This window comes from Microcaecilia unicolor, chromosome 6, assembly GCF_901765095.1.
Source record: "Microcaecilia unicolor chromosome 6, aMicUni1.1, whole genome shotgun sequence".
In the NCBI taxonomy this organism is placed as follows: Eukaryota; Metazoa; Chordata; class Amphibia; order Gymnophiona; family Siphonopidae; genus Microcaecilia; species Microcaecilia unicolor.
In genome coordinates this window covers 235,046,882-235,528,547 of record NC_044036.1, presented here as the reverse complement: position 1 = coordinate 235,528,547, position 481,666 = coordinate 235,046,882, and the positions used below count along the sequence as shown (strand labels likewise).

The 481,666-nt window shown below is 45.3% G+C and overlaps 1 protein-coding gene across 3 annotated transcripts; it reads right to left on the bottom strand.

Moving 5' to 3' along the window:
* Positions 1–3,834: 3,834 nt before the first annotated feature.
* LOC115472398 (ectonucleoside triphosphate diphosphohydrolase 8-like) lies at positions 3,835–458,147 on the bottom strand. 3 transcript variants are annotated; one of them, XM_030206671.1, is made up of 10 exons: positions 458,011–458,147; positions 446,769–446,906; positions 344,744–344,861; positions 285,342–285,492; positions 196,055–196,214; positions 163,362–163,592; positions 95,659–95,925; positions 42,618–42,728; positions 38,488–38,625; positions 3,835–4,602 (listed from the first exon to the last, which is right to left on the bottom strand). In XM_030206671.1, exons 2-10 carry the CDS (start codon positions 446,892–446,894, stop codon positions 4,399–4,401), a joined length of 1,506 nt encoding a protein of 501 aa, XP_030062531.1. In that variant the 5' UTR covers positions 446,895–446,906; positions 458,011–458,147; the 3' UTR covers positions 3,835–4,398. The 3 variants fall into 3 exon arrangements, with proteins under 3 accessions (XP_030062531.1, XP_030062533.1, XP_030062532.1); XM_030206673.1 differs by lacking the exon at positions 95,659–95,925; XM_030206672.1 differs by lacking the exon at positions 163,362–163,592.
* Positions 458,148–481,666: the final 23,519 nt, after the last annotated feature.

Sequence of the window (481,666 nt, the reverse complement as noted above, 5' to 3'; positions counted from 1 at the left end):
CCCTCCCGATCCAGTCCCTCACCGCCCGCTTGTTTTTTTAATTCTTCGGGGCAGGCAGTCTTGCCTGCCCGCTTCCAGCACTGATTGTTCTCCCTTGCCGATTCGTGCTTCAAAACGGCCGCCGAGACTTCAGCCGAAGTCTCGTGAGGCTGCCTCTGGAAGTCTCGCGGCCATTTTTAAAGCGCGAATCGGCAAGGGAGGACAGTCAGCGCTGGAAGCGGGCAGGCAAGACTGCCTGCCCCGAAGAATTCAAAAAACAAGTGGGCGGTGAGGCAGATCCGGAGGGAGGGAGGAGGGAGGGAGGAGAGCCAGAGCCGGCTCGCTATTTTCAACAACCGGCTCGCAAGCCGGAAGAAAATTTAACAACCGGCTCTTGCGAGCTGGTGCGAGCCGGCTCCAGCACACCACTGGACGTAATGGTGCCATTTTAAAAAAGGAGACACCTTTGATACTGGAAGTATGTGAACCAAGAGGTGATTTTTAAGCTGTGTAGATTAATAACTCATGAAAATTCTTTGTCTTTTCAGATTTTTCTGGTGTAATTAAGCAGCATTAGTTCCTGAAGAAGCCACAAGAGGGGTGAAATGGTGGCCCCGATGAACTTGAAATTAAGTGCTGCTTCCATTATTGCACTTTCAATAGAACTTACTTGTGTAACTTTGGTGCTTATATCACCATTAGTAGACTTTTCTAAAAAATTACATAGTTTAAAAAAGTATAGACATAAAATAGTTTTGTGATGCACTACAAAAGAAAGCACCTGAAAGAAGTTTTTTTAGCCCGATGATAGAAACTCAATTCTGGCTGAAAATTGAGCTGCATCCTCTGGCTGAAAATTGAGCTGCATCCAACCAAGGATTGTTATCTGACTGGTTTCTGAAGTCTCTTTCTCCTTCATAATTAACAACAGCTGCATTCAAGTTTTATACACTAGTGTTTTTGTTGTTAATAATGGTAACTCTCATTGATGACTTCTCACCTAAGGGGGATAGTTATCAACATGGACTACTATTAAGATGGATTATTTTATTGCTAAACTGGGTTATTAGTAACTGGGTCTCGTTTCATAAAAAGGTACCCATACTAAAATAGCATGAGTTGTGGTAAAATAACCTTCTTCACAGCAGCCCACTTTGATAACTTCCACTCTAAATGACATAATCAAGGAGTGTTCCCAAGATACTCACTACAACTGATACACATACACAAAGAAAACACAGATGCTCCCCCCCCCCCCCCCCCCCATTCCACACACAAAGGTTTGGAAAGAATTCCATAAGCCACACTCAGCATGCTTTTCCCACTTGTTCTGTGTGTGTTAGCTGTGTCCATATATATGTATGTATATTTTCCTGCATAATTAGAACACTCAGAAGTATTCTTTGTAGACACATTACAATAAATATCAGTTCACATCTCATATTAATTTATATAATGCAATATTTTTTCACATAATGAATATTATTTAAGCTGCTTATGTGCAGTTTAGGTGTAAATGTTGCATACACATCTGAATCCTGATTTTACAAAGCCAAGATATATATGTCTAAAATTCCACAAAACATGCATATGGCAAGGGGGCATGGTCTGGGTGGGCCACAACCCCCCCTCCAAAAAACCCAACAACAACAGAAGTGTATTTCCCATTTCAGAAGAGGGATGCACGGAGTGCTGGAGTAGCCTGGTGGTTAGTATATATCAAGTCCTATTCTCTTTCCCTATGTCAAAAACTTCAGTGTTGGGATTTACACCTGCTCCCTGGAAAATCTAGATTTTTAAAAAATCACCTCCTTAATCCCCATGTTTCTTGCATGCTGTTGAAAATGATATTGGAAAAGGATATCAGGAATTTGCTGAAAAACAGATGCTTTTGCTTATAACCAAGTCATTTTGGTACCACTTGAACTTGCAGAGACAACAGATAGCAAAGAATAGAGATAACTGCTACTTTTTAGCAAATATTGGGATCCAAGAACTAACAGTCTCACAAAGCAAAACTAGCACTTGCATCATCTGTCCCAGCTTCCAGATGCTAATTCTGCCCTTTCCATGTCCTTCCCTAAGTCTCCAGGTTCCACTGGAGCCCCCCCTCCCAAGTGTTTCTTATCAGTCTCCCTCCAGGTAAAGGCCTTTATCCTTCTCATTTCATATCCCTTCCTCTCTCTTTTCCAGTTCCAACCCTACTGCTACCTCCTTGGCCTCAGTTAGGCCCAAAGAACTTCTTCTTCCTGTCAGGCTCCCTGCTACTTTTGTCTCCAAGGCAACATGTGGCATCAAAGATCCCTTTTCCTTCTTTTCAGATGACAGAGCCTTGGGAACCAGCCCTGCTCCTGCAGCCACTGGCACCTGCTGTTCTTTAGCTGATGGCACTTGGGGAACTCTGTTCCTGCCACTAGTTCCTCCTCCTCTTCTCCATATGGTTTCATTTGCCAGAAAAGATACATGCACAAGTTCCAGTGCATACAAAGATGAAAAATAATCACAACAAGACAACTGATTGGGCACATATAAACTAATTCTATAAACTTGCATGCTAAGTTTTATGCTTAGTGTGCAAATTTGTGCACTCAAGTTATAGAATGGGGCAGTTGCACATATAACTTAATAGCTTAATTGGTCTTAACTGGCACTAATTAGCAGATATATGCATAACTGCCCTATCAGTATTCTATAAACTGTGCAAGCAAAATCCAACGTGCACAACTGCACAGAGGGGAGGGGCATGGGTGTGTGAGGGGCATGTCCAGCACTGGCACACATAGCTTATAAAATACTAACATTTATGCGCCTAACTACCTACATTTAGGTGCAAGCACCTACATTAGTCATTGAGCTAGTGTTGTGTTTGCACCTGAAGTTAGGCATGTAAATGTAGACTTATGCTAGTATTCTATAATGGCAATTGCATGTGTAATTGCAGATACAGAAGTCACACTTAGCACATCAACCTGGCACCTAACTTTAGGCGAGCTATAGAGAATTACCCCTTAGGTGTTTCTGCTCGTACTTACTGCAAAAAATACCTGAAAAGCATCTGCTTTGAAAGTTTTCATTTCTCTATGGACCACACAAGCAAAAGCTGCTTTGGTACAAATTGCTAGAATCAAAATATCCAGACAAAAGATGTCCCAAGAGTGCTCAGTGTGACCTGGGCTGCATTTGGGCCTGCAACCCAGATGCAGAAATGCCTTAAGGAATATATGGGCCAACAATCATAACATACTCCCCCCAATATTCAGCCGGCAGCAGTCAATGCAGTGAGCTGCCACCAGTGGCACTGACCCTGGATGTTTAATGCCAGACCATTTCCAGTGACCAGCATTGAAGATGCAGGGTTTTTTTGGCTCTAACTTAACTGGCTATGTGAATATTCAGCGCTGACCAACCAATTAATAGCATGCAAAGATTGGACTGCTATTTATACAGTCCGATTTGCCTGCTAAACTTAGCTGGCCAGCGCTTGAATATTCACGGATAGCCAGCTATATTGGCAACATAGATGGTTAGCCCCTATCCCCCAGATTCTAAATAGTGTGCCTAGAGATCCGTGCCAAAGACGGCAGTAATGAGCACTAAATGGCACTGATTAAAATTTACGTACACAACTTGCTAAGCATATTCTATAACAAAGTGCGCCGAACTTCTAATGTGTGCAGGCAAAAAGGGGTGTGGTTATGGGCAGGGAAATGGACATTTTGTGGGCGTTCCAAAATTTACATGCGTAGTTATAGAATATGGCCCAGTGCGCATAAATCTACATGCCGCGATTTACGCCACATTTTCATTGGTGTAAATGGATGCACGTAGTTTTAGGTGCTGAGATATCAAGTAAACTTATTCTATAATTGGCACCTACATCTAGGCGCCGATTAAAGAATACGCTTAGTCAGCACTGATTTCAATGCTGATTTTTAGGTGCCGTATAAAGAATTTCCCCCTATGCACTAAGTGCTAATATTCAGCAGAGATAACTGACTATCTTGCACTGAATATTAGCCGGCTAAGTGCTATTTAATTGGCCAGGAACCATTCCTGACTAGTTAAATAGCACTGAATATCGGGCCCACTGTGTCTAAAGCCTTCCCTGTGTGGACCAATACTGTTGCAGTGCTTTCATCATAAAAACATTTTCCATATGTTTGCAGGCTTCTGAAAACCAGAATATTGCGCACATTGGAGCACACAGTGTTTTAACCTTCATACAATGGCCCCATTACTGTTAAGAAATATTTCCAAATTATTGTCTTTCTGCCAAATTTAGGATGCCTAAACTGTAGGCAATTTGTTTTTGAATTCCTGTTTGGATTGCATCAAAATTCTGTTTCCTAAAATTGGGTTACTGTCCACGTAGGGATGGTGTACCAGAAGGGTTTTTGTTGGTCCCATTTCAATTCAGCATCAAAATGTTGAAGATTTATTCCATAACCAACAAAAAAGTGGTAGGGCCACCAGCCCCGCAGCAATGCTTAACACAATGAAAAAGAGTGCAGCAGCCCAGATGCTGGAGTTGTGCCCTTTCACAGTCACTGGAGTCTCTGAGGGAATCATGTTGGTCAGGTTCAGCATGTAACCTAATGTCCAGCCAATGTCTGCATTACCAGCCTGAAAAAAAGATGAGGATAGGGCAGCATGTTAGTCAAGATGATTTGATCAGATATCCAAAACAAATAGAGGTTTCATTCTGCAACAACCACCATTGGTCAAAAACCATAAACACCAGCAGCACCAAACTGCCAGTAGTGTCAACTATCTGCCATTGCCATCAGAGGTACCAACATAGGTCATAGCTACTAGCAGGTCCTGTGAGTGCAACTCACAGGAAATAGACTCAGTACTACTGATCACAGTCCACAGCTATCAGCACTTCCAACCACAAGAAGGGCTGGGGTTAGGGAGTGACAAACAAGGCAACTGTCTTGGGCTCCAAGAGGGTATAGCATGCAGGTAGGCTTTGAAGCTCCTTTCCCAGTTTCTGCCTTGGGCCCCTGAATGCCCAAAACGATGACAGATCGGTGCAAAGCAGAAAAGTCTTACTGTTAGGAGACTCCATTATGAGAGGCATTAACTTAGGAACACAGTTCAAAGGACCCAACCTAGTGTGCCTTTCAGGATCCTCAGCTACCAGAAGTACAGACCAAATACTGAATGTGGTACGAGAGGAGAGTAAGGATTCTAATACTGATGTCATAATCCATCTGGGGTCAAATGACCTAGCCAACAATAATAAATTCAGAGCACAGAGAGCATTCCAGAAGCTTAGGAAGGGACGTAAGTCTGGTTTGGACTGCAGCATTTTCTGAAGTTATTCCTACATGTGGGAAGGGAGAAGAGATACTATCCAGCTTATTTTCGAAAGAGAAAGACGCCCATATTTCAACCCAAATCGGGAGATCGGCGTCCGTTTCCCGTTGGCGCACAAATCGGTATAATCGAAACCCGATTTTTGGCGTCCTCAACTGCAGTCCGTCATGGAGATGAACAAAGATCAATGGGGCGTGTCGGAGGCGTGTCGGAGGCGGGACTGGGGCGTGGTTATCGGCCGAGGAGAGATGGGCATCTTTAGCTGATAATCGAAACAAGAAGGGCGTTTTTGACGAGAATTTGGTCCGCTTTATTTGGAACCTTTTTTCAGTTCCAAGTCCCAAAAAAGTGCCTCAACTGACCAGATGACCTCCCCTGACTCCCCCAGTGGTCACTAACCCCCTTCCACCAACAAAAACCCACTTTACAAACTTTTTTTGCCAGCCTGTATGCCAGCCTCAAATGCCGTACCCACCTCCATGACAGCAGAATGTGTTCTATCCTCTGACAGCCTTTCCCTGGTTCTGATGTGGGTCTCGGGTGAGTGCGACACCTTTTCTGTTAAGGGCACTGCAGAGTCACATCAGCAATGCATTGTGGTGGGTGTAGGGTATTGGGCTCCGTGATTCCACTAGCTTATGTTAAATGCTCACGTTGTTGGTAGTTGGTAGGCTCTACTCCCATGGTGCTTTTCCCTCTGCTTACTGGGTCATAGTGTGCCCTGTTTTGTTTCCGGTAGTCCATGAGGTAGTGGCCATTTGTGTAAGACACTTTTAGATCCCTTTCATGTGTTAGCCATGTTACAGCACTTAGTTCTTACCTTGAATGTTGCTGAAAGAGGGCATTGTACACCATTCAGCCAGCTTGGACCTACTGCTAACCTCAGTACCAACGAGACTCGTTGCCAGTGGGGCACAACCTCTGAGCTGCAGTTAACTGTGAGTAAACGTGCTTATTCAAATAAAGGACGTTTTCAGCGAGATTAGTCTTCAGGTGTGAACTGCTGTGCCAAGGTTATACACCAGCAACAAATCCTTTCCCTGGAGTACTCTTAGTGGGTACTGCAGTGCACTTCAGGCAGGCAGACCCAGGCCCATCCCCCCCACCCGTAACACTTGTGGTGGTAAATGGGAAGCCTCTAAAACCCACTGTACCCACATGTAGTTGCCCCCTTCACCCCTAAGAGCTATGGTAGTGTTGTACATTTGTCCCTCCCATGACCAAATGGCTTGGATTGGGACGTTTCTGAGCTGGGCGTTTTTAGTTTCCATTATCACAAAAAAAAAAAAAAAAACGCCTATCTCAGAAGAGACCAAATCCATGGCATTTGGTCCTCCAAACCGTATTTTCGAACCGAAAGATGGACGCCCTTCTTTTTCGATAATATGGTCTGTCCCGCCTCTTTACATACCCGTTTTCGGACATAGACGCCCATGGAGATGGGCGTTCGCGTTCGATTATGCCCCTCCACGTAAACCAGAGAAATTCAATAAGTGGCTCAAACTTTGGTGTAAAGTAGAAGGTTTCAGATACATATGAGGATAGGGCAGTACATGGCAAAATCATAGGCTCTATTGTAATGATGGGCTACATCTTTCTGTGACAGGAAAAAGAATTCCTGGGGAGACATTCAGAAAGTGTGTTTCTAGACATTTAAACTAAAGGGTGGGGGTGACAAAAGGCAACAAGGGAATTCAGAAAGTCACCCCCAGAATAAACATGATGGCAGAGGGAAAAGTCATGTAAATAACAAAAACATCCTAACTCAATTCGAACATGGAAAGCAATGAGCACAAATGCTTGTAGTCTAAGTGGAAAAGTTCAAGATCTTCAAGCCCTGATGTTTGAGGAAAACGTGGATATTGTTGCTATTACAGAGGCATGGTTCAATGATTCCCATAATTGGGATGCGACCATACTAGGCTATAATCTTTTTAGAAAGGATAGGGAGGACCGAAGAAGCAGAGGAGTGGTGTTGTATGTGAAAAACAATATCAGAGTGGCTGAAATGCAGGGTACCTGGGGAAAGGAAGAAGCTATATGGATCATCCTGGAAAGAGAAGATGGAACTTATATCCTCACAGGTGTTAATCTACACGCCTCTGGCACAAATGGAGAAGCTGGACAAGAACTTGATAGAAGATATTCATAAACTTGGTTTGAAAGGGGAAGTGCTATTGTTGGGAGATTTCAGCTTGCCTGGTGTAGATTGGAACGTCCCGTCAGCAGAATCGGAAAGAAGCAGAGAGATCGTGGATGCCTGTCAAAGTGCTTTGTTCAGACAACTGCTGACGGAACCCATGAGGGAAGAATCAACGTTAAATCTAGTGCTCACAATTGGAGGAAGTGTTTCCAATGTCCATGTGGGTGCCCACCTGGGTTATAGTTAACATCACATGATATGGTTTGATGTAAGAGCAAAAGTAGAGTGCGGACGAAGAAAACTCAAAGTACTGGATTTCAAATGTACTGATTTTGGTAAAATGGGGGAATACTTGAAGAAGGAGCTGACGGAAGAGGTATGAATTGGAGAAGTGGAAGCGCAGTTGTCCAAGCTGAAAGCTGCTATATATATATATATATATATATATATATATATATATATATATATATATATATGGCAACAGATCTTTATGCAAGGGAAGTAAACAAAAACAAGAGAAACAGGAATCCTATACGGTTTTCCAAACAAGTGGTTAAAAAAATAAGGGCAAAAGAGGCTTTTCTGAAGAGGGACCACATCCGCTCGTCTCCAATCTCGCAGAATATCCCCCGTCTCTAAAGATCTATTAAATAAATCATTAAGAGGTCCTGCCAGGAGCTATCTGAGCTCCCTCAGTATCCTGGAATGTATCCCATCCGGCTCCATAGCTTTGTCCACCTTCAGATTCTCAAGCTGTTTATAAACTCTTTCTTCCGTAAACGGCGCAGTATCCACTTCATTCCCAGGTGCTCCCTCGGCAGCCGACCGCGGTCCTTCTCCAGGAGTTTCCTCCGTGAACACCGAAGTGAAGTAATTGTTTAGCACATTCGCGTAATCCTCATCACTCTCCACATAGCCATTCTCTTTATCTTTCAGTCTTGCAATTCCATTCCTATCTTCTCCTTTCTCCAATATATCTTAAAAAGGCCTTGTCACCTCTCTTTACATCTTTAGCCATTTTTTCTTCCGCTTGCGCTTTCGTTAGCTGTATTTCCCTCTTTCCCTCTTTGCTTCTTTGAGTTTAATCCAATAATCCTTTCCGTGATCCTCTTGTTGTGTTCTTTTGTATTTCTTAACAAAGGCTATTTTGCCCTCATTTTTTCAGCTACTTGTTTAAAGAAACATATAGGCTTCCTGTTTCTCTTGTTTTTGTTTACTTTCCTCACGTAAAGATCAGTTGCCATATTTAGTGCTGCCTTTAGCTTTGACCACTGATTTTTCACTTCTCTTATGTCTTCCCATGCCAACAGCTCCTTCTTCAGGTATTTTCCCATTTTATCAAAATCAGTATGTCTGAAATCCAGTACTTTGAGCTTCCGTCATATCGTGTGATGATCACTATTACATAGGGGGGCACCCACCCAGATACTGTAAACACTTCCTCCATTTGTGAGAACTAGATCCAGCATCGACCTTTCCCTCATGGGTTCTGTCACTATTTGTCTGAGCAAGGCACATTGACAGGTGTCCACAATCTCTACTTCTTTCTGATTCTGCAGACGGGACATTCCAATTCACATTAGACAAGTTGAAATCTCCCAACAGTAGCACCTCCCCTTTCATACCAATCTTTTGAATATCTTCTATCAGATCCTTGTCTAACTTCTCCGTTTGTGCCGGAGGTCCGTAGATAACCCCCATGTGGATGCAGGTTCCGTCTTCTCTTTCCAGGATGATCCATAAAGTTTCTTCCTTTCCCCAGGTTCCCTGCATTTCAGCCACTCTGATATCGTCTCTCACATACAGCACCACTCCTTCACCTCTTCGGCCCTATCTATCCTTCCTAATAAGATTATAGCCTGGTATGCTCGCATCCCATTCATGGGAATCACTGAACTACGTCTCTGTAATAGCAACAATATCCAAGTTACTACGACTACTACTTAACATTTCTATAGTGTTACTAAGGTTACGCAGCGCTGTACAGATTAATAAAAGGACAGTCCCTGCTCCAAGGAGCTTACAATCTAATGGGAGAAATGTCAAATAGGGGCAGTCTAGATTTCCTGCATAGAGGTATGGTGGTTAGGTGCCAGGGCTTACAAGTCTTGAACCTTTTGACTTAGCCTATGAGCATTTGTGTTCATTGCTTTTCATGTGCTTAGTGAATTTAGGTGGCTTTCTATATTTACATGACCTTTCCCTCTGCCATCATGTTTATTCTGGGGGTGACATTCCCTTGTTTCTTTTTGTTACTCCCACCCTCTAGTTTAAATGTCTAGAAATATACTGTCTGAATTTCTCCCCAAGGATCCTTTTTCCCATCACAGAAAGATATAGCCCATCATTACAGTACAGCCTGTTATTTTTCCACATATTACTCCATGCTCCTATGTATCTAAAACCTTCTTCTTTGCACCAAAACTCAAGCCACTTATTGAATTCCACTGATTTGTGTAGTCTTTCCTCTCCCTTCCCCCATGTAGGAATTACTTTAGAAAAAGCCACAATCCGAACCAAAGATTTCAGTCCCTCTCTGTCACAATGTCAGGAGTATAAGTGAGCCCTTGTGCTGATCCAGGGACCAGCAGTCAGAAACCCAATGCTTCACCTGTGGGGACCACCGTTCCCCACCAGCTGAGTCCCTGGGTTCAGGTGGCCAACAGGAATTAGGAAGTTGGGTGAGGAAGAGGGCTCAGACAGAAGGAGGCGAAGACAGAACAGAGCAGAGCAGAAGTCAGTGCCAGGCAGTGGTCAAGGCAGGTGACGATCCAGCAGTGTCGGTTCCAGGAAGTAGTCAGGTCAGGCAGTGATCCAGCAGAGGTCAGGTCCAGGCAGCAATCAGGTCAGGCAGTGATCCAGCAGTGGTCAGTCCAGGCAGTAGTCAGGTTAGGCAGCGATCCAACAGAGGTCAGGTCCAGGCAATAGTCAGGTCAGGCAGAACGGGAACAAGATAAATGCACCAGACACCAGGAAGGTTGTAGCTGAGGCAAGGAAGTGGTGAGATGTTCCTGGTTATAAAGTGAAAGCGTCTGATGTCAGAATAGGCGTGCCCAGATGTAGGCACCCAAAGTATAGATGCCCAGACGCAGGCACGCACAGAGTGTAGGCACCCAGACATAAGCACGCACAGAGTGTAGGTGCGCTAATGTGGAGATACTCAGAAGAGAGGTATTATTTATTTATTTAGTACATTTATACCCCGCTTTTTGCCACATGAGGCAGCCCCAAAGCAGCTTACAATGAACTAAGAAAATCAATAACAATGACAGTTGAAGGCAGAAGAGAAGGGAAAGGAAGGGATGATTAATACAATATTTAAACGAATAAGCAGCAGGCAGGGAAAAGAAATCAAGAAGAAGGGAAAGAAAGAGAAAAGAATCATGAGTCCAGAATCAGATCCTGACTTGCCGAGACACGTTAAATCAGATCCTGTGACCAGGAGGGAACAGGGCCCCTTCAGCAAGCAGCACTCTCCCGAGATGAAGCAGCCGCAAAAGAGAAGTTCCAGGTCTGATATTACAGGATTGTGACAGTACTTCCCCTTCATGGCCCCCACTCTGGTCCGGACCGGGCTTGGATGGGTAACAGGAATGGAAATCTCTGAGGTCATGAGCATGTACTTTAGTAGCGGGTTCCCAGGAATTATCTTCTGGACCATAATGGTTCCATGATATTAAGTAATACAACTTGCCTGCCCAGCGTCTAGAGTCCAGGATCTCTGCTACCTCGAATTCAGGGTCTGGTGTAGTGTCAAGGAGATTGGGTTGTGTAGGTTCACGATGCCACTTGGAGGGTATGAAGGGCTTCAAGAGTGACACATGGAACGCATTATGTATCCTGGAGTTGGAAGGCAGATGTAGTCGGTACGTAAGGGCTCCAATAAGAGACTGGATAGTAAAAGGTCCAATAAATCTAGGGGCAAATTTATAGGAGGGTAGCCGAAGGCGCAGGTGTTTGGTATTTAACCAGACCTTTTGTCCAGGTTGGAAGACAGGAAGTGGTCTACGTTGTTGATCCGCAAAGAGTTTGTGATGGGCTGCAGCTTGCTGGAGGTGACTCTGAACCTGATTCCAGATGTCCTGGATATGTTGGAGAGTTTGATGAACTACTGGAGGCTCCAAAGTTCCAGGAATGGGCAGAGGTAAATGAGGATGGTGACCACAGACTACATAGAACGGAGACATGCAGGAGGACTCATGCAGGTTATTGTTGTATGCAAATTCAGCCCAGGGAAGAAGGGCAGACAAGTTGTCCTGTTTGCTGTTTACGTGCGTACAAAGGAAGTTTTTGAGGGTTTGATTGGTTCACTCTACCAGTCCGTTCGTCTGGGGATGGTAAGCGGACGAGTAGTTAGTGGTGATTCCCAAGGTAGAGCAAAGAGTTCTCCAGAAGCGGGAAGTAAACTGAGGACCCTGGTCACTCAGTATCCGTTGTTGAAGGCCATGGAGGCAGAATATGTGCTGGATGAAGGCCCGGGCCAAATTTGTCGCAGACGGAAGAAAGGGCATAGGAACGACATGAACCATCTTGGAGAGTCTTGACCTCGTCCTCTCCTCTACCTGCTCACCCTCCAATTTCTGCGCCTCAGCTCTTCCTCCCTCTGACCATCACCTGATCACCTTCACACTTCATCACCCTCCCCCTCAGTCCCGCCCAACACTAACCACTACTTCCAGGAATCTCCAGGCTGTCAACCCTCCCACCTTATCCTCTAGTATCTCTAATCTCCTCCCTTCCATTATGTCCTCTGAGTCTGTCGACAAGGCTGTCTCCACTTACAATGCCACTCTCTCCTCTGCACTGGACACCCTTGCACCATCCATCTCCCGTCCCACAAGGCGTACTAATCCCCAGCCCTGGCTGACCCCTTGCACCCGATACCTTCGCTCCTGCGCCCGATCGGCTGAATGCCTCTGGAGGAAATCTCGCACCCACACTAATTTCATTCATTACAAATTCATGCTATCCTCCTTCCAGTCCTCCCTATTCCTCGCCAAACAGGACTATTACACCCAATTGACTAATTCCCTCAGCTCTAACCCCTCGTCGTCTCTTCGCCACCCTTAACTCCCTCCTCAAAGTGCCCTCCGCTCCCACCCACCCCCCTTCACTCTCTCCTCAATCACTGGCTGATTACTTCCGCGACAAGGTGCAGAAGATCAACCTCAAATTCACCACCAAACCATCTCCTCCTTTTCACCCTTTAACCCACCCCCTCAACCAACCAACCCAGGCCTCCTTCTCCTCTTTTCCTGATATCACTGAAGAGGAAACCACCCATCCTCTCTCCTCCTAGAAATGCACCACCTGTTCCCCACCAACTTACTCAACACCATCTCTCCTACTGTCAGACCCCCCCATCTATCATATCCTCAACCTCTCTCTCTCCACTGCAACTGTCCCTGACACCTTCAATCATGCTGTAGTCACACCACTCCTCAAAAAAACCTTCTCTTGACCCTACCTGTCCCTCCAACTACTGCCCCATTTCCCTCCTACCCTTCCTCTCCAAGATACTTGAACGCGCCGTTCATAGCCGTTGCCTTGATTTTCTCTCCTCTCATGCCATCCTCGATCCGCTTCAATCCGGCTTTCGCCCCTTCACTCGACAGCAACTGCACTATCTAAAGTCTGCAATGACCTGTTCCTTGCCAAATCCAAAGGCCACTATTCCATCCTCATTCTCCTTGACCTATCCGCCGCTTTTGACACTGTCAATCACAATCTACTTCTTGCCACACTATCCTCATTTGGGTTCCAGGGCTCTGTCCTCTCCTGGTTCTCCTCTTATCTCTCCCACCGTACCTTCAGAGTACATTCTCATGGTTCTTCCTCCACCCCCATCCCGCTCTCTGTTGGAGTTCCTCAGGGATCTGTCCTTGGTCCCCTTCTTTTTTCAATCTACACCTCTTCCCTGGGCTCCCTGATCTCATCTCACGGTTTCCAATATCATCTTTATGCCAATGACACCCAGCTTTATCTCTCCACACAAGACATCACTGCGGAAACCCAGGCCAAGGTATCGGCCTGCTTGTCCGAAATTGCCACCTGGATGTCCAACTGCCACCTGAAATTGAACATGGCCAAGACCGAGCTTATTGTCTTCCTACCCAAACCCACTTCTCCTCTCCCTCAACTCTCTATCTCAGTTGATAACACCCTCATCCTCCCCATCTCATCCGCCCGCAACCTCGGAGTCATCTTCGACTCCTCCCTCTCCTTCTCTGCGCATATCCAGCAGATAACCAAGACCTGTCGCTTCTTCCTCTATAACATTAGCAAAATTCGCCCTTTGAGCACACCACCCGAACTCTCATCCACTCTCTCATTACCTCTCGCCTTGACTACTGCAACCTACTCCTCACTGGCCTCCCACTTAGCCATCTATCCCCCCTTCAGTCCATTCAGAACTCTGCTGCACATCTTATCTTCCGCCTGGACCGATATGCTCATATCACCCCTCTCCTCACTTCACTGGCTTCCGATTAGGTACCGCATACAGTTCAAGCTTCTCCTACTAACCTACAAATGCACTCGATCTGCAGCCCCTCCCTACCTCTCTACCCTCATCTCCCCCTACGTTCCTACCCGTAACCTCCGCTCTCAAGACAAATCCCTCCTTTCAGTACCCTTCTTCACCACCGCCAACTCCAGGCTCCACCCTTTCTGCCTCGCCTCACCCCATGCTTGGAATAAACTCCCTGACCCCATTCGCCAGGCCCCCTCCCTGCCCATCTTCAAATCCTTGCTCAAAGCCCACCTCTTCAATGTCACCTTCAGCACCTAACCACCTACCTCTATTCAGGAAATCTAGACTGCCCCAACTTGACATTGCGTCCTTTAGATTGTAAGCTCCTTTGAGCAGGGACTGTCCTTCTTTGCTAAATTGTACAGCGCTGCGTAACCCTAGTAGTGCTCTAGAAATGTTAAGTAATAGTAGTAGTAGTAGAGTCGATCCACCACCACCCAGATCACAGTATTTCCATCAGAGACAGGCAGGTCGGTGATGAAATCCATAGAGAGTTCCTGACAAGGGACCTTAGGAACAGGCAAAGGTTGCAGAAGTCCCCAGGGTTTAGCATAATGTCCTTGTTGCGTGCACAGGTAAGGCAGGTAGTAATGAAGTGCCAGATATCCTGAGTCATCTTAGGCCATCAGTAGAATGAGGTGCAGAGTCTTACAGAAATTAGGATGACCCGCTAGATGTGAAGAGTGTCCCCATCGCATGACGGATCAAAGAAGTCTGGGAGGGGAACTGGAGTAATTCCAGAAAGGTGGGCAGATGCAGCAATGCATGTGGGATTCAACATGGGCCGAGGCTCGTTGGTGTCCTCCTGGGGTTCGAAAACTCTGGATAGGGCATCGGCGCGAGTGTTCTTTTCCGCTGGCCAGAATGTCAGGTGGAGATTAAAACAGGTGAAACACAGGGATCAATGAGCCTGTCTAGGGTTCAGGCGTTTAGCGTCTTGGAGATATAAAAGGTTCTTGTGGTCAGTAATGACTGTGAATGGTTGTTTAGTTCCTTCTAGGAGGTAACGCCACTCTTGAAGGGCAAGTTTCAAGGCTAATAACTCCCGGTCCCCAATGGTGTAGTTGCACTCAGTGGGAGTAAGCTTTTTGGAGAAAAAGAAACACGGATGGAGCTTCCCTGCAGAGGATGCTTGAGATAAAATGGCTCCAGCCTCAAGAGATGAGGCATCCACCTCAACAATGAAGGGTAGATTCACATCCGGACTGCAGAGAACTGGGGCAGAGAGAAAAGCTTTGCCTGTTCCTAAGGTCCCTTGTCAGGAACCCTCCCACCCTGCCCGCCACCGCAATACCCTATTCACCTCCATCCCTCACCTCACCATCCTTCTTGTCCCCCTCCTCCTTCCTGGCTCTCAACCTTCGGCACTTCCTTCCTGCCATTAACCCATCCCCTTTCCTCCTAAGTACACCCCGTCTTCGTCGCCCCGACCTCCCCCACCCTCCTACGCACTGTCTTGCTCCTCCTCCTGCTATCCGCGGGAGACATTAACCCTAATCCAGGTCCCCCTCACCTGTCCTCATCCTATCCTTGCGAACGATCCCGGGATGTCTCCAATTTCGTCTCTATTCCCCTCCTTCCCCCCTCCTCCCTCCCCTTCTCATGCGCCTTGTGGAATGCCCACTCAGTCTGCAACAAACTGTCTCTCACCCACAATCTCTTTATCTCTCGCTCCCTTCAACTGCTCGCCCTAACCGAAGCCTGGATCTCCCCGGAAGACTCTGCCTCAGTTGCAGCCCTCTGCCATGGAGGCTATCTCTTCTCCCACACGCCCCGCCCAGTTGGCCGCGGCGGAGGCGTTGGGCTACTACTCTCACCCTCCTGTAGTTTCCAACCCCTCCACCTACCGCAGTCTCTCTGCTTCTCATCCTTTGAAGCCCATTCCATCTGGCTATTCTACCCGCTACCACTCAGAGTGGCAGTCATTTACCACCCCCCTGATAAATCCTTCCCTTCCTTCCTCACCGACTTTGATGCTTGGCTCTCCGTCTTTCATGACCCTTCATCTCCGTCCCTCATTCTCGGAGACTTTAACATACACGCTGATGACCTATCCATGCTTCTAAGTTCCTCACCCTAACATCCTCCTTCAATCTCCAGCTGTGCTCCACCACCCCTACTCACCGTGACAGCCATTGTCTTGACCTCGTCCTCTCCTCCTCCAGCTCACCCTCCAATTTCCACGTCTCAGCTCTTCCTCTCTCCGATCATCACCTGATCACATTCACACTTCTTCACCCCCCCCCCTCCAACTTTAACCACCACCTCCAGGAACCTCCAGGCTATTGACCCCTCCACCTTATCATCTACTATCTCTAATCTCCTCCCCTCCATCACTTCCTCCGAAACTGTCGACAAAGCGGTCTCCGCTTACAATACCGCTCTCTCCTCTGCTTTGGACACCCTCGCACCATCCATCTCCCGTCCCACAAAGCGCACAAATCCCCAGCCCTGGCTGACTCCTTGCATCCGTTACCTTCGCTTCTGCACCCGATCCGCTGAGCGCCTCTGGAGGAAATCTTGTACCCTTTCAGACTTCCTCCACTACAAATTCATGCTATCCTCCCTCCACTCCTCCCTATTCCGTGCAAAACAGGACTATTACACCCAACTGACCAATTCTCTCAGCTCCAACCCTCATCGTCTCTTCACCACCCTTAACTCCCTCCTAAAAGTGCCCCCCGCTCCTACTCCCCCTTCTCTCTCTCCTCAATCACTGGCCGACTATTTCCACGACAAAGTGCAAAAGATCAACCTTGATTCACGACCAAGCCACCACCTCCTCTTCACCCTTTAACCCTCTCCCTCAACCAACCTACCCAGGCCTCTTTCTCCTCTTTTCCTGAGATCACCGAGGATGAAACTTCCCGCCTTCTTTCCTCCTTGAAATGCACCACCTGTTCCTCTGATCCCATCCCCACCAACCTACTCAACACCATCTCCCATACTGTCACCCCCTCCATCTGTCACATCCTCAACCTCTCTCTCTCCACTGCAACTGTCCCTGACACCTTCAAGCACGCCGTTGTCACACCTCTCCTCAAAAAACCTTCTCTTGACTCTACCTGCCCCTCCAACTACCGCCCCATCTCTCTTTTACCCTTCCTCTCCAAAATACTTGAGCGCGCCATTCACAGCCGCTGCCTTGATTTTCTCTCCTCTCATGCCATCCTCGATCCACTTCAATCCGGTTTTCGCCCTCTGCACTCGACAGAAACGGCACTCTCTAAAGTTTGCAATGACCTGCTCCTGGCCAAATCCAGAGGTCACTACTCCATCCTCATCCTCCTCGATCTTTCCACCGCGTTTGACACTGTCAATCATGATTTACTTCTTGCCACGCTGTCCTCTTTTGGGTTCCAAGGCCCTGTCCTCTCCTGGTTCTCCTCTTATCTCTCCCACCGCACCTTCAGGGTACACTCCCATGGATCTTCCTCCACTCCCATCCCACTATCTGTTGGAGTTCCCCAGGGATCTGTCCTTGGACCCCTTCTCTTCTCAATCTACACCTCTTCCCTGGGCTCGCTGATCTCGTCTCATGGTTTTCAGTATCATCTTTATGCTGATGACACCCAGCTATACCTCTCCACACCTGACATCACCGCGGAGACCCAGGCCAAGGTATCGGCCTGTTTATCCGACATTGCGGCATGGATGTCCAACCGCCACCTGAAGCTGAACATGTCCATGACCGAGCTCCTCGTCTTTCCTCCTCCTCTTCCTCCACTCTCTATCTCAGTTGATAACACCCTCATCCTCCCCGTCCCATCTGCCCGCAACCTCGGAGTCATCTTCGACTCCTCCCTCTCCTTCTCTGCGCATATCCAACAGACTGCCAAGACCTGTCGCTTCTTCCTCTTCAACATCAGCAAAATTCGCCCTTTCCTCTCTGAGCACACCACCAGAACTCTCGTCCATGCTCTCATTACCTCTCGCCTTGATTACTGCAACGGCCTCCCACTCAGCCATCTATCCCCCCTTCAATCCGTTCAGAACGCTGCTGCACGTCTTATATTCCGCCAAAACCGATATACTCATATCACCCCTCTCCTCAAATCACTTCATTGGCTTCCGATCAGATATCGCATACAATTCAAGCTCCTCCTCCTTACCTACAAATGCACTCAGTCTGCGGCTCCTCACTACCTTTCCACCCTCATCTCCCCCTATGTTCCCGCCCGTAACCTCCGCTCACAGGACAAAGCCCTTCTCTCAGTACCCTTCTCCACCACTGCCAACTCCAGGCTCCGCTCATTCTGCCTTGCCTCACCCTATGCCTGGAACAATCTTCCTTTACCCATACGCCATGCCCCCTTCCTACCCATCTTCAAATCTCTGCTTAAAACTCACCTCTTCAATGCTGCCTTCGGCGCCTAACCGCTCGAGAAATATAGAATGCCCCAATCTATCCACCCTATCAGATTAACTGTTCACTCGTCCTCTAGATTGTACACTTGTCTTTAGATTGTTCTCTTGTCTTTTAGATTGTAAGCTCTTTGAGCAGGGACTGTCCTTCTATGTTTAAACTGTACAGTGCTGCGTAACCCTAGTAGCGCTTTAGAAATGTTAGTTAGTAGTAGTAGTTCAGGTGATTGAAGGCTTGGAGGCATTCAGAAGACCAACTTTTAACATCTGCTTCCTTTTTGGTGAGAGCTGTGAGAGGTGCAGTGATAAGAGAATGTTGGTTGATAAACTGCCTGTAGTAACTGGCAAAGTCCAGGAAATGTTGCAAAGCTCGCAAAGTTCGGGGCTGTGACCACTTCTGGATAGCCTGTAGTTTCTCTGGATCCATCTGAAGACCAGTAGTGGAAATAATGTATCCTAAAAAGGGAATGGTGGTCTGATGAAAGGTGCATTTCTCCAATTTGGCATATAATTGATTTTCCCGAAGTTGTTGAAGCACAGTTCGGACATGGCTTGGATGTCCTCGAGGCAATGAGGAAAAAATGAATATATCTTCCAGATAATAATGGAAGAGTACAGGAGATCGTGAAAAATGTGGTTGATAAAATTTTGGAAGACTGCGAGGGCATACACTTCATTGTTGAGATTATATCAAATGGGTAGGGCGGAATCATCAGCTTGTGGTAGGTGCGGAGATCCCAATCATAACTATTATCATGCTATGTGGGCTTGCGCAGCGATATCCGCTTACTGGGAGCAAATAGCGAAGTTCTTAGGCAAAATCCTGGGGCAGAGGGTGACATTGACACCGGAGACGGCCCTTTTGGGGGTCAACTTACTGAAGGGGAAAGGTACCGTTAGTCATAACCTGCTAAATTTTAAAGCGTGTCTCGTGGGAAAAAATGCATTTTAGTTAACTGGATACAATTAGAGGCACCGTCGTTTTGGCAATGGCGCAACAGATGGCATGCATTACTACTAATGGAGCTGCGAGATTCATATTATAAACCCAAAACACAGCGTAAATTCTACTTAATATGGGAATCATATATTAATGCTTTAGCCCTTAGGGCCCGAAGTTACATCCTTAATCGACTGAGCTTGGACCCAGCGAAGTTAGCTAAGGGTTTTGGACAGTGAATAGGTCAATTTCCCAGGGCTATTGGAGATATGTAGCAGCCTGGAAGGGGGTTGGACAAAGGGGGGAGGGAGGTTACAGGGGGGAGGAATATTAGAGGGGTAAGGAAGGGCAGATGGGGGGTTGCGGGGAGAGATATAGAGGTACGGATAAGGGAGGAATAGCTTGGAGTAAGGAGGGAGGAAGCTAAAGAGAAAAGTTATGGCTACCTCCTATGTTATGATTACAAGTTGTTCGTTTGTTTCCTGATGTATCTTGAACATAGCAAATGAATATTGTATTGATTGTGATAGGTCATCAATAAAATTGTTTAAAACTAACATTTTGGAAGATTGCGGATGCATTGCACGGGCATGACCTGATACTCATAGTGCCCATTGTGTGTATTAAAGGCCATCTTCCATTCGTTGCCGCTGTGTATTTGAATTAAATTGTAGGCACCACGAAGATCCAATTTGGTGAAGATGGTGGCACCTTGCAGATGATCAAACAATGAGGGGCATTGGGTAGTGATTTTTTACTGTGATGTCATTCAATCCCTGATAATCTATGCAGGGTCGGAGGGTGCCGTCATTTTTGACAACAAAGAAGAAGCCCGCCCCTACTGGTAAAGAAAATGGTCTGATAAATCCCCTTTTCAGGTTTTCGTGAATATAATCCTTCATAGCCTGGGTCTCATTGCGAGAAAGGGTATAGAGTCATCCACGAGGTGGCATCTTCCCAGGAAGTAAATCAATCGCACAATTGAATTCCCTGTGGGGAGGAAGCTGATCGGCCTCCTTCTTATTGAAGACATCAGAAAAATCAGCATATTCCGGAGGTAACTGAAATCCTTGGGCAGCAAAGGGAAGAGTAATAGGAGTCTTGAGCCTAAGTAAGGGCTGGACAGTGTCCAGGCAAGTAAAGAAGCATTGTGAACCCCATTTAACAATATCACAGGTTTCCCAGTCAAAGCTAGGCAAATGCAGTCGGAGCCAAGGATACCTGTTAGGAAAGTGACCAGCTTGCCTGCAGTACAAACAGAGATTATTAAAATGACGATGGGGCCTTTCCTGCTCCGATAGGTGATAAAGTCCCACCATCATGGGTTCCTCAGTTCTCTCCGATGAGGGAGCCGGATTAGGCGGTGGAAGCAACGGTCGCTGAAAGCAAGGAGCCAGACGAGAAGGTTGTCACTGAGCAGTGCATTCCTGGGTTCTCTCCTGAAACTGAACATCAATTCAGATACAAAGGGCTACTAGCTCATCAACAGTGGTCAGTCTGTCTCATCCCGCTAGTTCATCCTTTATGCGCTCAGCAAGGCCCTGCCAAAAGAAAGCCATCAGAGCTTCTTGGTTCCAGCGCAATTCAGACGCAAGGGTCTGAAAACGAACAGCATAGGCTCCTATGGAAAGATTCCCTTGCTGAAGCCGGAGGAGCTCGCCAGTGGCCAAAGAGGGACACCCAGGTTCATCGAATACCATCCTGAAGTGATGAAGAAAAACCCCGAGAATAGTGAGGATGGGATCCTGCTGTTTCCACAAGGGGGAGGCCTAGGCTAGGGCTTGACCTGAAAGCAGGGATATAATGTAGACAACCTTAATGTGATCCGTGGGGAAAGACGCAGGCTGGAGCTCAAAATGCATGAGGCACTGATTGAGGAATCCCCGACAGGCCATAGGAGATCCATCAAAGCGAGGCAGTTCAGGGATCCGGAGCGGGAGGCCTGCGGGCGTAGGTGCTGAAGCACCTACCTGGGGGAGGGGGGCTGCTGTTCGTTGCTGTGCCCTGATAACGGAAAGCTGGGAACAAACATCTTGGAGAACTTCCAATAACTGATGCAGTTGAGACTGCTGCTGCCGCACCATCTGCTCTAGGTCAGGTAGGTTGGGCTTGTTTGATGAGCTCATGGCCTCAGCTATCTGTCACAATGTCAGGAGTATAATTTATTTATTTGTTATTTGTTACATTTATACCCCACATTTTCCCACCTACTTGCAGGCTCAATGTGGCTTACAAAGTACCGTAAAGGCGTTTGCCATTTCGGTTGATAACAAATACAAGATTGTGCAGTGGTCAAATGAGGTAGAAGTGAATCAGGCATCATGGGGTTAAGGGGAAAGAGGATAGTAAATTGTTCAGTACGATCATTGATTATGTTGTGTTGCTGGGTGTGGGGATTTATGTTGGATCAGTGGGATACACTTTTTTGAAAAGGTGGGTTTTTAATGATTTCCTGACGTTTAGGTGGTCATGTATTGTTTTCGCTGCATACGGGAGTCCATGCCATAGTTGTGCGCTTATGTAGGAGAAGCCAAAAGCATAAGTTGTTTTGTATTTTAGCCCTTTGCAGTTTGGGTAATGTAGGTTTAGGTATGATTGTGCTGATCCGAGTCTGTTTCTAGTTGGAAGATCTATGAGGTCTGTCATGTATCCTGGGACTACGCCGTAGATGATTTTGTGGACCAAAGTGCATATTTTGAAGATGATCCGTTCTTTGATTGGGAGCCAGTGTAGCTTTTCTCAAAGGGGTTTAGCGCTTTCAAATCGTGTTTTACCATATATCAGTCTGGCTGCTGTGTTTTGGGCGGTCTGGAGTTTTTTTGTGAGTTGTTCTTTACATCCTGCATAGATTCCGTTGCAGTAATCTGTATGGCTTAGGACCACTGATTGTATTAGTTTACGAAAGGTATCCCTCGGGAAGAAAGATTTTATTCGTTTGAGTTTCCACACTGAGTAGAACATTTTCTTTATTACGATTTTTACTTGGCTCTCGAGAGTGAGGTTGTGGTCGATTGTAACTCTGAGTATTTTAGGCTGTCTGAAATAGGGAGTGTGTGTCCTGGGGTGTTTATGGTTGCGGGTTTGTAGTTGTTGTGTTGAGATGAGAGGATAAGGCAGTGTGTTTTTTCAGTGTTTAGTTTCAGTTGGAATGAGTTTGCCCAAGAGTCCATGATGTTCAGGCCATCATTGATTTCATTGGTTATTTCAGTCAAGGCATGTCTGAAGGGAATGTAGATTGTGACATCATCTGCATAGATGAATGGGTTAAGGCCTCGATTGGATAAGGACTTTGCCAATGGGATCATCATCATGTTGAAGAGTACTGGTGATACTGAGGTACTCCACAGGTTGCTTTCCACGGTGGTGATACAGTATGTTTGAATTTGATTTTACTTGGTATGTTCTGGTGGTTAGAAAGCCCTTGATCCAATTGAGTACGTTTCCAACAATCCTGAAGTGGTCAAGGAGTCTTAGTAGTATATTATGATTTACCATGTCGAATGCACTCGACATGTCGAATTGAAGGAGAAGTATGCTTTTACCTATGGCTATTTCCTGTTTGAATTTGACCAGGAGAGTGACTAGGACAGTTTCGGTACTATGGTGGGAGCGGAATCCTGATTGTGAGTCATGTAGTATTGAGTGGTTGTCCAGGTATTCCGTAAGCTGTTTGGTCACCAAGCTCTCCATCAATTTTACTACTAGAGGGATGGACGCAACTGGGCAGTAGTTGGTGAGGTCGTTTGTTTTTTTCTTAGTGTCTTTTGGTATTGGGGTAAGTAGGATGTTACCATATTCCTCGAGGAAGAGACCTTGTTGTAGCGTGAAGTTTAGGTGGGATGTGTCTTCTATGAATCGGTTGGGGGCGGATTTAAGTAGATGACTGGGACATGTGTCCAGTTTGCAGTGGGTGTTTGCGAATCTATGAGTCGCTTGTGTAACTGATTCAGTGGTGAGTAGATTGAATGTAGACCAGATACGGTTGGCTGGATATCCACCAGGGATTAGGTCTAGGTGATCGAAGAAGTTTTCAATGTCGGTGTTGTGATGAGGAAGGGTGTTGCATAATTTTGTTATTTTGTCCCTTGAAGTAGGTAGCCAGTTTGTCTGCAGATGGGATGTTGGTGTTGGATGTAGTGACCGGGGTGGTATCTAGTAGCTTATTTCCGAGTTGAAATAGTTTCTTAAGGTCTTTGCTATCCGGTCCGAGTTTTGTCTTGTAGTAGGACCTTTTTGTTTGTCTAATTGCATATTTGTATTTTTCTGTGTATTTGTTTCCATGCGTTGAGTGTATGTTCATTCTTTGTTTTTTCCCATGCTCGTTCAAGTTTTCTGGATTGTGTTTTGAGTTTTTTTACTTCATCATTGAACCATGGTATCGGGTTTTATCTTTTTGATATTCTTGTCTTTAAGGGTGCTATATCGTTTAGTACGCTTCTGCATCTAGCCTCCCAGTGGTTGAGATAGTGTATGGAGTCAGTTCGTATTGTCCATTCGTTGTTATATATCTGTTGTCAGAATGTTTGTGGGTCTATTCGCCCTCTTGTAGTATAAGCTGTTTGTTCTGGTGTATGATTTGAGCCCTTCTTTTGCCAATTTAGGGATAGGTTCAGTTTGTAATGATCGGTCCAAGGTACTTCTAACCATTTGGTATCTGTTATTGATAGGTTAAGATCTGTGGACAGTTTGTGTGATAAGAGGTCCAGTGTGTGTCCCTTGGTGTGTGTAGCTTGCATGTGAGGCCATGTGAGATCCCACGACTGTAGGAAGTCTTTGCATTCGCGAGCATTGGCTGAGTTGGGGTCTTCTAGTTGAAGGTTTATGTCGCCTAGTATTAGTGTATTGGAGTTGTTTACACAAGTGTTTATCCGTGAAGATAGGCTGGCTTTTGTTCCAGTTACCAGGCGGTCTGTAAAACAGGACGCAGGTCAGTTGATCAATCAGGGATTTGTTTTGGATTCTGAATGAAGCAATTTCTAGTTGGGGTGTTATGGACTCGGCGATGGTTTCGATAGTGAATTGTGCTCGGTAGATTAACATGATGCCTCCACCTCTCTTTTCCAATCTGGTCCAATGAGTGATTTTATAACCTGGGGGGCATAGTTTGAGGATTATGGGGTCCTTTTGATTGTGGATCCATGTTTCACTGATGAAAATAAGATCGAGGTTTTCTGAATTAATCCAGTCTGATATTGTTGTTGTTTTGTTAACTACGGACCTAACATTAATGTAACCCACTTGAATATTTTGGTATTGGGCTGCTAGGTTTGATGTTGTGTGGATTCTTGTAAGTTGTCGTTCGTTGGACGGTTTCTGTTTGTTGTGGTATTTCCTTCCATTGCTTTGGTGATACTGTAATTTTCCTTTATTTTGGTGAATATCAGATTGATGGAGTGTGGAGTGTTTGATCAGTCTTTGGTGGTTTTGAAGGATGGGTATGATATTGTATTCTGTAAGTGGGATGGATAATGTTAGGTGGGTCAATGTGAGGGAGTACATTGCTAGGAGTATTTTGATTGTATTCATTTTGGTGGTGATTTGAGATAGTTAGCTTACTCATAGTCAGATACTCGAAAGTGATGACCTGGGCGCAGCGCTCTGTTGCTCTGGACATCTTCTCCTTCCTGTTCCTTTCCTATGGGCAGCTTAGTGCTGCAGCTCTGGGCAGAGGCCGTTTGTCCCTTGCACCGCGCCTCATGGTCATTGTCGGGCTGCGCCTCGTGGTTATTACCTGTCTCTCCGTGCACTGCTTCTTTCCGCACGCTGTTCCTTGCTCTTCTGTTCTCTTGTGAGCGTAACCAGACGGCCTTCCAGGATGTATGGCGCGCTCAAGGGCAATGTCACCAGGTGGGACCATCGGGTGAGGCCGATGCAGCTGCGTCGGATAGTCATCTGCTCAACGTTCCTGCGGCCACGATTCAGCTATGGGGTGCCAGGCTTATCTAGGGACAGCGTCTAGGCCGCCAGGCATCGGGAGATCTCTTGCTCAATCAGGTCTGTCAATCTGGATAATTGGATGTTTGGAGGTGGTGCTTCAGGACCTTGAGTCTCTGTGATTCTGAGAGCTGTGATCATGGGTAGGGTGGGCGTATTCGGAGTTCGGGTTGGTGAGGCTCTGCTGCTCTGGAGCTATTTCTATGTTTGTGTTTCTATTTACCCCGATGCCGCTGCTCTGATTGTTGAGCCACGTGGCACCGTCGGTCGGGCTCTCGGCGTATCATCAGCCTCCCTCGGAGCTTCTGACATCTCCTCGGTTTCTGTCTTCCGGGGTGACCATGCTGGGTCTGATTCCCGTTTTCGCTATTCTACCGCATCGGCCTGGTTCATGACCTGGTTCGTTTGTCCGGGTGGCGCGGTGTGGAGAGGCTCAATCGCTTATCGTTGCGCCTGGTGGTAGGCAGGTGGACGGGAGGCAGGCTGGCCGTGCGAGTAACGTCATGCAGGTATCACGTGGTTCCCGTGGGGGGAGGTATATTTACTACTACTACTACTTATTATTTCTATAGCGCTACTAGATGTACGCAGTGCTGTACACTTGAACACAAAAAGACAGTCCCTGCTCGACAGAGCTTACAATCTAATTAGGACAGACAAACAGGACAAACAAGAGATAAGGGAATATTAAAGTGAGGATGATAAAATAAGGGTTCTAAACAAATGAACAAGGGTTAGGAGTTAAAAGCAGCATCAAAAAGGTGGGCTTTTAGCTTAGATTTGAAGACGGCCAGAGATGGAGCTTGACGTACCAGCTCAGGAAGTCTATTCCAGGCATAAGGTGCAGCAAGATAAAAGGAACGGAGTCTGGAGTTAGCAGTGGAGGAGAAGGGTGCAGATAAGAGAGATTTACCCAGTGAACGGAGTTCTCGGGGAGGAATGTAGGGAGAGATGAGAGTGGAGAGGTACTGAGGAGCTGCAGAGTGAATGTACTTATAGGTCAATAAGAGGCGTTTGAACTGTGTGCGGAAACGGATAGGAAGCCAGTGAAGTGACTTGAGGAGAGGGCTAATATGAGCATAACGACACTGGCGGAATATTAGTCGTGCAGCAGAAGTTTGAACAGATTGAAGAGGAGAGAGATGGCTAAGTGGGAGACCTGTAAGAAGCAAGTTGCAACAGTCTAAGCGAGAGGTGATAAGAGTGTGGATGAGGGTTCTGGTAGTGTGCTCAGAAAGGAAAGGGCGAATTTTGGTGATATTGTAGAGAAAGAAACGACAGGTTTTAGCAGTCTGTTGAATATGTGCAGAGAAGGAGAGGGAGGTGTCTAAGATGACCCCAAGGTTACGTGCTGCTTCGGGGGTCGCAGCGTGCTCGTCTGCCGCCGCCGGTCGGGTGTAGTTGCTGACTTGCTCGGGGCCGGCTACCATCCGCCTCCTCCGCAACCCACTGCCGCTACTGCTCTTCTCCCGGTACTGCTTCCACTGGCGCTCGGCTCTTTACAGCCCGAATCTCGGAGCTCCAAGCCCGGAGCCTACTTGGGAGCGACTTGCTCAGTCGCCATCTTAGACGTACGATAAGTGAGCCCTTGTGCTGATCCACTGACCAGCAGTCAGAAACCCAGCGCTTCACCTGCGGTGACCACCGTTCCCCAGCGGTTGAGCCCCTGGGTTCAGGTGGTCAACAGGACCTAGGAAGTCGGTTGAGGAACAGTACTTGGCTCAGACAGAAGTAGACGAAGACAGAGCAGAGCAGAAGTCAGTACCAGGCAGTGGTCAAGGAAGGTGGCGATTCAGCAGTGTCGGTTCCAGACAGTAGTCAGGCCAGGCAGTGATCCAGCAGAGGTCAGGTCCAGGCAGTAGTCAGGTCAGGCAGAACAGCAACAAGATAAATGCACCAGACACCAGGAAGGTTGTAGCTGAGGCAAGGAAGTGGTTAGAAGTTCCTGGTTATACAGTGAAGGCGTCTGATGTCAGAATAGGCGCACTCAGAGTGTAGACGCCCAGACACAGGCACAAACAGAGTGTAGGTGCCCAGATGTAAGCATGCACAGAGTGTAGGTGCGCTAACGTGGAGACACTCAGAAGAGAGGTATTATATGCGTCGCAAGAATGTACTTCTAGTTCCACGTCTGATATTCCAGGATTGTGAAACTCTCCAAGCTTCTGGAACGCTCTATGTGCTTTAAACTTGCTATTTTTGGCCAGATCATTTGTCCCCAGTTGAATTACGTCGGTGTTTAAAGCCTTGCTCTCTTCTCTGATTACTTTCAGTATTTGGTCAGTACATCTGGTAGCTGAAGATACTGGAAGGCATTTCACTAGGTTGGAACCCTAGAACTGTGTTCCTAAGTTAATGCAATGAGATTGAAGGGGGCAGACTCAAAAAAAATGTCAGGAAGTATTTTTTCACGGAGAGAGTAGTGGATGCTTGGAATGCCCTCCCGCGGGAGGTGGTGGAAATGAAAACGGTAACAGAATTCAAGCACGCGTGGAATAAACATAAAGGAATCCTGTTCAGAAGGAATAGATCCTAAGGAGCTTAGCCGAGATTGGGTGGCACAGCCGGTGGCGGGAGCGGGGATAGTGCTGGGCAGACTTATACTGTCAGTGCCAGAGCCGGTGGTGGGAGGCGGGGCTGGTGGTTGGGAGGCGGGGATAGTGCTGGGCAGACTTACAAGGTCTGTACCCTGAAAAGGACAGGTACAAATCAAGGTAAGGTATACAGAAAAAGTAGCACATATGAGTTTATCTTGTTGGGCAGACTGGATGGACCATGCAGGTCTTTTTCTGCCGTCATCTACTATGTTACTATGTAATGCCTCTGATAATGGAGTCTCTGAGCAGTAAGAATTTTTTTTCTTTTCACCAGTCATTGTTTGGGGGATGTTTCTTGGGTTGTGCTTCTTTCATTGCCTCTAGTTCCATCACAGTACTTATTTTTTCTGCATCATAATGATGAAACGTAGCAAAATAATTTGACAGGGACAAAGTTTGGGAGGGTGAGTGCTTCTGTGTCACAGATCTTAGCCTATCAGAGCCTACTGTGACCCATCTTTTCCTCTGTTATTTCATTCTCTGTGGCAGTGGTGGTGGTAAATTGGCTGGGAATTGAGTAATCCTGGATGCGGACCACGACCTTCCCCCGCACCCCCCTGTGACCCCACAAACTTTTTAAAAAAAATTTCCATGGTGGTCCAGTGGACAGAACCCCTTCCCCTGCACGTGCACCCCCCTCCCGTACCCGATCTCCAACCTGCCCATACCTGTACCTTCACAGCAAGGTGGACGCAGGATAGCAGGAGCAACGGCTCCTCCCTCCTGCCTAGGGCCCGCTCGGAACAAAATAGTGGTCCCTTATATGGTGTTTAGCCCTGCCCAGTGCATCCCAGAATGCACTGGGCAGGGCCTGAGCACCGCCATTTTATTCTGGGCAGGCTCAAGGCAGGAGGGAGAAGCCGTTACTCCTGCCCTCCTGCCTCCACCTTGTTGTAAAGGTACAGGGAGGGGCGGGGGTGTGGTTTGGGTGCGGGAGGGAGGGTTGTGTGCATGCGCAGGGGAAGGGGTTTGGTCCACTGAACCACCAGGGAAATTTTTTTAAAAGGTTCTGGGGTCACCGGGGGGTCATGGTCCTCTGGACCACCAGGGAAAGTTTAAAAAAGATTGGGGGGGGGGGGGGGTCAGGGTCCACTTGGCCACCAGGGAAATACGAGAAGACGATGCAGATGGGTGTTGTGGTCCATTGGACCACCAAGGAAATGTTTTTTTTTAATTTGGGGGGTGGGAGTGCTAGGAGGTGAGATGTAGAAAGCACAAGCAGACAGCCTTTATAGCTTCCTGCTTGTGCTTCTCTCCTCTCCAACAGCTCCAGAAAAGCTGTAAAATTTGCTCATTAAATTAGGGCTACTCTGGAGCTGTGCATCTCCTGGAATACACATTAGACTACAAATGAGCTCATTAGAACACTAAGTTTGTTGTAATACATTTGCATGGGGTTCTTGGTGGCTGCTAACGGCACATGTTAGAGCCACAAAAAAAACCATTTCTGCATTATTAGCTACGTAAACGTTTGCTTTAGACTCTAAAGCAAACGTTAATAGCACAGTAAGCTTTGTACATCTGGCCCAAAGTTATGTTTTTTTCTTTTACCACACAGTTGTATACAATTGCCCCTCCTCCAGAGGGACACAGTCTATGAGTCACCAGATGCTATATAACCAAATAGATTGAATTAAATCTCTGCCACTGAAGATTCAAAACACAATTCTAATGAATGCACCTTTAAGACAGACACCAGATTCACCAGTCACCAGATTCTATGTAACCAAATCGATCAAATTAAGTCACTTGGCACAGGTTCAAAACACAGTTCCAATGAAAGCACCTTTAAGACAATTCCAGCATAAATATATAAAATCACTAGCACAGACATTCAAAACACAGTTCAATAAAAGCACCTTTAAGGCAATACCAGCATAAAAACAAGAAATCACAATGCAAGAACAATTTTAAGTTATAGGCAATAGGATGAAGACAGATTAGAAACTTCTAGAAGCCAGACCCTTTGCAAGTGAAAAGACAGGTTTTATATATATATATATATATATATATATATATATATATATATAAAAGGCAACACCAACGTTCTATGAAGCCTCCAGCCGGAAGTGTGAAGGGGGCGAGATATCCGGTTTCCCTATGAGTGTCTGCCCCGCCCTCTCTGTAACACAAACAGTCAGTGAAGGAAAACAGCAGAGCACGAAATCAAATCGCTGGCTCTGTAACAGTGAAGGACTCAGAGGGGGGAGGGGAGAGAGGCCAGAGAGCAGGGACACACACACTCCCACATGCACACAGAAGAAAACCTTGCTAGCCCCCCCCCCCCCCCCGTTTCATTTGCATCAGAAACAGGGCTTTTTTACTGAAGGACTCAGAGGGGGGAGGGGAGAGAGGGCAGAGGGCAGGGACACACACACTCCCACATGCACACAGAAGAAAACATTGCTAGCCCCCGTTTCATTTGCATCAGAAACGGGGCTTTTTTTACTAGTATATATATACATATATATGATAGAATAGAAGGAGGTAGAGTCTGTTGGAATGTAATTGTATTTTACATGCATTGCCTGTCACCTATTATTTCTCTGTGATTACTCTGTGACCTCTGATGTGAATTACTTAGAGAGGTCACAGTGCTATGCAACTTCCTGTGGGGGTTAGATGCAGCAGATGCAGCACATGGAGCACATGGAGCTCATGATCTCTCCTAACCTGAGAGGATCTATGGTGGTGTGAGCATCCATTACCATCTAAGCACATGGAAGGAGCTGATAATACAAATGTATAGTAATATGTATATATAAGCCTGTCTGATTATAATCTAACTGCAAACTGTGAGTAAACAGATGTTTTGTTACTTCAACTTTAAAGTGACTCAGCAGTGAATTATTCAGGGGTGTATGAGAGAGAGATGAAGAAAGAAATTAACATTTCTAAAGCTGAAGCTGTGTGTACTAAAATCTGCTAATTATTTACTACAAATAATCCAACAAAAGGGTTATGGGCCCAGGGTCCAGGAATTGAAAAAGAAGAGAAATATTACCAGGCAGAAAAAAAGGCCACATTTTTCTCTTAAGTTTTAAAGGAAAGATTCAGTCTGTCTCTCTCTCCCCCCACACAGCAGACAGAAGGCTAAGAAAATGGCTGAGGGAAGAAATTCACCATTGTTCTATTCTCTCAAGGTGCCTAGATTAACTGAGTTTAATTATCAGCAGTGGGAACTAAGATTCATATGTATCCTTCGAGCAAAAAGATTAGATATATGCTTAGACCAAGACAGAACAGCTGAAAATATGGCTGAATGGGACAATGCAAACTATTATGTGAAGTGCATGCTTTTGGAAGCTCTCTCAGAGAAACAAGCCATATTAGTGGAGGGAAAAGATACACCAAAGGACATTTTATATAAACTGAGAACTATGTATGCAACTACATATGCAAAGCAGCAACCAATTTGGTTGGCAGAGTTGAATGAAACCAAATTAAGGGATAAAAGTAAATGTAATGATCACATTATGCATCTTATGTCTTCATTTCAAAAGCTAGAACTTTCTGGAATTCCCATGTGTGATGCATTGAAAAGAGCATTTCTTTTTACCTCACTATCAAAGAAGTTTGATGTTTTAGGTCTGTAAATGAGGCCATTGAAGGGCAATCTTTTGAACAGGCAACATCAAAACTAAGGCAGGAATGCATAATAAATGATTCTGAGGAGATGTGTTCTCAAAGTCAGTCAGAGAGAAATGAAACAAATTTCTTGGCAAAGAACAGAGGAAGGCGGAGCTATGGGAAAACTCCACCCAAGGGCAAGCTGATTTGCTACTCATGTGGAAAGGAGGGACATGTATCTAAATGGTGTAAGGAAACACAAAACACTCCCTCTAGCTCACCTAAGCCAATGGAACTAAAGAATTTTCAAACCAGGAAATGTATGAAGGACAAAGATAAACACAAGGGCTTTCTAATGGCAGAAAAATCTTTGACTATGGTAAATAATAATTCAAATGAAAGTACTTGGATTTTGGATTCGGGGAGCACATGCCATTTAACCAATTGTAAGGATTTCTTTCAGGAAATGTGTCCAGAGGAAGGTATTCTTAAAACTGCAAACGCAGGGACTGCTAAGATCCAAGCAAAAGGTATTGGATTCTTAAAATGCAAAGTGTCTAATGAAGTTAAAGAAATTCCTGTAAGTGATGTCTTGTATATTCCCCAAGCAGTTTGCAATATGCTTAGTGTATCTACATTAGATAAGAAGGGATTTGTGATTCATTTTGAAAATAGTAAGTGCACAATCTCTAAAAATGATGAAGTGTATGCTGAAGCTTTTATGCATAATGATGTTTATAAGCTGAACATTTCAGGTGAAGCCTCACATATGGTGCAAGTAAGGAAGAATGATGGTAAATGTAGTCTGGAAATCTGGCACCGCCGCCTGGGACATCGTGATTCTAAGGTGATCCAGGATCTTTACAGTAAGCAACTAGCCACTGGCATTCAGATAAGTGCAGATGCTGGTAAAATGGAGAAATGCATAGACTGTGTTACTCAAAAAGGTGTGAGACCCTCATTTCCTGCATACACAGGAAATAGGAGTAATAAAGTGCTGGACTTAATACACAGTGACTTATGTGGACCGTTTAATATCCCATCATTGGGAAATAACAGATTTGTGCTAATATTCTTGGATGATTTCTCTAGATATTGTGTGGCCTATTTGCTGAAAGAAAAAAGTCAAGTCACAGACATGCTGAAGAAATACGTAGCCATGGTGAGCAATAAATTTGAAAGAAAACCAAAGGTTCTTCAGACCGACAATGGTGGTGAGTTCACTTCACAGAGCATGCGCACATTTCTAGAACAAGAAGGCATTCAACATATCACAACAGTAGCTTATACACCAGAACAAAATTCTGTTGCAGAGAGAAAATTTAGGTCACTTGTGGAAATGACCAGATGTATGCTGTCAGATAGCAATCTCCCTAAAAGACTATGGGGGGAAGCCATTCTCACAGCAGTGTACCTACAAAACAGAATGCCAACTAAAGGCGCTGAGCGCACACCACATGAGACATGGCATGGTAGGAAGCCAAACCTGTCACACATAAGAACATTTGGAAGTACAGCATATGCTCATGTACCAAAGCAAAGAAGGCATAAGCTGGATTCCACAACAGAAAGGGGCATTTTAGTTGGCTATGCTCCAGGACACAAAGGATATAGAATTTTGAATCTGAAAACTGGCATTGTTGGCATAAGACATGTTACATATTTTGATGAAAACAAAAGGGTTGATAAAGGCTGGATTATCCCAGATGAGCCTTATCATCCAGAATATGAAACTAGAACCATAATAGACATGCCAGTGTATATAAATGCCATACCAAGGCAGATGTCTGAAAGCAACTCACCTGTATCTAACGAGGAACAGGCAGAGGAAACAGACACAGAAAGGATCATTGAAGAAGACAGTACAGTTGGAGAAGGGGAATCAATTGGAGAAGGACTCTCAGATTTAGAGGATGCAGAAAGGTCAGACCAACCTGTTGTCAGACGCTCATCCAGGGAAAACAAAGGTGTTCCACCCCCAAGACTGTCTTACCTAACAAAGTCAGCAGAAGCTCAAGAGCCCTTAACATGGGATGAGATTGAGAAAATGCCAGCAGAAGAAGCTGCTGAATGGCATAAAGCTGCACAAGAAGAAATTGATGCATTGGATAAAAATAATACTTGGATTCTTACAAAATTACCTCCTGGCAAGAAAGCTATAGGATGCAAATGGGTATTCAAGTTAAAAAGGAATGCACAAGGAAAAGTGGAAAGGTATAAAGCCAGATTAGTGGCAAAGGGATATCTTCAAAAATATGGAGAAGATTTTGATGAAGTGTTTGCACCTGTAGTGAAACACACGACAATTAGAACACTTCTGAGCATTGCAGTCTCAAAAGGCATGCAAGTCAACCACATTGATGTGAAAACAGCGTTTCTTCACGGAGATATAACTGAAGACTTGTACATGGAACAACCAACAGGTTTCATAAATACAAAACAAAGACAGCTAGTGTGTAAATTAAACAAAGGTCTTTATGGATTAAAGCAAAGTGAAAAATGTTGGAATGAAAAATTGCATGAAATATTGACAAATTTAGGATTTAAGCAAGGTGAAGCAGATAAATGCTTGTACACTAGGTGCACAAATGGACAATATGCATACATTTTAGCTTTTGTTGATGATCTGCTCATGGCAAGCAAAAGTGAGCAAGAGTACAAGGACATTGTAAAGTGTTTAAACCACAATGTTGAGATAAAAGAACTTGGTAATGTGTCATACTATCTTGGTATAGAAATTGAGAAACAAAATGATGGTTCTTATCTTCTAAGCCAGAAGCAGAAAATAAATGAGCTTATTGAAAGTTTAGGTATGCAAGATGCCCAAGTTGTAAGCACTCCCATGATCACTGATTTTCTGAAGGATGAAACAGTAAGAGAACCTTTACCAGATAACATCCAATATAGATCAGCCATAGGTAAGCTTTTATATCTAGCTACCACATACAGGGCTGATATAGCAAATGCAGTAGGAATTTTGAGCAGAAGGGTCAGCTCACCTACCAAATCAGATTGGACTGCAGTTAAAAGGATGGTAAGGTATTTAAAGGGTACCATTGATTGTAAATTAAAGATTTCAGCCAATAGTAATCCAAAACTAATATGTTACTGTGATTCAGATTGGGCAGGGGATCATTCTGATTATAAATCCACAAGTGGATATGTGTTTATGTATGGAAATGTACACATTTCATGGGCCAGTCATAAACAAAGTATTGTGAGTTTGTCTTCTACAGAAGCTGAATATGTGGCCGTATCGGAAGCGTGCAGAGAACTGATGTGGATTGAAAAACTTATGCTGGATTTCGGAATAGCTGAAAAGAGACCAATCCAGATAATGGAAGATAATCAGAGCTGCATCCGACTGTCACAGAATGACAAGGTTCAGTCACGCACCAAGCACATCGCAACGAAATACCACAACGTGCGAGAGTTGGCGAAAGAAGGGGTCATAAGTCTACACTATTGTCACACCAGTGAGATGACAGCTGACATCATGACCAAACCGTTACCCAGAGAACATTTTGTGAATCTGCGTATAAAGCTTGGACTTTGTATGAATAAATAATTGCATGACAGTTATGCATGAGAAGGGGTTTGTTGGAATGTAATTGTATTTTACATGCATTGCCTGTCACCTATTATTTCTCTGTGATTACTCTGTGACCTCTGATGTGAATTACTTAGAGAGGTCACAGTGCTATGCAACTTCCTGTGGGGGTTAGATGCAGCAGATGCAGCACATGGAGCACATGGAGCTCATGATCTCTCCTAACCTGAGAGGATCTATGGTGGTGTGAGCATCCATTACCATCTAAGCACATGGAAGGAGCTGATAATACAAATGTATAGTAATATGTATATATAAGCCTGTCTGATTATAATCTAACTGCAAACTGTGAGTAAACAGATGTTTTGTTACTTCAACTTTAAAGTGACTCAGCAGTGAATTATTCAGGGGTGTATGAGAGAGAGATGAAGAAAGAAATTAACATTTCTAAAGCTGAAGCTGTGTGTACTAAAATCTGCTAATTATTTACTACAAATAATCCAACAGAGTCAGCAGCTTATCAGGAAGATATTAAGAGCAGGACACAGGTAACGTCAGTTTACAATCAAACCAAGGGCCAGATGCACTAAACTTAACAAGCCATTAATGAGCAAGTAGTAAACTGTGGAATGCACTAAATGCTTCTCCGAGCCATTTTCCGATCACGGTAGCAGCTAACGAAAACGGAATGCAGATAAGCAAATTAGTACCCCAATGTGTATAAATCGTATTGTAATGAGATGCACTACCGTTTTCCGAATGCCTAACCGTGGAAAATCTAACAGGAGGTCTGTACCTCTCGTTGGGGCTGCACAGCCTCTAAAAACTTCTATAAATGTAACAAAAAAAATTGGGAAAAAAAACGTCCAAGTGCTCGTCAGGGACGCCCTTTATGGACGTCCTTCACTGCCTAGCTACGTCCAAGTGCTCGTCAGGGACATCTAACACGAGCTGGACGTCTTCCTGCAGCATATCCAGCAGATAGCCAAGACCTGTCGCTTCTTCCTCTATAACATTAGCAAAATTCGCCCCCTCCTCTCCGAGCACACCACTCGAACTCTCATCCACTCTCTCATTACCTCTCGCCTTGACTACTGCAACCTACTCCTCAACGGTCTCCCACTTAGCCATCTATCCCCCCTTCAGTCCATCCAGAACTCGGCTGCACGTCTTATCTTCCGCCTCAACCGATATACTCATATCACCCCTCTCCTCAAGTCACTTCACTGGCTTCCGATCAGATACCGCATACAGTTCAAGCTTCTCCTACTCACCTACAAATGCACTCGATCTGCAGCCCCTCCTTACCTCTCTACTCTCATCTCCCCTTATGTCCCCACCCGTAACCTCCGCTCTCTAGACAAATCCCTCCTTTCAGTACCCTTCTCCACCACCGCCAACTCTTTTCTGCGTCGCTTCACCCCATGCTTGGAACAAACTCCCTGAGCCCATACGCCGGGCCCCCTCCCTACCCATCTTCAAATCATTGCTCAAAGCCCACCTCTTCAATGTCGCCTTCGGCACCTAATCACTACACCTCTTCTCAGGAAATTTTAACTACCCCAACTTGACATTTTGTCCTTTAGATTGTAAGCTCTTCTGAGCAGGGACTGCCCTTATTTGTTAATTTGTACAGCGCTGCGTAACCCTAGTAGCGCTGTAGAAATGTTAAGTAGTAGTAGTAGTACTTTTGTGATGGGCGTCCTTCTTGGACGTGTTTTTCTTACCTGCAATTAGGAAGGACTTCTCTGAAGAAAAAAAACAAAAGGAAGTCCCTGTTTTTCTTACCTGCCTAAACTGACCACAACCACAGTTCTCTCAACAGTCCCCTCCAAGGTTGTTTTCAGCTTGTGCCCCCCCCCCCTCCACACACACACAAGATCGGGACGTGCGAGGACGTCCAAATCAAAACTTTTTGGATGTCCATCCCTCCAGGTCTCTCTCAGCCAATCACAGCGTGTTTAGCTGTTACCAGTATCAGCTAAACACGCTGAAAATGCCCAGCTTAGCTCAGACAGCTCTCAAGGTAAACTAAGTTCTGTTTTTTCTTTTACCACACAGCTGTATACAATTACCTCTCCTCCAGAGGTACACAGTCTATGAGTCACCAAATTGTAACCAAATTGATTGAATTAAGTCTCTAGCACTGAAGATTCAAAACTCAATTCTAATGAATGCACCTAGGGTTACCATATGGCTCCAGAAAAAGGAGGACGGATTGAGCCAGCCGGGTTTTACTTCCATTGCTTTCCGGGTTTTAATTCCATTGGGGTTTTAATTCCATTGCTTTCAATGGAAAGCAATGGAAGTAAAACCCGGCTGGCTCAATCCGTCCTCCTTTTTCTGGAGCCATATGGTAACCCTAAATGCACCCTTTAAGACAGACACCAGATTCACCAGAGTCACCAGATTCTGTGTAACCAAATTGATTGGATTAAGTAGGAAAGCCAGTGTTGGGCAGACTTCTACGGTCCATGCCCTGATCAAGCTGCACAGATTTGGATGGGCTGGAGTGGAGCTATTCAGGGGCTATGACAACAACTTCATAAATTTTAGAACAAGGCCACTGCCGTCCAGACTTCTATGGTCTATGCCCTAAAAATGGCAGGATAAATCAACATCAGGTATACATATGATGTATCATTTCATACCATATGCAATGAGTTTATGTTATTGGGCAGTCTGGATGGACCGTACAGGTCTTTATCTGCCATCAGCTACTATTTTACTATGTTACTAACACCAGCCCTGACCACAAGCCACATACAACAGCTAACAGCAGCTGAGATAAAAAGTCACATATGTGTGGATGGTATTTCTATAAAGGGGTGCCTATTTTAGGTGCCAAGAATGCACCTATCTGGAGCCTATTTTATAAAAGAAAGTAGAAACCTACTTTCGTTTTTTAGAATACTAGTGTAGCAACACAAATACATGTGTAAAATTTAGGTGCAACCTCTTACACTAGCCATAGAGCTGGTATAAATGCTTATACCTAGATCGCTAACAAATATGCACAAATTATAGTCTTCTATTTATGCATAACTGTATACCCTGCCCATGCCCTACCCACATTCTGCCCACATATATATCCACCTTCAAACTATGGGTTATCGCACAGAATAACACATATCCAGAATACTGGCATTTACATGCATATATGCACACATACTTGCATGCATGCCAGTATTCTGGTTATTTATGCAGATTCTAGATGCCTAAATATTGGTGCCCTCTTTATAGAATTACATCTTATATATAAATCTCATCTGACTAAAGGGTATCTTACACACATACAGTAAGCCCATCCTTTCATGCAATCTATGCCTGGACAGCGCATCAAACGAAAGAGAGATCTGCATAGCTGGTGGGGATTCTCAGAGCCTGCTGGCTGAATTAAGGAAAACCAGTCCTGGCGATGCATGATCAACTATCATTTTATCATGTTTTTGGAGATTTGTGATAGTTTATCCAGCTGTCATATAACAGGGTAGAAACATCAGATGATGAAACCACACAGGATGCACAACACCATATAAGAACATCAGTGGTCACCTTTTTGCGAAAATAGATATTGCCCCAAGTTTGGTCAGTGAATTTGTAGCCATCCAACAGCAACGTGAGAATGTACAAGCCTGACAGGCAGTAGTCTCCCAAACGGATCGTATTTTCCTGAGGGAATTCGACTTGTAGCTAGTGCAGAAGTAGAAAAAGAAAAAGAGACAACAAAAAATAAAAATAGAAATAAAAACTCTCATATTTGATAGCCACTACCATTTCTTAATGCTGTGACGAATCACAGATCTCAAGTGGCGTCATCATCCCCACTCCCATTACAGAATTGGCAACAGATTGTTTTACTTTCCACTAGAAGGAGTTGTTCTTCTTCTTCTTATTATTATTATTAGTTATGCCCTGTCTATAAGCCCAAAAGCTTTGGCAAATGGACCTCTGACCTATTTTAAACTACACAGCTGTGAGAGCAGAACTAGAGGTCATGCACTGACATTATGACTGCGCAATGGAGACTGCATTAGGGAAACATGGAGATATCTTGAATATTTTACTTTGACAGATTTTAAAAGAACATTTTATGTATTATAAAATAAAGCTTGTCTCCGGAAAAAGGAAAGATGGCAGCTTCAGTTCACATGAGAAAGTTCAAATGGAACTTAAACGCCAGTAGAAATCAGACGCTGCTTTGATTTACACTAATGACTTAGCTTTAATCCACATTGATGAATCGAATCTCATCAACATTGATTGGACAGTAGGTTCTTATTCCTAATGATTGACTCTGATTCCACTCTATAATTTAGTTGACTTCCAACACAACTTCCTGGTCCAGCAAACAGGAAGTTGTTTCAGAGGGAAGGCTTGGGCCAGCGCGAGCAGGGGGAATGTGTTGCTGCTTGCTGCCAACGAAGACTTAAAAGATTTAAAGGTACTGGAGGGGGGATGACGTTAAGTGCCCCCCTTCAATCACCTTGGTAAATGACTTGTAAATTACCCTCATTATTTGTATGCATATAATATATAAGCATGATGTCTTAGAGAGGAGGGTGCAGATTAGGGGCCTGAAGGTTAACTAGGGGGGGGGGGGCACAAGACTGAAGGTTTTTTTAAATTTTAATTACAAGAGGAATGTCAGGAAGTATTTTTTCACGGAGAGGGTGGTGGATGCTTGGAATGCCCTTCCGCGGGAGGTGGTGGAGATGAAAACGGTAACGGAATTCAAACATGCGTGGGATAAACATAAAGGAATCCTGTGCAGAAGGAAGAGATCCTCAGGAGCTTAGCCTAGAATGGGTGGCAGGGCTGGTGGTTGGGAGGCGGGGCTAGTGCTGGGCAGACATATACGGTCTGTGCTGGGGCTGGTGGTTGGGAGGCGGGACTAGTGCTGGGCAGACTTATACAGTCTGTGCCGGGGCTGGTGGTTGAGCGGCGGGGATAGTGCTGGGCAGACTTATACAGTCTGTGCCAGAGCCGGTGGTGGGAGGCAGGGATAGTGCTGGGCAGACTTATACGGTCTGTGCCAGAGCTGGTGGTTGGGAGGCGGGGATAGGGCTGGCCAGACTTATACGGTCTGTGCACTGAAGAGGATAGTACAAATAAAAAAGTAGCACATATGAATTTATCTTCTTGGCCAGACTGGATGGACCGTGCAGGTCTTTTTCTGCTGTCATCTACTATGTTACTATGTTATGTTACTATTTGTACCCTGTGCTTTCCCACTCATGGCAGGCTCAATGCAGCTTACATGGGGCAATGGAGGGTTAAGTGACTTGCCCAGAGTCACAAGGAGCTGCCTGTGCTTGAAGTGGGCATTGAACTCAGTTCCTCAGGACCAAAGTCCACTACCCTAACCACTAGGCCACTCCTCCACCTAGGATACCCCCAAAGCCTTGTATAACCAGTTGTAGAAATTGGTTTAATTTGTTTACCTTACTGCTGGGAGAGCAGGGGGGTTGGCTGGAGGTGTCCTGGGTTCTCAGGGAGATATTTAACTAGGATGAATTCCTACACATGAGCAATTCATACCAAGGAGACCTGCACTGACACCTGAAATTTTAAAAGTGCTAAAAATAATTTTTAAAAGTATTTGCATTAAATCTAATTGCAGAATTTAGGTGCTAGGAAATGGGATTGGTATGCTATGTACTCAAATTTGCTCAAGCCATATGCAAATTAGTCCATTTTTGGGAGGTTTCATTTGCATAGTTGTGAGTAAATATTGATAGGAATATTTACAGCCTTAATGTTACGGCATGGTTCTGATCCAAAATGTGAAGTTTGATCCAAAAACGAAGAGTTTATCTAGTGGTTTTGACTAAAAATTCTCATTAGAGTGTCTTTATGTTAATCTGCATTCAAATAGAGCTCTCTGATTGGATGATAATCTCCTGTTAGAAAATCTGCCCAGTGACAGAGCGAGAGAGCAACGGAAGACCTGTCTGAGGCAAGACCTGCATCTGTGAGCTCCGTGTGTAAGAATGGAAAGAAAGAATTGTTGTTTGATCTAAATTGACTGAAATTATAAAAGAGTGCCTGATTATGTGGTAAATGAGAAAATATGAGTGAAAAGAGATTGGTAGAAATTTACAAGTTTGAGGTTTCTCTACTGAGAAAAGGATCTGAATATTTCAGGATTACTTGAAGCTTATGAAGAATAGAAAAGGGAGAATTTCAGTTTAAGAGTGCTTAAATCCTATAAGCTATATAAAGGCTAAGTAGATTTAAGTGCCTGTAAGCAAGGAAACCTTAATATTTGATCTGAAACAAATATTTGATCTGAAATAAATATTTGATCTGAGATAAACAGTTGATCTGAGATAAATGTTTGATCTGAATTAAATTCTTTGGTGAAAAGGAGATAAGTTAGAAAAAGAATCTTTTGAAACTAAGAGGGCTTTGCTCACATTTTGAATTAGCCAGATTAGTAACTGAGTAGAGAGGGGAATGGATCTATGAGTGTGTGAGTGAGAGAGAGAGAGTTTGATTCAGTTGTGAATCCTACATTTTAGGACCTTCAAAAGGGAAGAAGAAGAAGTGCTCTCCATCTACATAGATAGGGCTATAAATTTTCAGTTTAATAATTTGAGTCAGGAAAATTAGAGGGTAGGAAGTTTGGTTAATTTATTTTCTTTAGCTTAGTACTGTCCAGGTTCCTGCTGTAGATAGGCAATCCATAGTTCCACACACTGCAGGGAGGCAGTATTTCTCCTTTTATTTTATGTTAGATTAAGTTTAGAGAGAAGAATCGATGGAAGACAACTTCTAAAGGAGAGATCTCTTGAAGACTGCAACTGGAAGTTTTCCTTCAGCTAAGTACTGTGAAAGAAAAGTAAACCAACTGAATACAGGAAATTGAGGAAGAGAGAGAGATAATTCACACACTTTTTCTGAAACTCCTGTTTATCACACAAGTGAACTGAGATTTAATTTTGAAAATAAAGGAAGAAGGAGAAATCCAATTAGAATAATTATACCACTATAAAACTAAGATTTGAAAGATTTTGGATAGTTACTTACCTTATAAATAAGCCCTGTAGGAAAGAAGTTTATAAAAATGTTTAAATGAGATACACCTAAGAAACATTCCTATTTTGAGTTGGAAATCTTTGAAGTGTTATACTTACTTGTAACTTGGTCAGGAAACTAAATGTTTGGTTAGTAAAGAAATTAGAGTGCATACTGGATCCAGTAGGGAGTCGGCAGTTCTACTGGTCTAATCCTGTACAATCTAACTGAAGAGTATTTCTTTCTGTTTACCAGTACAGTCAAATAATTCCATTCCACTTAAATAAATAATTTATTGTTATATATAAGGGAGTAGTATCTGGATTTATTGTAAATCAAATTGATTCCATTCACAGGAACTCATATTCACCTTTTTGCATTCATCCGGTATTATCTTTTAAGGATGATGCTTTATTTTATGTTCACTCTTTTTATGTTGTGAGCTGAGCACAGTTAGTTTCCTCGGCTGGCACAACTACAATCCAGAGGCATTTTGATACTGTGTGAAGTCTTACAACGGACAGGGTGACACTTGCATCAGCTCTGCTTATCAGACTGGGGCATGAAGAGCCACTCACCTTGACTGTGACCTCAATCAGGCAATTTATGATGAAGATCATTAAAGGATAAAAGTCACCCAAGGCACTTTTAATCTCCCTTCTCACCTTTGTCCATTCTTTAGTGCAGAAGTTCCAGATGGTCTCATTAACAATGCTCAGAGATTGCCCACTGGTCAGGTTAAAAAAACTGAAGGTATAATAAAATGCAGAAAATGCCTAGAAAAAAAAACAGTATCTTGTGTTGTAACAGATCAGAATTTGCAAGCAGGAATGTCTCAGTAACTGTCAACAGGGTGATTATTAGCTGGTTCCAGTCAGAAGTCAGGGTAAACATTTTAGGGGGCAATTCTGTAAATTGGCGCATCCTTTTTGGTACCCTGATACAGCACAGAGAATATCAATTTTATAATGGCATGTATGCCCCCTTTTCAATTGTGCATTACGTCACTTGCTTGCAAGCATACAGAATAGCACTTTGGGAAAGCGCACATGTAAGGGGTGTCTATTCTACATTTATGAGCATCAAGTTCACCTAAATGCAGGTGCGCCTTATATAGAATTACTCTCTTAGCACATAACATCAAATTCTCTTTACAAACAATGCATCAAGTGGTTATAATAAAGTGGAATTTTCCCTTAACATATAGGATAAAAGCAGTGCAAAAAATTTTGTAAGCTTTTAAAAACACGTTTTTTTCTCTAAATATATAATACTGATTGCTGTTATGTTAAAGTCAAACAGGGCCAGAAGAATTCCTGAGCCCTTCAACCACAACAAAATACATAACTGCCTTATTCCTAGAGTTCCTTATACTTAAGAACTTGAAAAGCTAATTAACAGATCTTTACCTGGTCAGAATGTTAATTTTAAATCTTACATTTGCTTTTGATATGTTTGAACCACATTCTGTTGTAGAGATTGCAGGCCTATTGGATGGGGTAGTAGGGAGTGTTTAAAGTTGGGGTTCTACCCTAGTCTCATCCTCACTACACAATTCCGATGGACCAGCCATCTTAGTGGATAGTGGAGGAGATGAAGGCTGTTTCTTACTAAGACCTCTTAGACTCCTTTTCAATCTGTCAGATACGCGCCTATCTTCTGCCAGGCTGGAACTTAGACAGGAGATAATAATTTTCTAGGTATACTGTGTTTCCTACCATCTAATCATATTTCACTATAGAGAGAGTAACTAACTAACAAGTTTCGTGTCTTAGTCTAGTTGTTTAATACTGTATAGAATTTGGGGAAGTTTTTCTGTCATAGACATCTGATCCCATTGTTAAGGTAGTAAAAGGAAGATTAAAAGACAGTTTCTAGTCCTAAAGATATAGTTTATTTTTATACTCACTCAAATAGACAACAAGTATCATCAAAGCATGCATTCTTTGGTGCAGGGAATCGACTAGCGTGACTTCTTGCTTCAAGGTGTCTCTCTTGAATGTTCCTCCTCTCTAGCTAAAGCTGTCAGTTTTTATATCCTCTGGGTCCAATAGATTAACATGGGCTTCCATAGACCTCAATAATAACTTGTTTACAAGAACACAGCTAACCACAAAATGTACTTGAAAGAGTCTTGAGCACAATATCCTAACCTTAGTTTCCTGTTCTCACTCTTGCAGGTGTTACTTCATCCTATTTTGGTCAGTTTCGATTCTTAGCTGCTAACTCTCCTTGTGAGAAATAGAAACTTAATTCTTTTCCTGATAAAAACATATTCTCTGCTCAACAGTACCTAACCTGAATTTCCAACAGGTTCCTAGGCCCCATCCATTAAGCTGGAACCCCTCTGGTTGGATTCAAGTTGTACTATATCTCGAAAATCCCCACTTGCTGGCTCCACAGATTGGAGGCAGCACCAACGGAACGTCTAAATTGCTACCATCTATTCCAGAAGGTGTCAGACTATCATGTGGGGGGGGGGGGGGGGGGGGGGTTGGTCTCAGGAATTGTCAGTAGGTACGGTGTGTTATGAGCTCAACAAACATATGATTAGTACTCTGATTGCTGGCTGTCTTAGGTTGTATGTATCCAGAATCCTTAAGCACGTTGGAATTCTGGGGCCTTACTTTACCCCTCATGGCCATCCAATCATGAGCACTAAGAAGCAGATAGCAGTCATGAGGTTGCATCATACAGCAAAATGGTAGCAGCAATTTCTATGGGTCAATCCCATATATCTTTATAATTATGAAACTTCACAGGAAGAGAATCTAGGAAAATTATACTAAGAAGGGCCATACATAGATCTTGACATATGCATAATGACTGGGGAGCATGGGGTTTCCCTTTATACGAGTCCACCTCAGGGTTTATATATCCCTTACCATTACCCCACTTGGACCTTGGTCAAACCTGCAGAAAGACATGCAACTGAGTAAGCCTATGAAAAATCCACTCGGTTATACCAAAGTCAAATAATGGTATGACTGACTGTTACTTAAACAGGGTTTACACCTACATTGTGATATCTTGGCCAGTATTAGGGTTTGATGTTACCTTTGTATAAGCAGTATCAATTTGAATTACATAAGCAGAAATAACAGAAAACAGTTTTCATGAAATATTCAAAGTCAATGCCAAAAAGAAAATAAAGACAATAAGGGTCCAATTATGAACGTCCATTCATAATAGAAAATGTGTCATTAGCTAAAAAGGGAATAATAAGAAAGTAAAAATAAAACCTTTCCAATATATAGCCAGGATTACTGCTAAACTGAAAATAAAACAAATTTAGCCCACAATGTCAATAAATAGCAACTGTGAATCTCAAATTAATTATCTCTTAATTTTGCTTGACTGTATTTTGCCAGAGGTTCTGGTTCTGAGATGTCTATAGTTGTGATTCTGAGTTCTGGACTTTACAAATGATGATGGAGAATTCATGTACCAGGGAAGTCTCCTACGCAGTAAAACTCTCTGTGTCCTCAGGAGAAGGATCAGCAACCGTTGGTGGGGCAGTACTTTGTTGAGCACATGGCAAGAACTGAATTGCAGCTAAACAAATGTTCTGGGGGTCCCTCATGGATCACTTTTATTACCAATACTCCAACACCTACCTTGCCCTGTTGGTTCAGATTATTGAGGAACTGTGATTCCAATTCCTTTTTTTTTTTTTTTTTGGTTGATGATGCACAGCTTGCGGCAATCGTGGATGAAGATCAGTTTGGGATGACTATTTGGCTAAATTCTTGCCTAGAAAAGGTCTTATCATAGTTTATGCAAAAATAAGATGATGTTAATGCAAGGCACTTTGGTTTTCTGTGCAAGGCCGGTGCCTCCATTAGGAAAATTAGGCAGTAACCTGGAGCAGAGATTTGGGGATGGCATAATAATGGGCAACCTGGGCAAGTATGAAATTTCCCCTGGTAGAATGACAGGAATAAGAAGGCAGGCTGGCATCTAAACAACAAGGAAGCAGGGGGCCTCAGCACATGCACATTCTGAATGAGCCACCATATCCCTCCCCACTTTGATGTATACTTCCTATTATGGAGTGGGTAGAAATGTGGCAGTCTTCAGTATGTGTACATGTTGAGACCACATGCTTCTTTTTTGTTTAGCTGCCAGCTTGCCTACTTGTTCCTGCTGTGGCACTAACATAGCAACAAGGGACAGGTGGGGAGAAAGGGGAGATGTTGGGCAATGGGAGAGATTCTGAACTGCCGGGGGGGGGGGGGGGGGGAGAGAAAGGGAGATTGTGGACTACTGAGGAGAAGAAAGGGAGCAGTGAGATACTAGATGGGGGTGGGGAGGGGAGAGCCACAAGATTAAAGGTTTGCCTAGGGCACTAGCTCTGTTCCTGTGCTAGGAATAAGCTGTCATCCTCTATTTGTATAATGGAGGAAACAATAAGGGTGAAGGAGAAAGTCTGGAACCTGGGTTTTTTGTTAAATGATGATTGTTCACTTGGGTCTGAGGTTTCTAAAGAGGTGTGGTTTGCTTTTTGTAGCCCCAGGCTATTGAGAGTAGCAACTGTACCTGCTTGCCTAGGATTTACATTCACTCTCTTATGTTTTAGGTCTACCTAAATTGGATTACTGTACCCAGGGCTTTTTTTGAGGGGGTACTCGGGGATACTGAGTACCGGCACCTTTTCCAGTGTCTTCTAAAATTGACCCATGGACCTCAAGTTTTAATGAAAGAGCTCAGGATCAAGACACCAATTCTGCCTTGTCATAGATTCTGTGACTGGTTGCAGGGGGCCTGGCTATTGTGGGGTGGGTTCCTCAGTGATCACCCCACCCCTGAAGGGTGGCCTGGCATTTGAGTACCGGCACCTTTTTTGCTTGAAAAATTGCACTGATTGTACCTCACTATTGTGGGCTTTCAAAATAACAGCTGGGCAGATTTTCAGATTGTGTAGAGCACTGTGGCTAGGATACTCACTGGTGCTCGGAATAGAGATCATGGTGGCTTTGCACTGGTTTTCACATGCTAAGTGTATTTGGTTTAAACTGATTTTTAAATCTTTGCACAACATTGGCCTAAAATATCTGCCTGTATACCCCCTCTAGGACTTTGAGATCTTCCCAGATAGGTTATTTGAGCTTACAGCTCATGTCTGCCATGGGCAATTAGGATATTCATATCAGGGGCTCGGTATTTGGAATCTGTTACTGGTGGTTATTGAGCTTTTAGAAAAAACATAAAGACATGGCTTTCTGATGTAGAGGGGCTATACTTCCTGGGATCACTTCTATAGCATGTAACTGCACTGCTACCGTCATTGAAGTTATTGGGAGTGGGTATTGGTGGAGCATGGGGTGGGGGACGGTATGGGTGTATCAGGTGGCGAGTTTTCCACTTTCAAAAACTGGCAACCCTTGTGCCCACACATCCGACCTGTTGGCCCACCCAGTGCCTTTTGGTTATGCCACTGGGTTGCATGGCACTTACACACTAATTCGTTAGCACACGCTAAATCCATTAGCATGCCTTTGTAAAAGGACCCCTTTGTGAAGTTGTGCAGCACTGCTTGAGAATAGAATATAATCCATCCCTTTTCTTTTCATTACACTTAAGTGTTCTGCACAGATATTTTAAACACAACTATTTAGAGAAACAAAAACAGCAGTGATTTTTATAAGCAGGTTTTGTTGTTAAACATGTCTACTTACTTGAACTGATCGACACTAAATGGTACTAATTTAAGTTCACATTCAAGCTTATTTTTGAAAGAGAAGGACGCCCATCTTTCGACACAAATCGGGAGATGGGCGTCGTTCCCGCAAGGTCGTCCAAATCGGCATAATCGAAAGCCGATTTTTTTGACACCCTCGACTGCTTTCCATCGCGGGGACGACCAAATTTCACGGGGGCGTGTCGGCAGGGTAGCAAAGGCGGGACTGGGGCGTGATTAGGAGATGGTCGTCCTCTGCCGATAATAAAAAAAAGAAGGGCATCCCTGACGAGCACTTGGCCGACTTTACTTGGTCCATTTTTTTTACAACCATGCCTCAAATAGGTGCCTCATCTGACCAGATGACCACCGGAGGGAATCGGGAATGACCTCCCCTTACTCCCCCAGTGGTCACTAACCCCCTCCCACCATAAAATACACGTTCAAAAATACTTTTTTGCCAGCCTTTATGCCAGCTTCAAATGCCATACAGGTCCATCGCAGCAGTATACAGGTCCCTGGAGCAGTTGTAGTGGGTGCAGTGTACTTCAGGCAGGCGGATCTGGGGGGGGGGGCGGGGGGGGCGGGGGGGGAGGGGGGTTGTGGGGCTCAGCACCCAAGGTAAGGGAGCTATGTACCTGGGAGCAATTTCTGAAGTCCAATGCAGTGCCCAGTTGGGTGCCCAGTTGGGTGCCCAGTTGGTGTCCTGGCATGTCAGGGGGACCAATGCACTACAAACGCTGGCTCTTCCCATGACCAAAGGGCTTGGATTTGGACGTTTTTGAGATAGACTTCTTTGGTTTTCATTATCGCTGAAAACCGAGGACGACCATCTCTAAGGTCGACCTAAATGGCAAGATTTGGGCGCCCCTGACCGTATTATCGAAACGAAAGATGGACGTCCATCTTGTTTCGATAATATGCGTTGCCCCGCCCTTCCACGGCACCATCCTTAGAGTTGGGCGCCCTTAGAGATGGTCGACCCCGTTTGAAAATGCCCCTAATTGTTTTCTCCTTGTATTTAGTTATATTCTTTAAAAGCTGATGCTTTTTCCAGTAAATTTTAATATAGTTTATTATTTTTCAAGTTTTTATGCTGGATGTTCTGTTCTCAGTTCAAAATAAAGCGACAGTGATTTAAATTTCAAAATGTATTTTTTTGGATTCTCAATCAGTAAGTCCTATGTAATTGACAGTGCACCATGCTCTTGTCCAATAAGGTATTGCATCTATTTGTTTTGGTGTATTTTATGTGCAGCTGTAAATTTGACTTTTTGTCCATCTTATACTTTATAATGGATGTTCAATTTAAAGTTTGAGATGATAGGTTCTGATTGTTATGAGAATATGCAACATTTAAGGATACAGTGTATCAATTATAATCAAGTTTCATTGTATTTTTTGGTACAATTGCTTTCATAATTCAATAATTGTCTATATGGAAAGTTGTTTTCACATTTGCATTGACATTCATGTTATGTTTCAAATGATTTTTATTAAAGATACAACATTAAACTTGGTTTACGCATTGTCAAAGAATTCTCTATACAATGTTTATACAAATTAATTTCTAATATTGATCATCATCATGTTTCTAATTTTCACCCCTTCCCCTTCCCCACCCTCCCCTCTCCACTTCCCCCCCCAAACAAAATCCTATACTTTGCTTTTCAATAACTTTTCTCAGATCCTTACATTTCAAATCAATAAGTCACATGTTTAACAGATGGCTTCGTGCTGCCGGGGTTAAGGTATTCAACAGCAGTGTCCATCTCTGTGCAAATTTCCGTTTTTGTGCTTGAGGCTGACTATTCATCTCTAGACGTTCGTAATGCATTATTTGTAGCATTCCTCCCTGCCAGTGCTGAGTTTTTGGGCCTCTGGAAGATAACCATGCCGATAATATGGTTTTCTTAGCCATTATAATGGTTCTCAATGCAAATGCCCTCATGCCCGGCGGTATTGGAGTTTGTATCTTTAACTGTCCAAATAAGATCTCTGGTTCCAGTTTCCAGCCAGCTCGCCACAGTCTCGATATCCACTTTAGCAAGGTACTCCAGAATTCCTTAGTCTTTGGGCAGCTCCAAAACATATGGCCCAGGGTAGCTCCTTCTGCCCCCACACTTTGGGCAGGCTCCATCCGGTGACAGGCCCATATGGAAGGCTCTTCTTGGTGGCACATATGCTCTAAACACCATTTTATATTGAGTTTCCCAATGACCTGTGAAGGCAGTGTACTTTTTCATGCCCAGAATGTGTTCTCTGACCATCTCTGAAGTTATTTGTACTCCCAGCTCTGAGCTCCAAACCTCCGCCAGATGAACAAAGTCTGGTTCTGGGCATGTGTCTCTGATGTATCTGTGGTGAAATGTTAACGGCACTTTCTGCTGTGCTCGAAAGGAGAGTGCCTCAGCCATCTCCTCCTGTATATCCTCTGTCAAGGAGTCCCAAGGTAAGCTTTGAACATAATGTTGTAGCTGGTAATAGTGAAAGACATATGAGGGTACCAACTTATATTGTTTTTCCAGTTCTGCAAATGGTTTGATCCGCCCTTCCTCAGTGACCACTTGTGTCAAAAATATTAGGCCATTTGCTTCCCATCTACGGAAGGCTTTGTGTAGCAGGCCCGGTTGGAAGTCAGGATTGCCCAGGAGAGGCAAATATGGTGTCACCCTGGGGGTAAATCGATGCTGGCGGCACAGCCATTTCCACACCGCCTGTGCGGAGCTGTAAATCCCCACGTCTTTTAATTCTGTTGCTATCTCAGCTCGCGGCGTGTGTATCACATATCCTGGGTGCATACCACATAACATATGTTTCTCCAGTTCTGTTGCTGTAAAGTCATGTGTGCCTCTATACCAATCATTAATGTGGTGCATGCTACTTGCCACCGTAATGTGTCGCACACTAAGCAGTCCCAGCCCTCCATATTCTGTGGGTTTCTGTATTACTGATAGTGGTATTCTTGCACGTTTCCCATTCCAGAGGAACTTCTGCAGTAGTCTGTTCAATTGTCTTTCATCACTCTCAGAAAGATAAAGAGGTAACACCTGAAACACGTATAACCATCTTGGGATTATCATCATATTAAATACAGCTCTGCGGCCCAGGAGGGAGAGTGGGTAACCCTGCCATATCTGCAATCTCGCTTTAGTATCCTCTATCAGCTTTGAGACATTGCATGTATATAGTTGAGTTAAATTACTTGTGATCGTTACCCCCAAGTATCTAAATCGCTCTGTTTCCCATTTGACTTGCATCTGTCTTTTCCATCGGTCTCTATCTTTGCTCAGGACCGCTAATGCTGTTGACTTTTGCATGTTCAATGTAAATCCCGATTGCAGCCCATATTGGTCTATCTCTCTTAACAGATGAGGTAATGATTTATCTGGGTCCTGTAATACTATCAAGAGATCATCAGCAAATGCTAACGCTTTTACCACAAATTCTCCCATCCTCACCCCCTGTATTTCTTCTCTCAGTTTCAGGGCTCTTAAAAATGGTTCCAGGGATACGATGGACAATAGGGGTGATAAGGGGCATCCCTGATGCTTTCCCCGGTATATTGGAAATTCTACGCTTCGCACCCCGTTTACTATTACTGTTGCTCTCACTCCTTTGTACATAGCTCTTATGGCTTCAATGAACCAACCCTGAATTCCTACATATTCCAGCCCTCCAAACATGAACTCCCAATCTACTTTATCGAATGCTTTTTCAGCATCGAGGCTCAGCATCAGTGCTGATGTATCTGTCATTTTACACTGTACCATTGCTAGAAGCAGTTTTCTTATGTTTCCTCCCGCTTGCCGCTGTCGGACAAACCCTACCTGTTCTTCTCCTATTAGCCTTGGTAAAATTGGAGCTAACCTGTTTGCTAATATTTTCGCTAGGATTTTCATATCTATGGTCAGTAGACAGATTGGCCTATATGAATCTGCTTGGTCGGTGGGTTTCCCTGGCTTTGGGATCAAAGATATTAGGGCCACATTTTCAGCCTGCGGGAATTCCCTGAAGCTTACTACCTGACCGTAGTAGTCCTGCAGTGCACCCATTACTGTCTCCGGTAGTAGCTTATAGAATTCTCCGGAAAACCCATCGGGTCCCGGAGCAGAATGTAATTTTAATCCCTTAACCACTGCTTGTATTTCTTTGCCAGTGATGGGGTTGTTCAGTGCTTCTGATTCCTGTGCTGTCAATTTAGGGATACCTGTTTTGGCTATATATTTGTTCTGCTCTTTATCTCTATGCTCTGATGTTTTCTTATAATGCTCTGAGAAATGTTGAACAAAGATCTGTGTAATTGCCTCACTTCTAGTTGTTACCCCCCCTTTAGCGTCCTTCATAGTTGTGATCACTTTACGTGATCTCCAAGAGCTCATTAGTCGGCCCAATAATGCTCCAGTTTTATTTCCGAATCTATGTAGTTTATATTTCTGATAGAAGTTGGATCTAGTAGCTTTTTCATGCAGGTGGGAGTTTAGTGCTATTTGAATTACTTTCAGATGTTCCCGTGTTGCTGTCGTCGGTTTATTAAGGTGCTCTTTCTTTGCTTTTGCTAACTTAAGCTCTAACTGTAAGATAGCCCTAGCAGCTTTCTTTTTTCTGGTCTGGACAAAGGCTATCACTTCCCCCCTCATTACGGCTTTAGCTGCCATCCAGAACAGGGCTGGGTTATCTGTATGCTCGTTATTAAATTTGCTATATTCCTCCCACTTTTGTCGTAAATATGTCTTAAATTCCAAATTTGTAAACAAGTATCCTGGGAAACGCCATCCTGTCCCATTTTGGTAATAACTTGGGGCTTCTATATCAACCCAAACCATGGCATGGTCAGAGACTTCCTCCGGGCCTATTTTGGACTGTAGCACCCCCGCAAATAATCTATGATCCAGCATTATGTAATCAATTCTCAAGAATGTACCATGTGCCCTAGATAAGTGTGTTTAGTCTTTCTCTTCTGGATGCATTGCTCTCCATACATCTATCAGCCCCAGGGTACGCATGAAAATCTGCAATGCACGCGCTCGCAGCCCCCCCTGATGTGCTCCCCTGGGATGTGAACAATCTTTTTCTAGATCTACCACTAAGTTAAAGTCTCCCAGTAAGATCAGGTGCCTGTTTTGTACTTTAGAGCATAATTTTAATATGTTATGATAAAATTGCGGATCATATTCATTGGGGCTATAAAGGCCTAGCACCAGGTATTCTCTATTGTGTAGCCACAAGTTTATACCCACATATCGCCCCTTGGGGTCTTGCATCACTACTTCCGCTTTTGCTGCTATGCCTTTTCGGATAAGGATGGCCACCCCCCTTTTTCTCCCTTCTGCCGAAGCGGAGTATACTTCTTCCAACCAGGAGCGTCTTAATTTGTTATGTTCGGCCTCCGTCAGCCTAGTCTCCTGCAGGCACGCGATATCTGCTCCATGACGGCCTAGTGCTGAGATAATCTTTGATCTTTTTAACGATGATGTTACCCCTCCTACATTCCATGTGACAAAACGCACTTTTTTTAACCTGTGCCATAATGTCTTCTCCTCTTAATCTGCATTAAATGTTCCTCCAGTTTGGTTAACCCCGAGGGCCCAGCCCCTCCCTGAGGTCCTCCCTCTGTCTCATCCCGGCCTCGTCCTCTGTACCGTTCCTTTTGCTTTAGTTCTTCTTTAAGGATCTGATCGATTTTGTTGTTCTTTGTTCTGACAGTCTTCCCTGATACTCCAATTCCCAACTCTCTTCCCCTGCTCCCTCCCCCCATCTGCCCATCCCCCTCTTTCCCCTCCCTCTACCCCCTGCCAGCGAAGTATTCTTACTTATTGGAGTCATTTCCTATTTTTGTGTCCCCCCTCTATATCTCTCCATTACATCTGGTGAGCCTACACCCCCCAGTCAGGTCTTGTAAATGCTGGGGTCCCCATCCCCTCCACTTCCTAAATCTCATTTGGCCATGGTTCCATTAGCGGCCCTGAGCTTCAGTTCTTTGCCCACCCATCTCAAACAATTTACCTACATTAACAACATTTAACAAAGCCCTCCTGGGCATTAGCTGCAAACCTTGGCTAGCAAGATTAGTTACACTGTTTAACACTTCTTCAGTTATGCCCTCTGGGCAATTACCACCACTTGCCCAGTCCTGGTCTTGGTTAACTTTTACTCTCACCCTGTGCTGGCCTGGAGTTCTGTGTCCATGAACGTCTGCGCTTCAGGCACTGATTCAAAAACGCGCCATTTACCTGTGTGCTGGATCTTTAAAGTTGCCGGGTATAAGAGCATGAAGCGGATTTTCTTCTCCACCATGGCAGAGCATATCAGGTAGAATCATCGCTGCCGTTCCTGTACTCCTGCTGAGTGATCTTGGAAAATCCATATTTGGTGTCCATAGTATGTCAAGGTTTCTCTCTTCGCTCTATACCCTCACAATATTTCTTCTTTATGCAGGTAGTTGTGAATCTTTATGATTACCACTCTGGGCCTCTGTTTGTCAGGCTGCAGTCTCCCTAGTCTGTGAGCACGCTCGATACACAGTGCTCCGTTGCTATCTGAGAGGGCGAACTCCTTGCACATCCACTGTTCCAGCACATGTCCCAGCGATTTATCTGTCAGCTTTTCAGGGAGTCCGACAATTCTTAAATTACACCTGCGTGTTCTATTTTCAATATCTTCCAGTTTCTCTTGTTGGAGCTTTAGTTGGTCTTTTAGGCGTGAGATTTCTGGCGCACACTTGCCCCATGAGTCTTCCAGCTCCGAGACCCGTTGTTCCACTTCACCCGTTCTTTTTATTGTGTCCGTCAGCGTGGCGTCTAATTTGTCTAGCTGGCCAGTTAATGCATCAAATCGCGGGGTCAGTGCCGCTCCCACTGCCGCTGTGATCTGTGCTAATTGTTTTTCGCTGAATTCCCTGCTCTTATCAGCTTTCGCCGGCGCCATCTTGGAAGCAGCGCTAGGCGATGGCGATTTTTCTTTCTCCAGTTTGGATCCTCTGCGGGTCGCTCCGAGCAGCATCGGGCACACAAATTGATCCATACACTGTTCGCCTCGATATTGACGGCGGTTGCGGTTTTTTAGGGCAAGTTAAAGTTACTTTTTTGCTGTGGCGTGGGGGTGAGGACTCCGGAGCAGCGCTGAAACACAGCCACTACCCACAATGCATCCCGTCGACCGCCTGACATTCATGTTAAATATATTGCCATCTAGTGGTCAAAGGAGATTTTCATAAGATTTTTTGAATTATTTATATACGTTAATATTAGGACAGCACATTAATCACGATTAATGCAATATTTTCTAATTAAGATTTTAAAAAATCAATTGTGGTTACTGAAATTAATTTCTATTGTTTTTCCCCTTACCCACGCAGTCACCAATACATTCTCCTTCCCCTCCTCTCCTCAGTGCCCTAGCGTTCTGTGATTGGCTGTTTGCCAGCCAAGCACCTCTGGGATTAGCTGTCTGCCCAGGGAGCCATTGAGGAGTACTGCTATTGGGAAGTGTGCTTCTGCCGACATCACACTGCTTTCCTGTGCAGTTTGCCTGCCCATGCTACTTGCATGCCCACACCACCTGCCAGTCCAGCACTCTCTCTCACCCTCTCCCAAGGTCCACCATCTCTCTTATAGTTTATTAAAATTTGATATACCGCTATTAGCTAACTAGCAGATCAAAGCTGTGAATACTCTAAAAACAAACAAGCAAAAAGAATGAAAAGAAAAGAACTACAATTCTAAACAGTAGTTAAAGCTGATTAGTAAAAGCTAAGCAGTAGGAGTGACTATAGTAAAGACAAAGAGCAACTTTAAGCAGGATCAAAAGCTTGGCAAAACAACTAAGTTTTTATAGCATTTTTACATTTTTTGAAGGAATGTTCAGTCTGAATAGAGAGGGGTAAGGAATTCCAAAGGGAAGGGGTTGCAAAGAAGGTGGCTTGGTGTCTGGTGGGTTCTAATTGGTCTGACTTGGGGCTAGGTAGAGATAAACTGATCATTGATTGGTTGAATGCAACCATCCAGTCTGAGAGTAGGGAATGATAAGATTAGATAAATAGAGAGGGTGGTCAGATCTAAGGGAAATGGGACTTGATATACTGCCTATCTGAGGTTTTTGCAACTACATTCAAAGCGGTTTACATATATTCAGGTACTTATCTTGTACCAGGGGCAATGGAGGGTTAAGTGACTTGCTCAGAGTCACAAGGACCTGCAGTGGGAATTGAACTCAGTTCCCCAGGATCAAAGTCCACTGCACTAACCACTAGGCTACTCCTCCACGAAAGTGAGTGTGAGGGTTTTAAAGACAATTTGTGTTTCAATGGGCAGCCAGTGTAGATTGGCAAATAATGGGGAGACATGATCATATTTCCATGCTTGACATTAGAGGTGTGGTAGCCGTGTTAGTCCACTTTTAAAGGTAATCAATAGAAATAAAACAAAATAAAACATGGAAAAGAAAATAAGATGATACCTTTTTTATTGGACATAACTTAATACATTTCTTGATTAGCTTTCGAAGGTTGCTCTTTTCGAAAGTTGCATGACATAAAAGTTTAATAGCTGTATTCTGTAGTGATTAAGATTAAAGCGGGTACATCCCTGATAGACTATATTACAGTAGTCCAGTCAAGTAATGACAGAATAAGAGAGTAATGATCAAAATATCTTCTGACAGCATGAAGCTGGTGAAGTATGAAGAAACCAGTTTTGCAAAGATTAGACATCTGGGGGGAAAAGGTAAGCTGTGAGCCAAGAGTGATATCTAAATAGTGAAATGAATCGACGGGTGTAACAGTATTACCAAATAGAATGAGGGGAAGGGTGGATGTGAGAAGACCACCAGTGAACCAGCAGGCTACTGCTTTTTTTTTCTTATTGAGAACCAGATTGTGGTCACTGAGCCAGCGTGAAACAAGATCCAAGCAATTTTGAAGGGGAATACGGATTGGTGGCAAAAATGAGGAGGATATCATTTGCATAAAAGTGGAAAGAAATACCTGTGGACTGTATAATTGTGGCCAGTGGGCTAATAACGAGATTGAAGAGAAGAGGGAATAAGATTGAGCCCAGGGGAACCCCGTAGTCAAGAGGATATGAAATGGAAGTAGAGGAGGGAGTGGTGAATTGATATGAACGATTAGAACAAAAAGAAGAAAGCCAAGAAAGAACACATTCTGATAGTCCAAGAGAGGCAAGGTGTGATAAGATAAGAGAAGAGAATGATTAAGTAGATTAAAAGTGGTGGAAAGGTCGAGAGAGATAGCAAGGACAATGTTATGTTTATCGAGGTGAGAGTAAATTTCACTTAGCAAAGCAGAATGGTCTCAGTGCTATGGTGGGCCCTGAAACCGGATTGTCTTGGATGAAACATGAGAGATTTCATGAAACAGGAAGCTTGGATGTAAATGTTCTTTTCTAAGACTTTTGAGAGAAACCAAGATTAGAAACAGGTCGATAATGTGCTGGTACTACAGGATCAAGAAGTTTCTTTAAGATGGGGTGGATGACTGCAGATTTCCAGAGAGTAGGAATCTGGCCCAATGTCAAGCTATTATTGACTAAGGATAGAATCCTGCGTAAAAGTGCTAATTCAGGGATCTTTACCCAATCGGATGGAAAAGGATCAAGAGAACATGAGGTAGTCATTCAGGATAAAATTTTTGATAATGAGAGCAGTGTCTGAGGGTGAAAAGAAGACCAAGATGAGGAACTGGAACTTACTGGGGAATCGTAAAGAGAAAAAGGGGCCAGGTGATGACAGGAGGTAGGAGGGTCCAGGGCAGATACAGTTGAAAGAGTGACAGGAGTGAGACTAGCAGCTGCTGAAAAGGTGCTGAGATCAGTACTTTTGTTAGTAAAGAACTGGGCAAGGGTCTCCTCTGAAGGCATTATATTATCAGGGCAAAGAACAAGGGAGAGATAAGAGAATGAAAAATTGAATGAAGTTCTTTAGTTAGGTTAGGGTCCCTTTTTATTCAATCAGAACAATATTGTCTCTTAGCTTTCCTCAACTGGAAGTTATATTCCCTAAGTATAAGCTTATAGGAAGTTAAGTTGCGCTGTGTTTTTGATTTCCTCCAAATGCGTTCAGAATGGCAAAGCTGTTGTTTTAGTAATTGTAGACTACTATGGTACCAGGGTTTTTGCATCTGAGAAAGAAGACGTTGGATGGGTCTCATGGGGGCAATACACTGAAGGGTGTCAAAGGACAGAATTGAGGCAGTGTGCCTGCTTATTCACTGGTAGGGCTTCATAATCAGAGGTAAAAGAAAAAATAGTTGCGGGAATATTAGAAAGCTGCCTGGAACATTTCTGATTAATAGACATTGTTGGAACTGGGGAATCAAGACACAATGAAAAATGGATAGCTAAGTGATCAGATCACTGGATTGAAGTAGAAAAGAAATGGGATAAAGGAAAAAGAGCCCTTCTCCAACCCCCAAGGTCCAGCATCATCTCTCTCAGGCCCCTCTCCCTCCCCCTCAGGTCCAGCATCATCTCGGTCTGGCATCATCTCTCTCAGGTTCCTGTCTCCTCTCCCCAAAGTCCGACATCATCTCTCTTGAGCCCCTTTCCTCTCCGAGGCCTGGCATCTCTCCTGTGCTAACCTGTGCCTTTATCTCTCTTTCCTCCTGTCCCCCTCCACAGACTGTGTGCTGCCTGCCTGCCCTGTGACTGCTCTCTCTTCCCGCCTCTCCTCAGCCCCCCCCCCCGACCATGTGCTGCCTGCGTGCCCTGTGCCTGCATCTCTTTCTTGTCCCTCCCCCTCCCAAACCAGTCCTCCAAACTTTCTTCCCACAAAGAAAATATCCAGACTGGCTTACAGCAGCAACAATCAAAGCACCAATATGTGCTTGAGAGCCAGCCCTTGAGTTTGCAGCCTGGTAAGGCCCTGCTGGTCCTACCTAGACCTCAGAGAAAGCAGGACCTGCAGCACCTTCATGGGCTGTGAGCACATGGACTGGCTCTCCTGCACATATTGGTGCTTTCATTAGAGGAAAGGAGGTAAGGAGACTTGAGGGAAAATTCAGAATGGGTAAGTCAGAGGGAGGGAAAAGACTAGAGGAAAAATGTTGGACTGGGAGGAGGGGAGAAAGGCTGGGTGGTGTTGGACAGGTTTGTGGAAGGGGCAATTTTGAAAATCTTGTGTGCCTCAGTGGCTGGCTCTAACACTAAGACAATGTATGTTGTTTAATACTTTCCATATGCTGAATAGATTTTAGCTGTTTTATAGTTTAAAAAGCCAATATTGTTAGTTTAAGTTCCCTTGCTCGCTTCCTTTATTTTTAACCACATTATTAAATGTGATTACAATTTTTAATAAAAATGATCCTAGTTAATATCAACATCATTAATATTTTATATATATTCAATGATTCATGTTCTATTTAGTTTTCTCGTACTCTCCATCTGCTTGCCCAAACTGAGACTTGGCTTTGCCTTGAAGACTGTGCTTCAGCTGCGGCCCTGTGTCATGGAGGTTACCTTTTCTCCCATACTCCTCGCCCGGTTGGCTGTGGAGGTGGTATTGGGCTACTACTTTCACCCTCCTGTAGATTTCAACCTCTTCTTCCAGCCAAGAGGGATTACGAAAAAAAGATAGCATTAGAGGCAAAAAAAACATAGCAAAACTTTTTTTTTGGTATATTAAAAGCAGGAAGCCGGCAAAAGAATCAGTTGGGCCGCTGGATGACAGAGGGGTAAAAGGAGCGATCAAGGAAGATAAAGACGTAGTGGAGAGATTGAATGAATTCTTTGCTTCGGACTTCACCGAGGAAGATTTGGGTGGGATACCGGTGTCGGAAATGGTATTTCAAGCGGACGAGTCGGAGAAACTTACTGACTTCACGGTAAACCTGGAGGACGTAATGGGGCAGTTCAGCAAACTGAAGAGTAGCAAATCTCCTGGACCGGATGGTATTCATCCTAGAGTACTGATAGAACTGAAAAATGAGCTTGCGGAGCTACTGTTAGTGATATGCAATTTATCCTTAAAATCGAGCATGGTACCGGAAGATTGGAGGGTAGCCAATGTAATGCTGATTTTTAAAAAGGTTCCAGGGGAGATCTGGGAAATTATAGACCAGTGAGTCTGACGTCGGTGCCAGGGAAAATGGTAGAGGCTATTATTAAAAACAAAATTACAGAGCACATCCAAGGACATGGATTACTGAGACCAAGTCAGCACGGCTTTGTGTGGGGAAATGTTGCCTGACCAATTTACTTCAATTCTTTGAAGGAGTAAACAAACATGTGGACAAAGGGGAGCCGGTTGATATTGTGTATCTGGATTTTCAAAAGGCGTTTGACTAGGTACCTCATGAAAGGCTACAGAGGAAATTGGAGGGTCATTGGATAGGAGAAATGTCCTATTGTGGATTAAAAACTGGTTGAAGGATAGGAAACAGAGAGTGGGGTTAAATGGGCAGTATTCACAATGGAGAAGTAGTTAGTGGGGTTCCTCAGGTGTCTGTGCTATGTAGGTAAATCACAGGTGATACTTATCGGAGAAATCTCCCAACAGTGTCATCTGCATCCAGATTTCCCATACAGAATTATTTGCAAGCAAAATACTCTGATCTGTGTCTAGGGAAGGCGGGAATCTGGATTGGCACCAAGCTAATACTTCCGATATAGAGAAACGAAACTGAGGAAGCAGCTGAAATATATATTAGATTTTATTATAGATAATATAATAGAAGATATACAAAATAGACTCTGTAGCAAAGCTGAGCAATAAAAATATATAGATAACTTGCTGATAAGAATTACAAAAATATATTGTCACTCACTAAACACTCTGATTCTTACTGGTTACTAGGTAAATTACACAACCGGATTTGTAAACTACTGAACTACGTGAGGTAAGTACGGTTATTAGCAGCAATCTCCTGACCACAAGTTTGACGTAACCAGTCTTTGGCTAAGACAACACTAAATGCTACACCCAGACTACTAGGAAATAAATCTCTGTGTCCACCAGGCTGTCTCTCCGGCAGTTAGGATGAGATAAGAGTGGATTCCTTCGCAGACTCAAGCTGTCTCTCACAGCGAGTCTCAGAAATAGGACAAGGTCTCTGCAGCAAGCAGGGGTCACAGTCACTCCATGCGGGTACAGCTGAACCAACCGGTACACTCTCCAGATAGACAGTTCATAAGGTTGTGGACCTTAGCAGGTCTCTACTGTCTTCTTGCCAGCTCCAACTTCTTCCGTGGATTCCGACCAACTAACTATTCCTTGTTCCCACTTTCCTTAGTCCCTTATTCTCAGGTGACTAGACGGGACCAATCATGATCTTGTCCAGCTCATTCCCTTAGCAAGAAAACGGCCGTTGTTCATGACCTTGAAACTTACTTCTTGGTATGCATTTCTGTTTCTCACCCGGCTTGTTGGAGCCATGTCTCACTCCCTATTCAGCTTCTCAGGGAGATAAAGGTGGGGGTGATTGCCCACAGCATGTCCTTGGATATTACATGACTGCCAGTGTTTTTCCACAAGCAGAGAGCTGAATATGCTGGCTCACTGACGTGCAGGTTGTAGACTCCATCTTGATGTATTAGGATTATACAGGCTAAGACCAGCAAGGTGAGACACACAGGGAAATACCCCTACAGCTAGAACCGCTGCTTTTTAATATATTTATAAATGATTTAGAGATGGGAGTAATTAGTGAGGTAATTAAATTTGCTGATGACACAAAGTTATTCAAAGTCGTTAACTCACGACAGGATTGTGAAAAATTACAGAAGGACCTTACAAGACTGGGAGACTGGGCGGCTAAATAGCAGATGACGTTTAATGTGAGCAAGTGCAAGGTGATGCATGTGGGAAAAAGAACCTGAATTAGAGCTACGTCATGCAAGGTTCCACGTTAGGAGTTACGGACCAAGAAAGGGATCTGGGTGTCGTCATTGTCGATAATACACTGAAACCTTCTGCTCAGTGTGCTGCTGCGGCTAGGAAAGCGAATAGAATGTTGGGTATTATTAGGAAAGTTATGGAAAACAGGTGTGAGGATGTTATAATGCCGTTGTATCACTCCATGGTGCGACCACACCTTGAGTATTGTGTTCAATTCTGGTCGCCGCATCTCAAGAAAGATGTAGTAGAATTGGAAAAGGTGCAGCGAAGGGTGACTAAAATGATAGCGGGGATGGGCCGATTTCCCTATGAAGAGAGGCTAGGGCTTTTCAGCTTAGAGAAGAGACGGCTGAGGGGAGACATGATAGAGGTATATAAAATAATGAGTGGAGTGGAACAGGTGGATGTAAAGCGCCTGTTCACGCTTTCCAAAAATACTAGGACTAGGGGGCATGCGATGAAACTACAGTGTAGTAAATTTAAAACAAATCGGAGAAAGGTTTTCTTCACCCAACACATAATTAAACTCTGGAATTCGTTGCCGGAGAACGTGGTGAATGCGGTTAGCTTAGCAGAGTTTAAAAAGTGGTTAGACGGTTTCCTAAAAAACAAGTCCATAAACCACTACTAAATGGACTTGGGAAAAATCCACATTTCCAGGAATAAAATGTATAGAATGTTTGTACGTTTGGGAAGCTTGCCAGGTGCCCTTGGCCTGGATTGGCCGCTGTCGTGGACAGGATGCTGGGCTCGATGGACCCTTGGTCTTTTCCCAGTGTGGCATTACTTATGTACTTAGTCTCACTCCTTTTCTTCCTTCGAAGTCCACTCCATCCATCTATTCACTTCTCTGCCTCTCTGAGTAGCAGTCATTTATCGACCCCCTGATAAGTCCCTTTCTTCCTTTCTCACTGTTTGATGCCTGGCTTTCTTTCCTTCTTGAACCTTCATCTCATTCTTGGGTATTTTAACATTCATACTAATGATCCCTCTGACTTCTCAGTTTCTCCTCTTTCAATCTTCAACTGTGCTCCACTACCCCCACCCACTAGAATGGTCACTGTCTTGATCTTATCTTCTTCTCCAACTGCTCACTCTCCAGTTTCTGTGCCTCAGCTCTTCCCCTTTCTGACCATCATCTGATAACTTTCACACTTAAACACCCTCCCCCCCTAAATAAAATCTCAATCAAAACATTTAGGAATCTTCAGGCTATTGACACTTATACTCTGTCCTCCAGTGTTTCAAATCTCTTCTCAACCACTACGTTATTCAAGTCTGTCAATGAGGCTGTCTTTTCCTAGAATACTAATCTCTGCTCTGGATTCTCTCACTCCTCTCATTCCTGTAAGGTGTACCAAACCCCAGCCTTGACTGACCTCTAGAATCCGCTACCTACATTCCTGTGCCTGCTCTGCCAAATGTCTTTGGCTCAAATTATTATTATTATTTATTGCATTTGTATCCCACATTATCCCACCTCTTTGCAGGCTCAATTTCGCTTACAAGGTGTTATTGTTAGTAGATAGTAAAGTAGGAAATAACTGTTAGTGTTAGTTGGAAAGTAGTATCATCGAAGCTTAAGCAAATGAGAATAAGTAGAAAACATATTGTTAATAGGTCTAGATCGAGATTCAAGTAAGTAAGAATGAGCAGGGGCATTGTTGATGATAGGTAAGGTTGCTTTGTGTTACATTTCCACTTGTTGGTCTTGTTGATATGCCTTGTTAAATAGGTAAGTCTTCAGGGATTTCCGAAAGTTAGCTTGTTCTTAAGTAGCCTTTAAGCTACTTTAAGCTCATGCTGACTTCATACATTTCAAATTTTTGCTGACCTCCTTCCAGTCTGCTCTTTCACTTGCTAAACAGGACTCCTACATCCAGTTGACAAATTCTCTTGGCTCAAACCCTCAACGTCTCTTTGCCACACTGAACTCTTTCCTCAAAGTGCCCTCACCTCCAACTCCCCCTTCACTTTCTCCCCAGACTCTGGCTGAGTACTTCCTCCTCCACTTCTATCCCACTATCAATTGGTGTACCTCAGGGATCTGTCCTGGGGCCTCTTCTTTTCGCCATCTATACTTCTTCCCTTGGTACTCTGATCTCATCCCATGGTTTGCAGTATCACCTTTATGCTGATGACTCCCAGATCTACCTCTCCACACCTGAAATTTCAGCAGGAATCCAGGCCAAAGTATCAGCCTACCTGTCTGACATTGCTGCCTGGATATTTCACTGCCATCTGAAACTAAACATGACCAAGACTTAGCTTCTTATCTTTCCCCGTAAACCAACCTCTCCTCTTCCCCCATTCTCTATCTCAGTGAATAACATTCTCATCCTCGCTGTCTCATCAGCTCATAGCTTTGGGGTAATCTTTGACTCCTCTCTCTCCTTCTCTTCACATATTCAACAGACTGCTAAAACCTGTCATTTCTTTCTTTATAATATCACCAGAATTTGTCCTTTCCTTTCTGAGCACACTACCAGAACCATTATCCACACTCTTATCACCTCTTGCTTAGACTATTGCAACTTGCTTCTCATAGGTCTCCCACTAAGCCATCTTTCTCCCTTTCAATCTGTTCAAAATTCTGCACAACTTATATTCTGCCAGTGTTGCTATGCTCATATTAGCCCTCTCCTCAAGCCACTTCATTGGCTCCCTATCCATTTCCGCATACAGTTCAAACTCCTCTTATTGACTTACAAGTGCATTCACTCTGCAGCTCCTCAGTACCTCTTATCTCTTCCTACTCTCCTCCCTGGGAAATCTAATCTCTTATCTGCACCCTTCTCCTCCCCTGCTAACTCCAGACTCCGCTCCTTTTATCTTGCTGCACCTTATGCCTGGAATAGACTTCCTGAGCCGGTACATCAAGCTCCATCTCTGGCCATCTTCAAATCTAGGCTAAAAGCCCACTTTTTGATGCTGCTTTTAACTCCTAACCCTTACTCACTTGTTCAGTACCCATATTTTATCATTTCCACCTTAGTAATGACCTTATCCCTTATCTGTCCTGTTTGTCTGTCCTAATTAGATTTTAAGCTCTGTCGAGCAGGGACTGTCTCTTCATGTCCAGTGTACGGCACTGTGTACGTCTAGTAGCGCTATAGAAATGATAAGTAGTAGTAGTATGGCTTTATATTCAATTTTATTAATATGTATCATTATTTTGTATTTTGTAGAATTTTAATTATATGTTTTTTTTATTTTATTTTTTCAGTTTAAAAACATACAATCACATTATTACAATGTAACTAAAGAAATCTGAAAAAGAATAAACCATTAATTATAAGAAAAATGATAAATAGATTAGTCCACAATTTTAGGAAATAGAACCAAGATATTAAGAAAATTAGAATCAAGGAAAACAGTAAACAGAATAGGCGCCGGAGATCAGGGACAATCCTCAGCCAGCTATACAATATTCTCATAATCCGGGAAATTATAGACCGGTGAGTCTGACGTCGGTGCCTGGGAAAATGGTAGAGGCTATTATTAAAAACAAAATTACAGAGCACATCCGAGGACATGGATTACTGAGACCAAGTCAGCACGGCTTTTGTGTGGGGAAATCTTGCCTGACCAATTTACTTCAATTCTTTGAAGGAGTGAACAAACATGTGGACAAAGGGGAGTCGGTTGATATTGTGTATCTGGATTTTCAAAAGGCGTTTGACAAGGTACCTCATGAAAGGCTACAGAGGAAATTGGAGGGTCATGGGATAGGAGGAAATGTCCTATTGTGGATTAAAAACTGGTTGAAGGATAGGAAACAGAGAGTGGGGTTAAATGGGCAGTATTCACAATGGAGAAGGGTAGTTAGTGGGGTTCCTCAGGGGTCCGTGCTAGGACCGCTGCTTTTTAATATATTTATAAATGATTTAGAGATGGGAGTAACTAGCGAGGTAATTAAATTTGCTGATGACACAAAGTTATTCAAAGTCGTTAAATCACGGCAGGATTGTGAAAAATTACAAGAGGACCTTACGAGACTGGGAGACTGGTCGGCTAAATGGCAGATGATGTTTAATGTGAGCAAGTGCCAGGTGATGCATGTGGGAAAAAAGAACCCGAATTATAGCTACGTCATGCAAGGTTCCACGTTAGGAGTTACGGACCAAGAAAGGGATCTGGGTGTCGTCGTCGATAACACACTGAAACCTTCTGCTCAGTGTGCTGCTGCGGCTAAGAAAGCGAATAGAATGCTGGGTATTATTAGGAAAGGTATGGAAAACAGGTGTGAGGATGTTATAATGCCGTTGTATCGCTCCATGGTGCGACCGCACCTTGAGTATTGTGTTCAATTCTGGTCGCCGCATCTCAAGAAAGATATAGTAGAATTGGAAAAGGTGCAGCGAAGGGCGACTAAAATGATAGCGGGGATGGGACGACTTCCCTATGAAGAAAGACTAAGGAGGCTAGGGCTATACAGCTTGGAGAAGAGACGGCTGAGGGGAGACATGATAGAGGTATATAAAATAATGAGTGGAGTGGAACAGGTGGATGTGAAGCTTCTGTTCACACTTTCCAAAAATACTAGGACTAGGGGGCATGCGATGAAACTACAGTGTAGTAAATTTAAAAGAAATCGGAGAAAATTTTTCTTCACCCAACGTGTAATTAAACTCTGGAATTCGTTGCCGGAGAAAGTGGTGAAGGCGGTTAGCTTAGCAGAGTTTAAAAAGGGGTTGGACGGTTTCCTAAAGGACAAGTCCATAAACCGCTACTAAACTGACTTGGAAAAATCCAAAATTCCAGGAATAACATGTATAGAATGTTTGTACGTTTGGGAAGCTTGCCAGGTGTCCTTGGCCTGGATTGGCCGCTGTCGTGGACAGGATGCTGGGCTCGATGGACCCTTGGTCTTTTCCCAGTATGGCATTACTTATGTACTTATGTACAGTACTTATGTCTGAACTTTCAATTCCTCTTTAGAAACCACAAACTCCAACAATTGCTTAGGATCAGTTAAGACATAGGAATTATTTTGGAAACTAAGGCAACAGATACAAGGAAACCGAAGCAAAAAGTTCATATCCAGGGCTTATGCACGAAAACGAAGAGCCAGGAATTCCTGGTGTCTCCTCTGAGTATTCCTCGATAAATCAGGAAAAATTCTAATCATAGATCCTAAGAAATCACAGTCCATATAATGAAAATATAATTTTAGAACAGTATCAGTGTCTAGTTCTAAGGTGAAAGTCACTAATAAAGTGGTGAGTTGAGTTATATATAGTCCAAAGATGATGATTCCAAAAGTCTGTTAGATTGGCATCTTGGGTATCGGCTGTTTGCCTAGCGCCTGGTAACACCACATAATTAGTTCTCACTAATGGTGGAAATGTCTCAGACAGAAGCTTAAGAACTTCTGTAAACTATTTTCTGGCCATTTCAACAGGAGCTATCAAAGGAGAGCATGGAAAATTCAAAAACCTTAGGGAATTCCTTCTCAGCTGGTTTTCCATGTATTCCATCTTCCTTCTAGTAAAATTCTTATCCTTAATAAGAGTCCCACAAAGTCCTTGCAGTTCAGATATTTTATTTCTCTACACAACCACTCTATGTGACTGTTGGTTTAAAGCCGAGAGTGGGCAGTTACTGTTCCTGAAATCAATCCGTCAGAGGAAAATTTAGTAACCACTTGCAATAAAGAGTTCCTCCCACAGTGTGTCCAAAGTGACTATGGCTGGTTTAACCAGCATGTCCACCACTAATCCGGAGGTTTCTTCCCCCAAAACAGGTTCTGTAATCACAGCTCGTTGATTCAGACCCTGCTACTGTGGGTCAGGTCCAAGAATCCTCCCAGGGGAGGAAATGAAAGCTGGAAAGTCCTGCAAGTTGATACCAGACAGGGTTATACCTTCCTCTGGGACCACTTTCTGATCAGCAATCTGAAAGCTTCCGGGTTGTGGAGGGGCCGACCTGGGAGCAGGGCTCAAAGAAACCCCACTTACATTGCTGCCGGAATCCACTGGTACAGCTGAAGAGGGTTGTATCCCTGAACAGGCAGGAACACCAAAGGAATCCAATGTTTTCTGTCTCAAAGGCTGGGGTCCACTTGACAGTGGAGGTAACTGCCCTGTCTTCCCTCTGCTTTTCCCCATCGCAGGACAGGTAAGGTGCTTCTTCAGACAGACTAAATGCGGCACTTAGCGGAGCGCCATCTTGGTTCTCTTAGGACTTTTTAAATTATATATTTTTATTCAGTCTGAAGGGCTTCGTCTGCTCCATGTAAAAGGCCAACGCTCTCTTGCAGTGCAAGGTGTGCAAGCTGCTTTTGCCAGAGTGGGCATGGGGTCAGGGAAAAAATGTTGGCAAGACAATCGACTGGTTCAGATGGAACTCCGACACCACCTTCAGCAGGAACTTGGGTGTGTGCGAACTACTACTCTGTTGTGATGAAACTTAGTATAAGGTGCATCCACTACTAAGGCCTGAAGCTCACTGACCCTATGAGCTGAAGTAACAGCCACCAAGAAAATGACCTTCCAGGTCAAGTACTTCAGATGGCAGGAATTCAGTGGCTCAAAAGGAGCTTTCATCAGATGGGTGAGAACAACGTTGAGATCCCATGACACTGGTGGAGGTTTGACCGGGGGCTTTGACAAAAGCAAACCTTTCATGAAGCAAACAACTAAAGGCTGTCTAGAGATAGGCTTACCTTCTACACGCTGGTGATAAGCACTAATTGCACTAAGGTGAACTCTTACGGAGCTGCTCTTAAGACCAGACTCTGATGTGTAGAAGGTATTCAAGCAGGGTCTGTGTAGGACAAGAAAGGGGATGTATGGCCTTGCTGTCACACAAGATGGCAAACCTTCTCCATTTAAAAGAATAACACCTCTTAGTGGAATCTTTCCTGGAAGCCAGCATGACTCCGAAAGACCCAAGGAAGCAAATTCTAGGCTGTCAACATCCAGGCCATGAGAGCCAGAGACTGGAGGTTGGGATGTAGAAGCAACCCCTTGTTCTGAGTGATGAGGGTCGGGAAACACTCCAATCTCCATGGTTCTTCGTAGGACAATTCCAGAAGAAGAGGGAAGCAAATCTGATGTGGCTAGTAGGGCGCAATCAGTATCATGGTTCCGCAGTCTTGCTTGAGTGTCAACAAAGTTTTTCACACTGGAGGTTTGGGAGGATACACATACAGAAGGCCTGTCCCCCAGTGGAGAAGGAAGGCATCTGATACTAGTCTGTCATGGTTCTGAAGCCTGGAACAGAACTGAGGGACCTTGTGATTGAGATGAGTGGCAAAAATATCCACCATGAGGGTGCCCCACGCTCAGAAGATCTTGCAGGCTACGCCCATATTCAGAGACCACTCGTAAGGTTGCATTATCCTGCTCAACCTGTCAACCAGGCTGTTGTTTATGCCTGCCAGATAAGTGGCCTGAAGAAATATGCCGTGATGGCATGCCCAGAGCCACATCTGGACGGCTTCCTGACACAGACGGCGAGATCCATGCTTGTTGGTGTAATACATCGCAACCTGATTGTCTGTTTGAACTAAGATAATTTGGTTGCACAACCAATCTCTGAAAGCCTTTAGAGTGTTACAGATTGCTCGGAGCTCCAGGAGGTTGATCTGAAGACCTGTTTCCAGGGGGGACCAGGCTCCTTGAATGTGAAGCCCATCGACATGAGCCCCCCATCCCAGGAGTGACGCATCCATCGTCAGCACTTTTTGTGGCTGAGGAATTTGAAATGGAAGTCCCAAGGTCAGATTGGACCGAATTGTCCACCACTGAAGAGAGCGTACAATCTTGGGGGACACTCGGATGACATCTTACAGGCTCCCCGTGGCTTGACACCACTGAGAAACCAGGGTCCATTGAGCAGATCTCTTGTGAAGACGTGTCATGAGTGTAACATACACTGTGGAAGCCATGTGGCCCAACAACCTCAATATCTGCCGAGCTGTGACCTGCTGTGATTTCCGAACCTTGGACATGAGGGACAGAAGGTGTCTCCGGAAGAACAGTCCGTGTGTCGAGCAGGGCTCCTATGAATTCCAGTTGTTGAACAGGATGGAGATGGGACTCAGGGTAGTTTATTATGAACCCTAGCAGCTCGAGCACCTGAATAGCCTTCCACATGGACTCTTGAGCACCTTCCTCCAAGGTGCTCTTCACCAGCCAATTGTCGAGATAAGGGAACACATGCACTCCCAGTCTGCGTAGTGATGATGCAACTACCGCTGGACATTTGGTAAATACCCTGGGAGCTGACGCGAGGCCAAAAGGCAGTGTGTGGTACTTAATATGATGTGTTCCCAGCCGAAATCGAAGATACTTCCTGTGAGCTGGAAGTATCAGGATGCATCCTTTAAGTACAGAGAGCATAGTCAATTGTTTTTCTGAATCATGGGAAGAAGGGTGCCCAGGGAAACCATCCTGAACTTTTCTCAGACCAGAAATTTGTTCAGGGCCCATAAGGTCTAGGATGGGATGCATCCCCCCTGTCTTTTTTCTGTACAAGGAAGTACATGGAATATAATCCCTGCCCTTCTTCCCCTGGTGGAATGGGTTCGACCACATGGGCCTTTAGAAGGGCGGAGAGTTCCTCTGCAAGTACCTGCTTGTGCTGAGAGCTTAATGAATGAGCTCTCGGTGGGCAATTTGGAGGCTTGGATATCAAATTGAGAGTGTATTATAACTGGACTATTTGAAGAACACACCAGTCAGAGGTTCTGAGAGACCACCTTTGGTGAAAAAATTTTAACCTTCCCCCAACCGGCAAGTCGCCCAGTACGGACACGTTTATGGCAGTTATACTCTGCTGGAGCCAGTCAAAAGTTCATCCCTTGCTTTTGCTGGGGAGCAGCAGGGGCCTTGGGCGCATGCTGTTGTTGAGAACGAGCATGCTGGGGCTGAGCCTGAGAGCTGCGGAACTGTACCTACGCCTAGAGTAGGAATAGGGAGCACTCCGTGACCCATCAAAATACCTCCTAGATGAGGAGGTGTTTGCAGAAGACGTCCGGCGGGAGAGAGAAGATATAGCATCAGTGTGCTTCTTTGATCTGGTCCACCAGCTCAACCTTCTTTCTGAAAAAATCTTTTCCCCGGCAAGGGGCATCTGCCATTCTCTGCTGGACCGAATGGTCCAGGTTAGAAACACGCAGCCATGAGAGTCTGCGCAGGGATTCTGGATGCCACGTCAAAAGTGTCATAAGTGCCCCTGGCCAAGAACTTGCGACACGCTTATGCTGCTTGACCAGCTGGTGAAAGGCTCGGTCTGCTCCGGAGGGAGTGCATCGACCAAGCTAGACAGCTGCCTCACCGAGTTCCGCAAGTAGATGCTCGTGAAGAGCTGGTAGGATTGAATACGTGCAATTAGCATAGCAGCCTTATATATTTTCCTCCCAAAAGAGTCCAAGATTCTAGCTTCTCTATCCGGGGAAGCTGAGGCACAGTCCCTAGTACTCTTGGCTCATTTGAGTGTGGCATCCACTACCATAGAGTTGTGGGGCAATTGAGACCTCGCTAACCTAGGCGCCCCGTGGATCCAATACTGGTTATCAATTTTGTGGGGGACAACGGGGACCGACAAAGGGGATGTCCAATTTCACACGAGGACTGCCTTGAGTACCTCGTGTAGAGGAGTTGTCATTGCCTCCTTAGGTGGAGAGGTGTAGCCCAGGACCTCGAGCATCGTAGCCCTGGGCTCATCCTAAACTTCTACGGGAAATGGGATGGCCTCAGCCATCTCCCATAGAAAAGAGGTGAATGAGAGGCTCTCAGGTGGAGATAGCCATCTCTCAGGTTGAGGGGAAAGTTCAGAAGGGATTCCATAGGACTCATCAAAGGAAAAGTACCTGGGATCCTCCTCTGACTCCCATGAGCATTCCTCCTTGGTATCAGACAGCACTTCCCTCACCTCCACATCGAGGACCGATGCCCTCGAGAGTGGCATCGAGGAGTCGGCTCCTGCTTTGATGCCGGCGAAGCTTCCTCCACTGATGTTGAAGGAGAACCGACCTGGGTGGCAATCAACATCAGAACCGCAAGTGGCGCCGGTGTTGGAGGCTGCACCATGGGCTGGAGACCAGGCGGGGCCACAGCGGAAGGCATGGTAGGCACAGGCACCCCTGATGCTGATGCACATTGCTGCATCAATCCCTCCGAGAGCTCTGGAAGCAAGGCCCGGAGTGGTTCATTGAGAGCCGCCATCAGTAAAGGTTGAGGGGCCGGTATGGGCTCAGGTTGCCAAACCATCTGCGGTGTGGGAGCAGGATCTTGGCTGCTGGGAGACACACGCATCAGCACCTCTTGAATGGAGGGGGAGCACTCCTCCCGGTGCCGACGCTTCTTGGGTGCCAGATCCCTCAACGTCCCGGAGCTCCCGACACCGTATGTCGAAGGAGATCGGTGTCGGTGCTTCTTGGCATTCGCCCGATGCACCTAACTGAGACTCCTCGGTGCCGATGAGGACGACATTGAATCCTCATGTCACCTCGGGGTCGGGTCCAACGAAGGCTGGTCCAGGGGGGTCACTCGAGGCCTCACTGCTCCAAGTGTCTCTTGGCCTTGCAGCAGCCATCCCAACCTTGACTCCCGATGTCAATGCATCCCTGGATGCTGACCCGCTGACCTTGATGCCGCTGTTGACGTAGAAGGACCGGACCGAACTCCAAAATGTTTCTCTCTCAGGAAATTTGCGTCCTTTTCTTTATACAAAGACAAAGGACACAATTTGGCAGGCTATGGCCGGGCCCAAGGCACTGAACACACCAAGAATGTGTATCAGTACCCGAGATGGTCCGGTTGCACCGAGCACAATGTTCAAAGCCACTGGGAGTCTTCAATGACATGGAACGGAAGACGGCTTCGGCTAATTTAAAAGGCTCAATTATGCCTAAGAAAAAAATAAAGGCAAAAATGGGAAAACCCTGACTGAGCAAGCCTAAATGCAGCCTGTGGCGAAAAATAACGAAAACTTAGACATGGGCAAACAAACTAAAAAGGATAAGGGGTATTTTTTTTTTTTAAGAAATAAAATAATTAAATGAAAAAAGTAGAAAAACAGCCATACAGCACAGAAAAAAGGTTCTTTCCCGGGCGCAAAAAGGAGCTGCTGAATGAACTGTTGCTCCTCACGCAGAGAAAAAGCAACTGAGGAATGCGGACACACGATGGGTGGGAAGGCATTCCGCTCTTGCGCAGTGGGGTGCAGCACATGTGAAAGAAGGCTCTGGCAACTGTTTTGCTATATATCATGCCAGTTCCCGGGCCGACACAGATCGTCAACTCACTTGTGAGAAGACTAAGCCTGCTTGTCCTCGGAGAATGCACACTATTTATCCATAGTTGCGCTATTGAAGAATATGGTGTCTTACTGTTCAGTAGGGTGCCCTGTTGAGCAATAGAGCACACTATTGATGATACTACCAATACATCAAAATTACCATAAACAATATGGGAAATAAACAAAATGAAAAATTTGCCTGCATACCTTTAATTAGTATAGCACATCCCAGGAGTATGTACAGCTATACAGAGACACATAAGACACAGACAGTACAATGGAGCTTACAATCCTGTTCAGATAGACAAGACATACAGAAAAAAAACCCAAGAAAGAGACTTCAAATTGAGGGGGTTGAGGAGTGAGTGGGAAAAATGTAAACTAAGTGGATTATAGGTAAAACTAATTGAGGAAGGGGGCAACTTTGAGTAAAACTGTGAGAAATAAGGCTTTTTAATAGTTTATATAAGAAAAAAAAACTGTGGGGTGGGTGGGTGTGACTGAATATGTAGCTTGAGTAATATAATAGTGTACTCAGAACCTGAATTGAATCCTAGATGGAATTACATTTAAAGCCACCTTACATAAGTACATAAGTAATGCCATACTGGGAAAAGACCAAAGGTCCATCGAGCCCAGCATCCTGTTCCTGACAGCGGCCAATCCAGGTCAAGGGCACCTGGCAAGCTACCCAAATGTACAAACATTTTATACAAGTTATTCCCGAAATTGTGGATTTTTCCCAAGTCCATTTAGTAGCGGTCTATGGACTTGTCCTTTAGGAAACCGTCCAACCCCTTTTTAAACTTTGCCAAGTTAACCGCCTTAATGCAGTTCTCTTCAATAATAAGGAATCTACTAAAAACAATGGACCGGACATTGAAAATGGTTAAAAATCATGCTGACCAGGTGATCCCTGGATTTTCAGTGGCATATAACCTGATAGTGCCACTGCAAATTTGGGAAGATTGCTATGGCGTATCCAGTTAGTGCCGAGTAGTTCAGAGACAGAATCTGGGCAAAGCTAAGATTTACCTGGTTAGTGTGATTTTCAGTCCTGGGATAAAGGGTAGGACAGCAAAAAGGTTTCCTAACTTTATCTGAACAGAGTTATCTGGTGTTGGTGTGAATATCAGCCAGTACTCAAATAAATTCCGGTAGCCATGCATGATCCAGATATTCAATTCTGTTGCCTAGATAGCGAAGATACTTACCTGTAGCAGTTACTCTCCGAGGATAGCAGGATACTTATTCTCACATGTAGGTGTCGTCATAAATGGCACCCACTATGGAAACGCTTCCCAGCATGCTGTATCTTTAAGAACTCGAAGCAGCTCTCTCACTGTGCATGTGTGGGTGCCTTCCCGCCCGACTCATGAACATGGGACCAACCAGTACAATAACATAACTTAATAAGACAATTCCAAGGGGAGGTGGGACGGTATGTGAGAATAAGTGGCCTGCTGTCCTAGAATACCTGTTACAGGTAAGTATTGTCATGGCCACGGCTGTGCCCCAGCCCCATCACTCACCCCAACGCACTTCCAGGGTATCGCAGTGGTGGACTGGTCACGGTATAAGCACTCCATGGCCCTGCACCACCTGCTGCATTGGTGGTGGCATGAGCCAGCTTCCCATGCGTATGTGCTTGCGCCAGAACTGCACCTTTGAGGGTAGCAGATGCTAGCGCTTCCTGAATGATGTCACCCGTTGGAGGCTCTAAAGGCACTGCGACCCCTACCGCTTTGCCTTCACAACAAAGTCGCCTTGACTTTGTTGCCTCATCTGTTCCTAATCTGCCTAGCCTGCTTTGTCTGCCCTGCCTGTCTTAGCTCCAGCCCTGCCTGTCTACAGCTCCAGCCCTACCTGTCCCCAGCCCAGCTTGTCTCCATCTCCAGTCCAATTTGTCTCCAGCTCCAGCCCAACTCGTCTCCAGCTCCAGCCCAACTCGTCTCCAGCTCCAACCCTGCTTGTCTCCAGCTTCAGAGTTCCGATCTTCAGCTTTTGGGCTCATTTTCGAAAGAGAAGGGTGCCCATCGTCCGACACAAATCGGGAGATGAGTATCCTTCTCTCAGGGCCGCCCAAATCGGCATAATCGAAAGCCGATTTTGGGCGAGCCCAACTGCTTTCCGTCGTGGGGACGATCGAAGTTTAAGGGGGCGTGTCGGCAGTGTACCGAAGGCGGGATGGGGGCGTGATTAAGAGATGGCCGTCCTCGGCCAATAATGGAAAAAAGAAGGGCGTCCCTGACGAGCATTTGACCGACTTTACTTGGTCCCTTTGTGTTCATGACCAAGCCTCGAAAAGGTGCCCAAACTGACCAGATGACCACCGGAGGGAATCGGGGATGACCTCCCCTTACTCCCCCAGTGGTCACCAACCCCCTCCCACCATAGGCAGTCGGTGACCCAACTGTTTGGGGAGGCTAAAGGGGGTGGGGTTAGGGGTGGAGCTTACATCCATAATTGTCTAACACGCAGGAAAAAAATAAGTAAAAATAAAATTGTCACAATTAATACCATTTATTAAATTTAGATATTAGATATGTATTATATGACAAAGAATAAAGTGGTTGCTCAAAGCATATACTAACCACAATCGCTCAACTGCAAAACATTATACACAAACTTGTGCAAAAACACACTCATAACCTTATCAAACCATAACAGCACTAATTCCAAGGACAGGATGAGCTACAACCTTATGTGTGGAAAGGCAGCACTGTAATTACACCGGGCTCTAAAACACCAGTACACAACCTAGTAAAAAAACAAAAAAACAAAAAGGGCTGCAAATACTACACGCTAGCAGAATACTGCACCCAGATCACACATGTAAAACACATGACACAATAGATATGAAGGCAAAATACTGAACTGGAAAGTTACCTCAAGAAGTCAGACTCAGCATGCAGCAATACTAGAAAAATTGAAACTTACATGCAAAATATCACAGATGCACATTTCCAAAAGCTGGCATATGCTTGCTTTTGCTTTTTCCCTTCCTTCTCCTACACTCTTTTGTTTGTTTCTTTTGAAGATGTAATCATGCCTTCTTTATCTTTAATTTGTCTATGCAAAATTTTAGAAATTATAACTTTGTTATTTTGTCTCTCATTTATTTGTTTGTATTGTAGACCTCCTTGTGCCACCATGTGCTTGACCTGTATATCAAGTGCTCTAAATAAAATAAATCAGTGCTGCTTGGTTTTGGACTTGAATTCAACTAATGCTAGAATAGTGTTCTATAAGAATGATCACATCAAATTCAATTTTGGTTTAATACAAGAACTATTTGAATAAAATCACAAACATATGCTATCAAAATGTAAAGTCTGGCTGCAACAGGGAAACATCAAGAGATACCGAACAGTGTGCTATTGAGGGCTTTCAAAGAAAAGGAACCCAGCTGCGGAGTGACTACAAAATCCCACTTGGAACCAGGCACCGTCCCCATACTGATGCTTCAAAACTTACCTGAGCCGCAGTTTCTCGTCTCATAAAAGCTTCATCCCGCACCAGCAGGAGAGCGACCGTCAGACAGAACGTGAGGTGCCTTCCCGAGCCCTGAGAGGGACACATCATGCCACCAACAGCACCTATGCACGGGGGCTAGGCCCGCGCGGAAGTCATCCTGGAGTGGACCCGGTCCTCACGCTCCGGGAGAAAAAATCAGAGCAGCGGCAAACGCAGAAGCCCGGGCCTGCGCGTGCTCGCTCTCTCACACTCTATCCAGCGGCGGCTCAACTTCAGCCTTTCCCTTCAATGTCCCGCCCTCGCGGAAACATGAAATACCTCATCAGAGGAAGGCGGGACACTGAAGGGAGAGACTGGACTCGAGCTGCCGCAGCCGCTGCAACTTAAAATAACAGCTGACTGAGCTTTAAATGCAGGGCGGCTGTGTCCGGAACGGAATGGAAGGTATGTCGTGGAGTTGAGGGCGGGCTCAGCCGGAGGCGGGAGGTGGAAGATACAATTAACAATTTGGAGCCGGAGGAGAAAGGCGGGGAAAGTCACAGCTGGGCTGGGGAGGCTAGCTGGGCAAGACCTTCCAACATCCTTGGATGATCCATTTGTGTACCTGTGTGCACATCAGGTTTTGAGAGTGGGCTCAGGAGAGGCAGGCCTTTCTCAAGAGGGCTCTGCACACATACTAAGACTCCCTCGGTGACCAACAGTGGGGAACACATGCAAGTGGACTGATTTACTCTCTTTGACCAGGAGAAACAGCGACGCTGGTCCCAGGGCCTGTGTTTGTATTGCAGAGAGAAGGGTCACTATGCTCTAAGATGTCCCAAGAAGCCAGGAAAATGGGGAAACAGAGTTGGGCTGCCATGTACAGATTCCCTACCCTCAATTCCTTGTTCCCATTTCCTTGGAACTGCACAAGGCCTCACCTACCACCATGGATTTCATCGACTCTGGAGCAGGAAGAAGCTTCATCAATGGGACACTCGTTCAACACCACGATATCTCCACCTGAGAACTCCCCAAGCCTATACCAGTTTCCTCAGTGTATAGTAATATACAGGGGCATAGCAAGGCAAGAACGGTGCCTCTACGTCAGAGAGTGGAGATTCTTCATAGAGAAGCCATTTCCCTATATGTCCTGGAGATGGTGGTTAATCGCATCATTTTTGGGATCCTCTGGATTCAAAATATAATCCAGGGATCAACTGGGACAATGGGCAACTCTTGGCCTGGAGTGTGCCTTGTCAATGTTGTTGCCTTGACACAGTGCTTCGAGTTATGCCTATCGCCACCAGCAGAATTGAGACTCTTGCAGGGTTGACCCAAGCCTATGGAGCCTATGCTGACTCTAGAAGAAACAAGCCGAGACCCTCCCCCCTCATCAGGAATACGCTTGCCCCATCAACCTCCTACCGGTGAAGACATCCTCCCCCCCCCCCCCCCCCAAGGGAAGGGTTTACCCTCTATCCATCCCAGACACTCAGACCATAAGAACATAAGTGTTGCCATACTGGGACAGACCGAAGGTCCATCAAGACCAGCATTCTGTTTCCAATAGTGACCAATCCAGGTTACAAGTACCTGGCAAGATCCCAAAACAGTACAATACATTTTATGCAGATTATCCTAGAAATAAGCAGTGGATTTTCACCAAGTCCATTTTAATAATGGCTTATGGACTTTTCTTTTAGGAAGCTATCCTAAAAAAAAAAAAAAACATGTCAGCCTACATTTATTTATTTATTGCATTTGTATCCCACATTTTCCCACCGTATGGCAGGTTCAATGTGGCTTGCATATTGCTAAAAAGGCGGTTACAAAATTTAGGTTTCTAGAAGTCTAGTGCATAATACAGAAGTACAATAAACGCTTAGGTTGATATATTAGCATATTGTGAGAGAGGTTAATATTATTGTTTTCCATTTCTGAACTTTTCGTGATGTATGGTGGTGTGGGATTAGGCAAATCCAGGGGGGAAAGACTTCTTGAAAAGATGTGTTTTCAAGTTTTTTTCTGAATTGTAGGTAGTTTTCTGTGAGTTTCAGGTCTTTGGGTAGTAAGTTCCAAAGTTGTGTGCCTATAAAGGCTGGTGGCATGTGAAGATTTGCATTTTATACCTTTGCAATTGGGGTAGTGAAGGGTTAGGTAGGTTCTTGCTGTTCTCGTCATGTTTCTTAATGGTAGATCGATAAGTTCCATCATGTAATCTGGTGCGAGTCCGTAAATGATTCTGTGGACTATTGTGCATATTTGTAAAATATTTAATCATGAAGTGGAACCTGTGCAAAGTGCCAGATTCAACTCTGGCCACCTTGTTGGGCAGACTGGATGGACCATGCAGGTCTTTATCTGCTGACATTTACTATGTTACTATGCAAGCTGAGTTAAAAGAAAGGTATTGAAATTAGGCTTAGGCCTCCATCCTGCACTGCAAGTAGCAGCAGCAGAAAAGGTATACAAAAAAGAAGATGCTTATCTCCAAAGCATAACTGGTCAAGGCAGAGAGTAGTAGCATGTATTTTAAATCAGTGCCATCTGAATCAGAGTTCTACACATGCCTATCTCTACCTGACAGCACACGCAAATGATAGATGATAGACATATCTTGATCCATATCTTAGCAGAAATAAAGGCTACAATGGACAATGACTAACCAAAACTGGAACCAAATTAAATGTATTTGTCATAAAACAATGCCTTTAATTTAAACCAAATTAAACAATAATGTTTTCAATTTCTTCCTTAAGGAAGAAAAATACCTCAGTAACCTTGCATTGTATCTACCAGCATCATTATGGTTATACATTTTAACCAAAATATGGTCAACCAACCGATCGCAGAAAGGAAAGGGACATCTATGCCTAAAAAGATGGACATTATTATTCAGATCTGGTACTTGGCACACTCAGGTCACAGAAAGGTGCTCTGATTGAGCAGCTGTCCACAAGAGGGATTAAAACATGACACCTCTTTAATTCTCCATTGGTTGCTACCCCCCTTCCTCTCCCCTGAATGTGAAACCGGCAAGCGATACCAGGCTCTATGACAGCTTCAGGTATTATGAACAATCTTAACAGAGCAGCATATAAATCTGAGGAGTAGCCTAACGGTTAGTGCGGTGGACTGAAAACCCAGGTTAAAATCCCACTTCAGCTCCTTTTTCATTATTTTAATTTTTTTATTATGATCCCTTCAGGGATAGAAAAATACTCACTGTACCTGAATATATGATACCTGCAAGCATGAAGGCTATCATGATGGTGTACAGTCAGATATCCTTCTGTTCCTGGAGGGCTCACAATCAAAAAGAAAAAATCACACAAACAGCAGAAATGGGATTTGAACCTGGGTCCCCTGAATATCAACCCACTGCTCTAACCATTAGGCTCCCCCTCTGTTCTGCATTGACATCTGTGTAGCCATTTTATAAGATGAATGCACCTATGCTGCCACATAGACATCCATGGCCCTTGTTTTCTCACATTTATAATATGAATGTTTTAGTTTGTAAAATGAACGTTTCCAACACATAGACATCCATCTCACGTATATTTTAGAATAGGCTGTATCCTGTTCTAAAATACATGTAAGAAGGATGTCTGTCTGTGACGTCCTGACTTGGATGTCCATATTTTGAGTTAGATGTCCTTTCTAAAATGTCCCTCAGTATATCAAATTTCATAGACAACCGTTAAAAAGAAAGATGAGAAGATAGAGAGCTAGAAGAGCCTTGATCAAAGCAATGATCAAAAGACGAAGGGGAAGGTGAGCTGCAGTCTTCCAAAATCTCTCTCTTGTGCCTCCAGGCACCATGGACTAGAGCACTGCTGAACTAGTTTAGGCCCAGATGGATCCTTAGTAAAGACACAGAGTTCCTCGGAGCATGAAAAGTTTTGTTAAGCTTCTAGCCCATGTGGCACAGTATCAACTAGCAATCTGCCTGGTCTTTGGTCATCCGAGAACTGGAGACCGGAATCATAAACGGGGGAAGATGCAGACAGAACCATTGGTGATCTGTACAGATGGAATGGAGTAGAGGCCCAACCTGAAGGACAGCTTCCACCCGCTGGTCACAGTATGGATGAGTGTAACTCCTGCAAATGCCAAGACCGGAGACCTATAGCAGAAGAATAATCAGGAATGGTTTCAACTGTCAGTGGAGGTGGTCTCCAGTTATGGTGCCTTTCCCAGCTAGTCTGTCCAATAGAAGATGCAAATGGTCTGGAAAAGTCAAAAAGTAAACTTAGGTTCCACTGCATCTGAGATAATGGAAAAGCTTTTCTCAAATGATTTTAGTTCTTGGGTCAATTAAAGAACTTAATTCTAAAGTTTCATCTCATGATGTTTTTGAAAAGGATCATTCTACACACTGGACATCCTTGATATCCGATATCTAAGACTCAAATAGAAAACTGAAATTTTCCAGTACATGAAAAAGAAAAACTTTCAGAATGCAAATAGTTATCTGGACCTACGTTTTCTAAACTTCCTCAAGTTCCCTGTTATTTAACTGTATGAGATGTTAGAAAATATATTGTCAAGGTTTTGAAAAATTCCATTGTTAGATTTTCCTGTTACATATCTCTTCATCATTCTCTTAATCTTGATAGCAGCCTTTATTTAAAACAGTTATGTTGTAAACCCTGTTAAGTCTAATGTATCTACAGCTGTTCTTTTGGTGTCTTTATTTGAACCTGAGCAATGCAAAATAATAAAAATATTTTTTCCAACATTATGAGCAATATTTTCTTGAATATAGCATCTGAATTGTTTTTATAGTTACTCAGCACACACATGCCTAATTCCTGTTGTACTGCCAAAAGGTGAGGCCTGCTGCCACACAATTGCTTCTTCATCATCCTCATAAATGCCTCAAATACCAGAAATCTAAAATCATTTTATGATCCATCATTTATGGTTTTATCTTGCAGACAAAGGGGCCCTTATACTAAGCCATATAAGCCTTATACGTGCCCGTGTGCCAAAATGGAGTTACCACCCAACTACCGCGTGGCTCTTGCGGTAATTTCACTGATAATTTCATTTCATTCATCACAGATAACCTCCAGAGGGGATTCATTTGGCCCTCCACCTCTCCTGCTGGGGCAGGATTCTTCTTCATGGGAAAGAAGGGCAGCTCCCTTCACCGCTGTATTGACTACCATGGCCTGAATGCCAACATGATCAAGAGCAAGTGTCTGCTTCTTCTGATAACTGAACTGTTTGACCATCTGCAGGGGGCACGTATCTTTACCAAGTTGGAACTTTGTGGTACCTACAACTTGATTCGTACCCATGAGAGTGATGAATGGAAGACCACGTTCAACACCAGGGGCGGCCATTATGAATATTTGGTGATGCCCTTTAGTTTCTCAAATGTCCCAGTAGTTTTCCAAAATTTCGTAAATGACATCTTCCATGACCTACTACAAAAGTGCATCCTGGTGTACCTAAATGACATCCTTACATTCTCTAACATGGCTCAGCATCGGGAGCAAGTCAAACAGGTTCTGTACCATCTTTGGGAGAACCAACTTTCTGCCTCTTACTGGTAGGTCGTCCAGTACAGTTATTTCGACTCCGGCTATGCTCTGCTGGAGCCAGTCAGAAATTCGTCTCTTGTTTTGACTGGGGAGTCAGTTGTGCCTTGGGTGCACGTTGTTGATGAGAACAAGCACGCTGGGGATGAACTTTCTGAGTGAGGTGAGGAGTGTACCTACACCTTTGAAAGCAGTAGGGACCTCTCTTCGACTTGCCCAAAAACCTCCTAGAAGAGAAGAGTGTAGAAGGTGCTTGCCGAGAGAGTGTTGATGGTATCAGTATGTTTCTTGATGAGATCTGTGATCTCCTCCACATTCTCTCCAAAAAGGTTATCTCCATGGCAGGTGGCATCCTCCAACCTCTGATAGACTGCCGGGTCCAAGTCAGAGACACGCAGCCATGAGAGTCTGTGCATCGCTATACTTTGAGCAGAGATCCTGGACACTACATAAAAAGTATCATATGCACCCCTAGCCAGGAATTTGTGACAAGCTCCATGGGGGGAGTATCTGCTAAATCAGTTATACTGTGCACTAGGTTCCACAAATAAAGTTTTGTGTAGAGCTGGTATGACTGGATACTGGAAATAAGCATTGAGTCCTGATACATCTTACACCCAAAAGAGTCCAGAGTTCAAGCTTCTCTGCCTGGGGGGTGCCGAAAAGTTTCTCGACCTTCTGGCCCATTTGAGCGTGGATTCCACCACCAGGGAATGGTGAGGCAACTGTGGCTTATCAAATTCAGATGAACTCTGAATCTGATATATGGTGTCAGTCTTTTTGGGGAGGACAGGAAGAGACAGAGGGGACTCCTAATTCTTCACCTGAACATTACGTAAGATCTTGTGAAGTAGGACAGTCACAGCCTCTCTAGGTGGAGAGTAGTAGTCTAGGACCGTGAACATTTCAGCCCTGGGCTCGTCCTCTGTCTCCAACTAAATTGGGATGGCAGCCACCATCTCCTTCACAAAAGCAGGGAAGGAGAGACTCTCTGGTGGAGACTTTCACTTCTCCTTTGGTGAAGAGGGGTCTGATGGAATATCATAGGACTCCTTCAAAGTACCTTGGATCATCACCAAACATCTTTCAGCTGTCCGAATCAGAATCATCAAAAAACTCCTCATGGGAGGGTTAAGACTGCGCCTGCCTTGTGTAGAGAGAATCATGTACCTACCTGCAATGGCATTGAGATACAGGCTCTACCCTTGACTCCTGTGAATCTTCCTCCACCGATGTCGAGGGAGTACCTGCATGGGCAGCTGCCAACGCTGATACCGGTAAAGCATGTGGCACCAGCATTGGTGACCTCACCACAGGCTAAGAGCCCTGCGAGACAGATGGTAGAGGCATGGCTGGTGCAAGCACTCCTGATGCCAATGTACTCTGCTGTAAAAGCTCCTTCAAATGCTCTTTGGGAATGGCCTGGGTCCACTCATCAAGGGTTGACATCGGGAAAGGCTGAGGCATTGGGTTAGAGATATCCTCCTGAACCATTGGTGTCGACGGATACCTGGTTCTGGCTACATGGAGACCTCTGCGCAAGCACCTGTTCAATAGAGGAGGAGTGCTGTTCCCAGTGCTGACGCTTCTCAAGTACTGGATCTCTGGGTGCCCCGATGCTCCCGGCACCATGCGTCAAGGGGATTGATATTTATGCTCCTTGGCCTTCGCCTGATGTCGAGCATCGATACCCCTCAGTGCCAACAAGGATGACATTGAATCCTTCCTTCTTCTCAGCATCGGGTCCGATACTGACCAGTCCCAGGGTCCCTGCATAGAAGTCAGTGTTGAGGCAGGTGGAGACCTACTTGATGCACATCAACCCCCATCAGCATCAATGGCGCTGACAAAGGTCTAGTAGCCATAGAGACTGACCTAAAACCATGCAAGCGCCATTGATGCTGATGCAGACGTCAATGATACATCGATTTCTCTTTTTGAGTCTCTCTGGACTTCTGTGTTCTTTTTTACATACACAAAGAAGACAGCAGAGTTATAGTCTGGCCCCAAATACTAGATACACTAGGAATGGGAGTCAGCCTCAGAGATGGTCCGATTGCACTGAGCACATGTCATGTCTGTGGTCGTGACCCCTCTCAGGCTCACCTTATTTCCAGCAGTCAGCTTCTGAGCTGGCTTCTGTCTGTTCTTCCTGAGTTAGTTCTGTCTCTGTGTGCTGGCTGCTTCCAGCATGGCTCTGATTACTTTACTATTCTGCACCTGTGTATGTTAAGCCTCTCTGTGTTTAAGTATTCTTTCTGCCCAGTGGCGTTCCGTGGTTGCCTGACACCCAGGGCGGATCGCCACTGCTCACCCCCCCTGGGTGCAGGGCAACACGGCACACCCCCCACGATGCAGTTCCCACCTGCCTTCCAAGTTCCAGCTCCGTCCACCCCAGCGTGGCGCCTCGCATCTGCAGCGCTGCTGTAAAAAGAAGAAAATCGCCTCGTCGTCGGCCCTTCCCTCACTGTGTCCCGCCCTCGAGGAAATAGGAAGTTATGTCAGAGGGCGGGACACAGTGAGGGAAGGGCCAACAACGAGGCGATTTTCTTCTTTTTACAGCAGCGCTGCAGATGCAAGGCGCCACGCTGGGGTGGACGGAGCTGGAACCTGGTTGGCAGGTGGGGACTGGGTCGGCAGGGGAGGCGGTTCCATGTCAAGGGGGGTGTGTATGGACGGAACGGGGCACCCCCCCACCCGTTGACACCCGGGGCGGACCGCCCCCACCGCCCCGCCCTTGCTACACCACTGTTTCTGCCTGTGTTTTGGTGGCCAGTCCTTGTGGCTGCATTGGATTGTCTGTGTGCTGTTTCCCGTTCCAGACTTCAGCCCAGTCCAGTCCAGATCTTCCAGCCTGCCAGACTTGCTTGTCTTGTTTGTGCCTGCACTGCACCCGTAGCTGCCTGGTGATTGCTGCCGCTGAATCTCAGCTGCTGCTGGGCTTATTAGCCATTTGGAAACTCTCTGCTTGGCCTTTGCATTGCCTAAGGTCCCTGGTATGCTGGTGTGTTCTGTGCACTTCTGCCTAGCCCAGTTTATTGTCTGAGATTCTTGCCTGATTTTAGTCTAGTCTTTGTGTAGTGTATCTTGTACTGTATTGCTTGTTTCCCAGTCTTGTTTCTTGTTTGTATTTCTCTGTCTATTTCTCTGTCTTGGTTGTCTGTGTTTCTTGATTAGTGGCTGCCTGGCAGCTTTCAGTTCTGTCTCTTACCTGTCTGTGTTTCCTTTCTTAGTGGCTGCTTTGCAGCTTTCAGTCCTGACCCTTAAGCCTGTCCATTTCCTGCCTAGTATAGTATTGTCTGTCTGTGAGTCCTAGCCCAGTTTCCTGCCCTGCTGCCCATGTATATTCCTTTCCCCTCTGACCCTTAGTCCTAACCCTGTTCAGCCTAGTTGGTATCCAGTTCCTGCCCTGTCCGGTAAGTCCTGCTGGCCACCTGCACCCAGGGGCTCAACTCCCGGGGAAGGGTGGTCAAGTGCAGGTGAAGTCTAGCTGTCCCTGCCAGAGTTCTGCCTTGTCTCTGGTGTGGGGTGGTTTTGCCTGCTGCTGCCACTCCTCGGCAGTGGCCCAAGGGCTCACAAACCCAGTTCCTGCCTGGAAAACGTGACAGAATGCAAAGGCCATGAGCTCGGCAAGATCACCCAACTTGCTGGGCCTCCAGCCTAAAACTTCTGCTCCTGTTTCCCTTGTGAAGTTTGGTTCTGGCCTTATGGTTGTTTTTGACCTTTTTTTTTTGTTACATTTGTACGCCGCGCTTTCCCACTCATGGCAGGCTCAATGCGGCTTACATATTGTATACAGGTACTTATTTGTACCTGGGGCAATGGAGGGTTAAGTGACTTGCCCAGAGTCTCAAGGAGATGCCTGTGCCTGAAGTGGGAATCGAACTCAGTTCCTCAGTTCCCCAGGACCAAAGTCCACCACCCTAACCACTAGGCCACTCCTCCACTCCTTTCTTGACCTTTTCATGACACTGGAGAAATATCGTAGAGAACGTTTATCTGATCCACGCGTGAGGAAGCTGCATGAAGCTTCAGCGGAGAGGAAGCGTGTCCGGTGGCTTGGGCACATGGTGAACCCAGTTTCTGCCATTGAGCCTAGGACCTCGCTCTGGGAATACCGTCACCTACTTGTCTCCGACCCAGCCCTGCGGGATACTCTGGAAGCTGCCATTGAGAGAGAGCGTGTTGGGAAGCCCGAAGTCCAGGCATTCCATCAGTCCATACTGAGGGACGCTCTCAGATGAATGGTACCGGAGTCCAAGCCGAGTTCCAGTTCCGGCCAAGCCACTGAGTCCATGCTAAGTTCCAGGTCTAGCCCAGTTCTGAGTCCTGTCCGAGCAACGCTTCTAACCGAGCCTCAATCCCAGTTCAAGTGGCGCTTCCACTCAAGCCTCAGAAGCCAGTTCGAGTGACGCTTCTAACCGAACCTCCGATTCCAGTCCGGGTGGCGCTTCGAACCGAGCCTCCAATCCCAGGTCAAGTGGCACTCCCACTCAAGCCTCAGAGTCCAGGCCAAGCCACATTTGGAACCGAGCCTCCAATTCCAGTCCGAGTGATGCTTCCAGCCAAGCCTCTGAGTCCAGTTCGAGTGGCGCTTCTAACTGAGCCTTCGATTTCTGCTCAAGTGGCACTCCTAGCCGAGCCTTTGCCGAGTTTGAGTTCCAGCCAAGATGATGCTGAGTCCACTCTGAGTTTGAAGTCCAGCCAAGATGATGCTGAGTCCACTCTGAGTTTGAGTTCCAGCCAGGATGATGCCAAGCCAAGTCAAGTTTCAGTTCCAGCCAAGTTGCTCAGTCCCAGCCGAGTTCAAGTTCCAGTCCAGCTAACCATGGTCCAGTTTTGAAGCTCCTCCGTAGGTTTCACCATTGTTACCCATGGAAACCTGAAAGCTCCCGTGGGGACCCGGGAGCCTTGAGGGGGAGGTACTGTCACGTCTGTGGTCGTGACCCCTCTCAGGCTCACCTTATTTCCGGCGGTCAGCTTCTGAGTTGGCTTCTATCTGTTCTTCCTGAGTTAGTTCTGTCTCTGTCTCTTGGCTGCTTCCAGCATGGCTCTGATTACTTTACTATTCTGCACCTGTGTGTGTTAACCCTCTCTGTGTTTCAGTATGCTTTCTGCCTGTGTTTTGGTTTGTGTTCCTCTTGCCCTCTGGTGGCCAGTCCTGGTGGCTGCATTGGATTGTCTGTGTGCTGTTTCCCATTCCAGACTTCAGCCCAGTCCAGTCTGGATCTTCCGGCCTGCCAGACTTGCTTGTCTTGTTTGAGCCTGCACAGCACCTGTAGCTGCCTGGTGATTGCTGCAGTGAATCTCAGCTGCTGCTGGGCTTATTAGCCATTTGTAAACTCTCTGCTTGGCCTTTGCATCGCCTAAGGTCCCTGGTATGCTGGTGTGCTCTGTGCACTTCTGCCTCGCCCAGTTTATTGTCTGAGATTCTTGTCTGATTTTAGTCTAGTCTTTGTGTAGTGTATCTTGTACTGTATTGCTTGTTTCCCAGTCTTGTTTCTTGTTTGTATTTCTCTGTCTAGTTCTTGGTTGTCTGTGTTTCTTGTTTAGTGGCTGCCTGGCAGCTTTCAGTTCTGTCTCTTACCTGTCTGTGATTCCTTTCTTAGTGGCTGCTTTGCAGCTTTCAGTCCTGACCCTTAAGCCTGTCCATTTCAGGGGTGTAGCCACGGGTGGGCCTAGGTCCACCCACTTTGGGCTCGGGCCCACCCAGCAACGGTGCACCTAGATGCCCAAACTGCCGGCGCACCGCAAGTTTTGTTACCTCCCTGCTCCCTCCTTCCTCCCCTGTCATCCCCGTCCGGACTTCAGCAGCGGTGGCGCCATCTGCTATGAGTGCTTCCTCTGCGCTGGCCCCGCCTCTTCAGAAAGAGTATCGGAGGTGAGGCCAGCCGGAAGGAAGCAGTTGTCGTGTAGCAGCGTGCTGCTGACGGATGCGGCGCCGTTGCAGACGTGCAGAAGAGGCTGGCTGGCGAGAGAAGGGGAAAAGGTGCATGCAGCATGGCGGGGGCAGGCAGGGGAAAAAGGTGCAGCATGGCGGGGGCGGCAGGGAGACGGGAAAAAGGTGCAGCATGGCAGGGCCGGGGGGGGGAGGAGGCGAGAGGGGGAAAAGGTGCAGGCTCCTGAGTGGAATTCTTTAAGGGGGCTAATTCAGTCAGACTTTGAAGCGATGTATTCCAGGTGAGAATGAGATCCTGATTGTCTAGCCACACAGTCGTGAAATGGTCATTAGATAAATCAAGGAGTGCACAAAGGCAAGCCCTTCAGTGATAACCAAAAGATTTCTACTCGCTGTACAGCCGGCCTGCTTTTTTTGGACGGGGGTTGTGGGGGCAGTTGATCTCAAACATAATAAGGGAATGGTCCTTGAATGGCAGTGGGTCAATGGCTGTGGGGCAAGAAAGAATAGCAGTGAAAGATGCTAGATGGGGGACAGATGCTTCAGGGGGAGAGGGAAGACAGGGGAAAGATGCTGCATGGGGGGAGGGAAGACGGGAGAAAGATAATGCGCATGGAGAGGGAAGACGGGACAGATGCTGCATGGAGGGAGGAAACATGGGGTAAAGATGCTGCACAGAGGAGGGAAGACAGGGAAAGATGCTGCATGGAGGGAGGGAACATGGGGATAAATGCTGCATGGGGGGGAGGGAGCATGGGGAAAGGATGCTGCACGGGGGAAGAAGGGAGAGATACAGCAAAGGGGTGGAGGGGCGAGAAAGGGAGAAATCTTGCATATGAGGTGAAGGGGAGGGAGATAGGCTGCATAGAGAGCTGTTAGGTGGCAAGAGAGGGAGAAATGTTGGACGTAGGGGTGGAGGGAAGGGAGAAATGTTGGACATGATGGTAGAGGGGAAGAAGTGAGAGGCTGCATAGGAAGGGGAGAGAGATGTTGGAACCAGAACACAAGGGAGAGGGCAAGAGAGATTATGGACAGTGGGAATGAGAGGGGGAGATGGACATGGGGGTGGATGAGAGAGAGGGAGAGATACACAGGAGGTGGTGAGGAGGAAAAGAGGGAAAATGCTGGACCATGGGGGAGAGGGCAGGAGGGAAGAGAAAGAGGACAGGAAAATGTCAGGCTACAAGGGTGGGGGGGGGGGGGAGAAGAGGGATCAGATGCTGGCTAGAAGAGTGGAAGGAGGAAGATGATGGGAATGGTGGAACCCTGTGGGAGAGGCCAGGAGGGGGAGGAGGGAGTGGCAAGGAAATAAATGAGGATAGTGATTACAGAGGGTAGAAATATGGTAATGGGGAGTAGATTAAAGATGAAAGAGAATGTAGGGCTGGGGAAGGAGTGAGATGGGGAATGGGAGATCTAATGGATGAAAGAAGAAGATGGAAATTTGACAGGTAGTTGAAAAGTAAAAAGGAGGAGAAGGGTGTGAGAGAGGCAGAAGAAAGCTAAAAAGGAATGATCAATATGTCAGAGGCAGGAGTAGTGAGGGAACAGACAAGAGAGAGGAGAAAAGACAAATGGGACTGCAGCCGCTTGAAGAAGAATTAGCAGAAAAGAGAAATTGGAACCAGCAAGATGGAAAAATAGGACAACAAAGGTAGAAACAAAGCATTTTGTTTTGAATGTTTTAAATGGAATATGTTAGCTTTTGGAAACGTGCATAGCAAATGTCTTGTATTGTGTTCTTTAGAAAAGGAAATGCATTTCTGTTTTATATCTCTAGTGTTGCAGTAATGCTAAGTTTAACTTCTTGGGGTTCCCATTCATTTTTGACTAAATATTCTTATTTCTAATTTGTGATCCTTTGTTCTGTATTTGGTGAGGGTCTGTTGGTGTGATAGTAATGGCAGGTGAGAAATTGGAGGGGAGATAAAGAGAAGAGGGAATCAGGGAGGAGGGGCCCTCTTTTATTTTCTGACCTGGGCCCAAGCAGGTCTAACACCAGTCCTGACCCTTGCTGTATAACTGGTGAGGATCCCCAAGCATCCAAAGATGGCCAGAACTCCCTTCTACCAAGCTCTGCAGTTGGCAGCAGCATCCTTGAACCATTGACAACTAAGCATGTTTGGGGTGCTGGCATCAGTAAGAACTGCAGCATTCAGTGAATCACAGCATTGGTTATAGTCGGTAGATACCACAGACCCTGAGGCAGTCATCGAAACACGGGCCGAAGTCAGGCCATGGATGGTGTGAGATACAACCACAAAGCTGTTGAGATAAGTGCAACTTAGAACCGTTAAGATTTAAATCATTAGGTTCAAGTGTGAAATTGCAATTCAAGAGGTTTTTAGCCCATGATGAATAAAAGGGAAGTTGGTGTTCCAACAAAGGAGTTCTCCTTGGCATTTGAGGCTTTTTCCTCGTTCAAAACATTGCATCACGCACAATAAATATTTGGATATCTTAGTACATTTTATCAGTGGCATAGGGTGATTGCTGCTGCCTGCCAAGCTTGGTAAAAGAGAGTTCTGGCCATCTTCAGAGAAAGTCTTCAGCTGACATTAGCTAAAGTATTTATATTTTGAGGTGGGGGGTTGGGCGGGGCAGATAAATTTTGTGCCCACCCACTTTGGGCTCAGGCCCACTCAAAATTGACTGTCTGGCTACGCCACTGGTCCATTTCCTGCCTAGTGTAGTATTCTCTGTCTGTGAGTCCTAGCCCAGTTTCCTGCCTTGCTGCCCATGTATATTCATTTCCCCTCTGACCCTTAGTCCTAACCCTGTTCAGCCTAGTTGGTATCCAGTTCCTGCCCTGTCCGGTAAGTCCTGCCGGCTACCTGCACCCAGGGGCTCAACTCCTGGGGAAGGGTGGTCAAGTGCAGGTGAAGTCTAGCTGTCCCTGCCAGAGTTCTGCCTTGTCTCTGGTGTGGGGTGGTTTTGCCTGCTGCTGCCGCTCCTCGGCAGTGGCCCAAGGGCTCACAAATCCAGTTCCTACCTGGAAAACATGACAGCACAGCGCTTGAAGCCACTGGGAACCTGTCGCGTGCTCGAGGAACTTGGCATACTGTCAGGCTTCCTCCCCGGGAGCACTGGGTTTGTGAGTCCGTGGGCCACTACCGTGGAGCGGCAGTGGCAGGCAAGATCACCTCCAAGGTAGAGATAAGACAAAACTGGACCGGAACCCCGGACTGGAGTTCTACACAGGAATACACGGAACTGGAACGCACCGGACGGGTGCGCACTGGAGTGGAGCCCGCTGGACTGGAACACACTGGAGGGCCCCACTGGACTGGAACATACAGGAGTAAAACCCGCTGGACTGGAACACACTGGAGCGGAACCCACGGGACCGGAACCCGCTGGACTGGAACACACTGGACCTAGGCTTCACCTACGCTTGACCACCTTTCCCCGAGGGTTGAGCCCTCAGGTTCGGGTGGCCGGCAGGGCTTACAGGAAAAACCGGAACTGGAACTTGCAAGCAGGAACAGCAGGAATGAGGATCCAGGAGTGCCCCCTGGCACCTCGGCGAAGGCAAGGCAGCCAGGCAGGGAATGTCCGGGTTCTGGCAGTCGGCAGGTTAGACACAAGGACTAGTAGACTGTACCCAAGCTAATAGGAAAGCTATGCCCAGGCAAACCAGTCATACACAAGAAACATACTCAGAGCACCAGCAAAGCTATACACAGGCTCACAAGCCACACGGTGCCTAAGCTGGCTAGTCTAACCCTAGGAACAAACACAGAGAACTAGCAAAGCTATACACAGGCTAACAAGCCACACGGTGCCTAAGCTGGCTAGTCTAACCCTAGGAACAAACACAGAGAACTAGCAAAGCTATACACAGGCTAACAAACCACACGGTGCCTAAGCTGGCTAGTCTAACACTAGGAACAAACACAGAGAACTAGCAAAGCTATACATAGGCTAACAAGCCACACGGTGCCTAAGCTGGCTAGTCTAACACTAGGAACAAACACAGAGAACTAGCAAAGCTATACACAGGCTAACAAGCCACACGGTGCCTAAGCTATCTAGTCAAACATAGAAACTCACACAGAGCAAACACTGAAACAGTGAACAGAGCACTCTATACACCAGGGCCCTTAGATGAAATGCAAAGGCCAGGGCTGTAGTCTCTAAGTGATTAATAAAGCCCTTCCACACCAGAGGCACAGCTGCAGCAATCACCTTGCCTCCAAACAGAGGCTTGACACACAGAGAAGTCAGCCCAGCGGGAGCCATCTTGGATACTGGCATAGAGGAGTCGGCGGCAGCCATCTTGGAAAAGGCATAGCCCACACAGGTGAGGTTCAGTAGGGCAATCAGCACACAGAGCCAGAGAGAAACTAAGACAGAGACAGACACAGAGCCAAGCAGAAGCCAGCACAGCCACTGACTCCCAGAAACAGGGTAAGTCTGAGGGTGGTCACGGCCACAGACGTAACAGAACCTTTGATTATATGGAATGAAAAACCTCCATGGCTAAATCAAACGACTCTATGGTGATGAATAATGGGGGCTGGTCACCAAAAAAGAAAGGGATAGCACCTGGCCAATGCTCAGGCCTAACAGGGCCTTGCGAGTCCCCCCCAAAATAAAGGAAACTTAAAAGAGGGCAAAATAAACTAGGAATATAAGGGATTTTTTTTTGTTTCACACATTTGTTTTAAATAAAAATACACAGTAATTTTAATGCATATTAATCAGACCTGCCAAGTCTCTCGCATTCAGCGGGAGACTCCCGCTTTGGTGGGTCATCTCCCGCACTCCTTCCAAAGTGGGAAAGTCTCCCGCTGAGACACTGTCGGCAGCTCCCCCTTTCACCTGGTGAAATAAATAAAAAAGCAAGTACAGGGCCGCAGCAGCCTTCAGGTATGGGCTGTCAGCTCTGCAGTCGCTCCTCTCTCTGCCCCTGGAGGAACAGGAAGTTGACATCAACTTCCTGCTCTGCTCCAGGAACAGAGAGAGGAGAGAGAAGCAGCTGCAGAGCTGACAGCCCATACCTGAAGGCTGCTGCGGCCCCGTGCTTGCTTTTTTAAATTTTTTTTTTTTGTGGTCGTGGCCACTGCTGCTGAACAGGAGAAGCAGCAGTGGCCAGGAAATGAATACCGGGTGGAAGGGGGAGTGGGAGGCAGGAGGTAGAATGCTATGGAGAGAGTGGGAAGATAGGGAGAGAAGGAGGGGACATGGAGAAGGGCTGGAGAAAGAGAGAAGCTGCTGAAGATGGGGAGAAAGGGGAGGATCCTGGCTGACAGCAGAAAGAGGGAAGACGCTGGAAGGAAGCCTAGGGAGAGAAACAGGAGAGACATTGAAGGATGGGGAGAGAGGGGGCATGATGAATGGAAAAAGGTAGAGAGAGAGAGAGAGAGAGACACTGGATGGAAAGAAGGGGATAGAGAGAGAGAGAGAGAGAGAGAGAGACGTTGAATGGAAGGATCGGGAGAGGGGGGTAGAAGGATGGGGAGAGAAAGATGCTGGATGGAAGGTTAGGGAGAGAAAGAAAGAGGGGAAATGGATGAAAGGATGCAGAGAGAAAGGGGAGAGACTGGAAGAATGTGGAGAGAGAGGGGGACACTGAACAGCAAAAGGTACAGAGATAGAGAGACTGGATAGAAGGAGGGGGAGAGAGAGAGACACTAGATGGAAGGATCAGGAGAGAGGGTAGATGGGTGGAAGGATGGGGAGAGAAAGAGGGAAGACTGGATGGAAGGGTAGGGAGAAAAAGAGAGGAGACGCTGGATGGAAGGATGCAGAAAGAAAGAAGGGAGACACTGGAAGGATGGGGAGAGAAAGAGGGGAGCTGCTGGATGGAAAGAGGGAGAGGACAGAGTAATGAAAGACTGGAGTATAAGAGGAAGGGGCATGGGGAGAACAAGGGTGAGGAAAATATGAAAAGCCATAGGTAGATGAAGTAAAAAGAAGGAAATTAAAGAATGGATAGTAAGAATTAATTAAATCTGGACAGAGAGGCAGAAAAATATTGAACAAAACAAAGAAAAAGGAGAGAAAAATGACAAATGGACAAGAAACCCTGGCAAGAGAGTTAAGAGAAGACAAAGGAAAGCAAAATCAAGAGACTGGGAGCAACACAATTAGAAAAAGTAAATGGCCAGACAACAAAGGTAAAGAAAATAATTTTATTTTTAATTTAGGATAAAGTAATATGGTAGCTGTGTTAATAAAGTTTAATAAAAGGAAATAAAACACTAAATAGAAAATAAGGCGATACCTTCACTGATTTTAAAACATTTTTGATTAGCTTTCAGAAACCAACACTTCCTTCCTCAGGTCAGGAGAGGATACCATAACAGCATTATACTGACCTGAGGCAGGAGGGTTTGTCCTCTGAAAGCTAATTGAAATGGGTATTAGGCTATTAAATAAAATATTTTCTGAAACGGCCGTGGGTTTGAGGTGTGCCAGGGGTGGAGCCATGTAGAGTGGGTGGAGCCAATGCAAAGTGGGACGGGGCTGGGGGCATGTACTAAAATCTCCCTCTCAAAAGTTGGGACCCCTTGGCAGCTCTGGTTAACACGTGTTAAATCGATTTAACATGCACTGCTTTGTAAAAGACACACTAACGAACTGAGGGCCTGATGCTTAAAGCAAACCGAGCATGCAACATTTAATTTAGACTGGTTTTAGCCAGTCTAAATGAAACATTATTGTGTGGGTAATGCACAGAGGCTTTTTGCAACTGCTTTACTATGCACAGACGCAGTGACCTAGCTTGCTTGTACTACAACATGCTCATTAGCAATTCCTTGCTATGCTCTGAACAGCAGCGCACAAAAACTTCCTGCACTAATAACTAAAACCTGCCGACAGCTCCTGAGCTGTCAGTAGGTTTTAGTCGTTAGGGCAGGGTGAATTTTACAGCTGCCCTTGCTTCTCCACAAACCCTCCTGATCTCCCTCCAACCGTTAAAAACTCTCTGGTGGTCCAACAGACCCCTCATGAAACCCCCTCCCGCAACCCCAAAATCCATGGTGTTCCAGTAGACCTCCCCCCGGACCCTACCCCTACATCCAGACAAATCCCATTTGGTCCAGTGGACCCTTTCCTGACCCCCCACAACCAAGGAATCCATGGTGATCTCTGACCCCCTACAACTGAACAAATCCCTGGCTCCTCACGACCCCCTCACAACCAAACATTCCCTGGTGGTCCAGTGGACCCCCTCTCAAGCCCCCCCAACTAAAAAAACTGTGTCCATGGTGGTCTAGTGACACCCCCCCCCCCCCGATCCCTCCACATACGTTTGAGTTGGAGGCAGGAGCAATACCTACTCCCTCCAGCTTTTGGGCCTACCCTTGTCAAAATAGCAGCGCCCAGCCCCTGCCTGATGCATCCTGAGAGGGGTTCCACTGGACCACCAGGGATTTTCTGGTTGCGAGGGGGTTGTGGGAAGGGGGTCAGGAGGGGGGGATTTTTTTCACATGGTGGTGGGCAATGTTTCCTCTAAGGAGTAGCCTGGTGTTGCAAATTTTTTTTCGTGTGAGCAACAAGTTTTAAAAACCAACAATTTGCCAGTATTAGCAATGCATTTCTGTACATAGCACACAAAAAACGTTTTTTGTGAGCAACCATGTAAAATCTGTGAGGACACTCCTAAAATGTATAAGCAATCGCTCATGCGCTCCGCTTAGATGGAACATTTGGTGGTGGAGGGATGGGAGGGGTCCTATCATCCCTGGACATACAAAAAAAAGCTATGCTTACCGCACAGCTCTTATGGGCATGCACCAGAACGTTTGGACCCTTTTACCGACCAACACTCAAAACTAACAGTGTACATATAATTTGAATGCTGTTAGTGTTCAGAATTGGTCAGTAATTCTGTCTCGCTGTTGAGCTGATATTTTTCCGGTGCTGTTCCCTACAGTGCTGGAGGTTTGTGCATTGGGCCTTCAATTCCATAGCGATGAAATACATAGAAAGTGACTCTCTTAGAACCTAGGCCTGTGCCATGACGGGTGAAGGAGGTGAATTGGCATAACAAAGAAAGATCATCTTACATAAAACTGGCCATGCAGAGGAGGTTGGTAAATTCCATTGAATGTACACATTTTTCTTGTGACACATGCTGAGAAATTGAAGAGGTTGTTGATTGCACTCTTGCACTCTGCTGGAGTCCCTGTTCCATTCACTGTAATGTTCTGTGTAGGGATGTATGAGGATGGTATAGAGACACAGGGACTATTGTAAATGTCCTTCAGTGAGATAGTTTGTGAAAATCCTCTGGGATAGCAAGGATGGTTGATGGGGCTGGAAAAGTTATTGTCCTAGAGAAAGCAAATGAAAATATTTGCAAAGACACAGGAAAACCTGCTCACAATGTTTAGAAAAATGACAAACTCTCTATTTAGAATCAATATTCTGGATTTTTTCAGAGTTTTGAATTGTTTTCATTCTGTCTCAATTATCATACCTACTTAGCTTTAGGGAAGAATGGCTAGGAGCTTGATCAAACAAACAACCTCCCCCACACTTAGGGGCCCTTTTACAAAGTGGGTCTGTGCTACTGTCTCCTGCATTACAAAGGCAACTATCTTGGTAAAAATCCCTAATGGGGGAGTGGACAGGATCTGGGCATTCCCTGTGCCTGTGTCATCCAGGGCATGGCTCAGTACCACCCGCTGTCATGACTACTGATAGTGTGCATCACTGGTTGGTGGTGGCATTACTCCAAAAGCCCCTGATCTGACACCAGACCTGACTCCCTGCCCCAAGCCCAACATTAGACACTAGTTGGAAAGGTGAAAGAGGGAGCAATGGCTGGATGGAAGGAGGCAGAGAAAGGGAAAGAGGGGAGGTGCTGAATGGAAGGGAATAAGAGATAAAGAGGGGAGATGCTAGAAAGAAAAGGGGGAGAGAAAGAGGGCAGAAGAGGGAAAGAAAGATAGAATTAGTGAAAGACTGGGGAATAAGAGGAAGGGGAATAGGTGTGCCAGAATCAGGGAAAGAAATGGAAAGCTATAGGTAGACAGTAAAAAGAGGGAAACTGAAAACTGGATAGGGAGGCAGAAAAATAAATTTAAGAAAGCTGATAGGAAAAGGAGGAGGGAGAAGAATGACAAATGAACAAGAAATCTTGGCAAGAAAGTTAAGAGAAGACGGAGGAAAGCAGAAAGGATAATGTAGTAGCTGTTTTTATAAAGTTAATAAGTACAAATAAAAAATGGAAATAAGTTGATAACATTAGTCCAATAAAATGGTAATAGATTTTTGGACAGGATATCATAACAGCAGTATACTGTCCTGACCTGAAGGAGGTTTTGGCTTCTGAAAGCTAGTTGAAAATTGGATTGTTAGTCCAAAAAAAAATGATATCATCTTATTTTCCATGTTTTGTTTTATTTGTATTTGTAAATTTGTACTGTAGTGACTTCAATATATCAGTTTTTGAAATTTGCATCTCTATCTTTAACTTAGAAAACATTTTTATTAAATTTAACCAAATTTACACAACACATGTGAACTATTCAAGATTATAATGATAAGTATTGCAAAACTCTCAAATCAACTTTCCTTCCCTACACTCCTCCTCACCCCCCATGAACGGACAATAAATAAATAAATTAAATTAAAGGACACTGGAGCGGAGGTCTTGTTTCTTATAACCTCCCATCTATTTCTTAGTGCACTTCCCCCACCCCACTCCCCTCTACATCCTCCCCAGTGCAATAAATCCACAAGTGAGCAAGGCTAACAGGCTTCTCTTCCACCTCATTCTACTCAACGTCCTTTCATAGGTTGTTCTATGCCCTCTGAGGAAGGGTCTGAAGGTAAGACTCCCAAATCAGGAATCTCTTTTTCTGCTTATAGGTGAGGCATACCTCTCTAGCTTCCCACTCCACCAGCTGATGGATCTGCATTCTCCACTGCCAAAACAATGGATGGTCAGATGTTCAAACTTGTAAAATACTCTCTTTCCTCAAAAATCCTAATTTCCTTTTCAGAACCTTCAGCCCTTCCCCACTATATTCAGTTTACCAGGGAGGTCGAGGAGTATTGCCTCTGGAGCATGGTTAACTCACTGCCCTATCAGCTGAAGTAAGTAGTCACTCACACCTCTCCAAAAAGACTGAGCCACCAGACGACTCCAGAAAGAGTGACTATAACTGTTTCTATACACATATGCTACTGTGGAAGCATCCTACTTTATGCAATTGCAATTGAGTAAAATAGGCTCTATGAATCATTCAAAAATAACATTGTTGCAAATGTGCGTTATGAGCCACTTGTGGTATGCCCCTGATACTAGCCCCCCACATTTCAAAATTCCAGGGAAGTCCCTAGATCACCTTCCCATTTCTGTGAAGTCCTTACATTTACCTACTAAAAGTAGGGCTTTATGAAGCCCTGAAATAGTCAGTCTGTCAGGCGCGATATTATCAAAAAAGGCCCGTACCTTTTCACCCAAATGAAATTGTAGGTTATCCTGATCTAAAGACAACATATACCCCTGAATTCTATAAAAAGTGCTAAAATTGCGTGTGCAAATTTGAGCATGCACCTAATTTGTGCACACAATTTAATTGAATAACGAGCCAATTAGTGCCAATAATTGAGATCTTAAGCAATTATTGGTGCTGTAGGGGTATTTCCCTGTGATCTTACCTGTGATGGCTTTGGTTCATACAAGCCTAGTACATCCTGTTACAAACAAGATGGATGCTATCACCTCTGACATGAATCCTACTGTGTCAGTGAGATCCAGCTTCAGCTTGAGGAAAAACACTGGCAGATTCACTGAAGCCAAGGACATTCTGTGTTCCAACCCCCTCCCTTTTTTTTATCATCTGGAGAAGCTGAGAAGGGAGTCAATCTTAGCACCAGAAGTTCCAAGGTCACAAAACAAAGAACTCTGCTCGCCCAGGTACTAATTGGACGAGATCATAATTGGGTTCCTGCAGTCACATGACCGAGAGGTACTGGGAAAAGCAGGAACTGAAGAAAGTAGTAAGGCGGAGACCCTCATAAAAGGAGCAACCGGTGAGAGGACCTGAGAAATCCAGCAAGGCTCAGGGTGAGCCAGAGACTGTGTTTGATACCAACTTTGGAGTGTGCATGCAAGGATAATGAGTACTATGGGTACATACACAATTACTAATAAAATGTATGTTCTTGAAAGGACGACCATTCCCACATCCCTACAATAATGTATTTCCTTATTTATTTCTTGCCTGTGAACCCCACATTTTCCCACCCCTCTTTGCAGGCTCTATGTGGCTTACAACACATTGGAATAGTGGAAACATTATACCAATTAAATGTATACTATACTTGATAACAGGGTAATGATAACACATATAGTTTACAAGCATAAATTATAATGCATACAAACGGTACTTTCTGGCCTCATGGCCACCTCTATGGCATCATCTGCATAGGAGCCAACTCGGTGGCTGCTGTGGGTGCTTGAGCACCCCCAATATAGAATGAATGCCTTGTATGGATCCAGGGAGGGGTGATCTCCACTGGGGGTAGCACCCCCCAAAATTGTACAAAGGTGACTTCTATGAATGTGGACCAATGCAGGTGATCCCCCCCCCCCCCCCAACAGTGTTGACCCTCTCTCTGCTATTTGAATAACAAATGAATATGTGTGCAGAGGGCAAGAAGGACCATCCCCTGACTCCTGCTCTACAAACTTATATTTTACAGACGCTTCGGTGTTCACTGGGACCTGGAGTCCCTACGGAGAAGGTTCCGCCGTGTGAGGCGGGAGAGGCCCGAGCTCATCCGGGCAGTGCAACGGCACCTCAGGGCTCGCCGTAAGTATTCAAAAACAGGACACCTGTACTGATTTGTAAATATATTTATTGATTAATGCAAATGTCCTGTACAATATGTGGCTAATAGCCAACTAATAAGTAATAACATATTTATTGGTCCCAGATCAAGGATGCAGGTTGCAGGTGCCTTCCCATGACTGTGGCTGCAACTTCCAACGACCATTCCCCCCCCCCCCCCCCCAGATGAATGAGATGACATGCCTCACTTTACTGTCCCCCTTTCTGGGGTGGGTGGATAGTGTGTCCTGGTAGACCTGACTGAGGCCCTACTTTTACTGGATGTCATGGCCTCCCTCACATAAAAGTAATGTGCTAAACACCCTTCCCACCGCCCCCCCCCCCCCTTAAAAACAACAAAAACAGGTCACCAAACCCTCGTCGCATCTCAGAATGCAAACATGCTGGTCCCCAATGAGTGTGGTCTGCCAACATGTCCTGTGTGTTTTGTGTCAGTGCAGCTTCCAGGCAGTGGTGTGCTGGAGCCGGCTCACACCGGCTCGCAAGAGCCGCTTGTTAAATTTTGACAGCTCTTGCGAGCCGGTTGTTGTAAGGGGCGAGCCGGCTCCATTGCACGAGGTAAGCATGGCAGGAGGGCACCATGCTTACCTCCCCTCCCGCTCCCATCCATTTGTAGCGATGTCCTTCGCCCCCCATCCTCCCCTGCCGCTCCCATCCGTTAGTTTCAAATACCTGCCTCGAAGCGCCGCCTTATTTAAAGCCCTGCTGCCCGTCTCCAGCTGCCTTTCCTGCTTGCTTCTCAGGAGTTCGGTTCTTCGTGCCGTTAGTCCAGCCTTCTGACATCATTCTGACGTCATTTCCTTTTCCGGCGGCAGGACTAACGGTGCGAAGAACCGAACTGGTATTACGAACAGCGCGTGCAGTGCATCTGACGGCATCTTTTTCCCAAACACAGTCTTTCTAAAGACTACAACGTTACGTCTGAAGGATTATCTTCAACGTTATTTTGCCCTAGAGTCAGCTGTAAGATTTTAAAAGGTTTGTCGTCACCATTGCTACGCAGCACTGTGCAAAGCAGACTCCTGATGCAGACCTGACGGCCGAAACACGACGTTGTGTCGAGTCTTCAAATTATTAATAAAATTGTTTATTATCGAACATCCTCCAGTTTCTGGTATCCTTGGTTGCTCTCCCCACTTCTTTTACACTATTGTTAAAAATTTACCAGCACACCACTGCTTCCAGGGATCCCTGTCATGTCATCTGATGCATCTCAGTCCCCCATGGGTATAGGCCACGCCTCCTCACACCTTCCCCCATCCCCTGGCTCAGGTCACCCAGCTACAGCACTATGCAAGCCATGTTGCATGTGCTCATCTCATCCATACTCTGTTTACATACACAGGGCTCCATCACCAGCAGGAGGAGCAGGCTGACGAGGACGGCCACCTGCAGGAGGAGGAGCCAGGCCAGGAGGAGGAGGAGGAGGCAGGCCAGGAGGGGCACCTGGAGGAGGAGGAGGAGGAGCAGCCAGGCCAGGAGGCCCACCAGGAGGAGGAGGAGGGGGTCCTCATCATTGATGAGGACATTCAGGAGGAGCCCTCCCCACCTGCAGCTCTGTCTGAGGCATCTCCTTCCCCTCTGCCATCTCCATCCCCTGAGGCAGCTCCATCACCTGGGCCACCTCCATCCCCTGGGCCATCATCTGGGTCCCCTGGGCCACCTCCAGCCCTTGGCCCTGCGACTGTTGTGCGGCTCCTGCAGCAGCTAGTAGATGGCCAGAACCAGGTGCTGCAGCACCTGCTAGATGGCCAGAATCAGGTGCTGCAGGAGCTACGACTCATACGGCAGGGTAATGAGCAGCTACAGGGCCCACTCAGGGTGGTGCCGCTGCTGCTCATTACCCTGCTACAGAGGGCCTTGAGTAGAGGCCGTGGCCACCCGTCCTAGACGGGGGGGAGGGGGGGAGGGGAGGGGGTGACAGTGTGTATTTTGGGGGAGGGTTGTTGGGTGGGTGGGTGGGGTGTTTGTATGTTGGGGGGAGGAAATGTTGGAGGGGGGGTTGGGAGGGATATGTAGGGGTGTTGGGGAATTTTTGTGCGGGGGGGGGGGGGGGAATTTGTAGGGGTGGGTGTGGGGGAAATATGTTGGGGTCTGTACATAAAGATTATTTTTCACATTTTAACTAACAGTGTGTGCGTTGTGCATTACATATAACCACATGGTGCTGTTGATGTGAGAGGAGGCAGCAATATGCATTGCATGAAATGTGAAGTGTGAATGAGAAAGCTGATGCATGTCTGTGATAATGGTGCCCATACAGAAGCCCACCTGTTCATTCCAACCTCCATGGCCCTATGTGCAGGGGGGTGGGCCGCGGAGGCTGGATGGCTATTTACTTTTGAGGGACACAAATGGCCATCCAGCCTCTCTCCCTCCCCCTTACCATACAGCCCCACAGCACAGAGTGACATTAATAATAGATTTGTTGTCTAGCACTTGTGATCTGCCAACTAAACTCTTGCACATAACCCTAGGTAGCACATACATGATGTGTCCTCAGTGTGATCACCAGGCACCCTTACCCACAAGCATACCAAATTGGTGGTGGGGGGCCCACCAAGGACCTACAAACAGCTGCCTCATCTTTTCACATTCTATGCATCTGCAATGGTATATAGTGCTGAGGAGTGTATAATTATGGTACAGCCAGAGACCCCCCCCCCACTGGAATGGTGGCGGGCCCAGTCATAGAGCTCAGGTTATTACAGACCTTGGCTGAGTCAGAAATCTGATGGCTGACATAACTGGGAGCTTACTGGAAAAGTATGGCCTAGTTTGTAGCCCGGATTGAGGCCTAAATAAGCTAAATTAGGAAAAGTTAGGTCAATAGATATGGAAACAAAATGGAGAATTTCAGCACAAAATGGAAGCCGTATCTGTTGCAAAGTGGAATTTTCTCTAATGTAAGTTAGAAAAACAAGTTGAGAAATGAGACTTTCCTGTGAGCAGGATTGTGGTCAGCCATGGTGTGAGAAAGGAAAGGTGTAGCTGGATGCAGGGTCTTGCTTAAGATTTGTGGTCAAGCGAGCTAAAGACAAAACCATGTTAGCAAGATAGAAGCTACTCATTAGCATGAGCCAATCAGTGACAACCATGACATTAGCACAGATCCAATCAGGTATATCTGCTGTCATATTATCCATATCCTGAGGGCACCTATAAAAATCAGAGTATTTCCTGGTTTAAGTTAGAGAGAGAAGGGTTGCCACTCTCTCTCTCCAAGGGAAACCAATGTGTCCAGCAGAATTGACAAATTACCTAATTGCTTTCCCTTGTAAAACCTTTAATTGGTAAGAGAAATTATAAAAGATTAGGAATTAATTAACACCTGTTTGCAGCTGGATTATTATATTCCTATAATTAATTGATTGTACGTGCCTGTTGTCAATCACTTATTTGACTTGTACCTTGGCAAATAAACTCCTCATTCCAAATGATGATTTGTGGACTTCACTTTATGATCAGAGGCTGTAAGTATAAATGCGTTTGCTGTATCAGGCTGTCTTTCACTGCATTGTATAACCTGTGACATAAATCCAGTTTGTCATAAGGCTGGTATCTTTTCCTTAGACCTAACATCTCTCTTAGTGGCAATTCCTTTTAGAACTTCACAACTCCTTGATTACCCCAGTACTAGTGCTATTTAGAGATGGAGTCAGATTTAAGGTCACTCCAGCCTTCTTGGGGGGCTCGGGACCCCTCAATTCACAACAGGAGAAAAGGGAAAACAATGGCAAAACCATTAGATGGAGACTTACTGCATCACAGTTGCAATATACAAGAGTTACAGAAGGGCACAAATAAATATGATGTTCATTATTTGGTGTTTGCTCACACCTTTTTTAAGTAGGAGGTCAAGGTGACCTACATTCCAGGTCTTTCCCTGTCCCAGGAGGACTGTAAATTTGTACCTGAGCCAATGGAGGGTTAAGTGTTTCACTCTAGATCACGAGCAGGAGTTGAACCGTCAACCTTGTGATTATAAGGCTGGTGATCTAACCACTAGGCCATGGCAGCCATCAGGTTGTAGCTACCTGCAAATAATTTGGGTTTGGACCTGTTACCACAAACTCTCTCTCCCTCACCATGTCTTAAGGGCTCAGTAGGCACTACCTGTGGCCACCTTGAAACTAATTTACAGCCTACATGTTAGAAATGTTGTTGTTCTATGGAGGTTTGTAGGACTGTGTTCAATACTGTGCTAAAAACATGATTAGCCTATATAGTTCCCCCTCCCTCTCCTATCAAAAGTGAGAATGGGTGGCCATTTCATAAATGGGGACTGGGGTTCAGCACACAAAGAAAGGATTGAACCTACTGGGAACCAATATAGCAGCTACAACGGCCCACAGCATTGAGGACCTGGCAGAACCACACAGTACGGGGCTGATGGCCTCCAATCAGTGCACAGGAACCTGCTGAAAAGAAAGCTAAGACATGACTGCAGACTACATACAGTGAATGCACACTCCTTGATAATGAGCAGAAAGAGAAGAGCTGGCAGAGAAATAAGAGCTTACCATGAACGTCTGTTTCTATCTTCTGGAACATTAGCTGGACATCTGCCTCAGTGAAATGACCCTTACCGAGGGAGGGGTGCCTGATTTGGAGTGATTGTAGCAATTTCTTAGCTCCCACAGACTGCCTGCTACAACCAGGCACAGAGAATGGGAGACAGGAAGAGGGCCAAAGGATGGATAGGGAAGCATTGTGGGCTGAGGGCAACCACAAATAACAACCCCCCAAAATACACAGGTGTCCCGAAGCATACCTTGCCAAACACAAAGCTTACTATAAATGTGGGTAACACATGAGAACTCACGTGAATCAGAACTGCCAGCACATAAAATGGCGCTTTAAATGGCAATCAAGAAGAGGAAGGCAGGTGAAAACGCCCATAGTTATCTACCCATAATCGAAATCAGGAGCTCCAAATCGCTATCTCAGATGGGCACGTTTAGGAATTATGTGTATAATCGAAATTATAGCGTCCATATCAGACACGCCTATCCCCCGTCCAAAATGGGTGTTCCTGGCGACGATATAAACGCCCACTCCGTATTTTCGAAACCCCATTGGTACAATGCCGCCACGCCAGCCCCCAACCCGGAAGGGTAATTTCTCAGATGCCGAGGTGGAGCTCCTAGTGCAAGACATACAGCAACGGCACACCAACCTGTTTGCTCCCACAGGGCAGAGACTGGCTGCGACCACCAAGCAGCGGGAATGGGAGGCGGTCCGTGACAGGGTGAATGCGGTGTTCCACTGTGCAAGGGACGTGGAGGACTGTAAGCGCAAGTGGCGCAAGCTGAGGAGGGATGTGAGGAGGAAGGCTGGGGCCAATCCCGCAGCACATGACACAGCCAACCTCACCCCCATGGAGCTGATGGTCCACGCCCTGCTACCCCAGGAGGGCATCCACGGGATCGGGTCCCTTGACACCTTAGCCCAGCCTGAGGCCTCAGGTAGGTTGTCCATTATGATGTTGGGATATCTGTTGTGCTGCACTACACTGTGTTATACAAGTTGGGGCCAGGGGGAGGAGGGAGGTGGGGGAGGAGTATGTGGAATAAACGCCCACCTTTATGATGGTGTCTCACCTCCTACCCCCTACTCCCTTGCTCTGTACCCTTACTCTCTATTCCTACCGTAGTCATTGGCTTCCCTCTTACTTGTCCTGTGTGTGCAGCTTCATTACAGTGTAAGGTGTCTGAGTAGTGGTAGTATTAATGTGTGTCATAAGAGCAGACTCAGTGGGTGTTTGAGCACCCCCAATATTGAGGAAATATCATGTAGGTGTCCAGGGAGGGCTTATTTGCACTGGCCTTAGCGCCCCCAATAATACTTTACACTTGGCTCCTATCCTATGGGTGTGTATAGGTTACTACTCTACTCTGTGGCACAACTTTGGGCCTCTTCCTTCCCTACTCCCTCCTATTTTCCCATCATCACCAAACTGTGCCTATTTCCTTCTGTCACCTTTGTGCTCTAGTTAGTGTGGACCACATGCGTGCAACTTAAGGAGCCTGTAATCGGGGTCATAAAGCAGTTCTAGGCAGTGTACCAAGTCAGTAGTAACACAAGACACGCTCAAATGTCCTTCACTTTAACTAATATACAACAAACAGCTTGTCTGGGTCCACAAAGTTGTGAGCGGTGTCCTTGTCTTGGCTGTCCGTCCACCAGCTGTACCCAGCTGCCTGTGGGGCTGTCGTTCACATGGGTCTCAAACCCAATCCTCCTCACCATCTCTTTGCAGTGTCATCAAGTGTGGGGCTATGTAGATGAATGCTGAAAGACAAAAGTGGGTTATTTTCACGAACACACTTTCTCACCCTTGTGCTATACAGGTAATGACTCTGATGAGGCTGGCCCTAGTGGCCTCCAATCACAACAAAGGCCTACACCAGCAGGACAGCCTCAACCTCCACCGCCTGCAGCAGCAGTCCAGCCTCTACCACCACCACCACCACCTGCACCATTGCAGCCTCTACCTCCACCACCTGCACCAGAGCACCCTCTACCGCCACCACCTGCAGCAGCAGTCCAGCCTCTAACACCACCACCTGCACCAGTGCAGCCTCTACCTCCACCAGCTGCAGCAGCAGAACCAGCAGTAGAGGCCCAACCTCCACCAGCACCACCGGCAGAGGCGGCACCTCCACCACCGGTTGAGTTTTCTGATGCGGAGGATGCATATAGGGGGCCAGCTCCTCGCCACAGGCCCTCCAGCCAAAGGAGGCAACTCCTGCGGCTGGCCACTGATTTGCTGTGGCACAATGTGGGCTTGGAGGAGTACCGGCAACAAAAATTAGAGCTGCAGCGGGAAGCACTGCAGGCGCAGCGCCAAGCCCACCAGGAACTGCTCCAGGCGCAGCGCCAAGCCCACCAGGAACTGCTCCAGGCACAGAGCCAAGCCCACCATGAGGTGCTCCAGCAACTGGAACAGCTGCAGCACAGCATTGAAGGCCTGCGCCCTCAGGTCACAGCACCTACTCCACCGGTGGTGGTGCAGCAAGACCTGCCATCCACTTCCTCCTCGTGGGCAGCAACCACCACCAGCTAAGAGGTGGGCCCTGAGATCGGGCGCCTCCGCAACCACTAGTGCAGCCAGGGCCGGTCTTAGCAAGTGCGGGGCCCTATGCAGACCAATTTGACGGGGCCCCACCCTAGCCCCGCCCACCCTAACTCCACCCACCCTCTCCGCCCACCATAGCTCCGCCCCCACCCTAGCTCCAGAGCCGGCCACCCCTCCCTCCGAGCTCCAAGGCCCCCAGCTCCAGGGCTTGTCGATCCTGCACAGTCAATGCCAACTGAAAACCATGTCTTTTTCACAAACACAGATACACCCTAATCCACTATAGAATAAGTAGTAATATTTAAACTTTCTATTTAGACAAAAATTAAACTGAACCCCCAAGATGCCAGACTCTGCATACAATACAACACCACAGAAACAGAAAATGTCCCCTAGTACTGTGCAAAATATAAAGACAACAGATGTAAATTTGAAAAAAAACTAACAAATACCAATCACCACTTTACAAATTAACAAATAGAAATAAAACAAATATAGAAAATAAAATAATACCATTTTATTGGACTAATACATTTAGCTTTCAGAGGCCAAAACCTCCGTCCTCAGGTCAATACAGTATAGAGCTGTTACAGTATCCTATCCTGACCTGAGGAAGGGGGCTTTGTTCTCCGAAAGTTTGTCAAAATGTATTAAAATTAGTCCAATAAAAAGATTACCTTATTTACATGTTCTATTAGAAACATTAATTAACACAGCTACAATACTATATCCTAAAGCAAAAAAATAAAAATATATATTTTATTTACAGTTTGTCGTCTCTGGTTTCTGCTTTCCTCATCTTCTTTTCACTGTCTTCCTTCCATCCAGCATCTGTCTTCGCTCTCTCTCTGCCATCCAGTGTCTGCCCTCTCTGCTGTCCCCTCCATCCAATGTCTGCCCTCTCTCCCTGCCCATTTCGTGCACATCTGCCCTCTATCTCTGCCCCTTCCATTCACTGTCTGCCCTTTCTATCCCTTCCATTCACTGTCTGCCCTTTCTCTCTGCCCCTTCAATCCACCATTTGCCCTCCCTCTCCCATCCATCCGGGTCTGCCCTCCCTCTCGCTCCCCCTTCTATCCAGGATCTGCCCCTCTCTCTGCCCCTTTTTTTCAGCCCTCAGTTCCAGCCCCACTATCCCACCAGTCCCCCGTTTCAGCCCCAGCCCTTTTCTCCCACCAGTCCCGAGCTTCAGCCCCCAGCCACTCCTCCCTGTCCCCTTTTCAGCCCCCAGTTTCAACCCCAGTCCCCAGCCCTTTTCTCTCACCAGTCCCAAGCTTCAGCCCCAGCCACTTCTCCCTATCTCCTTTTCAGCCCCCAGTACCCACAGTTTCAGCCCCTGCCCCTTTTCAGCCTCCAGTCCCAGTACTAGCCCCCTTATCCCACCTACCCTCCTTTTCAGCCCCCAGTTCCAGCCCCCTTCATCCACATGCCTTGTATTAGAGCCCCCCTTTTCAGCCCCAGAACCATTCTCCCACCTGACCCACGCATGCCCTATTTTCCCACCAGCCCCATGCATGGCCCCCATTTCCCATATGGCCCCTTCTCAAACCCCAGTTCCAGCCCCCTTCTCCCATCTGAGAACCCCTTACCCCTCCCCCCATCTGAGAACCCCCACCCTGCAACCTTCTCCCATCTGAGTCCCCCTTACCACCTGCCCCCAACTGAGAACCCCCATCCCACACCCTTCTCCCATCTGTCCCCCTTACCCCCTCCCCCCAACTGAGAACTCCCATCCCACACCCTTCTCCCATCTGAGTCCCCCTTACCCCCTTCCCCCAACTGAGAACCCCCATCCCACATCCTTCTCCCATCTGAGTCCCCCTTACCCCCTCCCCCCAACTGAGAACCCCCATCCCACACCCTTCTCCCATCTGAGTCCCCCCCCCGACCCGACCCACCTACCAACTCCTGCTGCACCCACTAACTTTTAAAAAAAATTTGAGAAGCGCCGAGTAGCAGGCAGCGCCTTGCGTCTGTCTTGCTAGTAAAAATCTCCTGCACGTCGGGCCGGCCTTCCCGCATTAAGTCCCGCCCTCCTCTGAGGTAATAGGCTATTACCTCAGAGGAGGGTGGGACTTAATGCGGGAAGAGCCTATTACCTCAGAGGAGGGCGGGACTTAATGCGGGAAGGCCAGCCCGACGACGTGCAGGAGATTTTTACTAGCAAGGAAGACGCCAGGCGCTGCCTGCTACTCGGCGCTTCTCAAATTTTTTACGGAACAGCGATCGATCGTCCGGGGGGGGAGCGGCGGGCAGGGCGACCCCCCTTGAGCGCGGGGCCCTATGCGGCCACCTCGGTCGCCTCGCCCTAAGACCGGCCCTGAGTGCAGCACCCACCAAACCAGCTCCCATTCTGGGTCCTGTTGCCAGGCTACAGCCAACAAGGTGGCCGGATTTCCACAGCACAGCCGAAGCCGCAGGCTGCTGTGTGGATACAGAGGAGGACAGTGGGAGTAGCCCATCGGAGGAGTCTGAACAGACTTCCCCTGCAGCACCAGCTGCAAAGGAAGTCCGTGGGAGGGCTAAGAGGGGCCGGGGGAGGGGCCGGGGAAAGTGATGGCACATGCTGGAGGGTGAGGGTTGGCGGGTGGTGGTGGTGGTGGTGGGTGTGATGTGATGGTAACACTTATGTGAGTATTACAAATAAATGTGCACTTACTTTCACACAAAACTTGTTTCAATGAGTCTTTGTCTGGCTCTGACGCCAAGCTGGTAAGCAGTGAGCTCTGCTCTGTGGGCTGGGGGTGGAGGGGGCTCCTCTTCCTGCTCATCTGGGGCCTCCTCTGGTGGCTGTGGCTCCTCTGGGAGGGCCTGTCCTCTGCGCTGGGCCAAATTGTGCAGCATGCAGCACGCCACAAAGATCTTGGCCACTTTTTCTGGACTGTAGAGCAGCTCTCCTCCAGACCGGTCCAGACAGCGGAACCGTTTTTTCAAGAAGCCAAAGGTCCGCTCAATAATCCCCCGGGTGCTGCGATGCCTCCTGTTGTGGGTTTCTTCTGCCCCTGGTTGTGGATGCACCACGGGGGTCATGAGCCATGTCCTCTGCGGGTAGCCTCAGCCACCTTTGGAGAGAAGCAGAATGAAATAGATGAGTGTGTATTGCTTGGAGCAGGTACGGGGGGGGGGGGGGGGGGGGGGGGATGGGGGATTAGGATAGTGGGTTGTGGAGTGAGGTGGAGGAAGGCAGGGCGGAGGGTTGGCCAGTGGAGGAGATATAGTATGGGTACATCCATGTTGCACTTACCTAGTAGCCATCCACCGGTGAACTCCCCTCGCTCAAACCTGCGGAAGATGCCCGAGTGCTGTAGGATGTAGGCATCGTGGGTGGAACCGGGGTACCTGGCACACACGTCTAATATCTCCTTCTGGGCATCACACACAACTTGTATGTTCATCGAATGAAATGCCTTCCTGTTTCTGTAGGTGGCTTCGTGTGGCCGGGGGGGGGCCTGAGTGGGACGTGTGTGCAGTCAATCACACCTATGACCGAGGGGAATCTAGCAACAGCATAGAAGGCGGCCATGTTGTTGTGCAGGGCCTGGGGGGTGGTGGGGAAAGTGATGTAGTGAGAGGTGTGAGTTAGAAAGGCATCCAGGAACTGGGTGAGACAGTGTCAAATAGAAGCCTGGGTGAGCCCTGTGTTAGCAGCTAATACGGATTGGAAACTCCCAGTGGCCAGGACAGAGAGAGAGGCAGTGACTTTGAGGTGGACAGGGATGGGGTTATTCCTATGGGTCTGGGGCTGAAGGAGGGGTTTCAGCTGCTCACAAAGCTGCACAATAGTCGCCTTATCAAACCTGAACCTTGTCAGACACTGCTGGTCAGTGAGTTGTAGGAAGGTGGTGCGGGGCCTGAACACTCGGGGCCGTGAATACCTCCTGCGGTGTGTGGCCTGTTCCTCTAACATGGAAGCCACCAGTGAATTTAGTGCATCCATTTCCCCACCAGTGCAAGTATTAGTAGTAGTACTGAAACAACAGCAGCACACAGAATCTCACTCCAAACACACCCTCTGGCCAGTCACTCCCCAAACAGTACAGGGAACACAGAGACAAAGGGAAGTCAGGCAATACAATATACACGTGGGAACAGTGAAGAGGGGGATAGGGGGAAGGGACCGATAGAGCAAGGAGGAGGAGTAGGGAAAGGTCAAAAGGTAAGACACAAAAGAGGCAGGTGAGGGTGACAACGTTCCGACTAGGGCAGACAGACGAACGTTACAGGTACTCCACACACTCAGCTTTCTCTGCAACCAACAATTCAGCTCTCCCAACACCGATCGCGCCACTCTCCAACTGCACACAATCGCTATTGGGTCTAAAGACGATTTCCCCCTTGCTCTGGTCACTTTTATTTTGGGTCTAAGCAATGACGCCCATGTTCACACCCACTCTAAGTCATTTTGCTATCCGTTATATGTTGTAGACGCCCACCTTGTAACACCGCCCTTAACACGCCCCCGACACGCCCCTTACTTGGGCATTTGTATCTGAGCGTACGAGCGAAACGGACGCACTTAAAGTTTTGTTTCCATTATACTGATTTAATCGTTTTTGTGAGATAAACGTCTATCTCCCGATTTAGGTCGCACTATAGGCGTTTTTCTCTTTCGAAAATAAGCAGGATAATATACTAGTAAAAAAGGCCCGTTTCCGAAACCAATGAAATGGGCGCTAGCATGTGGCTTTTTTGTGTGTGTGTATGTGTCACAGAGTTATTTTGTGTGTGTGAGTGTGAGTGTGTGAGGGTGGGGTGTGTGTGCAGGTTGTTGATGTGTGTCTTTTTTTTTGTTTTGTTTTTTGCTTGGGGGGTTGGGGGATGTGCTGTGCTGTGCTGGCAAAGTGGGATGGATTGGTGTGTGGCTTTGTGGGTGTGTTTCTGTTGTATTGTGTGTGTGTGGTTTTGTCTGTCAAGGAGGTTTGTGGAGGGGGGTCTTTCTGTTGGTGAAATGTAAATGTGGTTGTAGGGGGGTCAGCTTTTGCTGAGTGGTGGATTGTTTTTTCTGGGTTTTTTTTTTTTTTTGTGTTGTGCTGAGGCAGCAGTGTTGTTTTAGATGGGTGGAAGGTAGAGGAGCACATTCTTGGTCTGCCGGTATTTTTTGGCCATTTCAGGGCTGCTGAAGGGGAACGCTGGAAGAGAAATGTGCTGTGGGAAGCAGCATCGTCTTTTTCCATTGGGCTGGGGTTCTGGCCATCCTGGAGGTGGGAGACGGCTTGCCTGAGGACGCGGATGGTTGTTTTAAGTTGGCGGAAGGGAGAGGAGCACGGTCTCGGGCCATCGGGGGGTGATCCGGTATGTTCGGTCCATTTCAGGCCGGCTGCAGGGGAATGCTGGAACATTTATGCGCTGCGGGAAGCAGTGCCGTCTTTTTCCGGGTGCTCGGGGAATCCCCGAGGTGGGAGACGGCTTGCCTGAGGCTGGGGATGGTTGGGCACGTCCTTGGCCGCTTCGGCAAAAGGGGAAGAGGAAGGGGGTGGGGAGTTACCTGCAGCCGCGTGAGAAACCGGGTATTCTTTGTTTGTTTTGTATTATTAGTTTGCATTTCTGTTGAAGAAAAAGTGGATGCCTTTTGAATGATGGAGGTGGTGCGTCGGTATGCGGTTGTTTCATTAGTTTGGCAGCCAGTCTCCAGCGATTCCTAGGCAGGTAAGGAGTAGGGAAACACGCTCCACGTGTTTCCCTACTCCTCCCCCTTCCTTGGTCGCTGTTTGCTGCTGGCTGGGTCGCGGGTAATCCTTCCAGCTAGGCCGCAGCTTGTCCTGTTCGCCCACGTCCCAGATGGTGAGGAGCACGCTGTTCTCCGGCTCCACCGACTCCACGTCAAGCGAACCCAAATACAGTCTGTGCTATAGGCCCTCCGGCACTCTTCAGTACCGGCATTAGGCATTTAAAAATTCCCCCCCCCCCTCCCCTCCGGTCTATTTTTGCACATACCCACAACAGGAATATTCTTCTCTCGTTCACAGATAATGAGCCGTTCTGCTGTTGAATGCTCCTCCCTTATTGCCACATAGTTTCCTCTGATAGGTCTGTCTTACGTCGCCTAGTGTTGCCTGGGAACGGTTTTGTGATGGTCCTTTGTGTTTCAGAACGTTGAGGGTGTTTTTTTCTGATTGGTCCGTCATGCGAGGGTGGGGCAGAGAGACATGGTCAGTGTTGTGGCTTCACCACCATGAACTGACGAACCCTTCAGGGAGTGACTGAGTGACTTCAGAACGTTGTCTTCAGAATGTTGAGGGTGAGTTTTATTATAGTAGATATCACTGTGGCTTGTGTTCGCTTCTCTAACAAAAACATCTGGAGTGGGGTCCAGAAGCAAGATTCCTATATATATATATATATCACCCTAGACAGAGCTAGTGAGTTTGTTAGACATACTTCTGCATTGGGGAATCTTGGTATAAATGATCTGTGGGTAACTGTTATCCTAAGGATTATTTATTTGTTTACATCCCACAGTGCTAACTGGAATTAATTTAGGCATCGGTTTACACACAGGTCTAAAAAGGGGGGCATGACCATAGGCAGCCATTTTTTCCGAGACATTGAAGTGAATACAGATATGCAAGCCTCTTCCCTGACGAAGTTTAACGAAATCTGGCCATGTCGGCAGAGGTTTGAATTGGAAGAAAAATCGCTGCTGCTACCTACTCTAAGTTAAGTCATGTAATATTGTTTGAAAAATCAGTTGATGATGAATGTCTTTTAAGATTTAAACAACAAAAGAAAATCAACAAAAAAAAAAGGAAAAAATTGTGTTTTACGGGTTGATCCATGAGGAAGAAAAGGACACCATTTACAGTTTGGGGCTAAGTCCCGTATGGTGGAAACTTTTGAAATATCTGAAGATCCCCGGATAACAAACTATAATGCTAATTTGTCCATCATTATTAGATATGCTATGATGATAAAGGTTGAGAAAGATATTTGAAAGTTTATGTGTTTTGGAGATTGATTATATGTCATAGGAGGGTCAGGGGCATTCCTACAATTTACACATGCAGTTATAGAATTAGGGGGGGATCTGTGCCTAATTTAGGCATGGGAATTAACACCAAGATTTCATTGGTGTAAATGGCCATGCCTAAATGTAATCACGGTTCCCGATGCTAAGCGCTATTCTATAAATGATGCCTAACTTTAAGTGCAATGCATAGAGTATCGCTTAGTGCTGTTTTTCAGCGCCGATTTATTTAGGCACCATTTATAGAATTCGGTCTATAATGTTTAATCTGGAAAAACGCGAATTGGTGTCCCCACCTAGGAGTAACCTGACCAGAACTGGATTAAGGCATAAACAAACTATGCCCTCCCGCTGGAGATGGTGGAGATGAAAACAGTAACGGAATTCAAACATGCGTGGATAAACATAAAGGAATCCTGTTCAGAAGGAAGGGATCCTCAGGAGCTTAGCCTAGAATGGGTGGCAGAGCCGGTGGTTGGGAGGCAGGGCTAGTGCTGGGCAGACTTATACGGTCTGTGCCGGGGCTGGTGGGTGGGAGGCGGGGATAGTGCTGGGCAGACTTATCCGGTCTGTGCCAGAGCCGGTGGTGGGAGGCGGGGCTGGTGGTTGGGAGGCGGGGATAGTACTGGGCGGACTTATACGGTCTGTGCCCTGAAAAAGACAGGTACAAATCAAGGTAAGGTATACACAAAAACTAGCACATATGAGTTTATCTTGTTGGGCAGACTGGAAGGACCGTGCAGGTCTTTTTCTGCCGTCATCTACTATGTTACTATGCCTAGAGCCCAAAAGTTTAGGGCAGCCCTATCAGATGTGCTGAGGACTCAGGAGCCTTGGATTAGCAACTGTCTATTCTTTTAAACATTTTGTAAACAATATTTTTGAAGGACTGTCTGATAAGGTTTGCCTCTTTGCAGATGATACCAGATCTGCAATAGGGAAGATATCCTTGATGGTGCGGATAACATGAGGAAGGACTTGGTGAAGTAGAGGAATGATCTGGAATTTGGCAGCTAAGATTTAATGGACGTTTTTCTGTAATAATGGAACAGAAAAAAAAGCCATTTTTGTCTAGACCTGTTCCAGTCACAACTAAGACTGAAAAAGGTGCCCTTACTGATCAGCTGACCACTGGAGAGATAAAGGTATGACCCCTCCTTAATCTCCCCAGTAGTCTATGACAGATCCAAATATTATTGCCATTCCTTTTTTTCCCTCAATAAATTTTTTATTAAATGATTTGCCAAAAACAACCACAACAGTGAAGCAACATATAAACAGCAACAGCAAACAATCATAACCCCCCTTCTATACTCTCCACAAAACTACCCCAAGAAACCCCTTATCCCCCCACACCCCCTGGATCCTGCAATATCAAATTTAAATGGAGCCATTCATCTGCATCAGGAACAAAACAGCATTTCCGACGATTAGTAAGTTTATCAAGTTCTGCCACCAGCTGAACCAAGGGAGACCATTCTAAAAGAGTAGGACCTGTAGATTGCTTCCTGTGTGCTGTGATCTCACAGTGGGCTGCTGAGAGAGACAGACACTTTAGCTGCATTGCCATTTGTTCCCACGAGACACTCCAACACCCAGCACGCAAAGTTTAGGACACAAAAGAAGAGGATGGCCCAGAATTGTTGGATTAAAGCACAAGTCCACCAAATATGTTAAAAAGTTCCTCTATCTCTACCACAGCTCCAGCAGCAATCTGAGGATAAAGCTGGATACATATGCTCCAAATCGAAAAACAAAAAATGTTGTCTATCAAAATTCGCTTGAATGAGAACTTCAAGCTGTGAAGCGAGGGGAGCGCTAGAGACCAGCCGCCGAACACCTCGGTTCAAAGAGGAGGAAAGAGGAGCACCATGCTCATGGTTGTGCTCCGGAGGCCGCACGAGCTGACGTTTACTCCCACACGCTGACCCTGGCACAAGGTGAAAGAGCTTGGACATAACCACTGTGGGAATACTGAGGCGGAGAGGCCGAGGCATCATAGCCTAGCAGCGTGGCCCAGGTTAGAAGGAACCCAACGAGCGTGATCAACGAGACCAGGGGAGACTGCAGAGGGAAATCAACGACACCGACATGCTCTACCTGCAGCAGAAAGCAGCGGGAGACTGACCGATCCGGCCGCACCACCACACGGCCTCGGAGGAATCAACGGTAGTACGCAGCGGCTGATCAGTCTGATCACCCCGGTACCTGGTGGCTGACGCAGCGTGGGAGATAGAGAAGCAACACACGAGTGAAGCTGGAAAACGCCTCATCAACGACCCAGAGTGACAAACCCCGGAGGACCTCGCGCCCTCGCTATCGCAAACTCAGACACTCAGGAGCAATTGAGATAAGTTTTAGTTATCGATGCATGAGACCTTCTCTGGCTTTCCGAATGATCTAAGCCCAAAAGTGATTTTAATGAACTTGCTCTCTATCTGTCTAGCACATAGAATCTTAGCTCTCTGTGTTGTAGAACTTTAGTTTTCTGCTTGAAGGATGCCTTCCACACAGCTCAGTGCAGTCTAGTAGCTTTTCACTCAGCATGCACCTGATATATCACACCGAACTGTAGTAAGTCTCACTGTTGTGCATGTTCTTACTATGCTTACTCTGTAGGTGATAGCAAATCACTGTTATGCAACAGAACCTACCATCTTGCTTTATGCCTTATGCATTAGTTTCAATGCTTATTCATGCTTTATGTTCATATACATTAACACATAATATGCTTATGCTATCTATGCTAATATCGAAACTGCTGACATCTTATCAAAAAGGCTCAAGAACTGCTCATAAATGTTCACATATGATGAATGCCAATACCGATTGATGACCACACAAAACCTTACAAAATAACATCTACCAGACACACCAACCATTATCAAAACAGCCAATATGAACACCAATAAACTACTCATGCTAATTTACTTCCTTCCCTTAATTCACTACCAGTGGCGTAGCCAGAAGGCAATTTTTGGGTGGGCCAACAGGTTGGATGGGTGGGCACTAGAGTTGCCAACTTTTTTGAAAAAGAAAAAAACAGCAAACCTGATGCACCCATGCTCTGTCCCTACCCCACTCCCCATAACTTCAATGAGGGTTGCAGTGCAGGCTTCAGTGGCTGCAGGCCAATTTAGAGCTAAGGGAAGTACAATAGACTGCACTATTCAGCCCCACTGAGCCATGGTCCTCCAACACATATATGGTATTGAAGCCAAACACATTCTGCATCCAGAGAACCTCCTGGCCCTCCACCAACAATGGATACAGAGCACAGCAAGGACAATTCTCCATAAAACTCATCATATAAAGAAATTTTGTTTTCTAGTGTAATCTCAATTACAGACATATTATAAATTAACTTTCAAAAAATCTATAAAACAAAAGTCACTCAGAACCTTGAGCAAATCTACCATGCCAACACTAACTTCCAAAAACAAAGATCCTACCTATGAAAAAGAAGTGCCTTAAATATTATAGTAGGGCCCTACAATACAAATACATTTATCAGGAAAGCTGAACAAGCCAAATTACTACAGAATGCTACATGGAAACTTCATGCTAACAGAATACCTCAGTCACACACCCAAGACACAAATGCCAAATACAGAATAAGTGACCACAAACTCTAGAAATATAAATTAAATGGAAACCCCAAGAAACTAGACCTTGCATGTAGTACAACACCAGAGAAACAAGAAAGAAAGGCATTTGCTCCTGTGCAAAATATAAAGATGGCACATGCCAGGGATGGTGTTAGGGGTTGGTTCCTTGGCCAGAGAAAGCCTGCATGCTGGAAGCTGAAGGTGCAGCCTGGTAATGGACTTTGGGGTCCTTTCCTAGATTTCTGTCCTGGACCCCAGCCATGTTTACCATCAACTTTGGCAAGATGTACATTCCAAATCCAACATATTATATTCACAACATTGAAAATAAAATATTTTTTTTATACCTTTTTGTTGTCTGGTCATTTTTTCTCAAATCATATTGGTCCCAGTCTCTGGTTTCTGCTTCCCTCTGTCTTCTCTTAACTCACTTGCCAGGGTCTCCTATTTGACATTTCTTCTTTCTTCATGTCCATCATCCATCTCCCATCTCTGTTTTCCTATATTTCCTTGTTCATTATCTCCCCTGTGTTCATATCCCCTCATCCATCATCATTCCTCTGTGCACCTATGCACCCCATGCCCAGCATATCCCTTCTGCATTCCTATTCTCTCCCTTGTCTAGTATCTTCCCCCCTCCCCCGTGTCCATATACCCCCCTCTCCAGTGTCCAGCATTTTATCTCTATTCCATATCCCCGTCCCCTTCCCCCCCTTGGTCAGGCATTACCCCTCCGTGCCCATGTGCTATCCCCATACAGCATCTCACATTTGTGTCCCTGTCCCCATGCTCTCACCTATTGCCCATCATCTCCCTTCTGTATCTGTATACTTCCCTATGTCCCCTTTCTCCCTCCTCCACACCAATGTGTCCCTCTCCTCTCTGATCCCACCCCCCAACCAGCTTCTCTTCCTCTCTTTCCTTCCCCTTATGCATCTGGCTCTTTCTCCCTGCATCTCTCTCCCTTCCCTCTGCATATCATCATCTGCATATCCAGCACCTCTCCTTCCGCTCCCCCCCCCCCACACGTCCAGCATCTCTCTCCCTTTCATCCAGCCCCCATACATGTCCAGCACCTCTCCCCTTCACTTCAACCCTCTGCATATCCAGTACTTCTCCCCTTTCCCTCCACCCCCCTGCATATCCAGCACCTCTCCCCTTCCTTCCACCCCCCTATATATCCAAAACCTCTCCCCTTCCCTCCAAACTCCCCTCTGCAAATTCCAAAACCTCTCCCCTTCCTTCCAACTTCCCCTCTGCAAATCCAAAACCTCTTCCCTTCCCTCCAAACTCCCCTCTGCAAATTCCAAAACCTCTTCCCTTCCCTCCAAACTCCCCTCTGCAAATCCAAAACCTCTTCCCTTCCCTCCAAACTCCCCTCTGCAAATCCAAAATCTCTCCCCTTCCCTCCAACCTCCCCTCTGCAAATCCCAAAACCTCTCTCCCTTCCCTCCAACCTCCGCTCTGCAAATTCCAAAACCTATCCCCTTCCCTCCAACCCTCTGCCCCTGGCAAGTCCAGCACCCTTCTGTTCCCTCCCCTCCCTGCCTCCCCTTACTTGTGGGCCAGCACGCAGCACCCCACTGACTTCCTCACCCCTCTCCCACCCCTGCTGCAGCGCTTCATTTAATGTTGTCGGCGCTGCTGTTACAGTTTCCCACCCCCGCGGCGGCGCTTTATACTTTACCTATCAGCCAACGCTACAGATGCAGCGCTGACGTCCTGCTCCGGGGCCTTCCACGCTGATGTAACTTCCTGTTACGGAGGCAGGATGCGGAAGGCCCCAGAGCAGGACGTCGGATTCGGACGTCAGCGCTGCATCTGTAGCGTTGGCTGTTAGGTAAAGTGTAAAGCACCGCCGCGGGGGTGGGAAACTGTAACGGCAGCGCCGACAACATTAAATGAAGCGCTGCGGCAGGGGTGGGAGACGGTCAAGATAAGAATCTGCTTCTCGGCGGGCGGGCCTGAGGCTAAACTGGGTGGGCCTGGGCCCATCCAGGCCCACCCGTAGCTATGCCCCTGTTCACTACGTATGGACCACTCCCAACATAAACAACAATCTTCCCACAACACACAACAACCATAAACAACCCAATAATAACGTAACAAACCAAAAGAATAACAACCAACTAAAATTAAAAACAAATACATATGGAAACAACCAACAGAAAGAGAAAAAAGGTCACAACAAAATCAAATACCAAGAAACCAGACAAATAATAAGAATCAACACAACCAAATCTCAAACGGAACCCTACAGACAAATCCAAATGGGGTACATAAATGCTAGATCAGTGGTAACTAAAACATGGAATATAACAGACTGGATGACCACAGACAATCTAGACCTCCTATTCATCACTGAAACCTGGATTCATGACCTTAAAGACCCTATAATCTTAGATCTATGTCCACCGGGATACAAAATTACCCACTGGACAAGAAATGGAAAAAGAGGAGGAGGAATAGCAATTATATACAAATCCGAGTTCATCATCACAACAATAACCAAATCCATTCTACCTCAACTTGAAATCACTTTGGTAAGAATTAATCATTCAAACCTGCAACACCTTACCGCAGTCTTGCTCTATAGACCACCAGGTAACAGGCAAGAATCCCAAACATACCTAATGGACTTTATCGCGAACACTTGTGTCTCCAGCTCAAACCTCATCATATTAGGAGATATCAATCTACATCTTGAGGACCTCAATTCAACCAGTACCCGAGAATGTGAAGAATTCCTACAATTATGGGACCTTCATAGGACACACACACAACCTACCCACAGAAAAGGACACACTCTAGACATCATCACACACAACTTTGACCCCAATGCAAACCTTACACTGACAGACACTAAATGGACACCCGTACTATGGTCGGACCACTATAAAGCAAATATCTCCCTCCAATGGCGAACAAAAGGACCACCGAAAAAACAAGAACGGAAAACCTCCACAATGAGAGGAAAATAGATCCGGTAATATTTTGGCAACAAATCTACCAGAACGAATGGACAATAAAAACAGACACAATCCATTTCCTCCTAGAATGGGACGACAGATGCAGATCTATACTAGACAACATTGCTCCAACCCAAACTAGAATCTCACACAGAAAGAACTCAACACCATGGTTCAATGAAGAGTTGAAAAAACTCAAAACACAAGTTAGAAGGTTAGAACCAGTGGCGTAGCTACGTGGGGCCTGAGGGGGCCTGGGTCCCCGTAGATTTCAGTGGGGACCCCCCTCCCGGCGAACCCACCCCCGCCGCCGCCTACCTTCCGTTTTGCCGGCGGGGGCCCCCACTCCCCGCCAGCCGACGTCCTCTCCCGTAGAACGCAGCGGCACTGGCAGAGAAAAGTCTTCTTCCTTGCATGCTGACATCCTGCACGTACAACGTGCAGGACGTCAGCATGCAAGGAAGAAGACTTTTCTCTGCCAGACAGTGCCGCTGCGTTCTATGGGAGAGGACATCGGCCGGCGGGGAGTGGGGTCCCCCGCCAGCAAAACGGAAGGTAGGCGGCGGCGGGTTCGCGGCGGGAGGGGGGTCGGCAGAGACGGGGGGGGGGGGGGCGACAATGGTGGCGGGAGGGGGGCGGCGGCAGGGGGGGGGCTAAAATGTGCCCCCTCCCCTCGAGCTGTGGACCCCCCTCCCACGCAAGTCTGGCTACGTCCCTGGTTAGAACGAGCTTGGAATAAAAAGAAAGATGACACCACACTTAATGCCTGGAAACAACTTCAAAGAAAATACAAATACACCATAAGACAAACCAAAAGACTACATTACAAAACTATAATCGGACCAAATTACAAGGACACACATAAACTTTTCCAACTTGTGAATAAACTATTAGATATCACACCAATCACAACCAACAGCAAAGACACGCCTGATGCAGACAATCTCGCTAGATACTTCAACGAAAAATAGTACAACTGCGACTTAAAATACCTACTAGTACCATTGATTACGCGGAACTCCTCAATTGCCTAGACCCAGTCCCTGGTATTCACCCAGCGGATAGAACCTGGACTAACTTCGAGATATTATCGGAGAACATCATCTCTCAAATGCTCAAAAGATTTGCCAAATCACACTGCAAACTAGATATATGCCCAAACAGCCTGATGACATCTGCGCCTCAACAATTCATAAACGACATAACGAAACACCTGAACTACATGCTACAAAATGGATACTTCCTGAAGAAAAAAGGAAACATCTTACTCACACCCATACCCAAAGACGCAAAGAAAAATGCTAGTGAACTAACTAATTACAGACCAGTAGCATCTATTCCCTTAATAACCAAACTAACGGAAGGGTTGGTGACCAAGCAACTTACAAACTATCTAGATAAATTTTCAATACTTCACGATTCCCAATCAGGATTTCAGTCTAACCACAGTACCGAAACAGTATTAGTAACTCTCATGGCTAAATTCAAACAAACGATAGCATCTGGTAAGAACATACTACTTCTACAATTCGATATGTCAAGCGCTTTTGACATGGTTGACCACAGAATTTTATTACACATCCTTGAATACCTTGGAATCGCAGGCAACGTCCTCAATTGGTTCAAGGGATTCCTAACCACAAGATCATACCAAGTAACATCTAACTCGACTATTTCAGCCGCATGGGTACCTGAATGCAGAGTACCACAAGGATCCCCCCTCTCGCCGACCCTATTCAATTTAATGATGATACCCCTGGCAAAATTACTATCAAATCAAAACCTTAATCCATACATTTATGCGGATGACGTAACGATCTACATCCCATTCAAACAAGACCTAAAAGAAATTTCCAATGGCATCAACCAAAGTCTTGATATCATGCATTCCTGGGCGGACGCATTTCGGCTGAAACTGAACGCAGAAAAAACCCAATGCTTAATACTCACCTCCCAACATAACAAGAAAGAATTCACTGCCATTAATACACCAACCCTAAACCTTCCTGTCTCAGAAACCCTAAAATTTCTTGGAGTGACCATTGACCGACACCTAACACTAGAGAATCACGCGAAAAACACAACCAAGAAGATGTTCCACTCAATGTGGAAATTAAAAAGAATACGACCTTTCTTCCCAAGGAGTGTTTTCCGCAACCTGGTACAATCAATGGTGCTCAGTCATCTAGACTATTGCAATGCACTATATGCTGGATGCAAAGAACAAATAATCAAGAAACTCCAAACAGTCCAAAACACTGCAGCTAGACTTATATTCGGCAAACCAAAATTTGAAAGTGCTAAGCCCTTACGAGAAAAACTACACTGGCTCCCACTTAAGGAATGTATCGCTTTCAAGGTATGCTCATTAGTTCACAAAATTATCGATGGAGAAACACCAGCTTACATGTCAGACCTGATCGACTTACCACCTAGGAATACCAAAAGATCATCCCGCACATTCCTTGATCTGCACTTCCCCAGGTGCAAAGGAATGAAATACAAACTAATGCATGTGTCAGACTTCATCTACCTAAGCACGCAGCAATGGAATGCACTACCGCACAGCTTGAAATCGGTCTATGAAAGAATGAACTTCCGCTCTTTACTGAAGACCCACCTCTTTAATAAAGCCTATCACAAAGATCAACCAATGTGAACATGTACAAATCGCCTATCTATATTTAGAATTGCCTCTTAATATCTGCTTGTACACTATTATTCTGTATTTAGAATTGTCTCTTAATATCTGCTTGTACACTATTATTCTTATTATTATTATCATGCTAACCAAAACCCTGCAATACTAAATGTTAATTAACTAACATTCTTCCACAATTCATGATGCATTGTAAGCCACTTTGAGCCTGCAAAGAGGTGGGATAAGGTGGGATACAAATGCAATAAATAAATAAATAAACTTATTACCACGGAATCCTATGAATATTTTGGCATCGGAGGCAATGTCCTAAATTGGTTCAAGGGGTTCTTAACCTTACGCTCATACCAAGTCACATCAAATTCAATCATATCTGCCGCATGGACACCTGAGTGCGGAGTACCGCAGGGATCCCCCCTCTCGCCAACAATTTTCAACCTACTGATGACCCCACTGGCAAAACTTCTATCAAACCATAACCTTAACCCTTACATATATGCCGATGATGTAACGATATATATTCCTTTTAAACAAGACATCAATGAAATCTCCAACGAAATCAACCAAAGTCTACACATCATGAACACCTGGGCAGATGCATTCCGACTAAAACTGAACGCAGAAAAAACTCAATGCCTCATACTAACCTCCCAATACAACATGACCAAATTTACCGCTATCAACACACCTAAACTAAACCTGCCAATATCAGAAAATTTAAAAATCCTTGGAGTCACAATTGATCGACACCTAACACTTGAGACTCACGCGAACAACACAACAAAAAGATGTTCCACTCCATGTGGAAACTGAAAAGAATAAAACCATTCTTTCCAAGATCTGTCTTCCGCAACCTAGTACAATCACTCGTACTCAGTCATCTGGATTACTGCAACTCACTATACGCAGGCTGCAAAGAACAAATATTGAGAAAACTTCAAACAGCCCAGAACACAGCAGCCAGACTCATCTTCGGAAAACCAAAATACGAAAGTGCAACACCCTTACGTGAGAAACTACAATGGCTCCCACTCAAGGAACGTATCACCTTTAAAGTATGCACGTTAGTTCACAAAATCATTCACGGTGAAGCCCCTGCATACATGTCTGACTTAATAGACCTGCCACCCAGAAACGCCAAAGGATCATCCCGAACTTTCCTCAACCTCCACTTCCCTAAGTGCAAAGGCATAAAGTACAAAGTACTACATGCATCAACCTTCTTCTACATGAGCACGCAACTCTGGTATAACTTGTCTGGAATGTTTTTACGTTTGGGGAGCGTGCCAGGTGCCCTTGACCTGGATTGGCCACTGTCGGTGACAGGATGCTGGGCTAGATGGACCTTTGGTCTTTCCCAGTATGGCACTACTTATGTACTTATGTACTTATGAATACACTACCACGCAACCTGAAAACGATCTATGAACTAACCGACTTCCGTAAACGATTGAAGACCTATCTCTTTGAAAAAACTTACTGCAAGGATCAAAACACATGAATTCCATGCACACCAACAAAATGTATCAAGACATTCTCTTCTAAACTCTCTTTCCCCATATTCTCTCCCACTCAAAAATCTACCCACAGATAAAATTGCAATACCCTAACGCTCTCTTGCTATTATTTGATCACCCTATCATCCCCCCTATGTCACATCCCATAGTTTCTATGCCCCAAAGATGATTGACTTAACTTTGTCTTCCATAACTCTTCAGAATGTAACCCATAATCGCAATGTAACAAACTGTATTTCCATAATTCATAATGTATTGTAAGCCACACTGAGCCCGCAAATAGGTGGGAAAATGTGGGATACAAATGTAATAAATAAATAAATAAATAAAATTACAGGGTTTGCAGGAGCAGGGCTTTCAGGACCAAGACCCTTAGGAACACAGGGATCACAGGAGCATGACTCTCAGGAGTAAGGCTTTCAGGAACAAGGTTTTGGAATAAAGCTTTCAGTAACAAGGTTCAGGAGTAAGACTTGCAGGAACAAGGCATTCCAGGACCAAGGCTTTCAGGAACAAGACTGGCTTGTTGCAAAGGCAATGCATGAAAGTCCCAAGGTTCATTATAAAAGCCCTCACTAATGAGGTCACAACCTTTGGTGCCCTGGAATGAGGCTTAGAACACACTGAGGAACACAGCCAAGCACCAGAGTGAGGCTAAGATACTGAGACATCAGACTGAGGCTTGGATAGTCACTGGAATGAGGCTTGAAAAACAGGGAAACAGGCAGCAGAATCATCAGTCAGGAGTCGTCCTAGAGGACTGGAGAAGAGCAGATGTGGTCCCTCTCCACAAACGCGGAAGGAAGAGGTTGGGAACTACATGGATTTAGTGAAGGGAAATCTTGCCTCACAAATCTACTACATTTCTTTGAAGGGGTGAACAAACATGTGGATAAAGGAGAAATTAGATCTTACCTGCTAATTTGCTTTCCTTTAGTCCCTCCGGACCGGACCAGGATTGGACTGATGGGTTGTGCTCGCCTACCAGCAGGTGGAGACTGAGAAAAAACTCTGACTCTAGAGAGCCAATAGGAGCCCTGGCCATGTGACCTTAGCCTCAGTATTTGAATAACAAAGCAGGAAAGAAAGAAAGAAAGACCTTCTGTGCCGTATGGAATCCTAGCAGCCACAAAGCACTCGGCAATGCCAAGTATCAGAGCTCACCAGCAACTCTCACCAGAGAAGTGGTATGGCCCGATATGTATTACAGCTCACCAGCAACTCTCACTAGAGAAGTGGTATGGCTCACTTGTACTATAGCTCACCAGCAACTCTCACCAGAGAAGTGATATGGCTCACATGTAATATAGCTCACCAGCAACTCTCCCCAGAGAAGTGGTATGGCTCACGTATAATATAGCTCACCCGCAACTCTCACCAGAGAAGTGGTATGGCTCACTTGTCTTATAGCTCACCAGCAACTCTCACCAGAGAAGTGGTATGGCCCACTTAAGATTTTATATATATTCCATCAACTGAGCTTACCAGCAACTCTCACCAGAAAAGTGGTAAATCATATTTAAGGTTTTATAGATATTCCAGCAACTGAGCTCAGCCACAACTCTCACCAGAGAAGTGGTATGGCGTATTTAAGGTTTTATAGATAGATTCCAGCAATTGAGCTCACCAGCAACCACCAGAGAAGTGGTATAGACCACGTAAAGTTCTGTATATATATAGTATTGTTCCACGAATCATAAAGGAATGAATACACTTCCTACTGAATACACTTCCTACTTAATAAAAGAAGCTAAAGAGTAGAGAGAACATGGGAGGGGCCTGGTCCGGTCCGGAGGGACTAAAGGAAAGCAAATTAGCAGGTAAGATCTAATTTCTCCTTCCTTAGCGTCCCTCCGGACCGGACCAGGATTGGACTGATGGGAAGTACCAAAGCAGTAATCTGAAGGGAGGGACCCTATGAAAACTGCAGAGAAATGTTCATGCTGCATAGGCCACCTGGCGACAACTAACATGTAGTGTGTCCCAATGAGCAAAATAAAATGAAACTAGGACTAAGTTGCCAACTTACCAATGTGCACCGAGAGCACCAAAAATCGCCGTAGTAAGAATAGAGCCCGCTTCTGAAGTTGTGGAATATGTTGTAATACGCTGTGGAACTGCCCTCTCAGCGAGAAGAGAAATAGACATTCTCATTTCCTTGATCCTTCGCGATATAGCAGGTTAGAAACAATGAAAAACTTTTACGCCTACTGGCTAGAAGGACAAAACCAATAAGAAAAAACCGATTGGGAAAGGTGAAAACTTTAAACTACAGCAGACCGAAAAGAAGTTACCAACCGTAGAAGTATTCCACACATAGATCTACTTGCTGCAATGGCTACTGGGAAACACTGCTTGAAGAGGAAAACTTTATAGAAAAAGTTATGGCTACTAGAAAACAGAACTTTAAGAGTTAGAAAGGCATCCAGGAACTGGGTGAGACAGTGTCAAATAGAAGCCTGGGTGAGCCCTGTGTTAGCAGCTAATACGGATTGGAAACTCCCAGTGGCCAGGACAGAGAGAGAGGCAGTGACTTTGAGGTGGACAGGGATGGGGTTATTCCTATGGGTCTGGGGCTGAAGGAGGGGTTTCAGCTGCTCACAAAGCTGCACAATAGTCGCCTTATCAAACCTGAACCTTGTCAGACACTGCTGGTCAGTGAGTTGTAGGAAGGTGGTGCGGGGCCTGAACACTCGGGGCCGTGAATACCTCCTGCGGTGTGTGGCCTGTTCCTCTAACATGGAAGCCACCAGTGAATTTAGTGCATCCATTTCCCCACCAGTGCAAGTATTAGTAGTAGTACTGAAACAACAGCAGCACACAGAATCTCACTCCAAACACACCCTCTGGCCAGTCACTCCCCAAACAGTACAGGGAACACAGAGACAAAGGGAAGTCAGGCAATACAATATACACGTGGGAACAGTGAAGAGGGGGATAGGGGGAAGGGACCGATAGAGCAAGGAGGAGGAGTAGGGAAAGGTCAAAAGGTAAGACACAAAAGAGGCAGGTGAGGGTGACAACGTTCCGACTAGGGCAGACAGACGAACGTTACAGGTACTCCACACACTCAGCTTTCTCTGCAACCAACAATTCAGCTCTCCCAACACCGATCGCGCCACTCTCCAACTGCACACAATCGCTATTGGGTCTAAAGACGATTTCCCCCTTGCTCTGGTCACTTTTATTTTGGGTCTAAGCAATGACGCCCATGTTCACACCCACTCTAAGTCATTTTGCTATCCGTTATATGTTGTAGACGCCCACCTTGTAACACCGCCCTTAACACGCCCCCGACACGCCCCTTACTTGGGCATTTGTATCTGAGCGTACGAGCGAAACGGACGCACTTAAAGTTTTGTTTCCATTATACTGATTTAATCGTTTTTGTGAGATAAACGTCTATCTCCCGATTTAGGTCGCACTATAGGCGTTTTTCTCTTTCGAAAATAAGCAGGATAATATACTAGTAAAAAGGCCCGTTTCCGAAACCAATGAAATGGGCGCTAGCATGTGGCTTTTTTGTGTGTGTGTATGTGTCACAGAGTTATTTTGTGTGTGTGAGTGTGAGTGTGTGAGGGTGGGGTGTGTGTGCAGGTTGTTGATGTGTGTCTTTTTTTTTGTTTTGTTTTTTGCTTGGGGGGTTGGGGGATGTGCTGTGCTGTGCTGGCAAAGTGGGATGGATTGGTGTGTGGCTTTGTGGGTGTGTTTCTGTTGTATTGTGTGTGTGTGGTTTTGTCTGTCAAGGAGGTTTGTGGAGGGGGGTCTTTCTGTTGGTGAAATGTAAATGTGGTTGTAGGGGGGTCAGCTTTTGCTGAGTGGTGGATTGTTTTTTCTGGGTTTTTTTTTTTTTTTGTGTTGTGCTGAGGCAGCAGTGTTGTTTTAGATGGGTGGAAGGTAGAGGAGCACATTCTTGGTCTGCCGGTATTTTTTGGCCATTTCAGGGCTGCTGAAGGGGAACGCTGGAAGAGAAATGTGCTGTGGGAAGCAGCATCGTCTTTTTCCATTGGGCTGGGGTTCTGGCCATCCTGGAGGTGGGAGACGGCTTGCCTGAGGACGCGGATGGTTGTTTTAAGTTGGCGGAAGGGAGAGGAGCACGGTCTCGGGCCATCGGGGGGTGATCCGGTATGTTCGGTCCATTTCAGGCCGGCTGCAGGGGAATGCTGGAACATTTATGCGCTGCGGGAAGCAGTGCCGTCTTTTTCCGGGTGCTCGGGGAATCCCCGAGGTGGGAGACGGCTTGCCTGAGGCTGGGGATGGTTGGGCACGTCCTTGGCCGCTTCGGCAAAAGGGGAAGAGGAAGGGGGTGGGGAGTTACCTGCAGCCGCGTGAGAAACCGGGTATTCTTTGTTTGTTTTGTATTATTAGTTTGCATTTCTGTTGAAGAAAAAGTGGATGCCTTTTGAATGATGGAGGTGGTGCGTCGGTATGCGGTTGTTTCATTAGTTTGGCAGCCAGTCTCCAGCGATTCCTAGGCAGGTAAGGAGTAGGGAAACACGCTCCACGTGTTTCCCTACTCCTCCCCCTTCCTTGGTCGCTGTTTGCTGCTGGCTGGGTCGCGGGTAATCCTTCCAGCTAGGCCGCAGCTTGTCCTGTTCGCCCACGTCCCAGATGGTGAGGAGCACGCTGTTCTCCGGCTCCACCGACTCCACGTCAAGCGAACCCAAATACAGTCTGTGCTATAGGCCCTCCGGCACTCTTCAGTACCGGCATTAGGCATTTAAAAATTCCCCCCCCCCCTCCCCTCCGGTCTATTTTTGCACATACCCACAACAGGAATATTCTTCTCTCGTTCACAGATAATGAGCCGTTCTGCTGTTGAATGCTCCTCCCTTATTGCCACATAGTTTCCTCTGATAGGTCTGTCTTACGTCGCCTAGTGTTGCCTGGGAACGGTTTTGTGATGGTCCTTTGTGTTTCAGAACGTTGAGGGTGTTTTTTCTGATTGGTCCGTCATGCGAGGGTGGGGCAGAGAGACATGGTCAGTGTTGTGGCTTCACCACCATGAACTGACGAACCCTTCAGGGAGTGACTGAGTGACTTCAGAACGTTGTCTTCAGAATGTTGAGGGTGAGTTTTATTATAGTAGATATCACTGTGGCTTGTGTTCGCTTCTCTAACAAAAACATCTGGAGTGGGGTCCAGAAGCAAGATTCCTATATATATATATATATCACCCTAGACAGAGCTAGTGAGTTTGTTAGACATACTTCTGCATTGGGGAATCTTGGTATAAATGATCTGTGGGTAACTGTTATCCTAAGGATTATTTATTTGTTTACATCCCACAGTGCTAACTGGAATTAATTTAGGCATCGGTTTACACACAGGTCTAAAAAGGGGGGCATGACCATAGGCAGCCATTTTTTCCGAGACATTGAAGTGAATACAGATATGCAAGCCTCTTCCCTGACGAAGTTTAACGAAATCTGGCCATGTCGGCAGAGGTTTGAATTGGAAGAAAAATCGCTGCTGCTACCTACTCTAAGTTAAGTCATGTAATATTGTTTGAAAATCAGTTGATGATGAATGTCTTTTAAGATTTAAACAACAAAAGAAAATCAACAAAAAAAAAAGGAAAAAATTGTGTTTTACGGGTTGATCCATGAGGAAGAAAAGGACACCATTTACAGTTTGGGGCTAAGTCCCGTATGGTGGAAACTTTTGAAATATCTGAAGATCCCCGGATAACAAACTATAATGCTAATTTGTCCATCATTATTAGATATGCTATGATGATAAAGGTTGAGAAAGATATTTGAAAGTTTATGTGTTTTGGAGATTGATTATATGTCATAGGAGGGTCAGGGGCATTCCTACAATTTACACATGCAGTTATAGAATTAGGGGGGGATCTGTGCCTAATTTAGGCATGGGAATTAACACCAAGATTTCATTGGTGTAAATGGCCATGCCTAAATGTAATCACGGTTCCCGATGCTAAGCGCTATTCTATAAATGATGCCTAACTTTAAGTGCAATGCATAGAGTATCGCTTAGTGCTGTTTTTCAGCGCCGATTTATTTAGGCACCATTTATAGAATTCGGTCTATAATGTTTAATCTGGAAAAACGCGAATTGGTGTCCCCACCTAGGAGTAACCTGACCAGAACTGGATTAAGGCATAAACAAACTATGCCCTCCCGCTGGAGATGGTGGAGATGAAAACAGTAACGGAATTCAAACATGCGTGGATAAACATAAAGGAATCCTGTTCAGAAGGAAGGGATCCTCAGGAGCTTAGCCTAGAATGGGTGGCAGAGCCGGTGGTTGGGAGGCAGGGCTAGTGCTGGGCAGACTTATACGGTCTGTGCCGGGGCTGGTGGGTGGGAGGCGGGGATAGTGCTGGGCAGACTTATCCGGTCTGTGCCAGAGCCGGTGGTGGGAGGCGGGGCTGGTGGTTGGGAGGCGGGGATAGTACTGGGCGGACTTATACGGTCTGTGCCCTGAAAAAGACAGGTACAAATCAAGGTAAGGTATACACAAAAACTAGCACATATGAGTTTATCTTGTTGGGCAGACTGGAAGGACCGTGCAGGTCTTTTTCTGCCGTCATCTACTATGTTACTATGCCTAGAGCCCAAAAGTTTAGGGCAGCCCTATCAGATGTGCTGAGGACTCAGGAGCCTTGGATTAGCAACTGTCTATTCTTTTAAACATTTTTGTAAACAATATTTTTGAAGGACTGTCTGATAAGGTTTGCCTCTTTGCAGATGATACCAGATCTGCAATAGGGAAGATATCCTTGATGGTGCGGATAACATGAGGAAGGACTTGGTGAAGTAGAGGAATGATCTGGAATTTGGCAGCTAAGATTTAATGGACGTTTTTCTGTAATAATGGAACAGAAAAAAAAGCCATTTTTGTCTAGACCTGTTCCAGTCACAACTAAGACTGAAAAAGGTGCCCTTACTGATCAGCTGACCACTGGAGAGATAAAGGTATGACCCCTCCTTAATCTCCCCAGTAGTCTATGACAGATCCAAATATTATTGCCATTCCTTTTTTTCCCTCAATAAATTTTTTATTAAATGATTTGCCAAAAACAACCACAACAGTGAAGCAACATATAAACAGCAACAGCAAACAATCATAACCCCCCTTCTATACTCTCCCACAAAACTACCCCAAGAAACCCCTTATCCCCCCACACCCCCTGGATCCTGCAATATCAAATTTAAATGGAGCCATTCATCTGCATCAGGAACAAAACAGCATTTCCGACGATTAGTAAGTTTATCAAGTTCTGCCACCAGCTGAACCAAGGGAGACCATTCTAAAAGAGTAGGACCTGTAGATTGCTTCCTGTGTGCTGTGATCTCACAGTGGGCTGCTGAGAGAGACAGACACTTTAGCTGCATTGCCATTTGTTCCCACGAGACACTCCAACACCCAGCACGCAAAGTTTAGGACACAAAAGAAGAGGATGGCCCAGAATTGTTGGATTAAAGCACAAGTCCACCAAATATGTTAAAAAGTTCCTCTATCTCTACCACAGCTCCAGCAGCAATCTGAGGATAAAGCTGGATACATATGCTCCAAATCGAAAAACAAAAAATGTTGTCTATCAAAATTCGCTTGAATGAGAACTTCAAGCTGTGAAGCGAGGGGAGCGCTAGAGACCAGCCGCCGAACACCTCGGTTCAAAGAGGAGGAAAGAGGAGCACCATGCTCATGGTTGTGCTCCGGAGGCCGCACGAGCTGACGTTTACTCCCACACGCTGACCCTGGCACAAGGTGAAAGAGCTTGGACATAACCACTGTGGGAATACTGAGGCGGAGAGGCCGAGGCATCATAGCCTAGCAGCGTGGCCCAGGTTAGAAGGAACCCAACGAGCGTGATCAACGAGACCAGGGGAGACTGCAGAGGGAAATCAACGACACCGACATGCTCTACCTGCAGCAGAAAGCAGCGGGAGACTGACCGATCCGGCCGCACCACCACACGGCCTCGGAGGAATCAACGGTAGTACGCAGCGGCTGATCAGTCTGATCACCCCGGTACCTGGTGGCTGACGCAGCGTGGGAGATAGAGAAGCAACACACGAGTGAAGCTGGAAAACGCCTCATCAACGACCCAGAGTGACAAACCCCGGAGGACCTCGCGCCCTCGCTATCGCAAACTCAGACACTCAGGAGCAATTGAGATAAGTTTTAGTTATCGATGCATGAGACCTTCTCTGGCTTTCCGAATGATCTAAGCCCAAAAGTGATTTTAATGAACTTGCTCTCTATCTGTCTAGCACATAGAATCTTAGCTCTCTGTGTTGTAGAACTTTAGTTTTCTGCTTGAAGGATGCCTTCCACACAGCTCAGTGCAGTCTAGTAGCTTTTCACTCAGCATGCACCTGATATATCACACCGAACTGTAGTAAGTCTCACTGTTGTGCATGTTCTTACTATGCTTACTCTGTAGGTGATAGCAAATCACTGTTATGCAACAGAACCTACCATCTTGCTTTATGCCTTATGCATTAGTTTCAATGCTTATTCATGCTTTATGTTCATATACATTAACACATAATATGCTTATGCTATCTATGCTAATATCGAAACTGCTGACATCTTATCAAAAAGGCTCAAGAACTGCTCATAAATGTTCACATATGATGAATGCCAATACCGATTGATGACCACACAAAACCTTACAAAATAACATCTACCAGACACACCAACCATTATCAAAAACAGCCAATATGAACACCAATAAACTACTCATGCTAATTTACTTCCTTCCCTTAATTCACTACCAGTGGCGTAGCCAGAAGGCAATTTTTGGGTGGGCCAACAGGTTGGATGGGTGGGCACTAGAGTTGCCAACTTTTTTGAAAAAGAAAAAAACAGCAAACCTGATGCACCCATGCTCTGTCCCTACCCCACTCCCCATAACTTCAATGAGGGTTGCAGTGCAGGCTTCAGTGGCTGCAGGCCAATTTAGAGCTAAGGGAAGTACAATAGACTGCACTATTCAGCCCCACTGAGCCATGGTCCTCCAACACATATATGGTATTGAAGCCAAACACATTCTGCATCCAGAGAACCTCCTGGCCCTCCACCAACAATGGATACAGAGCACAGCAAGGACAATTCTCCATAAAACTCATCATATAAAGAAATTTTGTTTTCTAGTGTAATCTCAATTACAGACATATTATAAATTAACTTTCAAAAAATCTATAAAACAAAAGTCACTCAGAACCTTGAGCAAATCTACCATGCCAACACTAACTTCCAAAAACAAAGATCCTACCTATGAAAAAGAAGTGCCTTAAATATTATAGTAGGGCCCTACAATACAAATACATTTATCAGGAAAGCTGAACAAGCCAAATTACTACAGAATGCTACATGGAAACTTCATGCTAACAGAATACCTCAGTCACACACCCAAGACACAAATGCCAAATACAGAATAAGTGACCACAAACTCTAGAAATATAAATTAAATGGAAACCCCAAGAAACTAGACCTTGCATGTAGTACAACACCAGAGAAACAAGAAAGAAAGGCATTTGCTCCTGTGCAAAATATAAAGATGGCACATGCCAGGGATGGTGTTAGGGGTTGGTTCCTTGGCCAGAGAAAGCCTGCATGCTGGAAGCTGAAGGTGCAGCCTGGTAATGGACTTTGGGGTCCTTTCCTAGATTTCTGTCCTGGACCCCAGCCATGTTTACCATCAACTTTGGCAAGATGTACATTCCAAATCCAACATATTATATTCACAACATTGAAAATAAAATATTTTTTTATACCTTTTTGTTGTCTGGTCATTTTTTCTCAAATCATATTGGTCCCAGTCTCTGGTTTCTGCTTCCCTCTGTCTTCTCTTAACTCACTTGCCAGGGTCTCCTATTTGACATTTCTTCTTTCTTCATGTCCATCATCCATCTCCCATCTCTGTTTTCCTATATTTCCTTGTTCATTATCTCCCCTGTGTTCATATCCCCTCATCCATCATCATTCCTCTGTGCACCTATGCACCCCATGCCCAGCATATCCCTTCTGCATTCCTATTCTCTCCCTTGTCTAGTATCTTCCCCCCTCCCCCGTGTCCATATACCCCCCTCTCCAGTGTCCAGCATTTTATCTCTATTCCATATCCCCGTCCCCTTCCCCCCCTTGGTCAGGCATTACCCCTCCGTGCCCATGTGCTATCCCCATACAGCATCTCACATTTGTGTCCCTGTCCCCATGCTCTCACCTATTGCCCATCATCTCCCTTCTGTATCTGTATACTTCCCTATGTCCCCTTTCTCCCTCCTCCACACCAATGTGTCCCTCTCCTCTCTGATCCCACCCCCCAACCAGCTTCTCTTCCTCTCTTTCCTTCCCCTTATGCATCTGGCTCTTTCTCCCTGCATCTCTCTCCCTTCCCTCTGCATATCATCATCTGCATATCCAGCACCTCTCCTTCCGCTCCCCCCCCCCCACACGTCCAGCATCTCTCTCCCTTTCATCCAGCCCCCATACATGTCCAGCACCTCTCCCCTTCACTTCAACCCTCTGCATATCCAGTACTTCTCCCCTTTCCCTCCACCCCCCTGCATATCCAGCACCTCTCCCCTTCCTTCCACCCCCCTATATATCCAAAACCTCTCCCCTTCCCTCCAAACTCCCCTCTGCAAATTCCAAAACCTCTCCCCTTCCTTCCAACTTCCCCTCTGCAAATCCAAAACCTCTTCCCTTCCCTCCAAACTCCCCTCTGCAAATTCCAAAACCTCTTCCCTTCCCTCCAAACTCCCCTCTGCAAATCCAAAACCTCTTCCCTTCCCTCCAAACTCCCCTCTGCAAATCCAAAATCTCTCCCCTTCCCTCCAACCTCCCCTCTGCAAATCCCAAAACCTCTCTCCCTTCCCTCCAACCTCCGCTCTGCAAATTCCAAAACCTATCCCCTTCCCTCCAACCCTCTGCCCCTGGCAAGTCCAGCACCCTTCTGTTCCCTCCCCTCCCTGCCTCCCCTTACTTGTGGGCCAGCACGCAGCACCCCACTGACTTCCTCACCCCTCTCCCACCCCTGCTGCAGCGCTTCATTTAATGTTGTCGGCGCTGCTGTTACAGTTTCCCACCCCCGCGGCGGCGCTTTATACTTTACCTATCAGCCAACGCTACAGATGCAGCGCTGACGTCCTGCTCCGGGGCCTTCCACGCTGATGTAACTTCCTGTTACGGAGGCAGGATGCGGAAGGCCCCAGAGCAGGACGTCGGATTCGGACGTCAGCGCTGCATCTGTAGCGTTGGCTGTTAGGTAAAGTGTAAAGCACCGCCGCGGGGGTGGGAAACTGTAACGGCAGCGCCGACAACATTAAATGAAGCGCTGCGGCAGGGGTGGGAGACGGTCAAGATAAGAATCTGCTTCTCGGCGGGCGGGCCTGAGGCTAAACTGGGTGGGCCTGGGCCCATCCAGGCCCACCCGTAGCTATGCCCCTGTTCACTACGTATGGACCACTCCCAACATAAACAACAATCTTCCCACAACACACAACAACCATAAACAACCCAATAATAACGTAACAAACCAAAAGAATAACAACCAACTAAAATTAAAACAAATACATATGGAAACAACCAACAGAAAGAGAAAAAAGGTCACAACAAAATCAAATACCAAGAAACCAGACAAATAATAAGAATCAACACAACCAAATCTCAAACGGAACCCTACAGACAAATCCAAATGGGGTACATAAATGCTAGATCAGTGGTAACTAAAACATGGAATATAACAGACTGGATGACCACAGACAATCTAGACCTCCTATTCATCACTGAAACCTGGATTCATGACCTTAAAGACCCTATAATCTTAGATCTATGTCCACCGGGATACAAAATTACCCACTGGACAAGAAATGGAAAAAGAGGAGGAGGAATAGCAATTATATACAAATCCGAGTTCATCATCACAACAATAACCAAATCCATTCTACCTCAACTTGAAATCACTTTGGTAAGAATTAATCATTCAAACCTGCAACACCTTACCGCAGTCTTGCTCTATAGACCACCAGGTAACAGGCAAGAATCCCAAACATACCTAATGGACTTTATCGCGAACACTTGTGTCTCCAGCTCAAACCTCATCATATTAGGAGATATCAATCTACATCTTGAGGACCTCAATTCAACCAGTACCCGAGAATGTGAAGAATTCCTACAATTATGGGACCTTCATAGGACACACACACAACCTACCCACAGAAAAGGACACACTCTAGACATCATCACACACAACTTTGACCCCAATGCAAACCTTACACTGACAGACACTAAATGGACACCCGTACTATGGTCGGACCACTATAAAGCAAATATCTCCCTCCAATGGCGAACAAAAGGACCACCGAAAAAACAAGAACGGAAAACCTCCACAATGAGAGGAAAAATAGATCCGGTAATATTTTGGCAACAAATCTACCAGAACGAATGGACAATAAAAACAGACACAATCCATTTCCTCCTAGAATGGGACGACAGATGCAGATCTATACTAGACAACATTGCTCCAACCCAAACTAGAATCTCACACAGAAAGAACTCAACACCATGGTTCAATGAAGAGTTGAAAAAACTCAAAACACAAGTTAGAAGGTTAGAACCAGTGGCGTAGCTACGTGGGGCCTGAGGGGGCCTGGGTCCCCGTAGATTTCAGTGGGGACCCCCCTCCCGGCGAACCCACCCCCGCCGCCGCCTACCTTCCGTTTTGCCGGCGGGGGCCCCCACTCCCCGCCAGCCGACGTCCTCTCCCGTAGAACGCAGCGGCACTGGCAGAGAAAAGTCTTCTTCCTTGCATGCTGACATCCTGCACGTACAACGTGCAGGACGTCAGCATGCAAGGAAGAAGACTTTTCTCTGCCAGACAGTGCCGCTGCGTTCTATGGGAGAGGACATCGGCCGGCGGGGAGTGGGGTCCCCCGCCAGCAAAACGGAAGGTAGGCGGCGGCGGGTTCGCGGCGGGAGGGGGGTCGGCAGAGACGGGGGGGGGGGGGGCGACAATGGTGGCGGGAGGGGGGGGGCGGCAGGGGGGGGGCTAAAATGTGCCCCCTCCCCTCGAGCTGTGGACCCCCCTCCCACGCAAGTCTGGCTACGTCCCTGGTTAGAACGAGCTTGGAATAAAAAGAAAGATGACACCACACTTAATGCCTGGAAACAACTTCAAAGAAAATACAAATACACCATAAGACAAACCAAAAGACTACATTACAAAACTATAATCGGACCAAATTACAAGGACACACATAAACTTTTCCAACTTGTGAATAAACTATTAGATATCACACCAATCACAACCAACAGCAAAGACACGCCTGATGCAGACAATCTCGCTAGATACTTCAACGAAAAATAGTACAACTGCGACTTAAAATACCTACTAGTACCATTGATTACGCGGAACTCCTCAATTGCCTAGACCCAGTCCCTGGTATTCACCCAGCGGATAGAACCTGGACTAACTTCGAGATATTATCGGAGAACATCATCTCTCAAATGCTCAAAAGATTTGCCAAATCACACTGCAAACTAGATATATGCCCAAACAGCCTGATGACATCTGCGCCTCAACAATTCATAAACGACATAACGAAACACCTGAACTACATGCTACAAAATGGATACTTCCTGAAGAAAAAAGGAAACATCTTACTCACACCCATACCCAAAGACGCAAAGAAAAATGCTAGTGAACTAACTAATTACAGACCAGTAGCATCTATTCCCTTAATAACCAAACTAACGGAAGGGTTGGTGACCAAGCAACTTACAAACTATCTAGATAAATTTTCAATACTTCACGATTCCCAATCAGGATTTCAGTCTAACCACAGTACCGAAACAGTATTAGTAACTCTCATGGCTAAATTCAAACAAACGATAGCATCTGGTAAGAACATACTACTTCTACAATTCGATATGTCAAGCGCTTTTGACATGGTTGACCACAGAATTTTATTACACATCCTTGAATACCTTGGAATCGCAGGCAACGTCCTCAATTGGTTCAAGGGATTCCTAACCACAAGATCATACCAAGTAACATCTAACTCGACTATTTCAGCCGCATGGGTACCTGAATGCAGAGTACCACAAGGATCCCCCCTCTCGCCGACCCTATTCAATTTAATGATGATACCCCTGGCAAAATTACTATCAAATCAAAACCTTAATCCATACATTTATGCGGATGACGTAACGATCTACATCCCATTCAAACAAGACCTAAAAGAAATTTCCAATGGCATCAACCAAAGTCTTGATATCATGCATTCCTGGGCGGACGCATTTCGGCTGAAACTGAACGCAGAAAAAACCCAATGCTTAATACTCACCTCCCAACATAACAAGAAAGAATTCACTGCCATTAATACACCAACCCTAAACCTTCCTGTCTCAGAAACCCTAAAATTTCTTGGAGTGACCATTGACCGACACCTAACACTAGAGAATCACGCGAAAAACACAACCAAGAAGATGTTCCACTCAATGTGGAAATTAAAAGAATACGACCTTTCTTCCCAAGGAGTGTTTTCCGCAACCTGGTACAATCAATGGTGCTCAGTCATCTAGACTATTGCAATGCACTATATGCTGGATGCAAAGAACAAATAATCAAGAAACTCCAAACAGTCCAAAACACTGCAGCTAGACTTATATTCGGCAAACCAAAATTTGAAAGTGCTAAGCCCTTACGAGAAAAACTACACTGGCTCCCACTTAAGGAATGTATCGCTTTCAAGGTATGCTCATTAGTTCACAAAATTATCGATGGAGAAACACCAGCTTACATGTCAGACCTGATCGACTTACCACCTAGGAATACCAAAAGATCATCCCGCACATTCCTTGATCTGCACTTCCCCAGGTGCAAAGGAATGAAATACAAACTAATGCATGTGTCAGACTTCATCTACCTAAGCACGCAGCAATGGAATGCACTACCGCACAGCTTGAAATCGGTCTATGAAAGAATGAACTTCCGCTCTTTACTGAAGACCCACCTCTTTAATAAAGCCTATCACAAAGATCAACCAATGTGAACATGTACAAATCGCCTATCTATATTTAGAATTGCCTCTTAATATCTGCTTGTACACTATTATTCTGTATTTAGAATTGTCTCTTAATATCTGCTTGTACACTATTATTCTTATTATTATTATCATGCTAACCAAAACCCTGCAATACTAAATGTTAATTAACTAACATTCTTCCACAATTCATGATGCATTGTAAGCCACTTTGAGCCTGCAAAGAGGTGGGATAAGGTGGGATACAAATGCAATAAATAAATAAATAAACTTATTACCACGGAATCCTATGAATATTTTGGCATCGGAGGCAATGTCCTAAATTGGTTCAAGGGGTTCTTAACCTTACGCTCATACCAAGTCACATCAAATTCAATCATATCTGCCGCATGGACACCTGAGTGCGGAGTACCGCAGGGATCCCCCCTCTCGCCAACAATTTTCAACCTACTGATGACCCCACTGGCAAAACTTCTATCAAACCATAACCTTAACCCTTACATATATGCCGATGATGTAACGATATATATTCCTTTTAAACAAGACATCAATGAAATCTCCAACGAAATCAACCAAAGTCTACACATCATGAACACCTGGGCAGATGCATTCCGACTAAAACTGAACGCAGAAAAAACTCAATGCCTCATACTAACCTCCCAATACAACATGACCAAATTTACCGCTATCAACACACCTAAACTAAACCTGCCAATATCAGAAAATTTAAAAATCCTTGGAGTCACAATTGATCGACACCTAACACTTGAGACTCACGCGAACAACACAACAAAAAAGATGTTCCACTCCATGTGGAAACTGAAAAGAATAAAACCATTCTTTCCAAGATCTGTCTTCCGCAACCTAGTACAATCACTCGTACTCAGTCATCTGGATTACTGCAACTCACTATACGCAGGCTGCAAAGAACAAATATTGAGAAAACTTCAAACAGCCCAGAACACAGCAGCCAGACTCATCTTCGGAAAACCAAAATACGAAAGTGCAACACCCTTACGTGAGAAACTACAATGGCTCCCACTCAAGGAACGTATCACCTTTAAAGTATGCACGTTAGTTCACAAAATCATTCACGGTGAAGCCCCTGCATACATGTCTGACTTAATAGACCTGCCACCCAGAAACGCCAAAGGATCATCCCGAACTTTCCTCAACCTCCACTTCCCTAAGTGCAAAGGCATAAAGTACAAAGTACTACATGCATCAACCTTCTTCTACATGAGCACGCAACTCTGGTATAACTTGTCTGGAATGTTTTTACGTTTGGGGAGCGTGCCAGGTGCCCTTGACCTGGATTGGCCACTGTCGGTGACAGGATGCTGGGCTAGATGGACCTTTGGTCTTTCCCAGTATGGCACTACTTATGTACTTATGTACTTATGAATACACTACCACGCAACCTGAAAACGATCTATGAACTAACCGACTTCCGTAAACGATTGAAGACCTATCTCTTTGAAAAAACTTACTGCAAGGATCAAAACACATGAATTCCATGCACACCAACAAAATGTATCAAGACATTCTCTTCTAAACTCTCTTTCCCCATATTCTCTCCCACTCAAAAATCTACCCACAGATAAAATTGCAATACCCTAACGCTCTCTTGCTATTATTTGATCACCCTATCATCCCCCCTATGTCACATCCCATAGTTTCTATGCCCCAAAGATGATTGACTTAACTTTGTCTTCCATAACTCTTCAGAATGTAACCCATAATCGCAATGTAACAAACTGTATTTCCATAATTCATAATGTATTGTAAGCCACACTGAGCCCGCAAATAGGTGGGAAAATGTGGGATACAAATGTAATAAATAAATAAATAAATAAAATTACAGGGTTTGCAGGAGCAGGGCTTTCAGGACCAAGACCCTTAGGAACACAGGGATCACAGGAGCATGACTCTCAGGAGTAAGGCTTTCAGGAACAAGGTTTTGGAATAAAGCTTTCAGTAACAAGGTTCAGGAGTAAGACTTGCAGGAACAAGGCATTCCAGGACCAAGGCTTTCAGGAACAAGACTGGCTTGTTGCAAAGGCAATGCATGAAAGTCCCAAGGTTCATTATAAAAGCCCTCACTAATGAGGTCACAACCTTTGGTGCCCTGGAATGAGGCTTAGAACACACTGAGGAACACAGCCAAGCACCAGAGTGAGGCTAAGATACTGAGACATCAGACTGAGGCTTGGATAGTCACTGGAATGAGGCTTGAAAAACAGGGAAACAGGCAGCAGAATCATCAGTCAGGAGTCGTCCTAGAGGACTGGAGAAGAGCAGATGTGGTCCCTCTCCACAAACGCGGAAGGAAGAGGTTGGGAACTACATGGATTTAGTGAAGGGAAATCTTGCCTCACAAATCTACTACATTTCTTTGAAGGGGTGAACAAACATGTGGATAAAGGAGAAATTAGATCTTACCTGCTAATTTGCTTTCCTTTAGTCCCTCCGGACCGGACCAGGATTGGACTGATGGGTTGTGCTCGCCTACCAGCAGGTGGAGACTGAGAAAAAACTCTGACTCTAGAGAGCCAATAGGAGCCCTGGCCATGTGACCTTAGCCTCAGTATTTGAATAACAAAGCAGGAAAGAAAGAAAGAAAGACCTTCTGTGCCGTATGGAATCCTAGCAGCCACAAAGCACTCGGCAATGCCAAGTATCAGAGCTCACCAGCAACTCTCACCAGAGAAGTGGTATGGCCCGATATGTATTACAGCTCACCAGCAACTCTCACTAGAGAAGTGGTATGGCTCACTTGTACTATAGCTCACCAGCAACTCTCACCAGAGAAGTGATATGGCTCACATGTAATATAGCTCACCAGCAACTCTCCCCAGAGAAGTGGTATGGCTCACGTATAATATAGCTCACCCGCAACTCTCACCAGAGAAGTGGTATGGCTCACTTGTCTTATAGCTCACCAGCAACTCTCACCAGAGAAGTGGTATGGCCCACTTAAGATTTTATATATATTCCATCAACTGAGCTTACCAGCAACTCTCACCAGAAAAGTGGTAAATCATATTTAAGGTTTTATAGATATTCCAGCAACTGAGCTCAGCCACAACTCTCACCAGAGAAGTGGTATGGCGTATTTAAGGTTTTATAGATAGATTCCAGCAATTGAGCTCACCAGCAACCACCAGAGAAGTGGTATAGACCACGTAAAGTTCTGTATATATATAGTATTGTTCCACGAATCATAAAGGAATGAATACACTTCCTACTGAATACACTTCCTACTTAATAAAAGAAGCTAAAGAGTAGAGAGAACATGGGAGGGGCCTGGTCCGGTCCGGAGGGACTAAAGGAAAGCAAATTAGCAGGTAAGATCTAATTTCTCCTTCCTTAGCGTCCCTCCGGACCGGACCAGGATTGGACTGATGGGAAGTACCAAAGCAGTAATCTGAAGGGAGGGACCCTATGAAAACTGCAGAGAAATGTTCATGCTGCATAGGCCACCTGGCGACAACTAACATGTAGTGTGTCCCAATGAGCAAAATAAAATGAAACTAGGACTAAGTTGCCAACTTACCAATGTGCACCGAGAGCACCAAAAATCGCCGTAGTAAGAATAGAGCCCGCTTCTGAAGTTGTGGAATATGTTGTAATACGCTGTGGAACTGCCCTCTCAGCGAGAAGAGAAATAGACATTCTCATTTCCTTGATCCTTCGCGATATAGCAGGTTAGAAACAATGAAAAACTTTTACGCCTACTGGCTAGAAGGACAAAACCAATAAGAAAAAACCGATTGGGAAAGGTGAAAACTTTAAACTACAGCAGACCGAAAAGAAGTTACCAACCGTAGAAGTATTCCACACATAGATCTACTTGCTGCAATGGCTACTGGGAAACACTGCTTGAAGAGGAAAACTTTATAGAAAAAGTTATGGCTACTAGAAAACAGAACTTTAAGAGTCTGTTCACCTAGTTCACCTAGCTGGTGGACGAAGCGGGAGGTACAGGTGCAGGACTCCTTTAAGAAACCACTTTGACAGTGGATGCAGCATAAGCGTGCGGTTGTCAACAGTATCATGCATCACTGATAGAGCTGCCAAATGAACTCTAATGGATGAGTAAGACAGACAAGATTTCGCAAGATGCAGAAGATATTCCAAAACATGCAAAATGGATACTGTTTGTAGAATGAAGTGGCGAGAGGAGTACCACAGAGTGAACCGTCGCCACTTTGATTCATAGGACTTTAATGTAGATTTCTGTCTGGAAGCAATTAAAACTTGAAGTACTTCCTGCGAAAATATCAAAGATGTTGCAGACCCAGTAACCACGCCATACGTTTGAGTGACTGGGGGTCCGGATGTAGAAGGGTGCCTTGGTTCTGCGTAAACACCTAGTGAGATGATGGAAGAAACGCATAAAGAAGGTTGAAAAACCCCTGCTGGATGTTGGCATCTGTCCCTGTCTCCGTCAAGACTGTTGCTGAACGGAAGAAGCAAGAAATGTTCGTGAGCCTGAAGGCAAAAAGAGATAGCCCTGAAGTGTCACAGTGAGGAAGTAAGGCTGAAAAAATGAGAGTCCATTCACCTAAACGCAGGGTGACACAACTAAGAAAAAATGAGTACAAACTCAAGAGTATACTCTTAACTCCTCCTTGGCGGATGACATAACCCATTGCCATGGCAAGGACCAACATAGCTCTCTCCGCCTTGTTTGTCAGTAGGGAAAACAAAATTCACCCGAAGGTAAAATGAATTGCTGAGGTCCCCCAGAAAAAAAATATATACAAACAAGCTTCTGCCAAAAAGTGTACTGCACGAAGCATCCCAATGACAGAACTAAGGTTCTTGAGATAACTAGATGACACTTAAATAGCGCGATTGATGACCCTGAGATTCGCAATAGGATGAAGGAAAATTCCTTCTTGGGCATTAGAAAGTAAAATTGCATTCTGCAGAATAGAGCGAGGAAATGGCCGAAGGCCCAAGGTCACCAAGAAAAATATAAACTGGGATGTTTGCAGAGGAGACAAAAGACTGTGCGCCAACCTGACTAAACAAAGAGAAAATCAGAGATATCTGATGAGAGATCAAATGAGAGATCAAATGAGAGGCCTGGCTACAATCACCACCCAACCTAGAGACTGTAAGAAATGTAACACCCGGTGCGTGACCTGAGAACTCTGCTGATAAGACTTTCTCCAATTAGGCAGTCGTCTAGGTAAGAATGAAATGACCCTAAGAGCGCAATGAACATCCTCTTAGATCTATAAAAGAACGGAAGAGAGAGTACTGCTGAAAATGACCGGTTAATGCATAAGCAAAAAACTAGCCATTCTCTGGATCCTGAGGAGAAGAGGAAGGGTGACCAAGGACACCAGTTAAATAGGGCTACAAACTCCAACCCTATCTCTATGGCGTTCCATAGTTGGGTAAGTTCTGAATATAGAAAGTTCTGAATATAGGAGTCCACCAGCTATGGTAGTACGCTCCGGACAGAAAAAAATTGTCCCATTATGAACGTCTGATTCACCGGCCTGTAATTTCTTGGATCTCCCTAATCCACATACCACTAATCCACGTACCACGGTCATGCGTCCTCCCTCACTGAGATGTAGATTGTAAGCTCCTTTGAGCAGGGAACGTCCTTCTTTGTTAATTTGTACAGCGCTGCGTAACCCTAGTAGCGCTCTAGAAATGTTAAGTAGTAGTAGTAGTAGTACCAGACTCACACCCAATAGATATGAATGTTGAGCTTGTTTCAGGTTAAAACACCGAACCTAGACCCAGGGTCCCTGGTGTTCCTAGTGGTGAACAGCCATGGCAAATATTGTATGCGTTAGTTTGCAGAATTACTGCAAAGCCTTGCTTTTGGAGCAGAGATTTCTGTTCGATACTCTCGTGAGAGGTTTTTTTTTTTTTTTTTTTTTTCCTTTAATGCTGTTCTGGCTGTAGAAAGGTGGACATTTGAGCTTCCCCAGAATGGCAAAACTTATGTACCTATGCCCATTAGATATGAATGCTGGACTTGATGGACTTTAGGCCTTACCCAGCATAACCATACTTATGTACCTAAGGCATAATAAATACACAGGAAGTGAGTGAATCCCCTTCCAATTGAAAGAACACTCTGGAGTGAAGGCGCATAGAATGAAAATGAAAAAGGACAAACTTGGAAATTACCTGTAACGAAAAAAGTGAAGTTGTGCCACAGCCACTTGGTGAAGGCAGTGTAGACAAGACTGTATCTGAATTCAAGAAAGCTTGATATAACATCAGGTCTCTAAGGAAGAGGAAGAGATAGCAGATGGTATGTATAGGCATACTGGACCAAACCAGGATGTATATAATCTGCCAATGCTGAACTGATAGAGTAGAGACAAACACGAGTAGATGGTTTGAGGACCGTCCACTATCTTTAAGTGAAAGGATGACTTTATTCTCTAAGTGACCATATGTCCTGTAAAAACCAGAAGAAAGCTAAAATGAAATATGAGAGGCTTCAAGGCAGTTGGAAAAGAAGGGAAGACATGAATAAAGCATGCCTGCTAAGGCAGCTGAGTGACTGGGAGCTTGGTAGATAGGACTGTCCCTCAGAGAATATGAAAGAGCTGATATATCCCCATGGCATCTGAACAATATACTGTATGCCTCTAGAGAAGGCTTCTTAAAGTCGGAAAAAGAAAACACTGTATAACACTACAGCCATTGAGAGTGATTGTCTGTTAAGTTCTTAAAACACTATATAACATCATAGGCATGGAGTAAAATGCTTGAAAGGAACTAAGATATTATGGTCAGAATTGCAAAGTGCCAATCAATTGACTCTTAGACAATGTAGTCCTATTCACCAGGGAATGAGAAAGACAGAAATTTACTCTATGCCTATAGAGAAAGTTTATAAAGTTCTTAAAACACTGTATAATACTACAGCTATTGAGGAAAATGCTTGAAATGAATTATGATATTATGATAAGATGTAGATTTTCCACCAGGCAATGAAAAATGACTGAGCACCAGAAAAAACTAGTGTTAACAGCCCTGTGATACATAGAAATTTAAAACAAGAAAAGCTTGTTATATATCCATATACGAAAGGAGCCCCCTTTCAACCAAATATTGCCTGCTGATGTGAAGAGCATTTTAGAATACGCCGTTCAGCACATACAAAAGTGTACACATCTTGGAGCCGAACTGCTCTATGAACTGCAGCCTTACCTTCAGCAGAGAGATCCCCGACTGATAAGATGGAGGGAGAAACAAAATGGCCGCCGTTCGCGCCACTGGCCCTGTGGCGATCATCGACAGCGCGCCCGACACCTCCGAACAAGCGGAGCCCAGTGGAACGGCGAAGAAACAACAGCCGGCAAAAAAGTCCCGAAAAAACTGGAGGCAGCACCGGACCCGAAGAAACCTTGAAGGGAGAGCAAAATTTACACGTTCCGGCTGCGTGAACTGCGCGACGCTGACCGACAGCAGCTGTTTGAACTTTTAAGCCATATCGGAAAAAACAGGTGGCCGCGCTTACGCGGTTCGCACCTTTTTTTTTTTTTTTTTTTCATTTGTTTAAACTGCCGCCGCCAAAACGCAAGAAAATGGAGGAAATTAAATCTGATGAGAAAAATCGCTGTTTAAAGTCACAGATACTGAAGTATTTTCTTCTGTTTGTTTTTTTTGTTTTTTATAACCCCTCAATCATAATAAAACACTGGAGATGCCTGCTCGTTAGAAGTCTGGGGAAAGAAAGGCTGCTTCTTTGAATTTCCTTTTATTTGATTTAATTCTTTTAAAGCAGCTACCTGTTAAAAGTGGCTGCCTCTCCCAAAGACGGTACACCTTTCCAGAGAAAGGGACGGCCCTTCCCTGCTAAGCCAGGGAGATGGGGAGGAAGGGGGGTGGACTCGAGACACCCGAGTTTAACACCCCTGAGGCTGTCAAAGAAAGAAGAGAAAGGAAACCCTGTCAAGCCTCTAAATAAGATTCCAGGCACAGAAGAAATATCACAAATATCTGTAATATCTAAAGAGAAAAGGAGAGAGACTAATGGGCTCACTTCCTACCTGCTGGGAGACTGAGAAAATACTGAGGCTAAGGTCACATGGCCAGGGCTCCTATTGGCTCTCTAGAGTCAGAGTTTTTTTCTCAGTCTCCACCTGCTGGTAGGCGAGCACAACCCATCAGTCCAATCCTGGTCCGGTCCGGAGGGACGCTAAGGAAGGTGAGCCGGTTTTTTTTTGTTACATTTATACCCCGCACTTTCCCACTCATGGCAGGCTCATGAGTGGGATATTGTGTATCAATATTGTGCAGGTTGATATTGTGTATCTGGATTTTCAGAAGGTGTTTGACAAAGTACCTCATGAAAGACTCCAGAGGAAATTGGAGAGTCATGGGATAGGAGGTAGGGTTCTATTGTGGATTAAAAACTGGTTAAAAGATAGAAAACAGAGAGTAGGGTTAAATGGTCAGTATTCTCAATGGAGAAGGGTAGTTAGTGGGGTTCCTCAGGGGTCAGTGCTGGGACCGCTGCTTTTAACATATTTATAAATGACCTAGAGATGGGAGTAACTAGTGAGATAATTAAATTTGCTGATAACAGAAAGTTATTCAAAGTCGTTAAATCGCGGGAGGATTGTGAAAAATTACAAGAGGACCTTATGAGACTGGGAGACTGGGCGTCTAAATGGCAGATGATGTTTAATGTGAGCAAGTGCAAAATGATGCATGTGGGAAAGAGGAACCCGAATTATAGCTACGTCATGCAAGGTTCCACGTTAGGAGTCACAGACCAAGAAAGGGATCTAGGTGTCGTCGTTGATGATACACTGAAACCTTCTGCTCAGTGTGCTGCTGTGGCTAAGAAAGCAAATAGAATGTTAGGTATTATTAGGAAAGGAATGGCAAACAAAAATGAGGATGTTATAATGCCTTTTATATCGCTCCAAGGTGCGACCGCACCTCAAATATTGTGTTCAATTCTGGTCGCCGCATCTCAGAAAAGATATAGTGGAATTAGAAAAGGTGCAGAGAAGGGCGACAAAAATGATAAAGGGGATTGGACAACTTCCCTATGAGGAAAGGCTAAAGCAGCTAGGGCTCCTCAGCTTGGAGAAAAGGCGGCTAAGGGGAGATATGATAGAGGTCTATAAATAGTGAGTGGAGTTGAACGGGTAGATGTGAAGCGTCTGTTTATGCTTTCCAAAAATACTAGGACTAGGGGGCATGCAATGAATCCACAATATAATAAATTTTAAATGTTTCTTCACTCAACTTGTAATTAAACTCTGGAATTCGTTGTCAGAGAATGTGGTAAAGGCGGTTAGCTTAGCGGAGTTTAAAAAAGGTTTGGACGGCTTCCTAAAGGAAAATTCCCTAGACCATTATTAAACGGACTTGGGGGAAATCCACTATTTCTGGGATAAGCAGTATAAAAGGTTTTGTACTTTTTTGGGATCTTGCCAGGTATTTGTGACCTGGATTGGCCAATGTTGGAAACAGGATGCTGGGCTTGATGGACCTTTGGTCTTTCCCAGTATGGCAATACTTATGTACTTAAGTCTGACTTCTATGGTAAGTAAATTAATAGAAACAAATAATAGAACAGTTTCTGGAATCGAATGGATTACAGGACTCGAGGCAACATGGTTCCACTAGAGGCAGGTCTTTTCAGACAAATCTGATTAATTTCATTGACTGGGTGACCAGAGAGTGGGATCGAGGGAGAGCACTAGATATGTATTTAGATGTTAGCAAAACCTTTGAAACATTTCCACATAAATGATTAATAAATAAATTGAGTGCCCTCAATATGGACCCTAAAGTGAATGACTGGGTTAGAAACTGGTTGAGTGGAAGGCGACAGAGGGTAGTGGTAAATGGAGCTCATTCTAAGGAAATGGATGTTACCAGTGGTGTGCCACAAGGTTTAGGTATTGGGATGATTCTTTTTAACATTTTTGTAAGCGATATTGCTGAAGGACTGTCTGGTAAGGTTTGCCTCTTTGTGGATGATACAAAATCTGCAACAGGGTAGACACCACTGATGGTGTGAATAACATGAGGAAGGATTTAGCAAAGCTAGAGGAATGATCTGGAATTTGGCAGCTTAGATTTAATGCTAAAAAATGTAGGGTCATGCATTTGGGCTGCAAAAACCAGAGGGAACAGTACAGTTTGAGGAATGAAGAACTTTTGTGGATAAAAGAGGAGAAGAACTTGGGTATGATCGTATGTGATGATCGTGAGGTGGCCAAACAGGTAGAAAAGGTGATGGTGAAAGCTAGAAGGATGCACAAGTGCATAGGGAGAGGAATGACCAGTAGGAAAGTGGAAATGACGATGCCCCTGTATAAGACTCTGGTAAGACCTCATTTAGAATATTGTGTGCAATTCTGGAGACTGTACCTTCAAAAAGACAAACAGGATGGAGTTGGTCCAGAGGGCGGCTACTAAAATGGTCAATGATCTTCATCATAAAGCATATGGGGACAGATGTAAAGATCTCAATATGTATATTTTGGAAGAATGACAGGAAAAGAATGATATAGTAGAGACATTTAAATACTGATGTGGCATAAATGCACAGGAGGCGAGTCTCTTTCAATTGAAAGGAAGCTGTGAAACGAGGGGGCATAGGATGAAAGTGGAAGGGGATAGACTCAGTAATAACCTGAGGAAATACTTCTTCACAGAAAGGGTGGAGAATTTGTGGAACGGCCTCCCGGTGGAAGTGGTAGAGATGAAAACAGTGTCTGAATTCAACAGAGGTTGGGACAAATCCATAGGATCTCTAAGGGAGTCATAGGGAGAATAGATGGCATGGATGAAAAGACTGGATAGACCTTATGGTCTTTATCTGCCTACATTTTTCTCTGTTTCTATTATCTTTTTTGGCTCTTCCCAGGTAGAGACCAAGCATGCCAATAACTCCCCCCACCCCTTATTTCCATGTTTATACAGTTGATATTTATAGTATTGAAGAGGTTCTTTGCCCACTGATGTAATAATTCATTTAATGCAATTTGAATAGCCAACAGTTATTCCTTATCTATTCTAGAGTGGGAGAGACCAAAATGCCACCAACTGCCTGAAGCTGTCATTCCAGGCATGTAATTTCTTTATCAGTTGCCTTGCTGTGATGACTTGCATAGCTTATAATTTCCCCTCGTAACACAGCCTTTGCTGCCTCCCAATGCCGCATCTCAAGAAAGATATAGTAGAACTGGAAATGGTGCCGCGAATAGCGGGGATGGGAAGACTTCCCTATGAAGAAAGACTAAGGAGGCTAGGAGAAGAGACGGCTGAGAGGAGACATGATAGAGGTATATAAAATAATGAATGGAGTGGAACAGGTGGATGTGAAGCGTCTGTTCACACTTTCCAAAAATACTAGGACTAGGGGGCATGTGATGAAACTACAGTGTAGTAAATTTAGAACAAATAGGAGAAAATCTTTCTTCACCCAATGCATAATTAAACTCTGGAATTCGTTGCTGGAGAACGTAGTGAAGGCGGTTAACTTGGCAGAGTTTAAAAAGGGGTTGGACGGTTTCCTAAAGGACGTCCATAGACAGCTACTAAATGGACTTGGGGAAAAATCCACAATTTCAGGAGTAACTTGTATAAAATGTTTGTACATAAGTACATAAGTAATGCCACACTGGGAAAAGGCCAAAGGTCCATCGAGCCCAGCATCCTGTCCATGATAGCGGCCAATCCAGGCCAAGGGCACCTGGCAAGCTTCCCAAACATACAAACATTCTATACATGTTATTCCTGGAATTGTGGATTTTTCCCAAGTCCATTTAGTAGTGGTTTATGGACTTGTCCTTTAGGAAACCGTCTAACCCCTTTTTAAACTCTGCTAAGCTAACCGCCTTCACCACGTTCTCCAGCAACAAATTCCAGAGTTTAATTATGCGTTGGGTGAAGAAAAATTTTCTCCTATTTGTTTTAAATTGTACGTTTGGGTAGCTTGCCAGGTGCCCTTGAGCTGGATTGGCCGCTGTTGGGGACAGGATGCTGGGCTCGATGGACCTTTGGTCTTTTCCCAGTATGGCATTACTTATGTACTAATGTACTTATAAGTACATAAGTAATGCCAAACTGGGAAAAGACCAAGGGTCCATCGAGCCCAGCAATACAGGACAGGGTCGTCCTCATGGAGGTGATTACAATTCCTATAGTTCTGCCAGCTGTTGAGTAGATGCATACTGAATTTCTCATCAGTGTATAAATTTAAAGGGAACTTCTGTGTAACATGTCCTCTCATAATTGCTGTGTCTGTCCATTCCACCCATATCAGGTCATGATTTGAAATTTCATATGGACCTATTTCCACACGCATCATTTGGAACATCCACCATCTGGAGACAAGAATGTAATCTATGCAGACCTTGGTGGAATGTGCATGTAATAGGTGGGTATAACCTTTATCACTAGGATGCAGTACTCCCCAGATATCAATCAGATATAGTGTGTCTCTCAACAGGGGTTATATGACTTATCTATCTCTGGATCCCAAACTAAACTGTATTCACCTCCCAGTATCTGGGGCATACCACCTACGCTTAACAGGACATCCATCTATCATCTGTGTTAGGAGCATAAATATTACAAAACAACAATTGTTGACTACTGAAGTAACTTTACAGGCAACCATGCTCCCTCCCTCCTTGAGTTGCATCACATTTCAACCTGAGTGGCCACCTCCTTCTGAAAAAGTATCACCACGCCTTCTTTTTTTATTTTGTACAGATGCCGCCACATATTGGCCCACTCTGTTACAACTGCGAGAGTGAGCCCGTGTGCCCCGACAGAGCATGGTGGACAGAAGAGTAACGCCGCACTCGGTCGGGCAGCCGAACAACCCCAGCTTCACCTGGGAGCGACCACCGTTCCCCAGGAGTTGAGCCCCAGGTGCAGGTGGGCCACCATGACTTCCGGAACGAACGGGGTCGTGGCCGCCGGCCGTGACAGGCAGAGGCAAGGAGAACAGGGAAGGGCAGATCCAATTCAAGGTCGGAGCAGGCAGCAGAGCAGAGAATAGTCAGGTCCAATAAAGGTCAGGGCAGGCAGCAGAGCAGAGAATAGTCAGGCCCAATCCAAGGTCAGAGCAGGCAGCAGAGCAGAGAATAGTCAGATCCAATCCAAGGTCAGGGCAGGCAGCAGAGAATAGTCAGGTCCAATCCAAGGTCAAGGCAGGCAGCAGAGCAGAGAATAGTCAGATCTGATCCAAGGTTAGGGCAGGCAGCAGAGCAAGGAATAGTCAGGTCCAATCCAGATCAAGATCAAGACTGGAGTGGGCTTCAATAGCAACTCCAGTACTTAGGAAATAGAACCAGTGCTGGGCAGACATTTATAGTCTTTGCCACAAATTGACAGGGAGAGAGAGATTAGCTATATGTATACAATATCTCATTCAAAGCATAGGCTATGATTACAGGTGCTGTGTATCCTTGTGGGATGGAGTGGTAAAAATCATACAGTTGATGGGGAGAAGGGTTAGAGAGGTCAGATTAGAGTGAGATTTTTCTCCCCTTCCCTTATGTTGAGCATTGATTAGCTTACTCTCTCCCCTCCATTTTTTTTTGTTTTCACCTTTTCCTTGTGTTTCCCTTTATCTGCCTATATTCTTCCTTGTGCCTCTCCCCCTCCTGGTCACTCCCCTTGTTCTTCACCTTTCATAAGAACATAAGAGTAGCCATACTGGGTCAGATCAATGGTCCATCAAGTCCAGTATCCTGTTTTCCAAATAGTGGCCAAGCCAGGTCACAAGTAACTGGCAGAAACCCAAATCGTGGCAACACTCCACACTACAAATCCCAAGGCAAGCAGTTGCTTCCCATGTCTGTCTCAATAGCAGACTATGGACTTTTCCTCTAGAATTTGTCCAAACCTTTTTTAAACCCAGATACACTAACCGCTGTTCTACATCCTCTGGCAAAGAGTTCCAGAACTTAACTATTCTTTGAGTAAAAAAAATATTTCCTCCTATTTGTTTTAAAAGTATTTTCATCTAACTTCCTTCAGTGTCCCCTAGTCTTTGTACTTTTGGAATGAGTAAAAAATCGATTTAGTTCTACTCGTTCTACACCACTCAGGATTTTGTAGACCTCAATCATATTTCCCCTCATCTGTCTCTTTTCCTAGCTGAAGAGCCCTAACCCCTTTAGTCTTGCCTCATACAAGAGGAGTTCCATCCCCTTTATAGTAACATAGTAGATGACGGCAGAAAAAGACCTGCACGGTCCATCTAGTCTGCCCACGATAAACTCATATGTGTATACCTTACCTTGATTTGTACCTGTCTTTTTCAGGGCACAGACCGTATAAGTCTGTCCAGCAGTATTTCCCGCCTCCCAACCACCAGTCCCGCCTCCCATCACCGGCTCTGGCACAGACCCCGTATAAGTCTGCCCTCCCCTATCCTAGCTTCTCAATCACCAACCCCTCTTCCCCCCGCCACCCAATTTCAGCTAAGCTTCTGTGGATCCATTCCTTCTGCACAGGATTCCTTTATGCCTATCCCACGCATGTTTGAATTCCGTTACCGTTTTCATCTCCACCACCTCCCGCGGGAGGGCATTCCAAGCATTCACCACCCTCTCTGTGAAGAAATACTTCCTGACATCTTTCCTGAGTCTGCCCCCCTTCAATCTCATTTCATGTCCTCTCGTTCTATCGTCTTCCCATCTCCGGAAAAGATTCGTTTGTGGATTAATACCTTTCAAATATTTGAACGTCTGTATCATATCACCCCTGTTCCTCCTTTCCTCCAGAGTATACATGTTCAGGTCAGCAAGTCTCTCTTCATACGTCTTGGAACGCAACTCCCATACCATCCCTCGCATAGTTCGTCGGCCCATGTGTGCAGAAGGAATGGATCCTCAGAAGCTTAGCTGAAATTGGGTGGCGGAGCAGTTGGGGGGAAGAGGGGGTGGTGGTTGGGAGGCGAGGATAGGGGAGGGCAGACTTATAAGGTCTGTACCAGAGCCGGTGATGGGAGGCGGGACTGGTGGTTGGGAGGCGGGAAATACTGCTGGGCAGACTTATATGGTCTGTGCCCTGAAAAGGACAGGTACAAATTCAAGGTAAGGTATACACATATGAGTTTGTCTTGGGCAGACTGGATGGACCATGAAGGTCTTTTTCTGCCGTCACCTACTATGTTACTATGTTTATCCTCGTAGCTTTTCTTTGCACCGCTTCCATTTTTTTAACATCCTTCGCAAGGTACGGCCTCCAAAACTGAACACAATACTCCAGGTGGGGGCCTCACCAACGTCTTATACAGGGGCATTAAAACCTCCTTTCTTCTGCTGGTCACACCTCTCTCTATACAGCCTAGCAACCTTCTCGCTACGGCCACCGCCTTGTCGCACTGTTTCATCGCCTTTAGGTCCTCAGATACTATCACCCCAAGATCCCTCTCCCCGTCCGTGTCTATCAGGCTCTCCCCACCTAACACATATGCCTCCCTTGGATTTCTACTCCCTAAGTGCATCACTTTGCATTTCTTCACATTTAATTTTAATTGCCAAATGTTAGACCATTCTTCCAGCTTCTTCAGATCTTTTTTCATGTTTTCCACTCCCTCCGGGGTGTCCACTCTGTTGCAAATCTTGGTGTCATCTGTAAAAAGGCAAACTTTACCTTGTAACCCTTCGGCAATGTCACTTACAAATATATTGAACAGAATCGGCCCCAGCACCGATCCCTGAGGCACTCCACTACTCACCTTTCCCTCCTCCGAGCGAACTCCATTTACCACCACCCTCTGGCGTCTGCCCGTCAACCAGTTCCTAATCCAGTTCACCACTTCGGGTCCTATCTTCAGCCCTTCTAGTTTATTCAAGAGCCTCCTGTGAGGAACTGTGTCAAAAGCCTTGCTGAAATCTAAGTAGATGACGTCCATAGCACGTCCTTGATTTAATTCTCCTGTCACCCAGTCAAAGAATTCAATGAGATTCGTTTGGCACGATTTCCCTTTGGTGAAACCATGTTGTCTCGGATCTTGCAACTTATTGGCTTCCAGGAAATTCACTATCCTTTCCTTCAGCATGGCTTCCATTACTTTTCCAATAACCGAAGTGAGGCTTACCGGCCTGTAGTTTCCAGCTTCCTCCCTATCACCACTTTTGTGAAGAGGGACCACCTCCGCCGTTCTCCAATCCCTCGGAACCTGTCCCATCTCCAAGGATTTATTAAACAAATCTTTAAGAGGACCCGCCATTTTGGTCGCTCTTTGAACCTTTTCTAATTCCGCTATATCTTTTTTGAGATACAGCGGCCAGAACTGAATGCAATACTCAAGGTACAGACACACCATGGAGTGATACAATATTTTTGGAGTGATTATAATATTTTTGGTCTTATTCACTATCCCTTTCCTAATAATTCCTAGCATCCTGTTTGCTTTTTTGGCCAATGTCACACACTGAGCAGAAGATTTCAGCATATTATCTATGACACCCAGATATTTTCTTGATTTCTTGAGTGCTGACCCCCAAGGTGGACCCTAGCTTCAGTTAACTATGATTTGGATTATTCTTTCCAATGTGCATCACCTTGCATTTGTCCATATTAAATTTCATCTGCCATCTTAGGCGCCAACTCCATGGGTGCTGTGAGTGCTCGAGCACCCCCAATATTTTGACCCGCTGGAAGTTCCCTTTCCAGCCAGCCCGACCTGCCCTCTTCTCCCACAACAGTCCTCCGCCCTTGCCTTCCTGCATGCTGCCAGAATTTAAAATTCATCTTACCTTGGGGTCCCGGCGGCAGCAGTGAAAGGCAAGCAGGCTCGGCGCTTCAGCCTTCCCTTCTCTCTCAACTCTGGTCCTGCCCTCATTTCCTGTTTCCACAAGGGCAGGACCTGAGCGCCGAGCCTGCTCGCCTTTCACTGCTGCCACCGGGACCCCGAGGTAAGATGAGTTTTAAATTCTGGGCAGCACGCAGGAAGGCGAGGGCGGAGGACTATTGTGGGAGAAGAGGTCGGGCTGGGGTTGGGACTGGCGCTCAGAGGAGAGGGAAGCCTGGAACTCAGAAGAGAGGGAAGGAGGCTTGGAACTCGGAGGAGGGGGAGGAGGGCCTGGAACTCGGAGGAGGGGGAGGAGGGCCTGGAACTCGGAGGAGAGTAAGGGGGGCCTGGAACTTGGAGGGAGGGAGGGGGAGCCTGGAACTCGGAGGAGTGGGAGAGGGGGGCCTGAAACTCGGAGGAGGGGGGAGGCGAGGAAGGGGGAGGGAGGGGGTGAGGAGGGGAGGGATGGGGAGAGGGGGAGGGGGAATGCACCATCTGTTAAAAAAATTTTTTTAGCACCCCTCAATCCTATGTCTGCCATTTGGATGCCCAGTCTGCCAATTTCCTAAGGTCTTCCTGCAATATTTCACAGTCCACACGTGTTTTAACAACCATGAATAATTTTGTATCATCTTCAAATTTGATCACCTCACTTGTCATTCTGATTTCCATATCATTTATAAATATGTTAACTAGCACCAGTCCCAGTACTGATCCCTGCAGCACTCCACTGTTCGCCCTCCTCCATTGAGAGAAATGACCATTTAACACTACCTTCTGTTTTCTGTCCAATAACTAATTCCTAATCCACACCAGAACCTTGCATCCTGTCCCATGACTCTTTAATTTTCCCAGAAGTCTCTCATGTGGAACTTTATCACAAGCTGTCTGAAAATCTAGATACACTATCCAGCTTATTTTCGAAAGAGAAAAACGCCCAAATTGCGACCTAAATCGGGAGATGGATGTCTTTCTCTTGTAGGTGCCCAAATCGGTATAATCGAAAGCCGATTTTGGGCGTTTCCAACTGCACTCCGTCACGGGAACGCATAAAGTTGACGGGGGCATGTTGGAGGCATGGTAAAGGTGGGACTGGGGCGTGGTTATTGACTGAGGAGAGATGGGCGCGCTCGGCCGATAATCGAAAAAATAAAGGCGTTTTTAGCCAGAATTTAGGACACTTTTTCTGGACCCTGTTTTTTCACGAACAGGTCCCAAAAAAGTGCCCTAAATGACCAGATGACCAACGGAGGGAATCGGGGATGACCTCCCCTGACTCCCCCAGTGGTCACTAACCCTCTCCCACCAAAAAAACCCGAACTTTAAACACTTTTTTTTCCAGCCTCTATGCCAGCCTCAAATATCATCCCTAGCTCCATGACAGCAGTATGCAGGTCCCCCGAGCAAATTTAGTTTAGTTGGTGCTGGCCGGACCCATGCAGAGAGCAAAAATTGGAAGAAAAAAAAAACATGCAAGTGCAGTTGGGGACGTCCAAATTAAAAAATAGTAGAAGAGAGATTTGAATCAGCCACCTTCTGATTCCCAGGCCAATGCTCTAAGCACTGCACCACATGAATCAGTTTTTTAGATGTCCTTCCCTTTCCATTAAGTCCCTCTAAGTTTCTGTCAGCCAATCACAGCTCCTTTAGCTGACATCATGTCAGCTAAACAGCTGTGATTGGCTGACAGAAACTTGGAGGGACTTAATGGAAAGGGAAGGACATCTAAACAACTGATTCATGTGGTGCAGTGCTTAGAGCATTGGCCTAGGAATCAGAAGGTGGCTGATTCAAATCTCTCTTCTACTATTTTTTAATTTGGACGTCCCCAACTGCACTTGCATGTTTTTTTTTCTTCCGATTGTGGCTCTCTGCATGGGTTCGGGCAGCACCAACTAAACTAAATTTGCTCGGGGGACCTGCATACTGCTGTCATGGAGCTTGGGATGATATTTGAGGCTGGTATAAAGGCATCTCAGGGGGACCAGTACACTACCAATGCTGGCCCCTCCCACGACCAAATGCCTTGGATTTGTTTATTTTTGAGCTGGAGCGCTTTGGTTTCGATTATCGCTGAAAAACGAAAACGCCTAGCTCAAAAAACGCCCAAATCTTATGCATTTGCCCGGCACAAACCGTATTTTCGAACCTAAAGATAAACGTCTATCTTTTTCGAAAATACGATTCGGCCCGCCCCTTCACGGACCCGTTCTCGGAGATGGACGTTTTTACAAATGGGCGTTCGCGTTCGATTATGCCCCTCCAAATCAACTGATTCACCTTTATCCACATGTTTATTCACGCATATTCTTCCTCCCCACCTCTCCATAATTTCGTTATCCTTCACTTCTTTCTCCACCCCTCCCTTCTTGCTTCTCTCCTCCACATCACCCTTGTCCTCTTTCCTTCTTTCTATTCTTGGCCTTTCCACATCTTTCCTCCCCCTTTTATCTCAGCTATTTTTCTTTCCCTCTCATCTCTCTTCTTCCCCCTTCCCTCTCAACTTGCTTTTTTCTGCACACTCTCCTTCTCTCTCTACTGCTAGACACTGGTGAAGTAAGACAAAGCCCTGCATATGGACATTCTAAAGCTTACTATGCCATACCAGCACCAAGTCCAAGAACTTAAAATCTACCAGCCCTACCTATTTGTGAACAGCAGTGACTGCTGCTGGCTCTGCAGAGTGGAGATGTTCAACTGCTATCAACATAGCTACTTGCTATAAGTTAGCACAGCCTTTTGGCTGGCCTAAATGCATCCACATAGCTATATGGATTGCAGCTGAATATCACTACTTATCCATCCGGGACATCAAAAGACTTAAGACTTGAGGCAGTTCAGAGGATTGTGACAAAAATGATATGGGCTTGTTCTAAAAGACATATGAGAAGAGACTTGAATATGTATACTCTAGAAAGAGGACAAGCTAAACTGCTACATAAGTCACCTCAGGGACATATGGAAAACATATAACATCATCATCACCTAGTAAAAATAACAGACTGAAAGAAACAAATATGTAGACATAAAGTCAAATAGAAAACCCAGACTCTGTTAGCAATGGAACATAGCATGTTCTGCCCCTTTGGTCACACCCCTTCGGCCACGCACCACAGGCTCACATCTACGGGCTGCGTTCTGTGGTAAGGCCAGGTTCTTGTTGGGCTCCAAGCCCCCAAATGATGTCACCAGCAGGGAGATCATGGCAGTGCCTGCCCGATCAGCAAACATTTCAGATGTTCAAGTGCCAGTCCAGTGAGGCTCTCAGCATCTCACCTCTTCCAACCTAATATATTCCGCCATTTTCTTCTTTCTCCCCTTCCTCACATGTTCCTACATCTCCCCCTCTCTCCCCTATCCAGCATCATCCCTTTTTGCTCTCCCTACAGCCTACTACTACTACTACTACTACTATTTAGCATTTCTATAGCGCTACAAGGTGTACGCAGTGCTGCACAAACAGCCCATCCCTTCCCCTCAAAACTGCCCTTTGTGTCCCCATTCCCTACTCCTTGGTGTCAGGATATCCCCTCTCGATTACTTCGGAATAGGGGGAAATGTATTTAGATGGATAAAGGGTTTTCTTACCTCCAGGACCTACCAAGTAAAATTTAATTCAACCCTAACACTGCCATGGAAACTGATTGTGGAGTTCCTCAATGCTCCCCTTTATCCCCTACACTCTTCAATATAATGTTGATCTCTTTGGCTAAATCCTTATACAATCATGGCCTCAACCCATTTATCTATGCCGATGACGTCACAATCTACATCCCCTTTAGAAATGACTTGTTTGAAATCTCCAAAGAAATCAATCTTGGACTGTACATCATGAACAAATGGGCTAATACTTTTCAAATGAAGCTGAATAATGAGAAAATGCGCTGCCTTATTCTTTCATCTTTACATAATAAGTTCAAACCTTCAACTTTAATAACTCCAAACCTCACCCTTCCTATCTCTGAGAGTCTAAAAATATTTGGTGTAATTATCGATCGCAACCTATCGCTAGTCAGCCAAACTAATTCCACTGCAAAGAAAATGTTCTTTTCATTGTGGAAACTCAAGCGGATAAAATCTTTCTTCCCTAGAGAAGTATTTCGATAGCTAGTTCAATCAATGGTATTAAGTCACCTTGACTCAGTGGTGTGCTGGAACCGTCTCTGCAGAGCCGGTTGTTAATTTTTGAGCAATTTTGCGAGCCGGTTGTTGTGCTGTTGGGTGGGAGGTTTTTTTTCCACAAATTCTTTACGAGCTGGTTCTTGTGCTATCAGCCGGAACAGTTTTTTTTTCCCACAAATTGCAGCCAGAGGGAGAGCGAGGCTGTGCATGCGTGGTGTGTGGCTGGCAACCCTTCCTCGTGCTGCACATACACTGCAGGCAGGAAGTTCAGTGTGCTCGCTTCACCTCAAAGCTGCAGCGCTCGTGATCACAGCAGCCCCTGGTCCAACTGACAACTTAGCTGACCAGCTGCTGTCCTCCTGATACTGCTGCTGATAGCAATTACCAGCGGCAGCAGGACTGTCTGAATCAAATAGATTTTTTCACCTGCCTCCTGCAACCTCCCCGCATCTGAGAGGTTGAGAGATCTTGCTGCAAAAGTGCAGTACCTGATGTCTCTTAGAGGTAAGAACATAACAGTAATTAGTTTGTCAGATAATGAGGGGCTGGGGATTGCCTGAGGCGAGGGGAAGGACAAGTGGAATGGTGGAGGGAGCCCCCTCCAAACACTGCTGCACCGAGTGCCTGATTCTCTCTCCCCTGCCCTGCCCCGCCTATGCATTCCAGTATCTGATCTCTGTCTCTCTCCTCCTTTTAATCTGTTCAACTTTGTCCTTTTCCTGTACGTCTCCGCATCTGCTCTCTCCCTCAAACCTCTCTTCCCCCACCCTGTGAATCCTGCATCTCCTTCTCTCTCCCTCCGTGTCCCCCCCCCCTCCCCGCCGGCAGTCCTCGACTGGGGGTACTTCAACTTTGCAAGGAAGCCAATTTGCTTAATCTCTGTTTCCACTCCCCCATGCAGCCATTGCCATTCATTCACTCAAAACTGCAAGCAAACCTATGAGCTGCTGCAGGGAGGTTTAATAGACAGGAGTGGAAGTGAGTCTTATCAGTCCACTGTGAACAAGGAAGCCAATTTGCTTAATCTCTGTTTCCACTCCCCTGCGCAGCTATCATTGCCATTCACTGAAAACTGCAAGCAAACCTTCAGCCACGCTGGTGGTCTAGTCTAGTGGATTCTTCGGGGCAGGAAAGATCCCCAGTCTTTCCTGCCCACTGCCGGCGCTGACCCTCCTGCAGCCGCATCGCTCTTTAAAAATAGCTGCCAAGACTTCCAGCTTTTGTAAGTCTCGGCAGCCATTTTAAAGAAGATGTGGTAGGAGGATGGTCAGCGCTGGCAGCGTCAGGAAAGACTGGGGATCTTTCCTGCCCTGAAGAATCCACTAACCAGGATGGCTGTCTTCAGGTATGTGCTGGGACCCTATGGTTCGGGGGAGCAGGGAGGAGGTCTGGAATAGGTGGGCGGGTGGAGACCGTGGGGAGGATACTGTAAAAAAAAAAAAGTTACATTTTCAAACATGCCAGCTTGTGCATACGGATGTATACAGATGAAGTATAATAAGGGAATAACTTTTTATAGGTAGAATAGTAATTTGTTATAAATCGTAATCAATGTGTCATTTGGAGGGGCTGGTTATAGGGACACCCTAACCCTGTTATATTGGTGCAGTGATTTTTTTTCTCCTGATAAAGGGCTTCTAAAACAGACATGTTATGAGAATCAGCGGCTCAACGTTCAGACTTACTAAAAAGTTACTATCATCATTCCCCTCAACCCAATGACGCCTGAATCACATCTACGTCATCTGACCACAACACAATCTTGTATTTGTTATCAATCGTAACGGCAAATGCCATTATGGTTACTTGTAAGCCATATTGAGCCTGCAAATAGGTGGGAAAATGCGGGGTATAAATGTAACAAATAAATCTATTTATGGCATTTTATCCCACATTAAACATGTATTAGGAACCTGGGAGCATTTACATTTTGTTTTTCCTGGAGAGAGTATAGTCAGCTATGCAATTTGGGGGGGGGGGGGGGGGGGGGGGGGGGGGCGCAGAGGTCGACCGGGGAGAGAGCCTGTTGTTAAAAATTTAGCAGCACACCACTGCCTAGACTACTGTAATGGAATATACACAGGATGCAGAGAACAACTTGTAAAGAAACTTCAGACTGCCCAAAACACAGCAGCAAGACTAATCTTTAGTAAATCCAAATTTGAAAGTTTCAAGCCCCTTCGAGAGAAATTGCACTGGCTCCCAATAAAGGAACGAATTAACTTTAAAATCTGCACCCTAGTCCACAAAATTCTTTATGGAGAAGCACCAGGATACATGAACACCCTAATCAATCTTCCAGCCAGGAATACATCCCGTTCATTCCTAAATCTCCATTATCCTACCTGTAACGGCCTCAAATATAAATCCACTAACACTTCATCCTTTTCCTTTATCAGCACCCAATTATGGAATGCACTGCCAAAAGCTGTCAAAATTACTGAAAACCAACTCAACTTTAGGAAATTACTCAAGACCAGCCTATTCCGGAAGGCCTACCCCCAGGCTCCAACATAATACCCAAAGTCCTTCAAAGCAGCATATAAATGGACCATTTTGGACTCTCTTACCTTTACCCTTTTTCCCTTTATACCCTGTTCTTTCTATCCACTCTGACTACCACAATCTATTGTATCTGTATAACTACTGGACTGGCGATAGCCTTTTCGGTCTATTGTAAGCCACATTGAGCCTGGGAAAATGTGGGGTATAAATGTGATAAATAAATAAATAAATAAATAAATAAATAAATAAAATCCAGGCAGACTGTCACAGCACTATCCAGTTACTGCTGGGGTGATCCCAGTGCCCAGATAACTATCTGGTTAACTTAGAACAGCAAAAAGGCTGCCCTAAATTAACTGGGTGGCTAACTGGATACCATCATTGAATATCAGTGATACCTGACTAACTCCGGGTCTTGGGCCCATATATTCAATGCTGGTACTCAGATATGGCCTGGCAATGAATATCCAGGCACAACTCAACTGGCAGTGGCCAGTGTTTAACAAAACAACTGACTGCTGTTGGCTGAATTTTACTCCAAATATTTCTGTTAGGAAGTTATGGAAATCCGTTTAAGTACAATGATCACCTTTAGTCCATACCATGGGCTAGAATGTTAGAAACAGATAAAGGATACTTGTGAAGCAGAAGAGTATGCCAGCAATAAACTTTAATACCTTGGTAAGGTTTGCCAGAAGCATTTTCAGTGCTTGGTCTTGTCCATAGCAGAGGTAGCTGTGTGTATAGACTGTATAGTTATAACCATATAACCTAAAGAACATTTTAGTGTCTATATCTTCAATGGCACCACTCGGATAGAAGGTTATTTGTGTTGATGCGCCCCCGAGATCCATAGCCCCCAGTGTCTGATCTGGATTTGGATGTATCCATTCCTCTGTGAAAGAATACTGAAAGAATGCAAAATTAAGAAAACAAAATGTGAAGAGATTAGTTAAAGCAACCCTTGCAGGATAGCCATTGAGAGGTCAATTTTCAACAATGGGGCATTATATATTTAACAGATTATTGTGTCAACATTACCCATTTGATCAGCTGTCAAAATAACATCTGCAGAACTGATTGATTTTGTACTTCTGTCTTAGTAAAATTCAGTTTGTAAGTGTGAATTTAACTTGCACTATGCTCATCTTCATCCAAAGCAAAAAAAAAGTAGGGATGGAAAATGGACCTCCACAAACAAATCAGAAGAGAATACCAGAGATATAGTTTAAGAAAATTCATTGCAGAAGCACCTCATCTAACCTTAAAGGACCCAACACGGGACTGTTGTTCTGTCCCATGACAGCCTGGTACTAGTTATAGTGTGACCCTAAAATGTGTTAATGCCTTCACTGCTATTCTTACTCCTAAAGATCTTGATTGCTGCAGTCTTCACTGCTAAGATATGTGTGTGAGCAATGCATTGTGTGTAATGTAGTTCACAGACAACGCAACCCCACTTGCCTGTCTGTATAAGATCTGTTACTACTGGTGGTGATGCTGCTTAGATCACTCCCCTGTCTCAGCCAAGCTTGGCTTCTTTGTTTACGTGCCAGCACTTCCTGGCCATTCTTACTATCTCTGCCCTAAGAGGTCAGCCAGGTATGACCTTTTCCTCCAATCAGGGGCTGCCTCCTAGAGCCGACCTTGCCACTCGAGGGCAGGCTTTGTCCCTATTGGCCTTTCTACTCTTTCACTTCTAAATCTGTATGAGCTCCTGGCTCCGCCCCCTCTGCCCATGAGGAGGACAGTATTCCATCTCGCTCCAGGACAAAGCAATGATCCTGTTGTAGCTCTGGAAAAGCACTAGTCTCTTCACCCTGAAAATACCCTCCTAAAAGAGGGTACTGCACTCCCAAATACCTAACTCCGAGCTGCCTCTATCTGTGGAACTACTTTTCTTATCTCTGCAATGAGCTGATCCTGGTTAAACTTCTACCTTCTCTCCACTGATAAAGCTCACAAACTACAGGGTTCCTTTGTGCTTGTGAACATCTAACTGTGAGTAATCATCTATGTTATTCAATAAAGGAACTTCAGAAAAGAACAAGAGATTTAGGTGTGTTGATGTGCTAGGGGTATATACTTCAAGATATTGAGACTTACAGCTAAATAACTCTTAAGAAACAGCTATACAAGTCTCGAGAGACTTGACAACTGTGTTTTGGTGAAAACAACCATCTGCCTCAGGGGTTGCAAAATCTGTCTAGTATAATGAGAATGCTTTACAACCCAGGCTCAAACTAAGAGCATTTCAGGCAATATCTGTGGTTCCGATGGCTGATAAATTTGATCTTCAGGCACCATCGATTCTGCAGAACTTACTCATTATAATATACTTACTCATTAACTGCGACCCATGAGGCAGGCGGTTGTTTCTACCAAAACATGGTTCTGTGTCGGTTTCTTTGAGTTTATATGAGGTGCTTCTACAATAAATTTTATTAAACTATAGGGTTCATTTTCAAGAGAAAAGAACATGCAAAAAGTGGCACAAGGGGCAGATGGACATGTTTCTAACACAAAAACGATTAAACCATATAATCAAACATTTAAAAAGTTTTAAGTCTAATATTCACCAAAAGAAAAACATTTTGAGAATGAGCATTTCAGGGGCATGTCACAGGCGTGCCGTGGGCCCAAGTTGGGTGGTCTAACGTGATGTATGCTTTTTTTGTAATAAAGGATAGCAAAACAATTTCCTTGTGCTGGAAAGAAAAATGTTATGAATTACTACTACTACTACTATTTAGCATTTCTATAGCGCTACAAGGCATACGCAGCGCTGTACAAACACAGAAGAAAGACAGTCCCTGCTCAAAGAGCTTACAATCTAATAGACAGCTTACAATCTAATAGAATTAGATCTGCTTTAAAAGTGACTAGCTCAAGACCAAACTTGTCTTTGCACCCATTTGTGATTTTGCTGAGTTGGAGAGTGGAGAAGTGGAATTGTTGATTTATGAAAAAGAGTGTAGAGTTGCTTAGTGGTCTGTAACCTTTGTTTCTTTGCCCCTATCTGAACCTTTGAACCCTCAGATTTCCTGCCTTACCTCTATGTCTTACCTCCTCAAGTCCTTGTCCACACCTGCCAGCCCCCCCCAGCCACACCCATCCCTTGCTCTATACCTCGCCCCTTCCCCTACTAAACCCTCAGTGTCTCCAACTCCCCCCCCCCACACACACACACCTTTCATTCAAACCCCCTACCTACTTTTGTTCTGTCTCTCATTGTTCCTCTGTTTGTCCCAGTTTGACTCTGTGCTTTGTGTTGCTGCTGTTTGTGTCAGGACAGGGCATGGCAGGATTAATCCTTCGGTGGGTCCTAGGCACACAAGTACACTGGGCCCCCCGGCAGCTCCTTCCCTGGCCCTGCCTCTTCCCTGGTCCCACACCCTCCCTGCCCATGCCTCCATTTATTTATTTACCTGGTTGCTTGCTTATTTACTTTATTTCTACTTTATTTCTTTTTTCCCCCTCTTTATTTTAAAATTCAAAACATAAACTAAATAAACCATATCAATGCCATTGTACAGTTTTGATTCTTTGCAACACCAACAAACCTACTACTGGTCAAACAGAACCAGTGGGCCTGCCACAGAGTTCTACACAGCAAGTATATGCAACAGAATATCTTGGTCACATGCAGACCCTCACCAAAATGAGAAAATAAATAATAAATAGAAATATGAATATAAAAATTGAACTGGGAACCCCCAACTCAGCCTGTACTGGATCACTAGAGAAATAAAACAGAAATACAATTCCTTTTGTACTGAACACAGTACAAAGACAGCAACAATGCACATTTCCCAAAGCCAACATATTCCAGTTAATAAACTCAAAATGTTTTTCTACCTTTTGTTGTCTGGTCATTTTGTTTTCCAATAATGTTGATTCCAGTTTCTCATTTTTGCTTTCCTGCCTCTCTTCAAAGGTCCTGGGAAGGACACTGGACTTGATCCCTCTACTTCAGGGGTCCTCAATTCCAGTCCTTGAGGGCCACAACCAAACCTGGTTTTCAGAGTTTCCACAATAAATATGTATGAGACATATCTGCATGCAATGGAAGTAGTGAACACAAATAGATCTCATACATATTCACTGTGGAAATCCTGAAAACCAAGCTAGGTTGGTTGTGGCCCTCAAGGACTGGATTTGAGGACCCCTGCTCTACTTTGTACTTGATCCCCAGCTCACTTCCCTACAACACCAGTTGCTTGGATTTGACTCTGAGACTGGGCATAAAACAGATCTTCCGGATCTTCCGTATTCGCTGAATCCAGCGTATACCACCTTTAATCTCGAGGATCTGGCTTTTACCCAGTCAGTCACATCCACGGATTCTCTGCTGCCTCGGCTGGGCCCTATTCTGCTCAGGAATGTTGGGATTTTTTTTTTCTTCACATAAAAGTTTTAATCTGGAGATGTCCTCCTGATCCTGTCCCTGCCTCAGAACAGTCCCGGGCAGATGTATTCTTAACAATTGTGTTGGATCCAGAGGAGGATCCAATTTTAATGTGAAGAAAAAATCCCTACCTTCCAAGGCAAGGAAGCAGCAGTAAGGCAGCAGTGGATCTGGCCAGAGTAGAGCAGAGCCCAGCCAAGGCAGCAGAGAAGGATCCAAGGACATGGCTGATTAGTTAAAAGCCAAATATTCTGGATTTAAGGTGGTGTATAATGGATATGGCTTTTACCTATTTCCCTAGTCTCCCTCCAAAGGCTAAAGGCTTAGTACCCTACCCTAGATCATTTTTGCGTTTACCAACTCAGGCTTAGTACTCTCTCCAGTCAGATGTTGCCCCCACCCCAACAGGCTTAAACCCCTCTCTAGGCTCCAGATCCCTCCAGCCAGCCTCCCTCCCCAGTTCAAATTCCTTTTCCTTCTAAGATTCCTCACCCCACCTTAAACTACCCTGCAGACTCCAGCTCACTTTCGTTTGCTCCTTTGTCTACATACCTGCAGGCTCCCTCCTGGCTCCTACTTCAGTGGGAAGATCAACCTCGAGTTCACGACCAAGCCACCACCTCCTCTTCACCCCTTAACCCTCTCCCTTAACCAACCTACCCAGGTCTCTTTCTCCTCTTTTCCTGAGATCACCGAGGATGAAACTTCCCGCCTTCTTTCCTCCTCGAAATGCACCACCTGTTCCTCTGATCCCATCCCCACCAACCTACTCAACACCATCTCCCATACTGTAACCCCCGCCATCTGTCGCATCCTCAACCTCTCTCTCTCCACTGCAACTGTCCCTGACACCTTCAAGCACGCCGTTGTCACACCTCTCCTCAAAAAACCTTCACTTGACCCTACCTGCCCCTCCAACTACCGCCCCATCTCTCTTTTACCCTTCCTTTCCAAAATACTTGAGCGCGCCGTTCACAGCCGCTGCCTTGATTTTCTCTCCTCTCATGCCATGCTCGATCCACTTCAATCCGGTTTTCGCCCTCTGCACTCGACAGAAACAGCACTCTCTAAAGTTTGCAATGACCTGCTCCTGGCCAAATCCAGAGGTCACTACTCCATCCTCATCCTCCTCGATCTTTCCGCCGCGTTTGACACTGTCAACCATGATTTACTCCTTGCCACGCTGTCCTCTTTTGGGTTCCAAGGCCTTGTCCTCTCCTGGTTCTCCTCTTATCTCTCCCACCGCACCTTCAGGGTACACTCCCATGGATCTTCCTCCACTCCCATCCCACTATCTGTTGGAGTTCCCCAGGGATCTGTCCTTGGACCCCTTCTCTTCTCAATATACACCTCCTCCCTGGGCTCGCTGATCTCGTCTCATGGTTTTCAGTATCATCTTTATGCTGATGACACCCAGCTATACCTCTCCACACCTGACATCACCACGGAGACCCAGGCCAAGGTATCGGCCTGTTTATCCGACATTGCAGCATGGATGTCCAACCGCCACCTGAAGCTGAACATGTCCAAGACCGAGCTCCTCGTCTTTCCTCCTAAGCCCACTTCTCCTCTTCCTCCACTCTCTATCTCTGTTGATAACACCCTCATCCTCCCCGTCCCATCTGCCCGCAACCTCGGAGTCATCTTCGACTCCTCCCTCTCCTTCTCTGCGCATATCCAACAGACTGCCAAGACCTGTCGCTTCTTCCTCTTCAACATCAGCAAAATTCGCCCTTTCCTCTCTGAGCAAACCACCAGAACTCTTGTCCACGCTCTCATTACCTCTCGCCTTGATTACTACAACTTACTCCTCACCGGCCTCCCACTCAGCCATCTATCCCCCCTTCAATCAGTTCAGAATGCTGCTGCACGTCTTATATTCCGCCAAAACTGATATACTCATATCACCCCTCTCCTCAAATCACTTCATTGGCTTCCGATCAGATATCGCATACAATTCAAGCTCCTCCTCCTTACCTACAAATGCACTCAGTCTGCGGCTCCTCACTACCTCTCCACCCTCATCTCCCCCTATGTTCCCGCCCGTAACCTCCGCTCACAGGACAAAGCCCTTCTCTCAGTACCCTTCTCCACCACTGCCAACTCCAGGCTCCGCTCATTCTGCCTTGCCTCACCCTATGCCTGGAACAATCTTCCTTTACCCATACGCTATGCCCCCTCCCTACCCATCTTCAAATCTCTGCTTAAAACTCACCTCTTCAATGCTGCCTTCGGCGCCTAACCGCTCGAGATATATAGAATGCCCCAATCTATCCACCCTATCAGACTAACTGTTCACTCGTCCTCTAGATTGTTCACCTGTCTTTAGATTGTTCTCTTGTCTTTTAGATTGTAAGCTCTTTGAGCAGGGACTGTCCTTCTATGTTTAAATTGTACAGCGCTGCGTAACCCTAGTAGCGCTTTAGAAATGCTAGTTAGTAGTAGTAGTAGTAGTAGTAGTAGTAGTGGGAAGCAAAAATTGTGTGGTTTCTTTGGGACTCAGCCACTCCCACGCGACTCAGCAGTCCCAAGGCAGACAGTGCCTCCTCTGCTCTTCTCCTCTCTGCAGATGCTGACAAGGATCAAATCTGCAGACTGCAGCATCAGGGCCCCTCCATTCTGCTTCTCTGCTACTGGCACTGGCACTTGAGAAGAGTCATCAACTCATCACCGCTAATCATTCGTTCACTCCTCATCTCTGTCTCCTCCTCTTCTTGTGCCATGTGAGAAGTGCTGTGAGGAGAGGGAGAGAGATACTGGTGTGGCCACCAATGGCATAGCCAGACTGCCAATTTTGGGTGGGCCTGAGCCCAAAGTAGGTGGGCACAAAATTTTCTCTCTGCCCCCCTCCCCAGCACCTCCCAATACTGTAAATGATGAGGATCCCCAAGCTCTATCAGCTGAAGACTTCCTCCAAAGATGGCCAGAACTCCCTTTTACCAAGTTTGGCAGACAACAGCAACTCCTTGAGCCACTGACACCAGCACCCATGCATGCTTAGTTGTCGGTAGCTCAAGGATCCTGCCTTGTCTTCAGAGCTTGATAGAAGGGAGTTATGGTTGCCATCAGAGGAGGTCCCCTGCTGGTGGGGCTTGGGGATCTCCACCAGCTAACAAGCAGGGTCAGGGCTGGTGTTAGCCATGCTGGGACCCATGACAGAAAATAAAGACGTCTCACCCCCACCACCAATTCCTTCTCCTCCCTACTTCCCCTCCAATCTCCTCATCTGTCATTATAATCACACAAATAGACCCTCACAAAATACAGAACAAGGGATCACAAATTATAAATAAAAATATATAGACAAAATTGGGACTTCGGTATACTGGAAACCTTACCCCCACCACCAATTCCTTCTCCTCCCTACTTCCCCTCCAATCTCCTCATCTGTCATTATAATCACACAAATAGACCCTCACAAAATACAGAACAAGGGATCATAAATTATAAATAAAAATATATAGACAAAATTGGGACTTCGGTATACTGGAAACCTTGGCATGTACTACAACACTGAAGAAATAAAAACAGAAATGCATTTCCTTTTCTATTGAACACAGTAAAAGGACATCTGCTATGCACATTTTCCAGAGCTAACATATTCCATTTAAAACATTCAAAATAAAATGCTTTTTCCATTTTTGTTATCTGGACATTTTATTATTCCATCATGCTGGTTCCATTTTCTCTTTCCCACTTTCCTGTGTCTTCTGCTAATTCTCCTTCAAGCATCTGCTGTCTATTTGTCTTTTATTCCCTCTTATTCCATTTCCTCACTACACTTGTCTCTGACATACTCACCATAACCATATTTCTACCCCTTGCAATCACTATCCTCTCATTCATTTTCTTGCCACGCTGTAACCCTAACCCCTCAGCCTCTCCCACGTGATTTTTACCATTCCCAGTGGCTCCCTCCCTCCACCCTTCTAGCCCAGCATCTGATCCCTTTTTCTCCCCTCCCCACTCTCATAGCCTGACATCTGTCTCTTTTTCTCTGTCCCACCATCTTCCTGCCCCTTCTTTCTTCCATCCTGCCCCCTCCTCATGGTCCAGCATTTCTCCCTCTTTTCCCTCCCACTCAACATCTCCCTTTTTCCCCCCCTCTTCTGCAGTATTTCTCTTTTCCTCAGAGCCGTAGCGAGGGGAGCTGACACCCGGGGCGGGTCGCCGCTGTGCACCCCCCCCCCACCCCGGGTGCAGCACGGCGCACCCTCCTCCCACTGGAGCGCACCCCCCCCCCGGAGCGCATACCTCCCCCCCCCCCGGAGTGCATACCTGCGGCGAGGGACGGGCGGGAGGGCCGATCCGCCCCGACTGCACTTTGCTGGGGTGTGTCGGCTCCGCGCTGGTTCACTGCTCTCTCTGTCCCGGAACAGGAAGTAACCTGTTCTGGGGCAGAGAGGGCAGTGCACCAGCGCGGAGCCAACACCCCCCAGCGGCGTGCACCCGGGGCGGACCGCCCCCCCTTCCTACGCCACTGCTTTTCCTCTCATCCACGCCCATGTCCAATCTTTCCCTCTCTTCCCTTCTCATCTTCTATTGCCCATTTTTCTCTCTCTCTGTCTTGTGCCCTAACATTTCTCCCTCCCCCTCATGCATTATCTCTTCCTCTCCACCCCACTGACTGCACCGCCATGTTCAACATTTTCCCCTCTCATCTCACCCTCCTTTTCCTCCATTGCCATGTCCAACAGTTTTTCCCTATCTTGTCCTTCGCCACTCCTGTGCAACCTCTCTCCACCCATGTCAAGCAATTCAGCATCCCGCTCCCCGCATGCCCAACAATTATTTATCCACCCCACCTAGCTTTGCCCCCATCTTACTCCCCCACACCAACAGTGCTCCTGTCTACCTGACACCCCCCACCAAGCCACCCACCAGCATGCTGAACTCAGGTTTTGTTCCCTCACTCGCTTACCATCGCTGGCGGGCCGCAGTTTTAATTCTACAACAAAGCCGCACAGGACCAGAACTGTATGCATGCTGCGGCTGCTTCTTTCGGGTCAGCCTCACTTTCTCAGATATAACTTCCTTTTTCTGAGGAGGTGGGGCTAGCCTGTAGAAAGCAGCCGCAGTATGCAAAGAGTCCCAGTCCTATGCACCTTTGCTGTAGAATTAAAACTGTGGCCCGCAAGCAATGGTAAGCGAGGGAGGGAACAAAACCTGAGTGATGGCATCATCTAATTGGCTAGCTGACAGCTAGCACATTTGCTTATTTCCGATCTGAGGAAGAAGGGCAACCTTCGAAAGCTAATCAAGAAATGTATTAAGTTATGTCCAATAAAAAAGGTATCATCTTATTTTCTTTTCCATGTTTTATTTTGTTTGATTTCTATTGATAACCTTAAGAGTGGACTAACACGGCTACCACACTCCTCTACTATTCCCAGACAATAAACTGTGAGATGCAAATTCAATAATACACTGTACAGATTTTTATTTAATCAATAGCAAAAAGACAGCATTTACAAATCAATTTCACCAACCATTTTCACAAGTTGAAAAATAAATTCACTGATTAATTTCTTGGGCGTCATCTTCCTCTTCATCATTTGAAGTAAAGCCTTCAAAGTCAGTGTCGGCAAAATGTTCTGCAGCAAATGCTTCAGCTTCATCATCTCTCATTTCATATTCTTCATCATCCCTGGAGTCTGAATATGGTAAGCTGTCATTCTCAAGTAAACCTGCCTTTTGAAAACCATGATAATGGTAGTTGGCTTCACAGCATTCCAAACAGTCTCTACCTAACAGCAAACTTCCGCATATATTGCATGCCATTGTCTACTGAAAGGAGTGAATGAATGAGTTCCTTCTCACATCCACGTATCCCACTCTTTTCTTACAAGCATTTTAAATGTATGATTAATGTCCAGTGGTTGTAGTTTGCAAGTATGTCCGCCAAGGATGACAGCAATATGAGCCCCAGCGTTGTTTAACATCTTCTTAACAGATTCAAGTTTATGGGCTGCCATCAAGTCAAATTTAAGTAAAAAACTTCTGAGCAAAATATCTACCAGATCGAGCACGGAAGCACTTGTCAACCCACTCTTTCATAACCACTTAATTCATCCTTACTTTTTTGTTGACTGTCACGACCACACCTTGAGGAAATTTTTTGCGAAGCATAGTTAAGCATTTGAAAATGGTTTCAATTACCTCCCATTGGTATTACAGGCTAACATAACAGTGAAGCTGGTCTGTTCATGGCCCATTGTAATCAAGACCATTTTGTTGCCTCGTTCAGTCACCGTTCTACTTGCTGGTGTGTCGAATGCCATAGGCAGGGGTGTGCTGGTAAACATTTAACAATGGGCTCTCTCTCCGGGAGTAGCCTGCTCTGCAATTTAGGGAGGCCAGAGTGGATTGGCAGGGGCAACGCATGCATCTGTTTCCACCCTTCTTGTGGGCATTCTAGGCATACCTTTGCTGGCAGGGATGCTGAGCCCCACCAGCCAATAAATAGATTGCCACCACTCCCCACTGCTTGTTTCTGGCTCAGAGCTGGAAACAAGGAGCGGGGAGCAGCAGCAGTCTATTTATTTGGCTGGCAGGGCTCAGCATCCCCGTCAGCAAAGTAAACGAACTCAGAAGGGGGCCCAAGCCCACACTTTGGGAGCAAGTTGTTAAAGTAGCCATGGGGGGGGGCTACTTTAACACCATATGGCTTATTATGGGAACATTGGACACTAAAGGGTTAAAAAATTCGCCTCAAGTTGAGGCCACTTGGCAGACCTTCCATGATGAGCACACTTCCTTGGTTTGAGTCTATTCAAGGTTTCCTCTTGGAGGAGACATTCATAGACAGGCTTCTTAAAAAAGGTCACTGGTTGCCCATAACTCACTGGATTACATATAAATTACTGTTACTAGTATTTAAAATCTGCATTTCTGATGAACCCCTTTATCTTGCACGATATCTAGTCCCATATATTCCATCTAGAGTTCTTACATCTGTGCAGCTACTTCAACTTAATGTGTCAACATACAAAGAGATCAATCACGAACACATTAGGAAAGCGATTTTTTCAGTACAGGCCCCGAAACTTTGGAACTCTTTGCCAAACTCTTTACGACAATCCCGATCTCTCGATCAGTTTAAAAATGATCTAAGAACACTTCTCTTTCAAGATGCTTATTCAGCTACTCCTTAATTCCATAATTTATAAACCCTAAACTTTGAAGCTCAGCGAGGCTGCTGTGGGACTGGAGGACAGGTTAGGATACCTTTTGTTTACACCTCTCTCTTACTTTGCTATTATTAAATGGCGTTCTTCCCCCTTTCCTAATGTGGATAGTACGTTGTGTCTAGAATTAACCCCCCCTCAAATTCTAAACTTTAAATTTTAGATTGTACACCACCTAGATGGTACTTCCTATGGGTGGGATAGAAAATTTGTAATAAACTTGAAACTTCTCATCCACGGAAAATAAGCATACAGCTGCTCTGCTTCCATGTTCTTTTGCATACTCTATCACCAATAACTTAAAGTCGGACGTATATGGCTTTCTTTTCGGGATAGTTAAGGTAGGCCTTATGTAGAATTGAATTGTTACCTTATAAAGCCAATCCCGCGTCGACTGACACATGGCATGCATATCTTCATTTTGCGTATATAACTCGCAGATTATATATGAGTGCAGAGTATACAAAACAATTACATACAAACAGGCAAATTTAATGTAGGCTTTACTTGGGTGCAGATTATATGTGTGAAAATACAGTATTTTACCTTCCTCATTACTGCCCAGACTTTTCAGAACAACATGGCTCAGTTCTACACCATAGACCACCTCAGTCACTAGCGTCATCGACTGCACATAAGTTCCACTTAGAATCCCCCCCCCCCCCCCCCCCGGGCACATGAGGAGACGTATATGAATATAAAATCATATCACTCCATAAATACACAGGTCAACTGTGATGCCCAGGGGGAGATTGTGGATGTGTGTGCTCGCTACCTGGTGTCCACCCACGATGCATATATCCTGCAGCATTCTGAAATCTACCACAGGTTTGACAAGGGGAGATCACCAGCAGCTGGCTCCTAGGTAAGCAGTACAGGGATTCCTAACCCCATACTCACTCCCACATTTACGTCACCACCCTACTTCTGTCAACATGTCTCCAGAACCTACTCCCATGTCTCGCACTTCACAAAGTCCACATACAAATACACACTCATGTCTGTGAATCCTGCTCCCCCCACAGGTAACAGAGGCTACCCCCAGCGAACCCGGCTAACAACTCCCATTTTCCACCCCCAAAATGAGACAGAGGAGGAATATAACAAGAGCCACAAGAACACAGTTCATGACCTGCAAGCCCTGATTTTAGAGGCAGACTTAGACGTTGTTGCAATCACGGAGACATGGCTCAATGATTCCCATGAATGGGATGCAAACATACCAGGCTATAATCTATTTAGGAAGGATAGAGATGGTCGTAAAGGTGGAGGAGTAGCTCTGTATGTGAGAAACAATATCGCAGCGACAGAAATGACAGGGGCCTGGGGAAAGGAAGAAGCGATATGGATCACCTTAAAAAGAGATGCTGGAACCACTGTCCACAGGTGTTATCTACAGACACAATCAGAGGATAAAGATCTGGTCATAGATATCCGTAAGTTGGGAAAGAAAAGAAAGGTGCTGTTGCTGGGAGATTTCAATCTGCCAGATGTGGATTGGAAAGTTCCATCTGTGGAATCGGAAAGGAGTAGAGAGATCGTGGATGCTTTTCAAAGTGCTCTACTCAGACAAATGGTGATGGAACCTGCAAGAGAGGAAGCAACGCTGGATCTGGTGCTCACAAATGGGGAAAGTGTGTCAAATGTCCGAGTGGGCGCCCACCTGGGCAGCAGCGACCATCAAACAGTTTGGTTTGATATAACAGCTGAAGTGGAGGGCAGCCACTCAAAACTCAAAGTCCTGGATTTCAAGCTTGCTGACTTTAGTAAAATGGGGGAATACCCGAGGAAGGAGCTGATGGGTTGGAAGGACATACGAGAAGTGGAAGGGCAGTGGTCCAGACTGAAAGAAGCTATAAATTTGGCTACAAACCTTTATGTAAGGAGAGTAAATAAAAGCAAGAGAAAAAGGAAACCGATATGGTTCTCCAAGCAAGTGGCTGTGAAAATAAAGGCTAAAGAGTTGGCATTCATGAAATACAGAAAAATTCAAGAAGAACACAGAGAGGAATACCATATGAAACTCAAAGAAGCCAAGAGAAAGATACGTCTGGCGCAAGTGGAAGAACAAATGGCTAGAAATGTAAGGAGGGGCGACAAAAATTTCTTCAGGTATATTAGAGAAAGGAGGAAGACTAAAAAGGGAATTGTGAAATTGAAAGATGCTGCGAACCGCTATGTGGATAATGATGAAGAAAAAGCAAATGTGCTAAACAAATACTTCTGTTTTCACTGAAGAAAATCCTGGAGAAGGACCACGATTGACTGGCAAAAGTACATATGAGAACAGAGCGGATATAGCACCGTTCATAGAAGAGAGTGTTTATCAACAACTTGAAAATCTAAAGACGAACAAAGCCATGGGACCGGATGGGATCCATCCCAGAATACTGAGGGAGCTCAGACAGGTTCTGGTGGGTCCTCTTAAAGATTTGTTTAATAAATCCTTGGAGACAGGGGAGGTTCCATAGGATTGGAGAACAGCGGATGTGGTCCTTCTTCACAAAAGTGGTGATAGGGAAGAAGCTGGAAACTACAGGCCGATAAGCCTCACTTCGGTTATTGGAAAAGTAATGGAAGCGATGCTGAATGGAAGGATAGTGAATTTCCTGGAATCCAATAAGCTGCAAGATCTGAGACAACATGGCTTTACCAAAGTCAAATCGTGCCAAACGAATCTCATTGAATTCTTTGACTGGGTGACCAGGGAATTTAATCAAGGACATGCGATAGATGTAATCTACTTAGATTTCAGCAAAGCCTTTGACACAGTTCCTCACAGGAGGCTCGAATAAACTTGACAGGTTGAAGATAGGACCCAACGTGGTGAACTGGATTAGGTACTGGTTGATGGACAGACGCCAGAGGGTGGCGGTTAATGGAATACGCTCGGATGAGGGAAAGGTGAGTAGCAGTGTCTCAGGGATCGGTGCTGGGGCCGATTCTGTTCAATATATTTGTGAGTGACATTGTCGAAGGGTTAGAAGGTAAAGTTTGCATTTTTGCGGATGATACTAAGATTTGTAATAGAGTGAACACCCCGGAGGAAGTGAAAAACATGAAAAAGGATCTGCAGAAGCTAGAAGAATGGTCTAATGTTTGGCAATTAAAATTCAATGCAAAGAAATGTAAAGTGATGCACTTAGGGAGTAGAAATTCACGGGAGTCATATTTGTTAGGCGGTGAGATTCTGATATGTACAGGCAGGGAGAGGGATCTTGGGGTGTTAGTATCTGAGGATCTGATGGCGACGAAACAGTGTGACAAGACGGTGGCTGTAACCAGAAGGATGCTAGGCTGTATAGAGACAGGTGTGACCAGCAGAAGAAAGGAGGTGTTGATGCCCCTGTACAACAGGGTGAGGCTCCACCTGGAGTATTGTGTTCAGTTTTGGAGGCCGTATCTTGCTAAGGATGTAAAAAGAATTGAGGCGATGCAAAGAAAAGTTACAAAAATGGTATGGGATTTGCGTTACAAGACATATAAGGACAGACTTGCTGACCTGAACATGTATACCCTGGAAGAAAGGAGAAACAGGGGTGATATGATACAGATGTTCAAATATTTGAAAGGTATTAATCCGCAAACAAATTTTTTCTGGAGATGGGAAGGCGATAGAACTAGAGGACATGAAATGAGGTTGAAGGGGAGCAGACTCAAGAAAAATGTCAGTAAGTATTTTTTCACAGAGAGAGTGGTGGATACTTGGAATGCCCTCCAAGTAGGTGGTGAACAGGAAAACGGTAACGGAATTCAAAAATGCATGGGATAAACATAAAGGAATCCTGTTCAGAAGGAATGGATCCTCAGAAGCTTAGCAGAGATTTGGTGGCAGTACCAATGGTTGGGAGGCGGAGCAAGTACTGGGCAAACTTCTACGGTCTATGCCCCGAAAATGGCAAGGATAAATCATATAAAGTACCACATATGAGTTTATCTTGTGGGCAGACTGGATGGACCCTACAGGTCTTTATCTGCGGTCATCTACTATTTTACTGTCCAGCTTATTTTCGAAGGAGATCACCGGCCATCTTCCGACAAAACTCGGGAGATGGCCGGCGATCTCCTGAACCCGGCCAAATTGGTATAATCGAAAGCCGATTTTGGCCAGCGCCAACTGCTTTCCGTCACGGAGCCGGCCAAACTTTAAGGGGGCGTTTCGGTAGGGTAGAGAAGGCGGGACGGGGGTGTGGATTGAGATGGCCGGCTTCGACCGATAATGGAAAACAAAAGCCGGCCCTGATGAGCATTTCACCGGCTTCACTTGGTCCCTTTTTTTTCAGGACCAAGCTTCAAAAAGGTGCCCAACTGACCACTGGAGGGAATCGGGGATGACCTCCCCTTACTCCCCCAGTGGTCACCAACCCCTCCCACCCTAAAACAAAAAAAATATATATATATTTTTTGCCAGCCTCTATGCCAGCTCAAATGTCATACCCAACTCCCTGACAGCAGTATGCAGGTCCCTGGAGCAGTATTTAGTGGGTGTAGTGCACTTCAAGCAGGTGGACCCAAGCCCATTCCCCCTACCTGTTACACATGTGGTGGTAAATGTTAAGCCCTCCCAAACCCCCCAAAACCCACTGTACCCACATGTAGGTGCCCCCTTCATCCCTAAGGGCTATGGTAGTGGTGTACAGTTGTGGGGAGTGGGATTTGGGGGGCTCAGCACACAAGGTAAGGGAGCTATGCACCTGGAAGCTATTTTTGAAGTCCACTGCAGTGCCCCCTAGGGTGCCCAGTTGGTGTCCTGGCATCTCAGGGGGACCAGTGCACTGCAAATGCTGGCTACTCCTATGACCAAATGCCTTGAATTTCGCCGGGTCTGAGATCGCTGGCATTAGTTTCCATTATCGGCGAAAACCGATGCCAGCCATCTCAAACCCGGCCATCTCTGACATTTGGCCGGCCCGAACCGTATTATCGAAACAAAAGATAGCCGGCCATCTTTTTCGATAATACGGTTCAGGACTGCTCTTTGCAGCGCCGGCCAAATAGATGGCCAGCCATCTATTTGGCCGGCGCCGTTCGATTATGCCCCTCCACGTAACACCCGCGCCATCATTGAGTGCACCTTTGGCCACCGGAAAAGCAGAGGGTGGGAGGGGGTAGTGACCACTTGGGGAGTAATGGGAGGTGATCCCCGATTCTCTCCGGTGGTCATCTAGTCATTTCGGGCACCTTTTTGTGTATTAATCGTAAGAAAAACAGGTCCGGGTGAAAATGTCCAAGTGCTTGTTAGGGACGTCCTTGTTTTTTTCAATTATGGGTCAAGGACGTCCAAGTGTTAGGCACACCCAAGTCCCGCCTTTGCTATGCCTCCGACATGCCCCCTTGAACTTTAGCTGTCCTTGCAACAGAGTGCATTTGGGGACGTCCTAAATCGGGTTTCGATTAAGGAGCGTCCATCTTCCAATTTATGGGCTCTTTTGAAAATGAGCCCAAGTGTGTGCTGCCCAAAATGGGTGGGAAAAACATTTTCTGCCCCCCCCCCCTACCCCACACACACACCTCAAAATATAATTTACACTTTTACTGAAGGTGGCCAGAATTCCCTTTTACCAAGCTTGGCCTACAGCAGCATCGTCCCTAAGCCATTAATGCTGGCACCCCATGCACGTGACTCAAGCATGCTATCATCAACCTCAGAGCTTGGGAGAAGGAAGTTCTGGCTGTCCTTGGATTAATTCCTCAGCTGGGGATGCTTAGGGATCCCTACCAGCTATACAGCAAGGGTCAGGACCGATATTAGCCATGCTAGAGTCCAGGTTAGAAAATAGAGAAGAGCCCTCCCCCTCCCCTCCAATTTCCCCACCTGCCATTACTCTCACACTACAAAAGGTACAGGAGTGCACACTATGTGGTAACAATATCAAAATGCCTACTAACCAAACACACTATGAATCAATTTATTGCATCAACATATATAATTTTTATTTAATTTTTAAAGACATCATATATGGCTCTAAAATAAACTATTGTATCTCCTATAATGCACAGCTATTCTAGATTGGAAGCTCTCCAATTTGTCTTTGTCTTAATCATTTGCATCCAATGTCTTATTTTATCTTTTACATAAACATGCACTTCTGCAACAATCTTTTTTTTAAGGCAACAAAACAGTGACCAGTTCACTTATCTGAGAATGCAGACCACAACACTGTAGAGACTTGATCAACACACCAACAGACCCTCATCAATTTACCCACCTGCCATTACTATCACACCACAAAGGGTTCAGGAATGCACACTATGTGGCAACAATATGAAAATGCTTACTAACCAAACACACTATGAATCAATTTATTGCATCAGCATATGCAATATTTATTTAATTTTTAAAAACATCATATATGGCTCTAAAATAAACTATTGTATCTCCTATAACGCACAGCTATTCTAGATTGGCAGCTTTCCAATTTGTCTTAAACATTTGCATCCAATGTCTTATTTTATCTTTTACATAAAAATGCACTTCTGCAACAATCCTTTTCTTTTTTAAGACAACAAAACACTGACCAGTTCACTTATCTGAGAATGCAGATCACAGCACTGTAAAGACTTGATCTACACACAAAAAAGACCGCCATCAAATACAGAACAAGGAATCACAAATTAGAAATAAAAATATTTAGACTAAATTGAGCTGGGAACCCCAAGAAGTTAAACTTAGCATGTACTACAACTCTGGAAAAATAAAATCAGAAATGCATTTCCTTTTCTACTGAACACAATACGAAGACATTTGCTATGCACATTTCCCAAAGCTAACGTATTCCATTTAAAGCATTCAAAATAAAATTATTCTTTCCACCTTTGTTGTCTGGACATTTTAGTTTTCCATTACATTGGTTCTGGTTTCTCTTTTCTGCTTTCCTGTCTGTTGTCTGCTAATTCTCCTTCAAGCGATTGCTATTTGTCTTTTCTCTGCTCTCCCATCTATTCCCTCACTACACCTGCATCTGACATATTGGTCACTCTTTTTTAGCTCTTTCCTCTCTTTTTTTCTTTTCTGCTCTCTGTCAACTCAAATTTCACCCTTCTCCTCCTTTTTTACTTTTCAGCCATCTATCAATTTTCCACCTTCTCTCACCCACTAGCTTTCCCATTATCCATCTCAAACCTTCCCCAGCCCTCCAGTCTCTTTCATATTTAATCTAATCCCCATTATCATATTTACATAAGTACATAAGTATTGCCATACTGGGACAGACCGAAGGTCCATCAAGCCCAGCATCCTGTTTCCAACAGTAGCCAATCCAGATTACAAGTATCTGACAAGATCCGAAAACATTACAATACATTTTATGCTGCTTATTCTAGAATAAGCAGTGGATTTTTCCCAAGTCCATTTTAATAATGGTTTATGGACCTTTCTTTTAGGAAGCTATCCAAACCTTTTTTAAACCCCGCTAACTTACTGCTGTTACTACATTCTCTGGCAATAAATTCCAGAGTTTAATTACACGTTGAGTGAAGAAATACTTTCTCCTTTTCGTTTTAAATTTACTACTTTCTAGCTTCATTGCATGCCCCCTAGTCCTAGTATTTTTGGAAAGAGTAAACAAGTAATTCACGTCTACCTGTTTCATTCCACTCATTATTTTATAGACCTCTATCATATTTCACCTCAGCCATCTTTCTCCAAGCTGAAGATCTCTAGCCACTTTAGCCTTTCCTCACAGGGAAGTTGTCCCATCCCCTTTATCATTTTCGTTGCCCTTCTCTATACCTTTTCTAATTCCACTATACCTTTTTTGAGATGCGGTGACCAGAATTGCACACAGTATTCGAGGTGCGGTCGCACCATGGAACGATACACAGGCATTATAACATCCTCATGTTTGTTTTCCATTCCTTTCCTAATAATACCTAACATTCTATTTGCTTTCTTAGCTGCTGCCGCACACTGAGGATAGAGTTTCAACGTATCATCAACGATGACGCCTAGATCCCTTTCCTGGTCGGTGACTCCTAATGTGGAACCTTGCATTACATAACTATAATTTGGGTTCCTCTTTCCCACATGCATCACTTTGCACTTGCTCACATTAAATGTAATCTGCCATTTAGATGTCCAGTCTCCTAGTCTCGTAAGGTCCTCTTGTAATTTTTCACAATCCTTTTGTAATTTAACAACTTTGAATAACTTTGTGTCATCAGCAAATTTAATTACCTCACCAGTTACTCCCATCTCTAGATCATTTATAAATATGTTAAAAAGCAGCAGTCCCAGCACAGACCCCCGGGGACACTACTATCTAGCCCTTCTCCATTGAGAATACTGACCATTTAACCCTACTCTTTGTTTCTATCTTTTAACCAGTTTTTAATCCACAATAGGACACTACCTGCTATCCCATGACTTTCTAATTTTCTCTGGAGTTTTTGATGAAGTACTTTGTCAAATGCCTTTTGAAAATCCAGATACATAATATCGACCGGCTCACGTTTATCCACAAATTTGTTCAAAAGATTGGCGAGGCAAGATTTCCCTTCACTAAATCCATGTTGGCTTTCAGGATTATTTTCGAAAGTGATCGCCGACGATCTTCCGACATAAATCGGGAGATGGCCGGCGATCTCGCAAAAGCGGCGAAATCGGTATAATCAAAAGCTGCTTTTTTGACACCATCGCCGAGCTGGCGAAAGTTCAAGGGGGCGTGTCGGCGGTGAAGCGAAGGCGGGGCATGGGCGTGGCTACCAGATGGCCAGCTTTTGGGGATAATGGAAAAAAAAGCGGCGTTAATCAGTATTTCGCCGTTTTTACTTGGTCCTTTTATTTTCACAACCAAGCCTCAAAAAGGTGCCCGAACTGACCAGATGACCACCGAAGGGAATGGGGGATGACCTCCCCGTACTCCCCCAGTGGTCACCAGCCCCCTCCCACACTAAAAAAATAAAAATAAAAACCTTTTTTTACCAGCCTATATGCCAGCCTCAAATGTCATACCCAGCTCCCTGACAGCAGTATGCAGGTCCCTGGAACAGTTTATGTTGGTTGCAGTGGACTTCAGGCAGGTGGACCCAGGCCCATCCCCCCCTACCTGCTACACTTGTGGTGGTAAGTGTTGAGCCCTCCAACCCCCCCCCCCAAAACCCACTCTACCCACATGTAGGTGCCCCCCCTTCACCCATAAGGACTATGGTAGTGGTGTAGAGTTGTGGGGAGTGGGTTTTGGGGGGCATTTGGGGGGCTCAGCACCCAAGGTAAGGGAGCTATGCACCTGGGAGGTATTTGTATATTTGTTTAAAATTTTTAGAAGTGCCCCCTAGGTGCCCAGTTGGTGTCCTGGCATGTCAGTGGAACCAGTGCACTACAAATGCTGGCTCCTCCCATGACCAAATGCCTTGGATGTCGCCAGGTTGGAGATCGCCGGCATTTTTTTCCATTATCGCTGAAAAACAAATCGGCTATCTCAAACCCGGCGAACTCTGGCATTTGGCTGGGCTAAACCATATTATCGAAAAAAAAGATGGCCGACCATCTTTTTTGATAATACGGTTATGGCCAGCTGTAGCACCGCCACCAAAATAGATCGCCGGCGATCTTTTTCAGCAGCGACATTTGATTATGTCCCTCTTTGTCTCATTAATCCATGCTTTTGAACATGCTCAGTAATTTTGTTCTTTATAATAGTCTCTACCATTTTGTCCGGCACCGATGTGAGGCTCACCGGTCTATAATTTGCCGGATCACCTCTGGAACCTTTTTTAAAAATGGTGTTACATTGGCCACCCTCCAATCTTCCGAAACTATGCTTGATTTTAAAGATAAATTATATATTACTAACAATGGTTCTGCAAGTTCATTTTTCAATTCTATCACTACTCGGGAATGAATACCATCCAGTCCAGGAGATTTGCTACTCTTTAATTTGTCAAATTGCGACATTACATCCTCTAGGTTTATAGATCTACATCCTCTAGGTTTCCCACTCCTCCTCTACCCCCCCCCCCCCCACCCTCCCTATAGGCTGATCCCGTAGCTCATGCTAACGTATTGACCTTCTTGGTCAGCTGCAACAATCTTTCTTAGCAGCTCCGCCAAAGACTACTGCCCATCTTTGGGTGGGATTAAATGTCCCCCACTTCTCCCATTCATCCATCTCCATCTGTGCCATGCTAGCATACAATTGAGTAAGGGAATGGGGAGTCTTATCCAGCCAATGCCGTAAAATGATTTTCTTAGCCAGCACCAAGGCCAGGAGGAGGAATTTACATTGATAGTCAGAAAGCCCTTGGGCCACAAGATCAGTGTCTGACCCCATGAGTAAAACCCCATAAGACGACTCTAGCGAAGAGCTGAGAACCTCCTCTAATAGGGCAATAACTCCCCGCCAGAAAGTTTGAAGAGCAGGGCCGCCGAGAGACTGGGCCGGGCCCCCCCCCCCCCCGCTGCCTCCCCGAGGTCATTGTCATCGCCACTGCCCCCTCCTCCCATCCCCCTCCATCCACCACCAGGCCGGGCCCCCTGAATTCAAATCACAGCGCCTCACCTCGCTCTGTGTGAAACCGCAGCAGTGGCAGTCTGCAGATTGCCTCCCTTTGGGCCTTCCCTCCCTGTGTCCTGCCCTCACGGAAGTTACATCAGACGAGGGTGGGACACAGGGAGGGAAGGCCCAAAGGGCAGGGACGCCGAGAGACTAGGCTGGGCCCAGGGCAAGGCCGTCCCGCCTCCACCCCCCTCCACCCCTGTCGCTCCCCCCACTGCTGTCACCCCCCCATCACTCCCCCCACCACTGCCGTCCCCCATCGCTCCCCCCACCACTGCAGTCCGCGATCTCACCTGCCTGCCTCCATGGCTCCGGGCCCCCTGCATTCAAGGCGGCAGTCGCAGATCGCCTCTCTTCTGGCCTTCCCTCCCTGTGCCCCGCCCTCGTCTGATGTAACTTCCGGTTTCCGCGAGGGCGGGACACAGGGAGGGAAGGCCCGAAGGGAGGCGATCTGTGACTGCCACTTTGAATGCAGGGGGCCCGGTGCCGAGGAGGCAGGCAGGTGAGACCGGGAACTGCAGTGCCAGTGGCCTGACCCCAGCGCCGGGCCCCCATTGGAGGCCCGGGCCCGGGGAATTTTTTCCCCCCTGCCCCCCCCCTCTCGGCAGCCCTGCCGAAGGGAGATGTTCTGCAGCCTGCCGCTGCTGCGCTTTCACACTGAGCGAGGTGGTGAGGCGCTGTGATTTGAATGGAGAGGGTCCGGCCCGGTGGCGAACCTTCGACGGAGCCCAGGGTGGGTGGGTGGGTGGGACTGCGGCGCCGGGCCCCCCTTGGAGGCCCAGGCCCGGGGAATTTTGTCCCCTCTGCCCCCCCTCTCGGCGGCCCTGTTGAAGAGTAGGACATTCTAGAAAGTGATGCACTATGATGCCCTTGCCTTTTTCACACTCATCAGATTCCCAGAGACCCATGGTCTTGCCCTTGCTTCTGGTAAGATAAGCATTATGCAAAATTTTGATCTGAATTTCATGGAGCCCTACATTAGGAGTGTCCTGAAATTCCAAAAGAAAACAACGAGAGAGCTCCTGCTCTGTTACCTCCATCCCCAAATGTGTGAGAAAAAGGGGGAAGGCCGCCATGCCTTGCCTAGATGGTACCACTTACAGAGTTAGTTATGATTGGCAGGTGTCTGCATGAAAACTGTATCCAAAGCAGTAAAAGAGGGGTACTATCGATCAGGACTTCTCAGAGTATGGATATAGTGCTGAAGTTGCATATAAGAGTAGAAAGATTGCTGAGGGAGTTGCCAGTTAGCTTGACAAGTAGATAAAGAGGGATACTCAATTGCCCTACACATTGGCACCCTTTCTGGTTCCTTGATGTAAAAGGGGACCTACCCTGTCTTGCAAGGAATCCTGGATTGTTCTGTATTTCCAAGAAAGGAGACGGGCCGGTCACTCTCTCCCAACCAATTACGCCACCATTCCCATGCCAACTTAAGCGTTTGCAAAAGCGGGGACAATTTTTTGATCCGAGACCTAAGGGAGTGGATTGCGTTAAATGCTAAGAAGGGGGAAGCAGCGACCTCCCACAAGTATGGAGGGGGCAAATGTAAAATACCCCGAGTGTAGCTCATGAATTCAGCGGAGAGCTACTGCAACACTGTATAGTCTAAGATCAGGCAAGTTAACTCCCCCCTCGTTTCTGTCCCGAATAAGTTTGTTATACTCAATTCTCGTCCGACGTGCTTCCCAAATAAAAGAGGAGATTGCCTCTTTATATGCTCTTTCATCTTTATGAGTAACCCAAAGAGGCATCATCTTGAGAGGGTAAAGTACCTTAGGGAGAAGGACCATTTTAACTAGGGCCACTCAGCCCAGAAACAAAATAGGGAAATCTTTCCAACAATGACAAAGATCCCAAACTGCCTCTAATTTCTTATATACATTTTTCTTGTACATAAGAATAACATCTAGGTGTAGATATACTACTAGATACTGCAGGAGGCCCTGAGACCAAGCCAGAAGAAAATCAGGCAGACGCGTGTATGCACAGTTAGTCAAGAGCACCATAGCTTCCAATTTCTCAAAATTAATCTTTAGTCCAGAGAAGGTATCAAATTTCTGGATATGGTCTACCAATAGAGGAATCCCTCAAGATGCCTGATCCAGGAAATCAGCATATCATCTGCGATGAGATTGATTTTGTACTCATGCATCCCGACCGTAATACCCTTCACCTCCATAGGTTGTCTGATTTTACTAGCCAGGGGCTCAATGGAGGGAACAAACAGCATGGGGGACAAAGGGAAACCCTGACTTGTCCCCCTTTCTAGTGCAAATATAGAAGTGAGGCCTCCAGTAATCAATATTTGTGCCATAGGCTTGCTATATAAGGCCCTCACGCTGTCAAGAACTCAACAAAAATATCACACTGCGGCAGCACCACCAGGAGCTGAAGCCCTTGAAAGAATACTTCACGTTGCCTTGTATCATATTGACCAGAGTCATACAAAGATCTGTACAAGTCCATGAATGCCTTTTGAATCTCTGACTCCCCTACTAGCATCTGCCCCATCTGGGATTTAATGTGAGTGATCATCTGCTTAGCAGGCCTATTTTGAACTAAAGTGGCCAGCAACCTGCCTGCCTTATTTCCCCATTGGTGAAGCTTATGCTTACATATTTGAATGTCCCTCAGGACCCGTTGATTCAAAATCTCATTGATCCGACCCTTTAATTCCCTGTAAGATTCCCGAGCACCCGTGTCAGAGCGTGTGGTCACAGTCCTGGCAGCCTGAAGTTACTGAAGCTGGGCGAGGAGCTCCCCATTCTGCTTCCTATGGGTACGAGTGGTGTATTCTATGATCTTCCCCCTCATCACCGCCTTACATGCCTCCCAATATGTAACCGGGTCCGTATTGCTAGGGTCATTGTCACTGAGAAAATGTCTCCACTCCTCCATTAAGAATGTCCGAAATTCTGGGTCCAAATACAACGTGGGGTTCATTCACCACCCTGCAGAAGCCCTCCCCTGTGAAAGTCCCAGGTCAACCCACATCATGCTATGATCCGACACAACTCCTGCTTCAATTTCAGCTGTGCGGGCTACTGAAAAAAGAGGTAAAGTAAGTAAAATATAATCCAGCCTAGCCTGGACCTTGTGAACATGGGAATAGAATGTATAATCACGAAAGCCTGAGTGAAGCACCCGCCAGATATCCACCAGGTCCAATTCGTGCTGTAAAAAGCCTATGCCCTTGCCCTCCATCCCTTTAGGCCACTTTTTCAGAGGATTACAGTCAACAATCGGATTCGCTGTAATATTAAAGTCACCCCCCCCACCCCCACCCCACCACCAACTGATAATCTCGAAGTGGTACCTGTGCAGCCAACAATGCAGAGAAAAATCTATGAGAGTGCACATTTGGGGCATAAACAGAAAATAGGGCTACTCTGTGTCCTTGAAGAATTCACACCCAAATTACAAACCTTCCCTCTGGGTCCTGTATAATCTTATGGCGCACACTGTCTAGTGACTTGTGAATGAGTACAACCACCTCTCGCTGTCTATTATTAAAAGAAGCAAAGGCAAGTTCCCCTACCCAATTTTGTTTCAACTTGGCATGTTCTAAAGGGTAGAGATGATCTCATCTACATTAAGAGTGGCCACTCGCAAGCTACCCATCCCACCACAATAACACACTATCTTTGAGAAACCAGAACTCTGTGATGTCCCCTGGGGGCGGTGTCCCAGCTAGGCCGCCCCGATGGGGTAAATGCATGTTTGCAGCTGCATGTATCTTAACAGCCACCCAGTCCCAGACATATGATAAATCAGCTTTTTCACCCCCCTCCCCCCCCAAGTATCAACTTTCAACTGCCCCCTAAGTACACCCACTCCCCCAGATAGCCCTTCCCCATATGCACACCTCTATCCATCTCTCCCCCGATCTACCCATACTACAAACAATCAACACAATCCCCAATAACCATACTGCAATCTTCCAACAGCATGCACACATAAGCCCACCACCTCTCACACTTATCCCCTGTAATCACCCACACCCCCCAAAGGTATACCAAAAACAAAACGCCTGCCTCCCCTCTACCCCCCTCCCCCTAAAGTAAAGGCATCATGGTATAACCACTCCAGAGCAACAAACAAACTCAGTTCTGGGAAACAGCAGTCTTAATTTAGCTAATGATACTGTCTGTCTGTGTGTGCTGGAGGTCCAACCCATTCGAAGCTGGGAAGTCTCACACTGGTGGGCTGCGCAGGTGTCTCCGCGTAAAGATCTTTATAGCCAGTTATAGGCAGAAATCACCCTGCCATCTTCTACAAATAAGGAGATATTAATGGTAGGGCCCCCAGCACAATGTATAGCTACCCCAACCCCTCCAGAAACTCAGCATCTTAGACAGCCAAATGATCAGTTCAATTGGTGGGAATGCCGCATTGTGAGCCCTGGACTGCTCTGTGGTTGTACATTACAAACTGCACTACATTAGTTAAGTTGAACTGTATGTGGAACCATATGTAGGTCCCCTCTAGATGACCACAGAGAGACTTCCACTGCAGTGAAGACCTAAACCAAGTATAGATTAAAGTCATCAGGTGCAAGGAGACCCCTAGGCAGGTGGGATCTTCTCCAAAAAGGCCTTCATTTCCTCCGCTTTAGTCAAAGCGACTGTTCGGTTGTTGTAGGTGATCCTTACACGAGCAGGATACTGGAAAGCAAATTTAATGCTTCTTACAAATAGCTGACAGCAATAGGGCACCAGTAGTCTTCTTTGCTTCATAACTCAGACTGAATGATCCTGAAATAGCAGCAAGCGGGAGCCTTTGTACTCCATAGATCACTATTTATTGTAGAGTTCCAATAACTTAGACTTAACTGCATAGTTCAAGTATCGTGCAATGACTGGCGTGGTCTCCCATTATCATCCATATGCACCCTAATGTGATGCACCCGCTCCACATGGACTTGACCCACCTCTGAAGGGAGCCCCAGGGCCTGCGGCAGCCAACGTTCAGCCAAGTCCACCAGATCGCTGTCTGGAATGTTCTCGGGGACATCAATGATACGAAGGTAGTTCCGGCATCCACGGTTTTCTTGATCTTCCACCTTATCAGATAGAATTTTTACTTGGGCCTCCAAAGCTCCGATGTGACTCTCTAGAGTGGCCATGAGGTCCTCCTGGGTGGAGACACATTCCTCTGCCTGCTGTATCCGACCTGCGTGCCCAGAAACACTACCTTTAATTTCTTGTACTCCAGCATGAAGCTTTGCTAGTTTGTCGTCTCATTATTGCAACAGATGCCGCATGGACACCTGGACTGTGTCTTCATGAAGGGCCGGCAGAGATTCAGCTTGCTACAAAGGTAAAGGCGACACCACCTTTTTCAGGGCAGAAACAGCTTTCTCCCACCCGGGTCTCGATGTCTTCACCGGCATACCTGAATACTCCAGTAAAAACGCCACACCAGAGCCCTATGCTTGTCTACTGGCAGCACCTTTGATTGTTTCGGAGGCTACTCCATGGAGCAATCGCCGATTAAACAGTGGCAAGGAGGTGAGGGGAGAGGAACCAAGCCGCCAGATGTCCGCTTAGACTGCAACCATCACATAACCACCCCCCCCCCCCCAGTCCATTCTGTCAATCCTCCTTCAAATGCCTCCCTTTTTGAAATCACTGAAGAGGAAACTGCACATCTTCTTTCCTCCTCCTCCAAACTCACTACCTATTCCTCTGATTCTATTCCCACCCATCTACTCAGCATTTTCTCTCCCTCTCACTGTCATCTCTTCCATCTGTCATCTCCTCAGTCTTGCATTTTCCACTGTAACAATACCTGATGCCTTCAAACAAGTTTGATTACACCACTCCTCAAAAAACTTGAATGGACCGTACCTACCCTTCCAGCTATCACCCCATCTCCCTCCTCCCTTTCTTATCCAAGCTACCTGAATGTGCTCCTTGATACACTGTCCTCACTTGGATTTCGGGGCTCTGTTCTTTCCTGGTTTTCTTCTTATCTCTCCCATCACACTTTAAGCGTATGCTATGGTGGACCCTCCTCCACTTCTATCCCACTATCAGTTGGTGTACCTCAGGGCTCTGTCTTGGGACCTCTTCTTTTCTCCATCTATACTTATTCCCTTGGTGCTCTGATCTCCCATGGCTTTCAGTATCACCTTTTTGCTGATGACTCCTAGATCCATAGGAGCCAACTTTTCAAAATGATTGGGGGTGCTGAATGTTTTTTTTTACAGGCAGTGCGTGCTCTCCCCCCCCCCCCCCCCCCCCCACCTTAAAATCCTGTCTGCTGCAATCTTCACCTGGGCAGAGGCAGCGCCACTCATAGGCTGCCTGCAACCTGCACCAGGACTTCTTCCCTGAACAGTCTCACCCCTCAGTCCCCCTGTACTGTGCAAATATAAAAAGATGCAAATTTAAAAAACTGACATATTTCAATCACTATACTATAGGTTAACAAATACAAATAAAACAAAAAATGGAAAATAGGATAATATCATTTTTATTGGACTAAATACATTTTTCAATTAGCTTTCAAATGCCAAAACCTCTTTCCTCAGGTCAGGACAGTATACTGCTGTTATGGTATTCTGTTCTGACACGAGAAAGGAGGGTTTGGTCTCTAAACATTAGTCAAAAATGTATTAAAATTAGTCTAATAAAGATATCACCTTACTTTCATTTTCTGTATTTATTAATACAGCTACCACACTACTTTATCCTAAACTAAAAATAAAATTCATTTTTCCTACCTTTGTGGTCTGGCTGTTTATTGTTTCTAATTGTGTTGGTCCCAGTCTCTTGTTTCTTCTTTCCTCAATCTTAACTCTCCCCCCTTTCCATCCAGCGTCTATCCCCTCTCTCCCCCCCCCCTTCCTTCCAGCATCTGCTCCCCTCTCTTCCCCCTTTCCATCCAGCATCTGCCCCCTCTCTTCCCCCTTTCAATCCAACATCTACCCCCTCTCTCCCCCCTTTCCATTCAGCACCTGCCCCCTCTCTTTCCTCTTTCCATCCAGCATCTATTTTCTCCATCCATGTGTAGTTTTTCTCCTCTTTTCCCTTTCCCTCATCTCTGTCAGTATGCATCTCCTTCCTCTTTCTTCACTCCCCTCCATCCGTATGCATCTCCTTCCTCTCTCTCTTCCCTCTCCTCCATCCATGTCCACCATTTTTCCTTTCTCTCCATCCCGCCATCCATGTTCATCTCACTTCTTTTCTTCCCTCCCCTCCATCCATGTCCAACATTTCTCCTCTCTCCCCTCAATCCATGTGCATCTCCTTCCTCTGTTTTCCCTCCCCTCCATCCATGTCCAGCATTTCTCCTCTCTCCCCTCTCCTCCATCCATGTGCATCTCCTTCCTATCTTTCCCCTCCTCCATCCATGTCCAGCAACTCTCCTCTCTCCCCTGCCCTCACCTGCATCCATGTATAGCAACTCCTCTCTCCCCTGCCCTCCCTTCCATCCATATCCAGCAACTCTCCTCTCTCCCCTGCCCCATCCATATCCAGCAACTCTCCTCTCTCCCCTGCCCTCCCCTGCATCCATGTTCAGCAACTCTCCTCTTTCTCCTGCCCTCCCCTGCATCCATGTCCAGCAACTCTCCTCTCTCCCCTGCCCTCCATGTCCAGCAACTCTCCTCTCTCCCCTGCCCTCCCATACCCTCCATCCATGTCCAGCAACTCTCCTCTCTTCCCTGCCCTCCCCTCCATCCATGTCCAGCAACTCTCCTCTCTCTCCTGCCCTCCCCTCCATCCATTCATGTCCAGCAACTGTCCTCTATCCCCATCCATATCCAGCAATTCTCCTCTCTCCCCTGCCATGCCCTCCATGTCTAGCGATTTCTCCTCTCTCCCCTCCCTCCTATCCATGTCCAGCGATTTCTCCTCTCTCCCCTGCCCTCCCCTCCATGTCCAGTGATGCCCCAAACCCCACCTGCCCCCCGTTCCAGTTCCAACCCCCCCTGACCGACCTGCCCAACCTCTTCTCCCTCAACAGCCCTCCTTGCCTTCCTACCGCCCAGCCAGCACTTAAAACACATTTTACCTGACTGAAGTCATGACTTCAAAAGAAGCAGAGTAGAGCAGGCTCGCCTTCAGCCTTCCCCTTCTCTCTCAGCGTCCCAGCCTCATTTCTTGTTTCCGCAAGGGTGGGACATTGATAGAGACAGGGAAGGCTGAAGGCGAGCCTGCTCTACTCTGCTTCTTCTGCAGTCACAATGTCAGTCAGGTAAAATGAGTTTTAAGTGCTGGCCGGGCAGCAGGAAAGCAAGGAGGGCTGTTGAGGGAGAAGAGGGCGGGTAGGTCGGGCTGGGGATGTTGGAACTGGAACTTCGGATGACTGACGGCCGGGAAAATATTGGGGGCCTATGCCTAGATCTACCTCTCCACACCAGAAATTTCAGCAGGTATCCAGGCCCAAGTCTCAGCCTACCTGTCTGACATTGCTGCCTGGATGTCTCACTGACATCTGAAACTAAACATGCCAAGACTGAGCTTCTTATCTTTCCCTCTAAACCCACTTCTCCTCTTCCCCCATTCTCTATCTCTGTGGATGACTCTCATGCTCCCTGTCTCATCAGCTCGTAACCTGGGGGGTCATCTTTGACTCCTCTCTCTCTTTTTCTGCACATATCCAACAGACGACTAAAACCTGTTGTTTCTTTCTCTATAATATCACCAAAATGTGTCCCCTCCTTTCTGAGCACACTACCAAAACCTTTATCCACACTCTTTTCACCTCACGCTTATACTACTACAACTTGCTTCTCACAGGTCTTCCACTAAACCATCTCTCCCCCCTTCAATCTGTTCAAAACTTTGTGGCACAACTTATATTCTGCCAGTGTCGTTACACTCATATTAGCCCTCTCCTCAAGTCATTTCATTGGCTCCCTATCTGTTTCCACATTAAATTCAAACTCCTCATACTGACTTACAAGTGCATTCACTCTGCAGCTCCTCAGTACCTCTCTACTCTTATCTCTCCCTACACTCCTCCCCTGGAACTCCATTCATCAGGTAAATCCCTCTTATCTGTACTCTTCTCCTCCACTGCAAACTCCTGATTCCATTCCTTTTATCTTGCTGCACCTTCCTGGGTCAGTATATCAAGCTCCAGCTCTAATCGTCTTCAAGTCTAGGCTAAAAGTCCACCTTTTTTAGGCTTCTTTTAACTCCTAACTCCTATTCACTTGTTCAGTACCCATATCTGTTTTATTATTCCCACCTTAAGTAATTCCCTTATTTGTCCTGTTTGTCTGTCTTGATTAGATTGTAAGCTCTGTCGAGCAGGGACTGTCTCTTACATGTTTAGTGTACAGTGCTGCATACGTCTAGTAGTGCTATAGAAATTATAATTAGTAGTAGTAGTAGTAAATTTAGATATTAAAATATGTATTATCTGCGACTATTTTGCTGACTTTTCTTTTTGCACGTTGTCTGACAATTAAAAAATCAGGCCCCTGGACTTGCCCTACCCCAGCCCCACCCACTGGCCTCCCCAAACAGCTAAGACACCGATCGACCATGATGGCAAGGAAGGGTATTCCTGACAGGGGGCAGAGCGAAAAAGCTGCAGTCACATCCTTAATCAAGCATCCTGACTCCTACAGTCTGGGATTATCTACAGGTGTTAAGCTTGATGTGCCCTCTTCAATGAGCCATATTACCCTAGGGGACTCCACAGACACAGGCACAGGCATTAGGTTGGGTCTTATTACTTCCTTGGAAGGCCTCTCTTGGTGATTGAGCATTTCCAATCAGCTATGATGGATGCCAGCCTCAGAGGCTAGGAAGCCCATTGTCAAGGAAGATAGCCCAAGGACTTGGGTCACTGGAGGAGACAGTCTGGCAACCGCCTGGTGGTGAGGGCCATTTGCCTGACACTGCAAACATTTCTTCCACTGGATCAAGGCCAAATGGTCCTGGTGATGTCAGACAATGCCACAGACATAGGCTATGTCAACTGGCTAGAGGGAACCCAAAGCTAACAAGTCTCAGAGGAAGTGAGCATATTAATAGCTTGGGTGGAGATACACCTGGTGGCCTTGTCTGTGGCATAGGTAGTGGGCATGGAAAATGTCCAGGTGGACTTTCACAGCAGACACACACTAGACTCAAAGAATTAAGCCAGGCAGAGGAGGTCTTTGAGAACATCATTTAGCATTGGGAATAACCAGTGATGAATCTCAGCCAAATACAGGAACCTGAAAGGTTCTTCAACCAAAGGAGGGAACATCACTCAGGAGGCATAGAAGCCCTGGTATAGCCATGCTCAAGGACTAGTCTGTTATATGTCTTTCCACCTTGGGATGTTCTGGGAAGAGTCATTCAGAAGACTGAGAGACACCTGGAACTTGCGGTCGCGGTCCTGGTGGCTCTAAACTAGCCAAGGAGACCATAGTACAGAGACCTAATGTGGCTGAAAGTGGAAGACCCCCTGGTTCTGCCCTGCATGGAGGCTTTGTTGGTGCAGAGACTGATACAGACAAAGGATGCAGCTCAATTTTGTCTTATTGCATAGCTCTTGAGAAGGCTAGGTTTTGGAAGAGAGGGTATTCTTCTCAGGTGATTGTGATTCTTTTGCATTCTTGAAAGACATAAACTTTCTTGATGTACATCTGGATTTGGTAGATTTTGAAGAGTGGATTCTGGAGTGGCAAATGGAGCTGTTGAGGGCATTAGTCTCGCAGATTTTAGATTCCTTGCAAGATGGTTTGGATAAGGGACTGGCTCTAGCTTCTTTGAAGGTGCAGGTAATGGCGCTGGCATGGTGCAGGGCTGGGCCTTGGGGACACACCTGTATGTGGTATGCTTTCTCAGAGGGGCTATTTTGCTTAGGCTCCCGAGACATCTGGTGACACCTTCCATGAATTTGAACTTGGTTTTGTTGGCTTTAATTTGAGCACTGTTTGAACTCATTCAGATCACCTCTTTAAAGAACGTCACATTGAAAATGGTGTTTCTTGTAGGGTATGCAAAGCATTCTTCACCCTTTCTATGAAGAAATCTTTCTTGATGGTTCATGCCCTCTGGTTCTATAGCTTCTCCCTCTTTGGAAAAGGAGTGCTTGTTCATTAATGCCTTTCAAGTAAGTAAATGTCTGTGTCATGTTTCCCTTGTCCCTCCTATCCTCTAGGTATATATATATATTTATATCTTCAAGTCTTTTCTCATACAACTTCTGGTAGACACTCCACAGCATTTTGCTTACTTTACTCTGATAAATCTACATCATCATGAATGGAAGCATTTTGCAAACTACCTTTCATTATTACATATTTCTCTGGCCATACCACTCACCTTAACAAAGGATTCAAGGAGATAGTTCACTGTAACCCAACCCAAAGATCCTTCCTCATTCCCAGACAGGATGCGTGCTCCACGGAAATCCAGAGGGTACTGTTTAATGGTCTTGGAGATCTCATCAAAGACCTGATTTGCCTGTGTGTTATTCTGCTCCCTGAAAGTTACAAAAGATTTTATTGAAGTTCCATCAGAGTCTTGAATTTTAGGATAGACATCTTTGTCATATACAGAATATATTTTAAATGTGTGTTATAGTCATGAGGAACTACACAATCCCCTGCTTATACAGTCTTTTAATGCTCTTTCAGATTACTGTGAAGGTGGCGAGATGGATAACCAAATGATGCTATATAGATTTAGTCAATCTGGCAAAGAGACAAACGCAATGGATAATCCGATCCTCTTTTTCCGCCACTTTTGTATGGATAAAGGACAGAAAAGGAGAAAGAAGTCCAGAATGGAGTGAAGGAAGGGGAAGCTATATAAAAGGGGGAAACCATTCGTGCCATGCTTGGTTATAATTAGGAGAATGAAGATAAATATTTCTATAATATCTCAAGAAAAGAAAAAAAACAGGGCAGCAGGTAAGCACTCCAAAGAGGAAGAAAGTACTTTGGTGCTTGTAAAAGAAGGTAATTTTATAAAGCATTTTCCACCTTCATGGTTATTATAAAACTGCTTGGCCAAATACACACATATATGTAACAAGTTTATGCTTACTTACGTGCATACCTGGGGCCTGGGGGCGGTGTTCAATCTATCCATGTATTTTTTAAAACACAATCTGTTATTAAAGGTCTAACTTCTCACCCTCATTATACTGCACCACAGCTGGTTTATTGTAATGCTGTTTTGGCAGGACAACTAAAGAAACAATCCAGATGGTTCAGAATACCACAGCTTTTAGGAAGAACACTATAGCTATATGGAGGGAACTTCATTGGTTGCCTATTACTTTAAGGCTGAGTTCAGACATCTTTCTATTATGTTTAAAGCATTTCAAATTAAAGGCCCTTTCTATTTAAGGGATAACTGCATTCTAGACAAGAAGCAGTATTTTTTATTTCTCGCATGCATGCACTAAAATAAAGCAAAACCAAAGGCAGGATCTTTCCCTGCAGCAGCTCCTAGATTGTGGAAAAGTTTACCTGCTGAAATTTGAGAACACCAGAATTATCTGAGTTTCTGAAAATTGTTAAGGCTTGGCTGTTTCCATAATTTTTTTTTATCAACAATTCATAACTACATAAGTACATAAGTAATGCCATACTGGGAAAAGACCAAGGGTCCATCGAGCCCAGCATCCTGTCCACGACAGCGGCCAATCCAGGCCAAGGGCACCTGGCAAGCTTCCCAAACGTACAAACATTCTATACATGTTATTCCTGGAATTTTGGAGTTTTCCAAGTCCGTTTAGTAGCGGTTTATGGACTTGTCCTTTAGGAAACCGTCCAACCCCATTTTTAAACTCTGCTAAGCTAACCGCCTTCACCACTATCTCCGGCAACGAATTCCAGAGTTTAATTACACGTTGGGTGAAGAAAGATTTTCTCCGATTTGTTTTAAATTTACTACACTGTAGTTTCATCGCATGCCCCCTAGTCCTAGTATTTTTGGAAAGCGTGAACAGACGCTTCACATCCACCTGTTCCACTCCACTCATTATTTTATATACCTCTATCATGTCTCCCCTCAGCCATCTCTTCTCCAATCTATATAGCCCTAGCCTCCTTAGTCTTTCTTCATAGGGAAGTCGTCCCATCCCCGCTATCATTTTAGTCGCCCTTTGCTGCACCTTTTCCAATTCTACTATATCTTTCTTGAGATGCGGTGACCAGAATTGAACACAATACTCAAGGTGCGGTCGCACCATGGAGCGATACAACGGCATTATAACATCCTCACACCTGTTTTCCATACCTTTCCTGATAATACCCAACATTCTATTCGCTTTCTTAGCCGCAGCAGCACACTGAGCAGAAGGTTTCAGTGTGTTATCGACGACGACACCCAGATCCCTTTCTTGGTCCATAACTCCTAACGTGGAACCTTGCATGACGTAGCTATAATTCGGGTTCTTTTTTCCCACATGCATCACCTTGCACTTGCTCACATTAAACATCATCTGCCATTTAGCCGCCCAGTCTCCCAGTCTCGTAAGGTCCTCTTGTAATTTTTCACAATCCTGTCGCGATTTAACGACTTTGAATAACTTTGTGTCATCAGCAAATTTAATTACCTCGCTAGTTACTCCCATCTCTAAATCATTTATAAATATATTAAAAAGCAGCGGTCCTAGCACGGACCCCTGAAGAACCCCACTAACTACCCTTCTCCATTGTGAATACTGCCCATTTAACCCCACTCTCTGTTTCCTATCCTTCAACCAGTTTTTAATTCACAATAGGACATTTCCTCCTATCCCATGACCCTCCAATTTCCTCTGTAGCCTTTCATGCGGTACCTTGTCAAACGCCTTTTGAAAATCCAGATACACAATATCAACCGACTCCCCTTTGTCCACATGTTTGTTCACTCCTTCAAAGAATTGAAGTAAATTGGTCAGGCAAGATTTCCCCACACAAAAGCCATGCTGACTTGGTCTCAGTAATCCATGTCCTCGGATGTGCTCTGTAATTTTGTTTTTGATAATAGCCTCTACCATTTTCCCCGGCACCGACGTCAGACTCACCGGTCTATAATTTCCCGGATCTCCCCTGGAGCCTTTTTTAAAAATGGGCGTTACATTGGCCACCCTCAAATCTTCCGGTACCACGCTCGATTTTAAGGATAAGTTGCATATCACTAGCAGTAGCTCCACAAGCTCGTTTTTCAATTCTATCAGTACTCTAGGATGAATACCATCCGGTCCAGGAGATTTGCTACTCTTCAGTTTGCCGAACTGCCCCATTACGTCCTCCAGGTTTACCGTGAAGTCAGTAAGTTTCTCCGACTCGTCCGCTTGAAATACCATTTCCGACACCGGTATCCCACCCAAATCTTCCTCGGTGAAGACCGAAGCAAAGAATTCATTCAGTCTCTCCGCTACGTCTTTGTCTTCCTTGATCGCCCCTTTTACCCCTCGGTCATCCAGCGGCCCAACCGATTCTTTTGCCGGCTTCCTGCTTTTAATATACCGAAAAAAAATTTTACTATGTTTTTTTGCCTCTAATGCTATCTTTTTTTCATACTCCCTCTTGGCCTTCTTAATCTGCACCTTGCATTTGCTTTGACACTCCTTATGCTGTTTCTTGTTATTTTCAGACGGTTCCTTCTTCCATTTTCTGAAGGTGTTTCTTTTAGCCCTAATAGCTTCCTTCACCTCACTTTTCAACCAGGCCAGGTGTCTTTTGGACTTCCGTCTTTCTTTTCTAATTCGCGGAATATGTATGGCCTGGGCCTCCAGGATGGTATTTTTGAACAGCGTCCACGCCTGTTGTACAGTTTTTACTCTCTCAGTTGCCCCCCTAAGTTTTTTTATTACGGTTCTTCTCATTTTTACATAGTCTCCTTTTTTAAAGTTAAACGCTAACGTACTTGACTTTCTGTGTACAGTTACTTCAAGGTTGATGTCAAAACTGATCATATTATGGTCACTGTTATCAAGCGGCCCCAGTACCATAAAGTCCCTCACCAGATCATGCGCTCCACTAAGGACCAAGTCTAGAATTTTTCCTTCTCTCGTCGGCTCCTGCACCAGTTGCTCCATAAAGCTGTCCTTGATTTCATCATGGAATTGTATCTCTGTAGCGTGTCCTGATGTTACATTTACCCAGTCTATATTTGGATAATTGAAGTCACCCATTATTATCACATTGCCCATTTTGTTCGCGTCTCTGATTTCTTTTATCATTTCTGTGTCTACCTGCTCATCCTGGCGAGGTGGACGGTAGTACACTCCTATCACCATTTTTTTCCCTTTTATACATGGAATTTCAACCCACAGTGATTCAAAGGTGTGATTTGTGTCCTGCTGAATTTGTAATCTTTCTGAGCCAAGGCTCTCTTTAATATACAATGCTACCCCTCCACCAGTCCGGTCTACCCTATCATTACGATATACTTTGTACCCCGGTATGACAGTGTCCCACTGGTTATCCTCCTTCCACCAGGTCTCAGTAATGCCTATTATATCCAATTTTTCATTTAGTGCAATATATTCCAACTCTCCCATCTTATTTCTTAGACTCCTAGCATTTGCATATAGACATTTCAGAGTATGTTTGTTGTTCTTATTTGCATGATGCTTAGTACCTGACACTATTGATTTGACATTTTTTGTCTGATCTTTAGTTGTATTTAAGGGCACCTGGCCTACCACGGTCTGTTGTGCAACCTCACTATCCAGAAACCCTATCTTCCCTGTTTGTGAGGTATCTTTGCAAGATACCTTTTCCCGAACCATGCGCTTTTGAGCGACTGTCGGCCTTCCCCCCATTTCTAGTTTAAAAGCTGCTCTATCTCCTTTTTAAATGCCGACGCCAGCAGCCTGGTCCCACCCTGGTTAAGGTGGAGCCCATCCTTTCGGAATAGGCTCCCCCTTCCCCAGAATGTTGCCCAGTTCCTAACAAATCTAAAACCCTCCTCCCTGCACCATTGTCTCATCCATGCATTGAGACTCTGGAGCTCTGCCTGTCTCTTGGGCCCTGCACGTGGAACAGGTAGCATTTCAGAAAATGCTACCCTAGAGGATCTGGATTTGAGCTTTCTACCTAAGAGCCTAAATTTGGCTTCCAGAACCTCTCTCCCACATTTTCCTATGTCATTGGTACCCACATGTACCGAGACAGCGGACTCCTCCCCAGCACTATCTAAAATCCTATCTAGGTGACGCGTGAGGTACGCCACCTTCACACCAGGCAGGCAAGTCACCAGGCGATCCTCACGTCCACCAGCCACCCAGCTATCTATATGCCTAATGATCGAATCACCAACTACAACAGCTGTCCTAACCTTTCCCTCCCGGGCAGCACTTGGAGACATATCCTCAGTGCGAGAGGATAGTACATCCCCTGGTGGGCAGGTCCTGGCTAAAGGAGTACTTCCTACTTCACCAGGTTGATGCTCTCCTTCTAGGAGACCTCCCTCCTCCAAGGTAGCACAAGGGCTACTAGACTGGAGGTGGGAGCTCTCTACAACATCCCTGTAGGTCTCCTCTATGTACCTCTCTGTCTCCCTCAGTTCCACCAAGTCTGCTACTCTAGCCTCAAGAGAACGGACATATTCTCTAAGAGCTAGGAGCTCTTTGCATCGGACGCAAACATATGACATCTCACCAACTGGGAGATAATCATACATGTGACACTCAATGCAAAAGACTGGATAGCACCCCTCTCGCTGCTGGACTGCTGACTCCATCTTAGTGTTTTTGAGTTTTCCAATATTTTAAAACTTGCTACAGTATTAAGGATATTAGCCTAATATAAAAGTATCTTTTACTTTATATAGTGTATTGTATGATTTTAGTATTTCCTTCTTAGATGGTAATGAAATGTATTTTAAACTCTATAAGAGCACTCCTTGCTTGTTACCCTAATTACAATAACTGACTATAAATGAGGAGTTGTCCTAGGGGTGGGTGGGTATACTAAATTAGATCCTGCAGTGGCTGTTAGATTCTATCTGTTAATGCTGTGGTACAAGGCTTTTAAAACTAAGTGGAAAAGACTATGGAGATTAGCTGTTTTCTGTTAGCTGTTGAAATTTGCTTTTTAAGTTTGCCTAACACTAACCTACAATTCCTCCTTTAAACCCCAATCTTTAAGTTCCCAAAGCACAAACAAAGTAGTGTTTACTTACCAGAGAAATGTCCTCTTCTCTCAGAACTTCTCAGAAAGAAAGTTCAGTGGGACCTTCCCTCTTTATATACTTTTGAATCTAAGGGGTCTCTTTTGAGCAACCTATGCAAGTATTCTACTTCCCCCACACCTTAATTATCACTTAATTGAGGTCACTGGATGAGATAACTCTCCAGCAGCCAAGGAAAAGAAAAATAACTGCCGTTTAGAACAAAGGAGTTCCTACCTCTAGAAAAGGTTTCAGTTTAAAACTAGGTCACTGGATGAGCTAACTCTCCAGCAGCCAGCAGCCAAGGAAAAGAAAAATAACTGCCGTTTAGAACAAAGGAGTTCCTACCTCTAGAAAAGTTTCAGTTTAAAACTATGTGGAAAATGCCTATTTCTAGAGAAAAGTTCAGTTTAAAACTGTGGGGAAGGGGTTTATACACTATGGCAACTAGTTAATGGTGCTTGCTTTTCACTCTCTCTCTCTCTCTCTCTCTCTCTCTCTTTTTATTCCTCTAAACTAGGCCCTGCTTGCTTTTCCCCCTCTCTCTCTCTTTTTATTCACCCTTAATACTAAATTAGATCCTGCAGTGGCTGTTAGATTCTATCTGTTAATGCTGTGGTACAAGGCTTTTAAAACTAAGTGGAAAAGACTATGGAGATTAGCTGTTTTCTGTTAGCTGTTGAAATTTGCTTTTTAAGTTTGCCTAACACTAACCTACAATTCCTCCTTTAAACCCCAATCTTTAAGTTCCCAAAGCACAAACAAAGTAGTGTTCACTTACCAGAGAAATGTCCTCTTCTCTCAGAACTTCTCAGAAAGTTCTGAGTTACATTAGAGAAAAACATGATAGTAACATTTCTTTTCTCTGATTCCTTATATTTTTATACATGTAGCAGGCTGCCAAAAATGTGCTCACCTTTGCAGTTGCAGGAAGAATATTCTGGGCCTCTGTTTTAGAAAGGTCAAAGGTGACAATTAAATTTGTATAGAAGGAGGTCTGTTCTAAGAAAGTGGCCCAATAGCATTGATGCTTCAGCTTTTTAAGGAAAGTATAAAACTCTGAGTTAAGGGAAGAGCCCTGTCCCTTTGTGCCTGGAGGAAGTCCAGCAAGTAGCATGCAGAACAGCAGTAGGTGGATTACCCCACTCTGGGGCCCATAGGAACCTGGAACTAAGAAGAAGGGAAGACGAGCACTGGAATTTCCAACTTGGGTAGATAGTGAGGTTCCATAGGGCTCTGTGCTGGGACTATTGCTTTTTAACATATTTATCAATGATCTAGATATGGGACTAATTAGTGAGATAATTAAATTTGCTGACGACACAAAGTTATTCAAAGTTGTTAAATCGCAAGAGGATTGTGAAAAATTGCAAGAGGACCTTACGAGACTGGGAGATCGGGCATCCAAATGGCAAATGACATTTAATGTGCGCAAGTGTAAAGTGATGCATCTGGGAAAGAGGAACCCGAACTATAGCAATGTGATGCAAGGTTCCACGTTAGGAGTCACTGACCAGGAAAGGGATCTAGGTGTCATCGTTGATGATAAGTTGAAACTCTCAGTGTGTAGTGGCAGCTAAGAAAGCAAATAGAATGTTAGGTCTTATTAGGAAAGGAATGGAAAACAAAAATGAGGATGTTATAATACCTTTGTATCGCTCCATGGTGTGACCGCACCTCAAATGCTGTGTGCAATTCTGGCCACTGCATCTCAAAAAAGATATAGTGGAATTAGAAAAGGTATAAAGAAGGGTGACAAAAATGATAAAGGGGTTGGGACGACTTCCCTATGAGAAAAGGCTAAAGAGGCTAGGTCTCTTCAGCTTGGAGAAAAGACGGCTGAGGGGAGATACGATAGAGGTCCATAAAATAATGAGTGGAGTGGAACGGGTAGACGTGAATTGCTTTTTTACTCTTTCCAAAAAAACTAGGACTAGGGGGCACGCATTTAAGCTACAAAATAGTAAATTTAAAACAAATAGAAGAAAATATTTCTTCACTTAACATGTTATTTAAACTCTGGAATTTGTTGCCATAAAATGTGGTAAAAGCAGTTAACTTAGCGGGGTTTATAAAAGGTTTGGATAACTTCCTAAAAAAAAAAATCCATAAGCCATTATTAATATGGACTTGTCCAAAAACACATACACTAACTAATAAAGGAGATAAGGCTACAAAGTAGCATCAAGGATGAAAAAGGCACCATAAGGAGGAGTGATCCTCGCCCTCTTAAAGAGTACATGTGCTATAATATCCAGGCAGTATAATCTTAGCACATCAGCACACACACAAAGTCTCTATTCTTTTCTGAAATTTACTTTATTGGATAACTGTAGCTAATTTACTCACAGTTTGTAGATTCTCAGAAGCTTGTTGCCCTAAGGCAAGAGGCTTCATGTCTAAAACTAACTGGAAGACCTGAACGGTGCCAAAAACCACACAGGCAAGTGGTCTGCAAGATCCAAAATAGCAGAAAAGAAAAGCAGACCCATCTGGTAAAATGAAACAAAATGTAATCAAGGCAGATACATAAAATCAGCATATAACTTTCCTCTAGCCGCCCAACATGGCGATGTACATAAAATACTATAAAAGAATGAGCAACGTAGGAAAGGAACTCCAGTGTTTGACAGGAAAGGTATATAACACTCAAACTAATTAAACAAGGGTTAAGAGAAGGACAAAAAGAGAGGTGGGGCGGTAATTTGGGGAGGGAAAGAAAAGAGGGAGTAGCGTACTAGGAGATCAGTGACGATCTTGTTAATAGGTTGGTTATTAGATGATAGTGCTATAAGCTTGGTTGAAGAGCCAGGTTTTCATTGTAACTTTAAAGTTTTTGAATGATGGCTCAGTCCTGATAGAGAGGGAGAGCTAATTCCAGAAGGAGGGGCAGTGAAGGCAGCGGCACAGTAACAGGTGGATTTAAGCTGAGCAAGTTTTGATCTTGGAAGTTCCAAATGGTAATCATTTATAGAGCGTAGTAAGTGTATCAGGGAATAAGGGATAGTTAAAGATGCTAAGTAGTCATGTGTTCCTAATCTAAAGGCTGCAAAATTAAGTATGAGAAGTTTGAAAATAATACACTGGGAGTAGTTTCAGAGTTAAGGTGCTGAGTTGTGTAGTATTGGTAAAAAGGCAAGTTCACTCCAGGGGAGCACAGACGTACATGCTTCTGAGGCAAGATGGAAGTGTCTGAGCTCGCAAGAACAGAGGGACCAAGAACAACACCCACAAGGCCATAAGTACATAAGTAATGCCACACTGGGAAAAGACCAAGGGTCCATCGAGCCCAGCATCCTGTCCACGACAGCGGCCAATCCAGGCCAAGGGCACCTGGCAAGCTTCCCAAACGTACAAACATTCTATACATTCTATACATGTTATTCCTGGAATTGTGGATTTTTCCAAAGTTCATTTAGTAGTGTTTTATGGACGTCCTTAGGGAACCGTCTAACCCCTTTTTAAACTCTGCTAAGCTAACCGCCTTCACCACGTTCTCCGGCAACGAATTCCAGAGTTTAATTATGCGTTGGGTGAAGAAACATTTTCTCCGATTTGTTTTAAATTTATTACACTGTAGTTTTATCGCATGCCCCCTAGTCCTAGTATTTTTGGAAAGCGTGAACAGACGCTTCACATCCACCTGTTCCATTCCACTCATTATTTTATATACCTCTATCATGTCTCCCCTCAGCCGTCTCTTCCCCAAGCTGAAAAGCCCTAGCCTCCTTAGTCTCTCTTCATAGGGAAGTCCTCCCATCCCCGCTATCATTTTAGTTGCCCTTCGCTGCACCTTTTCCAATTCTACTATATCTTTCTTGAGATGCAGCGACCAGAATTGGACACAATACTCAAGGTGCGGTCGCACCATGGAGCGATACAACGGCATTGTAACATCCTCACACCTGTTTTCCATACCTTTCCTAATAATACCCAGCATTCTATTCGCTTTCCTAGCCGCAGCAGCACACTGAGCAGAAAGTTTCAGTGTATTATCGACGACAACACCCAGATCCCTTTCTTGGTCTGTAACTCCTAACGTGGAACCTTGCATGACGTAGCTATAATTCGGGTTCTTTTTTTCCCACATGCATCACCTTGCACTTGCTCACATTAAACATCATCTGCCATTTAGCCGCCCAGTCTCCCAGTCTCGTAACGTCCTCTTGTAGTTTTTCACAATCCTGTCGCGAGTTAACAACTTTGAATAACTTTGTGTCATCAGCAAATTTAATTACCTCGCTAGTTACTTCCATCTCTAAATCATTTATAAATATATTAAAAAGCAGCGGTCCTAGCACAGACCCCTGAGGAACTCCACTAAGTACCCTTCTCCATTGTGAATACTGCCCATTTAACCCCACTCTCTGTTTCCTATCCTTCAACCAGTTTTTAATCCACAATAGGACATTTCATCCTATCCCATTTTCTCTGTAGGCTTTCATGAGGTACCTTGTCAAACGCCTTTTGAAAATCCAGATACACAATATCAACCAGCTCCCCTTTGTCCACATGTTTGTTTACTCCTTCAAAGAATTGAAGTAAATTGGTCAGGCAAGATTTCCCCACACAAAAGCCATGCAGACTTGGTCTCAGTAATCCATGTCCTTGGATGAGCTCTGTAATTTTGTTTTTGATAATAGCCTCTACCATTTTCCCCAGCACCGACGTCAGACTCACCAGTCTATAATTTCCCGGATCTCCCCGGAACCTTTTTAAAAAATCAGCGTTAAATTGGCCACCCTCCAATCTTCCGGTACCATGCTCGATTTTAAAGATAAATTGCATATCACTAGCAGTAGCTCCGCAAGCTCATTTTCATTTCTATCAGTACTCTAGGATGAATACCATCCGGTCCAGGAGATTTGCTACTCTTCAGTTTGCTGAACTGCCCCATTACGTCCTCCAGGTTTACCATGAAGTCAGTAAGTTTCTTCAACTCGTCCGCTTGAAATACCATTTCCGACACTGGTATCCCACCCAAATCTTCCTCGGTGAAGACCAAAGCAAAGAATTCATTCAATGTCTCCGCTACGTCTTTATCTTCCTTGATCGCCCCTTTTACCCCTCGGTTATCCAGCGGCCCAACCGATTCTTTTGCCAGAGGGTGAAGTAAAGAGACCAACAGGGACAGAGCCCAATACCAGCTACAGAGCAAGTCATAGAGGGTAGTTTTTGATTGTAGAGAGAGGTCATATCCTAGTTGACCCATCAGAGCAAAGATAGTAGAGATAATCAGGAAATAACAGCAGATAGACAAAGGACTTAAGCTAGGCTGAGAGAAAAAGGTGGCCTTTGCAGGAGAAAAGATCACTAGTAGTGAAGCTTATTCAGATAAGCAGGGCATGGGCGTAGTTTGACTGTTTCATTTGGGGGGGGGGGGCAAAGGATGGGGCAGGCATATTAGCATATTCATTAGCATATTCATTATATAAGCAAATGAATATGCTAATATGGAGGAACAAAGGAAGGAAGGGAGAAAGAGCCTGTGTTTTGGGGAATAACCATAATGAATATGTATGAGATATCTCATACATATTCATTATGGTTATTCCCAAAAAAGCCAGCTCTTTCTCCCTTCCTTTCTTCTTTCCTCCTTATCCAGAACTCCCTCTTCCTCTCCAGTAGTATTTCCCCACCCCTTTTCCCACACCATGCCAGTGTAGACCTTAGAAATGTATAAGCTCTATATGTAGATCCTTCAAGAGGTAGTGTATCATGATTTAGGCTCTACACCCTTTCTGAAGTTTTCGCGCCACCTCAGTAAGGCCAACACACAATCTCTCCACTGCAAAACACTATACACAAACTTGTGCAAAAACCCACTTATAACCTTACCAAACCATCAGAAGCGGAGCCAGGTTGGGCGCAGGGGAGTGAAAACAGTGCGAGAGCGGACTTCTGCCAGCAGCGGCGCACATTTTCAATGCAACACGACGAGAAAAAAATAGGCGCCGGTGCCGGCAGAAATCCGTTTGTTGGAGCAGCCGCTCCCCTGGCACCCCACCTAGCTACGCCACTGCAAACCATAACAGCACTAATTCCAAGGACAGGACGAGCTATAACTTTATGCGTGGAAAGGCAGCACTGTAATCACACTGGGCTCTAAAACACCAGTACACTACCTAGTGACAAAAAAAAACCAAAATAAAAAGGGCTGCAAATACTACACAATAGCAGAATACTGCACCTTGATCAAACATGAAAAACACATGACACAACAGAGATGACACAAGGAGCTACAAATAAAAAAATATGAAGGCAAAATACTGAACTGGAAAGTTACCTCAAAAAGTCAGACTCAGCATGCAGCAATACTAGAAAAATTGAAACTTACATGCAAAATATCACAGATGCACATTTCCAAAAGCTGACATATTCCAATTAATAAATTCTGAATAAAATACTTTTTTCTACCTTTGTTGTCTGATCATTTAGTTTTTCTATTTGTTTTGGTCCCAGTGTCTTCTGTTTTATGCAGTGTCTTCTTTCCATTTGATATTTTTTCTCTCACCGTCCACCATCCTCCTGTGTCCTTATGTGTCCTGCCTACCATCTGTAGCCCTGTCCCTTTCCTTCCTCCAGTTTCAGCATCTGCCCTCAAAGTGTTCTGATCCAGCCCTTAAATTCAGCAATTTCCCCTCTATCAGTCCAGCATTTCTCCTCTCTCCCTTCCCCTTCATCCGTGTGCATCTCCTTCCTTTGTCTTTCCTTCCCTCCATCCTTGTCCAACATTTCTCCTCTCTTCCCTGCCCTCCACTCCATCCATGTCCAGCATTTCTCCTCTCTTCCCTCCCCTCCATCCATGTGCTTCTCCTTCCTGACTTCCCTCCCCTCCATCCATCCATGTACAGCAACTCTCCATTCTCCCCTGCCCTCTCCTCCATCCATTCATATCCAGAAAATCTGCTCTCTCCCCTGCTCCCTCCATCCGTCCATGTCCAGCAATTCTCCTCTCTCCCCTGCCCTCCCCTCCATCCATGTCAGCAATCCTCCATTCTCCCCTGCCCTCTCCTCCATCCATCCATATCCAGCAAATTTGCTCTCTCCCCTGCCCCCCCATCCATCCATGTCCAGCAATTCTCCTCTCTCCTCTGCCCTCCCCTCCCCTCCATCCATCCATGCCCAGCAACTCTCCATTCTCCCCTGCCCTCTCCTCCATCCATCCATATCCAGCAAATTTCCTCTCGTCCCTGCCCCTTCCATTCATCCATCCATCCATGTCTAGCAATTCTCCTCTCTCTCCTGCCCTCCCCTCTATCCATCCATGTCCAGCAATTCTCCTCTCTCCCCTGCCCTCCCCTCCATCCATCCATGCCCAGCAACTCTCCCCTCTATCCATCCATGTCCAGCAATTCTCCTCTCTCCCCTGCCCTCCCCTCCATCCATCCATGCCCAGAAACTCTCCATTCTCCTGCCCTCCTCCATCCATATCCAGCAAATTTCCTCTCTCCCCTGCCCCTTCCATTCATCCATCCATGTCCAGCAATTCTCCTCTCTCTCCTGCCCTCCCCTCCCCTCTATCCATCCATGTCCAGCAATTCTCCTCTCTCCCCTGCCCTCCCCTCCTCTCCTGTCCAGCGATCTCTTCTCTTCCCCTGCTCTCCCTTCCCATCCATGTCCAGCGATTCTCCCGGCCCTTTCTCAGCTCCCCGACAGCACTCCTCTCCGTTCCTTCCTTCCCCCCTCCTGTGCGTTTAACCCTTTTACTTTCAGTCGCAGCAACGGCAGTGAAGAAGACAACACAGCGGGCTCGCCTCCAGCTTCTCCCTTCCCTCACACAGTGTCCCGCCCTCGCGGAAACAGGAAATAATCATTGCAGAAGGCGGGACACTGTGTGAGGGAAGGGAGAAGCTGGAGGCAAGCCCGCTGTGTTGCCTTCTTCACTGCTGTCACTGTGACTGAAAGGAAAAGGGTTAAACCCGTGGGGGGGGGGGGGGGAACGGAGAGGAGGGCTGTCGGTCGGGGAGGTGAAGGCGGGGAGGGACTGTCTGAAAGCTGCCTGCTGCCTTGCGCTGCGCTGGCCCTACGTTTGTGGGGGTAATGACCCCCCCCCCCCACCCACCCAAACTACGCCCATGAAGCAGGGGTGGCTGCAGCACATGTGAGACTAAATTACACACAATGCATTGCTCACATACCACATCAGGAAGTGACTGCAGCACTAAAAGTCCTAAGAAGTAAGAATAGCATTAAACACATTTTAGAGCTATGTGGGGGCAAACACTCCCTGCCTGATATTGATAAATATCACTATTATTCTAGTAACAATTTAACACATTATGTACATTAGGGCTGGTCATTGTCTGAGGAGCTTAAATGAGAGACAAATGACGACAACATAAAAAGAGAGAGTCTCAAAGTCTCATAAGAACATAAGAATAGCCATACTGGGTTAGACCAATGGTTCATGTTGCCCAGCATCTTGTTTCCAACAGTGGCCAAGCCAGGTCACAAGTACCTGGCAGAAACCCAATAAGAACAACATTCCAGGCTACCAATCCCAGGGCAAGTAGTGGCTTCCCCAGTTCCTTTCAATAGCAGACTAAGGACTTTTTCTCTAGGAACTTGTCCAATCCTTTTTTAAACCCAGATACGCTAAGGTAAAATTATGTATCATACCTGATAATTTTCTTTCCATTAATCATAGCTGATCAATCCATAGACTGGTGGGTTGTGTCCATCTACCAGCAGGTGGAGATAGAGAGCAATCCTTTTGCCTCCCTATATGTGGTCATGTGCTGCCGGAAACTCCTCAGTATGTCGATATCCAAGCTCCATCCGCAGGACTCAGCACTTAGAGAATTACACCCACAAAGGGACACTCTGCCCAGCTCACCACCGCCGAAACGGGGGAGGGGAATTAACCCAGCTCATCCCCACACAAGTGGGGGAGGGGAATCCGTCCAGCTCATCCCCGCGGAGCGGGGGAGGGACACCACCCCGCCGATGCGGGGGGATCTGGCTTATCCTGCAACCGCAACCGCGGGAGGAGCTGACTGACCCTAACACCGCCGAAGCGGGAGGGGTACAAAGCTGCCCTACAGCCGCACGAAGCGGGAGGGAGCGCCGGCAGAATTTATGTCTCAATCCAGCCCCGTAAAAAGGAGGGGAGAGGAATGCAGCAGCTCACTGTAACACAAACTCGTCTCAACTCTTGAAGAATCCAATTGAAAAAACTTGAACAAGAAGTCCTCCTGAACAGGAACTGAAGACTAAACTTGAACCTGAAATGCAACCAGAATATAAACAGTACAGATATCTGGGAGGGGCTATGGATTGATCAGCTATGATTAATGGAAAGAAAATTATCAGGTATGATACATAATTTACCTTCCATATCATCATGCTGATCAATCCATAGACTGGTGGGATGTACCGAAGCAGTACTCACCCAGGGCGGGACATAGAAATCCCTGACCGCAACACTGAAGCTCCAAACCGGGCCTCCGCCCGAGCAGCCACAGTCAAGCGGTAATGCCTGGAGAAGGTATGGGCCGATGCCCAAGTTGCCGCCTTGCATATCTCTTCCAAGGAGACGGACCCGGCCTCTGCCATCGAGGCCGCCTGAGCTCTAGTGGAGTGAGCCTTCAGCTGAACAGGTGGCACCTTCCCCGCGGCCACATAAGCCGCTGCAATGGCTTCCTTGACCCATCTTGCCACTGTAGGCTTAGCAGCCTGCAGACCCTTACGAGGACCTGCAAACAGGACAAACAGATGATCCGATTTCCGGAAATCATTGGTCACTTCCAAGTATCTGATGATGACTCGTCTCACATCCAGAAATTTGAGAGCAGAGTATTCCTCTGGGTAGTCCTCCCTACGAAAGGAAGGGAGACAGAGCTGCTGATTCACATGGAAGCGAGAAACAATCTTGGGCAGGAAGGAAGGCACTGTGCGAATAGTCACTCCTGCCTCAGTGAACTGCAGAAAAGGCTCTCGACATGAGAGCGCCTGGAGCTCGGAAACTCTTCTGGCTGAAGTAATAGCCACCAAAAAGACCACTTTCAACGTCAGGTCTTTCAGAGATGCCCTCGACAAGGGTTCAAAAGGCGGCTTCTGCAAGGCTCTTAGCACCAGGTTGAGATTCCACGCAGGCACCACTGAGTGCAGAGGAGGGCGCAGGTGATTAACTCCCTTGAGGAAACGTACCACATCTGGCTGCGAAGCCAGGGAAGCACCCTTCAGGCGGCCCCTGAAGCAAGCCAGAGCCGCTACCTGGACTTTAAGGGAACTGAGCGACAGGCCTTTCTCCAGACCTTCTTGCAGGAACGCCAGCACTGAAGAAATTGGAGCAGTGAAGGGAGAAAGTGAGCCTGCTTCACACCACGCTGCAAAAGTACGCCAAACCCTGGCGTAAGCAGTAGAAGTAGAGCGCTTCCTCGCTCTCAGCATAGTGGCGATGACCTTGTCTGAGAAGCCCTTCTTCCTCAGACGCTGCCGCTCAATAGCCAGGCCGTAAGACCAAAGGGGGAGGGATCCTCCATCACCACGGGACCCTGATGCAACAGGCCCTGCTCCACTGGCAGCCGCAGAGGGTCGTCCACTGAGAGCCTGATCAAGTCCGCATACCAGGGACGTCTGGGCCAGTCCGGACCCACCAGGATTATTCAGCCCGGATGCTTTGCCACCCGATCTAGTACCCTGCCCAACATGGGCCAGGGCGGGAACACATAGTGAAGCTCCTGTGTCGGCCACTGTTGGAGAAGAGCATCTACTCCCAAAGATCGAGGGTCCCGTCCTCTGCTGAAAAAGCGCGGCACTTGGCAATTGGCCGATGACGCCATCAGATCTAGGCTCGGCTGGCCCCAGCGCTTCGTGATGTCCAAAAACGCCTGAGCCGATAACTGCCACTCTCCGGGATCCAAGGTATGGCGACTGAGAAAGTCCGCCTTGACATTCATGACAACTTGTCTGTCTGCAGCCACCAGCTCAGCGCCTTGCGCACTGCTGGGTCCAAGGGAAGGCGCACAGCATAATCCTCCGACACCGGAGTCCAGCGCTGCAGCAGAGAGTGTTGTAGTGGTCTCATATGAGCCCTGGCCCAGGGCACTACTTCCATCGTGGCCGTCATAGAGCCCAACAGCTGCACATAGTCCCAAGCCCGGAGCGGAGAGGCTACTAGGAACTGGTCCACCTGAGCCTGAAGTTTGACAATCCGATTGTCCGGCAGGAACACTCTGCCTACTTGGGTGTCGAATCGAACTCCCAGATACTCCAGGGACTGAGTCGGGCGCAGCTGGCTTTTCTCCCAGTTGATGATCCACCCCAGGGAGCTCAAAAGAGCAATCACCCGGTCCACAGCTTTGCCGCACTCTGCATAAGAGGGGGCTCGGATCAACCAGTCATCCAGATAAGGATGGACTTGTACTTCCTTTCGCAGGAAGGCCGCGATGACCACCATTACTTTGGAGAAGGTCCGCGGAGCAGTAGCCAACCCGAACGGGAGGGCTCTGAACTGGAAGTGTCGGCCCAGGACTGCAAAACGCAGAAAGCGTTGATGAGGAGGCCAGATGGGAATATGCAAGTACACTTCCTTGATGTCCAAGGATGCCAGGAACTCCCCTGCCTTCACTGCCGCTATAACAGAGCGGAGAGTCTCCATGCGAAAGTGCCGAACTTTCAAGGCCCGATTGACCCCTTTGAGGTCGAGGATAGGCCGTACAGAACCTCCTTTCTTTGGTACCACAAAGTAAATGGAGTAACGTCCCTTGCCAAGCTGATTTTCTGGCACCGGAACGACCGCACCCAGGCGGATCAGATTGTCCAAGGTCTGCTGCACTGCCACAGCTTTGACCGGAGACTTGCAGGGAGAGAGTACAAACCCGTCTCTTAAGGGTCGGCAGAACTCTAGCTTGTAGCCGTCTCTGATGACTTCCAGCACCCAAGCGTCTGAAGTTACCCTGGTCCACTCGCCCAGAAACGAGGACAGGCGTCCTCCAATCTGCACTGGGCCATGGACCAGGACCCCGTCATTGGGTACGAGACCCTGGGGGAGGACCAGAGGGCGCACCTCTGGGACGGCGGTCTCTGCGAAAGGAATGCTGCCTGGGGGAGAAGTTCCTCTTGAAGGAAGAGGGGGCAGAGGAGCCCGACTTACCCGGGCGGTACCGACGGGCTTCCTGAAACCGTCCTCTGGAGATACCGGGGCGAGCACTGGCCCGAGCCCTGACCTCTGGTAACCTCTTGCCCTTAGACGTGCCGAGATCGGTCACAATTTTGTCCAGCTCGACCCCAAAGAGCAGCTTGCCTTTAAAAGGCAACTTAGCCAGGCGGGACTTAGAGGCGTGGTCCGCAGACCAATGTTTCAGCCAAAGCCACCGCCGCGCAGAGACTGTCTGAGCCATACCTTTAGCCGAGGCTCTCAAGACATCATACAGCAAGTCTGCCAAATAAGCCAAGCCCGATTCCAGGGCCGGCCAATCAGCCCTCAAGGAAGGATCCGAGGGGGAAGCCCGCTGCACAATCGTCAGGCACGCCCTGGCCACGTAGGAGCCACAAACTGAGGCCTGCAAACTTAAGGCAGCCGCCTCGAAGGACGACCTTAAGGCCGCTTCCAATCTTCTGTCTTGGGCGTCCTTTAGGGCCGTGCCACCTTCCACCGGCAACGCCGTTTTCTTAGTCACCGCAGTGATTAAAGAATCCACGGTAGGCCAAAGAAAGGCCTCCCGTTCACTTTCAGGCAAAGGATAGAGGCGGGACATAGCCCTAGCCACTTTGAGGCTCGCTTCCGGGACATCCCATTGAGCCGAAATTAAGGTGTGCATGGCATTATGCACATGGAAGGTTCTAGGCGGGCGCTTCGTCCCCAGCATAATGGCGGAGCCAACAGAGGCTGAGGGAGAGACGTCCTCTGGAGAGGAAATCTTCAAAATGCTCATGGCCTGCACTAACAGGTTGGGCAAATCCTCTGAGCGAAAGATCCGCGCTGCAGAGGGGTCATCAGCTCCATCCGAGCGGGAATCTGTCTCCTCCAAGGAATCCCCAAAGGACCGTTGGGAGAACTCAGATACGCTGCCCTCATCTACATCAGAGGAAATAGAGTCCTCTAAGGCCTGGGAATCCACCCTAGGGCGTTTACTTCCGGGGGCCTCAACCCCTTTATCGGACAAAGGAGAAGGGGCAGCGCTTTGCATAAGGAAGGCCTGATGCAGCAGCAAAATAAACTCGGGGGAGAAACCCCCCAGACTGTGCACTTCAGCAGCCTGGGCCACAGCCCTAGACGCACCCTCAACCGGCGCTCGCAAGAGCGGGAGAGAAACATGCTGCGCATCCAAGATGGCGTCCGGCGCGACACTCCGCGAAGGAGCCGTGCGGGAAGAACGGCGCTTAACTTTAGCCGCTTTTTTGCCGTCGCCCAAATCAAGGGCGGCCATGGCATTAACGTCTCCCAGCTCAAGGGCGGCCCAAGAAGAAGCCGTCCGAGCAGAGTGGCCGGCCAAGATGGCGGAGGCGAGCAGCGGGGGATGGGCGTTTATGGCGGGGAAAAACCGCCGCACCGGAGGAAGACCCGGGACACTGACCGGCCTCCAAACTGACACCCAACAAGGGCGAATCAGACTTTAAGACCCCCGCATCCCCGCTAGAAGTGCACACGCGGTCCGGGGAGCGACTCTTCATGCCCTCGCCCTCCGATGCCATAGGCCACGTGGAGATCAATCGGGGAACCCCCTGCCCGCTATAAAAAGGTAAAAATTACCTGCTTCTCGCTCCGAGCTGTAACGACCTGGTGTCCCAGTGAGTAGCTGCAATAAACGTTTAAATAAACGTCGAAATAAACGCCTTTAAGGACGTCCAAAAATTTTTTTTTTTTTTAACGGAGCCAGCGGGAGGGGGGAGAAAAGGAGGGACCTGGCGCCACCAGGTTTGCACTTGCTCAAGAAGAGCCCTCAACCCCAGGTACTCAACAAAACCTAAAAATTAGGCTTGGAGACCTAGCCAGAGCTGCTGCTGTGTGTGACCACCACCTGCTGAGATAGAGAACATACTGGGGAGTTTCCGGCAGCACATGACCACATATAGGGAGGCAAAAGGATTGCTCTCTATCTCCACCTGCTGGTAGATGGACACAACCCACCAGTCTATGGATTGATCAGCATGATGATATGGAACCTCTGTTATCACATCCTTCAGCAAGCAGTTCCAGAGCTTAACTATTCATTGAGTGAAAAAATATTTCCTCCTATTTATTTTAAAAGTATTTCCACGTAACTTTATTGAGTGTCCCCTAGTCTTTGTACTTTTTGAATGAGTAAAAAATCAATTCACTTCTACTCATTCTACACCACTCAGGATTTTGTAGACCTCAATCATATCTTCCCCTCAGTCATCTCTTTTCAAAGCTGAAGAGCCCTAACCTCTTTAGCCTTTCCTCATATGAAAGGAGTTCCATTCCCTTTATAATTTTTGTCTCTGATCTTTAAGGATGACAGCGGTTCACAATGTTCATGCTTCTTCATGTGATATGAGGAACATGATCTCGCTGATGGGTCGGCAGAAGTTCTTTGCTTATCCTTGTTTCACAGTTTTAACTTTAACCTTTCGGACATTCCCATCTTCACTGGAAATGGCTTTGATAATCAGTGCCAGGGGCCAATTACTGGGTTTGGTTAACCTTGAGTAAGACAAGGTCACCTTCATGGATGTTCACTCTACTGGTCTGCCACTTACTGCGGGTCTGTAGGTACTCTCACCTCCAGCAGCTCCGGAAGGTGTTGGCAAGGCTTTGGACTTGTCTCCATTGCCATCTGCAGAGATCTTCTTGTCAAAATCTCCAGGTGGGTTTGCGGCCACACCAGTCTTGTGTGTCAGGAGTGTGGCTGGTGTTAAGATCAAGGGTGTCTCTGGGTCTTGCATTGATGATGGCAGACACTTCTGCCAGGAATACAGTCAGAATATTGTGGGTGAGATGGGCAGTACCAGCTTCTGAGAGCATAGAATCTAGAATGCAGCGAGCAATCCCAATCATTCATTCCCAAACTCCTTCTATATGTGAAGCATGGAAAGGGTTGAATACTCACATGCAGTGCTGGTCACTCAGGTATTTCTCAACAGTAGATCTTCTTCGAGTTAATTTTCAAATCCCTGCAGGTGCTTCCTCATGAAGTTGGATCCATAATCAGAGTGGATCTGCTTGGCTGGACCATGGATTGAGAAAAATCTTCTGAGGGCACTTATGAAGCTTGAAGTGTCCATGGACTCTGTAACCTCGATGTAGACAGCGCAAATCCTCATGCACATGAACATAACAGCCATCATTTGCTGTTCACACTTCCTCCTGTGGTCTGCCTCAAGGTGACTGGCCAGGGTCCAAAGATGTTCAGCCCACATAGGTGAATGGTGAGCCAACACCAAGTCATTCAGGTGGCAGGTCTGCCATCTTTTGATCTTGATATTTGCTTTATAGCTTGTGGCATGATACATTTGTGGATTACTGCGGTGATGCAACAATTTGCTCAGACAATCCACACTCTTGTGGCTCTGATCACTCCTTTGGTATAGTGTTGACCTTGGTACTTGACTTGCTCATGGTAGTGGTGCACAAGCAGGGTAGAGACAGGGTGTCAACCTAGAATGATCAAAGGGTTTTTTTTCACTCTTGTTTAGTTTGGCATGGGTGTGACATCCGCCTACTCTCATCAAACCATCTTCATCACTGAAGGGGGTCTAGCTTTTGGAGAGGTCTGTCTTTGGGAATGTTTTTCCCTTTGTTAATGCTTTGGAGTTCTGTGGCATATGTTTCTTGCTGCACATAGCACAAGGTGGCCTTCTCTGCTTGGAAGAGACTTCTGTCAAGGGCTTGGTGCAAAGTTACCAGTTGTGACATGTGATCGCTCATCCTTCAGGCTTCAGATGGAAGGAGTATGTGATGTGGATGAGGTGTGCTGTGGTCCTTTTATTTGTCATCCATCTCTAGAAAATCAGTTAAAACAATGTGCTCCCAGGTTGCCACTAATGGAGATGATAGTGATAAGGTGCAGGTACTTACCTGTAGCAGGTGTTCTCCGAGGACAGCAGGCTTTATATTCTCACAAGTGAATGATGCTGACCTGCGTTGCCCGGTCCGGAATTTGCAAAAGTCTAATGAGAGCTCCAACTCACATGCGTGACTGCCTTTCTGCCCGCTGCGAGTACACGGTCTCCTCAGTTTAATATTACAGCAAAAAATAAAATAAAAAACTACGAAGGAGACAACTCCAAGGGGAGGTGGGAGAGATTATGAGAATATAAAGCCTGCTGTCCTCGAAGAACACCTGCTACAGGTAAGTACCTGCGCTTTCTCCGAGGACAAGCAGGCTTATAATTCTAGCATCCAGACTCACTAAAAACAACAAACATTGGTCAATTGGGCCTTGCAACGTCGAAGACATAACACAGATTAACCTAAAACTATATACAAACAGAATGAAACTGCAGCCTGGAACAGAATAAAATGGGCCTAGGAGAGTGGAGTTGGATTCTAGACCCCAAACAGATTCAGCAATACTGTCTGCCCGAACCGACTGTTGCGTCGGGTGTCCTGCTCAAGGCAGTAGTGTGATGTGAATGTGTGGACTGAAGACCATGTTGCAGCCTTGCAGATTTCTTCAATGGAGCCTGACCTCAAGTGGGCTACCGACGTACCCATGGATCTGACATTGTGAGCCGTGACATGACCCACTATGGCCAGCCCAGCCTGGGCATAAGTGAAGGAAATGCAATCTGCCAGCCAATTAGAAATGGTGTGTTTCCCGATTGCGACCCCCATCCTGTTGAGATCAAAAGAAACAAAAAGCTGGGTGGACTGTCTGTGGGGCCCTGTCTGCTCCATGTAGTAGGCCACTGCTCTCTTGCAATCAAAGGTGTGCAAGCTGCTTTTGCCAGGATGGGCATGAGGTTGGGGAAAGAATGTTGGCAAGACAATCGACTGGTTCAGATGGAACTTTGACACCATTTTTGGCAGGAACTTAGGGTGTGTGTGGAGGACTACTCTGTTGTGATGAAACTTAGTATAAGGTGCATCCACCACTAAAGCCTGAAGCTCACTGACTCTACGAGCTGAAGTAACAGCCACCAAGAAAACGACCTTCCAGGTCAAGTACTTCAGATGGCAGGAATTCAGTGGCTTGAAAGGAGCTTTCATCAGCTGAGTGAAAAAGATGTTGAGATCCCATGACACTGGTGGCGGCTTGACAGGAGGCTTGACAAAAGCAAACCTCTCATAAATTTATCTAGCGGCTGTCCAGAGATAGGCTTACCTCCTACACCCTGATGATAAGCACTAATTGCACTAAGATGAACCCTTACGGAGTTGGTCATGAGACCAGACTCTGAAAGCAGAAGGTATTCAAGCAGGGTCTGTATAGGACAAGGAAGGGGATCTAGGGCTCTCACACCAGATGACAAACCTCCTCCATTTGAAAGAATAGTACCTTTTAGTGGAGTCTTTTCTGGATGCCAGCAAGACCCAGGAGACACCCTCCGAAAGATCCAAGGAAGCGAATTCTAGGCTCTTAACATCCAAGCTGTAAGAGTCAGAGACTGGAGGTTGGGATGTAGAAGGGACCCCTCAATCTGAATGATGAGGGTCAGAAAACACTCCAATCTCCACGGTTCTTCAGAGGATAACTCCAGAAGATGAGGGAACAAAATCTGCCGCGACCAATACGGTGCGATCAGAATCATAGTTCCATGGTCTTGAGTTTCAACAAAGTTTTCTCCACTAAAGTTATGGGAGGATACACATACAGAAGACCTGTCCCCCAATTGAGGAGGAAGGCATTTGATGCTAGCCTGGAACAAAACTGAAGGACCTTGTGGTTGAACTGTGGCAAAAAGACCCACCGAGGGGGTGCCCCACACTCAGAAGATCTTACGGGCTATGCCCATATTGAGGGACCACTCGTGAGGTTGAATTATCCTGCTCAGTCTGTTGACCAGGGTACATAAGTACATAAGTATTGCTATACTAGGAAAGACCAAAGGTCCATCAAGCCCAGCATCCTGTTTCCAACAGTGGCCAATCCAGGTCACAAATACCTAGCAAGATCCCAAAAGAGTACAAAACATTTTATACTGCTTATCCCAGAAATAGTGGATTTTCCCAAAGTCCATTTAATAATGGTCTATGGACTTTTCCTTTCGGAAGCCGTCCAAACCTTTCTTAAACTCTGCTAAGCTAACTGCCTTTACCACATTCTCTGGCAACGAATTCCAGAGTTTAATTACACGTTGAGTGAAGAAAACGTTTCTCCGATTCATTTTAAATTTACTACATTGTAGCTTCATCGCATGCCCCCTAGTCCTAGTATTTTTGGAAAGCGTAAACAGACGCTTCACTTCTACCTGTTCAACTCCACTCATTATTCTATAGATCTTTATCATATCTCCCCTCAGCCGCCTTTTCTCCTAGCCACTTTAGCCTTTCCTCATAGGGAAGTCGTCCCATCCCCTTTATCATTTTCATAGCCCTTCTCTGCACCTTTTCTAATTCCACTATATCTTTTTTGAGATGTGGCGACCAGAATTGAACACAATATTAGAGGTGTGGTCGCACCATGGAGCGATACAAAGGCATTATAACATCCTCATTTTTGTTTTCCATTCCTTTCCTAATAATACCTAACATTCTATTTGCTTTCTTAGCCGCAGCAGCACAATGAGCAGAAGGTTTCAACGTATCACCAACGACAACTACTACTACTACTATTTAGCATTTCTATAGCGCTACAAGGCTTACGCAGCACTGCACATAGAAGAAAGACAGTCCCTGCTCAAAGAGCTTACAATCTAATATCAACCGACTCACCTTTATCCACATATTTGTTCACCCCTTCAAAGAACACCTAGATCCCTTTCTTGGTCTGTGACTCCTAACATTGAACCTTGCATGATGTAGCTATAATTCGGGTTCCTCTTTCCCACATGCATCACTTTGCACTTGCTCACATTAAACGTCATCTGCTATTTAGATGCCCAGTCTCCCAGTCTCATAAGGTCCTCTTGTTATTTTTCACAAACCTCCCGCGATTTAATGACTTTGAATAACTTTGTGTCATCAGCAAATTTAATTACCTCACTAGTTACTCCCATCTCTAGGTCATTTATAAATATGTTAAAAAGCAGCGGTCCGAGCACAGACCTCTGGGAAACCCCACTAACTACCCTGCTACATTGAGAATACTGACCATTTAACCCTACTCTCTGTTTTCTATCTTTTAACCAGTTTTTAATCCACAATAGAACACTACCTCCTACCCATGACTCTCCAATTTCCTCTGGAGTCTTTCATGAGGTAGTTTGTCAAACACCTTCTGAAAATCCAGATACATAATATCAACCGACTCACCTTTAGCCACATATTTGTTCACCCCTTCAAAGAAATGTAGTAGATTGGTGAGGCAAGATTTCCCTTCACTAAATCCATGTTGACTTTGTCTCATTAATCCATGCTTTTGAATATGCTCTGTAATTTTGTTCTTAATAATAGTATCTACCATTTTGCCCGGCACCAATGTCAGACTCACCGGTCTATAATTTCCAGGATCTCCTCTGGAACCTTTTTTAAAAATTGGCATTAGATTGGCCACCCTCCAAGGATAAATTACATATTACTATGAATAGCTCCGCAAGCTCATTTTTTAGTTCTATCAGTACGCTGGGATGAATACCATCCGGTCCAGGAGATTTGCTACTCTTCAGTTTGTAGAACTGCCCCATTACATCCCCCAGGTTTACAGAGAATTCATTAAGTTTCTCCGACTCGTCCGCTTCGAATACCATTTCCGGCACCGGTATCCCACCCAAATCTTCCTCAGTGAAGACCGAAGCAAAGAATTCATTTAATCTCTCACTACGGCTTTGTCTTCTCTGATCGCCCCTTTTACTCCTCGGTCATCTAGCGGTCCAACCGATTCTTTTGCCGGCTTCCTGCTTTTAATACACCTACAATTTTTTTTACTATGTATGTTTGCCTCCAACGCAATTTTTTTTTCGAAGTCCCTCTTAGTCTTGCTTATCAGCGCTTTGCATTTGACTTGACATTCCTTATGCTGTTTCTTTTATTTTTCCAGAAATTTTTATTAAATTTTCATACAAAAACAAAATTGCAAATTGCAATGTAATATAGAAAGTACAAAATATATATACATATTGTGCATAGGAAAGAATATACTGATTTAATGAGTATGAGTCCATCATTGTAGGGTGTGGATATAGTCTTTGAGAGGTGACCATATTAAGTTCTTCTTGTTGATAGCTCCTGTTAGATGCGCAGAAGCTAGTTCATACTTATAGTATAGCAAAACAGATTGCCACCAAAAATGCTCATTTAGATGAGCCGAGTTTTTCCCGTTTGCTAATATCATTTGCTAATATCATTTGCTGGCCTATAGTGATTAACGTATCAAATAGCATACTATAATGATCTGTTAGACAAATATCAGATGAACAGGATTTGAATATTATCAGTGATATATTAAGGTTTGTGTTGAGCTTGAAAATCGCACCTATTATTTTCCATATTGATTGCCAAAAAGGTTTATCTTTTTCACATTCATATAACATATGTACTAATGTGCCTATGTTAGCTTGACAGTGCCTGCGTAAATTAGTTGCTAATAGTTTTGCATTATGCATTTTACATGGGTTCCATACAGCTCTATGATATAAGAAAAATATTGACTGCATAACATTTGCCGAAGCAAGCGGCCTAGTCAAGGATAACCAGAGTTTAGGTTATATTGAGTTAGAAAGTTTGTGTTTAGTATCTATTTCCCATGTCTCCTGTAGCATAGAATTGACTTTGTAGTGAATTGTAAGGAGCTTCTTATAAATATTAGAAGCCATATGACCTTTGTTCATTAGTATTGCAACAAACTGGTATATGGAAGGTTCTTGAGTAAGCTCAGGTGACAATAAACCAGTTTTTTATGTTTAATTCTCTTTATTAATTTTCCAATTTTACATTCATACATACAATAAATGTCAGAAAATGTACATATTTAGTTCTATAACCATTAATATTAAACAAAGGAAATTGTAGTCTTACTTTTATCCACATTTGTAAGGATCCAAGAACAAGGAAAAAAATTTTAAGGAAATAAAGTAACAGAAATAAATTTTTCCATTTATTAAAACCAGGAGCAGAAGATCCACCAACAATGCAATCAGGCTGTAGCATTATCCTCTGGGGTAGCTCCAGGGAGCTCTTTCATTCGTTCTCTACTTTCAACAAAATCTTTAAGTTTCTTGGGGTAAAAAAAAAAAGATAAGTATTTGAATCAAATAATATAATACATTTACAGGGAAACTTGATAAAGAAGGTGGCCCCTAAAGCCAGAACACTTGACTTAAACGTCATTAGTTCCTTCCTTCTAACCAAAGTCTCCCTGGCCAAATCAGGAAATATATTTATTTTCTCTCCCAAGAAAACATCATTAACATGTTTGAAAAATAAGCGTAAGATATTAATTTTGTCCAATTTGAGGGCAAAAGTCACCAACAAAGTAGCCCGTTCCTTTTCCACTGATGTTTCTAACATTTCTGTTAATTTCAAAGTGTCTTTTGGTAGCTCTTCTTTAGTTTTATAGGAACCTTTTATGTAATAGAGTTTAGTCACCGGAGGGTGATTCTCACTCAGTAATCCTAATATCTCAGACATATATTTTTTGAATAACTCCAGAGGAGAGATGAAAGAAGATTTCGGGAAATTTAAGAGTCTTAAATTGTTCCTCTTAAGTTGATTTTCTAAATTTTCCATCTTCCGGGCATGTGCATTTTTTTCTTTTACCACTGAAGTTACCACCTCTTTAACCAATTTTACTTCAGTTCCTATATTTCCAATTTCTTTTTGCTGTGCCTCTATCTTATTGGACGCTAGTAAAAAGTTATTATTTGATTCCACTGTGTCTTTTCGCAAAGACTCTGAAATTTGATGCAGAGATGAATTGACCCCCCTGTATAGCGTCCCAGAGTAAAGCCAATGTAACTTTCTCTGGTCTTACCAAGCCGACATTTTCTCCAGAAGTCATTCTCCGGGGCGATGGAGGGCTCGATAACACCCTCATTCCCTCCACTGATGTTATTCCCGGAGAATACGTAGCGATAGGGCCTCCTCTGTTCGTCTGGAGATCGAAACCAACTTCGGGTGTCTCCAGTTGCGAAACACTCTCCTTCTCGTTAACGCTTCCACATCACGGCCGGGTCAAACCGGAGGTAGGGCTAAGCATCATTCCCTCAATGCTATAGTTCGCTGATGAAATCGCGTTCCCTGCCAAAGCATTTGCTGGTTTTACCAACGCCTGGACTCCGAATGCATTGAGGGTAGTCTGTCGAACGGTAGGGTTCCCAACCGGGCCCGAGGAGGTAGGGGCTCCAGTTTTCCCCTTTCTCTTCCCCATACCAGCTGGGGAGTGCACCATCAACCTGACAAATCCAACGAAGTTGAGGAGCTCCTATGGTGTACGTCTGCTCCAAACGCCATCTTGGATCTTTCCCCTAAACCAGTTTTTTTAATACAATGTGACAGCTGTAGCCAATGGAAGTGTTGAGTATTTGGGAGGTGAAATTGTGTTTGAAGTTCCTGTAAAGGTAATAAGTTATTTCGGCCTTGTTGACAAAGATCATTAATAGTCCATATATTACAATTAGTCCAAGATTCCCAATAGAATGTGTTTTTGTTGATTTGGAATTTGGAGTTATTCCAGATAGTTATTTGTGATTTAGAGGGAATGGGTGAGTCGAACAATTTGTCAAGATTTTGCAAACAAACCTTGGTGTTATTAATTATAGGATTGTCTATCTTGAAAGGGACAATGGTCATATAAATGAGATGGTGCATAGGAAAGGAGCGAAGTAAAGATTGTTCTAATTGTAGCCATATAGAGACGTATTCTTTATCAAAAGGAAACCAGTGACAGCCTTGTTGAGCAATAAATGCTTTGTGGTATAATAAGAAATCAGGAAAGAAAACTTTGAGTTCTTCTCTTGGAGCTTTTAATTTTTTTAAGGTTATCAATAGAAATCAAACAAAATAAAACATGGAAAAGAAAATAAGATGATACCTTTTTTATTGGACAAAACTTAATACATTTCTTGATTAGCTTTCGAAGGTCGCCCTTCTTCCTCAGATCGGAAATACGCAAATGTGCTAGCTGACAGTGTATATAAGTGAAAACATTCAAGCATTACTATGACAGTCTGACAGGGTGGGAGGATGGGGGTGGGTAGGAGGTATGCATGGGGACATCAAAGCATATCATTGATATTCTAACAGGATGGGTGTGGATAGGTGAGGGGAGGGTGATCAACAGAAACATACAGCTTTATGGTTTATAATGGGCTAGGAATCCCAGATCCTTGTTAAGTCCTTTCTGTTGGGTGTTAAAATATTCAATCATTCTGACTTCAAAGGTCTTACGTTCTTGTATGGTTTTAAAGTTACCTTTGAGGATTCTCACTGTGAAGTCACTGGTACAGTGTCCTGGTCCTGTAAAATGTTGACCAACAGGCGTGGGAACCCTACTGGCACCAGTATTGTTCATGTGATGTCTATGTAAATTGAATCTTGTCTTAAGCATCTGGCCTGTTTCTCCAATATAGCATCCTTCGTTACATTTTTTTACACTGAATGATATATACCACATTGGAAGATGAGCAAGTGAAAGATCCCTTTATGTTGAATATCTTTCCTTTGTGGATGACTTTGGGGTCCTGTGAAATATTTTGGCATAGTTTGCAACTGGATAAATTACAGGGAAGTGTGCCCTTCTGTTCCTTTTCAGTCTGTGATGGAAGTTTACTTCTGATTAGCTTGTGTTTTAAGTTGGGTGGCTGTCGGAAGGCCAGTACTGGTGGGGATGGGAATATCTCTTTCAGTAATTCATCCTCCTGGAGTATAGGTTGTAGATCTCTTATGATTTTCCTCAGTTTTTCCAGCTCTGGATTGTATGTTACTACAAGGGGGATTCTATCTGTGGATTTTTTCTCCTTGTACTGTAGCAGATTCTCCCTGGGTGTTTTGAGGGAGGAGGCAATATTCTTGGAGATTATTTTGGGGTTGTAGCCTTTCTGTTTGAAGGATGCAGTCAGGCTTTTAAGGTGTCTGTCTCTGTCCCCTGGGTCAGAGCAGATACGGTGGTATCTTGTGGCTTGGCTGTAAATGATGGATCTTTTTGTATGTGAAGGATGGAAGCTGGAGTTGTGGAGGTAGCTGCATCTGTCTGTGGGTTTCTTGTATATAGATGTTTGTATACAGCCATCACTGATTGAGACTGTGGTGTCCAAAAAATTGACTTTTTCTGGGGAGTAGTCAATTTTGAATCTGATTGTAGGATGGTATGTATTGAAGGCAGAATAAAATTGTTTTAGAGTTTCTTCACCCTCTGTCCAAATCATTAAAATGTCATCGATGTACCGGAAGTATTTTAGAGGTTTGGTCTGGTGTGTATTCAGAAATGTCTCTTCCAGCTCAGCCATAAAAAGGTTGGCATATTGGGGTGCTGTCCTGGGGGTTTGGGATTTCCAAAGAAACATGGTCAGGAGCTTTTCTATTTGTTTATAAAATGAGGTTTGGAAAAGGACTGGAATCATACTTAATATAAAGTTTATTTTAGGGGAAACCATCGTTTTAATGGTCTCTATTCTACCCCACCAGGAGATATGTAAAGGATGCCATTGCAGAATAAGATCCTTGAGGAGTTTGACTATTTTTTCACTGCTGCTTTTAATAGTGTCTTGTAGTGTGTATTGTAAATCAATACCAAGATATCTAAGTCCTTTAGAGGACCATGCAAGATTGTATGGTTGGATTAGATCAGGTACTGCGTGTATGTTAAGCGGCAGAACTTCTGTTTTGGATTGATTAATTTTGTATCCAGAGAAAACCAGGAAGGATTGTATAAGAGAGAAAAGGAGAGGAAGAGAAGTCGCTGGGTTGGAGATATAGAGGAGTATATCGTCTGCGTAAGCGGAAATTTTAAATTGTTTATTTTGACAAGTAATTCCTGTTATTTCAGCATGGGAGTTGATGGCAAGAAGAAGTGGTTCTAAAGCCAGATTGAATAAGTATGGAGACAAGGGGCAACCTTGTCTCGTGCCTCTTTGTAGCGCTATAGCCTCAGATAAATGATTATTGGCAATTATTCTAGCAGTGGGGCGGGTATAAAGAACTTTGATTTTATTTATAAAATCTAAAGATGCACCAAACCAGTTTAAAGTTTGGAATAGGTATCGCCATTCTACTCTATCAAATGCCTTTTCTGCATCCAACGACATTGCTATAATAGGACAGTCCTGAGCCTTGGAAGCTTGTTGCAGGTGGAAGAACAACCTAGTGTTGTCTGATATTAGTCTGTTTGGCATGAAGCCTATTTGGTTTGTAGATATAACTTTACTAATTACTTTCTTTAATCTGTTTGCGATTAATTTTGCGTATATCTTATCATCTGTATTAAGGAGGGAGATGGGCCTTATGCTGTTTCTTATTATTTTCAGTCGGTTCCTTCTTCCATTTTCTGAAGGATTTTCTTTCAGCTCTAATAGCTTCCTTCACCTCACTTTTTAACCATGCCGGCAGTCGTTTGGTCTTCCGTCCTCCTTTTTTAATATGCAGAATATATTTGGCCTGGGCTTCCAGGATGGTGTTTTTGAACAGCATCCATGCCTGATGTAAATTTTTGACCCTCACAGTCGCTCCTCTAAGTTTTTTTTTTTTCACTGTCCTTCTCATTTTAACATAGTTTCCTTTTTTAAAGTTAAACATTAACGTATTTGATTTCCTATGTATACTTACTTCAAAGCTAATATCAAATCCGATCATATTATGATCACTGTTATCAAGCGGCCCCAGCACCATTACCTCCCGCACCAGATCATGCGCTCCACTAAGGACTAGGTCTAAAATTTTTCATTCTCTCGTCGGCTCCTGTACCAGCTGCTCCATAAAGCTGTCCTTGATTTCATCAAGGAATTTTACCTCCCTAGCGTGCCCCAATGTTACATTTACCCAGTCAATATCAGGGTATTTGAAATCACCCATTATTATAGTTTTGCCCAGTTAGTTTGCGTCCCTAATTTCCTTTAACATTTCTGCATCCGTCTGTTCATCCTGGCCAGGCGGACGGTAATACACTCCTATCACTATCCTTTTCCACTTTACACATGGAATTTCAATGCACAGTGATTCCAAGAAGTCTTTTGTTTCCTGCAGAATTTTCAATCTATTTGATTCAAGGCTCTCGTTAATATACAATGCTACCCCTCCACCAATTCGATCCACCCTGTCACTATGATATAATTTGTACCCTGGTATGACATTGTCCCACTGGTTATCCTCCTTCCACCAGGTCTCAGAGATGCCTATTATATCTAATTTTTCATTTAGTGCAATATATTCTAACTCTCCCATCTTATTTCTTAGGCTCCTGGCATTCGCATGTAGACATTTCAAACTATGTTTGTTGTTCCTATTTACATGATGCTTAATACTTAACAGTATTAATATGCAATCTTTTGTCTGATTTGTATTTTTATTTAAGGACACCTGATCTACTACAGTGTCTTTTGCAACCTCACTATCAGGATACCCTATCTTCCCTGTTTTGGTGATATCTTTGAAAGATACCTTATCCCGAACCATGATTTTTGAGCGACTGTCGGCCTTCCCCCCATTTCTAGTTTAAAAGCTGCTCTGTCTCCTTTTTAAATGCCGACGCCAGTAGCCTGGTCCCACCCTGGTTAAGGTGGAACCCATCCTTTCGGAATAGGCTCCCCCTTCCCCAGAATGTTGCCCAGTTCCTAACAAATCTAAAACCCTCCTCCCTGCACCATCGTCTCATCCACGCATTGAGACTCCGGAGCTCTGCCTGTCTCTTGGGCCCTGCGCGTAGAACGGGTAGCATTTCAGAAAATTGTATTGCTTGTGCTTGCTAGATAGATGTTGTGAAGGAACATGCCATGTTGGTGGGCCCAATGCCACATCCGGACCGCTGATCCGGTGCCCTCCTGCTTGTTGGTGTAATACATTGCAACCTGATTGTCTGTTTGGATGAGAACAATTTGGTGAGATATCCAATCTCTGAAAGCCTTTAGAGCATTCCAGATCTTCAGGATATTGATCTGAAGATTCGTTTCCTTGGAGTTCCAAGCTCCTTGAGTGTGAAGCCCATCTACATGAGCTCCCCATCCCAGGAGAGATGCATCTCTCGTCAGCATTTTTTGTGGCTGAGGAATTTAGAATGGAAGTCCCAGAGTCAAATTTAATTGAATGGTCCACCACCGAAGGGAGCGTACAAACTCTGGGGACACTTGTATGACATCTTCCAGACTCCCTGTGGCTTAATAGGGAAATGGAAAAGGGAAATGGGACTTGATATACTGCCTTTCTGAGGTTTTTTCAACTACATTCAAAGCGGTTTACATATATTCAGGTACTTATTTTGTACCAGGGGCAATGGACGGTTAAGTGACTTGCCCAGAGTCACAAGGAGCTGCAGTGGGAATCAAATTCAGTTCCCCAGGATCAAAGTCCACTGCACTAACCACTAGGCTACTCCTCCACTGAGAAGCCAGGTTCCATTGAGCTGATCTCATGTGAAGGCGTGTCATGGGTGTAACATACACTGTGAAAGCCATGCGGCCTAACAATCTCAACATCTGCCGAGCTGTGACATGCTAAGAGGCAAGAACCTTAGACATGAGCGCAACAAGATTGTCTGTTCTCATGTCCAGGAGGTAGGCTCGTACCATCTGAGCAGGGTTCCTATGAACTCCAATCGCTGGACAAGGTGAAGATGGAACTTGGGGTAGTTTAAAATGAACCCTAGTAGTGCAAGCACCCGAATAATCATCCGCATGGACTTCTGAGCACCTTCCTCCAAGGTGCTCTTCACCAGCCAATTGTTGAGATACGGGAACCCATGGACTCCCAATCTGCATAGCAATGCTGCAACTACAGCTAGACATTTGGTGAACACCCTAGGAACTGACAAAGGCCAAAAGGCAACACATGGTACTGAAAGTGATGTGTTCCCAGCCGAAATCAAAGATACTTTCAGTGGGCTGGAAGTATTGGGATGTGAGTATATGTATCCAATAAGTCTAGACAGCATAGCCATTCATTTTTCTGAATCATTGGGAGAAGGGTGCCCAGGGAAACCATCCTGAATTTTTCTCGAACTAGGAATTTGTTCAGGGAACTTAGGTCTAGGATGGGACACATCCCCCTGTTTTCTTTTGCACAAGGAAATACCTGGAATAGAATCCCTGCCCGTCTTCCCCTGGTGGAATGGGGTTGACCGCATAGACCTTCAGAAGGGCAGAGAGTTTCACTGCCAGTACCTCCCTGTGCTGAGAGCTGGACAAATGAGCTCTTGGTGGGTAATTTGGAGGTTTGAGATACCAATTGAGGGCATTTCTGAGACGGGCTATATGAAGAACCCACCGGTCGTAAGAGGACACCTTTCGTGAAAAACCTTCAATCTCCTCCTGACCGGCAAGTCATCTGGGACGGACACTTTTACTGCAGCTATGCAGTGACCAAACAGTTGGATGTGGGAGGGGCACTTGATGTGGTATACTTGGATTTCAGCAAAGCCTTTGACACGGTTCCGCACAGGTGACTGATAAATAAATATGAGTGCCCTCGGTATGGGACCTAGAGTAAACGGATTGGGTTAAAAATTGGTTGACTGATAGGAGACAGAGGGTGGTGGTAAATGGAGCTTGCTCTGAAGAAAAGTATGTTGTCAGTGGAGTACCGCAGGGATCGGTCCTAGGACCAGCTCTTTTTAACGTCTTTGTGAGCGATATTGCGGAGGGGCTGTCTGGTAAGGTTTGTCTCTTTGCGGATGATACTAAACTCTGAAACAGGGTGGACACCCTGGAGGGTGTGAATGACATGAGGAAGGACCTAGCGAAGCTAGAGGAATGGACCGATATTTGGCAACTAAGGTTTAAGCCCAAAACATGCAGGGTCATGCACTTGGGTCACAAAAATCCGAGGGAATGGTACAGTATAGGGGATGAAGTGCTTCAGTGTGCGAAGGAAGAGCGGGACTTGGGGGTGATTGTGTCTGATTACCTTAAAGCTTTCTAACAGGTAGAAAAAGCGACAGCCAAAGCCAGAAGGATGCTTGGGTGCATAAAGAGAGGCATGATAGTGAGGTTGCACAAGAGACCATGCCTTTAAAGGTGCCTTTAAATACAACTAAAGATCAGACAAAAGATGGGAAATCAATAGTGTCAAGCACTAGGCATCATGCAAATAGGAACAACAAACATACTCTGAAATGTCTATATGCAAATGCTAGGAGTCTAAGAAATAAGATGGGAGAGTTGGAATATATTGCACTAAATGAAAAATTGGATATAATAGGCATTACTGAGACCTGGTGGAAGCAGGATAACCAGTGGGACACTGTCATACCGGGGTACAAAGTATACCGTAGTGATAGGGTGGACCGGACTGGTGGAGGGGTAGCATTGTATAGTAATGAGAGCCTTGACTCAGATAGATTACAAATTCAGCAGGACACAAATCACACCTTTGAATCATTGTGGGTTGAAATTCCATGTAGAAAAGGGAAAAGGAAGGTGATAGGAGTGTACTACCGTCCGCCTCGCCACGAAGAGCAGGAGGACGCCGAAATGATAAAAGGAATCAGAGACGCAATCAGAATGGGCAATCAATAATAATGGGTGACTTCAATTACCCAAATATAGACTAAGCAAATGTGACATCAGGACACACTAGACAGGTACAATTCCTTGATGAAATCAAGGACAGCTTTATGGAGCAGTTGGTGCACGAGCCGACGAGAGAAGGAAAAATTCTAGACTTGGTCCTTAGTGGAGCGCATGATCTGGTGGGGAATGTTATGGTACTGGGGCCGCTTGATAACAGTGATCATAATATGATCAGTTTTGATAACAACCTTGAAGTCCACACAGGAAGTCAAATACGTTAGCGTTTAACTTTAAAAAAGGAGACTATGATAGAATGAGAAGAACAGTAAAAGAAAACTTAGAGGGGCAACTGAGAGAACTGGAGGCCCAGGCCAAACATATTCCGCGAACTAGAAAAGAAAGACGGAAGTCCAAAAGACAGCCAGCGTGGTTAAAAAGTGAGGTGAAGGAAGCTATTAGGGCTAAAAGAAACGCCTTCAGAAAATGGAAGAAGGAACCGTCTGAAAATAACAAGAAGCAACATAAGGAGTGTCAAAGCAAATGCAAGGCGCAGATAAAGAAGGCCAAGAGGGATTACGAAAAAAAGATAGCAGTAGAGGCAAAAAAACATAGTAAAATTTGTTTTCGATATATTAAAAGCAGGAAGCCGGCAAAAGAATTGGTTGGGCCACTGGATAACCGAGGGGTAAAAGGGGCAATCAAGGAAGACAAAGACGTAGCAGAGAGATTAAATGAATTCTTTGCTTCAGTCTTCACCGAGGAAGATTTGGGTGGGATACCAGTGTCGGAAATGGTATTTCAAGCGGACGAGTCGGAGAAACTTACTGACTTCACGGTAAACCTGGAGGATGTAATGGGGCAGTTCGGCAAACTGAAGAGTAGCAAATCACCTGGACCGGAAGGTATTCATGCTAGAGTACTTATAGAACTGAAAAATGAACTTGCGGAGCTACTGTTAGTGATATGCAATTTATCCTTAAAATCGAGCGTGGTACCGGAAGATTGGAGGGTGGCAGATATAACGCCGATTTTTTAAAAAGGTTCCAGGGGAGATCCTGGAAATTATAGACTGGTGAGTCTGACGTCGGTGCCAGGGAAAATGGTAGAGGCTATTATTAAAAACAAAATTACAGAGCACATCCAAGGACATGGATTACTGAGACCAAGTCAGCACGGCTTTGTGTGGGGAAATGTTGCCTGCCCAATTTACTTCAATTCTTTGAAGGAGTAAACAAACATGTGGACAAAGGGGAACCGGTTGATATTGTGTATCTGGATTTTCAAAAGGCATTTGACAAGGTGCCTCACGAAAGGCTACAGAGGAAATTGGAGGGTCATGGGATAGGAGGTAATGTCCTATTATGGATTAAAAACTGGTTGAAGGATAGGAAACAGAGAGTGGGGTTAAATGGGCAGTATTCACAATGGAGAAGGGTAGTTAGTGGGGTTCCTCAGGGGTCAGTGCTAGGACCGCTACTCTTTAATATATTTATAAATGATTTAAAGATGGGAGTAACTAGCGAGGTAATTAAATTTGCTGATGACACAAAGTTATTCAAAGTCGTTAATTCGTGAGAGGATTGTGAAAAATTGCAGAAGGACCTTACGAGACTGGGAGACTGGGTGGCTAAATGGCAGATGATGTTTAATGTGAGCAAGTGTAAGGTGATGCATATGGGAAAAAAGAACCCGAATAATAGCTACGTCATGCAAGGTTCCACGTTAAGAGTTATGGACCAAGAAAGGGATCTGGGTGTCGTCGTCGATAATACACTGAAACCTTCTGCTCAGTGTGCTGCTGCGGCTAGGAAAGCGAATAGAATGCTGGGTATTATTAGGAAAGGTATGGAAAACAGGTATGAGGATGTTATAATGCCATTATGTCGCTCCATGGTGCGACCGCACCTTGATTATTGTGTCCAATTCTGGTTGCCGCATCTCAAGAAAGATATAGTGGAAATGGAAAAGGTGCAGCGAAGGGCGACGAAAATGATAGTAGGGATGTAACGACTTCCCTATGAAGAAAGACTAAGGAGGCTAGGGCTTTTCAGCTTGGAGAAGAGAAGGCTGAGGGGAGACATGATAGAGGTATATAAAATAATGAGTGGAGTGGAACAGGTGGATGTGAAGCGTCTGTTCACGCTTTCCAAAAATAGTAGGACTAGGGGGCATGCGATGAAACTACAGTGTAGTACATTTAAAACAAAGGAGAAAATTCTTCTTCACCCAACGCGTAATTAAACTCTGGAATTCATTGCCGGAGAACGGGGTGAAGGCGGTTAGCTTGGCAGAGTTTAAAAAGAGTTTGGACGGTTTCCTAAAGGACAAGTCCATAGACTGCTACTAAATGAACTTGGGAAAAATCCACAATTTCAGGAATAACATGTATAGAATGTTTGTACGTTTGGGAAGCTGCCAGGTGCCCTTGACCTGGATTGGCCGCTGTCGGGGACAGGATGCTGGGCTTGATGGGCCTTTGGTCTTTTCCCAGTATGGCATTACTTATGTACTTATGACCAGCAGGAAAAAGCAGGTGATAGTGCCGTTGTATAAGTCTCTGGTGAGGCCCCATTTGGAGTACTGCGTGCAGTTCTGGAGACCGCACCTACGGAAAGATATAAACAGGATGCAATTGGTAATGGAATTCAAACATGCGTGGGAGATACATAAAGGAATCCTGTGCAGAAGAAATGGATCCTCAGAAGCTTAGCTGAAATTGGGTGGTAGAGCCGGTGGGGGGAAGAGGGGTTGGTGGTGGGGAGGCGAAGACAGTGGTGGGCAGACTTATAAGGTCTGAGCCAGATCCGGTGGTGGGAGGTGGGACTGGTGGTTGGGAGGCAGGGAATAGTGCTGGGCAGACTTATACCGTCTGTGCCAGAGCCGGTGGTGGGAGGCGGGGCTGGTGGTTGGGAGGAGGGGAAATTGCTGGCCAGACTTATACGGTCTGTGCCCTGAAAAAGACAGGTACAAATCAAGGTAAGGTATACACATGAGTTTATCTTGTTGGGCAGACTGGATGGACCGTGCAGGTCTTTTTCTGCCGTCATCTACTGTGTTACTATGTTATGTTACTATGTCCAGAGGGCAGCTACGAAATTAGTAAATAGTTTTGAATGCAAAAATTATAGGGACAGGCTTATGAACCTCAACATGTATACACTGGAAGAGAGGAGGGAAAGAGGAGGGAGAGAGGAGACGTGATAGAAATGTTTAAATATCTCAAGGGCATTTACGTACAGGAATAGAGACTTTTTCAAATGAAGGAGAGCTCTGGAATGAGGGGGCATATGACAAAGTTAAGAGGGAATAGGCTTAGGAGTAACCTAAGGAAGTATTATTTCACAGAAAGGGTGGTGGAGTTGTGGAATGGCCTCCCGGTGGAGGTGGTGGAGTCTAGGACTGTTCCAGAAAAGAAGGCATGGGATAAGCATGTGGGATCGCTTAGGAACAGGTAGAATTGGGGGTTACAGGTAGAATTGGGGGCAAACTGGATGGGTCATTTGGCCTTTATCTACCGTCATGTTTCTATGTTTCTATGCTCTGCTGGAGCTAGTCAAAAACTTGTCCCTTGCTTTGACTGGAGAGCAGCAGGGACCTTAGGCACATGCTATTGACATGTATGAGCATGTTGGGGTTGAGCCTGAGTAGGCTGGTGAGCCAAAGGGTTGTACCTACACCTAGGATAGTAATAGGAACTTTTCCGTGGCTTGCCAAAAGTCCTTCTAGCTGAGGAGGCTGACGTAGAAGGCACCTGGTGGGAGAGGGAAGAGGTGGAATCAGTCTGTTTTTTTATTTGGTCTGTGGCCTCCTCAACCTTCTCTCCAAAAAGGTTATCCTCCGGCATGGGGCATCCACCAACTTCTGCTGAACAGAATGTTCCAAGTCAGAAACATGCAGCCATGAGAGTCTGCACATTACTATACTTTGAGCGAGATCCTGGATGACAGATCAAAAGTGTTGTAAGTACCCCTGGCCAAGAACTTTTGGCATGCCTTCTGCTGCTTGACCAGCTGGTGATCTGACTCAGCCTGCTTCAGAGGGAGAGCGTCAGCCAGCGCACTGAGGTTTGCAAGTGGACGCTGGTGAAGAGCTGGTATGACTGTATTCGGGAAATGAGCATTGAAACCTGGTACATCTTCCTTTCAAAAGAATCCAGGGTTCTAGCTTCTCTACCTGGGGGCACTGAGGCATAGTCCCTGGACTCCTGGCTCTTTTGAGAATGAATTCCACCACCATGGAATTGTGAGGCAACTGAGGCCTTTCAAAACCAGGCGCACTGTGGATCCGGTACTGAGTGTCGATCTTCTTGGGTATGACAGGGATCGACAGTGGGGACTCCCAGTTCCTGATGAGGACTTCCTGAGTACTTCGTGGTGAAGTACAGTCACAGCCTACTTAGGAGGAGATATGTAGTCCAGGACCTTGTACATCTTGGCCTGGGCTCATACTCCACTTCCAAAGGAAATGGTGTCAGCCATTTCCTTAATGAAAGATGGAAACAAAAGGCTCTCCGGAGGAGACTTTCTCCTTTCAGGTGGAGGGGAGGGTTCGGAAGAAATTCCATAGGACTCATCCAAGGAAAGGTACCTTAGAGCATCCTCTGAATCCCATGATTCGGTGTCAGACAGTACCTCCCGATGGGAGTGTCGAGACCGAACCTGTCTTGAAGTGGAGGATCCACATCCTCGAGAGCAGCGTCGAGAAGCTGGCTCTCCTTGGATCCGGTGAAGCTTCCTCCATCGACGTTGAGGGAGTACCGGCTTGGGTGGCAGTTGACACCGGGGCCACATGTGGCATCAGTGTCGGAGGCCGCACCGCAGGCTGAGGACCAAGTGGGGCCGCAATAGGAGGCAGGGTAGGCACAAACACACCCAATACCAATGCTCACCATTGCATGAGGCCATCCAACAACTCAGGGAGCAAGGCCCAGATGTGCTCATTAAAGGCCGACACTGGGAAAAGCTGGGGTGCCAGGTCAGGCACAGGTTGCAGAACTACCGGGGTCGATACAGGAACAGGATCTTGGCTGCTGGGAGACCAAAGCATTAGCATCTCCTGTATGGGGGGGGAGCTGTCCTCTCAGCTCTGATGCTTCTTGGGTGCCAAATCCTTCAATGCCCCGGAACTCCCAGCACCATGCGTTCAGGACGACTGATGACAATGCTTCTTGGCCTTCGCCTGAAATGCGTCACAAAGGCTCCTCATTGCCAACAAGGATGATGTTGAATCCACATGTTGCCTCAGGGTCGTGTCTGACCATGGATGGTCCTGGGGGCCCTGCACAGAAGGCCTCAAGAAAGGTGGAGACCCACTTGATACTTCACTGCTCCCAGTGTCTAAGAATCTAGCAGCAGCCATGCTTAACAACGCTTCCTATGCCGGTGTGATGCTCGACGTTGATGCTGATGCCCCTGACCTCAATGCCGATGTCGAGGAACTGAACTTGGCTCCAAATATCCTCTCTCGTTGAGCTTCGCTAGAAACTTGGGTCCTCTTCTTCATACGAAGACAGAGAACACAGTTAGTGGGGCTATGGTTGGGCCAAAGACAGTGTAGACACCAAGAATGGGTGTCTTTCCCAGAGATGGTCCGATTTCACCGGGAACCTTTGTGGAAATGGAAGGAAAAACTTCCTTAGCAAAATTAAATGAAGCGATGGTGCCTGAAAAGGGGGCAAGGCATGGCAAAAAATGAAAGGGAAAGTTTCCAGCCGAAGTCAAGGCCTAAAAGTGGCCTGATGATGACTGAAAATAAAAGGAAACTTAAAATCGGGTAAAATCACTAATACTTAAAGGAAAAATAAAAGGATGGTGGTCCCACAGGAGGAAAACAATAAAGGAAAGGAAAAACAAACAAAAAAACAGCCAAAAGGCATAAAAAGCTCTCTACGACTGAGCGATGTGAGGAGACGGTAAAAAAATATTCCCTCTCCTCACCATTGTAGAAAAAGAACTGAGGAGACAGCGTTCTCACGGCAGGCGGGAAGGCAATCGTGCATGCGCAGTGGAGTGTGTTTCGTGCTACACAAAGCTCTCATTAGACTTTTGTAAATTCCAGACCAGGTAAGAGTTATAAGCCTGTTTGTTCTCGGAGAAGAGCAGTTACTTCCGGGCAGATCTCTGCATCACTTTTCAGATTCACCAACTCGAAGGAGTTTGCAATGGTTGCAATAGTGCTTATTGGTTTCATGAGGGAATCTGGTCCTATTAGCCAAGCCGTCTGTGCTACGTGAGTTGCTGAGATGGCTCTCGTGGCATGGTCTGCTAGGTTCTGGTCAGTTGGCATTTATGCCATTTATTTATTTACTAGCTCTACCCGGCCACGCGTTGCTGTGGCTCAGTCTGGTTAAATGGAAAAGAAAGAAAAGAGGAAGCGCACATTTCTAATATGTTTAATTTCACAATGCTTGTGAATATACAATATTTTTTGTTGTTCCATTGTGTGTGCAGAGATAGAGATTGTCTGGTTTGCCGACTGTAGAACATGCAACATATAATTGTCCATGAGAAAAGCAATCCGTGTGTAGATGTAAACGGGTGAATTCTAAAGATTGGCCCTGAGCTTTGTTGATGGTGATTGCAAACGCCAATCAAATTGGGAATTGCAATCTGTTAAATTGAAATGGCATATCTGTTGGAATCATAGGAATGCGAGGAATGAGGACATGTTCATCTTTGAAAGGTCCTGTCAACATTGTTGCTTGTACGACATTGCTCATTAATTTTTTTACTGCAAGCCGCATGCGGTTGCAAAGCTTTGGCTGGTTGATATTTCACAACATGATAATTGGCACGCTGATTTTCAATTGCAGTACATGCGGTGGCATCCCTGGCAGATCGAGTGAATTGAAAAAGTCTGTTGGATAATTAAGCGCTTCATCTGCTTCCAGAACAGTGTTGACGGACTTGTATGTGAGTGGCTCGCTTGGAATGTTAGACTGAATAATATTGTTCAGTTCGTAGACGTCTTTGTTCTTGGCAGCAAGAATAGCTCGTTCACTCAGCGAATCGTGATCCTTATAATTGGTTTGAATATTGGGAAATACTTTTTCAACCAAATGTTCTTTTGAGGTCACTAAATTGCAGAAGTTATGAGGCAATGAATTTCGTCCTGAGGTCAGATCAACCGGCACCTTTCCGTTCCCAATTTTCAACAATTGATGTGAGAATATCTGAGCTGATTGATCATTTTGCAGCTGGACATGCATATTTGTACTTAAGTTTAATGTCTTTACATGTTGCCACAAAGTAGAGTATTTTAGGCAAGCATTTAGTTCGTCCGCTGGTGTCGATCGAGGAACTACAGGTAATGTTTGCCTGAAATCTCCTGCAAGCAATATTAATGTGTTCCCAAATGGTCTGATGTTTCCACGCAAATCTTGCAATGATCGATCAAGAGCCTCGAGCGATGTTTTTCGCTGTGCTGTTTCCTCGGCACGTATTTGAGCCATTCTTTGTCTTTTTCGCTTGTTCACTGATGCAATTGTAGATATATAAAAACGCGCGTATTCAAATGCAACCTTGTGTCGAAATTTCAAAGCAATCGGTGAAGAACTTTCGGAGATTTAAGCCATTCTCAGCCTGTCACGTTGATTCTGTTGAGAACGAAGCAGATGTGAAGCTGCAGAACACGATCGCCGTGCTTGCAATTTTGCATCGTCACGTCCGGCTGCACGTCGCTCTGCTGCTTCCTCGGCACCTATTTGAGCCATTCTTTGTGTATTTCGCTCGTTCGCTGATGGCCGTTCTTCCTCAGTTTGATTTGCAATTACTTGTCGTACTGCTTCTGCTCCGCGAGTACGACAGCTGTGACATCTATATAATAGTAGGTATATAAAAACATGCGCCTAATTTCAAAGCAATCGGTGAAGAACTTTTGGAGATTTAAGGCACTCTCAGCCTGTCACATTGATTCTGTTGAGAACGAAGCAGATCTGAAGCTGCAGAACGTGATCGCCGTGCTCGCAACCGTGCATCTTCAAGTCTGCCTGCACGTCGCTTTGCTGCTTCCTCGGCACGTATTTGAGCCATTCTTTGTCTGTTTCGCTCATTCAGTGATGACCGTTCTTCCTCAATTTGATTTGCAATTACTCATCGCACTGCTTCCGGTCCGCGCCGTGCTCGCAACTGTGCATCGTCAAGTCTGGCTGCACGTCGCTCTGCTGCTTCCTCGGCATGTATTTGAGCCATTCTTTGTCTGTTTCGCTCGTTCGGTGATGGCTGTTCTTCCTCAGTTTGATTTGCAATTACTCGTTGCACTGCTTCCGGTCTGTGAGTACGACAGCTGTGACATCTATATAATAGTAGGTATATAAAAATATGCGCGTATTCGAATGCAACGTTGTGTCCAAATTTGAAAGCAATCGGTGAAGAACTTTCGGAGATTTAAGATTTTGAACAAACGAACATTTACATTTTTATTTATATAGATGAAAACAATAAGGTAGATTTTCCCCTTTAGTATATATTTGTACATTATTGCGAAGCTCAAATATAAGAAAAGAAGCAGACAAAGGGACAAGCCGGTGGCTAACAAACAATCAAACTGCGCAGAATATCCATCCCCCAGCTACATGAATCAGAATCTCTTTTAAGCCAACTTGAAGAGGAGAAACCAATCTAGCTGCTCATGGTATACCAAGCACCTCATAACAACACATTATCTATGCAAGAACTCCTAGACCTGATTACTCATGTGACCCTGAATTACCCTAGGCTGGTGATCATGGGAGATTTCAATCTACACATCGAAACTCCATATACCACCACAGCTGCCTTTCTGGATTTACAAAGGTGATCAATTCTCTAACCCATGAAAAGAGTCACATACTAGACCTGGTATTCTACAAAGGGGTGGATATCCCAGAATTCTGGGATAACAGTATTGTAATAACACCCCTATCATGGTCAGATCATTTTCTAATTAAATTTTCCCTAAGTGACCACCTGAAACAAATGGCACCTCCTAGAGTTTGGAAGAAGATCAGAGACAAACAAAGGTGACCGCTGAGAATTTCCTAGAGGCCTTGGACTATCCACAGTGTCAGAACAAGTTGACATCTTGAATACACACTTAGCCAAGACCTTAGAGAAAACGGCACCACTAAAAAAAGGTCTTATACCCCACTCACAAACGTTCACTTTGGTTTTCTCCAGAACTTCAGATCCTTAAACGCGAAGGACAGAAACTGGAAAGGAGATGGCGTAAATCTTGCCTGGATGAAGACAAGCTAAACTGTAGGACGCACACGACAAAGTACAGCTAAGTCTTAACAGCAACCAAAAAACAATATTTTTCTCAATGCATTGCACAGGCTGCCAATTCAACCAAGCAGTTGTTCAGTATAGTAAACAGTCTATTGCAACCCCCACAACAGAACCAGCCTGCCCAGTCTAAACTGAACTGCAATGATTTTGCTGCATACTTTGCCAACAAAATTAAAAGTCTCCACCAGGATTTACAGGCAATCCCACCTAGTCTCTCCAATCAGTTCACCAGGAGTGCACAAACTCGCCCCCTCCTGACAGAGACAGATGGGACACATCTTAGTATTTTTTATTAATTTTCGTTACAAGAGTAAAACAAGAATTAACAGTCATGTAACAAGAAACATTGAGCAATTTTGATTAAGAATCCAAGGAGAGAAAGAAAAAAAAAAGAGGATATATAACAAAATATGATTCATGCATAAGCCATAAGTTACACGAAATACAGCAAATAGATAAATGTAACATTTTACACTAGACATTTTTAAAATATGATATAAGTGGAAACCATTTTTCTCATGCAAAGCAAAACAAAATGATTTTTTAGCAAAATATGTTTCTTATTTATAAGTTTGAAACAATAAATTCCACCATTCTTGGTAGGAAACTTGATATAACGTCTTCCAATGCAAAAAAATTACTTTCACAGCTAAGGTCAACATGGTATTATCAAGAATACATTCATTAGATTTTAGAATGCTTTTAAAACATTGGTCTTTAAGTATCACATATTTATAAGTTATTGAACCAGGAAGATGGAATATATCTACCATTAATAACCATATATCTTTCTACTATTTTTGAATACATACACAATCAAATATAAGATGTTTAATATTACCTTGTTGAGATTGGCAGGACCAACATAAATTAGAATTATAGGGATCAATTGTATGCAATTTAAGAGGTGTCCACATGGATCTATGCATAAAGAAATACAGGGATTGTAATGTTGATGAAGATTTGGAACATTTAAATAAGGAACTCCATAACTGCTCCCATAACTTATCTGAAATAGACTGTTGAATATAATCCTCCCAACATTTACGTAAACCTATACATTTAATAGGAGATTTATTTAGAATATATTTATATATGTAAGAAGCAGCATGAGTATGTTGGAGTCGCATATTTATATCAAAAAGCTCTGGGGTTTGAGACATTTGCTGAATTTGTAGATTACTTTTTTTCAACATAGAGCTAACCTGTAGCCATTGATAAAATTGAGAATCTAATAATGAAAATTCAGTTTTCATATCTGACAAAGATTTTCAGGTTTGGTATTTTAAGTCAATAAAATCTTTAAGGGTCCATATTCCTATACATTGCCAATGAGACCAAGAAACTTGTTTTTTATCAATTTTAAATTTGGAGTTGTTCCATATAGGCACGAATGTTGTGGTGAACCAAGGAGTGCCTAACGATTTATCAAAAGATGACAGTAATTTATGAGTTGTAATAGCACTATAGCAAATGGGTACTCTATATATTCAGTTTCCTATGTATCAGTATATGTGAAACCAGAAACCATATAACATTCAATACAATCAAATCCAAATCATATATACAATATAAATAACTTATATAATAATTGTGTGCTCAGTTTTTTTTGGTGTATATACACAGGGCCGGTCTTAAGGCGAGGCGACCGAGGCGGCCGCATAGAGCCCCGCGCTCAGGAGGGCCCCGCGCGGCGCGCCTAAGGTCGCCCCGCCCCGATCGCCCGAGTTCCAGTCGTCCTCCCTCCCTCCCTCCCTCCCTCCCTCCCTCGGATGGCGCGCGACGGCGGAGTAGTGGGGGCGATCCGCCCCGGCTGTCAGCGGGTGGGGGGTGCCCTGCACCCGCTGCTCCCACCCTGTCCTACCTTTAAAAAAAGACTGTGGAAGCGCCAGAGGGACAGGCAGCGCCTCGTGTCTGCCCTCCCTGCTACTAAAAATGTCTTCGACGTCGTCATTGGGCCTTCTCACATTGAGTCCCGCCCTTCTCTGAGGTAACTTCCAATTACCGCGAGGGTGGGCGGGACTCAATGTGAGAAGGCCCAATGACGACGTCGAAGACATTTTTAGTAGCAGGGAGGGCAGACACGAGGTGCTGCCTGTCCCTCTGGCGCTTCCAAATTCTTTTTTTAAAGCCAGTGAGGGTGGTGGGGACCGGAGAACAAAGCTAGTAGGTAGGTTGGGGGGGGGGGACTCAGATGGGAGAAGGTTGTGTGGGGTGGGGGTTCTCAGGTGGGGGGAAGGATGGGGAGGGGGTTCTCAAATGGGAAGGAGACTACTACTTAACATTTCTAAAGCTGAGGTGGGGAGGGGGTTTACGGATGGGAGAAGGGGGTGGGGAGGGGGTTCTTGGATGGTTAAAGGGGACGGGTGGGGAGGGGACTGGGGTTCTTGGATGGGAGAAGGGGACTGAGGAGGGAGTTCTCGGATGTGAGAAGGGGACGGGTGGGAAGGGGACTGGGGTTCTTGGATGGGAGAAGGGGACTGAGGAGGGAGTTCTCGGATGTGAGAAGGGGACGGGTGGGGAGGGGACTGGGGTTCTTGGATGGGAGAAGGGGACCGAGGTGGGGAGGGGGTTCACGGATGGGAGAAGGGGGTGGGGAGGGGGTTCTTGGATTGTTAAAGGGGACGGGTGAGGAGGGGACTGGGGTTCTTGGATGGGAGAAGGGGACTGAGGAGGGAGTTCTCGGATGTGAGAAGGGGACGGGTGGGGAGGGGACTGGGGTTCTTGGATGGGAGAAGGGGACCGAGGTGGGGAGGGGGTTCACGGATGGGAGAAGGGGGTGGGGATGGGGTTCTTGGATGGTTAAAGGGGACGGGTGGGGAGGGGACTGGGGTTCTTGGATGGGAGGAGACTGGGGAGGGGCTTCTCGGATGGAAGAAGGGGGCAGGCACTGGAGTCTGAGAAGTGGCCATATGGGAAAATGGGGGCCATGCCTGGGGCTGGTGGGAAAATGGGGCATGCGTGGGTCAGGTGGGAGAATGGTTCTGAAAAGAGGGCCCTAATACAAGGCATGTGGATGAAGGGGCTGGAACTGGGGGCTGAAAAGGAGGGTAGGTGGGATAAGGGGGCTAGTACTGGGACTGGAGGCTGAAAACGGGATAGGGAGAAGTGGCTGGGGGGCTGAAGCTCGGGACTGGTGGGAGAAAAGGGCTGGGGCTGAAATGGGGGACTGGTGGGATAGTGGGGCTGGAACTGGGGACTGAAAAAGGGGCGGAGAGAGGGGCAGATCCTGGATGGGGTAGCGAGAGGGAGGGCAAACCCCGGATGGATGGGAGAGGGAGGTCAAATTGTGGATTGAAGGGGCAGAGAGAAAGGGCAGACAGTGGATGGCAGGGATAGAAAGGGCAGACAGTGAATGGATGGGGGAGAGAGAGGGCAGACAGGGGCAGATGGTGGATGGATCATGGAAGGGGCAGAGATAGAGGGCAGATGTGGATGGAAGGGGCAGGGAGAGAGGGCAGACATTGGATGGAGGGGACAGCAGAGAGGGCAGACACTGGATGACAGATGCTGGATGGAAGGAAGACAGTGAAAAGAAGATGAGGAAAGCAGAAACCAGAGACAACAAACTGTAAATAAAATATATATTTTTATTTTTTTGCTTTAGGATATAGTATTGTAGCTGTGTTAATAAATGTTTATAAATAGAACATGTAAATAAGGTAATCTTTTTATTGGACTAATTTTAATACATTTAGACTTAACTTTCAGAGAAGAAAACCCCCTTCCTCAGGTCAGGATAGGATACTGTAACAGTACTATACTGTATTGACCTAAGGAAGGAGATTTTGGCCTCTGGAAGCCAAATGTATTAGTCCAATAAAATGGGATTATTTTATTTTCTGTATTTGTTTTATTTCTATTTGTTAATTTGTAAAGTGGTGATTGGTATTTGTTAGTTTTTTCAAATTTACATCTGCTGTCTTTATATTTTGCACAGTACTAGGGGTCATTTTCTGTTTCTGTGGTGTTGAATTGTATGCAGAGTCTGGCATCTTGGGGGTTCAGTTTAATTTTTGTCTAAATAGAAAGTTTAAATATTACTACTTATTCTATAGTGGATTAGGGTGTATCTGTGTTTGTGAAAAAGACATGGCTTTCAGTTGGCATTGACTGTGCAGGATCGACGATCTGTACTATTCTGTCAGGTTTCATTTTACAATAGGTGAATTGATGTTCTAGTGCTCACTGTAGTGTTTTAAGATGTTTTCCTTTTCTTTGTGTGATTCGTAGAAATGACTGCTTATGGTATGGTAGAATTGCTCAATAGGTCCTAGAGTGTTTTGTATTCTCGGCATACCTAGTACTGGATTTTGGAGGGGGTGTTAAAAAATGACCGGGAGGGAGGGGGGCCTTGGAGCTGGGAGCCCTAGGGGGGGAAGCCCTGGAGCTGGGGGCCTTGGAGCTCAGAGGGAGCAGCCTGGGAACTCAGAGGGAGGGGTAGCCGGCCCTGGAGCTAGGGTGGGGGCGGAGTTAGGTGGGGGCAGGGCTAGGGTGGGGCCCCATCAAATTGGTCTGCATAGGGCCCCGCACTTGCTAAGACCGGCCCTGTATATACAAAGACTCAAGGATTGAGATGTAAAACACCTTATTGACATCATAGCATGCCCTGCCTCCTCCTAATACAAAATCAATTGAAATCTTGTTTTAAAGTGCAGTAAATATATGCACAGATTATATTAGTACTTAGCTTAAGCAGTAGATTTTAAGTCCAGTTATTTGACGTGCATGCAGTATCCAATCTTGCTTCCTGGTCAGTATAATACTTTTCTCGTGCAGCTTATTTCACATCCCAAAAATAAAACAAAAAAACAAAATACAAAACCACACTCTCAAGTTCCCTACATGGGCCATGTTTTGCCAGTAAAACGGCGTCTTCAGGGGAACAAAACTAAAATAAAATAAACAAAACATAATGAGACTTGCACATTCATTTTATCTAATCAGATCATGAAGCTCAATTTCATTTTTTATCACAATTTAAATGTAGAAAGTCTTTTTTATAAACTCACAGTACAGCAGCTTTGGGAGGAGCTCTCTCCAAATCAGTCCAAATCCTGTAGAGAACGCCCACACATGCGCAATATATCTAGCAAAAATCAGCTGATTCCCAAGCGCGGGAAACATCTATTGTGTGAATACCTGCCACTCAATTTCACGGTTTAGACCCCTAGGGGTCACTGTTTGCCAGCGAAAAATGAATTCCTGTTCTTTCTGAAGTAAAATACGAGAGGCATCACCACCGAGAGGTAAATTAATCTGGAAAAGCACTACAAATCTTAAATCTGTAAGTTTATGTTGCATCTGCATCCAGTGTTCTACAAGTGGTGCTTCACATTTATTAGTTCTTAAATTACTAAGATGTTCTGCAATGCGTAGTTTAATGCGTCTATTTGTATGTCCTATGTACCACTTAGTACAAGGACATATAATACCATAGACAACTCGTGAAGAATTGCAATCTGTACAGTTTTTCAAATGAAATGGTTTGCCAGTTTTCGGATTAATAACTTCAGAAGTGTGCCAAATGTATTGACAATAAACACATTTACCACAACTTTTGTGTTCACCTAAAACAGAACTGCTGTTACATCGGGAGAAAGGTTTGGTGAAAGAGAAAATTTCCCCTAAGTTGCGATTACGTGTATAAGCAAAAGTCGGTGTTTGATCGAAACTCAATTCAGCCAGCATACCCCAATGTTTAGAAATAATCTTTCTGATAATAGTTGCCTGCCGAGAGTGAGGAAGAACACACACAAATCGTTCATTTTTACCAAAAGACTTAGGGGCAGGATTTAATAACCAACGACGATCAGCATTGGTAGCTCTCTTAAAAGCTTTTCTAATTACTTTGGTAGGATATGCACGAGTCTTAAATCTACTATATAAGTTCAAAGCTGATTCTCTGAAGTGTTCTTTAGATGTTGATAGCTTTTTCATGCGCAACAATTGTCCTATTGGGATTCCATTTTTGGAAGCAGTTGGATGGAAACTGTGATAGTGCAATAAAGCATTTGAATCAGTTTGTTTCCGATATATTTCTATCACAAAATTGTTTCCCCGGATGTGAATCATAATGTCCAAAAAATTAATGGAATGATGACCTACTATGGATTCAAACTTAATATATGGATCAACTGAGTTCAAGTACTGTAAACATTGTTGTAATTCATCCAAAGACCCTATCCAGACCAGAAAGACGTCATCTATATAACGTTTCCATAGTAACATCTTCGAGGCAAATACAGATGGGTACAGGAATTTCTGCTCAAATGCTGCCATATACAAGCAAGCAATTGTGGGCGCTACAGTAGCACCCATAGCTATCCCATGAACTTGTAAATACAACCTTTCTTCAAACTGAAAGTAGTTTTTCTTGATGACAATCTCAGCAAAATTATTTAGTAAAGTTATTTTATTAGAGAAGATTTCCAGTTGTTGAAGATGTGAATCTACAAGAGTACAGGCTTCCAAATGAGGAAAGCTAGTGTATAATGATATAACATCTAAGGATACTAAAATAGCAGAGTCAGGTACAGGTTGGTTCTCTTGTAAGACTTGCAACAAATGAGTAGAATCCCTGAGATAGGATGGAGTTTGAAGTACTCGTAGTTGAAGATAAAAGTCCAAATATTGAGAAAGAGGTTCATTAAGTAAATCACATCCGGAGACAATTGGACGTCCTGAACTGTAGTGATGTGCTCCCAGATACCTGATGGTTGTAGTCGTGGCAAATATCCAGGGAACACACACTCACAGCAGAGGGAGTGGAACAAATAAACTAACCTCGTCCTTTACTCTCAAAGAATAAAGGAGGAAAAGAAGCTAAATTTAGGATTTGTTCCTGAACTGGAAGAACCTCACCTTCAGATTTGCAAATTATCTTTTTCTTTATTGAATACAAATGCAAGCAAATTTTCATTCAAATAAACTCAAATTCACAATTACTGTGAGGCTTAATAGAACTGCAATAACATATTCAACATTCAAATGTAGTTTTACATGTATACCCTTAACTTTTTCTGTTTCTTTCAACAAAATCACCTGAAAAGGCAGAAAAGAACCTTTTCAGATAAATATTTAAATTGTCTTTTTATCAAAATCAGATATTTGTTTTTATTCTCTTTCCTTGCTATTGATGTCAGAATTTGAGTCTTTATAGGTATGATGGATGTTTGTGCAAGGATCTCACTTGAACCCAGAACACTTAGGCAAGTCAGGAAAACATGGATTTTTTATATTTTTGATGTTGTTCTGTTCTTTAGTTTTCCCTTAAAATGTTGTGAAAAAAATAATATATTCCTTTCAACACCCTTGGCAATGTCACTTAGCTGTAGCTGAATTTATTTAGGTGATGTCTTTCTTGCGTTGGAGCTCATCTGGAACCCTTCAGAGGATGACTCCCCCAGATTTCTTCTTCCTAAACCTCACTTATAAAGAAAATAAATGGAGGCAAAGCCCTTAAAACTCCCTGCTTGTCCAGGAACGGACTCCACTCTGGTGACAATTAATCAGTTCTCAATACTGTGGCCACACTCTCTAATTGAAATAAAATAAGTTACAGGTTTTCTCACTACAAAACCTATTTCTCACTGTTGATTCCATGTTCTAAAATCCAGCAGGCTTCACACTGCATTCAGAGATCTCACACAGTAACCCATTCCATATTCAAATGGTGATTCAATATTGCATCTCACAGACTTCACATAAAACCATAACTTTTCCCTTCACAGCTATCAGATCAGTCTGGAGAATACAGCACTCATACAAAAGCAGGGCTGGATTTTCTTTAATATGCAGTCAGGTTCCAAACCCTGTATTCCAAATATCAAATTCACCTTCACCCTCACAACCTGAGTCTCAACTGTTTTTCCTTATTCTATAAAGAGTAGGCAGCCATGTGTCCACTTAATACCTTAGCATACAGATTCTCATTCAAACTTCCATTACCTTAAATTCCCTATAGATTAACCATCCATTCACTGTATGCAGAAACATACCTTCTCTCCCCTCAAAACCAAATTAAATATGGTTTAAACTTTCTCACAGCTTTCTATTAGCACAGCTCTCTCTCACCAAAAACACATCAGTTTTCCCCACATGAATTCAGCAATACAGGCATGAAAAAGGCAGTCTTGTTTATTTAAGTACTCACTTTCAAACTGGTACACACAAGCATAGGGCTTAATTACTCTTCCAATCACTTAGTTCACTGTAAAACCATAAAATATATACTTTCATTTCTTACATTTCACACACTCAGCAAATGTTTTATTCTGTCTCACTCTCCATGTTCACATCTTATTTTCTTTTCCATGTTTTATTTTGTTTGATTTCTATTGATTCCTTAAAAAATAAAACCACATTTAAGAAACATCTCACACTTTCTTCAGCTAACTCCATTAACAATTCCCAAACTAAACTTTAAACCTTTTCCAGCCAGCAGCATCCACCAACACCCTAGAACAACCCCCCCAGAGTCCCAGAAAAAAAACATTTAATATATGTTACCATATATTACAGTAGGGAACTTGAGAGTGTGGTTTTGTATTTTGTTTCTTTGTTTTATTTTTGGGATGTGAAATAAGCTGCACGAGAAAAGTATTACACTGACCAGGAAGCAAGATTGGATACTGCATGCACGTCAAATAATTGGACTTAAAATCTACTGCTTAAGCTAAGTACTAATATAATCTGTGCATATATTTACTGCACTTTAAAACAAGATTTCAATTGATTTTGTATTAGGAGGCAGGGCGTGCTATGATGTCAATAAGGTGTTTTATATCTCAATCCCTGAGTCTTTGTATATACACCAAAAAAAACTGAGCACACAATTATTATATAAGTTATTTATATTGTATATATGATTTTGAATTTGATTGTATTGAATGTTATATGGTTTCTGGTTTCACATATAGTAATTTATGAGTAACATCGATGATAGGATTGGAGATAATATTTTTAGGAAGGCGCATGCCAATTAGATGAGAATGTATTAATGGGTCTATAACGGATTGTTCAAATATTAGCCATCTAGACAAAGAAGCATCATTCAGAGGAGTAATCCATTCCATACCCTGACGTATAATAAAAGCTTTATGATATAGCAGGAGGTTGGGGAATCTAAGTCCACCTTGTAATTTAGGCAGTTTTAATTTGCCTAAGGAGATTCTGGGTACCTTAAGATTCCATAAAAAGTTAGAGAGCAATTTTTCCAACCTTCTATAGAAATAACAGGGAAAAAGAAGAGGGATCATACGCAGAGTATATATGATCTTGGGTACTATCATCATTTTGATAGTATCCAACCTTCCCCACCATGTTAAATTTAGTGGGGACCATAATGTTAAAGAGGTCTCAATTTTTTCAAACATTTTGTTAGAGTTAATTTTGATAGTAGTTAAGAGATCTCTATCAAAGAAGACACCAAGATATTTAATAGAGGAGACTATCCCATTTAAGAGGAAAACCTTGAACAGTAAAGGGAACACAAACATCATTCAAAGGCATCAGCTCTGTTTTGTCCCAATTAATTCTATAACCTGAAAGTTTTGAAAAGTGAGAAATTAAGTGAATGAGGGCGTTCATAGATGATTGTGGGTTAGTGAGGTATAACAATATATCATCTGTATATGCTGAAAGTTTGAACTCCTCTTTACCCACAGAAACTCCAGTTATATCTTTGGATGTACGAATAGCGACTAAAAGGGTTTCAAGAGTCAGATTGAATAATAATGGAGAGATAGGATAATTTTGTCTGGAGGAGTAGTCTAGTGGTTAGTGCATTGCAGTGGCGTACCAAGGGGGGGGGGGGGGCGGTGGGGGCGGTCCGCCCCGGGTGCCAGTGGGTGGGGGGTGCTCCGCTCCCGCCGCCTCCCGTGGCCGTTCCCGCGGCGCCACACATTAAAAAAACCGGCGAAGCAGCGTCGCAGGCAGCGCCTCGTGCCCTGCTTGTAAAAAAAAATCAAATCGCCTTCCAGTTCCTTCTCCTCCTCGTCTTGACGTCTTGACGTCGACTCGGGCCTTCCAATCAATTTGATTGGAAGGCCCGAGTCGACGTCAAGACGAGGAGAAGGAAGGAGATTTGATTTTTTTTTTACAAGCAGGGCACGAGGCGCTGCCTGCGATGCTGCTTCGCCGGTTTTAACGGGACTGAGGTGGGGAAGGAGAGGGGCGAAAGGGACTTGGGTGGGGGTGTTCAGAGGGGAGAAGGGGACTGGGGTGGGGGTCTCAGACTGGGGAGGGAAGAAGGGGACTGGGGTGGGGATCTCAGAGGGGAGAAGGGGAGGGGAGAGGAGAAGGGGACTGGGGTGGGGGTGTTCAGAGGAGAGAAGGGGACTGGGGTGGGGGTCTCAGACAGGGGAGGGGAGAAGGGGACTGTGGTGGGGGTCTCAGACAGGAGAAGGGGAGGGGAGAAGGGGACTGGGGTGGGGGTGTTCAGAGGGGAGAAGGGGACTGGGGTGGGATCTCAGACAGGGGAGAGGGAGGGGAGGAGACTGGGGTGGGGATCTCAGAGGGGAGAAGGGGACTGGGGTGGGGGTGTTCAGAGGGGAAAAGTGGAGGGGAGAAGGGGACTGGGGTGGGGATCTCAGAGGGAAGAAGGGGACGGGTGGGGATCTCAGAGGGGGAGGGGAGAAGGGGACTGTGGTGGGGGTCTCAGACAGGAGAAGGGGAGGGGAGAAGGGGACTGGGGTGGGGGTGTTCAGAGGGGAGAAGGGGACTGGGGTGGGGATCTCAGACAGGGGAGGGGGAGGGGAGGAGACTGGGGTGGGGATCTCAGAGGGGAGAAGGGGACTGGGGTGGGGGTGTTCAGAGGGGAAAAGGGGAGGGGAGAAGGGGACTGGGGTGGGGATCTCAGAGGGGAGAAGGGGACTGGGGTGGGGGTGTTCAGAGGGGAAAAGGGGAGGGGAGAAGGGGACTGGGGTGGGGATCTCAGACAGGGGAGGGGAGAAGGGGACTGGGTGGGGATCTCAGAGGGGAGAAGGGGACGGGTGGGGATCTCAGAGGGGGAGGGGAGAAGGGGACTGGGGTGGGGGTGTTCAGAGGGGAGAAGGGGGCTGGAACTGGGGGCTGAAAAAAGGGGCAGAGAGAGAGAGGGGACAAATCCTAGATGGAAGGGGGAGCGAGAGGGAGGGCAGACCCTGGATGGATGGGAGAGGGAGGGCAAATGGTGGATTGAAGGGGCAGAGAGAAAGGGCAGGCAGTGGATGGAAGGGACGGCAGAGAGGGCAAACACTGGATGACAGAGAGAGAGAGAGAGTGAAGACAGATGCTGGATGGAAGGAAGACGGTGAAAAGAAGATGAGGAAAGCAGAAACCAGAGACAACAAACTGTAAATAAAATATATATTTTTATTTTTTTTTGCTTTAGGATAAAGTATTGTAGATGTGTTAAATGTTTATAATAGAACATGTAAATAAGGTAATCTTTTTATTGGACTAATTTTAATACATTTTGACTAACTTTCGGAGAACAAAACTCCCTTCCTCAGGTCAGGATAGGATACTGTAACAGCACTATACTGTACTGACCCGAGGACGGAGGTTTTGGCCTCTGAAAGCTAAATGTATTAGTCCAGTAAAATGGTATTATTTTACTTTCTATATTTGTTTTATTTCTATTTGTTAATTTGTAAAGTGGTGATTGGTACTTGTTAGTTTTTTTCAAATTTACATCTGCTGTCTTTATATTTTGCACAGTACTAGGGGACTGTTTCTGTGGTGTTGCATTGTATGCAGAGTCTGGCATTGGGGGTTCAGTTTAATTTTTGTCTAAATAGAAAGTTTATGATTACTTATTCTATAGTGGATTAGGGTGTATCTGTGTTTGTGAAAAAGACATGGCTTTCAGTTGGCATTGACTGTGCAGGATCTACGATCTGTACTATTCTGTCTGGTTTCATTTTACAATAGGTGAATTGATGTTCTAGAGCTCACTGTAGTGTTTAAGATGCTTTCCTTTTCCTTGTGTGACTCGTAGAAATGACTGCTTATGGTATGGTAGAATTGCTCTATAGGTCCTGAGTGTTTTGTATTCTCGGCATGCCTAGTACTGGATTTGGGGGGGGGTGTTAAAAAATGACCGGCCCCGGGTGTCAACTACCCTAGGTACGCCACTGGTGCAGTGGACTTTGATCCTGGGGAACTGAGTTCAATTCCCACTGCAGCTCCTTGTGACTCTGGGCAAGTCACTTAACCTTCCATTGCCCCTGGTACAAAACAAGTACCTGAATATATGTAAACATAGTAACATAGTAGATGACGGCAGAAAAAGACCTGCACGGTCCATCTAGTCTGCCCACGATAAACTCATATGTGTATACCTTACCTTGATTTGTACCTGTCTTTTTCAGGGCACAGACCGTATAAGTCTGTCCAGCAGTATTTCCCCGCCTCCCAACCACCAGTCCCGCCTCCCATCACCGGCTCTGGCACAGACCCCGTGTAAGTCTGCCCTCCCCTATCCTAGACTCTCAACCACCAACCCCTCTTCCCCCCGCCACCCAATTTCAGCTAAGCTTCTGTGGATCCATTCCTTCTGCACAGGATTCCTTTATGCCTATCCCACGCATGTTTGAATTCCGTTACCGTTTTCATGTCCACCACCTCCCGCGGGAGGGCATTCCAAGCGTTCACCACCCTCTCCGTGAAGAAATACTTCCTGACATCTTTCCTGAGTCTGCCCCCCTTCAATCTCATTTCATGTCCTCTCGTTCTACCGCCTTCCCATCTCCGGAAAAGATTCGTTTGCGGATTAATACCTTTCAAATATTTGAACGTCTGTATCATATCACCCCTGTTCCTCCTTTCCTCCAGAGTATATATGTTCAGGTCAGCAAGTCTCTCTTCATACGTCTTGGAACGCAACTCCCATACCATCCTCGTAGCTTTTCTTTGTACCGTTTCCATTTTACCGCTTTGAATGTAGTTGCAAAAAGCTCAGAAAGGCAGAATATCAAGTCCCATTTCCCTTTCCCTCCCCTCTGTGCAATACAAATGAATTAGATAGTTCTCCATTAACTGCAATTCATGCATAAGGTGATGAATATAATAAGTGCAGCATATGAAGAAAGAGTTCAGGAAAACCAAAGTGCCCAAGAACACTAAACAGGTATTTCCACTCTACCCGGTCAAAGGCTTTTTCAGCATCTAAAGAAACAGATAATATAGGGTAATCCTTTGACCGGGCAAAGTGAATGAGATGACACAATAGTCTAGTATTATCAGCACCATACCTAGATTTAATGAAACCAGCCTGATCTGTGTGTATGAGTGAATGAATAATGCTCTCTATTCTACAACACAGAAGTTTTGCATAAATTTTATAGTCTGTATTTAAAAGTGAGATTGGCCTATAGTTTTGTACAAGGGTACAGTCTCTATTAGGCTTTGGTAATACTACAATATTAGCATCCAGAAAATGACCTGGAGATGATGATTCAAGTAAAGGTTGCTAATAGGCCATTAAATGGATCGATATAGAATTGAGAATGACTTGTAAAACTCCGCTGGTAGACCATCTGGACCCGGTGCTTTGGTTAAAGGTATCTTTTTAATTGCAGAGACAATCTCATCAAGAGAGATAGGTTGATTAAGTTAGTTTATATGTTGCTCCGAGAGGTGAGGTAAATGCAACGATGAAAGAAAATTTGAAATTTCAAAGTCTTGAGCTGTGGCTTCTGAAGAATAGAGTGACGTGTAAAAAGATTCAAAAGCCTCAAGTATTTGAGGAGGTCAAAGAGGATCCTGTAGATGTTTGAATAGTAGTTATAAGTTGTGTTGTTTTGTTCTCTTGCCTTTAAGATAAGATGCTAGCAATTTACCGCTTTTTTAGCTTCTGTATAATATACAGCATTTTGCTTAAAAGTAATTAAATTAGAGATGCTTGACAAAAGAGAGTTATATTGCATTTTAAGAGACCTGAGCTTTTGAAGAGTAGATTTAGATGAGGATGTATTTAAAGTTATTTCAAGTTGATGAATTTCCTTTTCAAGATTGGAAATTTTAGCATTGTTAGCCTTATGAAGATGAGATGCATAACTAATTATTTCACCTCTTAGCCAGGTTTTAAATGTTTCCCAAACTGTTATAAAAGAAGATACAGAGTCTTTGTTATTGTCAAAAAATTCAGTAGACTATTGAGAGACATGTTGCAAAAATTGTGCATCCGATAGTAGAACGGTATTGTCTCCAAGGAGAAGATTTGAGTTTATTAGACCAGTTCAAGTCACATGAAATTGCTGCATGGTCAGAGATCGATATTTCATGTATCTTTGCAGTGGACAGCATGGGAATCAGATCTTTGGTGCCCAAAAAATAATCTATTCTTGAATAAGTACGATGAGGGGCAGAGAAGAAGGAATAGTCTATAGATGTTGAATGAAGTAATCTCCATAAATCAGACCAACCGTTAGATTGCATAACATTGTTAAGTGTATTTCGGACTTTAAGTTTAGCAGGTCTGCATTTTGAAGATCTATCCAGATAAGGATCTATTGAGAAATTGAAATCACCTCCAATTATAGTATGACAAGCGAGAGCATTCAGACCAGATGTGTTAATTTTATGAAAAAAATTAGGATCATCAATGTTTGGAGCATAGACATTAATTAATATTATGGGATTATCCTCGAGGAAGCCTTCTAGTCGAGACCATCTGCCTTCATTATCATTGATGTCACGTCTGTGGCCGTGACCACCCTCAGACTTACCTTATTTCTGGGGGTCAGCATCTGTGCTGGCTTCTGTCTGTTTCTGTGTTAGTTTTGTCTCTGTCTCTGTGTGCTGATTACTTCACTAGACTTCACCTGTGTGGGCTATGCCTCTCTGGGGAGCCAGCATCTAAGATGGCTTCCGCCTGTTCTGTTCCAGCTTCCAAGATGGCTCCTGTCTGTCCTTCCTGTGTGCTCACTTCCTATGTGTGTCAAGCCTCTCTTTGGTGTCAGTGTGTTCCCTGCTTCTGTCATTAGTGAGAGCCTTTATAAGGAAGTGCTGTACTGGCATTCAGGGCCTTTGCATTGTTATGCCAAAAGGTTGTCAGGTTAGTGAATGCACTGTTGCGCTGCCACATAGCCTTTCTCTGGGGCTCTTGCCCATCTGCTTTTGTGTCTGTGGACTGCTAGTCCTTCTGTGTGGGCTCCTGCCCCTCTGCTTGTGTGTCTGTGGACTGCTAGTCCTTCTGGTGCTCCACTCTGTGTTTGGAGCCACTGAAGCTTCTGCCTTTGTGTGTTCCCTGTCTGTGTTGGGAGCTGCTGAAGCTTCAGCCTGTGTTTGATCCCTGTCTGTGTTTGGAGCTATTTAGCTTCCAGTCTTTGTTTGTTCCCTGTCGGTGGTTGTTAGCTCCTGAGCTTCAGCCATTGCCCTGACCTCTGCTAGTGCCTGGTTTATTCTCTGCTTGCTGCCTGTCTCTGACTATTGCCTGAACCCAGATATTCTCTGCTTCCTGCCTGTCTCTGACTATTGCCTGAACCCGGATATTTTCTGCTTGCTGCCTGTCTCTGACTATTGCCTGAACCCAGATATTCTCTGCTTGCTGCCTGTCTTTGACTCAGTGGCATTCCTAGGGTGGCTGACACCCAGGGTGGATCGCCGATGCGCCCCCCCCCCTAGGTGCAGCGCGCCCCCCCCCCCCCCCGGCGATATTACACCCCCCCCCCCGGGTGCAGCGCGACCCCCCCGGTGAAATTACACCCCTCACGGGTGCATTTTTACCTGCTGGGGGGGTGCCGCGCGCCTGTCGGCTCTGAGTCCGCTCATTCCTTGCTGCTCCCTCTGCCCCAGAACAGGAAGTAACCTGTTCCACACAGAGGGAGCAGCAGGGAGGGAACGAGCGGACTCGGCCAACAGTCTCGCAGCACCCCCCCCCCAGCGGCGTGCACCCGGGGCGGACCGCCCCCACCGCCCCCCCTTGGTACACCACTGCTCTGACTATTGCCTGAACCCGGATATTCTCTGCTTGCTGCCTGTCTCTGACTACAGCCTGAACCCGGATATTCTCTGCCTGCTGCCTGTCTCTGACTGTAGTCTGAACCCTGAAACTCTCTGTGTGCTTCTACCTAGCTTGTACGTATATCCTGAACCCTGCTTCTGCCTAGCTAGTTCACATCCTGCTTCTGCCTAGCTAGTGTATATCCTGAGTGTATATCCTGAATCCTGCTTCTGCCTAGCTAGGGTTTATCCGGAACCCTGTTTCTGCCAAGCTTGTATGTGTTTTCTGACCCCTGCCTCTGCCAGGCCTGTATGGGTCTCCTAACCTCTGCTTTGCCAAGCTTGTATGTTTATCCTAGCCCCTGCTCCTGCCAAGCCTTTGTGCACATCCTGTCTGCTCAGTCTGTATTGTGTTTCTTGCTTAGTGGCTGCATAGCAGCTTTCAGTCCTAGTCTAGTTCTATGCCAAGCCTCCCTCGTGTATGCTAGACCCAGGGTGGGTCCTTTGGATCTTCAGTTCCTGCTTTGTCCTGCAAGTCCTGCCGGCCACCCGCACTTGGGAGCTCAACTCCTGAGGAACGGTGGTCAAGCGCAGGTGAAGCCTGTTCCTGTTCTGCCTGTTCTAGTTGCCTGCCTCAGTTACTACTCCAGTCCACAGTTCCAGTCCTGCTCTTCCTTGTATCCAGTTCCAGGGTGGTCTTGCCTGCCTCTGCCGCTCCTCGGCAGTGGCCCAAGGGCTCACGAATTCCGGTTCTGCCTCGAGAACCCGACAATTGACATGAGAGATTAACTGGAAGGGCAGAGATTTTCTAATAAGAGTAATAACACCATTTTGTGACCTTTTGCAGGGCTAAAAAAGCATTGATCAAACCATTTACCCAAAAGTTTAGAGCCTTCTTGTGCATCCAGATGAGTTTCTTGTAGAAAACAAATATCCATATTTTTTTTCTCAGATACAATATACATGTCTTCCTTTTAATGGGATTGTAGATTCCCTTTATGTTAAGGGAGAGTATTCGTAGATTCATCATTCGCTGTTGTCGTCACAGAAGGAATTTTTTTTTGCAGCTCCCCCTTCGCCTCTTCCCTGCTACCATATTCTTACTGTGAAATCACTGGTGCAGTGTTCTGGTCTTGTAAAGTGTTGGCCCACAGGGGTGGAGGCTTGACTGGCACCGGCTATTTTCATGTGATGTCTGTGCAGATTGAATCTTGGACGGGAGAGTCCACCAGCCCCAGCCCGGTCCAGCCCGCCGATCCAGCGTCTGCAGTGACCATCTGCCTGCCTGCTCTGTTCCTTCCGCTCCATCTGCCTACTCCAGCTCGCTCCACTTTGCTGACCCAGCTTTTCCCTGCCCATCCTGATCCATCTGCGGAATCCGGACCATCTGCTGAATCCGAACCATCTGCTCAGCTTGCTCCAGGACACCTGACCCAGTTTCTACCTCCTTCCATCCACTCCGCACGTTCCAGCTTCTTCCTGCGTGTTCCTGTCCACCTGCTCCAGCGTTCTGCTCGCTCCAGTCCATCTCCACCACCCTGTTCCAGTCCGTCAGATCCAGCTTCTTCCTGCTTGCTCCAGCTTGGTCCACCCCACCTGATCCAGCTCGTCCAGCTTGTTCCACTCCATCTGACCCAGCTTCCCCCTGCTCGTCCATCTGCACCACCCTGTTCCAGTCCGTTGGATCCAGCTTCTTCCTGTTTGTCCCAGCCACCTGCTCCAGCAGTTCCAGCCCGCCTAATCCAGCTTCCCCCTGCTCGTTCCAGCTTCTCCAGCTCCCCCTGCTCGTCCCAGTCCATCTGCTCCAGCCTCCGTCGGATCCAGTTCTTCCTGCTTATTCCAGCCACCTGCGACTGCTGTTCCTGTCCGCCTGATCCAGCTTCTCCCTGTTCGTTCCAGCCTCTCCAGCCGTTCCAGCCCGCCTAATCCAGCTTGCTCCAGCCTCCGTCGGATCCAGCTCTTCCGGGTAGTCCATCTGTTCCAGCCTCCGTCGGATCCAGCTCTTCCTGCTCGTCTCAGTCCATCTGCTCCAGCCTCCATCGGATCCAGCTCTTCCTGCTTGTTCCAGCCACCTGCTCCTGCCGTCCCAGCCCGCCTATTCCAGCTTGCTCCAGTCAGCCTGATCCAGCTCTCCAGCCATCTGCTCCTGCTGCTCCAGCCCGCCTTAACCTGCTTGCTCCAGTCAGCCTGATCCAGCTCTTCCTGCTTGTTCCAGCCACCCGCTCCTGCCGTTCCAGCCACCTGCTCCTGCCGTCCCAGCCCGCCTAATCCAGCTTGCTCCAGTCAGCCTGATCCAGCTCTCCAGCCATCTGCTCCTGCTGCTCCAGCCCGCCTAAACCTGCTTGCTCCAGTCAGCCTGATCCAGCTTCCCCTGCTCGATCCAGTCCATCTGCACCAGGTTGCTCCAGCCCACCTGATCCAGCTTCCAGTCCATCTGCACCTACTTGCTCCACCCCACCAGCTTGTCCAACTTGCCTGCTCACCCACTCCCTACCTCTCTCACTACTATGGCCCCCTTTCACATTCTATTTCTCGCCCTATCCCTCCCCAATCTCTTCCCCCTCCCTCCGCTATCTACCACACGAACTCACTACCCATCCCCCCCCATCCTGCCCACTACTGCTATACCCTACCTACCCCTAACCCCCACCACCTCACCATCCCTACTGTCCTCCTCCTCCTTCCTAGCTCTCAACCTCCAACACCTCCTTCCGGCCATGAACCCTTCCCCATTCCTCCTCAGCGCATCCTGCCTTCGGCGCCCTACCTCCCCCACCCTTCTCCACTCTCTCTTGCTCCTTCTCCTGCTATCCGCGGGAGACATCAATCCCAACCCAGGCCCACCACACATGTCCTCGTCCTCGTCTCATCTATGCAAACGTTCCCGCGATATCTCCAATCTCATCTCCATTCCCCTCCTCCCGCCTTCCTCCCTCCCCTTCTCGTGTGCCCTGTGGAATGCCCACTCAATCTGCAACAAACTTACCTTCACCCATGATCTCTTCATCTCCCATTCCCTCCATCTGCTCGCCCTAACCGAAACCTGGCTCACCCCCAACAACTCTGCCTCAGTCGCAGCCCTTTGCCATGGAGGCTACCTTTTCTCCCATTCGCCCCGCACAGCTAGCCGCGGTGGCGGCGTTGGCATACTACTTTCGCCCTCCTGCAGTTTTCAACCCCTCCTCCTACCACAGTCTCACTGCTTCTCATCCTTTGAAGTCCATTCCATTCGTCTATTCTACCCGCTGCCACTCCGTGTTGCAGTCATCTACCGTCCCCCTGATAAGTCCCTCCCTTCCTTCCTTACTGACTTCGATGCCTGGCTCTCCGTTTTCCTCGAGCCCTCATCCCCATCCCTCATTCTTGGTGACTTCAACATACACACTGATAACCCATCTGACTCATACACTTCTCAATTCCTCACCCTAACCTCCTCCTTCAACCTCCAACTGAGCTCCACCACCCCTACTCACAAATCTGGTCACTGTCTTGATCTCGTCCTCTCTTCTACCTGCACGCCCTCTAATCTCTGCGTCTCCACTCTTCCCATTTCTGACCATCACCTGATCACATTCACACTTCATCACCCTCCCCCTCAGTCCCGCCCAACCCTAACTACTACCTCCAGGAATCTCCAGGCAGTTGACCCCCCCACCTTATCCGCTAGTATCTCTGGCCTCCTCCTGTCCATCATGTCCTCCGAGTCCGTCGACAAGGCTGTCTCCAACTACAATGCCACTCTCTCCTCCGCCCTTGACACCCTTGCACCGTCTGTTTCCCGTCCCACTAGGCGCACTAATCCCCAGCCCTGGCTTAACCCTTGCACCCGTTACCTTCGCTCCTGCTCCCGATCGGCTGAACGCCTATGGAGGAAATCTCGCACCCATACTGACTTCATTCACTACAAATTCATGCTATCCTCCTTCCAGTCCTCCCTATTCCTCGCCAAACAGGACTACTACACTCACTTGACTAATTCCCTCAGCTCTAACCCTCGTCGTCTCTTCGCCACCCTCAACTCCCTCCTCAAAGTGCCCTCCGCTCCCACCCCCCCCCTTCACTCTCTCCTCAATCACTGGCTGACTACTTCCGCGACAAGGTCCAGAAGATCAACCTCGAATTCACCACTAAACCTTCTCCTCCCCTTCATCCTATCTCCCACTCCCTCAACAAATCAACCCAGGCCTCCTTCTTCTCTTTTCCTGATATCACCGAAGAGGAAACCGCCCATCTTCTCTCCTCCTCGAAATGCACCACCTGTTCCTCAGACTCCATCCCCACCAACTTACTTACCACCATCTCTCCCACTATCACCCCTCCCATCTGTCATATCCTCAACCTCTCTCTCTCCACCGCAACTGTCCCTGACACCTTCAAGCATGCTGTTGTCACACCTCTCCTCAAAAAACCTTCACTTGACCCTATTTGTCCCTCCAACTACCGCCCCATCTCCCTCTTACCCTTCCTCTCCAAAATACTTGAACGCGCCGTTCACAGCCGTTGCATTGATTTTCTTGCCTCTCATACCATCCTCGATCCGCTTCAATCTGGCTTTCGCCCACTTCACTCGACAGAAACGGCATTATCCAAAGTCTGTAATGACCTGTTCCTCACCAAATCCAAAGGTCATTACTCCATCCTCATTCTCCTCGACCTATCCGCCGCTTTTGACACTGTCTCATGGTTCTTCCTCCACACCTATCCCGCTCTCCGTTGGAGTCCCTCAGGGTTCTGTCCTTGGACCCCTTCTTTTCTCTATCTACACCTCTTCCCTGGGCTCCCTGATCTCGTCTCATGGCTTCCAGTATCATCTCTATGCTGACGACACCCAGCTTTATCTCTCCACACCTGACATCACTGCGGAAACCCAGGCCAAAGTTTCGGCCTGCTTATCCGACATTGCTGCATGGATGTCCAACCGCCACCTGAAACTGAACATGGCCAAGACCGAACTTCTTGTCTTCCCACCCAAACCCACTTCCCTTCTACCTCCACTCTCTATTTCGGTTGATAACACCCTCATCGTTCCCGTCTCATCTGCCCGCAACCTCGGTGTCATCTTCGACTCTTCCCTCTCCTTCTCTGCGCATATCCAGCAGATAGCCAAGACCTGTCGCTTCTTCCTCTATAACATTAGCAAAATCCGCCCTTTCCTCTCTGAGCACACCACCCGAACTCTCATCCACGCTCTCGTTACCTCTCGCCTTGACTACTGCAACCTACTCCTCACTGGTCTCCCACTTAGCCACCTATCCCCCCTTCAATCCGTTCAGAACTCTGCTGCACGTCTTATCTTCCCCCTGAACCGATACACTCGTATCACCCCTCTCCTCAAGTCACTTCATTGGCTTCCGATCAGGTACCGCATTCAATTCAAGCTTCTGCTACTAACCTACAAATGTACTCGATCTGCAGCCCCTCCTTACCTCTCAACCCTCATCTCCCCTTACGTTCCTACCCGTAACCTCCACTCTCAAGACAAATCCCTCCTTTCAGTACCCTTCTCCACCACCGCCAACTCCAGGCTCCGCCCTTTCTGTCTCGCCTCACCCAACGCGTGGAACAAACTCCCCGAGGCCATACGTCAGGCCCCCTCCCTGCCCATCTTCAAATCTCTGCTTAAAGCCCACCTCTTCAACGTCGCCTTCAGCACCTAACCTCTACACCTCTACCCAGGAAATCTAGACTGCCCAACTTGACATTTTGTTCTTTAGATTGTAAGCTCCTTTGAGCAGGGACCGTCCTTCTTTGTTTATTTTGTACAGCGCTGCGTAACCCTAGTAGCGCTCTAGAAATGTTAAGTAGTAGTAGTAGTAGTAGATATTTCTGAAATATGTGACCAGCCATATCATGCCAAACCTAATAGCATATGCATGAGATGGGAATTGGAGGTAACTAGCAAGATTAAAATCCTCAAAAAAGGAGAAAAAAGGTGACAAATATAATAAGATGAAAATTTTTGATAAGTAAAAACGCTTGAGAAAAAAAACACATTCCAAAAAGGAGAATAAAGAAAGGAAACAAGATAATCCATTATGGGGCACATGAGTCCAGTATAGACACCAGGTGAGAGCTTAAGCCAGCACGTAGTATTATGATAATAAAAGAATTGCATAGCAGCAATGCAAATTCATCTTCTCAAAAGAAAAAATGTGAAAGAGAGAAAAATTGTAAACCTTTACAAATATATTCAACTTCAAAATATCAGTTTGCAGCAGAAGAGTCATTTTCAAGAAATCTTTGCAAGTCAGTGGGGTCATTATAATGCTTAGTAGTATTTTGAAAAGTTACACACATGGTTGCAGGATATAGAAGCTGAGCTCCTATGGCTTTCAGCTTGGGGCGCATTGATAGAAATATTTTTCTCATTTTAGCAGTGGTTTTGGAGAAGTCCGGTACCAGAAGGAGTTTTGCCCCCATCATAAAGCACAGGAGATTTAGATCGAATAATATTTAAAATTAACATCAGTTGATCATGACGCAGAAATTTAACAATTATAGGGCGTGGGTAGTTTTTCCCTGGAATAGGCCGCGATACAATATGGTGAGCACGTTCTATATCAATAATGGAGTCAGTTGGAAGCGCAGTGATTTTTTTTTTATTTTTTATTTATAGATTTTTCATTTTACATTCATGTGATAACATAAACATATAGTAATTCATAAATAATTATCCTTTTATGATATTAAATAAAGAAAACTGTTTCAATAATTAGTCCACAAAATTAGAAAAAGTGGGGTATAAATGTGCTAAATAAATAAATAAATAAAATAGTGATCCACGAACAAGGACATTTTCTATATAAACATTAATCAACAATTGAAACGGAAGGATCCCCTAATAAGCACAGCCGATGCATAGTATTACAATCAGGGATTCCAAATCTATTCTTTACTAGAAATAAATTCTAATAGTTCCCCAGGTTCAAAAAAGATATACTTTGAGGAATTCAAAAAAATAGCACATCTGCAGGGATACTTAAGAAGAAAAGTTCCACCTAAACTAAGCATTCTTGATTTTAATTGCAGAAATTCTTTTCTTCTTTTTTGGGTATCCCTCGCCAGGTCCGGAAACATTTGGTTTTTTGATCCTAGAAAGTTATCATTCATATGGTGGAAATACAACTTGAATACATTGTTACGATCAAGTTCCAGAGCAAACGTCACCAGCATAATGGTCCTTTCAGTTACTATTTCCAATGAATTTTCAAGAAATTCTGTTAAATTAAGGTCAGGTTGTAAAGAATTCTTCATATTTTTTTATACCAGTAATGTATTGAGTTCTTCTTATATGAGGAAAATTATCAGAAGGGATACATAAAACTTCCAAAAAATATTTCTTTAACATATCTACTGTGGAAATAAGAGGAGATTTGGGAAAGTTCAGTAATCTTAAATTATTCCTCCTGATCTGATTTTCTAAATACTCAGTTTTTCGAGTTTGGAAATTTTTGTCTTTCGAAACTATCGATGTGAAATTCTTAAAAGATTTAACTTCGTTTTCAAGTACCTCTATTTTGGTAGTGTGAGTCTCGAGCTTACCAGAAAATTGGTCATGAGTTTGTTTGATTTCCGCCATTTCTCTTCGAATGGAAGTAGAAATCTGCTGCAGAGTAGAATTCAGTCCCTGAATCGCGTCCCATAGACTCTCTAATGTGACTACAGTCGGTCTCACAAATCCTCCATTACCTCTGGAGCCTGGGACTTTCTTAGAACCTGGATTCAGACCCGGTTATGGAACAGAAACAGTCCTCGTATCCCTACTAATGATCTTCAAGAAACCGAGGCAAGGGATTTGCCTCGGTGTTAGTTCTGCTAGATTTCTCAGCAGCTTTTGACACTGTGGATCATGATATCATGCTAGCACGACTGACAGAAACAGGTATCAATGGAACAGTACTTGCCTGGTTCAGATCCTATCTATAAGACAGGCAACAATCCATAATGTTTGGCAGCAACTCATCACCACCGTCGGCACTGACCTGCAGGATACCACAAGGATTGATACTGTCACCTATTCTTTCCAATATCTACCTCAAGCCACTAGCTGAGCTGATTTGGTCAATGGACATTCGGTTCTATACCCATGTGGATGATGTGCAGTTATTCATACCCGTTGAACCTAACTTACCTATAGCCTTGAATAAACTGATTACCTGTCTAACATCAATTCAAGAATGGGCTAAACATAACAAACTTTGCCTGAACCCAAGTAAAACAAATGGATACATACCTGACATCAAAATCTTTTTTGGGCACATATGAATTCCCCCTCAAATCGCAAGTCAGGAACCTTGGATTACAGTTAGATTCACTTACTCTGGTTCCCCAAATCCAGTTGTCACCCTGTTTGTGGTGAGACTTCACACAGTATCAAAATGCCTCTAGCTTGTAGTCGTGCCAGCCGAGGAAACTAATAACTGTGCTCAGCTCACAACATAAACAGAGTGAACATAAAATAAAGCATCATCCTTAAAAGATAATACTGGATGAATGCATAAAGGTGAATATGAATTCCTGTGAATTGAATCAATTTGATTTCCAATAAATCCAGATACTACTCCCTTATATATAACAATGAATTATTTATTTAAGTGGAATGGAATTATTTGACTGTACTGGTAAACAGAAAGAAATACTCTTCAGTTAAACTGTACAGGATTAGACTAGTAGAACTGCTGATTCCCTACTGGACCCAGTATACACTCTAATTTCTTTACTAACCAAACATTTAGTTTCCTGACCAAGTTACAAGTAAATAGGAATGTTTCTTAGGTGTATCTCATTTAAACATTTTTATTTATTTATTAATTTATTACAATATATCATCACAATACATGAATATGCAATCGGCATTTATACAAAAGGCAAAAAAGAAATAAAAGGAAATATCATTAACAGCCTTTCTGTCCACAAGTTTAGGAAATTTGGAATCCAAGAATTAGAATTTAAAAATAAAACATATAGCAATAATTACGAACTAATGGTTGCAACCTCTGGATCAGACCCCAGCCTGCATTTAGGGAGGTCACACAACATTCAATTCCACTCTAGCATCTAGAAATTCTTTTAACTGTTTTGGGTCTACAAATTGAAACTGTTTACCCTCAAGCATTACATTACAATAACAAGGAAAACGTAATATGAAAGTTGCTCCCAGTGCCACCACCCTAGGGCGGAGTTCCAGAAAGGCCCTCCGTCTCATCTGTTTAGGCCTTGAGAGATCAGGAAAAATACGAATTTTTGAGCCCAGAAACAGATTTTCTAAGTGTCTCAAGGAAAGCCTTAATACGGCATTCCTATCAGGCTCCAGCACAAAAGTAACAAGCAGAGTCAACCTCTGAGTAATTATCTCCAATGAATTTTCAAGGAAAGAAGTAAGATCCATTCCTTCCCCTGCTATCGGGGGATTTTCTTCCACCACTCCACCACTCCTGATGTAATAAGCCCGAGTAAGGGGAGGCAGTGAGTCCTTATCCATTCCAAGAATATCAATCATATATTTTTTAACCATATCCAAAGGGGAAATTAAAGGCGATTTGGGAAAGTTAAGAAACCTGAGGTTAAGTCTTCTAGCCTGATTTTCCAGGTACTCCAATCTTTTATGTAGGAAATTGTTATCCTTAACCAAAGCCATTTCTACAGATCCCATTTCTTGAATTTTAGTATTCACAATCTCCAAATCTAAGGTTTGCTGTGCAGTCTTTTGCGCCTGAAGCAAGGCAGCCTCAGAAAGAGTCTTTATGTCAGAAGTATTCATTTTTAAAGTAGTTTGCATAGAAGTGTGAATGCTGTAAACCATGTCCCATAGTGACTCTAATGTCACAGTTGATGGTCTATTCACACCACTAATGGCTGGAGAAGAGTGAGGTTGATCTTCAACACAAGCAAGTTTAGAAACTATGTCCTGGGGCAATACCTTTGAAGCTGATTGTAACAATAGCTCTCGGTGTTGAGATTCAGCCTCCGTTACTGCAGACACTCCCTCAAACAGATCGAGCTGAGCCCCTTCGGCTTCCTTCTCTGTTAGAGCTGCCAGCAACTCCCCTCCAGGCTGGGGTGGAGCAACTCGTTCCACGGGGCTCAGGGAAGCCCCGTTTCCATTCTCAATCGACGCCAAAGCGCCAAGAGTTGCAGAGGGGGTCGAAAAACCCTGAGGACCCGGTTGCTGTCTGAAAAATTGCAAAGTTGTCTACCTCGTCGCCGAAGAAGTCACAGGAGCTGAGGGATGTTCCTTCACTTTTCCCCTCCGTTTCCCCATGTTTGATGAGGCGACGGAGGCACCGAAGAGGACCTACAAACAGAGCAACTTCCAGGAGCTAACACAGGTGCGTCCATTCACAGCGCCATCTTGGCCCTCATTTAAACATTTTTATAAACTTCTTTCCTACAGGGCTTATTTATAAGGTAAGTAACTATCCAAAATCTTTCAAATCTTAGTCTTATATTGGTATAACTATTCTAATTGGATTTCTCCTTCTTCCTTTATTTTCAAAATTAAATCTCAGTTCACTTGTGTGATAAACAGGAGTTTCAGAAAAAGTGTGTGAATTGTCTCTCTCCCTCAATTTCCTGTATTCAGTTGGTTTACTTTTCTTTCACAGTACTTAGCTGAAGGAAAACTTCCAGTTGCAGTCTTCGAGAGATCTCTCCTTTAGAAGTTGTCGTCCATTGATTCTTCTCCCTAAACTTAATCTAACATAAAATAAAAGGAGAAATACTGCCTCCCTGCAGTGTGTGAGTCTTTAGATCAGCCTGCCTGAAACTGGAACCTGGACTGAGTGCTAAACTATGAAAAAATAAAATAAATTGAATTTCCTCAGTTCTAATTTCCTAAGTAGCTTTGTTATAACTTTACCCTGACTATATAAAGAGCAACTCTTTTTTTTTCTTCCAAGCTGCTGAGATCTTGAAGCCCACTGCTGGATCTCATCCACATACACACATTTATAGATCCACTCCCCTCTATTCAGTAAGTCCACTGATCTGGCTAATTCAAAATGTGAGCAAAGTCCTCTTAGTTCCCAAAGATTCTTTTTCTAACTTATCTCCTTTTCACCAAAGAATATAATTCAGATCAAACATTTATCTCAGATCAACTATTTATCTCAGATCAAATATTAATTTCAGATCAAATCTTAAGGTTTCCTTGCTTACAGGCACTTAAATCTACTTAGCCTTTATATAGCTTATAGGATTTAAGCACTTTTAATCTGAAATTCTCCCTTTTCTATTTTTCATAAGCTTCAAGTAATCCTGAAATATTCAGATCCTTTTCTCAGTAGAGAAACCTCAAACTTGTAAATTTCCACCAATCTCTTTTCACTCATATTTTCTCATTTACCACATAATCAGGCACTCTTTTATAACTTTAGTCAACTTAGATCAAACAACAATTCTTTCTTTCAACTGTTTTACACACGGAGCTACCAGATGCAGGTCCTGTCTTGGCCAAATCTTCAGTTGCTCTCTTCTTCTCTGTTACCGGGCAGATTTTCTAACAGGAGCTGATCATCCAATCAGAGAGCTCTATTTGAATTCAGATTATCATACAGACACTCTAATGGGAATTTTTAGTCAAAAACACTAGATAAACCCTTTCGATTTTGGATCAAACTTCACATTTTGGATCAGAGCCATGCCCTAACATCAAGGCTGTAAACATTCCTATCAACTTTTACCCATAAATATGCAAATGAGAACCTCCCAAAAACAGACTAATTTGCATATGATTTAAACAAATCTGAGCATATGACAACCAAGTACAGACTCCCAGCACCTGAATTCTGCAATTAGATTTAATGCAAATACTTAATAAACTTATTTTTAGCACTTTTAAAATTTCAGGTGTCAGTGCAGGTCTCCTTGGTATGAATTGCTCATGTGCAGGAATTCATCCTAGCTAAATATCTCCCTGACAACCCAGGACACCTCCAGCCAACCCCCCTGCTCTCCCAGCAGTAAGGTAAACAAATTAAACCAATTTCTACAACTGGTTACACAATCAACCTTCAAGAGCTGCTTCTACTATTTGCAATAGCTACACTGCCTCTCTCCTTACATTGTAATATCTGTAATCCCGGTAGCAAACCTTCAGGGGTGGTAGGCTCCCTTCAGCAGTCCACAAACAAAGTCCTTCCAGACAACACAGCTTTTAGTTCCAAACAGTTTATTTCCCCTCCTCCACAAAATCGCAGTTCAAGGGGGTTAAAGTCCCATTCAGTTTCCAAAATAAAGCAACAAGAAAAAAAACTTCCCTTTAAATCCCAGTTCTCCCCCAGTTCAACAGCCTGGGTTTCAGTTTTAAAGTCTTTCCGCTTGGGTGGTTGCAGAATGGCTAATTGACTCCTGTGACCACCCACTGCTTTCAGTCCCTGCAACTCTGCCCCAAAGTACAATTACAGTCCATGTCCACTGGCTCCTCCAAACCTGGTGTGTTGGTCTCTCCAGCCTCTCCTTCCTCCAAGCACTCCATTAACTCTCCTTCTCTGCTAGGCTGTTGGTTGGAGACCTCCTCCCCCTCCCAGGTGGAAGAAATCTTGTACTGATTCCTAACCCAAGGGTATTGAGCTTTGTCATCCCTGCTCCCCCTTCTGGCCCTCGCCTGCCATAGCAGCTGCTCTTTCCAGTCCTTTTCCCCCTCCCTTCCACGTGGGGGCCATACCGGGTTTGGGACCTACCACCCCGATCCCTTCTCTCAGGGCCTTGTGGGGAATGTAGTCTGGCCCCATACCTCCTCCTGGGCTGCTTAGACCCTCCAACCTCCTTACAACATCAAGAAAGTAAATCTTATCCCTGTTGTGCATGCCATGATAACATCAAGACTGGATTACTGCAATGCACTACACAGTGGTCTGACTACAGAGGGCCTGCACCAGCTCCAGTTGATTCAGAATGCTACAGCAAGACTCATAGAAGGTTGCAAGCGACGTGACCACATCACACCATTGTTGCAAAAACTTCATTGGCTACCGGTACAATACAGGGCTAAATTAAAAACTCTATGTCTGATCTTCAAGGCCCTTAAAGGAAAAGGCTCTGAGTACCTGAAGAATAGGATGATCCTCTACACACCGCCAAGGACACTAAGGTCCTCTCAAGGACTATCCCTAACCACACCCTCTCCAAAAGACACATGATGTGATACCCGCAAGCGAGCCTTCTCCGGAGTAGCCCCTGCACTCTGGAATACACTGTCTGAAAGGCTCCGCTTAACACAAGACTATCTCTACTTCAGGAAGCTTGGCTCTTCAACCAGGCCTTTAATGGAAGAAGTAACTAACTTGTTAGTCTCATTCACACACACAAGGAGTGACAGGGGCTGCACAGACTGCAGCAGGACATGTTCATCCACTCCTATCCTAGCTGAGATAATATTTAACCATCTCTCTGACCTCATGTGGCAACTTTCTTTAAATTAGTCACCTTACTTTCTAAATCTTCTTACTCTCTTACCTATGTATATGTTTTATCTTTGCTTATACCTGTCACTATCAATTAAAATGTTTCTATTACGTATTCTGTTGACATTGTAAGTAGTATACTATGCCATATTTTATATTGTTATTTGAATATTTTTATTGCTATAATTGCCTATTGCTCTTACTGTACACCGCCTTGAGTGAATTCCTTCAAAAAGTCGATAAATAAAGCCTAATAGATTAATAAATAATAAATAAATGAAGTATATAAAAAAAAAAGCAACCTTCAGAGATGTGGAGGGGCATAATCGAAAGGGCCGTCCAAGTTTTGTTGAGGACGTCCTCGCAAAACATCCAGATGGAGGGGCGGGGAAACCTTAGAGATGGTCGTCCCTAGACTTGGTCGTTTCTGATTTTTGGTGATAATGGAAACCAAGGATGTCCATCTCAGAAACGACCAAATGCAAGCCCTTTGGTCATGGGAGGAGCCAGCATTTGTAGTACACTGGTTCCCCTGACATGCCAGGACACCAACCGGGCACCCTAGGGGGCACTGCAGTGGACTTCAGAAATTGCTCCCAGGTGCATAACTACCTTAGCTTGTGTGCTGAGCCCCCCAACACCCCCCCCCAAAACCCACTCCCCACAACTGTACAACACTACCATAGCCCTAAGGGGTGAAGGGGGGCATCTACATGTGGCTACAGTGGGTTCCTGGTGGGTTTTGAACGGCTCACATTTACCACCACAAGTGTAACAGGTAGAGGGGGTGGGCCTGGGTCCGCCTGTCTGAAGTGCACTGCACCCACTAAAACTGCTCCAGGGACCTGCATACTGCTGTCAGGGAGCTGGGTATGACATTTGAGGCTGGCATAGAGGCTGGCAAAAATATTTTTTTAAAGTTTTTTTTAGGGTGGGAGGGGGTTAGTGACCACTGGGGGAGTAAGGGGAAGTCATCCCCGATTCCCTCCGGTGGTCATCTGGTCAGTTTGGGCACCTTTTTGAGACTTGGTCGCAAGAAAAAATGGACCAAGTACAGTCGGCCAAGTGCTTGTCAAGTGCTTTTTTCCATTATTGGCCAAGGACGCTCATGTGTTAAGCACACCCCAGTCCCACCTTTGCTATGCTTCTGACACGCCCCCGTGAACTTTGGTCGTCCCCGCGACGGAAAGCAGTTGAGGACGCCCAAAATCGGCTTTCAATTATGCCAATTTGGGCAACCCTGGGAGAAGGACGCCCATCTTGCGATTTGTGTCGAAAGATGGGCACCCTTCTCTTTCGAAAATAAGCCTGCTAGTGTCTTATTTATGATCACCCCAACTTCACCCCCAATTTTTTTTTTCAAGAATAATTTATTTGAAAGCTACTTTAGGCTGTTTTTATTAACTTATATTGGGCATTGTTTTTGTTTTGTTTTTTTAAGTGGCGCCTTCTCCCTGCATTTACATGCCTGGAAAATGTTCTCCATGTGAGATTGGTACTATTTAATCCTTTAAATCTGAATTTTTTTCCATATTCCCAGAGTCCCTTGCTGGATGGAGTTGCTTAAGTTCTATGTACATGAGACCTGTCCTATTAGGTCCTGACAAGGTTAAATGACTGCCACCATGCCTGCTTTCATTTTGGGATCCAGCTGTTTTACTGGTATGTATCCTGCTCTTTCAGTATGAGGTCTGTACTATATGACCCTACAAATGTTCCTTTTTTTGTTGCTAGTTCTAAGGTAACTGCCACTTCTTGATAATTGTATTTGGTGGTTTCTTATTTAAATAATTAAGATTTGTGATTCTCTTTTTAGTCATTTACACTGGCCTCGAGGGGTCCAGTGTTAGCAACCTCTATACTCTGTGTGCCCCATATTAGGGTAATGCCCCATTTTTTCTTTCAGCTGGATTTTATTTCATATTTTTATTTTCTGCATGTTATTTATCAAATGCATCACTTTTACTGTAAATGTGTCCACTCTTTTTATGTTCTAACTAATGCATATTTTAAAATTATGATTTTACTATTATATATGTTTTCATTCTTAGGTATAGCACACCTTAGCATTCTTAGGTATAATAAGGATAAACGTGCCCTGATGCAGGCAGTTTGCTGCTGAAAAATTGAGCTTTTATTAATACGTATACATAATACACAATACAAGCACACTTATCTCTGAAGGTTGTTTTTTTTTTTAAATAAACTTCATTTATTTGTTAGCCACTGGCTTGTCCTTTTGGCTGCTTCTTTTCTGGTATTTGAACTGCTGCTGCAGCTTCTGCGTGCCTCTTTTTTCTGGTATTTGAACTGCTGCTGCAGCTTCTGCCTGCCTCTTTTTTTTGTAATACAGACATTATTGGGGAGGCCATTAAAGGGAATTTTATTTGAAACCCAGAACAGTCTGCAGTCACTTTGTGCTTCTGAATTTACTATCCTGCTTATAATCGAACAAGAAAAACGCCCAAGTCCAGACCTAAATCGGGAGATGGACGTTTATCTCACAAAAACGAATAACGCGGTATAATCGAAAGCCGAACTTGGATGTTTTCAACTGCACTCCATCGCGGAAGCGTACAAAGTTGACGGGGGCGTGTCGGAGGCGTGGTGAAGGTGGGACTGGGGCATGGTTATCACCCGAACAGAGATGGGCGCCTTTCGCCGATAATGGAAATAAAGTATGCGTTTGTAGCTAGAATTTAGGGCACTTTTCCTGGACCCTGTTTTTTCACGAATAAGGCCCCAAAAAGTACCCTAAATGACCAGATTACCCCCAGAGGGAATCGGGGATGACCTCCCCTGACTCCCCCAGTGGTCACTAACCCCCTCCCACCACAAAAAATGATGTTTCACAACTTTTTATTTTCACCCTCAAATGTCATACCCACCTCCCTGGCAGCAGTATGCAGGTCCCTGGAGCAGTTGTTAGGGGGTGCAGTGGACTTCAGGCAGGTGGACCCAGGCCAATCCCCCCCCCTACCTGTTGCAATTGTGCTGCTTAATGCTTATTAGTCGTCCAACCCCCCAAACCCACTGTACCCACATGTAGGTGCCCCCCCTTCACCTCTTAGGGCTATAGTAATGGTGTAGACTTGTGAGCAGTGGGTTTTGAGGGGGATTTGGGGGGGCTCAACACACAAGGGAAGGTTGCTATGCACCTGGGAGCTCTTTTACCTTTTTTTTTTGTTTTTGTAAAAGTGCCCCCTAGGGTGCCCGGTTGGTGTCCTGGCATGTGAGCGGGACCAGTGCACTACGAATCCTGGCCCCTCCCACGAACAAATGCCTTGGATTTATTCGTTTTTGAGCTGGGCGCTTTCATTTTCCATTATCGCTGAAAAACAAAAACGCCCAGCTCACAAATTGTCGAATAAAACATGGACGTCTATTTTTTGCGAAAATACGGTTCGGTCCGCCCCTTCACGGACCCGTTCTCGGAGATAAACGCCCATGGAGATAGACGTCTTCGTTCGATTATGCCCCTCCACGTCTAATTACTATTTCATCTAATATCTTAAGATCACTAGCAGGGTCCTTTTGTCTTTGTGCTGTGACGGAGAAAGTTGGAAGTGTTAAAGTACAATTTTGCCTCTGGGATAACCTGCAGCCCCAATATAGGAGAGGTCCACTGCAGTTTCTTATTATTTTGGACTACTTGTGCTTTTATGTTTTTACTTTCTGTTTCTCTCATATTACTTACGGTTTTGATATATTTTGATAGCTATCCTTGTAATTTATGGGGTAACAGTAAAAGTGACTGCTATGTTGAACAGCATGTAAAACATATGCAGGCAGTAGTGTGCTGGTAAATGTTTAACAACAGGCTCTCTCCCCGATCCCCCTCTGTGCCCCCCCGGTCCCCCTCTACGCCCCCCCCCCAAATTGCAGAGCTGGCTATAGCCGGGGAGAGAGCCTGGGGGGGGGGGGGGTGGCAATGCATTACTCCAGGAAAAAAAAATTAAATGATCCCAGGTTCCAATCTAATTCATATTTAATGTGCGATAAAATGCCATAAATAAGTAAATAAATATAAACTTTTAATGTTGAGCATTTGATTCTCAAAGTGAACATATTCCAAACACTATCTACTATAATAAAACGCACCCTCAACGTTCTGAAGACAAGGATCTGAAGTCACTCCACTCCGTCAAGGGATCGTAAGTTCATGGTGGTGAAGCCATCCTACTGTCTCCCTGCCCCGCCCTTGCGTCAAACGTGATGACGAGGAGGGCGGAACAATGACAGAAAAGGCATCACTGAACGAAGAGAAAAAAGAACCCTTGACATTCTGAAGCGCACAGGAACAAAGCAAAAACGTTACCAGGCAACGCAACGCGACATAGGACGGACCAATCAGAAGCTGAAACGTTACCAGGCAATGCTACGCAACATCCGACGGACCTATCAGAACAAACTACATGCCAAGAAGGGAGGAGCATTCACCAGCAGAATGCCTCATTATCTGTGCAGAACGGAGAGCACAGGACCACCGCTGGAAAGAGAGAAGAATATTCCTGCTGTGGGTATGTGCGAAAATGGACTAAATTGGTATTCGCTTGACGTCGAGTGGGGGGAGACGGAGAACAACGTCCCACTCACAATCTAGGACGTGGGCAGCAAGCACAAGCTGCAGGACAGCTGCAAGGATTACCCGCGACCTAGCCAGCATCAAACAGCGACCCAGGCTGGGGAAAGAGTAGCGAAACACACGGAGCGTGTTTCCCTCCTCCTCCCCTGCCTAAGAATCACTGGAGACTGGCTAACAACCTACCGAAAACAACAACACAACGGCGCAACACCTCCATCATTACAAAGACGAATACCCTGTTTTACACGCCGGTGCAGGTAACTACCCCCCCCCCCCCCCCCCACCTTCCCTCTTCCATTTTTGCCGAAGCGGCCGAGGACGTGCCCAACCATCCCTGGCCGCAAGCAAGCCATCTCACACCTCGGGGGTGCCCAGAACAAACGCAACAAGACGGCCCTGCTTCCCGCAGCGAATTCCTCATCCACCGTTACCCTCCAGGTTCAACCTCTGACGGCCTGATACCGTGCTTCACTACTTTCCGCCCACATAAAAAAAACATCCGCCGCCTCACGCAACCCATCTCCCACCTCCAGCATTCACCGAGCCCCTGCACCCCAGAAAAAGACAACGCAACTTCACACAGTGCATTCCTCTTCAAACCTTACCCTACAGCCAGACTGAAACGCAAACAAAAAAAAGCACAAGAAAGTCGGCGCTGCTTCCCACAGCGCATTCCTCTGCAAACCTTAACCTACAGCCGGCCACAAACGCAAAAAAAAAAAAAAAAGAAAGAAAGCAAAAGAAAGTGCTCCTCGCCCTTCAACCCACCTAAAACACTGCTGCCTCAGCACAACACACACACACAAAAAAAACCTATCCACACCACAGCAAAGGCTTGACCCCCATTCAACAACCCTTACATTTCAAAAACCCCACTGACACACAAAGCCACACACACACACACACACAATACAACAGAAACTCACACATTCCACTGGTAACACCCTGCAACAATAACCACACACAAAGCCACACACCAATCCATCACACTTTGCCAGCACAGCACATCCCCCAAACCCCCCCCCCCCACCCCCCCCCCCCCCCCCAACAAACTGCACACACACACAAACTCAGTCACACATATACAGACAATGCAGCTCCATGACACACATGAACTTACAGAAGCACCCCTACCCCACAAAACAACAGAAGATGCACAAAGATACATGCACACTCAATCGGTCTCTCTCTCCCTTCAGCCCACCTAAAACACTGCTGCCTCAGCACAACACACACACACACAAAAAAAACTATCCACCACTCAGCAAAAGCTTGACCACCACAACAACCCTTACATTTCAAAAAAACCCATTGTCAGACAAAGCCACACACACAATACAACAGAAACTCACACATTCCACTGGTAACACCCTGCAACAGTAACCACACACAAACCCACACAACAATCCATCACACTTTGCCAGCACAGCACATCTCCCAAGCGCATCCCCTGATCTAGGTGGCAATGGCTATGCATGTGACTTGCTGTATTACTCTCTACCCCGTCCAACAACCCTCCTGTCTCCACTGCCATCCCCCCATATCAAGCAACCCTGCTCAATCCTCTGCTCTCCCCCCATGTCCACCAAACCTGCTCTCTCACATGCCCTGCCCCCAGGTCCACCAACTTTGCTCTTTCCCTTGCCTCTGCCTTCATGTCCACCAACCCTGCTCTCTACCCTGCCCTTACCCGCATGTCCACCAACTGTCCTCTCTCCCCTGCCCTACTCCCTTCCTCTTTCCTCTCCCCTCCTCCATACCTGTATCCCCAGTTCTCCTCCCCTGCCCTCTCTCCCATGACTTCCCCCCCATGTCCACCAACCCTGCTCTTTCCCTTGCCTCTGCCCTCATGTCCACCAACCATGCTCACTACCCAGCCCTTGCCCTCATGTCCACCAACTGTCCTCTCTACCCTGCCATACTCACTTCCTCTCTCTCCTCCTCCCCGCCTCTCTCCCCAGCCTTCCTCCCATGTCCAACAACCCTCTTCTTTCCCCTTCCCTCCCACCCGTCCAAAAACCCTGCACTCCTCCCATGTCCTCCAAAAACCCAGGCACTCAATTTATATGTCCAGGGCCGCACATCTTGGGCTGACACGTTAATGCCACCACACACAAACAAGGAAGCCAGGGTGCCGGCTGCCTGTGGAAGTATGACTGTATATGCATTAATATCAAACAAAAAAAAACATACTAGCGCCCCTTTCATTTGTTTCGGAAACGGGCCTTTTTTACTAGTAATGAAAATAAAATGATTTTTTTCTACCTTTGTTGTCTGGGGACTGTTTTTTCTGATCATGCTGGCACAGTATCCGATTCTGCTGCTATCTGTCCTCTTAACTCCGTTTCCAGGGCTTCCTTTCCATTTATTTCTTTCCTTTCCTCCTTTCTTCTTCATTTCTGGTCCTCAGCTTCTGCCTATTTTCTTCATCCATGTGCAGTTTTTCTCCTTTCTTCCTTTTCCCTCATCTCATCTCCTTCCTCACTCTTCCCTCCCCTCCATCCATGTCCAGCATTTCTTCTCTCTCCCCTCCTCTCCCCTGCCCTCCATCCACCCATGTCCAGCGACCCTTCTCTCCCCCTGCCCTCCATCCACCCATGTCCAGCGACCCTTCTCTCCCCCTGCCCTGCATGCACCCATACCCAGCAACCCTCCTCTCCCCTGCCCTGCAGGCACCCATGTCCAGTGACCCTCCTCTCCTCTGCCCTGCAGGCACCCATACCCAGTGACCCTCCTTGCCCCTGCCCTCCATCCACCCATGTCCAGTGACCCTCCTCTCCCCTGCCCTGCATGCACCCATACCAAGTGACCCTCCTTTCCCCTGCCCTCCATCCACTCATGTCCAGTGACCCTCCTCTCCCCTGCCCTGCATGCACCCATACTCAGCGACCCTCCTCTCCCGTGCCCTGCTTGCACCCATACCCAGTGACCCTCCTTTCCCCTGCCCTCCATCCACCCATGTCCAGTGACCCTCCTCTCCCCTGCCCTGCATGCACCCATACCAAGTGACCCTCCTTTCCCCTGCCCTCCATCCACTCATGTCCAGTGACCCTCCTCTCCCCTGCCCTGCATGCACCCATACCCAGCGACCCTCCTCTCCCGTGCCCTGCTTGCACCCATACCCAGTGACCCTCCTTTCCCCTGCCCTCCATCCACCCATGTCCAGTGACCCTCCTCTCCCCTGCCCTGCATGCACCCATACCCAGCGACCCTCCTCTCCCCTGCTCTGCGTGCACCCATACCCAGTGACCCTCCTTTCCCCTGCCCTCCATCCACCCATGTCCAGCAGTGACCCTCCTCTCCCCTGCCCTGCATGCACCCATACCCAGCGACCCTTCTCTCCCCTCCATCCACCCATGCCCAGCGACTCCCTTCTTTCCCCGGCCACCCCCTCCCGAGTTGTTCAGCGAATTCTCCTCCCTCCCTCCCTCCGGATCCAGTCCCTCATCGACTCCTTGTCCTTCGAATTCTTCGGGGCAGGCAGTCTTGCCTGCCCGCTGCCAGCGCTGACTCTCCCCCGCTGCTGGATCGCGCTTCAAAATGGCCGCCGAGACTTCAACAGAAGTCTCGTAAGGCCGCCTCTGGAAGTCTCGGTGGCCATTTTTAAAGCGCGAACTGGCAGTGGGGGAGAGTCAGCGCTGGCAGCGGGCAGGCAAGACTGCCTGCCCCGAAGAATTTGAAGGACAAGGAGTCGGTGAGGGACCGGATCCGGAGGGAGGGAGGAGGGAGGGAGGAGAGCCAGAGCCGACTCACGCTTTTTAACAACCGTCTTGCAAGTCGGAAGAAAATTTAACAAGCGGTCCGAGCCAGCTCCAGCACACCACTGTATGCAGGTCTAACACACTGAAGCTGGAGAAAAGAAAGCAGATAGTCACAGATAAGAAATGTTGCTGCCAATTTCCTCCTGGTGGATTGTGCAGGAGAGTTAAAGGATCACACCCAGCTGCCCAGGGGAATGTCTTTGAAGATACAGCTGGTGGCAATGCACGCCCTACCACCACAAAATTACATAATTGACTTTGGGGTATGTTTACTAAGGTGCATTAGCGTTTTTAATGTGCCTGTAAATTTAAGGCACGTTACACGCTAACACACCTATACATTTCTATGGGCGCATTAGCGTTTAACACACATACACCATTTACGCGGGTTAAAAATGCTAACACACCCATAGCGCCACTTACAGCCAGATGAACTAACTCCACGGAAAGAGCCCTTCCCTTACCGATCCCCATCGGTAAAAAATGGGCATGCATGAAGGAAATCGCATGCAAATGAGCTGCTCACTGTTAGCTCATTTGCACACGATTTTCTTCCTAAGGAGGGGAAGCCAGTCGGCCAGCTGAGCATGCACAGAGCAGCCAAGAGTTATGTTGGCTGCTCTGCACATGCCAAACACAGCTTCATACACGCAGACAAGCTGCGTGTATAATAGCCGTCAATAAATTGCCGGGCATTTTGTGCAGCAGAGGGAGAGAGCAGGAGAGAAAATCGGGGATCGGGACGTGCGAGGACGCCCAAGTCAAAACTATTTGGATGTCCCTTTCGATTATGCCCCTCCAGGTCTCTCTCAGCCAATCACAGCGCGTTTAGCTGACACCAGTAACAGCTAAACGCACTGTGATTGGCTGAGAGAGACCTGGAGGGGCATAATTGAAAGGAACGTCCAAATAGTTTTGATTTGGACGTCCTCGCACGTCCCGATCCCCGATTCTCTCCGGCGGTGGTCATTTCGGTTCGGGCACCTTAGTCATAAGAAAAACGCATCCAAGAGAAGGACGCCCATCACAAAATCTGAAGAAAAAAAACGTCCAAGTGTTCATCAGGGACATCCTTTTTTTTTTGAGTGAAGGGTGTCCAAATATTAGGCACTTGAAAGGACGTCCCTGACGAGCATTTGGATGTTTTTTTTCCTTACGATTTTTGCTATGGGCGTCCTCCTCTGCATGGATCCTGCTCACAGCAGCCCCAACGAGAGTTGCAGACCTCCCGTTAGGTTTTCCATGGTGCGTGGGGTCGGAAACGGTAGTGCATCGCATCGCATTCACATTATAATAGTAATTAGCTCATTTGTATTCCGTTTTTGTTAGCTGCTACCGTGACAGGAAAATGGCTCGGAGAAGAACCCTTTTGTGGATGTCCTGGTTTACTACTTGCGCGCTAAACTGGCTAGAACCAGTTTAAAAACCACGTTGCTGGCTTGTTAAGTTTAGTGCATCTGGCCCTCAGTAAACCTAGCCCTTTATATATTTTGCTAAAACACCAAAAGCGAACCTAATTTGAGAAGCTGAGCAGTCTGGAACAAGCTCTCAAATTCGGGGACAAACACTAGAGATCAGGGATGTCTGGTAACCTTATTTTTGAATGTAAGTTGAAAAACAGAACTGGTCCTAGACTTGGGTAACTTGGCAGCTCTACATGAGTTATCTTACCAGGTAGTATATAAATATATATTTTTTACAAATCATTTTATATACCACTCATCCAGGATTAGCAGATAATAACCATGCATATTTATATCCTGCACCATAACCACTTTCATTGAAATTAGGCCAATATATAAGAATGCACTGCAACTCAGCAGATCTAACCCCAAATTAACACCACAAAACTAAATATATTTTTTAAGCAGATAACATTTCTCTATATATTATCTCTACAACAAATAAGTAATAGCATAAAATATAAGCTAAATAATATATATTTATTATGATTTTATACATTCTATAGTCCATAATTCCAAGAAGACACATTTTGTCCATAGCAAATACAATTAACATGTAAAAGGGAATCACATGTACCATATGAGACATTTAAACTCAGAATAAAACATGAAATCTAAGCAAGTGCTTCATAATAAGCAGAAAAAAACATGGATATGATATATACCTTTAAAATGAAGGAAAACTGATTTTTAAGAACCCCTTTTTCTAGTTTAAATTATTTGACAGAGTCTCTAAAATTCAGTGTAGGTGAATTGTTGTGCCCTGCATTCATTTATTGCATGTAGTAATCACTGTTCCTTCTAAGATGAGCGGGATTCCTCTACCTACAGTTCTGCCAGTGGGGGATGCCACTTCACTATCACATTTTCAATAGTGAGGGACAAGAAAGCTCTGCAGGACTGAAGAGAACCCTAGCGATTGAAAATACAATATTGAAGCACTACCCCTCCCCCCCCCATTGGCAGCAATACAGTTGGAGGACTCCTGCTCAGAGCAATGCGGCAGTGGAAGGGTCAGCGCTGGCAGCAGGCAGGAAAGACTAGGGATCTTTCCTGCCCCGAAGAATCCACTAGACCACCAGGGTGGCTGCCTTCAGGTATATGCTGGGACCCTGCGGCTCAGGGGGAGGAGAGGCAAACCAGCTCACCCGGTCTCAACAAAGGGCTCGCAAAATGTCACAAAAATTAACAACCGGCTTTTGCACACCACTGAATATAATTGTGGTCTACAGTTGGACTTGCCCTGAGGCCCACCCCTTAGAAAGCACTAGAAATAGTAATAGTAATCCATTATTAAAATTTAACACAAAGACTCCAGTATTTCCAAATAACCCTAAAATTGTTACAAATAACATACAAAATTGTGCACAAAGTTATGCACAAAGGGTCCATCAGAGGATGTAGTAACAGCGGTTAGCTTAGCTGGGTTTAAAAAAGGTTTGGACAAGTTCCTGGAGGAAAAGTCCATAGTCTGCTATTGAGACAGACATGGGGAAGCAACTGCTTGCCCTGGGATTAGTAGCATAGAATGTTGGCATTATTTGGATTTCTGCCAGGTACTTGTGATCTGGCTTTGCCACTGTTGAAAACAGTATACTGGGCTAGATAGACCATTGGTCTGACCCACTGTGGCTACTCTTATGTTTGGTGCGACACCTGAGATCGGCGTCCTCTTATCCAGTTGATGGTGACATCAGTGAGTTGTGCCACTTTACAGTCGCCAGTCTCCCCCTCTGGGATAAGATGGGAAATTAGAGCAAATAATGTTCTTCTCAAAGAGGAACAAGCTAAGTTCCTAGAGGGTACATAAGTACATAAGCACTGCCACGCTGGGAAAAGACCAAAGGTCCATCAAGCCCAGCACTCCGTCTCCGAAAGCGGCCAATCCAAGCCCCAAGAACCTGGCAAAATCCCCAAATTTAATAACGATCAATGGACTTTTCCTTCAGGAATCTGTCCAGACCCCCTTTAAACTCAGCAAGGCCAGCTGCCGTCACTACCTTCTCCGGCAATGAGTTCCAGAGTCTAACCACACGCTGGGTAAAGAAAAACTTTCTCCAATTTGTTTTAAACCTACCACATTCTAATTTCATCTTGTGTCCCCTAGTTCTATTATTGTTAGAAAGCGTAAACAAACGCTTCACATCTGTCCGCTCTACCCCACTCAAAATTTTGTAGACCTCTGTCATATCACCCCTTAGCCACCTTTTCTCCAGGCTAAAGAGTCCTAGCCTTCATAACCTCTCCTCATAAGGTAGTCGTCCCATCCCTTTTATCATTTTTGTCACCCTTCTATGCACCTTCTCCAATTCCTTTATATCTTTTTTGAGATGAGGCGACCAGAACTGAACACAATACTCCAGGTGCGGTCGCACCATGGAGCGATATAACGGCATTATAACATCCTCATGCTTGTTTTCCATTCCTTTTCTAATAATACTCAACATTCTGTTTGCCTTCTTGGCCGCCGCAGCACATTGAGCGGAAGATTTCAACGTCCTATCCACGATGACTCCCAGATCCCTTTCTTGGTCTGTAACTCCTAAAGCGGAACCTTGCATGACATAGCTGTAATTTGGGTTCCTCCTTCCCACGTGCATCACTTTGCACTTGTCAACGCTGAACTTCATCTGCCATTTGGACACCCAATCCCCCAGTCTCACGAGGTCCTCTTGTAATCTTTCACACTCCTCCTGCGACAAGACCACCCTGGATAACTTTGTGTCATCTGCGAATTTAATTACCTCACTAGTTACTCCCATCTCAAGGTCATTTATAAATATGTTAAAAAGCAGCAGTCCCAGCACAGACCCCTGAGGGACCCCACTAACTACCCTTCTCCATCGAGAATACTGACCATTCAACCCTACTCTCTGCTTCCTATCTTTTAACCAGCTCTTAATCCATAATAATACACTGCCTCCGATCCCATGACTCTCCAGTTTCCTTTGGAGTCTTTCATGAGGCACTTTGTCACACGCCTTCTGAAAATCTAGATATACAATATCCACCGGCTCCCCTTTGTCCACATGTTTGTTCACCCCTTCGAAAAAATGCAGTAGATTTGTAAGACAAGACTTCCCTTCACTAAATCTGTGCTGACTTTGTCTCAGTAGCCCATGCTTTTGTATGTGCTCCGTAATTTTATTCTTAATAATAGCCTCCACCATTTTTCACGGCACCGACGTCAGGCTCACCGGTCTATAATTTCCCGGATCTCCTCTGGAACCCTTTTTAAAAATCGGCGTTACATTGGCCACCCTCCAATCTTCCGGTACCACACCTGATTTTAGGGATAAATTGCATATTACTAACAGTAGCTCCACAAGTTCATTTTTCAGCTCTATTAATACTCTGGGATGAATACCTTCCGGTCCCGGTGATTTACTACTTTTTAGTTTGTAGAACTGCCCCATTACATCCTCCAAGTTTACAGAGAAATCATTTAGTCTTTCTGACTCGTCCGCTTCAAATACCTTCTCCGGCACCAGTATCCCTCCCAAATCCTCCTCGGTGAAGACCGAAGCAAAGAATTCATTTAATTTCTCCGCTACAGCTTTGTCTTCCCTGATCGCCCCTTTAACACCACAGTCGTTCAGCGGCCCTACCGATTCTTTAGCCGGCTTTCTGCTTTTAATATACCTTTAAAAAATTTTGCTATGTGTTTTCACTTCTAACGCTAACTTAAGTCCTTCTTAGCCCTCCTTATCTCCTTTTTGCATTTGGCTTAACATTCCTTATGCTTTACCTTATTGTCTTCAGTCGGTTCCCTTCTCCATTTTCTGAAGGATTGTTTTTTTGGCTCGAATAGCTTCCTTTACCTTACCGTTTAGCTACGCCGGCTGACATTTGGTCTTTTTTCCTCTTTTTCTAATACGTGGAATATATTTGTCCTGTACGTCTAGGATGGTGTTTTTGAACAGCACCTAGGCCTGATTCAAGTTTTTTACCCTTTCAGCCGCTCCCTTCAGTCTTTTTTTCACCGTTCTCCTCATTTTATCATAGTCTCCTTTTCTAAAGTTAAACGCTAGTGAATTTGATTTCCTAAGTTCACTTACTTTGTAGCCAATATCAAAACTGATCATATTATGATCACTGTTATCAAGCAGCCCTCGCACCGTTACCCCCCCCCCCCCCCCCTCCCGAACCAGATCATGAGCTCCACTAATGATTAAGTCTAGTATTTTCCCTTCTCTTGTCGGCTCCTGAACCAGCTGTTCCATGAAGCAATCCTTGATTTCATCAAGAAATTTCACCTCCCTTGCGTGTACCGATGTTTCATTCACCCAGTCTATATCCGGATAATTGAAGTCACCCATTAATATTACATTGCCCTTTTTATTCGCTTCCCTAATTTCCCTTGACATTGCTGCGTCTGTCTGCTTATCTTGGCCAGGCGGACGGTAGTACACTCCTATCACCATCCCTTTTCCCTTTTCACGTGGAATTTTAATCCACAAGGATTCCAATCGGGGTTTTGTCTCCTGCAATATTTGCAGCCTATCTGAGTCAAGGTTCTCATTTACATATAGTGCTACCCCTCCTCCAATCCTATCCACCCTATCGCCGCGATATAATTTGTAGCCCTGTATGACTGTGTCCCATTGGTTATCTTTCTTCCACCAGGTCTCAGAGATGCCTATAATATCCAGTTTTTCATTGTGTGCAATGTACTCCAGCTCTCCCATCTTATGCCTCAGGCTCCTGGCATTTGCGTATAGACATTTCAATGTATGCTTGTTGTTCTGATTTTTATTACGTTTAATACATGGCGTTATTAATATGTTGTCATCCGTCTGGTCATTATTAATTTTATTTAAGTCCATCTGGGTAATAGCAAGTGGATGTTACCTCAGAAGTAAATGCATTGCAGAGAGAGAGAGAGATGATGGGTAAGTGGTGGAGTTAAAGAATGCTTTTGAAAATTGTGTATACACCATGGGAACATCTTTCTAATCTTGCTTGTTGAGTTTCTTGATAAGGATTCTATATAAAGATAGGTAATCAATAACAAATCCAAAATAAACATCATAACTGTCAAAATGGAAGACATGATCACTGAAAACTAGTATCCCACTTTGAACAGTCACTACATTCATATTTTAGACTCTTGGGGTAACAATAACAGTAGCTTAGCAGCCTTGTATGTAACACAATCAGAACATACTATGTGTTACACACTCTGTGCAATTACCCCCTGAATTAAAGTATAGGGGAGTAACTTGCATGGAACAGTGATTACATCTTCAACCAACTTACTGGGCAGATTAGATAGATTATTTCAGTCTTTATGTGCTGTCACCCACAATGTTAATGCCTGAGTACCTGAGCAGTCTCATGTGATATACATACCTGAGTAACCTCATTCAGAATAATACTAGAGTAGCCTCATATGTTACAGTTCACCATTATGCTAGGTTACCTGAGGAGCCTCATGCCTGCAGTAGCCCCAAGAAGAACGGGTGTTTCCTTCTGTTTCTTGGATGGAATAATGGTTATGGCTTCATTAAGGCAGGTCTTCAAGCTTTCCCCAGCTTGTGATGGGTTATCAAAGTAAGAGGAGATTCCTGGTCCTAAATAAATGTAAAAAAAAAAAAAAAAAAAGCAGCAGTCATGAAATAATGGTATAGATGTAGCAGTGAGGTGACACATATCCCTACAGTTAAGTAACACACTTGCAAATCGTGTATGTATATATTAGGAATTTCTATACCACTCTTAAGTAGAGGAGTGTGGTAGCCGTGTTAGTCCACTCTTAAGGTTATCAATAGAAATCAAACAAAATAAAACACGGAAAAGAAAATAAGATGATACCTTTTTTATTGGACATAACTTAATACATTTCTTGATTAGCTTTCGAAGGTTGCCCTGTCAGACTGTCATAGTAATGCTTGAATGTTTTCACTTATATACACTGTCAGCTAGCACATTTGCTTATTTCCGATCTGACGAAGAAGGGCAACCTTCGAAAGCTAATCAAGAAATGTATTAAGTTATGTCCAATAAAAAAGGTATCATCTTATTTTCTTTTCCATGTTTTATTTTGTTTGATTTCTATTGATATACCATTCTTAGGAATATGCATCCATTCCAAGAATATCAATCATATTTTTTAACCATATCCAAAGGGGAAATTAAAGGCGATTTGGGAAAGTTAAGAAACCTGAGGTTAAGTCTTCTAGCCTGGTTTTCCAGGTACTCCAATCTTTTATGTAGGAAATTATTATCCTTAACCAAAGCCGTTTCTACAGATCCCATTTCTTGATATAGTCAGTCTTTAGGGCATGGGATATATTCTGGTCTCCACTCTCTCACTCCTCATAGACTGTGCAGTTTTTCAGTCTCTTCTCTCCTCATTAGGATGTAAGGCTCCTCAATCATTATGTACTCTCCATGCTAAACCTCTAAGGACTAGGCCATCAGAATACACCTAGGACTTGGGTCCCACTTTCTAATCCATTCTATGACTTAAATGTGGAACTGGTCGCAATGTTTCTATTTTTATTTCTCTTTGGGGTCAGGATACAATCTCCATCCTTTTTCCTCATTAAGGCACCTTCTACCTTGGGCTTCACCTGTGTTTTCCTTTTACTTAAGGGAACAGGCACCACTCTTGTGCTTTCACTTACCCTTTTCCTTACCCTCCTAGAAACATAGAAAGATGAAGGTAAAGACCATATGGCCTATCAATCTACCCATTCATGCCATTTACTCCCCCTTTCACTCCCTTAGAGATCCTATGTACTTATTCCAAGCTTTCTTGAATTCAGATTCTGTTTTCATCTGTACCACCTCCAATGGGAGGCTATTCCACAAATTCATCACCCTTTCTATGAAGTATTTCCTCAGGTTACTTCTGAGTTTATCCCCTATCCCCCTATTCTATGCCCCCTCATTCCTGAGCTTCCTCTCAATTGAAAGAGACTTGCCTCCTGTACATTTATGCCAAATGTATACATATTGAGATTTTTAAGTCTATCCCCATATGCTTTATTATGGAGACCACTAACCATTTCAGTAGCCACCCTCTGGACTGACTCCATCCTGTTTATATCTGTTTGAAGATGCTGTCTCTAGAATTGTACACAATATTCTAAATGAGGTCTCACCATAATCTTACACAGGGGCATCATCACATTTTTCTTACTGGCCATTCTTTTCCCTATGCACCCAAGCATCCTCCTAGCTTTTGGCATCGCCTTTTCTACATGTTTGGCCACTTTAAAATCATCACGTACAATCACACCCAAGTTCTGCTCCTCTTTCATGCACCAAAGTTCTTCACCTCCTAAACTGTACCATTCCCCTTGATTTTTGCAGCCCAAACACATGACCCTGCATTTTTTAGCTTTAAATCTTCACTGCCAAATTCCAGATAATCCTTGTAGCTTCCCTAAGTCCTTCCTCATGTTATCCACATCATCAGAGGTGTCTATCTTATTGCAGATTTGAATATCATCCACAAAGAGGCAAATCTTACCAGGCAGCCCTTCAGCAATATTGTTTACAAAATTGTTAAAAAGAACCCAACTTGTGGCACACCACTGGTAACATCTTCCTCAGAGTGAGCTCCATTTACCACTACCCTCTGTTGCCTTTCACTCAACTGGCAACTAATCCAGGTGCCAAAGATCAGAAGCCCCGTGCTGTTCCAAATAGCGCTCTAGAAACAGCACTGGAACAGCGTGGGGCTATATTATTATTATTAACTAGCTCTACCTGGCCACGCGTTGCTGTGGCTCAGTCTGGTTAAATGGAAAAGAAAGAAAAGAGGAAGCGCACGTTTCTAATATGTTTAATTTCACAATGCTTGTGGGTATACAATATTTTTTGTTGTTCCATTGTGTGTGCAGAAATAGAAACTGTCTGGTTTGCCGACTGTAGAACATGCAACATATAATTGTCCATGTGAGAAGCAATCCGTGTGTAGATGTAAACGGGTGAATTCTAAAGATTGGCCCTGAGCTTTGTTGATGGTGATTGCAAATACCAATCGAATTGGGAATTGCAATCTGTTAAATTGAAATGGCATATCTGTTGGAATCATAGGAATGCGAGGAATGAGGACATGTTCACCTTTGAAAGGTCCTGTCAAGATTGTTGCTTGTACGACATTGCTCATTAATTTTTTTACTGCAAGCCGCGTACGGTTGCAAAGCTTTGGCTGGTTGATATTTCACAACATGATAATTGGCATGCCGATTTTCAATTGCAGTACGTGCGGTGGCATCCCTGGCAGATCGAGTGAATTGAAAAAGTCTGTTGGATAATTAAGCACTTCATCTGCTTCCAGAACAGTGCTGACAGACTTGTATGTGAGTGGCTCGCTTGGAATGTTAGACTGAATAATATTGTTCAGTTCGTAGACGTCTTTGTTCTTGGCAGCAAGAATAGCTCATTCACTCAGCGAATCGTGATCCTTATAATTGGTTTGAATATTGGGAAATACTTTTTCAACCAATTGTTCTTTTGAGGTCACTAAATTGCAGAAGTTATGAGGCAATGAAATTCGTCCTGAGGTCAGATCAACCGGCACCTTTCCGTTCCCAATTTTCAGCAATTGATGTGAGAATATCTGAGCTGATTGATCATTTTGCAGCTGGACATGCATATTTGTACTTAAGTTTAACGTCTTTATGTGTTGCCACAAAGTAGAGTATTTTAGGCAAGCATTTATTTTGTCCGCTGGTGTCGATCGAGGAACTACAGGTAATGTTTGCCTGAAATCTCCTGCAAGCAATATTAATGTGTTCCCAAATGGTCTGATGTTTCCATGCAAATCTTGCAATGATCGATCACGAGCCTCAAGCGATGCTTTTCGCTGTGCTGTTTCCTCGGCACGTATTTGAGCCATTCTTTATCTGTTTCGCTTGTTCGCTGATGCCCGTTCTTCCTCAGTTTGATTTGCAATTGTAGGTATATAAAAACATGCGCGTATTCGAATGCAACGTTGTGTCAAAATTTCAAAGCAATCGGTGAAGAACTTTTGGAGATTTAAGCCACTCTCAGCCTGTCGCGTTGATTCTGTTGAGAACGAAGCAGATGTGAAGCTGCAGAACGCGATCGCCGTGCTCGCAACCGTGCATCGTCAAGTCTGGCTGCATGTCGCTCTGCTGCTTCCTCGGCATGTATTTGAGCCATTCTTTGTGTGTTTCGCTCGTTCACTGATGGCCGTTCCTCAGTTTGATTTGCAATTACTCGTAGCACTGCTTACGCTCCGCGAGTACGACAGCTGTGACATCTATATAATAGTAGGTATATAAAAACATGCGCCTAATTTCAAAGCAATTGGTGAAGAACTTTTGGAGATTTAAGGCACTCTCAGCCTGTTGCGTTGATTCTGTTGAGAACGAAGCAGATCTGAAGCTGCAGAACGCGATCGCCGTGCTCGCAACCGTGCATCATCAAGTCTGGCTGCACGTCGCTCTGCTGCTTCCTCGGCATGTATTTGAGCCATTCTTTGTCTGTTTCGCTCATTCGGTGATGGCTGTTCTTCCTCAATTTGATTTGCAATTACTCGTCGTACTGCTTCCGGTCCACGAGTACGACAGCTGTGACATCTATATAATAGTAGGCATATAAAAACATGCGCGTATTCGAATGCAACGTTGTGTCCAAATTTGAAAGCAATCGGTGAAGAACTTTCGGAGATTTAAGATTTTGAACAAACGAACATTTACATTTTTATTTATATAGAAGATTGCATTTGTACCCCGTGCTTTCCCACACATAGCAGGTTCAATGCGGCTTACATAGTAAATAGAATTACAAAGTCTTGAAGGAGAATGTTACAAGTTGTAGTAAACATAGTAGTAGTGGGGTTTTGAGAATATGTAAATTGAGCATGGAGAGGTAAACAAAGATAGGATGAGCAAAAGGAGAAGAGATTGGGAGGGGTAAGGAGTAGGAAGGATGGAGAGGAAGAGATTGAGGAATGAGCATAAGGAGATTGTGAGACATGGTCAAAGGTATAATAATCGTCGGGGCAGGAATCATGTGGGTGGGCTTAAAAAGTTAAGTTGGGTCATTAGGGTAAGCTCTCTTGAAGAGATGGGTCTTAAACATTGTTCTGAATGGTAGATGGTCGTTGATTGTTCGGATGGATCTTGGCAGAGCGTTCCAAAGCTGGCTGCCCAAAAAGGAGAAACTGGATGCATAGGAGGTCTTGTATTTAATACATTTGCAGTTGGGAAGGTGTAAATTGAGGTAAGTATGAGAAGATGATGATCTATTTCTGGTTGGGAGGTCGATGAGGTTATTCATGTAGTTAGGGGATTCTCCATATATGATCTTATGAATCAGAGTGTGGACTTTAAAATGTATTCTTTCTCTGATGGGGAGCCAATGAAGCTTCTCTCGAAGAGGTGTTGCACTATCGAATCTTGACTTGCCAAAGATAAGTCTGGCTGCCGTGTTTTGGGTAGTCTGAAGTTTCTTCAGGATTAGGGTCTTACATCCTAAGAAAACACTGTTGCAGTAATCTGAATGCGTGAGTAAGTTGGATTGTAATAGGTTCCGAAAGGAACACCCCTATGATCAAAGCTAATAGCATGCAAATTTATACTCTGATTATAGAGGACTTCTGTGGGAGGATTGTGCCTGGCATGCCTCCAAGGCACAGTCCTCCTGCAGAAGTTGTTTGACAGGCCCCCTTTCTTCCTACCTTGTCTTTCCTGAACAGATTATAACCTGGTATAATGATATTCCAGTCATGGTTCTCTGTGAACCATGTCTCTGTGATCGCCACTATATCCAAATCAGGCTCTTATCACAGCCCCAGACACAAATCCTTATTTCCCATACTAAGAGCATTAGTATATACAGCTTTCCAGACACTATACCTTTTTCCCATTTGTGTAGAGGTATTTAATGCTTCACTTACCTGGGGGCAGCCACATATTCATCTCCAGGATGTGAGCTTCTCTGTTTTGACCTTTATCCTCAACAGGGAGGATTGACGAGAATACCAGCTGTTCACCTGTCTGCTTCACTTTCTTTCCCTGAGTCATGAAGTCACTTTTGATATGTCCAGAGGGGTACTTAGCAGTATCATTTGTGCCAATATGGAGGAGCACCATCAGATAACAGTCATTATGCTTGATGAGTCTTGGCAAGCTCTCTGTAACATCTTGAATTTTGGTACCTGGCAGACAGCACACTTCCCGGGACATCATGTCTGGTCTGCAGATAGACACCTCTGCACCTCTCAGAATGGAATCACCAACTACCACTACCATTTGCCCCCTAGTGGTCAGTGATCCAGCCACTCTGAGATTTCAAGCTTTGATTCCTCCTCTCCCTGGGACGCTCTCACCTCCTCCACTTCCAGGGCTATAATACCAGATCCTCAGTTTGAGGGCAGGTGGAGTCATGGTATCAGTTCTGCAGAGTCTCATGATCTGAGTCTAGTCCTCTATTTTCAGCACATCTTCTTCCCCACTGCTGCAAATTTTGGTACTTCATGAAGCATTTCATCAATGTATTTCTCATTTTCACAGATGATTCTCATCCTTGCCACCTCCTCTATCAGGCCTTTCATTTTTTTCATGAGGGATTCAAGCTGTAGACATCTTGCACAGAGAACCAGCCCTCTCCTTGGATCACATTTTCTATCTGCACAGAGACAGAAGCTGTAATTGGGGTGACAGTTTTGTTGATATGAGTGATGCACTTGGAGTGCAGAAATCCAAGGGAAATGTATGAGATAGGAGGTGAGAGATTGGTGAGTATAGCTCAGGAGAGGGACCTTGGGGTGATGGTGTCTGAGGATCTCAAGATGATGAAACAATGTGACAAGATGGTGGCTATGGCCAGATGGATGCTAGGCTACATAGAGAGGGGTATAACCAGAAAAAGAAAGGAGGTGTTGATGCCCCTGTACAAGTCATTGATGAGGCCCCATTTATGTTCAATTTTGGAGGCCAAATCTTGCTAAGCATATAAAAAGACTTGAAGCAGTTCAGAGAAAAGTAACGAAAATGGTATGGGGTTTGCATCACAAGACGTATGAGGAGAGACTTGATGACCTAAAAATGTATACTCTGGAGGAAAGGAGAGACAGGGATGATATGATACAGACAGTCAAATATTTGAAAGGTATTAATACACAAACAAACCTTTTCCAGAGACAGGAAGGCAGTAGAACTAGAGGACATTAATTTAGGTTGCAGGGGGTCCAATTCAGGAATAATGTCAGGAAGGACTTTCTCCACACAGAGGGTGGTAGATACCTGGAATGCCCTCCCATGGGAGGTGATGTAGATGAAACAGTAATTGAATTTAAAAATGTGTGGAATAAACACATGGCAACTCCAGCAATTTGGAAGTAAAACTAGTGCTGGGCAGACTTCTACAGTCTGTGCCCTGAAAATGGCAAGGACAAATCAAGATTAAATATGCATATGTAGTATCACATCATACCTTATGCTATGACTCTATCTTATTGGGCAGACTGGATGGACCATACAGGTCTTTATCTGTCATCATCTAGGGTGCCCGGTTGGTGTCCTGGCATGTCAGGGGGACCACTGCACTACATATGCTGGCTCCTCCCACGACCAAATGCTTTGGATTTGGTCAGGTTTGAGATGGCCGGCCTCGGTTTCCACTATCGGCAAAAACCGAGGCTGGCCATCTCAAACCCGGCCATCTCTGACATTTGGCCGGCCCCAACCGTATTATCGAAATGAAAGATGGCCGGCCATCTCTTTTGAAAATACGGTTGGCCTCGTACCTTCGCGGTGCCCTTAGAGATGGCCGGCCCCGTTCGAAAATGCCCCTCTATGTTTCACAGCCATACTGTAGTTGCAGAAGTATTTGCACCTGTTCAAAGAAAAGAGAAAACAGAAAAGGCCCTAGCAAAGTCCCTAACTTTTCCATAGCTATTGACTAAAAGATGCAGCTGTCTTCTTTTATGCGAGATCTAACTCTTAGAAGTGTGGGGACTTCAAATGAAATTATTTCTGTCACCTCTCCTTTTGAAATAGATGTAAAAAAGAAATCATTTTCCCAATTTCCAGCAGGTGAGATAACTTAAAGAATTTCTCCCCTCAGCAGGTCCTCTCTCAGCACGTCTTCAGAAATCTTGGGTAGAATACTAAGTTCCTAATGGGCCACAGGGTGGGAGATTCACAACTCTGTATTCTACATTTTCTTCCTTACTGGACTCCCTTAGTGAAGGAAGGCAGTGATCCCTTCTGTACACTCATGTTTTATATTTCCCTTCAATTACTGAAAATCTACTTGTAGGCCTTCCATTCAGCAGAATTCCAGAGCAGGAACCTGGAATGTTCCTCTTGTTATTTAATAGGAAGGCACACTGTATGTAATGTGGATAAATGCAAAGTAATGCACATTGGGAAGAATACTTTGAATCGTGGAGGGGCATTTTCGAACGGGACTGGCCATCTCTAAGGGCGCCCATCCCCGAGGATGGTGCCGCGAAGGGGCGGGGCAAAATGTATTTTCGAACGAGATGGCTGGCCATCTTTCGTTTCGATAATACGGTTGGGGCCAGCCAAATGTCAGAGATGGCCGGGTTTGAGATGGCCAGCCTCGGTTTTTGCCTATAATGGAAACCGTGGCCAGCTATCTCAAACCTGGCCAAATCCAAGGCATTTGGTCGTGGGAGGAGCCAGCATTTGTAGTCCACTGGTCCCCCTGACATGCCAGGACACCAACTGGGCACCCTAGGGGGCACTTCTAAAAAAAAAAAAAAAAAAACATTAAAATAGCTCCCAGGTGCATAGCTCCCTTACCTTGGGTGCTGAGCCCCCCAAATCCCCCCCCAAAACCCACTCCCCACAACTCTACACCATTAACATAGCCCTTATGGGTGAATGGGGGCACCTACATGTGGGTACAGTGGGTTTTGGGGGGGGGGGGGGTTTGGAGGGCTCCCATTTACCACCACAAGTGTAACAGGTAGGGGGGGATGAGCCTGGGTCCACCTGCCTAAAGTGCACTGCACCCACTAAAAACTGCTCCAGGGACCTGCATACTGCTGTCAGGGAGCTGGGTATGACATTTGAGGCTGGCATAGAGGCTGGCAAAAAAAGTTTTTAAAGTTGTTTTTTTGAGGGTGGGAGGGGGTTAGTGACCACTGGGGGAGTCAGGGGAGGTGATCCCCAATTCCCTCCGGTGGTCATCTGGTCAGTTCGGGCACTTTTTTGGGACTTGGACCTGAAAAAAAAGGGACCAAGTAAAGTCGGCCAAATGCTCGTTAGGGCCGGCTTTCTTTTTTTCATTATCGGGCAAAGCCAGTCGCTCGTACCATGCCCCTGTCCTGCCTTCTGTACCCTGCCGACACGCCCCCTTGAAGTGTGGCCGGCTCTGCGACGGACTGCAGTTGAGGCCGGCCAAAATCGGCTTTCGATTATGCCGATTTCGCCGGCCTTGAGAGATGGCCGGCCATCTCCCGATTTGTGTCGGAAGATGGCCGGCTTTCTCTTTCGAAAATAAGCTGGATAGTTACCTGATGCTAGGATCCACCTTATAGTATTCTGTAAGTTGCATGCGTAAATGTGGGACTCAACTATAGCCCATCTATGCTCTATCCACTTATATGATCCCTTGCAAATATGCAAAATATAGAACAGGAAAAGTTCTCTACGATGACGAATCACAGAAGGCAAAAGTAGAGACTAATAGACGATTCACCACTGGAGACGTGCAGGCCGTGTTTCGACGCTAAAAAGCGTCTGCATCAGGGGTCAATAAATACACCAAGTAATGAATGCAAAACGAAGAGTCCTACTTGTATATGTGTTGTCAACTCACTGATCACGTAGCACCAAACAGAATATGCTGGATACAAACTATCAGAGCATTTTGCTCTGATAGTTTGTATCCAGCATATTCTGTTTGGTGCTACGTGATCAGTGAGTTGACAACACATATACAAGTAGGACTCTTCGTTTTGCATTCATTACTTGGTGTATTTATTGACCCCTGATGCAGACGCTTTTTAACGTCGAAACACGGCCTGTGTCGGGTCGTTATCTCTGATATAATAAAGACTGTTGGACTCACGTCTCCAGTGGTGAATCGTCTATTAGTCTCTACTTTTGCCTTCTGTCCCTTGCAAATATGTGCACATTGTGTGCAGAATTTGCAGAATAGTGGTTAGCATGCACAGAGCACTTAACACGTGTGAGTGGTATATTCAGGCATATAAGTGCTAGTATTCTGTAATCTTAGCATGCAAGCATTTAAATCATTGAGCCCACCAGAGCTTGATAGCTAATCGGATATATAGGTTCATCTGCGACATTAATATCAGCATCTCCTTGGGGGTTAGCCATGGGATAACCTCCAGTGGGGTGTCTCTCAACAACACTTGATCCAATTTCACCCAAATTTTATGGGAGTTTAGGTACCATTCAGCTAGAACTCGGAGCTGGGCAGTACTATAGTAAAGTAGAAAATTAGAAGCCACCATCCCTCCTCGATTCCTCAGTTGGAAAAGCATTTCTGTTCTAACATGATTGCACTACCAAATATACATAAATAACTTCTGGTGTAATTCCAGAAGAACTGGGCCGGGAGCTTAATGGGCAGTGCTGTGAATACATAAAGAAGCTTGGGCAACACTTTCATCTGGGGTTTCACTGGGTTCTGGCCTATCTGCCCTCTTGTTCAATTTGGTTATGACTCCAATTTGTAAATTGTTAGCAGGTTTGGGTGTAAGTTATCAGTTGTATGCTGATGATCTTCAGTTTTATTTTCCTGTACCAACTGATAGGATGGAGGGTGTGAATTTTTTTTTTTTTTTTTTGTTACATTTGTACCCCACGCTTTCCCACTCATGGCAGGCTCAATGCGGCTTACATGGGGCAACGGAGGGTTAAGTGACTTGCCCAGAGTCACAAGGAGCTGCCTGTGCCTGAAGTGGGAATCGAACTCAGTTCCCCAGGACCAAAGTCCACCACCCTAACCACTAGGCCACTCCTCCACTTAGTTGAGTCTCATCTTAGATCGATACAGACACGGTTGGCTGCTAATTGTCTTTCCCTAAATATTGAGAAGACCCAAATCCTTTGGTTGTCCCGTTCGGGGGAAGAGTGTCCTTTCTCTTGTTTTCATTTTGAAAATATTACTCTTACTGTTTTGAGTTCTGTAAGAAGTCTAGGAGTTATCCTGGATTCTTCTTTGTCATTCAAGCAGCAAATTGCTGCCGTTATTAAGACTGTGTTGTTAAAGATTTGCTTGCTAATGCGACTTAAAAGTCTTTTATCTGTGGAGAATTTTCAGACTGTGATGTAGAGTTATGTGCTACCTCACCTGGATTATAGCAATGCCCTCTTTTGTGGTCTTCTTCAAACGTCTGAGGGTATTGCAGGTTACGCAAATCCCTGCAGCTCAGATAATTAGTGGGTTGAGTAAGGTGGATCAGATCACCATGCAGTTAGTTAAGTTACATTGGCTTCCAGTGGTCTGGCACATCAAATTCAAGATTTTGTTGGTGGTTTTTAAGGCCATGAATGATGATGCTCTAGAGGCCATTGTACACTGTTTACAGGCTTACCACCCTCTGAGAGCTTTGAGATCTCAGGATAGCCATCTTTTGGTGGTCCCTTTGTTGTGTCGGGTCCATCGTCAAGACGGCTGTTTGTGAATGTTTTCTGTGGCTGAATCCATGTTGTAGAATGCTGTCCCTTTCAAGCTGTGCTAGATTACTGGTTGTCATTGTTCAAGAAATGTTTGAAAACTACTACTACTACTTTCACTTCCATAGCGCTACAAGGCATACGCTAAGCCTCCCCAGCCCAGCTGTGACCTTCCCCGCGGCCTCGCCTCCCTCCTTCTCCAAATGTAGCCCGAGACGAGACTCCCGACGAAATCTTCTGCTGCCACCGCTTCTATTGAGCAGCGCAGCGGCAGCCAGGAACGAGACCTATGCTGATCTGCTGCCGCCACTTCTCTCCACAGCCAGCATAACATAAGAAGAAAAAGAAGCGCGGGGCCGCAGCAACCTTCAGACATGCACTATCGGCTCTGCCGGTTTCTGCCCCGTGATGTCAATTTCCCGTTCCGGGAGGAGAGGACAGGCAAAGCCGACAGCACATGTCTAAAGGCTGCTGCGGCCCCGCGCTTCTTTTTCTTCTGTCAGCGCTGCTGTAAAGAGGCCCGGGCCGGAGGGAGAGAAGAGAACATGGCCACTGGCTGGAAACGGTAGGAGGAGAAAGAGGGAGAGCCAGGGGACATGGACAAAAGCAGTGGAGAGCCAGAGAGTGATTGGGAGAGAAAGAGGGGACATGGAAAAGAGCAGGGGAGAGCCAGGGACATTGAAAAGAGCAGGGGAGAGTCAGAGAGAGATGGGGAGAGAAAGAGGGGCCATGGAAAAGAGCAGGGGAGAGCCAGGGACATTGAAAAGAGCAGGGGAGAGTCAGAGAGAGATGGGGAGAGAAAGAGAGGCCATGGAAAAGAGCAGGGGAGAGCCAGGGACATGGAAAAAAGCAGGGGAGAGCCAGAAAGAGATGGGGAGAGAAAGAGGGGCCATGGAAAAGAGCAGGGGAGAGCCAGGGACATTGAAAAAAACAGGGGAGAGCCAGAAAGAGATGAGGAGAGAAAGAGGGGCCATGGAAAAGAGCAAGGGAGAGCCAGGGACATGGAAAAAAGCAGGGGAGAGCCAGAAAGAGATGGGGAGAGAAAGAGGGGCCATGGAAAAGAACAGGGGAGGGCCAGGGACATGGAAAAGAGCAGGGGAGAGCCAGAGAGAGATGGGGAGAGAAAGAGGGCACATGGGCAGGAGAGAGAGAGAAGCTGCTGGGGAGAAACTGGGGGAGACCCTAGCTGTCAGACTGAGAAATGCTGGCTGGATGAAAGGAGGGAGAAAGAGGAAAAATGCTGGAAGGAGGGGGCAGAATGAGGGAAGACGCTGGTAGGGAGGGAAAGAGGAAAGACACTGAAAGGATGGGGTGAGAGAGGACATGCTGAATGGAAAAGGGTCAAGAGAGAGAACTGTCTAGCAGGAAGGGGAGATAGAGGGAGACAATGGACAGAAGGATTGGGAGAGGGTAATGGGTGGAAGGATGGAGAGAGAAAGAGGGATGACACTGGATGGAATGATAGGAGAGAAAGAGGGAAGGTGCTGGGCATGGATGGAGGAGAGGGAAGTATATGCACATGGATGGAGGGAAGTGAGGAGAAATGCTGGATATGGATGGAGGGGAAACTGTTGAATTTAAGAGCTGGATCGGGATACTGAAGGATAGGGACAGGGCTACAGATGGTAGACAGGACGCATAAGGACACAGGAGGATGATGGACATGGTGAGAGAAAAAATATCAAATGGAAAGAAGACACTGCATAAAACAGAAGGCACTGGGACCAAAGCGAATAGAAAAACTAAATGATCAGACAACAAAGGTAGAAAAAAGTATTTTATTCAGAATTTGTTAACTGGAATATGTCAGCTTTTGGAAATGTGCATCTGTGATGTTTTGCATGTAAGTTTCAATTTTTCTAGTATTGCTGCATACTGAGTCTGACTTCTTGAGGTAACTTTCCAGTTCAGTATTTTGCCTTCATATCTGTTGTGTCATGTGTTTTTCATGTGTGATCAAGGTGCAGTATTCTGCTAGCATGTAGTATTTTCAGCCCTTTTGGGGTTTTTTTTGTTTCACTAGGTTGTGCACTGGTGTTTTAGAGCCCTGTGTAATTATAGTGCTGCCTTTCCACGCATAAGGTTGTAGCTTGTCCTGTCCTTGGAATTAGTACTGTTATGGTTTGGTAAGGTTATGAGTGTGTTTTTGCACAAGTTTGTGTATAGTGTTTTGCAGTGGAGAGATTGTGTATTGGCCTTACTGAGGTGGCACCAAATCATCAGAAAGGGTTTTAGAGCCTAAATCATGACACACTACCTCTTGAAGGATCTACATATAGTCGTTCATAAAAGGAGCTCATTGTGAACACTATCCACCCTAAAAGGGTGTTTTGTGGCTCTACATGAGAATTGTGATATTATGATCCCTTGTTTCATATTGTTGACAGTCTGCATTTTCCGTATGGGTGGTATATTGGTTTATTAGGGTCTGCCCAGTGTTATGGTACAGTAAGGTTTATGAGTGTGTTTTTGCACAAATTTGTGCATAGTGTTTTGCAGTTGAGCAATTGTGGTTAGTACATGCTTTGAGCAACCACTTTATTCTTTGACATATGATACATATTTAATATCTAAATTTAATAAAAAGTATTAATTGTGACTTATTTTTACTTCTTTTTTTCTGTGTTGTCAGACAATTATGGATGTGAGCCCCGCCCCGGCCCCACCCCTAACCCGCCCCCTTTAGCCTCCCCAAACATTTGGGCCACCAACTGCCTATGCCGGACAGAGAGCAGCTGGTAAGTGCACTGAGAGAGAGAAGATTGAAACTACTTAAATGCAGTACCTGTGACACCCAAATCAAAAACTGAGGAAAGAGAGACCACAACTACAGAGAATCGTTGGTCCAAAGAGGTACGAAGTCAGTAGAGAAGGCAGTCAAGAGTGTTTTCTGTACTGTGCTCTTTCCTGAAGCCAGTCTGCCTAGGATGGAGGGAAAGTGAAGGAAAAGGAAAAAGGTGATGGGATTTGATATACTGCCTTTCTGTGGTTACATCAGAGTGGTTTACATATTATATACAGGTACTTATTTTATACCTGGGGCAATGGCGGGTTAAGTGACTTGCCCAGAGTCACCAGGAGCTGCAGGTGGAGTCGAACCTAGTTCCACTGGAAATAAATCCTACTAGAAAATGATACAAGTTTGTGGGAAACTATCTTCTCCAGAACTTCCAATGGTAAGTTTGAAATGGGCTAGTAATTAGATGGTTCGCTTGGGTCAAGATTAGGTTTTTTCAATATTGGTATCACAACTGTGTGTTTCCAGGAAGTCAGTACTTGATCCATTTCTTTCTTTCTTTTATTAATTAAGGATTTTAATTATTACATTTCAGCACATGAGATAAGATAAGGATTTATCGCATATCAATCAAAATAGAAATCAAAACTAATTTTCTATATCCTCAAGTCCACATCGAGAGAAGAACCCACATATGATAGCATATCAGTAATAAATACCTGTCATGGATTCAGTGAGCCCTTGGACCACAGCCGGAGATGAGGCAGAGAAGTCACCCGGGCTGGCAAAAGTCAGAACAAGACAGGACTAGGCAAGGCAAGAGAAGACTGGACTAGACAAGACAGGATTAGGTTAAACCAGGAAACTAGACAAGGTAAGACAGAGGTAACAAGGTACAGTAGACAAGACAAGGACCGGATCCATATGAGGCAAGGAAAGCAAGGCAGAGGGCCAGAACTGGAACCCAGGCAGGAGAAGGCAAGACTCGGAATTAGATTAAAACTGGGACTGAGACCCAGGCGATACAAAGCAAGGTAGAACAAGGCAAGACACGGAACTAGATTAAAACTGGGTCCAGAAAAGGGCAAGACAAGGAAAAGGCAAGGACTGGATCCGGATAGGACTGGACTGAATGAGACGAGACAAGGCAAGGCAAGGCAAGGCTAGGCACAAGACATGGCAGACAAATCAGGACAGGAGCTAGGCAACAAGAACAAACAGAAGCAATACTATACACAAGGCAGTAGCCAGATTTGGCTTGGCCGGATCAGGAACCAGGAACAGACTTGGCTTGCCAGGATCAGGAAACAGGAACAGTTTTGGCTTGGCAGGATCAGGAACCAGGAACAGACTTGGCAGGAACAGGATTCAGGAACAGACTTTACTAGGCAGGTACAGGATTCAGGGACAGACTTGGTTTGGCAACAGAAACAGGATTCAGGAACAGAATTGGCTTAGCAGGGACAGGAGCAGAACTTGGTTTTAGCAGAAAGCAGAAACAGGGTTTTGGCTTTAGCAGAAGGCAGGAACAGAGCTGTGGCAATAGCAGAAAGCAGGAACAGGGTTTAACTGTTGCAAGAGTCTAGAGCAAGGCTAGGACTAGACTAAAAGCAAGAGCCAGAGGTAGAGTCAAACTGTAACAGACACCAAGAGGAGGGTGTGGCTATACAGCCAGGCTTTCAGGAACAAGATTCAGAAAAAAGAAACACAGAAACAAGGCTTTCAGGAACAAGACATAGAAACACAGTAAGCAGGAACAAGACTACACAGGAGTAAAGCTTCAGGAACACGGTTTACAAAAGCAAGGCTTTCAGGTACAAGACTCAGAAACACAAGAACAAGCATTCAGGAACAAGACTCACAGGAACAAAGCCAGGTTGGAAACAAGGCATAGGAATAAAGCCAAACAGGACTTGGATCCAAACAGGGAACACGAAGACAAGGTTAAAAGACCTGTTGCAAAGGCAAAGCATAAGAGTTCCAAGGTGCTTTATAAAGGACTTTGCTGATGATGTCACAACTTGTAAGGAGGAGTGGCCTAGTGGTTAGGGTGGTGGGCTTTGGTCCTGAGGAACTGAGTTCAATTCCCACTTCAGGCACAGGCAGCTCCTTGTGACTCTGGGCAAGTCACTTAACCCTCCACTGCCCCATGTAAGCCGCACTGAGCCTGCCATGAGTGGGAAAGCGCGGGGTACAAATGTAAAAAAAAGAATGAGGCTTGGATAGCAGGAACACAGAGCGAGGCTTAGATAGCAGGAACACCAGAGTGAGGCTTGAATAGCAGGAACAACAGACAACAGATGCATAAATGCAGGGAGAAAGCAGTCTGAAGAAGCCACAGAGCCAGATCATTGGAAAAAGGTGAGTCTGGATGCAGGGGCACGCCCACAGCAGTGACAATACCTAAACTAAATGAGCATCTATTCTTTAAACTCCATTTGAAATATCTGATTATTTCCCATGACCTTTAAGAAAATTCTCTAACTCAATAGCTTCCCAAAAAATAAACTTTTCTATTAGAAGGCAATTAAACATTTACAAGGATATTTTAGGAAAAAGTAGCCCCAAGAGCCAATACCTGAGGTTTCAGGCACAAAAATGCTCTACGCCTCAACTGAGTGGCCCTTGTAACATCTGCAAAAATATGAATCTTTTCTCCACAGAATTTTTAATTTTTCAGCACCAGGAACTTATTTTCACTAAGCAAAGTAACAAGAGTGTAGTATCTTTATTTATTTATTTATTTATTATTTATGTATCCTACATTTTCCCACCTATTTGTAGGCTCAATGTGGCTTACATAATTACGGAGGTGTGGTTACAGACTCCGGGATGAGCAAATACAGAGTGTATAGTATAATTAAATAGATCTGGTGTGGTCCGTCCCAAGTAGGTTGCAAGGGGTGGGATCTTACCGCAATGGATTGAGTATTGTTCGTTTCCTAGGTTAGGTTCATTGTTCAGTGTTTATGTTGGTTCTGTGGGGTATGCCTTTCTGAAAAAGTGAGTCTTTAGATTTTTTTCAAAAGTTTAGGTGTTTGTGGTTTTCAGGTCTTTCGGTAATGCGTTCCAGAGCTGTGTGCATATGTAGGAGAAACTGGACGTGTATGATGATTTATACTTGAGTCCCTTGTATCTTGGGAAGTGAAGGTTGTTTATTTTCTCCGAATCTGCCTTTGCTAATCCAGCACCGGAAGCAGTGGCCCGTCTCATCTCTCTGGGCAAAGTTACATATGCCCTCCAAATATCTAGCTTTCCCAACTTTGAATCTGCTCATGACAGGCTTACACCGTCAGGCAGTATGGACTCTTGTAATTAGAAAGGAACCCAGTATGTAGTAGATATAATAAGATAGTTTATTACAATCTTACCAATGGTAATACAGGTAGGTTAAGCATTCACATAATGGAACCGCATATCATGGCACGTCCTCTCTCTCTAGCCTTCTGGAGTCTCCCTTCTTCTTCTCATCTCGTCTCGTCTCGTCTCGTCTCGACTGAACTAATACTCCTCAAACTGCTGCTTATATACAATTTTGGCCCTATTCATTTCAATGGACCCCAGCTGTTTCAACAGGGCTCCTAGTCCTTATCAGTTGATCAGAATGACTTCACATATTCCCAAACCTTCCTGTAGCCCCCCCTTTGGATGTTCTCACCCGGGGTGCAGCTGACCCAGCACTATCTCTATGTAACCATAGCAACTCTTGCTTATGACGTCTTGCAGGTGCCAATCTCAGGATTGTTTATAGAGTAGATCGCCCCCACCCTTGCCAGTTCAGCACTTGTAACTGTGTCAAAGGTGATCTCTGATTTTTACAGGCTAGCTCTCTTTTGTATGAGAGATGATTCTGATTTTAAGAAGCCTAGCTCTTATTATGAGCCATTTGCTTGCAGAGGCCTAGCTCTTTAGCCTGAGCCATTGACCTGTATTTTACTGAGAGCAAGGGTGGCCATATATATACATTTCCCCTCTTGCCAGGCCCCTCAGAGGGGGCTGGCACACATGACTACTAGTGGGTGTGGCCGTCCTTTCCAGAGGGCTCTTAGAGTTCTGTGGGGGGGAATGTATAGGATTGAGGTGACATGGGTGCTCTGGCACAATAAGGGACAAGGCCATAGCAAGAGTCAGCATGTGGATATATAATTATATGCTGGATGAAATGCAGCATTAGGTTTCCCCTTTTATCATAACCAACCTAAGGGGCCCAACTTTCTTACACCCACCCCTCTAGGGCGGAGCTAGACTTGGAAACATGTGAAGTCAATTAAGTCTAGGTACCATACAATGGAATCAATAAGGTCAAGTGCATATGATTGTGATTGATTAATATATGTGTTAAAGAAATGAATTGATCTGCTTCACTTTCTCTTGATGATTAAGAAATCATCAACAGTAGAAAACAGTCTACTTAGTTACTATTTGAGGTATAGCATTGATTAAAGTGGGTGGCATATTTGTTTCATATTCTGTATAAAGGAACAAGAAGATTATGTTCCTATGTATGTTCCAAAAACACTGTAACTCAACAGTGCCTTCATGTATGATCTAGATCCATTACACCTAGCAGTAAGATAATTACAAAACTATTATCCTGCCCATAATTATAAGACTACTGCAGGTTAAGCAGCAGGCCCTTCATATATAATGTAGGCCTATAACACCCATAGCTTAGCCTTTGCAATACTTGTAATTATAATGCTCCTGAATTTGCAGTAGTTATTCATTATTTGGCCAATATTAATCCTTTTTCAATGCTAAAATGAAATATTTGTTCCCTATTAACACCAGTTTTAGCTATATTTACACATTCAAAGTTGGACTAATGATAAACTTTGATTGAAAGTTTTCTTTCCCCCGCCTTTCAACAACAGCTTTATAATCATGATATATTAATCAATCACAATCATATGCACTTGACCTTATTGATTCCATTGTATGGTACCTAGACTTAATTGACTTCACATGTTTCCAAGTCTAGCTCCGCCCTAGAGGGGTGGGTGTAAGAAAGTTGGGCCCCTTAGGTTGGTTATGATAAAAGGGGAAACCTAATGCTGCATTTCATCCAGCATATAATTATATATCCACATGCTGACTCTTGCTATGGCCTTGTCCCTTATTGTGCCAGAGCACCCATGTCACCTCAATCCTATACATTCCCCCCCACAGAACTCTAAGAGCCCTCTGGAAAGGACGGCCACACCCACTAGTAGTCATGTGTGCCAGCCCCCTCTGAGGGGCCTGGCAAGAGGGGAAATGTATATATATGGCCGCCCTTGCTCTCAGTAAAATACAGGTCAATGGCTCAGGCTAAAGAGCTAGGCCTCTGCAAGCAAATGGCTCATAATAAGAGCTAGGCTTCTTAAAATCAGAATCATCTCTCATACAAAAGAGAGCTAGCCTGTAAAAATCAGAGATCACCTTTGACACAGTTACAAGTGCTGAACTGGCAAGGGTGGGGGCGATCTACTCTATAAACAATCCTGAGATTGGCACCTGCAAGACGTCATAAGCAAGAGTTGCTATGGTTACATAGAGATAGTGCTGGGTCAGCTGCACCCCGGGTGAGAACATCCAAAGGGGGGGCTACAGGAAGGTTTGGGAATATGTGAAGTCATTCTGATCAACTGATAAGGACTAGGAGCCCTGTTGAAACAGCTGGGGTCCATTGAAATGAATAGGGCCAAAATTGTATATAAGCAGCAGTTTGAGGAGTATTAGTTCAGTCGAGACGAGACGAGATGAGAAGAAGAAGGGAGACTCCAGAAGGCTAGAGAGAGAGGACGTGCCATGATATGCGGTTCCATTATGTGAATGCTTAACCTACCTGTATTACCATTGGTAAGATTGTAATAAACTATCTTATTATATCTACTACATACTGGGTTCCTTTCTAATTACAAGAGTCCATACTGCCTGACGGTGTAAGCCTGTCATGAGCAGATTCAAAGTTGGGAAAGCTAGATATTTGGAGGGCATATGTAACTTTGCCCAGAGAGATGAGACGGGCCACTGCTTCCGCTGCTGGATTAGCAAAGGCAGATTCGGAGAAAATAAACAAGGTTTAGGTACGTTTTTGCTGATTCAGTTGTGTTTCTAATTGATAAATTGATCAGATCAGTCATGTAGCCTGGAGCTAGGCCATGGATTATTTTATGTACCAGAGTACAAATCTTCAAGGATATACATTCTTTGATAGGTAGCCAGTGTAGTTTTTCAAGACGGGGTTTCGCGCTTTCAAATCGTGTTTTTCTGTAGATGAGCCTGGCCGCTATGTTCTGAGCGGTCTGAAGTTTCCTTAAGATTTGTTCTTTGCATCTTGCGTATATTCCGTTGCAGTAATCAACATGGGTTAATATCAATGTTTGAATCATGTTACGAAAAGTTTCCCTTGGGAAGAATTGTTTTACGCGTTTGAGTTTCCACCATTGTGTGGAACATTTTCTTTGTGGGGGCTGTGGCTTGGTTCTCTAGAGTTAAGTTGCTATCTATGGTAATGCTGAGGATTTTCAGATTGTCTGAGACTGGGAGAGTGTACTCCAGGGTGTTTATGGTTGTGGGGAGGTTTATGCTATGTTGGGATGACAGAATGAGACAGTGTGTTTTTTCTTTGTTGAGTTTTAATTTGAATGCTGATGCCCAGGAATCCATGATGTTCATGCTGTTCATAATTACATTGGCGATTTCTGATGGGTTCAGTTGAAAGGTATATATATATATATATATATATATATATATATATATATATATATATATATATATATATATATATATATATATTGTGACATCATCTGTGTAGAAAAAAGTATTAAAGCCTTGATTGGATAGGGACTTGGCTAATAGTGTCATCATTAGTTTGAACAGAATGGGAGAGAGAGGTGATCCCTGTGGAAAACCGCAATCAGCTTTCCAAGGTGGTGAAATGTTAGTTTGATTTTACTTGATATGACCTTGTGGTTAGGAACCCCTTCATCCATTTGAGTATATTCCCTCTGATTCCTATCTTATCGAGTATTCTTAGAAGTATATTGTGGTCTACCATTTCGAATGCGCTCGACATGTCAAATTGGAGCAGGAGGATGTTTTTACCTATTGCAATTTCCTGCTTGAATTTGGCTAGGAGTGTAACTAGTACAGTTTCTGTACTATGGAGGGGCCTGAAACCAGATTGTGATTCATGCAGTATTGAGAATTTATTGATGTATTTCCTGAGTTGTTTGGCTACGATACCTTCCATCAATTTGGTTGTCAGTGGGATGGATGCTACTGGATGATAGTTGGTGATTTCAGCTATTTGTTTCTTGGTGTCTTTTGGTATTGGTGTGAGTAAGATGCTGCCTTTATAGGCCTTGCTGGAACATGTAGTTTAGGTGGGATGTTAGATCTGCAATGAATTGGTTGGGGGACATTTTCATTAAGTAGTTGGGGCATGCGTCCAGTAGACAGTAAGTGGTGAAGAACTTTCTGGTCACCTGTGCAACTGCTTCAGTTGTGATCTGGATGAAGTTTGACCAAGTTCGGTCTGCTGGGTATTCTCCTGAGTGTGATCAAGTACATCGAGGAAGGTTTCAAGGTTGGTGTTCTCCTAGGAGATGGTTTTGCGTAGGCTGACAACTTTTTCTTTGAAGTATTTGGCAAGTTCGTTTGCCGGTGAAATGTCCGTATTAGATGAGGTAACTGATCTGGTGTCTAGTAGCTTGTCCAATAGCTTATATAAGTTCTTCATGTCTTTGAAATCAGTACCTACATGTGTCTTATAATAATTCAGTTTGGATTGTGTTATTTCATATATATATATATAAATCTATTTAAGGTATAATTTCTTAAAATAGTTGTTGCAAAGCATACAAGCAAATTCTAATACAACTATTAATACTTATAAATCTTTATTTCATTATTACACATTTTACATATTCATATTATTGTTCATTATTTATTAAAACCCACAAATAACCATTCATTCTTCATTCATTCATACATAACTTATACATATATCCTCATATTTTTAAACCTATTCAAATACTCTAATACACACATATATTTTCTCAAACTTGCCAATTAAGTCCGACAGTGGTAAACCTAACCAGCTAACAGTGCACTCAATGCGATGATACACAAATCTAGTGCTCAAAAGTTCTTCCAGGTTCTTCCAAGGACCCAATAACTTTGAAGTTATCCAAAAACTAGTATCATTCCAATGTAGACAAATTTTCTATTGTGTAAAAAAAGTCCACTGTTATTTCACTTAATAGGCAAAATTGTCCTTAAAATATTTTACTCCAAAACCATATATCTCCTGAAAATTTTTTTTGTAATTTCCACCATCTTAGTTCAATCAGCTACTAACAAATAACTGCTTGCATTGTTCCTCGTAGTTGAAGACATGAAGACATCACTGGTTTAGATTTGACAATACAATCTCTTTTTCACCAGGACCCAACACGTACGTGTTTCGCTCCTCCGAGCGTCTTCAGGGATCACAATCTGAATGAACAACAGTATATAATTCACTCTCTATTACACATTCTCTATATTTCTAAACAAATAAGACCATGCTTACCGGCTATCGCAGACTGTTGGGCACTCGAGACCAGTCCTTCACTAGGTCGTCACTCAGCACGCCCACACATGCGCATAAACCTGTATCAGGATTCAGTATTTATCCATCACCAATTAGAGGCTCAGCCATTCTATTTCCTTGTTAAGACCGTGAGGAGTGACCGTATCCCACCTGAAAATCAAACGCTGCTCCTTACATAACAGCATTAAAGGAATATTACCCCCATTCTTAGGTCTAACTTGGCTAAGTACTACAAACCGCAAATCTTGGACATTATGACCCTTTAATTGCCAATGAGTAACAGTAGGAGCCTCCTTGCGACCTGTACGTAAACTGCTCAAGTGTTGAGCAATTCTTGCTTTAATTTTTTGAGTTGTTTGTCCAATATACCAAAGCTGGCATGGACATTGAATACCATAGATACAATTTTTTGTGTCACAATCAGAGACTTCTCTCAGTATGTATTTCTTGCCATTAGAGTGAGGGATTTCCACAGATTGAACTTGCATCGCAAATTTACAATAAACACAATGACCCGTGACCATCACTGTTCTTATCACTAACATCTACCCAATTCCTATTATGGCTTAAAAACTCACCCAGATTTATACCTCTAGAGAAGGCAAAACGTGGATTATTTTTAAATTCCTCATGAATGGTAAGTAATGACCAATGTTTTTTAATAATTTGAATGATCTCATTAGATCTTTGGGTACAAGGCAAAACACAAGTTAATGGGTCATGCTTTAATTTTTGTTTCCTAGGTTGATACCATTCATTATGAAAGTTAAACGCTCTTTTTATGGCTTTTTGTAAAATTCTCCGAGGATAGCCTCGTTGAGCAAACCTTTCAACCATCTGATTAGCTTGAGATTTAAATTCATCACGAGAACTACATAATCTGCGAATTCGCAATAGCTGACTAGCAGGGATGCTATTTTTTAACATTTGTGGGTGGTGACTGCGATAGTGAAGAATGGTGTTCCTATCAGTATCTTTGCGAAATGCTTTAGTAATAAACCTACCCTTATCCACACTAATATTGACATCCAGAAAATTAACAGTATGACCGCCAATATGATGCACAAATTTAATATGTGCATTAATCGTATTTAGGTATTCCAAAAATTCCTTTAGTGACTCCTCAGAACCGCTCCAAATCAGCAGTATATCATCTATATACCGCAACCAGGTCATAACTCCCTCAAAATGGTTAGATGGGTATATTGACTGTTCTTCCAAAACATTCATATATAGGCATGCTACTGTGGGAGCAACAGTAGCTCCCATGGCCACACCTTTTATCTGATGAAAAAATTAATTACAAAATTTAAAGTAATTTTGAAAAATCACAAGCTTAGCTATCCCCTTCAGTAGCTCAATTTTCGCCGCCGACAAAGGAAGTGTTCTTAAAAGATCTTCAACCATTTGCACTGCTTCCCCCTGTGGAATATTAGTATATAAAGATGTTACATCCAACGTTACTAAATGGATCTGAACATCATCGGGTATTTTTATCTGCTGTAATAGCTGTAACAAATGACCCGAATCTTTAACGAAGGATTTAATTTTTTTCATACATGGACGGAGGTGAAAATCGAGAAACTGAGACAGGGGTTCAAAAAGTGACTCACAACCAGAAACTATAGGGCGACCAGGGGGTCTGTATTTATCTTTATGAATTTTGGGTAAAAAATAAATCATTGGAATCTTAGGATGTTGTTTAAATAGATATTGAAATTCTCGAATCGATATGGTTCCATCATCAACTGCTTTCTTTAGTAGAGCATATACGTGTTCTTGAAAGTAAACAGTAGGATCTTCTTTCAAACCTTCATAGAATATTGTATCACTCAACTGTCTAACAGCTTCAGTCATATAATTCTTAACATCCTGCACCACCACACCAATGGCAAGAAATACATACTGAGAGAAGTCTCTGATTGTGACACAAAAAATTGTATCTATGGTATTCAATGTCCATGCTAGCTTTGGTATATTGGACAAACAACTCAAAAAATTAAAGCAAGAATTGCTCAACACTTGAGCAGTTTACGTACAGGTCGCAAGGAGGCTCCTACTGTTACTCATTGGCAATTAAAGGGTCATAATGTCCAAGATTTGCGGTTTGTAGTACTTAGCCAAGTTAGACCTAAGAATGGGGGTAATATTCCTTTAATGCTGTTACGTAAAGAGCAGCGTTTGAATTTCAGGTGGGATACGGTCACTCCTCACGGTCTTAACAAGGAAATAGAATGGCTGAGCCTCTAATTGGTGATGGATAAATACTGAATCCTGATACAGGTTTATGCGCATGTGTGGGCGTGCTGAGTGACGACCTAGTGAAGGACTGGTCTCGAGTGCCCAACAGTCTGCGATAGCCGGTAAGCATGGTCTTATTTGTTTAGAAATATAGAGAATGTGTAATAGAGAGTGAATTATATACTGTTGTTCATTCAGATTGTGATCCCTGAAGACGCTCGGAGGAGCGAAACACGTACGTGTTGGGTCCTGGTGAAAAAGAGATTGTATTGTCAAATCTAAACCAGTGATGTCTTCATGTCTTCAACTACGAGGAACAATGCAAGCAGTTCTTTGTTAGTAGCTGATTGAACTAAGATGGTGGAAATTACAAAAAAATTTTCAGGAGATATATGGTTTTGGAGTAAAATATTTTAAGGACAATTTTGCCTATTAAGTGAAATAACAGTGGACTTTTTTTACACAATAGAAAATTTGTCTACATTGGAATGATACTAGTTTTTGGATAACTTCAAAGTTATTGGGTCCTTGGAAGAACCTGGAAGAACTTTTGAGCACTAGATTTGTGTATCATCGCATTGAGTGCACTGTTAGCTGGTTAGGTTTACCACTGTCGGACTTAATTGGCAAGTTTGAGAAAATATATGTGTGTATTAGAGTATTTGAATAGGTTTAAAAATATGAGGATATATGTATAAGTTATGTATGAATGAATGAAGAATGAATGGTTATTTGTGGGTTTTAATAAATAATGAACAATAATATGAATATGTAAAATGTGTAATAATGAAATAAAGATTTATAAGTATTAATAGTTATATATATATTTTTTTTTTCTTTTTTTTTTGCGATTCTTTCCATATGTTTAGAGTTTGAGCATTTTTGTTTTTTTCTCCAATCTTGTTCGAGTCTTCTGGATAATGTTTTTATTTTTTTTCAGTTGGGTTCCAACTTATTTGAAAAGTTTCTGAATCAGCAAACCTTAATATCTCCTTAGATATTTTTGAAATAATATTTCCAGAAATAATAAATAAGTAGATGGAAAATTCAAAAGCCTCAAGTTACAAGCCCTTCTAGTATTCTCTACCATTTCAAATTTAGAATGTACTAAAAGGAAATCTTTTAAAAAAGAAGCTGAAGTGACTTGTAACAACCTGATGCTGTATACCAGAAACTTGTTTATCTAAGACTAAATTAGAATCCATATTTTCAAATTTCTGTACTACTTGTTCAGAAAAAAAGAGCAGTCTGAATTATAACAGATTTCAACATCCCCTCCGTTTGAGAATTTAAAATACAAAGATCTTTAAAAGTCACTTTCTTGTCCTCCGGGAAAACCTCCATTTGAGGAATAACCATCTTAATCTTCTCAGGAATATTACTAAAAGTTAATGCCAATTCTCCAGCAGAATCCTCAATAGGTTGCCCAGATGAACAGGAAACCTCCTGGGAAAGCCCTATCTCAGGAACAGAAAGAAGGGGTGGAGTTCTTTCTGGAGGACTGAGAGAAATCTCATTTGGAGACAGTACCTGAATTCCAGTGCCATCTCTTCAAGCTGTTGATACAAAATATTTGTCTACCTTAAGCTGGACAGACCTTTTACGCTTACCCATATTGCGATATAAGTTAAACTTAACTCCTCGGGATTCCAAGGGGCTCCTAGGTGGCAAGGTGTGCCCCTTTGGGCATGCCATTTCAGCCATGCCCTGCAGCTGCAAACCACAATGCATCTTCCTTTTGATATGGGGAAGGATCCCCGATTACGTCTTAGGAAGTAGGCTGCCTCAGTGCCTGCCAAACACCCTTGCCATCCGAACCCGGCCAAAGACAGTGCCTCCACTCTTGCACAGATATTCAAAGCAAGAGGTCTCCAGCAGTTCTTATCAAAAGGTAGAACTGCTCCTGGTACTTGACCCATTTCAAGACTCTGATGAATTAGTGAAAAGAAAAAAAAAAACAAGAAACATTACCACAGAGATGAAACTGTAGGATTTTCAGCAGAGTGGAGGAGCCCTGAAGCTGGCTGACCACAGAGGTGCTGAGTCACATGCAGTGGAAGGATAGTTCAAGGAGGCATGCTTGCCCCCAGATTTCCTAAAGAGGTAGTAGCAGACTCAGGTAGTTTTTTTTTTTAAAGGTTTTTCAGACATTTTTGGTTAAGCCTGAAACAATTTCCTTAGAAAATATTTGGAAGGCTTTAGCAGGACTGGAAAAATCCCTTACAGGACAAAATATGTTACTTTTTCAACAATTGTCATCTCCATCTAGGAAGACTGTGTCTGTTAAAAGTGGTTTGGGACAGATGGACAAGCGAGTGGGAGACTTGGAGGCTAAAGTTAAAGCTACAGGGGATGAAAAATGTGTTATAATGAATGATTCTAAGTACAAGGAGAAAGCTGGAAATTTGGGGAATACTTGGCAGCAACATTATACAGGAATTATAGCCCACAAATACCTTTAAAATTTCACTGTAACAATATAATAACAATAATTGAACCAATCATTCAAATTATTAACTAAATAACAGGAAAAAATACATCAATACACAGAACCATCAATCAACCAAATCTTAGGTAGAACCAGGTATTGTATTTCCGAAATAAAAAGGTCTTCAACAAACTTCTAAAAACATAGTAATTTCTAATCCTTCTAATTTCTAGAGGCAGGGAATTCCACATAGACCCAGCTTGATATGAAAAAAATGAGGACAAGAATTTAACAAAACTAAACCTTCTTTGCTGTGGAATAGCATAACAAAACCTGACCATATAAACAACCTGATATTTGTCCTAAGAGCTGATTAACCAAATCCATCATATAAGGTGGAGCCTCACCATATAGTATTTTAAAAACCATGACCCCCCCCCCCCCCCCCAATTTAAATTGGACCCTTGCCTTGAATGGGAGCGTGAAAAATGTTAAAGAATCAAATCTACTCAAAGAAAAAAACAACCTTATTACAGTATTCTGCACCATTTGTAATCGTCTCAAAGACGTTTTAGTACACCCAGTAAAAATGACATAACAATAATCTAATCTGGACAAAATTAGGAACTGTTTAACAAGCCTAAATGAGGAGAGGTAGCACTGCTACTGACCTGAATTAGGTGGTAATTATGATGTGAGGAAGTAGAATATTTGCAGAGGTTATTAAGGGCAATCTGATTACTGAGTTAGCTTGAAAGGGTCTGTTTGAAGCAGTCCCCTTAGATTCAAAACTATATAAAGAGGAAAGGTCCCACTTAACTTTCTTTCTGATTGGTTCTGAGAAAAGAGGACATTTCTCTGAAAAGTGAACATTATTTTGCTTTGTGCTTTGGGAATTTAAAGATTGGGGTTTAAAGGAGGAATTGTAGGTTAGTGATAGGCAGAATAAAAATATAAAAAAGCAAACTTTATCATCTAATCTCCATACTCTTTTCCCCCTAGATTTAAAAGTTGAACTCTGTACCACAGCAATAACAGATAGCCTCTAGCAGGCCCTGCGGGTCCTAGTTCAAAGAAAAGCAATGAAAATGGTATAGGGTTTGTGTAGCAAGATGTACAAGCAAATGACCTGAAGATGTATACCCTGGAGGAAAGGAGAAACAGAGGTGATATTATACAGATGTTCAAATATTTGAAAGGTATTAATCCATAAACAAACCTTTTCCAGAAACAGGAAGATGGTAGAACTAGAGGACATGAATTGACATTGAAGGGTGAGAGAGTGGTAGATACCTAAGGTGGTGGTGGAGATGCAAACAGTGATGGAATTCAAAAATATGTGGGATAAACACAAAGGAATCCTGTTCAGAAGAATGGATCTAAAGAAGCATAGTGGAGATTAGGTGGCAACACCAGTACTGGGCAGACTTCTACAGTCTGTGCCCTGATCGTTTCTGAATAGATTTGGATGGGCAAAGTCTTCCCCATGAGGAGTATGAGAGGATATGCATACAGAAGACCTCATCTGATGCTAGTCTGTTGTGTGCCTGGAGCCTAGAACATAACTGAAGGACTTTTGATTAACGTGAGTAGCAAAGAGATCCACCAAGGGGGTGCCCCACACTCAGAAGATCTCTCGTGCCACACCAATGTTGAGAGATCACGCGAGTGGTTGCATGACCCTGCTCAGTCTGTTATCCAGGCTGTTTTTGCCTGCCAGATACATGGTGCAAAGGAGAATACCATGTCGGACAACCCAATGCCACATCCGAACGGCCTCCTAACACAGAGGACGTGATCCGGTGTCCCCTTGCTTGTTGGCATAATATATCGCAATCCGATTGTCCATTTGAATGAGTAAAATTTAGTGAGACAACCTGTCTCTGAAAGCCTTTCGAGCGTTCCAAATCACCCGAAGCTCCAGGAGATTGATCTGGAGATTGATTTCCTGAGTGAACCAAGCACCTTGAGTGTGAAGTCCATTGACATGAGCACCCCACCCCACCCCAGGTGGGATGCATCTGTTGTCAGCACTTTGTGTGGCTGAGGAATTTGAAATGGAAATCCTAGAGTCAAATTGGATTGAATGGTCCACCACAACATGGAGCGAGCCAGCTCTGGTGACACTCTGATGACATCTTCCAGATTCCCCATGCCTTGGTATCACTGAAGCTAGGGTCCACTGGGAAATTCTGGAGTGGAGGAGTGGCCTTGAAATCCAGAGGTGGCCAGTTCAAATCCCACTGCTGCTCCTTGTGATCTTGGGCAAGTCACTTAACCCTCCACATTGCCTCAGGTACAAACTTAAGATTCTGAAATATCCAGTGTACCTGAATATAACTCACCTTAAGCTACTACTGAAAAAGTTGTGAGCAAAATCCAAATAAATAACAATAATAATAATAAATAACAATAATTCTCATGTGAAGACGTGTCATGGGCTTCACAAACTGAATGCCATGTGGCCCAACAACCTCAACGTCTGCTGAGCCATGACCTGCTGAGAGGATCAGATCCGAGAAGCCAGTGCGACTAGAGCATCTCTGCTCCAGGAGAAAGGCTACTACTACTACTATAAATCATTTCTATAGCACTACCAGTCATACGCAGCACTTCACAATTGAACATGAAGAAAAGACAGTTCCTGCTCAAAAGAGCTTACAATCTAAATCAGGACAGACCGACAGGACCAATAAGGATAAGGGTAGGACAGACAGAAGGAAACATAGGGAAGGGACTATTGAAGAGAGGAAAACAAGATAAAGGTTACGAGCAAGTGACAAGTTAGGAGTCAAAAGCAGCATCAAACAGGTAGGCCTTTAGCCCGGATTTGAAAGCGGCCAGGGATGGAGCTAGACGTAACGGCTCAGGAAGCCTATTCCAGGCATAAGGTGCGGCGAGATAAAAGGAACGGAGTCTGGAGTTAGCGATGAAGGGTGCAATTAGGAGAGATTTGCCTAGTGAAGGGAGTTCCTGGGAAGGAGTGTAGGGAGAGATGAGGGTGGAGAGGTAGTGAGGGGCTGCAGAGTGAATGCACTTATAAGTCAATAAGAGGAGCTTGAATTTTATAAGGAAACGGATAGGGAGCCAGTGAAGTGACTTCAGGAGAGGGCTGATAAGGGCATAATGACTTTGGCAAAATATTAGTCGTGCAGCAGAATTTTGAACAGATTGAAGAGAAGAGAGGTGGCTGAGTGGAAGACCTGTGAGAAGAAAGTTGCAGTAATCTAAGCGAGAGGTGATGAGAGTGTGGATGAGGGTTCTGATGGCGTGTTCAGAAAGTAAAGGGCAAATTTTGGTGAAATTATAAAGGAAGAAACGACAGGTCTTAGCAATCTGTTGAATATGTGCAGAGAAGGAGAGGGAGGAGTCGAAGATGACCCCAAGGTTACGAGCAGATGAGACAGGAAGAATGAGCGTGTTGTCTACAGAAATAGAGAATGGGGGAAGGGGAGAGGCTGGTTTAGGTGGGAAGATAAGGAGCTCAGTTTTGGACATATTGAGCTTCAGGTGACGGTGAGACATCCAGGTAGCAATGTCAGAGAGGCAGGCAGATACCTTGGACTGGATTTCTGCCGAGATTTCTGGTGTGGAGAGGTAGATCTGGGAGTCACCAGCGTAAAGGTGATACTAAAACCATGGGAAGAGATCAGAGCACCAAGGGAGGAAGTATAGATGGAGAAAAGGAGAGGTCCTAGGACGGATCCTTGAGGTACACCCACTGACAGCGGGATAGAGGAAGAGGAGGATCCACCAGCGTATACACTAAAAGTACGCTGTGAGAGATAAGAAGAAAACCATGAGAGAGCAGAATTCTGAAATCCAAGTGAGGACAGCGTGTCAAGGAGTAGGCTGTGATCAACAGTATCAAAAGCAGCAGAAAGATCGAGAAGGAGGAGGATAGAATAGAGCCCTTTGGATTTAGCCAGGAATAGATCACTAGAGACTTTAGTAAGTGCTGTTTCAGCTGAATGAAGGGGACGAAAGCCAGATTGGAGTGGATCAAGAATAGGTTGAGAAGAAAGAAAGTCGAGGCAGCGACGGTGGACAGCACGTTCTAGTATCTTGGATAAAAAAGGGAGGAGGGAGATGGGGCAATAGTTGGAAGGAGAAGTAGGATCCAGAGAAGGTTTTTTGAGGAGTGGGGTGACTACGGCATATTTGAAGGCATCAGGGACAGTCGCAGTGGAAACTGACAGATTGAGGATATGACAGATGAAAGGGGTGACAGCAGGAGAGATAGTGTTGAGTAGATGAGTGGGAATAGGGTCAGTGGAGCAGGTGGTTAGTTTTGAGGATGACAGAAGTAGGTTTCTTCAGTGATTTTGGAAAAGGAGGTAGGGGTAAGAGGGTTGAGAGAGTGGACTAAGGAAGAAGGGGTGGAGGAGAGCTGGTTGTGAATTCAAGTTTAATCTTGTGAACCTTATCATGAAAGTAATCAGCCAGAGTCTGGGGAGAAAGTGAAGGGGGAGTAGGAGGAGAAGGCATTTTGAGGAGAGAGTTTAGCGTGACAAAGAGACGTCTAGGGTTTGAACCAATAGAGTTAGTCAATTGGATGTAATAGTCCTGTTTGGCAAGTTGGAGAGCAGATTGGAAGGAGGTCAGCAAGAATTTGAAGTGAATGAAGTCAGCAAGGGCACGAGATTTAAGCCAAAGGCATTCAGCAAAGCGGGCACAAGAGCATAGGTAGCGGATAGTAGGGGTCAGCCAAGGTTGGGGTTTGGTACGTTTAATGGGACGAGACACGAGAGGAGCGAGAGTGTCCAGAGCAGATGACAGAATAGTATGATAGGAAGAGACAGCCTCATTGACGGACTTGGTTGACATAGCAGTGGAGAAAAGATTTGAGATACTGGAGGACAGGGTAGAAGGGTTAATAGCCTGTAGATTCCTAAATATGTTGGTTAGAATAGGACGGGACTGGGGAAGAGGGTGTTGAAGTGTGAAAATTATAAGATGATGGTCAGATAGGGGGAGAGTTGAGGCAAGGAAATTGGAGGGTGAGCAGTTGGAGAAGAGTACAAGATCAAGACAGTGGCCATTTTGGTGAGTAGGGGCGACGGAGCACAGTTGAAGATTGAAGGAGGATGTTAAGGCAAGGAATTTAGAAACATAAGAGTCAGAGGGGTCATTAGCATGAAAGTTAAAATCCCCAAGAATGAGGGAAGGAGATGAAGGTTCAAGAAAGGAGGAGAGCCAGGCATCAAAGTCAGTGAGAAAGGAAGAGGGGGATTTAGCAGGGGGTCGATAAATGACTGCTACCCAGAGAGGTAGAGGAGCGAATAGACGGATCGAGTGGACTTCAAAGGAAGAAAAGCAGTGAGATTGAGGTGGAAGAATGGGTTGAAATTTACAGGAGGGTGAGAGTAGTAGTCCAACACCGCCTCCACGGCCAACCGAGCGAGGAGTATGGGAGAAGAGATAACCTCCATGACATAGGGCCGCAATTGAAGCAGAGTCTTCAGGGTGTTACGATTTAGCCCATGTTTCATGCTCTCATTCATCTCGCCACCTGGTGGCTACACAGGGTGGCTGCTAAGGACTGACTACTTGCTGTTTTCCATGTTCCAGAAGATATTCAGGTCCAGTCCGAATTTTTCAGTCGTCCAGTTTGTCTTGGGGATTTTTTGGAACTTAGCAGCACCCTTGCCTGGTGAACTCCCTTGTATGTTGCCTTTATTAACCACATGGAAACTTTCTGCTTTGCCTTGCAACAGAGGTCCTTAGAAGAGTTTCCTTCAGTGAGAGTTTGTTGCAGTGCTTCTGTGCTATTTCCGGTTTCAGCTTTGACCCTGCTTGTCTCCTGGTTTATTCTACTGTCTGCTGCCTGCCAAAGACCCGGCTTGTCTCCTGTTTTATTCTACTGTCTGCTGCCTGCCCAAGACCTGGCTTGTTCTGCTGTCTGCGGTTGGCCCTGGTTCCTGCTCACTTGCCTTGCTGCCCATGTATATTCCTTTCCCCTCTGACCCTCAGTCCCTGTTCAGCCTAGTTGGTATCCAGTTCCTGTCCTGTCCAGTAAGTCCTGCCGGCCGCCTGCACCCAGGGGCTCAACTCCTGGGGAAGAGCGGTCAAGTACAGGTGAAGTCTAGCTGTTTCTGTCAGAATTCTGCCTTGTCTCTGGTGTTTGGGTGGTTCTCCTGCCACTGCCGGTTATCGGTAGTGGCCCAAGGGCTCACCATTCCTGACAGTTGTGACATCAGGGTGAAGCCAGGTTTCAGTTAGGGCAAGCAGATGAAGGTTATGAGAGATAAAGAGGTCATGGATGTAGGAGAGTTTGTTGCAGACAGAGCGTGCATTCCATAGAGCACAAGAGAAGGGTAGAGAAGAAGGGGGGTGAAGAGGAATAGAAATAAGATTGGAGGTATCACAGTAAGACCTACACGAATAGGATGAGGGCTGATGTGGGGGACCAGGATTGGAATTAATGTCACCAGCAGAGAGCAGGAGAAGGAGTAGGAGAGTACGGAGGAGAGTAGGAGAGGTATGACGACAGCGACGTATTGAGCAGAGCTCCAATGAATTCCAATCGCTCTACAGGGTGTAGATGGGACTTAGGGTAGTTTGAAACGAACCCTAGTAGCTCGAGCACCTGAATAGTCCTCCACATAGACTACCGAACACCATCCTGTGACGTGTTGTTCACCAGCCAATCGTCCAGATAAGGGAACACATGAACTCCCAGTCTGCATAGTGATGCTGCAACTATCGATAGACATTTGGTAAATACCCTGGGAGCTGATGCAAGGCCAAAAGGTAACATGCGGTACTGGAAGCGCTGTGTTCCCAGCCAAAATCATAGATAATTCCTGTGAACTGGAAGTATCGGGATGCGAGTGTAAGCATCCTTTAAGTCCAGAGAGCAACAATCATTTTCTTGAATCATGGGGAGAGGGGTGCCCAGGGAAACCATCCTGAACTTTTCTTTGAACAGGAATTTGTTCAGGGCCCTTAGGTCAATGATGGTATACAACCCTCCTGTCTTCTTTTGCACATGGAAGTACCTGGAATAGAATCCCCGCCCTTTCTCCCCTGGTGGAACAGGCTCGGCCACATGGGCATTCAGAAAGGCTGAGATTTCTTCTGCAAGTACCTGCTCATGCTGAAAGCTGAAGTAATGAGTTCTCAGTGGGCAATTTGGTGGTCTTTGTCGCTAATGCAAGACATAATCGAGAAGGACTATTTGAAGAACCCACCGGTCGGTGATTACAAGGAGCCACCTTTCGTGAAAAAACTTCAGCCTACCCCCAACTGGGAAGTCGTCCGGGATGGTTACTGGTACTGCGGCTATGCTCTGCTGTAGCCAGTCAAAACCTCGCCTCTTGCTTTGACTAGAGGTACTGGAGCCTTAGGCGCACACTGTTGACGTGAACAAGTATGCTGGGGTTGAGCCTGCTGAGGCAGGCAAGAGGATATAGCTTACCTACAACTCTGCGAGCAGTACGCACCCTTCCTCAACTTGCCAAAATACCTCCTAGAGGAGAAAGCAGATGCAGAAGGCGCCCGGCAGAAGAGAAAATGGATGGTATCAGTGTATTTCTTGATTTGGTCAGCAACTTCCTCAACCTTCTCTCCAAACAGGCTATCTCCCCAGCATGGGACATCTGCCAACCTCTGCTGAACCACCAGTTCTAAGTCAGAGGCTGGCGCAAGCACCCTTAACACTACTGCACTCTGTTGTATAAAGAAAGCTCATTGAGGGCCAACACTGGGAAAGGCTGGGGCATCAGCTCAGAGACAGCCTGCATAACTGCTAAGGTCAAGATGGGAGGATAGTTCTGATTGCTCGGAGACCTCCACTCTGGCACCTCTTTTATGGAGTGGGAGCGGTCCTCCTGGTGCATATGCTTCTTGGGTGCCAAACACCTTGGCACCTCGGAGCTCCCAGCACTGTGCTTCGAGGGGGACTGATGCTGATGCTTCTTGGCCTTTGCCCAAAGCCGGTCATCAAGGCTCCTCTGTGCCAAAGATGAAGTTGAATCGTCACGCCACCTTAGGGTCGGGTCCAGCCCAGGTTGGTCCCAAGGGCCCTGCACAGCAGTCAGAATTGAGGCAGGAGGAGACCCACTCGGTGCAGAACTGATCCCAGTGTCAACATGTCTAGCGACCATATGTACCAATGCCCCGACGGCGATGCAATACCCAACACCGATGCTATCAATGCCAATGTCGAGGATTTGGACCAGGCTCTAAAAAGCTTCTCACGCTGAGCTTTTCTGGCCAACTGGGTCCTTTTCTTCATACAAAGACACAGGGCACAGTTGGAAGGGCTATGGTCAGGCCCCAGACACTGAAGACACCAAGAATGGTTGTCTGTACACTGGGTACAGAGCCTTAAAGCCATTGGAAACTTTCGTGGACATGGAAGGAAACACTTCCATGGCCAAATCAAATGACTCGATGGTGCCAGAGAAAAACAGAGGGAGAACCAAATTGGAGTCAAGGCTTAAAAGTAGCCTAATGACACAGAAAAAATAAGGAAACTTAAGAGTAGGCAAATTCACTAAACACAATAAAGGGAGGGGAAGAAGAGACCCAAGAACAAGAGAAAAACAACAAGCCAAAAACAGCTAAAAAACTAGCTGAAAGCACTCAAAAAAGCTCTACAAGAATGAGCTGTGAGAAACAAGAAAAAAATTACTTCCTGTCCTCACTGCGGTAAAAGAAGAACTGCTGGAATCACGCTTTCATGGTGGGGAGGAAGGGACTCATGCATGTGCTGTGGCAGGGCCATGCCTAGGGTCTCTGGCGCCCCCCCTGCAGACCATCAGTTGGCGCCCCCCCCCCCCCCCCTCCGGACTTTTAAATTTACCTCCCTCTGACATCTGCGCACCGTCGCGTTGTATTAAAAAAAAAACAACCTTACTTCTCCACTCCCCTCCATCCCTGATTCGGCACTTTAAATTTACCTCCCTCTGACGTCTACGCAGCGTCAGTGAAAGCGCTGCCTGTCTGACGTCTCTCCATCAGCCCAGCCTTCCCCTCGCTCGTTCGTTCCCTCTGTGTGTCCCGCCCTCAAGGAAATGACGTCAGAAGAAGCGGGACACAGAAGGAACCAACGAGCGAAGGGAAGGCTGGGCTGGTGGAGAGACGTCAGACAGGCAGCGCTTTCACTGACGCTGCGCAGACGTCGGAGGAAGGTAAATTTAAAGCGTCGAATCGGGGATGGAGGGGAGCGGAGGAGTAAGGTTGTTTTTTTAAAAACACGTGACGGTGCGGCGGCGCCCTTGAAGGCAGGCGCCCCCCCTGCAGCGCTTACCGCGCTTACCGTGTTGGCACAGCCCTGTGCTGTGGACTGTGGCTCATGCTCCAGAAAGTTCTTTTAAGCTTATTACAAGCTCTGGAATGGGCAACATGGGTTGCGTTATCCACTTGTGAGAATTATGGCCATCTCCTTGTGATCTTGGAGAAAACACTTATCCCTCCATTGCCTCAGGTAAAAATTCAGATTTTGAGCCCTCCAAGAACATAAAAATACCTACAGGTTATAGGCAATATATTAAAAAAAATAAAATTTTGTATGTACATATTTTATAAAGTATGTACATAAATGCTAACACTTCCCTTCCCCAAGCCAGTCCCCATATGCTAAACTGATGCACATACAGGATGGAAATTCCTTGTAGAAATATCCCTTTAATCTGAAAGATATTATCAGGCTTAGTGGAGGAGTGGCCTAGTGGTTAGGGTGGTGGACTCTGGTCCTGGGGAACTGGGGAACTGAGCTCGATTCCCACTTCAGGCACAGGCAGCTCCTTGTGACTCTGGGCAAGTCACCTAACCCTCCATTGCCCCAGGTACAAATAAGTACCTGTATATATGTAAGCCGCATTGAGCCTGCCATGAGTGGGAAAGCGCGGGGTACAAATGTAACAAAAAAAAAAAGAGGAGGGCACCCATCTTTCGACACAAATTGGGAGATGGGTGTCCTTCTCCTAGGGTCGCCCAAATCGGCATAATCGAAAGCCGATTTTGGGCGTCCTCTACTACTACTACTTATCATTTCTATAGCGCTACTAGACATACGCAGCGCTGTACACTTGAACATGAACAGATAGTCCCTGCTCACAGAGCTTACAATTTAATTAGGACAGACAAACAGGACAAACAAGAGATAAGAGAGGATGATAAAATGAGGGGTTCTGAACAAGTGAAGTTAGGAATTAAAAGCAGCATCAAAATGGTGGGCTTTTAGCTTAGATTTGAAGACGGCCAGAGATGGAGCTTGACGTACCGGCTCAGGAAGTCTATTCCAGGCATATGGTGCAGCAAGATAAAAGGAACGGAGTCTGGAGTTAGCGGTGGAGGAGAAGGGTGCAGATCAGGGGCGTAGCCAGACACCCAAGTTTGGGTGGGCCTGGACCCAAGGTGGGTGGGCAGAACTCCACCTTGTCCTACAAGTGATTTGGTTTCTCCCTCTCTTGCCTGCATGCCATATAGTCTTTCAAACATCACCTCTCCCCCGTATATCTTTTAAATAGCAGATTTTCACTGGCAGCAAACAGTTGTTGGGAGTTTTTGGCTGGTGGGGCTTGGGGTCCCTGCAAGCCACATTATAGGTGTGCTGCTACTTGGTGGGCCTGAACCTAAAGTGGGTGGGCCTGGGCCCACCCCAGCCCACCCTTGGCTACGCCACTGGTGCAGATAAGAGAGATTTACCCAGTGAACGGAGTTCCCTGGGAGGAATGTAGGGAGAGATGAGCATGGAGAGGTACTGAGGAGCTGCGTCCTCAACTGCTTTCCATCGCGGGGACGACCAAAGTTCATGGGGGCATGTCGGAAGCAAAGCAAATATGGGACTGGGGCGTGCTTAACACATAGGCGTCCTCGGCCGATAATGGAAAAAAGAAGGGCGTCCCTGACGAGCATTTGGCCGACTTTACTTGGTCCATTTTTTCTTGCGACCAAGCCTCAAAAAGGTGCCCGAACTGACCAGATGACCACCGGAGGGAATCAGGGATGACCTCCCCTTACTCCCCCAGTGGTCACTAACCCCCTCCCACCCTAAAAAAAACCTGTAAAAATATTTTTTGCCAGCCTCTATGCCAGCCTCAAATGTCATACCCAGCTCCCTGACAGCAGTATGTAGGTCCCTGGAGCAGTTTTAGTAGGTACTGCAGTGCACTTCAGACAGGCGACCCAGGCCCATACCCCCCCCCCACCTATTATGTTTGTGGAGGAAACAGCAAGCCCTACAAAACCCACTGTACCCACATGTAGGTGCCCCCCTTCACCCCTTAGGGCTATGGTAGTGTTGTACAGTTGTGGGGAGTGGGTTTTGGGGTGCTCAGTACCCAAGGTAAGGGAGCTATGCACCTGGGAGCAATTTGTGACGTCCACTGCAGTGCCCCCTAGGGTGCTCGGTTGGTGTCCTGGCATGTCAGGGGGACCAGTGCACTACAAATGCTGGCTCCTCCCATGACCAAATGGCTTGAATTTGGTCATTTCTGAGATGGGCGTCCTCGGGTTCCATTATCACTGAAAACCGGGGACGACCATCTCTAAGGACGGCCATCACTAAGGTTGACCTCAATGTTAAGATTTGGGCATCCCCGACCGTATTATCGAAACGAAAGATGGACGCCCATCTTGTTTCGATAATATGGGTTTCCCTGCCCCTTTCGTCCTCAGCAAAACGTGGGTTCCCCGTTTGATTATGCCCCTCCACGTCTCTTAAAAAAAAAAAAAGGTTTAGTGCACTAGTTCCCAAATCTAGTCCTGGAGGCACCCCAGACAGTCAGGTTTTCAGGATACCCATAATGAATATTCAGGAGAGAGATTTGCATGCACCACCTCCACTGCATGCAAATCTCTCTCATTGTAGATATCCTGAAAACTTGACTGGCTGTGGTGCCTCTAGGGCCAGGTTTGGGAACCACTGGTTTAGTTTGAGAACTTGCAATGAATCATACATAGCTACCACAGAGAGGTAAAAGCGTACCCACACAATCACTATAATCTATTAGCTCTCTGCACGCACTATGACCTACTTATTTAAAGTTTACTTGAGTTTAGAAGCCTAAGGTACCTCTGTAAAAAGGATTGATAAGGGTAAGGGAGATGAGCTGTGACAAACAGCTCAATTCCTTTGGCTGGAATCCAAGCTAAAATATGAGTAAATATTTGCCTTTCTCACAGCTTTCGGCTCTCCCAGGTAGGTCAGCTGAAGTAGAGGACTAGCAATTTATTTCCTGCAAGAACTTCAGTGATCAGTGCTAGAGAAAAGAGACAAGTGAGGCCTGGTTTCCCTTCTTACTCGACTGTTCTTCTCAGTGGATTCAATTCACATACCACCAACTCCTCCCGGTTTGAGACTTCGAAACATTTATGACCGATATGTATTTTCCATGTCATAAGGTGAATTTCATTTTTAAACTTTTTACTTATATGCAATTTAATACATCATCAAGAATCTCTTGAGAGGGAAAACATGATCAATTTAATTGTTTAAGAAATAAGTTTAAACATTAAAACAGTTTATACTACTCATCTTAAAATTCTGAGTAGTCTATAAATAACACCATCAGAATTTAAAAGTTAGCATCAAAATGAATTCACAACAAAAAACGTTATTTCTTAATAAACAAAAGCTATGATGGCCAAACCAGCAACCACTTAAAACATTTAGTCCAGAGTTTTCATTCTATTTAAGCTCTCTTAAGTCAGTACAGTTTCTCAGATCCCATGAGTCAGCCATTCCACAGGTCGACCATTCCACAGGCCACCACCTGCTACAGACCAAATGCAATTTCTAGTCACAGAAACTTGAGAATGCACCATACTGAAGGGACGGAAAGAGAGGACCCTGATTTTGGGAATGTAATAACCTGGAAGGAGTGCATTCTTTGCATGGAAATGAAAATGGAAGTGGATGACCTAGGTGCAAGTTAATTTAGAGACCAATATTAAAATACATGAATAAATAAGCCAAGTTCCTACGTTTAGGAACTGCTTCTGTCAAACTTAGAGGCCTAAGCACACACCTTGTTCACTTCCTGCATGTTAACTTTTGCATTTAACAACTGGTAAATGCAAAGGTTTACTTAATTTTAGTAAACAGACCTTTAGTTGCCACGTGCCAAACTGGAACTACCGCAGGCCTAACATGGGCACTAGTGGTAGTTCCGCCCCCAGTGCGCACCATTTCTGGCACTACAGAAAATCAGGTCTGATTTTCTAGTTCAGGAGTTACTCGGTGGTAATCGGGCAGTGCCATGAGCTGCCCGTTACCACTGGGTTGGAATAGGATCCCTTATCGCCACCTCAATGGGTAGCGGTAAGTGCTCCCCCGAAATAGCTAGGTGGCAAGTGTGAACTTACCGTACAGCCTTTTCTTTTTTTGTACTTTTGCCCGCTGCGTTAAGCAGGGCCTCGACACGTGGCATAAACAGCTGCCGCCGTTAGCACAGGACCATTTTTACCGCAGCTTGATAAGAGGTCCCCGACTGATACACACTGCTCATACCAGCCCCACAGTCTTCCCTCTGATGTACTCCAGCCTATGCAGAAACAGGAAGGTGCATCAGAGGGAAGGCTGTGTGGCTGGCGCGAGCAGTGTGTGTCAGTTGCTGCTCACTGCTGGTAAAGATCTAATATTTAAAAGGTAAGCCGGGGGGGGGGGGGGTGAGGTTTGAGAGACCATATGACATGCATGTGGGTGGGCAGGAGAGAGAGAGACCGAATCACCTGTGGGGCAGACTGTTTGAAACGCCTGGACAAAGAGGGGAGCTCGTGGTGGCTCCTGGGCTCGATACTGCACTCAGCCCTGATCATATAGAGCCCCTCCTCCCCAGCTGGGCAGCAGTAGTTCACTGCTGCTGAGACCATTGGCATCAGAAGCAGGAAGTGTAGTAGATGCTGTTCTGTGTGAGGCTCCCACTCAATCCAGCAGCTATGATGGAGGTGGCAGTTTTAACATCTTTAATCCCTTCAGGACAGATGGTGCTGGTGTCAACTTCTATCGGGAAGGATTCACTCGAAATGTGACCATGGGAGTTTCTTCGGTTTTAAAGGTACCGATACCACAAATTACTTTTCAATGGGTGAAGCCATCCGAGGTTACCTTGGACAGTCTCTGGACACTAATTGCAGATTCGGGTAAGGCTTTGTGCTCCCAAATCTTACTTTTGGAAAAGAGAGTATCTGAGGCTGAATTAAAGACTGAAAAGAATGTGGTGCATCTAAAAACTTTGTCTAATCGAGTTTTGAAGTTGGAAAAAGATTTTGATGAGACTCGGAAGGCCCAAGTGGCCCTGATTAAAGATTTTGGAAACTTTTTTTTTTGTTACATTTGTACCCTGCACTTTCCCACTCATGGCAGGCTCAATGTGGCTTACATGGGGCAATGGAGGGCTAAGTGACTTGCCCAGAGTCACAAGGAGCTGCCTGTGCCTGAAGTGGGAATTGAACTCAGTTCCTCAGGACCAAAGTCCACCACCCTAACCACTAGGCTACTCCTCCATCTCCATTATGGCCATCTTTTACTAAGGTGTGCTCACGTTTTTAGCATGTGCTAAAATTGTGAGCACGCTAAACGTTAGAGACGCCCATAGGAATGCATTGGCATCTCTAACATTTAGCGCACCCACAATTTTAGCACGTGCAAAACGTGAATGCGCCTTAGTAAAAGACCCCCTCGATTAGGTCTAATGTCTTGCGTTTTCTAAATTTTCCTTGGAAACTGTGACACCTAGAGATATGCTCAGGAGATACCTGAAAGAGATTTACCCCCTTTCTCTCAAATATACTACTTGCCTTCTACTACTTCAGGGAGATGTGACTATGTTGACCAAATTGAGGATCCTCTTGATGTGTCTGTTGTGCTAGAGTTATCAGATGAAGAACTGGCAACAGCTTCTACATTGGTGGCAACATTTGTGTTATATCCTAACAAGAATTGGTTATTAAAAATGTTCTTTAAAAATAAGGTCAAGACCTTTTTAGGCCTTAAGGTACGAATCTTTCCAGATGATTCCAGGGACACTCAAAAGGAGCTGAAAGCAGTTTTTACTGCTAAAACCAGAGGTGAAAGCAGGTTTTACTGCTGAAACCAGGTGTGATCCAGATTGGTGCTACTACCTTTTTTCTTAGATATCCCTGTAAAGGTGTGGTCAGGTACCAATCTACAAAATTTGTTTTCTTTGAACCTTCTCATCTTCCGGCCTTCTTAGTGGCAAAGCATATAGTGGGTAGCCAGGTGACTATTCCATAGGCTCTTTGAATGTGTTGATGTAACCTTTAGCACTTTAGGTCTAATTTCTTTTAAATTTTGCTTGTTTGCTCTCTTCTAGATATGTACTCTTGGATCCAAAATTGAGGACTTGAGTGATATTTCTTATTTCTGAAAAAACTGACACAAGTGTGATAGTTTTTTCCTTGCAATTTATTTGCTTGGATGTAATTTGAAATTTTCATAAATAAAAAGGTTTTTTTTAAACACAGTTCTAATGTCCATTAAACATTTTTTGGTAGTAAAACAAATGTATGAAAAAGTGAAAAAAAAAGTCAGAAAATTGAGAAAAACATGAAATGAACCAACATTTTTTGTCCCTGCTATTATCTGTTTAGCATCCCTGAACACTTTTCAACCCTCCTCTTTTTTAACAAATGGCTGGACATCCAGATGCCTAGCTAAACTTTAATCGTATAAGATCTTTTGAATATCAACAGCAAAGTTTGCAGCTAAAATTTAAAATAAATCTAAGAGCCTATAAGTTAGGATTCTAAATTGAGGCCTGCAATTAATCCGCCTATATTTTTGAGAGTGAGATTTTAGTACATGCCTCAGCCTCATCCACTCTACCTCATGGCTCCATCCCTTACTGTGCTATTTGTGCAGTGCAGCAATTTTCTTTTTATAATTGCGTTGGTCTCAGTCGCTAGTTTCTGCTTTCCTTCATCTTTTCTTAACTCTTGCCAAAGTTTCCTGTCCATTTGTCATTTTTCTCTCCTCTTTTTTCTTTCAGTTTTCTTCAATTTATTTTTTTGCCTATCTGTCCAGATTCAATTCATTCTTACTATCCAGTCTTTAATTTCCCTCTTTTTACTTCATCTACCTACAGCTTTTCACCTTTTCCTCACCCTTGATCTCCCCTATGCCCCTTCCTCTTATTCTCCAGTCTTTCACTAACTCTATCCTCTCCCCCTTTCCATTCAGCACCTCCCCTCTTTCTCACCCCACCCTTTCATCCAGTGTTTCCTCTTTCTCTCCCCATTTCTCCATCCAGTGTCTCCCCACTTTCATCCTCATATTTCCATCCTGCGTCTACCCTCTCACCTGATCCTGCCATCCAGCATCTACCCTCTCTCTCCCATTCCTTCTACCCAACATCCTCCTTGTGTCTACCCTTTTCCATTCAACATATCCTCTCTCCCTATCCTTCCATCCAGCATCTTCTCTCCCTATCATTTCATCTAGCATCTTCCTTTTCCTCATCTTTATATCTAATGTCTCCCCTTTTTCTCCCTACCATTCTATCTATCATCGCCTCTTTTTCTCCCTATCCTTCCACCCAGAATCTCCTCTTTCACTCCCTATCCTTTCATCTAGCTTCTCCTATCTTCTTCTCCCTACCATACAATCCACCATCTCCTTTCTGTCCCCATCCTTCCATTGTCGTCCCTCTTTCTCTCCCTCCTTCCATCCAGTCTCCCCTGTTTGTCCCCATCTTTCCAGTGTCTCCATCAGCATCTTCTCTCTCTCTTGCCCTTTTCCATCCAGCATGTTCCCTCTTTCTCTCCCCATCTTTCCACTCTTCTGTCTCTAACCATCTAGCATCTCCCCTCTTCTATCCATCTTTTCTCGTCCCCTCTTCTATTCAACTCCCACCTCTCCCTCTCTCCATGTGGTGTCTGTTTTCTGCGGCCACTACTACTTCTCCCAACAAACAGCAGTGGTGGCAAAGCAATAAAAAGCAGGTGTGGGGCTATGGTCTTCAGGTATGTGCAGTCGGCTCTGCCAGTTCCCTCTGATATCAACACCCTGTTCCAGGACAGGGAACTGTTAGAGTCAACCACACATGCCTGAAGACTACAGCTCTATGCCTGCCTTTTATTGCTTTGCTGCTACTGCTGCTGCTGCTAATAAGGATGGTGGCAGTGGCTCAGCAGGAGAATTTCCACTTTGGCGGGAGTGCAGGAGATGACCCACCAAAGCAGGAGGCTTGGTAGGTCTGAGGAAGGTGCCTGGGGGTAATTCTATAACCGAGAGCATCTCATTGCAGTACTTTCCTGGGTATATACGTGCATATCCACTTAGGCATAAGCACTTATGCAGTGGTGTGCTGGTAAATGTTTAACAACAGGCTCTCTCCACGGTCCACCTCTGCGCCCCCCCCCCCCCCCCCCTTTGTTGTTCGGTGACTTTGTTTTTCTGATCATGCTGGCCCAGTATCTGATTCTGCTGCTATCTGTCCTCTTAACTCCATTTCCAGCACTTCCTTTCCATTTATATCTTTACTTTCCGCCCTTCTTCTTCATTTCTTGCCCTACATGCGAAAGTAAAAGCCGGGTCCTCCGCAGACTTGACTGTCCAGTGGATCCAGCTTCTGCCTATTTTCTTCATCCATGTGCAGTTTTTCTCCTCTCTTCCTTTTCCCTCATCTCATCTCCTTCCTCACTCTTCCCTCCCCCTCCATCCATGTCCAGCATTTCTTCTCTCTCCCTTTCCTCTCCTCCATCCATGTCCAGCAGCCCTCCTCTCCCCTGCCCTCCCCTCCAACCACCCATGTCCAGCAACCCTCCTCTCCCCCTGCCCTCCCCTCCATCCACCCAAGTCCAGCAACTCTCCTCTCCCCTGCCCTCCCCTCCATCCACCCATCTCCAGCAACCTTACTCTCCCCCTGCCCTCCCCTCCATCCACCCATGTCCAGCAACTTTCCTCTCCCCTTCCCTCCCTCCATCCATCCATATCCAGCAATTCTCTTCTCTCCCCTAACCCCCTACATCCATCCATACCCAGCAATTCTCTTCTCTCCCCTGCCCCCCCCTCCAGCCATCCATACCCAGCGATTCTCTTCTCTCCCCTGTCCCCCTCCAGCCATCCATGCCCAGTGATTCTCCTCTCTCCCCTGCCCCCCTCCAGCCCATCCATACCCAGTGATTCTCTTCTCTCCCCTGCCCCCCTCCAGTCATCAATACCCAGCGATTCTCTTCTCTCCCCTGCCCCCCTCCAGCATCCATACCCAGCAATTCTCCTCTCCCCTGCCCCCCTCCAGCCATCCATACCCAGCGATTCTCTTCTCCCCTGCCCCCCCTTCAGCCATCCACACCCAGCGATTCTCTTCTCTCCCCTGCCCCCCTCCAGCCATCCATACCCAGTGATTCTCTTCTCTCCCCTGCCCCCTCCAGCCATCCATACCCAGTGATTCTCTTCTCTCCCCTGCCCCCATCCAGCCATCCATACCCAGCGATTTTCTTCTCTCCCCTGCCCAACCTCCAGCCATCCATACCCAGCAATTCTCTTCTCTCCCCTGTCCAACCTCCAGCCATCCATACCCAGCGATTCTCTTCTCTCCCCTGCCCCCCTCCAGCCATCCATACCCAGTGATTCTCTTCTCTCCCCTGCACCCCCCAGCCATCCATACTCAGCGATTTTCTCTCCCCTGCCCCCCTCCAGTCATCCATACTCGATTCTCTTCTCTCCCCTGTCCTCCATCCATCCATCCATACCCAGTGATTCTCCTCTCTCCCCTGCCCCCTCCATACATTCATATCCAGCAGCTGTCGTCTCTCCCCTGCCCTCCCCTCTCCTCCATGTCCAGCAATTTCTCCTCTCTCCCTGGGCCCTGCCCATCCATATCCATCGATGGCTTTGATGCTTCTCTCTCCCCTGCCCTCCCACTCCAATGTCAACCTGCCTGCCCTCTTCTCCCCCCAACATCCCTCTTTTTGCTCCTGCCATCCTGGGCAGTTTAAATCGTTGATTTACCTCCATCGCAGCAGCCGCAGTGAAAGCCCGTCTCTAGCCTTCCCTTCATTTCCTGTCAGTGTCCCGCCCTCGCGGAAAGAGGAAATTATGACAGAAGAAGGTGGGACACTGACGGGAACAAAGGGAAAACTAGAGACGGGCTTTCTCTATGGCTGCTGCGACGGAGGTAAATCAACGATTTAAACCCCCCAGGAGTGGCGGGAGGTGAGGTAAGCATGGCTTGTGGCGCCCTCCTGCCATGCTTACCTCACTTACCGCCAGGTTGCGCCACTCCTGGGAGCCGGCTCGCCTGCCAGAACAACCGGCTTGCAAGAGCTTTAAAAATTTAACAACCGGCTTTTGCGAGCCGGTGCAAGCCGGCTCCAGCACACCACTGCACTCATGCCAGCCATTGAGCTCGTATAAATGCTTGCACCTAGTTTGGGGAGATAATGTATGTAACTTTTAGTATTATAGTATTCTATAAGTTATGTGTGTAAATGTGCGTCCTGCTTGTGCTCTGCCCAGATACAGCCTATGTGTTCTCCCACCTGCAAATTAATCACTAGTCTGGGCATAGGCACGCTTAAAATTTAGGCGTGAACACTTACACCAGCCTTTGGGGTCATTCTAGGCGGTGTAGAAGTACTTAAGTGGGCAGAAAATCACTTATGCAGTAATTACTCTGGACTCGTTTGCTAGGAATATGACCAGTACCTCTTATGTGGCCCTAAACTCTGCTGACAGGCTGTACCAATGAGAAGAATAATGCCAAAATGGAAAAATATTATTTACTATAGATGTAAAAAATAAAAATATGGCAAAATGCAAAGCAGGTTACAAAACTCTACATTACCAAAATATCCTGTACCCAATGAGCTCAGGATTACACAAAAATACTGATTACTATATATATGAGTGATAACACAGCTATACTGTCCTGTGAAGATTATACACTTAGCAGCAAAATTACGCTAAAGACCACAGGTCCTGTTATAACCAATAAGTTGCAGGCAAAAACCAGAGCTAATTACCCTGAGCTATAAGAAGAAAATTCCTGCAAGCTCACCGCTGAGGTTCCGTAGGTTCCAGTAGTCCAGGTAATGTGCAGAAACAGATTTCTTCCATTTAGGTAACAGCAGATTTCCTGTGAGCCCTTGTAGATCAGGTATTAGTCCAAAGTCTCTATTCTAAACAGCTGGTTACTTAGTCTCTGGAAAAGCCACCGGGCTGTGGCTGAACTTGACCTTCTCATCTCTCAACACAAGGAATCACAGCTCACAGGTGTTTAGGAAAAATATTCTCTATCTTCTTTGAGAGAGAACCATACACCAGGCAATCTTCTTCTCTTTCCTCCTGCAAGTTGAATCCCTCCCTCTCTCTTCTGCCCAGCAGTGGCATTTTTCTGGGTCAGGTGACACACATGTCCAATCATCAACCATGTATCTCTGTCCAGCAGTTAACCCATGGTCATGACAAAGAGGGCTTGTGAGTGTCCAGCCACAACAATTTATCAGTCACAAGCCTGATTGTAGCAAGCTCCCCTCCATTGTTCACAGTACATAAGTATTGCCATACTGGGAAAGACCAAAGGTCCATAAAGCCCAGCATCCTGTTTCCAACAGTGGCCAATCCAGGTCACAAATACCTGGCAAGATCCCAAAAAAGTACAAAACATTCTATACTGCTTATCCCAGAAATAGTGGATTTTCCCAAAGTCCATTTAATAATGGTCTATGGACTTTTTCTTTAGGAAGCCGTCCAAACCTTTTTTAAACTCCGCTAAGCTAACCACCTTTACCACATTCTCTGGAAACGAATTCCAGAGTTTAATTACACGTTGAGTGAAGAAAACTTTTCTCCGATTCATTTTAAATTTACTACATTGTAGTTTCATCGCATGCCCCCTAGTCCTAGTATTTTTGGAAAGCGTAAACAGATGCTTCACATCTACCCATTCAACTCCACTCATTATTTTATAGACCTCTATCATATCTCCCCTCAGCCACCTTTTCTCCAAGCTGAAGAGCCCTAGCCGCTTTAGCCTTTCCTCATAGGGAAGTCGTCCCATCCCCTATATCATTTTTGTCACCCTTCTCTGCACCTTTTCTAATTCCACTATATCTTTTTTGAGATGCGGCGACCAGAATTGAACACAATATTCGAGGTGCGGTCGCACCATGGAGGGATACAAAGGCATTATAACATCCTCATTTTTGTTTTCTATTCCTGGAGGAGTAGCCTAGAGGTTAGTGTAGCAGACTTTGATCCTGGGGAACTGGGTTCGATTCCCACCGCAGCTCCTTGTGACTCTGGGCAAGTCACTTAACCCTCCATTGCCCCTGGTACAAAATAAGTACCTGAATATATGTAAACTGCTTTGAATGTAGTTGCAAAAATAAACCTCAGAAAGGCAGTATATCAAGTCCCATTTCCCCTTCCCTTTCCCCTTCTTAAGGAGATAACTCAGCAGACCTGCATAAGCAACATTACAGTAGTCTAGTTGTGACATAACTAAGAAATAGAGAATGGTCATAGAACTAGATAAATCAAGAAATCTTCAAATGTTTTAGATCTGGGTGATTATAACCTACATTTGAGGATATTTTGGACTCAAAAGTAGGTTGATTTTTGCCAAGTTTAGCATCTGGTGATCTTTTCCAGACTGTTCAATTGCCTACTCATGAATGTGGTCATACCCTAGATCAGATATTTGTTTCGGAAGGGAAAGGGAAATGGGATTTGATATACCACCTTTCTGTGGTTTTTACAACTACATTCAAAGCGGTTTACAAAGTATATTCAGGTACTTATTTGTACCAGGGGCAATGGAGGGTTAAGTGACTTGCCCAGAGTCACAAGGAACTGCATTGGGAATCGAACTCAGTTCCCCAGGATCAAAGTCCACTGCACTAACCACTAGGCTACTCCAGGGTGTGGAAATTGGAGATTGGGAAAGTATTGCCTGTTCCTTGGACAAATCATTATTTGATTGTTTTTAGTTTATGTTTATCTAGAGAGTAAACCCTAAAGTCAGATCCAGAGGGGAAGGAAAGCTAAATAGAGGTAGATTTGACCCTCGAGATCAGTTTCAGCTGAAAACGCTCAGGCATTTGTGGCCAAAACCCTAACCCAGATTTTGTTCCGAAAGTGCTGAATCTGAAATCGAAATTTGGTTGACCTCTAATTAACTGGGTTCACTTCCATAGCAGTGCAGAGCAATTCCATAGAGCCACTGAGCAAGCACTTAATAACTTACTTTAGGCTTTTGTCCCTGCTTCTCTCCTCCCACCCTATGCACACACCATTGATGCAGATAGCTGAAGGAGGGACAGGAGAACACCTTTTTGGAAGGAGGATCCAAACAAATCCATCTCTAGCCCCACCCTCAAACCCTCTAGTTGCTGATGTTATCTTCAGCAGAATATTGGTTAGGCTGTGGCCCCAGTGGCCCACCCCATTCTGCTGCCTATGGGGTCAATGATAGGAAATGCTAGCTCCATTAGGGTCCTTTTTCCCATTGATACAAAAGCTTTGGTGAATTTAGACTCTAGAGGACAGGGCATATTTAAGATGCATTTTTTGCTTATCTGTTTTTCTAACCATAGTATATATGTGTTACTGTAAAGAGGCTACAAAAGAATGCAGCATAAATAAAATGTGTTTGGATGTTTGGATTTGATAGTATCACGATTCCATTTCACCAGTTCTCTATCTGCTTGGTTCAGCTGTGAATTCAAACTGTTTGCACAGTAATGTTAATATTTTATTTTTTCTTGGTAGCTTTCTCCTGCTATTTTTAGGCTTCTGTTTCTACTGGAGCTGGACTCTGATGCTGCAGCTCCATAAGGCTTTATTCATGTAACCTTGCACCCAGTACATAGGCACTGGCTAAGTTCTACGAGTCAGGCACCCTGGGAGGATGTACAAAAACAGAGTTCAAAATGTTGAACTTGGCGTAGGCCAGGGCTGGGCTAAATTCCGCTGGGCCAAAGGGTACTCTTTTCTGGGCACTCTTATTTCATTCACACACATTAATGCATATCAGTTCAGTTGGAAGTAGCAGATTAGTGGAACTAGATTTTTGGAATAACGGTTCTCATCCCACTATTAGTGTATATGATATATTTATATAGTTTTGATAGTTTGTACCCCTGACGCAGCCTAAGGGCGAAACGTGGCCACGTCGGGTATTGTTCCAATAAATGCATCTGATTCCACTGCTTTTTTGTTTTTTTACATATCAGGGTCCTTCAAACATAATCTCCAAATGATATCAGGACATTCAAATCACATTTCAGCTCTCTCTCAAAATCTCCTCAATTTGCAAACCAGAACAAAGTCCTGGTACTCTCCCTGTAGACTTCTTACTGTCATTTTCACATGATTATCTCAGTTCTCTCTCTCTCCCATCCCGGGACAGGGGTCATTCACATGTACAATGAAAATCCTGTCAGCAATGAGACACTCCCGCTCCCACTCCTCCTACCTTGGGTGTCTTTTCTCCCCAAGCACTCCTAATTGTTCCCAAGTCGGGAACATTCTGCAGGCACCCGCTGCTCAGTAGCAGGGTCTTCAATCACCACACACTGCAGACTTCTCCTGCCTTGGTTCCCAGGACTTCTCCCTTGGTGCTCAGGGTCTTGGCAGGGGTGGGCAGCCAAAGACCAGAATCTTCTCCATTTAATGCCTTTTATTAACTCTTGGCCTTGCCCACATGGGCTGGCCCTTTCCATAGCCATCCACCAGGCTTGCAATCCCAGCTCCTCTTGTCTTAGTTACCTCCCTGGAAAATCCTCCCACCTTCTGCCTGCAGCAGAGGTACTTTTCAGGGGGGTCACATTCAGTTTTCTCATCTTTTTCTTCCTCTATCTTTTCCCATCTAGCACAGCTATGGCAGCTCTTCCGAGAGTCCAGTACACTGTCCACCTTATAATTGAAAGAGAAAAACGCCTAGATTTCGACCCAAATCGGGAGATAGACGTTTATCTCACAAAAACGAATAAATCGGTATAATGGAAAGCCGATTTTGGACGTTTTCAACTGCACTCCATCGCGGAAGCGTACAAAGTTGACGGGGGCGTGTCGGAGGCGTGGCGAAGGTGGAACTGGGGCGTGGTTATCGGCCGAGGAGAGATGGGCGCCTTTCGCCGATAATGGAAAAAAAGTATGCGTTTGTAGCTAGAATTTAGGGCACTTTTCCTGGACCCTGTTTTTTCACGAATAAGGCCCCAAAAAGTGCCCTAAATGACCAGATTACCACCAGAGGGAATCGGGGATGACCTTCCCTGACTCCCCCAGTGGTCACTAACCCCCTCCCACCATAAAAAATGATGTTTCACAACTTTTTATTTTCACCCTCAAATGTCATACCCACCTCCCTGGCAGCAGTATGCAGGTCCCTGAAGCAGTTGTTAGGGGGTGCAGTGGACTTCAGGCAGGTGGACCCAGGCCCATCCCCCCCTACCTGTTACAATTGTGCTGTTTAATGCTTAGTCGTCCAAGCCCCCCAAACCCACTGTACCCACATGTAGGTGCCCACCTTCACCCCTTAGGGCTATAGTAATGGTGTAGACTTGTGGGCAGTGGGTTTTGAGGGGGATTTGGGGGGCTCAACACACAAGGGAAGGGTGCTATGCACCTGGGAGCTCTTTTACCTTTTTTTTTTTGTTTTTGTAAAAGTGCCCCCTAGGGTGCCCGGTTGGTGTCCTGGCATGTGAGGGGGACCAGTGCACTACGACTCCTGGCCCCTCCCACGAACAAATGCCTTGGATTTATTCGTTTTTGAGTTGGGCGCTTTCATTTTCCATTATCACTGAAAAACAAAAACGCCCAGCTCACAAATTGTCGAATAAAACATGGACATCTATTTTTTTCGAAAATACGGTTCGGACCGCCCCTTCATGGACCCGTTCTCGGAGATAAACGCCCATGGAGATAGACGTTTTCGTTCAATTATGCCCCTCTGTGACACCTAAGTGTGTCACAGAAGATGCCACAGGAGGAGAAAGGAATGTAAGGACCCTAGGAGCTTCAGAATTTGTTGTATTCCCAGGGATTACAGTGGGAGTTGTATAGGGAATGCAATGGCTCATTATTATTGGTCTAAAATGTGATTGGGACATTATCCAGTTTGAAATGATCACTTTGTATTTTGAAATAGTCAGTTTATTACTAGCCAATAATTGTAGCTGGGCGATATAATTGGTTTAATTGCTATTCTAAAGATCTTCTCTTTGTAAGAATCTGTAATTTGGAAGTTGATTAATCCATAGATTTATGGTTAAGGGAGCACATAATATGTCTCCTAGGATTGAGAACGCCAAAGTGTGATGATAGTTCTCAACTCAGCCAGTCACTCTATTTATGACTGACGTGTGAACTGAGCACTTTTCAAAAATTAAAAAGAAAAAATAGTATATACTTTAATTTTATTTAAAGATAAATAGTATGTATACAGTTAAAATTAGTTTATATCTCATGAGTGCGAATGATAAATAAGTGGTATAATTGTAAATTTAAATATTCCCTATTTCTATATAATTTGCGTTACATAAGTTGTTTTTGGGAAATATGGCCATTGCCAAATGGGTCTCCAAATCGGGGTTGTCTGAGGCACGTATTGCTGAATTAATGTCATCTACTAGGCTACTGGATGGATCCAAGGTAGAAAACCCTCTGGATTGGTCTGAGATTCAAAAACTTAATAAAGCATTGATACGGTCAGAATTACATTCAGCCACTTTGGTTGAATATTGCCATGTACAAAGGATCCCTCGTGGACTCTGATTTGGGTAACACTCGATATGTAGAACAGTGGAACAAAGTAATTTCACAATGCTCACTTGATTTAATGCTTCCTACAGTCGATGCATTGCAGGAAGTGATTACAGAACAAATGCAAGAACTTGAGGTTAAATTAACTAACATGCAGACATCCATGACAGCAGCGGAGTATGATAAACAGTTTAGGGAGCATATCCAACAGATGGAACAATATAGAAGTGAACAAAGAAAAATTAAAATCAGCAAATTTCGGAGAGATGAATTAGATTACACTAAGGGTTATGTATACATGTGGATGGACAAATCAAGACGTAGTAAACGATACAAAAACAACAAACGTGTAACATTTAAAATATCCTCAAGTGATTCATCGGGGGATGATGGCAAGGGACCAGATGATAGCACAGTTAAACCGAAAGTAACTATATCCATTAAGGGAGATGGCCTTTCTGATTTTTTTTTTTACGGGTAGGACCGGAAGTGCCCGCTCCTCCTTCCACACAAGTGACAACAATGAAAAACATCAAACCCAAACGCCAAACCAAACCTCGCTGAATCAAGTAATCAATATATCCTCTCACCACCTAACATCAGATGAATTAACAGTATTGTCTAAGGGGATGACTTTTACAATAATGCTTTTGATACTAGGCGATATTTATATAAGTTTATACGCAAACTAAAATTTAGAAACTTTTTTCATGATAGTCATACTCAGATGGATCCAATGCAGTTCCCTTTGCAGGGTAAAATTCCTTCAGTATGGATCCCCCCGGGTCCTACTGACCCTAATATAGCGGCTTTTGAAAAGCTAGTGTTTCAGAACTGGGCCAAAATGGAATCGAACAAACATAGGACGTTTTCTAATCTGAATACATCGCAAAGATTGGCAATACGTCATTTACAATGTAACACGTCCCTTGTCGTAAAAAGAGCTGACAAGGGGGATGCCGTAGTTGTCATGGACTACTTAGATTATACCGCAGAAGCATATAAACAACTCAATGATACAAACTTTTATTGCAAATTGCATGACAATCCAACTCGAACTATTCAAGATAAGGTCAATCAACTTCTGACTCAGGCCAATTTTGATAGTATCATTAACATGAAAGAATATAAATTCCTCTATCAGACATACCCTCTGTAGAAGTGCCCTATATATCTGACGCCACAGTTTCAGCTAAAAACGTGGTCCAAATACCCGCATACTGATTACATTCCAATTTATGAGACCTCTTATACAACATACTTTCATATTTAGCTATTTTCAGCATTTTAGCCTTCCACCCAGCAAATGGTACTTCTACAGAGGGGAGTTGAGGGGTGGGGGATGGGAGGGAGTAATATGGGAGGAGTAAGTGTGGGATGGTGTGTGTGCTGGTTTAAGAGGGGAGTGAATGGGGGGGTTGAATGAGGGGTAGGTCATATAAATGGAAAAGTCAGCAATTCATAGATTATGTATTGAAGAGGCATATTGCATTGTTATAATATGTTGCTTTTAATGCTGTCAGTGAGAGCCATGTTGGTAACTCATGTTGACAGGTTGGCATTGTTGTGTTTTGTTTGGTACTGCTGACATCAATAAAGAGAAAGAAAAAAAAAAGACATACCCTTAGATCCCTTACATATATTTTGTACCAAAAGTACACAAGTCTATCAATAAACCTCCCAGATGCCCTATAGTGTCCGGTAGAGGGTCCATTATGGAGCCTTTATCTCAATATGTGGATCACTATCTCAAATTATATGTTCCTTTGGCTAAATCTGACGTTAGAGATTCCCTCCATTTCATACAAACATTACAACAGTTGGATTTACATTCAAATAATGAGATTTTTTTAGTCACCATGGACGTCAATGCTCTTTACACAAATATTCCGTTGGACAAAGCTTTGAGTGTGGTTGATGACTGTTGATCTGAGTCTCCCATTTCGGGGCCTAAATTGACGCTATTGAACTATATGACTGAACTTTTCATAAAGAACAATCATTTCAGATTTGAACAACAGTATTACTTAAAAACGCAGGGGATAGTGATGGGCGCAATGGTGGCTCCGTCCATCGCCTGCCTTTTTATGACTAAGTTCAAGGAACAGCATGTTTACCAAAGCCAATTTCAATCCAACATTATAATGTGGAAGAGATACATTGATGATGTGATCATGGTATGGCAGGGATCTTCACAATTATTAGAAAGGTTTTCTATATATCTTAATAGTGCAGATCCAGCAATTGTGTTTTCTACCTCATACAAACCCACACAAGTTAACTTTCTCGATATTAAAGTCTCTATAGACACCACGGGTGTATTTTCTACTACACTATACAGGAAAAAAAGTGACAAAAACACTCTTCATTATTCAAGCTTCCACCCCAAAAGTTTACGTAATAATATCCCGACGGGGCAATTTCTCAGAGTTAAGCGACTATGCTCCACCCAGGATCAATATAAAGAACATGCTCAGAATATATATCATAGGTTCATTGATCGAGGATACCCTTCAAAGGTTGTTCGGCATGCGTACAAAGGAGCATTCTCTACCAATAGGGATTGGTTATTACTGGATCAACCGCATGTACAGGATTCTTCTTTAGTATGTGTGTTACCTTACTCAACACAGGTGCATCGAATATGTGGTATTCTTCAGAAGTTTTGGCATGTTTTACAGGTACATCTGGAATTTGCTGAATATCCAAAATTTGCTTATAGCCGCAATATAGGTGAACTATTGAACACTCATAAACTACAAAATATTCAACAACCAGGTCACTTTAGATGTGGACATTGCAAATTTTGCGAACGTGCCTTACAAATGGATCATATTAATATACTAGATTCTAATAAGGTTTTTTGGTTAAGACAACACACTGACTATACAAGCACAAATGTAATTTATTGTATTGTATGCCCGTGCAACCTATACTACATTGGACAAACCAAACGCGCCATTAAAGTGCGCATCTGTGAACATTTGAGCAATCTAAAACATCGAAGGGAGGAAACTCCACTAACCTCCCAATGGATTGAGCATAACCATACAGAATATGATTTAAAGTTCATTGCTCTTCTACAAGTAAATATGCCCAACGGGGTGGGGGGGGGGGGGGAATGCAAGGAGCAGCGATTTATATATACTTGGAATACTGTTCACCCAAAGGGCCTAAATCGAGAAGTTGAATGGATATAATTCATGAAGGTATAAGAACATGAATGGGCTTGCTGGATGAGGTCGCTGAGCCCTCACGTGGGGTGGGGGCATGTCCATTTCCCGGCCCCATTTAAACTCACGGTTTTCCTCCGTGCAGTGCACTATTCTGATCAATTGTGGTTGGCATTCCCATTTGGTAAGTAGCCACATCGTTGAAGGTTTGTTTAGATATGATATGATTATAAACTTTTGTTTAGTGACATGTATTACTTGGGACATATAGTTAATGAGGTTCTTACTACATAAATTTGTTAAATTTGATTTAAACAGCAATATAGCTTTTCTAAGGTGTAGTCCTCATTATATGGTTTTTAGTTACTCCCTCCTGAAGAAGACACATTAAAACTCAGCTGATTCGGGTGACAAGATATTATACAACAGCATGTATCAGCAGATTGAGTCGATGACAGAGTTTGGGATGTTAGTTTTTTGACTAGGGTTTTCACTGTGTTTCACGATATTTTTCATTTTTTTGATTTTGCGACATTGGTATGTGGGTCTACACACTGGACTGAGCCTGGAACGGTTTCACCACTTTGGCAAACTACTAGCAATTGCAGATAAGTAATTTACAAACGTATTTGTTGATAAGACTCTTAAAAAAAAGGGATGACAGCAATCCCTACAATTCTGGCTATTAGTGACATTTCTTTTGAAGGTCTTTTCCTAAAGCAGTAATGCAATGGCTCATTATTATTGGTCTAAAATGTGATTGGGACATTATCCAGTTTGAAATGATCACTTTGTATTTTGAAATAGTCAGTTTATTACTAGCCAATAATAGTAGCTGGGCGATATAATTGGTTTAATTGCTATTCTAAAGATCTTCTCTTTGTAAGAATCTGTAATTTGGAAGTTGATTAATCCATAGATTTATGGTTAAGGGAGTACATAATATGTCTTCTATGATTGAGAACGCCAAAGTGTGATGATGGTTCTCAACTCAGCCATTCACTCTATTTATGACTGACGTGTGAACTGAGCACTTTTCAAAAGTTAAAAAGAAAAAATTGACTAATATATACTTTAATTTTATTTAAAGATAAATAGTATGTATACAGTTAAAATTAGTTTATATCTCATGAGTGTGAATGATAAATAAGAGGTATAATTGTAAATTTAAATATTCCCTATTTCTATATAATTATATTGTGTAATAAGAAAACGCCAGGTGACTTACTTCATTCGTAAGGTTAGTAGTCCCCATATTTTGGATCTTCTTATTCACTTATCACTCTCATTATTTTTTATGAGCATATATATATTTCATCATTTTATTAATTTTTTCTTACTATTTCAGCATTTTCACTATCAGGTCATGCATTTATAAAGAAATTAGGTGACTTTAGTCAAAAGGTCAGTCCTCCATTGGATTTTTGTGTTAGACATGTTTATTTTCATGTATCATTTGCATATTTATGGCATATTATATTTTGTATTACATTATCATCAACTTAAATTTTTTTAATATATGTGATTTATATTCTTGTAGTAATACAGTTTGTAATACAAAACTTACTTTCCATTCCCACAGTCCCAGTTCAAGGGCCACAATTTTATTTGCATTTGATTCCATTTTTGATGAGTATGTTTTAATTTACACCGTATTATCTTGTTTATGTATTTTATTATGGCATTTTAAATGTAACATATGTATTTAATTTATTGCTTCTTTTTACGCATAATATGTGTTCCATTTTTATGGTATTATTATTTAATGAGACATCTTTCCTTTTTTCTGATCTTTTTAATCTATTTTAGAATATACAGTATTTCCAATATATATATTTTAATATAATTACCAATTTGTTTTATTTGATAACACATACACTTATTTCATAGTTTCTTTTATTTTGCTTGTACAAATTATTTCATTTATTTGAATTGGCTGCTACCATTTAGAAGTATGAGGCAGGAGAAACTGGAGACCACTTCTGCCCACTGTGGTGAAAAGTGGCAAGGAGTGGGAAGGGGTATTGGGCATTTCCTACAAGTGTTTGATTACTCAGCCGACACTAACTGGTAGTTGGTTTCTGGGGCATGGGGACACAATAAGCAAACTTTAAATTTTACTTTCCTATTAGATATTGTATTTTCCTTTCTGACTATTGGGCTCATTTTCAAAAGAGAAGGATGCCCATCTTTTGACATAAATCGGAAGATGGACATCCTTCTCCCAGGGACGTCCATATCGGTATAATCGAAAGCCGATTTTGGATGTCCCCAACTGCTTTCCGTCGCAGGGACAGCCAAAGTTCAAGGGGGCTTATCACAGGTGTAGCGAAGGCGGGACTTGGGCGTGCCTAACACTTGGTCGTCCTCGACCCATAATCGAAAGAAACAAGGACGTCCCTGACGAACACTTGGATGACTTTACCTGGTCGTGTTTTTCTTACGACCAAGGCACAAAAAGGTGCCCGAAATGACCAGAGGACCACTGGAAAGAATCGGGGATGACCTCCCTTTACTCCCCCAGTGGTCACTAACACCCTCCCACCCTCAAAAAATATCTTCCAAAATACTGATTGCCAGCCTCTATGCCAGCCTCAGATGTCATACTCAGCTCCATCACAGCAGTATGCAGGTCCCTGGAGCAATTTTAGTGGATGCAGTGCACTTCAGGCAGGCGGACCCAGGCCCATCCCCCCTACCTGTTACGTCTGTGGAGGAAACAGCGAGCCCTCCAAAACCCACCACCCATTGTACCCACATCTAGGGCTATGGTAATGGTGTACAGTTGTGGGTAGTGGTTTTGGGGGGCTCAGCACACAAGGTAAGGGAGCTATGTACCTGGGAGCAATTTATGAAGTCCACTGCAGTGCCCCCTAGGGTGCCCGGTTGGTGTCCTGGCATGTCAGGGGGAGCCAGGGGGACAAATGCTGGCTCCTCCCATGACCAAATGGCTTTCATTTGGTCGTTTCTGACATGGACGTCCTTGGTTTCGATTATCGCCGAAAATCAGAAATGGCCAAGTCTAGGGACAACCAAATTTCAGGATTTGGACGTCCCTGACCTATTATCGAAACGAAAGATGGACGTCCATCTTGTTTTGAAAATACAGGTTTCCCCGCCCCTGGATCGGGACATTTTGTGAAGACGTCCTCATCAAAACTTGGACGTCCCTTTCGAAAATGCCCCTCCACGTGATTCTATTTTTATTGTATACTACTTTGATGGTATTACCTTAACTGGTCAATCAAATAAACTTAACCTTGAAAGACAGTGAACCAGAAATACAATTCCCTGCACACCTCGATTAGAAAGTACCATGACTGCTGATGAAGACAAAGGGACTGAGGTTTGATCAATAAATTAATCTTATACTGACCTTTCACAGCACATGTGTGAACTTGACTGACTATACCCGTGTCATTCTCTTTATCTGCTGGCCACTGGTAGATATAGAGAGAAGTGTGTGATGAACCAGCATCGAACACTATCCCATACTAAGGAAAGAGAGAACATTATGTACTATTATTATTGATATCTAAAGTGCTTTTATAGTAAGCACTGTTTAACCATTTCATTAAACACAATAGAAGTTGTTAGAGGAGGGGCATTATGCTTAGACATTAATTTGAGTCTAGAGGACTCCTGACTCACAAGTGACCCAGACAGTAGTATACTCTACAGGAAAGGAGGGGTAGAGGAGTTATGATACAGACGTTTAAACAATTGAAAGATATTAATGGAAAAAAACAGGACATGAAGCAGCAAGGAGGTAAATTCAAAAACAACAAAACATAGTAGGGGAGGGGGATGGGACACATGGAGCAGCATCAAAAACTATGGGGGAGGTAACCTACACAGAGATGCAGTTACAACTCTGACTGATTTACTGGGCAGACTGGATGAACCACACTGATCTTTGTCATCATTTCATTTCATTTCCTAAGATGAAATCTTAAAAACAGTCACTGACTCTGTGTAACCCCCAGATAATGTGCACTCCCTCCGTCCCTCTCTTTCCCCCGTCTCAGTATACCTACTTGTAATGGAAAAATAACAGACATCCCTGGCCCACCCATTCTGCCCTTTGACACCGTTGCAGGGAGCAGTGGCCTAATGGATAGTGCAGTAAGTTTTGATCCTGGCAACCTGGGTGCAATTCCCACTGCAGCTCCTTGTGACCTTGGGCAAGTCACTTAATCCTCCTTTGCCCAAGGTATAAAACTTAGATTGTGAGCCCTCTAGGGACAGAGAAAGTACCTGCATATAATGTGTACAGTGCTGAGCATATCTAGTATTGCTATAGAAATGATTAGTAGTAGTTACAAATGCCAACAAAACTAGTAGCTAGGCTTTGCAACTCCAGAGGTGTTCTGAAAGACTTAGAACTAGAAAATGCTTGGCAATCTCAGTTAGGTGACTGCCATTTATACACAGGTTATTACAGCTAGGTAGAAAAGGGGTCATTCCGGCAGTGAGTGGAGGAGTAGAGTAGCTTACATAAGAACATAAGAGTAGCCATACTGGGTCATAAAAATGGTCCATCTAGCCTAGTATCCTGTTTTCCAAACAGTGGCCAAGCCAGGTCACAAATACTTTACTGTGCATTTTTTAATATTAGTTTGGTAGAAGTGTCATATTTTTTGATCTTCTAATAAAGTTTGTATTTTGAATACAGTGCAATCCACTTAAGTGCAAGGGTCTGGGACCAAAGAAATGCATGCAGTTAACCGGAGCGTGCACTTAACCGTTGTGACCCAAAGAAGTTTGACATCTGATAAACATATGTACAGTACTGTTTATTATTATACATACAGTATACAGTCTCCGTTAACTGACGTTAGGCTTACTTGAAGTAATCAGTTATAATCCTCTGTACACTATTGGGTCTGTGAGTTCCATAGACTACGTCTGCCAGACGGTAAAAACTGTCATAGCACTGACATCCAGTGGCCTCCAGATAGGCCTGCACGGTGTTGAGACTCTCCAGCGCTCTTGCAAAAGTGACAGGAGGAGGTTGTTGAATTTCGTCAGCATGTGCCTCGCTGCTCATTTCATCCTCTGTTTCATCATCAGCCGTTGTTGCCTGCATGTAGGTGCATATCTCGACATCAGTGCTGTCATCAGTTGTTTGTAGATTGTAATCAACAGCTACGTAGCGATGAAACTCCTCTTCAGTAACACCAGCTGGGATGTCAATAACCTGTTCATCTGACACGTTTGCAACAGCTGCATCTGTTTCGTCCCTCTCCACATCCTTAACAAAGCTTGCCCGATTGTAGCAGTTCACAGTGGTTGCCTGTGTAACATGATTACAGGCTTCTTTCTGCATATGTAGGGAATCCAACAGTGATAGATTACGAGCCAGTACAACAGCACGTTTATCCTTGCCAGTCTGGTCATCCATAATGCTCATCAGACGACGTAGCACAAGAGCCCAATAATGTTGTTTGAAATTGGCTATTATGCCCTGATCCATAGGTTGGATCAGAGAGGTAGTGTTTGGTGGCAGGAAGACCACCTTGACATTAGACAGCCTGACATCATCCCTGTGTGCAGCACAATTATCACAAAGCAACAAAATCTGACGCTTTTGTGCCCGCATTCTAATGTCTAACTTCTATAGCCACTGCTTCCAAATTTCCCCAGTCATCCATGAATTTGCATTAGCCTCGTATGACACAGGAAGTCGCTTAACTTTCTTGAAGCAACAGGGCTGTTTGCTCTTTCCAATGACGAAGGGTTCCAACTTCTCACTCCCATCCATACTGCAGCAAAGGAGGATCGTCAGTCGGTCCTTCAACGTTTTACCTCCAGTAGTTTTGGCATGTTTGAATGCAAGTGTTCCATCAGGAATCGCTCACCAGTAGAGACCGTTTTTGTCAGCATTGAAAATGTCACGAGGTGCAAACTCGTTCAAGATGGTAGGAAGAACTGAAGCAACCCAATTTTCAGCACCAAAGTCATCAGCATCTTGTTTCTCACCATGCTGTTTCTTGAATTTTATGCTGTTCCTCTCCTTTCATCTTTCCAACCATCCAATAGTGGCTTTGAATTCAGTTAGTCCAAAACTTTCAGCTAGCTGTTTAGCTTTCCCCATAAGCAGTGGACCACTGACAGGAAACTGTCTGCTCCTGACTCGAGAAAACCACCGAAGAAGAGCATCTTCTACCTCCTCAGCTTTTCCCGCCCGTTTTCATTTACGTTGTGGATTTGTATTGTTTTGCCAGTCTTCCAGAAGCTGGTCTTACTGCTTCAAGATATGTGAAATTTGACTGGGATTGACACCATATTCTTTAGCAATACATGCTTGACTTTGTTTTCTAATTTTTAAGAATTTCTATTCGTTCAGCCAGTGTTAAAGTCTTACAGTTGCGCGATGACTCCAGTGTACACTTTAACAACATTCTTTCACTTATTCTGCCTATGGCAGTTAAAGGGGCGGTAAATTTGAAATCTCGTTGGTTGTCACACGCCAATTGGCTTCCATAATCCATGTGCGCGCTTATGCGGAGTCTTTCCTGCAGAGGAACAGTCTTAAACCATGCATATAAGCAAATCTTGCACTTATCAGTGGTGCACTAAACCGAAGTTTGTCCCCATAGAAACTTATGGCGCCAAAAACGGGACCGAAGTACGGCATGCAGTTAAACAGAGCATGCGCTTATCTGACGTGCACATAAATGGAGTGCACTGTATATATATAGAGAGAGAGAGAGAGAGAAAGAGAGAGATTCTCTAAATAATTTTCTAATTTTTTAAGAACTTCTATTCATTCAGCCAGTGTTAAAGTCTTACAGTTCCACCGCGACGATGACGCCAACCCCAGTGTACACTCTAACAAAATTCTTTCGCTTATTCTGCCTGTGGCAGTTAAAAGGGCAGTAAATTTGAAATCTTGTTGGCTGTCACGCGCCAATTGTCTTCCATATTCCGTGCGCGCGCTTATGTGGAGTCTTTCCTGCAGAGAAGCGGTCTTAAACCATGCATATAAGCGAATCTTGCACTTCTCAGTGGTGCACTAAACCGAAGTTTGTCCCGATAGAAATTGATGGTGCCAAAAACGAGACCGAAGTACGGCATGCAGTTAAACAGAGCATGCGCTTATCCGACGTGCACTTAAATGGAGTGCACTGTATTATTTTGTGATTAGATTTAGTATCTTATTTAGGCTTTCTATTTTATCTTTAATGTGTAACATGAGAAAGTCATTATTGTTTTGATTCCTATGTTGTATTGTTGATATCCATATTGCCAACATTATTATAAGGAGAGAATTGCAGACACATCTCTATTCGCTCTTCATTCTCCTTTTCTCAGCTTCTGCCTCTGTATCTTGATCTCTCTCTATCTGTAGGACATACGCAGAGAGGCTTAGGGGACTGGTGCGGTGGGGCTTGATGTTGTGCAACATTCTATGTATACAATTTTGACCAGATATTTTACTGTTTTCTCTCACTACAGCAAGATGGTGCAGCACTTCACCTTCCTCTTACTGGTACTGTATGTGGTACCATACTGCCTGGGTCATACCTACCACAAATTTTCAACTTGCAGTTGACCTCTGTGGGATTTTCTATGCTGCATATAGGTCCTTTGATTAAGCTTCCTCATATGGCCTCATACAGATTGATTTATGGATGGAGCTTGTCAGTATCTTGAATGACCTCACTGTGGCTTTTTTAGCCTTTAAGGAGGTTGGGCCCCACACTGTACATCTGTCCCTCCTCACGCTATGTACACATGACTGAGGACCCATGTGACAGTACAGAACAGCATGTAACCCTAGCCTCAATTCTCTTAGAATGTTGTCTTTTATCTGACTACCTGCTTGGGGTGAAATATCCTGACATGATATCCTCTGAAGCACAATTCAAGGTGTGCGTGGTGATTCCTCATTGATATGAGATAATGTGCTGGTTCCCCAGATAGGTTTCTTTGTTCATGAGCTTCCCAAGAGGGGTAGTCAGAGCACACTTGTTGGGTGAAGAAAGCAGTGAGTGCATCAAGTATGTTTCAGGATTCTCTTCTCTGGACACTCTGATCCCTGATTGACTAATGCCCCAAAATGAGAACAGGGATATGCTTCATCTGTTAGGGTCTGAGGAGCCCATCAGGTGCTCTGGGAGGAGTGTTATGAGAGATGGATCTGAACCACAACTTCAGTTTCCCTCATAATGAAAGGATGGCTAGTTGATGTATTCTGGTCTGGCCTGAACAGTTAGTATCTGCCATGTCCAGTCCAAGGAATACAGTGTACCATCTGTTGATGGCATGACATGTTTCCCTTCCTGTCCTGATTTGGCCACATCAACCTGAGCAAATTTGTCTAACCTCAGCCCCCATGCGCACACACACATACCCACACAGCTTGACTGTATCTGTTGGCTGCAATCCTGCTGGTTTCCTATTGTAGGGAGGGATGTTAATTGGTAGGTACCAGCCTCTGCACCATTGTCAGATTTCTAACTCTGTGGCCTGTAAGTTGACATCCAGAATCTCTGATTCTGATCTTACTATTAAGGTGCAAATGTTCATACTGTGATGTCTGTGGACATGGTGCTCATCCTGCCCTTCCTATGTGTTCTAAGTGTGCAAGTGATGCTATTAGTCAATGGAGGAAGCTAACAGTTAAGGTCATCAAATGGTACAGGGTGGTGGTGGTGGTGGTGTCGGTGGTGTGGGGGAAGTCCTGAAGAGTGTTATGGTAGCTGCTGGGTCAATCAGGTCTGCTGCTGGTTCCAGAGTGGATGATGATTTCCCTCCACAGACATCTGAATGTATTGACCAAATCTACATTTGGAAGGTTTAGAGGTGTGGTTGCAGGATGTCCCTCTCCCTGTAAAATATGGTGCTCCTAAGGCCCTCACAGCAGTATCATGTGACTAGGGTGTGACATTTGTCAGCCCTCCGTCTGCATATGGCTCACCTCTCCCACCCCTCTATGCTATCCCTGCTAATGGTGTGACCTTATCTGTATCCCTCCACTACTCATCTGCTGCTGCTGCTGCTGCTGCTGCTGCTGTACAGGGGATTCCCTGTGCGATTCTGTCTGCTGATGTGTATGCGACAAACTCTGTCCATCATACTGTTGGAAGTAAGGTTTGCCTTGGTCGTCCAGAAATGCTGTGCCCAAGTCTGGATCAAGGCTACCCTGCAGCCTCTGTGTGAGGTACCCCATATGTAAACAGAAGCCATGTATGCTGGGATTGAGGATTTGGTGGTAATGTCAAAGTGGGATTGAGGAATTGGTGGTAATGTCAAAGTACACCTGTACTGTTCATAGTTTCTTCTGAGAAATGGTGAGGGATGCAATTGTTTTCTGCCATCTATTGTAGAAAAAAGTCAGTTTCTGAGTCTACTAGTCAAAAGGTGCACCAGCGTGTTCAATCGAGGTGGGGGGTGGAACCGTCTCATTGGACGAGGTGTTTGGGCAAAGGATCATAGGCTTGACTGTAATTGGTTATGGTGTCTCTAACTTGACCAGTCTCTATGTCATGGCATGGAAATGCTGGTTCCCTTCTCAAATTATCAGTTTTAACAGCTGACTTCAAACCATATATTTCATATATAACAATCCTTCAACAGAGGAGAAAGGAGGAAAATGCCTCAAAAGAGCCCCAATACTTGTGGCACAGCCTACTCTATCAGGGAGCATTCACTCTCATCATTGTCAAAAAACCTCCATCCTCCTTATATTTTTTTCTATAATTTCAATATACAAAAGTATTTTAATATATCAAAAGATAATTATTTTCTTTTTTTCAAGCTGAGCTTTTTGGCTAAACTTATCTGTGTGTAATGCCCAGTGTTATCCAAACGCTACGACTGGCTATGGCCAGAGTTTTGAACCTTCTTCAGGGCCCGTGGCGGGTCTCATTCACTGTTCTAGCATCCAGTGCACTACTTCTGCAACTCTCTAGTTTCCTCCTTTCTCCTCTGTGCTATGGTTGTAAAGAGATGTCAGCACACACAGTCTGCAAAGTCATGGTTTGACACCTAGAATCATCCAGGTAGTACATAAGTACATAAGTGTTGCCATACTGAGACAGACCGAAGGTCCATCAAGCCCAGTATCCTGTTTCCAACAGTGGCCAATCCAGGTCACAAGTACCTGGCAAGATCCCAAAACAGTACATAGTAGGCATATGGATTGTCAAGACATGGCACATATTTGAGAGTAAGGTATCACTGTGGTGTGTTCCAGCAAACTGGTATTGGAAGTTGGATGCACACATACAGCAATGTCCGATGTGATAGAAATCCACCTTTGTGATCAAAATCAAGTGTTAGATCTCCAGTGCTTATTTTGTAGGAAAAAGGTACCGGTACTCATTGTGGGTGGGGTCACCATGTATGGCTCTGCCCCCTATTTTAGCCACACCCACAGTAGCCACATCCCTTATACCAGTCATGGTGCATATAAATAGGCATCATTGAAATTTTATACCAGTATAGGAGAAAAAAATAGCGTGATTTTTTTCCATTATAAATCATTTCTGTAAACTGTTACAGCTCCAGTATACTCAGTGCAAAATAAGACAGCAGATGTAAATTCTGAAATTGGACATATTCCAAACACTAAAATGATAATAGAACGATTTTTTCTACCTTGGTTGTCTGGTAACTTTGTTTTTCTGATCATGTTGGCCCCCGTCTCTGATTCTGCTGCTCTCTGTTCTCTTAACTCCTTTTCCAGGGCTTCCCTTTCATTTATTTCTTTACTTTCCTTCTTTCTTCTTCATTTCTTGCCCTACATCCATAAGTAAAAGCTGGGTCCTTCGTGGAATTGACTGGAGGAGGTATAACATGGTTCCAGCTTTTGTCTATTTTTTCCATCCATATGCAGTTTTTCTCCTCTCTTCCCTTTCCTCATCTCCATCCATGTGTATCTTCTTTTCTCTTTCCTCCCCTCCATCCATGTCCAGCATTTCTCCTCTCTCCCCTGCCCTCCCCTCTATCCATTCATGTCAAGCAATTCTCCTCTCTTGCCTGCTCTCCTCTCCATCCATTTCCAGCATTTCTCCTCTCTCCCCTGCCCTTCCCTCCATGTCCAACAATTCTCCCTTCCCTGCCCTCCCCTACCATCCATGTCCAGCAGTTCTCCTCTGCCCCCTGTCCTCCCCTCTCAACCATGTCCAGTGATTCTCCTCTCTCTCCTGCCCTCCCCTCTCATCCATGTCCAGAGATTCTCCTTCCCCCCGTCCTCCCCTGCCATCCATGCCCAGTGATTCTTCCTCCCGCCCACCCATCTTCCTTCTCCTGCTGCCTGCTAGCCCCCTTCTCCCATCTGAGACCCCCTTTTTTTCAGCCCCCCCCCCCGACCCAGTCCCCATCTGCTTACCCTCAGCTCCCTGGATAGCCCCCTTCTCTCTGCCACACAGCCACCTGCATTTTTTAAATAAATGAATTGGCAGCACAGCGCCTCGCATTTGCAAAACAAACAGATCGCCTCGGGCCTTCCCTCACTGTGTCCCGCCCTCGCGAAAATAAGAAGTTACATCAGAGGAGGGCGGGACACTGTGAGGGAAGACCCGAGGCGATCTGCTTGTTTTGCAGACGCGAGCGCTGCACTGCTGATTCAGAGATTTTTAGTAAGCCACTGCTTGAGAGTTAAAAAAAAAAGGTGCCAGTACACTGTACCGGTGCATACCGGCACAAAAAAAAGCACTAGATCTGTAGACTCAGGAGCTTGTGTGCAGATGTGGCCCTGGATTTATGCAAGTCTTGCTACCAATTTCACATCTATTAATCTATTCACAGTCTGAAAGCTGGAGCACAGATGGTGCCTGTATGAATTTTACCATGGACAAGAGAAGATTCACGTGTGTGTACTATTGTAAAGATCTGACTAGTCCAACTGAACTCTAGCATAGTTGGCCAGTTTTCTCTGGCCCTCAGCTAAGGTTGCGACACACTAGGGTATGTCATGTCATGTCAACATGGAGGAGTGGCCTAGTGGTTAGGGTGGTGGACTTTGGTCCTGGGGAACTGAGGAACTGAGTTTGATCCCGGCACAGGCAGCTCCTTGTGACTCTGGGCAAGTCACTTAACCCTCCATTGCCTGCCGCATTGAGCCTGCCATGAGTGGGAAAGCGCGGGGTACAAATGTAACAAAAAAAAACAAAACATACAATTTCAAATGCTTTACAACTTGAAGGACACATTTCACTGTAGATAGTGTGGTAGGATATATATGTTTAATTTGAGGACGCTTGAAAATAATGGTAACAAAAAAAGATTCACGTCACCATAAAAAACAAACAAATAATAAGCAAACACAACATTTAATACCCAAACTAAACTAAAAACAGTCACAATGAATCCAATAGGGATCCAACTTCCTGAATTTACAGGGATATCCACGACGCCCGGGGGGGGGGGGGGGGTTGGTGAAGGCTGCTGTCTAGGTGGTGGTGGTGCCACTGCTGCTGCAGGACTGTCTGGCCTTCAGAGGGTGGCCTTGATCCCCTGCTGTACTGCCTGTGTCAGGGCCACCAGGCCATTTGAAATTGTCTCCCGTATATTCTGCAGCTCCTGCTGGATGCCAACCAGATGACCCTCCAGCCTCTACTGGTGAGTGACCTGGCCTGCCTGAATTGACTGCAGTATGTCCAGTACTGCTGCAGTTGCAGCTGGGGATTGCACAGATGGTCTGGGTTCCTGTGCCTGGGGCAAGTCAGGCTGCTCCAGGCTCTCTGGCTACTCTGGGGCCAATGGCAGGTTCTCTTCTTGGCTCCCTGGTACTGCTTCCTCAGGCTCTTCCTCCTCCTCTTCCCAGGGAACAGAGGGACAGAGAGTCAGGTGCAACACTGCTCTCTGAGGAGGGACAACTGGTGTCAATGGAGAGGTGCAGGATGCCGTATTCCTCCTCCTCTGCTGCCACTTCCTCCTGCTCTTCCCCCATGCCCATGTGCCTCTACTGCCTGTGGTGAGGGCAATATAGGTGGGGCACCAGGAAGGCTGGGTGCATCTGAAGTGGCAGATGCCATGCTACTAGGTCCTGTAAAAGAAGAAATAAAGTACAACTTTCAGTCCTCTGACAATCAACTGAATTGGATAATTAGTTGCATGAAATATTTCTAGGTATTGCTCATATATAATGAAGGTAACATTATGTGGTCTATCATCACTGAAATAGCAGGTAAGGACTGACTTTTTTGGTAGTCACTGGCAAGATGATTTGAAACTGAATGAGGGCAGGGTTATCTGAGTTGCCATGACCCATAAGGAGCAGTTGTGGGAACTGAACCCTGGTTGCCAAGGTCAGAGGGTGCTGTTCTAACCACTGTGCTACACATACAGTCCCTTAGTTTCTGTGGTCAAAGTGGCTACCTGGAACAGACATGTTTGCTATGCTATATGCAGGGTAGACCCTGTAGGCTTGGTGGAATCATCAGTAGGGTCACAATTTCCACATCTCCCATATACTTTGTGAGGTCTGAGGTCTCATATCATGCCTTACATCTGACCACTTGTAGGGGCTTGGGGGTAGGACTGTGGCAGCACAGTAACATAGTAAATGATGGCAGATAAAGACCTGAACAGTCCATCCAGTCTGCCCAACAAAATAAACTCATGTTACATAGCATCTGATACTTTATATGTGTACCCGAGTTTGATTTGTCCTTGCTATTCTCAGGGCACAGACCATAGAAGTCTGCCCAGCACTGTTCTTGTACTAAAAGTTCTGAAGCTAACGTCGAAGCCCCTTAAAATTTACACTCCAGCCCATACCTATCTATTCAGTTACGATCAGGGCATAGACCATAGAAGTCTGCCCAGCACTGGTTTAGCTTCCCAATTACCAGCGTTGCCACCCAATCTCCGCTAAGAATCCATTGGTCCATTCCTTCTAAACAGGATTCCTTTGTGTTTATCCCATGCATGTTTGAATTCCATTACCGTTTTCATCTCCACCACTTCAGGAGGGCATTCCACGCATTTACCACCCTGTCCATGAAAAAATACTTCCTGACATTACTCCTGAGTCTGCCCCCCTTCAACCTCAATTCATGTCCTCTAGTTCTGTCGCCTTCCCGTCTCCAGAAAAGGTTTGAACGTCTCTATTATGTCACCCCTGTTTCTCCTTTCCTCCAAGGTATACATGTTCAGATCGGCAAGACTCTCCTCATACGGTTTGCAACACAAATCCCATAACATTTTTGTAGCTTTTCATTGCACCGCTTCCATTCTTTTTACATCTTTAGAAAGATACGGCCTCCAAAACTGAACACAATACTCCAAGTGGATTTATGCACAACACTCCAACAATTTATGCATAATCCAGCCCTTGTGTGGGAGTAAAGAACAGCTTTCTTCAAGGTGGGAATCCTGCCACATGTACTATATGTGCGACATCATAAGCTGCACACTTTCTCCCAGAATATGCATCTTCTTGCATAATAACTCTATTATGTAGCCATCCCAAATACACGGCTAGTGACAGTTTTGTGGCAGCAGACCAAGGTATTGCTAATCACAAGGCCTCAAACCAAGACTTGGGGAAAGGTTCATGGGTTAGGCAGGGGCGGACCAAAGCAATCTGCCCCTCAGCATGGCACCCCCCCTCGCCAAATCTTTCCCCCCCCCCCCAGTCGTAGTCTAGCATCTCCCCCCCCCCCCCCCCCCCCCCCCCGAACCTACCTTCTTTTTTGCTTCTGTTGTTTTTAGAAGTTGGATTTGCTGCCGGCGGAAAATCCATTGCTAATCTCTGAGTAACATAGCACTGGGCATCCCTGATGAAGGAGTTCTGAAATGGGGTGCTCTGTTGGACGCCTTGGAGCAGTTTATGAAAGAGCAGCAAAGTACCAAGCATTGAGATAAGTTACGCTTCTGACTGCTTTTTTGAAATACCAGTACTATCTATTGTACAATTTCAGGTATTTGATGACCTTTTTTTTGAAGAGAGACATTTTTTAGTCAACAGACATTATGATATTATGCTTCCTAGATCCCTTGCAGACCTGTTAGTTTTGAAAAAATCTTTTTTTTTCCAGAAATTTTATTGAATTTTCATACAAAAACAAAATTGCAAACTGCAATGTAATGCAGAATGTGCAAAATACATAGACATATTGTGCATAGGGAGAAGTAAACTAATTTAGTACATATGAGTCCATTATTACAGAGTGGATATGTGGAGGGGCATAATCGAACGCGAACGCCTATCTCCATGGGCGTCTATGTCCGAAAACGGGTACGTGAAGAGGTGGGACAGACCATATTTTCGAAAAAATGGATGTTTTTCAGCTGGGCGTTTGTTTTTTTTAGCGATAATGGAAACTAAAAACGCCCAGCTCAAAAACGTCCTAATCTGAGCCATTTGGTTGTGGGAGGGGCCACGATTTGTAGTACACTCGCCCCCCTGACATGCCAGGACACCAACTGGGCCAACTGGGCACCCTAGAGTTCAGTGCGGTGAACTTCAGACAACGCTCCCACATGCATAGCTCCCTTACCATGGGTCCTGAGCACCCAACCCCCTTCCCCCAAAACCCACTACCCACAAATGTACAACACTACCATAGCTCTTAGGGGTGAAGGGGGCACCTACATGTGGGTACAGTGGGTTTTGCAGGCCTCCCATTTACCAGCACAAGTGTTACAGGTAGGGGGGGATGGGCCTGGGTCCGCCTGGCTGAAGTGCACTGCGGTACCCACTAAAAGTGCTCCAGGGACCTGCATACACGCAGGCCTCTAGGACTGGTTGCTGCAATATAACATTGGCACACCAGTTGACACCTGAAGACTAATCTCTCCAAAAACGTCCTTTATTGGAATAAGCACGCTTACTCACAGTTAACTGCAGATCAGAGGTTGTGCCCCACTGGCAACGAGTCTCCCTGGTACTGAGATGAGCAGTAGGTCAGAGCTGGCAGAATGCTGTACAATGCCCTCTTTCAGCCACATTCAAGGGAAGAACTAAGTTCTGTAACGTGGCTAACACGTGAAAGGCATCTAAAACTGGCTTACAAAAATGGCCACTACCTCATGGACTACCGGAAACAAAACAGGGCACACTCTGACCCAGTAAGCAGGGGGAAAAGCACCATGGGAGTAGAGCCTACCAACTACCAACATCGTGAGAATTTGCCACAAGCTAGTGGAATCACTAAGCCATAGGCGGTCGGTGGCCCAACTGTTTGGGGAGGCTAAAGGGGGTGGGGCCAGGGGTGGAGCTTAAATCCATAATTTTCTGATAACACACACAAAAAATAAATAAATAAAAATAAAAGTCACAATTAATACCTTTTATTAAATTTAGATATTAGATATGTATCATATGTCAAAGAATAAAGTGGTTGCTCAAAGCATATTCTAAGCACAATCGCTCAACTGCAAAACACTATGCACAATTTTGTGCAAAAACACACTCAGAACCTTACTGTACCATAAATAGTACACTGGGCAGAACCTAATACACCAATATACCACCCATACGGAAAATGCAGACCGTCAACAATATGAAACAAGGGATCATATCATCACAATTCTCATGTAGAGCCACAAAACACCCTAATTCATGTTTAATGTGGGATAAAATGCCATAAATAAGTAAATAAATATAAACTTTTAATGTTGAGCACCTGATTCTCAAAATGAACATATTCCAAACACTATAATGAAAATAAAATGATCTTTTCTACCTTTGTTTGGTGACCTTTTTCTGATCTTGCTGGTCCAGTATCTGCTGCTATCTGTTCTCAGTGCAGGTCAGGAAGTCATCCTCATTAAATATCTCCCTGGCAACCCAGGAGACCTCCAGCCAACCCCCCCTCCCCCGCTCTCCCAGCAGTAAGGTAAACAAACCATAAACCAATTTCTACAACAGGACAAGGCTAGAGGGCTTTCACTGCAGCTCCTGCTGTGAGGATGGAGGTAAATCAACAATTTAAACACCTCAGAGCACAGCAGGGGAGGCTTAGCCTGTCCAAGCCTCTTATACCGGGCGCCTATGCACGGAGCCCAATACCCTACACCCACCACAATGCATTGCTGATGTGACTCTGCAGTGCGCATAACAGAAAAGGTGTCACACTCACCCGAGAGCCACATCAGAACCAGGGAAAGGCTGTCACAGGATAGAACACATTCTGCTGTCATAGAGGTGGGTACGGCATTTGAGGCTGGCATAGAGGCTGGAAAAAATGTTTGTAAAGTGGGTTTTTTTTGGTGGGAGGGGGTTAGTGACCACTGGGGGAGTCCGGGGAGGTCATCCCCGATTCCCTCCAGTGGTCATCTGGTCAGTTGGGGCACTTTTTGTGACCTGTTCATGAAAAAAAAGGGTCCAAAAAAGTGACCCAAAATCGCGGAACAAACGCCTTTTTTTCAATTATCAGCTAAAGACGCCCATCTCTCCTCGGCCGATAACCACGCCCCAGTTCCGCCTTCACCACACCTCCAACATGCCCCCATCAACTTTACCCGTTTCCACGACGGATTGCAGTTGGAAACGCCCAAAATCGGCTTTCGATTATACCGATTTGGGCACCCATGGGAGAAAGACGCCCATCTCCCGATTTGGGTCACAATATAGGCGTTTTTCTCTTTCGATAATAAGCTGGATAGTCTTTAAGAGGTGACCATATTAGGTTCTTCTTGCTGACGGCTCCTACTAGATGTGCGGAAGCTAGTTCATATTTGTAGTATAACAAAACAGATTGCCACCAGAAATGCTCATTTAGAGAAACTGAGTTTTTCCAATTTGCTAATATCATTTGCTGGCCTATTGTGATTAATGTATCAAATAGCATACTACAATGATCTGTTAGACAAATATCAGATGAACAAGATTTAAACATTATCAGTGATAAATTAAGGTTTATGTTAAGCTTGAAAATCTAACATATTATTTTCCATATTGATTTCCAAAAAGATTTAATTTTTTCACATTCATATAACATATGTACTAACGTACCAATATTAGCTGGACAATGCCAGCATTAATTAGTTGCTAATAGTTTTGCATTGTGCATTTTACGTGGGGTCCATAAAGCTCTGTGATATAAGAAAAACATTGATTGCATAATATTTGCCGAAGCAAGCGGCCTAGTCAAAGATGACCAGATTTTAGGTTGTATAGAATTTGAAAGTTTGTGTTTGGTAACTATTTCCCATGTCTCCTGTAGTGTAGAATTAACTTTGTAATGAGTTGAAAGGAGTTTCTTATAAATATTAGAAGCCATGTGACCTTTGCTCATTAGTATTTCAACAAATTGATATATGGAAGGTTCTTGAGTAAACTCAGATGACAGTAAGTCAGTTTTTTTAATACAGTGTGACAATTGTAGCCAATGAAAATATTATGTATTAGGAAGGTGAAATTGCGTTTGAAGTTCCTTAAAAGGTAATAAGTTATTTTGGCCCTTTTGACAAAGATCATGAATGGTCCATTTATTACACTTAGTCCAGGATTCCCAATAGAACATTGCGCGCACCAACCTCCACCCTCCCCCCATCCCCGCCGCCGCTCCCGCCCTTCTCCGCATCGGGCCCCCTGCACTGACCTGACAGCGCCTCTCACCTCCGTGTGGAAGCGCTGCAGGCAGTAGCAGAGCGATCTGCTGCTGCCTGCAGCGCTTTCACATGGAGTTGAGAGGCACTGTCAGGTCTGTGCAGGGAGCCCGGCGGCGAGGAGGGTAGCTGGAAATCTCACCCGTTTTTACGGGCTTAACGGCTAGTGTTCATATAAATAAGATGGTGCATAGGAAAAGAGTGAAATAAAGACTGTTCTAATTGTAGCCATATAGGGACATATTCTTTTTCAATAGCAAACCAGTGACATCCTTGTTGAGCAATAAATGCTTTGTGATATAATAAAAAGTCAGGAAAGAAGTCTCCAAGTTCTTCCTTTGGAGCTTTTAGTTTTTTTAAGGAAATTCTGGGGGTTTTGGATTTCCAGAGAAAAGTGGTCAGAAGTTTTTCTACTTGTTTGTAGAATGAGGATTGGAAAAGGACCGGAATCATACTTAATATATAATTTATTTTGGGGGAGACCATCATTTTGATGGTCTCTATTCTACCCCACCAGGAGATATGTAAAAGGATGCCATTGAAGTATAAAATCCTTGAGGAGTTTGACTATTTTTTTCCCTGTTACATTTAATAGTATCCTGTAGTATGTATTGTAGATCAATACCAAGATATCTAAGTCCTTTAGAGGACCATGCAAGATTGTATGGTTGGATTAGATCAGGTACTGCGTGTATGTTAAGTGGCAGGAATTCTGTTTTAGACTGATTAATTTTGTATCCAGAGAAAACCGAAAAGGATGGTATAAGAGAGAAAAGAGGAAGAGAGGTCACAGGGTTGGCGATATAAAGGAGTATATCGTCTGTGTATGCGGAGATTTTAAACTGTTCATTATGACAAATAATTCCTGTTATCTCAGCATGTGAGTTGATGGCGAGAAGTAGTGGTTCTAAAGCCAGGTTGAATAGGTATGGAGACAGGGGACAGCCCTGTCTCGTACCTCTTTGTAGTGCTATAGTCTCAGATAAATGATTATTGGCAATTATTTTAGCAGTGGGACGGGTGTAGAGAACTTTGATTTTATTTATAACTAGTAAAAAAGGCCCGTTTCTGGAACGAAACGGGCGCTAGCAAGGTTTTCCTGGGAGTGTGTATGTTTGAGAGAGAGAGCCAGAGTGAATGTGCGGGTGTGTGACAGAGTGAGACTGTCTGTGTGACAGTGTGTGTGTGAGAATGAGAGTGTGTGACAGGGCCTCCTCCCCTGTTCCTAATGCCCCTCACCCCGTTCCCTCCCCTCCTTTTCCTCCTCCTTCCCACACTTTGGGTTCCTTAAGGCTTTCAAAAGTCTATGTACCCCCGTGGCCCTAACGCCCAGTATCCGGATACCCCACCGCTTTCCTCCTCACCCCTCCCCCAAGATGTAATACTTTCACGTCCTTCATTTTTTTAAAAAAGTGTCCTATCTACCCTGTGTACAAATGCCCGGCATTCAGATTGTGTTCCTCTCGTAAATTTTCATTTCTTTCATTCATTCAGAACTTGCCCCCCCCCCCCCCCCCCACCCGAACACTTTTGGTTCCTTCAGTCTTTTAAAACTGTCCTGTGTACTCTGTGTGCTAATGGCCAGCATTGAGATTGTTTTCCTGTCCCAAATTGGCATGTCTTTCAGTCATTCACAACGCCCTCCCCTTCTCCAGTTTAACACTTTCGTTTCCTTCAGTCTTTTAAAACTCTCCTATCTACCCTGTGTCCTAATGGCCAACATTCAGATTCCTCAGGTCAATTCAGTATAGTACTGTTAGTGACCTGAGGAAGGGGGTTTTGTTCTCTGAAAGTAAAATGTATTAAAATTAGTCCAATAAAAAGATTACCTTATTTACATGTTCTATTATAAACATTTATTAACACAGCTACAATACTACTTTATCCTAAAGCAAAAAAATAAAAATATATATTTACAGTTCGTTGTCTCTGGTTTCTGCTTTCCTCATCTTTTCACTGTCTTCCTTCTATCCAGCATCTGTCTTCGCTCTCTCTCTGCCATCCAGTGTCTGCCCTCTCTCTCTGCTCCTTCCATCCACTGTCTGCCCTCTCTCCCTTCCATCCACTTCTGCCCCTTCCATGCACCATCTGCCCCAGTCTGCCATCTCTCTCTCCCCCTTCCATCCACCCACCATCTGCCCTTTCTCTCTGCCCCTTCAATCCGTCTGCCCTCCCTCTCCCATCCGTCCAGGGTCTGCCCTCCCTCACGTGCCCCCCTTCCATCCAGGATCTGTCCCCTCTCTTTCTGCCCCCTCTTTTCAGCCCCCAGTTCCAGTCCCCTTCATCCACCACATACCTTGCATCCCCCCCTTTCAGCCCCAGACCCATTCTCCCACCTGCCCCTGGCATGGACCCATTTTCCCCTCCTGCCCCCTTGTCAGACCCCAGTTCCAGCTTCAGACCCCTTCTCCCATCTGAGCACTCCCCTCCCCCCCAATCCCCTTCTCCCCTCTCTGAGCACCCATCTGAGCTCCCCCACCCTCCCTAATCCCCTTTAAGCACCCCTCTGAGCTCCCCCACCCCTCCCTAATCCTTTTCCCCTCTCTGAGCTCCCCCACCCTCCCTAATCCACTTTAAGCACCCCTCTGAGCTCCCCCACCCTTCCCCAATCCCCTTCTCCCCTCTCTGAGCTCACCCACCCTCCCTAACCCCCTTTAAGCACTCCTCTGAGGTCCCCCACCCCTCCCCAATCCCCTTCTCCCCTCTCTGAGCTCCCCACCCTCCCTAATCCCCTTTAAGCACCCCTCTGAGCTCCCCCACACTTCCCCAATCCCCTTCTCTATGAGCTCCCCCACCCTCCCTAATCCCCTTTAAGCACCCCTCTGAGCTCCCCCACCCTTCCCCAATCCCCTCCCCTCTCTGAGCTCCCCACCCTCCCTAACCCCCTTTAAGCACCCCTTTGAGCTCCCCCACCCTTCCCCAATCCCCTTCTCCCCTCTCTGAGCTCCCCCACCCTCCCTAATCCCCTTTAAGCACCCCTCTGAGCTCCCCACCCCTCCCTAATCCCCTTTTCCCCTCTCTGAGCTCCCCCATCCTCCCTAATCCCCTTTTCTCCTCTCTGAGCTCCCCCACCCTCCCTAATCCCCTTTAAGCACCACTCTGAGCTCCCCCACCCTTCCCCAATCCCCTTCTCCCCTCTCTGAGCTCACCCACCCTTCCTAACCCACCCTCCTTAATCCCCTTTAAGCACCCCTCTGAGGTCCCCCACCCCTCCCCAATCCCCTTCTCCCCTCCTTGATGCTCTCCCACCCTCCCTAATCCCCTTTAAGCACCCATCTGAGCGCCCCCACCCCTCCCCAATCCCCTTCTCCCCTCTGAATCCCCCCCCCCGACCTGAGATCCGTTCTCCTACCCTGTCCTGCTTTAAAAAAAAATTTTTCGAAGCACCGGAAAGTGGCAGGCAGCGCGCCTCGCATCTGTCCTGCTAGTAAAGAAGATCTCGCTGACGTCGTCGCCCTTCCCACATTGAGTCCCGCCCCCTCTGAGGCAACTTCCTATTACCGCGAGGGCGGGCGGCACTCAGTGTGGGAAGGACGACGACGTCAGCGAGATCTTCTTTAGTAGCAGGGCAGACGCGAGGCGCGCTGCCTGCCACTCTCCGGCGCTTCGAAAAAAAATTTTTTTAAGGCGGAGCAGCGGGAGCGGAGCACCCCCTCACCCAATGACACCCGGGGCGGACCGCCCCCACCGCCCCGCCCTTGCTACGCCACTGCACTGATGTCACTGAGGTCAGTGCGTGCCTGCCTAGAAGACCACTTCCGGCAGGCACGGTCCCAAGCACATCCTGTTGGAGGTGAGAATTATTATATAGGAAATCTGAAGTTGCACCAAACCAGCTTAATGTTTGAAATAAGTATCTCCATTCTACTCTGTCAAATGCCTTTTCTGCATCTAACGACATTGCTACAACAGGACAATCTTGAGTTTTGGAGGCTTGTTGCAGATGGAAGAACAACCTAGTGTTGTCTGATATTAGTCTATTTGGCATAAAGCCTATTTGGTTTGGAGAGATAACTTTACTAATTACTTTCTTTAATCTGTTTGCAATTAATTTTGCATAGATCTGTATTAAGGAGGGAGATGGGTCTGTAATTCTGTACTATTTGAGGGTCTTTATTAGGTTTAGGAATTACTGTAACACAGTGGCGTACCAAGGGGGGGGGGGGGCGGTCCGCCCCGGGTGTCAGTGGGTGGGGGGTGCTCCATTGCTGACTGCAGTAAGCCCTCGTCTCCTCTCCATCCTGTGCCCTTGCGGGGGGCGGGACCCAGTGAGGGAATACCCGACGCGACGTCGCGACGTCGACGAGGAGATTTGCCGCTTTCTTTTACAAGCAGGCAGGGCAGACGCGAAGCGCTGCCTGCCATGCTGCTTTTCAGATTTTTTTTAAAAGCCCCGGATGGAGGCAGGAGACAGGGCTGTCGTCGAAGGTGGTAAATGGGTCGAGTTGGGGGGGGGGGGCTTAGATGGGCGAGGAGGGTTTCAGATGGGAGAAGGGGACTTGAGAGGGGGGCCTCAGATGGGAGAAGGGGACTTGGGGAGGGGGTCTCAGATGGGAGAAGAGGGGAGAAGGGGCCTGGGCTGGGGAGAAGGGGGTGGGGGGTCTCAGATGGGTGAAGAGGGGAGAAGGGGCCTGGGCTGGGGAGAAGGGGGGTGGGGGTCTCAGATGGGAGAAGGAGATGTGGGGAGGGGGGGTCTCAGATGGGAGAAGAGGGGAGAAGGGGACTGGGCGTCTCAGATGGGAGAAGGGGACGTGGGGAGGGGGTCTCAGATGGGAGAAGAGGGGAGAAGGGGACTGGGCTGGGGAGAAGGGGGTGGAGGTCTCAGATGGGAGAAGGGGACGTGGGGAGGGGGGTCTCAGATGGGAGAAGAGGGGAGAAGGGGCCTGGGCTGGGGAGAAGGGGGGTGGGGGTCTCAGATGGGAGAAGGAGATGTGGGGAGGGGGGTCTCAGATGGAGAAGGGGACTGGGCGTCTCAGATGGGAGAAGGGGACGTGGGGAGGGGGTCTCAGATGGGAGAAGAGGGGAGAAGGGGACTGGGCTGGGGAGAAGGGGGTGGAGGTCTCAGATGGGAGAAGGGGACGTGGGGAGGGGGGTCTCAGATAGGAGAAGGGGACATGGGGAGAGGGGTCTCGATGGGAGAAGGGGACTGGGGTGGGGAGGGGGTCTCATGGAAGAAGAGGGGAGAAGGGGACTGGGCTGGGGAGGGGGATCTCAGATGGGAGAAGAGGGGAGAAGGGGACGGGTGGGGAGAAGGGGGGTGGGGGAAGGGGCCATGCAAGAAAATGGGAGCCATGCCTGGGGCTGGTGGAAAAATGGGTCTGGGGCAGAAAAGGGGTCCCTAATGCAAGGCATGTGGATGAAGGGGGCTGGAACTGGGGGCTGAAAAGGAGGGTAGGTGGGATAAGGGGGCTAGTACTGGAACTGGGGGCTGAAAAGGGGCAGAGGCTGAAGCTGGGGGGACTGGGGGCTGAAAAGGGGACAGGGAGAAGTGGCTGGGGCTGAAGCTCGGGACTGGTGAGAGAAAAGGGCTGGGGCTGAAACTGCGGACTGGTGGGATAGTGGGACTGAAAAGGGGGAGCAAGTGGGAGATGTGGGCTGGAGCTAGAACTAGGGGCAGGTGGGATAAGAGGGCTGGAACAGGGGACTGAAAAAAGGGGCAGAGAGAGAGAGAGAGAGAGAGGGGACAGACGATGGATGGATGGATGGGGGGGAGAGGGAGGGCAGACCCTGGATGGATGGGGGGAGAGGGGAGGGCAGACCCTTAATGGATGGGGGGTGAGGGAGGGCAGACCTTGGATGGATGGGGGGGAGAGAGGGAGGGCAGAAAATGAATGGAAGGGGGAGAGAGAGGGCAGACAGTGAATGGAAGGGACAGGGAGAGAGGGCAGACACTGGATGGCAGAGAAAGAACGAAGACAGATGCTGGATGGAAGGAAGACAATGAAAAGAAGATGAAACCAGAGACAACAAACTGTAAATAAAATATATATTTTTGTTTTTTTTTTTGCTTTAGGATAAAGTAGTATTGTAGCTGTGTTAATAAATGTTTATAATAGAACATGTAAATAAGGTAATCTTTTTATTGGACTAATTTTAATACATTTTGACTAACTTTCGGAGAACAAAACCCCCTTCCTCAGGTCAGGTTAGGACACTGTAACACACAGGGCCGGTCTTAAGGCGAGGCGACCGAGGCGGCCGCATAGGGCCTCGCGCTCAGGGGGGCCCCGCGCAGCGCGCCTCAGGTCGCCCCGCCCCGACCACCGCTCTCCCTCCCTCCGAACTTTGAAGTTGAACAACGCGCGACGGCGACGTGGTGGGGGCGGTCCGCCCCAGATGTCAGCGGGGAGGGGGGTGCTCCGAGTCCGCTCCTGGCGCTGCTCGTCCTGTCTTTAAAAACCCAATTTAAAGCGCTGGAGTAACAGGCAGCAGCGCCTGGCGTCTGCCCTTCTACTAAAAATCTCTTCGACGACGTCATTGGGCCTTCCCACATTGAGTCCCGCCCTCCTCTGAGGTAACTTCCAATTACCGCGAGGGCGGGCGGGACTCAATGTGGGAAGGCCCAATGACGTCGTCGAAGAGATTTTTAGTAGCAGGGCAGACGCGAGGCGCTGCAGCCTGTTACTCCAGCGCTTCAAATTGTTTTTTTTTTAAGGCAGTGAGGGTGGTGGGCCTGGGCGGCAGGAGAATGGAGCTGGTAGGTGGGGAGGGACTCAGATGGGAGAAGGGTGTGGGGCTCTCAGGTGGAGGGGAGGGGGTTCTCAAATGGGAAGGAGACTGAGGTGGGGAGGGGGTTCATGGATGGGAGAAGCAGAAGGGGGTGGGGAGGGGTTCTTGGATGCTTGAACGGGACAGGTTGGGAGGGGACTGGGGTTTTTGGATGGGAGAGACAGGGGAGGGGGTTCTCAGATGGGAGAAGGGGACGGGTGGGGAGGAGACTGGGGTTCTTGGATGGGAGAAGGGGACTGAGGTGGAGAGGGGGTTCTTGGATGCTTGAAGGGGACGGGTGGGGAGGGGACTGGGGTTCTTGGATGGGAGAGACTGGGGAGGGGGTTCTCGAATGGGAGAAGGGGACGGGTGGGGAGCGGACTGGGGTTCGAGGATGGGAGAAGGGGAGGGGGGTTCTTGGATGCTTGAAGGGGACGGGTGGGGTGGGGACTGGGGTTTTTGGATGGGAGAGACAGGGGAGGGGGTTCTCAGATGGGAGAAGGGGACAGGTGGGGAGGAGACTGGGGTTCTTGGATGGGAGAAGGGGACTGAGGTGGAGAGGGGGTTCTTGGATGGTTGAAGGGGACGGGTGGGGAGGAGACTGGGGTTCTTGGATGGGAGAAGGGGACTGGGTCTGAGAAGGGGCAATATGGAAAAATGGGGGCCATGCCTGGGGTGGTGGGAAAATGGGGTATGCGTGGGTCAGGTGGGAGAATGGTTCTGAAAAGGGGGGCCCTAATACAAGGCATGTGGATGAAGGGGGCTGGAACTGGGGGCTGAAAAGGAGGTTAGGTGGGATAAGAGGCTGGAGACTGAAAAGGGGCAGGGGCTGAAACTGGGGACTGGGGGCTGAAAAGGGGACAGGGAGAAGTGGCTGGGGGGCTGAAGCTCGGGACTGGTGGGAGAAAAGGGCTGGGGCTGAAATGGGGGACTGGTAGGATAGTGGGGCTGGAACTGGGGGCTGAAAAAAAGGGGCGGAGAGAGGGGCAGATCCTGGATGGGGGAGCAAGAGGGAGGGCAAACCCTGGATGGATGGGGAGGGAGGGCAAATGGTGGATTGAAGGAGCAGAGAGAAAGGGCAGACAGTGGATGGAAGGGATAGAAAGGGCAGACAGTGAATGGATGGGGGAGAGAGAGAGAGGGCAGACAGGGGCACATGGTGGATGGAAGGGGCAGAGATAGAGGGCAGATGTGGATGAAAGGAGCAGGAAGAGAGGGCAGACATTGGATGGAGGGGACAGCAGAGAGGGCAGACACTGGATGGAAGGAAGACAGTGAAAAGAAGATGAGGAAAGCAGAAACCAGAGGCAACAAACTGTAAATAAAATATATATTTAAATTTTTTTGCTTTAGGATAAAGTAGTATTGTAGATATGTTAATAAATGTTTATAATAGAACATGCAAACAAGGTAATCTTTTTATTGGACTAATTTTAATACATTTTGGCTAACTTTCGGAGAACAAAACCCCCTTCCTCAGGTCAGGATAGGATACTGTAACAGTACTATACTGTATTGACCTGAGGAAGGATGTTTTGGCCTCTGAAAGTTAAATATATTAGTTCAATAAAATGGTATTTTATTTTCTATATTTGTTTTATTTCTATTTGTTAATTTGTAAAGTGGTGATTGGTATTTGTTAGTTTTTTTTTCAAATTTACATCTGCTGTCTTTATATTTTGCACAGTACTAGGGGACATTTTCTGTTTCTGTGGTGTTGCATTGTATGCAGAGTCTGGCATCTTGGGTTTCATTTTATTTTTTGTCTAAATAGAAAGTTTATGATTACTTATTCTATAGTGGATTAGGGGTGTATCTGTGTTTGTGAAAAAGACATGGCTTTCAGTTGGCACTGACTGCAGGATCGACAAGCCCTGGAGCTGGGGGCCTTGGAGCTCGGAGGGAGGGGTGGCGGGCCCTGGAGCTAGGGTGGGGGCGGAGTTAGGGTGGGGGCAGGGCTAGGGTGGGGCCCCATCAAATTGGTCTGCATAGGGCCCCGCACTTGCTAAGACCGGCCCTGGTAACACACTATACTGTATTGACCTGAGGAAGAAGGTTTTGGCCTCTGACAGCTAAATGTATTAGTCCAATAAAATGGTATTTATTTTCTATTTTTGTTTTATTTCTATTTGTTAATTTGTAAAGTGGTGATTGGTATTTGTTAGTTTTTTTTCCAAATTTACATCTGCTGCCTTTATATTTTGCACAGTACTAGGGGACATTTTCTGTTTCTGTGGTGTGGTGTTGCATTGCATGCAGAGTCTGGCATCTTGGGGGTTCAGTTTAATTTTTGCCTAAATAGAAAGTTTATGATTACTTGTTCTATAGTGGATTAGGGTGTATCTGTGTTTGTGAAAAAGACATGACTTTCAGTTGGCATTGACTGTGCAGGATTGACGATCTGTACTATCTGTCTGGTTTCGTTTTACAATAGGTGAATTGATGTTCTAGTGCTCACTGTAGTGTTTAAGATTTCTTTTTCCATGTGTGACTCATAGAAATGACTGCTTATGGTATGGTAGAATTGCTCTATAGGTCCTGAGTGTTTTGTATTCTTGGTATGCCTAGTACTGGAGTTTGGAGGGGGGTGTTAAAAAATGACCGGCCCCAGGTGTCAACTACCCTAGGTACGCCACTGCTGTAACAATAGCTTCAGTAAATCTACTAGTAGAGACATTTGTGGGTTCTATGACATTATATAATTGGAGGAGGACGGTGGAAAGAGAGTTATGAAATATTTTGTAGAATTCCACAGGAATGCCGTCAGGACCTGGTGTTTTGTGAGGGGGAAGATCTTTAAGTGCTTGAAGAAATTCTTCTATATTGTATGTTTTTGACAAATTTTCATTGTCCATATCAGACCATTGTGGATATTTGAGATGTGCAAGAAAGGTTTTGACTTTTGTGCTGTCTTCATCTGCCTCAGATGTATATAAGGTACCGTAGAACTGGTGAAACGATTTCAATATGTCGACTGGTGCTGTAACTACTTTGTTTTGATTGTTTTTAATAGATGATATATGAGCTTTAGTTCTTTTATGTTTAAGGTAATTAGCTAGAATCTTACCATTTTTAAAGTTTCCATTATAGTAGTATGATTTAGTTTGAAAAATTTCCTGAGTGGCTGCTTCACTGATTATTCTGTTATATTGATATTTGAGTTTATACAATTCTGTCAAGAATTTCCGGTCTTGTGTGGTATGAAAATTTCCTTCGCTATCTTTAATTTGTTTTTCTAACTTTTCAAGCATAGCATATTGTTCTTTCTTTTTAAACACTGCGATAGAGATCACCTCACCTCTCAAGGTGGCTTTGAAGGCTTCCCACACTGTAAGAGGGGAGATTGTGGAATCTGAGTTTATGTTTTGGCATGAGAAAAGATTTAACATTATTGGAGCATGATCAGAAATTAGTTGGACAAATGACAGCCTCTTGTACTAATGATAGCATTGAAGAGGATAAGAGAAAGTAATCTATTCTAGAGAAACTATTATGAGGTGGGGAGAAGTGTGTATAGTCTCTCGTATCTGGGTATTTTGTTCTCCAAGGATCTATTAAATTTAGTTGAGAAATTGAGGATTGGAGTGCAATGGCAGCTTTGGATATGTATTTAGAAGTATTATTACTTCTATCTAGCCAAGAATCAAGGGGAAGATTGAAGTCACCAGCCATAATTATGGGGGTTGGGGCAAAGGAAGAGATTGTTTGAGACAGAGCGTGGAAGAATTCAGGTGTGTCACTGTTAGGTGCGTAGACAATAACCAACAATAGTTTTTGTGAAGCAATTTCTATTTTAACAATCATCCAGCGCCCTTCAGTGTCAGATAACTGTTCAAGAATTTTAAACTGGAGATCTTTATGCAAAAGTATAGAGACTCCATTTTGTCTGCCTATTGAAGGAGCATCTATTGACTGTGACAACCATTTATAGGAAGAGATTAACTTACTTAAATTGTTAATATGAGTTTCTTGTAGAAAGATTATGGAAGGTTTAAGTTTTTTGAGATGCAGGAATACTTTCTTACGTTTAACAGGATGTTTTAGACCATTGACGTTCCAGGAGACAAATTTTATAGCTGTATTGGAGGATATGTTACTGGTCATGGCAGTTGGTATGAGACAGAAGCATTGCTAATGAGCATTTTGATTACTTTCATATGTCTGCAATAACAAAATAAAGAACATTTTCTCCCATGCATGAAAAAACAAAATACATAAAGAACTAAGGGAAACCTAGCTCAGTCACTATAGGAAAGTTGTAATTGATATGGTGCCAGTGCCTGTAACAGAGAAGGGGATAAGCAGGAATTTTATATTGAACAAACCTGCCAACATATTTGGTAACATTTCATTTCTAGTATTAGTTTAAGCTAATCATTGGCAAACTTGCAAATTAAAATGTAAAAGCCATCCAAAGTTTAGCCTATGTCTAATGATTGAATTAAAAGAGCTTCTAGCTATTGTAAGTTGGAATATTAGAGCAGTGGCGTCGCGAGGGCAGCTGACACCCGGGGCGGGTCGCCGCTGCGCACCCCCCCACCCCCGGGTGCAGCACGGCGCACCCTCCCCCCTCCGGAGCGCAACCCCCCCCCCCCCCCCCGAGAACATATCTGGAAGGCGGTGAGGGGCGGGCGGGAGAGGCAATCCGCCGAGTGCACGCCGCTGGGGGGTGTCGGCGCCTCGCTGGTTCCCTGCTCTCTCTGCCCCGGAACAGGAAGTAACCTGTTCCGGGGCAGAGAGAGCAAGGAACCAGTGAGGCGCCGACACCCCCCAGCGGCATGCACCCGGGGCGGACCGCCCCACCGCCCTCCCCTTCCTACGCCACTGTATCAGAGGTAAACTGACTTAGCATGGTAATTTAAAGGAGATCACTTTTGATTATATATTAATAATAGGACAATCACATCTGAAAAAAATGCCCATTTAGCAACAAGAAGAGAAATGCATAGTCTTAAAACATTGAGAACAGATCCTTTCAGGACTGTAACTGTAGTATAATTGCCTCAGGGAATTAGTGGTGATCAAGCTGTAACAACAGGTATTTAGGTTCCTACTTGTGAGCTAATTATGTTAATTAGATATTCTTCAGTGCAATGACAATAACGACTGCTAAAGCCTTGTTTTGGAGTAGTATAAACTGAATATCATTAACAGACTAATCTACATTTAGTAACATGTGTTCCCTTCTCCACTACTGCCAACTCCAGACTTCGCGCCTTCTGTCTCGCTGCACCCTACGCCTGGAATAAACTTCCTGAGCCCCTACGTCTTGCCCCTTCCTTGGCCACCTTTAAATCTAGACTGAAAGCCCACCTCTTTAACATTGCTTTTGACTCGTAACCATTTGTAACCACCTGCCTCCACCTACCCTCCTCCTTCCTGTACACAATAATTGATTTGATTCGCTTACTTTATTTTTTGTCTATTAGATTGTAAGCTCTTTGAGCAGGGACTGTCTTTCTTCTATGTTTGTGCAGCGCTGCGTATGCCTTGTAGCGCTATAGAAATGCTAAATAGTAGTAGTAGTAGTAGAGCTTCATAATATAGAAAGCTAATATGTCTGAAATAAACATAGTAATTTAAGAAAGTAGCTTTAAAATATGCAAGCTTATGTATCTGAATTAAACAGACATGCTGTAAGAGCTTATGAAAGAACTTTGAATATGCATTAACATTACAAAGGCGATCAAACTTGAAGAATAGTGGGCGAGTTATTTGAAAGGATATAGAAAGTCTTTAGGAGGACAAGATCCAAACGCCTTGAACATGAGGTCTCCTCAGGAGAGTTGTGTAGATTAAGTAGCAGGGGTGAATTTGTTGATTTTCAAGGCATCCAGTTGGTATTTAGCTGATCCAAATGCATCTGTAGTTGTTCAGGAGAAACAAATGTTTTGGTAACATTATGTAACCTGACAGTCATTCGTGCAGAGTACTGCAAGCCAAATCTTGCTCCGAGGGATTTCAGCTTTGGTCTCATCTCAAGGAATGCTTTCCTTTTCCTAGCCCTTGTTTTCACTAGATCAGGAACAATCAAAACAGACTTTCCATGGATGTTAATAGCAGGGTGGGAGCGTGCAGTAGTCGGGATCTGCAGCTTGTGCTGGAATCTTAGCAGCTTCGCCACAATAGGCCTGGGGTGAGTTTGATTTAATTTTTTGAATGAAGGCACATCGTGTGCTTGTTCGAATTCTAGCAGAGGCTCAAAGTTAATATGAAGTATGGAAGGGATCCATTTACTGAGAAAGTCTAGCATATTGTTACCTTTGATGCCTTCCTTAAAACCTAGGGGAAAATTAGGTTCTTACTGTGATAATTTTCTTTCCTTTAGTCATAGCAGATGCAGCCATTACAGATGGGTTGTGTCCATCAACCAGCAGAAGGAGATAGAGAGCACAATTTTTTCAGTGTCTCATACCAGCTTGCTCCACTGCCTCTCTTCAGTATTTGAAGCTTCCAAAGCAGTATGGCAAACCGCAATGGGAATAACATAAGCTTTCCTCAGAGCGAACGATGGCCCTACAACAAAGGGCATTAACTCAGAATGGAGGGAAGGAAACATCCTCCCGGAGGGCATAAACTCATCCTCCACTGAGACATAACTGGAGGGAATAAACTCATCCTCCCGGAGGGAATAAACTCATCCTCCAAAACATGAAACTGGAGGGAATTAAGTCATCCTCCTTTAATTGAACAAGAATCCTGAAGACTGTTTTCCGACTTTCTCCCAAGGACGGAAATTCCAGGAAACACGAACAGAACCTGAAATAGATTTACAGCAGATAGCATCAGACAGGGAGGGATCATGGCTGCATCTGCTATGACTAAAGGAAAGAAAATTATCACGGTAAGAACCTAATTTTTCCTTCTTTGTCATCAAGCAGATGCAGATGCAGATGCAGCCATTACAGATGGGATGTATCAAAGCAATCCCTAGATAGGGTGGGAACAAGCCACACCACGCGCCAGCAGTTGCGCTCCAAAATGTGCGTCCCTCCTGGCAGCCACATCCAGCCTGTAATGTCGGGCAAAAGAGAGCTTAGAAGCCCATGTTGCTGCACTACAAATCTCTTGAAGAGAGAGTGCTCCAGTTTCAGCCCAAGAAGAGGAAATTCCTCTAGTGGAATGCGCCTTAAAGGCATCAGGCGGAGGCCGGCCGGCAAGCAAATAAGCTGAAAAGATAGATTCTTTAAGCCAGCGGGCAATAGTGGCTTTAGACGCTGGAGACCCTCTGCAAGGACCTGATAGCAAAACAAACAAACAGATGATCAGAGGTCCTGAAAGAGTTAGTAACTCGCAGATACTGCAGCAGAGTCCTGCGCACGTCCAACAGGTGCAATTGCCCAAAAGATTCTGGAGCGCAAGAAAATAGGTTGGTTTAGGTGAAACGCTGAAACCACCTTAGGCAAGAAGGAAGGCATGGTCCGAACCGTGACCCCGGACTCTGAAAACTGCAGAAAAGGGTCTCTACAGGACAGCGCCTGGAGCTCTGACACCCGTCTCGCCGAAGTAATGGTCACTAACAAGACGGCCTTCAGTGTCAAATCTTTCTCTGAAGCACACCGAAGCAGTTCAAAGGGAGCACCCTGAAGGGCCTTCAGCACTAGCCCCAGGTTCCAAGCTGGACAAGGTGCACACATGGGAGGACGGAGCCGAAGCACCCCTCTAAGAAACCGTGCCACATCCGGATGAGCAGCTAAAGACACGCCTTCAACCTTGCCATGCAGGGAGGCCAAAGCTGCCAATTGCTCCCGCAGGGAATTATAGGCCAAGCCTTTTTGTACACCATCCTGCAAAAAGTCCAGAATCAGCGAGACAGGAGCCCGCAGGGGTGTGATCTCTCTGGAAGCACACCAGACTTCAAACTGGCGCCAAATCCTGGTATAAGCCACGGAAGTGGAACGCTTGCGGGCTTGCAGGAGAGTGGTAATTACTTTATTGGAATAGCCTCTGCCTCTCAATTGCGCCCTCTCAATCGCCAGGCCATAAGACCAAATCGGCCGGCGTCCTCCATGGTCACTGGACCCTGTGACAACAGGTTGGGAACCAGAGGTAACTGAAGGGGATCTTCTACGAGCATCTGTCGGAGGTCCGCATACCAAGGCCTCCTGGGCCAATCCGGGGCGACGAGAACCACTTCTCCTGGATGCAGCCGAATCCACAAGAGCACTCGCCCTATCAAGGGCCACGGAGGGAACACATACAGTAGGCCCAGAGGCCAGGGTTGAGCCAAGGCATCCAACCCCGCCGCGCGAGGATCTCTCCGTCTGCTGATGAAGCACGGGACTTTGGCATTGGTGCTTGTCGCCATTAGATCGATCACGGGTTTGCCCCACTTGGCACACATCTGCAGAAACACTTCGTCTGCAAGTTCCCACTCCGCTGGATCAATCTGATGCCTGCTTAGATAATCGGCTTGCATGTTGCTCTGACCTGCAATGTGAGCTGCCGACAGAAACTGTAGATGCAGCTCGGCCCAGTGGCAAATTTGTTCGGCCTGCGCGGCTAGAGCTCTGCACTGAGTGCCGCCTTGTCGATTTATGTAGGCTACTGCTGTCGTGTTGTCCGACATCACTCTGACAGCCAATCCTTCCAGGGTCACTTGAAAGGCCAGAAGCGCCTGAAACACCGCTTTCAACTCTAGGCGGTTGATGGACCACTCCGACTCCTCGGGTGTCCATAGACCCTGGGCATGCTTCCCCTTACAATGTGAGCCCCAGCCTTTCAGACTGGCATCTGTCACCACTAGGCACCAATCGGGAAGCGCCAGCGGCATTCCTCGCCGCAGCATGCTGTCTGAGAGCCACACTCCATGCTGAGTCGTGCTGCAGGGAGCCAAGAGAGTCTGCATTGGTAATCCTGAGATACTGGAGACCATCTTTGGAGTAGAGCATACTATAGAGGTCTCAGGTGTGCTCTCGCCCAGGGCACCAGTTCCATGGTGGCCGTGATCGATCCAAGCAGCTGGACAATGTCCCAAGCTTGCGGGTGGGGCATCCTCAGGAGCAGACGGACCTGATTCTGAAGCTTGCACCGCCTTTGCTCGGGTAGGTACACATACCCCAAGGCTGTGTCGAACCTGGCCCCCAAATATTCTAGAGACTGCGAGGGGGTCAGGTGACTTTTGGCCAAATTGACGACCCAGCCCAGAGATTGAAGTACTGAGACCACTCTGGCTGTTACATGCTGACTCTCTGCAGCAGAGTTTGCTCGAATGAGCCAGTCGTCTAGGTACGGGTGAACCCGAATACCCTCTCGCCTTAGAAAGGCAGCTACTACCACCATAACCTTCAAAAAGGTGCAGGGAGCTGTGGCAGGCCAAAAGGCAAGGCCCGGAACTGGAAATGCTTTCCCATCACTGCAAACCTCAGAAACTTCTGGTGCGGGGGCCAAATTGGAATGTGCAAGTAAGCTTCTTTCAGGTCCAGAGACGTGAGAAACTCTCCTGGCTGTACCGACGCAATGACGGAGCGCATGGTTTCCATGTGAAAATGCCGCACTCTCAGGGACTTGTTTAATTCTTTTAAGTCCAGAATAGGGCGAAAAGACCCTCCTTTTCGCGGCACCACAAAGTAGATGGAGTAGCGGCCGCAGCCGTGTTCGGCGGGAGGTACCGGGAACACGGCCCCTATCTGAATCAAACCTTGTAAAGTCTCCTCTACCGCTGCTCGTTTGGCGGCAGAACCGCATCGGGACTCTACAAACACGTCTCTTACAGGGGCGTCAAATTCTATTCTGTAACCGTCTCTGATCAGGTCCAAGACCCACTGATCTGAAGAAATGTTGGTCCACTCCTCGGCAAAGAGGGAAAGACGTCCTCCGATGACAGGACTCGAGGAGAGGGCCGGCGCACCATCATTGAGAGGGTCGCCCCTGAACTCCAGGCCTTGAGCCAGTGGCTGTGGAACGTTTGTCCGAGCGAAAGGAGTTCCTCTGCTGAAAACGGGCACGAGAAGTGAACCCAGCAGAACGCCCCGGGCGGTACCTTCAAGCTTCACGGAAGCAAGGTCTGTAAGAGGAGTGGACCGCCGCACCCTTAGAGAAAGGCCGAGGCCTATCTTCGGGCAAGCGCTGGGGTTTAGCCTCACCCAGGCCCTTCACAATTTTCTCCAACTCCTCACCAAACAGGAGAAGGCCTTGAAAGGGCAACTTCACCAACCTTTGCTTAGAGGCCATGTCCGCCACCCAATGCCGTAGCCAAAGAAGACGGCGAGCCGCAATTGCTACTGCCATTGAAGCTCTGACAATATCATAAAGGGCGTCAGCAAGAAAGGACAAGGCCAACTCCTCACCAAACAGGAGAAGGCCTTGAAAGGGCAACTTCACCAACCTTTGCTTAGAGGCCATGTCCGCCGCCCAATGCCGTAGCCAAAGAAGACGGCAAGCCGCAATTGCTACTGCCATTGAAGCTCTGACAATATCATAAAGGGCGTCAGCAAGAAAGGACAAGGCCGACTCCATCCGCGGAGCCACATCTGAAAAGGGCTCCGCTCCGTCACCGGGCTGTTCCACTGCCTGTTGCAACCAAGCCAGGCAGGCTCTAGCAGCATAACAACTGCATGCAGACGCCCGAATAGTGAGACCTGCAATTTCAAAGGACCGTTTAAGTGCTGATTCCAGTCTATGGTCTTGTATATCCTTCAGGGCAACACCTCCTTCAACAGGGAGGGTAGTTCTCTTTGTCACAGCTGTGACTAGGGCATCCACTTTAGGCATAGCAAAGCGAGCCATATGCTCCTCACTCAGAGGGTATAATTGCCCCATAGCCCTGGAAACTTTCAAAGGTCCCTCGGGGTCAGCCCATTGAGCCGAAATAAGCTCTTGGATGGAGTCATGCAAAAGAAAGGCTCGAGCAGGCTTTTTGGTACTAGCCATCCTAGGATTCACAGAGGAGGCTGTGCCACTGGCAGGGTCCTCAATAGAGAGAGCCTGCAGGGCATCAGAAATAAGCGCTGGCAGCTCATCACGGTGGAAAATCCTCACCGCGGAGGGATCGTCCAGATCCTGAGTCACTTCTGCACCAGACTCTGGCTCCTCAGACCATGAAGGCCTGCCAGAGTCCTCCGAATCCTCGCAGCCCGACCACGGGGGGGGGGGGGGGGGGGGGGGGGGGAATGGAGGTGCAGCACTCTCTGAAGGGGAATGAGCCCTTCTGCGCTTCATATTTTGCCAATTATCAGGGAATAACTACTACTACTACTTAGCATTTCTATAGCGCTGCCAGGGTTACGCAGTGCTGTACAAGTTTAAACATGGGGAAGGACAGTCCCTGCTCAAGAGAGCTTATAATCTAAAGGTGCTTCAGAGGGCATACCCAGGCTAGAATCCACCGGGGGGCATTAGAAGAGGCCCATGCCGGGCTTTGTGGGAGAGCTCTTTTAAGCATGTATGCTTTATGCATTAATAAGACAAAATCAGGGGAGAAAAAAACCCTGGGCACCCGGATCTCTGCCGGGGCTAGTAGCTCCCATATCAGCCTCACTCCGAGGCCTCCCCCCCAGGCTCAGGACACTCCGTCTCAGCGGAGGTCGCGCCATGTGGTAAATTCAAAATGGCGCCAGCTGCCAGATCAGAGCGCGAAGAATCATCGCTCGCCAGGCTCGGGCCGGCTCTAACGTCTGTACAGCACGATTTACAGAGCCCCGCTGCTGATCTGCGCTTGCCACACTAGGAACAGCGCTTTACTGTCTCCGCAGCCATTGCCGAAAACGGCGGTAAAATTCAAAATGGCGGTTCGCGCCAAAATCGCCCCGATCCCGGGCCCACCCCGGAGAAGTCAGAAAACACTCTTACCTCACTGGACCGAGTATCACAGCTCCGGTCCCACAGAAAAAGGCAAGGAAAAACCTCTGTTCCTTTTTTTTTTTTTTTTTTTTAACGCTGTGAGGAAAGCAGAGGTAAGTAGAACTCCGGAGGCTCAGGTGAGTGGGAAAGGCAGGGAAAGGGCGAACCTATGTGCCTGCATCCACTGTTGGTGGGGAAGGACAGGGAAAGCTAAGCAATGTGTCCACATCCACGGAGGTATGGGTAAGGCAGGGAAAGGGCGAACCTATGTGCCTTTAAAGTGAAGCTGCTATAGCCTCCAACACCCCTGCTAACAACTGGCAAAAGCACAGGAGCAACCTCCAGGCAGATTTTAGATGGAGCTCGAAGAAGCTACAGCCACTCTGCTAGGGGAGATAGAGAATACTGAAGAGAGGCAGTGGAGCAAGCTGGTATGAGACACTGAAAAAAGCGTGCTCTCTATCTCCCTCTGCTGGTTGATGGACACAACTCATCTGTAATGGCTGCATCTGCTTGATGACAAGGAAAATTCTGATATTACTCCGTCTGGATCTGTTAGCTAAGTCTTCAATTTCTTGTTCAAGCTTTTTAAACTTAGAAGTTGTTGCGTCCTGTATCCTGGAGAGTTGTAAGGTGGCAAGATCAGATCTTTTCTCTAACTCCTCAATGCGAGTTTGAAATGCCGATAATGTGTTGTTTATGTTTATGATTTCTGTTTTCAGTTCACAAGTTGTTTCGTAGTGTTTTGAAGATAAATCACGGAGAGCTCGTAGCTCCTCTAGTACCGACTCTGTTAGCGTGCTCGTGGATTTCCCAGCACCATTTTTTCTGGAGTCGGGGATCAAACTTTGTTCTCTTAGATCCAGGCACAGAGGTAACGCAGAGTTCCATTTTCGAGGTTTTTGAGTTTGACATTAGTAGAATGAGGCTGATCAATATATTTTGCAAATAATATCTTGTGAAATATACTATTCTTAACCAAAGTTCTTGTTCAGTTGGCAGGAGACGTAAGATCAGACGTCCATCTCTGTCAACAGCTCACTAGTGCCCCTCTTTGAAAAAATATTTTGCTATATAAAGCTAAATAAAGAAATGGGAGGGGAATAACAAGGAGTCCTAATGATGTATAGAGCTCTTTATGTGAGCCAAAATTATCGGCATTACTGACTGAGAGTAAGCTCAGCTGTGGATTACAGCCTATACTGAATTCTCCTTTTCCTCCTCTACGCATATAAATAAAATAATTGAAATATACACTGACTGACTTTCAGGGGCATTTTTGAAAGAGAAGGGCACCCATCTTTCGACACAAATCGGGAGATGGGCGTTCTTTTCTCAGGGTCACCCAAATCGGCATAATCGAAAGCCGATTTTGGGCGTCTTCAACTGCTTTCCATCGCGGGGATGACGAAAGTTCCTGGGGGCGTGTCAGCAGCGTACTGAAGGCGGGATGGGGGCATGCTTAAGAGATGGGCGTCCTCGGCCGATAATGGAAAAAAGAAGAGCGTCGCTGACGAGCATTTGGCCGACTTTACTTGCTCCATTTTTTTTTCACGACCAAGTCTCGAAAAGGTGCCCGAACTGACCAGATGACCACCGGAGGGAATCGGGGATGACCTCCCCTTACTCACCCAGTGGTCACTAACCCCCTCCCACCCTCAAAAAAAAAAACTTTAAAAATATTTTTTCCAGCCTCTATGCCAGCCTCAAATGTCATACCCAGTTCTATGACAGCAGTATGCAGGTCCCTGGAGCAGTTTTTAGTGGGTGCAGTGCACTTCAGGCAGGCGGACCCAGGCCCATCCTCCCCTACCTGTTACACTGTGGTAGTAAATGTGAGCTCTCCAAAACCCACCACAAACCCACTGTACCCACATCTAGGTGCCCCCCTTCATTCCTAAGGGCTATGGTAGTGTTGTACAGTTGTGGGGAGTGGGTTTTGGGGGGCTCAGCACCCAAGGTAAGGGACCTATGCACCTGGGAGCAATTTCTGAAGTCCACTGCAATGCCCCCTAGGGTGCCCGGTTGGTGTCCTGGCATGTCAGGGGGACCAGTGCACTATGAATGCTGGCTCCTCCCATGACCAAATGCCTTGGATTTGGTCGTTTTTGAGACAGGCGTTCTCGGTTTCCATTATCGGCGAAAACCGAGGTCGCCCATCTCTAAGGTCAACGATCTCAACATTTAAGTCGACCATCTCTTAGGTGGACCTAAATGTTGAGATTTGGGCGTACCCAACCGTATTATCGAAATGAAAGATGGACACCCATCTTGTTTCGATAAATGCCCCACCCCTTCGTGGGGACGTCCTCAGAGATGTGCGCCCTTAGAGATGGTCGTCCCGTTTGATTATCCCCCTCTTTATGTCTAAGATTTGTTATCTATATTAAGTACAGGTCCTCAGGAGGCTATTTTAGTGGGGTTGATTTTTTTTGTGTGTTTTTGTGCAGATTTCTCTCTCCCTTGGAGTTTTTTTTTTGTATTGTTTAGTGGTTAGTACAGCAGACTTTGATCCTTGTCACTCTGGCCAAACCACTTCACCCTCCCTTGACACAGCAACCAAATAAACACCTGTATATGAGGTACACCCTTTTGATTGTAGCTCTAGAAAGGCTGATGATCAAATCCTTTTCCTTTTTCTTATAAGGGAGGAGTCTAGGTGAAGTGGCCATCCTCCAACAACTCCTACAAGCATAAATGTATCCTTGGATATGAGGGGTATAGTGCATCAGTGATACAAATCAAGCCTCGCATATTTGCCACATTGTACTCAACTCTTGGTGCACCCATTTTCCTAAAATCCTTTATGTACAGAGCTATGTGACTAATGCTAATGATATAATGAGAATCACATGGATCAGAAAAGATTGGGGTCTGCTGTTTGGCAATGTGTGTGGGTCCTTTCCCTCCCCCACCATCAGCTTGGCCACTGGTTGTGTGGATGTGGGTCCTTCCCCTCCCCCCATCAGCTTAGCCACTGTGGGGGAGGGGGGTCCTCTTCCCAAGGCAGTTTGATTGAGAGCAGGAGACAGGGTGACATCAAAAAGTTGAAGCCACTTAGGTTAATCTATGTTTCCCCTTCCTGTGCAGCTGTCATTCTGCGTACACTCAAAAGAAAGCAAACAAACCTATGAGCTGCTGCATCCACATTGTTGTACTTTATTGTTAATAGCATTTTAATTTAATCTCACATATTTTCAAACATGCCAGCTTGAGCAGCATACGGATGTACACAAAGAAAGTATAATAACAAATTAAATCATAATCAGTGTGTTATTTGGAGGACACCCTCACATGTGTTATATTCGTGCATAGATTTTGTTCTTCTTGTAAAGGACTACTAAAATAGGCATCCTGTTATAAAAATCAGGTGCTCAGCATTCAGAGTTTCTATCTTTCTATTTATTTATTTACTTATTTATGACATTATTATATCCCACATTAAACATTAGGTTGAAACCTGGGGACATGTAAAATCTTTTTTTTTCCTGTGCCTAGATCAAAACAGAAAGATAGTTTATGGGAACGTGTTTCTTTTGTTTTGTGGAATGCATTGGTATATTATAAAAATGCACTTAATATTGTTTATTACAACTATTTAAAAGAAAGATATTAAATGAGGGCAGAGCCACCCTCATGCAGAAGTCCAGAGTCATTCTAGCGGGCTCATTTTCGAAAGAGAAGGACGCCCATCTTCCGACATAAATCGGAAGATGGACGTCCTTCTCCCAGGGTCATCCAAATCGGTATAATTGAAAGCTGATTTTGGACGTCCCAACTGCTTTCCATCGCAGGGACAGCCAAAGTTCAAGGGGGCGTGTCAGAGGCATAGCAAAGGTGGGACTTGGGCGTGCCTAACACTTGGGTGTCCTTGACCCATAATCGAAAGAAACAAGGACGTCCCTGACGAACACTTGGACGACTTTACTTAGTCATGTTTTTCTTACGACCAAGGCACAAAAAGGTGCCAGGTGACCACCGGAGAGAATCCCCCAGTGGTCACTAATCCCCTCCCACCCTCAAAAAACATCTTTCAAAATATTGATTGCCAGCCTCTATGCAAGCCTCAGATGTCATATTCAGCTCCATCACAGCAGTAAGCAGGTACCTGGAGCAGTTTTAGTGGGTGCAGTGCACTTCAGCCAAGCGGACCCAGGCCCATCCCCCCCTACCTGTTACATTTGTGGAGGAAACAGCGAGCCCTCCGAAACCCACTGTACCCACATCTAGGTGCCCCCTTCACCCGTAAGAGCTATGGTAGTGGTGTACAGTAGTGGGTTTTGGGAAAGGGGGGATGGGGGGCTCAGCACACAAGGTAAGGGAACTATGTACCTGGGAGCAATATCTAAAGTCCACTGCAGTGCCCCCTAGGGTGCCCAGTTGGTGTCCTGGCATGTCAGGGGGACTAATGCACTAGAAATGCTGGCTCCTCCCACGGCCAAAGGGCTTGCATTTGGTCGTTTCTGAGATGGACGTCCTTGGTTTCGATTATTGCCGAAAATCAGAAACGACCAAGTCTAAGGACAACCAAATCTAGGGACGACCAAATTTAAGGATTTGGACTTCCCTGACGGTATTTTCAAAACGGAAGATGGACGTCCATCTTGTTTCGAAAATACAGGTTTCCCCGCCCCTGGTTCAGGACGTTTTGTGAGGACGTCCATATCAAAACATGGATGTTCCTTTCAAAAATGCCCCTCCACATGTGACAATATTTTCCAGTTCCGGATATTTACTACTACTACTACTTATCATTTCTATAGTGCTACTAGACGTACGCAGAGCTGTACACTTGAACATGAAGAGACAATCCCTGCTGGACAGATCTTACAATCTACTCAGGACAAATAGGACAAATACTACTACTACTTATCATTTCTATAATGCTACAAGACATATGCAGAACTGTACACTTGAACATGAAGAGACAGTCCCTGCTCGACAGAGCTTACAATCTAATTAGAACAGACAAACAGGACAAATAAGGGATAAGGGAATTACTAAGCTGGGAATGAGTACTAAACAAGTGATTAGGGGTCAGGAGTTAAGCAGCATCTGCCTTGATTTGAAGATGGCCAGAGATGGAGTTTGACGTACTGGCTCGGGAAGTCTATTCCAGGCATATGGTGCAGCAAGATAAAAGGAATGGAGTCTGCAGTTAGCAGTGGAGGAGAAGGGTACAGATAAGAGAGATTTACCTAATGGAGTTCCAGAGGAGGAGTGTGGGGAGAGATAAGAGTGGAGAGGTACCGAGGAGCTGCACAGTGAATGCACTTGTAAGTAAATAAGAGGAGTTTGAACTATATTCAGAAATGGATAGGGAGCCAATGAAGTGACTTGAGGGCTAATATGAGCCTAGTGACACTGGCGGAATATAAGTTGTGCAACAGAATTTTGAACAGATTGAAGGAGAGAGAGATGGCTTCTTCAAGTCAGTTTTCAACAGCATTTTATCCATTACTTCCAAAATGCAAACACAATTATAATGTTAATTAATAAGTTTTTGATGTTACTGAATTCTTAATTCTATTATTCTGTCTCACTGTATTTCCAGTTTTGGTACAGTATAAGTCATCAGAAGGACAAAATATAAGAAAACCGATGGACTACATTAGGGGCTTATAGCCCATTTAGTTATGTTTAAACAAATGAGAGATTTGCATAAAAGAAAATATTTATTTATATTTTGACTTATGAAAACCACTTGTCCCTGAAACATGCTCAGTCCATTTGTACAAAAGAGATGAGGTGAAGATGTGATTCCATGTGCCCCATTGAAAGGAGAGTTTAATTTTACTTCCAATCTTTATAACACCAGACTTCCCATGGCAGATTACAACAACAGTTAAGTTGAACCCATCAGTACACAGGATATCCTCACAGAAATGTGGCCATGTAATGTATTACTGTATTGCATAGAACAGTGCAGAAAAATGAGCACAGCCTTTATTAGTGCTGTTTCCACCAGCTACAATGTTTTTGAAACTGTTTTAGTGATATTCAGTTTTGATTTCATGATATTTATATCTAAGTATGGGATGCTTTCAAATAAATTAAAAAGCTGTCAAATAAGTAAAAATTTTAAAAAATTGTCTTCCACCTTTTAAGGCACTGCCTATCCAACTGGAACTGCTTTTGGCTTTTTACAGATGGACCACACATAGGCAGTCCATTATTTCTAACAATCTTTTACTATTGCTTTCAATACCATTGTTTTGGGTGTACTTGTGACTCCGCCAACTGGCTTTAACCCATATAATGGGCTAGATAGCCTCGTACTGGCTCCTGATCTCAATCTAACCTTCTTGGTTCTTCCCCTCCCCCCCCCCCCCCCCCATCAGCTTGACCCCTGGTTGTGTTGGAACTCCATCTTGCTAAAATGTTTCTGCTGCAAGGTCAGTCTTTGGTAATTTACTAGATATGTTCCAATGAGTATTGTTGATGATCTGTTCCTGCACTGTGATGTGCAAAAGCCAGTGGGACAGTGATATATGTGTGTGACACAGCAACTCCTTAATGAGAACAATATCCTGGAGAATCTATCTACATTACATGGCCCACAGCATGTTGTTGTTCATTGTATCTTACATTTACGGAGACAGTATGGCCATTTGCTGAGGAAATCCCAAGCCCTCTGGTGTCACATCGGTGTATGCATCAGACATTAACACACTCCACTGGTTTATAGCAGTGTTGCCCCAACCTGGCTCTGGACTAACCGCAGCATGGCAGATCAGGATATCTCCCATGAATAATCTTTAAAGAGCTTGGCATGCAAGGCAGGAAGGGTGTACAAACGTCTCAAGTTTATTCATAGTGGTCATCCTGCAAACTTACCTGGCTGACCTGCCTCAAGGACCAGGTTGGAAAAATTGGACCTAACACATCAAAAGTATATGTGGTGGGGTTTCACCTAAGCAGGTTACATGGCATCAAATCTCAAAGCTAAGGCTGCACACCACCTGCTCCAAATAAGATGTTTTTCACTCTCATCAATAGAGCCACCCTCATATTGGCCCACCACAAACTATGTAATTGAGAGGGTAAAAAATGTATTGTGTTGACATCGTAAGTTGTATACTATGCCATACTTTTTATTGTTATTTGAATATTTTTACTGCTGTAATTGCCTATTGCTCGTGTTTGATCTATTCTTATTGTATACCGCCTTGAGTGAATTCCTTCAAAAAGGCAGTAAATAAATCATAATACATAAATAAATAAATAAATATGTTGGCACCAGCTCCTTTTCCACTGGGATGAGCCACTGGGTGCTCCTCCCCCCCAGTTCCCACTGCATATGCCCTGATGAAGGCCCTCTTCTTTTTAAGCTTAACCTTCATGTCCCAGAATCTGTGTTTGATCTACTGCATGGTCCTTGTGGTGGCAGGAATGGAATCATGGCCCTGGTGACAGAGCCCCAGAACAGCTCTTTTGAGGCAGAGGAGAGACGCACATTCATAGCTCCAAACAGCTCCTCAAAGTTGGACACAACCATATGCATGATGAGATCATTCTCCTCCTCTGAGAAGCGTGGAGCCCTGAGTCGTGCATTAGCCTCTGCTCCTTCCTGCCTCTGCTGCTGCCTATTGGTAGGCCTCCTTGCTGGCTGCTTTCCCATCCTGCCAGTCCCTGACATTGTGTCAAGGCTTGTGAAGGCTACTGTCCACACCACACAGGAGGATCCATCATGTATCTCTTGCATCTCCCATTTCCTGTAAGGTGACCACATCATACAACCAAAACTTACACTTGTTTTGTTAAGAATGTGTGTGGGCACATAAGAGAGTGTTCAGAAAGGGACACATATAATCATGGAGTGGAGGAGTGGCCTAGTGGTTAGGGTGGTGGACTTTGGTCCTGGGGAACTGAGTTCAATTCCCACTTCAGGCACAGGCAGCTCCTTGTGACTCTGGGTAAGTCACTTAACCCTCCATTGCCCCATGTAAGCTGCATTGAGCCTGCCATGAGTGGGAAAGCACGGGGTACAAATATAACAAAAATAAATAAATAAATTTATAGAATTCATCACCTTATCACCTGCCTGCAACTAAGCAGCTTACCAAAATAAACACCTTGAACCTCATTATCAGAGGGGAGGTAGTGGGAGAAATACATCATGCTGATAATGTGCATGCACATACCAGATGTATGCATTCCAGTGATGTTTTTATCGATGCGCCTACATCGGTCTATATAAAGCACCCCATGGGAAGACCATGTTCTTTGGGATGAATGCCATGCATGCTGTGTTGTCTGTCTCCAAGTTCTCCATGATCATACTTGATGTTACCAAGTCCTGCCTTTTACTTATTGCTTTGACCTACACCGGGTGGATGTTTGCTAGCAAAGCATACCTAGAAATTAGATGCTATTTTATTGGAGTCAGTGCTTTCAGCAAGGTTGTGTCCTATGTTTGTAGCACATTAGATGTAGAGATGTGGGCCACAGCTCTTTCATGCTGGACATTGGTGCCATGTTTCAAACCCATGGTATGTTTTTTTTTCTCCCTCACTTTCAACTTAGGCTGAAAGTGGTAGCTGTGACCTAATGTGTTCTCTGCACAGATGACATTGTTGGAGATTAATGGCCACTCTCCATTTGTCAGAAATCATGTTTGGGGTTATGATTATGCATGTAGGTAATGGATACCACGGTTGTTCTCATAGTCATCAGATGTGCCTCATGAATTTCTTTGAACAAATAATCAGATAAGTTGAAAGTGTGACCCAGATCCCAATGAATGTGGTAATAAGAAATGATAAATGTGAAGTGTTAATTTGTTACTATACATTGTGACTAATCTTGTTGCATACAATGAGTCAGGTCTAAGTATGGCAGTTGTATCCCTGTAGGTATTCATCTGTACAGGGCAAAAGAGGAAACTGTGGGAGGAGGAGGTTGGCAATCCTATCATTTGGTTGTTAAAACAGCATGTCTTGCCACACAGCTCATGATATAGGAATTGTCCAAATAAAAATGGACCATAAATCTGGAATTTCTCCCGGACCCTGAGATGGATGTGCATTTGACTGCTTTTTTACGAGTTAGAGACCATAGCATAGCTGGTTGTGATCTCACAAGGACAAAGGGACGTAATGCATGGACTTTCAGTGCTGACATGTCTAGCTATGTAATTGGAGGAAGGTAAGTTGTATAAATTTTGCATTCTGTTTGGTATTCCAATCATGTGGGAATGGCACTGTAGCACTCAAGAAGCAGGTGTAGGGAATATGTTAAAATATGTTTGCCACCTCAGGGCTCTAGTTATATTGCCCCCCCTCTTCTATTCCATGTAACCTATGTATGAGGTGTGCTGCTATTGCTCTTCTTGTAGTTGAGACCAAGTCAGAAGCATTATCTGAGTTATGAAGAGGTAAGGGAGCCAAGCAGCACACTCACTGTGCACCTCAATCATGCCAGACAGTCTTGATGGGGGGTGGGGTGTGAGGTAGAGGGGTGCCTGCCATGAACCTATCCCATTTCATACAATGAGTGATGTGCTAGAGCAGCTGGACTGTAGGGAATCTGTGTGTCACTACTGAACCAAACCACTGGTTTGAGGCATTTTTGCCCCCCCCCCCTCCCCAAGAATGTCTGTGAAAGAATACCACTCAGGTTACAAGTGGTAGGGACTCTCCCTCATCACCTGCATGTCCTCAGTGTTAACACAAGATGCTATCACTACCTGGGTGGGTGTGGCCACCTTTTTGGGCAATAGTGATAACAAAAAGGTTTACCTGTTGTGTCAATCATTGTTCCAGTAGAAGAGCACTATAACTTGTCTGGAGTGGGGGAGGTGAGGGAAGAGGGGAAAATTAGGTTCTTACCTTGGTAATTTTCTTTCCTTTAGTCATAGCAGATGAAGCCATTACATATGGGTTGTGTCCATCAACCAGCAGGGGGAGATAGAGAGCACTCAAATTTCACAGTGCCACATGGTCAGCTAGCTCCACTGCCTCTTCAGTATTTGAAGCTTCCAAAGCAGTATAATAAACCGCAATGGAAATAACATGAACTTTCCTCACAGCGAACGATGGCCCCATAACAAGGGCATGAACTCAAAAGGAGGGAATGAACACATCCTCCTGGAGGAAATAAACTCGTCCTCCTCTTTGTATTTATGGAGGGAATACACACATCCTCCTGGAGGGAATGAACTCAACCTCCTACACATGAACTGGAGGGAATGAACTCATCCTCCTATAAGTGAACAAGAATCCTGAAGACTGTTTTCCAACTTTCTCCCAAGGAAGGATTAGAACTTCAGGAAACAAGAACAGAACCTGAAACAGATTCACAGCATACAGACAATCATACAGGGAGGGCTCATGGCTTCATCTGCTATGACTAAAGGAAAGAAAATTACCAAGGTAAGAACCTAATTTTCCCTTCCTTGTCTTCAAGCAGATGAAGCCATTACGTATGGGATGTATCAAAGCAATCCCTATATAGGGTGGGAACAAGTCACACCACGCGCTAGCACTTGTGCTCCAAAACGCGCATCCCTCCTATCAGCCACATCCAGCCTGTAATGTCAGGCAAATGAGAGCTTCAAAGCCCATGTTGCTGCACTGCAAATCTCATGAAGAGAGAGTGCTCCAGTTTCAGCCCAAGAGGAAGAAATCGCTCTTGTAGAATGTGCCTTAAAGGCTACAGGCGGAGGCCGGCCAGCAAGCAGATAAGCTGAAAAGATAGCTTCTTTGAGCCAGTGGGCAATAGTGGCTTTAGACGCTGGAGACCCTCTGCGAGAACCTGATATTAAAACAAACAAATGATCAGAGGTCCTGAAAGAATTAGTAACTCTCAGATACTGCAACAGAGTCCTGCACACATCCAACAGGTGCAACTGCCCAAAAGATTCTGGAAACTCCTCCTTAACAAAAGAAGGTAGAAAAATAGGCTGGTTTAGGCGAAACACTGAAACCACCTTAGGCATGAAGGAAGGCATGGTATGAACCATGACCCCGGTCTCTGAAAATTGCAGAAATGGGTCTCGACAGGACAGCGCCTGGAGTTCTGACACCTGTCTCGCCGAAGTAATGGCCACAAGAAAAACGGCCTGTAGTGTCAAATCTTTCTCTGAAGCTCGCCGTAGCGGCTCAAAAGGAGAATCCTGCAGAGCCTTCAAAACTAGCCCCAGGTTCCAAGCTGGACAAGGTGCACGCACGGGAGGACGGAGCCGAAGCACCCCTCTACGAAACCATGCCACATCTAGATAAGCAGCTAAAGACACGCCTGCAACCTTACCATGAAGGGAGGCCAATGCTGCCACTTGCACCCGCAGGGAATTATAGGCCAAGCCTTTTTGTACACCATCCTGCAAAAAGTCTAGAATCGGCGAGACAGGAGCCCGCATGGGTGTGATTGCTTTTGAAACACACCAAGCCTCAAACTGGTGCCAGATCCTGGCATAAGCCACGGAAGTGGACTGCTTGCAGGCCTGCAGGAGAGTGGAAATAACATTATTGGAATAGCCTCTGCCTCTCAATTGCGCCCTCTCAATAGCCATGCCGTAAACCAAAACGGCAGGCGTCCTCCATGGCCCCCGGTCCCTGCGACAACATGTTCTGTACCAGAGGTAAAGGAAGGGGAGCCTCCACTAGCATCTGTCGGAGGTCCGCATACCAAGGCCCCCTGGGCCAATCCGTGGCGATGAGAACCACTTCTCCTGGGTGAAGCCGAATCCGCATGAGCACACGCCCTATCAAGGGCCACGGAAGGAACACATACCAGAGGCCCAGAGGCCAGTGTTGCGCCAAGGCATCCAACCCGGCTGAGCGAGGATCTCTCCGTCTGCTGAAAAGCACGGAACTTTGGCATTTGAGCTTGTCGCCATAAGATCCATTACGGGCTTGCCCCATTTGGCACATATCTGCAGGAATACTTCGTCTGCCAGTTCCCATTCCGCTGGATCGGTTTGATGCCTGCTTAGATAATCAGCTTGCACGTTGCTCTGACTGCAATGTGAGCTGCCGACAGAAACTGTAGATGCAGCTTGGCCCATTGGCAAATCTGTTTGACCTGCGCGGCCAGCGCTCTGCACTGAGTGCCGCCTTGTCGGTTTAAGTAGGCCACTGTTGTCGTGTTGTCCAACATCACTCTGACAGCCAATCCTTCCAGGGTCACTTGAAAGGCCAGAAGCGCCTGAAACACCGCTTTCAACTCTAGGCGATTGATGGACCACTCCGACTTATCGGGTGTTCAAAGACCCTGGGCATGCTTCCCCTTGCAATGTGCGCCCCAGCCCTTCAGGCTGGCATCTGTCACCACTAGGCACCAATCGGGAAGCGCCAGCGGCATTCCTCGCCGCAGCATGCTGTCTGAGAGCCACCACTCCATGTTGAGTCGTGCCGCAGGGAGCCAAGAGAGACTGCATTGATAATCCTGAGATACTGGAGACCATCATTGAAGCAGGGAATACTGCAGAGGTCTCAGGTGCGTTCTCGCCCAGGGCACCAAATCCAAGGTGGCCATCATCGATCCCAACAGCTGGACAATGTCCCAAGCTCATGGGCGGGGCATCCTCAGGAGCAGACGGACCTGATTCTGAAGCTTGCACCGCCTTTGCTCGGGTAGGAATACATATCCCGAGTCTGTGTCGAACCTGGCCCCCAAATATTCTAGAGATTGCGAGGGGGTCAGGTGACTTTTGGCTACATTGCCGACCCAGCCCAGAGATCGCAGTACTGAGACCACTCTGGCTGTAGCTTGATGGCTCTCTGTTGCGGAGTCCGCTCTGATGAGCCAGTCGTCTAGGTACGGGTGAACCCGGATACCTTCTCGCCTGAGAAAAGCAGCTACTACCACCATTACCTTGGAAAAGGTTTGGGGAGCTGTGGCGAGGCCAAAAGGCAAGGCCCAAAACCGGAAATGTTTTCCCATCACCGCAAACCTCAGAAACTTCTGGTGCGGGGGCCAAATTGGAATGTGCAAGTAAGCTTCTTTCAGGTCCAGAGACGTGAGAAACTCTCCTGGCTGTACCGCCGCACTGACGGAGCGCAGGGTTTCCATGTGAAAATGCCGCACTCTTAGGGACTTGTTTAATTCTTTTAAGTCCAGAATAGGGCGAAAAGACCCACCTTTTCGTGGCACCACAAAGTAAATGGAGTAGCGGCCGCAGCCGAAATCGGCGGGAGGCACCGGGGGAAACCGCCCCAATGTGAATCAAGTCTTGAAAGGTCTCCTCTACCGCCGCCCGTTTGGCGGCAGAACCGCATCGGGACTCCACAAACACGTCTCTTATCGGGACATCGAATTCTATTCGGTATCCTTCTCTGATCAGGTCCAAGACCCACTGATCTGAGGTAATCTTGTCCCACTCCTTGAGAAAGAGGGAAAGACGTCCTCCTATAACAGGAATCGAGGAGGGGGCCGGCGCATCCTCAATGAGAGGGTCGCCCTTGAACTCCAGGTCTTGAGCATGCTGCTGCGGAACGTTTGTCCGAGCGAAAGGAGTTCCTCTGCTGAAAACCGGCCACGAGAAGTGGACCCAGCTGAATGCCCCGGGCGGTACTTTCTAGCTTCACGGAAGCGAGGTCTATAAGAGGAGTGAACCGCCTGACTCTTGGAGGGAGGCCACGGCCTATCCTCGGGTAAGCGCTGGGGTTTAGCATCTCCCAGGCCCTTCACAATTTTCTCCAACTCCTCACCCAACAGGAGAAGGCCTTGAAAGGGCAACTTCACCAACCTTTGCTTAGAGGCCATGTCCGCCGCCCAATGCCGTAGCCACAGAAGACGGCAAGCCGCCACTGCTACAGCCATCTGTTTAGCCGAAGCTCTGACAATATCATAAAGGGTGTCAAAAATACAGAAGAAACCTGTCTTCGCAAAAAACAACAATAATCGAAAACAGCGAAGATGACGCCAAAAAGGAAAAAATGGAAAAGAAAAATAGACAGAAGAAAAAACGAAAAATAATAAAAAACAGTAGAAAAAAGAAATCAAAAAATTAAAAAATAGAAAAATGTACACGAAGAAAGAAAAAACTCAAAAAATAAGATTGAAACCAAAATAAAAAAAATAATAAAAATCAGAAAAAGACGACACAAGCAATTAAACACACCTTTGTTTGATAACACTCTACCTTTAAAAAGGCTGTCGATTGGATTGCCAGCAAATGCCAAGTTGGTTTGCAGCTTCTTTCAATGAGATATACATACATTTCCGCTCCAAAATCTTCTATAACGATTTTTGTCAAACCGTGCACACAGCCTTTTTAAAGGTAGAGTGTTATCAAACAAAGGTGTGTTTAACTGAATACTCTACCAGGACTGATATTGCCAGATAACACATACATGGTGTAACAGACTCCTGACGCAGGCCAGTTGGGCCGAAACACAGCTGTGTCGAGTCATATCACCTCAATAAACTTATTCATTTTTTTCATTTTGCTTGTGTCGTCTTTTTCTGATTTTTATTATTTTTTTTATTTTGGTTTCAATCTTATTTTTTGAGTTTTTTCTTTCTTCGTGTACATTTTTCTATTTTTTAATTTTTTGATTTCTTTTTTCTACTGTTTTTTTATTATTTTTCGTTTTTTCTTCTATTTTTCTTTTCCATTTTTTCCTTTTTGGCGTCATCTTCGCTGTTTTCGATTATTATTAATATCATAAAGGGTGTCAGCCAAAAAGGACAAGGCCGACTCCATTCGCGGAGCCACTTCAGACAAGGGCTCCGCTCCATCACCGGGTGTTCCACTGCCTGTTGCAACCATGCCAGGCAGGCTCCAGCAGCATAACTGCATGCAGACGCCCGAATAGTAAGACCAGCAATTTCAAAGGACCGTTTAAGTGCTGATTCCAGTCTACGGTCTTGCATGTCCTTCAGGGCAACACCTCCTTCAACCGGGAGGGTAGTTCTCTTTGTCACAGCTGTGACTAGGGCATCCACCTTAGGCATTGCAAAGCGAGCCAAATGCTCCTCACTCAGAGGGTATAATTGCCCCATAGCCCTGGAAACTTTCAAAGGTCCTTCGGGGTCAGCCCATTGAGCTGAAATAAGCTCTTGGATGGAGTCATGCAAAGGAAAGGCTCGAGCAGGCTTTTTGGTACTTGCCATCCTCGGATTCCAGAGGAGACCACGCCACTCCCAGGATCTTCAATAGAGAGGACCTGTAAGACAATTTGAAATAAGCGCTGGCAGCTCCTCGCGGTGGAAAATCCTCACCGCGGACGGATCATTTGGATCCAGTGGCCCTTCTGCACCTTCCTTTGGTCCTCTGGCCACGAAGGCCTGCCAGACCCCTCAGAGTCACCACATCCCGACCATGGGGGGGAAAAGGGGGGTGCGCCACTCTCTGAAGGGGAATTTACCCTTCTGCCCTTCTCTTGCGGCCAGCTATCAGGGAAAAACGCCTCAGAGGGCAATCCCAGGCCTTCATCCACCGGAGGGGCAGTAAGGGGGGCCGTAGAAAACCCCTGTGGCTGAGCTCTTTTAAGCATATATGCATTATGAAGCAATAATACAAAGTCAGGGGAGAAAAACTAGCCCTGGGCACCTGGTTCCAGTAGCTCTTTGGCCAGCCTCAATTCGAGGGCCCCCTCCGGTCTCCAGACCCTCCGCCTCAGCGGGGGTTGCGCCATGTGGTGCTTTCAAAATGGCGCCCGCTGCCAGTTCCACCGAGCGTGAAGAATCATCACTCGCCATGCTCGGGTCGGCTCTTACGCCTGAAGAGCACGTTTTACAGAGCCCCGCTGCTGATCTGCGCTTGCCACACTTGGAACAGCGCTTAACACTCTCTGCAGCCATCGCCGAAAAAAGGCTGAAAATTCAAAATGGCGGATTCGCGCCAAAAACGTCACGATCGCGGGCCCTCCCCGGAGGAGTCAGAAAACACTCTTACCTCACTGGACCGAGTATACAAGCTCCGGTCACACTGTAGAAACTGAAGAAAACCTCGTGCTTTTTTTTTTTTTTTAACGCTGTGAGGAAAGTAGAGAAAACAGCAAAAGAGGCAATCAAATCAACTCCAGAGGTACAGAACAGTGGGAAAGGCAGGGAAAGGCGAACCAATGTGCTTGCATCCACCAAGTATAGAGTGGGAAAGAGCAGGGAAAAGTGAAACTAATGTGCTCACATCCACTGGGGGGATGGGTAAGGCAGGGAAAGGGCTAACCTATGTGCCTTTAAAGTGAAGCTGCTATAGCCTCTAACACCCCGGCTAACAACTGGCAAGCCAGGAACCACCCCCAGGCAGATTTTTTAAGGAGCTTGATCAAGCTGCAACCACCCTGCTTGGGGAGATAGAGAATACTGAAGAGGCAGTGGAGCTAGCTGACCATGTGGCACTGTGAAATTTGAGTGCTCTCTATCTCCCCCTGCTGGTTGATGGACACAACCCATACGTAATGGCTTCATCTGCTTGATGACAAGGAAGTGTTTATTTTTGATTAACGTCTCACTTGTGTAAACATTACAGATCTGGCCAGATGGAAGAAGGTGAGGTCTGCTGTTAAGGCTCCTAGCAAAGCTGTCTAATACAGGTTAAACTCAAATATGTGTCATGTCTCCCAAAATGTGTCTCCTGCAGAGACAGCCTTTCCACCCCCAGGTCAAACAGAATCACTGTGTGCCTTCTAAAGCCACATGGAGTGATTTTCCTAGGATGATATCAGTGCCTCTAGTCCAGGCTACCAATGTCCAGAGGGTAAATTGGCTAATAGTGTATTAGCAAATTTAAAGAACATGTAGATTTCTATAGCACGTTGTGGCTTCTTGGTGTAAGCACTAGCAGGTGTAGCCACAGTCAGTTTCAAGCAGCTCAGCTGTGCTGAGACATTCTAATAGCAGTTTGCAGAGGTGTTTGATTAGAATGGGTATTCACCCTCAACTGAGATTTCTGGTTAAGTGTTTCTGACAACAAATAACTGCACAAATATCGCACATCAAAAGACTCTGCCTCTAAAAAGCAGTGCAGAGCAGCTTGATGATTGAGCTGCTCTGCAGCGCTTTTTAGAGGCGGTGTCTTTTGATGCGCAACATTTGTGCAGTTATTTATTGTCACTACACAGGATTAGACTTTTGTGTAATTTTCTGGTATTGACTCCTGAGGCAGGCCTTACGGCTAAAACACAGCTTGTGTTGAGTCATTTATACCTTATCAGTAAAACTCTGCACTACACCATTGAATTGGGACCTTTGTCACCTTTGCTGTTTGTGTGTTCCTAGGTCTGACCCCATGACTAAACTGAATACCTCTAGCCTTGGTCTTTGAAGGCACCTCAGTCTAAGTTCTGTGCTTTGTGTATTTCCTATAATCATTTGCAGGTACTTATTATTGGTTTTCCTTTCATCTGTCAGGCAATGTTGTTTCGAATAACTCTGAAGGATGCATTGTTGGGTTCTGGTTCTTACGAGCCTTCCCCATTTCACATAGTCTATGGCTTTTAGGCAAGAACTGGGTCAGGTCCTATGCAAACTAGCAGTGTGCCAGAAATAAGATGAGAATTAGACTATATAGGCCAGGATCAATATTACATACCTCACTAGCTTTCTGTTGGTACAGCCGTTATGTCTACTTGGTCTAGAGGGTTAGAACAGTGAATCTTGGCATTGTCCTACATGGTGTCACATGACCTTGACCGCAGCTCAAGTTGTTTTTGGTGCCCACTTTGACCTCCTACTGCTGCTTTTAACTCCTAACCGTTATTCACTTGTTCAGAACCTTTATTTTATCATCCTCACTTTAATATTCCCTTTTCTCTTGTTTGTCCTGTTTGTCTGTCCTAATTAGATTGTAAGCTCTGTCGAGCAGGGACTGACTCTTCATGTTCAAGTGTACAGCGCTGCGTACGTCTAGTAGCACTTTAGAAATGATAAGTAGTAGTAGTACTACTACTACTTTGGGAATAGATTATGGAGATTAGCCCTCTAAGAAGCACAATTCCCAACATTCTCTGGTACTTAACTTCTTTCTCTGTTAATTCTGAGAACTGGTAGGATCAATCACACTATGTTTCTGAACCCTCCCTCCTAAATGCTGGCACCATTGCTCTTATTCCTTCCTATGGATTGCCTTTTCCAGCTGCTGGAAGTGAGCGTTTTTATGTTTTCTAATAGATGGTGCACTTAAGTTGTCCTTTGGAGTGATTTGGTATGAGAACTGAGCAGGAAGAGGCCACTGTGTTTGAGGAAGCAAGTATGAGGTGAAAGAGATCAGCACACAGTTTCTTTGCCCGTGGCCTTCCATTACATAGTAATCTGTGTATGCTGTCATCTGTACAGGTTTGAAACATTCATAGTGTACACAAAGTTTTTAAGAGATAACTTAGTCCCGCCCAACACTAACCACTACTTCCAGGAATCTCCAGGCTGTCGACCCTCCCACCTTATCCTCTAGTATCTCTAATCTCCTCCCTTCCATCATGTCCTCCGAGTCTGTCGACAAGGCTGTCTCCACCTACAATGCTACTCTCTCCTCTGCTCTGGACACCCTTGCACCATCCATCTCCCATCCCACTAGGCGTACTAATCCCCAGCCCTGGCTGACCCCTTGCACCCGATACCTTCGCTCCTGCGCCCGATCGGCTGAACGCCTCTGGAGGAAATCTCGCACCCATACTGATTTCATTCATTACAAATTCATGCTATCCTCCTTCCAGTCCTCCCTATTCCTCGCCAAACAGGACTATTACACCCAATTGACTACTTCCCTCAGCTCCAACCCTCGCCGTCTCTTCGCCACCCTTACTGGCCTCCCACTTAGCCATCTATCCCCCCTTCAGTCCGTTCAGAACTCTGCTGCACGTCTTATCTTCCGCCTGGACCGATATACTCATATCACCCCTCTACTCAAGTCACTTCACTGGCTTCCGATCAGGTACCGCATACAGTTCAAGCTTCTCCTACTAACCTTCAAATACACTCAATCTGCAGCCCCTCCCTACCTCTCCACCCTCATCTCCCCTTACGTTCCTACCCGCAACCTCTGCTCTCAAGACAAATCCCTCCTTTCAGTACCCTTCTCCACCACCGCCAACTCCAGGCTCCGCCCTTTCTGCCTCGCCTCACCCCATGCTTGGAATAAACTCCCTGAGCCCATACGCCAGGCCCCCTCCCTGCCCATCTTCAAATCCTTGCTCAAAGCTCACCTCTTCAATGTCGCCTTCGGCACCTAACCACTATACCTCTACTCAGGAAATCTAGACTGCCCAACTTGACATTTTGTCCTTTAGATTGTAAGCTCCTTGAGCAGGGACTGTTCTTCTTTGTTAAACTGTACAGCACTGCGTAACCCTAGTAGCGCTCTAGAAATGTTAAGTAGTAGTAGTAGTAACTAGTACTCATGTACATATGTTAGAGCAAATTAATACACCACCTAAGAGAAGGAGTCCTCCAAGAACTTTGGCAACATGGAGCTATTTAGGAAATCACTGTACAGGGGTCTTCCCTGACCTTTAGCTGAATGTGGAATACTGATAAAGAGGATTGCAGGCAATATGACTAAGAGGTAACTCCAAGATCTGATAGGCTATGACAGAGTAGGCAATGGTCCTGTTTGTAGCTGTCAACAATTGCAGCAGTATACTTTTCTCTGACTTAGATATGGCAGCCTCCCACTTGCTGAGTGTGATGTATAGTGATAAGGTTTCCACTGGCAATCTCTCTATATAAAAGGCAAAACCAACGTTCTATGAAGCCTCCAGCCGGAAGTGTGAAGGAGGCGAGATATCCGGTTTCCCTATGAGTGTCTGCCCCGCCCTCTCTGTAACACAGTCAGTGAAGGAAAACAGCAGAGCACGAAATCAAATCGCTGGCTCTGTAACAGTGAAGGACTCAGAGGGGGGAGGGGAGAGAGGCCAGAGGGCAGGGACACACACACTCCCAAATGCACACAGAAGAAAACATTGCTAGCCCCCGTTTCATTTGCATCAGAAACGGGGCTTTTTTACTAGTATGTCCATAATGGATCTAGTGCCTACGTGTACCAAACATTCTGACTCTACAATGTGGTGAAATATCCAACATACCCTGTAGCTGCAGCCAGACACATTTTGAGGTGCTATGACATTTAGGGGGTAATGAACCCTATGCAAAATTGGGCTGTGATCTCATCTGGGCCAAAAAGGATGCAACCCCATTCACCTCCATCACATTTTGAATAACCCATTTTAATCATGTACTTTATGCATCTGGTTCACCGTGCTCCAAACACCTAATCCCAAATATACTGCCTCACATGGGATTCTATAGGGTACAGACTATGCTTTGGAGATATAAATTGTTTTATAGCATCACATAGCAGTGAATGAGTGTAACTCCCTCCTCCCATGTGCTGGGTACTCTCATCTTACTAAAGGAGTGTCCCTAACTGAGCAACAGTATTCCTCCAAAATAATGGGGATATGCTGAAGGTCAAGGCCAAGCTACAGTGCCCTATGTAGTTCACTGAACAGATGATCATGTTGCTAATCTGTAGCTAGAGAGGCTAGCACAATAAATGGGGCTGCCTTAGTAAAGGTGATACACCCATATCCATATATTGAAAACTTATCATAGCCACACTAATGTCATTCATTAGACAGTATAAAATATATAAAACATGAAGTAGGAAAAGAAAGGAACAAATTTGCAACAAACATAACCCTAATCCCAGGGGTGGGTGTGGGGGAGGGATGGGAAGCTGAGGTAGGTGGAGGCATTGAGCCCTCCTCCCACCCCCCTGGAGCAGGACCAACAATGTGAGGGCTCAGCTGAGGGCCATCACACAGGATCATGTCAGAAAATGCCTGCTTCAACTAGGGCCTAGGTTTGTTTTGGCCAGATGACAAATGTATGCCCTAGTGCAAGGTTGATGGTTGGCAGGCTGACCTCTTCAGCTGCCAGTAGACTGCCTCCCACAACATCCAAATCTTCTCCTGCTAAGCAGCCAAGCTGCCCTCTTCAGAGCTAGTCTTTGTTGGCACACTGGGGGGCGGGGGGCTGTGATGAGGGCAGATGTTCGGGCCCACTAGAGGAAATTTGAGAGCGAGGGTAGTAGGTGTGCAGGCACACCTTCAAAGGGCTGTGTGGCTCCTCTTATGTCAAGGTCGAGCGAGATGAGCAAAGTGTGCTGGGCAGCAAACAGGAGTAGTCCACGAGGCTTAAGAGCAAATAAGAAGGGTTGGAGGAAGAGTAGTAGGCTACAGCAAGGGCAGGAATGAGGAAAGTCATGAGGATGAGGGGGAATGGAAGGACAGAGACTGGCTCCTTGGTGGCTTTGGCAGCTGACTCCAGCTCTGGCAGCTTCTGCTGTGCACTACGAAAACACAGCATGACCACTGGTGATATATCCTATACATGGTGTATAACACATCAGCCCTCTAGCGGGCATTTCAGTAACTATGGACCTAGATGAGATATGGATGCCTGACCATCAGTAACTCATAGCTGGTTGTCCTCACCATCTGCTGTGATCAGTAGTAGAGTGCCAGGGCCCTGGGCCCCTATGCAAGGAGTATCATGACACTCCCCCATCCAAACTCCCACATCTCTGCTTCCATCCCCCCATTCTTCCATTTTTCCTTCTCTCCCTCGTGAGCTCAAGCCTCTTTCTTCCCCTTCCCCTTACTCCCACACACACACGCACCAACTCTCCATTGTAATCTGTCGCCATGCCTGATCCTCCCACGGTTGCCAGCAAGATTCACACATGGAGATGGTGAAGGGTGTTAGTGACATATCACTACTGAGCAATCATGCAACACTTAAAGCATTAGATTCAGTACAATGATTGTAGGGTCTGTGTATTCCCCAGCCCAGACACAGATAATGTCAACATACATCTACACTGCATCTCCCAATGATGGTGAAATGGTGGTGTATGGAGAGAAGACACAGAGCATGAGCATATACAGAGGATATTGTGGAGAACACTTTAAGAGAAAGAAAGATATGGGGAGACATGACGGAAGACAATGCAAGTTGTGTACGTTCAAAGGTTACATCCTGTGCATGTAGACATAAGCAAGGGTGTGTCAGAGTGTGTCTGAATCACCTGCAGTTGGTAACCTACACAGTTGCGGTTTTCCTGATATCTGGCCTAGTTCATCTGAAGTAGCTGTGTGACTGTGGAGGATTGTCTTAAAGTGCTGACATCCAGAGTTAGGATCACTAACAGTGCACAATGGCCACTGTACACATAAGTAAGGACACATAAATGTTGGGTTCACCTTTAGTACAAGCACATTCCAAGATGGTGTCCTGAGGCTCACATTACAAAGTAGAAGCTGCTTGTTGAACATTTTTAAGATGAAAATGCAGTTTATGGGTAGGGTTACCATATGTCCAGATTTACTTGGACATGTCCACTTTTTGAGGACATGTTTGGCAACCGGGCGGGTTTTGCCAATCTGCCCGTTTGTCCGGATTTCTGGACAAACAGGCAGGCTGGTGGGTGGACAAACGGGCAGATTGCTAGCCTCCCCTCCCCTTACTTACTACTGCCCTGGTGGTCTAGTGACATCTTCCGCCTTCGGGGCAGGAAAGAGCCCTCTCTTTCCTGCCCGGAGCGCTGCCCTGCATGCATCCTTCCTGTTGCTGATCTCGGCGCTGATTCAAAATGGCTGCCAAGAGTTGAAGTGACCTCGCGAGACTTCAACACTCGGTGGCCATTTTGAATTGGCGCCGAGATCAGCAACAGGAAGGATGCGTGCAGGGCAGCGCTCTGGGCAGGAAAGAGGGGGCTCTTTCCTGCCCCGAAGAGGTCACTAGACCACCAGGGCAGTAGTAAGGTAAGGGGAGAGGGGTGACAGGGAGGGGGTGACGGGGTGTGTGACGGGGGGAGGGGAAAATGTGACAGGGGCGGAGCAAGAGCGTGAAGGGGGCAGAGCGAGGGCGTGAAAGGGGGTGAGGTGGGGTGTATGGTGGGGCGGGGCATGTGTCCTCCTTTTTGGGGAACAAAATATGGTAACCCTATTTATGGGACAATGTGAGGGACCTCAGGAAGAGACAGTCTCACCCACAGAAGCTCTTTTGAATCTCTCATTTACAGCATCTATCTGTACAGACTTTAAATGTCAGCAGAGATCACCTTTGGATTTGAACCCACAGAGTTAGGTTGACAAAGCAGATGCTCTAACCCCTAGGCTACCACAAGGTGTAGTTGATTGCTCTCCACAGCTGAACACCAGGCCCTCACTGAAACATTACAGAGCTCTGCATGTGGAATTGGGGTGGCCTCATGTTGGAGGCTTCACACAGTGGGTTGAATTGGAGAGGGGGGGCTAGACAGGTTTATCTGTTCTGATGGCAGAACAACTTGATGTTGTGGTTGTGGGTTACAGACTGCAGTATGTATAACAGGAACTGTGGTGTGATCATTAGGTGGAGTTCCCAAACATTTTGCCTCCGGACTCAGGTGACCTGGTGTATTCCCAAATGCAGGAAATATGGAGGTACACACACACCTGCAGGCCATGCACACCTCCAAGATTTGTAACAGTTGTCAGGCATCATCACACACACAGTATGCCCATGGAACACTTCAACTGGACGCCCTGAACATACTGATTTATTGTGAAAGTGCCTCAAGTGAAGCTAATGTTAAATTGCTTGGTGTGATTCTTGTGAATGCTAATCACATTGTGTTTATATATATTTTTTTTCGATGTTTTTCTTCTCTGGCTTCTACTAAAAAAATTTTCTTTGTCTTCTACAGACCATTTTCAAGATCTCATCTGTAGATCTTTGGAATCTTTTATCTGCATTTTGAGATTCCCTTGATGTGTTATATTTAATTTCAATTTGATAGATAAGGTTAGTTTTTTTCATTCAATTTTTACCCCCATGTATGTATATTTTGATTTGTTTTTCCCTTATAACGTTCGTTCAACATATTGTTTGGCATATACGTATATATACATGTATAGTTTTTATTGGTTTTATATTAATAGAATTTCATTTCTTGTATTTATATGGTTTCTTTAAGAACAATTTCTTTTGAGAATTTATATATGTTCCTCTTTTAGTATAATTTTTGTTGCATATTGTTAATATTTATTTCTATATGCTTAATTTATTTATTTACTGTTTGTTTATGTCTATAGACTCCTGATGTAGGCCATTCGGCCGAAACACAACGTTGTGTCGAGTCAATTTTAATGTGTTATTGTTATATTATTATTTGTTTGAAGATTATTAAATTTTGTTTTTTAAGGAAAGATTATTTGGTTCCATTCTTTGGATAGCCTGGCTTATTTTCCCACCTTTTTATTTTTCGTTTCACGCCTCGTGGGATCTATTGAGTTCTCCACCTTTTGTGGATTCTCTTTAGACTCTCCCTGAGTGCCGACAGCCTACTTTCCGGCATAGCACGTCAGAGATGTCAGTTCACATGAAAGTGGTAATATTTGCATTGTTTGAGCAGGATAACAGTAAAGAATCCTTCCCCCCCCCCCCCCCCCCAAAAAAAGATGGCACAAAGTCCAAGAAAACAACAGGGCAAGCGATCCACAAGATCCAAGATAGCAATGCAAAAGAGCAGATCACACTAGGAAAATTCCTTTAAAACAAGTGTTTTAAAGAAATATTTCTAGTGTGATCTGCTCTTCTGCATCGCTAACGATGTCCTAAAGGACATCACAGACCCTGATGTGACTGTCATTCCATGCTGTCTGCTCACTTCTCTTCACCTTGTCTGGGGGTGGCTAAGATGACCTCTTCAACAATGCAGCAGTGTTGCAGAGTATTTATTAGCTAACCAACCATAGCAGAGCATCACTCCATACATTGAGACCATGCACACATATGCATAGTAACCACCAGGGAGGGGTGGCACATGCCATGCTAGCCAGGTATGCATTCCAGGAGATCTGTTGGCCATTGCAAGATGTGGTCCATTCACATCCTGGGGTATTAACAGCACATGCCACAGGGATTTCAACAGCCATGTGCCTCAACAACCATGCACACTGTGCAGTCATGCAAAAAAAAGTCATTGAGCCCGAGTGGGAAACCATTACCATGTGCCGAACTACACAATTCACTTCTTCAGACCTGTGCTTTGGAACTCTCACAGCATAATGTGAAGGTCACTTTTGTAAAGGTGTCCTGCTAGTCTAATGGTTAGTACAGCACCCTTTGATCCAGGTGATGTGGGTTTCATTCCCACCTTTGCTTCTTGTGGTGTTGGCCAGTTCACATATGAGATATTTTGTATTTAACCACATCATGTAAGACTGGTGTCCCAATGTTAGACATGCATTATTGGCTAGCACACATATATGATATAGACACATACATGTTGTCATTTTTGGGTGGCCTCATATGTTATTGAAGGAGCCACAGTGCTTGATGTTTTATTTGCCAGACCAGGCCAACATGTGGATGTTGTGAATCTCTGCTGTTGTGTTGCCCCAAGTGAAAAGTGAAGGTAAGTGTGCATCACTTATATCCTGTAATCTACTGTTATGAGAGCATCATGTTGTGATAGTATTGTGTTGCCCCTTATGAGATGTTTGGTAGATGCTATGACGTGCAAGGGAGTGTGTTCTTTAGACTTTTGTGTTTGGTTGACTAGATCACACCATGGAGGGGGTCCCTCTGTATATGTGAGTGTGGTGAATGTGAATTTTATTCTGTCTTGTCATATGTTACTAATGGGGCTATTTGTACAAAGATGGCAGGCAATAGCAGGAACCAAATCCAGTTCCTCAGGTCCACAACCATTAGGCCACTCTTCCACATCTGCAGAGCTGTCTGATAAAGGGGAAAAGCTTAATGTGAGGTCTCTCAACTATGCTGTTGAATTTGTTTAGCCAGGCTGTAGAGTTATTATAATTGTTAATGAAGTGAGCTCTACCATGCAGCTGAGGGCTAGGGGAGGTCCTCAGGTGACTTAGGGACTTGCTATGACAGATGAGCCGTGGGCAGTGTGTTTGCACACCTCCTTGTCCAATGAGCTCTGTGTTGAAATGATATGTGCAAGTGATAAGTTTCCGTAGTTACAAACAATATGTGTTGGTTTGGTTGTTGCTGTCACAAATGTTGCAACAGTGTATGGATATGTAGGCCACAGTTTGAGACAGGGCAAGGAATGGTGCGGGTCAGGATTACAGAGTTGGGTGTGTCTGGGCTGATTTCCTACTCTGTGGTTCAGATCTCTCTCTCGCTCTCTCTCTCTCAATAGAGGTGTGCCCTAGGGCTGCTGCGGATTTGGTTGTGTGTCTTGACACTCCTTAGGTGAAACATATCACAGTTCTGAATTGTGTGGTCTACAGCTGCTACACGTGAGTAATAGTTATCTGGTGGGCTGTTGCTTGTTGTTCCACTTGTTCACTGGCACCACTTGGATTTAGACCTTTAAGGTGACCCATAGTGTTCATCAGTTACAATGGGGGCGCTATGGTAAGGTAGGAGATTATGAGGGCCTGTATTGTATGTCAAATGTCTTTTGTGGCTTAGACTCCTTGAGTGTTTCCAGATCTGTGGGAGTACTGTTATTCCTTCCAGTGATTAACTCAGTCTCAGGCCTAATAAATGGGTTAATAAATGGAGTTTGTCCCATCGCCCTGGATGTCAGTAGACAGGTCAGCACACTCATCTTGGCCTTCTAGTTGAGATTGCTAAGAGAGCAATTGGCTTTACCTTACAGCTATATTGTTTCTTCAGCTACATAGGTCACCCATAAACAGCTCCATCCAGATTACCCTGGTGCAGTGTTGGGATGGTTTGCTCATTGGGGATACATAGTAGGTATGACCTGATGAACTTGTACCCTCCTGTTATATGTTAGCTGTTGTAAAGGCACTTGCTCTGAAGGCTGTGTCACCTTAATTAAGTATGTCCCCCCCCCCCCCAGCACCATATTTACAACTGCGTAGTGGCAAACATGAGCAGGTACCCTTTAGAGAGGACAAAGAGGATGTAGTGGCTGGAGCAGGTGTTGGATGACTCTGAGCACCTAGAGCCACCCTATACAGGCTTTTCGGATGATGCGGCATATAGATGTCTACTTGGTTAGCCCATACATGTAAAGGCCTTGTTGTGGGTCACATATTCTACTTTGTTTAAATGGCAAAGTGGATAGCACTTCCCCTTTGTTGAAAGGTGACCAGGGACACTCCACAATACCTTGCTAATGTGGTCTATAGTCATTGTGACCAAGGAATGTTAATATGCCACACCGCATAGGACAGAAAGAGTTCCTTCCATTCATGACCACTGTGGCTGATAGGCACCCCTTGTGTCACCAAGGCAACATCACTTAACAGGTTTTTAAGTTGTACACAAAGAGGTAAGAGAGACAGTAAAGGAAGACTCCTGACTTATTGGAGCCAATGTTTGATGTTTAACTTATCTAGCAGGTTGATTGTTTCATGTACTAAGGGAAGGGGGACAGGTAGACTCAATCACAGTACCTGACTGCATGTTCTGCTTGCTTGCTTTACTTCAGGAAATAGATGTGTTAACACCTTGCTTGTGGAACCTATGGGTGTGGTATATTGTCACATCTTCTATTTCTGTCACATTCTGTATTGCACCTGTGTTCCACTGCATTGGACGTGCATTTTTCCTTAATCCAAGCCTGAGTACAGAGAATCTTCTAACTGTCCTGGGAGACCTCCACTTAATCATGTCAGGATCCGGACAACTCATGATTTAGGTTTGTATGCTCTGCCTCTATGGCCTGCAAAAGTAACGTCATTGCTGTTAACGTAGGAAATTCTGACAACCCAAGTGGCTGAGCATCTCTGAGGACAGATTTGAGAACAATAGGTCTGGTAAAATATCAACTTTACCCTCCTAGAAATAAATGTTCCCATTTGGGTACGTTTTCCATTATTTTGAAAGATGGAAGATGGAGATCACTGCTGGATGGGTTACACCACTTGCAGGAGCCATCTCTGAAGGATTTGGAAGAAGTTGTTGGAACTCCTGTATCATTTAGCAGAAAATTACTATCCCAGCAGAATACTAGATGTGCATTGAGATGTAATAAATGTACTGGTGCTCTGTCTATTGGAATGTGCTCATAAGAGTGGCTTGTAAATAATCTAGTATATAGGAATGTGCTCATGGCAAGTGTCTAGAACATCAAGGTTTGCTTGGTGTAGCAAGATGCTAGTTACAGTTTTGACTTAAGGACTGTGTGCCTTTCACTTCACTAGGGATGAATAGCTAATAGGGACAACATTAGCACTATTCTAGCCCTCTCATGTTCACAGAGTGTAGTGACACCAACATTTCATCACCTTGCTCATAGTGCAGAGGTCTTGTGGCTTCTCATTGTGAGTAATAGTAGATGGGGCACCACATGGGGGTCAGGGAGACACCCCTTTATCCTGCATATTCTAATGAGACCTTCTACAGGCATTACCTCAGCATGGTTATAGACACAGAATGTTAAGTTTAGGTTATTGCTAGCTTCTGGAGATCCTCTATTATCTTTAACATCACTTTCTGTTCTTTTGTCAGTACCTCCACCAATGACGATCCAGGGGAACAGCAGAAACACTTGCCACATAAATTCACACAGACCTGGCCCAGAGGGGTCTTGGCCCAGGCCTGTTGACACACCTAGACAGTTTGCTATCCAGTAATAAAAAACTTCAGCTATATTTACTGACCATGCAGGTAGACCATGTGTTTCTGTCAGCCATAGTCATGGTAGGTAACTGTAAAACCAGGCCTACTACAAATCTCCCATGCCTGATTGGAGAGGCTCTGGCTTTGGGGGTTGTAGTCATATCTGGTAGCAGTGCTGGCCTCAGTGTGGTCTGTGTTGGACTTGGCGGGACACCTTTACTGCTTAATCTGTTCATCTGTCCTGGTGCTTTGTGGATGTGTTCAGGTTTGTTAATAGCCTTCACTGTCTGCCATCGATTAGGGCTTTGAGCTGTGTTGTGGGTCTTTTGTCATGCCTCTACGATAACTAATACTGTGGCTCATTGGGGTTAGGGTTTGGCCAAATCAGCCTGAGTATGGGATACATCAACTGGTATATTAATGAGCAGCTGTAGGCTTTTAGCACTGATTTAAGGAATGAGACTACAGAATAGACCCCACCTTTGGGGGTCTAAGCAAAGGTAGCATTTTTAGCTCATGGTAGAAGTCAGCTAGCAGGAAAATCTGAGACACGCATAGGAATATAATGGGTGCCTCAGCAGTTTCTGGCACATGCTTTCTGAGACCTAAAAGCGCTACTGCAGCTTAGTCAAAGACCACCTTAGGCCTGATACTGGACAACAGTGAAGGGGCTAGGATATACATTTTATTTATTTTTATTTTTCTTACATTTGTACCCCGTACTTTCCCACTCATAGCAGGTTCAATGCGGCTTATATATTATATACAGGTACTTATTTGTACCTGGGGCAATGGAGGGTTAAGTGACTTGCCCAGAGTCACAAGGAACTGCTTGTGCCTGCAGTGGGAATCGAACCCAGTTCCCCAGGACCAAAGTCCACCACTCTAACCATTAGGCCACTCCTCTAGCTACATTGCTGTGGGTGATGAATGGTAGAGGTGGGCATGTTTACGACCACAAGCTGGGCAGCATATATCGTGATGCTGTATATGATGTTGAAGAAACACACCACACCGGATTACTGACCAAAAACAAATGTTATAATTGAAGCAACCAAAAATAGAAATCAAACATATTAACTATTTACAATTGGGGGGGAGGGGTGGGATAGGCCACAACCCCCCCCCCCCCCCCCAGTGGAACAAAGCCATGCTGTAAGGGAGGGCAGGAAGGCGCATCCTGATGACTCCTGCTTGCACTAGCGCAGGAGCAGGTTGGCCAACGTGCATGGCATGTAGCCCACAGACAGCTGTACAGTAGCCAACATCACATCATGTGCCCTCAGTTGCTCCTCACACTCCCTCTATCCCTGCTCCAAGGCCCAAAGCTCCCCCAGGAAACAGCCAAAGTGACCTCTTTAGGGGCAGGCCAAGGTGGTGCACCACTACGTCCTGCAGCTGAAGAGGCCTGGTGTTAAGGATTGCGATGAAGAAATTGTAGGCTTTGCAGCCAGGGATGGAGAGGGCTCTGTAGGGGTATTTCCCTGTGATCTAGCCTAAGCTGGTCTTGGCCTATACAAGCCTATGACATCTTGGTATAATAAGATGGCTGCTGCAACATCTCTGTGTCAGCAAAATCCAGCTTCAGCTTGTGGAAAATCACTGACAGGCTTGCTGAAGCCAAGGACATTCTGTGTTCCAACCATCCCCCTTCTATCTCTGAGACTCTGGGAAGGGAGTCATACTCATGGCACCAGAAGTTACCATCTCCAAGGTCACAAAACAAAGAACTCTTCTTACCCATGCAGTGTACTGTATGGGGAGAATTGGTCCAGGCTATCACAGAGAGAGGTCTGAAAAGAACACAGGGAGAGTGGGAGAAGAAAGTTGTCGGAGACCCTCGGAGGGATACCTGTGAAGGACCTGAGAAATCCAGCAAGGCTCGGGGTGAGCTAGAGACTGTATGATACCAACCTTGTGACCTGCATAACTGGTGCAAATACCTGTGGCAGAGATATTGGCTCTGAGAACCAAAGGAGAGACTGGAACCTGCTTGTTTGCTGAGAAAGACCTGCACTACAAAAGACACAGACAGCTAAGATAGCGTCTGAGGAGATTCTGCTCCGGTCTTATCTGAAGCCGTCATCAGGACAGCGTGGTAAGATCACAGTGATATATTTCCTGGTCTGGGGTTAGGCAGTGGTTTTATCTAAGTACGACTGGTTATGTCAGCTCTTGGTCAGGGACAGCTGCTAATGTGTATTTTGCATAAGATGTGATAAGTTTTCATAAGGATCATTAGGATATCATTTGTACTGTTCTAATAATTACTGTACATAGTCTCAGGATAATCAGAGTGTAGTTAGACAATATATTTTGTTAGTGTGCCTATCAGTAAGAGATATTATATTGCATATAAGCTATTGCAGAGTGTCTATTTTTCTACCTGTAATAAATAATAACAATTATCATCTGTGACGTGGCTTGGGTTTTTTTGGTGAAGAACAAAACACTGGCAGGGTGCCAGCACAAGGTTTCTTTATAATATTTCCCCTAGACTGAGCGGAAACCTTGTAATAAGTTTTATCAGGGAATAATTATTGCCCTAATTACTTATTTTCATCCTACAGCTCACCCGCAGAGGGTGGCACTGCTCCTCAGGGCAGGGGCGCGAGCAAGCGCAGCTGAGGCAGGAAGGGACAAAAGGTGGTATGGTGGGGACAAGAGGGGAAGATGAGTCGTGCATGCCAGCTGACCCTCCCCCACTGCCGGTTCGCTCTTTAAAAATGGCCACCGAAACTTCCAGAGGCGGCCTCGTGAGACTTCTGCTGAAGTCTTGGAGGCCGCCCTTGTAAGTCTCGGCGACCATTTTGAAGCGCGATATGGCAACAGAGGAGAGTCAGCGCTGGCAGCGGGCAGGCAAGACTGCCTGCCCCGAAGAATTCGATGGACAAGGCAGGGTGACTCAGAGTCAGGTCGGTGAGAGAGGGAGGAGAATTCGCTGAACAACTTGGGAGGGGGTGGATGGAGGGTCGCTGGACATGGGTGCATGAAGGGCAGGGGGAGAGAGAAGAAATACTGGACATGGATGGAGGGGAGGGAAAAGGGAGGAGAAAAACTGCACATGGATGAAGAAAATAGGCAGAAGCTGGATCCACTGCACAGTCAAGTTTGCGGCAGACCAGAAATGAAGAAGAAAAGGAGGAAAGGAAAGAAATAAATGGAAAGGAAGCCCTGGAAACAGAGTTAAGAGGACAGATAGCAGCAGAATCGGATACTGGGCCAGCATGATCAGAAAAACAGTCACCAGACAACAAAGGTAGAAAAAAATCATTTTATTTTCATTATAGTGTTTGGAATATGTTCACTTTGAGAATCAGGTGCTCAACATTAAAAGTTTATGTTTACTTATCGCATTTTATCACACATTAAACATGAATTAGATTAGAACCTGGGATCATTTAATTTTTTTTCCTAGAGTAATGCATTGCCACCCCACCCCCACCAGGCTCTCTCCCCGGCTATAGCCAGCTCTGCAATTTGGGGGGGGCAGAGGGGGACTGGGGAGAGAGCCTGTTAAACATTTACCTGCACACCACTGCCTACAGCCCAGAAACCAGTAAGGTCACATGACATGTTGGAGGTAAACATGCAGGGGGAGGGGCATAGGCAGCACAATGCCTGAAGGGTATGAGAAAAGGGAGAGTGGCAGATGCATACAAAGCGTGGGCTGAAATGGCAGTTGAGTAAACTGGAGGCCCTAGAACCACTGCTGATTCCGCACATGGTCAATCCACACTGTCAGTGATACATACCAACAGGGGTGTGCTGGTAAATTTTTAACAACAGGCTCTTTCTCCAGACGTAGCCAGCTTTGCAGTTGGAAGGGCCCGCGGTGGCCGGGGGTGGGGGTGGGGGGTGGGAGCAACACTTGCCTCTCTTTCCTCCCTCCCTTCATGTGGGCACGCTAGGCATACCTTTGCTGGCAGCCAATAAATGGACTGCCACCACTCCCAACATCTTGCTCTAAGCAGCATGCTGGAACTTCTCTCACATGCTCGAGAAGTCCCAGCCTGCGGCCCAGAGCTGGAAACAAGGAGCGGGAAGCAGCAGTAGTCTATTTACTTGGCTGGCAGGGCTCAGCATCCCCACCAGCAAAGTAAAAGAGAATTCAGCAGGGGTCCCGAGCCCACATTTTGGGAGCCAGTTGATAAAATAGCCATGGAGGGCCCTACTTTAACAACCGGCTCCCAAAATTCTTAAAAACTTAACAACCGGCTCTTGCGAGCCTGTGAGAGCCTGCTCTAGCACACCACTGCATACCAAGGACATGGTGTGGTTGTTCAAGAGAAACACTTGGGTAGGGGTTGTACTAAGAAATACAGCCTAGCCACTGACTTTAGGGCCAATTGTGAAAATTGAGCTACTGTGGTTATATACATACCTGTGTTAGTGTACAGATACAACAACCAACTAAGCCAGGACAAGAGTCCCTATGAGAAGGCCTAGCTGCCAAGGCAGAGTAGGAGGACCTTATGAGACTGGGCTTCTAAATGGCAGATGACGTTTAATGTGAGCGAACAAGTGCAAAGTGATACATGTGGGAAAGAGGAACCCGAATTATAGCCACGTCATGCAAGGTTCCACGTTTGGAGTCACAGACCAAGAAAGGGATCTAGGCGGCGGCGTTGATGATACATTGAAACCTTCTACTACTCATTGTGCTGCTGTGGCTAAGAAAGCAAATAGAATGTTAGGTATTATTAGGAAAGGAAAGGAAAACAAAAATGGAGGACGTTTTAATGCCTTTTTATCGCTCCATGGTGCGACCACACCTCGAATATTGTGTTCTATTCTGGTCACCGTAGCTCAAAAAAAAAAAGATATAGTGGAATTAGAAAAGGTGCAGAGAAGGGCGACGAAAATGATAAAGGAGATGGGACGACTTCCCTATAAGGAAAGGCTAAAGCGACTTGGGCTCTTCAGCTGGGAGAAAAGGTGACTGAAGGGAGATATAAGATGTCTATAAAATAATGAGTGGAGTTGAAGCGTCTGTTTATGCTTTCCAAAAATAGTAGGACTAGGGGGCATGCGATAATGCTACAAAGTAAATTTAAAATTAATCTGAGAAAGTTTTTCTTCCCTCAACGTTTAATTAAACTCTGGAATTCGTTTCCAGAGAACATGGTAAAGGCGGTTAGCTTAGCAGAGTTTAATAAAGGCTTGGATGGCTTCCTAAAGGATAAATCCATAAACCATTATTGAATTGGACTTGGGGAAAATGCACTATAATAGTGCAGAGTGTTTTCTACCTTTTGGGGATCTTGCCAGATATTTGTGACCTGGATTGGCCACTGTTGGAAACAGGATGCTGGGCTTGATGGACCTTTAGTCTGTCTCAGTGTGGCAATACTTATGTACTTATGATGCAGCAATTGCCTGCCTCACTGGAGGTGTTTAGTTTGGAGTTAGGGATGGCATTTCTGGTGGATGCTCTTTACCACCTTGTACTTGTTTTCACTCACTGGCAACTGCAGTGGTGGCACATAAGATTTAGATTTTTTATTTTTATTTATAATTCTCTCTTATCTAGAGCGGAGAACAAGCAAAACATACACAATCATAAATACAAACAGCGCAACAATAAAAAAAAACATTTTATCTTCACAAAAACTAAAAGTACAGGTACATTAAGTCAAAAACAGCAGATGTCAAGATGAGCCATATGCCAGATATAATAAATGTTTTGGTAAGTGCTTAAAAACTGCCCAATCTCCAGTGGCAGTATGTTCCACTCCAGAGGACCTGCAACAGTGAAAATACCACTTGGCGGTCTATAAAATAATGAGTGGAACTGAACGAGTAGATGTGAAGCATCTGTTCCTGCTTTCCAAAAATACTAGGACTAGGGGGCATGCGATGAAGCTACAATGTAGTAAATTGAAAATGAATCAGAGAAAGTTTTTCTTCACTCAATGCGTAATTGAACTCTGGAATTCGTTGCCAGAGAATGTGGTAAAGGTGGTTAGCTTAGCAGAGTTTAAAAAAGGTTTGGACGGCTTCCTAAAGGAAAAGTCCATAGACCGTTATTAAATGGACTTGGGGAAAATCCACTATTTCTGGGATAAGCAATATAAAATGTTTTGTACATTTCTGGGATCTTGCCGGGTCTTTGTGACCTGGATTGGCCACTGTTGGAAACAGGATGCTGGGCTCGATGGACCTTTGGTCTTTCCCAGAATGGCAATACTTATGTAGAGAAGGCAGGACAATGAAAAAGGCACACCTCAATGGACAGCCATCACACAGAACACCCATATTACTTCAGTGATGGTTATGCACAGATGTACAAGTTTCTCACGTACCTACATACTGTGGCTCTTTGGACATCCCCTACATTTCCATTGCATGGTGAGCTGGTACCTCAGTGATGGAGGTAGGGAGGGATGCAGGAGATTATTAGTTCACACCCTCCATTGTGTCCCACCAATGAGATGTATTAAACTCACTGCCTCCTTGGGATATATCGGTGCACAGGATGCAAGATTTGTAGGCACACCTAGTGACAGTCAAGCATCCAGGAGTTACCCGATTCCGTAGTTGATGCAAAAAGAACTGCATGCAATGATGACATGACTGACACAGCTATTGCACAAATATTGTACATAATATGTCTACAGCACAAGCCACATTACATCACATCAAGCTTCCATTGCCTCCCAGAATGTGGACGTGTGAGCTGGCCTGTTCTGCACCCTAATAATCTGGTACCACATAATCTAGGTTTATCCCATATACGCATCCCTGCACACCATTTGGGCACCGACTGTAATGGCCATACTTATCAGTGAGCCTACTTCGTAGGTGGGACCTGGAATATAGTTTCCCCCCCCACGCTCGCAGTCTGGTGCTGGCTAGCCACTTATCTCATCCAGATCCCAAGGAAGGGTTGTGGGGTAGGGGCCAGGTATTCAGCTTGTGAACAAAGACACATTCAAAATGTAAAAGTACTCATGGCCTCACCTGTCATTTGCCTTGCACTCCTGCCAAGCCTACTCGAAGAGGTAAGGCTGCCTGTGCCAGAGCTCCCATACCTTTGTAATGTCTTTGAGCTGCTGAAGGGGGAAAAAACACACACACACACTCACTCTAGTACCTTACATCCCTCAAACATATGTATTACATCATCCTAACCTAACTATCCCTCTCATTACTAATTTCACTGTTGTACCTGACCACCTCTCTCATTGCTCGCCAGCAAATAGACATGTCTTTTCCACAGACACATTCTATGTGACAGCTAGAAGCTCACTGAGTACACAGTAGCTAACCGATACCAACTATCACCTACAGCCAAGCCTATATCAGTGCTGTGGATGCAGTCATGACTTCCACACTAGCGTTTGGTATCCAACATAATCATAATGGTACAATGCACTAGGGAGGTAGGGCAATGCTCCTGTAAGCACCACCAGTGCACTCCAACAGAAGTCTGCATCTATAGAGTGTTTCAAGCTGACCCCTAGCTTATGTTCCTTGAGCATTGGACAACCGGGTACTACAGAAGGTATTACCACCTCAGCAAGCCTATACTCACTAGATGTCAGTCACAGTAGGAATATGGTAAGCGTGGAGTGGCACTGTTGGGTGAACTTTGGCCCAGTAGCATTGATAGTCAGAAAATAAGGATATCATCCAGACTCACACTGACACAAATGAGTTGCAAGTAACCTCAACATGTCTGGTGCTGCATATATGAAACATGGCTGTGTGCAATAGCATAGCACACCACAATGGCATTGGGCACATTTGGCTGATGCCACACTGAATGTAGTGTTTACTGCAGCCGCAGGAAGGGGAACATGAAACAAAATATGCCACCCAACGGATGAGACTAAGGAGGCCTAGTGCTGAGGCACACTGTGCACAACGTGAGCGGACCGTAAGATACGGTGCATAGGTGCATAAGTACATAAGTAATGCCACACTAGGAAAAGAACAAGGGTCCATCAAGTCCAGCATACTGTCCCCAACAGCGGCCAATCCAGGCCAAGGGCACCTGGAAGCTTCCCAAATGTACAAACATTCTATACATGTTATTCCTGGAATTGTGGATTTTTCCCAAGTCCATTTAGTAGTGGTTTATGGACTTGTCCTTTAGGAAACTGTCTAACCCCTTTTTAAACTCTGCCAAGCACGAGTTTAGGATGCACTGTTACACCCCACAGTACTTTTCCCTGCAGCACATGCCATCCCACCTGCAGATATGTTGTTTGGTGATAACACAGAGGCAGTGTCCAGGGATTTACCACAGACATGCCCACGTGAGTGGGGTAGACTAGCCACAGTACATATCAAACACCAATGAGTGCAACACATGGGCAGCACAGGTACCCTTACCACCTCATCGATCTGTGGCAGTAAGAGCATTCACCACTAATGGCCACTTGCAAATCGGTACATTTGCTAGTGACCAATGTACCACTATGTTGGCCAATAGCACATTTGCTAGTGGAAACGTTGCCAGATATAGCCATTTACATGATATGCAACATAGTAGTATGGGCCCACACAATGATCTGAGCACCAGCCACAAAATAGCACACCTTATGTACAGTACATACGTTTTATATTGGTGCCATCTGATGGCCATAATAAAAGATAATGGCAATGTCTTAATTGAATGATGTCCTATGTCATTTCTCTGACAACCATGGCAAGGACTATGTTTTCAGGATAGGGCTCTGTTGCACAGAACCCAGACTCTAGAGCTGCTGTTACTTCTTGAAGAACACAGATGCATCCTGGACCTATTCATGGTATATTCAAACATAAGCAAAAGTATGTTATGGTGCCACCTCATGGTATATTACTCCACATCTTATGCCATAGGAGACATGGAACAAAGGTTTCATGTTTTAATCCTGCAAGCAAACACAGATGGGATGGCAAAAAATCTGTTCTTCTGCTCTTCACGTGTATTTTGATAGCATGTTGTTGAAAAAAGTGAAAGTAAACATAGCAGCACATGTGTGGTTGGGGTATACCCATGTGTGAAAGCCTCCTTTGCTCTCATTCTACCATCCACAGAGCCAACATGTTCAAGGCAGAGAACACACACACAGTGAGAACAGACACTTTCTCTATCCATGGCCCTCACAGTTGAGCTTCCTCTAGCTAGCAATGGGGGTGAGGTAACTCTGTCAAGGTCATGAGGAGATGCAGTGGGCATCAAATCCAGAATGTTGACCTCAAAGACCACTACATTAACCGTATGCATTTCTGGAGATATGTCCACCACTGCTGAATATTGGACAAATACATACTAGAGGATAATGGCACTTGCAACATTATATCTCTATCTATATTTTCCTGCTATATCTCCATGTGATTGCACGGAGATAAATCCATTTAACACATTAAAAGGAGCAGTACTATCCACTAGGCTAATGTTGCACCTGGAAAGACTAGCGTGTAACATCTGGATAGCACATGTCCAAAATAGAGGGATAATGTGATGCTCAGTGCTCTGGGTATGGTGGTGCAGTCTCATGTTGGCTTATTGTTTCTGGGAAAGCACAGTGAGAATCGTTGTGCATGAACATGGCTGCAGGAAGCACTAGTCATGTGCAGTGTAAGGGAAGAATTATATATATATATATATATATATATATATATATATATATATATATAAGTTTCCAGTTTCCTTTTTGATCACTGTATTCTCCCCTTACACAACAGTACCTGTAGTTTATGTGGATAGCACTGCACATGATGACTAGTGCACTAGGGTACACATGTAACATAGTAAATGACAGCAGATAAAGACCTGAACAGTCCATTTAGTCTGCCCAACAAGATAAACTCATTTTACATGGTATGTAATACTTTATATGTATACCCGAGTTTGATTTGTCCCTGCCTTTCTCAGGGCAGACCATAGCAGTCCACCCAGCACTGTTCCTGTACTAAAAGTTCTGAAGCTAACGTCAAAGCCCCTTAAAATTTACACTCCAGCCCATCCATATCTATTCAGTCAGGATCAGGGCACAGACTGTAGAAGTCCGCCCTGTACCGGTTTTACTCTCCAAATACGGGCATTGCCACCCAATCTCCATTAAGATTCCATAGATCCTTTCCCTTCTAAACAGGATTCCTTTGTGTTTATCCCACACGTTTGAATTCCATTACCGTTTTCATCTCCACCACCTCCCGCGGGAGGGCATTCTAGACTGTGAGAGAGGAAGGAGTGCTGCCAGAGGCTCTGGGCCTAGAAAGAAGGAAGGGAGCTGGTCCTGGCTCCTTCCCTAGCCAGGAGGCAAGGCTCTGTGGACATTTCCTCAGGAGTCCCCGGCTACGGGCCTACTGGGCTGAGAAAATCTAAGGCCAAACGGAGCAGTTCCCAGCCCAGGGCTGCTCCGGGGAAGAGAGAAAGGAGCCCCTTGGACCGGAGGGCTCCCAGAGCAAAGGAGGAGGAAGGGAGACCCCTGACATGTCACACAAGTTCCTGGAAGAGGGGTGTGCAGACAGCGGAGAAATCTGGTACAGGCCCCTGAGAAGCAGCGTAAGGGGACGGCTAGAGAACAGGTGATTGGGCCAAGAGGTGCAGTCGGGCCCAGACCAGATGGAGGATGAGGAGGACAACCAAGGGGTGAGCTGGGACCCGGAAAACCCAGCTAGTGGAGTGGTGGAGAGGGTGAGGAAGATCAAGGCCCTGGAGAAAGAATCAGCAGAGCTGGGGAAGAGGCTGAAACTGGCCAAGACTATGGGGAAGTTAGCCCCAGAACATAGGCGAGCATACCAGGAGGAGGAAGTGCAGCTTCAGCGCAAGGAAAAACTGCTGGCTTCCTTTAAAAAAAAGCATTGGTAATCCCCTTAAGGAAACTTTACATTAATCAAGAAAGAATGGCATCAAACAAAGTTACAGCTGCACATTTAACTCAGGAGAAAGAGCTTGTAACTCAGGAGAAAGAGCCTGGTTCAGCAAGACTGGTTACCCGCCAGCCTGTAGGAGAAGAGGTACCAGGGACCAGCAGTCAAACAAAAACATTACAATTCATGAAAGACTTGGCAAGCCAGCCAGGAGTACTTCCTGAAAAGGAAGGCTCCAGCGACAAGGAAGGTGGACTTGCTGCCTGCGAGTCAGCCATACAGTCTAAAGGGAAAAAAGCAGAAAAAACCATCCTTTAAACATTTTCATATTCTTGAAACTGAAAGAGGAGACTCAGAGGGCAGCCTTTTTTTCACACAGGTTGTTGCAGTACCCAACAGTGGGAAGGAAGACAGTTTACCTGAAGAGAGAAAGCAGGAGCACACAGTGGGATCAGCCAGTGCTGAGATTACAGGAGGATTGCAGGACTCAGGCAGGCTGGCTCAGGTGCAAGCAGTGAGCTCCTTGAGTGCAGAGGCAGTTTTTATCCTCATCAAGAAGGGTGTGCAGCCGTGCAGATGGAATCAGAGGAACCGTGTCTTGGAGGGAAGGATGGACAGGAGAGCTGGTCCAATCCAGAAGCAGAGATAGGAGGTTCTGGTTTAAAGTCCAGCCAGAGCCTCGCGCAGGACCTGCTTTCTTCCAGAGTGCAGAGAGTCAGGAGAAGGTGCAGGACAGTTAGCAGAAGCAGCAGACCGTCATTTCTTCAGCCCTGGCACAGATGGACAATGGGACTTGTTTAACAGATAAGGAGAACTCTGGGGAAGGTTTAGGGTTGGATTTGCAGGGGAAGGTTTTTTTGACTAATGCTGTTGTGCAGAAGGAAGGTTTAGGAACCTCTGCAGCAATGTTTGGTTGAGGATAAAGGGGTTAGGGGGAAAGGGGGCAAGATGGGCAGAGGGACATGAACGCAAGGAACGGGCGGTGGGAGCAAGGGGGTAAATCTTTTGCAGCAGTTACAGGAGGAGGAAAAGGGAAGGGGGTGATGCCATCCAGAGAGACAGTCTTGAGATTAGTATTGGGGTTGGGCTTTTTTTTCCAGAAGACCTCTATGCGTGCATCCATCCAGTAAACATCCCTGAGTATGATGTGAGTTTTTTTCACGCAAAGAGGAATGGAGGGCTTCTGGGAAAGGTATGAAAGGGGAGTGAAGAAATTATAAGGTTATGCCCATCAGCAGACCTGACGGTGCAGGTGACCCTGCTAGCAGGTCTCCATGCAGACAAAACGATATCTTTATATGTACATGTATCAGCTAGCCACTGAAACGTACAAAGTGTAAGTTAAAAAAAGATGAGACTATGTTAGTAAGCACATGTTCCTTTGTATCCTACAGAAACATGCTAGAGCTTGAAGTAAGCAGCAGACAAAATTTAAGGGAGGCTCCTAAATGATCAGAGTCCTATGCTGAGTGTATCTGCACCCTTTCCCTGGCACTGGCTAGTATCAGCCTCGATTGGCAAAGCATACAACCTTTCCACACCTGGCCTGAAATGAATTAAACTACCTGTTGACACACTGAACTGCAAGTGCCTGTCCATTTGATAAGGTGAGATGTGTGCCATTGGTTCCCGTAGGCCACATTGTCTGCCAACATTTGGTGGATGTAGGAAAAGGACACAATAAGCTCAGCAACATGTCATATATGCTTTAGTGATGAAAGCCATTTGAGATACAGGAGAATAATATCTCTCCTGACTGTGAATATGTGATCCCTCCCAAACCAGATCTAGGAGTAGAGGAGGAGGAGGAAACACAGACAATGGAGCCGACTCTGTGGGTGCTTAAGCACCCCCAATATTGAAAAAATTCCTTGTGTGTGTCCAGGGAGGGGTCATTTCCATTGGGCTTAGCACCCCCAATAATTTTGAAAAGTTGGCTCCTATGAACACAGAGACAATAAGGAGAGGCTCTGGCCCCTGCCTCCCATCCTGAGTGCTCTGCCTTCTAATTTGTACAGTGAATGTGGCATGGTAGGCTAGAGCATGCCTCGTTTCCTGCCAGCATTAACACATGAACATGGTGAGGCAGTTAGTACACCATACCAAGTGACTCTCCACGTAATAGGGAAGTCACTGGGCTGGCAGCAATAAGGGTATGTTCTGTGCCTTCCCACAATCAATGTCAACATGGTTCTGCAATGCTTCTGTCAATGATGACAAGACGGTGCGGTGGGGAGAGTTAAGATAATGCATGACAGAGAACAATTAGGCAGTAGTATTCCTTGGTTGGTGGCACCCCTGCTCCCTCTATCCTGGAACAGGAAGTAACATCAGAGGGAGCGGGGAACAGCGGAGCCAACAGTCACGCAGCTGCTTCCCTTTCCCCCCCCTTGCAGCATGCACCCAAGGCAGACTGCCCCCACCGCTGCAATTAGGCGACAGCAGTAAGAGAACGGGGAATGTGTAGGTTGACATATACCACACCAAATGCATGTTGTGTAGGTACAAAGTTCACATCTCTTGGAAATGGATATGTGAGTATGTGGGAACCCCATGCAGTTGGCAAACTTCACGTTGGGGGTCTCTGATACTTTGGCTACTTCAGCAGCTGATGTACCTAGTCAACCTAGGTGAGTGAAGGTGGAGGAAGTAGTAAACGATTTTGTAACATATACAATGGGTGCAGACATCCTGAGCAGGGATCAAGAACAGGAGAAATGGCAACTGTGCACATTACAGAAAGGTGCCTTTGAGCTCATGTTCCTAATACCCTGTTTCTTGGGGAAAATTATAATGCTAACACAATGGGTTCACCTATGCACATTAGAGGGGTAATTGCTGTGCACTAATGACACACACATTGTTTAACATGGCTGTATCAGTGCAGCCAATCTATAGTGTCCAACCATGATAGTGCAACTGCACCACGCCAGCGCATGTTGATTTCATTAACAATGCACATATCCACTACTCCATTTTTCGAATTGTAGAACTGAATATATTATTTATGTGATCCAATGTCCATGCTATAAACTTTATGTAGGCATGACAACTAGAGCCTTGAAGACCAGAATACTTGAACATAGATCCAATATCACGAGACATAATATCAAGGAACCCTTAGTGGAACACTGCATCACATTCAAGCACAAATTTGAAGATCTTAAATGCTGTGTTCTGGATAAGATACAGAAGAACCAGTGAGGTGGCAATAGGAAGTTAACGCTTCAGAGGAAAGAAGCGAAGTGGACCTTTAAACCCAAATCGCTTGAACCGATGGGTTTAAATAAAATCGAGTTGCATGCATTTTATTAAAATCAGTTGCTGATGTTTACATCAGGTTTCCCGCCACAACTTTTCAACAATCAGCTGACTTCTGAGTCACTGAACAGCTGACAGAGGCGTTCTATATCTAGGGCTCGTTTGGCGTGTGACACGTCAGCGCCATTTTGCCAGAGGAATTTCAACTAGAAAGTATGTAGACTGGTGTTCAAAGGCACGTATTACTTTATAATTTTAAAGTATTGTTTGTAAATGTACTTTTCGTGACTGAATCTTATTTCTTTAGATTAAAATCATGTAAAGACGAATGTAAAGCAGTTGCAACGCCAGTCCCTGAGGAAGCCACAGAATGGTGAAACGGTGGCACCGTAGGACTTGTTAATCATTGCACTACATCTTATTGGCACTTTCCTGAATATAACTGGTTCTAGTCAGACTTGCAGAATCTTAAAAAAAAAAAAAAAGAGTTTAAAGATCGCGTCAGCGGCTCTTTTAGTGTCCATTGCGAACCTGGGACGTAAGGTCCGACAGGTTTCTGAAGGATTCTCTTCATATAAAAAAATGTACATTGAACAGCCATAGAGTCACGTTTGCAGTGTCATTTGTTTGTTCTGTATTAGTTTACTATATAGCTGACACTGATTATACTGCATATCCTTTTGAGTGTGCATTGCAGAAATCCAGGCCTGGCTCAGAAATTCCTTCCAGGAATTGGGTAGCTTGGCTGTTCTCCAGCTCTATCATTAAGTTTCTCCATTCAAAGCATGCGATTGTGCAGTGCCCCATGCTCACTCCCATTACTGCTATCATACCCATAGCTAGGCTCTACTTTTCACCTCTCTGCTACTGCTGGAGAGGTGAAATGATGGTGATATATATAGATTTGCCTAGGGCCCAATATATAGTGTTAGTCCAGCCCTGATCACCAGAGGCATAAACAGAATTGAGGAAACCAGCAGGACAGAGGGAGAAAAACCAAGAACATTGATGGTTCAGTTAAATGTATCTGGTTATCTAACACCATCTTGGAAAAAAAAAAAAAAAGAGCACAATACTTCATTGGGAGTATTAAAATGGTATGGGGGGGGTAGGAAGGCACATAATTTAATCTGGTCACAACTTGTGTTTTTGCAGGTCTTGGCTATACTTTACTAGGGAGTCCATATTAAATTCTTGGGGTATCTTATAAGTACTTAAGTCAGATATCAAAATATCACTTCTGGACAGGATAGGCCTTGGTGTGAGAGAGAGACCCTTCACAAACTAGTGAATGCACAGGTAAACTTAAGGATAGGAGGAGCAATGAAACAGGTGGAGCTATGCGATGGCCAACATGAAGAGTACTCAGGAGAACTTTCCAAAGGAAAACCTTGCCCGAGTACATCAGGGCAAAACATCCCCTGTGCAATACTGTTAGAAAGAAGTCACATAACCTGATTTTAGAATTTACCAAACATAAAATAACCACATGATGGTCAATTGTAATATCAGTACTGATTCTGAAAACAATGGACCCTTTGCAGATTATATTGGTGGAGTACAAGAATTATACAGGTAGAAAGCCTAGGGTCTTGCTTATGGTTGCTAGCAGTGACACTTAGGGGGGTAATTCTCAAAAGCATACCTGTTACATCTCCAGTATACCCAGTGCAAAAGATAGATAGATGTAAATTCTCAAATTGGACAAATTCCAAACACCAAAATGAAAATAAAATGATTTTTTTCTACCTTTTTCTATCCATATTGGACCCAGTCTCGGATTCTGCTGTTATCTATTAACTCCATTTCCAGGGTTTCCTTTCCATTTATTTCTTTACTTTCCTCCTTTCTTGCCCTGCATCCATAAGTAAAAGCTGGGTCCTCCTCCGTGGAATTGACTGGAGGAGGTATAACGTGGATCCAGCTATTGCCTATTTTCTCCATCCATGTCCAGCATGTCTCCTCTCTCCCCTGCCTTCTCCTCCTATCCATGTCCAGCAATTCCCTGCCTTCCCCTCCCATCCATTTCCAGCAATTCTCCTCTCTCCCCTGCCTTCCCCTCCCATCCATTTCCAGCAATTCTCCTCTCTCCCCTGCCTTCCCCTCCATATCTAGAATGATTCTCCTCTCCCTGTCCTCCCCTCCCATCTATGTACAGCGTTTCTCCTCAACCCCTCCCCTCCATGTCCAGTGATTCTCTTTTGCCCCCTATCCTCCCTCTCCCTTCGATGTCCACTGACTCGCTCCAGCCTTCCCCTACCTGAGATCATTCAAACCCCATTTCTCATCAACATACATATTAGACTAAATTCTATAAAGGGCACCAAAAAGAATGGGTGTGCACATTTTATGATGCTATTCAACAAAGGGCACCATCTGTTTTGTGCCCTTTATTGAATAGTATGATAAAAAATCTGCACCTAAGTGGAGCGAGTTGCATGTGGATTTTTCTGTACCATTATTTCCACACCAACACTGGTGCCAAAAAGTTTGGCATGTGATCAGGTGATATTTCCACACCTGGCCATTCTCCAATTAAGTGCAATAATATAAACACACTCATTCAGCACAGAAGTGTTTGCCTCAGGGAGGGGACCAGGGATGGGCAAGAAGAGAGAGTAGGCAGGAATAGTAAGGATGGAAAGCAGTTGAATTAGGTATAAGATACGGTTTGTAAGTACTCACCAAAATGGCAAAAAATTGCCAGAAAAAAAAAACAGTAGAGCACCCTAATAATCTGGTACCACATAATCTAGGTTTATCCCATATACGCATCCCTGCACACCATTTGGGCACCGACTGTAATGGCCATACTTATCAGTGTGCCTACTTCGTAGGTGGGACCTGGAATATAGTTTCCCCCCCCACGCTCGCAGTCTGGTGCTGGCTAGCCACTTATCTCATCCAGATCCCAAGGAAGGGTTGTGGGGTAGGGGCCAGGTATTCAGCTTGTGAACAAAGACACATTCAAAATGTAAAAGTACTCATGGCCTCACCTGTCATTTGCCTTGCACTCCTGCCAAGCCTACTCGAAGAGGTAAGGCTGCCTGTGCCAGAGCTCCCATACCTTTGTAATGTCTTTGAGCTGCTGAAGGGGGAAAAAACACACACACACACTCACTCTAGTACCTTACATCCCTCAAACATATGTATTACATCATCCTAACCTAACTATCCCTCTCATTACTAATTTCACTGTTGTACCTGACCACCTCTCTCATTGCTCGCCAGCAAATAGACATGTCTTTTCCACAGACACATTCTATGTGACAGCTAGAAGCTCACTGAGTACACAGTAGCTAACCGATACCAACTATCACCTACAGCCAAGCCTATATCAGTGCTGTGGATGCAGTCATGACTTCCACACTAGCGTTTGGTATCCAACATAATCATAATGGTACAATGCACTAGGGAGGTAGGGCAATGCTCCTGTAAGCACCACCAGTGCACTCCAACAGAAGTCTGCATCTATAGAGTGTTTCAAGCTGACCCCTAGCTTATGTTCCTTGAGCATTGGACAACCGGGTACTACAGAAGGTATTACCACCTCAGCAAGCCTATACTCACTAGATGTCAGTCACAGTAGGAATATGGTAAGCGTGGAGTGGCACTGTTGGGTGAACTTTGGCCCAGTAGCATTGATAGTCAGAAAATAAGGATATCATCCAGACTCACACTGACACAAATGAGTTGCAAGTAACCTCAACATGTCTGGTGCTGCATATATGAAACATGGCTGTGTGCAATAGCATAGCACACCACAATGGCATTGGGCACATTTGGCTGATGCCACACTGAATGTAGTGTTTACTGCAGCCGCAGGAAGGGGAACATGAAACAAAATATGCCACCCAACGGATGAGACTAAGGAGGCCTAGTGCTGAGGCACACTGTGCACAACGTGAGCGGACCGTAAGATACGGTGCATAGGTGCATAAGTACATAAGTAATGCCACACTAGGAAAAGAACAAGGGTCCATCAAGTCCAGCATACTGTCCCCAACAGCGGCCAATCCAGGCCAAGGGCACCTGGAAGCTTCCCAAATGTACAAACATTCTATACATGTTATTCCTGGAATTGTGGATTTTTCCCAAGTCCATTTAGTAGTGGTTTATGGACTTGTCCTTTAGGAAACTGTCTAACCCCTTTTTAAACTCTGCCAAGCACGAGTTTAGGATGCACTGTTACACCCCACAGTACTTTTCCCTGCAGCACATGCCATCCCACCTGCAGATATGTTGTTTGGTGATAACACAGAGGCAGTGTCCAGGGATTTACCACAGACATGCCCACGTGAGTGGGGTAGACTAGCCACAGTACATATCAAACACCAATGAGTGCAACACATGGGCAGCACAGGTACTCTTACCACCTCATCGATCTGTGGCAGTAAGAGCATTCACCACTAATGGCCACTTGCAAATCGGTACATTTGCTAGTGACCAATGTACCACTATGTTGGCCAATAGCACATTTGCTAGTGGAAACGTTGCCAGATATAGCCATTTACATGATATGCAACATAGTAGTATGGGCCCACACAATGATCTGAGCACCAGCCACAAAATAGCACACCTTATGTACAGTACATACGTTTTATATTGGTGCCATCTGATGGCCATAATAAAAGATAATGGCAATGTCTTAATTGAATGATGTCCTATGTCATTTCTCTGACAACCATGGCAAGGACTATGTTTTCAGGATAGGGCTCTGTTGCACAGAACCCAGACTCTAGAGCTGCTGTTACTTCTTGAAGAACACAGATGCATCCTGGACCTATTCATGGTATATTCAAACATAAGCAAAAGTATGTTATGGTGCCACCTCATGGTATATTACTCCACATCTTATGCCATAGGAGACATGGAACAAAGGTTTCATGTTTTAATCCTGCAAGCAAACACAGATGGGATGGCAAAAAATCTGTTCTTCTGCTCTTCACGTGTATTTTGATAGCATGTTGTTGAAAAAAGTGAAAGTAAACATAGCAGCACATGTGTGGTTGGGGTATACCCATGTGTGAAAGCCTCCTTTGCTCTCATTCTACCATCCACAGAGCCAACATGTTCAAGGCAGAGAACACACACACAGTGAGAACAGACACTTTCTCTATCCATGGCCCTCACAGTTGAGCTTCCTCTAGCTAGCAATGGGGGTGAGGTAACTCTGTCAAGGTCATGAGGAGATGCAGTGGGCATCAAATCCAGAATGTTGACCTCAAAGACCACTACATTAACCGTATGCATTTCTGGAGATATGTCCACCACTGCTGAATATTGGACAAATACATACTAGAGGATAATGGCACTTGCAACATTATATCTCTATCTATATTTTCCTGCTATATCTCCATGTGATTGCACGGAGATAAATCCATTTAACACATTAAAAGGAGCAGTACTATCCACTAGGCTAATGTTGCACCTGGAAAGACTAGCGTGTAACATCTGGATAGCACATGTCCAAAATAGAGGGATAATGTGATGCTCAGTGCTCTGGGTATGGTGGTGCAGTCTCATGTTGGCTTATTGTTTCTGGGAAAGCACAGTGAGAATCGTTGTGCATGAACATGGCTGCAGGAAGCACTAGTCATGTGCAGTGTAAGGGAAGAATTATATATATATATATATATATATATATATATATATATATAAGTTTCCAGTTTCCTTTTTGATCACTGTATTCTCCCCTTACACAACAGTACCTGTAGTTTATGTGGATAGCACTGCACATGATGACTAGTGCACTAGGGTACACATGTAACATAGTAAATGACAGCAGATAAAGACCTGAACAGTCCATTTAGTCTGCCCAACAAGATAAACTCATTTTACATGGTATGTAATACTTTATATGTATACCCGAGTTTGATTTGTCCCTGCCTTTCTCAGGGCAGACCATAGCAGTCCACCCAGCACTGTTCCTGTACTAAAAGTTCTGAAGCTAACGTCAAAGCCCCTTAAAATTTACACTCCAGCCCATCCATATCTATTCAGTCAGGATCAGGGCACAGACTGTAGAAGTCCGCCCTGTACCGGTTTTACTCTCCAAATACGGGCATTGCCACCCAATCTCCATTAAGATTCCATAGATCCTTTCCCTTCTAAACAGGATTCCTTTGTGTTTATCCCACACGTTTGAATTCCATTACCGTTTTCATCTCCACCACCTCCCGCGGGAGGGCATTCTAGACTGTGAGAGAGGAAGGAGTGCTGCCAGAGGCTCTGGGCCTAGAAAGAAGGAAGGGAGCTGGTCCTGGCTCCTTCCCTAGCCAGGAGGCAAGGCTCTGTGGACATTTCCTCAGGAGTCCCCGGCTACGGGCCTACTGGGCTGAGAAAATCTAAGGCCAAACGGAGCAGTTCCCAGCCCAGGGCTGCTCCGGGGAAGAGAGAAAGGAGCCCCTTGGACCGGAGGGCTCCCAGAGCAAAGGAGGAGGAAGGGAGACCCCTGACATGTCACACAAGTTCCTGGAAGAGGGGTGTGCAGACAGCGGAGAAATCTGGTACAGGCCCCTGAGAAGCAGCGTAAGGGGACGGCTAGAGAACAGGTGATTGGGCCAAGAGGTGCAGTCGGGCCCAGACCAGATGGAGGATGAGGAGGACAACCAAGGGGTGAGCTGGGACCCGGAAAACCCAGCTAGTGGAGTGGTGGAGAGGGTGAGGAAGATCAAGGCCCTGGAGAAAGAATCAGCAGAGCTGGGGAAGAGGCTGAAACTGGCCAAGACTATGGGGAAGTTAGCCCCAGAACATAGGCGAGCATACCAGGAGGAGGAAGTGCAGCTTCAGCGCAAGGAAAAACTGCTGGCTTCCTTTAAAAAAAAGCATTGGTAATCCCCTTAAGGAAACTTTACATTAATCAAGAAAGAATGGCATCAAACAAAGTTACAGCTGCACATTTAACTCAGGAGAAAGAGCTTGTAACTCAGGAGAAAGAGCCTGGTTCAGCAAGACTGGTTACCCGCCAGCCTGTAGGAGAAGAGGTACCAGGGACCAGCAGTCAAACAAAAACATTACAATTCATGAAAGACTTGGCAAGCCAGCCAGGAGTACTTCCTGAAAAGGAAGGCTCCAGCGACAAGGAAGGTGGACTTGCTGCCTGCGAGTCAGCCATACAGTCTAAAGGGAAAAAAGCAGAAAAAAACCATCCTTTAAACATTTTCATATTCTTGAAACTGAAAGAGGAGACTCAGAGGGCAGCCTTTTTTTCACACAGGTTGTTGCAGTACCCAACAGTGGGAAGGAAGACAGTTTACCTGAAGAGAGAAAGCAGGAGCACACAGTGGGATCAGCCAGTGCTGAGATTACAGGAGGATTGCAGGACTCAGGCAGGCTGGCTCAGGTGCAAGCAGTGAGCTCCTTGAGTGCAGAGGCAGTTTTTATCCTCATCAAGAAGGGTGTGCAGCCGTGCAGATGGAATCAGAGGAACCGTGTCTTGGAGGGAAGGATGGACAGGAGAGCTGGTCCAATCCAGAAGCAGAGATAGGAGGTTCTGGTTTAAAGTCCAGCCAGAGCCTCGCGCAGGACCTGCTTTCTTCCAGAGTGCAGAGAGTCAGGAGAAGGTGCAGGACAGTTAGCAGAAGCAGCAGACCGTCATTTCTTCAGCCCTGGCACAGATGGACAATGGGACTTGTTTAACAGATAAGGAGAACTCTGGGGAAGGTTTAGGGTTGGATTTGCAGGGGAAGGTTTTTTTGACTAATGCTGTTGTGCAGAAGGAAGGTTTAGGAACCTCTGCAGCAATGTTTGGTTGAGGATAAAGGGGTTAGGGGGAAAGGGGGCAAGATGGGCAGAGGGACATGAACGCAAGGAACGGGCGGTGGGAGCAAGGGGGTAAATCTTTTGCAGCAGTTACAGGAGGAGGAAAAGGGAAGGGGGTGATGCCATCCAGAGAGACAGTCTTGAGATTAGTATTGGGGTTGGGCTTTTTTTTCCAGAAGACCTCTATGCGTGCATCCATCCAGTAAACATCCCTGAGTATGATGTGAGTTTTTTTCACGCAAAGAGGAATGGAGGGCTTCTGGGAAAGGTATGAAAGGGGAGTGAAGAAATTATAAGGTTATGCCCATCAGCAGACCTGACGGTGCAGGTGACCCTGCTAGCAGGTCTCCATGCAGACAAAACGATATCTTTATATGTACATGTATCAGCTAGCCACTGAAACGTACAAAGTGTAAGTTAAAAAAGATGAGACTATGTTAGTAAGCACATGTTCCTTTGTATCCTACAGAAACATGCTAGAGCTTGAAGTAAGCAGCAGACAAAATTTAAGGGAGGCTCCTAAATGATCAGAGTCCTATGCTGAGTGTATCTGCACCCTTTCCCTGGCACTGGCTAGTATCAGCCTCGATTGGCAAAGCATACAACCTTTCCACACCTGGCCTGAAATGAATTAAACTACCTGTTGACACACTGAACTGCAAGTGCCTGTCCATTTGATAAGGTGAGATGTGTGCCATTGGTTCCCGTAGGCCACATTGTCTGCCAACATTTGGTGGATGTAGGAAAAGGACACAATAAGCTCAGCAACATGTCATATATGCTTTAGTGATGAAAGCCATTTGAGATACAGGAGAATAATATCTCTCCTGACTGTGAATATGTGATCCCTCCCAAACCAGATCTAGGAGTAGAGGAGGAGGAGGAAACACAGACAATGGAGCCGACTCTGTGGGTGCTTAAGCACCCCCAATATTGAAAAAATTCCTTGTGTGTGTCCAGGGAGGGGTCATTTCCATTGGGCTTAGCACCCCCAATAATTTTGAAAAGTTGGCTCCTATGAACACAGAGACAATAAGGAGAGGCTCTGGCCCCTGCCTCCCATCCTGAGTGCTCTGCCTTCTAATTTGTACAGTGAATGTGGCATGGTAGGCTAGAGCATGCCTCGTTTCCTGCCAGCATTAACACATGAACATGGTGAGGCAGTTAGTACACCATACCAAGTGACTCTCCACGTAATAGGGAAGTCACTGGGCTGGCAGCAATAAGGGTATGTTCTGTGCCTTCCCACAATCAATGTCAACATGGTTCTGCAATGCTTCTGTCAATGATGACAAGACGGTGCGGTGGGGAGAGTTAAGATAATGCATGACAGAGAACAATTAGGCAGTAGTATTCCTTGGTTGGTGGCACCCCTGCTCCCTCTATCCTGGAACAGGAAGTAACATCAGAGGGAGCGGGGAACAGCGGAGCCAACAGTCACGCAGCTGCTTCCCTTTCCCCCCCCTTGCAGCATGCACCCAAGGCAGACTGCCCCCACCGCTGCAATTAGGCGACAGCAGTAAGAGAACGGGGAATGTGTAGGTTGACATATACCACACCAAATGCATGTTGTGTAGGTACAAAGTTCACATCTCTTGGAAATGGATATGTGAGTATGTGGGAACCCCATGCAGTTGGCAAACTTCACGTTGGGGGTCTCTGATACTTTGGCTACTTCAGCAGCTGATGTACCTAGTCAACCTAGGTGAGTGAAGGTGGAGGAAGTAGTAAACGATTTTGTAACATATACAATGGGTGCAGACATCCTGAGCAGGGATCAAGAACAGGAGAAATGGCAACTGTGCACATTACAGAAAGGTGCCTTTGAGCTCATGTTCCTAATACCCTGTTTCTTGGGGAAAATTATAATGCTAACACAATGGGTTCACCTATGCACATTAGAGGGGTAATTGCTGTGCACTAATGACACACACATTGTTTAACATGGCTGTATCAGTGCAGCCAATCTATAGTGTCCAACCATGATAGTGCAACTGCACCACGCCAGCGCATGTTGATTTCATTAACAATGCACATATCCACTACTCCATTTTTCGAATTGTAGAACTGAATATATTATTTATGTGATCCAATGTCCATGCTATAAACTTTATGTAGGCATGACAACTAGAGCCTTGAAGACCAGAATACTTGAACATAGATCCAATATCACGAGACATAATATCAAGGAACCCTTAGTGGAACACTGCATCACATTCAAGCACAAATTTGAAGATCTTAAATGCTGTGTTCTGGATAAGATACAGAAGAACCAGTGAGGTGGCAATAGGAAGTTAACGCTTCAGAGGAAAGAAGCGAAGTGGACCTTTAAACCCAAATCGCTTGAACCGATGGGTTTAAATAAAATCGAGTTGCATGCATTTTATTAAAATCAGTTGCTGATGTTTACATCAGGTTTCCCGCCACAACTTTTCAACAATCAGCTGACTTCTGAGTCACTGAACAGCTGACAGAGGCGTTCTATATCTAGGGCTCGTTTGGCGTGTGACACGTCAGCGCCATTTTGCCAGAGGAATTTCAACTAGAAAGTATGTAGACTGGTGTTCAAAGGCACGTATTACTTTATAATTTTAAAGTATTGTTTGTAAATGTACTTTTCGTGACTGAATCTTATTTCTTTAGATTAAAATCATGTAAAGACGAATGTAAAGCAGTTGCAACGCCAGTCCCTGAGGAAGCCACAGAATGGTGAAACGGTGGCACCGTAGGACTTGTTAATCATTGCACTACATCTTATTGGCACTTTCCTGAATATAACTGGTTCTAGTCAGACTTGCAGAATCTTAAAAAAAAAAAAAAGAGTTTAAAGATCGCGTCAGCGGCTCTTTTAGTGTCCATTGCGAACCTGGGACGTAAGGTCCGACAGGTTTCTGAAGGATTCTCTTCATATAAAAAAATGTACATTGAACAGCCATAGAGTCACGTTTGCAGTGTCATTTGTTTGTTCTGTATTAGTTTACTATATAGCTGACACTGATTATACTGCATATCCTTTTGAGTGTGCATTGCAGAAATCCAGGCCTGGCTCAGAAATTCCTTCCAGGAATTGGGTAGCTTGGCTGTTCTCCAGCTCTATCATTAAGTTTCTCCATTCAAAGCATGCGATTGTGCAGTGCCCCATGCTCACTCCCATTACTGCTATCATACCCATAGCTAGGCTCTACTTTTCACCTCTCTGCTACTGCTGGAGAGGTGAAATGATGGTGATATATATAGATTTGCCTAGGGCCCAATATATAGTGTTAGTCCAGCCCTGATCACCAGAGGCATAAACAGAATTGAGGAAACCAGCAGGACAGAGGGAGAAAAACCAAGAACATTGATGGTTCAGTTAAATGTATCTGGTTATCTAACACCATCTTGGAAAAAAAAAAAAAAAGAGCACAATACTTCATTGGGAGTATTAAAATGGTATGGGGGGGGTAGGAAGGCACATAATTTAATCTGGTCACAACTTGTGTTTTTGCAGGTCTTGGCTATACTTTACTAGGGAGTCCATATTAAATTCTTGGGGTATCTTATAAGTACTTAAGTCAGATATCAAAATATCACTTCTGGACAGGATAGGCCTTGGTGTGAGAGAGAGACCCTTCACAAACTAGTGAATGCACAGGTAAACTTAAGGATAGGAGGAGCAATGAAACAGGTGGAGCTATGCGATGGCCAACATGAAGAGTACTCAGGAGAACTTTCCAAAGGAAAACCTTGCCCGAGTACATCAGGGCAAAACATCCCCTGTGCAATACTGTTAGAAAGAAGTCACATAACCTGATTTTAGAATTTACCAAACATAAAATAACCACATGATGGTCAATTGTAATATCAGTACTGATTCTGAAAACAATGGACCCTTTGCAGATTATATTGGTGGAGTACAAGAATTATACAGGTAGAAAGCCTAGGGTCTTGCTTATGGTTGCTAGCAGTGACACTTAGGGGGGTAATTCTCAAAAGCATACCTGTTACATCTCCAGTATACCCAGTGCAAAAGATAGATAGATGTAAATTCTCAAATTGGACAAATTCCAAACACCAAAATGAAAATAAAATGATTTTTTTCTACCTTTTTCTATCCATATTGGACCCAGTCTCGGATTCTGCTGTTATCTATTAACTCCATTTCCAGGGTTTCCTTTCCATTTATTTCTTTACTTTCCTCCTTTCTTGCCCTGCATCCATAAGTAAAAGCTGGGTCCTCCTCCGTGGAATTGACTGGAGGAGGTATAACGTGGATCCAGCTATTGCCTATTTTCTCCATCCATGTCCAGCATGTCTCCTCTCTCCCCTGCCTTCTCCTCCTATCCATGTCCAGCAATTCCCTGCCTTCCCCTCCCATCCATTTCCAGCAATTCTCCTCTCTCCCCTGCCTTCCCCTCCCATCCATTTCCAGCAATTCTCCTCTCTCCCCTGCCTTCCCCTCCATATCTAGAATGATTCTCCTCTCCCTGTCCTCCCCTCCCATCTATGTACAGCGTTTCTCCTCAACCCCTCCCCTCCATGTCCAGTGATTCTCTTTTGCCCCCTATCCTCCCTCTCCCTTCGATGTCCACTGACTCGCTCCAGCCTTCCCCTACCTGAGATCATTCAAACCCCATTTCTCATCAACATACATATTAGACTAAATTCTATAAAGGGCACCAAAAAGAATGGGTGTGCACATTTTATGATGCTATTCAACAAAGGGCACCATCTGTTTTGTGCCCTTTATTGAATAGTATGATAAAAAATCTGCACCTAAGTGGAGCGAGTTGCATGTGGATTTTTCTGTACCATTATTTCCACACCAACACTGGTGCCAAAAAGTTTGGCATGTGATCAGGTGATATTTCCACACCTGGCCATTCTCCAATTAAGTGCAATAATATAAACACACTCATTCAGCACAGAAGTGTTTGCCTCAGGGAGGGGACCAGGGATGGGCAAGAAGAGAGAGTAGGCAGGAATAGTAAGGATGGAAAGCAGTTGAATTAGGTATAAGATACGGTTTGTAAGTACTCACCAAAATGGCAAAAAATTGCCAGAAAAAAAAAACAGTAGAGCATATCAACATACTTTTGAGTTCCAAAAGACAAATGCAGCCAGACTTGTGTGCTGTTTACAGTAGGTGCAAAAAAAAAAAAAAAAAAAAAAATCGGCAAAGATCTTTGAAAGCATCAAGATTCACATTTATAGAATACACTTTCCACACTGATCTCCACGGCATGCCCCCGTCCACCCATCGTGTGAAAAAAAAAAAAATAGACGTGATGGGCAATTTAGGCCTTTATAGAATTATGCATAACAAGTTTCCCTCTTTTAGGCACTGAAATTGCTGATTGGTGCCTAAGTTGGGTGCCAATTTTTTTTTTTTTTAAATAGAATTAGAAAATTTGTGGGTTTTTTCCATTCATCAATAATAGGGCACACTCTTTGTAAAGAGGGTGCACTCTTTGAAAATAGTGCCCGCCTGTGTGAACCATTGTGCATATGCAAACTATTTGGGAAAGAGCATGCACTGTTAATGACATTGCCCCAGGAAAAAAAAAATGAGAAATGAGGACAAAACAAAATTAACAATGCTGTGAACATGGGAAAAATTAAAATTTTGGGGTTGCCCATTCCTAGTTAAGACCAGATGAATTGGTACATGTTTTCTAGAATAATAATTGAAGTGATTTTCAGTCCATTGCCATCAGTTATGATACCCAAGCCAAGCTCTAGGGAATAAGGGTGTCGATATGTTTCCAGGGGCATCTTATGCAAAAGTTTTTCAGTACATGTTTTTGCAGGACTGCACTGGCTTAAATAAAGATTGTAGATTCAGGTGCATTTTTTCACATTAATATGCAATTCAAAAACACCACATCAAAAAAGAAAGGGGTGGGGGGAGGGAAGGACAAGGAACAAGTACAAACCACAGAAGAAAAGTACTAAGACAAAAGACAAATCCATTTTGCTCTGATTTCTTTACTTAGAGGAATAAGTGAACAAAATCCAACCAAAAATGGACAGCAATCGAGGTGTACATTCTTCAAATCCTGCTACTTCCACTGTCCCAGACTCAGTATCTGGTACTTAAACAGGTAATGGGGCAATATTCTTTGCTAAGAAACGCTGTAGCTGATTATGTTAAAAAAAGTGTGTCTTGCTTTCTGATAATTAACAAAAACACAAAAATATAAGTGCCCCCCCCCTAAAAAAAATAATAATCTGCAGTCTCCTTATCAAGCGCTTTGTCTTCCCTAAGATAACAAGAGATGTCATGGAAAATAGAACTTTCGTACCAAAAGCTTCCTAACTAAAAAAAATTTGAGGGCTCCAGTCACTTGGTTCTAGCATATAGGTCACATGATATGTTTCTCACCTGGTTCCAGGCCTGCATGGCCGGTTCGCCGGCGAGGTGCGGTCTGGCTGAGATAGCTGGCTATTTTGGATGTGGTTTCTCCAGGATGGGTCTGTTTCAGTTTCTTGTTTCTGGCAGCTGTCATCTTGGTTGGATCAAGGACAGCAGCCATCTTGGCTAGCTCAGGAGGGGGCAGCCATCTTGGAGTACAAGGTCAGGAAGGAAGCCCATATTTGGACGTAGGCACCTCTGCTGATGGGGGCAGCCATCTTGAATCAGCTGCACATGCTTGAGCCTAATTCCTCCACTACTTAAGCCCCTGCCTTCAGTCCTTCGTTGGTTTAGCCTCAATTGTGTTTGAGGTTCACGCCGGTGCTACTTGCCTTCAGTTCCAGTGTTCCAGACCTCGGCTTGTTTCCCGGACCTTGCTTGTTTTGCTGCCTACCTTGACCTTGGACTGTTTTTGACTACTCTTTGCCTACGGATTTACCTGGCTTTTGGACTGTGTCTGTTTGCCTACCTGTCTGGTCAGTGGTCGTGCAACCCCGCCGGTTCCAGAAGTCCTGGTGGCTGCCCGAACCTGGGGGCTCAACTCCCAGGGAACGGCGGTCGTTCCCCAGGTGAAGCTAGGTGTTGTCTGGCTGCCTGACCGAGTGCGGTGTCACTCCTTCCTAGCCGTGCTCAGTCGGGGTACAAGGGCTCACATCTCTCCAGTCATAACATATGAAGAGCAATTCACATGCCCCTGGCGGTAATTTCCAATTTGACACCCCCCCCCCCCCCCCCCAAAATGCCTGGATGATTTATTTCCTCCCACGCACGGCCTTTCCAGTAGTAATCAGCAGTTGGCACATGCAGACTGGTCACCATGTGTGAGCCCTTACCGCTAGATCAATGGGTGGCATTAAGGGCTCAGGCCAGTTTTAGGCACGTGCTAGTTTCAGTTTTAACACATGCCCTTTTCCTGTCCCATTAGCAAAAAGCCCTTTTTTTGCAGGCGCGGTAAAAAATTGGCTTGGCATGCACCAAAACATGTCCCTACACTGCTGTAGATCACTTTTTACCGCAGCTTATGTGCCACCTACATGCATCAGAGGAGCCAAAACTGGCATTTATATGCACAAGTGCATTAGTTGCTCTTCTATATAGTTTGTGTTTTATTGCTATAGTGGATAGTTGCAAATGGGCATATATGTGGGTGGAGCATGGATGAGTTATGGGTGTGTGTCCATCTTATGAGCATAACTTAATAAGTTATGCACTTTGTATGGTGCACTTAGGTTTGTCCATTTAAGCCTGCTACTAACCTGGTCATACCTAGATTCAGGTTTATATTAGTATTCTATAACAGCATCTTGGTACACAAATGCTGTTAGAGAATTGGTACTCAGTGTGCAGTGTTGGCAGACCCAAGTTATAAGATTCAAATTTGATACACTGCTATTCCCAATATATAACATAGCAGTTCACAGACTAATCGATTGGAATGGGACGCTAATAATATACAGGAAACAGTTACAAATTTTAATTTATATACCACTCATACTAAATTGGTTCAAAGCAGTTTACAGTAAGAATAGCAGCAGTCATTAAAAAAAAAAAAAAATTATAGGATTTCCCCTCTTCTCCCCCCCACCCTTCCCCACAGAATATATCTCTTAATAGGGGTAATGTGAGAATTTTAAAATAAACCAACATCTAAACTAATACTTTTCCCAGAAGTAACATTAAAAGTCCTTCTAAAGGAAGGTATGGACTCTGAAAGAACCATTAGGGTATCCTTGTAGTGTAACTGGGGATTATGAAGGTACAGAGCTGCCAAAGTTACCCATTCCAGGAGAGACACCTTTTGGCCGATCCTGGTTTTAAACTTACATCCCAAAGCAGTGTAGTATTTGTGGTGCATGATTCTATCCATTGAAATCAGTGCTGCAGGTCCCATAATGCACCAAGATGAGGTTGGCAAAAATTCAAGACCAGCCAAAAAATCTCCTGGAATGGATCACCATTTAATCTGTAACCTGCCATTCCATTTCCTCAATCCTCTTATCAGATTCCACAATTTTCAGCTCTCTAGTTCCCACATGAGCTGGCAAACCAGACATGAACCCCAGGAAGCAATGAAATCTATTTACCACGGAGCTCTGTGTAGCAGAAATAGCATTCTAAAGTGAATTGCGATTACTGGAGGCAGGGGTGTGCTGGAGCAGGCTCTCACAGGCTCGCAAGAGCCGGTTGTTAAGTTTTGAAGAATTTTGGGAGCCGGTTGTTAAAGTAGGGCCCTCCATGGCTACTTTAACAACTGGCTCCCAAAATGTGGGCTTGGGCCCCCTGCTGAATTCTCTTTTACTTTGCTGGTGGGGATGCTGAGCCATGCCAGCCACGTAAATAGACTGCTGCTGCTCCGCACTCCTTGTTTCCAGCTCTGAGCAGCAGGCTGGGACTTCTCCAGCATGTGAGAAGTTTCAGCACGCTGCTCAGAGCAAGACGTTGGGAGTGGTGACAGTCCATTTGACTGCCAGCAAAGGTACGCCTAGCGTGCCCGCACGAAGGGAGGGAGGAGAGAGGGGCAAGTGTTGCTCCCCCCCACTCCGGCCACCCCTAGCCCTTCCAACTGCAGAACTGGCTACGTCCAGAGAAAGAGCCTGTTAAAAATTTACCAGCACACCCCTGACTGGAGGTCTCATCTTGCTAGTCAGTTCATAGGCCAAGGGTAACACCTCTGTAACATGAGACTTCTTTTTCCCTTCTACCACCAACTCCAGAAGGCACAACTTCAGTCAACACAGTCTTTGAAGATTCAGTTACTGACAAGGATGACCTAGCCCAAGCAAGAGATCTATCAGCCCATGCTCTGCTGGTGTATATGCCCACTTTCACACTATCTACCATCACATTTAGATACCTGTTCATAGAATAGTGCCTAGTCAGAATATTAGTGTGTGTACTTGGCACATTTTTTTTAATTATTCCCTTGATGTCTCATTTCCATCAGAATCGTGGTCCCTCAAGCCGTGTAATACATGATCCTTTAGGATAAAGCCCACTCGATCAAGGATTTAAAATTAGATATCCTCTGCCTGAAAGAATGTTATGAGAGGCAGAAGACAATTATGGGGTCTTGGGCATACCCAAGAGAGAATAATTATATTCAGTTTTGTTTGTAAGTCAGGTAATTTTCTCTCTTTATGTTGAAAGGACTAAATTTACCACCACAAGTAAGAATTTGAGTTGCAAGACAGGCTGCGAGAAGCATCTGACTAAAGTTGCAGAAACTATGCGAGTTTGAGGGGGGGGGGGCTCTCAAGCTGGTTGGAACACAGTCAATTAAGTGATTTTGAAGCTGTTTTGGTGGAAAAGTAGAGCAGCTTTTTTCTGTGGTTCGGGTCACCTGTTTTGCATGAGATGCTACACCATCCTTTTTGTTAAACAGCTTCACAGAGGATTTATTAGCCTGTTGAGGGACGTGATGAATTATTTGGATTATGCTCACATTTTCAATTGTAACTCAAGTGATTTATTTTCAGATAGTAGACATTTCCCTATCTCTTGAGGGCTTACAATCTACATGTCTGTACCTGAGGTTAAATAATTTGCCCAAGATCACACGGAACCAATGCGCTAGCCATTAGACTACTCAAACAACTGAAGGCATCAGAAGTTACCCCATTCTAAAAATGGATTTGAAGGTAATGTGGAGGGGAATCCTTTAACAGTACCCTTATAATTAGATGTATATTTACAGTAGCTATAGAACAGGTGTAAGTGCACAAGTCTAGTTGCAAGACAACCCATATCTTATAGTATTCTACAGGTTATGCATGGAACTGTGTACTCCAGCCAGCGCCCACATGCCCATGTGTATGCCCACCTGCAAACTATGCACTGTCAAAGATATGTGTAGGAACATATCAGACATTCACACCTACATGTGCATATGCTGGTATTCTAATCATGCCTGCTTATAGAATTATCCCTATGTGCTACTTAAGTAGTAATATATCATGTAGGCTCTTGAGTTCAAGCCAGTTTCTGTGAATAGTTTGCCTGGTAAGTAGCTTGCTTTGTAAGCACAAGGTTCTTGGTTTCCTATATGGAAAGAGGATGGAATTTTTTTTTTTTTTTTTTAACTGTCCATACAAGGCAACTCCAGTAGATAGGAAGTAAGGCCAGTACTGGGCAGACTTCTACAGTTTGTATCCCAAATATGGCAAAACAGGGTAGTCTTCTATGGTCTGGGCTCCTATCATGGAAAGATGGATCTGGGGTGGATTTTGATGGAAACTCCAGTGGTAGATGTCTGCCTGGCACTGGACTTACTTCCCATTCCCATCTGTGTCCCCCAAAAAGGCAAAGACAGATCCAGAGCAAGTTATATGCATTTTATATCACATTCATATCTTATTCTATGAGGGCATGTCAGAGAGTGAGGGAAAGACAAAATGTTGATATTGGATTGTTGGTTTAATCCAAGCATTAACAATGAACGTGACTATGTTGCATACAAAACTATAAAACCACTCTTCCAAGATTGCATCAGATATAACTGCCTATATGTGGTTACCATTATGATGAATTGCCAACTGCTCTGTTTGTGATGCCAATATTAGATCATAAAGGTGTGTAATCTACATGGTGGCAGGTGCAGTTTATCTACTGAATCCATTTCTCCTAGGACAAGCAGGCTATTAATTCTCAAAATTTGTAACACGGCGCTGCATTGTTCAGTATGGAGCTTATATCAAGCTTAGAGCTTTATGGAGTGCGAGACATACTCCACCATGCATGCGTGAGTGCCTTCCTTCCTGAAACAAGAGCACGATTACCGCAGTTTTTTTCTACTGCAGTGAAGAGAGGCTGTTTTTTTTCCAGTGTCTCTTCACAGGTCTGGAAGAGCTTTTTTTGTGCCTTTGGCATTCTTTATAAAGAAACTATACCTAAATCAGCACTCTGTCATAATATCTTAGATTAGGCACTTTGATCAAAAATACATAGATAATCTATATAAAAAAAAGCCTCAGAAGCCCAGGGTACCAATAACTTAGGACACCACTGTAATGGCTATCATAGGCTCCTCCTTCTGAAAAAACCCACAGAGTAAAAACTTCCAAATACAATTTTAATGGAAGAAAAATCTGTAGTTAAAAGTTATCCTTTCTTCCGTTTTTTAACAATTTTATTGATCAAAATACTCAAATCTAAGCTAAATTGTTCAGGACTCGAAAAAGAACATTTTTTGTGTGCCCATGTTCCGTTTAGGGTGTATTTATCCCTCCCAATATGGCAGTTCCTCCTACCAATAGATAGGAATGGAACAAATCACCCAAGGCTGCAATTGAGAAAGTAATTAGATTTCTTAACCATCAAGTATAATTACAATTAGCCATTGCTAAGTGCAGTTTACAGAACACCATTTGTGATGAGAAGTACAACTCAATTTTATTTACCAGGTACAAGTCAAATCAGCAGTTCTCATCGGGAGGACATCAAGCAATACAACCATTGGTATTATCTGAATCTGACTCTCCCAATGTAATGATCTATTTCAATCACTTATATACACTTCACTTAACATACAAGTCTATGGACTTCCTGAGCTTAGGCCTGCTTTTTCTTATCTTCCTCAAAACACTTTGTGGCACCTGGTCATCTTCCTGTGGAATTATCCAGTTCTGTCTTTCTGAACATCTGTTACCACCACATTGCCACATCCATGCAACTCTGCAAGTTAGACTCCCCCCACCCTTGTGGGTTTCTGCTTGCTCTGCAGTGTCCCAATAACTCATGAGCCTTTGAGCAACACTGGAGTTCAAGTCAGTCACAGGCCCGTAAGTTTTTCTCTCATTTTGGATCCTGAACCAAAGTCAGGCCTGGGGCCAAATATTATTCAGTTCCCTTTTTCTCCTCATTTTTATATTTTTTGTCCTATTTTTAAGTTTCCTTTGTTTTCCATGTCACTAGGCTGTGTTTTAGACCTTGACGTCAGCCAGGTTTTCCCCCTTTTTTTCCAATCTGATATCTTGCCCCTGTCTTCAGCACCATCGCTTCATTTGATTTGGCTGTGGAAGTCTTTCTGTCCGTGTCCACTCAAGTTCCCAGTGGCTTCAAGCATTGTACCCAGTGGAATTGGGACAATTTCTGGTAAGGACATCCATTCTCGGTGTCTTAGTGTTTAGGGCCTGACCATAGCCCTGCTATGTCCTCTGTCTTCAGAGTGGACCCAGGTTACCAGAGAGGCTCAATGCACGAAGAATTTTGGAGCCAAGCCCGATTCCTCGTCATCAGAGTTGACATCGGGAGCACTGGTCCACTTGGCTGCTACCGGACCTCGTTAACACTGGGAGCAGTAGTGCATCCAGTGGACCCAGGTTGCCAGAAAGGCTGAATGCATGAAGATTTTTAGAGCCAAGTTCCAATTCCTCGACGTCAGCATCGGGATTGGCATCTGGAGCATTGATCTGCATAGCTGCTACTGGACCTCGTGACACTGGGAGCAGTAGTGCAGCCAGTGGGTCCCCACCTGTCTCCATGCAGACTGCTGTGCAGGACCCCTGGGACCATCCAGCATCGGACCCGACCCCGAGGCAACATGAGGATTCGATGTCATCCTTGTCAGCACTGAGGAGTCTTGATGTCAAGCACTGCGTGAAGGCCAAGAATCCAAGGGATTCAATACCCAAGATGTCGGTACCAGGAGGTCTGCTCCCCCTCTACCCAGGAGGTGCTGATGTGTCTGTCCCCTAGCAGCCATGGCCAGACTTCTCGACCCCGCAGTTCTTCTCCCCATCTCAAAGTTGGCACCCTAGTCTTTCCTGGTGTTGGCCCTCAACAAACATATCCGGGCCTTGCTTCCTGAGCAGCTGGATGGCCTTTTGCAGTGTGCATCAGCATCAGGGGTGCTTGCACCTACTCTGCTGCCCATTGCAGCCCCTGCGGTGAAGCCTCCAATGCTGGCGTTGCATACGGCATTTGATGACAGCCACCCAAGCCAGTACCCCCTCAACGTCGGTGAAGGAAGTTTTGCCAAAGTAGAGGCTGGAGCTAACTCACATAGACACCCTTCTCGAGGACATGGCACCTTGAGTTTGAGGCAGACTCTGTCTCAGCCTACCGACACCGATGAGGATCATTCATGGGAGTCCGAGGCGAATTCAAGGTACTTTTTGGAGGATGAGTCCTATGGCATCCCCTCTCCTCTGCTGGAAAGGAGACAATCTCCACCAGAGAGCCTTTCGTTCACATCTTTCGTAAAGAGCCAGGAGTTCTAGAGACTATGCCTCCGTGCCCCCAGGCAGGGAAGCTTGGACCTTGGACTCTTTTAGGAGCAAGATATTTCAGGCCTCAATGCTTGTGTCCCAGTCTTGCCAGCTCTTTACGAGTGTGTACTAGCAGGCCTCAGTATGCAAGTTGCTGGACTTGGTGGACTCTCTCCCAGTGGAACAGACTGTCTGTACACCAGTTGGCATGTCGCAAGTTCTTGGCCGTGGCGCCTATGACACTTTTGATGTGGCATCCAGGATCTGTTCAATGCACAGATTCATGGCTGCATGTTTCTGACTTTGAACAGTTGATTCAGCAGAGGTTGGCAGATGCCCCATGCCAGGGAGAAACATTTTGGAGAGAAGGTTGGTCACTGACCAAATACCACCTCTTCTCTCTCCCGCGGGCATCTTCTGCATCAGCCACCTCATTTAGGAGGTCTTTTGGCAAGTTGAGGAGGGGTGCAACCTCCTCTTGCCAGCCTGTTTAGGCTCAACCCCAACACCCTTATTAGTGTGTGTCTAAGGCCCCTGCTGCTCCCCAGTCAAAGCAAGGGATGAGCTTTTGACTGGCTCCAGCAGAGCATAGCTGCTGTCAACGTGTCTAGAACGGTGGAGGATGAAGTTTTACTATGAAAGGTGACCCCTTATAACTTCCAACCAGTGGGTTCTCCAAATAGTCCAACTGATATGCCCTCAATCGGCTTCAAAAACCTCCAAATTGCCCACGAGAGCTCATTACTTCAGCTCTCGGCATAAGCAGGTACTTGCAGAGGAACTCTGAAGGCCCAAGCAGTGGAGCCCATTCCACCAGGGGAAGAAGGGCTGGTATTCTATTCCAGGTACTTCCTCATGCAAAAGAAGACGGGGGGGGGGGGGAGAAGATGTGTCCCCATCCTAGACCTAAGGGTCCTGAACAAATGCATGGTCAAAGAAAAGTTAAGGGTGATTTCCCTGGGCACCCTTCTCTCGATTCAGGAAAATGATTGGCTATGCTCTCTGGACTTAACACACACATCCCGATATTTCCTGCTCACTGAAAGTTTCATCTGGGAACACACCACTTCCCAGTACCACATGTTGCCTTTTGGCCTCGTGTCAGCACCCAGGGACTTTACCAAATGCCTAGTAGTATTCGCAGTGTTGCTACGCAGGCTGGGGGTGCATTTGTTCCCTTACCCATACCGACTGGCTATTAAAGAGCACATCGTTGGATGGTGCTCTGGAGTCCATGCGGAGGACTATTCAGGTGCTAGAGCTACTAGGGTTAGTCAAACTATCCCAAGTCCCACCTTCACCCTGCCCAGCAATTGGAATTCATTGGAACCCTGCTAGATAATTTCTCCCAGGATTGAGAGCAGACACTAGTTGCTCTGGCTCGTCAGGTTCGAGTTTCTCAGCAGGTCACAGCTCAGCAGATGTTGAGGCTATTAGACCACATAGCTTCTACCGTATGTGATTCCCATGGCACGCATCCACACGAGATCAGCCCAATGGGAGTCTAGCCTCCCAGTGGTGCCAAGCTACTGGAGATCTATATGTCGTCACTGAGCATCCCCAGAGCTTGTTTGCTCTCTGCTATGGTAGACCATTCAATCCAATTTGACTTTGGGACTTCTATGTCAAATTTCTCAGCCTCAAAAGGTTCCGATGATGCATGCATCACTCCTGGGTTGAGCGCTCATGCAGATGGGCTTCACACTCCAGGAGCCTGGTCCGTCCAGGAAACAGGTCTTCAGATCAACCTTCTGGAGCTCTGGCCAATCTGAAATGCTCTAAAGGCTTTCAGAGATCAGCTGTCACCAAATTGTGCTCATTCAAATGGACAACAAGGCTGCAATGTATTACACCAACAATCAGGGGAGGCACCGACCGGATGAGGCACTGGGCTTGCTGACATGACATGTTCCTTCGAGCCACTTATCTGTTGGGCAAAAGCAACAGTCTGGCAGACAGGCTCAGCAGGGTTATGCAATCACACTAGTGGTCTCTCAGCATGGCGTTACCTGCGAGATCTTCCGAGCAAGAGGCACTCCCTCGGTGGATCTCTTTGCCACTCAACTAAACCACAAAGTCCCTCAATACTGTTCCAGACTTCAGGCCCACAACAGACTAGCGTCCAATGCCTTCCTCCTGCATTGGGGGACAGGTCTTCTGTATGTGTATCTTCCCAGTCCTCTTGTGGGGAAGACTTTTGCTGAAACTCAGGCAAGGCCACAGGACCATGATCTTGATTGCACCTCAGTGGTCACAGCAGATCTGGTTCCCTCTTCTTCTGGAGTTATCCTTCGAACCATGGAGATTGGCGTGTTTTCCGACCCTCAGCATCCCAACCTTCAGTCTCTGGCCCTCATGTCCTTGATGTTGAGAGCCTAGAATTTGCTTCCTTGGGTCTTTTAGAGGGTGTCTCCTGGGTCTTCGCTGCCTTCCAGAAAAGGCTCCACTAAGAGGCGTTACTGTTTTAAATGGAGGAGGTTTGCTGTCTTGTGTGAGGGCAAGTGGTTAGCTTGGCAGAGTTTAAAAAGGGTTTGGACAGTTTCCTAAAGGACAAGTCCATAGACCGCTACTAAATGGACTTAGGAAAAATCCACAATTTCAGGAATAGCATGTATAGAATGTTTGTGCGTTTGGAAAGCTTGCCAGGTGCCCTTGACCGCTGGGCTCGATGGGCCTTTGGTCTTTTCCCAGTATGGCATTACTTATGTACTTATATTTTCTGCCCTATACAGACCCTGCTTGAATACCTTCTGCACCTCTCAGTCTGAAAACCAATTCCATAAGGGCTCACCTCAGTGCAATTAGTGCTTGTCATCAACATGTAGAGGATAAGCCCATCTCTGGACAGCCTGCAGTTCGCTTCATGAGACATTGCTTTTGTCAAAGCACCCTGTCAAACCTCCAACTGTGTCATGGGACCTTAATGTTGTTCTCATCCAGCTGATGAACTCTTTGAGCCACTGAATTCTTGCCATCTGATAAACTCTGAGCCACTGAATCCCTGCCATCTGAAGTACTTGACCTGGAAGGTCATATTTTTGGTGGCTATTACTTCTACTCGTAGGGTCAGTGAGCTTCAGGCTTTAGTGGTGTATGCATCTTATACTATATTTCACCACAGAGTAGCCCTCTGTTTGCACCTTAAGTTCCTGCCAAAGGTCATGTCAGAGTTCCATCTGAACCAGTCGATTGCCTTGCAAACATTATTTCCACAAATCTCATGCCCATCCTGGTGAGAATACCTTGTACACCTTGACTGCAAACGAGCATTGACCTATTATGTAGAGCAGACAGGGTCCCACAGACAGTCCATCCCAACAGGATGGGGGTCGCCATCGGGAAATGCACAATTTCTAACTGGCTGGCAGATTTTATTTCTTTCACTTATGCCCAGACTGGGCTGACCCTGGAGGGTCATGTCAAGGTTCAGAATGTCAGAGCCATGGTTGCGTTGGTGGCCCACTTGCGGTCAGCCTCCATTGAAGAAATTTGCAAGGCTGCGATGTTTCCTTCAATCCACACATTCACAACTCATTACTGCCTTGAGCAGGATACGAGACACGACAGTCTGTTTGGGCAGACAGTGTTATAGAATCTGTTTAGGGTCTAGAATCTAACTCTACCTCCCCCCAGCCTGTTTTATTCTGTTCCAGGCTGCACTCTCACTCAGTTTGTATATAGTTTCAGATTAATCTGTGCTATGTCCTTGCGAGGCCCAATTGACCAATGTTTGTTGTTTTCGGTGAGCCTGGATGTTAGGGATACCCCAGTTGTGAGAATTAATGGCCTGCTTGTCCTTGGAGAAAGTAAAGATACTTACCTTTATCAGGTATTCTCCGAGGACAGCAGGCCTTATATTCTCACAAACCCTCTCACCTCCCCTTGGAATTGTCTCCTATTTTTCATTTATGCTGTAGTAACCCCGCTCTCACGCTCCTCAAAGCTCTGTTAAGCTTGATACAAGCTCCAGACTGAGCAATACAGTGCCGCGTTACCCAATTGTGAGAATATAAGGCCTGCTGTCCTTGGCGAATACCTGCTACAAGTTTACTCTCAGATCAGTGGCGTTCCGGGGGGGGGGGGGGGGGGGGGGGGGGGGGGGGGGGGGGGGGGGAGGGTGCCACGCGTGCGCTTCTGTCCGTTCGTTCCATGCTCCCTCTGCCCCGGAACAGGAAGTAACCTGTTCCGGGGCAGAGGGAGCATGGAACGAACGGACAGAAGCGCACACGCGGCATGCACCCGGGGGACGGGGCGCATCGGCGATCCGCCCCGGGTGTCAGCCCCCCTAGGAATGCCACTGTCTCAGATAAAAGATTTCCAGGTAACTACTACTGAGCACTACTGAATATTGGCTTATGGAACACGCAGGAAGAGAGAAAGTTCCTCAGACTTCATTCAATCCTTCATTCTTCTTAGAAAGCCATTTATTTTAAGATTATCCAGGTGTCAGAACCCACCTTAATGCTTCCTGGCAATAAAACGTTTTGCACCTCAACAATGCTGAGAATGAGGGTGATGATGCCAGACACGACAGTCACTGCTATGAGGAATCCAATGATAAAGTCCTTCTTCATCAGTCCCATTCTTACACCAGCCTGCAGGAAGTCAAAGGATCATATTTATTTCTATCATAGCCTGTGTGGAGTTACCTTGGTAATGTTGTGTGTCTTTGTAGAAAAAGATATTTCAAGAGCTACATGCCTTTTCACAGACACACACACAAACCGATAGTGCATCTCATCAGTTGTGTGCTCTCTCACACCCACACCTCCCCATATGGTATAGCTCGTCAGCAACCAACCCTTGCACAAAGACACCACAGGCCATAGCATTATAGTGATTGATATAGAGGCTTTTGAGGCCCTGCGGGGTAGGAAAGGCAGTAAAGAAATAGACACTTCCAAATGCACCCTAATATCTTACCTACATAAATCATGTTTCATGAGTTTCACAAGGAAGTTCATTGACCTAATGTATGCAGAGAGAAAACCCATTCCTCGTCTTCTAGCTTCTCATTTTTCTGTCTGCCCTTTATTTCTTCAGCATTTTATGTCTGTCCTCTTTCCTCCATCACATCTCTATCACAGCCTCTGCCTGCTTCACCAACTTCTATCCTAAAGCTAGCACAATGCAGAGTCAGTAATGACTGATGTCTATAATTATTATATTATTTATTGCATTGGTATCCCACTTTTTTGCAGGCTCAATGTGGCTTACAATTCATTGTGGAAACTGGAAATAGAAAGGAATATACATTTGGTTTTACAGCAAGTATTAGGTGCATGATGGTGAAATACATAGTACTGGAAATAGAAAAAAAAAAAAAAAAAAGTATACATTTGTATTGGCAGAAGTTTTGGGTGCATGATGGTGAGATACATGATAGTATTAAAGTCATAGACATTAGGCTTGAAATACAAAAGCCTAATGTGAAAGCAAAAGACAATATATTTTGTCGAAGAGAAGTTTTCAGGAGTTTGCGGAAATTGGTCATTTCGTAGACCATTTTCAGGTTACATGGCAGTGTGTTCCAGAGCTGTGTGCTTGTATATGAAAAGGTTGATGCATGCATTGATTTGTATTTCAAGCCTTTACATTTGGGAGGATGAAGGTTGAGGAATGTGCGGGAGGACGTTTTTGCATTTCTGGGTGGTAGGCTGGGGCGTCACCATGGATGATTTTTATGGACCAAGGTACAGAGTTTGGACGTGATGCGCTCTTTGAGTGGGAGCCAGTGTAGTTTTTCGCGAAGGGGTGTTGCGCTTTCGTATTTTGGTCTGCCGAATATAAGTCTGGCTGCCGTGTTCTGGGCTGTCTGGTTTTTTTTTTTTTTTTTGAGTATTTGCTCTTTGCAGCCGGCGTAGAGTGAGTTGCAATAGTCCAAATGACTAAGTACCAGTGTCTGTACCAGGTAGCGGAAGACATTCCTTGGGAAAAATGGTCTGACTTTTTAGTTTCCACATTGAGTGGAACATCTTTTTAGTTATGTTTTTTGCATGATTCTCAAGTGTCAGGTGTCAATCAATGGTGACTCCAAGGATTTTTAGGGTGTCAGACTGGTAGACAGATTAGGTGTGTTGATGGTGGTGAATTCCTTTTTGTTGTATTGCGAGGTGAGAACTAGGCATTGGGTTTTTTTCAGCATTTAGTTTCAGTCGAAATGCATAGTCGGAAATTTCTCTTAGATCGCGTTTGAATGGGATAAAGATTGTTACATCATCGGCATTCTTTGACTGGGTGACGGGAGAATTAAATCAAGGACGTGCTATGGACGTCATCTACTTAGATTTCAGCAAGGCTTTTGACACGGTTCCCCACAGGAGGCTCTTGAATAAACTAGAAGGGCTGAAGATAGGACCCGAAGTGGTGAACTGGATTAGGAACTGGTTGACGGGCAGACGCCAGAGGGTGGTAGTGAATGGAGTTCACTCGGAGGGAAAGGTGAGTAGTGGAGTGCCTCAGGGATCGGTGCTGGGGCCCATTCTGTTCAATATATTTGTGAGTGACATTGCCGAAGGGTTACAAGGTAAAGTTTGCCTTTTTGCAGACGACACCAAGATTTGCAACAGAGTGGACACCCCGGAGGGAGTGGAAAACATGAAAAAAAGATCTGAAGAAGCTGGAAAAATGGTCTTAACGTTTGGCAATTAAAATTCAATGCGAAGAAATGCAAAGTGATGCACTTAGGGAGTAGAAATCCAAGGGAGGCGTATGTGTTAGGTGGGGAGAGCCTGATAGTCACGGACGGGGAGAGGGATCTTGGGGTGATAGTATCTGAGGACCTAAAGGCTATGAAACAGTGCGACAAGGCGGTGGCCGTAGCGAGAAGGTTGCTAGGCTGTATAGAGAGAGGTGTGACCAGCAGAAAAAAGGAAGTTTTAATGCCCCTGTATAAGACTTTGGTGAGGCCCCACCTGGAGTATTGTGTTCAGTTTTGGAGGCCGTACCTTGCGAAGGATGTTAAAAAAATGGAAGCGGTACAAAGAAAAGCTACGAGGATGGTATGGGAGTTGCGTTCCAAGACGTATGAAGAGAGACTTGCTGACCTGAACATGTATACTCTGGAGGAAAGGAGGAACAGGGGTGATATGATACAGACGTTCAAATATTTGAAAGGTATTAATCCGCAAACGAATCTTTTCCGGAGAGGGGAAGGCGGTAGAACGAGAGGACATGAAATGAAATTGAAGGGGGGCAGACTCAGGAAAGATGTCAGGAAGTATTTCTTCACGGAGAGGGTGGTGAACGCTTGGAATGCCCTCCCGCGGGAGGTGGTGGAGATGAAAACGGTAACGGAATTCAAGCATGCGTGGGACAGGCATAAAGGAATCCTGTGCAGAAGGAATGGATCCACAGAAGCTTAGCTGAAATTGGGTGGCGGGGGGAAGAGGGGTTGGTGGTTGAGAGGCTAGGATGGGGGAGGGCAGACTTATACGGGGTCTGTGCCGGAGCCGGTGATGGGAGGCAGGACTGGTGGTTGGGAGGCGGGAAATACTGCTGCAAGACTTATATGGTCTGTGCCCTGAAAAAGACAGGTACAAATCAAGGTAAGGTATACACATGAGTTTATCGTGGGCAGACCAGATGGACCGTGCAGGTCTTTTTCTGCCGTCATCTACACATTATATATATATATATATATATATGGGTTTAGATTCTGATTCGATAGTAGCTTAGCCAAGGGTGTCTTCATTAGGTTGAATATGGTCGGCGAGAGGGGGGATCCTTGTGGAACTCCGCATTCAGGTGTCCATGTGGCTGATGTAGTAGAGTTTGATGTCACTTGATATGAGCGGGTGGTTAGGAAACCCTTGAACCATCTGAGAACGTTACCTCCGATTCCGAAGTATTTGAGGATGTGTAATAAAATTCCATGGTCAACCATATCGAATGCGCTTGACATGTCAAATTGTAACAGTAGTATGTTGTTGCCGTTTGAGTTTGGTCATAATAGTGACTAGTACGGTTTCCGTACTGTGATTAGAGCGGAATCCTGATTGGGAATCGTGCAGTATCGAAAACTTGTTTAGGTATTCTGCGAGTTGTTTGGTCACCATGCCTTCTGTTATTTTGGTGAGTAGGGGAATGGATGCTACTGGTCTATTGCCTCTATCATCTTTCCTCTTCACAGGTATTCCCTTATCACCCACTGTCTTTCACCATTCCATTTTGTTTACCTTCTCTCTCCCCCCCCCCCCCCCCCCCCCAACCTCACTTTTTACCAGTACCTCCTCTTCGGCATCACTCCCCTGACTCACCACCTCATCAGTTTATTGCTGCTTTATTTGCTCCAGGAGTCCTTCTCCCTCATCTTCACCCATTCATCAAATTTCTGTCATCATTTTCTTTGCACATCTCTTGTCTTTTCCACCCTTTTTTTTTTTTTTTTTTTTTTTGTTACACTTGTACCCCGCGCTTTCCCACTCATGGCAGGCTCTATGCGGCGGGCAATGGAGGGTTAAGTGACTTGCCCAGAGTCACAAGGAGCAGCCTGTGCCGTGAATCAAACTCAGTTCCTCAGTTCCCCAGGACTAAAGTCCACCACCCTAACCACTAGGCCACTCCTCTGCTCCCTTTTTTTTTTTTTTTTTTTTTTTTTAAGAGAAAAGTGTTTCAAGCCTGATCTAAAAAGCCTTTTTGAGAAGCCTTTGCCTTTTCACAAAAACTCTATCAGAACCAGCAGGGACCAACGCTGATTGCTACATTTTTCTCTTGTCTCTGTTAGTTAACTTATTTAACTTTATCTTCTTTTTTCAATTTCCTTTCCTCACTTATTTTGTCTGTATGTTCGTACTTAACTCTCCATTACCCTACATGTTCTGGCCGCAAGTATAAAGCCACTTACGAATCCACCTTTCCCTATGTTGGTGCTCATTTGTGGAATGGATTACCTAAATCTATTAAAACTACTCCCGATCATCTGACTTTCAGAAAAACCCTCAAGACCACCTTATTTGGAATTGCTTACGCAAAAGTCCCGCCATTGTATCCATAACTGCTGAACTGTAACTATCTTACCGACATCCTCAACTTTATTACCCCTGCCCCCTCTCTTTAATTACTCACTGATCTGTCCTACTTCCATGTACTTGATTGTTTATGCCATTGATATATGCCTTTTTCAGACTGATGTAAGCCACATTGGGCCTGCCCGTGGGTGGGAAAATGTGGGATATAAATGCTATAAACTGTTTTGATATAGTCCAATGAAAGGCAATAATCAAAATTAATAAAAAACAGAATAAAGAATACACTCCTTTCTTCTTTTTCTCCCACTTAGGTTCTGTGGATATCCTACCACTCTCCTGCATAGGGATACTGGATGAGTTTAGTACTCCATGTATCCATTTTAAACAGTGAGCATACTGTGTGTCTGTGGCAGGACCTGGATGGAAGAGGGTGCATGCAGCATGGAGTAGGGTAATCCAGTAAGGAGCCTATGACAGAAAATGGAGGACAGGACAGGGAGCACTGCTATCTTGGTCATTTTTTTTTTTTTTATATATTTGTACCTCGCGCTTTCCCACTCATGGCAGGCTCAATGTGGCTTACATGGGGCAATGGAGGGTTAAGTGCCTTGCCCAGAGTCACAAGGAGCTGCCTGTGCCGGGAATTGAACTCAGTTCCTCAGGACCAAAGTCCACCACCCTAACCACTAGGCCACTCCTCCACTCATGTAGGTTATCATACTGCCATATGAAAAGAATGAATACAGCAAAGACAGCTGAAAGAGAGGATTCTCATGACTGGCAATGAAACCATTTGTGAGTGAAGGTGACCCTAATAAAATGATGCACATCTTTTATTACAAAAAAAAAAAAAAAAAGTATAAAAATGAAAGAAATATGGATTAGGACAAAACAAAAAAGTGATCATGATTAATAATGTAACCTTTAAATAAACCGGGTGATTGCCTAGGGTGGCAGCAAAGAGCAGCTGGAGTTAAAGCAAAATAATACTACTACTACACATTTATAGAGCGCTACTAGGGTTACGCAGTGCTGTACAAATTAACAAATAAGGACAGTCCCTGCTCAGAAGAGCTTACAATCTAAAGGACGAAATGTCAAGTTGGGGTAGTTTAGATTTCCTGAGAGGAAGTGTAGTGATTAGGTGCCGAAGGCGACATTGAAGAGGTGGGATTTGAGCAATGATTTGAAGATGGGTAGGGAGGGGGCCCGGCGTATGGGCTCAGGGAGTTTGTTCCAAGCATGGGGTGAAGCGAGGTAGAAAGGGCGAAGCCTAGAGTTGGCGGTGGTGGAGAAGGGTACTGAAAGGAGGGATCTGTCAAGAGAGCGGAGGTTACGGGTGGGGACATAAGGGGAGATGAGAGTAGAGAGATAAGGAGGGGCTGCAGATAGAGTGCATTTGTAGGTGAGTAGGAGAAGCTTGAACTGTATGCGGTATCTGATTGGAAGCCAGTGAAGTGACTTGAGGAGAGGGGTGATATGAGTATATCGGTTGAGGTGGAAGATAAGACGTGCGGCCGAGTTCTGGATGGACTGAAGGGGGGATAGATGGCTAAGTGGGAGGCCGGTGAGTAGGTTGCAGTAGTCAAGGCGAGAGGTAATGAGAGAGTGGATGAGAGTTCGAGTGGTGTGCTCAGAGAGGAGGGGGCGAATTTTGCTAATGTTATAGAGAAAGAAGCGACAGGTCTTGGCTATCTGCTGGATATGCGCAGAGAAGGAGAGGGCGGAGTCGAAGATGACACCAAGGTTGCGGGCAGATGAGGGTGTTATCAATTGAGATAGAGAGTGAAGGGAGAGGAGAAGTGGGTTTGGGTGGGAACACAATAAAGTTCCATCTTGGCCATGTTTAGTTTCAGGTGACGGTTGGACATCCAGGCAGCAAAGTCGGATAAGCAGGCCAGTACTTTGGCCTGGGTTTCCACAGTGATTTCTGGTGTGGAGAGATAAAGCTGGGTGTCAGCATAAAGATGATAGTGGAAACCATGATAAGAGATTAGGGAGCCTAAGGAAGAGGTGTAGATTGAAAAAAGAAGGGGCCCAAGGACAGAACCCTGGGGAACTCCAACAGAGAGCGGGATAGGGGAGGAGGATGAGCCATGAGAGTGTACTCTGAAGGTACGATGGGAGAGATAAGAGGAGAACCAGGAGAGGACAGAGCCCTGGAACCCAAAGGAGGACAATGATAGATATTGACAACCACACAATCATCATACTTTTAAATGTTATGGTTTTACAGATTGTTGGGGAGGGGGAGGCACCTGCCTTCAAGGGCACCGTCGAGTTTTATATTTAAAAAAAAAAAAAAAAAACCTTACCGCGTTGGCGAACTGGCGGGCGTAGTAAAAGCAACAAGTAGGCACGCTGGTCTCCGTCCGCTTCCCCGCCCTCTCAGCACCTGCCCGCCTGAAAGGAAATGACATCAGAGGAAGGCGGGATGCAGAGAGGGCAGGGAAGCAGACGGAGACCAGCGTGCCTACTTGCTGCTTTTACAACCCCCGCAACGGAAGTAGAGAGTATTTTTGCCTCTGCACCAATATATCAGTATGCCACAGCACTTTGGTGTGGGCTTTTGGTGCTGACTCATGATGCTTCACTGCTGTGGTGGTCTTTGGCAGTGGGTGCTGCTTTGAGCTCATTTGGATCTATGCTGAGATGGTGGTCTTGAAAAAGACCTTTTGTAGAAAAAAACTGTCATTGGCAAACGCTAAAACTAACCTTCAGCATCACAATGTAACAAAAAGCCAGAGTAAAGTGAGGTTTTGTTGTTGCAAATCCAGCAGTGGCAATCTCAGGTTTTCTATTTGGAAAGCTCTGCACTTTCTGACCCAAAGAGGCATTCAGTTACTGTGACAACCACAAGCATCATGGTGTGGTCTAAGACTGAAGTACCAAATTTCATGAACATTATGATGGATATTCTTGATCCATATGGGCATCTCAAATTCTGCAGTAGGGTCTACTATAAAGAATATGGTGGTCATCAAATCAATCTAAGAAAAATAAAAGTTCAGGGTCTGGAGAAGGCTAAATCATTTTTTTTAAGGGAGAGAGAGAAGTGGCAAAAAAAACAGGAGAAAAATGTTGACAGCAGTGCTGCTGGGAGAGAGCAGAATCCATATCCAATGCAAAGTATTGACAAAAACAGATCAAGGTGCTTGAAGGAAGCTGTTGCACAGAAATTTGTATGCACACTGAAAACACCCTTTTTAACCTCGGAGAGAGATCTATATTGGCATTATTGGATTAAAGAATCCATCAGTATAGTTGAAGAATTACGCCCTTTGCTGTGAAGAGGTTGCTAAAATTTTGGCAAGGACTGTTTCCATAGAATGCAGTGGGCTTTCCATTATTTTGCTGGACATGGTGAGAGAAAAAATATCAAATGAAAAGACAACACTGCATGATCAGACAACAAAGGTAGAAAAAAGTATTTTATTCCAATTAATAAATTCTGAATATGTCAGCTTTTTGAAATGTGCACCAGTGATATTTTCAATGTAATTTTCAATTTTTCTGGTATTGCTGCATGCTGAGTCTGACTTCTTGAGTTAACTTTCCAGTTCAGTATTTTGCCTTCATATCTTTTGATTTCTAGTTCCTTGTGTCATGTGTGATCAAGGTACAGTATTCTGCTAGCGTGGTACTGTATTGGTGTTTTAGAGCCTTGTGTAATTACAGTTCTGCCTTTTCACGCATAAGGTTGTAGCTTGTCCTGTCCTTGGAATCAGGGCCAGTCTTAGGCAGAGGCGACCAAGGCGACCGCATAGGGCCCCGCGCCTAAGGGGGCCCCACACAGCGCCTAAGGGGGCCCCGTGCAGCGCGCCTCAACTCTGCCTCACTCATGCCTCCCCCGACTTCTGCCGCTGCTCGCCTTAGTCGCCTGAGATGACCCCTATTCCTGCGGCTCAGCCGCTCCACACCTGTCACCACCGGCGCGGCGCCCACCCCCGGCTTGGGCCCACTGAGCCCGCCGTCAGCTCCCGAGTCCCCAGACCCCGGCGACTAACTGAGCGATGCCAGCGAGCCAGCCCAGGCAGCGACGGCCCCGCCCACAACGACAGACAGTTGCAGCGCGACGGCTCACCTCCAGGCTCCAGCTTCCTGCTCAATGTCCCGCCTTCTGATGTATTTTCTGTTTCCGGATGCGAGGGCGGGAGTCACTGAGCGGGAAAGCTGGAGCCTGGTCGGAGGTGGTGGGGACGTGAGGTGAGCCATCGTTGCTGACGCCAACAGTTGTGTACTTATGCCAAATTGAAATCGGATTCCATGCAGGCAGGAGATCAGGAGAAGTCTCTCTCTCATCTAAGGACGCTTGCGGACGGTGCAAGAGTTGGAAATGTCTGCCTCCCTGAGAGGAATTTGGCCCAACAACATTAGTTGCTGGAGAAGCTGAGCAAGTAAGATCTTCTGGCTTGGAAGAGGCTGTTTCTAACATATCTGGGTTATTTTCACATAGATCTGCAGATATTTCTCCTGATAAAAATTTGGATGGCAATAGATGTCAGGAAGTATTTTTTCACGGAGAGGGTGGTGGATGCTTGGAATGCCCTCCCGCGGGAGGTGGTGGCGATGAAAACAGTAACGGAATTCAAACATGCATGGGATGTGCATAAAGAAATCCTGTGCAGAAGGAATGGATCCTCAGCAGCTTAACTACAATTGGGTGGCGAGGATAGGGGAGGGCAGACTTTTATACGGTCTGTGCCAGTGCCGGTGATGGAAGGCGGGACAGGTGGTTGGGAGGCAGGAAAAACTGCTGGGCAGACTTATACGGTCTGTGCCCTGAGAAAGACAGGTACAAATCAAGGTAAGGTATACACATGAGTTTATCTTGGGCAGACTGGATGGACCGTGCAGGTCTTTTTCTGCCGTCATCTACTATGTTACTATGTAATAGCAGATTTAGCTAAAACACTGCTTCCAGTAATTAATGATATACCTCGAATTAATCATTTGGAAGCTAGACTGCAATCACAGGAAGAAAAGATTACTAAGCTAAAATCTGAGAATGGAAATCATGAAGTAGCAAAATCTGATATAAAGTAGGTACAATCAGTTCAAATTATTTTAGTAACTGATGTGGCTACTTGCCTCTCTGCTTTGATGGGTTACAGAGTAATAGGGGAATTTGAAAGTACTGGATCTTTTCTTAATATTTTTCCTTTATTCTCCTTTGAGAATTGGAACTACTAATTGTAGTGGACTTGAACTGAATAATTTCTGAGGAGGGAAGGTTTCATGATAGCATTGTGCTTATTATTTCAATCAGTTTTTTTGTACAAGTTTAGCTTCATTTGTCTTTATTTGAAATTTCATAAATAAAAAAAATGTTCTAATCTTATCAATGGGGTGGAGCTAGGGTGGGGCGGGGCTAAGGTGGGCAGGGCTAGGATGGGGCCCCACCAAATTGGTCTGCATAGGGCCCCGCACTTGCTAAGACCGGCCCTGCTTGGAATTCGTGCTTGTTATGGTTTAGTAAGGATATGAGTGTGTTTTTACACAAGTTTGTGTATAGTGTTTTGCAATGGAGAGATTCTGTTGGCCTTACTGAGGTGGCACCAATATGCTCCGCCCCATCCTTTGCCTTCCCGCACACAGCCATAGGCTCTTTGGCACCGCCCAGCTCTTCCACACGCCTTGGAGCCAGGCAGGTCCGGGGGAGGGGGGGCACTACTGATGTTTGGATGATCACGACTGAGTTTAATTAGTAAGATGGACCATCGGTCTGACCCAGTATAGCTATTCTTATGTTCTTAAGTTAATTGGGAGGTACAAAGCAGAAGGCTTGCCTCCCTAAGGCACCTAGAACTCTTACTTAGGACCTTGAAAATTACATAAGAACATCACAATAAAAGAAAAAGGAGAGAGCCAAATGAGGGATATAAGTGTTCTGAAGGGGCACCTGTTTTCTCCTGATCTAGGAAGAATTTAACAGCCTTCTTCAAACCAGATTCAACTATAAAATTGTCTTCAACCTTTACAAAATATATTTAAAACTGGTCTGGTATCATTTTCGATAAGCACTGCAGGAAGTTGAACCCAGGACAGTATCAGTAGGGAAAAGTGAATAATGTGGTGCAAACTCCACCAAACTGAATCCAGCCTTGTACGAGTTTGAGGAAACCTTAGGATTTCCTGGCAATATCCTGGGAAGCTCTATCAGATTTTCATGATCAGATCTTGGAAAACCATAGCAGAGACATGGAAAATGTGCAACTGATTTGTGGCAGGTTAGCAGAGCCACTGCATATTCATATAATGGACGGTTTTTTTTTTTAAGGTTGTTTAACCAGTGTGACTAACTCAAACATTTCACAATCCTATTATAAAAACTCCCACCCGGAACTAGGAAACTACTTTGTGATATGCGGCTGTGGTTCTCACACCTGTGTGGAAAAAAAAAAAAAAGGAACGAAAAACCGAACCAGAAAACCACCAGGATTCCCTGTTCCCCCAAGAGATAGTCTGAAAATCTGGTGTGGATAGAACTTGAAACACAAATTTATTAGGGACGGACAAACAAACGTAGTAATCTCTATCCCTTTTAGAAAGTAGGCTAAAACTGGAAATGGAAAAACATGCACAATTTATTATAGCAGGAAATATACACAACATAACAGAGCTCCACCATGTTAAGTACGCAAACTGCCCCGTTAGTGAATAGTGGTGAGTTAACAGAAAAACGCAGTTATAGCTAGTAATCTGCACCAAATATGAAAAGTAATCTTACCGTTTGTTTTGTGTCCGGACCTGAAATCTTAATATTTGAAATGTGTAATTTATCATCCGCTTCTCAGACTGGCAAAGGAATTCTCTCTGTGTGCTTCTAATAGCAGTCCCAACCATTGCCCCACCTACGTCCGCCTAACCAATCTGCTGTTGTTCTAGACTAAATAAGCACACACCTGAAGGAAGGCAGTGACTAGTGTGGGATGGGCAGGGTTGGTTATTGGTGGTGGTGGTGGCGGCTTTAGTGGGTTTTCTAAGTATCAGGTGATTATATGGGGGTACGTGATTAGAGTCTGGGAGAAGGAGGTGATGTTTTTATTGAAACTGTAAGGTGTTCATTCGTGGTTTTTTGTTATGATTTACCCAGACAGGGTCTAAGTGCTGCTAGCACAAACACTGGTGTGGTGTTTCCTTATAGAAAGATTGGTCTTTGGAGTGGTTACTCTATGTAGGACCTTTGTACCTCTCACTTCTCATCTGACAACTACGCTAATAGATCACGTGTTCTTCTCTAGAAGTCTAACTAGCTCTAGTAATTGGGCAAACACAGCCTGTACAAAGATAGTGGGCTCTGTAGGCAAACTTTTAACCTTATTACTCTCTCCCCACCAATTAACTTTTAGCCCCCTCTCCAAGATTTTGATAATTGAACTGAACAGTAATGATCGTCACACAAAATTCCTATAGAAATGCAGTATGTACTGAGGGCTCTTAATTGTGACTGTAAAGACCTATTGTTTTATTTTGACTGCTATTGCTTTTTGCCACCCCCCAAGAATATGCTGCCCTAGGCAACTGCCTAGTCTTGCCTAATCATGTCCTTGCCCTCTGACGTTCTTTTGGTGGTTTAGAATCTGCCAATTGTGATGGAAACAAAGGCAGTAATATCCAGCTGGTGGTGGATTTTACTGACACTAAATATCCAAGCACAAAGCGACTGCCAGCAGTTACTTGGGTATCACTGATATTCAGTGGTGGTACAGGAATAGATAACTGGTTAACTCTTTGCTGTCCTAACAACCAGAGACTTGTCCAGGCACTACCAATGTATACTGGTAGTGCTCAAGTAACTCAGTTCCACCCAGACTCCACCCAGTTAAGTAGCACTGAATATTGGGCCCAAGGCTTTGGGTTGTTATTATTATTATTATTTATTGCATTTGTATCCCACCTATTTGCAGGCTCAAAGTGGCTTACATAGTATTGATAACATAGTTATTCCAGTGACTCAAGTATAGTTAGTATTGTGTAGAGATTAGTTAAGGGAAGAAGAAGGAAGGAAAGGATTTATTAGGGTATTTATAGAAGGTGGGCTTTCATAACTGAATGTGTTGGTGAAGTGGGTTAGTGGGGCTGTAGGTTCTCATTGTAGGCCTTGTTGAAGAAATATGTCTTCAGAAATTGGCGAAAGGTAGTTGTTTCGTCGATTGTTTTGGTTTTGGTTAATGATGCTATCAAGACATTAAGGAGGCAATTCAATCATAGGACACCTTCATTTAGGTGTCCCAATGCTGTGTGGGGAGCACCTATTATATAATGGCATCTGAGTGCCTCAATTCCATTATAAAATACTAGTGTAAACCCACATTGGTGCACCTAAATTTAGCATCATCATTTATGCCAGATGAATGGCAGGAGTCAATGAAACACATATAGCCTATAGTATCATAAAAGTTTACTGCATGTGTAAGTTGGAGATCTGCCTATGCCCCTCCCATTCTCCAACCAGGTATATGCCCCTTTGCAGTTACATATGTGTGGAGCACTTATGCATGCAAGGTGCAAATAACTGCACACACCCAGTTATATAATTGTCCTTCAGGTGTTTGTGAACACTTAAAATGTATTTAAAAGGCCATAACAGTTTACTTATTGTTTGTTCTTTGTACTGTAGGCTTAGTGATACTACTTTCCTTTTTTATGAGCTCTCTACATACATGTCTGCAGTGTATATGCACATTGTTTGTACTCAAAAATGTCCACCAGGTAGAGCAGTTCTCTCAGTGATAGTGGATCCAGGCCATGAGATCCAGGAAGGAACAAAAAAAAGCACTGTGAGGGCAGAATGCAACTGCAGTGACTCTGGGGACAGGGTGGGAGGTGGCATCATTGAAAGGAAGGAGACATGCAGTGATTTGACCACTAAAAAGGAGGCAGTCGTGAGGGCAATATCAGAAGTGGCCCAGATCCAGGGCTAGTATTAACAGTGGTGCAAAAAAGATAGCTGCCCTGGGCTCTCAAGTTGCAGGGGGCCCCAAGCTTATCTGAAGCTGAAAGATACAGCCTACTGATAACAGTGGTGCAATCAAGACAGTTGCCCTGGTCTCTCAATTTGTAGGGGGGCCCAAGCTTATCAGAAGCTCAAAGATACAGCCTGCTGATGGGCTTTGGAGCCTCCTGCTAAATTTCTGCTCTGGGCCCCAATATGTTTAACACTGGTCCTGCCCAGAGCATTGCATGTTCAACAACATCTCTAGTACATAGCCACAGAATGTCACATTCCCTCCATTCCACTCTGCATGCAAAAAGTGCTTGCAAGCAGGCAGGAGGCTCAACACCCATCAGATTGAAATATTCTTAGCAGATCCCACATAATCCATACTTAACATGTTCCTCTTTACATCTTACTTCAGCTGGTACAAGTCATGTCAAGAGTCCTGCTACACCTACAACCTGGGACTTCTGTCAGGTTGACAGCCTCCTACCAGGACCGGCCCTAGGGTTTCTAGCGCCCTCCTGCAGTCTATTAGTCGGCGCCCCTACCCATCCAGAGGCAGGATCACTATGGCTCCACCCCCACAGTAGACACACCCCTTTTACCAGCCATGGCATCATTGAAAATATTACACCAGTATAGAAGAAAAATAACTTAGCACACAGACCAGGAATTAGGAGAATAGACAGTCTTGCCAACTCTGAAAAACAATGTGTTATCAAAATTTCAGAATCTAACAAACAGATCCCTATTCAGACACTTGGCCTTGCAGTCACACATGTAGAACAGAGATAGCCCCTCTTCAAAAATTAACCTGAAATCCTAAGAAGTTAGACTCTGCATGCAGCACAATAGCCTTCCCATCGAGCACAGCTTAGGATCTAGCTAGGGCAGACTTAATCAGCATAAACTAACATATTCTACAATCTGAGTTGGACAGACTAACAGGAGTTACTGAAGTGGGAATGAGAGATAGGTGATGGTTAGGAATTGAAAGCAGACATCTAGCCCTCCTGTCCTGTGAGTTGCTGTGTTGGGGATGGGGGGGTGGGGGTGGAAAAGGGTGGGTCAGGTGCAGCACTAAACAGCAGTCTCTGACAAAACAAGGGTCCAGGCTCTGCTGTGCTGTCTCTGTCTGAGCCCTCTCTGGGCAGAGGACAGAGGTTAGCTGAGCTCCCACAAGTTTTTTCAGAGCCAGAGTCAGTTGGAGCAGTGACGTCCTCTGACAAACACAAGGAGGATATTTCTCTGCTTGGGAGGGGGGAGGGGACGGGACAGAGCTGACAGCTTTGGAGCCAGACTGAGATGAGCAGCAGAGATTAGATACTCAGCAGAGGTTGATTGCTTGCAAAGTGACGCCCTTGAAGGCAGGCGCCCTCCTGCAGTGCTTACCCTGCTTACCGGGTTTGACCGGCCCTGCCTCCTACCCATCCATCCACTTTCAGCTGGCAAATGGGGACCCAGCCATAGCCAGAAACTAATGATAACTGGGGAAAGCAACAGCAAACCATCCCACTATTAGTCTTCCAAGAAATTATGGAGGTAGCAGTCCCAAGTAAGTCATTCACAATTTGGTGCTGGCATACAGCCATGGGTGGGCCTGGGCCCACCAACTCACTGGGCTTAGGCCCACCCAACAGCAGTGCACCCTTAACAGCACCAGCATGGAGGCTCCCATGGTCCTGCATCTCCCTCCTTCCCTTGTCTCTTGAAAGGGTCACTGGCAATTGCAAAGATTCCCACACACTGCCTGCTACTGACCCAGAGCCTCTCCTCTGCCATGTCCTGGCCCCTCTGATGTAACTTCATGTTTCTGCCTGGGTGGGATGCTGCAGAGAGGAGGCTTCTGGGTCAGCATGAGGCAGCGTGTGAGAATTACTGCCACTGCTGGTGACCTCTCAAGAGAGAGACATTTGTTAAGGTAGATGGGGGGTGGGGGGAAGGTCCAGAGAACTGTTGACCATGGGGGTGAAGGGGAGGGAAGGAAAGAGATGCTGCAAGGGGTGGGGAAAGGAAGAGGGAGAATTGTTAGGGTGGGGTGGGGAAGGAGAGATTCTGCATGGGAGGGGGGAGAGAAGGGGGAGAGATGGAGAATTGTTGGACATGCATGGGGTGGAGGGGAGGGAGAGAGAGATGCTGCATGGATGAGGTGAGAGGGAAGAATGTTGGACATGGTGGTGGAGAGGAGGGAAGGAGATAAGTTATACATGGGGGGGAGATAGAGGGAGAAATGTTGGACATAGGGATGGAGGGTGCAGATGGAGAAGAGAGGGATAAAATTGGGCATAGCAGTGGAGGGGAGGGAGGGAGGGAGATATGCTAGATTTCAGGCATAAGGGAGAGAGGAAGGGAAAGAGAGATGGTGGGCAATGGGAGAGAGGGAGAGATATTGGACATGGGGTGGAGGAGAGGGAGGAAGAGATGCACAGGAGGTATTTATTTATTTATTTGTTACATTTGTATCCCACATTTTCCCACCTATTTGTAGGCTCAAGTGGAGTGGCCTAGTGGTTAGGGTGGTGGACTTTGATACTGAGGAACTGAGTTCGATTCCCACTTCAGGCACAGGCAGCTCCTTGTGACTCTGGGCAAGTCACTTAACCCTCCATTGCCCCATGTAAGCCACATTGAGCCTGCCATGAGTGGGAAAGTGCGGAGTACAAATGTAACAAAAAAAATGTGGCTTACATAGTACCAGAGAGGCGTTTGCAGACTCCGGTGTAAACAATACAAAGTGATATTGTGGTAAGATAAAGTTCATGTGGCACAGCCACATTAGGGAATCATACAACGGAAGAGTTGTTTTATGTCCATTACGTACTTTAATTTTGTTGTGTTGCAGAGATTAGGCATTTATGTTGGATTGGTAGGGTATGCCTTTTTAAACAGGTTAGTTTTTATTTTTTTCCTGAAGTTTAGGTGGTCGTACGTAGTTTTCAAGGCTTTTGGTAATGCGTTCCACAGTTGTGTGCTTATGTAGAAAAAACTGGATGCGTAAGTTGATTTGTATTTGAGTCCTTTGCAGCTTGGGTAGTGCAGATTTAGGTACGTCCATGTTGATTTGAATGTGTTTTTAGTTGGTAGGTCGATCAGGTCTGTCATGTATCCCGGGGCTTCACCGTAGATAATTTTGTGAACCAGAGCGCAGATTTTGAAAGCAATGTGTTCTTTGATTGGGAGCCAATGCAGTTTTTCGCGGAGGGGTTTTGCACTTTCAAATCGCGTTTTTCCGAAGATAGTCTAGCTACCGTGTTTTGAGTGGTCTGAAGTTTCTTTAATGTTTGTTCTTTGCATCCCGCATAAATTCCATTGCAGTAGTCCAAATGGCTTAGTGCCATTGATTGTATCAGTTTGCAAAATGTTTCCCTTGGGAACAGTTGTTTCACGCGTTTGAGTTTCCACATTGAGTGGATAATTTTCTTTGTTGTGGATGTCACTTGGCTCTCTAGTGTTAGGTTGCGGTCCAATGTAATGCTGAGGATTTTCAGGCTGTCTGAGATAGGGGTGTTGATAATTGTGGGGTTGTCCGCGCTGTGTTGGGATGAGAGGATAAGACAGTGTGTTTTTTCTTTGTTGAGTTTTAGTTGAAATGCATTTGCCCAAGAGTCCATGATGTTCAAGCTGATCTTGATTTCGTTAGTGATTTCTGTCAGTTTAGATTTGTAAGGAATGTATATTGTGACATCATCTGCATAGATGAAGGGCTTAAGGCCTTGGTTGAATAAGGGCTTGGCTAGTGGGGTCATCATTAGGTTGAAGAGGATCGGTGATAACGGTGATCCTTGTGGTACTCTGCAGTCTGCTTTCCATGGTGATGATATGTTTGAGTTTGATTTTACTTTATATGTTCTTGTGGTTAGAAAACCCTTGATCCAGCTAAGTATGTTTCCACCAATCCCGAACTTATCTAGTACTCTTATTAATATATTGTGGTTTACCATGTCGAATGCACTAGGCATGTCGAATTGGAGAAGGAGGATATTTTTGACTATTGCTATTTCCTGCTTGAATTTGGCTAGGAGAGTGAGTAGTACTGTTTCTGTGCTGTGGAGGGGGCGAAAACCTGACTGTGATTTGTGTAATATTGAGAATTTGTTTATATAATCTGTAAGTTGTTTGGCTACCATGCTTTCCATCAGTTTGACTGACAATGGGATGGATGCTACTGGACAGTAGTTAGTGATTACATTTGTTTTTTTCTTGGTGTCTTTTGGTATCGGGGTGAGTAGGATATTGCTATTTTCCTTAGGGAAGAAACCTTGCTGTAGCATGTAATTTAGGTGGGATGTGAGGTCTACTATGAAGTGGTCATGGGCGGATTTCATTAGGTAGTTGGGGCAGGTATCTAGTTTACAGTGAGTGTTGGAGAACCTGCTGATCGCCCGTGCAACTGTATCGATGGTGAGGGGGGCAAAATTTAACCAGGTTCGGTCAGCCGGGTATTCTCGGGTCCAACTCATTAAGGAAGTTATCGATGTCAATGTTGTCCTGAGGTAGCGTGTTGTGTAGGTTTACAATTTTTTCATTGAAATACTTAGCAAGTTTATCTGCAGATGGGATGTCTGTATTCGATGTAATGACCAGGTTGGTGTCTAGCAGTTTGTTCATGAGTTGGTATAATTTCTTCGTGTCTTTGTAATCTGTCCCTATTTTAGTTTTATAGTATGATCTTTTGGTCTGTCTTATACGTATTTGTACTTTCTTTGTGATTGTTTCCATGTGTTGAGTGTGTGTTCATCTTTTGTTTTTTTACCATGCTCATTCGAGTTTTCTGGATTGTGTTTTTATAGCTTTTTCAGTTCATCGTTGAACCATGATATCGAGTTATGCTTACGTGAAGATCTTGTTCTTAAGGGTGCTATTTCATCTAGTATGCATTTGCATATTTTATCCCATTCCATGAGGTAGTGTATGGAGTCTATTTGTGCTGTCCATTCATTGTTATATATCTGTTGCCAGAATGTTTTTGTGTCTACTTGACCTCTTGTTCTGTAGGATGTGTGTTCTTGTATTTGATGTATTCCCTTCTTCCGCCAGTGTAGGGATAAGTTTAGTTTGTAGTAATCAGTCCAGGGTGTTTCTGTCCATTTAATATCTGTTATTATTAAGTTCTGGTCTGTTGAGAGTTTGTGTGAGATGAGATCAAGTGTGTACCCTTTGATGTGGGTTGCTTGCATTTGTGGCCATTTGAGATCCCATAATTGGAGGAATTCCTTACATTCTCATGCGTTGATTGAGTTTGGGTCTTCTAAGTGAAGGTTGATGTCTCCTATTACTAGTACATTGGAGTTGGTTACACATGTGTTTGAAATGAGGTCTATGAAGTTAGTCTGGCCTTTGTTCCAATTACCTGGAGGTCTGTGGATTTACATAGACATCATATGAACAATACAGCCAGTAGGGCCTCCACCCCAGTGGGACAGCACTTCACAGAACCAGGACACTGTACCAGTGATTTCACAGTGAGAATACTGAAAGGTAACTTTAAAAACATACAAGAACGTAAAACCTTTGAAGTCAGAATGATTGAATATTTTAACACCCAACAGAAAGGACTTAACAAGGATCTGGGGTTCCTAGCCCATTATAAACCATAAAGCTGTATGTCTCTGTTGATCACCCCACCCCTCACCTATCCACACCCATCCTGTTAGAATATCAATGATATGCTTTGATGTCCCCATGCATACCTCCGACCCACCCCCATCCTCCTACCCTGTCAGACTGTCATAGAGGCATATTTTCGAAGCACTTTGGGAGGCTAAGTTCCATAGGTTTCTATGGAACTTTGGGAGGCTAAGTGCTTTGAAAATGAGCCCCATTGTAATGCTTGAATGTTTTCACTTATATACACTGTCAGCTAGCACATTTGCTTATTTCTGATCTGACGAAGAAAGGCAACCTTCGAAAGCTAATCAAGAAATGTATTAAGCTATATCCAATAAAAAAGGTATCATCTTATTTTCTTTTCCATGTTTTATTGTATTTGATTTCTATTGATAACCTGGAGGTCTGTAAAACAGGACACAATTCAAATGATCGCGAAGGATTTTGTTGTGGATTCTGATTGAGGCCATCTCAAGTTGAGGTGTCATGGACTCGGCAGTGGTTTCGGTGGTAAAGTAGGGGGGAGAATGAGGATTTTGGATCTAGGGGCAGAAGGGAGTGAGGGAGAGATAGAAACAGAGAAAAATGTAGGCAGATAAAGACCATATAGTCTATCCAGTCTGCCCATCCATGTCATCTACTCTCCCTTTCACTCCTTTAGAGAGCCTATGTACTTGTCCCAAGCTCTCTTGAATTCAGATACTGTTTTCATCTTCACCGCTTCCACTGGGAGGCCATTCCATGAATTCACATCCCTTTCCATGAAGAAGTATTTCCTCAGGTTACTTCTGAGTCTATCCCCTTTCACTTTCATCCTGTGCCTCCTCATTCCAGAGCTTCTTTTCAATTGAAAAAAACTTGCCTCCACATAGGTATTTAAATGTCTCTCATATCTCTCCCTCCTGCCTTTTTTCCAAAGTATACTGTGATGTGAAGGCATGGTCCTGGCACCTTATTGACCCTTCCCTACTAGATTCGCATGTAAGGAGTGCAGGAGGGGTTTGGAGCTCAGGGGAAGGAGAAGTCCCGGAGCGGAGTTTCCTGGATTTGGAGGAAATTTTCCGTGGCTGCAGTCATCCAGGGACTAGCGGGGCACGGTGAATGGGAAAGTATTAGCCCCGAAGAACCAGTAAGGGAAAGAGGGATGTCTCCCTAAGGCTTGGGGGAAGAAGGGGGATATGTAAGGAAATAGTCTCCTCAAAGATTCCCTCTAGGGAGCCGGTTCCATGTATTCCAACCCTTAGGTATAGGATTTCCCCACCTTAGAACTAAGGAAGGGAAGGAAGACCCGGGACACCCTCAGGGAGAAGGGAATAAGGTTATTCTTTCTGGGTTAGAGTCAAAGTTACCCCGTTTGGCCACCTAGGGGAGCACCAGGGATGCAGCCCAGTTGCCTTGGGTAAAAAAAAACCCACAAAACAACAATACATGATGCCTCCTCTCAAGGGAAGTTAAAGGGGAGTGGCCACGACCTGCCCAGCTGAAAATAGACATAACTGAGTAAAGGAAGAAAGACCTAGAAAGAGGGCAAGGAGCTCCTACTGTCCTGACACTGAGGCTGTAGACTGCCTAGAAGCAGGAGCCTCCAGCCCTTCAGCAGAAGGAGGTGAGTTGGAAGGGGCAGCTTGTTGATCGACAATTCAAGGTATGCAACAGGCAGTTATGGGAGGACCCAGAGAGAGAGAGAGAGAGAGAGAGAGAGAGAGTGCGCAGAGCTGTGCAGTGGGAGGTGAGCTGCCAGGCCATTGATAACGGTAGGGGAACACTGCTGAGAAAATTTTGTTTGGAATATTGGACGTTGAAATGGGTAACCCTTGTGGGAACAGTGCAAGGTTCAAAGATGCTGAATATTGATTTTTGCTTGTTGGAACTATGGATTTGTTGAAAAACTGGTTGACTGGAATAAAAGTTTTTTAAAAACCTGGACTGGATCACTTTGTGGCCTTGACCTGAACTGGTAGGGAATTACAAGGCTGAGAGCATTGTGTAACAGCCCAGAGGGCTAGAGGAACATGGGACCTAGGGTATCACAAAACATACTGAGATCTTTAAGTCTGTCCCCATACACTTTTTGACAAAGACTACTGACCATTTTAATAGTTGCCCTCTGGACCGACTCCATCCTGTTTATATCTTTTTGAAGGTGTGGTCTCCAGAATAGTACACAATATTCTAAATGAGGCCTCACCAGAGTCTTATACAGAGGCATCATTAACTCCTTTTTCCTACTGACCATTCCTTTCATTATGCACCTAAGCATTCTTCTAGCTTCCGCTGTCGTCTTTTCTACCTGTCTGGCTACCTTAAGATCATCACGTACGATCACACCCAAGTCCTGCTCCTTTTTCATCCACAAACGTTCTTCACTCCCTAAACTGTAGCATTCCCTTGGATTTTTGCAGCCCAAATGCATGACCCTGCATTTTTTTTAGCATTAAATCTAAGCTGCCAAATTCCAGCATTCCTCTAGATTTGCTAAATCCTTCCTCATGTTATCCACAGCTTCAAGGGTGTCTACCCTACTGCAGATTTTGGTATCATCTGCAAAGAGGCAAAACTAATGAAACAGCCCTTCAGCAATATCGGTTACAAAAATGTTAAAAAGAACCAGATCAAGAACCAAACCTTGCGGCACATCACTGGTAACATCCATTTCCTCAGAATGAGATCCATTTACCACTACCTTCTCTCACCTTCCATTCAACTAGTTCCTGACCTAGTCAGTCACTTTAGGGCCCATGCTGAGTGCACTCAGTTTATTTATTAGTCATCTATACGGAATTGTGTCAAAGGCTTTAGATTTTAGCAAATACACCACATCTAGCTCTCCCTTGATCCAACTCTCTGGTCACCCAGGCAAAGAAATTAATCAGATTTGTCTGACAAGATCTGCCTCTAGTGAAACCATTTGCCTCAAGTCCTGTAATCAATTGGATTCCAAAAACCGTACTATTCTCTGTTTTTAAAAGTGTTTTCATTAATTTACTTACCACAGAAGTCAGATTTGCTGGCCTGTAGTTCTCATCCTCTTCTTTCTGCTTTTATGGAGAGGGACCACATCTGCTCTTTTCCAGCCCACTGGGACCATTGAAAAAGTCAGCCAGCGGAGTTGCTAGAACTTCCCCAAATTCCTTCAGTATCCTCGGATGTATGCTATCTGGCCCCATTGCTTTGTCCACCTAATATAGCCTGCTCCTCATGAACACAGTCCTCTGAAAATCATTCAAGGACTACCACCCTTCCATTACTATTTGTGTTTGTCTTCTGCAGTCCTGCTCCTGGCCCTTCAGCTGTCAACACAGAACAGAAATATTTGTTACGTAATTTCGCCTTATCTTTATTAGCTTTTACATATTCCTTCTCTTCACCTTTGAGTCTCACAATGCCACTTTTGCACTTTCTCCTAGCATTAACATATCTAAAAAATGTCTTGTTCCCCTCCTCCCTTTTACCATATTGGCTATTTTTTCTTCCATTTGAATGTTTGCTTTCCTGAATACTCTACCATCTTCTCTAAGCTTTTCCAGATATTGTCACCTGTCTTCCTCTTTCTGCAATCTCGTATAGTTTTTAAAGGCTAACCTCTTTTTCCTTACCCTAGTGGCCTCCTTTTCCTCTTACTTACTTTCCTTATAAAAAGGTTTATTGCCCTTACAGTAGCTCCTTTCAGTTTTGCCCACTGCTTTCCAATTTCTTCCAGATGTTCTCAACCAGACAGCAATTCCTTGAGGTAATCCCTCATCTACTACTTACTACTACTACTTAACATTTTTAAAGCGCTACTAGGGTTACGCAGCACTGTACAATTTTAAACACAGAAGGACAGTCCCTGCTCAAAGGAGCTTACAATCTAAAGGACAAGTTATCTAAAGGCAAATGGGTCAGTATAGGTTTCCTGAATAGAGGTAATTGGTTATGTGCTGAAAGCTATAGTGAAGAGGTGGGCTTTGAGCAATGATTTGAAAATGGGCAGGGAGGGGGCTTGACATATGGGCACAGGAAGTTTCCAAGCATGGGGTGAGGCGAGGCAGAAAGGGCGGAGTCTGGAGTTGGCGGTGGTGGAGAAGGGTACTGATAGGAGGAATTTGTCCTGTGAACGGAGGTTACGGGTAGGAACGTACGGGAAGATGAGGGTAGAGAGGTAATGAGGGGCTGCGGATTGAGTGCATTTGTAGGTTAGTAGGAGAAGCTTGAACTGTATACGGTATCTGATCGGGAGCAAGTGATGTGAGTATAGCAGTCCATGCGGTAGATAAGACGCGCGGCGGAGTTCTGGACGGATTGAAGGGGGGATAGATGGTTAAGTGGGAGGCCAGTGAGTAGTAGGTTGCAATAGTCAAGGTGAGAGGTAACGAGAGAATGGATGAATAATGTTAGTTTTATTTTTAGTTTTATTTTTGAAGTCTAGAACCTTCACTATTGAATGAACCCTCTCCAACCTATCTTAATATTAAATTATGCCATCTGGTGATCACTGGATGCCAGATGATCACCTACTATAGCATCAGAAACACTCTCCCCATTAGTAAGCACTAAGTCCAGTATAGCCACATCCCGCGTGGGTTCCATTACCAACTGTTAGAATAGTTCCCCCTGTAGAGACTCCAGGATTTCCCTGCTTCTAGAAGACACTGCAACAGGGATACTACTCAAATCAACATCTGGCATATTAAAATCACCTATTAGTAGTACTCCCCCTTTAACAGCTATATTTTGAATGTTTTCAACTAAATATCTGTCCATTTCTTCGGTCTGTAAAGATACTAGGCAATGGGAGTGAGGGAGGAGAGAGGGAGGATGAACCATGTAGGAGAGGCCAGGAGGGGAAGAGGGGGTATCAAAGAAATGAATGATAGGAGGATAGTGAACACAGGGGGTAGAAATATGGTAATAGGGAGTAGATTAAAGATGAAAGGGACTGGAAGGCTAGGGAAGGAGTGAGATGGAGAATGGGAGAGCTAGTGGGTGAGAGAAAGGGATGGAAATTTGGTAAGCATCTGAAAAGTAAAAAGAGAAGGTTGAGAGAGGGTGAAATTTGAGTGGACAGAGAGGCAGAAAAGAAGAAAAAAGAGAGGAAAGAGCTAAAAAAGAACGATTGGTGTATACGAGGCAGTAAGGGAATACTACTTATCATTTAGATAGTGCTTCTAGACATACTCATCGCTGTATACTGAACATATAAGAGACAGTCCCTGTTCAACAGAGCTTACAATCTAATCAAGACAGACAAAACAGGACAATTAAGGAATAAGGGAATTACTTAAGGTGGAAATTATATGACAGACATGGGTACTGAACCACACGATCATACCAAGTGACATCTAACTCGACTACTTCAGCCACATTGATACCTGAATGCGGAGTCCCACAGGGATCCCCCCTCTCGCCGACTCTATTCAACTTAATGATGATACCCTTGGCCAAACTATTATCAAACCAAAACCTCAACCCATACATATACGCAGACGACGTAACGATCTACATCCATTTAATCAAGATCTATAGGAAATTTCCAATGACATCAACCAAAGTCTCCATATCATGCATTCATGGGCAGATGCATTTCACCTGAAACTTAATGCAGAAAAAACCCAATGCCTAATACTCACCTCTTAACACAAAAGAACAAATTCACCGCCATCAACACACCAAATCTGAACCTTCCAATTTCGGATACCCTAAAAATTCTTGGAGTTACCATCGATCGACACCTAACACTCGAAACCCATGCGAAAAAAACAACCAAGAAGATGTTCCACTCAATGTGGAAATTAAAAAGAGTAAGACCTTTCTTCCCAAGGAATGTTTTCCGTAACTTGGTACAATCAATGGTGCTTAGTCATCTAGACTACTGCAACGCACTCTACGCCGGCAGCAAAGAGCAAATAATCAAGAAACTTCAGACAGCCCAGAACACTGCAGCTAGACTCATATTTGGTAAAACAAAATATGAAAGTGCCAAACCCCTACGAGAAAAACTAAACTGGCTCCCACTCAAAGAATGCATCACGTTCAAAATATGCACCCTAATTCACAAAATCATTCACGGAGATGCACCAGCCTACATGTCAGACCTGATAGACTTACCACCCAGGAATGCCAAAAGATCATCCCGTACATTCCTTAACCTACACTTCCCTAACTGTAAAGGTCTAAAATACAAACTAATGCACGCGTCAAACTTTACCTACTTGAGCACACAGTTATGGAACGCATTGCCGCACAACTTAAAAATGATTTACGAACTAACAAACTTTCGCAAACTACTGAAGACCCATCTCTTTAACAAGACATACCACAAAGATCAACCAATGTGAATACACACAACTCTGCCACAAAAGTTCAGAACTGTCTTACATCATTTACTTGTTATATTACTATCATGTTTGAACATTTTCATGTAGCCCAAGATCCTTCTGTAACACTAAATGTCTATTTTCTATTATACTTCCACTATTCATGATGTATTGTAAGCCACATTGAGCCTGCAAAGAGGTGGGAAAATGTGGGATACAAATGCAATAAATAAATAGGAGTTGAAAGCAGCCTCAAAAAGGTGGGGTTTTAGCCTAGATGTGAAGGTGGCCAGAGCTGGAACTTGATGTACTGATAGGAAGTCTATTAACATGCGTATGGTGCAACAAGATAAAAGAAATGGAGTCTGGAGTTTGCAGTGGTGGAGAACGGTACAGATAAGAGAGATTTACCTGATGAATGGAGTTCCCGGGGAGGAGTGTAGGGAGAGATCAGAGTGGAGAGGTACTGAGGAGCTGCACAGTGAATGCATTTATAAGTCGGCCTACTGTTGGGGAGGTGGAAAAGATGCTGGAAAACACAGCAGTACATGCTCAAAAGCAGCCGATTCTCCTCCATAAAGATGGGCCTCCACCCTCCCGTACTGTTGAATGGCTGAATATGAGAAGTTGGTGCTTGGCTCATCTTCATATCAATACTCTTTCCTGCCCGCTGCTGCTATTCTGCCCAGCGCCGCAGTGTTTTCAAAATTGCTACTGAGACTCCCTGCAGCAGTCTTGCAAGATTGTTGAGACCCGCAAAACTACCTTGGGAAGTCTTGGCACCCATTTTGAAAACACGGTGGCATCGGGCAGATTAGTGGGTAGGAAAGAGTGGGGTTCTTTCCTGCCCCGAAGAAGCCAGTAGACCACCAGGGCCCTTCAAGGTAGGACCGGGAAGAGCTCACTGAGGCTTGGGTGACTGTAGTGTTCTGGAGGAGGGCGGCAGCTGCAGTGGGCGGGGGGGGGGGGGGGGGGGTAGCCCGGGTGACACGTTGGTAGGGGCCCAATGATCTTTATTACCCAGGGGTCCAGATCATTGTGTCAGCCCACCCCTGACCAAGACTCCAAGTTATTGACAATATTCAACTTAGCAGTCGAGATGTCCTTCACATCCTGAGCTGCACAGCACTCTCACTCACAGCATGTGACAATAGTCGGTCGATGTAGTATATCTAGATTTTCAGAAAACATTTGACAAAATCCCTCATGAGAGACCCCTGAGAAAATTAAAAACCTATGAGATAAGAGACAATGTTCTGATGGATAGAAAACAGAGGGTAGGGTTCAATGTCCAATTCTCTCAGTGAAGGAGGGAGAATAGTGGAGTGCCCCAGGGATCTCTACTGGGACTGGTGCTATTTAACATATTTATGATCTAGAAATGGGAACTATGAGTGAAGTGATTACATTTGCAGATGACACAAAACTATTCAAAGTTGTTAAAACACATGCAGATTGTGAAAAATTGCAGGAAGACCTTAGGAAGTTGGAAGACTCTGCATCCAAATGGCAGATGAGAATTAATGTGGACAAGCTCAAAGTGATGCACATTGGGAAGAATAATCCAAATAATAGTTATTTGATGTTAGGTTACACCTTAAGAGTCAGCACCCCAAAAAAAGATCTAAATGTCATTGAGGACAATATGCCTAAATCTTCTATCCAGTGTGCGGTGGCAGCCAAAAAAGCAAACAGGATGCTAGGAATCATTAGGAAAAGGATAGAAAATAAGACAAAGAATATTATAATGCCTCTGTATAGCTCATGATGTGATGACAGCTTGAGAACTGTGTGCATTTCTGGTTGCCGTATCTGATTTTAAGTATGTATGTCATGTTTTATTATGTAAGGTTTTTTTTGTAAACCACCTAGGGATTAGGCAGTATATACATTTTTAAAATAAAATAAATGTAGCAGAATTAGAACTTCTCTCATATGAGGAAAACCTTATCAGATAAGGTCTATTTAGCTTGGAAAAGAGACAGCTGAGGTGGGATATGAAGAGAGGTCTACAAAATACTGAGTGGTGAAGAATGTGTAAATGTAAATCGAAGTTTCTTTAACTTTTTTTTTCAAAAAGTACAAAAACTGGGGTCAATCAAAGAAGTTACATGGTACTACTTTTAAAATGAACAGGAGGAAACCTTTTTTTCACTCAACAAATAGTTAAGCTCTGGAACTCGTTGCCAGAAGATGTGGTATCAGCGATTTAGTGTATCTGGGCTTAAAAAAGGTTTGGACAAGTTCCTGATGGAAAAGTCCATAGTCTGCTAATGAGATAGACATAGGGAAAGCCACTGCTTGTCCCTGGGATCAGTATCATGATAGAGACCTGCATAGGAACGGGGTTTGCGGGAATCCTGCAGAACCGCGGGATTCCCGTGGGGACAGAAGCAGTTCCTGCGGGGTTCCCATGGAAGTGTATGCTGCACTTGTGCCAGCCTCTCACCTTCCGAGTACCAAATTCTTTGAGTACTGTCTCCTCCTCTTCTTCCTTGCTTTAACAGCACAGATGCGGAAAGTCTCCATTAAGGAGGTATACAAATGGTGATGAAATTCAAAAAGGCATGGGTTAAACACAGAGGATCTCTAATTAGAAAATGGAAGTTATAAAAAACCTAGACTTAAATGGCTGCATGTGTGTGGATGTGTCGTGTGACACTTAGAAGGTGACTGTGGCTAGGGAGACCTGTACGGTCTGTGTCTCATACATGGCAATCTGGTTTAGGATGGGCTGGAAAGGGCTTAGACAGCAACATTAGTGGCTGGAACATGAGGACAGTGCTGGACAGATTTTTACGGTCTGTGTCCCACAAATGAGGAGATGAATAGGCTGGAGTGGGCTTCGAGGGCAACTCCAGCAGTTGGAACATAAGGATAGGGCCAGGTGGACTTCTATGGTCTATGTCCCAGAAAATCCACAGAAAGACCATAATCAAGTATATACTATCACATTCATTATTGATCTAATCATGAATTGATAATGATTGTGACTATTAGGCAGACTGGATGGACCATTCCGTTTTTTATCTGCTGTCATTTACTCTCTGCTCCTGGGCTGATGCGCAGACCTCAGCTCTGACATAGGCACGAGCATCAGATGTCACCTGACCTACTGGCGCGTGCATGTGGTGATCTCTTGGCACACAGTGCCAGTAAATGAGAGATGTCTTACATGTGCGACCATAGTGTTCCAACTTCGAACTTCCATTCCTTCCGTGCCTGCAGTGCTGCGGCTCAAACCCAGAGAGAGACGGAGAAAGCCAAAATGAATTTTTTTTAATGTACCATTAAATTCTTGCTGGAGTGGGTGGGGACAGGTTAGATTCCCCACAGGGACGGACGGGGACAGGTTAGATTCCCTACAGGGACCAGGGGCGTAGCCAGACAACAGATTTTGGGTGGGCCTAGGCAAGAAGTGGGTGGGCAACAAGTGTTCTATCCCCCTCCCCCCCCACCACCAAAAATAAAAATATCTCAGCTGGCAGGAAAACGCATCTTTCCACCTTGGTAGTCTGAAGCAGGCATGCACTGAAAACTGAGCATGCGCAGGTGCCAGTATCGTGGAAAGTAGCGTTTTTATTACCATCAGGGGGAAGTCTTCAGCTGGCAGAGCTTGGGATTCCCACCAGCTACCACTAAACGTGAGCTACTGTTGGGTGGGCCTGAGCCCTAAGTGTGTGGGCCCTGGCCCACCCAGGCCCACCTGTGGCTACGCCACTGACGGGGACAGATGGGGACGGGTTAGATTCCAGCGGGAATGGGCGGAGACAGGTTGGATTTCTGTCCCCGTGCAACTCTCTATATCATGAATCTTGCTACTATTTGGCATTCTACATATAAAGAGAAGGGGAAAAGATCAGTGACCCTAACCTCCCCACAGAGATCCGATAGCTGGGTTATATGTTTATCTGATGCCTCCAGTCTTTTTTTTCTCCCTCTTTTTATAAGAGGTGGGTTTATTGAAACTGTTTTTTGTTGTACTTTAGCCTGATATCCTCTTTATCATTTTTTGACTATTTGGGATTCTGTCAGGTACTAGTGACCTGAATTGGCCATTACTGGAAGCAGGACACTGGGCTAGATGGACCATTGGTTTGACCCAGTATGGCTATTCTTATGTTCTGTACTAGGTTGCGCATTTGGTTTGCTGTTCTCTAAACAACTTACGAAATATTACAAAATATTATAAAAAAATTGTACAGGAATCAGAGAATTAAAAGTCCTTTAGTACCCACCAGCACACCATTAGATATCAGTTGTAAAGTTATAACAAAGTTGCAAAATCTAACATCAGTACCTCTGGTATTTATAAGTAATTAGACTAATTATATAAAGAAGAGAAAAAGAAGGAAGGAAAGCTTATTCCTCATACAAAGGTCACAGAAGAGAAAGAAAGAAAGAAAGATTCTTAGCTGTAAAGAATTAGTTTCTATGAAGTGGGGAGAGCACCCCCTTCGGGAAAAACAATAGGCCATTTGGACAGATCTGAAACTCAGATTCCAAGCATGCCTAGTTTTTCAAAGTTTCTTTGTCTGCAGCGTGGTTTTATAGGCTGTGGTGAGCATCCACCGCTCCTCTACCCTGGACCAATCAGGTGCTGCATATATACTGGAGACTTGTAATTGGGTCTTTCATATGTGCTGGAGGCTTGCAATTGGTGTCCTTGCCATACCTCTTCTCAGTAAATTACATTTGTAACAAGTTACTACTACTACTACTATTTAGCATTTCTATAGCATTTCTATATAGCATTTCTACAAGGCGTATGCAGCGCTGCACAAACATAGAAGAAAGACAGTCCCTGCTCAAAGAGCTTACAATCTAATAGACAAAAAATAAAGTAATCAAATCAATTAATGTGTACAGGAAGGAGGAGAGGAGGGTAGGTGGAAGAGAGTGGTTACAAGTGGTTACGTGTCAAAAGCAATGTTAAAGAGGTGGGCTTTCAGTCTAGATTTAAAGGTGGCCAAGGATGGGGCAAGACGTAGGGGCTCAGGAAGTTTATTCTAGGCGTAGGGTGCAGCGAGACAGAAGGCGCGAAGTCTGGAGTTGGCAGTAGTGGAGAAGGGAACAGATAAGAAGGATTTATCCATGGAGCGGAGTGCACGGGAAGGGGTGTAGGGAAGGACGAGTGTGGAGAGATACTGGGGAGCAGCAGAGTGAGTACATTTATAGGTTAGTAGAAGAAGTTTGAACAGGATACGAAAATGGATAGGGAGCCAGTGAAGCGACTTGAGGAGAGGGGTAGTATGAGTAAAGCGACCCTGGCGGAAGACGAGATGGGCAGCAGAGTTTTAAACCGATTGGAGAGGGGAGAGGTGATTAAGTGGGAGGCCAGCAAGAAGCAGATTGCAGTAGTCTAAATGAGAGGTGACAAGGGTGTGGATGAGGGTTTTGGTAGAGTACTCGGAAAGAAAGGGGCGGATTTTACGGATGTTGTAAAGAAAGAAACGACAGGTCTTGGCGATCTGCTGGATATGAGCAGAGAAGGAGAGAGAAGAGTCAAAGATGACCCCAAGGTTTCAAGCTGAGGAGACAGGGAGAATGAGAGAGCCATCAACAGAAATAGAAAACGGGGGGAGTGGGGAGATGGGTTTGGGGGGAAAAATGAGAAGCTCGGTTTTGGTCATGTTTAATTTCAGGTGGCATTGAGACATCCAGACAGCAATGTCAGACAAGCACGCTGAAACTTTGGTTTGGATGCAAGGTGAGAACCAGGGGTAGAAAGGTAGATTTGGGAGTCATCAGCATAGAGATGGTAGGAAAAGCCATAGGATGAGATTAATGAACCAAGGGAAGAAGTGTAGATAGAAAAGAGGAGGGGACCAAGAACAGAACCCTGAGGTACGCTGACAGGCAGAGGGATAGAAGTAGAAGAGGATCCACCAGAGTGAATACTGAAGGTGCGGAGGGAGAGGTAGGAAGAGAACCAGGAAAGGACAGAGCCCTGGAATCCAAGTGAGGACAGGATATCGAGGAGTATGCTGTGATCGACAGTGTCAAAAGCAGCGGAAAGATCAAGAAGAATGAGGATGGAATAGAGACCTCTGGATTTAGCCAGTAATAGGTCATTGGAGACTTTAGTAAGCGCAGTTTCGGTTGAGTGGAGAGGGCGAAAACCAGATTGTAGTGGGTCAAGAATAGCATATGAGGAAAGAAAATCAAGGCAGCGGTGGTGAACAGCACACTCAGGTAATTTGGAGAGAAAAGGGAGGAGGGAGATGGGTCGGTAATTAGAGGGACAAGTAGGGTCGAGTGAAGGCTTCTTAAGGAGAGGTGTGACCACAGCATGTTTAAAGGCAGTAGGGACAGTTGCAGTGGAAAGTGAGAGGTTGAGAATGTGACAGATAAAAGGAATAAGAGCAGGTGAAGTGGCATTAAGAAGGTGGGTGGGAATGGGATCAGAGGAACAGGTGGTACATTTTGAGGAAGCTCTGCAAGCTCTGATGGGGCCTCATATTGCCAGGGCAACTCAGCTACCTGGTAAAGCGCTGCGTACAACTGGTAGCGCTATAAAAGTGATTTATAGTAGTAGTAACTCCACTAGTCCGTTCCCCTCTCTCTCCTTCCCCTCATTCCTTTTCCTCCTTTCCTGAAGTGTAGTTTCCTCTATAGTAACTTCAGGAAAGGAGGAAAAGGAATGAGGGGAAGGAGAGAGAGGGGAATGGACTAGTGGAGTTACTACTACTATAAATCACTTTTATAGCGCTACCAGTTGTACGCAGCGCTTTACCAGGTAGCTGAGTTGCCCTGGCAATATGAGGCCCCATCAGAGCTTGTGACCAGCCAGAAAGATGGGGGATGGGAAATAGTGCAGCATACCTGAAGTAGAACTTTATAGCTAAAACGTATAGACATATTTATTGTGTTCCGTAGAAAAGGAAATGCATTTCTTTGTTTATTTCTCCAGTGTTGCAGTACAAGCCAAATTTAGCTTTTGGGGGTTCCCAGTTCAATTTTTTATCTACATTTTTTTATTTCTAATTTATGATCCCTTGTTTTGTATTTGGCCTGTCATTGTGATAGTAATGGCAGGAGGGGAGGCAGGGAGGAGAGGGGATCTGGGGGCCCCCTTCTTTATTTTCTGACCTGGGGCCTAGTATGTCTAACACCAGTCCTGACCCTTGCTGTAGCTGGTGAGGATCCCCAAGTATCGTCAACTGAGACCTCCTCCAAAGACGGCCAGAACTCTCTTCTACAAAGCTCTGCAGTTGGTGGCACCATCCTTGAGCCACTGACAACTAAGCATGTGTGAGGTGCTGGTATCAGTGCTCAGGGATGTTGCTGCTGCCTGCCAAGCTTGGTAAAAGGGTGTTCTGGCTGCTTTCAGAGGAAGTCTTCAGCTGACAGAGCTTGGGGATCTTCATTAGGTAAAGTATTTATATTTTTGAGGTGGGGGTACAGTGATAAGAGAAAATTTTGTGCCCACCCACTTTGCGCCTAGGCCCACCCAGAATTGGCTGTCTGTCTGCACCACTAGGATATGGCAAGCTACTTTTACCTTTCCTGGTATCTGGAACATTTTCATTGCCTTCTTTCTAGCAGGATGACAATTTTTCTGACTGAACTATTCTTCCAACTGGTTCCACCTGACTCCTGTAGCTGCTTTGCTTCAAATCGCTAAACACACAAACACCTGTAATCAGGGGTGTGCTGGTAAATTTTTAACAACAGGCTCTTTCTTCGGACGTAGCCAGCTCTGCAGTTGGAAGGGCCAGGGGTGGCCGGGGGGGGGGGGGGGGGAGCAACACTTGCCTCTCTCTCCTCCCTCCCTTCATGCGGGCACACTAGGCATACCTTTGCTGGCACCCAATAAATGGACTGCCATCACTCCCAACGTCTTGCTCTGAGCAGCATCCTGAAACCTCTCATACATGCTGGAGAAGTCCCAGCCTGCTGCTCAGAGCTGGAAACAAGGAGCGGGGAGCAGCAGCAGTCTATTTACTTGGCTGGCAGGGCTCAGCATCCCCACCAGCAAAGTAAAAGAGAATTCAGCAGGGGGCCTAGGCCCACATTTTGGGAGCCAGTTGTTAAAGTAGCCATGGAGGGCCCTACTTTAACAACCGGCTCCCAAAATTCTTAAAAACTTAACAACCGGCTCTTGCGAGCCTGTGAGAGCCTGCTCCAGCACACCACTGCCTGTAATCCACAGTGGCTCTTTCTGACACTGTCAAGCCCTGTATGCAGTCTCCTCTCTTATCCACTCCACATCCTGATGACCACCATGTGCTGACACAGATTACATACCTTCTCTCATTCAACATTATCTCCCATTATGGCTCAATGCAGATACCCTATCATCACCCTCCACCTATCTATGAACCTCACAACTGTAGAAAAATGCTGTCACTTGATTTCAGTGAAATACAGGCCAAGGGCTCAGGCTTATAGCTAAGAGCTAGGCCTCTAAAAATCATAAGACATTTCACTGTAATGAAAGCTGAATGAGGTAATTGAGAGCAGACAGAGGGAGGGGGATTCTGCTCTATAAACAGCTGGACTGGCACTAGCAAGAAAGTCACAGGCAAGGATGTTTTGGCTAGTGGAAGATAGCAGTGGGTCAGGTGCAAGTAGAGCAAGAACATCCAGGGGGGCTGGGTGAAGTCATTAATTAACAGATGTTGATATCTAGAAGGTACTTGGAAGCATGTCACATCATTTGTATCAAAGATGTTGATACTTAGAATTTGGAAACATGTGAAGTCATTGTTATCAACCGATAATGGGCAAAGATTGCTGGTGAGAAAGTGAGGGTCCATAGGAATGAATGGTACAAGAAATGTATAAAAAGGCAGTCTGCTAGTGTATGGGGGCCGATGGCAGAAGAGAGAAGACAGACTGCACCTGCTGTGTGTCGCGAAGTGCTGCTCCTTCATTTCCAGATATGAATGCCTAATACCTGTATTGCTTTTGGTAAGATACTAATAAACTATGTTCCTATATCCACTGAATCCCAGGTGTCCTTCTGATTATGGAGCTTCTTAGTACTCAGACTATGTAAAACAGTCTGAGAAGATCCGAGGTCAGAGTAGTTAATTATTTAGTGGGAACACGCAATTATTTACACAACCTTGATACAGCTCCCTCTGATCTCAAGTGCATTGGATCATATATACTGCCACCCGTTTACTGTCCCCATTGGACCTGGGCCTCAACCTTCTTCACAGGTGGTTGTTGTTCTTCCAATGGGGCTTTGTGGTCCCCTTTTGTCTGGATCCAAACCTCCTTCAAGCAGCTTAATCTTACCAGAGTATGCTACACAGTCTGTGAAGGGTTGAACAACTCACTTGACACAATGCCCATTCACAGCCCTCAGTTTGGGAGACACCCATGTGTGGCTCACTTATCCTACATGTCTGTGGAGAAAGTAGAGTTATATACCTGCAACAAGAGTTCTCTGTGGACAGCAAGCTAAGTCAGTCAGTCACAGAAACCTACCCACCTCCCCTCTTAGACAAACCTGCCTATAGCTAGAGAATGGACTGGAGAGGAAAAGGGTACTAGCAGGAGAAAGGGATGGCCTGCACATGCTAAGA

Excerpts from the sequence above, each read along its gene's own strand:
- LOC115472398 (XM_030206671.1), bottom strand. The coding sequence starts at position 446,894 with ATGGGACTGATGAAGAAGGACTTTATCATTGGATTCCTCATAGCAGTG. Across the intron at positions 285,493-344,743 it reads TCACACATGTGCTGTGAAAG|GACCAGGAATCTCCTCTTAC; the intron begins GTCAGTATAAGA and ends ACATTTATTTAG. Across the intron at positions 38,626-42,617 it reads GCACTAAAGAATGGACAAAG|CTACAAGTCGAATTCCCTCA; the intron begins GTGAGAAGGGAG and ends CTTCTGCACTAG.